Source organism: Ambystoma mexicanum, chromosome 1p (genome assembly GCF_040938575.1).
Source record: "Ambystoma mexicanum isolate Mex_15411 chromosome 1p, UKY_AmexF1_1, whole genome shotgun sequence".
Lineage (NCBI taxonomy): Eukaryota > Metazoa > Chordata > Amphibia > Caudata > Ambystomatidae > Ambystoma > Ambystoma mexicanum.
Genome location: NC_090921.1, coordinates 1276383908 through 1276866259, shown reverse-complemented (window position 1 = coordinate 1276866259; position 482352 = coordinate 1276383908). Strand labels below are relative to the sequence as shown.

At 46.9% G+C, this 482352-nt stretch overlaps 2 protein-coding genes across 3 annotated transcripts; both read right to left on the bottom strand.

The window, feature by feature from the left end:
- Positions 1-44981: 44981 nt before the first annotated feature.
- Positions 44982-89332, bottom strand: LOC138452881 (galactoside alpha-(1,2)-fucosyltransferase 2-like). Its single transcript, XM_069605231.1, has 2 exons — positions 89132-89332; positions 44982-46127 (listed from the first exon to the last, which is right to left on the bottom strand). Exons 1-2 carry the CDS (start codon positions 89192-89194, stop codon positions 44994-44996), a joined length of 1197 nt encoding a protein of 398 aa, XP_069461332.1. The 5' UTR covers positions 89195-89332; the 3' UTR covers positions 44982-44993.
- A 38164-nt stretch (positions 89333-127496) lies between these two features.
- Positions 127497-439653, bottom strand: LOC138452876 (tetraspanin-4-like). Of its 2 annotated transcripts, XM_069605228.1 has the most exons (9): positions 438241-439607; positions 272010-272514; positions 251842-251920; positions 250379-250570; positions 223411-223485; positions 222002-222103; positions 202174-202302; positions 201119-201202; positions 128533-129762 (listed from the first exon to the last, which is right to left on the bottom strand). In XM_069605228.1, the coding sequence occupies exons 3-9, from the start codon at positions 251908-251910 to the stop codon at positions 129694-129696; spliced, it is 720 nt and encodes a 239-aa protein (XP_069461329.1). In that variant the 5' UTR covers positions 251911-251920; positions 272010-272514; positions 438241-439607; the 3' UTR covers positions 128533-129693. The 2 variants fall into 2 exon arrangements, with proteins under 2 accessions (XP_069461328.1, XP_069461329.1); XM_069605227.1 differs by lacking the exon at positions 272010-272514 and having other exon boundaries at positions 127497-129762; positions 438241-439653.
- Positions 439654-482352: the final 42699 nt, after the last annotated feature.

Here is a 482352-nt window from a genome sequence, read left to right as displayed (position 1 = left end):
GACATATCTGTCCACCAAACCTCGCTCTCTGGGTGTTGAAACCCCACGCCTCTTTTGGCTGATTCATCAACCTTCCGAACCCTATGTTCTGAGGTATCTGAAACCCTGCCTTCTGAGATAGCTATTCTCAATCCTTTTCTTGCTGTGATATTGTGATATCTACACTTGAAACCCTGCTGTCTGAGGTATCTACCCTTCATGCACCACTCGGGTTACCTGCCCTTCGAGCCCAGCCATCTAAAATATCTAATCCCTCATGTACCTTTCAGGATATCTGCCCTTAGATCCCAGCCATATGAAATATTTATTCTCTATGCACCTCCCTGGAATATCTGCCATTCAAGCCCTGCTGCCTTGGATGTCTGTCCTCCATGCACCAATGTGTGTAATCTGCCCTTCAAGCCATGCCCTCTGAGCTCTCTATGCCTCCCTCAGTAATATCTTCCCACCAGGTCTCACTCTCACAGGATCTTCTTCCTTGGCTATCTACCATCACAAAACTTGGTCTCTGCGCAAGTACAAGAAAAGTTGTTTCAAAGCCTAACACTCCTCAGTCTCAGTTCACACCATTTCCAATAGGTTAGCCTGACTTCTTGGGAGTCGAGGTGGGGGGTCTCCTGTTTACATCATCCGTAATCAAACTGCATAACAGCATTTGCTCTTACCATTAAGGACATAGTTACTAGATCTTTCTTTGAAGGGCATATTCCTGCCATGCCAGCCTTAAAAAGATGTGGATAACTCCCTTACTTAAGAACAAATTATTTGACCCCCACGACACTGGAAACTACGGTCCCATTTCAAATTGGCCGTTCCTTTTGAAAATCTTGGATAATGCAGCATCTAACCAACTTCAAGATCACCTGTACAAAAACAACGGCTCTGCAACCATGAATCGGGCTTCTGCCCAGGTAGAAACACAGAAACCGCCCTCATTAACATAAACGTGCAGCTCCTTGACATCATGGATCAGGGCTCCAGTGCCTTACTCATGCTCCTGGATCTCTCGGCAGCTTTTGATGCTCGGGATCACACTATACTTTTGACCAGATTGAAACAAGTTGCTAAAATCTCACAGAAAGGTTCTAAATTAATTTTCTTTTTTTAAAGGGACAAATTGAAGAGTAAAACTAGAAATATTTGAATAAGCATTCAAAATTGGGTGTGTTGTATCAGAGGGTGCCTGCCTGTCCCCGTTGCTTGTTAATGGTTACTTACAACCATTTTATGATTGGGTAAAAGATATCAGTTATCAAAATGATGCTGATGATACACAATTGATATTCCACCTTCAGACGATCATGTACAACAAAACCTAGAATCTTTGCCAAATATGTTTAACGAAAAAGTACTTTGGATGGATACCAATTGGTTGAGCCTGACCATTTCAGAAATTGAATGCATGCTTGCAACTAGAAGTTCACTATCGGCAAACTGCCCAAAAGAAATATGCCTTGATAAAGTAAATGTTACATTTCTGGCATCTTTGCATAATTTAGGAGTTTGTTTTAATACCCATCTCTCAATGTCACAATATGTCAACAAAATAGTTAGTTCAACAAACCCCCATCTGATGATATTCAAACAAATCAGGCCTTTTATCTCTGAACACCATACAGCAACCATAGCATGAGCTGTTATAAGCTTAAGGGTTGATTATGGCAATGCATCGTTACTTGGAGCACCTAAATACGCACTTGGTCATATTTAGATAGTCCCAAATAGGACTGTCAGAATTGTAATGGGTACCCCATACACAACACACATTTCATCAACTCTTAGAAAATTGCATTGGCTGCCCATAACTGCACATATTAAGTTTAAAACACGTATGCTTGTATTTAAGGCTCTCCAAGGAAAGGGTCCCAAATCATTACAGCACAGTTCAGTATCAGTGTCTACCTCATAATCCCTGGTATACTTACTCCCAGTCCTTAATCAGCCCCCGCTTTAAAAGAGTAAGAGCACTGGGACGACAGTCCCAAATCCGAGCAATGAAGCTATGGAATGCCCTTTCCGAAAGACCTTCGCTCCATAGATCAACTCATGCAATTTATACGCAAACTGAAAACGTACCTGTTTTAGACTCAGCCACCCCACTTTATTTTTGCGTAGCCATTATTCACGTTTAGATACCTTCCACGCAGTAATTGCTTTACAAACAGCCACAGATAGCTGGATATAGACGGGGAGTAAACATCTGTAGGAGCCATGAGTGTCCTAAACATTACGAGAAAATGACATTTAGCCAGGAAATGCCGTGCTTCTGTTGCATACTGGCAGGCACTGCACAGCACTCCAAATTCCCTTTATTTGAATACACAGATATAAGAATAGAGAGAAAAACTCTGAACATGATGTTAGCCAGAGAAATACATAACATTGTAGAAAATGAGGCAACCAACGTTTCAATGCTACCTACAGCTTAATCATGGTTAACAACATGGAAAAAGGACCAGTGAATTTAAAACATTTGCAGATACCTGCAGACCCAGGAACAATTACAAACAACATCCTTAGCCTCGGGCTATCAGGCTTCAGACCTACGCATGGGACGGAGACGGCCTTAATGGACCTGAAGACACAAATAGAAGAACTAAAAGACAATGGCGAATTGTTCCTCCTACTATTGCTTGATTTGACGGCTGCATTTGACTTGGTAAATTACCATGTACTATGTAATCATGTTATCTCTGCAGCACACTTTTCAGACAAAGCCACTACCTGGATCAGATCATTTCTAGAGAACAGATCAATGAGGGTCTTCTCTCGGTCAGCTTCTGCGGAACCTGCACCAGTCTTGTATGGAGTCCCCCAAGGATCATGCGTATCTCCGACACTTTATAATATGTTTACGAAGCCCCTCTTCGATCTCCTCGATCATTTGGATGTCGCCTACACAAATGATCCAGATGACACACAAATACTCATCCCCATCACCGGCACCATAAAGTAGACTCCATAGCACTCAAATATATCTTGTCATCCAGGCCTGAATGGCTCAACACAGGCTCGGTCTTAAAGATAAGACAGAGCTACTCCTCCTTGGCTCACAACATAGACTCAACAAATTAGACTCCAACTTTGACTCCTTCACCCTGGATGGCAACACCATCAAGGTCTCCAAGGACGCGAAAACTCTTGGTATCTACAGACTCTACTCTAACCTTAGACAGACAAACTAACGCAATAACATCCACAACGGCCTACACTTGCAAAATAATCACTGCATGCGACCATTTTTAACCATGAACAACTATACCACTATAGCCAGAGCACTAGTCCTGTCAAAACTCGACTACTGCAATGCGCTAGGGGTTAGTGAACAGAATACAAACAAATGACAGGTTCTACAAAACAACGCCATTAGGGCAGTGTTGAATATCCCCAGAGGCCATCATATCTCAGAATTCAGACGGTCTAAACTGGCTTTCTGTCAACCAAAGAATTGCTTTTAAATCACTGTCACTCACGCATAAGTGCCTCGCAAACCTTGCACTGAGTTACCTGTCAAAACTATTCACACGCAACACCTTTGACCTTCCCGTTAGAGCTGCACAAGCACACTGCCTTAAGATCCCGAGGTTTAAGCTACAGAATGTTGGGGGCAGCCATTTCCCTGTGCTTGCTGCTGAAATGTGAAATACCCTACCCATCTCACTCGGATCTGAACCATCCTACCACTCCTTTAGAAGCAAAGTAAAAAATTGGCTTCTAGCGCAAGATCACTAGCTAACCAGTACTAGATGTTACTCCTACACCCTCTCTGATTTGTTATGAGATTCCTGCCTGTAACAATGTAAATATGTCTAACATAAATATGCTCAATGCCCAGTGATTATCATTTGTATATCTGTAAGTAATGTATTTTATGTATCATTGTAATGTATATATGTAACTGTGTAACAGAATGGTTCGGTCAAAATGTTTTATTGCCCCTATGGGTCGGCCATGTGTTTTTAAGCCTTAGTCGCTCGATTTTAGAAAAATGTCCTATGGACCTTACCCGAGTTTTCGTAAACGCACGCGAAAACAGGCATCAGGGAGCTGCCATTTTGTGATAATCCTATCATTTCCCCCATCGCCGTGGCTGACCTGCTTTTGCGGCACTAAATCATATCCCTCGCCCCTGAGCCTGACATTATCAAAACATTCATATTCCCCGCCTCTCTCCGTGACGTTTCTGTGCTTCGTAGGCAAACGCGCCCAGTCGTCTTCTACTCGACTTCACACAGAACCCAGAAACCAACACAGATCAACTCACAACACAGCACGCCACAATTCGAAATATGAAACTGTACTTTGAAATCAAACAGCAACACGGTACATTTGGTAAAGTACATTTATTTGACATTAAATGTTTATAGAATATTCAGCAATTGCCATATGAACTCTGACAGCCATTTATTTTCTTTTATCTCTATCCGCAAATCCGTAAAAGTTTATCGTGAGTCACGCGCTGTTCCTTTATGGTACACAGGGTGTTGGTTTTCGTTAAAGAAGCACTTTTGTTGCACGTTGAACCGCAAGGCTGTTTCATCAAGTAGGCACTAAGCCAGCGTAAAGGTTGATATGTTGCTTCTAGCCGCTAGTACCGCATAAGGGCAAATGGGCCCTTGGCGATCGTCCCATAAAATCATCAGAATTGTGCAGTTGTTTACATTAAGCTGCAGCTGGCGGTTAAAATAAAACATCTGCCGGTGTCTGAAACTGGTGGCAGTAGCAAAAGGGAAGGATATACCTGTTTTGAAAACATAAAATTTATAATTAGTCTCGCCAGCCGATCTTTATTAATATTATTCATTTTATTTATTACGGCCGAGCTGAAACTATTTGCTTTCAAGGATAGTGCAATGGAGTATGTTCGGCTCTGAAATCAATGCGAAAAGTAACGAAATAAATCGAGGTTAGTACACAATGAGAAACGACTTTTTGTCTACATGCGTATGGAATGTGGACCTGCATGCCCATGTGCCCGCTACAAGGACGATCCCACAAACGTTTTCCAGGCTCTTCATTCATTCATTTATTCATGCATCCATTCATGAATTCTTCATTCCGGTATAAAAGCGTCTAAAGAGTTACTTACATTATATTTGCAATTTCCATTGTGTCTCTGCGTAATGCAGTCCGTAAATCCCACTGTGCTCTTGACAACGATTTTTCGTATACTGGAGTAACATGAAAATCGGTCTAGTTTCAGAATTTTCTGCCTTATCGTCTCTTACGTTATTGCGCCCCCCCCCCTTCAAATGAAGTTCTTTCGGCATTGTCCCTGTCTCTCAAGGTCAAAAAACAATAGAACCTTATACTGTCAGTGCGAGTTGTGGGCCTCTTCAGGGCGCGAGCTGAAAATCAAAGCCGCTGACCTTCACTAGAAATGAGCATACATTCTTTCTTTGCAACATCCCGTAGTAAAGCCATCTGTGAGAACTTGAAGTTTCGAATCCATCTATGTACTGCGCCTCAATGTGCAAATGCGAACTGGCTTCTCTCCCATCTGCAACGGCTCGCTTGGTGCGTTCTAAGGCCCCCAATTTTGTCCTCGTTGTCTGCGAGCTTTGAAGCCCCAAAGAACCATAACTAGTGAGACTTTTAATTTTTTGAGGAAGGTCAGGGAAAGTATAAAGTACCCGAGGAGTTGAGTTGAAAGTGAGATTTATTGTTTTATTATATGCAATACACAAGCCTCCCCTCGGTTAACAGTGCGCAGCATTTACAAGAGATTGCGAAAATTAGTTACATCAACAAAAATATATACATACACATATAGACAAGGTCAGCAATATGAGGTGAATAGAGAGAGAATTCAAAGATTACACCCAGGTTGTTCGGCACCCAGGATGGTGAAGGTAGGGGTTAGGGTTAGCGTACTTTGTATGCACACTGTACAATAACATTTATTTACAAAAAGACAATTGTATTACAATTATTTAAACCGGGATTTGTACTTCACAACCAGCTCTCCTTTGGGTGGACATGGCACAGTGGCAATGTTGGGTGGCAATGCATCAGTGCTCTGCACAGAAACATTCAAAATTCCATATCTGTGCTTCTCTAATACAGCAACAATAAGGCCTTTGACAAAGTCGAACTCCATTTCCTCATAGACTGGTTTGATCACCCATTGCTTACTTCTTTTTGAAAAGGCCTTAGTGTAGCGAGGCATCCTTACATTACCCGTAGTCCTAGATTGTTCACGGCCGAGATTCTCGTTATGGGCCAAGACGGCAAGTAGAGTGCTATGTCTCATGCCCTATATGCTGAAATGCAAGCGCTTTGGCCTGTACCTTAGGCACATATTGTGGAACACCTCCAAACCTCCTGTGTGACAGAATTCTGTCAGTTCCCTCAAATCTCTTGATAGAGTTTTTTTATCGAAAACAATCTTCTCAATGGCTTTGTGTGTCGGTGAATATGGATTCAACCACTTCTTTTTCCGTACCTCCACTGGGGACAAAGGGCCATGTTTACATTGGTGGAAATGTAGGTTTTCTGATCAGTGGTGCACGTTGGTACAGTGGTGCATCAGTGACTGCCCTTTTTCAAGTAGTATTTCCACTGACCCTTCACAAGTTTTGGAGCTCCACCAAAGATGGTTGCTGATCGACTGGGACCACTCTGAAATACTTTCCGAACCTTTTTGTTTTCCCTGCAGCCGAGATTTTCTTATTGATTGATTTAGCAAGATGCCATGCGTCAAATTGATGTTTAATATGTGGGAACTGCTCTCTCATTGTCTTGGCAATTGAAACGTGTCTGTCCGTGGCTATGAGGTCGATGTGCATTCCCCTCGTTTGCAGATATTCCACTGATTTTATAAATCCTAGTTTCTCCATGGCCACTGAGGATGTACATTGTGTTACCTGCACGACCACCGAACTCACAATTTTCTTACTATCCATGTCCTGAAAGTGGTAGGTGCAGTACTTGGCAGAAAATCCAGGGCTGTCGCACTGTCCATCGCCGGCTAGCCTGAATCGTTTGCCTTCGAATGTACTTGCTACAGACAATTGTTCAATTTTCCAAGCATCACTAATGGCCGGAAACAGATAATCACGTTGGTATTTGTAGTACAGCGTTATTTAAATGAAATGGAGTCCCACAAACTGAAAGAAAGACTCTAACTTTCTAAAACTGGAGCCACTAAAAAGTAATGCAGCTGCACACAGTAGATTGCCTACTGGCAGTTTCCCCAGCATCCGTTGTGCAGACCATGAGAACATATGATTTAATCTACAGGCAGCATGTATTGTGACATTACTGCCTTGTTTTTGATGAGTCACATGAATCAATGGCTTCCCACATACTTTCCCTCTGACGGAATGCCCACATTTCAGCATACTTATAATATCCATCAAACAACTGTCGAATACTATGTATTTGCCCTCTTTCATTAGACTGTCATCCTGCGTCAAAGTTGTTTCGGCCTGTGACGTTGAGGACATATGACCACATTTGAAAGAAATATCGCTGCTATCAAGTTCTGATGCGTCGGTGAATGCTGATGCTGGTTCATTCTCTGTCATTTCAACATCTGCTACTTCAACATTGATGGGAGAACACAACAATGTCGACAGCTTTTTTGGTGGCAATTTTTTGGCGGGTGTAGATTGTGTGAATTGATATGCGACTACTTCAGAGCTATCTTCAATACATCCAGTATCATGTTGTTGCGGTGGTGCGGTCGTACTGTAGCAATGGTCCAATACAACTTTGCTGGATTCTCCGGACACATTCATTTCATTTTCTGTACATTGGACATGACCATCCGGAGCCTCAACACGCTGCGTCTGAATTAATAGTTCCTCCATAGCAACATCTCTCATTCGCTTCACTGTCTGTGTATGTATAATTCGTAGAGCCCCGGGCAACTAGAGGACAGATTGGAAAAGGGATGTTCAGTTTAAACACAAGATAGAGGGCCTCATTACGACCCTGGCGGAACGGGTTAAACAGCGCCGTAAAAGGTGACAGCGCCGTTCAACCCGTTCCGCCACATTACGAGGTCCCCTCACGAGACACGTTAAAAAAACCAGGCGTGCTTACCGGGTCCCGCGAGGGAGCAAACAACGGGCCATCTCGTTATGGCCCGTTGATTGCTCCCTCTCCCATTCAGCCCTATGGGGGCTGAAATGGGAATGGTGAAGGACCGTGTCCGGGTCCTTGAGGGAGGAATTACTGGGCCATCCGAACTCGGAATGGCCCGGTAAGTCCTCATTCCGAGGACCCGGACGCGATTTCAGCAGCAGCCATGCCGCCAATAGAGGCATGGCTACCGGCTGAACTCGTAATGAGGGCCAAAGTATAGTACAATTGACTGGAAAAAAACATAAAATAGTCCCCAGCACAAAAAATTTCTAAACTTATTAATTGTTTGTAACTAACCTTATTTTTGTTTCTTTTCTTTGCAACTTTTTTGACTCTACCTTCAACATCTGCACGCTGTTGCTCCGATACATATCCGCATGTCTCCCCTTCCTCTTGCACTGTAACGACTATATTTTCTGTATCCGCATAGACAGCACGGAATGAGGCTCCATCGACTCCCTGAAACATAGTATTTTCATTACTGTGTATCAAAATACTGTTAGCATAAAACACACGTGAGGACGAACACACATGTACATCTCAATAGCCAAACACGATTTAAACATTGTGTGGAACAATCAAATGACAAGTATTCGAGCTCTGATGACCTAGTTCGATGGAGCTGTCAGTTATCCATACCTATGCCTCTGCATGGACTGCCACGAATGATTGTATTGATGAGGAGGCATCAGCAACTCCCTGAAACACAGTACTTGCGTTAGTATGGTTTTCAATATTGTAAACATAACACACACTTGGGGTCGACGGCACAGGTACATATAAAGAGATGACCACAAATGTTGCATTGTCTAAAAGAATCAAGGAATATTTAAATATGATCAGATTTAATCGACTTATTTCTCCGATTTCTTTACATCTACATCATCTAAATGGGATCTTGTGTTTGTAGTGGAAGCTCCATCGTCTCCCTGAAACACAGTACTTGCGTTAATAGGGAAGAAAGTATAGCAAATGGAATCACGTTATATGATCACGCTCGATGGAGCTGTCAGTATCCATACCTCGTGCTGCTGAAGAATATCTAGGGCTGTTGTCAATGTGGTGTGCACTTCCGCCGAAAGCTGTTGGGCTGATTCGTATCCGCATGGTCCCGCTTCCCCTGGAATTACTTGAATGTCAGGCTCCACATCAAGTGTGTGGGTTGACGCTTCAACAACTGCCTGAAACGTAGTATTTGCATTAGTAAGGATTACAATATTAAAAACACAACACACACTTGGGGTCGACCGCACAGGTACATATCAATGGCTAACCACGAATGAAACATGGTGTAGAACAATCAAATGACAAGTGTTCCAGTCCTGAAGATCACGGTCGATGGAGCTGTCAGTATCCTTACCTTGTGCTGCTGAAGAACATCTAGTGCTGTTGTCAATGTGGTGGACGCTTCAGCATCTCCCAGAAAGACAGTACTTGCATTAGTATGGATAACACTAATTATAACTGAAAACAAACGCCAGGGGACGACAACTAAGGTGTATATCAATTGGAAAGCACTAACCAAACAATTGGTAAAATAATCACACGATACATACAAACTATTACTTGACATGCATAAAACAAGTCTGTAGCGGAATAGCCAAGTATGATTACCTGATACGCGCTAGAAGTGGTTGATAACTGCGAGCACGTCACGGACGTAGAATGTTCTTGCTTCAGATTCAAGGGATAGTCAAGAAGTTGTAAAGGTAAATTATTGTTTGATAATGAAATGCCAATATTTAAAATTGCCATGTAAGGAGACAGAATACTTAAGTAATGCGCAATATAGCACAGTTCCCTGTGCCCATATATAGATTTCGTTTGTGGGTTATGAAATCTAAAAATAATATATTGATAAATGTCATTATTCAAAAAGCTATACACTCATATCAATGTCGAAAGTATTACAAATTGGAAACAACACCTAAAATATCAATGAATCCATTCGGCTACCTACACACTACCGCAAGGCCTAAAGCTAAAAACGGACACTTGACTCACCAGTGGCGGAATGTGGACGAATAGAGTGGGAATAGTGTTTGCGAGCAATTTTCATGTCGATCGCCGTTTATTCTTCTTTGTTACCCAAGATGTGGTGTACATGTTCGAGGTAAAGTGCCGGCTGCTGATGCGGTATCGATCACCCCTCTTGTCCTCCAAAGACTTGTTGGACTTTACTTTCCAGCTCATCCAGTGGATATCCGCAATGTCTGACCCATTCTCTTATTCGATAAACAGTTTTCGGGAATACATGCATTGTAGTGCCTTCAGATTTAGCATGGGTCTTCGAAGGGCAACCGCTAATCGAACAGGCAGGCATTGTTGAAAATTCTGAAAATTAAATATCAAGATTATTATAAAACCTTGATGAATAAAAATGTCATAAAAAAGTAAATGAACCATACCATGCTCAATGCAAGGTTTGTTTTGGTCGCCGGAACTATACCAGTTCATCATTTGCGGCTTAGTATTTGCATAAGTTACAGACATTTTTTAAATTATGTGACTAAACTCTGAACATGTGACTCGTCCCTTGGATGTTCTGTCTTGCACGAAAAGGAAACATGCTTACATTATAGAGTGGACCCCTGAAGGATGCAATTTGATGACAATTGACACAGATGAAAATAAATAGATCTATTGATAGCATAACAATTGAAACTCAAGTCAATAGCAATGAGACCAATGACCATAGCTATGTTGGGGGTATCGGGTAATAATATCGCCATATATATGGTCGCCGTAAATAATATTGCCAGGAAAATGTCGTGGCAATATTATTTGGGTGACCATATATATAGGGACTGGGTTTAAAAAAAAAAGAAATTGGGGGGAAGCGGGGGTGTCCCCCGCATGCTCCATGCAAAAATGTCGCCACAAAAAACGGCCATTTTTCCGTGATCTTTTTGCATGGCGAGATTTTTGTGGCGACATTATTACATGGAACCATATTGGGTACTGTAAACGCAAATAGATAGAAATGTAAAAATGACCAAAATATGACTAGGATACATGGCCTTACCTTGACCAACAAACAGTTGGATTGAGCAGGCCGAGCAGTATGTTGCAGGAGAACAGGTAGATGGCCACAGGTAGCACACTGATGAGTTTGCTCGAAGCGGTCACAGATAGCATGACGACGAGCAGATTAGCATAGATCTCAGTGCTTCTCAGGTAGAAGGTTCAGGAGTTGACTTGCAAAGCACAAAGATGTTCTCATGAGACATATCAAGTGGTTTATATAGTATTAGAAACAGGGGTGTGTTTGTGAATGAATGACGTGTGTATGTCGTGGTATTATGTGGTTTCCAGTGGGGCGACCTGCCTCAGGGGAGGCCTGCCTGGAGACACGGGGTCTGAGGAGGCCATGTGAGTGATGGCCCCTGGGCGTGGGATACCTTTTGAAGTGTACATGCTGTTTGGCACCTTGGCCGTTTGCGCCCCTGACAGCCCCTCATGCCAGCGCTCATCCCCGGGTGCGAACCGCCTTTGATAGAGGGGGGTGGGATGGATGGGCCTGGGGCGTGCAGATAAGGCACAGGAAGACTGCTGAATGGAGACACACTTATGTGGATTGCAGGGGGGCGGCCTGCCTAAGGGGAGGCCGGCCTGGAGACACAGGGTCTGAGGAGGCCATGTAAGCGATGGCCCCTGGGCGTGGGATACCTTTTGAAGTGTACATGCTGTTTGGCACCTTGGCCGTTTGCGCTCGTGACAGCCCCCCATGCCAGCGCTCATCCCCGGGTGCGAACCGCCTTTGATAGAGGGGGTGGGATGGATGGGCCTGGGGCATGCAGGCAAGTGTGTGGGAGCGACTCATCCTTTACTTCTCAGTAGAAACTCGTACCAAGTGCCTCCAGTAGTGGGTTCGGCCCTTGCCCTTTTGTGACATTAACTTTGGATGCCATTTGCGTAGATGGGACCACTGAGCAGGACACTGGGCATCCATTTTTGTACCCCCTTTCCATCTTGGTGACCAGACCTCACTGCGCAGAGCACATGGCCCCCACCCTCGTTCCCACTGTGACTGGAAAACTCCAGAGGTATTTGCAACGGGTAATAAATGTAACACATCACTCTTCCTCTGAGGTCACGGTCCTGCATGTGAACCAGCCTGAACTAAGCACATAGCTTGTTCATCTCCACAAACGTGTCCTTGCTCACGCACCCTCGCCGGTGTAAACTTATTGCCATTCTGACCCTGTGTCCCTGCAAGGTATTCTCTTCATGTGCCAGACCACTGACCACGCCATGATGCCCACCTAGCAGATCCCCAACTAACATAAGACCCCTACTGCAGTATATCGTTGCCTATCAATAACAAATGCCACATATCGGAGATTCTTGTGAGCACAGACCCACACTTCAAACAGTGTATTATAGTGGTCAAGACCCTTGACCTAAGGCCTGTATAATCCAATGTTAATTGATAGTATAGATATATGTGTGACTTTTATAGAGACATAACCGACTGAAAGACTTTGAACAAGTGTTATTTAGTGCATGCATTATTGAGAATATATTATGTTAGCTTAGATAGTGACCACCCCGCTTCACAGCGACCTGACCTTCGCCCATTCGGAGCACAGATGTCTGACTTCCATCCTTGAATGGAGACACACTTGATTCATTTAAAAAATCGAAACAACCGTTGTTAAAATATATGTGGTGTTTTATTTTGTATCTTATTTTGATGACACAAAAATACAAGACTTTAAACATTGTACAGGTCAGGTTGCAGCACAGCGAGAGAAAATCCCCTGTACTGACCGATGTCACTCGGGAACGTTTCTCTTATGGCACGAACGGCACTGGCAAACTCGCCTTCTTGTTACCAACGCCCGATATGCTGGTGTTACGGGCACCGCAATAGCGGTAAGTTCCCATTCCTTGGAACCACTGAATCACCCACACCGTTGTTAACGGTGCCAGTGTTTCAGTGATTTCTCCATTGGTAGGGGCCTGAACTCCTGTAGTTCACTGCCCCTACCGGCAGACCCAGACTATGCAAGTCCAGGAAAAATGCCAGTGCAGGTAGCACTGGCCGTTTTAACAACATTTTTCCCTGACCGGTTTACTCATAATGAGGGCCATATTTTGAATGCCTAAAATCACTTTTTTAAAATGATTGAACTATCAATTTAAAGAAGGGGATGATTCAAGTATTTTACAACGATGGACAGCAAGATGGTATGCATAAGGGTTTATGAGAGATGGTCCCATTAAATATGCTTTTAAGTGTGTTAAAAATGCGAATTGGAGATTGATGGGTGTTGTGAACTGTGACATTGGTTGAGGGTGAGAGGTATTGTGGGTTGGGAGGGCAGGGATTTTACTTCCGGTTCATAACGGAGCACCTCACATAGTGCATATTTATTAACGCACTTGCAACCGTGAACTAGGATCTGATCATTATTTCCTCAAGGATACCCTAGCGACTGCCACTGCCACCAACGTCCCTTTTCAGTGGGGCACACCTGGGACCCCACTTCTGCAACCTTTAATAGCCACAACTTGGAGGAGACCCCTGTGGCCTAAACACACCATCACTGACCTTATTTATTTTTGTCATGGACTCTCAGCGCTTTCCTTAGTTCAATCTTTCTTTCTTGAACGTGTGTAAGAAATCTAACTGACAAATTCTGAATTAGCTAGACCGTTGAGTTGGAGAAGTTTGCTCTGGGTTCTCCCAACACATTGACCTAACAAGAGGACTAAGAAGAGTGCAAGGACCTAAAACATAAGAACATGATGAAGCGTGATATATGGAAATTAATGTACAAAACAGATGTCCCTTCATCTATTATGGCACTGATTGATCTGGTTTTGTAGTGTGTACTGTGCTGATCTAGCTAAATAATCTGCATGTCAGGAGGAACAACGAACAACCGTTTACATCTACATGGTAGAATCTTATGTGGAAAAGAAAAGCAATTGGAGGTAAGTTTTAGTTGAATTTTTCTAAGGTTTCCTTTGCACATAATTCCCTCAGGTTGCAAATGGGGTGTTTAGATTCTGATTTCAGTATAAAGTTATCAACTCCCTATGAAGGCTGTTGTGGGGTAAGGGGTTGTTGCTTACATTATGGACTGGGACTGGGTCTTGAATCCCTCTCATATGCTCTTTCCTGGTGCTTTGTTCTGAGTACCACGCTCATGAATGTTTAGTGTGGGTCAGATGATATGTATTACAGGAAATTTCCTCACTGAAAGTTGTGAAGGTTGTTCAACTTAACTCAATAGTTTTATTAGTTAAAATGCATACAGTCAAGTTTTTTCGATTTTTCTATTGTGATTAAAATTTTAAATTCAAAGGCAATATTGTGAGAATCTATATATAAATGGCAATATCTGACTAGAATCATGAACTTGAGATTAAGAGATAGAAACATGACACTTTTTCAGGTTGGTAATCTGTACTGCAGTGGTAATGCATTGTTCTCTTCATTTAGTTGAGGGCTTGAATATCAAATCAAGAAGATAGGTTACTTATATGGTTCTGACCTGTTGTTCCTCTTGCATCCAAGAGGACACTCCCTTCAGTGGTTACCCTTTTTCTCCTGCCAGGTCATCTGATTTCTGTTAGTGCTGATTCTGAATGTCTGTGGATCAATTTTGTCTCTGCTTGAAATGTAGGGCCTTAAGATTGTCTAATTGTAGCAGATTCATGTGCATTTTTCTGGCTTCCAAATGATCTTTTCCTTTTTCTCCAATAGAATCTCCTTCCCTAATGGATGGAGAACTTGTTCAGATATTTTTGGATAAGACCAAGGTCCCGTCCTTCACGAACAAGATGGGACGAAATTGGTCCAGAGTAGGGCAGTGGACTGTTCTAAGCCACCTTTCCCGTGTGCATCCAGAGGGTAAATTATATGGGAAAGCTTAAACTTGTGGTAGACTGCACTGCACTCCCACAAATTGGACCTTAATTCAATAGTTAGTATCAATAATACAAACTTATTTGAACTCTAAAAGACCCATTTTGCATTTTGAACATGATTGGGCTGTTCTCCCACTTGGGCCAGCGCAGGAGTCCTAGGAAACAAATGGAACTCAGTTTAAAATCAGTAACCTGTACGTGAATGAGCCCCACAAAGTTCAAACTCGGAACGCTGCAGCTGAAGCAGTCGCATCTCTTCAGGAGGGTGACAGTATGTTGTTGGAGCGTCCTGGGAGCCAGCAGGGAACCGACTCACTGGGTGGTGACGTAACCACAGAAAGGTGGACCGTTTGGTCCAGAAACTAGGCCGAGACCACTAGCCTGCTACAGAGCCATGCAGGAAGCATGAAGGAGGTGGAGCGGCCCACTACCCTGTGAAGACCCAGAGCTGTGTCCCTGATACTGCAGTTAACGGGAACAGTGGAATACTCCGTGGAGTCTGGGAAGAGGCTCAACTCTGAGTGCACCAGGAGTCATCTCCCTCGTCAGTGGTTTATTCTACACCACTGATCAAGCAGAGTGCATCGGGAGCCATCTTCCTCATCACAGTCGTCAACTCAATACCACTAGCCAAGCACGGTGCATCAGGAGTCCTCTCCCTCGTCACAGTGGCTTATTCTACACCACTGATCAAGCAGACTGTGTCTAAGTCTTCTCCCTCATTGCAGTGGCCCACCCAATACCGCTGTCCAAGCAGAGTGGAATGGGCATCATCTCCCTCGTCACAGTGACTCACCAAATACTTCTGTTAAAACAGAGAGCATCAGGAGTTGTCGCCCTCATCGCTGTGGTGCAACAAAGGGCATTGGAAAGTCAGTGAGCCTTGGGAAACAATCCTCTCATTACGATATAGAAACCAGAAGAGAGACATACGTGATAGGTATAGAGAACTCTGGACAAAATATCCATCATCAGAGTGTCAAATGGAAGCCAAATAAGGCTATGAGTTTTTCTACTTCCTGGAAGGAGTTAAAGGTACTAATCCAAGGTTTCTGCAAGAGTGCTTAAAGAACTTTTATAGAAGGACCAGGAGAAGGGAGTCATTACCCTGGTCCCTTGCGATGGGACATTGAAGGAGTTACTTCTACTAGAAGACCGAAGCAGTTAGGAGAATGGATCTATTCTCCTGGTGAAGATACACAAACTTCCCTTTAGTTTAAAAGACTTGTTTATAGTGTTAGGGTTAGATTAGCTAGTTTCTGGTGGAGGACGGAGAACATTTAATTTTGACGCACATTTTGACAGCTCACTCAAGTTTCCCTAGTTTGAGACAGGGCAAGCCTCTTAGAAGTAGGGAGAGAGAGGTTTTCTTGAGTCATATAATAAAAGTTTATAGCCCACAAAATGACCCACCCTTGTCAGTCTACTTCTACACACTCATTTATGGTGTCAGAGGTGGGATCTGACACAAATTGGGGGAGCCTTAAATATTTCAAACTAAGTAATAAAGCTTCCAGCCCCACTGTCGCCACTTCTGAATCCATTGTATTCGATTTACACAGTAGTAGTGATGTTACCATAGAGCAATGGTCTTCAAACCTTTTTATCCCAAGCACCCCTTGAGAAACATTTTTATTAAGTCCCCGCCTATTGCTGGGTGAGATACAGAAACAGTTTTCTGGAGACTAGCCCAATCCATGGTTACAGGGAGGTATTTGAGAGCAGGTTGCAAACCAATTGGCTGAGTGCCAACACACTCATATATCTCTCAATCTTGAGTTTCCAAGGAGAGCGAAATGAGGGTGGTACCATGCATTCAATATTGGGCATTTCTTTTGTAAGTATAATTAGTCCAATAAGAATAATAAAGCAGGGTGAGATGAGAAGTTTGCTTTTGTGGCAGCAGGGATGAGGCAGAAGCCTAATGCAGCAGCCTTACATCCAGAAATGTGGAGAGTGAGCGCCCACTTCCCCACCAGCGACCATCAATTTTGTCCTTGTCAATCCCACCTATTCTGTCAATCCCACCTATTCTCTCTCCAATCTATTGTCTATCTACTATTCTGTCTCTCTTTACTATGCTATCTCTCCCTCCTATTCTATCCCTGAAATTTGTCTCTGCCCCCTATTCTCTATCTCCCCTTCAGTCTGTCTCTCCCTCCTGTTCTGTGTTGTCCCCTTGTTTTGTCCTAGTGTGTCCTTTTCATTCTGTCTCTCCCTCCTATTCTGTCCAGAACTGTCCCTCACTCCTGTTTTGTACCCCTGTGTAATTATGTCCTGGTCTCTCCCACCCATTCTTTCTCTACCTGCTATTCTGTCTCCTCCTATTCTCTTACTCATCTCTCGTTCCTGTTCACAGCCTCCCTCTTGTTCTGTCCTATTCTGTCTCTCCTCCTGTTTTAGGTTTCCAGCTTTTTCTGTCCTAGTCGGTCCTTTGCATTCTTTCTCTCCCTCCTGGTCTGCGTCTTCTTTTTAGTATTTACCCCTCACCTCGTCTGTTTTCCCTCTGCTTGTGTCTCTCTCTGATTTTGTCCTAGTATGTCACTTGCATTCTGTCTCTCCCACCTAATCTATCATATTGTCAGGTTATCCCCCATACCTCTTGCCAGAAGAAGACTCTGGGTGCAGAAGCTCTTCGCGAGACATGGGAGGGGAGCAGGAAACAAGGACTTGGACTGATACCTCTTTGGGGTGGGAGTCATGCTATTTAAGAACTGTCTTCCTTGACAAGTATCATTAGGAGGCAGGTGTTATCTCAGCCCAAGATGGAGGAAAAGCTCTCGACAGCTGGTTCGCTGAACAGCCATTTTGAGGTAATTTGGAATTCTGTAAATGATTCTAAATGGCCTTTCATTCAGAGCATGGTCAGAGAAGGTCCTAGTTTTCCAGAGCTTCAGAGATTTCATACAAGAAACTCCAAGAACATACTTCCTGAGTTAATCCTGCATTGTGTATACAGATGAAGGAGGGACGAGTCCGCTACAGGACAGAGCTAAGTGTTGTTTAAAAGAATGTAAAAAGTTGCATTGCAGTTCTGTTTTCCAAAAACAGTGTATGTTTAAGTTAATTGCCTGTTCAGATAAAGACTGAGTAGAGTCAAAAGACAGTTTGGACCATATTCACATGAATGCGAACAAGTGTTCTGGTGTTCAAGGGTTTTTCCCACCCTGCTAACACAAGTGGGAGTAATCTTTCCGTAGCATCTTGTTTTTGGAATTGGGGTTCTGGGTAAGGGACCCAAGGTGGAGGGGGGTGTCTGCTTAGAGGCACGCGAAGAAGACAGTGCAGAGTATTGTAAAGCTGTATTCTTGATTTTTAACGTGTATGACAAAGACACTGTGGGCCCTCTTTCCCAAAAACCTGGAGATTCGGGAACAAGCAAGAAATGACAGAAAGGGGCACTGGGGGTTTTGGCGAAGCAAACAAACATCTACCAGAAGAAAGACCATCTGTAATAAGTAAATCAACCAGGAAAGAAACAGAGATCATCCCAGGTCTGACTTTCACAGAGAAACAATCCAATCCTCTCAGAGGCATTTTCAAAGGTCATCTCCAAAGATGAAGGGAGGTCACAAGTGGGTCCTTTTTTTTTCCCTTAAACAATGCCACTTGTACGAGGGGACACTAACTAGACGGGATATCTAGAACTCAGAAAGTGGTTCCTCTGAGCCACAGAAGGATCGTTCTAGAGATGGCATATGTGCATTTAACATCAGGACTTTTAGGTACAGCAAATACACATATACAGATTATACAGCAGATCTACTGGCCAGGAGTACATGCTGACATTAATAACTTTGTCACTACTTGTGCCAAAGCACAGCTGCCCATATAATACCACCAGCACCATTTCGAACTCTGCCTACTATCAAGATACCCTTTTCGAGAATTGGGATGGACATTATACATCCATTAGGGCCTTTTAAACTGTGCAATAATTACGGAACACATATTTGGGCCCAACTATGGCTGCCAAAGTCCCATCAAACCTCAAATCTATTTATAAATGGATTCACAAAGAGTACACTAATGGCATGGGACCCAGAAAATAAAGAAACGGGAGCACACTATGCATCCATCACCATTTACTACAATAAAAGGAAACCCGGTATTCACACCAGGACTACCATCAGAAGCATTTGACACATCGGGTAGAAGGGGATGCACAAAAACAAGAGATTTATTTAAAAAAAGAATCATCAAATCCTTTAAAGAATGTAAATCAGAAACGTCAAAGACGGCAAAGGTTTCCGATGCTACCAACTAAGGCATTATTGACTACTTCACCCCTCAACGAAACACAGGGTCACCAGACCACTTACCGAATTAGAAAAGCTCTTTCAAAAGGATGATTCCAGAAAAGGTCTGATCTCAAGAACGTACGCAAGACTGAAAGCATAGAAATAAAATAATAATTGCCACTGTAAAGAAAGCTGGTAGAGAACTAAACCTCAAGTTGGAGTAAGAGGAATGGGAAAACAGACTCAGGAATGCATGAAGAGCACCACCAAGGCCAGATATAGTGGACACCCAATTGAAGACCTTAAAAGATGGTACCAGGTTCCAGACCGGCTCGCCCATTTTAGCAGCAATAAGGATTCACTCTGCTGTAGGGACTGCGGTCAGAAAGGCATGATGATGCATATTTTTTGATCATGCCCCAAGTTGAAACACTTCTGGCTGGAGGTGTGCTCCAAGCGTAAAACCATATTAGCGAGGGAGATCCCGGAAAGACCCAGTGTATGGGGCTCATTACCAGTGTGGCGGTCCAGTAAAAATGATGAAGGAAATGCTGGCTCCGATATTTTTACCAGACTGATGCACTCCGAGTTTGCCGGTAGGCTGCCGGAAATCCAGGCCCCTACCAGCAAATAATTGCTGCAATCACTGCCACTGATACTGGCTGTGCCTGAGATTGCAGCAAACCCATTCCATGGATTCCTCAAGGACTCCATGGGATGGGAACTTACTGCTGTTGCCAGCACCTTTTAATATCCCGGTAAAATCAGGATAACAGGCGGCGGTAATGGTAAGGCCGGTAAACCCGTAATGAGCCCCTATGTCTTACTGAGGTGGGAGAGGAACTCACTGATGAAATAAGGGCAACGATTAGAGTGCTTGCTATTAATAGCGGCAAAATAGGTTATTACATAGAAATATAAAGAAAACCTAAATCCACAAAATTATGGCTTACAAATATTTGGCAGTTTATGGCCATGGAAAAAATCACAGCGACCATTCATAGCACAACAAAACATTTTAACAAGACATGGGGCCTCATTCTGACCCCGCCGGTCCGGAAACAAGGGCGCCGGTAAACTTACCAGTACTGTTGTTTCCGGACCGGCATATGACAGGTCTGCCTGCCGGAACCACTGTGCCCGTCAAGTTTGACCCTGCCGGGCACAGCGGCCATTGTAGGCAGACCGGTCACAGAAGAACCAGCACCGTTAGCAACAGTGCCGGTGCTTCCGTGTCCCCATTCCCAGAGTCTTGTAGAACTCTATGGGAATGAGGACTTACAATTTACCGGGAAGCCAGGTGCTGGTAAATATTTACGGGTCCAGCGGCAAACCACCGGTAGCATCGGCACGGTTACTGCCGGACCTGTAATGAACATCATGTATGCCCGGCATGAAATGGGTGTATTGACATACCGACAAGACAAGGAGCTCTAAAACTATTCAAAATAAACTTTTGAATAAACTTAAGCTAACAAGACGAGAAGTTATTATATGGTGGAAATGAGACACGACTCCTTTGGATAAGAAGAACTGGAGGGTTGAATTTCAGGTCCAAAATGTTTGACCACAATGAGTGTTCAGTGTAATGTATGATGTCTGATGAAGAACTGTTGTCAAGACTAATGAAAATTGTTGGAAAATAAATTCCCCGCTAAGAATCACAACATTGTTTTGAGGATGAGACTGAATAGAACAGTATATATACAAAGTAGTTCTAACAAATGATGCGTAACATGTGAATTACCAGTGCGGTCCAAAATATTATTAATGAATAAAAATGGTCACCCACCGTACTACACCTTCGAGGTTACATATAAGATGAATTATTGGAAACATGCTTTTATGCTTTGAGAGACAATGATAGCCCCATTAATAGACCTTTATCTGGTTGACCTCAGTCATATTTGGTAGCTGATAAAAAAGAAAGAACTCCCTCATGATGGGGCAAGTGGTTCAACAAAATTGCACCAGTTTGTATCATCCGTTTTTTGTTCAATTTTAACCATTTGGATACTAAGGACTGTTAATCTATTGAGTATTATCTCAGTGTTATTATGGCAGTTTTGGAAGGTATCAAAGTTGGAGCGGGCTGGGCCTTCACGTCATGTAAGTGCATCCACAAGGATCATACACGTGCTGTGGTTATCTCAATGTTTAGGAGACAATTTCACAGAACTGGAAACACTACACCAGGATCTTTGACCATTGCATAACCGGGCATATTCCACCAAAGCAACTGAAGAAAGGGATTCAGATTGTGTGTGGTTGTGTTACAGGTCACATGGGCAGATGAGCGAGTCAGATCTGGGTCATTGAGTTTGTTCCTCTGCTCACAATTAATGATGGGCAAAAAATAATCCTGGAAGGATATTTGCTTATTTGAGTAACTAGCCCAGTCATTACATCGCTACTCAATACCTGGCAAAACGGGGGGAGGATATTCTGGCTTGCATTAGTCAATTCAATACTGGGAGAGTAGTCTCTAATTCTCGGGTGTTGGTAGCATGTGTGGGGATTGGTCCTTAATAAGAAAGGACATGTGGCAGATATGGACATTGGTATCGTTTGGAGGGATTGAGCTCATGTTTAAAGAAAGTAAGTTTACGATGAGTTTTGCATTCCAAAAATAAACTTCAGTCCTACCCTGTGTTATTCTTTTTTTGATCAAACATGTTATTGGATTTTCATACAAGATTAAGTAGACATTACAACAACTGGGGGAGCCATATAGGGAGCGCTCAAGGCCCAACATTTAAAACTAACCACAAAGAAAAGGAAAGAGAAAAGAATGGGTCACTAAAAACAAGAGCAGGCAGCTTTGGTGTGTGTCGTCACAGTAGTCTCTGCACAATTATCATGTATTCCCAGACTCCGGTTCATTGGTAGGAGAAGGACATGTTATCTATAGTCCTCCCATTTCTGCCAGATTTTCTTTGCTTTGTCAGGGCAACATCTTGATGCATAAACTCTGTGTTCCATTGCAATACATATGTATATGTCCGTGGCCCATTGTTCAAGGCTGGGTACCACTTCCAAGCCCCATAATTGTGCTATGTTCCACTTCGTTACTGCTGTAGCGGTTGACATGAGTAGCTTCTCATATCTTGACAATTCAATTTCGTCCTCTATCCTCAGCAGCAAAAGCTTCGGTTCTCTGGGGATTGTTTTGCCTAGAATCTTTGACAGTTCATCGCAACATGCTTGCCAGTAGCATGGAATATGCTCGCACTCCCGTAGAATATGGAAGAAGGTGCCTTCTTCACGCTTGCAGCGCAAGCAGTGTGAATCTGATATCCTACCCCAGCGGAAGTGTGCCAGTTTTGGGTAGTAAACCCAGTGGAGGACTTTAACCTGGATGAAATCGCTATCTCCCGGGGGTACATCAGAGCAGCCATCCACTCCTCCGCCTGAATTGCCCCCACGTCCCGCTCCCATTTGGCCTTTAGGCTTGCCAATTCAGTTGTGGCGAAAGAGGTGATGGCGTTATACATGACAGAGGTGACATTGTGCTTGATTCGTTCGGAAACTACGTTGCGTTCCAACAGGGTGTAATTCAGGCATATCGGACATGGCAGGTTGGTGGATTAACAGTGCATGGTTTAACTCTGTATGGTTGTATCGTTCTGTAGGTGGGAGAGAAAAGTGAGACACCCAGGTGTCAAATAGAATCATCTCTCCCTCTCGTATCACATCTCCAATTTTTGCTATCCCAAGCAGTGTCCAGTTGGGCCATCTGGGGAGTTTGCTTACTTCTAGGAGGTTCCTGTTATTCCACAGCGGTTGTATGGGTGTTCGCTTATTCCCCCAACCCATATATTTGTGTGTTTCCGCCCATACTCGCGGTATGTGTGCTAGCATGGTTGGAGGGGTCGCTCGGCCCACCTCGAGATTTAAGTGTTCCAGGGAAGGTTTGGTGGGATCGCCTGTGATTATCGCTCTGATATGTGGTACTCACGTGTCCCTGTGCAACATGTCGTTCACGATTGCCATTTGACTGGCCCAGTAGTTTGTCTGCAGTCTGAGGAGGCCGATACCACCCTCCCATATAGATCTTTGGAGCGTAGCAAGTGCTATGCGCAAGTGGCCTCCACCCCATAGCAGTTTTCGGAGGATGCAGTCAATTTTGTGGAATTCACGCCACGGGACATGTAGTGGGGCATTTTGCAATATATAGAGGAAGCGTGGGAGGGCCATCATTTTAAAAAGGGCTGCTCTGCCCAGTAGGGTCAATGGGAGGGAGTCCCAGTGGTGGACGTCTTCTGCGAATCGTGTTATGATCGGGTATCTGTTTGCAGGTGTGTATTCACTCAGGTCTTTTGTGATTTGTATACCAAGGTATCTGAATTGTTTCAGTTCAATATGATAGGGGCAGTTTGTTGGTATTGTTTCATTCACCTTACCCAGTGGGAATAGTATGGACTTAGTCCAGTTAACACGTAGGCCGCTAAAGGTACCGTATCTTTCTAACAAGCGTGCCACTACGGCACAGGAATTAATTGGGTCCTTTAAATATATCAGCAGGTCGTCTGCATATAATGAGACCGTATCCTCCCAGTTGTCTGTCCAGTGAAAGGCACTCCACTTCTCTTTCGTTCGCAGCAATACTGCGAGGGGTTCAATCGTTATGGCGAAGATCATTGCCGATAGAGGGCAGCCCTGTCTAGTTCCTTTCCCTAGTTCAAAGGGGTCTGAGTGCCAGCCGTTCACCTTCACTGCCGCCCTTGGGAATCTGTAGAGGAGTTTAACCCATTTCATAAAGTGAGGGCCAAAACCCATGCAGTGCATAATTTCCCAAATCGCCTCCCAATAGACTTAGTCGAACGCTTTTTCAAAGTCAATGGCTAGTAGGGCAAGGGGGCTCTGAAGGGCTCCACTTCTTTCCAGGTCCGAGTGTAGTCTATGGATATTCATGCAGGTTGATCTTTGCGGCATGAAGCCGCATTGATCCGAATGGATTAGGGACGGGATGACTTGTTGTAATCGGTCAGCTAGCACTTTTGCAAGGATCTTGGTTTCGCTGTTTATGAGAGAGATAGGTCTGTAGGAGGTGCATTTGTCGGGGGGGGGGGAGTTGCCTGCTTTGGGAATTACTATTATGGTGGCTTCTCTGAGGTCAGGAGTTAGAGAGCCCTGATCTCTGGCTCTTTGGTACATGCGTAACATATGTGGAGCTAGCTCCCCTGCGCCCATCTTCTTCCATAGTTCCACAGGGAAGCCGTTCGGGCCTGGTGTCTTCCCTGATTGAAGCTCTGACATGGCTGCCACAACCTCTTCTTCCGAAATCTCCTTTTTAAGGAATTCTCGTTCCACGGTATCCAGGGTATGGAGAGTGACTTCCGCTAAAATCGTATTCTCAGCGGGGGAATCCGGTGTTCTGTAGAGGTCAGCGTAGAAGGCGGCGAAGCCACCTGTTATTTCCTGATCTGTCAACTGAGGGTCAGAGTCTTCCGGGCTGAGCCGTCTAACTGGATTGTGCCCCTCGTCCCTTCGCTCTAACCAAGCTAGCATCTTGCTGGCCTTATCTCCAGTTTCATAAACCCTGGCGTGCATTGCTCTGTGCGCTTGTCTGGCATTGTCTAGGGCTATATTTTGGAGGAGCTTCTGAGCAAGCAATAGTGCTTGTTGTGTTTCGGGCAGGTCCTGCGTCAGATGGTCCTCTTCCGCATGTTTTACCTGTCTCTCGCCCTCGTGTAATGTGGCAAGGTGTTCCTTTTTATGGGCAGTGGTCCAGGAGATGATTTCCCCTCTCAGCACTGTCTTGTATGCCTCCCATAGCACTGCCGGGTTGTCGACTGTCCCTGTGTTTGTTTCGAAATAGGATTTTGTGGCTGTTTGGATCTGTTCTACTAGATCTGGGAACCCTAGGTAGTAGTTATTGAGACGCCACCGAGGGGGCGGGGGGTGTTGGTCTGGAGGTATAGAGTTCGAACATCAGGGGGGAGTGGCCCGAGATACCTCTAGGGAGTAGGCATGCCTTGTTAGCCTTGTGTATGTCCACCGGTGGGAGAAAAAAGTAGTCTAGTCTTGAAAGCGAGGCATGTGCCCCAGAGTGAAACGAGTATTCTCTGCTTCTGGGGTGCAGCTCTCGCCAGACATCCTGTAGTCCCAGGGCATTGGCAAAGGTGGCTAGCTTAGTGCGTATGCTGGGGTTTCTGCCTCGCAGGTGTGTGCGGTCCGTTTCTACGTTCATGACTTAGTTTAAGTCGCCTCCCACGATCATGATATCAGATGTGTCCTCGGTGATCAGGGGTGAGAAATCAGTAAGCAATGGGGCTAGCAGGGCCGATGGTGCGTAGATTGCTAGCATTGCAATGGATTGTTCCCAGAGTGTCCCTGTAATGTGTGCGTATATGCCTCCTGTGTCCTGAGTGACGCTGGCTAGATGTAGAGGGAGTGTTTTATGTATTAGTATGAGCACGCCCCGTGAACCCACAGTAAAGCCTGCATGTACTGCAGTTCGATAATTTGTACGCTTGAATAGATTACATACTGTGCCAGAGAGGTGCGTTTCAGTTAGGAATACGGCGTCTGGCTTGTGTCTGTTTAGGAATTGCATGACTAATCGTCTTTTTATACCCTTACCCAATCCATTGACATTCCATATCATGAACCGGAGCGTTCTGGTGGTGGTGTTATGCGAGGCCATGACAACTTGGGGTGGGAGTATCACACACCGTGACATGCACTGTGGGTGACTCGTGTCGTCCAGCTACTGCGGTCGGCTGTGTGAACATGAGGAGGCAAGGGGTTCGGTTACGGGATGCATTATCCCCAGTGAGACCTTGTTTGTGTTGCCCTTGTGTGTTTTCCCTCTTTTGAGGAGTTGTCTTGCTCGGTTGACCCATAGATAACAGAACTAAGAAAAAAAAAAGCAACATACCCCCACCCTACACTCCACCCAACTTGAAGTATCTGTCGCTCGAACAACATATAGCAGCTGTCAAACCGACAATTTACACCCACTAAAACATACGTTCTCGTTATAGACTGTGATGTCTAAGTGTCTGGAGGGGGGGAAACTCTGCCTACCCCCTGGGCCGCTCAATCTTAAGTCTATACGTGGAGCTCGTAACTGCATATTGTGTCTCTTGTTGAGTCATCAGATTATTGTTAATTTATTCCAGCCAGATTAGATTGGTACCTTTTTCTTTTTTGTACATTCAGCGGTCTTCAATCGGTGGTGGCGGTGGGTCAGGATCTTGTTCTATTGGTAGCGGGGAAGGCAATCCGGCGGTGGTCTGGGTCTCCTGTTGTTTATAGATCTTGCTACACTCCAGTCACCCTCAATGTGCTATTCTGCCCATCTCCATGCGTCCTTTGGATCCGTGAAGTGTACTGTTGTGCCTTGATGGTATATTTTCAGCTGCACTGGGAAGAGAAGGACATATTTCACGTTCATGGTTTGGAGGTGTTTCTTGAGTTGGCCAAAAGATTGTCTTGCCTTCTGGACCTCCCTATTGTAATCTGGAAAGAAGGCGATGCGAGATCCATTTTGTGTAATTGTTCCCTTTGTGCGGGCCATTTGAAGTAGTGCGTCTCGATCTCTATAATTCAACAGTTTCGCAATCACTGTGCGCGGCGGTGAGCCTGGTGTAGGTGGTCCAGATGGCATGCGGTGGGCCCGTTCAATGGAGAAAAATGTGGAGAATGATTTGGGTTCGAACAGATCAGATAGCCATTGATTTGTCTGGTAGGCCCAGTATGCAGACATTGTTGTGCCTAGATGGACCCTCACCCTCATCGACTCTCTCCTTTAATGTTTTAATTTGTGTCATGGCCTGGGTCATGCGCTGTACCATGTTACGTAGCCCGTCTTCTGCTCCGGAAATGCGCTGTTCAGCTTCCCCTGTACCTGATGTCAATTTTTGCAAGTCATGTCGGAGGAGGGAGACGTCCATGCTAATACCATCCATTCTTTGCTCCATGGATGCCCGCAAGTCGGCTATTGCAGCCATAACATCTTTCAGGGATATAGAGTTCTCAGCCTCAGTCATGATGTGCAGCTGGTCCTGGTCCGAGGAGGAGGCCGCTGGTGTTGTAGCGTGTTGGTAGATTCTGCTTTGGGTAACTGTCTTTCTAAATTTGTCTTTGTCCATCATGTATTCAACTGGCACCAACCAATGTGGAGGGTTATATCCTTTGCGTGCAGCGGGTAGTCGCCACGGTGGATGTTGCGTTACAGCAAGTGTGGGCAGCGCCCAGCTGTGACACACTGGTCTTCACCACGTGACCGCAGCAGCGAGGTCGCAAAGTTTGTATGCTTGGGGTGCTTCGAAACCAATCAGGTCAGGGTCCCACAGCTACCTCGCTGTTGTCGTGTTTGTTGCCATTCAACCGGTCTATAGGGGTCTACTTAGAGGAGGGGATAGGCGGAAACCTGACGCCTGTGTGTTCACCATGGGGCGGTTGATTCAGTTGTTGTATTTTTGTATCCCAATTGTCCATGGTGTTGTGCAGTCAGAGCGAGAGTGACCGACTTTATGCTTGCACCCCCACGGTACCTTGGCGCAGCGGGGGGCACTTACTTGTCCAATGTGTGCCCCAGCGGGGTCGCTTTCAGATTGCCTGCAATCACCTCCGGGTCTAGAGTTGGATATCACGTTCCTTGTGGTGAAGAAGCCTGTTTACTCATGACTCAGAGCCAGGGCATAGCTTATTTTATGGGAAATTGGGCTTGAGGGTGTAGATAGAGAGGAAATAATGTGTCTCTGTGTCCTTATTCAAGCTGGTGCGTCAATGCACTGCTGTTAACTACGTGTTGGTGCACCCACACAGGATGAGGCATCCACCAGGGCGATGGTTGCACCGTTTCTTAGTGTGCTCTGGGCCACGGGTGAGTGAGGTGGCCGGGTAACACTGTGACCCTGGGCTCGTTAGGTAAGTGTTATTGCAGTGCGATCACACTGTCTGCAGAGCGGCGCCAAGCATGGAGAGCGCGAGCCACGAGCCCGGGGAAGCAGTCAAGCACAGCTTGTTTCACGCTGCAGATTACGGGTAGTAGCTACAGGGGTCTAGCGATCTTTTGGTGTACCACATTGGGGGGGAGGGGACACAACCTCCGTCCACACTGATCCGCGCCCCCCATACCCTGACGCTCACGGATCCCAGGGCCGCGTCGGCGAATGGTCTATTCTCAGCTCTCAGAGTGCCTTCACTCCAACAGGCACCCCAACCCCACCCCCAGCTCCGGTCAGGGTGCGAACAGCCCAGGTGGCACAGGACCAATCCGGAGGTAATGGGTAATGTTTACTTGCACTGTGGTGACTGTCTGGATGTTCAGGGTGCTCTAGACACCAGGAGGGCCTTTGCACTCCACAGCCCTACGTAGTATTTGAACGGAGCTGGCCCTGCAGGGTCCATTCAATCCGTTGCACCAAAAAATGTTACGGGCGGGGGCAGCCGTGGGTTTGCATGCGCACTGCACTGTACCTCAAGCCGAGCGGGCACGGCGATGTTGGCGGCACAGCTCCTCTCCAGTGTGCCTTCACTTGGGTCACGTGCACGTTCCTCCAAGACCAGGTCCGCCACGCACAGCGCCCAGTTCGCCGCTGCCACCGTCGCCGTACACAGGTTCGTGCCATAGATATTCCCGGGGGTGCACACAGGCGGGGACACCGCTCTTCCCCGGGTCCTCACAGAGCAGACAGTGGGTGGCTCAGTCACCTGTAGGAGTTCTTTATTGCAGATCGGGTCTTCTCCGGCACGGCAGAGGCCGTGTCCTTGATGTCTTATTCAGCGCATCTCCCCCTCACACAGCGTCGCAGGCTCCGGATGTGGACCGCGGCCATCTTCTTTTCTCACCGACACCGCCGCAGGTCTTTCTCAGCGGTTTAACTCACTTAGGAGGAAGATTCCGAACTTTGTTTTCGGTCCATCTGAACTCTGGGTGTATGACTCTCAGCAGTGTTATTCTTCCATAGTGTCAACACGAATAGCAGGCTGTTTGATCAGGATTTGTGCAGCGGTCCCGGGAGCTTCAGGGACTCACGTCCACATCGCATAGCAGCTGGCCACGCCCCCCCTCTGTTATTCTTTGATTAATAGTAAATTTGCCAGGCCATCAAATAACTGCTTTAATATTCCTATGAATCACTGACTAGCAACATCCTAATGGTGTTACCATTGTACCACCTTGTTGGTTAGTGATTCTGCTGTTTCAGTGGCCTCCCCCTGCCAAAGATGGAACACCTTTTAACATAAAGGAAGAATTTGCTTCCCCCCGCCTTCCAAAAGGCACTGGCTACCTGTATAGTCGGTCTTTCTCTCAATGGCTAGTAAACCATGATACCTTTGAGTGGTAATCTATTGATCGAGTTAGATTGTGTATTGGCTTGAGTTCTTTCAGCTGGGGTAAGAAAACCTTTATATAAATTAATAATGGAAAGTTTTGATTCTTCTAAGATAATCAGTTGGGAGGCTATTGATGCTGCACACACACATTTTGCTGTTCCATACTCCGATGCTGCGTTTCCATCAACTTAAATTTGTTACCCTCTACTAGCTCATTTATCTTCTTAGGGTCAACAAAGCCTAAAAATTGACAAAAACCTTGTTGTGGTCTGGGCCTTTCTGTACCCCATTCTGTATCTCAGTCACCGATTTACGTTTACAGAAAGATCCATAAATGAATCTAGCCCCTCCTGCAGGCATGCACATGTATTATGGCACTCTATAGTTGGAATGACAACATTGATAGGTGTATTTTGCTCTTTATAGAGCGGCTGCCAACTGTGTTTTCCTGCATGTTCAGTATGATTCCCACAAAGACGCACTGCCAAGAGACTAATTTTGTTTTAGTTCCATTATGAATGATGCTACTGAGTTCTTCTCATATGTGGATGACTTTGGCATTATCGATTTCCCCTTTGAAATCGGGCAAAACTGGCAGAGGCAATTCACGCTGTGCAATATGGTTCCCCAGAAATTCCACATTAGATCATGCCCCATCAAAACCACCATTACAATTTTCTTTTTTGTAAATGCATTGTTATTAAATATTTGAATCATTTGAACTCCACTTTTCTGTTGCCTGATTGTGCACTCAGCATGCTGCGCCACTGTACCGCTCTGGTGCCATCAGTGAATTAAAATAGTTGAGTTGCCAAAAGCCTGGCTCAAAGGCACAGCTCTGCCTCAAGAGGAAAACCAGGTAGGTAGATGGCAGGGGAGTGTGGAATCCAAACAGCCTGGTAGTTGTCAATTGCGCTTCACAAGGAAACTGTCCCCCACATACCACTCCAAGGACACTGGTGGATTAAACAAGTTTACTGGCCGATGAGGGGTTGCAGATCCAGCCACTGTTCCATGGCCTGCAGGAACGGTGGCTTAGAGAAAGGGTTGGTGGGTGTCCACACTTCTGAATATTTGTCCCCTTTCCCAAACAGAGAAATTGTCCCCCGTAACAGCTAAGGGATCAACAGATGACTCAAAACCAACCTACGGTTACTTATTCTGTTTTTATTATTGTCACAACGCGGTTTAGGTTTGACTGAATCAACAGTGAAGAAGGTAGAAATGATAGCACAGCTGGAACAAGGGTGTCGAGATTCTCCTGTTGGTCCTCTTGACTCTGATTTGGGGCACCAACAGCCGGCACTCATAGGTGATCCAACAGGGGCTAAGCATCAGACACAGCATACACAGTTGGATCCCAGAGTGTTTCAACCTTTCCCTTTTTCAAATATTCTCAAAGTCACCCTCTCAACATTAGGTTGTTCTATTGGTTGCACTAAGGGTTGCTTTGTGATGCTGAAAATGCATCGAAATGACAGGGCCTCCGTATCCTTGTCCTTTATTGCTTTATCATGTGTGTTCTGTCTTATTTTCCACGCAAGAGTTCACGTGCAGATCTCTCTTTCTGGTTTGGTGAACAGACCCTTGGGATAGCCTTATGGCACCCTTGGTGGGAGTACATCCCTGTACACCTAGTGTATGTTTTTGGGTACCTGTGTGTGGCCCACAGAGCAGGGTATGGGTTGGTGGCAGCTCTGTGCTGAATTGACAGATGCTCTGAGTATCCTCCGTTTTGGGATGCCCAGGCCCTGTCATTGGAATCAGTTGATTCCTGATGGGGACAAGATGGCCCATGTGGCCTCCATCGCCTGTTCCCTTGTTCCCGAAGTCCCGGGAAGCCCTGTCTCTGTCCCTTCCCCTGACTGGCTATATGTGCCATACATGGTAGTGTGGGGAAGTCCAGGCCAGACCGGTTGGAACCTTCTGAAGGACTATGTTGTGGGTACACTCGTGAGTTGGGACTTGGGTGAATGGAGTGTGTGACAAATACGCATTCTCTGTTATGGGTGTCTAGTATCTGGTGTGTGACACAAAGACTGAGACAGCCCTGCCCGAAACTGGTATGAATGCAGTGTGGAATGTTGAATGGCTGGGTACTTGTCCCAATACACATTACTTGTTGTGAGTGTCTGGAGAGAAGTGAATGGCCTGAATGCACTGTGCGCCTGATTGGCTGCCTGCCTGAATGCCCTTCTGTGTGATTGTTTGCCTGAGTGTGGCCCAGCAGAATGCATGAGAGACCGAATAGTATATCTGGGGACCTCTCACTGCTAGAAATCGTTCATAAACTGAAGTTGATGCTTAATCTTGAAGCCCTTCTGGAAGAGAAGAATTGCTGTTGCTCTACTTCGTCGATCTGAAAGATGGTGTGTCTCCAAGAACTGATCCAAGAGAGGACCTGGTAAGGAGACCTCTTCCCGAGCTACGAAGGACCATCGTGCACCAGCTGATCTTTGCCAAAGCTCCCTGGTAGACAGACCTACGAAAGGCTGCTGACCCGAGAAGGGGACCGCCGAGGAGAACGAAGAGACGAGATCCATGCTCTATTGCCCAAGAACACTTTTGATTCAAGGACTCCCTTGTTTACCAACGCTCACTGCTTTCCTCCCGCCAGAGAAAGTCAAGGTCGCCGATGACTGAGGAGAATCCACCGGTGGGTTTCCCGCCACCCGAAGACCTCAAAGACGCCAGAGAAGATCCAGACGCCAGCCATGGTCACATCCCGATCACAGACGCCGACGACTTGATGCCCTTGCTGGGGCAAAGTTCTTCATTCACTCTTTGCGGCAACGAACCATCATCATCGAGGTGCACCGAACGCCTCATCTGTAGTAGGACATTTCCGACCGATCGTCAACGAGCACCGCAAGAACCAAAGCTGTTGCCTCTACGACAACATTCACCTTTTCTTCATCGCCGGAAGTTCGACGACCTGTGGCTCCTGCCTCAAAGGGAGTGCACTCAAGAAGGGCACATTGATTCCCCGACGAAGAACTCTACAATGCCAGGTCCATTGGGGGGGGGGTTGCAGAACTATTAGAAAGACCTGAGACTATATTAGACATATCTGGACTGGGCTTGTCAATACGCTTTATTTAAAGGTTGCCCAGGTTGGGGGATCCTCGCACAGAACGGTCTCTAGGTAATGGGAGGCCGTGTTCTGCCATTGCTTGATTTGACTTGCCTTCTTTCTGTGTCTATCACTGATTCATCTTGCCATCTGATTTGTATGTTATTTGAACTGTTAGAAGTTGATGCATTTCAAGGGAATCGATAGTTAAGAGTGGTACCACGTAGACTTGTATATATTTGCCATTATAGTATTACCAGCGTACAAAGTGTGTTATTGTGATTGTGTGAATGTGAACCTTATGTATATAAAGAGCTGTGTTTTCACTAATATAGTGTGTGGCCATTCCTTTGTGGGTGCTTGGGGACTACCCTGTACTTAAGAACCAGCCTGCATCACCTTCCGAGAGCTGAAGCTTTTGATTGCTCGATCACATTTGCCACATAGAGAATCTTGGCTGGGGTCCTCTGTGCCTCTCCTCTGCCATATAGAGAGCAGGAGCACAGATCCACCCCCCCCCCCCGCCCAGGTCTTTACATGCTTCCAACTGACTTCTTACACCACAATTCCTCTTTGGCAAGCTCACTTTTTATACTCAAGCAGGGCCTGTAACTGGTGTTGTAATTGTGACTTGTGTGTTGGTTGTGTGAGGTTCAGGTGAAGGCTTTGTGATTGAGGTATAATTGGGCAGACTAGACTACAATTTCTCCTTGTGAGATTGCTTGTTCACTGTGGCAACATAATGGCATCTGATGTGAAAAAAGCCGAGTGTAGCACACCCTGCTAAACGGTGGCTCTCTCTGATGTACCTCAACTGAGGTTACTAATCATTATTGGAAAAATTTGCTTGGAGTTTTTTAAAAGAAAAATGTAAATAAAAGTGGGTCAAGGTTCAATTTCTATAGAGCAAGCACGGAAGTAGTTGTCTTGATTTTCAAACTAATTTGTATTTATACAGTTCCCTTAGTTTACTATTGCCTGGAAGATAGCAAACAGATCAACTGGGTAGATATAGTAATGTTGAGAGCTTTAAGCATTGCCAATGCATTTTGGAGAAAATACTCTCCTTCATCAGGGCTGTACTCTCTGTTTACAATCAACATAATGGCATCTGCCATATTGAAGTCAGGAATCAGACTGAACAGGATGGTAACTTGACGGTTAACAGAGATGAGTATCCGTGTCTGTGAAGTCCAGTGAAAATGTAGGCTTTTTGCTGTGCTATTCAGCCCCGACTTGAAGAGGTTTCTACAAGATGTTATTCGGTCGTGTAAGAGAGGTGTGCCTTCAAACTTGTGTGTATTATATCACACACATAGACCGTACTAGAAGGTTCTCAAATGCTGACATTAGGTTTCTTCCCAGCGTATGGAGGCACTCTTGTTAGGCATAAGGGGTGTTATGGGAAGTAGAAATATCTTCATGTATTTCATTTAGAGCAGATCTTGCTAGATTCTTTTATTTTTAAATGAGTGTGCAAACTCCTCCTGGGGTGTCTGTTCGGTGATCATTTCACAACAAATATCTACAGAGCCTTTCATAAGGCAGAATTGGTAAAAGCCTAGACCAGTCTGAAACAGATCTTTCCTGTCTGCTCGACCAACTTCATGATGGCATCAACATAGTCTAATGAAGAGTTCTACTGTCGTTAGAGGCTCTGATCTCCCAAGCACTAGGGTGCATTCATGGGTGTGCTGAGGGATGGGTCTGCGCCGCTCCAATTTGTTTCCAAGTTGGTGACAATCCCTGGCATGCAAAGTTCTCCAGTTAATGGCCTGCGGGCGGTGTGGATGGAAGTCATCTGGCGTCCAGTTTTAAATGTAGAATATCCTTTCTATGCCAGAATGGGATTGGGGATCTCAGGGTTCAATCAAATATATGACATACAAGGCTAGAGGTCGGATGGTGGTCCTCGGTAATACTCCTTACACAACCCCCTGGGGCCAGCCTTGCAGAGCATCTGGCAGTCACAGGACTACAAGGGTTCCATAACTCACATCCTGGAGCCCCTCTCTTGTGACTGTGTCACATCCTACATGTATGTATTTGTTCTTGAGATCACATGTGATATTGTAGCCAAAAGGTGGAGATGGGATGGAGCTGCTTCAATGTTCACCTGATGTTTAACCAAGTTTGCAATTGAAATGCTTAACATATGAAGACAAGTATGTTATTTAAATACTACAAAATGAAAACATATTTATTAGCACAGGTTGTCAATTTACTTTCTCATCATTAAACTAATGTTTTTTACTTCAGCACCAAAGCTCCAAAACATGCTTTGCTACCTCCACCATCTTAGTAGCCTTATAGACCTCGGGAGGCGTCATTACCATTTGGCATAAGGACTCTTCCCCCATGTATGGCCTAAGGCACACTCCCTTGGTCTATAAAGCTATATTATGAAACAAAAACATATCAAGGAAGCCCACTTTGGTGTTGAATATGACGAAGTTGTGAGAGGAGCAGTAGGCTTCTTCAGGAGAAAGGAAGCTTTCATGCAGACTCACAGAGGGAAGGCATATCCCAAAAGCAGGGATATGGCGGCCGAGTGCCAGTCTGTGCATCTCCTTACCAGTGACCTGTGAGCAGTCTGTTTTTGGTGGCTGCTAGTGTTGGAGGTGGAGTCTTTCCCTCATATCAGGATCACCACAGAGTGGCGCAAAGTGGTGGCAGATTAGCAGTCTGTGTAGACTTTGCTGACTGTGCAGACCGAGCAGCCACATACTTCCAACAGACTGTAGTGGTGACCCTTTTGGGGTGAGACTGGTTGCACCGTGATCAGTGTACAAGACATGCAGATAACTATCAAAAAGTGTTGCCCGATAAAGGTGAGCCTGTTTACCCCAACAAAAATAGTTTTTCTTTTAACTTGGAACTTGGCAGCAAACCTCCTTCTGGACAAGCCCTCTTGGTGATAATTGAGCCGCTCTTTCCACAGGGGAAGAGAGCCAATGATGCACGGGGCGTAGTGAGGTGGAGCTGTGCCTCTCTAAGAACAGTGAGCAAGCATATAATACAGTTGTGGACAGTGAACATGGGGTCCATGTCTGGATTATATGCTTGCTCACTCTTCTTAGTGAGGCACAGTGCCACTTCACTGATGAGGCTCAGCCAGGCCGAAACACATGTCTGGGGTTGCTGTTGGTACTTTTGTTCAGAAGAGAATTGCCTAGAATTTCGGTCCTGGAATGCCCTTGGGCAGGACAAAGACTGATATGTTGTGGATATTTCTCTTCTGTGAAAGGGATAGTGTGCTAGAAAATCTGGTTGAGACTCCCCCGCGACTGAGGCCAATAGAGAGACTCCCAGAACCCCCCTGTTTTGCAAGTTGTATTTGGGACCCAGAGAGAGTGTGCTAAAATCACCTGTATACTCTGCCAGTAAGGTCTTGTGTTCTCTACCTACTATACAATCTGATGTACATTTCATCTCTAAGCTTAAAGAAGTCCAGGACTGGTCCTGGGTTGAGTCTGCAATTAAAACCTCTGTGTCTCTAACCCAATGACTTAATCAACCCTAACATCTATGGTATTAAGGTGCTATCCTGGAATGCGTGTGGAATGACCATTTTATGGCATACGTGGTATGACTCAATGTACTTACAAAACTGCAATATTTTGTTCATTCAGGAAACTATGAATATGGAGAATATTAATCTTAAGTTTTTTTTTTAACTTATTCCCTTCCAGCAATTCGATGGACTAGTGGTGGCTTAATCATTGCAATAGATAATAACCTTAAAACCAACTGTAATCTGTGCTTTGCATATGAGGGCATCTTGCCAGCGCATGTCAGCTTCCCTGATGTAGCGGGGCAATACTTACTAGTCAACATATACTGGAACCCGGCTAAACACTTCATTAATACTTGTCCATCTATACTGCTACAGATATTTGAATCATGGTTACTGGAGGGCCATCAGCATGCAATGATTGTGGGGGGAGACTTTAATGTCAATTGTGGTGTTGGCCAGGTCTATAACCACCTCTCCTCTTTATTCTGGAAATTGCAAATTATAATCTCATGGGGGTCTTGCTTGGGATTCCATTCTTCTTGGTTGAAACTTACAACAAATTGATATCTCACCATCTTCTACTGACTCATTTTATACCTGGCACAGGGGCACTGCTGCTTCGTGGATTGATTCTTTTTTCCACTTTGAAACCTATGTGTAGCAATTTGACGTCTCATGGTCTGCAAGTAGGAGATCATTTGATGAATACTTTACTCTGAAATTACCAACTGATGCACATAAAATGTGTCCTATGCTGTTTCCTGTTGGACCAGATAGGAGAGGTATAGCCTATCGCTGGGACGGAAGAATGTATAATCCAGCTTTTATTCCAGGGTGGTATGATGGTACACCAGAATGATTTGGTGGTTGTGTACAGGGAACTATTTCAAGTGGGTGGACATACGCATCATTGAATGCATCAATAAGGTGTCCATTGAGGTTGAAACCTCTACTAAAAAAAAAATCCATCCACACTAATTTGATCCTAGAATCAAGGCCTCCAAAGGGCAAAAACAGAAAGACATTAGGCTGCTTAAGGGAAAGGACCATTCCTTGGATGAGTATCTAACTCATAAGGAGCGTGCCTGAGAGATAATCAGACCATGCTTAGGATTCTTCTTACATCAAATTCTAGACAATTCTGGGCTCATATTAACAACAAAGCTGAGGCTAGTGCTTCTCCTATGGGAGATGCAATCCAGGAATGTACCTGCGTGTCCTTCTTTTCAAAGAAACTTAGCACTCCTGTAGAATTTGTGAACTCTGTGGACCCTTTTGGGGGCTGTGTTACCTGCGGCCTTTGTCCTTGGGTAATTGAGGATATAGTATGGGCCATTAAAAAAAAAAAACATCTAGGGCCCCTGGCCCTGATTGTCTTCCACCTATCTTACTGAAAAATTACCCCTATGCATGGGCCCATTTCCTAAAACCTTATTTTGACTACATCTATGCAACACACAATACCGTACTCTTGGTCGCATTCCATCATTATTCCCATCTATAAAAAGGGAGACCCGAAAGACCCATGCAATTATAGGCCTATTGCACTGATGGAGTCAGTAAGCAAGGTTTTTGCTACGCTGTTGCTGAGACACCTGAACACCTTCTTGAGTCAATGCAACTTTCTATCTCCCTTCAGGTGGGTTTTTGCCAAAGCATGGGTACTATTTTGTTTGATATGTGCACTGCCTAAGGAACAATTTGGTGGCTAACGGTGCAAATTCTAAGGTGGTTATTTTCTCGAATAACATGAAACCCAAAACTATGTGGTGGCCTATGGGGGTTGAAAGAGTTGACTTGGTGTCATCGCTTTGCTACCTGGGTTATAATCTTACGAGCATGTCCTCCATAAATAGGTGGAAGGTAGCCTTAAAAGATAGACTGTCTCCTTAGTTAGCCCACATGAAACGGATACTTGGGAAATACTATCTAGGTAAGATCGAGCCAGCTCTACTATGTGGGTTGGACATGACCTCTGTAAATTTGGGCCCATATCTTGATTCTCTACAATATCTCATTTGGGGCTTTCCAACCCTATTCCTAACCATATTATACGCCATGAACTGTATATAACGTCACTCCAAGCTCGTTATCATTTGCGCCAATTGTCGATTTATCATAGGTTTCTGTCTCCGCCACCCAATTATCTGTATACAGACCTGAAACAGATTTTGGTAGCTTGTTCTGTAAAATCGGTTGCCATACGTATGATATGCATAATTTATAGAAGAGAATTGGTTCATCGGAGACAGAATTACTAACGAATCATGATGCAGTGAAACTAAAACCTTTCAAGGACGACTGGAGATTGACTCTTGAAGTCTTATTTAAATATTCTTCATATCGTGAATACACTAGGTTGCATCGCAGGAGAAGTCAAATGTCAACTTACCTGAAGTGTTTGCCAGGAATGAAGAGTCGTAAGATGTATATGCAATTCAAATTAAATCAGATGCACACCAAAGAGAGGATTCACAACTCAATCCGATGATGCAGTGTTGGCATGTCATTTTTGTAAGTGTATGACTGGCACCAAAAGCCTTAAACACTGGATTCTGGAATGTCGAGCCTTGACTGGGATAAAATCTACCTCTTTTTGTAAGGAATTGAATTGCTTTTTATTTAATTACTCTAAGCAATTGTTGTGGTTGAGACTTATGTGGGGTGATAATGTGTCCTAAATGAATGTGCTTGTCTGCTTCTTAAATGCGATTGATTATTCTATTTAAAATGTTGATTGTATAACTTGTATGAAATTTATTTTTGTATGTTCTTCTTGTGTAAGGTTTTATGCAAACCATTTCACAATAACAATTTTTTATTTTTTTTAACGGGGAACGTATATGTGAGTGATCAGAGCTTCTCCGATCAAACATGCCCTCCCAGGGAATCACCACGCCCTCTGCATCTTTTCCATTTGCGGAGCCTTGCAGAAATCTGTTTTGCACCACACCTCCCTTCAACATCTCCCCTACAGTCAGCTTTATTCCTCACTTTCTTTTCTCCTATTGTTTTATCATCTCCAAAACCCATAAGAGTATTTTATGAACTCTTTAATGGAAATTGTATATGAGTTTGTATAAAAAGGATTTTTAGTTGATTGCATATGCAAAATGGAAACCTTTTCTAACACATGCATTAAGAGGCTCAAACATACACTTAATAAATTGGGGTTTTAACACTCACAGCATTGTTTCCTCACTAACACGCATGCTTAATTCTACACATTCCAATACTCACGTTTACACTCACCAAACCAGGACCTCATCCACTTATCGACTCACTAATGTGCTCACGCATGTATCTACTAACTCAGGTGCACACTAACACTCCTGCTCACTCAACACCCCCTCACAAACAGACCCATACCACCTCATGCATTCACTCTCATTTATGCGTTAATTTTATTTAATGGTGTCTTAATTGATACCGCTCTGGACTTCTAGAGTGACACTCCCCTCACAGGATGCTAGATCAGCTACTTCGTGGACCATGTCAGGTGCCACTTACCATGAAGGTTGGGTTTCATGTTCCCAAACTCTCCCATGTTCGAAAAAAAGAAGCTATGGAGCAAGCTGCATCATTTGGACATATGACTGACAATACTCTTCATTGGTCCAGAAATCAACACTGCATGTGGTTCATGGACTATATGTGAATACCCAACTGTGACAGTCACTGTGGTCACAAAAGCCAAAGGAGGCTACACTATTCTGGGAGTTGGGGGGTATTGGGTGGGGAGGAGGGCAATTGGGGCAGGCACCTACTTCATGATGTGACTCCTGGAGTTGATAAATGGGGGATCCCCTAGTCCTTCCAAGACCAACAAGTGAGCACTAGAACACAGCTGTCTCCTACAAATGGTCAATTGGTAACCCGTACTGGAGTTGGAAGGCGAACATATATACATATCAGCGGATGAACACAGCCACTGGCCCACAAACCTCTTCCCAGGCAGACCACTCGTTAAGGCACTAGCCATGGCACTTCTGCCTCACCCTAACATGGTGAGCAAACAAACAAACTGTTAAGGAGGGGGCATACCCAGAAAGGGAGATGGATATTTAGAAGAGGAAGAGAAAATAAAAGTGAGGCAAAGGTTGAAGTTGACGGAGGGAAAGGAATATTTGAAAGCAGAGGAGGATAAAATGTGAGTGTGTGGAGAGTTGGAGGAGGGAAATCAAGAGCAGGAGGGAGTGGAAGGAGACAGAAAGATTACATAAAGAGAGCTGGCCGTTTGCTAAGGCAACTGTGCCAAAGTGCAGTTGAGAAGGTGCAAAAGAGCAGATGGAGAGGCTAGTGGGGACCACAGCTTAGAGAAGCCAGGTCGCAGGGGTAGAGTAGATGGCATGCCTTGTAGACCTAAGCCAAAAGGACTACTAGGACTCACAGCCTAAGGACCCGGGAGTCACCAAGTTGGTCAGCTTGAGAGGACCCCGGTGGTCCAGTACACAGGGGGATGATTCAGACCAAGACAGAGGGCTTATTGTAGACTTGTTGACAGAAGCTGGTTGGAGCTAGAAAGTACCACTAAGGGTGTTGAGCAAGTATGGGCACTACATCCTAGCCTCACAACCCATAGAGGTAGAAACAGAGAAATAGAGAAGGAGCATTCCATCAGTACAAACCCAAGACCGCAGAGCTCATACCCAGGTGGGGTACAGAGGGAGCAAATCTTAGCCAGACCAACCAAGATAGGGGGATATGCTTACCCAACATAACCCCAGACAGGGACAGTAAAGTCAAGGAGAATCCCTAGGACAGGAGGGAGAACTATGCACCTGCCCATTTTACAGGTTGCCCCAGGTTGGACAAACATGCCAAAGACACTCTAATGCAAGAGGAAGAATTGCACACCTGCCCATCCCACGAGTGTTTCACCAGGCAGGACAGCCATGACCAACTGCATGTAGGTCCAGAGGGGGAATTGCACACCTACCCACCCCAGAACCCTAAAGACAAATTTGATCCCAACGATCATCAGATGCCATCACCTGTTGCGGGAGGTGATTCTAACAGGAAAGACACAGAACTACATCAGGATCTCACAGAACCAAACCATGCAACAATGAAAAAGAGTGCCAGGACCTTCACCTCCCGTGGACTGCGTTCAACTTAGACCTTGGGAGCTTTGCCGTCTAGTTTAGGGCCTGGGCCTTTAGACTCGGTACCCTTGTCCTTCTAGAGCAGGAGATGCACCATTATGTTTAACTCATCCAGACACTGTTTTTATTACAGCTCCTTTATTCTCCTTTGTATAGAAACCCCTAGTTTCAATACAAATTTTCTCTATCTTTAGTGTGCTCCAATAGAGTAAGAAAGGTCCCAGTGTTCAGACCAGGTCAGATCTTAGGATGTGGACTCAGAGTTAGACCAACCAGGTTAGGTGCTTGGTAGTATTGCAGAGGTGTCATTTTATTTATTTGTTGTGCATTGGTGAGGTGCTTATAGGTATACAGTGTTTATATCAAATCTCTTATATTGAATGCCCATATATCAAATCTTTTATCTTGAAAACCTTTATAGTGAATGCATTTGGGGTGGGGTAAAGGGTTAAATATTTTTGGGAAATGGTCGGGTGGGTTTTTAGGGGTGGGAAACAGAGGTTTGGGGGCAACCCCCCCCCAAAAATTAAATAAAAAAAATGCATTCACTATAAAAGGTTTCAAGATAAAAGATTTGATATATGGGCATTCGTTATAAATGACTTCGCTATAAAGACATGTAACCGTGCTTATACATCAAGACATTGGGGTCATTATGAGTTAGGAGGCGTGGCTACCCCCTTACCGGCTACCTGGACCGGGTTCCTTGAATGAGGAATTACCGGGTCATTCCGACCTGGGAAGACCCGGTAATTCCTCATTCAAGGAACCCATCCCCATTCGAGCCCCCACAGGGCTCAATGGGAATGGGGAGGGTGCTAACAACGGGCCTGTTAATAACGGGCCCGTTGTTAGCACCCTGGTCTGCTCGCGGGACCCGCTAAGGGTGCCTGGTAAAACCTTAGCGGGTTCCTGGAAGCAGACTCGTAATGAGGCGTTAAGGGGTTGATGGCTCCGGCACCTTTACCAGTGCCGTTAACCCCTTAACGCCTCGCTCGTAATGAACCCCATTGTGTTTCAAAGCACCCACAGGGCAAAAGGGAAGGGAACAAAACAAGACAATGGAATAAAACAACAATGATTAGCTGTAGGCAGAGGTGGTCCAACTAGGCCTTTGAACATTGGACCGTGCAAGTGTAGCGAGAGAAGGGGCGGGGGCTGGGTAAGTGCTAGGGGTTCCACAGAGGGGAGAAGTGCTATAGAGCCATTTGCAGGGCAAATGGTAAATGCCAGGCAAAGGCCACTTAGAAGGAGAGTGGTCACCTGCACGTACAATAAGTGTGGGCCTGTGAGACAACACAGGACAGCGGGTTCACAAAGGCAAGTGCAGGGGAGGGATGATGCTGCAGGCGATTGGACAGAAGGACACGAGGGCCCAAGCCACCAATATTAGTGACTGGGGGTTAGCACAGGAGGAGAGTAGTAAGGAGGAGACGAGGAAAGTATTTAGGAGCTTGCAGAATTTGAGGAGATCCATCTCAAGGGGGAGGCTGTTCCAGAGGAGGGAGCCATCCAAGGAAAGAGATTGGCCACCCACTCGCTGCTTAGAGAAGAGCTTGACAAGCAGAGAGTTGGAGCTGGAAGATTGGAGACATCTGGAGGGAGAGTATTTGGTGAGAGCAAGTTGTAGATAGTGTGGTCACAGGCCCCAGACAGCCTAATTTATCATGCAGAGGGAATTGAATGTGATCCTTTCAGCAACCAGGAGCCAGTGGAGAGGTTTTAGTGCTGGAGAGATGTGGTATCTGGCTTTAAGGCCAAAGTTAAGTCTTGCAGCCCTTTTCTGGATTAGCTGGAGGGGGCAGAGAGATGAAGACGGTAGATTAAGGAAGAGGCTGTTGCAGTAGTGCAGCCTAGAGAGTACTAGAGCTCTAGAGCCATTGGGCCTCAATACAAGTTTGCCGGTCCGGGAACTATGGTACCAGTAAGCTTGCCGGTACCGCAGTTCCCGGACCGGCAAACTACGAATTCTACCCGCAGGTGCCTTAATGGCCGCCAGGTCTGACCTGGCTGCGGTACCGGCACCTGCAAGCAGACCATGTCGGATGCAACGGCGCTGTTAATAAAGGTGCCGGTGCATCTGACCTCCCCATTCCCATTGAGCCCTATGGGGCCGAATGGGAATGTGTAGCATCTTTTTTCCGGTGCCCGCGAATGGGCAATTAGCGGGTCTGGCAGAGCCGTAATGACCCGGTAATTGCCCATTCGCGGGTGCCAGAAAAAAAATAGATACCAGCGGCAGCCGTGCCTGGACTACAGGCACAGCTACCGCCAGTATTGTAATGAGGCCCATTGAGTTCCTGGGGGAAAGTGAGGAAAGGCAGGGTACCTCTGAGGAGGTGGAGTTGGAAATGGGCCTTCGTGGCAAGGTCCAGGATGTGAGGAAGGAAGGAGAGAGATGAGTCAAAGGTTTCTGGCTTCAGAGGAAGGACAGGGGGACAGCCCATAGAGGGTGGCCAGGGTGAATGGAGGAAACAAGGAACAGGAGTCCCTTGGGGTTTTCTGTCCGTTTGTCTGTGCATGGAGGCTGCCTGTAGAGGGCACCCTGGCTAAGAGACTGGTGGGAGGAGGGAGCCTTTATATTGTTGTATGTTTGAACCCATTATCCAGAGGGCTTCTATTTCATGATTTCCCTGGGTGCACAATCACTTACTGCGTGTCAATGCACTTGTGTTGTGTTGAGAACTCTAGATTCCAGGTGCTGTGTGTTCTGTTCCTCACTGTTTGTGACACAACTCAACATCTTACAGAACGTATCCTACTCATTTGCACTAACCACTGGAATAGGCCCCTGGGAGGCAGTTCATCCCCAGGAAGACAGATCTTGTGGCCTGCATGTACAGTCTCATTCTCTGCTAATAATGATGCTTTTCGATGCTTCGTATAGTGGGGCTGACCACCACCTCCCCCAGACCATTGTGTTATTGCTAAAAATTATTGTAATAATGTGAACAAATGGGGCTTGGGCTTGGATGTATAGTGACTAAAATTGCCAGTGTTTTGAGCCCTTGATGAATCCAATATATTTCCGTGCTGTTCACACAGGGAAAGTGTACCATGGATGTTGGAGTGCTTAGTAAGCAGTGCTGTCTGTAAGCTGAGCATGCGCATCCTCACTGCTACACCTCAATGGAATACACAGGCTGCTCTGTTTATTGGTCTTAAAGCCTAGGTTTCAAAGCCACGTGGCACAGCATCAGGGTTTGGAAATGAAGAGCAAATTGTGATTGTACCAGCAGGGTAGTCTTGTAAGTGGGCTATGTTGATTTCACAAGCGGTGCAGTTTAGTCCTATGGGGATATTGGGCTAGTGTCCCTAAAAGGTTAAGAGAACTGGGTTAGAGCAGGGCATGGCTACCGAGCCCTCCTGCTTTTCGGGGCGATCACTTGATATGTGGCTGATTCAGTCTTAGGCCCACTGGCTCTTCTGAGACAGCAAGCTTTTTTAATATCTCTGTGGTCCCATGGGCCCATTTGTCTGTGGCCAAGCATGATTATCAATGCAGTCCCCAGGTACCATAACTGTAGATGGGTATCTTTGCCCATCTAGAATCAGGCATACGACCCCCAGATGCCACCCCACACAGCCCATGACCTCTGTTGCCATTCACACAGTCACCTCTGTTATCTCCCCCCCCATCACCTTCTAGCAAGCTCTCCGCCTTCTGACACTCTTCCTCGGCCCAGTCAGCTCATACCCCCCTTCAGTGTCTTTGGTCTACATCTTTGTTTGAGGCTTACCCTAATACATCCTGGAGGTTTCAAAATATTTGTGCACAAATGACTGATTTATTAAGAGTGATTCTTGCTGCCTTCAGAGTCTGCAGCTAAGGGCTGTGTCTCGTTTCTCAGGAGCGGCGAGAGGTCAGCCTGTATTCCTATCCAATGGGGGAGGTAGGCCGCTTCATAACGGAAGACCCGTAGAAAGTCTGAGTCAGGCAAGGTGAAGTTGGCAAGGTACACCGTCTCCCCACTCACAAGGTAACCCACCCAGAACCCGAACGTGCCAATGCTCATAATGGTGTGGTTGCAGTGGGCAAGGAGGGCAAAGTCCCGTCCGGGGGAGCCCTCAATACCATCTCCGGCAAAATGGACCTCCCCTTGGGTGCCGTTGATGTTCTGCCGGCACCACTCCATGTCATTGCTGGTGACCACGAAGACAGGGCTGGTGTATCTGTCTCGGAAATAGTCCATGGCTTTCTTAAGGTAGGCCTTGTCAGCAAGCACGCCTTTCCAGACCTTTGGCATGACGTGGACATAGTCTCCTCGGCGGACATGCACCCCAACAAAGGTGATGGTTTTCTGATTCCCCCGGATCTTTGATAGGTAGTTGTTTGCCTCCACTTTGATGAAATTATGGAAGGAGAACTCACGAAGGATGTCGTCCCGCACATGATGGTAGAAAGTCCACGAGCAGGGATAGCCTACCAGCTTTGCATTCACTATCGGTATGTCACGGTACTCCTCTGACATCCAGTCATGCAGCTCATATAGCGTCCAATTTATGTTGCGACCCACCTCATCATAGAGGACGGGCAGTGTAATCTTGAAGACCTTGGAGAGTTCACTGTGCATCTTAGGCAGAATGTAGGCTTGTTTCCTGTTGTGTTTGGCCAGAGCATAGAGCGTGGCATACTGTCCCATCAGGTTCCCCAATCTTCCAATGGGATGCACAGTCCATATCCCCTTGAATGCACGCATGGGCTCCAGCCGCATGCCAGCTTCAGTACGTTTCAGATCTGCATTGTCTTCCCACCATTTGAAGTTTGGGTATTGTATCGCAGGCTGATTTCTGAATAGCATCGGGGCGATGTGTAAAACCGTAGAAAGCATTATAGCAGCCATGAAGAGGTAGAGCCCACCAGTCGGGAAAGAAGGAAAGCATCGCCTAGTGCAGGGCTTGACACTGCTCCGCATGCTCTGCATCTGTTTGTGGGAGAAGTTACATGTTAACGAGATGTGAGTGAGAATAAATGCACACTTACAGCCCAAGTATATCCTTAGGTCTACACCTATTGCTCGTTGTATGAGCTGGCTCCAGAATTTCATGTGGGCCGCCATGGCGGTACATTGGGAGAGAGGAACAAACGGCTGCATATCTTTTTGGATCCACTAATTTAGCCTTTTTGAGAAGTTTGCAATAAACATATTTGCATTCATTTGTGCATGAGCAGGAAATGTGAACTTGAAATCACGTTTGCTCCATTTTCCTGTATATAAATAGGTCACCTACAATTTATACTCGCTAATATTTCATGCGCACGATCGGGTACCATGATCCACACTATGAGATCCTGTGAACATCAACGACAAGCAAGAGGAGATACAAAGGGGTAAGCAGCAGAACGTGGCACAGATTGATCAGCAATGACTTGCACAGTGAACAAAGAGAACTCAGTAGATACAAGGCAAGGTTACCAGAGTGTCATCAAGGATGATCAAGCCTATATTACTTACCTATTGCGACTAATACTACTCTTACTCCTGACAGTCCTTACTCTTGAGGTGAATCCCACTTCTCATGGCAGGATTTGTACTTCCCAAAATAAAACTTCCTGGATTGCTGGGAGCAGAATCTTCCTCACCTATCTCTGGATGGGAGGGCCGAAAATAATGGAATGGAGAAGAAGAGGGGGCTAGGGGAAATGATGATTTGGTCTTATTGAGGAATTCCCAAACTGAGGGGATTTAGCTGTAGAAGTAAGAGAAATAACCCAAGCATCAGGTTTACTAAGACACACACTCACTTTAAGAGCACTGTAAGTGCTAAGTAGAAAACAAAACAATGAGGTATTCAGCTGCTGTCTATAGAGCATTGACTTCAGTTTTGATTTCCAGATTATCTAACAAGTGAAGGCAATAATGGGAATGAAGAGTTGACCAAGCTCCTACCTTACTTATGTGAGACAGAGAAACCATTTGCATCGCTGTACAAGAAGTGGCTGACCCCCTATGTGAGCCCCTTGATCAACGGGATGCCGCTTCATGAATAGGCTGGGGGTTTAGTGGCTCAGGGCGACTGTGGAACCTTCCTGCCCTGGCCCTTTAGGCCAAAATTAAGAAGAACTATCATCTTTTAAAAGTCTGATTTTTTTTAAGGTAACGCAAGACCACCCTGAGAAAATCCAGAAGTTTCAAAGATTGTGTTGATTCCTGCATTGTGTGATGTTGCACGGTTGAGTTGGCCTGTAAGGTTGATCCTGCTGTTCATGCATGCATGGTGTTAGAATGGTGGTGCCTATAAGTGAATGACAAATGAGGAAATTGTAATCCCGGCCTAAATAGGCCTTTCGGTGTAAGTGGCATATTAAAGGCAAAGCTAAAAGAAAGAACTAAGACACAGACACAGGCGTTTTAAAAGTCTTTGTCTGAATGCGTACTTGCCTGACTAGACATACCTGACTGAACCATGTATCCCTACCATGTGGGGCACATAGAACTTTGGGACTCACAACAATAGGCGAGTCTCCCATGCCAATAAAAATAGACTGAACTTTAAGAGGTTGCAAAAGGGAATTAAAAGAATAAGACAGTTGGAAAAGTCAGTTGGAAGAAGGGAAAACAAAGGAAGACAAAGATACACAGAGAAATAAGGATTAGAAAAGAGAAAATGGAAGGAAGATTAGAACTCCCTTAGGGGGACGCAGCCTAGGGCGGCCCCACAGGGCATCAGGGAGGTGGCTGGCTGGGCGCATATGTCAGCTGCAGCCTGGGAAAAGATCCAAAGCCCTGGGCCATATGTGAGGTGCGGCCCAGGTGAATACGTACCCCCTCTCCGGAGCCAAGGGAGTATGGCAACCCCCCACACATGCAGTGACGCAGCCTATGAGGCAACAGCCGGCCCGGGGGCCAGTCTGGATGGGCCAGTAATGAAAGAAATCCTGGGCCGGTGAAGAGAACACTCCAGCCCAGTGCTGCATGAGTGTACATCGCCAAATCGGGGTGTGGCCTGTGAGGATATGGTCTGCCCGGGGACCAGTCCGGGCAGACAGGTGGAGAGCTCTCAGGCCACGCAGTGCATGGTGGCCGCAGTGAAGATGGCAGTGGTGTGGCCTGTAGGGAAGCCCACCCGCCCGAGGCCAGACAAGGAAGGTGGTAAAACATAAGAACCCCGATGGCAGTGGCAGCATGCTCGGTCCCACAGCACCTCCAGGGGGGGTCAGTGAGGCCTACACCCTTTCCAGGGACATGCAGGGAGGGCGCCATTGAGCAGGACTTACCTGGAGTCCCAAGAGCTGCATCCAACGTCACTGGGGCTCAACGCGAAGTGCGGCTGTTTGTCCTAAATCTCCGCCCAAGTGGGTGAAACCTTGGTGGAGACGAACTAACATCTCCTCTTCTGGGAGAAAAAAAAACTGCTGCCACAGAGGAAACAATATGATGCACTGTCACAGAGGGAATTAAAGCACTGCCACGGAGGAAAGACAAGAGCTCCACAAGGTCAGACAACAAATGCACTGCCATGGAGGAAAGACAGGGGCTTCACAAGCACAGACCATCACAGAGGAAATGAAAGGCTGTACAAGCCTATATTGAAAAGTGCTGTCATGGAGGAAAGTGGGCTTCATTATCCCTAATAAGAAAATGAGTTTGCTCTCTCCATCTAGCCCGCCAAACAGCAGGGTGTTTAAGCCCATGGTAACCACCCCAGGTGGAGCGGGGGTAAATTAAGCTCAAAGTTAACGGATGACCTGACTCACAAGTGGGAAGAACAGCACAAGATTGTACTGTACTTTGAGGTTACTATACTTCTAAAGTGACTGAGAGGTGGGGACTTTTAACTGAAAATATCAGGCAGATTGCAGATGCCAATGTCACTGAAGGGAATTAAATAAAAAATGTATTGGGCGAAATAAGAAGTATTGTTTTGAAGGAAGCGAAGCCCAGGGGAGGTGTAAATAGGAACTTTCTTAATGTTCAACCGATGAGGGGGTGGTCATTAAAGGGTGTAATAATGGAGATGAGAGCTGCACCAGGTCTGGCCAAGCCCCCACCCGTCCCCGAGTATGCATGAAAATACAAGCTTAGAACTTGTCTATAGACAATCAGTAAAACACTAAGGGCCACGCAGCCGCCATTAAGAGCAGAGTAATAATAATAATAAGTAGGTTGTGCAACACATGTAGGGCGTGAAGTAGTTTGTTTTCACATAGGCAGGAGGATGCAGAATACCCAAGCAGGGTTACACAAGTAGTATAGACATGAGCAGGTAGGGGGAATGTGCCGGTTTGCAGCATACATGGGTAGGGACCAACAAATGGCAGCATGCATGCAAGACACAAAGACAACATCATGGCAGAGAATGAACAGAAGTAACGCCATTACTCAGACCAAACTCTGCAAGGCCTCAATTATGAAATACTGCAGCAGGACATAAAATGGCTTAACACAAGATTCCAGGCCTCACGATGCTCAGACAAGCCCCAAGCATCAACGCCAGCGAGCCGAAGGGAGATCTGCTTAGCAAGCTGAAAGCAAACCAGATAACGTTTCACAGGACATACAGCATATACATATTAAAGATAATTCGTTTTAGTTGGTAGCAGTGAGAAATAGAGATATCCTTGAATGCCATATGCAAGCATTTATCATGCCAATTGATCCCATAACAAATGAATATACAACGCCCTGAGTAGCTGCCGAAGGAAAGCACACACACGTTAGGATAGCAGAAAATCTAATAAATAGATGAAATTGAGCTCTGAACAGTGGTCTTCTATTATGTGACCAAAACATGGTCATTCATTCTAGGCCCAATTAGATAGTACACCTGCCACTTGATAGTACATCCAACACAAGACGACAAGCCAAGGCCACAAAAATAATGCAGATAAGGGCTCCGACCTGGGAACGTGAAGGGAGTATCTTCTTTAAACTTGATCATAGTGGTTTGCCTATCCTTCCACCCTTACTGTGTATCTTGGGACTGCATAAATGAGTGCCTGGAGACTGCCCCTAAGTGGTAGTGGTGCGTGGTATAAATGAGCATAACATAAAAGTGCTGAGGCCAGATGAATAAATAAATGGCCAATCAAACCCTGTTCTTCTTATGGACTAGTGTAGTAGGATGCCAAACAATATCACGCAGATTGAAATGTATAATTTGTAGAAGGTTGAACCTAGGAGGAGTTATTGGTTGTAGAAGAACCAATAGTAAAAGGTTCACTTGTAGGTAACTATATGTTCTATACTCTACCAACAAATCAAGTGAGAGAGTGTAGTTTTTCATTATGACATCAGCTATGATGATTTCTTTGTTTAAAAACTTGTTTTTCCTACCGCCATTTTGAGATTGTCTGTTGTATGCTTTCCCAGCAGCCGTTTGTATTGGAATAAAGCTGGGTTTTCTCATGCATGTGGAGTTACTCCGTTATTGAGTATTTTCTCTTATTGGTATACTTGGGTCTATCTTAACATTTAGAGGCACTGCTGAGATACGCAGTGTTTGGTGGAGGGTCGAGGAATCCCCGCCGCGGCTCCCTTGGGACTAGCAGAGTCCGCCTGCAGGGAGTCTTTCGAGTGCGCACCTAAGAAGAGGTTGGCAGGAGCCCAGTTTCAGCAAAAGTCCTGCCCAGTACCACAGGCTATATGCTAGGCACAGAGGGCAGAGCAAACGTGACACCAGCAGACCTCTGGGATCTTAGGATGGGAGTATATCCGTGCACAAAAATACCTGCAGGGGAGGGTATTGCTATGCTGTTGTTATTTAAGTTGCAAAAGAGTATTGAAGAGAGTGTAACAGATACTTCTGACAGTAGTTGGGGAATGCCGATTGGCAGGGCATAAAGTCCTGCCTGCTTCGGGTGCAGCAAGTGATAAAAGAGAAGATACCCTGTATAAAAGGAAGACAGCTGTATAGAATAGGCTTTATTTGAAGTTGACTGTTGTTCATATTGTAGTGGTATATAATAGGACAGTAGAGGTGTTTTTGTGTGTTGGTAAAGTAGCAGTTAAGATTGTTTGAAGGGAAGTACGGAATAGCATTAGTACAAGCATTAGTAGAAGGGTCACTGAGGACAGAGAAGGAGATGAGAGCATTAGGGGGACCGCTGACAACATCAGCAAAAAAATAATAGATGAGATGGAAAGAGTATTGTTAGTGAGGGAAGGTCGTGGACGTGTCGGCAATGAAATAATGAAATATTGGAAGAGGTAGAGCGGGAGGAAGATGATTGGGAAGATGAAGGAGCGGGAGAGGGAGAAGAGGCGATACAAGCTCCTCAAACAAGTGCACCCAAAACACTAGAATAGCCACTCTGAGGAGCCAGGAATGAGACTCAGACACAGGAGGACTCATGTTTGGATATAAACATTTAAAATAATAAAGGGTTGGAAAATGCCTCACTAGCCCTGATCTAGGAGGTATTTCCCTGCCTCAACCAAAACAAATGTGTCTGTCCTTTGTCAAGATGTCCAAAGCAGAATATATGTCCCGTGTCTGAAATCCTATTGTGGCCCTCACACTCTAAAAGGAATTCTAAATTGTGAAGGAAATTCTCTCTGGTTCTGTTCAGATCCAACACAAAAGGGTAAATTTTACCAAAAGGTTTGAAGTGGACAGTGTTCACAGTTGCAGGGAATGGCTCCCTTCCGAAGATTCCATTTAACAAAATGAAACGTTCCAACAAAGACTAATCCAAGTTCCCTGTAAAGCTAAGAGGATGACTCTCTCTTCTTGGTGGGTTCACAGTTCTCAGGAAAAGGCTTCCTTACCCAGGTTTCTCTTTATATTCAAGACAGTTCAGAATCCTTATGGCATGTGTCTTCCTCAGGATTCTCTTTTCTCTGTGTTACAATTTGGGTGCGGGTCCCAGTCTCCAGATCGGCTGGTATACTCTCTTGTCAGTCTCTGTCCCACCTTTGCAACCATTCACAATCTCAAGGGCATGGCTCCTCCTTGAGATTAATTTCTTGCTGTAGTTTATTACACTCACTTGACTTTGCCTGGAAAACTAACCTGCCAGGTCTTAGATGCAATCCCGTTCAAAATGTGGGCGTGGATCCCAGACTCGCAAATCACCTGGTATGCTTTCCTGCCAGGCTCTTTTCCACCTTTACAACCATTCACAATCTCAGCAAACGAGAAATAGCTTATGCATGTGTGTTCTGATATGAAATTTAACATAAGTGATGACGTGCCTATGTTGGTTCCTACATTCAGAAGTTTCCATATATGTGCACTAGATTTTGATGGTAAAGCTGTTAACAATTCATTCATTTGCTTCTTGCAACTTAATTGCTTTATGTTGTTTTACAAAGTTATTATATTTAGTGCAGTTCTTAGCAACTCCACCTTTGCATTCATTGCAGTTTGCGATGTTAAGATTTTTTAATTCGGCCCTCTTTTATACTTTCGCATTTTTAATAATTGGATTGAATTGGTATTTGTGCTTAAAAGACGATCAAGCACAATTAACAAATATCAAAAGGGCCTGTGTATATTCTTGACAAATGGTGGTGTCTGAAAGACAGACTTCTTTTTGTAAATTGGCTAGAAGACGCTTTAATTTGTAAGCAGTCCATTTGATTCTGTTTTGATCTTCCTTATGAGTATAATATTGATGTACAAGTGTGTCTGTTTCTCGCCAGGTTGTCTCCAGAATGTTATGCTCGCTATCTATGGTGGGCACAATTGTGAAATTAGCTACACAGGAGATAGCTTCTGCTGATATAAAGACGTAGTCCAGAATTGCAAAAGATGTGTCTCTTTTCCAAGTCGGTTGCAGAGGTACTTCGCTATCAAGCGTCCCATTAAAAATAGTAAGATTTCGATCTTTCATTAGGTTTAACCACCTGGCTGCTTTCATTATTAAGGTATTATTCTTTTGGGTAAAGCACGATATATTAAGATCTCCTACTACTAGAGTTGTATATTGTTGTTTTTCAAAGGCAATTAGATCTAAGATTTGGTTTACAAAGTAATGAAATTCATCATCATACAGTAGTGCAGGGTTCCAGTAAAGGTTTAAGATGGCAGTGTGAGTCGCCAGAGGACACAGAGCATTTGGTAGTATACGGTTTGCCAATTGGATGCACAGATGTGGGGAAGCCTATGTCGTAAGGCTACCATTCATATCCATTTTAAGGGCAATCAAGAGGCCAGCCATGGGTCTACCCATTGTTTGTTTAATAGCAGGGATCCAAGAAAGATTTTAATTTGGCCATGATGGTTGGGTCGTTATCCACGTTTCTTGTAGTATGATTAATTCATAGATTGCCAATGAATGGTTGCTATTTGCAGACATAAAATGTTCAAACCCTCTGGTATTCCACATCGGCATCTTTACACACTGAGGGTTAAAGTTCAATTGGCATTAATAATTTGCGTTATGGTTTGTCTCTTTAATTGCATTTTTAAGCCACGCCCAAGAGGTTTCTGGATCAGCATAATTGTTGTTATCAATATACACTCCACAGGTTAGTTGACCTCTATTGCCCTCACAATGTATAATTGATTGCTCAACTTTTTCTAAATTGGCTAGCCTTTTGATGGGTGTTTTCCGGTTATCATTTTGTCTATCTGGTTTTACGCTCAGGCTTTGCGTTTGTCTTGCGATGTCCCATTACTTTGTAATCAATAAAGTTAAACCTTTGCATGCTCGTGTATTTCTTTCTCTCCAGATGGTCTCTTTGACTATTTGTGACGGTACAGAGAAAAAAGACAGTTTCTATATCTTGAGAGTCAACTGTTTTTAAATGTTTGATGTTCTTAAATACATTAAAATAGTTGATCTATTGGGAAAAGGGTCTCTTAGTTTTCTCTCATTCATTTGTAAATGTAACGTATAATGGCTTTGTAATATTCTTTCTATTGCCTTTGTGGAAGCCCTAGAGGGGGAAGAAGGAGCTTTGTATCTTTTGGGAGTTACTTCCTGTACATATTTACCATCTCAATTTAGGGGTTTGTTGTAATCTTTCTTTTGAGGTCCCTGAATAAGCCGTCGAGTGTGGGCTATGGCCTCTTTCATGACTCATAGATAATTTGGCCATAGTTTGATCGTTAGAGACATGGTCACTCCTACAACGATTTATAATGTGTGCCCTTTTCTGTTCCATTGTGGTGAACGTGATGTTATCTAGGCATATTTTCGGTGTGAACATTTTGATTTGCTATTTCACATAGGTTCTCTGACTGAGCTAGTTCAGGCTCAATATTTGGTAAGGATGTAATAGAATAAGTTGAGTAATTGATAAGGTCCTCAGGTTCCTCAATGTTTTCTTCATCTTGGTTTATTGCCAATTGTTCTTTAGGGGTTGATAACTTGGCTATGGAATGTACTTTCGTTTCTATTATACTTGGTGGTGTTGTCTGCAAATCCATGCATTTTTTAGATTTACTATTAGTTCTTTTATTTGGTATCGATTGGTTTTTAGATTTTATTTTTAAAATTATTTTTGGTAATCCTTCTCTTATTTCTTTTTTTTATCTTGTGGTAGTTGAAAGGCCTCATATACTGGGTCTTGAGAGTCACACATTTCCACTATGGATTTCTGTCAATCAATGTCCGTCGTACTATAATTTAAGACGGAACCTCTAATATGATATTTTCTAAAGGCTTGCAACACACCACAATAGTTTCTTCTGGCTGTATAATTAAGATGTCGTCTAAAATAGTTGTTGATGCCGGAGTTCTCTGATCATTTATCTGAGATGTATTTTGCTGAATTAATGGGGAAGCTATCCAATCAATTTAGTATGATAGTATGATTCTTAGTTTTTTGTTCTAGAGACTCAGATTTTTGTTAAAGTCTAGATACTGTTATTCACTGCCGTTAGACTGGTTTCATGATTAGAGAGAGGTAGTTGCTTTAACCCGAAAGAAGGTCTTGGGGTGGGTTTTGCAAAAGACATTACAGAGGAGACAGAAGAGTTCATAGAAGAATTTAATGAGTCTGGGTACAATATCGGTGATTGAGACAGATTTGTTATTTGCAGCTTTGGGGATTCTTCTTGTTGAGTTTCTAGGATAATCTCAACATTGTTACAAAAAAAAAGTGTCAACTTCCTCCGGAGTATCTCCCTGTAACAAACCGCCTTTGAGGACATCATTTATATGGATTGCAAGTTGCGTCCCGTGGAAGTCTCTCCACATTTTCTATCAAGTTGCAATTGAAAACACCCCGGAAGGAGCAGAGCGACGCGCTTGAGTGTTCGGTCTTCGGTTGGCACGGGCGGTGCAGTCCCTCTGGACCGAGGAAGTGAGGGGACCTGCTATTGCCCAACAGACCATGGAACATAGTGAACAGTGAGTAGTGTCTGTCCACCCACTCCATTATATAATATCCTCCGTATAGGTGGGCGGAGCTTGACTCATGGCTAATCAATGGGGGTGTATTCACTAGTGGTGCTCTTGCTTTGCTTGGCCCCTAGTTTGTCTGATCAGCAGTAATTGGAATATCATCACTCACGGTGGCTGGATGATCTATTGTTTGTCTTGAACACCTGGTTGGAACTGTGTTATTCTTGATCGAGCACATTATGAGGCTTAAAATGTTGAAAACCTGGTTTGAGGAGTGAGGTTCTTCCCAAAGGGATACAGGCCCGTAACCCCCTCCAAGTTATTGAATCCAAAAGAGATGGCCCAAAATGGAAGAAGGGCAAGAAAGATGGGGGCGTTGGACAACCAGACATTCTAGGATTTTTCTCGGGACACAGCCTAAGGAAGCAGGCTTCGGACATACCATTGGAATTGGACAATAATGTCCTGGCCCCAGGGAGCTTGCCGAGTTTAAAACAAGGGGAGGTGGACAACTGTGAGGCTGATCCGGACGGCCAATTATCCGGTATTGATCAGTCACTGGATAACAATGGCTCTTTGTTGGCCCTCTGTAACACCCTCAGAGGGAACTCTTTGGGGCCAATGTCACAGAAGATGGGACAGGTGACGCAATATAGTAACCTCTCTGCAAGTCCGAACCTGGAAGCCCTGGTCTCACCAAAAGTATTTTCACAGCATATGTGACCCAAGAAGGGGTTGGGTAACTGTTTAGATGATTCCGATCTATGGAGGGGGCTACGGCCACCATAGAAATACTGACAGCTTTGGTGGCCAAGATGGATGCCCCATTTGTCCTGTGTTTGGATCTGGCTGCCGACCAGCGAATTGTACATACATTGGTGTCAAATCTTACTGGGAATAAAGCTGTTGTCAGTTCTCTCAGTACCTCTACTAGTCAGACACAGTGTAAATCAACTAGACCACTGGACGTGCAGTGCCATGGCCCTTTCTTTGAACCCCCACAACATACAATCAAGTTGGGGACACCAAGTGGCTCAGTAGAGATAAGGCCTGACATATTAACTGTTCCTGATGATGCTGATATATCGTGGATATCAAGATTCCGTTAACATTGCAGCTGTGTCTGAAGAAGACACAATTGATGACCTATGTGCTGAGATTTCACTGGTGGAGGCAGAGCCCTCAGACTGTTCAACTGGCCAGCCACATGGTGTGCAACAGAAATTGCTACATGAGGATGGAGAGGGCCTCCAACCTGAAGCATTGAAATCTACCTCGAGCATCTCTCAAGTACAAGTTACAAAGTGCCCACAGTAGTAACCCGGACATGGAAGGATGGAACCAGAAGAGAGGTCGCCCTACATGGCCCTCTGGACAAATGGGTAAATGCGCAACCTTTCAAACCTTCAAAGTTGTATCCAGATCCACCACCTAAGGGTGGCTCAGCCATGGGGGAGGGGCCTCCAGTTTCACAAGGAGCAATTCCCAGATTGATTAGGCAAGGATGGGCTCTGGAGTCTCAGCTCCTCAGGAAGGCACATCCGCAAAACTAAGTTGGGGGGGGTCCCTACGCCTAGGCGGGTGAGCTGGCCACCTAGTCTGAAGGCCCAGATCCTGGCTATTAATACAGACCAATACCAGCAGGGGTATGGGGGCCCGGAACTTGTTGCAGATTGGAAGACTTACAATGATCTGCAGGCTGTCCAAAGTAATCAAAAGGGTAACCAAGAAAAGCCCTCAACGGCCCTTCCACGATTAGGGCTCTCAGTGACATGGGATGAGATCCATACCTCAGACACCAGCCCTTTCTTAAATTGCACGACCTTATTGAGGTTATGAGCCACCATTCCATGGTTATCAACAATTACATCAAGAGACATTCTACAGACCAAACTACCTAAATATGGAAGTGATCTTAATAGGGCAGTTATTCGATTTGCCTCACCAATAACAGTTGCATTGCTGTGCGCAAATGCCAGATTACTGCGCAATGTAGGCTTAAACCTCACGGTCTGTAGGGTACATCCAGTATCTAATGGCCAACATAGTATGCTATATGCGGAAGCTGTTGATCCATCCCTGGAAGATCTATGTCGCACAAGCCTACGTGGAGTAAAGATCTTTGGGCAAGTCCATCTGGATTATGAAGCATTTACCTGGCCTTTGACCATGACCATGGCTGTGCGACCTGTGGAGAGCCCACAATCATATTGACCCATTGGAGTTGCCTGTTGGAACACTCGGGCATAAACACCTATTTACAGTCCCGAGGCTCAATGATGATTCTGAAGGATTTTGATATATTCATGTTACAGGAGGCATGGCTGGATTGCCCCCTGTATGTGGCAGAGTATCATACTTATTATGTCGGGGCCAACAAGGGTAAAATGGGAAGGCCTTATGAGGGGGTTTGTAATCGATGTTAGCCAGAAGCTGCTCTCCAAACAGGTGGGTGGCCAGCCTTTGGATGATAATGAGATTGCTGTGGAAGTATGTCAAGATGACAGCCCTTAGGGCTGGAGGATGTTGATTATTAATGTCTACCCACCCCCCAGTGGGCAAGGGAGTGAGTTGATACATGCTTGTATAGACATATTGCTGGCAATTGAGGGTCGGATGGGGAGCTACCCAATTATCCTATGGGGTGATCTAAATGCCGTCGTGTGGATGAGAAGTAGTGTCCTGAGTACCGTAATGTATTGAAAAATAGCGTCATGATGCAAAGGATAGGTAATACCAAGGGAGCTCGGCAGGTCTCTTATTTAGAATAATGGGACCTGCATATGCTGAATGCCAGGACAGTGAGAGACACCCCAGGGGGGTATACCTGGACTGGTAAAAATAGCGTGGCCACTTTGGACTACCTGTTCAGCAAGAATGATAGCTTCCTGTCGGTTGAAGAATTAAAGATAATACCAAACGAATTTAGCGATCATAGCATTATGGCACTGACCATCAATGCCCAAACCCTAGGGGTACGGCTGACTGGTGATACGGGCTCCCAAGTTAACCATGCAGGGAACTCTGTGAGATGGACAGCAAAACATCCGAAAAAGATCAATGAGAAAGCAATGCACCTACATGAATCTGAGCTGGTGATTATGGGCACTAAAACAGGGGATGAGATTGAGGCATGGATTAGGAATTTGACTACCAATACAGGCACTCGTGCATCAGGGCAGCATGTGATATGTAACAATGCCACGTACAAATTTGAAGATTCCATTCGAGAAGCAAAGTGGATAATGTGTACGGAAATCCGATCCATACAGGGAAGGGGTTAGCCTACCGCGGTGGCGGCATCTCACATTAGGGGTATAAGGAAAACATACTCAGGGTGGCTCAGCGGATGGCGACATTCCATTCAAAATGAGTGCTAGCAACAGATGCTCATCGCCCTCCGGAATAACTGCCCGAATAAGATCTGGGGGAAGTTGACAAAGGCAAAAAGTGAAGTCAGGAACCTGACTTTAAATCCCATTCAGGAATTGGAATGGGTGAGACACCTAGTGGATAATGGGAGTGACAACATTCCAGGCCCTATCCCGCACTTTCTGGTTGGTGGATGACCACTGGAAACAGTTGAAGACGATTTCAGCAATATTGTACGTAATTTAAAGCGCTGTAGGGCGCCTGGCCCAAATAGGTTGGCCAATGTGGTCTTAAAACCGAACCTGGAACAGTGGGCCAGGATATTGAAGGTACTGTTTGATAAGGTGTGTACATCGCAGACCATCCCTGAGTCCTGGCAACAGTCAGTTCTGTTGCCGGTCTATGAAAAGAGGATTGTATGCGCCCTGAGAATTATAGATAGCTTTCCAATCACATCTAGGAGTCACAGCAATTTTCAACCTGGTCCTGAAAGCCTAACAGGCTTGGGCCTATGAAGCAGAGATTCTGCCATTTATGCAGACAGGTTTCTGACTAGGTAGCAGTATGATCCATAACCTCAGGGTATTGGATTCCCTGATAAACGGGACCGAAGGGGTAGGCGCTTTATGTGGTATTTGTAGATTTTTCTGCAGCGTTTGACAGATTGAGTCGACCAAAGCTGTGGGATAAGCTACTAGCATGGGGCTGGTCTGTGTGGATTGTTAACATATTGAAAGGTCTACACCAGAACACACAGGCTCGGGCCCGATTGACTAAGAACGGTGTAGTCACCGTCCCGATTAAGATTAGCAAGGGGGTCAAGCAGGGCTGCACACATGCAACCCTGCTTTACAACTTATATATGGCAGACCTGCTGGGCCGACTAATGCCAAATATAGGGTGTTGCCCAAAGAGAGGTGGGCGCCCTATTCCCTATATGCTCTACGCAGATGATCTTGTTATGTTAAATTATACATATAGTGGAGCAAAGGCCACGTTTACCAACTTGCACAATTATGCATTCGAAAATTACCTTAGAATTAATACAGGGAAGACAAAAATATTGGTCATCTCAAATAAAAAGGTGAAATGCCCTACCTTTTCCACCGCCTTGGGTAAGTTGAGACATACCCGTATTTGGGCATAGACATGAGCAGTAGGAAATCTTATAAAAATATAGTTGAAACCAAGTGAACTAAAGCATTACGGCTGACACAGTTGATCTCTTATTTTGCTGGAAAGACTGCAGGATTTTCACTTGAAGGGATCATAATACTATACAAAGTGTTTTTGCCCAATGGTGCTATATGGGCTGGAGGCTTTGGCTATGAGTGATCTGGCATGGTTGGACACCCTAGAGGGAATGTATTGGAAACAGGTATAGAGACTGAGTCCCTCTACATCAAGCATAATATATAAGGGGTTTTGAACCAGAGTGTACAGGATGACAAGAAAATCTCTTACTTTATTCTAAAAATAATTTTTATTCAATACAATACAAAATTCTCAATGGGCCTCATTACGAGTCCGGCGGAAACCGTGCCGGAAATTCCGGCAGGTTACCGCCGGACTTGTATTACTGTTCTGCCTCCGTGATTGCCGGAATCACCGGGATATTACAACCTTGGTGACCCAGTAATTCCGGAGGTGGAATTCTGTTAATCCCCATTCCCATGGAGTCGCATAGGACTCCCTGGGAATGGGCAAGTGGAAACACCGGCACTATGCTGTAATGGTGCAGGTGTTTCCATGTCCGCCTGCAGGCGGATGGTGTTAAACCTGCCAGGTCACACCTGGCGGGAGTGACACCTCCCGCCTGCAGGACTCTTAATCAGCCGGTCCGGAAAGAACGGTGATGGCGGATTTACCGCCACTGTTCTTTCAGGACCGGTTGACTTGTAATGAGGCCCAATATGTTTAAAACAATTTTCATAATTCATTTAACCAATTTCTAATAACCAATTTCTTGACATTACTCATCAACTCACAACCCTCTTACAACTCACGCTCACATTTCTCCCTCAGTCATTCATATATTGCCATATTATCCACATTGGCAAAAACTATTTTCAAATTTCCAGTGATGATATACATTTTTATCACTCTTACAATATTATTTTATACATTTTTCAACCCGATCATAAATACAAGTGTTGTTCACTGTTCATTCTCATTTTGAGCAGTTTATGATTGTCGACATATGTTTCTGTCTTTTTTGGGCACTAGAAGTATAGCCCTCAAAATCTCAACCTTCTTCTACGTTAGAACAAAGATCATGTTGTCTCTTTGGCTTATATTGACTGACAGGAATCACTCCACCTCCACATATAATATAGGAAATGCACAAAAAGGTAAACTGGAATAAATCCTTCACTAGGACCAGACAGTGGTGTCTTCTCCTCGGGCCTGAAACTCGATATGAATCACGTACAGGAATTGCTTCTATTTTATGGGTTTGATTCTCCAAACATACAATAGGTATACCTCCTTCCTGCCTGTTCCCCCAAATCTTGCTCCGCACTGGGCAACCAATCCCATGCGATAATATTAGTCTTCAACTTCTCCTGTGTCATTTGTACTCCTGATTATTACATCTTCACAGGGCAGCATTACCCTAAATTGTGCCTCTCTCACAGATTTGCAATCACTCTTCCGTGAGGGTCGTGAGTTGATGAGTAATGTCAATGGCTATTAGAAATTGGTAAAATGAATTTTGAGAATTGTTTTAAACATGTAGAGAATTTTGTATTGTATTGAATAAAGATTATTTTTAGAATAAAGTAAAAGATTTTCTTGTCATCCTGTACACTCTGGTTCAAAACCCCTTATACATTCTGCTTGATATTTACCTGAAGAGCCAGAGATTGAATAACATGTAATCCCCTTATATTTGTGTACCGAGTCCCTCTACATTCATGCAATATATTTGCCTAGAGTTAGGCCTGGTTTCGCTCAAGGGCAAATTCCTCATTAGGCAAGGCCTACTGCATTTGAAAATGCACTCTAATCAGAAATACCAATTGCTTGCAGCATTGGCCGAGTGCAAATCCCATGGCCAAGGATGTATGGAGGATAAGAAGTTAGTGGCCGAACCTTATAGGGATTTTGGATGGAGCCCGTATTTCTAAAGGGGAACCAGGTATGACATATTAAAGCGTATTTTTAAAAGGTAAAGCCAAAGAGTGTGTTTGGATAAACAACTATAACCACCTGGTGACATTATGCAGTTCCTTCCTCGTGACAGAAGTCATAATGCCCTTATCCCTGAGCTTTACACTTTAGATTAAAATTGCGCATCAATCAAGTGCCAGTACTTGCGCACACGGGTGCTCAGTTGGAGATTCCATTTAAAGAGAGATGTTGCCAAATTTGTTAAAAACCTGGAATAGTGTAGGCTGCCAAACACCTTTTGACAGAGTGTACTGCCCCGGGAGTTGAATATATGTCCATCTTGGGCAGCTTTGCACACACTTATGATTCCATTCAAGACAACGCCTTTTGGAATTACTGTTTGAATACTGAGAATCAGAGAGTCCATCTAGCCATATTCCGATTGTGAGATATTATTAAACGGCACCTAAATTAGGGAAGGCGCTGGAAAGAGAATAGGCAATATGCTAGTATAACCACTTAAAAGAGGTGGACAGGCTGTTGGAGGTCTGGATCCGGTGTTCATTGAGTACTAGATACATTTTTAGACATTTTTAGAATGGAATTTTAGAATGGATTTTATAGAATTGTTTTAGAAATGTGTTTGTTAAACTGTTTTTAGAATATCTTGTAAAAGTCATTTTAAGTTGGCCTATGAGGAATTAAGATAAGATATTATGACGTTTTATGATGGTTATGTGGATAACATGTGTATTTTGTAAAGTTCTTCTGGAACTAGACAAATAAAATAATAATAATGTATAATACACTGTTCTGATTTTTCTTGTACAGATCACTCTTGGATTATCTCACCATTGTCACAAGGCAGAGTGTCAACTTCCTCTACGGGAAAAGCCTGCGTCACACCATTTTTAAGAATATCATTTGTAATACCGAGTTCTGATTTTTCTTGCCCAAGATTAGATCTTTTCGTTTTATTTTTGAGGACTTGTGAGTTCCACATAGGCAAATCCGTGCAGTCTTGGTCGTGCATTTCTACTTGGCAGAACACCAAAGATTCCTTTTGGGTTGATATCTGGGTATTTTCCATGTTAGACTCTGGTTCGGGTGGTTCAACAGGGTGCCCTTGGGTGGAGTATGCTAAGAGTTCCTAATCAGTAATTTGATGTGAGGAGAGCCGATTAGTGACTCCCACAGAGTGACCTGAAACAATTAGTGTTTTAGTAGAAAGCGAGGGGGGTCTTATAGATTCAGCACAGGTATTTGTCATATGTTTTGAGTCTCTGGGTGTTCGCTGACAGAGCATCCTAATGTCAGTATTCAAGGATTTCGATCGCTTGTTTTTTCTAGGAAGCATAGACAATACTTGGGCAACCCGGGATGGCGTGGCTTGAGGTATAGATTTGAGTAAGGTATTGACGTTGCTGGCCATCGCTGTTTTTAGATTATACAGAGCCCTGTCAGCAAAACGTACAATTACATAATTATTTTAGAGCAACAGCATTGGAAACTTAAAGGAGAAAGGGGAAACGTGTGCCGGGTAGCAGAGGGGCTGTTCAGCTGCTCAGCAGAACAGCCGAACATCACTCTCGAGCACTCCCACGATGCGCGTGCATTAGAATTAAAATAGGATTGCTGGGAAAAGTGGGCGGAGCATACTCAGCCACTTTAAGGAAAATAATAGATTTGTTTTAGATGCTGCAGTAAATGTTGGTATAAGAGCTTCAGCTTTGTTGATGTTTTAGAAGAACAAGCATACCAACAATGCAGTGTTTGTAGATAGAATCTTCAATTTCTACTGGAAAGGCAGGCAGGAAATAATCACAGAACACAAGTCCCAGTGAAACCAGCACGAACATCACTCTCGAGCACTCCCACGATGCACCTTGCCTTGCTTAGATCTTATTTTCTCCTTTTCTCGCTCTGTATCTTCAGTTTCCGCCATGCCGGTCCTTTCTCTGATCACCATCTTCTTTCTTTTTCAATTTGTCCATCTTTTTCAGTATCGGATTCTTTTTCTCCAGGGACATCATCATATTTATCAAATATTATTTTTTATGTGCTGGACATCGTCATATTTCCGGTGTGATTTACGAGCTTTGTTTGTTTCTTCGTGTATTACTGCTCTTCCGTCTCACTCTTCATTTGCTGCTCTTTCAGCTGATGATGTTACTTCTACTCTGTTGTCTTCTCTTTCTTCTTCTCTGGACTCTCTCTATCCAACCACGACATCCTATCCTTCTCATAAACCCCCTCAACCTTGGCTTACTTCTCATCTTTGCGCTATGCAGTGTGCCCTGCGTCGCCTTGAAAGGCGCTAGCGCAAGTCTAGGTCAGAGGGGGATCACCTGTCTTATTCTCCCTATCACGCACTCCATGAGGGAGTTCTGCTCTCAGCTAAACGTTCCCATTTCTCTGATCCTTTGCAGACTGAATCCATCCATCCTGGACGATTATTTCAAAATATATCATGCCTTATCTCTCCACCTACTCCTGACCACTCACATAATTTTAAGTTGTCTGCTTCTGATCTTGCTTTATACTTTTCCTCAAAGGTGGCCTCCCTCTGAACGGCCATTGAGTCTTCCACTTCTCTTGCTTCTACTTTCTACTCTGCTCTGTATCCTATTACTACCATTTCCCCCTTTCTCCAATTTCTAATGATGAGACTACTCCATTGCTAATTTGAGCCCACCCTGATTCCTAAAGTTTATCCCTCTCTTGTCTCTTATCTTACCTCTCTTTTTAACATTTGTCTTTCTACTTAGATGTTTCCTCTTCCTTCAAGCATGCCTCTATTCTTCCTATTCTAAAGAAACCTTCCTTCAATCCTTCCCTTCCCTCTAACTTTCATCCTATTTCTCTATTGCAGTAGCTTTCCAAATTACTTGAACGCTTAGTTTATTCTCAAGTTTCTACTCCTGTCTATGATAATTCCATGTTTCCTCGCTTTCAGTTGGGTTTCCGGCCTTTTCATTCTACTAAAACTGCTCTTCTATCCGTCTGTGATTCTTTACTCTCCTCGTTATTCTAAACACGTGTCTCTTCTTATTCTTTTGGATATGTCTGCAGTCTTTGACACAGTAGATCACCTCCTTTTACTATCTTCTCTCTCCTCTTTTGGGTTTTCTGGTTCTGTTCTTTCTTGCTTTAAGTCGTACTTCCAACTGACATTTTCGGTATCTTGGGCTGGGTCTTCTTCTGATACACTCCATCTTCGTCACACAGAGTTCGTCAAGGTTCTGTTCTTGGCCTTTTCCTTTTTTCTCTTTATTCTTCTTCATTGGCTGAAGCCCATCACCTTTATGCAGATGAACTTTTTTTGTGTTTATCCTCTTTTACATCTGATGTTCATGATAAACTCTCGGCTTGTCACTTAGCTATTAATTCTTGGATGTCTGATCATTATCTTGTTCTAAATGCTGCTAAAACTGATGTTCTTATCTTTCCTGCAAACATGATTTCCTATCCTTTTCCTCCTTCTTTTATTTTGTTTCCTCCGTCTCAGCTTTCTATTTTCACTTTCGGCTCGTAACTTGGGACTCTATCTTGACTCAGATCCATCTTTCATTCATATTTCTGTCTCTTAACCCGCCTGTCATTACCATCTGTTCAATAGTCAAAAAGCTTGTCCTTTCTTAACTTTTGACGCTATGAAACATTTGATTTCTTCACAACTTTTTTTATTGTTCTACTTCTCTCTTTTGCCTTCCTGTCTTTTGTCTTGCAGCTCTTAAGTCGGTTTTCAATGCTTCTATTAGACTTGTGTATCTCCTGGCTCCTCGCGATTCTATCGCTTCCTCTCTTTCTGCTCTTGGTTGGCTTTCATTTCAATCTCGACTTAAATTCAATTTTCTTTTTCTAGTCTTTAAATCTCTTTATGGCCCTGCGCCTGTCTATCTCTTCTCTTGTTTCGTTTTACTGTCCTGCTCGTTCACTCAGCTCTCAATCTCAATTTCTACTCTTAGTTCCTCGTCCATCATGTGCTCAGTCAGGTTTTTTTGTTCTTTTATTGTGTTAGCTCCACTTCATTGGAATGCTCTTCCACTTTCGCTCTGCTCTATCACATATTCTTAATTCTGTGCTTCCTTGAAGACTTACCTTCTCCAATCTGATTTATGACTCTGATCATTCTCTTGTAGCTTGCATTTTCATTTTATTGTACTGATTATGGTTCTATGTACAGCGCTTTGGTTTAAAATGCTATCTAAATACAAATAAAATACAAAATAAAATACAAACACAAGTTAGGATAGCAGAAAATTCAATAAATAGATTAAATTGAGCTCTGAACAGTGGTCCTCTCTCACGTGACCAAAACAATGGTCATTTATTCCAGGCCCAATTACATAGTACACCTGCCACTTTGTAGTACATCCGGACAATGAGACGAGATGCCAAGGCCATGAACAAACGGGCAGATAAGGCCTCAGGCCAAGGAACGAGAAGCGAGTATGGTCTTTAAACTTCATCATAGCAGTTCGCACAAAACTCCTTCCACACCACATATCTTGGCACTGCATAAAAGTGGCAAAGTTAGATGAGCACATAACTGACAAATCAAACCCTGCTCTTCTTATTGACTAGTCTAGTAGGATGCCAACCAAAAGCACCTATAGTGTAATGCATAATGTGTAGAAGGTTGAACCTAGGAGGAGTTATTCATTCAAGAATGACCAACAGTAAACGGGTCACATATAGATAACTATATGTTCAATACTCTATCAACAAATCAAGTGAGAGAGTGGAAGTTATTATGATGATTACTAACTATGACATCAGCTACGACAATTTCTTTGTTTAAAAACTTGTTGTTCCCAATGCCATTTTGAGATTGTCTTTTGTACACTCTCCCAGCGGCCGTTTGGATTGGAATAAAGCTGGGTTTTCCTGTGCACTTGGAGTTTGTAATGGGGCAGATGAATACACAGGTAATACCCACTGCCCATAGTGATGAATTTACAAGTACTGATTCCAATCCATGCTCCTTGCCAGTATAGTCCAGGTGAGAAACGGTACCAACGGAGACAGCCCTTTTGCCTCAAGAGCCTAGGGGTGCAAGATGAGACCGAAATAAAACTAAAAGGTTAATGATATGAATGAGATAGATCAGTTAACCAGTTACTATATCTAAACACAGAAATAGAGAGGAACTAGATGACTCTACATATACACAAGAAGTATACATAGCAGAAGTGCATGCATTAGACACGAAAAACACATGCACATGCACACCACATGCAGAACATGTACAATAGGTAATATATGCATTTAAACATGAAGAATACTAATATAGTATCCATAAAACATGAAGAATATTAACATGATCAATGTATAAAGTGAATGCAACATGAACAACACACAAATATAGCTCACTAACATGGAAGCAAGAGCATCATTGGGCAGCCATGTTTCCAAAGATGGATGCCACAGCTTGTCTCAGAATGAGTGCAGGCCTGACGGCCTCAGAAAACTCAGAAGGCTGAATCCAAAGAAACATATTTGTGCAGACCCTAAGCAGTAGCTCACAGCAAGACCTAAGGTCAAGGACTAGGATGGGAGTCATGGATGAACGGAATGCAGACACCGGATAACAGTTCCCAAGACAAGGCATAATAGACTCCCCAGTTAATCAATGTTAATAACAGCCCTTGATGTCCAGGTGCATGAGATCAGCAAGCTAAAAGCCTTTATAGGAAGAGCCATAAGTTACCACAAAGAACACAACATGCACAAAACCTCAATAAATAGAAGGAAATTAATTCTCAAGCACACAAGACCAAGTTTAAAGTTTAAAGAATAAAGAAGGCCTCATCGCCTTTGGATGATTAGGGGTATTCTTTAATTGGAAATATGGCAGACCATGGAAGTCTCTTCCCCCACTTGTGTCTCACTCGTATCTTGACTTCATGTCAAAGTGTCAAAGGTTGGTAAGCCAGATTCCAACCAAAAAAAGGTCTCCTTACCACACTGCCCATAATGGATAGTGCCAACCATTCAGTAAGCCCTGTAGTGATGTATTAGAAATAGTATCTGTAGGTAGGATGGGCCCAGATGGAGCCATCAGATAGGTATCCACCAATTAAGTGACTAACCTTTAAATGTTCTATATGTAGCTCAACTTATTAGCCAATCCCAATCATCGTAGGTTTCATAAATTGATAATGTAATGTGCCGTCATTTCTGACATAATTGTGTAACAAAACCAGCTTATAATCGCTAGGAGAGCTACAAGAGGAAACGCGTGTATGTTGTACCGCCTTAGATTCCTTGTCTGAATAGAGCTAGGTTTTGACATGCACCCGAGTCCTCCATCATTGAGTATTTTTCCTGACTGATTGTGTGATCCTTGGCACCGCCTCATCACATGGTAGCAGACAATGATGCTCCTTCCCTCAGAAGCTCACTGTCTCCCAAGATCTGGTTCTCTCTAGGTTGGACTACTTTAACAGCCTCTTCCTAAATCTACCTGCCTCCACGCTCTGCCCTTTACAACTAATCCAGAACTGGACTGCAAGACTTGTCCTTTGCCTAAAGCCCTGGGATCGTATCTCTCTAGCTCTGAAATCCCTTCTTTGGCTCCCAGTGGATGCAAGGATTCAATTTAAAAGCCTCTGCATTGTCCACAAGGGTTTCTGGGGCCTGGGTCCAAAATACCTTCAACTATCCCTCCGTAACTACCTCCTCTCTCGAGCCCTTCGCTCTTCTACTTCTAACTCCGTCAGGGTCATTCGTTTTTCAAAGAAAGGAGCTGGGGGTAGATCTGTCTTTGGCTGGGGCCTCCCTTTGGAACATCCTCCCTGCCACCTTGAAACTTGAGGAGAACCATCTACTGTTCCGGAAGCACCTCAAGACCTTCCTCTTTGCTTCTGCCTTTGCCCCTCTTCTCCCCTGCTGATTTGCTTTCTCTCTCGGCACCGTGCACCTGGCCACCCTCTGTCCTTCAGGTCCAGGTACCTGCTCACCCTGCCACCCTCCTGCACTGCCTCCGTGCCACCCCTTGCACTGGGGCCTGTATCTGTACCCATACAGTCCCCCACCCACTCTTCTTCTGCACTTATCAGACACACCCTTTCTGACTTAACTAGCACTTGGCCACTTGCCTGCTGCACTAACACAGTTTATCGCCTTTATTTATTTTACTTGTTTTTATTTATTCTGTTCTCTCCTCTGTTCCGCACTTTCTGATTCCCCCCCCTCCATGCACTTTCCCTTTTCCCTTCCACACGCACTTTTGCGCTCTCAATGTCACTGGTCCTAGTAAGATCATTGTTTTTGTTCTCCCTGTTCCCCTCCCTTTGTCTGGTTGTGCTCAGAAACACTTGTGTACGCGCGCAATATAAATAAAATATAATTTCTTTTCATTTCATTAGAACCTTCTCGACAATGAAAGGCTCCTCACCTCGGACACTGAGGGAGGTCTGTGGAGATAAATGCGCATCTGAGAAGAAGAATCGGCAGGTAACCCTGTTGACAGGAGAGCCCTGCCTGGTCCCCGCAGGCCACCACACTGTGCGTGGAGGGGGGCAGGCAGCTAGAGGAGACTCGACGCCAGAGACTCTCGGAGTATCCCTAGATGCGAGTATGAATGGTGCAAGTTAAAACTGGGGGGACGAGGTTTTTATGTGTTGGTGATTTATGAGAAGTAAAAATATTAATAGATTGTATACCTTCAACAAGATTTGAGGAAGATCACTTGATAAGCCTCTTCATGGGGCACAGATAAGCAGAGGAATCCCCCGCTTATATGGAAAGACGGACGTATTTAGATTTGTATTAAGGTTTGCTGGCGCCAGCCTTGTGTTGTGTTGTGGCATTCTCTAGAATTGTAGGGATGGTTTTTCTTTGTGTTGGTAGGAAAAGAGAATTTGTGTCGTGAACCAGGTAAAGGGGTCCGGAGCGTGAGTGGCGTTTGTGGTGCTGCTCAGAAGAAGGATTATGGGTGGAGGACTTGGTCTCAGAGAGAGACATAGGTGTGGTAACATTGGGGAATCTATTGTGGGGAGGAGGGTCTAAGAAGGAGCCGAAAGAATGTGAGCGAGGGTTGAAGCAGTATTCATTGATCATTGGTAAGTTGCGTTTTGTATTGTCAGCATGCAAGACACCCCTATTGTTTATTTATCTAAGACACTTCCGAGAAACAAAATTCAAGTACCACGTTGAGTGGGTTAGAAATATGGCTGGAAAAATATTTATGCCATGGCCACAATACAGCACTCATTTGAAATCAGCGCTACAATATATGTGCACATATTTGCATGCCACCCATACAGGGAAACAATTACAGAATAGATTGAGTATTCTCGAACTATGGAAAATGTTTGAAGAAGGTGAGGAGCAAACTAAGAAAGAATGGATGCTTAATCAGTATGACGAAACAGGCGCAGAGACCATGGCTCCTCCCCTCCTCTGTCTGAAACAAGTGACCCATCCCCGATTGTACAGGGATTATACCCAACCCAAAAATGCAGGGTACTCCAACCCCATATATGTGCCCCCAGTGTATAGTGACGAGGACTGTATGAGAGGTGAGAAAGTGAGCAGGCAGAGGCCAGCGTGATTACAGCGGGAATCTGATGCACGGCTCAGGATACAACCGAAGTTTACAGAAGTAGATGAGGAGAGTCTTCGAGCGAAAAGCGTGCATGATGAGAAAGATGAGACAGCGATTGTGTCAGAGAAAAGGATAGGAGTGCAGATATTATTGAAAATTGATGGAAAGGGTAGTGATGAAGGTAATGAGAAGGTGAGGGAAGGAACAAGTTACTTACCTGTAACTGTTGTTCTCCAGCATGGGTCTGGCATGGATTCACATGCTCATGAAAATTCCCCGTCGTCAGGCTGGGAATCCTCGGTAAAGAAAAAATCAGTTTCAGTTTCGTTTCTGAACTGTCTTTTTACTAGTAACCAATCACTGGTCTCTGGGTCATACTGCCCCCGGCCAATGACTGCCCTCTACCTAAACCCCTCCTCTGGCAGCCATCTTCAGATTTGGTAGCACAGAAAGTGGCAGTAGGACCAAGTGAAGAGCCGCAGAGGGGTAGGAGGGAGGGTTCGCATGTGAATCCATGCAAGACCCATGCTGTAGAACAACAGTTACAGCTAATAACTTGTTCCGTCTCCATGTAGTGGGTCTGAGATGGAGTCACATGCTCATGAATATAAGAATACATAGCAGTACACACATGCACAACCACGGGAGGTGGCAAGGCTCAACATTAAGCATTTCATCAACTCTTACCTCCTCACCAGGCCCACCTTCAGGCGAACAGGTTGCACAGCACTGCCTGGCCGACCCTGGACTCCTCCCTGGAATCCCAGTCGACGCAGTAGAATCTCGTGAAGGTGTGCGTCGACCTCCACGTAGCAGCCCTGCAGATGCAGGGGTATGCCAGACAAGAACGCCGTGGTTGCAGCGATCGCTCTGGTCGATTGGGCTCTCGGACGGCCGGGCAATGGTTGGTTTGCCAACCGGTGACAGTGCATGATGCAGCCGGAGAGCCATCTGGAAATGGAAGCCTTCGAGAGGGCCTTCCCTTGGTTCACAGGTCCAAAGTTCACAAACAGTTGTGATGTCTTCCGAAGGCTCTTTGTGCGGTCAACGTAGAACTTCAGCGCTCTAGCTACATCCAGCGAGTGCAAAGTCCTCTCAGCCGAGGACGAAGGCGACTGGAAGAAAACAGGTAACACCAAGGGCTCGTTGAGATGGAAGCCCGATGACACCTTGGGCATAAAGGAGGGGTGCGTCCTTAGCACCACCCTCGTCTCGTGGAAAGTCAGGTATGGAGGTTTACAGGAGAGAGCCTGGATCTCTCCCACTCGTCGTGCGGAGGTGATGGCCACAGAAACGCAGTCTTCCATGAGAGGAACTTCAACGGTGCCGAATGCAGAGGCTCGAATGGCGGCCCCATGAGCCTGCTCAGCACTACGTTGAGCTCCAACGCCGGGGCTGGAGCCTTCACCAGCGGGAATGATCAGAACAATCCTTTCATAAACTCCTTCACCAGACGATGGGACCACAGAGATGATCGTCCTGGAGTTCTGGTGTAGCGGGAGATCGCCGCTAGATGCATCTTGATGGAGGCGTGGGCTAGCCCCGCCTTAGCCAGCAACAGTAGGTATGGCAGCACCTGGGGGACCGTAATCCATAGAGGGTTAATCTTCTGTGCACGGCATCAGACAGAGACCTCTTCCACTTATGTCCATAGCACTTGAGAGTCGAGGGCGCCCTGGCCTTTACAAGCACCTCCTTGCCGTCCGCCGGGATATAGTACCCCCCAAACTCTAGTGCTGAAGGAGCCAGGCCTGCAAGTTCAGCGACCCCGGGTCGTGGTAGAGGATGGCACCTCCTTCTCTGGCGAGGAGATCCGCGTCCGTTGGCAGTTCGACTGGGGGGGACGCTGACATGTCCAGAAGGTCCGGGAACCAGATCTGTCTCGGCCACGCCAGTGCGACGAGGATCATCCTGCACCGGGACCATCTGAGTGGGTTGATGAGTCGCAGCAGCAACAGCAACGGTGGGAACGCATACAGGAACAGGCCGTCCCAGGGGAATGAGAAGGCATCGCCCATGCTCTCCGGCTGGGGAAACCTGCTGGCGAACCTCCGACACTTGGTGTTCGCCGCTGTCGTGAATAGATCGATCTGGGGATTGCCCCATCGTTGGAAAAGCAGATCCACTTGATCCTGTCATAGTTCCCACTCGTGGCATGAGCGCAGCTCTCTGCTGAGTGAGTCGGCAATGGTGTTCTTTATTCCTGCCAGGTTGAAGGGTACCAGAAACATCCCTTGGGCGACGGCCCAGTGCCAAACTGGTACCTCCCTGCTTCCAGATGTAGAACATCAAGGTGGTGGTGTCGGTAAAGATCCTCATCACCTTGCCCTTGAGGGACGGAAGGAACGACCTGAGGGCCCTGAACACGGCCCGGAGCTCCAGTACGTTGATATGGAGCCACCTCTCCTCCGGGAGCCAAAGGCCTCTTGCGTGGAGATTTCCGGTGTGCGCTCCCCATCTCTCCAGGGAGGCGTCCATCGTCACAGTCTCTTGATGTGCCGGGGTCTGGAAGTCCATAACCGCCGCCAGATGCGTGCGGGTGCCCCACAACCGGATCGCTTGGCGAAAGGTCTTGTTGAGCGAGAGCCTGTCTTCGAAGTTGCCCGCTGCTTGCATCCAACGGGCGTCGAGGAACTCTTGCAGTGGCCGCATACACAGTCTGCACAGGTGCACTAGGAACATGCATGAGGACCTCATGCCGAGAAGGGACTTGATGGACCTCACCCTGGCCACGTCCATGGTCAACAGGCGCTGCACCTTTCCCATGATGGCCTTCGTCCTTTCCTCCGACGGGGAGGCCAGTCACGCTACTATGTCGAGCTTGGCTCCCAGAAACAGCGCGACCTGCGATAGAACCCGGCGGGATTTGGTGAAGTTGATATAGAATCCCAGATCTGTGAGCAGCTGGACGTCTTCGCTGTGTGCCCGACGGCGAGATCCCTTGTCTTTGCTTGGATGAGCCAATCATCCAGGTAGGGGTAGATGTCCAGCGACAATAGGAAGTCGCCTTCCTCCAGCTGTCCCAGCACGTGCTGGAGGGTGACCATCCAGAACTTGTGGGCCTTGACGTACTTGTTTAAACGACGAAGGTCCAGGATGGGTCGCCAACCGCTGGTCTTCTTTCTTATGAGGAAGTATCGAGAGTATACTCCAGTGCAACGGAGCCTCTTTGGGACAAGCTCAATGGCTCCTTTCTTCAGCATCGCCCTTACTTCCAGCAGCAGTTGCGGGACGTGGTTTTCCTTCCTGGCCACGGGTGGAATGCGGGGGCACTTCTTTAATAACTCGAGTGTGCCTGCGGGGACAGAGCATCCAGCACCCAACGGTCGGTGGAGATGGACTCCCACGCGCTGACAAACTTCGCCAGCCGGCCTTCCAACGGGGTGCGCAGGTGGGGGCCTGACGCTACGGCTGGTTCAGTCCTGCTTGGCAGCGGCCTTGCCGCCTTGGCCTCCTTGGTGATGACGACGAGCTCCTCCTGACTTGCCGCGTCCCCTGTAGGCCTCCTGGGATGAGGAGCGGGCCACTTGGCGGTACGTCGAGGGGCCGCCGCCGAATCCTTTGGAGGCACCTTGCTTGCCTCCGGAGTTCCGAAAGGGCGGCCGTCGTTGCTGCAAAACCCCCAAGGCCCGGGCCGTCTCCGTGTCGGCCTTGATGGCTTGCAGTCATTCGTCCACTGCCTTGCCAAACAGGTTATTCCCGTCGAATGGGCATGTCCAAAACTCTGGTTTGCACGTCCTGGTGGAAATTGGTCGCCTTCAGCCAACCACGCCGTCGAAGACAAACACAGTTGCCCAACTGACGGAAACCGGTGTCAGCAATGTCCCTGGCCACCGTTATCGCGTGGTCCGACGCCACCTTGCCTTCCTGCAGGATCTCCAGGGCCTCCGCCCTCTTGTCGTCCGGGAGGAAGTCCAGCAGAGGAGCTATCTTAAACCAAAGCTCCCTGTCGTAGCGGGCCACAATCGCTAGGGCGTTGCCCGCTTTAATTGTCGTCGCCGCCGACGAGATGACCCGTCGCCCCATGGCATCCAGTTTCTTCCCCTCGCCGTCCGGAGGGGAGGTTGAAGTTGAAGCCGTAGCCCCCGCCGCCTTCTTCTTGGCTGCCGCTCAGACGACCGAATCCGGGGTCGGCTGCGCCCTAAGGCACAGAGGGGCAGAATCCGGGACCCGGTACTTCTTCTCATACCGGTCTCTCTTGGCAGGGGTCGTGGACGGGTTCTTCAGGAGCAACAGCCGCTCGTCCCAGATATCGTCCAGTAACAGGACCGAGAGGACCGTCTTCCTTTTGGCTTCACTCCGTTGATAGAGGAAACCTTCCTTCTTCTGTTCCTCGGGGCAGAGCTCAATGAGCTCTGATGCCCTGGCAATCATGGCATGAAAGGAGCCAATTTCATTGGGCGGGGAGGCCCGAGGGGGTGGTGATGGAAGGCCCATCCCGTCGTCACCACTGTCGTCATCCGTCCCCATCGTGGCCGTCTCTGTACCCGTGTCCTCCCTAGGATTAGGGAAAGGAGATGAAGGCTGTGAGGGCCGCGAAGGCTGGAGGGGCAGGGGAGGGGTGAACTCTCCTCCGCTTGCTTGGAGGGCTCCCCGACGGGCCAGGTACCTCTGGATCATCCGTTGGGGGTACGGGCAACCTCGGCCTTATCTCCGTACATAAGGCCTGGATCGCCATTAAGATGGCTCCCGAGTTGTCCCGTGGCTCGGGTACCAGCTGCGATGGTTGGGGAGTGGAATCCTCCGTCTCCACGGGAACCTTGTCGGCACCGCCGTCACTTTCTTGGTCCTGTGGGACCGGACCTCCTCGAACTTCTTGTTGAGGATCTTCACGACTCCAGCCAGCTCGTCTTGGGAGGCTGTATCCGTGTCCGTGATGGCCACCACCCACCCCCCCCTCTTTTTCCACCAGGGTTCTCACAGGCTTCTTATCGATGGGCTGAAAAGAGGATTCCCTCCGTGGTGGCAGGGAAACTCTGGGCCCCGAGTTCGCCTCCACTGGCGGAGCCTCCACAGGATTCGCCAGGGCTGCCCGACTCCCTCGATAGAGGCCTTAGCCGGGTGAATCAAGGCCTTCACGACTTTTGGTGCACTTGAGGCCTTCACCTTGGGGGGAGGGTCACCAACTCACTCCCCCTCAGCTGCTTCCATCGGGATCGACCGGGGCTTCTCCAGAAGCTTACCCAGGTTCTCCGATTTTTTCTTCCCCAAGCCAGAGGGTTTGCTCGTGGTTGATGGCGTTGGTTAAAGTGCGCCCTGCCTGGCAGCCGAGGAGCCCGACCGTTCGGCGCTCTCGGTGCCCGCAGACTCGCGGTACTTAGCCTTCTGTTGGGCCCCCGTCGCCGGAGCGCCCTCAAAGGACTTAGAAGAGCGCTCAGACCTCTTCTTCTCACCTCAGCCAGTTGGTGAGGCGGATCCGCCGATCCCTCATGGTCCGTTCCGACATGTTCTTGCAAAATGCCCAGTCCTTCTCCACGTGCGTTTTGTCTTTGTGAAGGCAGTAGAGACATCTAGAATACTCGTCCTCCTTGAACACAATCTGCAATCCGCATCCAGGGCATTTCCTGAACAGCTTGGATCCGGGTGTCGAGCTTCCTTTGTCCTAGGCCATGTCCACAGGGTAGGCCTCAAGGTCTTCTGGAATCCTACAAGAAGCGTAACTGGACGAAAGCTTCGCCCTCGAGGGGCATAGAAAATTCCGAAATGGGTCCCCTGTTGATCGGAAGTAGAAACGGTGGAGCTTGAGGCTCGATTGACCGAAAAATTGAGATTAAACTCTTTGAAAAATCGCAAAACGCAGTAAAACCTCAAGAGCTATAGCACGAGGACTCCCAACACTTGAACATGCGGTAAAAATCGGAAGATGGCTGCAAGAGGAAGGGCTTAGGTAGAGGGCAGTCATTGGCTGGGGGCAGTATGACCCAGAGACCAGTGATTGGTTACTAGTAGAAAGACAGTTCAGAAACTAAACTGATTTTTTCTTTACCGAGGATTCCCATCCTGACGACTGGGAATATTCATGAGCATGTGAATCCATGCCAGACCCTATGCTGGAGAAGATAGAGATAGAAAGGAAGCAAAGAAGAAGAGGGTGGGGTAAGAGAGAATGAGAAAGACGAAGAAAGAAGGAAAAAAGTACAAAAGAGGATGATCGGGAAAGAGAAAAAGAGATGGAAGAAAAGGAAGGAGATAGTAGGTGGAATGAGATAAGGGAAAAGGAGAAGTTAGAGAGACGTTGGAAGGAAGTTGATGACACCATGTGTAGTCACACATTGTTAAACAAGGGGAAAGAACATGTAGTGAGCAGAAAAAGGGACAGCGTAACAAGGAACAGAAGAGATATTAGCGTAAAAGGTTGGTGGGTAACGTATCAGTAAGAGGAAGACAGGGATGTGCTGGGAGAGGTAATGAGCGGAACATATTGGGCAGAACACCTGAGAAGACTAGATTTTGAAGATAGAGAGGACAAAGAGGAAGAAGACACAATGACAGATGATGAGGAGAGCAGGGAAGAGGAGGCCACACAGGAACCATCTAAGGGCACGGGTGTAGGGAGAGAGGTAGCTTGGTCAGGTTTGGAGGAACCAGCGATAAGGCCGGACCCTATTAAATATCCGTGGCTCAAAGAGATGAGCTAAAGGGGGGTGGAAAAGAAAACTCTGCATGTAAATAGACTACGAGATTTACTGTGTAGAAAGTTAGCATGACAGAGATGTTAAAGAAGACAAAGGATGCGCTGCACCCTTGCGTAAAACCGGGCCGAAACAATTTCCTTTATTACAGAATGGTAGACAACTAGCACAGTACATACCTTGGCTGCAGACTAACACAAATAATTTAATTTACAAGTTACTTTGACGGATCTGATGATGTCATATATACTTTCCCGGAGGTATTTTCTCCTCGTGTGGTCAGGGGACAGCAGCCGCTACCTGATCCTGATCCTGGGGGTGGCTATGCGATGGAGGATCACATGGGGAGAGGCGACCCTAAGTAGGAGAGTGATACATTGTCAGACAAGACATGGTATCCCCCTTTACAGAGGTCCCCTCCAATCCTCATGCCTTTATGACATACTGTTATGTGAAAAAAATGAAACCGCAAACACGACTTACAATTCCCTACATGTACTTGACACAATCTACACTACTGGGACGAGGAGGAGGGACGGAAGGATGAAGATCCGCAGAGTCCAGAAACCAACACCACGCTCTAGTTGTTGGAAGGAGTGCCGCTGTGACGGGATTTATAAATCCCGGACAGCTGATGCAGAGTGGAGAGAGGTATCGTACAGGAGCAGACAGCTCCCGTTAGATCCGGAGAAGATCAGAGAAAGCCGGGCTGCAGAGAAGACAGGATCGACTGTGGGAAGCTAGCGCAGGGCTACAGGAGATTGGAGCGCTCTGGGTAGCACTGTCCCCTGAGCACCGAAGAACCAGAGGTCTGCTAGGGTGATGTCGGAAGCAGCACGTGGCTGTCAGAGAATGCCAGAGACCAAACAGGAAGGCAAGCAAGTGCCAGCAAGCAGCAGCAACTGAGGAGCCAAGGAATGCTGAAGCAACTATCCCAGTCCAGTGGGAAGAGGCCGGACACCGGGTAGTTTCACGGCAAATGTTGTGCATCCGGGGAAAGCCTAAAGAGGTTATCAGAGTGGGTGGGAAGCCGTGTGAAGTAACAGAGCCTAACAAATTACCAAGCAGAGGGTTGCTGACCCACTTGCTAAGGGAAGCACGGAGAAGGCTATTGCCTGACGTTGTGCGAGTCTGGGACCCACATCCAAATTGAGAAACAAATGTGTTGTGCAAAGGTCCTGGCAGGAGAGTATGCCAGGCATTTACATACTTTAAAATGTCACAATTTTAAAACACATGAAAAACCCACTACATCGAAAAAACATAGGGGCTCATTGCGAGTCTGCCAGTAACTGCACCAGTACTACCGGTACTACCGGTCATACAAGACTCTATGGGTATGGGAAATACGGAAGCACCGGCACAGTTAATAACGGTGCTGGTGCTTCCATGATGGTCTTCTTACCGTGTCTGGCAGGGTGCGACCTGTCGGGCACAGCAACTCTAGCATGCAGACCTTTAATATGCCAGTCCAGAAACAGTGCTGGTAAGCTTATCGGCACCATTGTTTCCAGACCGGCAAGCTCAGAATGAGCCCCATACACTTTTTTAACATACATACAGACATATATACAATGAATCAGCATATATGACTAAGCAGACAGCACATACAAAAACATTTAATGTGTGCCACAAGTACATAATACAGTCAATTGATGCACCTGAGTATATGTTTGTACAGGAAGCTAGCCTGAGATCTATGGTCCACACCTCACGATCTGTGAACAATTGGGTGACCACAGTGAATGAGGCACAGTGCCCAGTGAGTGAGATAGAATAGACTCTGAGTGATACGGGATAACAAGTGAATGAGGCAGTTTGGTGTGAGGGAAACAGTGAATGAGTTGTAAAGAATGAAAAGCAGTTTGGCCATTCATTGAGGCAGGATGAATGGATGCTGAGGCAGGGTGAGCAGCGAAAGAGGCAGCCTGAGCAATGAATGAGGCAGTGGCAGGTGACCAAGGAATGGTGACCTGCGAATGAAGCAGGGTGAGCAGTGAATGGCAAGGGTGAGCAGCGACAGTCAGGGTCAGACTGGGGCATACAGTTGTCTTAACTACACATCATCTTTTATCGGTTCTATGTTCTTAGATCGCCAGGCTTTTTTTCACTGAGTTTCTTGCAGAAAATCTTTGGCTGAAAAAACTCATCGAAATTGTTTATTATTTGGGGGTGTTTCCCCCAACCCCACCCCCTTCCCTATTATCTGGTCCCTATTCCCCACAGCCTCCTGCTCCTTATATCACCTTACCCCCACCCCATATTTTTCGATTCGTTTTTTCGGTCAAAGATTTTCAGCAAAAAACACTGCATAAACAAACCCAGCGATGTAACAATGTCATACCCTTTTTTCACTGCTGGAAGTGTCCATTCTAAGCTGTGAATTGACTGTATGGTCATACATAGTATCGTTGGGACACATTATCCTTTTGGAAAGTTGACTTATCACTCTCAGTATGCCCGTTACTAGAGCCCACACCTCCAAAATGACATCTATGACTTTAGTGGGACTACTGTCCCTTCTAACCCGTTACGCACTCCCTGGTTTGGAGGCAACAACCGACTCCTATCAAGAAGGCCCTACATCTGGGATGTTGGATTTAGCCCTTGCTGAGCCTGCCATGACTTTGCATCTCCAATACCCAGTAGGAATCGGCTGACCAAGGTCTTGGCACTGAGCGCTTGAAGGAAACAGTGTCTTCAGGATCTAAGAACAGGCAACTCCTCCTCTGATGATGATGATGATGCCCATGGCTTGCCCTTGGGCACCCACATGACAAGTGTGGAAATGGAAATCGGTTAACCAGAAGGCATCAATTAATGTATTTCCTCTCTGTCCCTGGTTATACAATCTCCTATGGACAAAATGGTGATGTCTACTGTGGAATTACCTTCACAACATTCTTTGGGCCAGTGGGGCCTGCTGATGATGAGCACAGTGTTCACATTGAGCGCATGACTCCTGCACAGTGGCATTGAGTTAAGGAAAACATCTCATATGAGCTCAACCAGTGCAATAACTTTGCAGAATTCTGTCTATGGGTGGAATCCCTGGACAGGTTGTTTTGCAGTATCATCCTGACAAGATGGGAAATGTTTGTCCAACTGACCAAATGCCCAATAAGGTAGACCAGGCTTGTCAAACAGTCCAGAAAGAAACCAGTCGCCCAGTGTTTGAAGCTCGACATGACCCACAAGTCTTTTCACCAACTTTGCCTTTGGCAGCTGAATAGCGAGTGCAAGCTTTCATACGAACACTGGCGGCTGCAGCCAGATAGTCGAAACAAGCATGGTCTTGCTCTGCCCGACGTACTACCCTTAACACTAAACCTGGTATTCCTAAGAGCACGCGTGTTAGTAAACCTCAAATACCAGAGATTGAGGATAAGACCCTAAGGGGGCCGGCTATGGATCAAAAAAAAGTTTTTATCACGGACGTAGAGAAGTCGCCCGGGAATGAACGCGGGGAAGCCCTGAGGAGTAAAGTACTGGCTTGGCTACGACAAAGGACTGGGCCTGGGGTTATTAGAACCTCAGACATGAAAGTTCTCCGGAGAATTAATCTAGATAGTTGGTGTTCGCTAATCAATAGGGACTGCATACTTGTGCGGCGTGACAGTAGTAACCTACCACTCTTTTTGAGAATTTGGAAAAAGAAATCCACATGCTCTTCTAATTTGAAACTTGTAGCCTGATATGGAGTAGTATTTTCAGCTTTGTATGGAATGTATCATCCTTTCCATGTTCTCCTGCTCTGTATTCTGTTTTACATTCTGACCTATGGTTGTTTGACTAACCTTTTTTTGTTTGTTGTCCACATAGTCCCAGTGATTGGTGCTGGTGCTACTTTTGCTGCCTTGCCGGTATCTCAGTGGCTTTATTGGTTTTAATCTTGCTTTATTTTATGTGATTTATCCCCATGCCGTCTCTCCCGTGTGTTATCGAGTTTTACTCGCCTAATGGGTTTTACACCTGGTGTTGGTTTCCCTGTGTATGTCTTGTCCTCTTGTCTGTTTTTGTTAATAACGCTGTTTACCTTAGGGCTTAAGGCGCTTTACAAATAAATAAATAAAAATAATAGTGTTTGTATATTCCAGTACCAGTTATACCGCAGAGAGATTCAGGGTCCTTTCCTCGGTACTGATGTTGGAAGTCAGCAGAGAAATCAGGTGGAGATGTGGCAAGTCAGGCTATCAAGCTGTCCCAAAAACCAGTGTCGGGTCCGGCAGTAGCCAAGAAAATGGACATTCACTATCGCTCCCTATCAGGTGAGAAACTCTGCTAAATGGTTCAGCATCTGGCATATTCCACCATTGTGGCATAAGCGATGCTATTTTGGGAAGTGTAAAGTTCTGTGTCATCATACTCCTCATTTCAAAACCCGTTAGGTCAGGACCATCAAGTTCTGATTGCTGATGGCAACATTTTTTAATCAAAACATCAGTCAGTCTGTGGCAAGCGAATACAGAAAATGTTATGGCGGCAAATTTGAAGGTATAGAGAGATTTGGGGGGAATATGAATCATTACGAATGGCTGATAGAAGGCTGGCTTCCGTTCAGGACTGGTGGAGGCACACCAGGACGCACAAGAAAGGATGGGGGCGTCGTATCATCACCTCGACACTGCAGCTCGGTGCATGGCTGTAGGAGCGGCTCTAGGTTGCCAGGCTCTGTTAAGGGACACCAAGTTTAAAATGGATGTACCTGAAAACATCCTGGCTCTCCCCTTTAATGGGATCGATCTCTTCAGCCCGGACAATAATGAGGCGCTTCAAGCAAGTGCACTGACTGCACAATCCTTAACTGCTCTGGCAAAGGAGCTGGCAAAGTTGAGATAGATAAGTCATCAGGTGCAGCCCTTTTCCTCCAAGTACACTCAAGAGTTTAGGGGCCTTCATGACTGACATTATCGGGTGGCTAGGCATCCCAGTACCTCCCGCAAGAAACTGCCTCATCCTCCCAGAGGCTTCTTCTCACAGGCCTCTCCTGCCCAAGATCCGAAGACATCTAAGAAACACGGGGTTCAATATCCACAGCACATTAGTGGGGGCACGGTACGCCACCACATAACCCAGGGGAAATCAATAACCTTCCATCCCTATGCTCGTTCAATGTTGGGCAAGGGTTATCATCTACCTTCTTCTGCTCTTCTTCCCTCCTCTCTACCCCTCTGTCAGATTCAGAACCCTGGCAGCAAGAGATCCAAAACCTCTTACAGATGGGTGCAACAGAGCATGTTCCTCTGTCAGAGACGGTGTTGGGCTTCTACTCAAGGTCCTTTGCCATCCCAAAATAGTACAAGGCGGGCATTTGGATGGTGCTGGACCTCTCCTCTTTCATCTTGTTCTTACCCTAAGAAACGTTAAAGATGATAACCCCAGCAATTATACAGTCTTCTTTAGAGCTGTGGATCTCCAAGATGCCTATCTCCACATACCGATTTGGCCCCATCATCAACGCTTCCGCCTTTTTCCATCAGAAACTACCATTTCCAATACACAGTTTTGCCATTTGGCCTCGGCTTAGCCCCCAAGGTCTTCACAAAGCTGATAGCTGCAGTTCAGCCTGCCATGCCTTTAAGGGAATTCCCCTGAACTCTTTTTTAGACGACTACCTGGTCAGAGCAGTCTTGACAAATCAATCGATATGTCAATTTGAATTCGTGTTGGACCTCATGTTTTCATTGGGGCTTTCCATCAATAGGAAGAAATCTACACTGGTAACGACTCTGAGATTAGAGTTCATAGGTTTATTATGGGACTCCCAGGGAGGGAAGGTGTTTGCAACACAGGAAGGTATGCCAGATGACATAGCTATAGTAAGACTTTTCTTGACTCCCAACCGGACCACATCGTGGCGATTCCAGTGCCTGCCCGGGCAGCATGTGTACTGGCGGTGCCCATGGCAAGGCTACATGTGTGCCACATGCAGCTCCACCTAGCTGCACAATGTGACCAAATGGACGACCCTCAGGAAAAATCCAGTTTGCATCCTGGCAGACTGGAGGCAATCGTACCGAGTTGAACTGAAGAAAACTTACTAAACAATATCTTCTCAAATGAGAGAGACAAAAATGAAAACGGAATGAATTAATTAGAGATATAAGTGCTTAATGAAGAATCTAGTATCTCTCCTGATGAACAACGTGCACAAAACGTGGGGAAACATGTGTTGAGAGGAAATAAAATCAGTATGTGAATTAATGAATGAAAAAGGAAATTACATGTAAAAAATAAAATATCACTAAAGAAGTAATCTTGTTGATGTGACGTATATTGTTTTTACCCGAAGCGCATTCCACACAAGTGTCTTCTAAAAAGGAAAATTTAATAAAATATTGCAGCAGCCGCAATATACACTTAAGGGTGCAGCATCCAGGTAAAGTAATAGTTAATTTTTGCACTCAGAAATCGCCAAAAGCCGGCAAAGTCTGCAACAAGTTAAACAAAACTCAGATCCCAGGCTAGTTTAGGGATGTTCTCCTCTGGTGATCGAACAATCTGAACCTTCTTCTGGGAACTCCTTTTCAGGATCCGCTTCACCAACTAACAATGGGAACAGACTCTTCTCTTTTGGACTGGGGACCGAGCTTAGGAGAGTTACAGATCCACATTATATGGAAATGATTGCGCCCTTCCTGGGCCTTCAAGCCTTTTTGCCAGTTCTAAGGATTCCTCACTCAGCCTTACAGACAACGTGGTGACCATGGTTATCTGAACATCAGTGAGATACAAAATCAACAAAGCTGTGCGCTAGAGGCGTAGACAGGGTAGGGCCTGAGTGGGCAAGGCCCACCCTAAATCTGTAAATGCCCACTCAGCAGCACTTTCTGGGCATTTACAAATTGTCTCGGGGGGATCACTCAGGGGCAACGCGCTCGCCTTGGAAGCAAGACGACGTGGAGCAACAGGTTCGATCCCCGGGTCCGCGCTTAGAAACCTCTGGGTATTAAGCGCATTATAAATGACCAATCATAATCATGTTAATGCCACTGTGCCGGGCTCAACTACATTAGCCTCAGGCACCATTTGTTGGGCAATCCTGGCTACGCCTCTGTAGCGCACTGGCAGTGCATATATGGGAATGGATTCTGCTGAACAACATCTTCTTACAGGCTTCCTACTTCCCAGGAAAGGACAACGAGGAAGTGAATTCTCTGTGCATGGTGGGGCGCGCCAATCACAAATGAGAGCTTCACTCAGAAATTCTGCAGGAGATTTCTTCCAAGACAACAAGCCCTCAGGTGGATCTCTTTGCTATGGAAGCAAATGTCAAGTCACTGGTTTTCAGACCTGCTGCATATGGCATGTGGACCAATTCTCCTGTCCTTTTGGAATCTTCTTCATCATAGCGAGGGGTGTACCACCCCTCCCGTTAATCGCTTTCCTTGGAGCTGTGCCGCCGGATGAGTTGACTTACGGCCATTTAGGTTTATCGAAAGACAATACGCATATCCTGGCAGCTTACTGCCTACTTGCTGAACAAAGAAAGTCATTGGGCTGTCCAACCCGTTCATTAAACACCATTTTGTGGTACTCTTCCACCTGTACCCTCCTATGTGAAGGACTATGCTGGCATAGGATTTCAGCTTGGTCTTGATGGCATTAGCCCATAAACCCTTTGTTTCTATGTTCTCTGTGGATTGGTTGCTTGGTTTCTGGAAAAAAGCATTCTTAATGACAATAACCTCAGCCCAGAGGCCCTGTCCTCGGAGGAACCTTCCAGTACCTTTCATCGAGACCAGGTGGTGCTTCGTACTCACCCTTCATTTCTTCCAAGAGCGGCCACCAAATTTCAGAGGAAGAAATCTCCCTTCTGGTATTCTTTTTAGACCCATTGTTGGAGAGGGGCTGGATTGCGCACCCTGTGAATGCCCGTAGAGCTCCAAGGTTCTATCTAGTGAGAACTAGACTTCTGCGGATGCTGGACAGACATCGTTTGGGGCTCCCAATCAGGGTAGACAGCCTGCAAAAATGACCATAGCAAGATGGATTCTTTTCTACATTAACCGATGTTTTGAGCTTCAAGGCAAATGGCCCACAGTCGGTTTGCATGTAAACTTTACCAGGGCGAAAAGCACGCAAGTGGCCTTTCAAAAGACATGTACCATGTGAGGTAATCTATAAAGCAGCCATCTGGACAGCAGCTCTAGAGAGAACGCCCAATCCAGGCAAGCAGTCCTGTGCAATATCTTTGCATCAGCTTATGGTTCTTCACCAGGAGAGTCTGTTGTTGCAGGGTGCTCTCCCATAAGAATGGAGGAAAGGGGCGGGTTGTAGGAGTAAGGAAAGGTTACTCACCATAGTGACTTCTGTACTCCTGGGCTAAAGTCCCCTTCCCTCTATTCGCCCAACCTCTATCTCCCTTTCTTGTGCTCTTTCACAGATAAAGGGACTGAGGTTTTCGAGCATGTGGGGAAGAGGTCAAGGGTGTTTTGCCGCGCTACGCACTTGTAGTCCAGTTCTCAGAGCAACATTTTTAAAGGGGCAACATGAATTGCTGTGCTTAAGCTCTGGTCCTGTCCCTGCTCTGCTGGGACTCTCAAAAGTATAGAGGAAAGTGGACTTAGGACAAGGGATACAGGGTATTATCCAAATTGACCTTTTACAATTGACCTTTTGCACAATTGACCTAATTATAGTGGTCCTAGTTGACCTGCACAATTCACCTTTATGTTATTTTAGTTATTTTATATATGTATTGGGTTGGTTTTGGACTATAAATATAAGGGGTTTGGATGGGGGGTGGCAGGGGGTTTTGGATTGGGTGGGGGGTTTGCCCCCCGCATATATGTCCTAATTGACCTTCTAAATTAGGTCAATTCTCCCAAGGTCAATTCTCCAGAGGTCAATTGTGAAAAGGTCAATTAGTATACCAGTGCATACAGTGGTACTATAGTGAGTAACATTTCCTTTTTAAGTGACAAATTTTGCTGGGTCGATTTCCAAGACAGTCAAGAACCTAGGCATTATGTTTGAAGATGCAGTTTGCTCCACAAGTTGAGGAAGTGGTAAGAAAACACACTTCTGATTACACCTGCTCAGGAAAACCTACCTTCCTTGAAATGACACAGGAGGTGTGGGAGGCAGGGGCAAAACCACAGCACCAATTCTGACCTAATTAGACTCCTGTTACAGTACCTATGTGGGGTCAGAACAAAGGTCGAATTTCCCAATTTTACATAATCCACAACCTGGTAGCAAAACTCATTCTGGGCCTCAAACTGGAAGGTTCAGTTACCACCGGCCACCTGGCTTTACGCTGGCTCCCCATAGAATGTTATCATCCTTTGCTTTGTCTGAGACATGAGTCTTTCCAAGAAAAGGGCAAACCTATAACGCTGCCCTGCTATCACCATACCACCTCAGAAGAAACCTCAGATCCATGCATGAGAACCACTTCTTTCCACCCAATGTAATGAGAATGCTGCACAGGGGACGGGGGGCGGGGGAGACGAGACCTTCACGGCTAATGCCATCAAGGCTTGGCACAATCGTCTGAAAACCCACCTCTTTCAAACAGCCTTCCCAGTGCATCTCTCCTCTCGGCTTCTGCAGTTTTCTTGGCCAGGCTTTCTTTGGGCCCATAAATACTACCTGCATTTGTATTATTCTGGACATGGCACATGATGCGTCCCTGCAAGACTTCCCCTGCCCCCTACCCTACTCTCTGGAATGTGGACGCCTAGAACGTTCTAAGGGTCTGCAGCAATAGCTCTGTGGCGCTCACAATGACTGATTGGTGGGTAGGATTCCCTTTTCCCTAGTCTTGATCAAACGGAAAACACCAACACATTTTTAAAAATAAACATGCTCAAAATAAAAAAAAAATTACATTTACAGGCAGCTCAGACTTTCCAAACGTGTCATGGCAAAGTAGTGCGAAAGTGTGCCGATAACATTGGCTGGCACTTGAGAAGACGCCCTTATCTGTTTACAAGGTGATTTAGGCATACTGCCCCACGATGCTTTGGAGACATGTTGATGGTACCTCTTAAAGCACGCTGGGCCTGTGATATTTGGCGTGACTTAATTAAGCATTAGCACCCGTGGTGCGGGCAATGGCGGCAGGGTCTGACTGGGGCATAGATTGGCTGCAGCACCAATGAGAACGTGGTCAGCAGTTGCACATGGCAATCAATTCCTTTTGTGACAGGCTGTTTGTGTAGTGACAAGGGGGAGTTTTGGGTAAAATGTGTTGCATATTGTTCATTTTAAAGACTATTTGTTCAGTAATACTCGTCAAAACTACTAGCTGCAAAGTGAAGTAACTCCTCAAACTGGCCAAAAAACTGTCCACTTAAACGGCACCAAACTACCATGTTGTGCCTGCATGTTGGGCATTGACCTATTGGCCATTCTGGGCCTGAATGGCGTCCATTAGGTGCCGGACAAAGAGAGGGTTCTCCAAGGACAACTGGAGACACCCAATGGCTGGTATAATTGCCCAGTGCCTGGGATGATGCCGCTTTTAGGATTCGTCAGGGGCATAAGGTGCCGCAGCCATATTGAAAAAGATAGCAGGAGAAGACTTTGCCATGGGGCCGGGGTCGTGGCCGTGCCGCACTGCCTTGGCGATGTTGGCATGCGGCCCGGGAGGGAGTGGGGAGGCATGTTGATGTCTCCAGGGTACGACTGCCTCACCACCCTCTACCCTCAGGCTAGAGGAGGCGGGGATGAGGTAGTCACCAATGCCAGGGAGAAGGGACTGGGCAGGAAAGAGGCGGGCAGCAGGCACAGAGGCACATGGTAGTGAACCGGCTGTGCACCGAGGAGTGAATGCCCGGAATGTGTTCAGAAGGCTTGTTCCCGATTGACTAAGGTTTTGAATGAATCGTAACCTCTGGGATTGCTCTGGGCAGTGGGCAACCTTCAGCCTGCCAAGCCATTACAGAAAGGGAAAGACCACGCGTAAATCAGGCATGGCTCCAAGCCAAAAAGGAGTCCAGCCTGAACTCCCAGGCCACATCCCTTCTCCCCAGGACCACAAACACAACTGGGGGGACCAAGTCTGATTGGGATGTGGACGTGTGGTCTATCCCCTTCTGTGATTGCATGGCAGCAGGGCTGGACTGGCCTATAGGGAACTCTGGAGATTTCCTGGTAGGCCTCTGCACCCTGGGCCTACTTTTGTGTGGTAATCTATTTCCACATGTTCTCATAGGAAAAGGCTTGGTCTTGTTGAAAATGTATGACATGGGGCCACTTTGAACATTCTTTCCAGGGCCTCTTTTGGTTCCCAGTCCACCCTGAATGGCAGGCTGAAAATGGTGGTCTGAGGGGTTGCTCGGAAAAATTCGACTTGTTTGTGTGGATTCATTCATAACCTTCTAGCCATTAACCTTCAGTTTTGCTTAGAATGGGATTCACAACATGGCCTTTGGATGACACAATACGCCTGTGAGATTGCGGAACCACCCAGAAGCCTCACTCGATGCAGTATGGGCAGTTGTGGGCCCACATTGGAAACCAGAGGCAAGTGAGATTCTTTTTTGTCAATTTGGGGAATAATAGACTATTATTCCCCAAAATGACAAAAAAGAATCCCACTTGTATGGCTACAAGAGGTGTGGAATAGGGAAGCCGGTGATCTGGATTAAAGCGGCACGGGAACGGATACAGTTTCCCTGCTCTGGTGTGTAGTGAAGGCGTCCCAATTAAACACACAGCTCTGAAGTAACATATGCTTCTCAAATTGAGCGAACGCACACTTCAGATGTGCTGATCTTTTTTGTGTAATCTGCACTTTCTGTTCCCCAGTGACTGTTTTCCCACCCTCGTTTTCAGGGAGGAAGCCGGAACATGCTGACTGAGTAGTGTGTGTCAGTGGGGAGCACCAAGAAAGACAGTGGCGCGCACGTAAATAACATCCCTGTCAGAACCAGCATTACCTAACAGCAGACGGTCCAAGCTCGATCGATGGAAACCAGAGAGGCCGCCTGCAGGTCATAAAACGGGCCCAATCAGAAAACTGGCGGCCCTCTGTGAACGCTCCCTCCCTCCCACTCCACTATAGCTTACATCGGGGATCCCTTCATGCGGTCGACGCAGCTCCCAGGCTCCTGCGCGCGCTCCCCGAGTCATCACATTCCAAGAGTCAAATCATGACATTCCACCCAGGGGGTTCCGGGCGGCGCCATTACCATACTCCAAGCTTGCACGGAGCCCGGGGGAGAGGGGCGCTCGCACAGCCCTCGCTCGCGCAGCGATTCCAAATCCGCTGGCTCTGGGGTTTATCATTTTTAAAGATTGGATTTTCGTCTTTCAGTTAAAAATAGCTAAAGTAAGAGGCGTTTGTGACGCGCTGCAGAAAAGAGGAAAGAGTGAAGGATGGAGGGGCCCCCGCCCACCACATGTGCCTGCCAAGTGACGAAAACATGTTAAAGGAGCAATTAGGCAACATGAATGTGTATATAAGATACGTTATAATATACACAGGGCTCCAGCAGATACAGTAATCAAATTCAGTGGTAGTGTGCCCTGTATCACTTCCTTTCGTTTCTGTTATTGTTGTTTCTTTATTCACTGTCGAAAAGGATATGTGTTACGATCTTCTGTTTCATGGACGGGAGGTGCCTCTGTGCCACGCACCATGGAACATAAGGGTAGAGCGTTGGGCGCGGGCACGTCCTGCATGACTGTTGGGAAGTGGCGGTTGGTGTAATGTAGAGCGGTTGGAGGGTTTATAGTGATTACATCGAATGCCTTAACATCTAAAAAAAGCAAGGAAACAAAAGCATCAAATGCATTTTTTTTAATGGGGGGGTCCCCCAACCCCGGGGGGGTCCCCCAACCCCTGTTTTTTTACCCCTTAAAACCCATTATAATTAAAATAAAACCTTTAACTTTGAAAAAAATGCATTCAATGCTTTTCCATTATTATGCCCAATCTTTGCTGTGGGTCGAACCCCCCCGCACCCCTCCTGAGCCTCTGTAAGTAGGGAAGTGAATTCCGTGGTAGTGTGCCCTGGATCACTTGACCAGGAAGATGTGTCCACAAATTCTGTGGGGAGAAGACTGGTCGTAGTGTCTACGAGTCTCAGTCTGCCTCTGCACCATCTGAAGTGCTTAGCGGCGACAGCCCACACTTGGCCACCACCGACCACTCTTTAGTTACCTCCTATTTACCTGCCACAATGTCCATCTTTCTTCCACCTGCATCACCCTCGCCAATATCCCATTCGCATTACCTATGCCAATGATCTTTGAACGCCAGCAAGACAGAGATCCTCATCGGCACACCTTCACCATCCTTTCCCCTCACTCTCTGGCCGGCATCCCTTGGCCCTCCTCCTATCCACACCTGCAAGGTTAAGAACCTCAGGGTCATCTTTGACTCCACCCTTTCCTTCTCCGCCCACATCTCTGAGGTCTCTAAAAAGTCAAATTTCCTGCTGCACCTCCTCAGAGGTACTCTGCCTTTCCTCTCCGTCCCCCCAGAAGCTCATGGTATCCCAAGCTCTGGTTCTCTCAAGCTTAGACTATTGTAACAGCCTCTTACTAAATCTATCTGTCTCTACTCTCCGCCCTCTGCAACTAATCCAGAACAGGACTGCAAGACTTGTCCTTGGCCTCAAGCCCTGGGATCGTATCTCTCCAGCCCTGAAATGTCTCCATTGGCTCCCAGTGGATGCAAGGATTAAATTCAAAACCCTCCGCATTGTCCACAAGGCTTTCTGGGGCCTGGGTCCAAAATACCTTCAGCTATCCCTCCGCAAATATCTCCCCTCTTGAGCTCTTCGCTCCTCTACCTCCAACTCCCTCAGGGTCAGTCGTTTTTCAAAGAAACAAGCTGGGGGTAGATCTCTGTCTTCGGCTGGGGCCTCCCTCTGGAACAGCCTCCCTGCCACTCTAAAACTTGAGGAGAACCATCTCCGGTTCCGGAAGCACCTCAAGACCTTCCTTTTTTCTTCTGCCTTCGCTCCCCTTCTCCCCTGCTGATCTATTCTCTCTTGGTACTGTGCACCTGGTCACCCTCTGTCCTCCGGGCCCAGGTACCTGCTCACCCTGCCACCCTCCCGCACTGCCTCCGGGCCACCCCTTGCACTGGGGTCTGTATCTGTACCCATCACGCCCCCCCTTTTTCTTCCTGCACCTATCAGACCTACCCTGTCTGCTGCCTTAAACCTAGCACTTGCAAATTGCTGGCTGCACTAAAACTGTTTGTTGTCTTAATTATTTATTTATTATTTATCTGTTTCTCCTCTGCTTTGCACTTTCCACTTCTCCACCTTCCATGCACTTTTCCCCTCCCCCTCTCCCATGCACTTGCGCATTCTCAATGTCACTGGGCGTAGTAAGATCACTGTTTTGTTCTTCCCTGTTCCCCTCCCTTGCCTTGTCGCGCTCTGAAACACTTGTGTACGAGCGCGATAGAAATAAAATATCATCATATCATACCTCAAATAATCCACAATCACACTATTTTAGTGGATGATTAGGTGCCAGAGTTGCTTTAATGGTGTGAGTTAACTTACAGGTGATCCGTTATGACCATCACAGGCAAAGGGGCTACTCTGAGCTGGTGTCAGTCGGTGTCCCCACAGAATGAAACCCTATTTACACTAGGCAGCACCTGACTTCTTATTTCTCTCCACAATATTTAATTCTGGCAATGGCCAGTGACATTACCATTGCCCTCTTTATTCTTACGTCTGTCCGTACGCTGAGCTTGCTTTGCCTCCACCATTTCACTTGGAATGTTGTACCGTGAGGTGCTGGCAGGCCGGACGAGCACTCTAACAGAAACATGGCAGACTATTGAGGATTGTTTCCAACTCAGCTTTATTCATTCAACCGACTTCCTTTCCCCCCTTTCCTGCCATGTCACTTCCTCCTTTACCCCTACAGCCAGCTCCTCCCTTGCATAACGAGAGGGATGATAATAGATTCCACACTACACCTCCCCCCTTTTTAAACAATAAATCCACCTTAACCCATTTCCTCAATTATCCGCACTGGTTTTATACAGGTGTGCGTGGAACGAGCTTCTCGAGCATGTTCGACAGTTCACAATCACCTTAATATGATGCGTCCAAATCTTCTTCGCTCCCTCTCATTCCTTTTCTGGACCACACTTCTTCACACCCTTCATGCAGCTTGAAGTGAGACACGTTCCTTGTAATGGTTTTGTCACCCCCACCTGCTGTTACCATGCTGCCATTCTTGTGTGTCACTGTCAGGAATTCCAAAGGTTTTTTGAGTCTTCCTTCCTCTTTTGAGGCTGGCTCACAAACTCTCGATCACCTATCGGTATGTCTGAGCCGCTTGCTCCTTTTCAATCATCCGCACATCGTTTCATCTTCAGTTTCTTTGTCTCATTCCTCTCCCACATCAGGTGATCCCTGTCCTGTTTATCCTCTCGCTCTTCTGCCTGCGGGAGTCGAGTCCTCACCATCCGGCCAAACACCAATTCTGCTGGACACCTCCAAGTGGTCCTGTAATCACGGAACAGCTGATATAGCTTTTGTTCCAACACCTGTTCCATTATGTGGGCAATATGTAATGCTCCTTTATTGTTGGCCATAAACCTTTCAACCATGTCATTTACCTGTGGCCATGGTGGCATCACCTTGCAGTGTTTGAACCCCAATAATGCAGCAACATTTGAAAGTCTTGGCTGGTGAAAGGTGGTCCATTATCTGATTTAACAATCTGTGGGATTCCATACTCTGTAAATATTTGATCCAAGGCAAGAATGACATTTATGGTCGCTGTTGAATGTACCATCTGCACCTCAGGGAATCAGGAATACTCCTCCACTACAAGCACATATGTCCCATGTCTCACAGGACCAAAGAAGTCTACTGCCACCTCTTCCCACACATTTCCTGCCATCTCTGACATCTGCAGTGGGTTAAGATGCAGTGCTCGGGATAGCACACTGCACGTGGCGCAGTTGCGTAGCATATCCCCCACCCATGTGTCTAGTTTGGGAAACCACATCTTCTGCCAGTCTGCATCCACACCATCTTTTGTTGGCTAGCAATACTGTCAGTCAACGCAACGTGTGGTGCCAATCCTCTTTAGCAGGGGAGTTGTTTTTCCTGTTGAGCTGGGACCCCGGAGAGAGACAATCTACTAGATATTTTATTCCTGAAACACTGATACTACCGAAAGCAATAAGGGTAAGAGTTTTCCACTCAAGAAGTCAGAAAATGACTCTGGTGCAGCATTAATTAGTCATAGTATGGAAGGGACAGAATTGCAGGACTGCCTCATGGGACTGCAGCCTTACATACCATTTGGGGTTTATCCTGGGGGGCTGTAAATAAGTGTTTGGAAAGGTGCCACCTGCCTCCAAAGCTTTGCTGAAATGGGTTCCTAACAAATGGGAGAAAGAGGTTCTCACCACAGCAGCATCCGATTCGGAGAGGGCTAGAAAGGAGTTAAACCAATTGCAAACATTACTCCAAAATTGGCACCAAAGTTTAGCACTTTGGATCGCCTAGATCAACGCAAAAGACTAATTTTACCTCCTACAGTTCAACTCATCTATATTATTACCATCAAGCCAGAGGTCGAAGTGGGCGGGAGCGGTGCTCCCATACTTTTTATTTTTAAGTTTCACAGTTCCTATACTTTTATTTTAAAAAGAAACCGCTCTTGAATGTTTTAGTTTTAAAATAAAAGTGTAGGAAGAAGTTGAAGCTTGCACTTCAGTGCACTGCACTGCGCATTTCCATAAATAGCAGGTGTGCTTGTTTGGGTGTTTGGATTGTGTTTGGGAGGGGGCGCAGGGATGGGGTTTGTGGAGAGTGGATGCAGGCCAGCAGGGAACATAGCTCCTCTACTTCTTTTCGTACACTTCGACCACTGCATCAAGCAGTTTAATGGATAGCTTATAGCAGCATGAAGGAGGTAACATATCCAGTAATGGAGCATGTAGTGTTCAAGTAAGATTTATATTACCATGTGTGACTGCCAAAGACAATTAAAATGATGAGTGCACCACCAGGTTCTGTGTGACCTTAACGGAGGATGAAATTCAAAAGGGAAGCTCCCTTACTTTTGTTTTTGAAATCCAGCTGTCAACTATTTATTTATTTGCATTTTTAAAGCGCTCACACAGCCCGCGGGCATCGAGGCACTGTTACAGGAATTGTTTGTTTTTTAAGTAATAGTTTTTTGTCTTAGTTGCGTATTTATAACACGCTTACATACCTGGACCCAGGGATTGAACCTGTGTTGGTTCATGTTGTCTTGCTTCCAAGGCGAGCACGTTGCCACTAAACTATCTTCACGGGAACTAATCATCATTGCATGGAAGATGACGAAGTGGCTTGTGTAGATAGACTGTGCCTCAAACTATGTGTACCCTCATTCAGCGAGTACTTTACCATTCCTCCAGGAAACCAAATGATTGGGAGAGGCAACTGTGATAAAGCCCCAGGGGTCCCTGGTACAGAACTTTGAATAATGGAGCAAGTCCAGATATCTGGACCATTTTAAACAACTCTTGTATCTGTACAGTTCTTTTTGTCGATCTTAAACTTTCAAGTGGCTTCTAATTTTCCAAATGGTTCTACCAGAGAGGTGATACAAATGGTGCAGCAGAAAGATATGCTGATGGTGAAAGGCAGAGCATGGATGAGCCTACAAACTCGACTCGGCACAGGGTGAATTCAGTGGCATTTGCATGGAATATTTATAGGGAATGTGTCCATGAAGAAGGATTAGGGGAGTTAGAAAAGAGAACCGGACTGATCATGGGATCAAAATGGACCAAGACCCATGCCGAGGAGAAGTACATGTCATCGAAGATCTAAGCAGTATCACACAAACCGTGCTAACAAGTCTTATATCCAACATCAAGGATCAAGTGAGACATTGCTTGCAAAGAAATACAAGATTACCTGAATGAGCAGCTGCATCGATGCATAATGACATCAAATACCAGTCCTGGCTGGAGACGTTGAATGAAGTCTCGGGAGACTCAGTGAAGTTATGAACTTGAAGACACACACGGAAGCTTTCCAACTGCCACTGCGATGCTGAGACAGTTAGATGTTCCCTGAGTGCGTATGGATATGCTAATCCCGTTCAAAAAGCTCCAAGCCAAAAGCATAGTGCATATATGTGCCTTTTGCTGTACCAGTCACCTGGCATCTACAACATAGTGCAAGCGTTTACCACTTGCTGTACCAGTCACCCGCCATCTACAGCACCAGCCCTGCAGTGGCACAGGGTAGGTTCAACAGTCAAAGGTGCATTCCTGACAGTTTCTGGAAATGCAAAGGGTGCCCTTTCAAAACATTCTGCATTCACAGTGTATCTTTTAATGGGGCAGTTTTTCTAGTGTTTTTGAAATATTTTATCTGCATTTATTGTTGGATTAAAAGTATATATTCTTATAGAACCTTGACTGGACATTCTTTTATTTTCAGAACCGTTGTTCTAAATCTGTGTGGTTTGCTACTGTTATTAGCTCAACCACCACATAAGATATAGACTGCCCCTGCCATGTGCTACCAAAGGAGGTATACCTTTCGGCTGTACCGGTTTCTCCTTTATAATTGAGATCACTGATGGTTTAGCAATAGAGTGGGGCGGAGTAGGCAGTTGGCCACTACAAATTCCCGCACTCCTGCAGAGCAGTAATCATTTGTCATAATTGGGTACTCAAAACATTTTGCTATACATTTGCATTATATTCCCCAAAAATGCATACCATTCTCCAAGTGTAGCCATTATATGCCCTGGTACGGAATTTTCAAATTCATTTCCATTACATGTTAGATGCTGGGAATAGCTTATGAGGGGACAGAGCCTCCTGTCCTTGTCCTACCACTTCTCCGTGTGCGTTTTCCCCCTGGTTTCTGCCACTGAGGTCCCGCCTGGACCTCTGGCAGTGCAGCTCTTCATTCATATATTTTGGTGAACATCCCCATTATGGCAGCCATGGGTGTGGGTGCACCCTTGTTCCCCTTATGTGTGCTTTTGGGTACCCGTGTGTGGCTCACAGAGCAGGGTATGGGCTGGTGGCAGCTACATGCTTACTAGACAGTGGCTTAGAGTATCCTCCATTTTGGAATACCCAGGCCCTGCCATAGGAATCAGTGGATTCCTGACAGAAGGCAAGATGGCCTCTGTGGCGTCTTGGTTTCTATTGCCTGTTACCTTGTTTCCCAAAGTCCTGGGAAGCCCTAACTCTGTCCCTTCGTCCTGAATGGCTGGTGGGTGGAATAACATATGTCTCTGTTGTTCCCTTCCCCCCGACTGGCTGTTGGGTGGAAATACCATGTATGGCTCTGGGGCTGCGTCATGTCAGACTGACTAGAGCCTTCCCAGATCTTGTGTGTGGTGGGTACACCCTCGGGGTGGGACCTGTGTGAATAGAGTCTGAAGCAAACTCACATTCTCTGTTATGGGTGTCTGATTTCTGTATGTGCGACACAAGGAATGAGACAGCCCTGCCTGAAATGGACATGAATGCAGCGTAGTGTGCTGAAAGGCTGGGTACGTGCCCCAATCCACATCTTTTGTTATGGGTGTCTGGGTGGAGTGAATGCCTGTGAGCCCGATTGGCTGCCTGCCTGCATGAATGCCATAGAGTGTGATTGGCTGACTGAGCCTGGCTCAGCCAGAGTGAGGGACAGATGTGTATATCTGGGGAGCACTTGTATGGGGATGTCAATCCCTCCCCCCTCAACTGAGTATAGATAACATGATAGGCAGTTTAAATGGGTCTATTATTGCAGAGATCATGATTATAGTGCCTTTAAGGTAAAAAGTGACCATGGCACTGCACATATTTGGATTAGAATGACCCAGGAAGTGAATGGTGCTTTAAATATCACACACATACCTTAGGTGTTTAAATATTTATATTATGATTAAGGGATACAAAGTGAGAGATGCTTAAATAAATAAATAATAGCTCTCTGAAGAATAAATACAGTGTCAGAAAAAGATATATTTCAAAATGGATGACTCAAGTACAAAATGGTGTCCAGTTCTAAGCCAGGTGTGAAAAAACTATGACTCATGCCAAGAGTTTTCAGACAAGCAACAGAGGCTGATAATTAGAGATAGTCTTTGGCACCATCTCCCAGTGAGATAATTGGGGTTGTTAGGTTAAAAATGGAATTTGGCAGGAAAAGCAGACAAGATTAAAGATGAAGTTAGATAAAGCAAGGGAAACTTGATACATTTATCTATGTTCTTAATGCGAAGGGCACAATGTGCTTCATGCAGACCATTTTGAGACACCAGCTGTAATATTTAGCATCATATAATAGAGTTTATCTATTTCCCCACAGTATAAGGTACTAACATTTCAGGACCTTCAAAAAAGTAGACATTGATGTGATGAAGGTGTTTTTGGCAGAAGTTAAGAACGGTCATAAATGTATCCAGCCAAGTCTAAAATAAGCTCATCAGTTTTGTGCGTCAGAAAAATTGTGGATGCCAACTATGACTAATGTGGGCTTGGTGTACACCATACTATAAAAGCAGGGAAAAAGGCGAAATGTCTTTGACTGTGTCCAGAGCATGTCTTTTAACTACAGCTAATAAAGACTGCCGAGACCCTTCCAGGTGCCTGATTTTCTCTCGTCTCTCTCTCTCTCTCTCTCTCTCTCTCTCTCTCTCTCTCTCTCTCTCTGAGAAATGTTCTTTAATGCCTGGTGTTTGATGGAGGATGGGGGACCAGGGCCCTCGGTACACTCTCACTTACCAATTTACTCAGTAGCTGAAGTCGAAGCTTAGCGAGAAGAAGCTGCTCCTTGAAGCCCAGCTGGAAGGGATGTCTGCTGTTGCATTTCCTCACCAATCCGAAAGAGGTCAGGTCTCCCAAGGACTGATCCAGAGAGGATCTGCAAAGGAGAACTCTCCCCGAGCTACGAGGGACCATAGTGCAAAACTGCTACCCTTCATCAAAGTATCCAGGAAGCCAGTCCTGTGTGCCTGGCATCCGGAGAAGGGGTCTTCGAAGTCCAGAAATGGAGTGCCGGACGTCTCAAGCCAGAGAAGTCCACTAGCATCACCCAGGGTCTGGAGGTGCGTTTTGTGACCACTGGAAGTCATTGCTGTCTACCGCCCAGAAGAGGGGCTACCCGGGCATACTGCTGCTGGACACTAGGCGCTGCAAAAGTTACAAACTGCCTAAGAACATTTAAAAGGACATCCTTGCAGTCACGACTGAACACTTTTTCCCACCAGTGGGAGCCCAGAGTCATGGAGTGCTGTGGAAGGTCTGCCGGTGGGTTTCCTGCCACCAGAAGCTAACAAAGTCATCCCGAAGGGTCCAGACTTGGTGAGGGTGCAAGGTCCTCTCCAATGGTTAAGTCTAGGTCACTATAAGCCATTAAAGGTCCGTGTTGTGGCTGCAACAACTTGGCAGACCATTTCAAAAACAAAATCAACGACATCTGACAAATCATACAAAACAGACCAACCAACCCTAACACTCAACCAACCCGACCTGACAAGGAGGCACAGCACAAACTAAAAAACTTCCCAGAAATATCAGTAGAGACATTCGTCAAGCTGGTAAAACACAGCAAGCAAGCAGAATCACCCATGGATCCCTGCCCCCCTGACATCTACAAATCAATCGTCGCACAAGGAACGCCATCAGAATATTATAGAAATGTCTTGAATCTGTCGCTCTCAACAGGGACTGTACCACAATCCTTCAAATCAGCATACATTAAACCACTTCTAAAAACACAAGTGGCGACGTGGAAGACCTCTCAAACTAGAGACTGATTTCAAACATTTCCTACCCGGCAAAACTCCTAGAAAGATATGTATGCAAACTAACCCAAGAACGCGTAGAAAAACACCAGTTGCTAGACCAAGCACAACTCGGCTTCAGACCCGTAAGAGGAACAGAATCGGACTACTATCCATCTGGTATGACCTCAAAACAAACGCAGACTCCAACACCTCGGTTCTGATTCTGCTAAACCTCTCAGCATGTTTCGATACAGTCAGCCATGACACCCTAATCAAAAGATTAGAAGATAAAGGACATGGAACTACTCTGGATTAAATCATTCCTAGCAGACAGAACAGAAACCGTATGGATAAAACCCATCAAATCTACTCCACGAGTTAATGACTGTGGAGTACCACAAGGATACTCACTATCGCCACTATACTTCAACATCTAAAAGACTCTTAATCAGGATTTTCAAAAAACACACTATTACATGGTACAACTGCGCAGACGACACTCAAATCATCTACAAAATTGAAGATACACAAGCTGATGACTCAACCCTAGTAGAATGTCTGGAAGAAATCTATGACTGAATGAACACCAACAACTTAAAAATCTACCCAAGAAAGACAGAAATGATTATATCCAAAAACCAAGAGAACACCACCTACATTCCCTGGCCGACGGAACTGGGAACCACACCCACACCATCTAAGGTAGTAAAAAACCTGAGAGTCCTAATGGACAACGCTGTAATCTTAGAACCACAAGTAAATGCGATAATTAAGAAATGCTTCTTCCTGCTTCACTCAACAAGAAGAATCCTACCTTTCCTCTCCTTCACCCATAAAACACTGACAATCGTCCCTCTCATCATGACAAGAATCGACTTAGGCAAACAGCCTCTACCTTGGGATGCTGGAACACCTCCTGAAGAAATTACTACGCATCCAAAATGCAGCAGCCAGACTCCTCCTCAAACTATCCAGAACAGACCACATCACTCCAGCGTTAAAAACACTACATTGGCTTCCAATCAGACATCATATCATGTTCAAAACAATGTGCATAACACACAGAGCTATCAGCGAACAGGGAGCCAAATTCCTACAAATGAAACTAACAATCTACAAGCCAAAGAGACTCATCAGATCAAGCAATGAAATCCACCTGGAACCAAAACCATACGCCAGGAAAAAACTAGGAGGCTCCTCTTTCTCCCACCTACCCGAAAAAACCCGCAACAACTTCCCGAAAGAAATAAGAAACACCAAAGACCACCTAAAATTTAGAAAACTTCTAAAACCTGGCTCTTCAACACCCCAGAACCGACTTGAAACAACTAAACACACAAACAGTAAACAAAAAGAACAGACTGACAGAATATATGATGGCACAGACAACACCTAGGCCCGACTAAGGGAAACTCCTACAAGAACAAGAGAGACAATGATGGGTGGAACATAACGTGAGTGACAACCCTATGAAGACAGAACAATAGCAAACATGCCTCAACACTACCAACAACCTTACCCCCTCAGAAAGGGTGTATGGTACAGGCGTAGTTCACAAGTAAATCAACACAAAAGGACTAGGTTGCAGCAACGACAAACTAGGATAAAAGGGGTGGCCATTACAAAGATGGAAACACAAAAAGTAGCTGACGTAACATAATGACAGAGAGATGAGACAGCCTTATCTGGCTGAAACTTTATCACTGAAGGGAAGACAACCTCTCTACATCACGAAGGAGACACAATAGAAGTGTGCATTTCTCCTAACAACAAGGCTACTAACCCCAAAAAAACTACTAAAAACCTCACCACTCCTCTCACACTGTAACCAAACACAACCACATCTCTTAAAACTGCAGCAATCCAGCAGGTACTTCACCACACCACAACACAACAACAAACACACCACACAGACCCCCACACAACGGACTGAGAACCAAATACCACACCAATATGCTCGGCAAATGGTGTTAACCGAACTGAAGCTGCCAACAGTACTTCACAGCTCCCTTGCTCTTCTCCAAACTTAGTCCTACTAGCACACCTAACCTACCCCCTTTTTTGTTTCAGATATTCCAGAGTGCCAGGGGACCACTCCTGTGGTGATAGTACACGGTACAAATATCCTTTAACATTAACTAAAGAAGGCAACCTCTGCCAGGCAGGTATGGAACTCTGAGGAATCATGACTCCACAAACCGTACACGCTGTGCATCTTCTTTACCCCTCTACTCCGTTTTGTCCAAGGTATTCATCTGCCCAGACAGTCCAGTCTGGGCTCGGACAGCTGGCTGAGCAGTCGCAGTTACCTCCCTTCCGTGGGAGGAACAGGTGGACTCCTTTCCATGCCCCGTTAAGACTTGTTATGGTATATTAATTAATGTTCGACTCAATACTGCTACCTCAGGTTAAGCTGGAGTGCAAAATCATGGCCCTAAATTCCCAATAGTCTCCATGAGACTCCCACTGACCCCCTCAAGACATTCCAAGTTTAGTGCCCCGCTGACCCATAGGGATCCTTCATGACTAACTGTAACTGTAGCTGACATGCACCATGAACTAGCAACTGACAACGTGCACAAGACATCATAGCAGGATACTATGCTGGAAGTTGCCAATGCAAGTGTACATATTGACTTTGCAGCCTATAATGCTGTGGGCAATGCCACCAGCTCTATGTGCTTTCAAAAGCACCCTTCTCGCTCCTTCCTTCAAAAACTGGGGAACCGACAGGGCGGATCTGGAGGGCAAGAATTCTGTACTATTCTCCTGCTCCTTTCCGCTGGTAGTAGAAGAAGAGTGTAATGCTCCACCCCCCTGCCATGGGGAGCAGAATATCATACAACACCAGCCCCGCTACCAAAGACGGAGGCGCTGTATCCCAGATCTGCAGGCGCTCTCCAATTCATGCATGGTTTCAAAGCCAGCCTACTGCCAAAGAGCAGGACCTGCTTCAGGATGCACACATGATCAAAAGCCAGCCTCACCGTGTAAGTGTTGGCCCAGTTGCTGGCCTTTTTCTCTATTCCTTGGAAGCATAGTGCTTTCAAGGTTGCTTGTAAACCATGCTGGGATCACCTCAAAACATTTCAATCGTACTTATAAAAAAATGATAATGTCACCTATTCTCAGCAACTTATCTACCAGACTACTTTCTTGTGATAAGTTTACACGTTAAACACATATTTCTCATTTGCATCTACTCCACAGTAGAGGGCAGTACTGTCCCAATATTGTTTTATTTTTTATTTATTAAGCATATTATTAGTTTACATTTTAACCTTTTTTATGCTATTAAAAAAAATTAAATACATTTTTTTTAAAAGACAATACCAAGCAATACAAAGAAGAAAGAAAGAAAGAAAGAAAGAAAAAGAAAAAGAAAAACCACAATAACCAGGCTACAAATCAATTCCACAAATAAAAAACAACCGTTTTTGTAAAATTTCAATGTTTCTCTTCCGTTTCTTCTTCAGCCACAGTTATCTTCTCAAAATTACTTTTTACAAAAGCCACGAAGGCTAACATTCCTGTAGTTATCCTCCCTTCACACAAATGAACCCAGGGTTTGCTGGGAGAGAGGAGTGTTGAAGTTTGGAACAGAGGCCCCAAATACCTCACTCTCAAATCTTTAAGTGCTCTGCATTCAGTGGTAAAATGTTCAAGAGTTTCAGGCGTTTCCTGACAGAGACGATATATATCATTTCGCCATGCTGCTGTTTTGCGTCTTTCCAGAACGTCTCTCGTTGGGTGCAGGTTAAAGCGAAATCTCATGAAATCTTTTCTCACAGTAGGGGGAAGGGAATTTAGACAAATATCTGGGTATTTCTCCCCGTTTCCTGTTGTCTCTCAGTATCTCTCTACCACTCTTCATGGTTTGAACATGTTCACCTGTAGCCACCCAGTCCTGGTCAAATAATTTTTTCTTGACGTAGTCAGGGTTTGCAAGTAACAGTTCTTCACTTATAGCTAGGCTTTTTAGTATCTCCACACATGTGCTTCTCCATTTGTTTAGAGACTGCTCGCTTTTTATATTCAGAGCCCTCTGTAAGACATTGAAGCCACCTTCGCCCGGAGGTTCTAGACATTTCCTCAGAAGCGAGAGAGATTTCCACACCATGATAGAGTGCAGTGAAACTGTACCCAGTTCTCTTCGAATCACTTCCACCGGGAGCGAGTTAGGCAAGTTCAGAACATGTCACCAGAAGACACCCTCCGCCTGGCGTCATACAGTGCCTGCGAGTTGTAGTTGGGTTTCAGAGGCATATGTCAATATGGGCTTTACCTTCAAGTTGCAAAAATTAATGACCGGCAGTAGGGGAAATTTGCGATATTTACGGTTAATTATTCTGGCCTGAGTCGCCAGGTTTTTGGCTTTTGATTTTACGGCTGTTTCCCCAAAAGAGTCTACCATGCTGTTGTTTATTGTTCACCCTAGGTACTGCATTGAAGTCACCTCGGGAAATTTTTCACCTTGCAGACTCCAACTTCTCTTCTTTTTGTGGGTTCCCTTTACGTCCCCGATGACCAACATTTTTGATTTCTTAGGGTTGATAGTTATTGAGTTTGAAGCCACATATTTTGATAGAGCGTTCAATTGTCTCTGCAGCCCTACTTCATTTTGATCCACAATTAGAAGGTCATCGGCATAGAGAAGCCTTCCCACCAAAAATTCCAGCAATACTTGGACAGAAGCATCTCACATTCGCAAATGCCTCTTCTATATCTGATATATATATATATATATATATATAGATAGATATATATAGGCTGAATATTGCTGGTGCTAGTCTGCAGCCTTGTTTTATCCCTTTAGATGTACTCACTTCTCTCGACAGGGTTCCTGCCCTGTCGAGCCATATTCTGATTGTTGTCCCAGAGTGCAGAAGTTCAAGGGCTTCTTTCAGGTCCGACGGGCAGCCCCATAATTTCAATTTTACCCCAAAGAGTCTTTCTGTTTATGGAATCAAAAGCATGAGCAAGTCTATTGATGCAGTGTATATCTTGGTTTGTCTATTGACTTTGGCTCTGCATTTTAACAGATTTATCAGAAGAACAAGTTACTTTCTTACCTGGTAACGTTCTTTCGATGGGATGGTCCGACGACGTATTCCATATCTATGACATGTAATCACCACAGCTGTGCTGCTTCGGAAACTTTTTTCGGCGTCTGCGTCCTACGTCGATGATGTCGATGCGCCGTCGTCGAGGACCTCCTCCGACGGCATCCGATGTGATAAGTAGGACGCACGACGCCCGCAGCCTCAGTTGTAGTTTTTTCCCCTAGAACGTGTGACATTAGTCAACTGCCAGTCAGACACAAAGCCTTGCGGAACGTAAGCTGCAATCACAAAAGAAATTCTGCAGCGGGGAAGGCAGGGTGGGAGCGATATGGAATACGTCGTCGGACCATCCCATCGAAAGAACGTTACCAGGTAAGAAAGTAACTTGTTCTTCGAGGGGATTGGGTCCTCCGACGTATTCCATATCTATGACAGACGCCCAAAGCAGTACCAGAGCAAGGAGGAGGGAAAGAATTTAGAATCAAAATTTAGAATAGCCAATCAAATAGCAGAGCAAAGGACCGCCTTGCCAAAGGCCAGATCCTGTCCTCGGATGGAATCGAGGGAATAGTGACGTACAAATGTATGTACCGAAGCCCAGGTGGCTGCATCACAGATGTTGCGAATAGGAACACCCCTCTGAAGGGCAGTAGATGCAGCCACACCCCTGGTAGAATGGGCCCGCAAGCCAGCCGGTGGGTCCTTACCTGCCAAGCGGTAACACTCCGAGATGGCTAAAATAATCCAGCGAGACAAGTCTGTTTCGTCACAGCTTGCCCCAAACGCTTTTCAGCGTAACCAATAAAGAGTTGATCGTCCACTCTGACCCAGGACATGCGTGAAACATAAAAGCTTAAAGCTCTCCTAGGATCAAGCCTATGGAGCCTCTCCTCTTCCTTACCAGGATGCGGAGGAGGATAGAATGCCGGAAGAACAACCTTCTGGGCCAAATGAAATTCCGTCACTACCTTCGGAAGAAAAGAAGGACGAACTCCAAGGACAACCCTGTCCTTGTGAAATACAGTGAAGGGTGGCTTAACTGAAAGTGCCTGTAACTCACTCACTCTGCGAGCGGAAGTAACCGCAACTAAAAACACAGTTTTCAGAGTTAACAGCCTCAAAGGGCAAGAATGTAAAGGCTCAAACGGAGCACCCATAAGAAACTTAAGAACAAGGTTTAAATCCCAACCGGGCACCATGAAAGGTGACGGAGGGAACACATTAGTGAGCCCTTTCAGAAACTGTGAAATTAAAGGGATCTTAAAGTAAGAACACTCTTCAGACGAGCGCTTAAAGATGGACAGCGCCGCCAGGTAACCTTTAATGGTACCCACTTGCAAGCCCCTGTGGGCCAAAGAAAGTAAAAAGGACAGAACCATGGGAATGTCACATGCAAAAGGATCCACATTCTGAACTCTGCACCAGTCGCAGAATTTACGCCAACGGCAACGGTACAGAGACTTTGTTGCTGGCCTTTGGGCCGAAAGAAACACCTCCATCACATCTTCAGGGTGGTCCCAATCCTTATACCTCAACCTTTCAGAAGCCAAGCGTGAAGGTTGAGGGATCTGACCTCTGTATGGAGAACCTGACCCCCCTCCCGTGAGAGCAGATCGTCTCGGTAGGGAAGACGACGTGGAGGGCAGATGGACAAGTCGAGAAGGTCCGGGTACCACGTCCTCCGAGCCCACGCCGGAGCAATGCGGATCATCCGGGAACCGAACTTCCGTAACCTCTGCAGCACTTGCGGGATGACGGGGACTGGAGGAAACGCGTACAGCAGCGGGAATGACCACTCCACCACAAACGCGTCTCCTAAGGCTCCTTTTGGAGGAAATTCCCGCGAGCAAAACCTTTTGCACTACCGGTTGACACTGGAGGCGAAGAGATCCACTTGAGGGGTCCCCCAAAGGGCGAAGATCTCCAGGCGAATCTCCTGAGCCAACTCCCACTCGTGAGAGATCGCGCTCTGCCTGCTCAGAGCGTCCGCCGTCACGTTTGTCTCCGGCCAGATGAACTGCCGAGATCGAAACGTCCTGCTGGATGGCCCAGAACTCGAGCTGCATCGCCTCCCTGCACAGAGGAAGTGACCCTGCCCCCCCCTTTTTGTTGAGATAGTGCATGGCCACTGTGTTGTCCGTCAGGATCAGGACACTCTTTCCTCGCACAGTCGGCAGAAAAGCCTTCAGGGCTAGCCTGACGGCCCTCAGCTCCAACATATTGATATGGAGTCTGGACTCCGACGGAGACCAACGACCGCTGACTGTCAGCCCGTTGGCATGAGCTCCCCATCCCATGAGGGATGCATCCGTCACGATCGTCACCTCCGGCCAGGGAAGCCAAAATGGAGCCCCCTTCATCAAGTTGCCTTCGACGGCCCACCACAGAAGGTCCCGGGCGACCGAGGGCGGCACCTGAACCGGGTCCGACATCCTGCCGGAGGACTGCAACCATTGCGTCTTGAGTGCCCACTGCAAAAATCTCATCCGCAGGCGAGCCTCTGGCACCAGAAGAATGCAGGATGCCATGAGACCGAGCAACCTCAAGAACTCGAACGCTGGGAGCGTCTGGGCATGCTGAAACTTGTGCACCATCTGCTGAATGTGAAGAGCCCTCACCTGGGGAGGAAAACACTGCCCCAGGGAAGTGTCGAGCACTGCTCCGATGTACTGGAGCCGCTGTGTTGGCGTCAAATGGGACTTCTTTAAATTGAGGGAGAAGCCCAGCCTGTGAAGGGAGTGGCAGGTGACGGACAGATGATCCAGGACTTGCTCGGGAGAGCTCCCCCTGATCAACCAATCGTCCAGGTAGGGGTAGATGTGAATCCCCCCTTGCCTGAGATGCGCTGCCACCACCACCATGAGCTTGGTGAAAACCCTCGGGGCGGAGGTCAATCCGAACGGCAGGACCCGAAACTGAAAGTCCGAGTCGCCAACCGCGAACCTCAGGTACTTCTTGTGCTTGGGATGGATCGGCACATGGAAGTAAGCATCCTTGAGGTCGAGTGACACCAACCAGTCCTGAAGCTGAAGGGCCTGGAGGACTTGAGAGAGAGTAACCATCTTGAACTTGTCTTTCCTGAGGTGTTTGTTCAAACCGCGCAAGTCCAGGATGGGTCTCAATCCCCCGTCTTTCTTCGTAATCAAAAAATAAGGGGAATACCTTGTTCCTCTCCGCTACAGGCACCAGTTCTATGGCGCCTTTCTCCAGCAGGGCTTGAATTTCCTGCGCAAGGAGCGGATCCGGACTCTGCAAAGAGAGGTTCCCCGGTGGATTGTCGCGAGGCCTGTGCCGAAAGGGAAGACAGTAGCCGTGGGTTATGATCTCCAGAACCCACACATCTGAAGTAATGGCTTGCCACTCTACAAGATGCTGCGCCAGCCTTCCCCCAACCGGCGAACCATGGGACATGGCCTCATGACTGAGTGGGAGCGGCTGCGGCGTTACCTGAGGGCAAAGAGGCAACTGCCCGAGCGGCCTTGGCACCATGGGTACCCTGTCGTCCACCTCTGGTACCCCTGCGTTGGCCTCTTTTACTGCCAGCTCCTCTCGCTTTACTGAAGGACGAGTAATAGCGAAAGGAACCACCCCTCCACTGCTGTCCCCTAGGACGAAAAGGCGGAGGTTGGCGAACTGCAGCGCCCAACGACTTCGCTGCAGCTTTTGAGGTCTGCAACCTCTCAAGGCTCTCGTCAGCCTTGCTGCCAAAAAGGTGTTCACCGTCAAAGGGCATGTTGAGGAGCCGGGACTGCACATCAGGAGCAAACCCCGACTTCTGCAACCACGCAAACCTGCGTATCACGGTGCTCGCCGCCATGGACCTACTGACGCATTCAGCTAAGTCCAAACCCGACTGAACGGACTCACACATGGCATCCTTACCATCCTGGACCATAGCAAGGAAACCATCCCGTTCGTCCCCTTCGGGAATATGTTCAGCCGCTAACGCAACACAGTTCCACAGAGTGTGTGTGAAACGAGACAAGGCACAAATGGAGTTGGCCGCCTGAAGCGCCATAGCACCAGAAGAAAACACTTTCTTTGCCCAGCCATCAAAACGTTTGTCGTCCCTATCAGGAGGGATGGTAGGGTACGACGCCTGCTTCGCCGGGGCCGTGGCCGCCTGCACCACCAAACTCTCCGGAGTGGGGTGCCTGGTCAAGTAGCAGGGGTCGCTACTGGCTGGACGGTATTTTCGCAACAAGGATCTGCTCACCGCCGGGAGACTCTCCGGAGCAGTCCAAGCCGCCGCCACCACCCTTCTCTGTAAAGCCATATGGAACGGCAGTACCGGGTCAGTTGGGGGACCAACATCAAGGATGTCCGTCAGATCATCCTGCACAAACTCCCATGGGGGAGCAGACCATCCCAAGTACTCAGAAACCCTAGCCATAAGGCGCCGGTACGAGGAATCGGCATGAGAGCCAGGCTCAGGCCTACAAAACTCCACCTCCGGAGAGGTGTCCAGTCCACTGGCATCATGCAGTGACTGCCTCAAATCGTCAAACTGACTATGGCCCGAGACAATTTCATCTGGAACCTGACTAGGAACCAGGCCATCAGAATCCTCATCCGCCTCTGAAATATATTCCAGGTGGCGAAAAGAAGGCACCCGAGAGTGCTTGCTCTTAACCAGAGCCTTCCTAGGGGGTTCCCCCATGCCAGGGGGTACCTCCGACACGAAAGGCGTCGAGCGAATCGGCGCCGACGTCAGAGAACAGGCATCGGCGTCGACGAAATCGGCGTCAACGTCAGATGCAGCGCCGCCAGCATCGGCGGCGTCGACACAGCCCTCGAAGCCGGAGCCCCGAGCGTGTCCCTCGACGACCTGAGCGTCGACGGCTTTGACGACTTCCTCGGAGCCGGAGCCTCGATAAAGCCTGTCGACGCCCTCGACGCCTCAGACGTCGATGTCTTCCTCGAAGACCTCACAGGTGCACACGGTCTCGAACGAGTCTCCTTGTCCGAACGGGACCTCTCCCGTGACTCGTGCCGACCACTCTTGCGAGCGGTGTCTCTAGACCTCTCACGACCGACCCCACTCGGGGGCGCGGACGGCTTAGTACCCTGCGACTCAAGAATCGCCAGCATTTTCTTCCCGAAGGAAGCCCATTCCTCCGGCGTCGCACGGCTGGTGGGGTAAGCGACGTGCCGGGCAGAGTCCTCCGAAGAGGACCTGGAAGACGACCGGTGTCGGCGCTTCCGAGAATGCCTCGAAGAGGCTGAGGGGTGGCGAGACCGACTCCTAGAAGGAGACCCACGAGACTTCCGACGATGACGAGGAGAGTCACTCCTCGAATCATCCGTCGAAAGCCCCGCAGACTTCGACTTCCGGGGCTTGGACACCCGACCTACCGACAACTTCTTCTTACGTTCGCGTAAGGCTTTGGACGTGAGCAACTGGCAGTCGATACAGTCACCAGTGTCGTGGGCCTCCCCGAGGCACCAGAGGCAGGCGTCATGCGAGTCCGTCACCGACATCTTGGACCCACACTCCCCGCACTTCTTGAAACCCGGACGCGGGGTCGAAGACGAAGTAGAAGACATCTTCACACGTAGGATTTTCACAAAACGAACAGGTTCGAAGAACCGAGAAGAACAGAACTCCAAAGAGTCGAGGCGTTAACCGAGATTCACGAAGCAACACGTTCGCGGAAAAAACGGAACTGAGGCTACGGGCGTCGTGCGTCCTACTTATCACATCGGATGACATCGGACGTCGGAGGAGGTCCTCAACGACGGCGCATCGACGTCATCGACGCAGGACGCAGAAAAAAGTTTCCGAAGCAGCACAGCTGTCGTGATTACATGTCATAGATATGGAATACGTCGGAGGACCCAATCCCCTCGAAATAGGTTTAAGGCTGTTCCTGTCCCTTTTTTAAATCCAGACTGCCAATGATCCTGATGTTTAGTTAGCAGCGACCATGTGTTGAGATGATCTAAGAGGATTGCTGAAAACAGCTTTCCCACCACGTCCAAAAGGGCGATAGGCCTGTAGTTTGAAGGATCAGACCTATCACCCCTTTTATAGATTGGGACCACAATTGATTTAGTCCATGAAGTTGGAATTTTCTTTGAGATTTTGATTTCCTCAAAGAGAGTTAACATAAAGTCTGCCCAATGCTCCGGGTGTTTCTTGAGCATGGCGTTCGTTAGGCCGTCAGGGCCAGCTACCCTGGACGAACTTGCTTTTTTAAAAATCAGGCTCAGTATCTCCTCTCTGTCAAATTCAAATGTCCATGCTAGTTTGGAGAATGTATTCTTCTCGTATCCTTCCTTTTTTATCAGTAGAGAATAGATCCATGAAGTGGTTCTCCCATGTAGAGGATGAAATTTAATTTTCAGGCATAACATCTTGAGGCAGTGAGGAGGCGTTCAGTAATTTCCAGATCTCAACCGTGTTTTTATTGGCTATTAGACCTAGCATTCTCTCCCCATCGGCTTGCAATGGATGATGTCACTGATTTTTTTGCCAGTTTTGAAATTATTGTTTTTCTTTTCTTAACTCTGGAGATCTTCCTTTCTTAAATTGCCTTATTAGTTTATTACCTTTTTCCTTTCGTTTATATCCTGGTTAAAGAACTGTTTCCTTGTAATCACTTTTTTCCTACCTTTTTCTTCTGTGACCTTGAAAATCTTCAAAGCTAGTGGGTATTGGAGTGACGATATAACTTCTCCTGACACATCCCTACTTTCGCCTTTATTCCCAATAATACCTTTCCGTGCCGAAAAAGCCGGCACCTTAACATCGCCCAAAGAGGCTCAGCAGCCACAGTACTGCGCTGAAAGGCTTCCTCCAAAAGAGGGTTTCTTTGTTGCGTATCACAAAGGAATTGATTTTTTTCTCATCCAAGTAAGTTGATTGACAACTTGCATGAGAAGTGGAAAGGATAGGTTGGTGTATTTTCACCATTATTAAGAAAGTAATCTAAGAAACGCGAGCAATGACGTTTTCAAATTGTTGTATAAAGGTCTTGTCCTGTACAAAGAGGAGTTTGTCCAATAAACTGAGCTGTTAACGAAGATATGTGGTGGCTTCTCCCTTCTACTAACAACCCAACTAGGCAACTGCAGCTCGGGGAAATGGCCTATTGGCTACTTGGGCAGCAGCCTCAGGGCTGCATTCTCAGCATGGAACCTACATAATTAAGGCCACCCTTGCATCAGACTTGCCTAGTCTACGGGTTTAGGTGAAGAGTTAGGTGTTTCTAGGAGTGCCAGAAACCCCTTCCACGCCTTCATGTGATTGGCTACAAACATACTGCTAGTGGCTAATCGCATGGAGGTGTGGGTGAATAGAAAGCACAGCGAGCAAACACCACCCCCCCTTTTCTGACATCATACTGTTGCGTTTGCTTTTTTTAGCCATATGGGCGTGGCAAGTGGCCAGGTTCTTAGGTGGATATGGGCGGGGCATGTGGGTGTTGTTCTTTTTTAAATATAGACAGGTCTGCCCAGGGGCGCCAAGTCCGCATGTGCTCTGGGGCCCAGGCACCCCCCTCCGTGCCAAAAGTACTTACAATGTGAATGGACTTCCTCAACAAAAAAAACCACCCCCCCGGACCCTCCTGCCTGGAAAATCAAAAGTCAGCTCCCCTGGGTCTGCCTTACATGTAACTATCACCTCCTTATTTAGGCTGCCTTACCTCTGCTTGAATACCTGTCTGTTTTAGCTCTCCCTCCTCTTTCCATGGCCCTCTAATCATTTTCCTCCAAAGGCTACCCCTGGCAGGGGAACAATATGCCAACTTCCAGACAAGCCTTAGTGCTAAGGGAAGAGCACGGTTGTGATTTGGCGCACCATAAAAGCTTTGTGACATAACATAATTGTTGGGCCTAAGACCGAGTACGCCTTCAAACAAGTGGTGTGTTCGGTACAGGGCCTCTACATGAAGTAAGGGTGAAATTGGTAATGATTGAATAAGGCATCATCCGACTTTTTGGGAATTCATGGCTGGTGAGTAGACCTATTATTAAGAATTAAAGTTGTAAATGATTCACAGCTGGGACAGATGCAGAGTTTAAGGATGTCAGAAGCGTGAGCAAGTGAAATGCATATGGCCAGATGGATAACCTAACAGGCTACGTTATCACTTTGAGCTCCATAAATTGAAGCCAGTCCACACATTTGTTACACTATTGGAGCAAAAACAACATAGCTGTTGGATTGTCTTGATTTGGCCAGAATTCTGGCGATGGTAAATGGATAAATTATGAGCAAACGTAGACCAGGGACTTATATTTCTGAGTCCAGGAGTCCATGCAAACAAACCACATCCATACTAAACACATTAGGCTACTGCTAAGAAATGAACACTCTTTGTGGTGGTATTAACAGAGGCCTTCAGATTAACACGCCTCCGACCTATACTATCACTGTACATGACTGCGTTCGGGCTAGGTTGTGCAGTACATTTTTAGAAATACTTGCCATTGAGAAGTGGTGGTAGGTCTTGGGTCAATTTTGGGTGGGGGGCTTAACCTTCAAATGTTGGGAGAGGCACTAACTTCCGAGACAGTGGGGGGGAGGTACATTTAGACTGAGATTTGTTGCTGAATCCCATTCAGCTCAATGGTGCTGTGCCCCTGGTCACATGTAATTGCAGTGACAATCTTGTACACATATCCATATTTGGCTATCCAAAAAAATATTCAATGAGTTGAACAGGTATGAAGGTAACCACGGTGTCAGCTTTGAACGCCTGATAGCATCAGTGTACAATATGACATAGTGAATCTACTCGGGGGCAGGCTCGGACTGGCCTGTAGGGCAATCGGCCCATGGCCGAGCCAAACACGCAAAATGCTTGTGGGTGCCAGCTTTTTGGGTCAAAGTGGGCCAGTTTTTGGCCAATGTGGGCCAGTTTGATGAGTTACTTCAACGTGCGGCTAGTAGTTTTGACCAGTGTTGATGAATATTTATTCTTTAAAATGCACACTTTGTATCACATTTTATCAAAAAACTCCCCCTTAGGTACTATTCAAACATTGTCACAAACGGAATTATTTCCCCATTTGCAACTGTGGGTCACTTTTTCGCTGGTGCCCGTGACAATTTTACACCACAGTCCTACCCTACTCGGGGGTACATACACCGATTTTCTCCAGCTTAACAAAATCTTTGTGCCCGACGTGATTTATTTTAGACACACTTGCCTCCACTCCATCTGGACCCGATCTGTTAGTGATGCCAGGAAATTCCCTATGAGGGTTTAAGGATGCAAGGCAGCCACGTTCTACATGCAGAGCTTGTGTAGACTCCTCACCAAATCACGAAATAGGGCCTACTTTCCCATGTGGATTGCCTGGTCTGTATGTTAAACGAACTGGAGTCACAGGTTATGTTTAATTTGATTATAGAATGTGTACAACAACCTAATTGCCTCTTGGTGCTTTGCAGCAGTGGAACAGAGCAGGGTTACATAGCTCTCATGACAAGAAGCAGGTGAGGGGGATGACGCAGCAATGCTCCCACGAGCAATGTGCTGGCACAGTAGCAGGCTAGGCTGGTCAGCTGAAGCAAGGGTGGCATCACTACTGGCAAAGTTCGGTGAGTGAACTGGCAGGGCCGCTGTGAGCAGCACAAGCCATGAGGTCAAAGGTACCAGGCAGGGATTGTGATGCATGAGGATAGGGGTCGGAGAAGGAGGGTTCGGCTGCTGTTTGGAATAGCATGAGTGATTGCATTGCTCATATATACGCGACAGAGTTCCAGTGAGGTGGGCCGAAAAGGGATATACGCAGTGCTTAAAGTGGGCCGGGGCCGGGCCCCGGCAGTCTCCAAAATGTGGGACTGAGCCGGGGCCCTGCCGGGGCCCCGTCCTACCACAACATTGGCGGGATGCATTATCCCGTCGCGGCCGCAGCCGCGACGGGATGATGCACCTGCAATGATGTCAGGCAAGCTGACAGAAGTGACAGGCAGCCACAGCGACGCTGTGACTGGCTGCCACTTCCGTCAGTCATAGTAACTGCATCTGGTGACCCCTCGCGCGAGAGGTCACCAGAGGCAGTTACTGTCCCTTTGTTTCCCCAGGTCGCCGAGGCGTCTTCAACCCTCGGCGAACCTGGGGATTCCTCGACATATTTCGAGGTTTATAAAAGATGGCTTTGAAAGTACACATTTCAAGCCATCTTTTATAAAGCTTTGCCGACGGACAATTTTGTCCGTAGTCAAAGCTTTATAAAAGATGGCTTGAATTGTGTACTTATTTCAAAGCCATCTTTTATAAACCTGAAATGTTTTAAAAAAGATGGCCTGAAAACTAGGCAAACCGTAGGGTATGCACACAAATATATATAAATGTTATATATTTGTGTGCGCACCTTACTATGGTTTGTGTACTTTGCAAGTCATCTTTTATAAACGTAGAAATATTTCTACGTTTATAAAAGATGGCTTGCAAAGTACACAAACCATAGTAAGGTGCGCACACAAATATATAACATTTATATATATTTGTGTGTATACCCTACGATTTGCGTACTTTTTAGGCCACGCCCCTCCCACAAGCCACGCCCCCAAATGAGCCCCCCCCCCTCGATTTCTTACCCCACTTAAAGCCCTGGATATACGCATGTTTGTTTCTTGCCCCGCATTGAGTGGATGGGAGGCTCAGGCACTTGGTATCCGTGACAGCGAGCTAGCAGTGGATTTTGTGCTGCGGGTCACGTGGGCCAATCCTTTTATGCTATCAAGTTTCACACTTATTGCTATTGAATGAGTCTGATTGCACTGGGCGCCAAGTTGGGCAGCGATCCAGTTAGTTAGAGCCAAAGGTCAGGTGGTCAGCAACATTTGGAACTATTTTAACTTCATATATTCAGTGATAGGGAAGGATCGCCTAGACTGGAGTTCTCTTAATATAGTCCTAGTTCTCCGATGCCGTGGAGTGGTTTTCTTGGTAAATGCAGGTGGAGATATTAGTTTATCAACTTAGTTTGAAAGAAGGACTTTCAAGTAACTGGCACAGAGGTGAGGGGCAAGTAAGTTCAGTTTATTGGATAAAGAAACCCTGGAGCCATCAGAGACGGAGCAAAAGCTGGTCCCTCCGTCTCCCTTCCAACCCCCAACACCACCCACATCCCACATTCCCATTCCAGGCTGGAGTGGCCCAGAGCCAGCCTCCACACACCTTCCTGCCCCCGAAACCCAAAAGGAGAAAGACAAGAAAATATAACACAAAACGAAGAAAACAACATCACAGCATAGCAATAGAAAATAGCCTGGAACACAGGACCTAAAGACATCTATGCAACATGAGGTCCTGACAGTGTGAGCTATCCGACATAATCCTTGAGCCATACTGGCTCCTTCCTCACTCTCACCGTTCTGCCCATGCTCCCTCCGCCACCAACATAATATTTACCATGACCCACATTGGAAGCAAACACATTGTGCAGACCATACCCTTCATCTGCATCTGAGGCAACCCCATTATGCACAGGGCTACAGCCCCACCCAATCTTCAACACCATAAGTATCCACCAGCCTGGGACAGTCCACCATTGACCCGCCATCTCTTACACCTTCCACAGCAACCACTCTGTCCAAATTCCAAATGGAACCAACCTCTACTCTCACAGCATTAGTCAACACTTCAAGAACGCTCTTGGGTTCTGAAAACGTCGACCTACCTTTAACCATGTATGCCCTTCCTGAGCCTCACCCAAGATCCTTTCATCTCTTTGATACTGGGCCTGGTCTTCCTCCCCAAACTGGCCTCATAATTCATTTTGTTTTTCCAATGTGCCTCACTTATCTTCCTTCTCACTTCCACTAGCCACTATTGACCCAGGTAGGATTGAGATACGTATTGGCCTCCCTTCCTCTCATAATTCTGAAAGGCGACACTCCTGTGACAATGCTGTTTGACTGGGTCGGGTTCTCAGGCGGTATCCACACCCGCGATCCACTACCCTGTGCCACCAAAATGAAGTAACTGGCACAGAGGCGAGGGGCGGGTGTTCAGTTTATTGAATTTAAAAAACCCACAGCCGTCGTAGACAGAGCAAATGCTGGTCTGTCTCCCTTTGAACCGCCAACAACACCCACATTCCTATTTAAGGCTCGAATGGCCCAAGCCAGCCTCCATAGGCTTCTTTACCCCACAGTGTAGTTTGAGGAAGAAGCTCACGTTGGTGTGCCCTACTTAGGCATGGGTGGGCACCTCCTCCCCCCCCAAAGAATCAGAGCTAAGCAGAGTGTGTCAAGCAGAACTGCATCACATGTGGCTGCCTGCAATTCATGCATTCTATGGGCTCTGAGAAGAGGAAGATCTCTTTGGCCAACCATACCATGATGAACCACAGCTACGTATGTAGAACCTCCATTGGGTGAATGCCTCTTCATTAGGTAAAGGTTCCCAGTAATGTGGTGTAATGTTCACTGCGTATCAGCGTTCTAGATAAGATACAGGAGGAATGGATCCGTTTTTGTGTATCTTTGGGAGACAAAATGGCTTGTAGCACAGAACTTAATGCAATTTAGAATTAAAATCTTCTCAAAATCAAGATAAGGGATAGGGAGGGCTAGCGGTCACATGGAGCTGACACACCTCTGAAGAGCTCCCAGGCGGCTCTTATGATCCGGCAGTAATCCTGACATTTGGTGCCCCTGAAATATCCTGTACCAGTGTACGGACATTCCCTTGTCGTGGCGTCCAAATCTATGGAGCCCCTGTGTGGTGGTGGAGGCAAGACAGGGGTCTTCGGCCCAGTGCTCCCTGGATGACACCCTGTGTTTATCCCACTGACCAGTACATTGGTGAGGAAAAGGAAGCCAGTACTAGAACATGGCCCGCCATAAAAAGACCCACCAGGCTAACACTATGGATAATTAATCCCCCCATCCACAGGGGGAGCCAGGCCAAAGGGCATGGTCTTGGTCACCCACCAAGGTTTGAAGGAAGTCGGCAATCGGAGGTGCAGGTCCCCCAACAAGGGCATGGGGAACCATGCTTTCATTGATGCTGGAAGAGATAAAGGGAAGCAGGGTGGCACTGGAAACAAAACTTGGTGAAGTGGGTGCAGAGGCTTTGTTATTTCGAGCGGATCTGCGGAAAGTGTCACAGAGGACGACGGAGGCAGACACCAAGACTTCCTCCCCCAAGGATGACATGGAAGTATTGAAGGGACAAATAGCCCACCTGCGAAGCACATCCACTAGGCTGGGGGGGCAGGTGAAGGACGGCGAGTGGCACTCTGGGAGGAGTAATATACATATAGTGGGTTTGCCGGAGAGGGCACATCTGTAGAGCTGTACCTGGAAACATGGTTACCTGTAACATTTGGGAAACTGGAATGTCCCGATTCTTTTATTCCGATTGAAAGGGCCCATAGAGTGCCAGTCAGGCCGACTCCACCCAGAGCTCGAGTGGTGATTGCACGCCTTCTCAATGTTAGAGACATAGATGCTACTCTACCGCAGGCCATGCGTGCAGTACCAACGACAGTTGGCAATAACAGGGTCTTGCTGTTCCCGGACTTTGCCAGGGAGCTTCAGAGGGTGCGCCAGTCCTTCAAGGGAGTGAAACGGGTGCTGCAGAAGAGAGATATGGAATATGCTCCTTTTTCCGGCCAAGTTGAAGGTTATCTTCGAAGGGTGCAAAGTCTTTTTTGATCATCCAGGTGGTGTGTGGGAGGTGGCATGGACCCGGGTGGCGAAAGCCAAGAAGGAGCAAAGGGAACCTTGGAAGCGATTGTAAGGGAGAAGATCAGAGTGGCCGAGGATGGGACTTTACAGGTGGAGAATGCAGAGACAGGAACTTGAATAATGTAAAATGGGGACGGGCTCGATGGGCACTAGATCTTCTGGCCTAATCACAAATGTGAACAACAAGATGCCAAGGAATACCCCTACTCTGTGATTGGGGGATGATTTGTATTTGGAGTACCAGAGGGGTCTCCTTCCTGGTAAGGGGGGTGTTTCATTGTGAGGGGTAGAAGCCCCTCTGTAGGCAGCAGAGAACTAAACCGGAAGCAAAAAGGATTTTGAAGGAAGGGGGGAATTCGTAAGGGGTGGGGGTTCTTTGCTTTTTGGGAAGGGGGACGTTTGTGGAGACAGTTAAAAGGGAAGAGTTCTGGATCGACAGCCCTGTTAGCTGCATGTAGATTACCGTTGTGTATTTTTAGATCTTACAGGATAGGGGCGGATTGGGGTTTGATTAAAGCAAGGGGGGGCATAGTTACTTCTATGGGGTGGAAATATGGGGGGCAAGACACAAGGGATTGATATGTGTTTGATCTGGGAGAGGGAATAACAGGCATTTGGAGCTAAAGGGTGTGGAAGGGCAGTGAACAGTTACTTTCCTGGCACCGAAGGTCCTTTGGATGGGGGATGAGTGGAAACATACTATAAAGAAGCTGGAATGGGTGAAACGATCACAAAATGTTTGCCCTGGAACATAAATGGGCTGGGAGACCAGGTCAAGAGGGGAGCGGTGTTCCAATTTCTACGGCGTCATAGCCCAGATGTGGTTATGCTCCAGGATACGCATTTGTGGGGCGCCAATTGTACTCCCTGGGAAGGAACATGTATTCAAATGTTTTTCATGTGGGTTTTGCCAGGGACAATAGGGGTGAGGCAATACTAATCAAAAAGATGTTCCCGCGGGACAGCAGGCGACTTGTGGCCGATGGTCAGGCCACTACTTAGGTGTGGTTGGGAAAATGGGTCAAGAACTGGTCACCTTGGTCAACGTGTATGCCACTCCTCCGGTGAAGGAGGAACTTATGAGGGAAGTGATGGAGGTGACCCTGGGCGCACTCTTGCAGAATGGCAACTTTGCAGAATATGTTTTTGCCACATTTGTGTTTTTTTATTACCACAAACCTGTATTTGGTAATTTGGAGTCAAGTGTTTATGGGGGGCGGGGAAGAGGCCACTGTTTGTGGCTATGAAAAAAAGAAGCACATTTAGCAAAACCAAATTCCTTGAAGTTGCCAGATGTCAAAAACAAATGCGGCAATCCTTTGTTTTTAGGGGGAGTCTTTAACACAATTATGAGGTTGGAGGTAGCCTTGCCGGTTTTACCGGCATGGCTACCCCCAAACTTGGCTCCGGCACCTGCAAAAGGGGAATCACCGGGCCATTTCGATCTCGGCAGACCCGGTAATTCCCATCGCGTGGGTGCCGGAGCCGGTACGTCCCCAATCCCATTTGAGCCCCCATAGGACTCAATGGGAATAGGGAGGATGGTAGCAGCGGTAACGTTCCTAACAGTACCGTTGCTACCATCATGCTCTGCTTGCGGGTGCCGGTACGGCCACCTGGTCAGACCAGGTGGCTGCTAGGGCACCCGCGAGCAGAAGTCCTAGTATGGCGGTACAATAGCAACGGTGCCAGTAGCGATACCGGCGCCAGTGTTGCCTTACCGCCATACTCCTAATGAGGCCCAATGAATAGCGATAGGCATCGACTGATATAGGACACTTCTAGGAACATATGGCCAGCGGAACTACAGGGCTGGGCAAGGCCACTGGATGGGCCTCACTGATGTCTGGATGGAAAGACACCCGAGCAGGAATAGTTTTTCATTTCACTCTGGGGCACATGGCTGGTTATCTCGCATCGACTATTTACCACCAGGGACAACACTCGCAGGGTCAAGAGGATGGAATGCCAACCTAAGGGGATCTCTGATCACTCCCCGCTGTTATTGGATTGGAGGACGGTGTGGCTCCTGAATGCCTACCAGTTGTTATCACCAGGCCTGGGCGACAGCATGGGTGAAGCCACTGTAAACTACTTTTCGGAGAATGAGGGTGCATGAGGGTGCAGTATACAGCGCCGCAACTTTATGGGAGGTGTACAAAATGGTCATATGGGGAGTAGCTATGAAGAAAGGACACAGGACAAAATTCAGGAACAGGTTGCGGTGGAAACCAAGGTGAAGGAGCTGAAAGACAGATGCAAAGGCGACGGCTCTGAGGTAGCGCGCATGGTGCTGCAGCTGCGAAGGGCCCAATACAAGGGGAGGATGCTGCCACTCGCTGACGCGAGGTATTCAATTGGTTGAGTAAGGAAAGGGTATATGAGCAGGGGGCCAAAAGTGGGAGGTTGTTGGCAAGGATTGCCATGCAGAAGGACATGATAGATGGATAGCTGCCATTTGGGAGGAAGCTGGGACACTTGTGGTTGAAGGACAGGAGATTGCAGACGTCTTTGCGGCTATCTATGGCAAATTGTATGCCGAAACTCTGAGAAGGGAGGAGATGGAAACAGTGGCATATCTTGAGGCGCTCCCCATAATGAGTATCTCCCTGATGCCCTGGAGGATGACCTATCACTTTCTGAGCTAGAGTGTAGCATCACTCAACTGCAGATGGGGGAGACCCATGGCCCCACTGGTCTCCCCATGGAACTGTGAAAACTCCTGGGGGAGGGGAGGCACCAGCGTATGCTTGATATGTTGCAAATAAGTAGAGAAACAGGCAGTATGTTATCCCAGCCATTCACAGAAAGGGGAGGGATAAGGAGTCGTGCGAATCCTATAGACCAATTTCTCTCCTCAATGCTGAAGTTAAAAGTGTTGGCAACGGCTCTGGCAAATAGACTTGTGAATGTTCTCCCATGCCCGATTCATAGACACCATAACTGCTTCATGGCAGGGAGATCGAACCCCCTTCATTTAAGGAGGTTGTTCAATGTGGTCATTTTGGTGGACGGGCTACCAGGGTAGAGGGAGGCATTTTTGGCCTTGGGCCTTGTCCTGGTACAAGGCCCAATGCCTTTGATTCATTTGACTAGGCTTTTCTCCATGTGGTTCTTGCGAAGGTTGGCTTTGGCCTGACGTTCATTAAATGCGTAATAGTCCAGGGGGGTGGAGGGGTTCTTGAACCCACGCACAAGTTGTTCGAGTACCTGGGTGCCATGATAACAAGGTCCCATGAGGAGGTCTTCAGGTTGAACTGGGACCCGCTGGTGGCTGACTTCCTTCAGAATGTGTAGGGGTGGAATGACCGTCTACTATCCCTTCTTGGAAAGGTGGCACTCTTTAAAATGATAACCTTCACAAAATGTCTCTGCATCATGCAGCTTTGCCATACGACATACCCGTAGGGGAATTTGATAAATTGGATAGGGCTGAGAAGATTGCTCTGGGGTGTATCAACCCCTAGGATACCCTTGATACACAGAAGAACTCAGTTTGGGACAGGGATACATTTTTCAAACTTGCAAAAATACTTTTGGGCCATGCAAATGTGGGACGCAAATGATTGTTTTTCCTGGAGGAAGGGGATGCCGGCGTTGGTCTGGAGAGAAGTACAATGCCGTGAGGATAGCTCAGCTGCAAGGGGCTCGCCTGAGAAACAAGACGACATGGAGCAACACAGGTTTGATCCCCGTGCTCAAACTTAGAAACCTCTGGGTATTAAGCGTGTTATAAATACACAACCAACTAAAACTAATGAAAGCATTTTCCCCCGGTGGAATTCTGTATGGGGGAAGGTATTCAGAGGAGTTTCCCCAGACGGGCAAGTTGGTGACCAAGCTGTGGCATACCCTAACGGATAGAAGAAAAGATGGCAGGAGACTGGCGCTGGATCAAGCACTATGGTGGAACAGATTGGTTCCAGAGTTAAAAGTACAGGGCCGATGAGGCTGGGCGGAGAAAGGAGTACACTTGGTAGGGGGGGGAAATGGTAAATGCAGACCGCTTAGTCTCTTTGCAGTGCCTGAGAGCCGTGTTTGGGGGGGAATCTGAACATCTTAGACCACTACGTGCAAATACGGACCGTTCTTGGGGTTCGTTGAGAGGAGAACCAGATCTTCCCCAGGACGCTCACTGTTGCCTAGATTAGTGGCAACTAATACATTTGAGTGCAAGCCGATCTCCACAGTGTACAAGTGGATAGCCAGTACTACATCTAGGCCACTGTTGAAACAGAGAACTGGGAACGAGATATGGGCATATTGGACGATGGGGATTGGAAGCGAGCCTTCGAAACGGCCAACGAGGTGGTAATTGAGCCGAAGCTCAAGGCCATCCAATACAAAATACTTCATAGAGTGTACTATAACCTACCAGAGGCTTCATAAAATGTGGAGGAAACAAAACGAGATTTGTCCCAAATGCAAGGCCGAGGTGGTGATTTTAAACTTGTTGGTGGAAGAGGAGTTTGGCACAGACCCAAAACTTTGCATACTGGGGGTCTCGGGCGATTCCTCTCTCATGGTTTATGAAAGGCCCCTGACAGGCCTGGCTATAACCTCGGTAACAAAATGCAATGAAGTGGGGGAGGGGAGGATGGTCCATCTCGCCCAATGTGGGAGGAATAGGTTACCAGACATTTGGTCGAAAAAAATTGGTCGACCAGACAAATGGTCGAACCAATTTGGTCAAAAACCAAATGGTCGAATTTTTTTATTTTTTTATTTTCACCCCTTTTTTTGGGGGGGGGGGTCCCCCCAGCCCCCTTTTTTTCTAAAAAACCCTTTTTTTAAAAAACGAAAACCCGAAAAATAAATATATAATTAAAAAGAAAATTCGACCATTTGGTTTTCGACCAAATTGCGTCGACCAAATGTCATTCGACCAGTTTTCAGTTGACCAAATGTCTGGACACCGGAGGAATAGATGCATGGGCTTAGAGAAATTGGTCTGAAAGCATAGGGGCTACCGGCAAACACATGAGGTGGTATGGGCAAAGTGGATCATTAGAGAGCAAGTGTTGTAAATCACAGTGGGAAATGTAGACCGTAAAAAGGGGGCAGGAGGGTAGGGTACAAGTTATGGGAAGAGCTTTTAGTGAGGGGGAGAATTTGTAAGTTATGGTTCCCGGTTGTACGCAGGAACTTTTAGACGGGATAGAGCTATAGATGTTAAGGCATCCAAAGTGGGCATGGGACCATTACAGGTGTAAGGCAGAAGTTCTTTTGGGTGTCTTGCATGACTGCTGGACACTATGGGGATATGAAAGACCGGGGGGCGACCTGGGGTGAGCGGATACCAGTTATAGTTAATATACGGGTAAAGAATGTGAATGCTGATGTGATTTACTGACAACCGGGGTGCGACTCGGTAGAAGGGCCATCTGTACCATGGTTGGATTTCTGTGAAGTTTAATATAAATGTTTATATATTTTTTTAAAGATAAGGGATAGCAGAAATTAATGTGGCAGAAGAAGAGGAGGTAAATGTAGCCTTTTTTACTTCCACCCAACTCTCTGCAGAAATCTCACCCACCCACGCTTGGCCTACGTGTGAACTTTCTGCCTAGCGCCATGAAATGTTTCCGTTAGTTGGATGGCTAAAACGTCCCGTCAGCCCTGATTGGCCAAATATAAGCCAACTGGAGCAAGCAGAACATTCCAGCTGCCTGATTGGATGAAATGTAGCCGGGCAAGATTTCAACATACTAGGGTGGATTGCACTTCTGTGATCAGGCAGATTCTGCCCAATCTGTCCAGGGCTGGTGGCTTGCACCCCAAATTTCACACTGCAGAAGCAGATGGCGAATTTCCCACCAACTGTGCAAACTGCTTCTACAATCTTTTTCCAGAAAATAATGGGTGGCACTTCTCGCCCATCGCTTATCAAGAAGCCATACAATGACATCCCCAGTAAATACTTGTACGTGGAGAGTAAAGGACTCGACTTGAGTTGTTGCTTAAAAAAGGGTCATAGCTTTCTTGGATATTGCTATAGTGACAGTCCATTGTATTGGAAAAAAGAGTTAAAAGCACCTTCTTCCCAAACCTCTCAACTCACATGCTTTAGGCAGGCGCCACCAGCCTGGGAATGAATGTATTCACCCGCCAAGCCTCGTTCTATGGACTCTCACCCGCTCAAAACCAAATTCTCCTTTTCCCCTGCCTTTGGGAATGAAAAGGTTGAGAGGTGGATCTTCCTACCTGGAGGTTAAATATAGCAGAACTTGGTCTCATGTCCATATTGATGGCTTTGGAAGAAATGAATAACGATTTCATTAATGACTAAAACCAGAGTCCTCCCGTTTTTGGAATGATGCACAACAGCTAATATCACAGTCAATCAAACTGTTCTTCCCCACGTAAACAACGCACACATCACCCGCACCCTGCTGTAGACATGCAGGACAGCAGCTTGTTAGACTCCTGTGTTATGGAATAATAACCCCAGGTGCGCAACAACCCCTGCCCTCCCTCCCCCCTCCCCGAAATATGAGTTTAGGGGCAGGGCGTTTTGTTACTCAAAGAGGGGAGAGAAGCCTTTCCTAAAACCGGCGGCTTTAAGGTGTTACTGGGCCTCATTACGACCCAGGCGGTAAGTTACCGCCTGGGTCGTACCTTTACCACCATGGCGTAAACTATGTTTACGCCATGGTGGTTGGCGGACTTACCGCCCCATTCCGAGGTTGGCGGGGCGGTAAGTCCCCATTAACACATTTACCCATCCCCATTCCCATTTTTGCCCCATAGGGCATAATGGGAGTGGGGAAGGCGTTAATTACGCCACCGTAAATTACGGTGGCGTAATTAACAACAAGGTCCCTTAGCGCCATGGATTTTAACACCTGCTAAAAGCAGGTGTTAAATCCTCCATGGCGCTAAGGGACCTCGGAATCAGGCGGTAAGGGTCGGCGCTGTTTACGCCGCCGTAAACCCCTTACCGCCTGGGTCTGTGTTCGTGCAGAAACATTTATTTGCACAAACGCAGCAAAACTTTAAAGCTGCTAGTTTCAGGAAAGGCTTCCATCACTGCACTGCCTTATAAAATGCACACACCAGCCCCCTCCCCACGGATGCAAGCGAACATATAACAACGCCATGTGTTCTTTCACATTGGAGAGGAGGGGGCTGATGTGTGCACTGGCTTTTTGTTTGGCAGAGAGGCGAGGGAAGCCTTTTGAGAAACTAGCAGTGTTAAAGGGTGTTGAATGTTAGCTCATTATGTATGTATGCATGTGTGCAAGGAGTGTGTATGTAATGTATGTGTGAATGAGTGTATGATATATGGGTGCACATGTAAATGGGTAAGTGTAAGGCCAATGGGATGTTTAAATGAGAGTGAATGTGCAATTGTGTGCGGGTATGTGTAATGCTGGGCCAAGGGAGCTGATTCTGGCAGGTAGAGGGGCGGGGGTGTGGTGGTTGGTAGGAGAGGGACGGGTGGGGAAAGGGGCGTATATGGACTCCCCACCAGACAACTCTTGGGGTAGAACTGAGGGGGAGGAACCTCTAAGTTTGCCCCACCCTGTTTATGAAGTGGCCCCGCCTATCACCAGTTAGCCCCCCTGAAATGTAGGTTTCGTTGCACTCCTGACTAACACTACCCCCCCCACACACACACACACAAACACACACTAAAATAAAATTTGAATGCATGGATCAAAAATATATATATTTTTTAACCATATTCGCTTTTTTCACACCAGGAAACACAAGCATACAAGCATATGTGGTCCTTTCCTGTGTTCACTTATACTCTTCCCTATAAATGAAGGCTCTATTTCAGTTGTACTACTACTGCCTGAGGAAGAGGCCTGTGTGGGCTGAAAGGCGCGCAGACAAACATATGGAGTTAGTCTAATCAAAATATAACCTCTGGAAAACTAAACAAAAAATAAGCAATTGATAGTCCAAGCTCGTCTTCTTTTTTTGCTGAGATCACAGCAACTGCGGCGGCAATCGTACAGCCGGTGCGGGTTGTCTAGCAGGTGTGGTGCTGTTACCTGTGGAGGCAACTGCAGCAAATGGAATTGGCACGGGTAGTATAGCTCAGTGGCAACGCGCTCGCAAGACAACACAGAGCGACGCAGGCGCTTAGAAACCTCTACGGTATAAGCGCGTTATAAATAAACCAATGATTCTTATACTCCCTACTACGCTTGCTGAAGTTGCATCAGTTGGTACAGGCGCGTTAGGTTTGGTTGTGGCTTTGCTCATGTGACGGGTGCAGGTATAGCATTAGCTGCCCTCCTGGGGAGGCGCGGTCATTTTTCGTATTGCATTGAGGGGTGCTTCGACCCTGTGGCTTTTGCATGTGTTTCGTGGTGTTGTGGTTTCGCATCAAAGTGCTGCCATCTCAAGACTGGTTTCATGATCGCTTTAGTTGGTGCTGCCTTATTTTATAGGTTTTGCCGGTATTGATGGTGCTCCGGGTGATTGTAGCTGTTGTTGCAGCAAATGGCACAGTCACCCTGGGACTGTGGCCCAGATTGAAGAAGTAGTGCTGCCATCCACATGAAAATTGGAGGAGGAAGAGAAAGAAGACGAAGAGGGAGAAGAAAAAAAGAAGAATTATTCTACTGATGATGCTTTGCAGAAAGGGAGCTGCCATGTGGTGGCTGTTGCATGCAATAGACATTGGCCCTCCGGAGGTGGAAGGCCCAGGGGCATAAGCGGGGAGGTGGGGTTTGTTGTGGGTCCTGCCAGGCGGCACCTTCACAGGTGCTTGCCCATTAGCATGTCGGTGACAGGGAGGACCATCAGGCCCCCCAATATGATGGGGACCCAGACATCTGGGTGCCCAAGACGGTAGGGGGGCTGGCAGGTGACAGCAGGTTGTCACGGCCCCTGACACCCCACATCAAAGGCTCCCCTCCCATCCGGACGGACGTGGAGGCGAGGGGCCTTTGATGATCCAAGAGGGGCTACCTTGCCCCAGGCCAATTTTGGCCTATAATTAAGGTGGGCAAGGTAGCCCCAACATCTGTTTCTCCCCTGTCCTGACTCCTGCGTGGCCTCCCCCAGACAAGCCAAGTAAAAAAATCCTTCCCTCCCACCTCGCTTATCTGGAAGCCTATACACTAAAAGGGCCAAATAGAAATCAGATTAAAAGAAAACCCTTTAAATAGGCCAGGGAACAAGCCGGAGAGAGGTTCACAAGAACACTCAAGGAACAAAGACATCTTATAACTCGAAGGAAATAGCTGAACAGCAAGGGCGGGTTGTTAAACTGTGTATTAGGGGGAGGGAAAAAAAAACCCAGAAACAACCCACTAAGAAAGAAAGGACACATACCTGAAAAGGCAAACATCGTCTCATAAAAACTATTAAAATAACCACAGGAAAACACAGGTTGACAAGCTGGAGCAAAGTAGAACCACGGAAACTGGTTTCCAGTTGTGAGAACCTAAGCTCAAGAATCCAGCACCGTGGATAAAAATCAATGGCGCCTCGCAAGGGGCTAATCCCAAGTGGATCATACAGCAAAGGGTATACCAACATATGCCTTAAAAATAAGGGGGGAAGGCACATGGCTGGGCGGAAAGGAAAAATACTTCCTCAGAAGGCAGGCGAGGGACAATCCCAAAAAAATAGGAAGTGCATTTGATGCAAGCGGAAGCTCGAGAACCCACCTCTGAGGATAAAAAAGGAATAGCGCCTCACAAGGGGCCATATCCCAAGTGGATCAGAGAGCAAAAGGTATGCCTACATACAGTGTGAAAAGGCAAAACGCCTCCCACTAGGTGTGCAAGGAAAAGACAAGTCCCAAAAAGAACTCAAGGCTAGTAGGAGGCAATCCAAAGCTCCAGAATCCATCTCTGAGGATACAAAAAATGAAAAGCGCCTCTCAAGGGTCCACATAACAAATGGGTCAGAGGAGCAGATATCCCTTAAAAGCGAGGTAATGGCACACAACAGTAAGTGAAAGGTACACGCCTCTCCAGCTCGCATGGAAAGAACAGGTACAAAGACAAGGAGTCAAGGCCATAGCAAAGAAAGACTGTTTATTGCAAGAATACTTATAAAAAACAAGAATGCCACTGACAAAAGCAATGGGGGCATCTTGTGTACAAGGAATACAATATGAAGGTCAAGTTGAAATACAAAGAAAATAAACTGAACACAGCTCAGGCGCTGGTTCACCCAACGTCACAAGCTTTTCTGTGAAGGGGGCAGGGATCGGCCTTGAGTTGGCCCTACGTGGGAGTAGGGCCCCGCTCACCTGATCTTCCGTTCCCCAAAATATTACTGTTATGTTTTTTATGATGTTTTTTATGGTTGGTTTTCTTTTGCACCATAGCTCTGTTACAATAAAGCTTGTGGCCAAAGTGTTTCCACCCGACATCTCGTATGGCCTCCTCCTTCATGGCACTGTCATTACGGTCATTAATGTCATCATTGTCATCTGGGTCACCCTGCATGCCCACCCCTCCCCCTTCACCTAAACACTTCCAGGCTTATGTGGGAGCTGCCATGTGGTGGCTGCTGCATGTAATGTTGCAGAAGGTGCGTTACCATCTCCTACATAGGCTGGTATTTCAGCAGATGGGCAGGGTCGGACGGGGGCATACAATTGTCTCAAGCGCCAACGATAAGGTGGCCCACAGTTGCAAATGGCACTTAATTCCTTTTGTTACAAACCGAGTAGTATCTAAGGGGTGGTTTTCATAACAATGTGATGCAAATTGTGCATTATAAAGAATATTCAGTAACACTGGTCAAAGCTACTAGCTGCATGTCTATTTATCAAACTGTCCCACATGCCAAAAAAGTGGCCCACTTTGACCCAAAAAAAGGGGCCCTCACTAGCATTTTGTGTTTTTGGTTTGGACACTGTCCGAGAGGTGCTGCCATCCTGTGGCTGTTGCTGGTTTTGCAGGTGAAGCGTCAGTTCTTTGTTGTCGTTTATTGCAGATCATTTTCCTGAATTAACCAGACATGTGAACGAAGAGTGGACACGTCATCGATGAAGCGTTTAGAATCCAAAACAGATTACGACAGAAAACAAGGAGCGAGTTAAATAGATTAAATTGGCATATTTATTGCTGCGAATGTGCACTATTTTCGGAAGCACATAAAAGTGCGGCTAGTTGTTGTCGCAAATGACCGGGGCCGGGCACAGTTAGTAATTCGGCCACGCGACAAGAAAAAATAAGCCAAGTGCTTGAGGGGAAAGAAGCCACGCAGGAAGAGTCGAGGAGAGAACCGGGGAAATTCAAAACAATGCCTGGAAACAACGTCAATGCCAGGAAGCGCCAAGCCTTGACAACAGGCGTTCCCGCCCCGAAACAAAGGACATCTCGCGGCGCAGAGACGACGTGAAAGAGGAGTCAAACTCAATGGGCAGTGGATGCCTTCACCTCACTCATGAGACTTCACGAAAGAGGGAAGGGGCGACAGCAGAGAGGGAAGCGGCGGGGGAGGCTGGGAGAAAATGGAGAGTGAAAGAAAGTGAAGGGAGTTACAAGGGAGAGGGTACGAAGAGGAAGCCAGGGACGTAGGTAAAGAGCGAGGGAGCGTGAGGGTGGAGACAGAGACGGGTTAAAGAGACAGATGGGGGAAGGGAAACGCTCATAGTGCCAAGAGAGAAGGGTTTGGCAAATACACGTCGGGGGGCCGAAAAGTTACAAATAAACATTGGTAAACATGAGATGTTCACGAACAGTGAGAGTGATTAGTGCTCTGGAGAATGAGTGGTCAGTCCTAGAAGTGAAACGTCATCCCTATACGTTTATGAGTCTAGGTATGTGCTGGGACGACTGAGTGGACAGTATAGGAGGATGGGGCCGCTCGACAGGAAGAGTCAAAGGCCATTCCTGGGGACAGTGGGAGGTTAGGCCCAGTGAATAAGAGCAGCGTCCTACGGTGAGCTGCAGGCAAATCCAATAGCAAAAGAAGGGCCAATATTAGGATAGAGACTAGTCCAAGGGTGGGCAGGGGGGCATATGGATACAATTTCACCCCTGAAGTTTATGGAACATAAGGTAGGGAGTGGATGTGCTTTGGTATCCATGGAAGGCAGGTTGGTGGAGTCCAAGCTCAGCTGATGGTGGGTGGGCGGGCAGCTGGTGCCCGAGCTCAGTTGAGGACGGGCGACTGGTGGGGGCCTCAGCTCAGATGAGGAAGGCAGCCCCCTCCTTTAGGGTATGCACTGATGATTGATGGACGGGCTGTTGGGGACTTCATTCATAATTCTTCTCAGCTTTCACGACCTGACAGTACATGACCAACGAGAAGACCAAGCCCAGGACCTGCAAGTGTAGAAGGACACGAGTTAGAAAGCACGTGCCACATACATGACCCTTAAACTAATCACTCTGGGTCAGAATTAGACATGCACATGTACTTATCGCCATAGGATGTTCCCAAACACCCATCCCCCCATGTCAACCCGCAAAACACACACAAACATTTCACATCCCTCCACATCACAAATCCCATCGTCCAAGCATGAGTCACGCAGGCTTTATGTTATGGCCCCATTTCAAGCCTCCTCCATGTCCAGTCATCTAAGGAGACTGCCTGGTCCCAACAATCACTTTTTAGAGCTCAAGCACAGCAATACCAGACTTTTAAAGCAGGAGACAATTAAACAAACACTACCACCCCACCCCAACAGCAAAGCACCCAGGCCCTTTAATCAAGTGGGAAGTTACACTTTGGTTTCAATTTGATGCTTTAACATGGACATACTAGACAAGGCATACATTAATTACAGAAGCTAAATCAGGTGTACAATCAAAATATTCCACAGCACACATTCTACACGTTTCCTATAGGGAATATGTTGCTTATCTGTAATTCTGTTCTCCGGCATTGTATCTTTCATGAATTCACATGCCGCTTAATATTCCCTATCGTCACGCTGGAAATCTTTGGTAATAATAAAGCCATTTCAATGAAAACAAGAACTGGTTTCCATTTTAGTGTTCCATTAGACTCATTTTGGGTTATTTACCCTTTAGTCAATAGGCTGTGCCTCCCTTAGCTCCACCCCTGGAGGCCATCTTCAGATTCTTTAAAGCCACGGAACGGTGCAGAGATGAAACGCCTGAGATGTATGTGGGAGGGTCACATGCAAATTTATGAAAGATACCCATGCTGGAGAAGAGGGTTCACAGGTAAGTAACGTATTCCTGCTCCAGCATTGGATCTTTTCGTAGATTCACCATGCAGTTGAATAGATTACAAACCAATGAATTAAGCACAAGCAGATATGGAGAAGGGAGTCTCTCACCTGGGGAGTACAGGCTTCAAAGGACTGCCTATCCCACCCTGGACTCCACGGCTGAGCTCTTGGCGATAAAGCAGAATTTAGTAAAGGAATGTGAAGACTGCCCTGTCTCTGCCCTGAAAATGTCTAGCTGTGGCACTCCGGCCAAGAGACCTGTTGTAGAGGACATAGCACTCTTCGAATGCACGTTTATGCACCAATATAGCCGTCTTTGGCTTGGTTATGGCGAAAGACAGTGCACGCTGACAGTCATCTGGAGATGGAGGATTCAATGATGCCCTTGCCGGTACCACTGGATTCATAGACAATGGCAAAACAAAAGGGGTACACCTACTTAAGTCACTGGTCCCGTAGGTAAATATAAAGAGTTTGTAACAAACAAGAATGGACCAGTGGATGGGGATGACAGATATTTTTCAAAACATAATATTACAAATTTTAATCAATAAACACATCTTTCATTGTTACATGCAATGTTTTAAAAACCATAACAGTTCATCATCATATATTTCATCTATACTTCTCTCTTTCCAAATTCACACATTCATTTACATTTTTCTTAAAAAACAAACAAATTTGGCTCTTTCCAGAAAATGTATCATTCACTTAATACATATATTTCTACACACAAAAAAAATGCAGAAATTGTCTGGGCTCGAGTGACACTTTGGTTTTCCTTTGAAGGAGTAAACAGCAGACTCTAAGCCCCGTGTATTTATCCGATGAAGACGGTTTTGATACTTATAACTACTGTACAGTCCGTAGAAATTTCATGGTCTGTGGAGTTAAAGTTTTGAAAAATGCTATCTCTCCTCCAAGATGTTTGAAGCATTGAAAATGTGGCACCTGCGGGGGCGCTTCCTGCATGAATGCTATTCTGTCAACTTCCACCCGACCCCATCGTTTTATTCATGCACATGTGATAAGGACCATCATTCAACCCATGGGCTTGGAAGAACTCGTCCTTCGGACCCTTCAGCAGAGCTACTTAGTAGTTAGTGCACACTTTCTGCATGCATTGTCCATAGATGTAGCCAAGCACTATTAAAGACAATGGGCCTCATTATGGGTCCAGCGGTAACACTGCCGGTGCTACCGGTGGGTTGCCGCCGGACCAGTAAAAGCACCTGACTTTCCGGTTCCACCGGCTTATTACAAGTCTGCCGGCCGGGAAGTCAGCCGCCGGTCATTTTGTTAACCCCCATTCCCATAGAGGCGCATAGGACTCTATGGGAGTGGGGACACAGAAGCACCGTTGTTAACAGTGCCGGTGCTTCCGTAATGGTTTTGCCTAACATGACCACGGTGCCCGGGAGGGTCAGACCTGTCGGGGACAGCGGCTCCGGCAGGCAAACCCATAGTTTGCCGGTGCAGAAACAAGGGTGCCGGTGAGCTTACCGGCACCCTTATTTCCAGACTGGCAAACTCGGCATGAGGCCCAATGTCTAGCAAGATATCCTGTTAGGCAGCAGGTGTCTTTGGTCAATACTTCTTGTTTCCAGAAGTGCTGTGGATGCCTCTAGTCAGATGGAATTACTGCTAGGGTGCTATTAACTACTAGCGCAATATTTGTGATGGTGAGTAACGTATGCCGCTTTAGTTGTGTATATTGTCACTTGGCACGTTTGCCTTTTTGGAATAGGGCAATGCATTCAAGGGGATCTAAAATGGCAATCTAGAGTTTGTATTGGAAGTACTAATCTGGCCTGCTATGAAGGTTTGCTGTAATAATGTGAATCCATGGTTTGCACCTGAAATTCCTCTGCTTAAATGGCCTCCTTGGATATCGGTCAATGGCACTGGCCATATCAGGCAGAATGGGCCTTTTGTTGCCCCCTTGTGCCTCCAAGAGCATTTGTTACCCTTGCATTTCTAGCCTGTGTTTCAGGGTCTGAAATAACCCCAGGCTAAAACTCTCACTAATGCGCAACGTTCTGTGTTGGAGTTTAGTTCGAGCCTGCGACCTGATTTCAAGCGGAGAATCCATCAACCAACAATGTCTGGTGTTAGGAGTCTGCTTAATTTGCCTATAATCACCCTGGGGACAAACCAACCATTTTTGTCAGGTGTAACCGGGGGCCTTCAACATCATAGACTGCAGTGAAGTACATTCCATTGATTCCTTCTGCAATGGCCTGGAGTTATGTTCAGTCAAGTGGAGCATCTTGGCACCAACTCTTACCTGCAAAAAGTGTTCCAGTATTTGCCTACCAGCCCCCAAAACTATGCACATAATCTGGTGCACATTCAGGGATTCTAATCCTGGTCCTAAAGCTGTAAGCACGAGATCAGATTGAGGCAGTGTTCAACAATTGGGGTTCCCTCAACCTTCAGACTAACACTGAGCCAGGGACCTCTTCGTCCGGTCTGCATTGGACCCTGGACATAGGCTCCCCCGCCCATCTGTCTCCCAGCTTTTAGATACACATGACTCGAGTGGCCATAAAATGTCTATGCTGATCAGAATCTAGCAATTCTAGACTTTTCCATTTTTGTGGAAGGGAAAGCCAGGCATTCAGACCACTGCAACGGCCCCTCTTCAGATTCACCTCAGAAATGTACGATATTTCCATTGTCCCACTAGAACTCAATTTTAAGGTTTGGGACAGAGTTACTTTGTGCCACAGTGGTACTTTGCCCGTGTGTTCACTTTCCAGACTTCTTGAACAGTCCCTTTTCTCCTAATCTATTGCCCTGTAAGACTTTGGCTGCTGTGCCCCTGAGGTACCACTTCTCTTGACGGAAGACCATGCGCCGTACCTGTCCGCCTTGCATGGCACTGTGGGCTTGCCTGATCCGTAACGTTTATTGTAGGGTGCGCAGCCTGTTGTACCGAGCTTATCCCTGCTGGTTGCACCCTGCTAAACCCAATTGAATTCAGTGGATTATTGATCCTTTAACATGTTTTTGGGTACACAAGCAGCCATTTGCAAATGCCCCTAACCTCCCTCTAGCTCCTTCCAGCTTGGTAAGAAGCAAGTGAAAGTAACATTTGGCTGGCTCCCAACACTTTGGGCTTTCTTCAACTTAAATTCCACAGTTGCCACAAATCTGGATGGACCAGGTCGTTATCTTGTGGATACCTGGGATAAGGGACTTTTACTCACTAACAGGCTTGAGAGGACGCCCTGCCTGAAACCAGGAACACAAATGCCCAGTTGCAAGCTCCTAGCGAGCCATAGTTCGGCGCCACCTCAGAACTGAACATTGCCAGAAGTCAATTACTAGTCAATGGGGAGTGCACATTTTGAGCCCTGCTGAACACTTCCAAGACCACCTATACAGCTGCACTGGTTCAGACTGTTCCGGGCTCCCATCTCCTGCACTGAGTAACCATTGTGCTGACTTATTCGAGTAGCAAACCCAAGGCCCCCTCCTTCCAAGCTTTGTACCCTGTGTAAACACACTGAGATGAGAGCAAATGGAGCCCAGCATGTCTGACTTTTAACTGTTGACACCCGGAAGCGCAACTACACAACGCAAAGCCCCATCTCAGCCAATACCAAGGAACCACAACGTGACACTAAAATGTTTGTCACCGGTTGCTCCGGGCCATGATTGGGGGCTGAGAAGGAGGCACTGCACGGATTACATAGCAAGGACAGTGCAGCCTGGGCATGCACTGTGTGTAATAGCTTGTCAATCTGCTTTCGCTGGCAGACATGGAATATCATTAGTTAGGCGGCAACTACAAAGCAGGTTAAGGGGTGAAGTCCAGATGTGTTTGCAGTGCCCAAGGTGCCTGGGAGGAGGCTGCGGATATGAACCCAAGCTCCACGGCCAGTGGTCGAAGTGAGCGGGAGCGGTGCTCCTATACTTTTTAAAATTGCCTTGTACAGCTCCTATACTTTTATTTTAAAAAGAAACCGTTCCGGGATGGTTTTGTTTTAAAATAAAAGTGTAGGAAGAAGTTGAAACCTTCCCTTTCAGTGCACTGCACTGAACGTTCCCTTAAACAGCAGGTGCAAGTGTTTGGGGGGGTGTATTGTGTGTGGGAGGGGTTGTGGCAATGCGGTTTGTGGGGAGTTGGGGAAGGCCAGCAGGGAACATAGTTCCACTACTTCTTTTCGTACACTTCGACCACTGCCCACGGCGATCATACTAAACCTATTAAGTATTGCTCAAAATGCACGAAGGTCCAGCCATGAAATTGTCAGGAATCTCTTTGCAGTCTGTTACAAACAGAAGCTGGAGGATTTCTCAAGCAACAGTTCCTGGACTTAACCACTGTGAGTAACGCAGAAACAGCGGCTGAGTCGAGCGATTGGAAAGGGACACTTCTGGACACCATGACAGTCTGCGGGAGGTGGAACATTGCATACGGAGGAGCTGCCATAAAAGATGACCCTATATGGTGCTGTGGTGCGCGGGGACATGTGCGCTCAATTCAATCATAATAAGGCAGCCCGGGCAGCTCGCCAGCACGCAAACACCCTTAACCCCGTCTCTACAACCCACTATGAATCTAGCACTATAAAACTCCCACCCACACATAATGCCCCCTCACCCCTCTCGTGGCAATGCTGCACCACCCCTCGGATTCCAACTCACCGACCTCCACCCCACCCCTGCAGATACCCAACTCACACTTCCCCTCCCTCAGTGCAGCACGCTCTGCCCAAGCAAACCCTTCTACCCCTCTCCTGCATACCCCAGTGACCCTTAAACACCCTGCAAACCGCTCAGACCAAACTGCGGACAAACTGCCAGCTACACATTGCTCTCCCATTTTCCTCCCCAGGTCACCTCCTGCACACCAATCCTACTCTTTACAGCTTTCCCTACCCACTCCCAACCCTGTCCTAGCCCTTTTCACATCCCCTCTTAAACACTCATGATCAATATCCCCAAACCTACCCCCTCCTGAGACTCCCACAACACACTTGGACAACTGGGATCCTCCCGTCCCCATGCACTAGCAGCTCCATATCTCAACGCCTACCTCACAGCAAAACCCTCTTCTTCTATCCTGCCTACTCATCAATGCCAGATCGGTCGCCAAAAATAAATGCAACTTTTGTGACCCCATATCGACTGAAAACCCAGGCTTCCCATTCATCATTTAAACCTGGTTCAATGATGATTTCAATCCCATTGCACACAAAGCCTTCCCTCCAGCCTAATCTCTGCTCATACACAAAAGAGCCCAGCAGAGCAGGGGGCCTCACCTTTGTACACAAACAACACCTGTCAGTAATTTCCATGGAGCGTCTTCCTGGCAACACCAAATGTGAATACTTTCTTGCTAAATTTTACTTCAGCCCTTCAGTCACCCACATCTTTCTTCTCCGATATAGGCCACCCGGCTACGACCAACACTTTGCCGATTCTCTCTGACTCCCTCTCACCCATGCTGATCCAGCACCCTGCTCTCACTATGTTAGGAGATTTCCACATCTGGTTTGATGTCTCAGCCAATCTCATGACCTGCTCACTCACCGACAATCAGGAAGCTCCCGGCCTGTCACAATTGATCTCACAACTGTAAGTGATTTCAACCCGGCATCTTCACCAAAGTCAATGCCTAGCGCGTGATGCACAGCTGAAACCCTTAATTATTTGTGTCTATAAGTTCTTTTATTTCTGAACGATGTACCACTTATATCACGCCCCTCTCTTGGAATCCCCCCCCCACCCCGGTCACACTGAGCCAGGAAGCAGGCTGGTTTGAAAGTTAAAATATTTATTTAAGGATTGCACAGTATATATATATCACACTATTTTTTAATGGTTAAACAATGATCACCAATGGGTGATGTCACACTAACAATCTCTTTAATCACAAGGAGTAATGATGGGAAAAATAATGCAGCATACAAATAATACCTTTGTGTGTTCAATCAAATGGCAATGTGCTTAATGTTTCCCTGCACACCCCTCAATCCACCCAATATGCAATAAGAAGAAATAGAAGGGGAGAGAACAGGTTTCAGGAATGCAGAACTTAAGCAAATAGTATCAAACCCAATTTCCCCCAGCAAACACAGAGAGAGAAACAGGAATGATTGCAAACTTGTCAAAATGGTTTTAAAGTTGGTTTGAATGGAATGGTAAAAACACTGAAAACGGTTTTAATTCACTAAAATTGTTGGAATACTAATGGGAGCCACTTTGTATGGTATCAGACAAGCACTAACAATGATTTAAGAGTGATAAGAAAGTAGAAAACTTAATTTTGAGGTCGGGTGCAATGAAAAGCTATTTCACACGTAATAGATTTGAGCCAAACAAAAAATTCAAGGCAAACTTTTCCACGCGCGGTAAGCGCGATTGCGGAAAAACTATAAGGAGTTGAGATGCGGTATTGGGTTAATTGAAAAGCTTAGCATGTTAGCTTAAGAAGACAGTTAAATTTCGTTTCTAGCATAAACGGTGAAGAAATTATGTAGGTTTTTGTGGAGGTCGTTTCTTTTCTTCAGAAAGGCAAAATTGCAAAACAAGAATGCGCTTTTAAGATTACAAACAAGGTTTCTTTACACTAGGGGTAGACTATGAAGATGCAAACTACACGACAGCACAACCACCAGCACACAGTGATGTCGCAGCGCAGAGCCTAGTGGGTTAAAACATACCACACAACCGACCCACATTGCAGGACACACCCTAAATGCACTTTTCTGAACATCATCCAGATCTCTCTCACAAGGAAGGACACCCCTCCATCGATCTCTCCGACCAGTGGCTCTGCAAAGCTACGACGCCCCTCACACTGTACCGTCACCCTTCCCGACGATCGACCCCACACCAAAAGTGGTACACCCCCTCCCTCTATGCACACAAAACCCTCAAAGCATTGCCTAGAGCGAGCCTGGAGGACCACCCCTTCGCCTCGTAACAAAACGGCCCTTGCAAGACCTAATGCTGGAGAATGTATATCATGTGGGCTCTCGATAGACAATGCAACCGGAACGTTGGCTGTAGTCGATATTCTTCATTAAGGTGCGATGTGACCCAATCAAGATCACATAGAGGTGGGGGGATCCACCCACCTAGACTGGAAAAGGCAGATTTGTAATTAAGGGCTAAACCTTAATGCTCCCTCACCCCTCCTCCCTCCCAAAAAGGGCATTACCTCATTGTCAGTCTTACTCATCAAAGACCTTGCATATTTGAGGCATCACAAGGGCTTTAAGTGGGCCGTGACTGATTGAAAGTTAATTCTGGAGCATTTGCGAACGAGGTAGACCACATTCTGGGGCATGTAGTCTTGTGGGGGGTTCTACTCCGAGTAAGGAAGTGTGCATTCTGGGATGTGGAGTCCTTTGCACCAAGTGAGGCAGAGTGCATTCTGGGACATGACTTCCTGTGAGCTATTCTAATGTGAGGAAATCAAATTATAGATAATAGTCCACCCTGAGTAAGGCAGTGCACATTCAGGGACATGTGGTTCACTGGTGCAAGAGCAGGGACGTCAGTTAGGGGTTGCCAGTTTATTTTTATTTCTTTACATGTGGCTCTTTGTTTCTAGAGTGGCTGGCTTTCTTGTTCAGGCTTCTTAAAAAAAACAGGGGTTAGCACAAGTGTAACACTTTGAGCAGTGACCCTAAATAAGAAAGAATAGGAATAACAAATAATGTGTCTTTCTGTAATTCTATACAATAATTGCTAGACTCAGGCACGCTTCATGGGGTGAGTCACTGATTTAGTCTGTTCTTAAAAACCTCAAATTCACAATGCAGACAAAATCCTCCAAAAAAGCATTTAGAGTAGAATAAGCATCCATTTCCGACTATATATTGTGCTTTTCACAAGTTGCAGTTATAGCAGGTTTTTTCTGCATATGTTGATCCATTGTTGTAGGAAATCTTTATCACGTTACAGTGATATTGTAACCATATTTCTCATAGTGTACTTAGAAACAATGCTATGTGATGCCACTTCCTGTTTTGTCAAGGGGGTAAAAGGGCGTTCCATCGCATTCCTTGATATCACTTCGGGTGCGGTAAAATGACATCACTTCCTGTGCGGTCGTCAAGGATCATGTGATGTTGCTTCCGCTACCCCTGGCATTTTGGTGAAATGACCTCCCTATGCAACAGTGCAGAAGAAGGAAGATGGCATTCAGGGATTTGTGCTCCTGTAAAAGGCTAAGTGAGACAGAATACAGTTTGGGACATGAAGTCTTGTGGGAACAGCTGATCTAAGAGGATAACGTATATTCTGAAGTGGGACAAGTAGTCGTCTGGCACCTCTGCACCGAGTTCAACAGAGTGTACTGTGGGGCACGCGTTTCAGTGGGGGCGTATGCAATGAGGCCATTCTGCTGCCAGTGGGTCAGAGTGCAATCTGGGAAATGTAGTAATGACGCATCTCTGTACTGTGTGAGGAGTCTGCTTTTGCAATGCAACGGACAAGGCGTGTGTGGTTGCATCTGACACGTGAATGGAACCTTGGCAAATGAGATTGGATTTGGGTTTATTCGGCTGTCAGTAGGCATAGATGGTTGCACCTGCCACATGACAGCAGTACCCGAGCACGTGCAACTGCATCTGGGCTGTGATTAGTGTAGCTGTATACATTAGACTGAAAGAGTGGTTCCACCGGATATCCTTAAACTGAAATGTCTAGACTACTCACTGGTTTGTGCCATGTTTTGGCAAGGGCACGCATATGCTGGTTGAGTGGTGGCAGCCAATCCGCATTTCAATATTATAGGTTACTATGTTTAACATGTGTCACTGGTTTTCCTGTTGGTGCAAAGTGATTGCATCCTACTCAACCAAGGTCTTTATTGTGCTGAAGGGTCCCCAACGCGGACCGTAAACCAGAAACTTCTGCAGTCTTCAGCCAATATCCATCATCACGTGAACAGAAGCACGCGGCAGCGATTCACAGAGGAGCTGCTGCCGCGTGGAAGAGAGACGCTGATCCGCATTTCATGCAGACAGGGAGGAGGGAGGAGCATGGGAGGGGCCTCTTGCTGGCGTGGAAGTGGTATGATGTGCAGTTCAGATGCCAAGGGGCAGCAGGCTGGTCCATGAGCGAGAACCCTACGAAAGGTACCAGCCGCTTAGGTCACTGGAAAAGCCTGGGGGTGGGGGGTTCACAGCTAGACGTCTGACATCAAAGCCATAAACGGTGATCACAAGAGAGAGCAAGTGAAGGAAAAGAGAAGGAGCGGCCATTATAAGAACCTAGGACAAGGAGACCATTGCTGAGAAATCTCCCAGAAGGCACTGTGTGGGGGCTCTAGGAGAAGGACAATGGCAAAGAACCAACGAGAACTGTGAGAAAGAGAGCAACCACGCTACATCCTGGAACCTGGAGTGAAGGTCTCCAAGAGCATAACGTAAAGGAAATTGGAGTGCACGTTCCTAGGCACACAATAGTCCCAAGTGGATACTGTGATAAAGAGCCAAACCAAACTGGAAGGTACACTTCCCAAACATTTTACAGCGATAACTGGACTCCGTAAGAAAGATGCTTCGGCTGCATTCGGGAACCTGGAGGGAGGGGTACTTGTCACACCACAGTTGGCACTGGACATATAAATAGTGAGAGCAAGACTGTGTCTGGTCCTGGGCCCCTCTGATGACATTTCCTGCCACCCTTAATATCCTGGTCCAGTTTAGTTCACCAGGCATGATCGAGTACCTTGTAATGTTCATTTTCTAAGCCTAAAAGGAAATTCTATTCTGCGCTTTGTACAAGAGAAAGCGTGTCCACTTGAAGACAGTGCAACCTTTAGTAGTGGCGCCGATGACCTTCACAGAGACACCATAGGCCGTCTGTAGCCAGTCTAAAAGTGCCTAGGCATCGTCTGGACCAGAACCCTTCCCGATTCTAGTGGCTGTGGTGCATGAAGCCTCTATCACTCATGGGTCATTACGTGGTGACCTTCCATGTACGTTCATCAAGCCTGGTGGGAGTTAAGGCATACAGCTGTCCAAGAACCCATCATGGTACATGCCTTCTGCTGGCAAGACTGGCTTGCCTCATCTTCTGGATTCAGGACTTGGGTGTTGTTCAAGAGCAACTGTACCTCTAATGGCCAGACGAAGTTCTCTCCTAGCAATCCAATATAGGTTTGACTTCAACGGGTGACGTGGCTACAATCATCATGGAGGAGACATGTCCACAAGGCCATCTGGGGTTTGGGGCCTCAATACCTTCAACTCTCCCTAAATATCTCCCTTCTAGAGCTCTTCGCTCATCCGCCTCCAAATCCCTCCGGGTCAGTCGCTTCTCTAAGCAACTAGTTGGTGGTAGATCTCTTTCTTCGGCTGGGTCCTCCCTCTGGAACAGCCTCCATGAAACTTGAAGAGAATCATCTCCGGTACCGGAAGCACCTCAAAACCTTTCTCTTTGCTTCTGCTTTTTCTCCTCCTCTCCCCGGCTGACTTCCTGGCTGAATCAGCGCTGGTTACCTGGCCACCCTCTGAACTGGTGCCCAGGTCCCCTCCCCTGCCAGTCACACACCTGCACTGCTTTCCTGGCAACCCCCGCACCTGGTGACTGTTTTCTGTAATCCTACGTTCCCACTACCAGCACTTGACATCTGCTGCCTGCACTTACCCCTGCACTTGACACCTGCTGGCCTACTGTCACTTATTGTTATTTATTCTCTTCCCATGTACTACACTGTCCCCTCCCCACGCACTTGTGCGATCTGAATGACACCTGGCCTAGTAGGATCGTTGACGGTCTTCCTCCTGTTCCCCCTCCCTTGCCTCATAGCGCCTTGAAACACTTGTGCATAGGTGCGTTATAAATGCCATATCACATCATAAAAGTTCATCATGCAGAGTAGAAGTCCAAACATTCTTAAAGTTAACTAATTTTGATTGTAATTGAATATGGTACGTATCAGAAAAACACGCAAAGGCAAGCACGCCACATATTTTTTCCCAAAACATGCCGTGTTCGTAAGCAATCCCCTGACTGTGCATGATGCAGATCGGCAAATACGTGTTTTCCTCCTCCAGGAAGAGAGACCAACAGTGTCTCTACCTATCCATGTGGATTCAAACCTCTCCAGCTACATCAAAGTGAGATATTCACTTTGATGTAGCTGGAGAGGTTTGAATCCACATGGATACCCATCTGCTTTTGTGTTGTTATCATAAACATGTTTATTAGGATTATTTACAAATATAAAAAAGAAACACAGAGCACTCACATATCTCTCCTCCCCCATAAAACATTAACATTCCAATTTTAAGGGGCAATAGGGAGCCCTGTCAAGATGGCCATAGGCCCGTGAGCTCCAGGGCAACCCTAAAAAATATCCGGCCTGCATCCTGCTCTTCTCGGACTACGGAGACCCCTATTCGGTTTCTATGAGTTCTCATATCCTTGACGGACACATGTGGAAACCTTGGTGATCCGGAGTGATTTTCTCCCAGAGATATCGACACCAGTAATCTTCGGAACGCGGCAACGATGTGGGACAAGGCGAGGCACTGGCGCAACTGTGACGAAAAGCATGGCGGCTAATCCGGCGGCAACTGTGAAGAGACCTGGGCGTGGGGAGACCCCTACAACCCCTATGCATTGGTGATCTGCTGCCAACGCAGAGGGGAGGCTGCCGATCACAGTGGTTCATGCGCACGGCTGCCTGCTGAGGAGAGCGGGCCGGACTTCAGCGGTCAACCCAAAGCGGTGAGCAACTGCAGCAGGGCAATCCCTAACTGCCATTTGAAGGGGCCCAGGCACCGGAGCATAGCGCTTGAGGAGTCTGTCCCCCTCGCAGAACCAGCAGACTGCGGGGGGCTGGTCCTCACCCTGCAGCGGCGCCCTGGGGCTCCAACTTTGCGGAGCGGGTGGAGTGCTCCGTCAGTGATTGGATTCCTGATTCAGCGCAAATACTGGAGGGGACCCAATGGCCTGTGGTCGGGGGATATTGGGCACGGTGCGCTGACCCGAGTGGGGGTTCACAGCCCTGGTGCAATGCATCGAGGAATGACGGCCCAGCTGTTATTCCCTTCCCTCCCGCCTCCCGACCCGCCCTCCCTTCTCTGATTGGGCCTCTGGCCTTGCAGTCTCCGTCTAGAGACCCGTGTGCTCAGCGGCTGCTCCACTCCACCTGAGGAAGCACAGTGAATTTGGCCCTGGTGCCCCCTCCCGGATGGCTATTTTAAGATCATTTTGCGGCTCCGCGGCCCCCGAAGCTCCCCCTGTATGCCCGCTCCCACCCCTCACCCTCTTCCTGTTTTTCCCTTCCCTCCCGACCCGTCCTCCCTTCTCTGATTGGGCCTCCGGCCTTACAGTCTGGGTCTAGAGACCTGTGTGCTCCGCGGCTCCCCCACTCTACCTGAGGAAGCACAGTGAGTTTGGCCTTGGTACACTCTTCAGGATGGCCATTTTAAGATTATGCGGCCCCCACGCCCCTGAAGCTCCCCCTGTATGCCCGCTCCCACCCCTCACCCTCTTCCTGTTTTTCCCTTCCCGCTCGCCTCGAGACCCGCCCTCCCTTCTCTGATTGGGCCTCCGGCCCTTGCAGTCCTAGCCATAATCGACCATCCCAGGGCAGCCCTCTGCACGTGCAGCCCTGCGACAAAGGACCAAGACAAAGGTCGGCTCCAATGAGGCGGCTCCAGATCCTATCTGCAGGTATCCGCAGGAGAAGCAAGAAGCCAGTAGCCTGCCGTCAACCAGCACCAACCAAAAGTAAGTGTGGCAATTGTGGGGACTCAAGCAATTACTTCACACCAGAGACACCTACCACTCTCACTTAAAAATTCTAAAAAGTCTTACTGTGTTACATTGTACAGTCACATTAATGTCAAACGATTACTCGTACCCTAATAGCATCACTGTACTGAACCATGCAGCTAGACTGTGCTCCCAACAAAATTGAGTGTGCCTAAAAGCATCACTGTGTTAAAGTTTGAACTTAGAAAGTGTGCCCAACATCAATGAGTGTGCCTAATAGCGTCATTGTGTTAAAGTTGGAACTTAGAAAGAGTGCCCTAATAGCGTCACTGAATCGAATCCTGCATCTAGATTGTGTTACCATTTGAATTTAGAAAGTGCGCCCAACATCATTGAGTATGCCTAATAACGCCACTGTGTTAAAGTTTTAATTTAGAAAGTGCGCCCAAGATCATTGATTGTGCCCAAACTGTTTCACTGTGGTGAGTATCTCATCTAGATAGTGTGCCCAAGTATCATTGAGTGTGCCCTAATAGCCTCACTGTGTTGAATCTTACATCTAGATTGTGCTACAATTTTAATTTAGAAAGTTTTCCCAACAACATCGAGTGTGCCTAATAGCGTTGCTGTGTTAAAGTTTTATATATGCTATATACCTGTATCCCCATGTTATCTGTATCACATGTTTACCCCTATCCATCCTGTTGCTTTATATATGTATGCCGCTATGTACACCCCCGTCGTCCTCTTGTGCCTGGTCGCAGCAGCTTTACTGATAACCACCATATCACACTACTACGCTTACTCTCTCCTATACACCATCATTCACCTAGAACACAGCTATAACATGATACATTCAGGCGAGCTGTTCTCATACTAACATGACCCCAAGAACACCTCATCATCCTAATAAAACACAGCTATCTGAGCACATTCCGGCTAGCTTAGGCGTCTCTTCAGGCCTAACGCAGCCAGAACTCAGTCTGGGTGTCCAGCCTCCAGACTGAAAACATCCAACTGATTTCCTCAGCACCACACCTACTGCTAAGAAGCAGCTATCAAGCAACAACCACACCAGCTGCACACATATCCGGTGCACCCACGCACCATACAACACTCTCTCTACTGACTTTAACTGCGGTTCCCGAGGGCGTTCAACATACCAGCACTTTGTGGTCATACCAATGATATATAAGGCGCTATATAAATGCCAAGTAACATAACATAACATTTCTCTGCCTTCGGGCTGCAAGTCGAGTGGGGACCACGAGGGGCCACCCTTGGACCTCCATCTTCAAAATCAATGCAATTGCCAGTGAGCTTAAAGTCTTGTGCTTTAAGCTCTCACAAACCCTTCTTTTAGTCGATGTCATTGCAGGTTTATGAGGGATTTCCAAATCCTTTCCACCAGTTTGCAGGGACTTTCCTCCTTGGATCCACATCACAGGTCTCAGCTCCATAGCATATGGGTGGAATAAGAAAGTGGGGCCATGAGTGTTTGGTCTTGCACTATGGATTGGAGCTACGGGATAACAGGAGGCTGCTCTAAAGCTGGGACAATAATCTCACTATGTTTGTCACCAATCCCCCCACACTCCAGTCTCTCTCTAGGCTCTGCTTGTCCAGTCACACGACCCCCCTCTCTCTCTCTTTCCTGGTGTCACACATCCAAGTCTTGTCCCCACAAAGCTTTGCACTAAGCAGTCTGTCTTCCTAGGTTGGTATTGGAGTCCCATCACCTCTTCTCTAACAATATTCTACACGGGGGGTGCTGTTGCACAGCCACAAGATGGCCGCCTAAACAGATAGCTCCGTTCCTTGAAAAGAAATCCTGCTGTAATATCTGTCATCGCCCCATCTAAGACTAATCTGAGCACACATTGGGTCAGAAGAGTGAAGTGGGAGAATGGAACAACAGGCTCCCGCCAATCCCCTCTCGCCCTTGGCCTAGAGGATCACGGCCTAGACACCCGCCTCGAGATGAGTTTACCCATTTACCAGACGACCAAATACCTTGGTACAGGAACCTACGGATGTGCCCACCTACCTGCCCTACCTGCCCAGCAGCTCTCCCTACCCAGGCCGGCACCTGCAACATGGATCAACTCGACTAAATCAACCCATCGTTAGAGATGCCATGACGACCTAGCCAACGGTCACACCTGTACGACCATGCACACTGGACACTCCTACACCAACCTACACGAAGAATATACTCAACGCTACGACGTAGGTGACGAACACATCCACGGACGTGCATCTTTATTATTTTTCACATAGGCTTTTAAGATACAGAAACGCAAGACGCACGATGAACTTATCTAAATGGCTTGCTTACGCTCCACATAAACCCTATAACCTAAAGCGCTTGTGCACTCAGCGACTCCATTTATGCACCTGATTCAAGTAGGCCGCAAGCAAGAGCTTCCATGAACATTAAAATGAACAAGAGTCCGGTTGCTGATCCTGCAGAATGAGCTCGGCGAAAGGCAGACAGCCAAGCCACAATGTTGCAATCTCGCACGCCGCACACAAACGTCAAGGTCGCACCTGCAAATTAAACAAGGCACACAGTGGGAAAAACAATATTAATTGTGCAGAATTCGGCCTCAAACACGGTCCCGCCTCACATGACCAAGCCAAACCTGAAAGGATGCCAAGGCTAAGAGAACGGGGGCGCCTGGATCCCTCGTTACAAGACACAGGCAGATACAAATAAAAGACTCAATGGACATCTGCGACAGTGGGAGTAGTCGGCCTTCCAGCCTATGAATAAGTCCTCGCATTGTCTGCACGTACCCATAGTGAAACATTGTTGCAAATGACAGGTACACCGCGAGCTGGGAACGGCGATGGTCCCAGGCTGGGAGGCTCACGAGCGCACCAATCAGAACATGGGGCTCTTATCACTGACGCCATTAACATTGACCAATCCTCAGGGGTCTTCATGTAACAATTCTCATGTATCTAATTGCAGGGACAACCCAGGTATACCACCTGACTGACTCTCAGCCACTAATACCCTTCTCTATATGTATGCTATACTAACCCTACCACTCAAGTAACCAATCCAGAGTGGAGATAGGTTTTTTGATAACTTTTCAAGGTGACGCAAGTAGCGCGTCATACCAAGGTAAAAAGGGCCAGCGAGCCCCACGATTAGGTGTGTGTCAGGACGGACGCGTACGCTCCTTGACCCATCCCTGCCGTTTGTATAATAAACAGCAGAACCACCTTGCTTCTTGCGTGCGCCTCATACTCATTTTTGTGATATGCGGGAGGAGTTGGGGCCTCCCTGCTCCCTGCCCGGAGGTCCGCGGACGACCCAGCCGACCCCGGCAGAATTTCCCCCCGACAAGTTGGAGGCACTGCTGAGATCTGTTTAAGGTCTGCTTTTATTTTTATTTTTCCGAGTGCTCCCGCTGCGAGGAGGCCCGGCGGCGCGGCCCCCTCTGCCGCTGCCCCCTTCTGAGGACTACAGGACCATCGCGGAACTGCGAGAAGACCGGACAGCGCAATCCGGATATTGGCCTTCGGGAGCCGGTTGAGAAGTATCCCGCCCGCGGTTGGCGAGTGTCCAGACGTGGTCCAGACGAGGGGAGGTGGCGAGCCGCTTGGAGGGGTGCACGCAGTCGAGCGGCCCCGCATCAAGAGAACTTGGTGAGTATGCCACACCCAACAAGCAATGTGAAATTGTGAGGGAGGGGGGAGGAATTAAATAAGGGAGGCGGGAGGTATTGCACAGGTGCGCGGCGAAGGTTTGACAATTTAGTGTTGGCTATGAAATGAATGGTAGCCGAACGAGTGCGAGAGCAGTCGGCTAAGCTACGCGAAAGAGGGGGACGGAGCACGAAAACATCACGTGCGGCCGCTCATAGACACTGATTGGCCTAGGTCGCGACTACGTGTACGGGTGTGTGTATGTGCGGTTTCCTACGATTTGGTGATTATTGATCAATGAGTAGATGAGGATCCCTATTGATCGAGCAAGAAACTCGATAGGTAGATGACGTTTCCCTGTAGGCGGTAGCTAGTTGGTTGCCCAATACGGAAGATAATTGGCTGGTTAAGCCCTCCTGTCGAGGGGCGTATCACACGCGAGGCGACGCAGCGTGCGCAGTCCGATTATATATATATTGTTGATTACCTTGTTCCAGGCGTGACAGGAAGACAGCTGTGGGGTTAACGAGGGTAGAGTGCAAGTGTATTAAGAACTGACTAATAGTTTGAAGAGATCGGTGACGTCACCAGTAGGGCTTTCATAGGATATCCCGAGCACAAGGCATCTCTCTTTCGGAGGGTGGTGGAGAAGAGAGTTGCGGTAAGGGAGTGGAAACGGAGATAAACGGTAACGAGGCGATCGGAGAAAAGGCGAAAAGGGGGACGTGGCTGCGCACGGAGAACGCCGGCCACGGCCAGGGTAGAAGAGGGAGGAGGAGCAACTGAAAATAGGACGATTGTATAAGAACGTCACAAGGGGTACGCAGCCGTAGGGGGTTACGTACGCCTCGGCCGCAGGGGGCCGCAAGGGTGTTCTGTAAAGGAAGACAAGGAAGAAAACAATATGGAGATGTAAATACTATATTTTAATAATTTTCCTTAGCGGACTATCGCAAGTCCCCAAACTCACGGGGCCAGGTAAAGGTAAAGGGTTGTGTATTGTAGGAGTTAGTAAAATAACAGCTACCAAACAGGGGAAGGACAGCAAGTGGAGCGCTGCTATGTCACACGGAGCAAGATCGGGAGGGTGGGGGAACACCCTCACTACCCCACTACAGCACATATGCAAAACATTGTCACCCCATCGGGAGAAATTGATCAAGTATAGCATTGAATGGACACAGGGGACGGACAATAAAATGACAACACCATGGCCGCCTAATGGTAGCTTCGATCCATATACCCAACATTTACTATTAAACCATCTGCATAATACATACAAGGGGAAGAAATTGACGAACCATGTGGAGATGTTCAACTTATGGCGGATGTTCCAGGGGTCCCGACCAGGACCAAATGGAATATTCACTGTGGGGGAAACATCGGAAGAAAAAGAGATTAAGGAAGAAGAAGAGAGTGGGGAGAAGGAGAGTGAAGGCCCAAAGAACACGGGGAACGGACAAGAGGGAGGAGAAAAGAATAACAACCCAAAAGAAAATGAACTAAAAAAGGAACAGAGCGATGATATAACCCTAGCAAGGGTAGTGAAAACAGAGGGGGGAGGGTTGTACCCTTTAAGAGAACTAGGAGAAATAGGAAGAGAGGAATTGAGGGCGGCTGAGGGGTACTCAAACCCAACATACAGCCCACCACCATATGCGGTAATGGGTGTCCACAACAAAGGGGAGCGGACTAGCACGACGGGATCAGCCTATAGGAAGATGCCAGAGGGGAGGACTGGAGAAGAGCAAACTGAGGAAATAGGAAATGACGAGTGGGTAGCTGCACAGATACTATTAAAGTTACGAGGTACATTAACCGGAGAAGAGAGGGAGGTAGTGAGGAAGATGGACGAGGATAATACCAGGGAGAGCGAAATAAGGGGAGAAGAGCTGATAAGACGAAAGGAAGAGGTTTTGGAGGAACGGCTAGCAGAGCTAAGGGATGAACAGAATGAACTAATGAAACAGCTCGAGAGGGAGGAAAGAGAGAGAGCAAGGGAAAGGAAAGAAGGCAGGAACGAGTTGGAAAGAATAAGGGAACGAAATGAGGAGCAAAGGAGAGAAGCAGAAAGGGCAAAAGCAGCAGCAGAAAGGGTATCAAGAGCAGTACTACGAGAGAGGAAAAAGGAAGAAGAAGAGAAAGAAAAAGAAATGGCAATGTGGAAGAAGAGATTACTATCAGAAACGACCAGGAAATACGAAGAAGGGAGGGTGATAGAGAGTATATTAGAAAGGGAGAGGGTGAGAAGGGAAAGGAAGGAAGAGGATGAAACGGTATTGGGAAAGATGAGTAGTGAAGTAATGGAGGAATTAAAAAGGAAAAGGGAGGAAATTGGTAGAGAGATGGAGGAGAGAAATGGAGGGGAAAGAGAAGATAGGAGAGGAGAGATTGAAGAAAGGAGGTATGAATATAGAGATAGAGAAGTAGCAACAACATCAGCACAAGGGGGAGCGGGTAGTAAGGGAGAAAGGGGAGAGACAGACCTAATAGACTTAAAAACAGTAACTATCAAGGGGAGAAAGACAGAGTGGGGGCAGCCACATACAGATGACTTTTGTAGTGAGGAAGAAGAAGGAATGGAGAAGGAAGGAAGAAGCAGTGACAGGGAAAGCCTAGATAAACTGTACACCACTCGGACCAATACAGACTCACCATGGATATGTATGAGAAAGGATGAACTGGAGAAAAGTGAGGGGGAAGAGCGAGGAATAGCTAAAAGACAGATACATGAAGCCACACCCTCACCATCCTACCCTCAGACAACTACCCAACGCTCACTACGTACAACTAAACTCGCGCCTTTCACAAACGAAATGACACCTTATGTAGGTAGGCTTAGAGACCTCCCTAGACGTAGGCAGGAAGGACGAATACACACGCCCACATTAAATACAGGAGATGATGAAAGAAGGGGAAAAGATGGAGAAGATAGAGTTACGAGCAGGGGAACTACGGACGGAATAGACGATATAAGAGAGAGGAAGAGGAGGAGGGGTGTGGGGACTCAATTTTATGGAACCCAAGGGAGATAACGAGACACAACTTAATGCCACTTCTGGAGAGGGGAGGGGTGAGACCACAATATGTCCCTTGGAAGCATGTAGACAAAGAAAATATAAAGTGCAGGCTCCCATCATTAAGTGGAGGTGCAGGTAAATGGATATATGAAATGGAAAAACACACCGCAGGACAGAAACTGGCAGTGGGGGATGTAAAGGGCCTTCTAATATCCATATTAGGGGATGCAGCGGATGACATTTGGAAAAGAGCGGGATTTACTGGGGTAACAATAACCAGCACATCACACGATGGGGCACCATTCGCAAACTGCAGACATGCATTATGGCAGGCACTAAGGGTACAGTACCCAGACACATCAGACATAGGAGCAATTACCTCACGCAAGATGCGTGAGACCGAAGATCCTGTTGATTATATCCAGGAAATTCAAGAGAAGTGGCGCATGGAAACTAGAGAACAATGGGACAAAACACCAGCAATATTCTATCATATACTGGTACAAGGGCTCCCAGAAGGAGTTCAGAAACAACTGAAGAAAGTGGTGGGTATGGAAGCAAAAGCATGGCCAGAAATACAACTGACAATAGTACATCATTGTAGGACATGGCAAGGTAAAATGAAACAAAAGGAAGAGGACAGGAAAGCGGAAGAGGCTAAACTTGTACAGAAAAAACTTACTAAATACACAATGGAACGGGCACTAATAACTACACCTGCAACAATGACCCATAGCCCCACACAAGTAGTGGCTGCACAAGACCCCTCCCAGAATATAACACAACAGATACCGCCACTTCAACCATACACGACCAACTTGGGAGGAGGATACTCAATGCCAGGAGCTGGGTATTATAACTACAACAGGGGAAGAGGAGGAATAATGAGAGGGAGAGGATACGGATATAACACACAACAACAGGTGGGAGGACTTAGAAATTCCTACCCCACCGGTCAACCAGTATACCAGGACAACACAGGAAATTTTCTATGGCAGAGTAGGGAACCACCAGTGTGTTGGATTTGTGGGTTAGTAGGGCACATGTCACGCACGTGTAGAGTAAGACCAGGAACACCATCATGGAGCGAGCAGGGACAACTAAGGCCCACACAGGAACAGCAGGGGATACAGCAACAGCAGACGTTGCAACAGGGAAATGACCAGCAACAACTAGTAACGCAACAACAGCCACAGGCATTCGCACTGCAACAACAACAGGTAGCGACAATACAACAACCCCAAGCACAACAAACACAACTGGGTAGGGTGACAGTACTAGGACACAACCCTTACACAGGAAACGGCCAATCGTTGTACCCTCAATAGGACAGCCCACAGACGGCCTTGGTGTGTCCCATCCTGTCAGTAACCCCTAATAGTGCGGAGGAACCACGCATAGAGGTAACGATAGGTGACAAAAAGGTGTCATTCCTTGTTGGTACCGGGGCGACCCGGTCTTGCATAAGGGAAGGTAAGTTTAAGATGTCAGGCGAAGCCATGAACACCCAAGGATTCTCTGGGGCTAGGGGGTTGGTTCCCTTTACTGATAACGTTCCCTTATCAATAGGGGATTGCGACATGTCAGTCCCACTTTTATATTCTAGGGCCTCACCAGTAAATATACTGGGGAGAGACATCATGAACACGTTGAATATGACGATCTCCTTTACGGAAGACGGCATAATCTGCTCTACTCCAGGGATCAACATGCTCACAGCACGACAAATCATGCAAGCATACTGCGGACAGACAGCGATTAGGGCTGAGCCAGTTGATGGTGAACTATTCCAGTACGGGACAGACATGGCATTTGCCTGGATGCCAGGGATAGAAGGAAAGATCTGGAGGAGGCCAGCAGCCTATTTGTTCAGACCAGAAACTCCAGCCAATGAACCAGAAGGAAAGGTGATTTCAGTGAACATAGAGAGCATCATAGCAACAGCTGATTACATTGCAGTGCATGCCCAAGACAGCGAAGGAAGAGCATGGAGAGCAGTAATAGCACTAGCAGAGGGATGTAGACTCACCCAGGTGTCAGACGAGGAGCTCTTCTCAGAAGAAAAGGAGGAAGGTGAAATGGTGTTTATGATGAGTGTGGAGATATGGCTAAGAGTGGCGTATAAACAAGTGGCACAAAAAATTGCAATGGCACTTGAGGCACCCGCATCCACCCCAGTTCCCTTCTTTGAGGAGGATATGACAAAGGTACCCACATCACTATGGACTACTAGCCCCTATGACGTAGGATGTATAAAAAGTATAGGGGGTGTAAGGATAAAATTGAAAAAAGGTGCAATACTCCCCAAAGTAAAACAGTACCCACTATCAAAAGAGGCAGATGAGGGCATATATGAAACCATAACGGCCCTCATAAATAATGGCATACTGGTCCCATCAGAATCACCATGTAACACAGCTGTGTACCCAGTGTGCAAGGCTAAAGGGGGGTCTTGGCGCTTCATACAGGACCTCAGGCCCTTGAACAACATAGTGGAAGCGGAGTACCCCATAGCAGCAAACCCGGCCACAATATTGTGTGGCATTCCAGCAGAAGCATCACGATTTACAGTGATCGACCTTAAAAATGCTTTTTTCTCAATACCATTGCACCCAGACTCACAAGATTTGACAAGCTTCACGTACAGAAACACAAAGTGGAAACACACTAGATTACCACAAGGATACTGTGAGTCACCCTCAATATTCAACAGAGTAATACAAATGGATTTGGGTAACATTGAAGTAGAAAGCACAGTGTTGCAGTATGTAGACGACATAATAATTTGCAGCACAAACGTAAAAAGATGCAGAGAAGACTCACTAAAGATGCTGACAATATTGGCTGAAAAAGGTTACAAGGTAGACATGGAAAAGTTACAGTACTGTCAGGAACAGGTACTTTACATTGGCCAGCTCATATCCCAACATGGAAGAACGATTGCACCACAAAGAGCACAGGCCATTTCAAAAACGCCATTGCCACAAGCAGTGAGGGAACTGCAGCAGTTCCTAGGTCTGTGCAACTACTGTAGAGCATGGGTATTTGATTACAGCTCATACATAGGACCCCTGCTTGAGGGGTTAAAAGAAGCTAACAAAGGGGAGAAACAGTTGGGGTGGACAATGGAAATGAAAGAGGCTTTTGATGAACTGAAAGATGCGATATCAACTGCCCCAGTACTGGCCACCCCAGATTATGAGCGACAATTTTTCATATTTTCACATTGCGACTCAGCAGTGATGAAAGCAGTGTTGGCTCAAAAAACAAGCATGGGCTACAAACCAGTAGTGTTTTACAGCGGCCACTTAGATCCTGTAATGTTGGGTCATTTCCCTTGAGAACAAGGTCTCGCCGCAGCTGCTTTTGCGGTAGAAAAAGCGTCAGCAATAACCATGGGGTGCCCAACCACACTATTTGTGGAACATGCATATTTGCAATATTGAATAAACCCAAGTCCACCCTAACCACGCAGAGGGCATCAGGTTATGAGATCATCTTATCTAGAGCTGAACTATCAATTGTTAGGTGTAGCACGGTCAACCCTGCAAGGTTTTTAGCAGAAGTAATTGAGGAAGGAGATTATGCACACGATTGTACGCAAACCACTGAAATGTACTCATGTGCTAGAAAAGTTGAAGAAAACGCACTAGAGGGAGGTGAGCTCCTGTTCATTGATGGGTCATCAACAATTGACCAAAAGGATGGGGTAAGGAGGACTGGGGCAGCGGTGGTAAAAATGATGGAGGTACCGGTGTGTGTGGCAATGAAATGTGTGCAATTACCACAGCATTACTCTGCTCAAGCGGCAGAGCCAATTGCTCTGATCTTGGCGTTGAAGGAAAGCTTTAATAAACGAGTGACCATATATTCTGACAGCGCATATGTTACGTCCACTGTCCACTCAGGGCTGTCAAAATGGAGAAGAAGAGGGTTTAGAAGAGCTGACGGCACTCCAGTGCAACATGCTCTGTTATTGGCTGAACTAATTGAAGTAATAAACAACCCCCAGGAATTAGCATTGGTCAAGTGTACCGCACACACCAATGGAGAAGATCATGTCTCAAGAGGGAATGCAGCGGCAGACGCACATGCGAAGTATGCTGCATACTTTGGTGAGATATGGAACCCCCCAGAGTCAGACAGAGGGAGAGGGAGGGGAATGGCTAAGGAGATGTTGATAAGAGAAGGGTACACCCATCTCCCCGCCACACAGATAATGGAGCTACAAGCGGCTGCACCAATGGCAGAAAAAGAAATATGGGTAAAAAGAGGATGCACAATGTCACCAACTGACGCACTATGGCGCCAGGGTAACACTGGAAAAATTGTAATACCATTGGCACTATTGAATACCGCCCTGAGCCAACTACACCACCCAGCCCATACAGGCAAGGAAGTAATTGCAGCACGGATTAGGGAAGACTGGTTTTGCCCCGAGTTAAATTCTCATGTGTCAAATTTCATAAGCAACTGTCTCACATGTTAACAGTTTACGGCCGGTCACACTCTGAAGGTGATAAAAGGTACTATACCCCGGCCAGAGGGACCCTTCCGACATCTCCATATTGACTATGTTGATATGATCAACGTATGTCAAGGAAACAGGTATATGATTGTAGTAGTATGCCCATTTTCGAGGTGGATCGAAGCAGGGCCATGTTCACACCCAGATGCATTCAGAGCAGCTAAATTTCTAGTAAGGGAGGTCTTCCCCAGGTGGGGGGTGTGCGAGGTACTGCGGTCAGATAATGGCCCGCATTTCGCAAACGAAATGTTCTAGCACATCACGTCCTTATTGAGCATCAAGCATAAATTTGCATGTGCATACCACCCACAGGCCAACGGTATATGCGAACGCCTGAATGGCCTACTAAAGGAGGCAATTGCAAAAATACAACAAGCAACAAAAAAGAGTTGGTTGTATTGCCTTCCGTTAGCCCTATTTGAGCTAAGAAAAAGGCCGGGCTCCGACCACCACCTCACCCCGCACGAGGTGGTTACCGGACGCCAAATGCGCCTTCCTCTGACACCAACATCAAGAGCATTCACAGACCAAGATAGTACTGCCACTGTTTTTGGTGATGAAATGTACCAATATGTGTCTTCTTTGATTACTAGTGTAGTGTTTGTGTCTCAACAGCTCGAGCGCACACGGGGCGGGTCTAACAGCGATCAACAAGAAGACGCGGATAAAGAACTGGCAAAGGAAAGAGTGTGTAAAATTGCTAAAGGTGACCACGTGCTACTCCGCAATTTCAACAGGAAGTGGAACAGTCCACGTTTCACTGGCCCCCATCTGGTAGAGGAGATATCAACGAGAGCGGTAAAGCTACAGGACAAACGTGCCTGGAATCACCTACATGACTTAAAGATCTACAAACTCCAGACCCGCCCCAGCACCACCGACAGGGCCATCGGAAGAACAACAACAGCGTCACCAACGGAGGAAGACACTTCTGCCATTGCTGACGGCTTAAGTGTCCCCATACCCTGTCAAACCCCAGATCCCCCAGAGACAATTATTGGACCCACCCACCCCATGGTCACACGATCAAAGAATAGAGAGACTTCCGCCAGCTAAGACCCAAACCCTCTGCCCCTCTGTCCATTGACCCCCTACCCACTACAGTAACGACCGAACTGAAGGACATTGTTTTGCACATATACACATGTAAACACTTGAATGTTCTCTTTTTCTTTTCTCTCGCACATGCAGGTACTGCGTATTATTGTACTGTTAAGAAAGTAAGCTAACTAACAAATACGCTGCCCAGGAGTAGATGGTACCCCCAGACGATAACTACCCAGAAGAATTGTCACACCAATTTGTATATGAAGTAAGAAGGCCAACGTACCTGAACAAAAGAAGGGTACGTGTCTACTACACAGCATTCCTCTTGGCCATAGAATATTCAATGCCCCACCTCCACCCATACTTGCCTGCACTAAGAGATAGATCACTTAGAGTGGCATGGGAACAGCTCTTCGCCTGGGCACTGAATGACTATCTGATAGGGAGGGCTTAAAAAAGAACAATCACTAACCCTAATAACAAGCATATTGAGAATTTTCAGGCGGGCAACTTTAACGTCGCAAGAATAAGCTGCCGGACTACAGCAAGGTAAGAGCAAAATGCCGGTGAAATTAGCCTTTGTAATAAAATTGATAGGGATTTTGATGATCACCGGGTTCTTGGCTGCCTCTGTATGGCAGTACAGCTATGCTATGAATATTGTTGCTGTACCCAAACCTAATATGCCCCCACCCCCAGCTGCAACAGGTGTTACGTCAGGTGGTATTAGTATAATCCCACACGAAGAAAATAGAGTTAAACGCAGCACATACTCAGATAATAAAGGTATTGACAACTACATACAAGATTCAGCACACATCTCAAATAACATGTGGTATCAACACATGACCCACATAGGTAAGCAGACAACAAAAGACAGCTGCTACGTTTGCTCATTAATTCCATATGCCATGAGCGCTTCTCGAACATTTGTTGCTACAGAAATAGATGAAAAGACAGCACGATGCATAATATACCTGGCACTGTTCCAAACGAAAGGAAGATTTCAAGGGACAGTGGTGCAATTGGTATGGAAAACACGAGACTCATATCCATATGAAAACAACTTCCTCAAGACTTATTTAAGCTACCACAAGAAAAGTTTACATACTGAAGCCTTCAGATACATGACCAGTGGTCCTGAAAAAGGAGAAACAAAGAAGGTAACACTACAGTACCTACCATGTGATTGGTATGCCACTGAAGTTCCTGGTAAAACAGGATGTTGGGAGAGGCCACTGGTGACGATAACAGGGAAGGTGTACTTGGACAACAAATGGGAGATAGGAGTGGTTGGCAGAAACATGATAACAAAAGAAACTGTTTCAACTATCGATGGACACAACCACAGATGTTGGACGACTTGGATCAAGTACGTACCCATGCTCACGTGGATAGAGAAGGATGAAGACCCAATAATAATACTGCTGCTAACTGCGCCTAAGGTATGCTACCAACATAAAGGAGAGGTGGACGTAGGATATAACACCAACTGTGCAAGTGTGATGGAGCTACCTGAGGGGGGAGCAGGAACAGCAGTGATAATGGACCATTACTGGGCCTGCGGAGAAAAGGCATACCACACGCTGCCCCCCTTGTGGAATGGTATATGCACAATAGTGCACGTTAATGTACCATCACTAGTGGTACCCCAGAAACACGTGAATATGGCCAACTTCCCCAAAATGGATGAAGGGAACGAGAGAAAGAAGAGATCTGTACAACCTCAGAAGGGGCCAAAGAACAAAACCAACAGCAACAGTACTGTCCTGAATAGAAAGAAAAGACAAGGAGAACCTCTGACAGGAAATTACCTATGGGGTAGATCAGAAACAGCACTCACCTCAATTCCGCCAGAACACAGACTATTTAGCAGAGCAGCAATGTTCTTTTCCTCAATAATACATCCGGGATTACAGGCTTACGCAAATGCAAAATGGCTCCAGATAACTAGATGGGAACTAATGATGACCATCAATTCTACAGTGAATGGATTCAACGCAATAAAAGAGGAACTGCGCGCAGTAAGGATGGTGGCACTTCAAAACAGATATGTACTAGACCTCCTCACAGCAATGGAAGGAGGAGTTTGCGCGAAGATAGGACAATCATGTTGTACATTTATCCCTGCCAATGATGCTGACAACGGTACACTGACAGAAGCAGTCTCACAATTGGCCCAGATGCACTCTAAAATGATGGATGAAAGTAAAGATGTAACAAAGGATGGAAGTTGGTTTTCAATATTATGGTCATGGATGCCATCATGGCTGTCAGATGGACTAAAGATTATAGTTGGATGTACTATTTTGGCTGGAGCTACATTGATCATAATAAGATTTTGGAAAGCCCGGAAGGCACGCACCACAGATGAAATGATCGAAATGGCCGGTATGCACCCCTTGATGCCAGCAGATGACGGCCAACACACAGGTATGATAATAGAGGAGAGAGAGAGGCTGCGCAACCAAATCACCACCAACCACCTGGACCCACCATCTGTGAAGCTCGAAAACCCAAGAAACCCAAGGAGCTACATAGGGAAATGGGTATACTGCACTCCTGGAGGGACCTGTGCATACATGTATTGGTCATTTGAAGACCATGTCAACCACTATGGACATTTGGGAGGAATAACTAAAATATGGAGAGTGAGAGGAGATAAAGAAAAGGATATGTTTGTGGTCGACAAGTCGACCAGAGGGGGGACTGAAGTGGGAGAATGGAACAACAGGCTCCCGCCAATCCCCTCTCGCCCTTGGCCTAGAGGATCACGGCCTAGACACCCGCCTCGAGATGAGTTTACCCATTTACCAGACGACCAAATACCTTGGTACAGGAACCTACGGATGTGCCCACCTACCTGCCCAGCAGCTCGCCCTACCCAGGCTGGCACCTGCAACATGGATCAACTCGACTAAATCAACCCATCGTTAGAGAAGCCATGACGACCTAGCCAACGGTCACACCTGTACGACCATGCACACTGGACACTCCTACACCAACCTACACGAAGAATATACTCAACGCTACGACGTAGGTGACGAACACATCCACGGACGTGCATCTTTATTATTTTTCACATAGGCTTTTAAGATACAGAAACGCAAGACGCACGATGAACTTATCTAAATGGCTTGCTTACGCTCCACATAAACCCTATAACCTAAAGCGCTTGTGCACTCAGCGACTCCATTTATGCACCTGATTCAAGTAGGCCGCAAGCAAGAGCTTCCATGAACATTAAAATGAACAAGAGTCCGGTTGCTGATCCTGCAGAATGAGCTCGGCGAAAGGCAGACAGCCAAGCCACAATGTTGCAATCTCGCACGCCGCACACCAACGTCAAGGTCGCACCTGCAAATTAAACAAGGCACACAGTGGGAAAAACAATATTAATTGTGCAGAATTCGGCCTCAAACACGGTCCCGCCTCACGTGACCAAGCCAAACCTGAAAGGATGCCAAGGCTAAGAGAACGGGGGCGCCTGGATCCCTCGTTACAAGACACAGGCAGATACAAATAAAAGACTCAATGGACATCTGCGACAGTGGGAGTAGTCGGCCTTCCAGCCTATGAATAAGTCCTCGCATTGTCTGCACGTACCCATAGTGAAACATTGTTGCAAATGACAGGTACACCGCGAGCTGGGAACGGCGATGGTCCCAGGCTGGGAGGCTCGCGAGCGCACCAATCAGAACATGGGGCTCTTATCACTGACGCCATTAACATTGACCAATCCTCAGGGGTCTTCATGTAACAATTCTCATGTATCTAATTGCAGGGACAACCCAGGTATACCACCTGACTGACTCTCAGCCACTAATACCCTTCTCTATATGTATGCTATACTAACCCTACCACTCAAGTAACCAATCCAGAGTGGAGATAGGTTTTTTGATAACTTTTCAAGGTGACGCAAGTAGTGCGTCATACCAAGGTAAAAAGGGCCTGCGAGCCCCACGATTAGGTGTGTGTCAGGACGGACGCGTACGCTCCTTGACCCATCCCTGCCGTTTGTATAATAAACAGCAGAACCACCTTGCTTCTTGTGTGCGCCTCATACTCATTTTTGTGATACGCGGGAGGAGTTGGGGCCTCCCTGCTCGGAGGTCCGCGGACGACCCAGCCGACCCCGGCAGAATTTCCCCCCGACAAGAGGCAACCGAGCAAATTTTGGCCAAGTATTGATCGAATCCCACCAGCGCACCCCGCGTTACCCGACCTGCATGAGAAAGCAGACTTGGAACTGACGAGAGAAGCGGAGCGGAAGGAGGATCCCTGCTCCAATCCAGCAGAGCAAATGTCGGCCACGACAGCCGTGAGAAACCTGCAGCTGCACCCCAGCGCGACCACCTCACCGGGGCTAGACCCATTAGCCTCACCCTGCTAGCGCCAATAGCCCAGGCGGCTACATACGCCAGATCTGAAGTCCATAGCTGAAGTTGGTGCCCGGCTGCGGTACTCGAGCACACTGCACCCGGACTCCTCAGAAGAGCGGGACTGACGGACGCAGCTGAGTTCGGACTGCAGGCGTACCCCTGAGCCCACCGAAACCGAGAGGACTACTGTCTCCCCACCCTAACAACAAGAAGCCCGGGTGATGGGCCGACAGCCTGTATCAACACCTCAGTCTTGCAGCAACGAGCAGACCGGGGAAAGCCTGATGAGAGGGGTGAGGACTCTGCACCAGAGACAGACACAACACCTGTCATACGCAGGCGAACGCGGCTGCTGGCCCATGCAGCGGCTGAACTAGATGAGTCTAGGGAGTGACCAGAGGGACGGCTGCGACCGAGGAGTGCTTCGGAACTCTGTGTAGAATAACAAGGTAGGACCATACGGCTGCCCCCATCCCACGGGCCTGCACACAGCGCGCCCGTGGGTTGCGAGCCTGCACCGCCATGCGTGGGCATTGGCCTGGCTCTACCACAGACGCCAGATGTCCGCGACCCATTGATCTCCCCCCAACCATCCCCGGGCCTCTGGCCCCAAGACCAACATAATACATAACCTGGGGACGCGGACAGCGCAGCATTGAACGCCTCGGCCCCAACACACCGAGACTAACACATGCAGTGCAAGGACTTTAAACCTAATGGAATGGTCCCACCGCAGAGGCCATAATTAAATCTCCTATTACTACGCAAACCGGCATGGATAGTGTGCCCCACGGCACATGCTTTGATTCTGCGATCGTGTATTCCATAGGGTAACACCTTGAGCACAGCGCACCTGATCACGCGATGAACATTGTATTTGAGATATGAGTGCTACTCATTAGACCCATCACAGTACAAGGCCCTACAACAACCATCCGACAGATTGTCTTTTTTCCAGAGGCAAATATCTCGCAGCACCTATATTGGGAAGCACACTAAACACAACAACAGTAGCCCGAACTCCCTGCGACCGCCACCATGACCAAGGGCTCCCAGAGGAATAAGGGCCCCATGGACTCCTTCACTGGCATGAGACCAAGCTCGAGTGAGCCCCCCACCCCCAGCAACTCACTACTGCAGCCACCGGAGGAAACCTCAAGGGACGACTACCTCCTACAAACCATGCAAAATGGGTTCCTTGCAATAAACATGAAACTGGATGACATAGTGGGCACGATTGGATCGCTGAAAGAAAGTGGAGAAAGAAAGCAGCCGCACCACGGAAGCAGAAGGGAACATTAGCACGAACAAAGACAACATAACACGCCATAACCGCACTTTGAACACAATGTAGACGGAACTGAAGAGGGTGATTAATAAATGTGAAGACTTAGAATCAAGATCCCGACGAAATAATATTAGGGTGGTCGGGGTTCCGGAGACGGCAACGAGGGGCCCCATGGAACCCTTCATGGAAAATCTCCTCAAAACTCTCTTTGGCTCGGCAGGGTTCTCACCTCAATTCTTAGTTGAGAGGGCGCAGAGGTCTCTTGCTTCCCCCTCGCACCGTGGTGCCCCACCAAGAACAATCATCGCCAGCTTTTTAAACAACTGAGACAGAGACATGGTGCTTCGGCTAGCCAGGGAGAAAGGCACACTGCAATATGATTCCAGCAGGATACACAACTATCCAGATTTCGCAGACAGCGTGCAAACGCAAAGAAGATCTTATGATTCTGTGAAGCGCCTCCTCCGGGCTAGGCAAATCCCTTCCTCACTAGTGTTCCCTGCCAAGCTTCGAATTCAATACAATGGAAAGGCGCATGTCTTCGAAGACCCGACACAGGTGACAGCCTATCTGGAGTCACATATACCCGCGCTCGACCACCCCAGCACCTAGAGGCCGAAAAACCACGCAATATGGAAGAGGAACAGTTGGAAGAAAATGACTGAAAGAGGCGACTGTCATTGCACTCAACTCTAAGAGGCCCAATACCATGCACAACAGGCGACGAGTACAAATTAGGTAACTGAGGAACGTTGAGCTACACAAAAGGCAGCACTGACAACATGACCCCCAAGGGTGCGCCCAACAGTTCACAAAGGTCACACCATCAAGTTGGGGAAGATGATGTGGGAGGGGGGAGGGAACGAGGAATGCAGATGGGAGTGAGAAAGTTCAATGCTCAAGTTGACAAGACTGCAGTTACTATAGCAGTCGAGGGGGGAAACGTTTGTAAAAGTTGTGGCAAAGACAATACAGTGAGCACCATACAAAGACCCTGTTGAGACGTAGTAATAATGGAGAGTGAAAAGCATGCATCTAACAGCATAACATGGCACTCCAATTGAAATTGATTTCCTGGAAAATCAGTGGCCTAAACAATCCTACTAAGGCGAGAAAGATCTGGGCCTACCTCGATCGCCATGCCCCCAACATCGTCATGCTTCAGGAGCCTCACGCCCTAGAATCTACACACAAGCAAACGGCATACAAATGGGGGAAGAACAGATTCTACACAGATTACTCATCACAGGCAAGGGGCTCGATAACACTAATACACAAGAACACCGACTTCAGAATGGGAACCACCAACATAGACCCAGAAGGCAGATACGTGATAGTGTCAGGAACGATCAACAACAAACCGGTCACTTTGGTGAACTCCTATGGCCCTAACTCGGATGATCCAACATTTTACATTAAGATAGCAACAGTGATCGGCCACATCACAGACGTCCCGATTATCTGGGGCAGTAATTTTAATACAATATTGGACCCCAACATAGACAGGTCAAGTGTGAAACAGAGAAACAGGTCTAAAGCCGCAAGCACAATCCTCCAGATAATGAAGCAATACAGCTTAATGGACATTTGGAAGACAGCACACCAGACACTGAAGGAATATACCTACCATTCTTCCGTGCATGATGCCCACTCCCGGATCGATTTCTGGCTGATCTCGGAGACCTGGTCCTGGAAATAGCCCGTAACTACACAGATATACCCAAACCCGCATGGAGAATGCCCCCGTCCACACTACTAGATAGCTCCTTTGCAGAAACTCTGAGGACAGACATCGACATATTCTTCCCTGAAAACAAGCACTCAGTACCCAGGTTCAGCACAGTCAGGGAAACATTCAAAGTGTGGATACGAGGCACAATGATCGCTACATCAACAGGAATTCTGAAGTCTATGAGAACTGACGTACAGGAAACAATTGGATTTGAGTAAACTCGAAAATGAATACAGCAACACGCAAAACAAGGCACTACTAGGAATTATAAAGGGTAATAGGCAAAAGTTCTATAAGCTAGCAGAGCAGGAAACCCGATTCATCAACAAGAAAATACCAGGTGAGGCGTTACGGGGAGGCAGACCGCCCAGGAAGGATGCTGGCTGGCCTGATCAAAGGTGAACGCGATGCACAGCACATTGGAGGCCTCACAAAACCTGATGGCCACACAACCATAAGGCATGAAGAAATAAACGAACTGTTTGCTGAATACTACCAAACACTATATTCCAATAAGGACAAAGTCACGATAGAAGAAGCAAATGACTATATGGCACAAACAAGACTCCCTACTCTGGATGATATGTCCCGAACCAAGCTTTACAGCCCAATAACGGTAGATGAGATCACTGAAGCCATTACTTCACTAGCATCGGGCAAAGCTCCCGGCCCAGATGGGATAGGTGTTGAACTCTACAAAACCTACAAAGACATGCTAGCTCCCAAGCTACTGAAGGTATGGGATGAGGCGTACGAGATTGGCAAACTGCCCACCTCCCTAACAGAAGCGGTGATAACAGTACTAGCCAAACCTGTGAAGTCTACCAACGACATGGCTTCATACCGCCCGCTGTCCTTAATTCCGACCCAAAAACATTTGCCAAAGTTCTGGGCAACAGATTACTACCGCATATGTCCAACTTGGTGCACCCGGACCAATTCGGATTTATACCCGGGAGATCCATCGCTCTGAACCTGAGAAGATTGCTCGGCACCATGGCCCAAATCCACCCTGATCTCCCCGCAGCTGTGATGATATTGGACGCAGAAAAAGCGTTTGACTATTTCATGGAACTTTCTGATTGGAGTCCTGAGACACATGGGGCTGGGAGAAGAATTTTGTAAATTTGTGAAAGTACTCTGTACGGATCCAGGGGCCAGGGTCCGCACCAATCAAAACTACTCAAGAGTAATGGCTAGAGGCACCAGGCAAGGTTTGCTTTGACAATTGAATTCTTTGCAAGCAGGATTCGACAATACCATGGGCACAGAGGCATCCACATACAAGGACCCCTGCAGATTATATCTCTATATGCTGATGACACCCTTATATACCTAAAGCACCCAGAGGAAAATACACCACCTATCCTAGAGGAGGTAAAAGGATTCACCCAGCATTCCGGATATAAAATCAACAACATGAAATCCAAACTGTTCCCCCTTACTGACATAACCACCAAACCCGTCCATTTACACAACATGAAATGGGCCAGGCACACAGTGAAATATCTAGGGGTGCAGGTCGCTCGCACATGAAAGGAATTATACGATCTAAATCATGCGACCTATCTCAAAACGCTGGAACAGAAACTGATGCTGTGGGGAAAACTCCCGATTTCCATGATGGGCCGAGTCGCTGTCCTGAAGATGATAGTAGCAGCCAAACTGTTATACTTTTTCACCACAATCCCAATCTGGCCTGGTCGAAAATTCTTCACTACGATTCGCAGCTTGGCGATAGGATTTGTGTGGGGTGGCAAAAACGCTAGGTGAATCATACCACAGAGGGGCCTCACAGCCTCTGACTTTGAACTGTATTACCTGGCCACCCACACCCACTATGCAGGCCTCTGGTTCAAGGATTCACAACACCCACACGTGGAAATAGAGAAACGATCTGCGTCACCAGCCGACATACAATCCATGCTAATTTGCTCCCGGAAGACGGATCCCTGTCTGTTTGATCCAATGAGCACAACACTCGACGCCTGGAGACGAATAAAGAAGAGCCTACACAGAGTACCCATACAACCGTAACATCCCGTTGTGGCATACCTCAGACCTGCCTCCGACTATGGATGTAGACGTCCAGATGGCATGGGATCCAGAGAGGATAATGACAATGGGCGACCTGTTCCCAGAAGGCAAATTTGTCTCCATAAGCGACTTTAAAGACAAATTGAGAAAAAATCCGATAAGAACATTACAATATTACCGTATGAGAGAGGCAATACGGCGACAATGGCCACCCTACCCCAACGAGCCGGAATCGGACGAATACCTAGATAGGAACAAGTTACTTACCTGTAACTGTTGTTCTCCAGCATGGGTCTGGCATGGATTCACATGCTCATGAATATTCCCCATCGTCAGGCTGGGAATCCTCGGTAAAGAAAAAAATCAGTATCAGTTTCGTTTCTGATCTGTCTATCGTAGTAGAAACCAATCACTGATCTCTGCGTCATACTGACCACAGCCAATGACTGCCCTCTACCTAAGCCCGCCTCTGGCAGCCATCTTCAGATTTGGTAGCACGTGAAGTGGCAGTATGACCAAGTGAAGAGCCGCAGAGGGGTAGGCGGGAGGGTTCGCATGTGAATCCATGCCAGACCCATGCTGGAGAACAACAGTTACAGGTAAGTAACTTGTTCCTTCTCCAGCATGGGGTCTGGCATGGATTCACATGCTCATGAATATAAGACTAAATAGCAGTACACACATGCACAACCACGGGGGGTGGCAAAAGGCTCAACATTAAGCAATACAAAAAACTCAACATTAAGCATCTCTTACCTCCTCACCAGGCTCACCTTAAGCGAACAGGTTGCGCAGCACTGCCTGGCCGACCCTGGACTCCTCCCTGGAATCCCGATCGACGCAGTAGAATCTCGTGAAGGTGTGCGTCGACCTCCACGTAGCAGCCCTGCAGATGTCCAGCAGGGGCACACCAGATAAGAACGCCGTAGTAGCAGCGATCGCTCTGGTCGAATGGGCTCTCGGACGGCCTGGCAGCGGTCGGTTAGCCATCCGGTGACAGTGCATGATGCAGCCGGAGAGCCATCCGGAAATAGAAGACTTCGAGAGAGCCTTCCCTTGATTCACAGGTCCAAAGTTCACAAACAGCTGTGATGTCCTCCAGAAACTCTTTGTGCGATCCACGTAGAACTTCAGCGCTCTAGCCACATCCAGCGAGTGCAAAGTCCTCTCGGCCGGCGACGAAGGAGACAGGAAGAAAACAGGTAACACCAAGGGCTCGTTAAGATGGAAGTCCGACGGCACCTTGGGCATAAAGGAGGGGTGCGTCCTAAGCACCACCCTCGAGACATGGAAAGTCAAGTACGGTGCTTTGCAGGATAGGGCCTGGATCTCTCCCACTCGTCGTGCGGAGGTAATGGCCATCAGGAACGCAGTCTTCCACGACACAAACTTCATAGGTGCGGAGTGCATCGGCTCGAATGGGGGCCCCATGAGCCTGGTCAGCACCACGTTAAGTTCCCACGCCGGGGCCGGGGCCTTCAAGAACCTCTCTGCAATCGGCCGGTATATCGTAGCCTCCAAACTCTAGCGCTGCAGGAGCCAAGCCTGCAGGTTCAGCAACGCCGGGTCGTGGTGGAAGATGGCGCCTCCTTCTCTGGAGAGAAGGTCCGCGTCCGCCGACAGCTTGATGGGAGAGGACGTTGACAAGTCCAGAAGGTCCGGGAACCAGATCTGCCTCGGCCACGTCGGTGCGACGAGGATCATCCTGCACCGGGACCTCTTGAGCTGGCTGATGAGTCGAAGCAGCAACGGCAACGGAGGGAACGCATACAGGTATAGGCCGTCCCAGGGGAACGAGAACGCATCGCCCATGCTTCTCGGCTGGGGAAACCTGCTGGCGAACCTCCTGCACTTCGAGTTCGTCGCTGTTGCGAACAGGTCGATTTGGGGTTTGCCCCATCGTCGGAAGAGTTGATCCACCTGATCCTGGCGCAGTTCCCACTCGTGACACGCGCGCAGCTCCCTGCTGAGCGAGTCGGCGGTGGTGTTTCTTTCTCCTGCCAGGTGGAAGGGAGCCAGGAACATCCCCTGGGCGACCGCCCAGTGCCACAGATCCTTCGATAGGGCTGGGGATCTGGTGCCTCCCTGCTTCCGTATGTAAAACATTGTCGTGGTGTTGTCCGTGAAGATCCGCATCACCTTGCCCTTGAGCGACGGGAGGAACGATTTGAGAGCCCAGAACACGGCTCGGAGTTCCAGGACGTTGATGTGCAGGAGCCTCTCCTCCGGGAGCCAGAGGCCTCTTGCGTGGAGATCTCCGGTGTGGGCGCCCCAACCTTCCAGGGAGGCGTCCGTCGTCACCGTCTCCTGGTACGCCGGCGTCTGAAAGTCCTTGCCCGCCGTGAGGTGCGCTTGAACGCCCCACCACTGTATCGCCCGCCGGAACACCTCGTTGGGGGGGACCTTGTCTTCGAAGGTGCCCGTCGCCTGCATCCAACGGGCTTCGAGAAATTCTTGAAGAGGGCGCATCCGTAGTCTGCAGAGGCGCACCAGGTAGATGCAAGAGGACATCATCCCCAGGAGGGACTTGATGGACCTCACCCTGGCCACGTCCGTGGCTAGCAGGCACTGCACTTTGCCTAGAATGGTCTTCGTCCGTTCTTCCGACGGGGCCGCCAGGTGCCTCACTGTATCGAGCTTCGCTCCCAGAAACAGGGCCACCTGCGACGGCACCAGGTGGGACTTTGGGTAGTTTATGGCGAATCCCAGGTCTGTGAGTAGCTGGACGGTCCTCGCAGTGTGTTCGACGGTGAGTTCCCTCGTCCTTGAGCGGATGAGCCAGTCGTCCAGGTAGGGGTAGACGTGAATCCCCTGCAGGCGCAGCCGCGCCGCCACTGGTGCTAGGCACTTGGTAAAGACCCTGGGGGCCGACTTCAATCCGAACGGCAGTGCTCTGAATTGGTAGTGGCGTCCCTGGACGACGAACCTGAGGAACTTTCGGTGACTTTTGAGGATGGGAACGTGGAAGTATGCATCCTCCCGGTCCAACGATGATAGAAAGTCGCCTTCCTCCAGCTGTCCCAGTACGTGCTGGAGGATGACCAGCCTGAACTTTTGTGATCTGATGTATTTGTTCAAACGACGAAGGTCCAGGATGGGGCGCCAGCCGCCCGTCTTCTTCCTGACGAGGAAGTACCTTGAGTACACCCCGGAGCCCCGGAGCCTCGGAGCCTCTTCGGGACAAGCTCGATGGCGCCTTTCCTGAGCATCGCCCGTACTTCCAACAGCAGTTACGGGACGTGATTTTCCTTCCTGGCCACAGGTCGAACTTGAGGGCACTTCTTCAGGAATTCGATAGAGTGTCCTCTTGCCAGGGTATCCAGCACCCAACGGTCGGTGGAGATGGACTTCCACACGCCGATGAAATTCGTCAGCCGGCCTCCCACCGGGGTGCTTCGGTGGGGGCCCGAGACCATGGCCGGTTCAGTCCTACTTGGAGGTGGTGGCCTTGCCGCCCTGGCCACCTTGCCGACGGCGGCGAGGCGCTCCCTGCTTGCCGCGACCCCTGTAGGCCTCCTGACGAGGAGCGTGCCGCCTGGCGGTAGGATGACGAGCCACCGCTGGATCCCTTGGAGGCACCCTGTCTGCCTCCAGAGAGCCGAAAGGGCCGTCGTTGCTGAAGGGCTCCTAGGGCGCGGGCCGTCTCCGTGTCCGTTTTTATGGCTTGGAGGGACTCGTCCACCGCCTTCCAGAACAAGTTGCTGCCGTCGAACGGCATGTCCAACACCCTGGTCTGGACGTCCTGACGGAAGTCGGTCGCCCGGAGCCAACCCCGTCGTCGTAGGCAAACACCGTTGCCCAGCTGGCGGAACCCGGTATCGGCAATATCGGTTGCCACCGTTATGGCGTGGTCCGACGCCACCTCGCCCTCTTGCAGTATTTCCAGGGCCTCGGACCTCTTGTCGTCCGGCAGGAAGTCCAATATGGGGGCCAGCTTAAACCAGAGCTCCCTGTCGTAACGGGCCACGATCGCCAGGGCGTTGGCCGCTTTGATCGTTGTCGCCGCCGACGAAATGACCCGCCGCCCCCATGGCGTCCAACTTCTTTCCCTCGCCGTCCGGCGGGGAATTCGACGTCGAGGCTCCTGACCCCGCCGCTTTCTTCTTTGCCGCCGCCGAGACGACTGAGTCTTGCGTTGGCTGGGCCCTGAGGCACAGGAGAGCGGTTTCGGGGACCCGGTACTTCTTCTCGTACCGGTCCCGTTTGGCTGGTGCCGTGGAGGGGTTTTTGACAACCGACAGGCCCTCCTCCCAGATGTCATCGATTAGGGGCACCGCGATGACCGTCTTCCTCTTGGACTCCCAGCGCTGATAGAGGAAACCTTCCTTTTTCTGCTCCTCCGGGCAGAGCTGGAGCAATTCGGACGCCCTGGCGATCATGGCGTGGAATGAGCCAATCTCGCCGGGCGGCGAGGCCCGTGCGACGGGAGACCCGTTCCGTCGACGTGGCTGTCGTCCTCAGAACCCGTCGTCGAGCCCAACGCACTGTCATCTCCCGACTCGTGGGAGGATGAGGAGGGAACTGTAGGCCCTACGGGGGCGTGCAGAGGAGAGGGTTGGGTCCTCCGTCGTTTGTTCTGAGGACTTCCCGACGGGCCAGGTTGCGGGTCCTCCAGCCTGGGCCATGGGAATCTCGTCCTTATCTCGGAACATAAGGACTGGATGGCAGACAAAATGGCCGCCGAGCCATCCTGAGGCCTAAGATCCGGCTGCGCCGGAAGGGAAGGCCGCTCTTCCTCACCATCGTCGTCTTCCTCGGTTATCTCCCGAGGATCTTCCTGACGGGATCGAACCTTCTCGAATTGGGCTTCGAGGTTCCTCACGGCCTCGGTCAGTTCCTCCTCCGAGGCTGACTCCGAGCTCGAGGAGGGCACCGTGCCCCCCCTCGCTTCTTCCATCATGGCGGCCACGACGATGGGCTGAAAAGAGGATTCCCTCCTTGGCGGCAGGGAAACTCTAGTCCCGGAGTCGCCGCGATAGCCTCGATAGAGGCCTTCGCCTGCTGGGGAGGGGCCTTCACCACCTTAGGTGCGTCCCGGGCCTTCTCCTTTGGGGGAGGGGCGACGCTTCGCTCCCCCTCTTCCGAGATCGGACGGGGCTTCTCCCGAAGCTTACCCGGGGTCTCGGACTTTCTCTTCCCCGAACCGGAGCGTTGGCTTGTGGTTGACGGCGCTGGGGAAGGTGCGCCCTTCCTGGCGACCGAAGAGCCCGACCTTTCGGCGCTCCCGGAGCCAGCGGACTCGCGGCGCTTGGCCTGGTGTTGGGCCCCCGTCGCCGGGGTGCCCGCACAGGACTTAGAAGCCCGCTCGGACTCTTTCTTCTTCTTCTCACCTGTCGAGCCCTTCTCCAACCAGCTTGCGAGACGGGATTGACGGTCCCTCATAGTCCGCTCCGACAAGTTCTTGCAGAACTGGCAGTCCTTCTCTACATGAGTCTTGTCCCCATGAAGACAGTAGAGGCATCGCGAATGTTCGTCTTTGTCATGAGGGCTGGAGGCTGGAAGTTTTGGTCCCGATGGAAGCACCATTAAACTACACATTACGGCACCTCCAGCGCCGTTCTAGTAGTTACGTTTCGGAACATCCATAACGAGGTTAGCCACGCCCCCTCAGTGCGTTGCAACTATCTTTGTTTCCTCGCTCCACTGTAGCCTTGTACTTCAGTGCTCCCAGCGTTTTCCAGCCTCGGATTTCTCTCCCCTCCTGCATTGCCTTCCCATCTGATTCCCATCCTCTTTGTCCTCCTGACTTTCAGCTCCTTTCGTTCATCAGTAATCCACTGGGTTACCTTCCGTTTTATTCCTGTCTTCCGCTTGGTCTATCTCTATAACTTTTCTTGCTACCGGCGTTTTTCTGCTGTCTTTACCGCCTTACCATCTCCGATTCTTTCCCCCTGCTCTTTCTCCTGTGCTTACTTTTTCACGATATCCGGTGTTCATACCTGTCTCTAAGGTTCCGGTTTCATAACGGCTCGGTGAGTTTTTTCCGTGGAGATTGGGGGTATCCTTTCTCTTGGTCCATTTTCTTCCTTCTTTTCTTTATTCCTTCTTTTGCTTTCGTATTTTCTTCAGTTATACTCGCTCCGTCTGTTCGGCTACTTGAAGCCCCTCCTCCTTAACCTCCTGTGTCACAGACTTACCTTCCATCTGGATATCAGGTGCTTTGTGAATCCTTCAGCTCCTGGTTATACAGTCTACATACTTGGGAAACTCCTGCCCAGCCTCTACTACTGAACATTCTAGGAATTCTCCGGCTCAGCCTAAGTTTAATTACTGTTTGCGGAATCTCAAGACCAAGACTTCGGACACGCCTCCTCTTTCTGTTTTCGGAGTTGAATACTACTGGGGTTTTTTTATGCCGCTGGCTTTTTTCCCCCATATCGGGCTGTAGAGGAAAGGTGCCATAAATTCTTGCAGTCTGTTTCCTAACAGCAACCATTGTGGCGCATTCCCGAAACAGACCCTATCTCTTCTTTAAAAAAGGGTATTCCGAAGAGACAACAGAACTACCCGGATCGGAATTATCCTCCAGTGAATCAGACACCGAGATACAGGTGAGCTCCACCACTGACAGATTGCAACGCCCAAAGATGGCCACGGCAGAACAAGTCCAGGAGCTAATAAACGCTGTACAGAACTTTTCCATAGAACTGCAGGGAGTTAAAGCAGAGAACGCTGTTCTCCGTCAAATGGCAGTCGCCAGAGAAGCCCACCAGACGGATTTACCACCATTGTCCTTGGCAGCAGGAAAGTTTGATGGCTCACCCAAAAAGGTTAAGGAGTTTCTGGATGCTTGCATGATATACTTTACCTTCAGACCTACTACCTATGCTCTTGATCGCACTCGTGTGGGATTTCTCATATCCAACATGATCGGAAATGCCCTTGCATGGGCAACTCCGTTGGTCACGTCCAACAATCCTGTCTTACAAGACTATAATGCCTTCACAACCCTGCTACGCCAAACCTTTGAAAGACAAGAGATTGGATTTTCTGCCGGAGAAGCCTTGTTTGATATTAAACAAGGTTCGATGGACTTAATGTCTTATATTTCTCACTTTAAGAAGCTGGCGGCGGAAGTGGGCTGGCCAGACACAGTGCAATACACGGCATTCAGAAGAGGTCTGCACGACGACCTGAAAGACGAATTGGCACGAGTTCCTAGACCGGCTACATTAACCGACTTGTACACTTTAGTCCTGCAGATAGATTACCGACTTATGGAAAGACGATTTGAGAAAAGAAAAAACCGAACTCTTTCTATCCCTGGACCGTCACCTATTTCCACCCAGGGGTCACATCGCTCTAGCGAAGAACCCATGCAGATTGGTACGACCAGGGGTCCTCTTTCAACTACAGAAAGAAACCGACGGAAGGAAAAGGGTTTGTGTATGTACTGTGCGTCAGAAACACACCTCCTTAGGGATTGCCCGGAGGTTCCCCCGAGACGTCGGGGAAACGACGGACCCCGGTCTTAGAAGGAGCCACTTACCGGGGTTCAGTGGAAGGCTCACATTGTGCTCAGACATCAGGAGAAGACACCCGACTTATGGTCCTTCAAGTGTCACTCCAGTGGAAGAATTGCCCAAAAAGAAAAGATGCCTTAGCCCTCATTGACAGCGGGGCGGCTGGTAATTTCTTAGACATCAATTGGGCTAAACAAGAAGGTATTCACCTGGTAGATAAGACAGAGGAACAAAAGGTGGAAGGGGTGGATGGCCGTCCCTTATGTTCAGGACCTATTGTTCAAGCTGCAGTCGACATCAAGGTAAACATCTCTCTCCATCAGGAAACCCTTACCTTTGATGTGATAAGAGCAGCACATTTTCCCATAATATTGGGAATCCCTTGGCTCCGTAAACACAATCCTGATATTAACTGGTCCCTCAACACCTTAAAATTCGAATCTGAGTTCTGCTTCCAACACTGCTGCTCTTCTAATCAGACGGAAGCAACTGTTATCTCTAGCCCATCAGGAACTTCTAGTTCCCTTCGAGTTCTTAACATTCACCCCATTTTTCATGAGTTTGCTGATGTGTTTGAAGATAGAATACCCAAAGATTTGCCCCCTCATCGATCCGAAGATTGTGCTATCGATCTCGTTCCGGGTACTACGGTTCCCTTTGGACGTATGTTCTCTTTAACCTTCCCAGAAAAACAAGCATTGAGGACATATCTAGATCAAAACCTCCAAAACGGATTGATTCGTCCTTCCAAGTCTCCAGCAGGGGCTTCCTTATTTTTCATAGCCAAGAAGGACACAAGTGAACTACGCCCGTGTATAGACTATAGGGGCTTAAACAAGATCACAGTCAGAGATCGCTACCCAATGCCTTTGATAAAAGATATCTTGGAGGCAGTTGAAGGATCATGTATATTTAGCAAGCTAGACCTTAGGGGAGCTTATCATCTCTTAAGGGTCAAGACGGGGGACGAATGGAAGACGGCATTTCGTACACCCTTTGGGTTATATGAATATCGAGTAATGCCATTTGGCTTAGTCAATGCCCCAGCAGCCTTTCAGAGGTTTATGGATCATCTTTTTGCTGATCTCTTATTTGTCTCTGTTATAGTGTACTTAGATGATATCCTGGTCTTTTCTGGTAGCCCTATTCAACATCAGGGTCATCTCGCTGAAGTTATGGAACGCTTGAGACGCCATCAACTCTTGGCTAAACCGGAAAAATGTGTGATTGCAGCACCTTCGGTTCCCTATCTAGGTTTTATCCTATCGGAACATGGTATCAAGATGGATCCCAAAAAGGTCTCAGCTATTCTCTCCTGGCCAGCCCCCTCTTCGGTAAGGGAGGTACAGGCCTTTTTGGGTCTTTCAAATTTCTACAGACGATTTATCGTCAACTTTTCTGAGCAAGTTCTTCCGATAACAGCTCTACTCAAGAAGGATGTTCCCTTTATTTGGAATCACAACGCAGAACAAGCGTTCCTAGGATTAAAGAAGGCGTTTTGTTCGGCTCCCATTCTCAAACAGCCAGACCAACGAAGGCCCTTCGTGGTTGAAACTGATGCATCGTCAGGGGCAATAGGGGCTGTTCTCAAACAAGAACACGATGGTAAGGAACACCCAATAGCCTATCTTTCTCGCACGCTTACGCCTAGCGAAAACAACTACTCTGTTATAGAGAAAGAGCTTCTGGCCATTAAGCAAGCATGTTCGGACTGGAGACATCTCCTCCAAGGGTCAAGACATCCATTTGAGATTCGCACGGATCATAGCAACCTCAAAGTACTACAACAAATGGAGTGTAAGAATACTCGACAAGCCCGATGGGCTTACTTCTTTGCCCAATATGATTTCTTTATTACCTACCTCCCGGGCAGTAAGAATGTCCTAGCGGATAGTCTATCTCGTAGCCCTTCCAGTTGGGGGAATCCACCCTTTAAGGGGGAACTTTTGTTACCTGAGGTCCGAATTGTTCATACAATCTCAGGGTTTCTACAGGACGTTAAGGAAGCAACTCCGGTTGCTATACTACCTCTTTCCAAGCCGGTTCAGGAGCAATTAAGCAAGAAGGAAGGACTGTGGTTCTACAAAGGAAAGCTTTTCATTCCCAACACCAAGCTACAGTCACGAGTCCTTCATTGGGGTCATGAATCACGGATCGCTGGTCACAAGGGCCTAACGGCTACTTCCGACCTGGTCAGACGAATGTTCTGGTGGCCGAACATGCTGTCTGACATTAATATATATGTAGGTTCTTGTCCTATCTGCGCCAGGAGCAAGGTTCTGATGTCAAAACCTGCTGGTTTATTGCACCAACCTAAACTCCCCACAGCTCCGTGGGCACATGTTTCTACCGACTTTGTGGTAGACCTCCCTAAGTCCCAAGGATACTCAGCAATCATGGTAACCATAGACAGCTTCAGTAAGATGGGCCATTTCTCACCGCTGAAAGGAGTGCCTTCTGCACCGGAGATGGCGCAGGTATTTCTAAAGGACATTGTCCGACTCCATGGCATCCCAGAAACTATTCTTTCGGACAGAGGTTCCCAGTTCACTTCAACTTTTTGGAAGACCTTATGTGATCTGCTGGGAATAGAACGGGCCCTTACTTCAGGTTACCATCCACAGTCTAATGGACAGACGGAACGTCTCAACGCCACTATGGAGCAGTATCTTCGCTGTTTTGTTAACGAACAACAAGATAACTGGGTCTCTCTTCTTCCAATGGCCGAATTTTCTTATAACAATACCCTCCACTCGGCTATTAAAATGACACCTTTTTTTTGTGTGTTTGGTCATCATCCTTGTTCTTTTCCCCTGAGTAATATTCAGGCTTCATGTCTACCCACGATAGACTCTCTCTTGGAAAACATTGCCAAAACACAGAAGAACTCTCTTATCAACCTACAGGAAAGTAGAGCTCGATCTAAACATCAAGCTGACACACATCGGATCCAGAATCCTGACTGGCAAATAGGTGATAGAGTCTGGCTCTCAACCAGATACTTACCTCGTTGGACACATCCTTCTAAATTCTCTCCCAAATATCTGGGCCCTTATACCATCACTGCTCGCATTAATCCTGTGGCTTTCCGATTGAAACTCCCTTCTCAGCTCAGCAGAATTCATCCGGTCTTCCACTCTTCTCTGTTGAAAAGGTTCATCCCAGACCCCCACCGCAGGAAAAGAAGAACTTTTCATTTAAAAGACACTAATCCCCAGGCAGACGAATATGAAGTGGAGAGGATAATGGATTCAAGATACTACAAAGGTCGACTCCAGTACCTAGTGAGATGGAAAGGTTATTCTCATGCCGAGGACTCTTGGGAACCTGTGTCTAATCTCTCAGCTCCCAGATGTGTACGACAGTTTCACACCCTTTATCCGGGTAAGCCTGGGGTCGGTACCCCAAGAGGGAGGCATACTGTCATGAGGGCTGGAGGCTGGAAGTTTTGGTCCCGATGGAAGCACCATTAAACTACACATTACGGCACCTCCAGCGCCGTTCTAGTAGTTACGTTTCGGAACATTCATAACGAGGTTAGCCACGCCCCCTCAGTGCGTTGCAACTATCTTTGTTTCCTCGCTCCACTGTAGCCTTGTACTTCAGTGCTCCCAGCGTTTTCCAGCCTCGGATTTCTCTCCCCTCCTGCATTGCCTTCCCATCTGATTCCCATCCTCTTTGTCCTCCTGACTTTCAGCTCCTTTCGTTCATCAGTAATCCACTGGGTTACCTTCCGTTTTATTCCTGTCTTCCGCTTGGTCTATCTCTATAACTTTTCTTGCTACCGGCGTTTTTCCGCCGTCTTTACCGCCTTACCGTCTCCGATTCTTTCCCCCTGCTCTTTCTCCTGTGCTTACTTTTTCACGATATCCGGTGTTCATACCTGTCTCTAAGGTTCCGGTTTCATAACGGCTCGGTGAGTTTTTTCCGTGGAGATTGGGGGTATCCTTTCTCTTGGTCCATTTTCTTCCTTCTTTTCTTTATTCCTTCTTTTGCTTTCGTATTTTCTTCAGTTATACTCGCTCCGTCTGTTCGGCTACTTGAAGCCCCTCCTCCTTAACCTCCTGTGTCACAGACTTACCTTCCATCTGGATATCAGGTGCTTTGTGAATCCTTCAGCTCCTGGCTATACAGTCTACATACTTGGGAAACTCCTGCCCAGCCTCTACTACTGAACATTCTAGGAATTCTCCGGCTCAGCCTAAGTTTAATTACTGTTTGCGGAATCTCAAGACCAAGACTTCGGACACGCCTCCTCTTTCTGTTTTCGGAGTTGAATACTACTGGGGTTTTTTTATGCCGCTGGCTTTTTTCCCCCATATCGGGCTGTAGAGGAAAGGTGCCATAAATTCTTGCAGTCTGTTTCCTAACAGCAACCATTGTGGCGCATTCCCGAAACAGACCCTATCTCTTCTTTAAAAAAGGGTATTCCGAAGAGACAACAGAACTACCCGGATCGGAATTATCCTCCAGTGAATCAGACACCGAGATACAGGTGAGCTCCACCAATGACAGTCTTCCTTAAACACATTCTGCAGCCCGCATCCAGGGCAGCTGCGAAACAGCTTGGGTCCGGGCGACGAACTCGCATCCTGGGCCATCTCGAAGTAGGCCGCGAATCTTCTGGAATCCTCCAAGAAGTTGATTCGACGAAATCTTCACCCTTGAGGGGCGTAGGAAAATCCCGCAACGGGTAGCCGTTAACGGGAGTAGAAACGGTGGAGCTTTAGGCTCGATTAACTGAAAAAATGTGAAAATTCACCTGAAAAAGCGCGAAACACGCAGTAAAAGCTCGAGAGCTAAGCACGAGGACTCCCAACACTTGAACGTGCGGTAAAAATCTGAAGATGGCTGCCAGAGGCGGGGCTTAGGTAGAGGGCAGTCATTGGCTGTGGTCAGTATGACGCAGAGATCAGTGATTGGTTGCTACTACGAAAGACAGATCAGAAACGAAACTGATACTGATTTTTTCTTTACCGAGGATTCCCAGCCTGACGACGGGGAATATTCATGAGCATGTGAATCCATGCCAGACCCCATGCTGGAGAATGACAATACAAAATTATGGTAGGAGAGGACTGCTGGCGAGACTGTACTTGAAAATACAAAACTCGACACCGACCAACCCTAAGCTAAGAGAACAGTGGGAAAAGGACACTGAATCGGTCATAGATGATGTGAAATGGCAAAACATTTCCAATCTGACCAAGGAAGTACCACTGAAATACTCAACAAATGACATTATACTCCCCGCCATATAACAAGGTTTATCCCGCAAGAGGCACAAACCTGCCCAAAATGCAGAACCACAGAGGCTGATACAATTCACATGTTCTGGCACTGCCCTCCGATAGCCGACTTCTGGAAGCACATAGCAGAAAACACTATGCGGAATGCTGGACTTAGAACCGGCCCTTCACGCGTTAAAATACTTGCTGGGAGATATCGTCAAAGCTAATATAAAAACTCGCAGACTACTCAATATCGGATGCATAGTAGCTAAAAATATTACTGAAATGGAAGGTTAAAGAAGCGCCCACGCCACACCAATGGCTCACTGAAATGACCGGGATCAAAGAGAATGAGGTCGAATATTTACAAAGCATAATACCAACCTCCGGGCCTAAGGACATATGGGCGCCCTTCCGGGCGTTCATGGAGAAGGCAGACCCTACAGCACCACCTGTTGGCACTGCAATGGAAACCCGTGATGAAAATCTTACCTGGAATATGAAATGGGGACATTGCAGCCATGTTGAATGTTTGGTATACAATGCTTATGAAGTGTTACAATTGTAACATTCTGATAATGCACGCTGTACGATGTTGCCACATAATAAATATATAAAGTTTAAAAATATATATATATTCTACACAACACTTCTCTCGGACTCCTCCCCTAAACCTTTACCGGTCCCTCCACTTCACCACTTCAGTTCCTGCTAATATCTACTCCTTCACCTGCTTGATGTTACTCAAAGTTTTCTGTCACCTCCTCCACCTCTTTCAACATCTCTTCCACTAGTTCGGCTTCTCCTTCCTATATCGCTTCTTTTCTTATCCACCTCTCATCAGCAATTTCCAGCGATCTACTCGCCTTCCTCCTTCATCCCGTTGGGCACATCGAGAGTGCCATAGCTCTTGACTATTGATCCCACCTTCTTCACCTCTGTGGGCCCCGTCTTTACCTCTTTAGGCACCTGGTATGTAACAGTCAGACTTCATTAGTTCTTTACTATCCCTCCTACCTTCCGAGACTTCCCTACTCTAAACTCCTGGGTCTTCCTTTTCCCAGTCCACTGGGTCTCTTAACTCCTCACCTCCAAGGTGTGGGCCAGCCTTCCTTGTAGCTGGACCCCCCCCCCCTCATCCCACAGCCTTCTGGGACTCTCTTGCAGCCTCTGGTCTCCTGCTCACCCCAGGCTCCAGTGGCTCGGCTTCCTTTTCCTGTCCCCAGCTCCTTCGTTAGTTTGTTTTGTTCAACTCTTCTGCTGCTTCTGAAGGAGTCATTCCTCCTAACTCTAAAATCTTCTGCGCGAGCCACAGGGCTTTAATATGGTTTCCGCCACATCTCCTCGCAGCCTCTATCTGATGCAATTGGATTCGGTTGTGATAGGTGAGAAGAGGGTTGCTGGTTGGGGTTTGCCTCTGGGGATGGCTTACATGGGTTGCGTGCCCCTTCTTGGGACCAATGCGATTGCCCATTTCTCAGCTATACACAAACCAACAAGAATGCAACACCCTTTATTTGGGGAGACCTAGATGTACATGCCCAGTGTGGCATAAATCAGCTATACACAAACCAACAAGAATGCAACACCTCTTATTTGGAGAGACCTAGAGACCTAGATGTACATGCCCAGTGTGGCATAAATCAGCTATACACAATCCAACAAGAATTTCAACACCCCTTATCTGGGGAGACCTAGATGTACATGCCCAGTGTGGCATAAATCAGCTATACACAAACCAACAAGAATGCAACACTCCTTATCTGGGGAGACCTAGATGTACATGCCCAGTGTGGCATAAATCAGCTATACACAAACCAACAAGAATGCAACACCCCTTATCTGGGGAGACCTAGATGTACATGCCCAGTGTGGCATAAATCAGCTATACACAAACCAACAAGAATGCAACACCCCTTATCTGGGGAGACCTAGATATACATGCCCAGTGTGGCATAAATCAGCTATACACAAACCAACAAGACTGCAACTCCCCTTATCTGGGGAGACCTAGATGTACATGCCCAGTGTGGCATAAATCAGCTATACACAAACCAACAAGAATGCAACACTCCTTATCTGGGGAGACCTAGATGTACATGCCCAGTGTGGCATAAATCAGCTATACACAAACCAACAAGAATGCAACACCCCTTATCTGGGGAGACCTAGATGTACATGCCCAGTGTGGCATACATCAGCTATACACAAACCAACAAGAATGCAACACCCCTTATCTGGAGAGACCTAGAGACCTAGATGTACATGCCCAGTGTGGCATAAATCAGCTATACACAAACCAACAAGAATGCAACACCCCTTATCTGGGGAGACCTAGATGTACATGCCCAGTGTGGCATAAATCAGGTATACACAAACCAACAAGAATGCAACACCCCTTATTTGGGAGACCTAGAGACCTAGATGTACATGCCCAGTGTGGCATAAATCAGCTATACACAAACCAACAAGAATGCAACACCCCTTATCTGGGGAGACCTAGATGTACATGCCCAGTGTGGCATAAATCAGGTATACACAAACCAGCAAGAATGCCACACCCCGTATTTGGGGAGACCTAGATGCACATGCCCAGTGTGGCATACATCAGCTATACATTAACCAGCAAGAATGCAACACCCCTTATTTGGGGAGACCTAGGGCCTCATGACGACCCTGGCGGTCCGGAAATAACGGTGGCGGTAAACCCGCCGCCACCGTTGTTTCCGGACCGCCTGATCCCGACCCCTGCAGGCGGGAGGTGATGTTCCCGCCAGGTCTGACCTGGCGGGTTTAACACCGCCCGCCTGCAGGCGGACGAGGAAACACCGGCAGCATTACAAGATGCTGCCGGTGTTTCCATGATCCCGATTCCCATTGAGTCCCATAGGACTCAATGGGAATGGGGATTTACACCATTCCGCCTCCGTGATTCCCGGAAAGCCGGGGTTGTGATGCCCCGGTAATTCCGGGAATCACGGAGGCGGAATGGTAATACGAGTCCGGCGTTAACCAGGCGGTTTTACCGCCTCGGTTAACGCCGGACTCGTAATGAGGCCCCTAGATTTACATGCCCAGTGTGGCATAAATCAGCTATACACAAACCAACAAGAATGCCACACCCCGTATTTGGGGAGACCTTGAGGCACATGCCCAGTGTGGCATAAATCAGAGCCTCAATGAAATTGCATGCCTGCTCTGCACAGGTGGGCGGCACGGCCATCTATAGAAGGCACATTCTTAATACAAATATGGCTCGGCCAATCGGGCATCGCCAGCATTCTCAGGCACATTTCATGATAAAGTGCAAAAGTGCAACGCACACATCAGCAGTAATATATCACGAATCACGAACATGTAATAATCTTAAAAAGGGGCCAATGTGAGGGGTACTTTTGGTATCCCGCCAAAGTGGGAACTACGATAACCATTAAATTAATGTGTTCCTTTCCTGGAAACGGTTTGTCAAAAGTGAGAAAGGAAATACATATTATCACTATCAAAAATAGTATGTGCACAGGTAACAGCAGTATTCCCGAATAAATTACAGTTAGTGACCCAAATTCACAAAAACTAGTGCACATGGAAAAAGCACAGAGGATGCGCTTTTTCGCATTTGCGTTAGTTTAAGAAATGCGCAGGTCGCCTTATTCTCAAAGACGAGCTGTGTATTCCAGGGGGGCTGGATAGTAGCACAAAAGGTGCGCTGGCCATCCCTTTTCATACATACAGCAGTATCGATAATAATATGTTACAGACCCCCACAGTGACAGGCCCTAGAACGCCCTGTCACAGTAAAATGCAACAACAAAAGTTAAAAAGCATTTCTTTCCGTGATGGAAAGATACAAATGTAAGGGGGACAGCAGCGGGTCACACGGCTGCTGGTCCATGTCAGGTTCAGGAATGGCCAGGCCACAACTGAGCATCGCCCTGTGCGTCTTGCAATCAGGCGCAGGCGCAAGCGCAAGCTTGGTTTATGCATATTTTAAAGTGCATTTCATTTTTGAATGCGGGATGCCGTGCCGTCTCAAGGATTTGCAGGGCCCTGGGCGACAAAAGATGTGTGGGCTCCCCTTATTTGCATAAACAGTGACATCAGTGAGATTGTAGAATGAGTCTTCAGTACACAATGGTATCATGGGACGTAGAATTAAAAACACGTTGCCATGAGTAAGGCAGGAGACAAATCAACTGACTTCCAGTACACGAATTGTCACTATTAATATTAGTGGCACTATCAGCTGTGAGGCATTTTTTTGAAGTGGCAAACAGTGTAAGCTGAATACCTTATATATAGACTTTTCATTTTGGCAGGTAAGGCATATTTGCCCTGGATCACACACTTGGGTTAAGTGGAGAAGCTGGGATTTGAGACCAGTCTGCAATCCAGGGACTTGGATACATCTCTTCACAGATAAAAATTGGTAGAAATGTTTGTAAAAGGTCTTTTCAAAATGTTTGTTTGAAAACGTCACCTGACTGTGGAAAGCATTGCAATAATATGGCAATTGTGTTTTGCTAATTGAAGTTAACTGCTGGTTTTGCAGAAAATTCCCAATTGTTTTTATTGTGCATATATTTGGCCATATTGTCCAAAATAGCTAAATGCTTTTATTTCAGAAGCTACTCATAAGGATTATTTTGGCTGTCAAAAGAAATAAACTCCAAGCAGGTCCAAAGGATGTCAGGGCATGGAGGCACACAGGGCAGGTTGCATCTCCTGCAGGATTGCCTTATAGTGCCTTGGAGCAGATTTACATGGGAAGTTTTGAGGCAGCCAAGCAAGCAATTGTGCAGGTCTTCAACTGTTAACAAAATTAACAGGGCTTAGGTCCTAAAAAAAGAAGTAGGGGTGGCTCAGTAATATATGCCTAGGCGCTGAGTGCATGGGGGACTGGGGGGGCTGTTGCACACATTGTCCTTGCCGTGCTCATCTAAATCGCTGGTTGTAGCAGGGTTTCTGTTTCCCGTTTCCTCTCCTGCTGGGTTCAAGCTTGGGGACTTGTTAGCATGCATCTTGCAAAATTAGCACTTTAAAATGGGAAGAGAGCCTCATCAAAGCACCACCTGACTCTTGATCGCAGTGGGTGGGCAGGCCAAATCTGATTTGCGGGAGTAGCAGGGGGAAGCAGGGGAGCCCATAGCAGAATGCTGCAAAGACAACTCAGCAGGTTAGGTGACAGTTGCTGAGATGTTATATGTTTAGACCTTCCTGTAAATCACATGGCTTTTTTTCTATCTCTGCTGCCAATAAATCTGTAAGTGCATTGTTTAGACCTGGGGATGGGTACAGCTCCCTCGTGTCACTCAGTGTGGGAATCTCTGCCCCCGCAGCGAAAAATCAAAAGCTGGCACCCATGAGTATACGTACAATAAGAGAACACATTTTAAAGTGAAATATACAAATTTAGTTCACTTGACCTTTACTCTTAGAAGACAGTGCATGAGACAAATGAGCATTGGCGTGTCAAAAAAATGAATCATTACCAGAATAATAACCAGAGAGAGGAGAATTAGAGCGAGGAGAATTTGCAAAAACTATGCTGGCAAAGTATAAAAAGGTGCCCACTTTCAAACCCAATAATTTATAAAGAAATATTCCATGAAAAACAAAATCCAAATATGAGAAGTGTGCTTTGATGACACGTTCATGTGGTCTTGTGGTTAAGCGTCTGCACTGGACACATCGTCTGCACTGGAAACATAACAACCTGAGGTGAAATCCTAACAGCTGAACAGTTGTGCAAGTAAACTTTTTTTTTTAAATGGCGCCTTTAAACCACCTAACGGGGGGGTTGCGTCTACCCTTTGAAAACAGTGGGTGGATGCTGTCCACCCATAGCTATCCTCGACTTGTGCCCTGAAAATCAGCACAGCGCCAGAACCAGGGAAAATAATCCCTCCAGTCTCCAGGACTACAACCTGATCCGCCACAACCTGGGCAAATATTCATGACCCACTTGCCCTCTCATCCTTTCCCCCCCATCACCCACGTTTTGCTTTCAACAATACTCTGTTTTATAAAGATGACTTTAGCAGTACACAAACCATAGTAAAGTATTTACACAAAGATATAAATCCTTACAGAAATATGCTGGGCAAAAAGTGTACAATTGTGGCATTATTCCCCCCACCTTAAACAGAAGACTACAAATACCAGAATGCACCTCAGCTGAAGGCAAAAGGCATGCAAGGAAAGTGTTAAATTTTACCTAAACGCGTTTTGGTGTGTTAAATATGAACATGTGCAAATAAGGCAGATAGTTTGAAACTGTTTTGTGTGATATATTTAAGTGTCCTGGAAGAGGACATAGATTCAGGGAGCTAACTGGTGCTTTGTGTGTGCTTTCAAAATAAAAATGTCTCTTGGCAGTTCTTAACACGGAAACGTTAAGAACGTCTTGTCTAAAACAATGGTCTTTTAAGTGAGCCATCACCTTTAAATCGCTCCCACTTTAAATGTTCTGCTTGAAGAAAGAAAGTGATAAGCAGAACTTATGGGGTCGGCAGTGTCTGATGGGCACTGGGAAGGGGGTATTTGTCTCTACAGCGTCGTAGGAGGTTGGGAGGCGACACGTTGCCCCACTAGAAGTCTAGAACAAAAATAAAAAGAGCCTCGTACACGGAGGCAGCACAGCCCCTCTTCAAAAAAATATTACTTCATGTGCTGCAGGCAGGCGGCTGATACCTGCGGGCCCCTATGACTGGGGGGCCCTGAGCAGCCGCACAGACTGCCCTTGCCTCGTCCAGCCCTGGCAGGATGAGGTTTAAGGTGTAAGGTATGACAAAGCACCTGGGGTTCACACCACAAAATCACTGCTCAGAGTACCCATGGCCCATTGAACCGTCCCAATAACAGAGGACTCGGCCATGGGTCAAATTAGAACTGTCTTATTTTCCAAACAGACAGGGATCATACAGGAAATACAAAAATGTCTGGCAATCACAGCTCCTGAACCTGTGTCATGAACTTTTATTTCGTAGTGACATCACAATTCCCAACCCTCCCCCACAAAACCTAAGAACCAACCCTATTGGGTAGTTTGAGTAATAACACCTATAGAGATCCCCTATATGAGTTGTTTGATTGGTCTTCCCATGTCAGGTGGGTTCACCTGAGACTTCCCCAAAAAACTATCTATTACATTCCTACAGGGTTGCAAGAGGAAAATTGTTCCTTACCCCATTACACACCACCCAAGGATTTGAGCGTCCGGATTGGCTGGAGCGGGTCTCCCCAGGCTTGGGTTCTGTTCACAGCGCTCAGTGTACCTTTTCAAGCTAATGAGAAAGTCTGTGTGTCTCCATTGTTGCCACCGATATAGCCACCTAGCCTGGGAGAGTACCTTCCAGTTGCAATGATTCGTGGACAACGCATGCATCAATTCTGTCTGTCTTGCTGGGAACGGCTCTGCTTCGCACCACAAGTATAACGCCGTTGCTCGGCTGAGTCACGTGCGTGAGGACCACAAAACTGAGCTTTTCTGTCTGCAATTACTGAGGATTTTATTCTGTTATTTTGCAGGTTGCTCACTGCCCTGGGAGTCAGGAAGTGTCTACCCACCCTTGTCCTTGGTTGCGAGCACTGGCTCTGGGCTTCACTGTAGAGTCTGCATCTCTTCTTCCCTGTTTTGAGGCCTGTGGCTTCATGTGAATTCACTACAGTCATTCTATGGTTTCTCCAATATATATATATATATATATATATATATATATATATATATTTTCTATTATTCTCTTTAGAGGTTAATTGTACTCCAGCCCTTCCAGGTTCCTTATACGTCCCTGTCGCTCCACAGGGTTAGTTGCAATAAGCAGTTGCAAGCCTGCTCTGTGCGACTTGTGCTGTCTTACGTTTCTGCGTTTGGCTAATGAGAAAGAAAAGATTCTGACAGTATATATATGTATCTGTCCTCTATCTACAGAACAGTGTATAGATGTTCTTCATGTATACATATATGTGTCTGCTTAACTTCATGCAGGGATGCAAGTTTACTTCATGACGAACGCTGCTACGTCGGGTTGTCACTAAAGCTAGACATTTATCCTTAATCAACCTGGTCCACTGAGGAGGCATCTGTATACGCGAAGACATCAGCTGGATAGGATTCGAACGGTTGTCAGAGAGTATCTGTTACCATACGTGGGATATAATGCCTCCCCCCTACCCCGCGGGGGTTGGCCAAACCGTGACTGGCATCTCTCGCTTCTCATCCTTCAGGCTGACACGCGCATAGGGGACACGAGGTCCATTCCGGGGACCCTCTCTTGAAAAGTGTGCAGAAACTTCCCCCGATTCACGCAAATGAACAAACGGGGTAAAAGTGATTATTTGAATGGGCGCAGAGATGCCCACGTTTCAAATGCCCTTTGATAATAGGGTGCATATTTTTCTTGGCACAAATGATGATACACGCGAGCACAGCTGCTCATCAGTGGTGACAAAAATAGTTTTGAGAATTTGGCCCAATGTGTTTTCCTTGGTCTGATTTCCGAACACTCTCTAATAGGGGTTGTGAGTTTAACAATAAAAGAACAAGAAATCTATATTACAACAGACACTGCTCAGATTGGAATCGTCGCGATTACATGCACTGATTGGTGCCCTGTCTTACCTGCGCTGACATTAGCAGCGTGAGTATTTACCATACCCAGTGCTTTAAGTGGGCCGGGGCCTGCCGGGGCCCTGCCAGGGCCCACCAGTCCCACCACTTCACGGCGGGTCATTGTCCTGCCACGGCCGCAGCCGCGACGGGAGATGAGCCCGCCGTCAACAAGTCAGGCAGCTGTGACTGACAGAAGTGCAGGACAGCCACAGCTCCGCTCAAAGCGAAGTTGGGGCTGTCTGGCACTTGTTAGTCACAGCTCAGGAAACGCACAGTGTCCCCACACCATTAGCACCCCTTTGTCTCCACTCCCTGTTGTGTCCTGTAAAAGGCACAACAGGAGTGGAGCCAAAAGGGTGCTCATGTTTGACCCATGGCTGAGACATTTGCGTCTGAAAGCCTTCACTTCAGGGGGAAAGGCCGTAACTTCCCAGCCAGCACATCTACCTTTTGCAAATGACGCATGAATACCAATGGTCATTTGCAAAAGGAAAGAGGTGATGGAAGGCCAAATCTTTATTACCAGACTTGTTATTATTTCTTAAAGTCCAGCCCTAATTCAATGGGTGGATACTTTGCAATACTGCAGATGAAAACCACAAGCCATGCATGCAAACCTCCATATGGTACTTCTGAAACTGCACACAATATCCTCTCTGGGATCTCCAGAACTGGGCCCAATACTGCAGAATATAGCTCAATACTCCAGGCGGGGCCTTCAGAACTGGAAATATAGGATCTCTACGTATTTACACAACACTAAAACATGTAGCCTTCTACAGCAGGACAGAATAATTTTGGACATCAATCCAAAGAGACCCGCACGTTGTGGTCGCATATCTCACGCCTAGATGACAAAAACTCCTGAGAACTTTGAAGTAGTGCACAATTGTTCTTTATAGGGTCTTGAGGGAGTTCAAAACAGATGCCAGTGCTGTGGATAAGAACGTAACACTGCTCCTCTGTACTTTCTCAAGGCTGGCGGCCACTAGCGCTACTATCATAAAACAGAGTGATGTTTCAGAGCACCTAAAAGTCCTAAACACTAAAATGACCACTGTTTTCTTTCAAGTGCTGTCCGGGTTGCCTCCCCAATCTCCTGCTAGCAAGGGAGCACGCCATAATAAATCGTGTTGGTGAACCCCTGAAGAAAGTTTTATGCAGCGGGTTGGCGGGGGTGTCGGGAGGTCCTATTTTGTACTAAGCGATTTTATATCGTCAGATTAGCTGTGCGCTCTGCACTATCTCAAGTAATGGGTATAAATATTGAGTCAAATACTTCTCCTGGGAACATGCAACTCGCAGGTCCCAGCTGAAGGACATAACCAAATTGCGTGACGCTTGGGCGATTCATTTAATTTTGCGGAGACTTGTGCTGTTAAGAAAAGCCTAGCTCAGGCAGCATACATAGACATCGGTCTGAAATATCACGTGTGTTTTCTTATTTCACAAGGACAGTGGCATCAAAGAAGCATACGCTGTGGGGCTACACTGCTGTATACTGTAGCATTATATCGCACCTGTCACTATTTACTACTCCAGGACTTTAAGTGCTGAAGATAAGACACAGTCTAAGTAAATGATTTGCCCAGGACCACACGTTTTGGTTGTACCAGCAGTGTTGCAGTATGCGCTTAGTTATGTAGACAAGAGCCCTCTCCTCCCCCCTCACCCCCGCCTCTGTTCAATTTTACATGCTCTTCTTTAGGCCACCCTTTCAAGTTGTAGGCCACGCCCATCAGAAAAGCCACGCCCACAAATGCCCCCCCCCCCCTCCTCAATTTCTTACCCCACTTAAAGCACTGACCATACCGAATTAGCGTCACCACTCTTCACTATGTAGCTAATGGCAGCGCGGGCTCAGGGCCATGTCTGATTTGGGAAGGGGCAGGGAAGGTTGGTGGAGGGCACAGAAGGGGCGGGGAAGTGGACAGCAAAGCACCAAGGGAGGAAAGGAGGCAAAAATGAAAGGAGGGTGAGGTGGCTAAGGAAGTGATTGAAGAATGGGACCCCCTTCAAACGAAGAGGATGGGTGAGGTGGGAACTCCCTCCCGCTCGATCACTGAACGCTGCACGAGCCTCATGAAAACAAAGGCGTTTGAGGCCAGCATGGCGCGATACACCGACATGTAGCCGCACTGGGGGATAACAATGGCTTTACAATTATTTCAATGCATGCATGAGAGTTCTTCAAAATCAAGGACAACGCTAACAACCATTTCTGTTGCTGAGGCATTTTTTTCTTTTAACCCCGAGTACTTTGATTATTAGTTTGTCAAAATGACGCATACAATGCTTTACACAGGCACTCTGCGCATTCCGTGTAATGAAAAACTAAACATGTATTACACCTTATGGTATATTGTTAAAAGATGAGATTAATGACACATCTCGATATTCGCAAAACAGATTTAAAATGGTGCCATAATTATGCAGTATGGTATGTTCAGAATGGTATTTCTCTTGAGAGCGGTCAACGGTCATATAGATGACGTTTCCCCCTTTCTTAAGGAAAGAAAACCTGTATGTACTTAGTGAATTTTAACACACTGAGTGAGTTCTTGCTGGGATCTGTTTTTAGGTCTGGCTAGAGAAGGGTGCTTTCTAACAGACCTTTTGTAGGGTCATATTTGAAAGGACACCAACTGCGCCCTTGAGCATGATGTGTGCATCCTGCTGACAGCTCAGTTCCAGTGACGGCCATATTGTAGGAGCGAGCTGAGCAGCGAAGAGATTTGCCAATCAAGCTTTTAAAACAATGGTTTGTTTCTCTGCTGCTTTGTAAAGGAATGCATTCCACTTTAGAGCTGAATTGTTGCTCTGTTATAAACTACATGCACCTACTTCCCCAGTCCTCATGGCTGCCATTGGCTGTGCAGATCCTGCACCCAGTAACATCCATCTCTCTGGAAGCATGACTTGGAGCAACATGCAATACGTTCAGGGGCTTCCAGTACACACCTTCTTGGGACATGCCTGTCCACCCATTATACACAGTCATCGTGCTTTGCCAACTGCAGGACGTGATTAGCGCAGGTAGGTGACGGGCACCTGCCGCTCCACTGTTGCTTGGGAACCAAGTTTTGATCCCTGCGCCAGGCCCCACATGTGTTCCTCTGAGCTGCCAGTCTTCCTATAGCCCCTGAAGATGGGCACACTGGAGTGGAGGCTCAGGACCACAAGGTCATTGCCGCTGTGTGGAAAGGTCATTTTCTGAATGTTGTGCAGAGTATGCATGGGCAAGGGATTCACATCACCAGCATCCCATCAATTCATATTTATGGCATATATTGGGTGTACCAACACATTATTCATCACCGATGCTGGCATAGATTAATTTAGGCACAGGCAGCAAGAAGAAAGGTTTATACAGGGCCCTGCTGGCATATATTGTGGCCACCATCATGGGAGTGTTTCCGTGCCAATACGGACTATATTTGGTCACAGGCAGCATGAAAGGGGTTTCCACATGGCCACACTGGCATTTATGGTGGATGCAGGCCATCGTGAACATGTGCTTTACAGTGGTCATGCTTGCATATACTGCAGGCATCATCATGGAAGTTTTTTACAGATACTGTGGGCAAACCTTTATATAGGCATTTTACAGTGGCAATACTGGCATATATTGTGGGCGCAGCATCATGAAGTTTGATTTGCAGTGGCAGTACTGGCAAATGCTGGCATATGTTGTTGGGCATAGATGATATGAAGATGTTGTAAGACACTCCTGTGTAAAAACCACAGAACAGGTTATCATGCCATGTTCTTTCTGGAGAGGGGCGGGGCGCCTGCTAACTTTTAAAAAAAAATGCATGCAAGGAACTTGTTTTTTTTAAAGAAAATGCTCCTGTGTAGTGTTGGTGGCCTGGCATCTATTGGATATTGACTTGTTACTCGACAGAATGAATTACACATGTTCTGGCTTGTTAGTCCATTTTGTCCCCAAATATGGCATACCCCCGCAGCATGCCAATTCCCTACATGTCAACCACCTGTGGAATGCCCCCCCCCCACACCAACTCCTTATGCCAAGTGCCCCTCCACCTTAGGCACACCAACCATGTGCAGTTTGCCCTTTCTCCTCCCACCCCAAAACTTACTCACCATGCCCTGCTAAGCCCCTGAGCACACACTCCCTACACCCAATCAAACTCATCCATCCATCTATAAACAAACATTGACATACATAAAAAGCCAGAACTATTGACTTTGACAATGCTTGTTTATATAATGTTAACGGATTATCCCAGCTAGCTCCTTTCCTGCATAGACCGGCACTTTGCTGCAGAGTAACATGGGAACGTTGTCATAACCCATACGTGGGAGCAGCATTTTGTATATCAGCTTAATAAATAATTCTAATATGACATTCCCAGCACATGACACCAAGCATAGGCCACCCAAAATCTGTAAATGCCCACTCAGCAGCGCTGTGCGGCCATTTTCTGATATTTATGTCACTGCGCTGGGCAGGGGTGTTGCTAGGTCTGGAAAAGACCCGGGGCTACGCTGATGTCGGAACTGTCAGGACTCGGGGCTAGAGAGCCTTTTGGTTGTAGCTCCTGAGATTCTATCCGGGGCTACAACCAAAAGACCAGGGGCTATAGCCCCCTTAGCCCCCCCCTAGCAACGCCTCTGGCGCTGGGCCCAACTACATTAGCTTCAGGCCCCACTTGTTTGACAATCCTGTCTACGTCTCTGCATAGCGCTGACCCAATTCTGATGTATTTTATCATGCCAGAATATTACCTAAATGATTCAAATGACACAATCTTAATTAGCATTATTGCAACCTCTTACACCAGGTGTTGGAGCGGTCTTGTCCCTGTCGGCTGGCACTTGGTCTAGGCTAGCACTTTTTCATAAATAAAACGAAATAAAAATAGCTAATTTTACACAGGAAAGAACGCAAGTTGAGCTGCAGATGCTTGCTACAGCCTGGGACGGCAGGGGGGGAGAGAAAAGAGAGAGAGAGGGAGAGAGAGAGAGAGAGAGAGAGAGAGAGAGAGAGAGAGAGAGAGAGAAAAGAGAGAGAGAGCGAGAGAGAATATACACACGTAAACTAGTGAGTGTGTAAGCAAGCAAAGGTGAACGATGCATGCATGTGTTTGTATAGTGGTTGAGCGGTCTGCACGAGCACCATCATGGTAATTTACAAAGACATCATCAAGCTGATTTAACGTCATGATTTACAGTGGCAATGCTGGAATGAGAATGCCGCCATACATCGTGGGCAGAGCCACATGAAAACTTACAGTGTCATTCATGGCATATATTGTGGCAAAACGTCATGATTTACAGTGGCAATGCTGGAATGAGAATGCTGCCATACATCGTGGGCAGAGCCACATGAAAAGTTAGTGTCATTCATGGCATATATTGTGGCAAAATGTCATGATTTACAGTGGATTTCTGCTGGCATATATTGTGGGTGCAGCATGAAAGTGATTTACAGTATTAATGTTGCCATATCCTATGAACGCAGACCTCATGAAAATGTTGTAAAATGCTCCTGTGTACAGTTGGCGACTTGACATCTATTGGATTGTTTCATGTGTTAACCTAAAAAAACTGTTTTTACCCGATTTTCCTCAAAAATTAAGCTGTAAAATGCCCCATTTCAACCTTTTAAAAAAAAAAAGTCTCTGGGCTCTGCCGCTACAGCATGTCCCAACTTGATGGAAATATTTCAATTTCAATTCTGCGTTTATTTTGGAAAGAATAAACAGACTCTCCATAAAAACCATACATCATTGTGACATTTTACAAAACACAGAGTGTAATGCAATCGTGACTCTACATATAAAATGAATTTAAGAGTAAGATACTTTGGAAATATGAATGCCCCTCTACGAAAATAGTCACTAAACTACACCAACCTTGAATCATTCCATCAGCAACTAACACACATAGATTCTGTATTCAACACAATGCATTAGTAATGTCATTTGGAAGGAGGGGGAGCTACGCTGTTGCCCACTCTATGCATGCCCAAACCGTAGCTCAGGCTGTATGCAATAAGCCAAAAAATGTGATATAGCATGGACCAAACAATTCATCTGCAGTCCTACAGCATGAACGCAGTCATCACACTCCTTTCAGAAACAGACCCCATTAGTCATTAAAGACTGAGCTATATTCAGGGCTATTTTCCTGAGGTACAAAATGAGCCTGTTAGTTGGTAAAACGTCTTGGGAACAGTAGTATTTCATGTTAAGTGTGATAAGAAACCTCCGACAAAAAAAAAAAAAGGATGATTAATGAACGAGTCACTGTCACTCTCATTAACGGAGGACAGCACAGGGGCAACGTGCTGGTCTTGGAAGCAAGACCACGCAGAGCAACGGAGGCTCGAATCCCGGAGGTACATATGCTCCATAGTTTTGTTTTTAGATGCCAACAGAAAAGCCATTGCCACCCTGTGTAACTTGTAACTGCTCATTTTCTCCCAGGGGTTTGCAACCCCTCAGTGTAACGAGCCCAGACCCTTAAGGCTCTGCTTGCCATTGTGTTCCGTAGGGTATACGGATAGGGAGAACTATGTAAACTGGGAGCTTACTGGGCAGGTCAAGCTTACTGGGAATGTCAAACCAGATCCACAGACAGCTCAAGACTATTTAATAGGTCACAGTCTGTGTTTTTATAGGCACACAACATAAGGATTAGGGTTGACGTAATGGGGCTAGGGCAACACAATCAGGACTCAGAGTGTCCCGTAGGATCTTCCTAGAACCTCTGTCCTTCCCACTCTCCCTTGGTTCAAGTCCACCTCCTTGGTCGCAAAACAGTCACAGTTAGTTTGTGGGCGTTACCCTGCCCAGAACACCTTTCATGTCTTTGCGCCTGAAGTTGTCAAGGTCACAAATAGGTGCTCTCGGACTCCTTTACCAGATGGCCCCCACCTGGTCGCCTTAAGGCTTCAAAAAGGGGGCGGGGGTAAGACATTGGGCAGAAATATGTTAGTTGGATAGAGGGAATTATCACCACCCACCCCACCCCACGGTCAGACTAAAACAGTCTTGCCTCTCAACCTACCCCCAACCCAGGCTCTTTGGTGCTTACTCTAGATCTTATTCTGGCCTCTAACCCAGCACTTCACGAACACACCTTCATCCCAGGCTGGAAGGTCTGCGCAATGTTTGCCTTACTGCCTGGGTTCGGTTCCTACTTCTCCTCTCTGAGAGCTTCACCTCCCGCCTCCCGATCCCTGTGCGTCTACTTTTCCGTGCCTCTGCCTCTTCATACTTCTTTCTAGCCCTGTCCTTTCTTTTTCTTTTAGCCTTTCTCTTCCTCTTTCCTGGCCCCTCCTCCTTCTCCTTCTCTTTGGCTCTGGGTCTTCAACCTGCCTTTACACCCTTATTTTTCCGATGTTCTTCTCTCTTCACCCTAGACAGAGGGTCTAACCAAGCTTAGGGGACCTCCCCACCTTGGCTAGAAAAGTGTAAAACAAACCGAGAAGAGTTCTCTTTCAATTTACAAACGAACTGAACCTCGAGGAAGGACTACGCTCTCCTTGTCGGGGATCTGTCCCTGGTAGCGAGGGTATGCCATGCCTACCTAAAGGTGCTCGGTTCAGAGAGCTCGCTCTTTTGCAATTCCTAAAAGTGTCAGTCAAACTAGCTCTTCAAAACAAGGAGGCATACTATACATAAAGTCAAAATACCGCCCCCAGCTTGCAAAAGTGAAACGGGTGTACGCACAGTTATGCACGTTCTCCTCGACCCCACTGATCCAATTTTACCTGATGCAGGCCGAGACAATAATTATTTATGGGCTCAACATTAATCTCACCGACTTGGGGGATAGCCTAAACAAGGTCCAGAGTCTGCTGTGGAAAAAAAACCTTACGGTTAGCAGCTGCTATACCCAACTCTGTAATTAGACATGAGTTGGGACTGATTTCCTTGTCTACCAGGGCCTTGTGGAAGAAAATGGTAGTATATGCAAAACCTTTGAATCCACCCACACACTCGTTATACGAGAAATGGGGAGAAGTGCAAACACGCTCCTCGGGGGGACCTAGTACAGATTGGAAACAACAAAAGTGTACCCCATTGATTAGAATAGGTGCTTCCAGAGAGGAGCTTACCTTAAATCCAGCTAAGGTTAAAAAAAAAGTTCTCCCAGTATGACTGGGGGAAAACATCAGATGAGTTGGCAAAATATACCCTATATAGGGAATATGCAAAACTGGTCTATAAACGGGAGCAATTGTCTAAATACAGACTTATTTTCCCGTGCCCTATTTACGCTTCCACTTGAACCAACTACCAACATTGGAAAGAGTGGTGAAGTGGAAAGGGGGAGTAGGACATTCGAGTTGTAGATTGTGTGGTAAGCCGGAAATGAAAAACTACAAAACATTGGGTGATGGGGTGAGGCTTTGGAGGAAGAGCGGGATAAGGAAATGAAGCCTGGTGGTGTAGTATATTGAATGGACAAACACAGGGGCTGATTTTGGCACTACGTGAGTTCCTTTTCAGACTACTGACTAGACTGACAAAGACCATACATGAAGAAGAGGAATTAAGGGTGTGGTAAACCACCTTTGGGGGTCGACAATATTACTAACCATGTGAGATGCAACTTGGTCTAGGCCTTGCCTATGATTTTCTCTCCGTTATTGTCTCCTCCATTTCTTCCTCTTTTACTTTTTCCTCTCCTTTTTTTTAAGGTTTCCCTTTTGTGTAAAGTTGGTATTTTAGTTAGTGTTTCACCTGAGTGTCAAAACACAATAAATAAATAAATAAACTAGCTCTGCCTGCACCTAGTGGAGGCGGAAATAGATGCATTGAGAACAAAGCTACCAATTTATAAAGGAGCGATATACCCGGCTGTGGAGCCTGCTGGTTATTTATTCTTGCCATTGCATTGGTTGCATTCCAGAAATCTGCAGTTTGCGTTAAGTTCAACTGAGTGCAACAACTGCACGTACAACTACTCCGTTTTGGTTCCAACGTTATAGGCAAGACGGCCGCACAATCTAATTATAGCCCCTCGGTTTCCGTTTCCTCTGGACCGGAGGGAGGGTCTGGTAAACAATGTAGTGCACGTGGTCTATGGAACCAAGCATCTCGCGGCACAGTGGGGGTCTTAGCTCATATATTTTCTAACCATCATATGAACGCAGTAGATTGCAGGAGCCTCGTTGTTAACCTTACAAATAGTATCTAGCCACTGGGAGCTGTAGGTTGGACGCCTTGGTGCGCTCTTTTTGCCTCGCCGACATCTCTCTCGCTTTTCCTCTTGTTTTGCTGCACTGGAAAAAAGGTGGCGGCTTTGGGAATGTTTTCCTTGAAAAAAACACCATCAGGAGTGTACAGTGGGTGACAGAGAGGACGCCCGTTACAGCGGAAGAATAGATGCACCCTGTAACGCAGCAAAGAAGGAAAAGGGAGGCAGGTGTGGGCCTGGTGGGTGATGCAGACAAGGGGAAAAGAAAGGGAGCCAAGCCGAGGATGTTAAGGAACAGCGGGAGAGGGGAGGCGGGGAGTAGGATGAGGGTGGTGCGACAACCACAAATAGACCACCACCAACAGCCTGATCCGTGGTAAGGTGACCCTAATCCCATACCATGGTTAGAAATATCACGTGATAAATCAAACCCTATCCTGGCAGGATATAGAATTACACGTAATGTGACAAGACACATGGCATAGCGACACAGGTGTGTTGGGACGGCTTCTCCAGTACTCGCCAGACTATATTACACCAACAGCCCTTTTCTGGGACTCCTTAAATACTTCCTAAGCAGACCACATATATCCCAAACTACAGCAGCTAGACGCGGAGACGCCAAAGATGGGACCACATCACCCATTTCCTCTTCTTGGAAGTGGTTCCCCTTCTCTAGCCTATACTTTCTAGGGCCTCGGGCTTAAGGGGAGCCTGAACTTTGCACAATCACCCCACCACCACCCCCCCCAAAGGCCGACTTCCTCATCTAGGAAAGGAGTTTCTTGAGCTATGAGAGGGGTAAACATATTTTCCGGCCTGCCACAGTCAGTGGAACACAATACTGTGCCGTTATCCTGGAGTGGACTACCCTGGGATGTAGGCTTCCCTCTACATTGAGAGCTAGTCGCCTTGCCATCGTTATTAAGATGTCTAGTTCCCAGGAAATCTTTCTGTGCTGACCAGGAGCTGTTCGTTTTTATGGACGGGGTGATGGGTTCACGACTGTTGATTGCCCCAGGAGCAGGGGTGTTGCTAGGTCTGGAAAAGATCTGGGGCTATGCTAATTTTGGGACTGTCAGGACTGGGGGCTAGCTAGCCTTTTTGGTTGTAATCCCTGAGCTTCTATCCGGGGCTACAACCAAAAGACCCGGGGCTACAGCCCCCTTAGCCCCCCCCTAGCAACGCCTCTGCCCAGGAGCGTGGGGACCCAAAGTGTACCACCTACAAGTGCTGCACCACAGAGCAAGTGGTTGCACCCGACCCCAAAGGTCACCCCTAGTTCCATCATCTTGCCCAGGACATGGGACTTTGTCACATGTGTAAACTAGGCATTATGTAAATTGGTGAAGATGTGCTTGCTGGGTTAAAAAAATAATACTACATTTTTTAGCATAATTGTCATTCATCAAAATACTTGGCAACAAAGAGTGGAATTGGCAATCTAATGAAAGTCACAGAACTGAGTAACTGGTCACTCTTTTGGTATGGATTTAATGCACGATTTTTAGAGCATTTCCTGAGAAGAAACACTTATTTATATATTAGAGCGTTTTGCAATGCACCTCATTCCGCCACGTTTGCGCTTTCACTGTAGAGTATGTTCTTACTATCCAGAAATGGCACTCGTTTCCTACTTTTGGTGAGTTGGCATATGGTGGAGTCCTCCAGAGCGTGTGGTGGTATGCGTGTCAACGTCCCATATTTTAAGCTGGGTGAGGACCTTGGTGTGACCATACGGCCATCTCCTGATCCGTGGCGTATGGCTAGGAGGCGGCAAAGGGGAGGATAGCTCAGGGGCAACGTGATCGCCTTGGAAGCAAGACGACACAGAGCAACACAGGTTCGATCCCCGGGTCCGCGCTTAGAAACCTCTGGGCATTAAGCGCAGTATAAATAACCTGTCATCATCATCCTCCCCTAGACTCTCCAGTCGATCAATAGCCTCAGCAGAAATATCCCATGACTTCACCCTAGGGAACCGAAAGGGCGTGGCAGGGATGGAGAGCAGGGGAGGAAGAATCCCAGGGCCTGCTAGGGGCGAACCGCCAAATGGGGTTAAAGGGATACATACATTGACTGAGAATGGAAGGCAGGGAACTACCTTAAGCATCCTTTCCCCTGCAACGTAACCCCTGAACTCTGGAACCACTAACGACAGGTGTTTATCCCCCATTTATAAAAGGTTGCCGAACCCTCTACAAAGGGGTATATCACATCTCCCAAAATGTAACCTGTAATCCCTCCTCCCTTAGCCCTTGTGCTTAATTCAAGATGGTGGTCCTCCTTGTCCGCGGAACGCACACAGGTGGGCGAAAAATAGCAGTCATAAGACGAAAGCATGCGTCGCAGTCAACAACTCGGCTTTGCAAATCTGCGGGCGAATCCTGCACCTTTAACAAGTGCCTGCACCCTGAGCAAAGGAGGTTGGAAGAAAGACATTAAGGTGGCATGAGGAAAGAGAGGAAAGGGGGCCGGAAGGAGTGGAGGAGTGCAAGCGAGGAACAACATTCAGAGAAGAGGAGAGAGAAGCAGATGGTGAGAGGCAAGGAGGGTGGCACAAAGTCACGGGTACAAAAACAAATTGTGAGGAATAAGAAGACTGAAGGAGAGAGAGTTGGAAGTTACAGGGGCAAGTATCTTGCATTTGTACGTATCTGAAAAACAGGGATGTTAATTACGTACAATAACACATTTACAGATGGCAGAGGCGTTGCCACGAAGAACGATGAGAACAAGTGGTGAACCAGTTTATGAAGGTGTGGAATTGTGGGAAATAAACCAGGGACAAAACAAAATAAACAGAAACAAATATATATACGAAGACAGGTGACTTACAAAGGTAGCATTGAGCTAAGGCGGCAAGTGCTTCAAACTAAAGGTTCCATGTCTTAATATCCCCGCAAAAATATGGCGATACAAAGATATCGCCATATTTTTGCAGCAGAATTGAGCCATGGACCCTGCAGGGGACACCCCTGCAATCTCCCCTCCCACAAATTAACCCCCCCCAAAATATCTCCTATGGCAAGACAAACGACCATGTGTACGGCGATATTTTTGGTGGGGATAATATGTAGGGATACCAAACTAAAGAGCAGTACTATATACATATACAAAATTACATTATTAAGCGTTACTGAGGGGAGGGGTGGGTCAGGAGGGGAGGATGGGGAGAGTGCAGGGGGAGCTCCCACTTTGGTAAGAAAGGGACGTTTAAGCTGCGCTTTGGAGAGTCTACGGTTGGGTTGGCTTTGATTGTGATGGGCAGCGGTATCCAGTGGAACAGGCGAGTAGGGTCAGAGAGCAGAAGCAAGGGGACGATGAGGTTAAGTGCAGAGGAAGAATAGAGGGAACAAGATAGTGAATAAACTAAGATATAGTCAGACAGGTACTGAGGAGCAAGGCCATGATAGCTTTGTAGACTAGAAGAAGGAACTTGAAAAGACTGGCTGTGCATGGAGAGCCAAAAAGCATGTTCTCAATAGGAAGAAGTAGGGGAGGATCTGGGTAGGTTGTAGAGTGTGCGAGTAGCAAAGTTGAGAACTTACTCCCAGAGGGAGGAAGGAGTTGAGAAGAAGGCCAATGATTAGTGGCTTGAGGAGCACGTTTGCTGCACATGAGGTTGATGAGGTTGGAGATTAGAGGGGCTAGTAAGAAAAGGATGAATTTTCCCCATTGTTGAGGAGTTTAATATGAACAGCAGAAAGAGTGGTAGTGATGGATTGCTGCAGTTGGAGGTCACTATCAAAGAGGACCCCAAGTTTACAAGCCTTGGGCAGGGGAGCAAGAAGGTCAGGCGGGAAGGAGATATGAGAGGGGAGGGATGGCATTGGAAGCCGGTAGAAAGAGGACTTTGTTTTTGAAGAGTTCAGCATGAGGCAGCACAGAGCAGTCCAGTGATGAAGTACAGTGATACCGTTGGGAATCTGTCCTGAGATGGCTGGGGCGAAGGAGAGAAAGGAGCAAACTATTTGAGTGTGATCAGCAAAAGTTGATCTTGCATACCAAAAGACAGGATACTTCTCCCAAGAGCATATGTCTAGAGGATGAAGAGCAAAGGTCTCAGGACTGATTCCTGGGGGACCCAAACCGGGAGAGGGGTAGGGTCAGAGGTTTGCCAGTTCCAAGAGATTGTAAAGGATCGATCCTCCAGGTAGGAGGCGATCCAGACCAGAGTAGATTTGCAAAACCCCCAAGTCCTGAAGAGTGAGGCAGAGAAAGGAGTGGTTGACAATGTTGAAAGCGGCACTGAGGCTGAAAAGGAGGCATGCAGAAGAGAGTTTGGAGCATGAGCATCCAAGAGAAAGTTTGAGACAGATGAGTGCAGTCTCAGTGGAGTGTTTATCTCGCAAGCCAGATTGAAGTGGAAGTAAAAAGGGCCCAGTGATTGCAGGGCAGCAAAGAGGTACTAGGAGAGAAGTGACTACCCAAGTGGAGGGTACACAGGCAGATAGACGAGGAGAGATCCAGGCTATAAAACACCTGCTTGACCAGACACCAACCAATACAGTGTTTACAGAGTCTCCGACTGTGTTTGCCAAAGACAGTGTGGTACCAGTGCCCCGCCATATGCAGGTGTAGGGAGGTTTAGTGCTCCTTCATTCAGATCTGGGAAGTCTGAGCAATGAGCCCTGAGAGGTGGAGGAACCAGCTAGGAGGCCAACAGTCCTACCAGGCGATCAAGACACGGAAGAAGTGCAGGGGATACATCAAGCCCCACAGACTGAGGGACGTATCCGACTGCAAGGAGGTATATCATAAGGGAAGAGAGGGAAACACTTAGTACAGTTCTCAAGCAGGCTGGAATTGCTCATTCTTGCATTCTTCGATTGTCCCCCAATTGTATAGCCAGTCCACCCAAGGTACTGGGCATACAATTGTTGAAAATAAACCTTGTTTCCCCATACTGCCAGAGTATCAAGTTGTCTGTTGTTCCCTCGACTACAGAATATGCCAGGTAACAGAGTTTAGCATTCGGACTGAGCAGTCCTATACCAGAAAAGTAGCAACCCACATATTGTAGGAATGATCCCTGGTTTCCAGAGTGTTGCCTCCTCTTAGAAAATTCCCACCTGCATGTCAGCTTCCCGAATAAGGCCATAACAAATCATACAGGTAGGCTGAAACACTGCCAATGCTTTTGATACATATACAGGCTAGATGAAAAGGGTTCTATGTAGTTCAATAACTATACACCTGACATTAACTTCACCCCAGATCAGAATTCAGCAAACCAACTTGAATCAAATCCACATCACCCAGGGCCAAAATTACAAACATCCCTTACCCCAAGACAGAATGAGACACCGATTTCCCCACTTTAGGATCACTCAACCATCCCCATAGAACAGAATCGTACAGTAAGTGTCCTAGGACCGAGCCACATCCATATACCAAACACAGAACCAAAGACACACCCAACACAGAATTTCAGACATACACCGCCCCCCACCCCCACCCCCATCACCCTCTGACACAATCACACACTTCTATCTCCCCGGGATTGAATTATACATACCCATCACCTGGAATCAAAATGGCATGCAGCCATTAGCCCACAAGAGAAAAATCACACACCCCACACACACACATTGTCCCCTCACCTGTATGACGATGATACATGCTGCGAAGATCCACACAAAAGAGATGTTATCGCTGACGTACTTCTGAACCTTCATATAACAGGGCTGTGGAGAGTGAAGAAGAGGGTGCGGGTGTCACTATAAGGAAAGCAGGCCCTAGTACCCCTGTGTGTACACAATCCCCCAAAATCTGGCCATGTCAAACTATGGAGCATTCAACTGCTGGGTGCAATAGCAGTGGGCACAAGCCAGTGCAGTGCCAGACAGTTTGTGTCGAGCAATTGCAGTGGAAGGCAATCCTGTCCGTCACACACTGCACTGAGACAGCCTGTGTGTGAAATGCAGAGCTGGGAACCAAATTAAGGGATGTGTAAGTTAAACAAAGCATAGGGTATTGTTGTGACAGTCTGAGCACGGAGCAATAGTGTGTGCTGGTTGCAATCATCAGAGGAGGGTGCAATGCTCAGTCTAGTATGTAAAGTGGTGGGGTGCATGACATGGTGGTAGAGTAGTGTATTGTGGTCGTTGTTGTGTGCAACACCCAAAGCACTATGTGCAATAGTTAGCACAATGTACTTCAGCGAGTTATGCATGCGACAATAATTGCAATGTGCAGGCTGGCCCAGTATGTGACAGTCAGCGTGGTATGCCACACTCCAAGGTTTGTGCGACAACCAAAGCATGCGACAGTCAGTGCAGTGAAGAGGGCGTTACCCGACAGTGGCATTTACCACAGTCAGTGCAGAGTGCGACAGGAAGAGCCTTGCGACACAGCCATTGCATAAGCGACTCAGTGAACTAGTCACAGACAGCCTTCATAAATGGGAGTGCTCCAGTGACAGTCAGTGCTTCAATTCAATAAAAGTTAATGTTTATGTGACAGCAACAGATCATTTGGAATTAAATGCTGGTTTGACCGTCAGTTGATTTGACAAATTGACAGTCCTTGTGTGGCAGGGAGTACCGGAATGACAATCAGTTCTTGCGTAACAGCCAATGTTTTAGTAACAATGAGTAGTTGCGTGATAGCCTACGTTTTTGTGTCTTGGCCTGTCCAAACACAGTGCGATACTCACATCCTTCCACCAGACATCGCTGTCTGACGTGCAGCGCTCCGTGACTTCCCGGCAGCAGGATTTAGGGACGCTGTGTTCCTTCAAAATTACTTCCCAATCCGTGTAATTCCCCACTCCACAGCAGTGGAACTAGGCAGAAAATGGCAAGATTATGGAAGCAATAGGTGGAGTGCACAAAACAATGCTCGCCCTTCCCTTTAACCTCTTCTATGATGAGGCTGCCCCAAGATGAGCGGCTTCCGTGAGGGAACATATTCAAGAGAAAGCCATTCAATCAATTAATACAAGGAGTATTTCTGATATGCAAAGAACCTATAACACTACAACAGTTCACATACAAATTACCAACATAAATGAAGGAATCACTTCACCAAAATGTCAGTATCAACAATAGAAAGACAACCTTAATCAAAGCTTTTGGATTTTGTTGATAATGATCTAATCAAGTTTCTTAGTAGAGCAGTTAATGCAATTATTACCAATATTACAGAGGACAGCGATCAATAGTCTGTGGGGCTTATTATAATATGATTCAATGTGAAGTTATGTGGTCTTCTAAATTGCAGCGTCTAATATTTACAAGTTCCTTGGGTCTTACAAGAGAGGGGGTGGGAAGTGTGTTGAAGTCTGCTTCCTGGGGTTTTTTAAACCACCCAGGGGTCCTGATGCCTCACAGATGCAGGTGCATGATGGTCCCAGGGGCAGTATCGGATGATGTACTGATCACCCTCCCTTGGTCCCTGTCACAGGGCTGGGCATAATCACAGGAAGTTAGTGCTGGGCAATGAGGATACCCTTGTGCCTCCCCAGCCCCATGGCAGGTCGCCTAAGGGTAACAACGACCCTCCCCAACTGAGAGAGCCCGAAGTTCTCTCGGGGCATCCCCAACATCCTAGAAAGGAAAAATAAATGCTTCACATTAACCATAGTCAATTTCATTCACATTATTGAATTGTTTCTGCTATTGTTACAATCCAGCCTGAGGTATGAAATAAATTGCTTTCAATCCAGAAACACACTCGGGATACATTAGTTTAATACAATTTTGCAACTTTGTGGCTTCCCGACTGGGTTATTCTGCCTGCGATAGTCAGTTATGCCTCATTGTCTCCTGGGAGAAAGTTCTCTCACTTTCAAATTCGCAGCAACAGTTTTCTCTGCATAATCGAAGGGTTTTAAAATCCCACAAGGAGTGTTTCCAACACCCAATTCACACGCTGAGGAAACAGGATAGCTGGGTCCTGCACAGGTAGAACTAGAGTGTGGTAGGAAGAAGAGAATGGAATCCAAAATGGAGGAAACGCCAGATCAAGATTTGTTGGCTGATTCATGGAATTATTTGCGTGAAAAACGCAGATTTGCGCGCCTTTCTGCCTGAAAATCCCAGTTTGAAGTATAGGGATTTTAGGGCAGAAAGGTGCAAAATCTGCGTTTTTCACGCACATAATTCCATGAATCAGGCAGATAGTCTCGGCCCATAAGCCCAAAGTGAGGCGAGAAACACACAGAAGAAGCAATCATTCTTAACTCCACCTCAATTACAAGACAAAGATGCAGACAGTCCTAGACATAAGGGGCGTATCAGACAATTTTACTCCCTAAAAATTGTCAAATACACCAAAAAAAGGAAAACAGGCAGTACAAATACTCACAAAAAAAGGAAACTGACACATCTAAGCTTGCCTCCCTCCTTTTGCCCACACAGCTCCATGGATATGTTTAGCCCAGTAGTGGGACAGGAAGAAACTACTATTGTTACAGCCCGATTCGAAGAGGCTAACACGTATCTACTAATGTGCATCAATAATTAGCGGAAAAAAATGATTGTTAAAATATTGTTGTTTTAAAGCTAAAACATAGTTTACTCGCTCATAAAATACTCCCATTGGGAATGTGACTTACCTTTTTACTCTATAAAAATAATTTTACTCCCAACTTAAAAAAAGTATTGGGAGTAGAATACTCCCACTTCGAAATCTTATCTTGAGCACTGGGTGCAGCCACTTCAACAGGAAGCCACTTGGCGTAGTTCTGGAGGTTCCATGTAATAATGACACTGCAAAAATGTCTCCTTGCACAGACATTATTACATTGAACATGTGGGGAACACCCCCGCAACTCCCCAAATTTGTTTCTTTTTTACATGGGGTGCAGCGGACATCCCTGCAACCCGTCCCCATACATAATGTCACCATATATAATGTCGCCAATGGCTTTTCCCGGCGACATTATGTATGGGGACATTATGTATGGGGACATTATTACCCGATACCGTTCTGGAGGCATTTGTGTTTCAGCGCCTGATGAGACAAATATTTAGGGGCCTCCCTAATCTTTTATTAATTCAGGATGATATGCACTGAAACTGCGGCCAAGCACAACATTGTTCTGTGCAGTCTTAAGAACCTGAAGATCGAGAAATGTTGATTTGAAATCAATGAGGTGGAGTGGCAACTCCCCTGACAAAGGTGGACTGAAACCAAAAAAAAAATCTGGTGAGGGCCATAAAAGGGGCAAAGACACACAAGCAAGGAGGGAGTTCTTCCTTTTTTGGGTGTATCTTAGTACTCTATCTAATTTGTCAAGAACTTTTCTAGTATGGTCGAATCGATGTGCAGGCCGGGTTCCATGTCATTCATCACGGGATGATTTTTAAAATTATTTTTGGGGGGATCCCCCTCAAACCCCCATTCCTTTTCATTTTTGATCTATTCCCAAACACCCACTATATATATATATATATATATATATATATATATATATATATATATATATATATATATATATGGGATACATTACTCACAGTAATCGTATTTCTGATGCTTGCATCTGCTTAGATTCACATGCTGTGCATAGGCCGACATCTAGTGGAAGCTACAGAGTATTACAGTTTGTTTTTCGAAACTCGAAAATGGGCGTCGACACAGGGCGTGCCAGTAATACTATCCCTTGTGTGACGTCCACTGTACCCAAGATCCCTCACGCATCTAGGATCCTCAGATTGTATTTTTTCTGACATGAGGTAGCATGAGGAGTAGCGTGAGTACAGATAATCCAAGCAGATAGATAGAAAGGTAAGACTACAAGCAACCATGCGCCTTCTCTCAGAGGGGAGGAAGGGTGGGTCGCATGTGAATCTAAGCAGATACAAGCATCAGAAATACGATTACGGTGAGTAATGTATCCCTTCTGAGGCTTGTGGAATCTGCTTAGATCACATGCTGTGCATAGATTAGCAAGCAGTACCTGAAGAAGGAGGTGGGATGTGAGAAGGGCCATGAGCAAATAAGTGTCTTAGAACCGCTTGTCCCACTTGTGTATCTGCTTTGGAATGGGTGTCAATGCAGTAATGCTGAGTAAAAGTGTGAATAGAGCTCCAAGTAGCTGCTTTGCAAATGGTGTCAAGGGGTACATTTGCAATGAAAGCCAGAGTGGCCCCAATGCCTCTAGTAGAGTGGGCTCTTGGCGTGAAAGGCAGAGGTCTTTCAGAGAGTGAGTAACACAGCTGGATACAGTTAATAATCCACTTCGAGATGGCACCTTTAGAGACGCGATCCCCCTCTCTGCCTGTAGCTACGGAGACAAACAGTTGATCTGTTTTCCTTAGCGGTCTGGTTTGATTTACATAGTAGAGGACCGCCCTATGCACATCTAGGGTGTGTAGTTTCACCTCAGCCGAGCTTTGAGGGTCCTGGAAGAAAGCCGGAAGCTCGATGGACTGGTTTACGTGGAATTTAGATATAAACTTGGGTGAGAACCTAGGGTGTGTGCGTAAAACCAGTTTGTCTTTATGGACAGTAAAGAAGGGATCCTGCACTGATAGAGCCTGAATATCACTGACCCTTCTTATAGAAGTAATAGCTACGAAGAAGGCCATTTTATAAGTCAGGTGTCTGAGACTGCTTTTATGCATGGGCTCGAAAGGGGGGCCCATGAGCTTAGATAGCACAACATTAAGGTCCCACCCTGGTGGTGGGTTTTAAATAGGAGGGTGAAGTCTCTTTACTCCTTCCATGAAGGCTTTAACTACTGGTACTTTCCACCACGAGACCTTGTTATGGGAAGTGGTGTATGCCGACAGGGCTGCCAGGTGTACTTTCAGTGAGTTAAAAACCAATCCTGCATCTAGCAGGTGGAGCATGTATGTAACAATAGTGGAAGGAGTGCAATCAACTGGGTTGATTTGTCTACTCTGGCACCAGATAACGAATCTCTTCCACTTGTCAAAGTAACAGTGCCTTGTGTTTGGTTTCCTAGATTCCTTTAGGATGTCCATACACCTCTGTGGTAAATTGAGATGTCCAAACTCTATGACCTCAGGAGCCATGCTGCCAGGTTCATTGAGTTGGGTTGCTGATGCACTGTTTGACCTTGGTGCTGGGACAGTAGGTTGTACCAGGCTGGAAGTTTGATGGGCTCGCACACCGCCATCCTGCGTAGGTGTGGGAACCACGGTTGTCTTGCCCACATGGGAGCAACTAGGACGAGCGTCATCGACTCTCTGTTCATCTTGTTCACCACCTTCCTGATGAGAGGAGTTGGTGGAAAAGCGTACGCAAACATCCCTGACCAGTTCATCCACAGGGCGTTCCCCTGGGAGTCTGGTTGGGGGAACCTGGATGCAAATCCTGGGCATTGTCTGTTTTCGCTTGTGGCGAATAAGTCCATAGTGGGGAAACCCCACTGAGAGAAGATATCTTCTACGACCTCTCTGTGTAGAACCCGTGTTCTCTGGGAGGGAGTCTCTGCTCAGAGCATCCGCTAGGGAATTGAGCTCCCCTGGAACATGTTGTGATGACAGGAAGATGTTCAGTCTGAGTGCCCATATCCAGATTTTCTGGGCAAGCTTGGACAGATTTGGCGAACGAGTCCCTCCTTGCTTGTTCAGGTAGAACATGGCTGTTGTGCTGTCCGTCCGGATTTGCACTGACAGGTTTAGTAGGTGGGGCTCGAACGTTTGAAGCGCCTGAATACTGCCAGAAGCTCTAGCAGGTTGATGTGGTTCTTGGCCACTGAGGGAGACCAGAGACCCTGAGCTGTGTGGTGGAGATGGTGAGCTCCCCACCCCATCAGACATGCATCGGTAGTGACTACTGCCTGTACTTCGGGATCGTAAAAGGGTTTTCCCTGTGCAAGATTCTCTCTTGTCCACCAGTGAAGGCTTTGTACTAGTGTTGGCGAAACGACCACTAGATCGGCCCACTGACCACTTGCCTGAGATCACTGTTTCGCCAACCATTCCTGCATGGGGCGCAGGTGCGCGTGGGGGACCAGGTAAATACATGACGCCATCATGCCCAGTAAACGCATTGCTTTGCGTACCGTTATTTGGTGACCGGACTGATATTGCGGAATTTGCAGTAGTATATTCCGAATTCTTTCCTCTGAAGGAAAGGTCAACCCCTCTTGAGTATCTAGGATTGCTCCTAGGAACTGTTTGGAGGTGCTTGGCACCAGGCTTGACTTTTTCTCGTTGATTGAGAAGCCCAATTCGTGGAGGAGGTCGATAGTCCTTTGAATGTTTGTCCTGCAAATTACTGGGGTTTCCCCCGTTATGAGCCAGTCGTCCAGATAAGGGTACACCGGGATTGCCTCCCTGCGTAGGTATGCAGCCGCCACCGCCAGTACCTTGATGAATACCCTTGGTGCCGAAGCTATCCCGAAGGGCAGTACCTTGAATTGGTAGTGCCGACTGTCCACCTTGAAGCGCAAGTACCTTCTGTGCGCTGGGAACATGGAAATATGAAAATAGGCATCTTTCATATCCAAGGTTGCCATGTAATCCCCCTTTTTTAGGAGGGGGATTACCTCTTGTAGCGTAGTCATACGAACCTTTTGGGGCTTGACATACTTGTTGGCAGGCCGTAAGTCCAATACTGGGCGCATTGTCAAATCTTTTTTTGGCACAAGGAAGTAAGTTGAATAAATACCCTTGTTTACCTTGTGTCCCGGGACGCGTTATATCGCGTCCTTTGCTAGCAGAATGGCAATCTCCTCGAGGAGAATCTTCTGATGTTCTAAAGCGTGTACTCTTTGTCGTGGAGGATGGTTCCGGGGACGGTGCAGTAGTTCTATACAGTACTCTGTGGATACTGTTGACAGCACCCATCTGTCTGATGTGATCCCTTCCCAAGATTGGGTGAAGTTGGAAATGCGTCCCCCTACTGGGGTTGCGTGAGAATGGACCCTGAACTGAGCGTCACTGTTTTGGTGGAGGCGTGCCGCCTCCCTTGCTGGGGCTGCCTCTGCCTTTACCACGTCCTCTCCTATTACCCCTGCCGTAACCCTGGGTAGACTGTTGGCTGTTGTTCCACTGTGTACCCTGCCCCTGGGAATAGTTAGATCCTCTCTGGGAATTTTAGCCGCGTTGGCGACGAAAATTACTATTCCCTCTCTGGTTAGGGGGTTTATTGGTTAACTGGCCAAGGGACTTGAGTGTCTCGTATTCGTCCTTGGCATTCTTCAGTGCGTCCTCGACCGCCTTACCAAACAACAGATCGGCTTCCACCGGTTTGTCCAACAATGATGCCTGGGTTTCTGCCTTAAAACCAGACTGCCGTAACCTCGCATGTCTCTTGATAACAGTACCTTCTGCTATCAATCTGCCTGCGTTGTCCGCGGCGTCAAAGGTTGCTTTTAAAATGCAACCAGACACGGCTCTACCCTCTGCGGAAATCCGAGCTAACTGGCCCTTTAAGGGTTCTGGTGCAGAGGCTATGAGTGCCGCGACTTCTTCCCACTGATGGCAGTTGTAGCTGGCCAACAGGGTGGTGGAGTTTGCAATCCTTGCCTGATAGGCGGACGTTGAGGCTACTTTCTTGCCGAAACCATATAGTTTTTTGCTCTCCTTGTCTGGAGGAGCTTCGGACGATGACAAGGGTGTTCCAGCCCTCTTACGAGTGTTAGTGACAACTAGGGAGTCTGGCTTCAGATGTCCTCTTATATAGAGAGGGTCAGACTGGGCTGCCCTGAAAAGTTTTTCAACTCTGGGATTGACTACTCTGGTGAGGTATGGGTTCACCAGGGACGGGTCTATTCTTCGCTGAATAGACTTGAGGATAGGGATGGTCTGGGCAACAGGCCTCCTTTCTCCCACTAACTCCTCTGCAAAGTCCCTCTCCTCCTGGACACCGTGGGTGTCAATATGGAAATGTTCTGCTGCACGTGCGAGAACCTCATTCAAGAGGGAAGTCGGTAACCGGGGCTTCCTTTTCTACCAGGGAATCTACTCTGTAGGTTTCAGGGTCTTCCTCTTCCTCTTCTTGGTCCTCATCGTCCCCATAGTAGCCCGTCCCGGTTTGCTCTTCTACAATGCCAAAATCTTGGTCCTCACCAAAGGAAGTCTCTCCTTGATACAGTGAGTATGGCCATGAGTATGGTTGTACCTCGAAGGGGTCTGTAGACCTCATCGGTGTCTCAAACCGGGGCTTCTTACTCAGGCGGATAGGATCATTAGAGCCTGAGGGTGTAGCCCCTTGTGGATCATATGAAAGGAAATGGTCTGGAGTTTTATCGTAAAAGTCAGCCAAAGAAGACATCCTTGACATGACCCTATCTATGTCATCACTGGACCATTTTTTGGAACTGGGAATGACTCTCTCAGAAAGTTTTGGAGATTTATCTTGAGTAGATTTGCTGCTTTTTGAAATATCAGCAGACCTGGTCTTGTCTGCCTGTTTAGGAGGAGTGGAGTGTTTCACAGGTGTGGAAGAGTGCAGAGGCTGCTTCTTCTGCTGTTTTCCCCCCTCCCCATGAGTGGAAAAGTGTTTTCCCTGTCCCTTTGTGGCTCCGAGGTTTTCGACGCCTGGCGTCGAGGATCGGGGGTAGAGTCCCTGTCCTTCGAACGTGGGGCCGCGCTAATCTTGTCTGCGGGCTCTGACTCCTGGAGTGCGGCTTGGGGGTGGAAGTCGTCTTCGTCTTCCGACGATCGAACTTCTGTTAGCCTAGGGAGCGAGGCACTCTTGGCAAGAGTGGATGATTGCCTGGAGTCATGCGGCGATCTCGAATGCCCAGAGGACACCGATTCAGACCGTTCTGTTTGTGCCTCTTTCCGAGCACTCGACGTCGTCGAGTCTCGGTTGGACTTCGTGTGTTTAGTGTGGGTGGTGTGTGAAGCGCCTGTGTCGCCGGGGCTCTTCCCCATAGCCGCCCTGTCGGACGACCTTCCCAGGTCGGGGACCTGCGCTCGGCTGTCTTTCAACGACGTAATGCCCTCGCCGTCCGAAAGCACGGCGTCGCGGCCATCGCTGAAGGCGCCCTCCGCTGCCATGGCCGCCTGCCTGGCGTGGTGGGCCTAACGCTTCGTCGAATGGTCCTTAAGTGTCTTAGGTTTAAACCTACTACACGCTCTGCAGTTCGCTTCGGGGTGGTCCCTCGGCAAGCAGAGATTGCATGTGGCGTGCCTGTCGACCCAAGGGTATTTGCGATTGCACTTGGGGCAGAATTGAAAAGGGGTACCCTCCATACGCACCTTGAGGCAGCGGGCTGTTAAGTGTAGCAAATGTATAAGGTGTACCTATATACCAAGAGTGTAGAGTATGTCCAACCCCCCACTCTCCCTACTTGCAGGGCCGAGGCCAGAGGCCTTCCAAGGCCCGGGCCGAGGCCCAAATCCGTCGTGCAGCAGCCGACGGTCGATTTCTTCTCCAGCCGGCGTCGAGTGTCGAAGTTCGACGTTGGGATGGGGAAGGATGTCAATTAATCAATATTTTAGCAAAAGTATGGCTAAGAGGCCAGGGGACTCCGCAAAATGCTTCCGACCAGTATGGCGGAAAAAAACAATCTGAGGATCCTACACGCGTGAGGGATCTTGGGTACAGTGGACGTCACACTAGGGATAGTATTACTGGCACGCCTTGTGTCGACGCCCATTTTCGAGTTTCGAAAAACAAACTGTAATACTCCGCAGCTTCCACTAGATGTCGGCCTATGCACAGCATGTGATTTAAGCAGATTCCACAAGCCTCAGAAATATATTGCCCCCCCAAACAAATGAGATGTTTTTTTTTTCATTGAAAAATTTGCGGTAAAAAACCCTGCAAAAAAACATCCCATGATGAAAGGACGTTGTACCGTGCAGGCCACCTAAGAAAGGGGTTGCTTTTCAATGGGGCCCAGAACAAAAGGAGCTGTTGCGCATGTCAAACTAAACATACTACATGCACACATCCTGAGCCATTTTGACTCCACACAGTCTATATAAGAGTTAAGGGCTTGGGAGCTGTTCTCTTCCAGGTACAGAAGGGACAGGATCAATTTTGCAGCAGCACGCTCTCAAACCAAGCTGGGAAATATTACTCTGTGACTGAGCATGAGGCGCAGGCCTGTGCGTGGGGTTTAGAACCTTTTCGGTGTTTTTCGATGGGGTACCACGTTTACATTAAAAACAGACCACAACCCCCTATACAAGTACTCAAAGTGGGTGGAGCGCAGGTCTCTCCATGCTTGGCCCCCATAGCCTCGGGATTGACAGAGTACAGGTGTGTCCTTGAGAACAAGGCGACCGCCAACGTGGTGACGGATTGCTTATCCCGACTGTCTGTGCAGTCGGTGGTAGACAAGGGGAGGAACGACAGTGAAGTCTTCATATGTGATTCATGGGGTTGTAATTTATTGGGGAAATCGTTTATTAAGGGAGAGTGATCCTTAAAATAGAGGGAAGCTTCCACGCTCAGAGCCGCCAAAGCGTAGGAAGCTATGGGGTGGCCCACCATGAAGGCTGTGAAAGACCCAGTGAGACCCTCTGCCCGATTGCCGACTGACAAAATAACTAGTGCTCTGCAGGAGTAGAGGGATAAGCATGATGATAATTCCTACTCTGCGCCACACTACTACAAAACCAGCAGCGATCTCAGTCGTAAAGGTGAAACAGACACATCCTGAATGGTACACCTCTTGAACGTAGCGTGGGGACAAGGGCAGGCTACGCTCTTCAAGAGGGGTGTGAGCCACCAACAAATTTGCCAAACGACAATAGTACTTTGATATCAAAACAAAAGAAATGCCCAATCAAGGTTCTTTAAAAAAATCGTCTTTAATAAGCACGCTAATAAAACACTAATATCCCACTCGTGTAAAGGAAGGTACAGAATGTGCAGACCTTTGTATGAAAGGAACACTCTGGGTCTGAAGACTGGGGTAGAAAGGCAATATTCTCCATATTAATGTTCAAGTTCAAAGTACATGTCTTTTAGAAATGTAAAGAATGTCGCTAGGCATGTCAAATCCAGGCCAGGGGGACAGAACCACTTCCGATACCGTGCAGTCTCTTTCTTTGGGCTCAAAGGCATTCATCCGAGAGTCTGGGAGCTTTCAGAAGCAGCAATTGGCATCCGGTTGGTAAGCGGGTCGACTGGGTCCAACACATGACGCGGTTCACCAAACGGCAACAGCACTTGGCACGAAGACATGCAGGGCATGTACATGTCGGCTAGAGCTGTTCCTTTGTCACTGGGTTGCTATGACAACCAGTTCTTGGTCTCAAAGGATACGTTAAGTCCTTACTCTGCCCTTCCAAGTTGGAAAGGCTACCAGAGAGAACTTAAAGAGCACAGAGTGCTGGTCACCAGTGTTCAGGAAGCAGGCAGGCCTTGCCCAAAACGGTGGTCACCCCAAATGGTCCTCTCGGATGGTTGAGGGGAACGTCTTGTTCCTTTCCTGGACGTCTATCTTCATCTTTATAGCAGATGATCTTGAGCAGATTGTACCCCAATAAAGTTCCAGCAAAATCCTTCTTCTGAAGGCTACAGAAATTAAAGGGGGGGTCTCATACTGTCATCAAAAGTGGGGCTCACCTGTGCATCGAGGTCCGATTCGCCGGAGGAGAGGTCGGATCCGGAAAGAGTCGTCGCCGAGAGATCAGGCGTTCCTTTTTTTGTGAAGAGGTAAGGTCTGTTCCGGGAGCTCGCCACAATTGTCGTGCTGAGTAACAGTCACAGACAGAAATGACAATCCCCCTGTGCAGACCACGGAGGGGAAAAAGCCTGTGGCACAAAAAACCCCTATAGATGGAATGGCAAGAAGGTGTGAAGGATATGGCTTGTCCGATCCCGTAGGATGATTTGGATAAATCAGGTACGTTGAAAGTAACTGTTCTTTCTGTAATCCAGATCCAAAAAGAATGATGGAGATCCAGCGGACGAAGAATAGACACTGCAGACTGGGAATTGTAGTTCTGAAGAAAGAATGGTGGGCGAAAGAGTACCAGAAACAGGAAGAGGAAATTTAGTGGAATTAGCGCTAACGGTCACCGAACCAACGTGTAAAAAGAGAAACCCCTGTAATAGGAAACTTCTTACCCGTAGAAAGAAGACACCGAAACGGGAGCTAAGTGATCAGAACACCTGGGAACGCCTGTAAGGAAAGTAAGGGAAACAAAGGGAAAGAATGAAGCAGAGTAAAAAAGGCGGCGAGCTCCGCGACTGAAAGTGAAAGTAAACAAAGACCGAAATCCTAGAAATGCTGCGTGAGGAAAAGGGAAACAACAGTAGACAGATAGGCAGAAGGAATAGCTCTGGAAGGAACGCTACGGAGGGCTTTAGGAAGAAACGAAGGAAAGCTGGAACTACGAGAGATCCAGAGAGCGAGGAAACCGCAACACAGTTGCAACGCACTGAGGGGGCGTGGCTTCCCTGCATTTAAAGGGGAAGAGATTCATAGTTGCAGAGAGGTAAAAACAGGACTAGCGGAGTTTCCACCGGGACCACATCTTCCATGAACCTCCTTTCATGACAGTATGTCCCCTTCTTGGGGGGACGGGCCCGGGTTTACCCGGGTGAAGGGCATAGAACCGTCTTAGACATCTGGGAGCGGAAATGTTGGTGACAGGTTCCCAAGAGTCTTCCGCGTGAGAATATCCTTTCCAATGGACCAGGTACTGTAGTCTACCTCTGTGGTAGCGAGAATCCAGAATACGTTCCACCTCAGACTTCTGGCTCCGGTTTCTTCCCTTGCAATTTAAAGACCTTCTTCCGATGGTGGGGATCCGGGAGATAGGTCTTTAGCAAGGAGGAATGAAAGACTGGGTGAACTCTGCCTAGCTGAGAAGGCAGTCTCAGCCGAAAAGCCACCGGATTGATGCGGGCCGTAATGGAGAAGGGACCCAAAAACCTGGGGCTGAACTTGGAAGGACGAGTCCATCTAGGTAAGTATTTTGTTGATAGCCATACCTTATCTCCCACTTGCCATCCTGGAGTCTGAGTGCGGTGAGCATTTGCTTGGAGCTTATATCGGAGACGACTCTCCTGTAAATTAGTGATGGAATGCTTTTGTATCCTAGCAATGTCATCAAGAAGGGAGTCCACCGAGGGAATAGAAGAACCGGGGATGTTACTCAAAGGGAAAGAACGAGGATGACGGCCAAAAACACAAAAAAACGGCGACATCTTGATAGCCGAATGAACAGTGTTATTGTACGAAAATTCTGCCATGGAGAGGAGAGATGCCCAATTGTCCTGTTGTTCATTGGCGAAACAACGCAGATATTGTTCCATGGTTGCGTTGAGTCGCTCCGTTTGGCCATTGGACTGAGGATGGTATCCGGAAGTAAGAGCTCTTTCTACTCCTAAAAGAGCGCATAACGTCTTCCAAAATGCTGAGGTAAATTGCGAACCTCTGTCTGACAGGATTGTTTCTGGTAGACCATGGAGACGTACCACGTCTCTCAAAAATACTTGTGCCATTTCGGGAGCAGATGGAATCCCTTTTAAGGGAGAAAAATGACACATCTTGCTGAAACTGTCGATTGTGACCATGATCGCTGTGAATCCCTTTGACCTGGGAAGATCCACCACAAAATCAGTAGAGACATGAGACCATGGCGTCAAAGGTAGTCTTGGTTGATGTAACAAACCCGCCGGTTTAGATGTGGATCCCTTACTTCTGGCACAGATAGGGCAGGAAAGAACATAAAGTTTGATGTCAGTAAACATCTTCGGCCACCAGAACATCCGACTTATGAGTTCGGATGTGGCGGTGACACCCCTATGTCCCGCTATCATGGAATCGTGACCCCAATGAAGGATTTGTGTTCGTAACCTAGCATCTGGAATGAAAAGTCTTCCCTGGTAAAACCATAGATCTTCTTTGGTAGTTAATTGGCTTGATAGACTTCTAGGAAGCGGCAGTAGGGCTTCTGGAGAGGCTTTCTTGACGTCTATCAAGAATTTCGAAATGACCTGTATAAAACGGACTTTGGGAAACAACACCTCGCCTTCAAAAGGTGGATTATTGAAGGAATTAGGACTGCGAGATAAACTATCGGCTAGGATATTCTTACTTCCTGGAAGGTATGTTATGTAAAAATCATATTGGGCAAAGAAGTACGCCCATCTGGCTTGGCGGGAATTCCTGCACTCCATGTTTTGAAGCACCTTGAGATTACTGTGATCAGTGCGTATCTCGAACTGATGTTTTGATCCTTGGAGAAGATGTCTCCATTCAGTGCAGGCTTGTTTAATGGCCAACAATTCCTTTTCGATTACTGAGTAGTTGATCTCGCTGGGACATAGAGTGCGAGAGAGGTATGCGATCGGATGTTCCACTCCATTATGTTCTTGCTTAAGCACAGCTCCTAGGGCTCCCGCAGAGGCATCAGTCTCCACGATAAAAGGTCGACTCTGATCAGGTTGTTTCAGGATGGGTGCAGAACAAAAGGCTTGCTTAAGCCCGCAGAATGTCTGTTCTGCTAAAGAATTCCATTCGAACCGAACATCTTTCTTTAACAAGGCTGTGATAGGTAGTACCCGCTCTGAGAAGTTGGCGATAAATCTCCTGTAAAAATTGGAAAGACCTAAAAAGGCTTGTACCTCTTTTACATTGCAAGGAGAGGGCCAGGCAAGAATTGCGGAAACCTTCTTGGGATCCATCTCAACTCCTTGTTCGGATAGTATAAAACCTAGATAGGGTACTGAGGATACTGCAATGAGACATTTCTCCGGTTTTGCTAACAGCTGATGACGTCTCAAACGCTGCATGACCTCCATGAGATGAGCCTGATGTTGGCGAGGGTTTCGCGAAAAAACCAGAATGTCATCTAAATATATGATAACTGAGATAAACAGAAGGTCAGCGAAAAGGTGATCCATAAACCTCTGAAAGGCTGCCGGGGCGTTGACTAGGCCAAAGGGCATCACCCGGTATTCATACAATCCAAAAGGAGTACGGAACGCCGTCTTCCATTCGTCCCCTTCTTTAATCCTGAGAAGGTGGTAGGCACCCCTGAGGTCTAGTTTGCTGAACACACGAGATCCTTCTACGGCTTCCAATATATCCCTTATGAGGGGCATTGGGTAGCGGTCCTTTACTGTGATTTTATTCAGGCCCCTATAATCAATACAAGGACGTAACTCTTTCGAATCTTTCTTGGAAATGAAAAATAAGGACGCCCCAGCTGGAGACTTAGATGGTCGTATGAGGCCGTTTTGAAGATTTTGGTCTAAATACTCTCTTAGTGCTTGTTTTTCAGGAATGGTTAATGAAAACATACGCCCGAATGGGACCGAAGAGCCAGGCAGAATTTCTATTGCACAGTCTTCGGGTCTGTGTGGAGGCAAAGTCTTAGGTAACTTGTCTTCGAATACGTCTACAAACTCTTGGAAGATAGAATGAATATGATGGACTGAAAATGAATCTGATGATAAGGACGGAAAGGTCACCACAGCTTCTTTTGTCTTGTTAAAAACTTCGCTTCGGAATACTCCGCATCGTTGATCACAGTATTCAGATTCAAATTTCAGGGTGTTAAGAGACCAGTTGATCGTCGGGTTGTGTCTGCGAAGCCACGGAATTCCCAGAATGATTGGGAAGTGGGCTGCTCTTATAACATCAAAAGTGAGAGTTTCGTGATGATGAGAGATACAAAGCTGAAGGTCCATTGCAGCCTGAACTATGGGTCCAGAACTTAACGGACGGCCATCCACACCTTCTACCTTCTGTTCTTCCGGTTTATCAACAAGATGGATGCCTTCTTGTTTGGCCCAATGGATATCAATGAAGTTTCCTGCAGCTCCACTGTCAATAAGGGCTAAGACTTTTTTTTTTTTTTGTTGATTCTTCTTGGATATTGTTGCTTGAAGAACCATGAGGCGAGAGTCCTCTCCTGAAGTTTGTGCACAAGGTGAGCCTTTGACTGAACCCCGGTAAGTGGCTCCTTCTAAAACCGGGGTCCGTCGTTTCCCCGACGCCGTGGAGGCACTTCAGGACAATCCCTCAACAGGTGAGAATCAGAGGCGCAGTAAAGACATAGACCCTTGTCCCGGCGTCGGCTTCGTTCTGTAGATGACAAAGGTCCCCTGGCCGTGCCGACTTGCATCGGTTCGTCACCAGTACGGTTTGATGATTGTGGTAGGGATGAAGGAGATCCGGATACAGGTAACACTGGGTTTCGGCTCTTCTTCTTCTCGGATCTACGCTCCGACATCCTGTATTCGATTTGAAGTACCAGCGTAAAAAGATCAGCCAAAGTAGTAGGTCTGGGTACTCGCGCCAATTCGTCTTTCAGATCCTCATGCAAGCCCCGTCTGAACGCTGTATATTGGACAGGTTCAGGCCAATCTACTTCTGCAGCTAGCCGTTTGAAACTTGAGATATATGACAAAAGATCCATTGTACCCTGTTTAATATCAAACAAGGCTTCGCCGGCAGCAATTCCGATCTCTTGTCTCTCAAAAGTCTGTCGGAAAAGTGTAGTGAAGGCGTGGTAGTCTTGTAGAATCGGATTATTGGATGTAACCAATGGGGTGGCCCATGCTAGGGCATTTCCAATCATGTTAGAGACGAGAAACCCCACTCTGGTGCGATCCGAAGCGTAGGTAGCCGGCCTAAATGTGAAATATACCATACAGGCATCCAGGAACTCCTTGACTCTCTTGGGTGCTCCATCAAACTTCCCAACTGCTAGAGACAAGGGTGGAAGATCAGTCTGGTGGGCTTCTCTGGCAGCTACTATCTGGCGAAGAGTTGCATTTTCAGCCTTAACTCCCTGCACTTCCATAGACAGGGTCTGAACAGCGTTCAGCAACTCCTGGACCTGTTCTGCCGTAGCCATCTTTCGGCGTTGCAAACTGTCATCAAAAGTGGGGCTCACCTGTGCATCGAGGTCCGATTCGCCGGAGGAGAGGTCGGATCCGGAAAGAGTCGTCGCCGAGAGATCAGGCGTTCCTTTTTTTGTGAAGAGGTAAGGTCTGTTCCGGGAGCTCGCCACAATTGTCGTGCTGAGTAACAGTCACAGACAGAAATGACAATCCCCCTGTGCAGACCACGGAGGGGAAAAAGCCTGTGGCACAAAAAACCCCTATAGATGGAATGGCAAGAAGGTGTGAAGGATATGGCTTGTCCGATCCCGTAGGATGATTTGGATAAATCAGGTACGTTGAAAGTAACTGTTCTTTCTGTAATCCAGATCCAAAAAGAATGATGGAGATCCAGCGGACGAAGAATAGACACTGCAGACTGGGAATTGTAGTTCTGAAGAAAGAATGGTGGGCGAAAGAGTACCAGAAACAGGAAGAGGAAATTTAGTGGAATTAGCGCTAACGGTCACCGAACCAACGTGTAAAAAGAGAAACCCCTGTAATAGGAAACTTCTTACCCGTAGAAAGAAGACACCGAAACGGGAGCTAAGTGATCAGAACACCTGGGAACGCCTGTAAGGAAAGTAAGGGAAACAAAGGGAAAGAATGAAGCAGAGTAAAAAAGGCGGCGAGCTCCGCGACTGAAAGTGAAAGTAAACAAAGACCGAAATCCTAGAAATGCTGCGTGAGGAAAAGGGAAACAACAGTAGACAGATAGGCAGAAGGAATAGCTCTGGAAGGAACGCTACGGAGGGCTTTAGGAAGAAACGAAGGAAAGCTGGAACTACGAGAGATCCAGAGAGCGAGGAAACCGCAACACAGTTGCAACGCACTGAGGGGGCGTGGCTTCCCTGCATTTAAAGGGGAAGAGATTCATAGTTGCAGAGAGGTAAAAACAGGACTAGCGGAGTTTCCACCGGGACCACATCTTCCATGAACCTCCTTTCATGACACATACCTTTATATACTGTCTAACATAGGATTGGTCGATTTCAAGCCTTGAATAAGAATCCAATACTGACTGCTGTGATCAGTGTCATGGTCTGGCGATGTCCGTCTCAGAATGCTTTGTCGGCTAGAAGTGAGGAAGGATCAGAGGGCATGCGAGTGGCCTAAGAAAGCCAAATATGGTGGAAGCATTCTCTGGGCGTTCACTACTCTCTTGTCTACTATGACTCTCCCCTTCTCCTTGCATGTCTGCTCCATCAAATGGGACTCCAGTGGTGTGGCTTCCCTCTTGCTGGCAGAGCTTGTCCTTTGAAGCCCTGGACTACGCCTCACCCCTTGAGGGCATATCCTGTTCTCCGGGAAGGTGACCAATATTTCCCTGGCTTGAACAAAGGAAGGCTCTAGGGCTGGGTTTGATATCCTGTTGTAAGGGAGGCCCCGCACAGACAGGCTGGTACACAAACTCCGACAGTAGAAACCAGGCTGACAATAACATTACATCAACTGGTTTAGGTCAATATAACTGTAGCTTTCCATCGGCCACCATATCAAAATACAGATATGGCTTCTTATTTATTTTTACCAATTAAATCTGACCCCAGGCCTTTGGGCAGTACAGTTATCTATAATTGAAACAGTGTGCTTACTTTTAAAGGGATTCCCGTTTTTATACCAGAAATGGCCAATGTGAAAATTAACAAAATGTTGGCTCTATGAACACCATGTAGAAATGATTTGCAGGGCATCTTCTTGAAGTTATGTTCTTTCAGAATTAAAGACCTCTACCACGTTAGCAGATTTGGCATCCAAAATCGTGTTTACACTTTTTAGTGAACAAATCGTCTGTGACACTTAAGTGTCACCCCAGTGTTGCTAAAGATTAATTTAACTTTAGCAGACGGTTTGCAATTTCACACTAGATTTTCCTTCAACCTATACTACTGGAAAAATAAGGTGAGATGTGTCAATAGACAGCAGTATGATGTAAAAGGGTGTCCTGCACACCAATTACGCTTGTAGAATCTACATGAGAAACAGTTTGTGTACGCCTATTTCCGTGCATACTTTTATGTTTGGCACTTTGTGGACTAACAGTTGTTGCCATACCAATTACTGATGTCCAGCAGAAAGTATACAAGTGGTGTCTTGAATATGGCTGTTTGTAAGTTCAGATATGCACCTCATCTGGGCACGACCGCACCAACACCAGTTTGTAAAACACGGAGCACTGTCTGAAAGGAGATTGTTGAGCAGATGTGGCTTTCATGGCTGAATCCACTTACTAGAGACCCTAAAATGTAAAAAAATCTGGAAGATTTCCGGTCACACTGACAATCTCAGTATTGATGCAAACCTTCTATGGCAGGTGGAGAAAAGTGGCGCCATAGAAAGAGTACATCGGTAGATCACAGAGAACACTCTTTCAGAGTATCCAGGTATTGCAGGTACAACAGGTTTGGTCACACAGCTCTAGTGGTGGCCTGGCATTGACCTGGATGTGCACTGTTTTGTGAGGAGCTGCTGTGAGTGCCAAAAGAGTGTCAAAGTCGTTTGCACTTGCGCAACCCCCTACAAACCGGTCAAAGTTCCTCTGAGGCCATTCAGGAATGTAGCTTTACACTTCATTGAGCACTTTATCATTTTGCCCAGTGAAACAAGGTGTTGCCTAGTAGGGATACATTACATCTCCCCTTGGCCTGAGGTCAGGTTCAAGGAGGAAAGGACAACAAACAGATTTATAAACATCCTAGAGGAGCTATTTGTAATGAAAGGCAATCCCACCCCGGTAGCACCGGAAAACGGGACACAGCTAGTGTCCAGGGAAATGGAGATTATTTTCAGCAAGCTGAGTGTTGAACACTCGTCCACTGCTCTGTACCACTCTCAAGCTAGTGGCATAATTGAGAGATTTAATAGGGCGGTAAAAGACAGGGTACCCTATCAGGAGGGGAGTTAGCTAAATGATGCAATGATAGAACGCACACAGGTATTCCACCACCAGTTTTACACCTTTCAGGTGAATGAGAGGGAGAGAAGGCCAGAATGGTAGGTACCGATTAGGCTTAACTAGAGATTAGTGGTAGAGAAATAGCCCACAACAGGGGACAGTAATCGATAACATCAAGAAGGGGCAACTGAAGGGAAGAACATATTATGCGGATAGGTCAAACATTAGGGAGCACAATATCAAGGTGGGAGACATCAGGTTACCCACCAGCTGACCTACAGTGGAATCTCAATTCAGCAAGTCTTCAAGAGTAGTGGGGATTGGGCTCACTTCCATCCTCTCAGCAGATAGAACAGTGTGGAATGTTGGTCATTTGGCAAGGAACTATAAAGCAGCTGGTGAGAGTGGAGGAGTGGAAGCCAAGCTACTGGACAAGGGGCCGTCAGTTACTAGTAGAGTCAAAGGAAGGAAATGTGTTCATGTTAAACACAGAACGCTCAATGAGGAACCCTGCCCTGCCCTCAGGGAAGCAGAGGGCATGCAAGGGAACTAGTGGGATTTTGGGGAGGATAAGTTTAACCAGGAGAGCAGACCAAGAATGCTATAGAGTACAACGAGGAGCAGGGAAACTGGGATTCTCGGTAGCAGGAAACAGAATGCACTGGAGCAACAGAGTGTACAGGATGAATAGCAGGAAGAGGATGATTGGACCAGCGCAAGTTGAAAATGGCTAGGCAGTAGGTGTTGGTGGATGGGGTGCCAGTGAGAGAGTGAAGACCAGGGAGATTGCAATTGAGTTCAGTGGAGAAGAAGGTGTAGTCGAGGTGACCAGGAGTGACAAATGGGATTGAGTTGTACTCACCTCAATCTGCACCAGGTCCCAGGCATTGGTGAGTCCCTGGTTCCCTTCCTGGTCATAGAATTGGAGAGAGGCCTTCAAATCGACCTCTGCATACTTGTGAAACTGCAAAGAAATTGCCAGAAATTAGGGCGGGCCTTTCTCACCTCTACCGTGAACAGAAGAACTCCTCACTACTTCAGTGGGCTCAATGCACCCCAGCCCTGACCAGAAGGCCTTAACATTCCAACAGTCGTACAGGCAAACAGCTTTGCTAATGCGCTTGCAGCATGCCTGCACTTACAGTAGTGGGTTTCTTACAGTAGTGGATTTTCTGCCACGGTGAGAACATACGCCACAGAAACTCTGAATCCAGCATAAATTTCCCAAGTAAAGTTATTCACACATTAGCATTTCTTCCTTGCTTAAATGTTGCCATTTCCCTTAAAAGGTATTACCTTTGAGACATTCACTGTAGGTAGGTTCGGCAGACATGCCTGTGTGCAGTGTCGATTCACACTGTATAATGCGGTCAGATTTGAAGGCATATGTGCACGCATGGTTCACTGCTTCCGTACTTGGATGAAGGGAGGGGGCATTAACTATCCTTAAGACTTGGCTACTACGGTTTTCTAAAACCTCTAATCGTGTACATGTATATTACATGTTACATTTGATCAACGTGTACAAATAGCGTACACTTGGACTACATAAAAACCATTGCGGTCGTAGACCTGACCGAGTTTTCTAGGTTCCATGTGTTAATATCCCTGCAAAAACATCGCCAGACAAGAATACCGCCATATTTGTGCGGCGATATTAAACCATGGAACCTGCGGGGGACACCCCTGCAATCCCCATATTTTTTTTAAAGGGAGTGGGGGACATCCCCGTAACTCCCGGTCCCATTAACCCCATAAATGATCCACACTAATAATATTGCCTATGGTCTTACCCCACGACCATATATGGTGATATTATTGGTGGGGATAATGTTTCCCGATACCCTTTTCTATTGTTACACATAGGTTAGGCAGCTGCCTTCCTTTCTATGTAAGTAGGGTAAGGAAATAGAGTATTTAACTTAGGACAGTCACCGCCAGGAGAACTAGTGTCTTTTCAAGTGCGAAGTCACAGTGCCTCAAGGGGGCGAGGAATCCTGCCCACCTCTCTGGGACAGAGCGTGCACTGCTGCTTGACTAAGTCTCCATGATGTCTATGAGAGGGGCAGTAACTAGAGGTGGAGGGCCGTGGCATGGATCACAAACCCTTCCGTCACACCTCCCAAAAAACACACAGCTCTGGTTAAAGCTTCAAAGCCATACCTGCATCAGTCCTTCTCATACCTGAGGGGTCGACCCTTAAACAACATTTGCCAGAAAATCTTTACATTCTTTTGGGAGAATGGAATATAGGGGTTGGGTGGAATTTACCTTGTCCCGCAATGTGATGAAGAGGAGCATGCCAACAACTTCCAGGAGGAAGATAACCAGAAGAACGACGAAGAACTGTGAAGAGAATGGAGACGCCACCAATTCGAGAAAGTGATGAATGTGAATATGAATTTTTCCAAAAATTGCTTAACATAGAACATTGTTGTATGCAACCATTATTTACCAATCAAAATTGCTACACCTTTTATACATCTCAGCAGGACAGACACCACAGGAAGGCATGTTGTAGGACTGTTAGTACAGAGCCACTGGTGTAACACAAAATGTGAGGGCCCTCTGCAAGCCCTGCTGAGGGCCCCCCCACCACCGCTGCCCCCCCCCCCCATCGCTGGGCATGGCCCCCCCCCACGCACCACGGGGGCTGCAGGGATCCCCGTTACGCCACCGTGTAACATAGCACTGACACCGGGTGGAAACAGAATTAAATTGTGCAGGCCGTTCAAGCAGGATTTTGAAGGAATTACTCTGCAATAGAGCACGACTGTTGAGATGCATGGCTGCACCGGTTATTTGATTTCAGAAGTATATCCTACAGAAAGGTTTGAGGCATTGTGCCCATGTTGATTTTCAATCAGCTTTTGGCAAAGAATGGGGTCCGTTGCTTTTGGATAGAAATAAGACCTATGCAGTACTGTGGAACGTGATCATGTCTTTCCATGTGGAGGCTCGGGTGTTGATGAAGATAGGATCTCTACATACAGTGGCATTTATCAAGATTCCTGCATGTTTATTGACATTGAAAAGGCACTTAATTGGGTGACCTGGGGATTCCTGTGGCCAACAGTGTCGAGGTTTGGCTTTCCTGCCTGTTTCATTGCAGGGAGGCAGGCTTGCTCCGATGGACTGCAATCCTTGATGAGACTGGGCACAGTTCCATCCAGCTACTTTACGGTTCTGAAAGGTACCCGGCATGGATGGCCTGTCACCATAGCTTTTTATGAACACCTCGAAACGATAAAAACCAGGAACATGGTAAATGGCGCAGAACGATGTGTGGCACGATGGTCCTGTATGTCGAAGAAAAATTTTTAGTGGGAGAGTAAGGGTGATTATTACATTATAAATGGAGAGGGAGAGGAAAGGGGTGAACAATTGAAACATAGTGAGTTAAACCCACCACTTTGCCAAGGCTACTTTAAGGATTGTTGCACTTGTTACTCAACGAACTGCATTAAATAGTTGCCTAGTGTTGCAGTAACTCACTTTCTTGCACTTTTGTGTACTTGCTTACGCCATTTGCATGTTTTACCGTTCACCAATGTAGAGGAACATTTTGTCTTATAGCAATTTCTTAAACTATTTATTGTTAATTATTTGATCAAAGAAAACTTCTAACGAACCCAATGCCTTTTTGATACCAAATGATTGTTGCATTATCAATGCAATTAAAATAAAAAAATCTAAAGATTCTGTAATGGACCCAATGTTTATTTAAAATGCTTAATTTTGGATTTAGGAGATTTACAAATGGAGGCCGTTCTTGTTCCCTTGATGCCCAGGGCCATCGCTCTGCAGTACCAATGTACGATGATGAGTACGATGATGATGATGATAATGCGGCGACCCAGAATCTTAGTGCAACTCTCCTTCAGAGCACACTGACAAACTGAATTTGCATGCAAAATTAAATTCCCTGTGGATTAACCCATGTAATAATCCGGTCACATCACTTGGAATGACTCTTACAAAACATGCATGTCATTTGAATGAATATCCACAGGGCAAGAGGAAAGAGTGGGTCTTTGGGGCGAGAGAGGGGCGGTAAGGGGCATGCTATTGTTTCAGTGGTTGGCCCACAGGAGGGAGGCTGCTAGTAGGGCGTCCATTTCTAAGGTGCCTTTTATCCTTTCTATGTGTACACTTGAAGAATATCTACGGAGCCATGTGTTGATCAGAGCAATGAAAAAGGAGCTCTGCTACTGGTATACGGTGTCCAGATTTTTGGGGTCGAGTGGTGATACTGGGGACACAATGGGCTATCACTGAAAGCTGTGCTATACCTATGGATGGACTCTAGAACTGGGGTTTGCTCCTCTGCTCTTTTCCTGGCAGCGAGGCGCACCAGAGGACATTCCTCCTTAATCTAAGGAATCCGTCTCTGCAAATATTAAAAGACATGGGCCTCATTACGAGTCCAGCGGTAACCGAGCCGGAAAAACCGGCAGGTTACCGCCGGACTTGTATTACCATTCCGCCTCCGTGATTCCTAGAATCACCGGGGCATTATGGCCCCGGTGACCAGGGAATTCCAGAGGCGGAATTGTGTAAGTCCCCATTCCCATGCAGCCCCATAGGACTCCATGGGGATGGGGACAATGGAAACACTGGTTCCGTCTATGACAGAGCCGGTGTTTCCATGTCCGCCTGCAGGCGGGTGGTGTTAAACCCGCCAGTTCAGATCTGGCGGGAGTGACACCTCTCACATGCAGGACTCGGAATCAGCCAGTCCGGAAAGAACAGTGGCAGCGGTTTTACGACCACCGTTCTCTCCGGACCGGCAGGGAGGTAATGAGGCCCATTTTCCTGGTGGATAAGGTAGAACGGCAAGGTGGAATGGGAACAGTAAACGGGCTTCATCAGAAAAGCGAGGCAGCAGAGTGACAATGGAGAATCCCATGGCCTCCGAGACAGAAGACCACTCTTACGGTTGGTTGAACTAAAATTTGAAAGTATGCAAACAAATATGGTATACAATTTGGATGCAATGTGAATTTGGAAATTAGCCAGCTTGGATTTGAATCTATGTAAAGTTGCGTGCTTCACGAGATGAAGAGAGTTGGAACCATTGAAGAAACTGGAAGGGTGCGGGATTAGCATCCTAGCAGAAAAACACGAGAAAACGACATGTACTTGGTCTCATGTAATGTTGAAATGTCCCTTATGACAAGAACAATGAAAGACCACGTTTTACGGTGGGCACATTATTTTATGCAAAGTAAGAAAAAAAGTGCAATATTAATTTTAATGTCGTGTAAATTAACTGGTTGCAGACACCCATAGGTGGTTCGAAGGGAAGCATAAAAGCTTTAAGAGAAATGAACAAGGAACTATTGAAATGAACTGGAAGCAAAGCACTTGTACATATAAATGAAAATCGTGTCATTAAATAACTGTTTGTTCTGTTGTGTCACTTTTGAAAAATACACTCATTTGTTGAGGGGTTCGTGATAGAATTGTTTTTCAGACCGTTCTCTCAGCGGCTGAACTGTAAGCCAATGAAAGAAGGAGGGCATAAAACGGTTGCGCTACACGCGAAGGGGTTGGGTGGTCAGTCAGCCAGTACGTACACCATCTATTCTGGGATCACAAATCCCATAAAAGTGCATTCACATAAACAGTAAAACAGAGCAAAACATTCACACAAAATATCTATTGTCCTGAGGCGATGCCTTCCAAGGTCAGACAGGTCTAGACAGGTCTATAGTAAGATCTAATGACGCAAGTCCCCACTATATCTACCCAGCTGCACATTTCCAAAGGCTTTTTCCCTTACACGAAGAGCTGCACGCAAAAACTGCAATGTTGTGCATGTGCCTTGAATAGTGCATGCCAGAAAAAAGATGCATCAAGTGTACATTAACTGAAGGTAGCATATTACAGCACAGGTGCCGACGTTCTCACATGTATATGGTCTGTCATGGAGGGTTAAGGGGATGTAAAAAGGACTGGACTCCTGAAGTATATTTGCATTACTTTATTTATAAGAAAAAAACACCACAAGATCAACACAAAAGTTCAACTCGAGAAACTCTTCTGAACGTCCAATAAAGCCCCTCACGCTCCCCCCCCACAGCGTTTGCCACACCTTGTCTTTTAGCTAGATGCATGCTTTCCCGGATCACGTGACCTTGCCTATCCAACCATAAACGTTTACCACAAGTCCGAACCTGATCAGGCTCTTTGAAGACTGTCCAAGGTACTCCTGTCACCTCCACCAGGTGTAGGTACAGTCCTAGCTTCTTGAGGGATAACAGTTTGAGCCAGAAGTTCCCAACAGCATTTTCTATCCCCCAGCCCACTAATCCCTCTTCAGACCTGCATTTCTGGTGGCCTCTTACTCTACATTCCTCACTTCTCTGAGCTCCTTACCAAAGTCTCCTAACTACTCCCCGTCCTAGCCACTTGCCTGGAGCGACTCTGGCCTCCTCCATTCGTTCCTACTTTTGCTGTTTCCACCACCCCCTCCTTCAGTTGTTAGAGCTGTAAGGAAGGCATGGTATAAAACAGTGAAGACAGACACAAGTGATCACAGTTCAAGGGTGTTTATTGAACTTCAATGGGTTGGATGAACGCCTATCCCTAATCTAACGATGGGAGCAAGCTACAACCATCAAAGTAAAAATAACAGAGTCCTAGTGGAGTCTTTTCAAAATAAAAAGAGCCTATACTAATAAACCTATTGGCAATCCCTACTGCTAAATACAAATGGTGTGGGGAAAATGATGTATGCAAAAAAAAGAGTGTTCAAGAAACAATATGTCAGGGCAGTCGGACAATTAGCTTCCCTTTCCCACGTTTTCAGCACGGAGCAAGGTGTCACACTTGAGTTTAGCACAAACTCTGGCTTCTCGAGCAGGAGGATGCAGTTCAGGATATAAACCAGGGCCTTCTGCGACAAAGTCTTTTTTACGTTCAAATGACTCATTCATAGAATTCCTTGGATACAAAGCCCAACATCAAAGTTCCCTTCTCTTCAGGAGTCTCACGCTTACAAAGTCTCGGGTGCACTGTTCACCCTGGGTTTCCTTCAGTCGGGCTCAGACCCCTTTTATACAAAAATTCACAACAGGCCTCTCTCGATCGGGCTTGGACCTTGCACTCTCGCTTTCTCCTTATTTCACAGTTCAATAAATTGATAATAGGACTCCCTCATCCGGGCTCAGACCTTAATGGATATTTTCATAATCAAAGACTTTCGCCTGTGCGATGGATTTTACTTATACCCTCACAGGACCACTTTGATTTATTCTTCGTTTTCGCATTCACGTATTACAGTTCCTCTTGCCACTTCTTTGTGTGATGCATCAGTCAGAGACCTTCGATTGGGCACGCACGCAGTGCCGCACCACTCTGCTATCTTGTAGCTTAGTTCACGTTAAATGTTCAAACAATTCATCAGCCATCTGGCCTTTACCCTTGTCTTTCATCAAACGCTTCAACGTTCGCTCTTTTGTGTACCAATTTCACCGCTTGCAACTTTTGCGTCAACACAGTCTGGCCTCGTACAGCTTCCTTCAACTCAGCGGCTGTGTTGATTTCTCCGTTTGCGACTTTGATATCAGTGCCAAGGACGATACCACAGCGGCTGCTGCTCAACCCCCAAATCAGGCCCCGGATATCTCAGACACACAATGCAAGTCTCTTGTTTGCCTTCTTAGCCTTACATGTGCTGCTTTCAAGTTCCTAGGAGTATAACAATCACTTGTCGAAAAGGTCAAGGGTATCTCCTACCTTGTTCTCCTTTCTCGGTCTACCATCTCTCTCTCTATCGGCTCAGCTGATGGGAAGGACTGCTCCTTCATGTGCTCTGTCACGCTCAAAGTGTGCTCTCGTGCTCTGCCTTTTATTCATGTGGGGAATTTTAATTGAAGGCAGGTGTGTGTTGTCAAATGTAATTGCCTAACTCTGCCCGACCATGGTAGTGGGACAGGTTAGGTACATTGCTCGGGTACTAGTCGGTTTTCTCCCAGAGCGAGCTGTCTGTATAGCAGTGTTCGCATAGGGAAGGGGGGGGAAGTTAAAGTCCCCCGGCATCTTATCTGGTAGGAGGGGTTAAAGGTATTAGAGGGAAAGGGATTTCGCATCTCGCCATTATGTGTCACACTCCCACTCCCCAAGAACCCCTCTTCCAGGTGATCCTACCGCACTGGTCCACCCCCAGGGTCTGGATCCAAAGGCGATGGTTGTGCCCTGGCCACCTGAGAGAGAGATCCCCAGGGACTAGTGGGTGAGACACCCTCTGGTTTCTCACACAGCCTGTCCCTTGGAGTCACCAACTAATGATACCACCACCTCCTCCAATTCTTCTCCACCTCATTCAGATTTTACCCTTACTATATATGTTACCACCTTTTCTAGATATGACCTTCTCCTTCAACTTTTCACTAGCTCCTCCTGAATCCTCATCACAGTCGCTCATCCAACAACCTCCACTCCTCTGCCGCCTTTGTATCACACTAAAGGCGCCTCCAATCACCAGTCACAATCCGCTCCAATAACCCACAAACCTTGAATGAGAGTATGGGTTTATATAGGCCACTAATCCCTCTCCTCGGGTAGGGCTTTTCTCCAGTACATGCACGGGTTAGTGGGAGCTGGGCTGAGCAGTGACTGGACCCTGTGGTTGTTTTCATGTGTGCCAACAGGAGTCTGGACTAAAGCTATGCTAATGCCAGGCAACATTTTGGATCTTAGAAATGGACTAGACACATGGCTTGTCTTTCTCTCCCTCCATTCAAGACCACTGGCACTGAATGCTCAGCTGGAAGACCATGACTTTTTGGATTGGAACTGCCAAGGTTAGTGCAGAGAAGTTCAGTTTCACAAATGGTGCCCTGCAAGTGTAACTTTATATCCACAGGACTGTTGTAAGGGAAAAAGGACAGAGCCCCTTTAAGAGGGGAGCTCGAGACTATGAGAGGGGAGCGGGAAGTGGGAGGAAAGGGAGGGGCAAGGGAAGAGGGAGATCAGTACTGCGATGGAGGAATAAAGGGAAGTTTGGAGCGCACAATGGCTCCTGTGTGATTATTAAGTGTGCATGAATCAGCCCCATAAGGGGCCCCAACAAGGACTGCCAGGCACCGGGTCTACATGTTTTCTTAAAAAATGTTCCAGTCCTGGTCAGCTTTTAGTTCCTCTTCACTAGGCGATTTCCTTTGTGCCAATGTGTTTGAATTTTAACCGGGATCTGCACCCTAAGTACTATATTGCGACTGTAGCAATATTGATTTCTTGTATTTTCACTTGGAATGGTACTTATGCAGAGTGTGCTCCCCGTACAGAAAAAATAAATCACAAATCTTTTCTTGTTAGAATTCAAATCCAGTTTGTCGAATACTGGTATTTTTATTTTCCATATTTTTCCAAAAATAGATTCTTTTCATGTATTGGTTTCATACATTCAAAACAAAAAACGGTATCTTGCACATTACTCTTTTTTAATAATTTTCATGCATTATTTATCTCCATGCATATTTTCTCTCTCATTATCTCCCAACACGTGTTTCCCCAAACTGTTGTCTGTGGTTCATCAGGAGAGATACATTTGTTCAAAATTATCCTCTAAATGGTGAATAGATGTCATGACTTCAGTCGGGCGGCGTTTCTTTTCTTTATGGAGACGCCATTAACAGTTCCACCACGTCTGACGGCCGTTCTGGGAGCACCGCTCTAGTGGTTTTCCAAGATGGCCGCCGGCGGTTACTACTGCCGGCTCATTGTGGCGTTCCTCGCGTTGCACCTTCACTGTACTCTGCGTCTTGAAGGTAACGCTAGTGTATCCTTCCTCCGTGTGTTTTCTCTTGTTATCCTTCCCTTGTTTTCCCTGTCTCCCTCTGGTCTCCCGTTGGTTTCCCTTGTGCTATTCGATCCGTACGTCTTGTACTGATCTCTCGCTCTCTCTCTCTCAGTTCCCTTGCCCTTGCTGCTAAGCACTTACCTCCTGGTCGCTGGTAGTTCCAATCTATCTGGAGTCATTGGTGCGCCCTTCCGGCTTCTCCCCGAGTCTACTGGTGAATCTCCGTCTAAACCAACCGCCTTCCGCTGAAAGATCATTCTGCTGGACTTCGCATTTCCACTCACTCCTTCAATCAGAACAACACCTGCAGGGTTTTTTCTGCCCTTTCGGGCTTTTTCCCTGCTAAGGGGCCGGCTCCCAGGAGTCCCCGCTGTTCGTGTTATCTAGTTTCCCGACAGTGTGGCATCCCAGGGAGCTCGCCCCTACTTACGTCAAAAGAAAGAAGCAAGGAAGACCGATAAGACTCAGACCCGAAGACGTCCTGGAAAGAGGCCGGAGCTACAAGAGAGGTTCACAGACGATTCAGGTGAGGAGGAAGGAGGGGATCGTTCAGTCAAACCTGACAGAGTGCAACGCCCAATTACCTCCATGGCTTCTCTCGAGCAGTACCAAGAACTGGTGGCAGCCATTCAGGGGCTTACCGTAGAAGTGCAATCACTCCGGTCCGAAAATCAGTCTCTGCGGCAACAGGTAGCAGCTCGTGAGGACGCCCGTGGAGATCTACCACCCCTTCCTTTACCTTGCGGGAAATTCAATGGAGATCCTAAAACTTTAAAGGTATTCCTGGATGCCTGTCAGTTATATTTCACCTTCCGCCCTCGTACTTATGAGACCACCAGGGCTAGGGTGGGTTTCCTAGTGTCTAACTTAACGGGAAGTGCCTTGGCATGGGCTTCACCGTTGGTATTACAGGCTGATCCAGCTACGGCTCATTATGATCAGTTCGTGCAACTCTTTAAGTCGCGCTTTGACCGACCCGAGGTACAGTATGCCTCTTATGAAGCAATCATCGATATCAGACAGGGTACGCACGACGTACAGTCTTATGTTACCTCCTTTATGCAGCTTGCCGCCGATGCCGGATGGCCTGAGACTGCTCAACAGACATTGTTTCGTCGCGGCTTGCAAGAAGATATAAAGGAAGAATTGGCACGTATTGCACGACCTCAGACCTTTCAGGAACTAGTGTCCCTTGCTCTTCAGATTGAGTATAGGTTGAGAGAAAGAAGACAAGGAAGGAGACGTCCACGACCTTCTCCATCAACCTTCTCCCCAAATCCTTCCCGGGAACATTCAACCTCATCCGCTGGGGAAGAACCGATGCAAATAGGCACCACCCGAGGACCTTTAACAGCCGAAGAGAAGAAGAGAAGAAGAGAGCTAGGTCTCTGCATGTATTGCGGTTCTAGCAAACATCTGCTCCGAAACTGCCCTGAGGTTCCTCCGCGCCGCCAGGGAAACGATTCACCCCGAACCTAAACAGGGATAGGTTCGGGGGTGTTGGGATGAATCCCTGTACCAACACTTTGACTTCTCTTCCCCGTGAAGATAATCGTCTGATGGTATTTCAGGTTAGACTGTCCCGAGATTCTTCTACCTTCTGGGAGGCTTTGGCCATGCTGGACTGTGGGGCAGCAGGGAATTTCATCGATGTATCATGGGCTCAGGAGAATGATGTGCCCATTGTCCCAAAGAAACTACCCATACCGGTGGAAGGGGTGGATGGCCAGCCTCTGTCCTCAGGACCTGTTACTCAAGAGACTCTGCCACTTCGGGTTGAATTGTTCCAACATCGGGAGGAAATGACATTCAATCTTATTAAAGCAGCGCATTTCCCGGTTATCCTGGGGATCTCGTGGCTGCGTAAACATAACCCAAAGATCGATTGGTCAAACAATACTATTCAGTTTCAGTCGCAACTTTGTCTTAATGAATGTCTAAATCATAAATACTCTCTAGACTCCATGCAGACGTGTGATTCCATGCTGGCGGCTTCACTCCATCAAGTACCAGAACATTATCAGGAGTATGCAGAGGTCTTCATGGACAAGCAACCCCATTCCCTTCCTCCTCACAGAAGAGAAGACTGCACCATTGAGATCCTACCAGATGCATCAGTTCCCTTTGGAAGGATGTTTCCCTTGTCATTACCCGAGCGGAAAGCTCTGAAGGAATACCTAGACTGTAATCTACAGAACGGGCTCATCCAGGAGTCCAGATCACCCGCTGGAGCATCACTATTCTTCATCCCGAAGAAGGGGTCTTCGGAACTCCGTCCATGCATCGACTACCGGGGTCTTAATCGCCTTACCATAAAAGACCGTTACCCTATGCCGCTAATCAAAGAGATAATAGAAGCTGTCCAAGGCGCGTCTGTCTTCACAAAATTGGATCTTAGGGGTGCATACCACCTGCTCCGTATAAGACAGGGTGATGAATGGAAGACGGCATTTAGGACTCCACTCGGGCATTTCGAATATCGGGTTATGCCTTTCGGTCTGGTAAACGCCCCTGCTATATTCCAGCGCTTTATGGATAAATTATTTGCCGACCTCCTATTCTCTTCAGTGGTGGTATACTTGGATGACATCCTCATTTACTCTTCCTCTCTTCCTGAACATAGAAGATTGGTCCGACAAGTGCTGGAACGCCTACTGGAAAACAAACTACTGGTAAAACCTGAGAAGTGTGTCTTTGAGGCCTGTTCGGTGTCTTATTTGGGTTTTATCCTCTCCCATGAGGGTATTCGTATGGATCCCTGCAAGATACAAGCTATTTATTACCCATTGGTCTGCTCCAAGCAACGTTAAAGAAGTACAGCGTTTTCTCGGTCTGGCCAATTTTTATCGCCAATTTATTTCAGGTTTCTCCAATAGGGTTCTTCCTATCACATCTCTCTTGAAGAAGGGCGTTCTCTTCACTTGGACACAGGAAGCGGATTCTGCTTTTCAAGCCTTAAAGGAGGTATTTACCTCGGCTCCCATATTGGTACAACCGGATCAACTCTTCCCCTTTATTGTGGAAACGGATGCCTCAGGTGGAGCCATAGGAGCTGCTCTCTTACAAAAGGGGAAGGACGGACTCGAACATCCGGTGGCTTATTATTCAAAGACTCTGACACCCAGCGAAAGGAATTACTCTGTCATCGAAAGGGAGTTGCTAGCCATCAAACACGCCTTTGAAGAATGGCGTCATCTTCTTCAAGGTGCCATGCATCAGTTTACAGTCCGTACCGACCACAGTAACCTTCGTATACTTCAGCAGATGGAATGTCGCAATGCTAGACATGCCCGTTGGGCTTATTTTTTCTCTCAGTTTGACTTTGTGATTACCTACCTGCCAGGCAATCTGAATACTTTAGCCGATGCTCTGTCACGCAATCATGGTTTGGACTATGGGGCGAGTTCCAGTCACGAATTATTGTTAGCTGGCAAAGAGATTCGGACTGTGGCAAATACTTTTTTACGCGAAGTCCAGTGTGAACAATACAGCGTACCAATGAAGACGGAAGTGGCCTCTAAATTGGAAGAAAGAAAAGGGATTCTTTTCAAAGGTCAAGCCTTGTATCTGTCCAACAAAAGACACCAAAGACTGGCCCTTTCATGGTGTCATGATTCACCCATGGCCGGTCATAAGGGCATTCGTGCCACCAAGGATCTGGTGTCCAGACTGTTTTGGTGGCCAGGCTGGAACCAAGATGTACAATCTTATGTATCTACCTGTGCCGTATGTGCGACCAGTAAGTATCTTTCATCCAAACCCTTAGGTCTTCTGCAACAGGAACCTGCTCCCAAACAACCATGGACCCACGTTTCTACAGACTTTATTGTGGATCTACCTAATTCTGAAGGGAACACCGTAATCATGGTGACTGTGGATTCTCTAAGCAAACTGGCTCACTTCACTCCCTTGAAAGGATTACCTACTGCCCCTGAAACAGCCAAAACCTTTCTGAAGGAGATAGTGCGACTTCATGGTATCCCAGAGACAGTGGTGTCAGATCGGGGTCCTCAATTCACTTCCCAATTTTGGGGTACCCTTTGCAAACAAATAGGGATTCAACGAGCCCTTTCATCTGGGTTCCATCCACAGAGTAACGGACAAACGGAAAGGCTCAATCATACGCTTGAGCAATATCTTCGATGTTTTTGTAGCAGAAAGCAGGATGACTGGAATGTTTTTCTCCCTATGGCTGAGTTTACTTATAATAATACCAAACATTCAGCCATCAATATGTCTCCTTTTTTTTGCACTTTTGGTTATCATCCAAAACATCTGCCATTAGCAGAGATCCAACCCTCAAAATCTCCCGCTCTTGACCACCTCCTGACGGAACTCAATGACACTCATGCACTAGCCAGTAAGACCTTGGACGCTAGCCGTCATGATTATAAGGTAAGGGCTGACAAGAAGAGGAAGGCTGCACCTTCTTGGTCGGAAGGGGATAAGGTTTGGTTAGCCACTAAATTCCTACCTCGCTGGACACACATAGGGAAATTCGCACCAAGATATATCGGACCTTTCCAGATCATAAAGAAGGTAAACCCTGTTGCTTTTCGCCTTCAACTACCTCTCTCCCTCAAACAGGTGCATCCCGTGTTCCATGCCTCCCTATTGAAACCCTACCTTCTGGATCCATATAAGAGAAGATCCAAGAGGCGACCCCATGATGTGCCGTCGGAACCAGCTGAATATGAGGTGTCACATCTGGTAGATTCCCGCTACCATCACGGTATTCTACAATATTTGGTTCACTGGAAAGGTTATCCCATCGAAGAACGGACATGGGAGCCTGTGAGGCACATTCACGCTCCTCGACTCATTAGAAAGTTTCACAGACTATATCCAGGCAAGCCCGGGGGTCCCCCGTGTAGAAGAGGGCATACTGTCATGACTTCAGTCGGGCGGCGTTTCTTTTCTTTATGGAGACGCCATTAACAGTTCCACCACGTCTGACGGCCGTTCTGGGAGCACCGCTCTAGTGGTTTTCCAAGATGGCCGCCGGCGGTTACTACTGCCGGCTCATTGTGGCGTTCCTCGCGTTGCACCTTCACTGTACTCTGCGTCTTGAAGGTAACGCTAGTGTATCCTTCCTCCGTGTGTTTTCTCTTGTTATCCTTCCCTTGTTTTCCCTGTCTCCCTCTGGTCTCCCGTTGGTTTCCCTTGTGCTATTCGATCCGTACGTCTTGTACTGATCTCTCGCTCTCTCTCTCTCAGTTCCCTTGCCCTTGCTGCTAAGCACTTACCTCCTGGTCGCTGGTAGTTCCAATCTATCTGGAGTCATTGGTGCGCCCTTCCGGCTTCTCCCCGAGTCTACTGGTGAATCTCCGTCTAAACCAACCGCCTTCCGCTGAAAGATCATTCTGCTGGACTTCGCATTTCCACTCACTCCTTCAATCAGAACAACACCTGCAGGGTTTTTTCTGCCCTTTCGGGCTTTTTCCCTGCTAAGGGGCCGGCTCCCAGGAGTCCCCGCTGTTCGTGTTATCTAGTTTCCCGACAGTGTGGCATCCCAGGGAGCTTGCCCCTACTTACGTCAAAAGAAAGAAGCAAGGAAGACCGATAAGACTCAGACCCGAAGACGTCCTGGAAAGAGGCCGGAGCTACAAGAGAGGTTCACAGACGATTCAGGTGAGGAGGAAGGAGGGGATCGTTCAGTCAAACCTGACAATAGAGGGTAGTCATCCTATTTTATCTCAATCTCGGTCTTCTGTTGGAAGAAATTGCCTCTTATGGCAAATCTTTAAGCTCGTCTTCCTGCTATCTGGTCCGATTGCCTAATAGTCCACGCCAGTAATAGTCAAAACGGGGAACTGTATCAAATTCCACACCGGTGGCCTCAGGAGAATGAAACCCTTATCTTAAACAAGTACGTACCAATTCTAGTACTGAGCTTTTGGGTCTGGCTAGGGCATTGGAAAGGCCCAGGAGCACTACCCCTGTAGGCTAACAACCAGAGAGTAGGGCTGTCGGTGCTAGGCTGTCCTGGAAGGTAGAATGTTGTACTAGGGAGGGACCCAACCGCAAGGTTTGGCCAGAGTTCAGGCGAAGTGTCTGGCACCTGCCAATTGACCGGGACCACATGAGAGTGACCTGGGAATCCTCCCCATTCCACCCCCCGGTTCGTCATTCACTGGGTTGGGAACCACTCACCCCCTTAAGCCATTCTCCTTGCAGCCCACAGAACCAAACATGGGACTTCATCACAGGTCATATTCCAAACAGAAAAACAAGAAATACATAGAAGTTCTACTTCAGAAGGGCAAAACGGACAAATACAGTCATTTAAATATTTTCCTCATTAAGAGTCTCTTAATGGATTTATTACTAAGACCATTGCAAAGTAATTTAGTAATTAACATCTATTGATCATGTATGACAGATCAGTCCAGATAGGGCTGCCAACCACTTGGAAAACTAAAACATGTCCAATGATTTGTTCAAGGGTTTAGCTAGTTCAATCGGTACCCTCAAATGTTCGAAAGGGGCCAGTAGGACCAATGTAATCAATCAATGCTCTTTTAAGACATGACGTGACAGTCTTAAAGAGGTTGATAGAATCAAGTACGTTTTTTTGAGAATTTAAACTAACAAACTGACAGTGCTCTATTACTCTGCCAGATAGCTGAGCTAATTGACCAGTATAATGCAGTCTTAGTGTTAAACCAGAGCGATAACAGAAGAAAAACAAGGTTCATCTTCAAGGAGCACTCCAGAAAGATTATGCCGAGTTCTTTATATGCAGCATACGGCGCCACTGTAACTGGGAGACCGAGAAGTTGCTTACAAAATATATATTGATTTTTCTGTAACATACCATCTCAACATGAATTTGACTGGCTAGGGCCTTAACGTTTTTTGCACACTTCTAAATACCTACAAGTGCCTTGAACCAGTCTTATTGATAGATTTTACATGTGTTGTAAGCAGGATAAATTACGTGCAAATCGCAATTGCATACCACGGTAATCGAAAAACGCAACTCTCTTAATCACATCCAAGTTGGATTTAAACAAGCCAATGTGAGGGTGCCGAATCGATCTTGAGAATACCAGGACAGTCGACTTAGCTGCCTCAGTATTTACACCAAAAGCATTCATATAGTCAGTAATGGCATTATAAGCCACTGCAGGGAGCGAGGGATGCCTTCTAGCAAAACGCTGTGCAAGAATACTGCCCACATGAGGAACATCAGCCTTCCGGTTAGTCAAAATTGTATACAAAGAGATGGCAAAGCAACTATTAAGAAGCTGGCGAGTGAGCTTCAAGATGGCCGCCGTCAGCGAGTAGTAGTGTGCCGATGGCGCTCCCGAGCCCATAAACTGGTACACGCGGTTCCACCACCCCGCAGGAGCAGCGTAGGGCCAGGGAAGAAGGAGAAAGAACGGGCGATAACGCCGGGTGCAGGCAGACCCCAGTGGAAGAAAGTGGAACCCTTCCCCAAGCTGCTGTGGAGGGGAGAAGGAAACCCGGTGAGGAATCCGGAACGCCGGATCCAAATGCGGGACAGTCAACGGCACAGCGGACCCCGGGAGGGGAGAGACAAGGCAGGGAGGGAGCCCTCGCCCGAGGAAAGGCTGAGGCATCCTCTGGGGACCCCGGCGGGCAGAGAACTGCAAGAGCATCGTGGGCCGCAACCCCTCTCCAAGGGGGAAAGGAGGAGACAGGAGGTCTGACATGAAAATCAGCAGCTCCAATGACAGCGCTGCAAGGGACGCTGAGGCCCCAGAGACTGCATCGCAGGTGAAGCTGCGGCCCCACGGACAGCGCAGCAGGGGGAGCTGCAAACCCGCAAGCAGGAGGGAAGAGGGACATCCGGAAACCCACGGGAGATGGCCCCAGAGGACGAGGGGGCCTTCCCGAATAGCCCAACGCAGCCCCCAGATAGAAATACAGCGCAAAGGGCAGGCAAACAGACCCCCTAGGAGGGAGCAGCGCAATTACAGGTGAGCCCCCCCCATAGGACTGGAATATTGCTGGTAGTGCTGGCAGGGGGGGCACAGAAGAGGAGCGTCCCCCAGCACAAGCGGATACGGCGGCAGAGGGTCCGGCGCAGGCGAGGAGGACCCCAGGGCTCCCAGGAATAGAGACTTTGGCCAAACTAGGGAGCAGAGGCCCGACCAGGGGAGCACCACTACCACTACAATAGAAGGAGGGGTTTGCACCGGGAGTAAGGAAGCCGCATACAGACCGTGGGTCTATTCATCGGGCCCGCTGGGGACCGCCCCTCCACCAACGCACGCAGGGATGGAGGGGAGTGCTCACACATAGCCCCACCACTAGGGACCGAAGACCTCCCCAAGGCTGAGACAAAATATAAGAGGAGCGGAGGGTCAGGACTCTGGCGGGACCTGGAGAGGCCCAGACCCTGTTATAGGGACCAAGACACTACAGAAAGTGAGGGGGAGTGGTGAAACAGAGATCCACAGCAAGAGGATCCCACCACACGATAAGGCTGAGGAGGGCGGGCACAGCCCTAAAGGAGCAAATTGAAGAAGAGGAGAGGCCGTGGGACCCCACACAGCGACAGGGGCCACATCGGAATAAAAGGGCAGGGAACCAACTCATAGCCCCTGCAAGGATACCCAGCCATGTCGATGAAAACTAAAAGGCAGGACAAACAAAGGAGGACACCCCAGGGCGACACTCCCGGTACACTCCCAACGATGTGGCCGGCCCGGGAACCCAATGAAGCACCCAAGAGGGGGCAACAGGACGCTGTACCCCAGAGGATGCGGACCCAACGACCCCGATGTCACGCCAGGACTTCCACGGGGAAATGATCTCCCTACAGACCAATCTAGCAAAGACATTCCAGGATGAATTCCAATTAATGAGGTCAGACCTCAACTCGGCCCTAGTGGAAATGAAACAGGAAATGGGGCAACTGGGCGAGAGAACGGATCTCCTCGAGAAGGGTTTGCAGGAGGTCGACAAAGAAATAATGGCAAACAGTGAGGCCATAGAAAGACTAGACATGGCAACACGAAACCTGGAGCTTCAAATGGAAGACATGGAGAACAGATCCCAGAGGGTCAACATCAGGTTGAAACTACTACCGCAAACGGTGGCAGATAGAGATTTGAAAGGGGTTATACAGGCCTTTTTTGCAGATCTCCTGGGGGAAACAACCCCAAGCAGTGTGGAATTGGGCAGGGTCCACAGAGTGGGACGCTTAAATAAGAACCCGAATGCCAGACCGAGGGACGTACTAGCAGCATTCACAAGGTATGCTCAAACGGAAGCAGTCCTGAAAGCAGCAAGGCAACAAGAACCGGTAAAATACAAGGACCAACAGATAGAGCTGTACCAGGACTTAGCGCACAGCACTCTGGTCAAGCGTCATCAGATGGGCCCGATTCTGAAGGTACTTCGAGGGATCAGGTATAAGTAGACCTTCCCCTTTGGTCTTCTCTTTGAATGGGCAGGTGTGCAGAAACGCATAGTCATGCTTCAAGAAGGGGCGAACATATTGCACTTAGACTTGGATCAGGAACAACGGGATATATGATATGATATTTTATTTGTATCGCGCTCGTACACGAGTGTTTCAGAGCGCGACTAGGCAAGGGAAGGGAACAAGGGAGAACACAGCACAACATAAAAACGATCTTACTAGGCCCAGTGACATTGAGAACACGCAAGTGCATGGGAAAGGGAAAAGGGAAAAAGTGCATGGAAGGGGGAGAATGGAAAGTGCAGAGCCAAGGAGCGCAGATAAATAAAATAAATAGAAAATGCAGGCAAAGTGTGGTAGTGCAGCCAGCAAGTGGCAAGTGCTGTGTTTAAGGCAGCAGACTGGGTAAGTCTGAATAAGTGCAGAAAAAGAAGAAAAATGGGGGGGCTGCGTGGGCACAGATACAGTCCCCAGTGCAGGGGGTGACCAGGGGGCAGTGCAGGAAGGTGGTAGGGTGAGCAGGTACCTGGGCCCAGGGGACAGAGAGTGGCCAGGTGCACAGTGCCAAGAGAGCAGATCAGCAGGGGAGAAGGGGAGCGAAGGCAGAAGCAAAGATGAAGGTTTTGAGGTGCTTCCGCAACCGGAGATGGTTCTCCTCAAGTTTTAGAGTGGCAGGGAGGCTGTTCCAGAGGGAGGCCCCAGCCGAAGATAGAGATCTACCCCCAGCACGTTTCTTTGAAAAACGATTGACCCAGAGGGAGTTGGAGGTAGAGGAGCGAAGAGCTCGAGAGGGGAGGTATTTGCGGAGGGATAGTTGAAGGTATTTTGGACCCAGGCTCCAGAAAGCCTTGTGGACAATGCAGAGGGTTTTGAATTTAATCATTGCATCCACAGGGAGACAATGGAGAGATTTCAGAGCTGGAGAGATACGATCCCAGGGCTTGAGGCCAAGGACAAGTCTCGCAGTCCTGTTCTGGATAAGTTGTAGAAGGCGGAGGGTAGAGGCAGGTAGATTTAGAAGGAGGTCGTTACAAAAGTCCAACCGAGAGAGAACCACAGCTTGGGAGACAGTGAGCTTCTGAGGGAAGGAGAGGAAAAGAAGAATACCTCTGAGGAGGTGCAGTAAAAAGTTTTACTTTTTTTAAGAGACCTCGGAGATATGGGCTGAGAAGGAAAGTGTGGAGTCAAAGATGACCCCAAGGTTCTTAGCCTCGAAGGTAGGGGTAGGAGGAGGGCCAAGGGAGGCCGGCCAGAGAGTGAGGGAAAAGGATGGAGATGGTGTGCCAATGAGGAGGATCTCCGTCTTGCTGGCATTCAAACCAAGATCATTGGCGGCACACCAATCTTGAATGGCAGTTAGGCAGTCAGAGATGAGAGAGGGAGAGGAGGTGGCCGAGGGCAGCCGGAAGATGAGTTGAGTGTCATCAGCGTAGCACTGGAAATTTGAGCAGAAAATGACAATGCAGTGGGCGAGACTTGCCAGGTGTTGGTTGAAAAGCCAGGGTGAGAGGTTAGACCCCTGGGGAACCCCACAGGTGGAGAGGAAGATAGATGATAGGAAAAACCCCAGTTGGACCTGGGAGGGTCGATCAGAGAGCAAAGAGGTCAGCCAGGCCAGAGCCTGATCAGTGATACCCACATTATCATGGAGACGGTTGAGCAGAATGGTGTGGTTGACTGTGTCTAAGGCAGAAGAGAGATCAAGAAGGATGAGGACAGAGGGAATGTTAGAATCAAGGTTGGAGAGCAGATCTTCACGGATATTGAGGAGATCAGTTTCCGTGCTTCTGGCCGCTCTGAAGCCAGACTGGTGGTCATGGAGACAACCAACAGAATCTGAATGAAGGTTAAGCTGAGAGATGGCCAGTTTTTCCAGGAGTTTGCCCTGAAAAGGGGTAATGGAAATTGGGCGATAGTTTGCCGGACAGGAAGGATCAGCTGTGGGTTTCTTGAGAAGAGGATGCATAAGGGAGTGCTTCAGAGGGGAGGGGAAGGATCCTGAGGCAAACGAGTGGGTGCAAAAATCAGCAAGGGAAGGAGCGAGGGTGTCAATGTGGTCCTTGATGGTTTTGGAGTAACAGGGATGAACCGGTTTTGATGAGGCTTTCATAGATCGGACTTGTCTAGCGACCTCGTCAGGGGAGAAAATAGGAAAGGAAGAGAAGGATGGTGGGGGGTAGTTAAAGAGGGGGGGTCTGCAAGCACAGACAGAGGGAATAGGAGGGGCAGATCTGATAGATCGCCGGGGACAGAGAACATACCAAGACGTAGACCATGGGAGTGGACCGCGGTTGGGGACAGATGGAAAAGAAGAAACGCACTACGGGGCCCACTTTGGAAGAAGAGAGGTGAGAAGTCAAAAACTAAGTGGGGGGGGCAAATCTAATGGGGGAAACCCTGATTAGGCAGAATTTAAACGGGGTGGTGGACACAAAGGGGGTAACAAGGGGTAAACATCATGAAGTTAGAAAGTGCGAAGAGGCCCGGTAGGGGGGTGGGAGGGAGGGGCAGGGGAGAAGTGGGGGTCCCTTTAGAGGGAGAGGAGGGGAGGGAGGGAGGGGGGTTTTGGGGCAAGGGGGGGAGGGCAAGGATGAGAAGCAGGCAAGAGCGGAGCGGCGAAGAGAGCAGGGTGGGAGGGTGCGCCGGAAGGGGGAAAACGGAGGACCAGATGGGAGGGAACGATGGTGCATACAGCAGGGGAGGTGTGGAAGAAGGGGGGCATCCTGAAACGACAATGGGCACAGTCCGCAAACAACATTATAATCATTCAAGTGGCTGACACATGATGTTAGGGGACTTATTCCCCCCTGAAAAGGAAGAAGGAAAGAGGGACCAGACAGCCTGGGGCTACAGGAAACGCATCTTTTATATGAGGATCAGGGACGGCTAAAATTGCGGGGATTTGACCAGATATTCCAAGCATCGGAGCGACTAAAACAGGGGGGGGTGGCTCTGCCCATCAAAAATACAGTGGATTTCAGGGTGACGGTGGTCCTTAAGGATAAGGGGGGCAGGTATATTATAGTCATAGGGACATATCTAGATCTCTTCTACACCATAGCAGTCGTTTACGCACCCAACTCAGGCCAACAAACGTTCCTGAGGTGGTTCATGGGAGTGCTGGAAGATAATGCGAGGGGCCAAATCATTATAATGGGAGATCTCAATATAGCCTGGGATAGGGGACGAGATATGTCGGGAGGGAGGGAGGGGTACAGGAGGGGGGGTTGTGGCATCAGCGGAACTACGAGACAGGATGGAACGGGCAGGACTGGCGGGCGTGTGGCAGGAATTTAAGGGTGATGAAGAGGGATTTACTTTACTCGCGAGCGTACATGGCACGCAGTCGAGAATGGACTATATATGGGTGTCAACTGCCCTGAAGGGACGGGTCAGGGAAGTAAAGGCGGGCCTCATTGGAATAGCAGATAACAAAATTGTTTCAATGCAGATGGGACTAGGGTGTAAAAAGAGGGGGGGTGTGGGGATGGAAATACCCAGGAACTCTATTAAGGGATCCAGTAATTAGGGAGGAAATGGAAGGGAAAATAAAAGAATATTTCGAGACCAATAAGGACACAAGGGAGGAAACCAGGTGGGATGCATTTAAAGCTACACTGAGGGAGAATTAATAAATGCAAAAACCCAGAGGGAGAGGCAGCTACAGGCACTGGAGGCACAGTTGGAGGTAGAGGTTGCACGGAAGGCAGCGGGGGAGACTCCCACTAGGTCCTCCATTGGGGAGTATAGGCAGGCGATAGGTCAATTGGGGGTTATTCGAACAAAGAGAGCGGAAGGAGCACTACTCTTTGTCTGACAAAAATATTACGCTAAAGCGAATAAGGCGGACACTCTCTTGGCGCTCCTCCCGAAGGGAGGGGTGGCCAAAAACGCGATTACGGCATTAAAAACAGAAACTGGGGAGCGCATTAAAGGTAACAAGGATAGCCAAGAAAGTTTAGCAAAATTTTATCAGACACTTTACACATCGCAAAATCCCCAGCCCCATAGACAAGTGGACTTCCTTGAGAGTGTTAAGATGACTAAAATTAGCAGGGGCCCAAGACATCCTAGGCTGGGAAATCACGGAGTACGAGGTGAGGAAACTCATCAGGAACTTACCACTGAATAAGGCACCAGGCCCGACGGCTTTACAGCAGCCTTTTATAAAACCTTTGCACCCTTACTGGTACCTCAACTAACACACCTCTTCAACACATTCAAGACTACGGGCAGTATAACCCCATCCATTGAAGAGGCCAAAATAACCCTAATTCGTAAATCCAAGAAAGACCCCCTGGAATGCCCATTTTATAGACAGATTGCACTAATTAATGTGGATGCGAAAATGTATACTAACATTTTGGCGAATAGATTGGAGGGGCTCCTCCCAGAACTGATCCACCCGACTGACGGGATTTGTTAGAGGTAGACAGACGGCGGATAATATCAGGAAGGTGGCACACCTACTGGAAAAGGTGCAGAAAATGGACACTCCTGCAGTACTTTTATCGCTGGACACTGAAAAAGCATTTGCCGGTGTGGAGTGGACCTTTCTGTTTCGGGTCATGGAAAAAAATGGGCCTGGGCAGTGGGTTTCTGAAAATGGTACAGGCCAACTACCAGGCACCAGTGACGCGCGTTGCGGTAAATGGAGCCATGTCAAGTCCTATAAGACTGGGTAGGGGAACAAAACAAGGATGTCCTCTTTCCTCCCTCGTTGCTGTGTGCAATCTATCTGGAACCCCTCCTAAAGGCCATAGACGAAACAGATAAGATGCAGGGCATTCCATTCGGGGGACAGCAACATAAGGTCGCAGCCTTCGCCAATGACATGCGGCTCACACTGACCAAACTCCTAGAGACCAGCAGGGATCTACTAGAGAAATGTGGGGAGGTGTCGGGCATGCGAATTAACATTCGCAAGTCCGAGTTGATGAGTCTTACTCTGGGGACAGGGGACCGCAATACACTGAGAACAGCAACACAGTTTGTGTGGAGCCCAGGGGGGTTAGCTACCTGGGAGTGCATATCACCCCAGCTCTCTCAGGGTTGTATGCAGCCAATTGTCGTCCCCTATTGAAGGAAATAAAGAAGGATTTCCACAAATGGAGGAACCTCCGGATCTCCTGGATGGGGAGGCTAACGGCAGTGAAAATGGTCACATTGCCATGCGCTTATATTTATTCCAAGCAATCTCACAAGTGGTACCGGCAAGCTTCTTCAGTGAGCTGAGGACCCTAACCAGTGAATTAATCTGGGAGGGCGAGGATCAACAGGCACCTTCTTATGGCCCCCAGCAGGGAGGGGGGCTGGCCCTTCCCAACTTTCAACAGTACTACGAGGCCACGCAATTGAGGGTGATCAGGGAATGGCTCCGGGGGGAGGGGAAATAGAGGGGAAACAGTGGGTCGGGATGGATCAGGCAGTGACAACACGAACTGAAGGAAGTACTGTGGCTCCTGAAGCTGCACAGACTGAAACATATTTATGAGAGTACCATCACGGAAACTGTTGGCGGATGACTGGGACAGGCTAGTGGAAACCTGGGGAATTACAAAATTCCCGTCCCCCTTCACATCCATCTTTAAGAATGGAGATTTTCGCCAGGGATGGAACGGGGGGTCTTCAGGCAATGGCGAGAGGGAGGATGCAGGAAACTACAGGATATGTTCCAGGGGAGGAGATCCTTTCACTCACGGAGCGCAAAAGTGAATTTGCAGTGGGAGAAGGGGAGAGACTCTGATATGCCCAACTAAGACACTGGGTGCTGAACCCATAAATTAAGGAGGCAGCCCCCAGAAGGGTAACCCTGTTTGAAAAGTTCCTGCTGTCGAATGACGGGGCTAAGGGACCGATTTCCAACCTGATTAGGATACTGGATGATGCCACTCCTAGACAACACTGGCCTTACAAGCGAGGATGGGAGCAGATACTGGGGAGGGACATAGAAACGGAGGAATCTGTGGGGAAAGATGCCCAGGTTAGCAAGAGCTTCCCAGCTGCAAGTGTGTGCTATAAAATACGTTATGGATGGCATTACACGCCTGCCCGCCTCTATAGAATATACCCGGAAGTATCAGGGGAATGCTGGAGGGGGTGCAGGAAGGATGGCATGGCAGAACATATATGGTGGAGATGCCTGAAAATTGAGCGCTTCTGGAGGGAATTATAGCTGGCACAGGATCAGGCCTACAGGACGGGGGAAGCAGACCACTGGAACAAATTTTGTTGGGCCTTAAGGAGGCGCGGCGGCAGGGAAACCTACAACCCGAGAAAAAGCGAGAGTGGTACTGACATTAGCAGCAATGACTATAATTGCACAGAGATGGAAAAGTTTGAATATACCCTCGGTACAGGACTGGCTGCACAAAGTATGGGAAATAGTGGCTCTGGAGTGGGCTACGTACGCCATGAATGGTAATGTGCATAATTTCGCAAAAGACTGGGGAGAAACTCTGGCTTTTCTCAAAGATGATTTTCGGGCTATCTGGTGCCCCCAGCGTCTCAGACTCCTGGACCTGCAGTGAATAACATTGTACTGTATATAACGAAGTGGATTAGGGAAAGACTTGTTATTGCCTCCCAGGGGAGTATTGGGGGGCGGGGGGAATGGGGACGGCAGATAGTCTGGGGAATTGTTTAATATGTTGTACCTCACCACAGCAGTATTGTTTGAATAAGGAGCCAACGCCACCCTTAATAGTTGAATCAGAATGCCCAAATCAATTAGTATCACCCCTAGCATTTCCTGATAGACCAATTCAAAGGTGGCGGCCAAATCCACATAAGCAACATGCAGAGATTATTGCCCAGATGTAAAGTTGCAGAGTCCTTCCTAGGAGCCTAGATGTATGGGGGCTAATGCCCATTCTTGAAATCTTACCTTTCCAAATAATTTCAATGAATTAATCAGTAGTGAGATGGTTCCATTTCTCTTTTTCTATATCGGAAAAGGACTTCTTCAGGAATCAACTTTACCAGTGCATTGAATATAGAGCATAATAACGGTAGCTGTACTTTAGGACTGTTTTAAAACATCAATTTGCACACAGTCTGGCCCTGGCCTATTATCTTATTTTATCTTATTGTTCATTTATAACACGCTTTATACCAGCGAGTGGTTTCCAAGCGCAGGATCAGGATTCAAACCTGTGCTGCGCCGTGCTGTCTTGCTTCCAAGACAAATGTGTTGCCCCAGAGCTATCCTTCCTCCCCAAGGGTCCCGAATAGTGTACCGAATAGTCCCGAATAGTCTACAGAATCAAAAGCCAAAGTTACTTCTCTAGAAAGGAAAAACCTTGCAATGGATTGATTACATCATAACAATCACCCCCTTCAATGACCAAATCAGCGTCAATGGCTCAATAGCTCACCCATTGTGTTCGCCTTTGCACAAAGTGCAGTAAAATGTTTTACCCAGTTATCCGCAGGCACATTAGTTTCAATTACATCATGGACTCCTCTTTTTTGGTTGCTATCTACCTGTGCTAAAATGTGGAAATCTACAAAGAGTTTACAGTGCACAGCCTTAACACAAAAGTAGTCAACAGTTGATTTGCCCTTATGTCCATTAAAGGTAAGTTTACTATTCCCTACACATACAAAAGACCAGATCACACCGTCGTCATTGTGAAATTGAGAAGAAAGAGTGACTATTTGAGAATTATTTATGTTATTGATTGCGACAAATTGAGGATATTTGTCCCTTCTCCCTCAGGTGGAGCCTCACCCTTTGAGGCTCGGGAGGTGAGCCCGCTCGACATAACCTTCCCTAGGGGTATGGGCAGGTGGCACCTCACTGGGAGAGACTCCCCCTTATGGGACAAGGACTCCCATTCCCATGAGAAACTCCCTAGACCATCCACCAAGGTAGCATATATGGGAATATCAGAAATGAAGACCATTATAAGATCCAAATACTCCATTATTACCAAAGAGGTTGTTTTTACCCAAACTGTTTAATTTATTTAAATCAGCAAACACATCAAATATGAACCAAGTATTTCCACAAGTTACAGAATTTCGTTTGACAAAACAATTTTAAACTGCCGAGTTGAGGGTTCGAGCACAGTTATGTTCTGAAACCATATTATTATAAACCCCGAGATAAAGCATTTAGTATGTAATATTCTCCTAGGCAAGATTTTCAGCATACGCTTCCATTGTCTTTGGAGCTAAATTCATCCCTCTCAAGTGAACAGGCATCAGATAACTAGCCCCTCAACAGGCATGGACTCTACTCTGTGCTTTACGGATAGAAATGACTTCAAACTATATCCTTACTGAGCCACCTATGTTGCCCTATTTTTATACTTAAATTGTCACCAAGGTATACATGCATTTCGTCGACCACTTTTTCATCGTGGGACTTTTCATCGCCGACCCTTTCATCGGCAACATTTTTTTTGAATTTTTTTTTTAGGGGGGGTGTTTGTGCGGGTTGGGATATGATTATTTAAGTGAGGGGGAATTTGGGGGGGCGCAGCCCTCCCATAAATTAAAAAAAAAAAAAAATGTTGGCGATGAAAGGGTTGGCGATGAAAAGTCCCACGATGAAAAAGTGGTTCACGAAATAACGTAGAACCATCACCAAAAGGTCGGTTGAGTCATATATATTTATAGCCTTGATTCTCTTAACACTTAATAGCTTGCATTTCGTTCCACAACACAATCCCTCCCCGCCACCCCCGAATGAACACACCTCAGAGTTGGGGTACCTCCCGTCTTAGTGTTATGTGAGATTGACCTGCTTCATGGAAGCTCTATTGCCGGTAACCCAAACGTTCAAGGCCCTCACTCTCGCCGAGTACAAGATACCCATCTCTCTGATGGCGTACCTCAAAAATGGTGCCCAAGTCTTTGTGAACTCCTGATTAAATTCATGCAGTGTGGCTGTGATTATTACCATGGCTATTATGTGCCAGACCTTTGCTAGCACTAACAAGATAGATGGGGGCTCCTTCTTCCTCCACGGAAATACTAGGGCGTATTGGCCGCTGCGAGTGATTGTTTGTGAGGTTCGCTTTGTGGAGGCACTGGATGAATGCAGATCCACTCACTGTGATCCTAACAGGCAATGTTATCCCAAATGCTAGGTGAGGCAAGAGGGCTGCAGGGCTGGCCAAGGAAATGTATGGCTTTACAAATGTCGGTACGGAAGTTATAGAGGACCCTCTTGCACATCGTGATCAATTCTGCCTGATGTTTGTAGGCGAGCGTGTGAAGTTGGATCTGGGAAGTTGACGGAGGATTACAGGGAGCGTGGTCCATTTTGAGGACAATTTGAAGGAGTTAGAAGGAATAGACTAGGTCGCCGAAGAGGTAGCTGCACCCCTAATCCAAATTCTTGAGAACAACGCTTCGGGCTGCCTCGTGGTCAACAAGGTAGAGGCAGATTATGATGCTGAGCAGATGTAAGTGGGCAGTGGTGGAAGTTGGTGCGATAAAGGTGTCGAGTCACATTTCGCTGTTGACCTGTACAGCAAGTTAGCAGAAAGTAGTAAAATCGAGCAAGGAGAGAATGCAATGAGCAATTCCGTGGTTCTAGGTGCACGACGAGATAGATTGATCTCTTTCTTGGCAGGTTTGTGCATTAGGCAGCGTCTGGCCAGCTTATACTGAATGGCAGAGTGGCAGCCAGCTGCTCTCAACTGAAATATGTCAAAAAAGGGGGAGGCGAGGAAGGTTTTGTCACAGTCAGCAACGAGGAGCTGTGCAAAGCCAATTGAGGAGATGATATCGCACAGGGCAGTTGTGTATGGGAAGAATGAGGATCGGGCAAGAACCAAGTTTACCTCGCTATTTAATAAGGTGGGCCTTAAAACAGATGATGCAGGGAACCGACAACTATCATTTTGCACGGTAGACAGCGAAGCAGGATAGTCAAAGTTCACGTTGTGCTCAACACTATCTAAGGTGACAGATGCAGAAATGGATGGGCCATGGTGCTCAGACATCCAGAGATATGTTCCGTCCCAGTGACCCCTTAATTTGCATCCTCCCAGCCAAGGCAAATTATTAATTCTACTCACCGTAAGCAGGAGGCAGCGATGCTCTGTCAGGGCCCCCAGGCACCCAATGAAACCCACCACCATGATGACGGATCCCGCCACCATGAAGAGACTGGCAGCAGACAGCGAGGGGAAAGCATGGGAGAGTGTGGCAAACTTCCCCTGAGTGACAGCCAGCCACACGCCCACACCTAGGATACCACAGCCGCCCAGCTGGAGGGAAGAAGCAAGCAGAGCATGGTTACGATTCAGATAACTCAGACAACAGAAGGTCCAGTGCTCACACTTTAATCAGTCGGTCCAATAGTACTGTCAGGATGGCAGGAAGAATGCTCCTTTTGCAAGGCCTAAAGCACTGAAGTGGCATTAACGGAGTAAGCTTGCGCTTCTGAAGACCTAGAGCAGGAAGCTTACACTGATGAGTCCTGGTAACACTGCCCAACTTCTGCTGGGAGGAACATGCATTGAGGAGTCCTGTAGCGGGCATAGGTTGTTGTCCCACTGCTGACATTCTGCAGAACTGCAGGCCACTCTTTGAAGGAAGCACACACTGCTGGTGTTTCAATACAGTGGCAAAGCACTGCACTACTAGGGCTCTACAGCCCTTGCAGAGCGTCACAGGGGGAAGCCGACACTGCTGCCACGCTACAGCACAGGCAGGCCAGCACTGGGGGGGGGATCTCACACTGCAAAGATCCGACAGCCCTGACAGAGCAATGCTGGGAGGAAGCTGACACTGATGGGGTCCTACAGCACTGAAGTCAAAGACTGCGCAATATACAGAACACAGGTTCCTGCTGCAGGAAGTGTAATGTGTGCACTCACACATGACAACGGCTCAAAGAGGTAAATCACAGAGGCATGAACAGAAATGCACAAGCACACACACCTCTGCATCGTGACACACACGCTGTGACGAGCCAGCAAGAGAAAAACACACAACCCTGGTGCCTGTGCAGATACAGAGAACACATGCAAATATATCAAGGTGCGCATGTGCACACACAGTCAGTAAACACATGAACATGTAGGCAGGTAGCCTGCACGTATCACGAGGACGAACACATCTAGATATGTTCGGATATGCAGGGTACACACACCTGTACCTATACATAAACATAGAGGGTAGACACACACACACACACCTTATGTTGTAGCTATACACACTGACACACGGTCTATGCAGGTGGATAGTCACAGTTATATTAGGACACGCATTTGTGGATATAGAGATATGCACTGTACACACATGCAAATGTGCATAGAAATACAAAGTACAGACAGGCAAATAAACCCAGAAATACAGAGTTTGGATATCATGACATGCACACACCTGCAAATATACGCATATATACGTGTTCCACGCACATGAAAACACACTCCGATGTAATGGGTCCACTCATACAGGTACATAGAAATACAGGGTAGACACATGTGGAAATCGCCAGATGCGCATGCTGCAGACACACACAGTGGTTTCTCACCCAGAAGATGAGGTTGAAGATGAACATCTGGACCTTGATGCAGAGCAGGCAACCCCTGGACAGGCTCATCCTGGCGGCTCTGCAAGCGAGACAAGCATGGAAGATTTAGAGTGTGAAGGGACCTTGTCTGGAGAACCACACCGCTATCCTCGTAACCACAATATGAACAGAGTGCAAACACACAAACGGAACTGTGCTTCAACAGGCCTTAAATGAGCCTTCATTGAAGCAGGATGGCGGGCGCAAGCAAGTGCCGATTGGTCCGTGGTGATGTCTCCTGAAGAAGGCGACCACGAGCCAGATGCAGTGTAAGCGCGTGCTGACGCAACGTAACTGCAGGCGTTCTTAATTCTATGTCAAGACTCGGAGGCTCAGATTATGCTCTGAACTTCTCTTTACTACTCGAGCAGCAATTTCAACAAATAACAATCATGAAAACAATCTCACAAAAAAACTACAATTCCCAGCAAAACCAATGAATTCGTAGTCCGTTTTTCATAAGTTCCTAAAAACGCGTGATTCCTCAGTCAAATTATAACTCATCTCATCCTCTATAACACCTGCTATAACCATAGTCCTTCCTCTTTCTTTGGTGCTTGAGCAGCCGAGATAAGTACATTTGGTTATTTTTATGGATTAATGTGAATGTTTAATGTGAATATTTACGGACAGTTTGGAGCATGCGCACGGAGTTAAGGCGGTTATAGGGCGGCGCATAGGGGAACTGGCAGAGCATATCCGCATATAGATGCGACAGGATCGTGGATTCCGGCGTCTCGGCTTGCCTCAGTAGGAGGCCCTATGGAACGGAATTTCGCAACGGCGCGATGGGACTTGCGGTTGCGGCGCCGTTGCGAACTTCGTTACTGAACGTGTTAGAGTGAAGTGAAGTCAGTGTTAGGAGGCTGAGAGAGTTTTTAGTTAATTGGCCTGCAGAATGCTCGGCAAAGAGAGGAGCGACAAATAGCTGGTCATATTAGACGGCAAGCGCCACCTGGTGGCTGAAAGGCAGCGTTACGGGCTACAAAGCCACTGCTGTACTGGTTATGTGTGACGGGCCCAGTCCCAGGTAAACTAGTGCAAACCCCTCTTAATCTGCCTGCCTGGGGAGGTGAGACCTGGAAAGGTATTGGTTGTGGTCTCTTTTGACAGGCACAGTCCCAAGCCAAACTGATATCATTGCCCGAGACTCATCTAGCTACAAATAAATACATAATTGAAGGGGGCAGCCCAGGTAAACAGCATATGGGGTAGCTGAGACCCCAGAAGTTGATGACAGGATAATCACGTTCCTGGGCAGATATGGCAGGGATGTGAAAAGAGGCATTGACAGGTCCTGGAGGTCCTGTCAGGATAAATTATTGGACATTTTGGGACTGATTACAAAAATCTGGCAGCTCGCTGAGGAAGCCAAAACTAAGAAGGAGCCCATTGATCCGGACATTGTGGCAGCTTGGGTGCAGAGGACCCTATGCCTGTTGGGAAACGCCAACACGACACTGGCCACTGAGAGGAGGAGGTTCATTTTAATGAAATTAAACCCTAGGCTAGGTGAGCTGGCTGCATCAGAACAGGCGGCTGCGACAAAGGGCAAACTATTTGGGGACCTATTCATCAAGGATATGGCAAAGTTTGCCAGCACATATGTGTCTATAGACAGAGCTCAATCTTCATTAAAGAACATTTTCAGATGAACGTTTTTTGACAGGGCTGGAGGTGGAAAGGGCCGCTCGTCCAGCCGTGGTCAATACAGAAGGTCCTATAGTGACAGATCCAACTGGAAGCAAGAGGACCGAAGGTCGAACCCTTTCTTCCCTTCCAGGGGAAGAGGCAGGGGTAGAGGTTGGAGAAGTAACAGTAGACAGCAGCGCTAGAATAATTCAGGTGAGAAATATAAAATCAGTAGAAAAGGTGGATATGAGCATCCCTCCAGTAGGGCATGTAGAAAAATGGGAGGAGTTATCCTCAGATGCGTGGGTGAGACAGACTGTGCAAGGTTTTCAGTTGGAATTTTGGCAAGAACCGTCTCAGGTAGCGTTGCCAAGGCAGATAAAGTTCAGCAAACAGGACGAGGATCTCTTCGACAGAGAGGTAGAGTTACTCAAGATAAAGAACGCAATAGGCCCAGCCTCAGACGATCTGGGAGGTTTCATAAGCAACCTGTTTTTAGTGAAAGGGAAAAACAAGGTAAGGCCAGTTATAAATCTAAAAGGACTGAATTATTTTCTAGTGTACAGACACTTCAAAATGGAAGGGATTCATCTTTTAAGAGACGTTCTTCAGAGAGGAGATTGGTTGGCAAGGATAGATCTCAGAGATGCATATCTAACGATTCTGATTCAAAGGGATCAGAGGAGGCTATTACAGTTCTTATGGAAAGGAGAGAAAGGGGAGTTCAAATGTCTTCCGTTTGGTCTGGCGTCAGCTCCATGGTGCTTCACCAAACTGTTGAAACTGGTAGTAAGATCCTGAGAGAACAGGGGATCAGAATGATTATTTACCTGGACAACATCTGCCTGATGCTTCAGGACAGGGAGTTTCTGGTAGAGCAGATTCTGATAACTACAGTTTTGTTGCAACAACTGGGGTTTTGATAAACTGGGAGAAGTCGGAAATGGAACCAGTGAGGGAAATGGAATTCCTAGGCTTCATTTTAGAGACAACTCAAAGTTATCTCAAACTCCCGTTAGAGAAGGTGAATTCCATAAAGAAGGAAATAAAGTGTATGATGGCAAAACAGGAACTGTCATTGAGAGAGATAGCAAGGTTGGTAGGTCGTCTGTCATCATCAATTCAGGCGATATTTCCAGGACCTCTGCACTACAGAGCATTGCAGAGGCTGAAGATATATTATCTCAGGAGAGGTCCATCTTACGAACAAAAGGTGGTTATGTCGCAGGAGGCAAAGTTGGAACTGGAATGGTGGTATTACCACATGGAGGAATGGAATCGGAGGGTGATATTTAGCTCATCCCCGGACCTGGTGAAAGAGTCAGATGCCAGTCGATGGGTATGGGGTGCCAGATGTGGAGACCAATCGACCGGGGGGAGATGGTCGAGCGAGGAGTTGGGTCTACACATCAATTGCCTGGAGCTTCTGGCGGGATCCTTCGCAGTCCGGTGTTGGACTCGGGAAGGAGTGAAAGGTGCCATTCTTTTAAAGATGGACAATGTTTCGGCAGTCAGATATATAAATCGACTAGGCGGAACGAGATCCAGGATGCTGACAGAGATGGCCAAAGAGTGTTGGCAAATATGCGTCCAGAGGGGAATCGGTGTGAGAGCGGAACACCTGCCAGGAGATCTCAATCAGACTGGAATTCGAGCTCCTTGAGGGACTCCAGCGATTGCCAATTGAACTCAGTATTTTAGGAGATAATGCATCGGAGAGGTTGTGCCAGACGGATCTGTTCGCGTCGAGATTGAACAGGAGGATCTCCAGGTTTTACAGCTATAGACCAGATCTGGACCCAACAGCGACAGATGCATTTTTCCAGGTTTGGGGACCAGCGAAAGAATATGCTTTCCCTCCATTCGCCATGATAGCGCGCACGGTGGCGCAGGTCAGGAGACAGGAAGCAACAGTGATTCTAGTGACATCAGACTGGAGAGGTCAGGCTTGGTTCCCAGACCTTCTGGAGTTGTTTTACGAGGCTCCAATTCTGCCACCACGCAGAGAGGACATATTGTTAAATCCATCAGGAGAAACTCACCCATTGGTACGATCAGAGAACTTGAATCTGATAGCATGGGCGATTTCAGGAAGAACTTGTCTAAGCGAGGACTTTTGGATCTATGTTTTTTCAAAAATACATTTCATATGCATTTAAGAAGATGCATTTCGAATGTATTACTGTAGGTCCAAACAGAGGGGCGATAAATAAACAATGCGGCGTTACAGATAAAGAGAAGAATGTAAATAGTGTGACGTCTTCGCACACTGACGCAAAGACATCGTCGCGCACTTACACAATGACGTCATTACTTCACATAAATATAACGGCAGCCATCTTGGTGATACCGCTGGTACAAGCTACAGGAAATGCAGTTCAAACAAGAGCATCTCTTTTGAGGTAAGATAAAGAGGCCCTTAGTCATAATGGACTTGAGCACACTTAATGTAGAGAATAGCATGGTGAATGGCCTACTGGCCTATTTAAACAGGATTTGGATTTGTTCTTATATTTCTGTAGGCACGCCCCGTTATGGTTGTGGATGCCAGAGTTAGACAATTTTCCAACATTTAAAAAGGAACTGCTTTTGGAAATCTTGTACGTTCCTACTTCATTACACGTGGAAGGACAAAAGTTGACCACACAGGTAAGCTGGTAGTTACCAGCTCTATACCCACAGAATGTTTTTAACGGCATCAACAATAGCTGTTTATATCCTAATGTTAAGTATATGAGATAAGGGTATCCTTAGAGGATCTTTTTTCCAACCCACAGGAACGCTTACACTTTGGAATGGGCCGTTTTGGCTACATACTGGAAGACTGAACATGCGCAATTGGCTAGAGCCTATACTTTTCCTTCGGCCTTGAACATCTGATGGTTCAGGTAATTACTGGTACAGACTTTCTAATTGTATTATAAAGACCATAGAGTTGGTTGTTTTTAGATAAACCCTCCCCATTAGGGCTGGGACTCACAATCGCTCTCATCCCCTTTTTAGGATAGAAAATGCAAATCAAGATGGCATATGAATATTAAATTGTGAACAGACCAAGACACAAACAGGTGATTATATATAAGGTATTATCCAGTCATGACAGACAGGGATTGATTTACATTAATATTATTAATATCATCAATATGGGAATACTCTTCATTTATCTATTGTTTCACATAGACATATGAATAAAGACAAGTCGAGTAGACATCTTCTGAAGAAGGGGCTATATTCTCCCCGAAACGCGTAAAGAGTTTTTGCACGCCAATGGATTGTGCACCGTAAATAACGAAAATTTGACTAAGTGTTGGTACGAAGTGCAAATTGTCTACTTTTTGACATATGAATTGTTGTATATAGATTGGTTTATTGAAACTATGAATTAATAGCCATTATCTGAATTGTGAATTACACTTGACAAATTTGATTTATGTTCAATGATACTGTTGAAAATATACAATTGAATTGCTGTTCTTTTTTTTTAAAAAAAAACCCTTGTTATGGGCAGAAAATTCAGTGATGACAAGTTCATCTTTATATAAAAGTTCTTTATTTTAAACATTTCATGAGTATGTGGTTGTCTTTGCAACATTAGGGTGTGCAGGGGACGGAAGTGTTCCACAAGTTTGTGGACACCTGCTGTTCTCACATAGTTTGGTACAACCCAGTGTCAGGGTTGATATTCTCCACCGCACCCCACTAAATATCTTAACACAGTTACTTAATATTAAATGGGTGTGCTCTAGGCAACATATACTGCAATCTCTATATGTCCACCATCCCACAAATAATCCGCTCGCACAATATCCTGTGCTACATCTATGCCGACGACACCCAACTAATCCTAAAACTACTTAACTCAAATCCCAACTGCCAGCCCTACCTCGTTGCCTGCCTACTTGACATTGATCACTGGATGAATACAAACCACCTCCTGTTAAACCCCTCCAAAACTGAAATCATGGTGTGTGGCAACACCAAACTTCTTCCACACCCCCTTTCCTGGTCATCTGCCATGAGCAATTCTATGAAAACCCCAAACTTAGTAAAAAACCTTGGCTGCACTCTCGCCCCTTGACCTAACCTCTCGCTCCAAGTCAACAACGTCTCTAAGTCCTGCCACTACCATCTCAAAATTCTTAGGCGCATTTTTCAATACCCCTCCTTTCCTAACAGACTCTCTGCAGTCCAATCAATTGTCATGTCAACACTCGACTATGCTAACCCCCTCTACCTCGGAGCCCATGCATACCACAGGACTATACTACAAGGAGCACAAAATGCTGCGGCCAAACTGCTACTTGCACTTGGCCCAAGAGATCAGATCTCCACTACCACCAACTCTCCACTGGCTTCCAGTTGCCCAAAGGGTGACCTTCAAAACCTTATGCATCTCTCACCGAGCAACGCATAAAACCGGACCTCAAGATAAACTAAAACCATACCATCCACCACGCACTCTAAGATCAAGCTCTGCCCGCCTCCTAGTGATCCCAAAAACCAACTCTGTCAGGTTAGGTGGATCATCATTCTTAGCCCTGGCCCCCACTCTGTGGAACTCACTTCCACCCCACATCCGACAGACAGAGGACCTCATGTCTTTCCGCAAATTACTGAAAAAGTGGCTCTTCCCCTAAAAATAGACTCTTAACGCAAACAGTATAACGGCAAAAACAGCCAGCAGCCCAAGGTTGCTGTATTAAAAATAACAATCCATCATCGAGACCCGATCGATGAAAATGAAAACTAAAACTACTAATGTAAACTAAAAATGGATAAACTGAATAGAATGAATAAAGTGGATGAGAGAAATGAAGTGGATGCAGCGGGTGAAACTAATGCAGTGGATGAAACCGGATGAAATGGATGCAGCGGATGAAACAGATGAAGCAGATGAATCAGATGCAGTAGCTGTAAAGGATGAAGCTGACGGAAAGGATGAAGTGGACAGAACGGATAAAGTTGACGGAACGGATGAAGTGGATGAAACGATGACGTAAACTGAACAAATGATGCGGATGGAATGGATGGAGCAGACGGAACGGATGGAACGGACCGAATAGATGGGACGGACAGAGGGGATGGATCAGAGGAGGTGGACGGATTGGATGAAGCAGATAGAACAGATGAAGGGGGTGGAACAAATGAAGTAGATGGAATGGAACAAGTGGATGGAATGGAGCAAGTGGATGGAATGGGGCAAGCGGTTGGAATGGGGCAAGCGGTTGGAATGGGGCAAGCGGTTGGAATGGGGCAAGCGGTTGGAATGGGGCAAGCGGTTGGAATGGGGCAAGCGGTTGGAATGGGGCAAGCGGTTGGAATGGGGCAAGCGGTTGGAACGGAACAAGTGGCTGGAACGTAAGAAGTGGACAGAGCGAAAGAAGGAATTTGATTGAAGGGAAGAAGGGATTAAAAGAAGTATCATGAATAGATGAAATGTAATGAACGGACGAGATATAAAGTACAGACCATGTATACGAAATAGAAAAGTAGATTGAACACATGGAAAGGATGAAGTGACAGATAAAATGGACAAAGGAATGAAATGGATGAAAAAGTGCACTCTATTGGCCCATGGTAGACAATACAGACGCAGTTGACGAAACAAATGGAGCGGAAGGAACAGATGGAGTGGATCAGCCTGATGGAATAGATAGAAATGATGAAGTGAATGGAACAAGTAAAGTAGATGAGACCGGTAGAATAGATGGAACTGATGAAGTAGATGGAACAGATGAAATGAATGGAACAGATGGAGTGTAAGAATGGATGCAACAGGAGGAGTGGATGAAACAGATGGAATAGATGGAACTGATGGAATTGAACAGAAAGTTAGAATGGACAGAACAGATAGAGTAGATGGAACGAGCAGGGAGAACGGGTGTGGATGGAGTAGATAGAATAAATGGAACTGGTGAAGTGGATAGAACAAATGGAGTGGATATAACAGAAAGACCAGATAGAACAAATAGAGCGGATAGAATAAACCAAGTGGATTGAACAGACGGAGTGGATGGAACTGATGGAATGGATAGAACTGATGGAGTGGATAGAACAGATGGAGTGGATAGAACACACAGTATGGAGGAAACAGATGGAGTGGATGGAACGGAGGGAATAGATGAAACGGATGGAATAGATGAAATGGATGGAGTAGATAGAAAGGATGGAGTAGATAGAAAGGATGGAGTAGATAGAAAGGATGGAGTAGATAGAAAGGATGGAGTAGATAGAAAGGATGGAGTAGATGCAACGGATGGAGTAGATGCAACGGATGGAGTAGATGCAACGGATGGAGTGGATAGAATGGATGGAGTAGATGGATCGGACGGACCGGATGGAGTGTATGGAACGCATGGAGTGGATGAAACGGATAGAGTGGATTGAAAGGAAAGAGTGAATAGAACGGATAGAATGAATGGAACAGACAGACTTGATGCAACGGATAGAGTGGATGGAACGGATAGAGTGGATGGAACGGATAGAGTGGATAGAACAGATGGAATGGATAGATCGGATGGAATGGATAGATCGGATGGAATGGATTGAACGGAAGGTATGGAAGCAACGCTCGGAGTGGATGGAACCAATGAAGCGCTTGGAACAAATGGAGTCCATAGAACAGACAGAACAGATGGAGTATATAGCTCAGATGGAGGGCATGGCACAGATGAAGTGCATAGCACGGATGGAGTGCACGGAATTGGATGGGGTGCACGGAATGGATGGGGCGCACGGAATGGATGGGGCGCACGGAATGGATGTAGTGCATGGAATGGATGTAGTGCATGGAATGGATATAGTGCATGGAATGGATATAGTGCATGGAATGGATGGAGTGCATGGAATGGATGGAGTGCATGGAATGGATGGAGTGGTTCGAACGGATGGAGTAGACTGAATGGACAGAACGGATAGAGTACATAGAACCATTAGAGTGCACAAAACCGAAGGACTGCATGGAATGGATGGAGTGCCTAGAATGGATGGAGTGCATGGAATGGATGGAGTGGACGGAATCGGTTGGAACGGATGAAGTGGATGGAACGGATGGAGTGGATGGAACTAATGAGGCGGGTGGAACTGATGAAGTGACTAAAACACATGGAACAAATCGAATGAATAAGAAGGATGGAACAAACGCAACACACTAAACACATGGGAAGGATGAAACGGACCAACAGATTGGATGGAGTAGTTTATGTAGATGAAGGACCGAAAGATGGAATGAATGGAAAGACCAGTAAACTAATTGATGAACCAGACGATATGTACAAACAGATGAAGCTGAACGAACAGACAGAGTGAATAAAACGAATAGAATAGAAGGTACAGATGTGCGCTCGATCTCAAGCACCTCACTGAAAACCACCATATCACACCACCAGGCTTACTCTCTCCTATACACCACCACTCAACTAGAACACAGCGATACTATGACACATTCGGTATAGCTGTTCTCATACTAACATCCGCCTCATACTCCTCATCATCCTAAGTAATCACAGCTAGCTAAGCACCCATCGCTAGCCTCAGCGTCGCCTCAGGCCTAACGCAGCCAGAAATCAGTCTGGGCATCATCCCACCAGAATGAACACATATTCCTGGCCTCCCAACCACCACACCTACCGCTATGAAGCAGCTATCATGCAAGAGCCACACCAGCTGCACACAGATACGGTGCACCCACGCACCTTATGACTCTCTCTCTCTACTGACCTGAACTACGGTTCCCAAGAGCGTTCAACCTACCAGCGCCTTGAGATCGTACCAATGATACATAAGGCGCTATATAAATGTAAAATAACATAACAGTGAATTTTTTGGCAGCACAGGCAGCTCAGGCAAAAGCTTACAGGACTATTAACAACTACAGATCGGCGATATCGGCAGGTAATGTGTTCATTGAGGGTAGACCAGCAGGTGAGCATCCCCTAGTATGTAGGCTTCTGAAAGGAGTCAGATGCATGAGACCACCCACACCTAGATATTCTCGTTTGTGGGATGTGAGCGTGGTATTAAGGATGTTTGAGGCTTGGCCAGACCAGGAGTATTTTTCTAGAAAAACGCTGTGGGCTAAGTTAACTACTTTGTTATGTTTTATTTCATGCAAGAGAGTGTCTGATGTGAAAGCTTTACAGATAAATAGGAAATCCTTTTCACCTTCAGGGGTAATATTCTATATAGAGAAGAGAACAAAGACACATTAAATCGGTTGAGTATATGGCTTTTCCGGAGAAGCCCAAGTTGTGTCTGGTTAGGTGTTTGAAAGTGTATGAGGCCAAGGCGAATATGGTGAGGCCCATTGGGGAATATCAATTGTTGATAGCGATTAGGAAGCCTTTTAAGGCGGTAGCATCAGCCACCTTGTCTAGATGGGTAAGATGGTGTATGGCAGAGGCAGGCATAGATGTGGGTCTGTTCGGAGCACATTCCACAAGGGGTGCTATGGCGTCGTCGGCCTTTATTGGAGGAGTCCGCCTGGAAGATATTTTGAGGGCGGCAGACTGGTCTAATGAGGAAACTTAAGAATTTCTATTTTAGACCGGTAGAGCAAGTAACGTCGTTGGTGGTAAGTAAGCTTTAAACTAGCATAATCTGAGCCTCCGAGTCTTGACATAGAATACAGATTTTCCATACATTCGTTACAGAAAGTCATGATTCTATTAAAGACTCGGAGGCGAAAGATTATTCCACTCAATTTCAATCGCTACAATAAATAAAAATGTGTAAATATGGTATTTGAAGTGTAATGTGATGCTGTATATGGTAACGTAATGATGTTGTTACGCAATTGCCCACCCGTTCATAATGAGATAGGTGATGGTTTATGCATGTTTCAACAGGTGCAGAGCAGAAGACAACGCCTTGAGAGGGGAACAAGGTGAAGTTAAAGTCGTCTACCGGTTGGGGCACAAGTTGGATGTTCAATCAGCAAAAGAAACAGGAAGGCCTATGGTTACAGCAAGTGTTATAGAGGATGAGATGAGTTATAATTGGACTGAGGAATCACGTGATTTTAGGAACTTATGAAAAACGGACTACGAATTCATTGGTTTTGCTGGGAAATTTAGTTTTTTGTGTGATTGTTTTTCATGATTGTTATTTGTTGAAATTGCTGCTCGAGTAGTAAAGAGAAGTTCAGAGCATAATCTTTCGCCTCCGAGTCTTTAATAGAATCATGACTTTCTGTAACGAATGTATGGAAAATCGGTATTCTTAGGAGAAGGGGCTACCCATGACTCCACACAATTGTAAAGAATGTTATCAAAATAGTGATGTCATTGTTACACATCTATATGTAAATACAGTAGACAATAGAAATCAGGGAAGTATTTTCAACATTTAAAAACATAGATGTTTGAATACACAGAAGTTTAACAGAGCCTTGAGAGAGTGTTTTTTGTAGTTTGCACGTTTCGGTTTATTGACCTTCTTCAGAAGCATCACCAGGCTACCAAAGTTCATACAAAGACAAGGAAGCAGATCTGAGATATACTAGAGGGTAATGGAATACGAATGCACGTATACATCAATGTACATTAATTATTTCACGCAATGTTTGTAATATCCACATTGCAATAACATTATAGCTCTCCCCCGCCCCCCCCCCCCGTGAAGGCAGCTCTTTGCACACCCGTTGCCAGCCCACATTGCTTTCTGCTGCTATATGTCATATGTCAGTGCAGCCCAGCGCCGCCATTTTGCTCGTTGCGGCCTTTTCTTTTTCTTTCTCGGTTTCACTGATGGAGCATCATTTTATTCGTGCGACCATAGAGCTTTCGTGGTGAGCGGTTTTAATTGTTTTCCTCCCTTTTGAATTTTTGTTGTCTTTTTCCTCTGTGATTATTTGCATCAACATTGGTCGAGCGTGAGCTATGGGAATGCCAGCTTGAATAATATTTTGGGTATAGTTTTGGTTTTCCAGATACTGCTTTTAACAGTTCTGTACGATAGCCGACTTGTTCTTTGATATTACAAAGCCTTACTAAGGCCTGCAAGACTAGGCGTAGAGGCCACGTGGACCTCTGAGTGAGTATGCGGCACCCCCTGCATGTGAAGTATTTGGCCTATCTGATATCTTGTGATATCTGCCGCTGAAGTGTGCCCCTTAGCAACGTCAAGTGGCTCCAGGCCCGTCTGTATTGGAGCATTCCTGTCAGAGCCGGGCGATACATTTTCTAACAATAGATTGTTACACATATCTAAGAAGGAGGCGCCCACGGGACTTGCAAACTTGTGTGTGTTTAGTTTTTGTGCAAAAGGTGTGGTTTGCATGTTATCAGGGATATGTACATTATCTCGTGAACTGTCTAAAATGAGCGCAGGCGCGTACGCCTGAATCTGACCCATGGTTTATTGGTCTCAGCAGAACAGCTAAGTAAGAGGATGTCTTTTTCTCGCGCCAGGGACGGGCGCAGGGCCTTTCAACCTTTTCAAATAAAAGTGGCTTCGAGGAGTCCCAAGCAACTGCCCCCATGTTGCCAGTCAGCAGTCTTGTAACACGGCAATATAGTCATTTCTGGTTTATCGGTGTGGGACTTAAAATGTGCGGGTTACAGCTCTCACATTGCAAGCTGAGTTTTCTGAGCCTTTCAGTCTGTCACTTCCCACAGGATATACAGAAGTGTTACCACCTCATTGCCTTCTAACACTGGTTCCTCCACATCAGCCACTTGCTGACAAAGAAGGGGTTAGAGCTCTTCAGTGGGGATTTAGAGTTTAATCTCTTTGCTGGCTGGCTGGCCTTGTGATAATCGACAGCTATTAACCTTATGTGTGTCGCCATTGTAATGAATGCACCCCACGGAGGCTCAGGCTGTTTTCGCTCTTAGCAGGGGGGCCCCAAACCATCATGTTGAAATAGGCCTCCACAAATCTTCAGCCGAGCCGGTCTCGCACCACATGCATAGGGGTATTGTTTGTCATAACTTCAATGGACAGGAGTTGCAGTTTGTGCGAATCAAGTGTGGCTATGGTCCGGACCCACTGGGTCGTCCGGTTCTTTTTCTAGCCGATTTCTGACAAAGGCATCCCAGAGATGTTAATGGATTAGAGAACGTCAGCGTCTGGATGCAGTATCAGCATTAGCTTTCTTGCTTCTCAGATTGGAAGTCAGAGTGAGAGTGGGAACATTCTGACCTTGCAGAAGGGCACACTGGTAGCACTGCCAGCAAACTGTTGCGCATTCTGAATACAACGCAACCGGAAGTGAAATTAATATTGGTAAGCCGGAGCTAAAGGCATCTCCTGGGCAGGGTCGGACTGGGGCATTAAATTGTCTCCGTTACAAATGAAAAAGTGGCACACAGTCGCAAATGGCAATTCATTCCTTTTGTGACAGACTTTTTGAGTGTACTCAAGGGGGAGGTTTTTGATAAAGTGTGACGAAAATTGTGCATTTTAAAGAAAAGTATTCAGCAACACTGGTCAAAACTACTAGCCGCAGAGTGAATTAACTCATAAAACTGTCCCAAGTTGGCCAAAAAAGTGGCCCACTTTGACTCCAAAAACTACCCACGCCAGCATTTTGTGTTTTTGGTTCGGCCATGAGCCTATTACCCTATAGGCCAGTCCGAGCCTGCTTCTGGGTATACGGCATTAACCAGGGCCCAGGAGCTAAGGCTGGGGAGCAAGGAGCTAGCAAATATCAGTCCACAAATCTAACTTCCAGATGAGCTGCAAACATATTTGTGTTCGTCATTTATGACACCATATGCTTTAAATGTCAGAGATGTGTCTTCTATATAGATTGTGCCAAACGCACAGAGCTAAATGTACACAGGTGTGGTTGATCGACATAAATTGGCCTGAGAAGCCAAAGTAGCTCATGGTAGCTGTTGGTGTCAAGTTAATCAGGCTCTTCTAGGCAGATCTAGGCAATATTTTCAAAGAAACAAGTTACTTAACTGTAACTGTTCTCCAGCATGGGTCTGGCATGGATTCACATGCTCATGAATATTCCCCCGTCAGGCTGGGAATCCTCGGTAAAGAAAAAATCAGTTTCAGTTTTGTTTCTGAACTGTCTTTCTCCTAATGACCAATCGCTGGTCTCTGGGTCATACTGCCCCCAGCCAATGACTGCCCTCTACCTAAGCCCCTCCTCTGGCAGCCATCTTCAGATTTGGTAGCACGTAAAGTGGCAGTAGGACCAAGTGAAGAGCCGCAGAGGGGTAGGGAGGGACGGTTTGCATGTGAATCCATGCCAGACCCATGCTGGAGAACTACAGCTACAGGTAAGTAACTTGTTCCTTCTCCAGCATGGGGTCTGGCATGGATTCACATGCTCAGGAATGCAAGAATACATAGCAGTAAACACATGCACAACCACGGGAAGTGGCAAGGCTCAACATTAAGCATTTCATCAACTCAACATTAAGCATCTCTTACCTCCTCACCAGGCCCACCTTCAGGCGAACAGGTTGCGCAGCACTGCCTGGCCGACTCTTGCCTCCACCCTGGAATCCCGGTCGAAGCAGTAGAATCTTGTGAAGGTGTGCGTCGACCTCCACGCAGCCCTGCAGATGTCCAGCAGGGGCACACCAGATAGGAACGCAGTGGTAGCAGCGATCGCTCTGGTCGAATGGGCTCTCGGACGGCCTGGCAACGGTCGATTTGCCAACCAGTGAGTGCATGATGCAGCCTAAGAGTCATCTGGAAATGGAAGCCTTTGAGAGGGCCTTCCCTTGGTTCATAGGGCCAAAGTTCACAAATAGCTGTGATGTCTTCCGAAAACTCTTTGTGCGGTCCACGTAGAACGTCAGCGCTCTAGCTACATCCAGCGAGTGCAAAGTCCTCTCGGCCGGTGACGAAGGCAATGGGAAGAAAACAGGTAACACCAAGGGCTCGTTGAGATGGAAGTCCGACGGCACCTTGTGCATGAAGGAGGGATGCGTCCTCAGCACCACCCTTGTCTCGTGGAAAGTCAGGTATGGGGGCTTGTGGGAGAGGGCCTGGATCTCGCCCACTCGTCGTGCGGAGGTGATGGCCACAAGGAACGCTGTTTTCCATGACAGGAACTTCAATGGTGCCGAATGCAGAGGCTTGAATGGCGGCCTCATGAGCCTGGTCAGCACCACGTTGAGCTCCCACGCCGGGGCCAGAGCCTTCACCGGCGGGAACGATCAGAATAGTCCCTTCATGAACTCCTTTACCAGGCGATGGGACCACAGGGATGAGCGCCCTGGAATTCTGGTGTAGCGGGAGATAGCCGCCAGATGGATCTTGATGGAGACATGGGCCAGCCCCGCCGTGGCCAGCGATAGCAAGTACGGCAGAACTTGAGGGGGCGAAATCAGCAGAGGGTTAATCTTCTGTGCCAGGCACCAGACAGAAAACCTCTTCCATTTGTGTCCATAGCACTTGAGAGTTGAGGACACCCTGGACTTTGCATGCACCTCTTTGCAGTCCACCGGGATATCGTACTCTCCAAACTCTAGTGCTGCAAGAGCCAGGCCTGCAAGTTCAGCGATCCCGGTCGTGATGGAGGATGGCGCTTCCGTCTCTGGAGAGGAGATCCGCCTCCGTCGGCAGTTTGACTGGGGGGGGCGCTGACATGTCCAGAAGGTCCGGGAACCAGATCTACCTCGGCCAAGCCGGTGCGACGAGGATGATCCTGCACCGGGACAATCTGAGTTGGTTGATGAGTTGCAGCAGCAACGGCAATGGCGGGAACGCATAGAGGAACAGGCCGTCCCAGGGGAATGAGAAGGCATCGCCCATGCTCCCCGGCTGGGGAAACCTGCTGGCGAACCTCCGGCACTTGGTGTTCGTCGCCATCGTGAATAAGTCGATCTGGGGATTGCCCCATCATTGGAAAAGCAGATCCACTTGATCCTGTCGCAGTTCGCACTCGTGGCACAAGCGTAGCTCCCTGCTGAGTGAGTTGGCGATGCTGTTCTTTATTCCTGCCAGGTGGAAGGGTACCAGAAACTGAAGATCCTCACCACCTTGCATTTGAGGGACGGAAGGAACGACCTGAGGGCCCAGAACACGGCTCGGAGCTCCAGGATGTTGATGTGTAGTGACCTCTATTGCGGGAGCCAAAGGCCTCTTGCGTGGAGATCTCCGATGTGTGCTACCCATCCCTCCAGGGAGGCGTCCGTCGTCACCGTCTCCTGATGTGCCAGGGTCTGGAAGTCCATACCCGCCGCGAGATGCACGCGGGTGCCCCACCACCAGATCGCTTGGCGGAAGGTCTTGTTGAGTGAGATCCTGTCTTCGAAGCTGCCTGCCGCTTGCATCCAACGGGCGTCGAGGAACTCTTGCAGTGGACGCATCCGCAGCCTGCACAGGCACACGAGGTAAATGCACGAGGATATCATGCCGAGAAGGGACTTGATGGACCTCACCCTGGCCACGTCCATGGTCAACAGCCGTTGCACCTTGCCCAGGATGGCCTTCGTCCTTTCCTCCGACGAAGAGGCCAATCGCACCACTGTGTCGAGCCTGGCTCCCAGGAACAGTGCGACTTGCGATGGAACCAAGTGGGATTTCGCGAAGTTGATGGAAAATCCCAGATCCGTGAGCAGCTGGACGGTCTTCGCTGTGTGCTCGACGGCGAGTTCTCTGGTCCTTGCTCAGATGAGCTAATCGTCCAGGTAGGGGTAGACCTGGATCCCCTGCAGGTGCAGCCGCGCCGCCACTGGTGCTAGGCACTTGGTGAATACCCTGGGCGCCGACTTCAATCCAAAGGGGAGGGCCTTGAACTGGTAGTGCCATCCTTGGACTACAAATCTGAGAAACTTTCGATGTCCTTTTAGATGTGGAAGTAGGCATCCTCCAAGTCCAGTGACGATAGGAAGTCGCCCTTCTCCAGCTGCCCCAGCACATGTTGGAGAGTGAACATCCAGAACTTCTGGGACTTGATGTACTTGTTTAAACGATGAAGGTCCACGATGGGTCGCCAGCCACCGGTCTTCTTTCTTATGAGGAAGTATCGCGAGAACAGTCCCCGGAGCCTCTTTGGGACGAGCTCGATGGCTCCTTTCTTCAGCAGCAGTTGAGGGACATGGTTTTCCTTCCTGGCCACGGGTGGAATGCGGGGGCACTTCTTTAGAAACTCGAGAGTGTGCCCACGGGCCAGGGCATCCAGCAACCATCGGTCGGTGGAGATGGACTCTCACACGCTGACGGACTTCGCCAGCTGGCCTCCCACCGGGGTGCTCAGGTGGGGGCCCGAAGCTACGGCCGGTTCAGTCCTGCTTGGTAGCGGCCTTGCTGCCTTGGCCTCCTTGACAACGAGATCCTCCTGACTTGCTGTGTCCCCTGTAGGCCTCCTGCGACGAGGAGCGGGCCACCTGGCGGTACGTCGAGGAGCCGCCGCCAAATCCTTTGGAGGCACCTTGCTTGCCTCCAGAGTTCCCAAAGGATGGCCGTCATTGCTGCAAAACTCCCAAGACCCGCGCCGTCTCCACGTCGGCCTTGATGGCCTGCAGTGACTCGTCCACTGTCTTGCCAAACAGGTTGTTCCCGTCGAAAGGCATATCCAAAACTCTGGTTTGCACGTCCTGGCGGAAATCAGTTGCCTCGAACAAACCACGCCGGCGAAGGCAAACACTGTTGCCCATCTGGCAGAAGCCGGTGTCAGAAATGTTCGTGGCCACCGCTATGGCGTGGTCCGACGCCACCTCGCCTTCCTGCAGGATCTCCAGGGCCTCAGCCCTCTTGTCGTCCCGGAGGAAGTCCGGCAGAGGAGCAGTCAATGCTAAAATTCACCAGGCGGAGGTCTCCATCAATAAACACACTAGTAAGTGAGTTTAACAATCATTTATTGCAATGCAAAACTTCCACGGAAGGGCTGACTGCAAGATACACCATAGGGATGCTATCTAGAGTGAGCTACTAACATTACAGTGAGCAGGCTTTTTATAGGAAAACGTTTACATTGAGTCTTATGACTGGTGCGAAGCCCAGGCACGTCCTGACATACAGTTTCCTGCCAAAACACTTTTGGCTGTTATTCCAGCCCTTGCAGTGACAATTTACAAAGGCCGGACATTTGCAAATGGTCATTACTCATATAGCTTATCTAAGCAAGTCAAAATATCCTTCAGGATGCACGTGTAATCTTTAACATGCGTGATCGTAAAAACAAGCTAATTCATCACATTTGACACAGTGGGGAATTTGCAAAGTACACATATCTTGCCGCGGTAGTGATAATAATATCCATTCATGGGCTGCTGGATGATAGCAGGACATATCATTTACAGAATGACGCACAAGCTCTAACACAAGTTCCCCTTCCCAAATATCCCAGAGAATAACAACTCCGAATATAGATACGCTTTATGCTTATGTTTCGGGAAAGAGTGCGGATGCTAGCAATCATCATTCATAGAGGAGACCCCAGGGTCAATGAATGCATGCTGACTCGCACGGCAGCTTTAGACAGGACGGGAAGGGCAAGAGTTTTAACAGACATTATTTATGTAGCCTTTACAGGAACGGAGAACAGAGGGGACATTCCTAAGCCTGTGAGTAATATCTGTTCCAGGCGAAAACCCTGGGCCTCGTGTGCGGACACAAAAGCAGTTGGTTTAACATGGACATAATGCTATAACATGGGCAATGGGTTTAAGTCTTGCTGAGGCAAAGAAACATGACAATTACATGAATTTGGTATTTACAAACGACCCTTTTGCGTCAGCAAGACTTTATCAGTAATACACATGGTTTAGTTTGTATTCATTCATTCTTTCATTGTCGTTGTCCGACACATCAATCTTTTGTAACCCCTCGATTGCCTCCTCTAACTTTATCATCTCGTTGGTGGTCATGGCATTAGTGGGTTTGGGTGCCAGTGCTCCCATCATTTTCCTGCAGCAATCTCCTATGACGGACATACATAAGGGAAAGCACTGAATGCAACAGCAGCAAGCAGCTATTAATCCTCCTATGACAAGAAGAGGGGTGAGGAGCTTCCATCCCCAGCTCCGTAATAGATCCCAGAACCAGGATGTCCCATCCCCAGGCCCAAATTCAGAATGCTATTTTATGCATTTCATCGATCTCTTTAAAGATATCGGTGCTATAATCAGGTGTAAAAGTGCAGCAAGAAGTGCCAATTATTTTACAAGCCCCTCCTACTTCTGCCAGCATTGTATCTAATACTAGTCGGTTTTGTAATGCGACCATCCGGACTGCTTGTACTTCTTTAGTGAGGTTTGCCAGTATGTCACCGGTCACATTTAGTTCCTTTTCTACTAATCTAGCCAAGTGCCTAATGCTTCTGGAATTCATAACTATTCCCATGGGCATCACTATGCCCTTTAGGAAATCAAAGAATTCATCCCAAGTGGTGTCTTCTTTAGTAATAACACCTCTTTTCCTTCGCTGGTAATCCCGTGTACCCATTTTTATTCTCTTTGCCTTGGGTTTTAAGTTCACTTCCTCCACAGATTTGTAATGCAAACCCAACATTACGTATCCAACGGTACATCTACCTTTCCAATAGCGGGGTAACCAGAGGTTTGCTTCCTCCCCGCAAATAAACATTGCCCCCTTAGGGGGACTAAAGGGTGCGGATATACTATTCAAATCTATTATATTCTGGCAGTTGTGTCTACCCATGAAAACAGCCTGAGCATGTGTCTTGTTTCGCTGGTAGCAAAAGGGGGCCCTACGAACTATATTTTGTACAGGGATTGGGTGTGGTAGTACTGCTTTGTTGTCTCTCATATAGTCGGTTAGAGGAATCATTTCTATTTCTTTAGATGGGCAGGAAATGGATCTATTAAGGTATCTAGTTACATTGGGTGTTAGAGGAATATAAATTCCTCCCTGTATTCTAGTCTGAGTGCTTGTCTCATTTTTCCTATTCACAAATGTGAGTGTCACATTTTCGGTATAGTTTCGGGAGGCACGCAAAAGATAATCTCGCCAAGGCACGCATGTATCACTTGTATCAGGAGTCGCGTACCATTCGGGTCCGCTTTCATGGCTATGGGGAACATATGTACATATGTAACAGTTGGTTTTATTTAGTATCTGGTTTGTTTCATTCATCCATGTGAGGATGCTATTCCTAGGATGCTTTTTCCGATACTCCTGATCTATATGGGGAATAGTTACTAGTTCTGGTGTTGGAGGCTGAAGCGTGGGAGGCAGCAAATTATGGGCAGCATAAATATCATGGTGCTCAAGGTACCAGAGGAATATTGCGGACCCTACTGTTATAACAACACAGACAAGGGATAAGAAGAACTTTTCCTTTGGGGTGCATGCATATCTGTCAACGCGTGGACGCCTCTGCTCTGCGTCCTCGTCATTCATTGTAACAACCTGTTTTGTTCCCTCGCACAGGGCTAATCCCAAATGGCTGAGTTCCGGAACTTGGCCGTTAAATGTCACACGTTATATATATATTATATATTTACACAAAAATTTTCAAAAAGTCCCTAACAATTACCCTAACGGTGGCGTCCGTTTATGCGCTAAATCGCAAGGGTTGCACGGTATAACCCATCCTGCAGTCACCGCTTCTGGCACCTTACCTTGACACGTCTCGTTGAGGCTACTTCCTACCCTTGAGGGGACGCTGAGGTCGTTTCATCTGTGTCTCGGTGGGGCTACTTCATACCCAGGAGGGGCTGCTGAGACCACTTCATCTGTGACTCGGTTGTCCTTTGTTTGTTCCGACCCTTTACCAAGTCCTTTCTCAGCCAGATGTCAGAGTTCAAACATAGGCAATCAATGTTGCTTCCTAGGGCGTAGGTGATACCTGGGAGTGTCCTCCGTAGGTTCGGCTGCGAAGTGGTCTGTGTCCTTGGTCGGGGGATGGACTATCTGAGGTGGTGCCTTTTTAAGATGGTTGGCATGGATCCACGTTTTGTGGCCAGCAACCTTCAAAGCAGTTTGCGTCGCCAGTAGGACCAAAAATGGCCCCTTCCAGCGGGCCTGCAGGCAATTGGTGCGATCAAAAATCTTCACAAGGACGTAGTCCCCTGGTTCGATTGCGTGGCCTTCTCCTTCCAAAGCTGATGGGGCTGCGTCTTTCACCTGTTGATGGATAATAGACAGTTTATGCGTGAGCTCAGCACATTAATCCCTCAACAGTGGTTGTTCAATATTACCAATAACTCTTGGCTTTGGGATGGACCATGCACCTGGAGGGCGGCCCATTACAATTTCAAAAGGGGACAATTTGTGCGTCCCCTTTGGAGTGGTCCGCATACTCAACAATGCCAAGGGAAGGGCATCTGGCCACTTCAGGTTTGTAGAGGCACATATTTTTGCCAGTTTGTTTTTCACTACGGCATTCGATCGTTCAATAATCCCAGCACTCTTGGGATGATAGACGGAATGGAATCGCTGATCAATACCCAAGGCAGTACATACATACTTCACAACTTGACCTGTAAAGTGTACTCCGTTGTCGGAATACAGAAAGCTGGGCACTATGTACTGGGGCACCCAGTATTTCAGAATGCATTTAGCTGTGGAAATAGCAGTGTTGTCTCTTAGGGGGTAAGCATCCGTCCAACCAGAGAACCCACACCTCATAACAAGACAATATTTTAATTTAGCAACCGGTTCCATTTGTACGAAGTCCATATACACCACCTCAAATGGCTGCGTAGGAAGTCTGCTATGACCTGCTGGTACTTTCACAGATTTGCCCACATTATGCTGGAGGCAGACAGCACACTGTGCTGCCCATCTCCTGCAATAGGATCCAATTTTCCGGTTTTTTCGTACTTTGCTCAGAATGTCCTCCATTGCACCTGCATTAACATGGGCATTCCCATGTGCCATATTGACTACCATGGGTGAATAACTGTCAGGGAGCAACCACCTCATTTTGATTTTGTCCAGCCACACCCCTTTAGTCCATTGTTACTGTCTTTAGTCCAAACTTTAATTTCGCAATCTGCCGCTTCCTTTTGAATGTCCTTTACTATCTCCTCAGGGCCCTTTTCCAAACCGCCCTCATCCCCTTTCCCTTCCACATTCCTTTGCAGCATGTTACACTCTGGAACGGTCAATTTACAGTGTTCTGCAGCATATTTAGCCACCTTGTCTGCTAAATAGTTCCCCTGCCCCACAAATTCTACCGCCTTTTTATGGGCGGAGCATTTCACTATAGCCACCTGGGCGGGTTCAGCCAATGCCGCTAATAGTTTGTTTATCAAATTGCCATGTTTTATTTTTGTTCCATGCGAGGTAAGAAACCCTCGCTCTTTCCACAGTAGACCAAAATTAAAGGCCACGCCATGTGCATAAGCTGAATCCGTATAGATGGTCACAGCTAAATCTTTACTTAATTCCAGAGCCTTTGTTAATGCCCTTAATTCTGCAGCTTGCGCTGATAACTCGGGTATGCGTTCCATATGGACAATTTCACTTTCAGTTGTTATTGCGTACCCAGCCACTGTCTCCTCACTTTCCAGTTTGTAACATGAGCCATCACAAAATAGAATCCCATCACCTCCCTCTAGGGGAAGCTCACTCAGATCGACCCTACCTCGGGTCTGTTCATCAGTGCGTATAAGGCAATCATGCATGTCTTGATCTCCCTCCCCACTCGGCAAGGGCAAAAGGGAAGCCGGGTTCAAAGTATTACATCTCAAGATAGTTACATTTGGTGCAAACAATGTCAGTTCATATTGCGTTAAGCGGGCAGCTGTGAGGTGCTGAGTCTGAGTTCTATTGAGCAACACGTCCACAGCATGGGGAACTTTTACAATGACGGCAGTTCCCAACACGAAACCAGCGCTTTGCTTAAGAGCTACCGCTGCTGCAGCAACTGATCGCATACATGGGGGAAGCGCTGCAGCCACACTATCCAAGGTGCCAGAAAAATAAGCACAAGGCCTTTGCCTTCCATTTTGTTCCTGTGTCAATACAGATAGGGCACAACCTTGCTGTTCATGTACAAAAAGAGTAAAAGGCTTGCCGTAATTGGGTGTCCCGAGCCCTGGGGCACTGCACAATGCGCTTTTCAGAGCATCGCAGGCTTCTCTCATTTTTTGCGTGCAAGTGAAGGGTGTCTGATCCTTTTCTGTTTTCAAACATTGTAACAGGGGCTTAGCTATCAGGGAGAACTCTGGGACCCAATGACGGCAATATGAGGTAATACCTAACAGTCCTCTCAATTCTTTAAAGGTACTGGGATAGGCCATTTCCTGTATTAACCGTACCCTCTCGGGTGACAGTGATCGACCCTCTGCAGTGAGGACATATCCCAAATAATCAACCTTGGACGGTACATACTGCATTTTCTTAAGCGACACTTTGTGGCCATGGTATGCCAAATGCTGTAACACAATCAGGGTACCTTCTTTACAACTTAATTCAGTATCTCCACAAATGAGAATATCATCCACATATTGTATGAGCATCACACCAGAGGGTAACAGAATTTCATCCAACTGCTGTTTTAGTGCTTGGCTATAAATAGCCGGGCTCTCTGTGTAACCTTGGGGTGCTCGACAAAACCTGTATTGTCGCTGTGCTAATACAAAGGAGAAGAGGTATCTTCATTCTTCAGCTATGGGTATGGAGAAAAAGGCGTTTTTTAAATCCACGACACTAAAGTGAGTGGCCGTGGGAGGGACCATAGTGAGAATACTTGTTACACTAGGGACAACTGGATACCTGGGGTCCACAACCTTATTAATTCTCCTAAGATCAATAACAAATCTATACGGGGTCACTTCATCTCCTTTCTTATGAACCGGGAGAATCGGGGAGTTACATGGGCTGTCATAACACTCTTCAACAACCCCAAGTCGCATTAGATCCTGTACAATCCTTACCAATGCTGCTTCCCCTTCTGGAGATATTTTGTACTGCGGGGTTCGGGGTAGAGGGACCCCATGTTTTACCTTGATCACAACAGGGGGAATGTTCAAAACACCTACATCATTACTACCAGCAGCCCAAAGCTCTGCGGGCAGTTCCTGTAACTCTGGTGGCAATGGTTCAACCAAATAACAACCACCAATTTTGGATTTATTTATGGTCATACGAACGCCTGTTGGGGAACAATAGATAATCGCATTTAAAGCTTTCAAAAGATCCAACCCAAGGAGATTCTCGGGGCACCTGTTAGTAAGTAACCATTTGTTAGTCAATTTCACTCCACATATAGACGTCTCAACTCTCTGGGACACTGGAGTACATATGGGTTCCCCACCAAACCCTACAGAAACTTTGTTTTCACCCGATAGTGGAACTGAGGGGACGGCCTTGGCGTCAACTGAGCTGTTACCTGCTCCGGTATCGACCAAGCATCTAACGGTGGGGTGCTGTCCTATCTGCAATTTAACATACAGTCCTTTCTGGTCTATAGGAACAGACACCATCTCCTCAGGTCCACTAGGGGCGTTTCAACTCATTGCTGCTGTGTTATCAAAGAACATCATTCCACTTAGTTCATCCTCCACAAACTCATTGCCATCCACTCTAACCATTTGTCGCTGCGCTGTTTGAGAATACATTATTTTCGGGGTTTACAAACCTTCCCTGGCCTTGAGGTGGTCCCGCGGGGTGTCCACCTCGGCCCCTTCCTCTCCCACCCGCCGGTTGACCATTCCGCGCCATCAATATGGGACACTCATTTTTCCAATGTCCCGTCTGCTTGAAAAATGAGCATTGGTCTATTCGCGGGGGTGTCCATTGCGTAGTGTTACCTGTAAGGTTTCTTACCTGGGGTTTCTGGCCCTTTGGTTTACTGTAAGGTGGTTGCACCAATTGTTGCATTAGCACCTTATTTTTTAGATTCCTATCTGCCTGTTTCTTACCTTCCATTTCTTCCTCTTCCTGTCGCTCGTAATATTTAGCCATCTCTAGGATCTGGGATGGGGTGCTTGCCTGCCAAGTACTCTCGCCCAATTTAAGTGGTTTCTTAATTCCTTTTCGTAAACCCTTCACAAAGCCCATGGCGAAATATCTCTGACCCGTGGGGTTGCTAACAGACTGGCCACTGTGTGCCTTAAATGCATTCTCAAATTTCAGAAAATAGTCCCCAACTGTTTCTGCAGGGCCTTGTATAACTGCATCCATTTTTTCTACATTCACATCCACCTCTGGCAACACGCTACTCAGTGCCCTTAATATTCTTATCCCTAGCGTTTTTAGGTCCTCTGGAATGGGGCCAGTTGGTTTCCGGTCTGTATCCTGTTTTTCTAACTCTGTCCAACTGATGGCATGCCCAGGGGGGTCCCGAGATCTAAAAGGTTCCCATACATCAGGGGGTCCCGAGATCTAAAAGGTTCCCATACATCAGCCGGGGTCACAGCGGACATTACATGATCAATGTCCGCTGTGCTCAATAGCACTCTCAACTCTTTGTAGAATCCGCGGCATTGGTCCTAGGGTCTGGGGTGCTTTTTATTATACTGGACAGTTCTGCTCTAGTGAGGGGTACATAGACATATGTTTTGGTTACCGTGAGGGTCTTGTCACTTGGGTCGTGGGCTGCTGTAACAATGGGCGCACATTCCCTCAGTGGTGCCATTACTTGGACCAGCTGGGCCCCTGGGAGAAACACTTCCAATAATTCTTTGAACAATCTACCCGTCCTAAGATCCTCCGCTTCCCAGTTCGGTTTATACGTTTTCAATTCAGCCTGGCACTCTCTCACCTTTTTGCAAACATCCTCCCGCCCTCCTGTTTCACATTCTGATCCCATTTTGCTCAAAAGCTCTTGCAAGCATACCAGTCGGGTTGCCTTGCTATGGGTGGTAAATAGATCCGTCCAATATCCCACCTTCCCTGGCTCCTTTTCATTATATATCCTTTTAACCAACGCCTTTCCCGTCGGTTTGGCATCATGCAAAGACTGCTCTCTTCTACAACGTTCCTCTTCTTCCTCTTTTAACTGATCATCATAATCTTTCATAACTTTTGTTACCTCGTCAATGATTTGGTCATACTGGTGCCACAGGGTCGCCCGATCTTTCTCAGTGTCAATGGCCTTATAAATATCAAACAAACCCACGGGCCACTGGTGTTTAGCCTCATTCCTCAGCCATGCATGAAGAAGGTCACAATGCATTTTCATTACCTGTCGAAATTCCTTCTTTTGGCAGGTATATAACCTTTGTTTTATCCCTGAGGTCGGGTTATCAAACACTTGTTGTGCCATGCGCTCTAATTTTGCATATTCAACCGGGGGGAAGAAGGGCCCCTGTCTAGATAAGCGCCCTACTTCCTGCTCCTCGACACCATTTGGGTCCATAGTACCAGTCTGGGTACCATATGGGGGTGGGTTTTCAGGGGGAGGGGGTGCAGTCGGGGCAAGGTGCGTGCCGTTAGGCTGGGGTCTGACAGGTGTTGTTAATCGCAAAAGGTTCTCTGTCAATCTGATTGTATCCTGATCAGCCTCGCTGTCAAGGCTGACTATCTCTTTCTCTGGCTTGGGGAGGAGTGGGTACATGCCTTTACTGAATTTTATCAATGCAGCCTGATCCTCTACATCTAGCCGGTGTTCAAACTCTTTGTTATCTAATTCACATGCCTTCTCCTGTAAGGTCAGTTTTTGCTTTTTCCTATCCTTTTTATCTTGGGACATTTTCTGCTTTATCGCTTCTGTTCGCCACTGGCGAATAGCATCATGCTGGGCGGGGCGAACCCTTCTTTTTAGTAACACTAACTAAAGATTTTCGATTATGGGTATACAAAAAGTGCCTGCTTTGGGCCATTTAAATTGAATGGACTTCTTTGTGTATTCCTCCCAGTTTTTACAAAATTGTACCGCCCCCAGCCCATAATTGGTTAACATAGTGCAACATGGAGTGCCTTCAGCAGGCGCATGCATAGGTTCCTCATTCTTATTTCTATCGCACAAATTCCCCATTATTAATTACAATATCCTTACTACAATCAAAATAATACGTACCATAAAACTGATACCAATGTGGCTTACCATCCACCAAAACTTTCTGCAGACACAAAAATGCACTCACCACACCAAGGAGACCTCCCCTCTCTCTGGTTCGCCTGGTCCTTGGCAGAGCAGTCGTTCTCTCCTTCTTCTTGATCTCCTGTCTCAAGGGAGGACCGCGCTGTTTGCATTCAAAGGTGCGATAGTGTTTGGGCCTAGTTAAGTCGTCCACCGGAGACGGGAGCTCAATGGAAGGCACGCATCAAAGCGATGGACTGCATCTGCAAGGTCCGCCAGTCCAGGGACGCCAATCAGTCAATGCTAAAATTCACCAGGCGGAGGTCTCCATCAATAAACACACTAGTAAGTGAGTTTAACAATCATTTATTGCAATGCAAAACTTCCGCGGAAGGGCTGACTGCAAGATACACCATAGGGATGCTATCTAGAGTGAGCTACTAACATTACAGTGAGCAGGCTTTTTATAGGAAAACGTTTACATTGAGTCTTATGACTGGCGCGAAGCCCAGGCACGTCCTGACATACAGTTTCCTGCCAAAACACTTTTGGCTGTTATTACAGCCCTTGCGGTGACAATTTACAAAGGCCGGACATTTGCAAATGGTCATTACTCATATAGCTTATCTAAACAAGTCAAAATATCCTTCAGGATGCACATGTAATCTTTAACATGCGTGATCGTAAAAACAAGCTAATTCATCACATTTGACACAGTGGGGAATTTGCAAACTACACATATCTTGCCGCGGTAGTGATAATAATATCCATTCATGGGCTGCTGGACAATAGCAGGACATATCTTTTACAGAATGACGCACGAGCTCCGACACAAGTTCCCCTTCCCAAATATCCCAGAGAATAACAACTCCGAATATAGATACGCTTTATGCTTATGTTTCGGGAAAGAGTGCGGATGCTAGCAATCATCATTCATAGAGGAGACCCCAGTGTCAATAAATGCATGCTGACTCGCACGGCAGCTTTAGACAGGACGGGAAGGGCAAGAGTTTTAACAGACATTATTTATGTAGCCTTTACAGGAACGGAGAACAGAGGGGACATTCCTAAGCCTGTGAGTAATATCTGTTCCAGGCGAAAACCCTGGGCCTCGTGTGCGGACACAAAAGCAGTTGGTTTAACATGGACATAATGCTATAACATGGGCAATGGGTTTAAGTCTTGCTGAGGCAAAGAAACATGACAATTACATGAATTTGGTATTTACAGAGCGATCTTAAACCACAGCTCCCTGTCGTAGCGGGCCACAATCGCGAGGGCATTGGCCGCTTTAATCGTCATCGCCGCCGACAAGATGACCCGTCGTCCCATGGCATCCAATTTCTTCCCTTCCTCGTCCGGCGGGGAGGTCGAAGTTGAAGCCGTCGCCCCCGCCGCTTTCTTCTTGGCCGCCGCTGAGATGACCAAATCCGGGGTCGGCTGTGCCCCATGGCACATGGGGGCGAAATCCGGGACCCGGTACTTCTCGTACCAGTCTCTCTTGGCAGGGGTCGTGGACGGGTTCTTCGAGAGTGCCAGCCCCTCGTCCCAGATGTCGAGAGGACCGTCTTCCTCTTGGCCTCACGCCGTTGATAGAGGAAACCTTCCTTCTTCTGTTTTTCGGGGCAGAGCTGGAAGAGCTTGGATGCCCTGGCGATCATGGCGTGGAAGGAGCCAATTTTGTCTGGCGGGGAGGCCCGAGGAGGTGATGATGGAAGGCCCATCCCATCGTCACCACCGTCGTCATCCGTCCCCGTCGTGGCCGTCTCTGTTCCTGTGTCATCCCTCGGATCCGGGGAAGGAGATGAAGGCTGCGAGGGCCGTGCAGGCTGGAAGGGCGGTGGGGGATGAATTCTCCTCCGCTTGCTTGGAGGGCTTCCTGACAGTCCTGGCTCCGCTGGGTCGTCCGCTGGGGGTAAGGGCAACCTTGTCTTTATCTCTGTACAAAAGGCCATCAAGATTGCTCCTGAGTTTTCCTGTGGCCCAGGTACCCGCTGCAACGGTTGGGGAGTGGAATCCTCCGCCTCCACGGGAACCTCATCGGCACCACCGTCGCTTTCTTCGTTCGCCTTGTCGGGATCCCTCCCGTGGGACCGGACCTTCTCGAACCTCTTGTCCAGGATCTTCACGACTCCAGCCAGCTCCTCTTCAGAGGCTGTATCCGTGTCCGTGATGGTCACCGCCCCCCCCTCTTTTTCCACAGGGGTTCTAACAGGGGTCTTATCGATGGGTTGAAGAGAGGAATCCCTCCGCGGTGGCAGGGAAACTGTGGGCCCGAGGTCGCCTCCACTGGGGTAGCCTCCACAGGCTTTGCCAGGGCCGCCACGACTCCCTCGATAGAGGCCTTGGCTGGGTGAATCAAGGCCTTCACGACTTTGGACGCGCTTGAGGCCTTCACCTTGGGGGGAGGGTCGCCGCCTCGCTGCCCCTCGGCTGTCTCCGTCGGGATCGACCGGGACTTCTCCCGAAGCTTACCCGGGTTCTCCGACTTCCTCTTCCCCGAGCCAAAGCGTTGGCTCATGGTTGATGGCATCGGTGAAAGTGCGCCCTGCCTGGCAGCCGAGGATCCCAACCGTTCGGCGCTCCCGGTGCCCGTGGACTCGCAGTGCTTTGCCTTTTGTTGGGCCCCCGTCGCCGGAGCGCCCTCAAAGGTCTTAGAAGACCGCTCTGACCTCTTCTTCTCACCTGTTGCTGGGCTCTTCCCCTCCAACCAGTTGGTGAGGCGGATCCGCCGATCCTTCATGGTTCGCTCCAACATGTTCTTGCAAAACGCACAGTCTTCTCCACGTGCGTTTTGTCTTCGTGAAGGCAGTGGAGTCATCTAGAATGCTCGTCCTCCTTGAAGACATTCTACAATCCGCATCCAGGGCAGCTACTGAACAGCTTGGATCCAGGCATTGTGCTCCCTTTGTCCTGGGCCATGTCCGTGCGGGGTAGGCCTCAAAGGTCTTCTGGAATCTTTCAAGAAGCGGAACTCGACGAAAACTGAGGGGCGTAGAAAATTCCAAAACGGGTCCCCGTTGATCGGAAGTAGAAACAGTGGAGCTTGAGGCTCGATTGACCGAAAAAATGAGATTAAACTCTTTGAAAAATCGCTAAACGCAGTAAAAGCTCGAGAGCTATAGCACGAGGACTCCCAACGCTTCAACGTGCAGTAAAAATCTGAAGATGGCTGCCAGAGTAGGGGCTTAGGTAGAGGGCAGTCATTGGCTGGGGGCAGTATGACCCAAAGACCAGCAATTGGTTATTAGGAGAAAGACAGTTCAGAAATGAAACAAACTGATTTTTTCTTTACCGAGGATTCCCAGCCTGACGGGGAATATTCATGGACATGTGAATCCATGCCAGACCCCATGCTGGAGAAAAATGTTTTATCGAAAACATTTGTAATTAATCCCAAATAACGAAAAAAATACAGATTTTTTTCAATATTTGGGGCTCTGCCCCCAAATCCCCTTTCCCTAGGTCTATAGCACAACCACAACCCCCTCCCCACCCATTTTACTCCCTTATCCCCACCGCCATATATATATTTTTTTAGATCAAATTAGGTCTTGATTCGCTGAAAAATGTTTTCGGTAATTTCCATTCAAACATATCACTGGATATCCGTGTAGGCTACAAGCAGGAGCTAAATAGCCCCCAGCTCCCCTTCATTTCATTTCAAACCCTGCTGCAATCGCTGCAGCAGGCATCCTGGCAAACCCGAGTATGTACCTTTACAGTATTCAGGCTGTGTGGCTCAAGCTGAAGCCACATGGCTGTGATGATAAGTGGGGAGAACCTGCCTTGGAATCCATAGCTGCAGGGGGTGGGACTGACATCTGCTCTACCTGTGACCAATACAAGCCCTGCATTGTGTACATGAGCCACTGGGGGCAGTTCCTGGTCCAGGGCAATCCTGCCAATAGCTTGATACCACGGTTCTCAACCTCCTCCACGTGTGACCATGTCAGCTTTACTGCCATTCAGTTTAACAGAGTTTAAAAGAGGGTCGCAAAGGTGCTGCTTTTCAAAAGATATAACAGATCACATTCAGAATGTGCCTTTAATAGCCGCATTTGCAGTATAACTTTAGCTAGAAATCACTATGTATAAGTTTGTATTTCACTTCACAATGTAATCCTCCAGGCTGCTGTATTTGTGTCCATTTTCTATGTCTCCAGGGCAACTTTCCCTTTCCTGGACAGGCCCCCTAGGACGCCCATTATACACCAGAAAGCAAACAGCCTTGTGATCAGACCAGACTAATAGGAAGGCAGTAGCACAAGTGGAGGTATCCCCTAGGGTAAAACGCCAGCTCTGAAGCGTGTCCTTTCCTATTGGGGGGGCGGAGGGGGCTGAGATCTTTTGGCTAAGATTGATGGAGTAGTGCGATTCAGCCACGTGACCAGCTGGCAAGCCGGAACTGGAATCCTCCCAGATACCGACGTCATCAGCAGTAATGATATGCTGCGACTCCAAGTGTGGCGACATGAACCCTAAAACACGCCAGGAAAAGGCAACATTATATTCAGGCAATGGATCCAACTCATGCTAAATTTTTGGGACGTGGCGAGGGCATGTTAGACTATGCTAAACTCTGGTGCTTCACATGATGTTTACATCCTTTTAGTTTGTGCAGGCAATGGCACAAACACACAGACGAAGCCCTGCAGCAGACCAGAGAGGGGCTACATGTCTCTGTTGAAGAACCGTGTCCCACCAATCAGGGAAGACTTTGCAGGTTGCTCCCCTTCCACCCAAGATGAGTAAACCAATCGGCCGGCAGGATCATTAGGTGACATCATTATAAATACCATACTTCCACCTTGACCCAAGAGGCCTTGCTAGGGGGTAGTTTGGGGGGAGGGAGCTATAGCGCGGGGTCTTTTGGTTGTAGCCCCGTATAGAAGCTCAAAGGCTACAACCAAAAGGCTAGCTAGCCCCGAGTCCCGACATTAGCATGGCCCCAGATCTTTCCAGATCTAGCAATACCCCTGCTTGACACCATCCACAAGGCGAGAAGGAACTATGAAGCAGATGCAAGATGATGATACACCATAAGAAGGCCTAAGTGCTTAAATGTAGACCATCAAAAGTTGATTGAACAGGGCCCCCAGAGTTAGCGCAAGAAACGGGAAATTGTGCACCCATTTGGTAGTCACAAATTTGTGCATTTTCATTTTCTGTCTGGATTGGGTGCTAATGCCAAAAGACCAAAACCTTGCTGCCTGCGCTTCTCCACCACTTAGACTTTAACCATTCCTCAATATATGAGGAAAAGAGCAGAGGGGAGACCGTTTCACTGCCATAACTCCCACCGTATGGAAAGCCCCCCCACTCCACATCCAAGAAGAACCCTCATACCTCACCTTCAGAAAAAGACAAAGCGACTAGTCCAACAATGGGGGTGACCTCTCTGATCTCGCCTCTCCTTGCCGTTTTCTGTATAGCTATGTTTTCCTGTACTGTATTTCTCCATTCATTAAGTTGTACCAGCGCCGTGACACTTGCGGTTTGGGCGCTGTCAATAAATGCAATTAGTGAATAAATAAAACAAATACTTCCCTAGTCCTATTTGTGTCACTGCCCCAAGCTCTTCCTCCACCGAACCCCTGGATCGACATTGAAAGACCTCAACCCTGCAGCTTTTTGTGTCAAGGGCGGGTCTCCCAGAAACATGAACTTCCTCAGGGACACCTTCAGGGTTCATCCAGGTGCTACCTTTTAATATGAGGAGGCAACTGTGGCACAAAGAGTGAGCTTGGGGAGGAGTGATAGATGCAGAATTTTGCTATGGGGGCCCAGCGCCGGCTTAAGAGCGACCTGTCCTCTTCACCCCAGTGGAATCTCAAAGTAAACTGGGGACTGCTGGTAGAGCAGGCAAAGGAGTAGTCAGTGTGGAGTCAGTATGGAGCTTACATATCTAATCGCACACTCACTTGAGAGTCCTCAGGATCGCCCAGGTACCACACCTACAGCATAGGGCACGGAACGCCCCTCTCTTTAATGCCACTATCTGAACGAGGCTCTTTGGGTATCACTACATATTATCCCCAACCCAAAAAATAAATAAATAAATAATCGCCATATATATTGTCGTTTGGAACGGCCATAGGCAATATTTTGGGGGGGGATCATTTTGGAGTTTTTTGGGAGCAGGGGTTGCGGGGGTGTCTCCCGCTCCTTTAAAAATAATGCAGAGGTGTCCCACGCAGGTTCCATGCCTTAATATCACCACAAAAATATGGCGATATTTTTGTATGGCAATATTTTTGCGGGAATATTAACACATGGAACTGCTATTTGACTGTAGAGCAGGCCGCAGCCTCTCGAGGCAGCCGTATGGGAGCATGCTAGTGCTACCTAACGAAGCAACAATCCCTACTGTAGGAGAGGGAGAAGGACCAAACACAATGGCGAGTGATTCCAATGACGGTTCGCCATTGGGAACAGGGTGGGAAAGTCCCAGCCCTGACATATACATTATCGCAAGATCTCCCACCCCTTCCAGAATTCCTAAGCTTGTTGATAATGGTCTAATCAGAGGGGAGGGCTGCCTTTTTACTTCTTGCTGAGAGGTTTTATCAATCAGCGGTGATTATTGGACACCGAGGCTGGAGCCTCATTACTCCATCTTCTCTGGTTGAGTGTGTAGTCGTGGGTTTGGATTCTTCATGGTTTGTGTGGACTTATCACAGTGGGGCTGGTTTCACAGGGTCTTTGCCGTGATGGGCCGCAGGTAGCGGTCGAAAGGGTTTGCAGTGGTGGCAGTGAGTCTTCTGATACAGTCCTTGGCAGAAGTTCTTACTCTGCTTCGCTAGATGTTCATCCAACATCTGGGCAGGGCTAGTTCATAGAGTTGTTATCTAGTCATGTGCTGTGACTGAGTTTATCAGGGTAATGCACATTAGGTAACTTGGTGTGACTACGTGTCGAAATCGCAAGGAATGTAGAATTCTTAAGGAATGATGTGCCTTGAATCACGCTAGGGTCGCCCACCAAAATGCTAGAATGTTTGCTCTTTCACTCATTACAAAGCCCCTGCAAGATTTCCCAGAATGCACGGTCCATGGGAAAACAGGTCCACAGTGTATTCTTCAGAACTCGGTGTGTAGCAGGGTGATGCCTATCAAGTGCACAGTAAATATCCAATGCAAAGCTTTGAAATGACTTTAGTGGACAACACATTCAATAACGCCCAGAACCTCACACAGGAACGAAGATCCATAGGCATTACCCATAACGCACCCTGGCTCAATAAGTGAAGATGATCCATCAGGAATACATGTACCAAAATGCAATCTGCCGCACTCAGCAGTGTTTATGCCATAAGAATGCATTTCCCCAAAAACACCTGGTTCAAAAGGGGAAATACCCTAACACACTTTTATGTATCTGAGATCTTGACGATCTCCCTGAATATAATATTTTTCCTTTTTTAATTCAAATGATTTATTTTTCTTCTCTTAACTGGCAGCTAAATCCTTGCAGCCTGCCCTTTATCTCCCCCCTTTGTTTGCTCCCCTTTTACATTTTTCAAAGCAACCCTCCATTTAAACATTTAACGCCCCATCTGTTTATGAACGTCAGATCATACTTTTTCATCAAAGTCTGCTCACCAGTAAGGGAGTTGTCAGTTTAATTTTGGCAACATCACTGCATGGAGGTTAAGCATTGGGGTGAGTGGGTGGGCACAGGAGCTGGCCATGGAATGTTACAAATTAGCTGAAGCACTCCAGGGGGCCACAATGTGGCGGCCTACAGCTGCCCGCCTTCCCATTCCTGCCCTAAAGATACCCGTGCAAAGAAAATGTGACAAGGCAAATGTTATTACGTGGCTAGACCAGCCTGCAGTTAACGTATCCGGGTCTAGCCATGTAATAAAACTTATCAGGTTTGCTTACTGAACAGTATGAGAAGGATTTCTAATGTATTCATTTATTTTCTTATGTATTTATTTAAAAGGAGGAACAATGCTCTGTTGATCACAAAAGAACGTACAATAGATAAGAAATCAGATTTGACGGGAAGCAGTGAGATTCTTACAATGGGGTGAGTTCGACCAGGTTGTGCAAGGGAGTAAATGGAACAGTTACCGGGGACAATGCATAAAGGGACATGCATAGATAACGGACAACCAACATTAGAAATATTTAAGTACAGCCAGGTGTGGTCTTGATCTGATCATTGTGGATGAAGTGCTAGAGTGGAGGAGGAGAAAGTGAGCAACAAAGGCAGGTTAGAGGAGAGGGGAAAATGTTGGCTAGAAGGTAGATGAGAGGTGAGTTAAGAAGTAACTTGGAGGCGAGGTGGTAGGCTTTTAGTTTGGTTTTGAACAAATCCATTTGGACTGTTTCTCAGGGAGGATGGGGAGCCACCAGGGTAGTCGAGGAGGCAGAGTGGAGATTACACAAAGGCTCAGAGTTGGATAGAGGAGGATAGATACAGTGGTGCCTTACCGTGGATACATTTGTGAACCAGGAGAAGACATTTTAATCTGGCCTTGTTTTGCATCGTCAGCCATCCAGGCTGGTGACGGTACAAGGAAGTAGGTGTGAAATGAGGGAGTTCAAAGAGAGTCCTGGTAGCGATGTTGATGATCTTGTTAAGAGGACAGAAAGCATAGTTGGGGAGACCAAAGAGGATGCTGGCACAGTAGTCCAGTTTAGAGAAGACAAGAATGGTTAAGAAATGCTTGGCAGTGTTGAAAGGAAGGAGGTGCCTGATTTTACTAGTATTTAGAAGGTTCAGGTGGCTGCTGTTGCAGTTTTTGAGATGAAAGATGAGAGGGTGTGAGAATCGTCATAGAAGATGCCAAAGTTTCTAATTGAAGAAGAGTAGAGTCAAGGAGGATTAGGATAGAGGATAGGTTGGAGTGCTTAGCAGCAGTGATGAAGTTGACCACATTCATGAGAGCAGTTTCCGTGAAGTGATAAGAGCGCAAACCTGCTTGTAGGAGGGTCTCTAAGGTTGTCGATGTCTAAGAAATTGGAAAGATGGTTGAAAACAACCCTTTTGCGCACTTTAGAGTAGTGCGGAAGGAGAGACACAGGGCGAAAGTTAGCTGGTAGGTTCGGGTTCCGCCCTAGCCCCTTGGACTAGGAGAGGGATGGCTGTGGCTATTTTGAAAATATTGGGGAAAGGGAGCAGAGTCGAAGGCCAGGTGGAAGAGTTCAGCAACATGAGAGGCCACTAAAGGGGCAATAGGCTTACCTAGCTGAGGAGCAAGTGGGTCTGATGGAGCACAAGAGGGGTTTGCCTTCATCAGTAGAGATAGGACTTCTTCAGTATTAGTGTGACTAGAGTGGGAGATAGAGGCTGAGAAGGATGGTAGAGTAGGCAGAGTGTCGAATGTAGGTGGAGGAAGTGTGAGGAAGGTCAGGCAAGAGTCTCTAATTTTGGAAATGTTTGCAGCAAAGTATTCCACTAGGTCATTAACAAGAGAGTGCTGTTGATAGTCGAAAGGTTTGTGAGGCGTGAGGTTAGGGTGCTCTGTAGCCGGTGAGGATGGTTGGAGTGAGTCAATGAGGATTAGGTAGAATTCTCTTTTCGATCCATTAAGAGAGGACTTGAGAAACTTCAGCGCAGAGAGGTAGAGTTGCAGGTTCTTGTGCGAGTGGGTATGCCTCCATTTGCGCAGCAGCCGATGCATATCTATGTGGAGAGTGCGTATGAATGGGGTGACCCATGGTTGAAGATGCTGAAACTTAGGGGTGAAAGTTATCAGTGGGCAGCGAGAGGGGAATGAGTCATATAGTAGGGATTGGAAGCTGGAGAAGGCAGTGTTGGTGGAAGAGGCATCAGGTGTTAAAGAGAGTGAGAACTGTAGGTCAGAGAAAAAGGGAAGAATGGCAGGAGGTTTTAAATTTCTTTTTAGTAATAGGTGAGGCAAGTGGTGAGGAGAGGTCAGAGGGTGGAAAGGAGATGTTGGTGGGAACAATTGAGTGCAGATAGGGATTGTGTGACAGTAATATCAGTGGCTGCGAGAGAGGTGGAGATGATTACGAGATTAAAAGAGATCCCCCCTGTGTGAGTAGGTTGGTTATGGATAGAGTGTAGAGCATGGTCACTAAAAAAAGACTGAAGTTCAGATTTCTGAGACGTGTTGGAGAGGGAAGGTTAAAGTCATCTAAGAGAATGAGGTGAGTTTCCCAAGATCATCAAAGAATGGTCCAGTGGCACCAGGAGGGCGATAGATGCAAATGATGTGAACCCGAGTGAGGCAGAGCAATATTAGAGATGTTGAATTCAAAAGAGGTAGGAGAGGGCGTGGCATTGGAGATTTGGGAGGCATTGAGGCAGTAAGGGAGTAGGTGTCCGATGCCTCCACCTCTGCCAGTCCGTTAAGGAGAGTGAATGAAGGATAGTTTAGTGTCGTGTAGGGCCGTCTGAGAGGCAGTGTCAGATGGAGAACTCCAGGTTTCAGTGATAGCAAGAAGGTCTAGGGGAAGAGATCTGGAGTGAAAGCAGTCCATGATGAAGGACATTTTGTTGCATACAGACTGAGTACTCCAGAGTGCAACATTCAGTTGATGCGGTAAAGAAGAGTAGAGAAGTTCAGTCTCAGGGGAAGAGAGGCAATGTGGCTAGGTGTTAGGGAAGGTATGATTAGCTTGTTGGCTTTGTTTGAAGTAGGTGGAAGAGGGTTAATAAATGGGAGTTTCGAGATGTAAGTTTTATAATGTGGTTAGGAAAGGAGGAAGTTGTAGCATGATTGGAGAAAGTGTAGGGAGAAGGAGTGAATGCATTATAGGCGAGTATCACAGTGTGGAGAGAAAGCACCGTAATTAGGAAGCTTGGGTTACTCACTGGCAGGGAATTGCCAATTCCCAAGAATTCTGCAGGACGTGTAGTGGAAAGGTCACATCTTGCACATTTACCAGCTCTATAGCCTAGTTCCTGATCACTACTACAGCTTTGAAACAGTCTGTGGATGCTAGAGCCCACTAACTATTAACCAAAACCAAAAGCATCGAAATGCACATGCATGCGTTGGAGGAACCGTTATTGGTTGATAGATGCTACCAACCTTGCACCTCAGAGGCAGCTGTGAGATCCAGGGGAGGGACGCAGGCTATCGCTCATGTGTAACAGAGAGCAACTCACCCCCTTTCCAGGGCTGAAGCCACAGCTCTCGGAACCTGCGCTTTCTAGCCAGATTATTCAGTGGTGCATGTGCCAGTGCAGTGCTCTATAATCCTTGAAACTGGTTGACCATCACGTTACAACAGTTCCAACTGTCTAACGTGATGGTCAATGGTCAAGGAATTATTTCTGTATCAACTTGTACCCATGGTTCCAAGATCCAGTGCCAAAATGGTTGGAATCATTAAAATAGAGTCACCTTCAATAGGACTTCTCTACCCTGAGACTCGCGTTGTACTACAAGGTGTAACCCAAAGACACAGACCACCTATAGAAAGACCTGTACACAGTACCAGGGTACTTCGAAACAGCAGGTATCTACACAGCAGCAAAGCTATTGTGCATTTTCCCCTTCTTCCCACTTCCCTAACCAATCCCCCCTCTCCCTCAGATTCGTCAGAGCACATAAACTATGCAAATGACAGCAGTCTGTGGTATACATCTCATTAACAGTACTAAACAAAGTAAGCAGCAGAGTCATCAGGTGCTGAACAGATTAGAAAACTGGCCAACTTGTTCTTGCAGTCCCACAGGTGAACTGCATGAGTGAGGTCTCTTGCAAGGGACCTTCATGGACTCAGTGAAGCATTCAACAGGTCACATTGAGGGGCAACCATCCTCAAGACCAAACGAAGCAATGGATCTACACCACCTTTGGAAGCTAACAGTTTGTTAACATCGCTGCAGAAACATTGGTGGTTACTCCAACTTTGAGGTAAATAGCCCACACTATGGAACACGAACTCCATTCTGTACTCCACTCACAGCTCGGATTCCAGCATGGACATAGTGAAGAAACTATTTTTCAATCCCAGGTCATGTCACTGGGAGGGAGACCGATGGGCGAAGGGGACCGAGAAAGAGGTAGAGATAGGCAGAGAAAGTGATCCCAAGGGAGCAGGAAGCGGATGTCCTGGTACAGGGTGTGGGTCCACAAGGGCAGCCGCCTCCTCTCGCAATGCTCTTGCTCCCTGTTGTTTTACACCACCACTGCGACCTGTTGCACTTCCGTAAATCCTGCCAGACCTGGTCCTAGGCCCAGGTCGCTTAGGTGGCAGGCAGTGGGCGGATATTCTGCGGTGACCTGGGTGTAGTTTTCTCCTGCATTTTATTGGTAGGTATTGCTTTACTATTTTGTTGTTTTCATTGTACAACTCACTGATGTGCTTAGATGTCTAGAACCAGGCTCAGCCTAGCCTATAGGGCAATAGGCCCATGGCCGAACCAAAAACACAAAATGCTGACGTGGGCCCGTTTTTTTGGCCAAAGTGGGCCACTTTTTTGGACAATGTGGGGCAGTTTGAGGAGTTGACTCACTCTGCGGCTAGTAGTTTTGACCAGTGTTGCTGAATACATATTCTTTCAAATGCACACTTTGCATCACACTTTATAAAAAAGCTCCCCCTTGCTCACTATTGAAACAGTGTCACAAAAGGGAACGAATAGCCATTTGCAACCGTGATTCACTGTTTTCATAGGTGCCCGAGACAATGTTATGGCCCAGTCTGACCCTGCCTAGAACGTGCTTTGCAAAAAATACATTAAAATAGTGTGGTATGGCGGGAGAAGGCGTGAATTAAAAATGAACCAATAAACTGTATTAAAGTCATGTAGCCCCACCCCCTCCCTTTACCAATTTAGTTTGTAGTGGGCTCTCAAAACAAGGTCATGTTAAACGCAACTTCATTATGTTTCTGTTAGGAAGGGCGCAGGAGAAAGTCAGCGGGTGTATTGGCGCAACAGTCATTTCCGGTATTTCTTAACATATTTCATATTGCGTTCCTCACACATGGGCAATCTGCGACACGCGCTCCCTTTGTCCGATTAGACATGCTGGGCATAAATGGTACCACAGAAATTGACAGGGCTTTAAAAACATTTGCGGACTGTTCTCTTCATCAAAAATCTTTCCGGGTTCAGAGGTGCGACAAGGTCACGTGCATAATGGCCAATGAGGGAGATGAGGGTACTCTGGGTAGCAGGGGTAGCCATCCGCTCTGTGATGCAACACCTGGAGGGGCTAAACGCAGGATGCCCCCGAGCTCCCTGGGGCGATTCTAGGGATCAGTAGTGATCCATGGCAAGGCCAGAATAGCATGTTTTCCAGAGAGATATGTGCTTATTGAAAGTCCCCTGAGAGGGTCTGATATGTTCAGACCAGTCCAGACATCCCCAAAGAAACCACCCCCCATACCCGGACTCTGAGAACATATGGAAAGTTTCCAAAGCAAGGAAGCGATTATCTGAACTCTCTCAGTCTGGTGCTCAAACCATGGCATGCATGCCGAACCAAAGCAGAAAACAAATCCGGTGGCAACGCAGGAACCTACAGAGATCGCCATCCACAATAAGTGTGCACCCGCGGACAACTGAAGATCCCGCTTACCTGCAAACAAATGAGTTGGGGCACTGACTGCGGAGGCCAACATAACATGCTCGTATGACCTTAACATGATGGACAGGGAACTAGTACATGTGAGGCCCAAGCCACGTACTCCTGTGTAAGGGGACGACATTATTGGTCCTGCGCAGGGTGACAGTTGCAACAATCTCTAGGACGGGGGGGGGGGCTGAGTTCACCCATCAATTTATCCAGGGAGTGATGCAAGGACAAGACAAAGCAAGAATCAAGTGAGGCGTGAACCTGGAGTAAGACAAAGAGCTCAATGGAGTCCTGCATCAAGACAACAGAGAGATGTCGCAGCACTAAAGACCACCCGAAAACTATCAGAAGCATGGGAATTTTGGTATTTATACTATAGACTTGGACTTTGGACTCAGGACAGTAGGTCCTTTAGACTAGGTTTCTTCACTTAAATCCAATTCCCCCATCCTGTCAAGCATTTGCTATAGAAACTCCTTCCTGAGTGGACTCCACAATCCCGATAGGCCTTTCTCCAAACTCAATCCTCCCCAGAGAAAAAAGGTATTGGGAGTACCTGTGTCTGTGTTCTGTGATTGCCACCCGAGACAAAACATCCATAAATCAATTACTTGATAAGAAAGTCTGCAAAGTACAACCACATTGAACATAGCTTCCCCTCAAAATATCCCCAGGTTGAACACCTTAACACCCTCTGCTAATAACAACCCTGATAACAATCAGTCCATCTTCCTACTTCCACACTATGGCTATGTAGTGGTGTGTGGTTGAGACCCCTCCAACCTGGGTTCAGCAGAAGATACTCCACAGTAACGGCACTCATTCACGTGTCCCACTTCCTCACCAATTTCCATCACGTCAATCATTCGATTCGCAATCTACTTGACCTCTCTGCAGCCTTCTGCCCTGTAGACCTACCCCTCTCCTACACATCCTCACTAATACTGGCATTTGTGACTCTGCCCTTGAATATCAGACTGGTGCTCCTATATCCTATGGAGCATCAGCAATTGCACTAGTTGTGTGTTCCGTTGGGGTCCGTACTTGGCCTATTTCTTTTCATACTCTACTCTGCCCCCCCCTGTCTCGCTACCTCCCTCGGTAAATGAATCACTTACTTTGGCATCTCATCCCACTTTCTCATCAATTACACCAAAATCACCTTCTCATGGTTTAACGACTAGGGACTCTGAGATTTTCTAGCCATCTTTAACCCTTCCAGATCTAAAGTAGCTTCCCTTCCATAGTAAAAGCTGACCGGCCTCTCCCTTTGTAAAGAGCCCACCCTCCGACCAGAGTACCTCAGCTACTTCCATCTCATCACCTCCACGTTCTTTGAGGAGTCACTGAGCGGACTACAGTCTTTCAACCGCAAGAGCAGTTTAGCAGACACAACCACCTGAACTCTGTCAATCCAGATTCCAATGAAACGACCACCACAAGGCAGTCCTCATCCTTGTCAGTGGAAATCATAATCTACTTCTACTTGGATCTTTTGAATCTCTGGCCAACATGCACTTTCTAATATCCTTAACACACACACACACACATGGTCATCTAGGAAAGAGTCCACCAATAGTTGATAACTTTCCTCGGCAACCAACATCAATGTATCTAAATGTTACCGTCAAGGTGTTCCTTCGAGTTCCTCCCTCTCACGAATGGTCACCAACCTCTACTTGGAACCCCTAGTAATCCTCCTTGCCAATGGCAGAATGCATCAGTAGGTTAATGGCACACAGTATCTCAGGAAATGACACAACATTCAACAACCTAAATCTCAAGTTATTCCCTCATTATTAACTCCAAAACTAAATTCATGCTAGTCACAAATGACACTACACACCCACACATCCAATCATCATGGCTCATGGAGATTGCTTCTAAAAGCTGCTCCTCATAACTGTGCAAAGTCACTGGGATGCCATATCGATAAGAAACCCATGCTTCAAGTTGCACATGCCGGAACTTGGATAGTCTGGTTTCAGTTGCGGTCTCTGACCCCACCCCCCCCCCCGGCCTCCAAAACCAGGCACAAGATCTAACCCGTCCTTGTACAAAGTTATTTTCGAGCTACCCTACCTTACTGATCCTTGTACGGTCTCAGCTGGATGCCGGCAATGCCCTATACTAACTGGTTCACAGGACACCTACCTAGCCCCATCACAGCTCCATTGCATGCCTCGACATGGGTCATCAAAGGGCAATGCAAGTTCGATAACCCAAACTCTGATCACATGACACTGGCCACCCCTAAAAACCAGAATATTCTTCAAATCTTCCTGGCAGTCATGTGGCATTTCCCTGTACACCTGGTAGATACATGCTTTCTCTATGGCTGCATTCAAGGCAATAGAAGTCAATCAATCCTAAGATCAGGGCTTCAAACATGCGAAATAAGATGATTTGGAGGCAAACCTTCCCAATCTACGGCCCAAGACTGTACAACATCTCCCTCCAAATCAGACTTGCCGTCTTCCTCATACAATTCAGAAAAGAGACAGAGTGACACCTGTCCAAGGACTACTTACTCCAGCTCACCCAATATCTATGCAGGAAGCAACTCCTAAAAAACATACACATTCTCCATGCCACATCCAGCATCCCATCATGGCCCTCGCGCTACTCTAACACGATTACACAGTTTCTTGAAGTTTGTCCTCATGTACCCAATTTTGTTGAAGGTTACTGCAACCCTCCTGATGCTATGCACAACGCTCCAACGCCTCCCAAAGTCGGTCCACACTATACATGAACACTACATAAGTATATAAATAAAATAAAATAAAGGGCTGGGCAAGGACGGTCTCAGAGTTGAAACCAGTGACGCAAGAACCGTACTGGAGGCCCTGCCTCTGATACTAGCAGTGTCTCAGGGTCGGAACCCACACATTTCAAGTGTCAGTCGCAAAAAAAGAATCTGTTTTGTTTTGTGATGTATATTATTCCTCTTTGATTCACAATCAATCTTTTAGGCATCAAATTGATTTTTTCTAAGGAGATTTGCAGTGACCATATGTACAGTTTTTTCCTGTTGACAAGACTGGATTGTATAACTTCTGTAAAGGGTTCAGGGGAGGTGAACTGCTATGTTGTTGCTGAGAAAAACAATTAAAATTATATATATATATATGCTGTTTCCATAGGAAGAGCACTTTTTGGGCGGCCTATAACTCCGCTCCCCTTGGACGAATCCTCACCAAACTTTGCAAAAAAAAGTATATGGGCCACTCTGATTTTCTTTTGCAAAGTTTGGTGATGTTTGGTGCAGGGGGGGGCAAAAGTTATGGGGGGTCCCAAAACATCTTTTTTTCCCATAGACTGAATGGAGGAAAAACCTTGCGCACGCCTACGGGTGAAACCGCTGGATGGATTTTCACCAAATTTGCGGCAGGGGCAGGGGCTTGGTCCCGAAAGCGTTTTTTGGTAAATATGGTGACAATCCGTCCAGTATTTTCCTTTAAAACGACCAAAAAATATGTCTCAAAAAATGTGTGATATCTATGTCCGCTCCACGGTCACACTTCCTTGTTCACTCAGCGGACAAGATCTGATTGGCCAGGGGGTGGCGTCATGACCGCGGACATGTGACGTCTTCGCCGATTGGCTGCAGCGAGCCGTGATGTGCATCAGAATGTGTGGATGCGCCCGACATCTTGGATCCGACGACAGCGCGGTCGCCACCAGAGGTGAAATGCTGTTTCAGAAACTCTTTTGGTCTCCTACAGTGCTTGGGGAGGTTCAGAGAGTAAGAGATGGGTGAAATACTATACTTGTTTGGGCGGCAAGTGTTAATGATGTATTCGCCATGCCCGCCTTCTCCAGAATGTTTGTAAGTACTGAAAATGAGGGGTCTCATAAGGATAGTACTTCAGTCCGTGCTGTGTGCAGGCAACTTCAAATTGTTCTAAGGACACGCGTGGTGTTAGCGAACATTACAATTGAGTACATGCTGAAGTTACTATTTGTGTGCTACTAATTCATACACCCCCATGGGTGTGATATTCTGCGGTGGGTGTGGCCAGGGCCTAGAGTCTTGGGTGCATGGCCGTAGGCCATACTCCCAAGACGCTAGGCCCTGGCCACAACCACATTTTATAAATAGTGTACTTCTATGGTGCATGCTGCAGTCATTGCCTATGTTTATATATGATTAGGTTTCTGTATTAACAACAACACTCCAATAGAATGATAGTAGATGAGTACATTCTTTAATAGATTAAGTAGTTCATGATAGGTCTCCCGATCACTCCTGACATCGTGTTAACAATATAAACACAACTCCTTGTAGAGACTTTTCTTCAAAATGCATTTCACGTGTGATGTCATCAGTGATGTCATCAATGGCATTTGTGATGTCATCTTTGATGTCCTGGGTGTTAGTCTTAGTAGTGCACGGTGGTGGCGCGAGTTATGGTTGCTTAGCTTACCATAACTGGCAAATTTCAGGGGGTTTTCGGTTTTACTTGGAACCATAACGTCTGTTTAACAACATTTTTTCTTTGAATATATATCATGATCATGAATTAATTAGTGATGAAGAGTACTGGTTTTTGAAAAAACCTTTTCCAGTTACCCCATCATCTATTTTAACCCTAAAATTCATAAGAGGCTTGTAGACCCTCCGGGTCGTCCCATAGTATCTTCTATGGGCAGTCTTCTAGAAAACACCTCGAAATGTTTAGATCATTTCTTACAGCCATTTGTGACTAGCCTTAGCTCTTATATACGAGACACCTCTGATCTACTCATGAAATTACATGATATCGACTGGGAACCAGGATACTTGCTTGTATCGCTAGATGTAGTCTCATTGTAAACATTGATTAAACAGAGCTGGTATCAAGGCATGCAAACATTATCTAGAGACTAGATCCATTAGCCACAGACAACATAATGATATGCTGTTGGAAATGTTGCAGTTCTGTTTGGAACATAATTACTTTCTGCATGAGGCTTCAATATACAAACAAACCCAAGGCACGGCTATGGGGTCATGTATGGCCCCAACCTATGCCAATTTATACATGGGAGGGTGGGAGTCACAAATAGCGTGGGCTGAAGAAAAAGAAAGATTCACAAAACATATAGTGGTATGGCATCGCTTCATAGACTATCTATTTCTAATATGGGATGGGTCAGAAGAACTACTATATATGAATATTCTGAATGATAATCACCTGAATCTTGAACTCACATCTGTTCAGAACAGAAAGGTACTGGTCTTTCTGAATGTGAAGTTCATTGTTGTTGACAACATATTGACCATGAAACTTTTTCGAAAAGAAACAAGCTCTAATTCTACGCTACACGCTTTGAGTCACCACCCAACAGTGCTCAAGAACTGGATCCCATATGGAGAGTTCTTGAGAGCGAAGAGAGCCTGTAGCACTGAACAGAACTATCAAGAGGAGGCCCAATATATAGGCCAGAAGATTGTCAATCGTGGTTACAAAAGGAAAGTTGTAGCCGACTGTTTTGACAAAGCCAAAGACATAAAAAGAGCGGAATTGTTTAAAGCAAATAAAGTTGCTAAGAATGATGATATTATATTTATTACCAACTTTAATTATCAGGCTAGAAACATCAAGAATATAATGAGTAAACATTGGAATGTGCTTTTGAGAGACCCAGATCTTATTAAAGTATTGAGAACTGCCCCAAGTGTTACCTATCGCAAAGCTCCTACCTTGAAAACTATTCTGTCCGCCAGTATGGTGATCACAGAGAATATTACATTTGAGAGTCACTTTATGAAACAAGAAATTGTGGGGTTTCGGAAATGTGCGAACTGTAAAATGTGCAATTTTGGTTCTAAAAAGCCTTTTATCAGTTGCAATGGCATAAAATGGAGACACAAACATAAAATTACGTGTACCACCAAGTTTGTAGTATATGCAATTACATGTGCATGTAGGTTGCACTATATTGGATCAACCATAGGAGCCCTCAAATTGCGCATACTACAAAACTATAGAGCGATCAAAAATGGGGACCTTACCAATCCCCTGACGGGACATTTTATTGAAAGACACAATGGTGATGTAAAAGCTATGTCATTTTTGGGGCTTGCCCACATTCCACTACACAAGAGACTGGGCAATCGGGAACTCAAATTGCGTCAGTTAGAAGAAACATTAATATGCAAATTTGATACTTTAAGACCCCTGGGATTGAATATTGACCCGGAAATCTTTGTGTTCTAACAATGAATTCATGAAAGGATATCTTGGACACTGTGATGATGTATTCGCATGTTGATTAACTTTAGTGGTTTAACCATATACTTATATGGGATATGTTAGATTTTATGATGATGCACTTGCACTGTATTGGAATGTCCATGCTCTAATTTTGGAGGTAATGCTGCTATTTGTGCATTATGCATGTTTTTGCTAGTCATTTATCTTGCACTTTATTGGATATCAAAGATATGTTGAGATCTAGGTAGATCAATGAGATCTGCCTTTTCACTTAGAAAATTGGACGAGGCCCTTTTATGGCATATCATATACATAGGAAGGTCATGTGACGATACTTTTAAACAGGGAGATGTGCTGCGTTCATCTCTGGCTTCTGTTAATAGCACTCCCAGCCATGGGGTGTAATGGTCGACTGTTTTCATCATATAGGATGAAACTGAACCATTTCATGAAATTTTGCGCACTTGCGCACAAACACATGATAGGCAGCTTCTCCCTCGCGTCTCTGTAATTCTCCAATACAGAATTGATCTGCTAAGGGGATAGTATTAACTCTAATCTATGGAACCTTGAACTAATTCATAGATGGCCGCGGCTTCGCGCACTTGCCACAACAGCCGCTTGCGATCACATGATCGGCTACACGAGAGCGAATGGGAGGAGCCTAACAACAATGCCAGTCCACTTCCTGCTTTTTAAAACGAAGGCGTTTTCACGTACATGGAAAGAAAAAAGCCTGAGGAAGCTTAAATTTCAAGCGGAACGCGTGGCGGTTTCCACCCTGGTGGGGTGAGTGCTTTTACAACCTGTATGCCAGCAAGGGAGGTGTGGTTAAGATGCCTACCCTTTTTAAGCCATTAGGCAGTGTTGGTTGCACAAGATTTTTAGTAATTAAATGAAATACTTTTTTGAGAAAGCGGCTTGGTCGTGTGTGCAGGGATCATTGTGTGACATGTTATTGCTGTTTTATTTTTGAAGTGTTACAACCTTCCTTAACACATGTATTATATATAGCAGTGAACACAAACAAAGGGGCTACACATGTGATATCATCAGTGATGTCATCAATGACATTTGTGATGCCACCTTTCATGTCCTGGGTGTTAGTGTTAGCAGTGCACAGTGGTGTGGGCAGATATGGTTGCTTCGCTACCATAACTGGCGAACTTCAGGGGTTTTTCGGTTTTACTTTGAACCATAATGGCACATTTGTAAAGTTTTTTAGTGAATTGCACAGGTTTTTAGTAGTGCAATTTAACCATGACAACGTTTTTTTGGAGTGAATATATATATATATATATATATATATATATATATATATATATATATATATATATATATATATATATATATATATATATATATATATATATATATATATATATATATATATATATATATATATATAACTACTGTGTTTTCAATAAGCTCCCAGAGGTTATGAGACATTTAATTCAAGATGGCAGAACCCAACACCATGTGTTTTTTATTTTTAGAAACACATACAGCAGCGATGATAAGTGCCCTTTCTTATCATTTCATCACATGCAGCAATACGGGCATTTGTTAAAGGAGTATCTAAAATTGAATCTTCTCCCATTCGGTATTCAAGTCTTTTTTAACAAAAAACGAACCCTGGGTGTTGCAGAATATAAAAGGCATAATTTAGTCAACTGCCCACCAAATACAGCCGCAATATATTGATATCAACTATCACGATAGCCCAAAAAAACAGTAAACTGAATCTTAAAGAATTACAAATTTCACAACAATCCTTTTTGCATTATTTGGCTAAAGGTGATACCATAGACACACCGAACAACATTACTAAAGAGTTTGCTGAATTAAGGACTTCACTGTTAACGCAATAGCACATTACTTGAAGAAGGGCATGCACATTTTCAGGAAGGAAACAGCACTCCCCATTTTAGTAAAGGAGTACCTCTGCACTACTAAACAGGAACAGAGCTTTCAGAGGGGCGATAAACAATTCAACCCTAAAAAGAAATGGGTGACTTACTCAGGCGCATCCTCTAGTACATCAGCTCACCTCAATTTAAGGGGCTGCCAGCCTTTTTAAAGAGGCAGGCCTTGGAAACTGCTATTGGAGTTAATGTAACCAAAAACACTGAAGTCACCCAATGTGGCGTTAACACCCGATCCGGCGGACCGGATCAGGTGTTAAGGCCATTAGCACCCCGGGTTACCAAAGCGACAACCAGGGGTGCTAAAAAAAAAAAAAGAAAAGGTTTGTGTGTTTAATAGGATGCCGTGTGTAGGCCGTTGAACAAGGAAAATCCTTTCTAAAATGGCTGCCATGGAAACTGAGCCCTTCTTCCCTTTCCATGGTGGCCAACCGGATCGCTCAGAACAGCGGGGATCAGCTGCATGCAGCGGCCAGTGCCGAATGGTAAGTGGAGGGAGGGGGAGTTTGGGGTATATTAAAAAACAAATGGCGGCCCGCTGCAGGTAGGCAGCCTGCAGGTTCCGTAGAATGCAGACTGAGATCAGTGATTCCAGCCTGCGTTCTGCAGAATTTGATTGGCTGTAGCCCCATCCCCGCCCGGGTGCCAATGGATATTTTGCACAGGCAGATGAGCGTAGAGGATGCAATAATACTAATTTAAAGTTTACTTGGATTTGAAATCTATCCAATAGGAAATTATCACAACTGAACAAATCATTTTTGAGTAAGGGGCATTTGTTTGTGCGTAGCCATGCGCCTATCTTCGGTTTTGAAAAATAGTTGTGTGGATTTCTGCCTACCATCTGAATGTAGCATTTTAGTGATAATGAAATGGTCCGTCAACCAGATGCAATGGGCTTAAGAACAAAATCCACTTTTATATCACCAGAACTAGTTTTTCTAGAAAATGGTCACATGTGGCGTCCATTCTTAAAAATTATGACTGGTATTACATATAGAAATTTTTATACAAATCGACATATTCGCATCTAAAATGGACTAGGGCACTTTTTATGAAACAAAAGAACATGAATTATAAAAGCTAGTGATAGCACAGATTCAGATAATGGGACGGTAGTTCTGTGTTGATGGGAGAATGGATGCAGGGGGTAATTGGGTAGCATGGGTGGCACTGGGCCCTACCAGGGCCAATCAGAGCCTGCCCATGTCTGTACAAACCCTTGCTGTGGATGCCAGGTGGCATGACATCCTCTGGACAGGGATTTAATTAATGCACAATGGTTGGAAGGGCCAATGAGGGAGCTGCCTGCTTCAGAAATGGCTGCTCAAGGACAGAGCCCAGGCAAAATGGTGGTCCAAGTGGAGGGACTTTCTTCAGCTGAACTCCAGCTCCCTCAGGGAGTGAGCAGGTGGTGCTGATAGCAGGCTTCTGGGATGCACTGAGGCGTATTACGAGAGATATCCGACACAAGAAGCAATTGCAAATAATGATAAATAACCCTAATGAATTGGTTTCCATTAATCGCAACACACTGAGGTTGCCTGCTTTTACAGGCTACCAAAATAGTTGAGGATGCAGAAATTCACATACAAAGACCAGAGATATTGAGTTGTGGATGAATAATGGAGCCACTTTCTAGCTACAGATATTTCTTTGTAGATTCCCTAATGGAGAACACGCACACTTATCTGAGGGGTTCAAGGGATGTAATTAGACACATTGCACCAGTAGTGATTAGAGATGTGCTACCTGTATACATGTAGTGCATTATGAAACAAAGCATAAGTAAAAATAAATGTAATAAACAGCTGTGACAAGGTCACCAGTTTCTCACCTAATGGGGGAGAAAAGGAAACTCGTTGAGTCAAGTGGCTGCCTGATCCAAGATGCAACCCCATGGAATTGGTACAAGAGGGTTTCCCTGGCACTCCCCCAGTCTTCACTGAGTTAATGTTAAGGGGGTCACAACGGCCCAACCCATCACTGAACACACATATGGCGCAAATATAGTGCATCAGAAACAAGACTAAGGGTTCACAAGGGTCTAAAAGAGGCAGCCAATGTCGTTTTGAAAAGGAAAACGCAAGAACATATGCCACACGAAAGGTGAGGTGAATATGTGAACTCAGAAGCTGCTTTGCACTGTGCATTTGCTCCCTGCTGCTCCCCGCAGGGTCAGAGCAGGACTTGGCCAACAGACTCGGTAGGGTTCGCTAGCCCCAACATAGAGCGTGGACCACAGCTGAAGTAAAAACAGGCGGCAGTCTCAGTGTACATGCTGTTTGAGTGCTCACGTAGAATAGAAAGGAAGACACTTACTGCTGAGCAGGGGAGTCGAGACACAGGATCAGATGGCCACCATAACCTTTCTAGCACGTACCAACAAGGTGGCTAGGGTTTATGGAGACTCACGTCACAGGGCCCAGTGAGATCCCCATTATTGGAAAAGACAACTAACAACACATTAGAACGAGGGGACAAAGCCACACACATGGAGAGGAGATGGATCCATTTGGTAGTTCTGCGTTGATGGGAGAATGGATGCAGGAGGTAATTGGGCAGAATGGTTGGCATATATATATCACAAACGAGGGCAGTAATGTGAAAACAGACCAACAGAACAGTGACCGAACTCATCAAGTACACCAGAGCTGTATAAAAAGTCAGAAGCCTCGTGATAATGTGGGTGGTAGGATACTGAGAGAGAAGACCGAGCAGGGGAACTGTAGAATTGAACCTAAGTTGCCTCCGGGTAAGCCAAAAGGGTGCCAGAAGAAGCTAAACCAAGTAGGCCATGTGTTAGAACAGGTCAGGTAAAAACAAAACGGCAGACAACCTGAGCACAGAGGTTGGCAAAAGCCATGCCTTCACCAAAAGAAGTTAAAAGGACTGTCAACTGGGAGCAGAAACCCATATTCTGGTGGACAGAACTGCAAGACCATCAGTCAAATAAAAACCTTTCACTTTTCTGAGGCATTGCGGGGCAAAATCATCATGAAATAACTAATCGAGGAGGATACAGCTAGACCAGAACCCTTGGGCAAGGCTGTCTAATAAAAGGGCTTGTCCCAGCAGAAGTTTCCAGGACATGATTCCCTCCAGGAGACAACGTGGGAAGGTTGGCCTGGTGGTATAAAGACAAATACCCCAACCAGAACAACAGCAATGACTAAAGAAGTCTGTTGGGGCACTTTAAACTCCCTGTGACTGAGTAAATACTACCCTGTGTAGACACATAGGCAAGCCATATATAGTTCATTTTCAAATAAATCATTGATGTCATGGGTGTTAGTCCTTGCGGTGCATAGTGGTAGCGCGAGTTATGGTTCCTTAGCTTACCATAACTGCGAATTTCTGGGGGGTTTCGGTTTTACCTGTAACCATAAAATCCCTGTAACAACGTTTTCCATTGAATTTCATAGGTTTTTACTAGTGCAACCTAACCATAACGTCCCTTTAACGTTTTTTCATTTAATTTCATAGGTTTTTACCAGGATACCCTTCGTTTGCAAAGGTGTACTGTACAACATACTGAACCCGCTGGCACCATGTTAATGCACGCAGCAGTTGCAGACTATGCATCTGGTCGCAGACATCTGGTGGCATCCAACCTGCTTAGAAAGGCAGCGGCTCTCATACATAGTGGTACCATTCAGCAAACACAAGGAACACATACAAACAGCAGCATGTACATGAATTGCAAGGGGAAATACAGAAGGTCTGCAAACTGTGCACTTATTAAACAAACAGCACAAAGGCATAGGGAGTACACCATAATGGAATGCGCCAAGAGAAGCGACTTCTGCCTTCAACAATCTTACCGCACTGCTGCTTTGCATATGAACAAAGAACGATCATCCAGAGTAAGGACTGGAAAGTATTAAGACCATTGGTACGCACCACAGTCTGAAACATAAAATATGTCATATCTATTGCTTCATGTACGCCTAACAGATTTCTTTCCCTTTAAATGAACATATTGGAAAGGAAAGCAAGGCAGCACAAGCGGCACCCCTTCCACAACAGTATACGAGCACAGGAAAGGAAAATCTCCGTAAAAAGCAAACTGGACAGCTTGGAAGCCAAAATGGAACAATTGGTGAACAATGTTGCCGCCTTAAAAGACAACGTACAAGGACATTATGGACCAAATAAAATACCACTGCCCGACCTGCACGTGTACCCGTTCCCCATTTCACAGCCCGCCATCACCTCAAAATCTGTGTGATGTGAGACTCTACGATGATACCTCAATCCCTTCTTCCTCTCTTGACAAACTTGTGCAAATCCCCAATTCCTCACAATATGTGTCCACCTCTGCTACCCCTTACCTTTCCTAATAGTATGTATGAATGTGTGGAAGTAAACACAATGCGTCTCTCCACGTCAGCCTGCCTCACTACGCAGAGTAATGAAAAACAATCTTACCACCCCTTCCTGTAAACCACACCCTCAGTACCTGATTGGGTGATTCCAACAGTCCCATTTCCATTGGCCAGCATAGTGACAAGCGCAGAATGTGGCACGTGCGCTTCCCCAAGTACAGCGAGGGCCACGCCCCAGTAAAGCAGGAGCAGCCCTTCCCTTTCCACTATTTTCTGTCCAGGACTACCTCATTGGGTACTGTTAAATAGTCACACACGCATCCACCAATCACATCAAAGACGTCAGCATCTAACACTGTCAGTTCAGTACAACACTTCATATGTACAGTTCACACATTCAGACTGCAAGTGTTGTGTGATTCGAAAGCAGTAGAACGTTCAGTAGAACTATGCAAGATTTCTGCATCCACATTCATCCACATAGGCCCCCATCACCACAAAGTAGAGGTATGATAAGGTTTCTTGCAGTATGTTTACAATTATGCTATAAATGCCTCTGAGCATGGTATCTGCCACTGAACGTCCATTACGTACTTAAAATACATACTGTTTTTTCTCCCATCACCTACCATCAAGTGGCACTTCAATGCTATATGCTTTCAATGTTTTCATTTACCCAGATCAGCCATTGAAATATCCAAACAGCAACTCTCTTCTGTCCTTCTGACAATGCTGCAATTTCCTTTCCACACTAAGCCATCTCCTACATAAATTGTACAAATATCGAACAAAAGCAACACTGAATGTATCTTAAGCAACCTAAACCAAGTTCCCAGAAGCTCGCTGTCTTCACAGCTGTGGGTCTCTGTAGGCTGGACTATTGCAACAGCCTCCTTCTAAATCTGCCTGCTTCCACTCTCCGCCCTCTGCACCTCATCCAGAACAGGACTGCGAGACTTGTCCTTGTTCTCAAGCCCAGGGATCATAACTCTCTTGGGCTGAAATCTCTGCACTGGCTCCCACTGTCTGCGAGGATTAAGTGTAAAACCCTTTGCATTATCCATAAGACCTTCTGGGTCCTGGGGCCTCAATACCTTCAACTCTCACTTCCTAAATATCTCCCTTCTCCAGCTCTTCGTTCATCCGCCTCCCAACTCCTTCAGGGCCAGTCCCTTCCCCAAGCAACGAGTTGGTGGTAGATCTCTTTCTTCGGCTGGGGACTCCCTCTGGAACAGCCTCCCTGCCTCCCTGAAACTTGAGGACAACCATCTCCGGTTCTGGAAGCACCTCAAATCCTCTCTCTTTGGTTCTGCTTTTTGTCCTCTTCTCCCCTGCTAACTTCCTGGCTGAAACTGATTCTGCATTGGTTACCTGGCCACCCTCTGATCTTGGGCCCAGGCCCCTCCCCCACCAGTCCCACCCCTGCAGTGCCTTTCTGGCAACCCCCGCACTTTGGGACTGCTTTCTGTATCCCTAACAGTCCCATTACCACCTGATGTCTGCACTTATCCTTGCCACCAGCAGCCTGTATTTTTTACTTATTGTTATGTATTCTTTTTCCCATGTGCTGCTCTTTCCCCTCCCCCTACCCATGCACTTGCGCAATCTCAGGGACACCTGGCCTAGTAGGATCGTTGTCTCTGTCTCCCCTGTTCCCCCTCCCTTCCCTCATCGCGCCTTGAAACACTTGTATATAGGCATGTTATAAGAGCCATATTGTATACACATTGCATGCATAGCGACAGGATGCCTGCCACGTACCTTGCACACTTCACAGATTTCTTTGCGCAGTAACCCATTTCCTACAGAATTCGCACAAATATCGCACGCAAGCAGCACTGAATGTATCTTAGCAACTTAAACCAAGTACATACACTGCATGCATACACACAGGATGCCTGCCCCTTACCTTGGACACTTCAACCATAGCCTTCTGCATGTCTCTGTACAAATACACCTTCTGCCACAGTTGTTGCGTGCACACCACAACCAGAAACCTTATTGAGCAATGCCCTAGCCTCCACAGTCCCATTTCCATGCCTGCCATCCTGAAAAGGCCTGGATGTGGCATGTGTAATCCTGAAACTACTGTGGAATTTGCGGCGTTATCCTGCTAGGAACGAGAGGGGGGGGATTTGAAACAGGGTAGGGGATTGGGTCTTTTAGTCGTGGCTCTGAAAAGGTTTTTATTTTTTTCATGCTTTTATATTTACGTACTTGCAAACAACCTTTTTTGTTTTTTCTCTTTATATGAGTTTCTGTTTGCTGCTCCTTCTAGTCAACGCTTCTTACACAGTGTAAAAGAACATAGCATTGCCAATGACGGTCAAAGAAATGCCATTTCCATGGAAACAGTGCATATTTTGTGACTTCATGAACTCCTAGTGGGTGGGCAACATCCCATCAGTACACATAAATTCACACATGCTTCTGTTTATAAAACACCTTCCGAGCTCTGGCTGGGGACAAATTACACTGACATGGTCCCATACTTCTCTTGGTGGTATGCATGAGAAAACGACCCTGGCAGTCGGAAAAATCTGCATCACTACATTCAGCAACTTCTTCAGGTGACAGAGCAAACGTCCACATGACATGTAACCCAAATGTACACTTCCATAATGCACCACGACAACATTAACAGTAGCGACAGAGGCCACATATCTGCAAATGTCAACCATCCCGCCGAAACTGCACTCAGAGACTGCCCCACAAAGCCTCCACTCCTTCCAACCCGAAATTAGCAGCAACCCCTCTTGCACAGCATACCGGTGCAGATCTTGCACAAAGGTATCCACCCACGATCAGCACTGTGCGTGTCTCCATCTCTACGAACCTCACTACACACAGTACTTGAAAAAAATAGTACCTCCCCTTCCTGCAGACCACACACTGAACACCTGATGGATAATCCCCACAGTTCCATTTGCTTGCGCACCATGCTCTAAATGGCAGGATGTGGCATGTGCACTTTCCCAGCTACAGTGAGGGACACGGCCCAGTAAAGCAGGGACAGTCCTCCTTCCCATTCCACTGTTCTTTTTCCAGCACTCCCTCATTCGGTACTGTGAAATATTCACACACGCATGCATCAATTACATCCAAGATCTCTGCATCCAACACTATAATTTCTGTACAGAACTCCATATTTACCGTTGAACACTCAGAGTGCACATCGTGTGTGCTTTCAAAGCACCCCCAGCAGAAAGTTCTGCAAAATAATCAACAATTTCAGCATCCAAACTCATCCAGAGCAGCACCCAGCACGACTTTGGCCATGCACACAAGAGTATAGGCCTTGCCCACACCCCGCACAACATAATGGAGCCATACATGTTAACATGTGGCCAGATAGCACAATCCATAAACGTTTCATAGCCAGCGACACTTCTACCCAACCCCCATACCATAACACAGCAATGCATGGAAAACTGTTACAGTTAGCAGAATCCACAAACATGCCACTGCCTCCGGCACCCCACCCACTTCCATTCACAAAGTATTGAGTCACTGCCAACCAAACCACAAAATCCTCACAACATGGGCTTACTTGTAGCAATGTGCACAAAGCACATAGAAGATCCAGTTCAACCCTACCCTCTTCTATACTGACAGTATTCCAACACTGCACCCAGTGGGCACACTGCAGGGCTTGTCAGTGCACCATCTCCAGCCATACACTCAAAAATGTAGGATGTTCTAACAATCACCACACCCATGTAACCAACAATATATGCATGTAAGCTCACTTCTGGTGCTCCGTCAAGTCTAAAATGTGCTCCACAACCATTATTTAAAGGTCACGACCCTCTGAGAGATGCAGAGTCAAAACTGCATTGCTGCGGTGGGCGTGCTCAAGGCCTTGGCTCTTGGGTACATGGACTACGACCTACGGCCTTTGGACATGCACCCAATAGTCTATTCCTTGGCCACACCCACCACTACGTAATGCAGCCATGCATGCGAACATGTGTACCACAATCATGCCACTGGCACTTCTACCCAACCTCTGCACCATAACACAGCTATGCATTGAAACATGCAACAGTTAGCAGAATCTACAAACATAACACAGCCTCCGGCACCCCTACCCACTTTAATTCACATACTATGGTGTTACTGCCAACCAAACCAGAAAATCTTCACAACAGTGGCCCTTCTCCCAGCACTCTATTCAGTGCACAAAACCAACACTTCATAGTGCAGTACAGTAGTAAGCACTTCGTGCAATGGACACTACCCCAAGCATACAAAATATGCACTTTCAACCTATCCACTTCTATGCACACACTATTTGAACATTGCACCCACTTGACAAACTGCAGGAGTGCTCACTCCATCAGCTCCAGCCATGGACTAAACAGTGTAGGAGGTGCTAACAATCACCACACCCATGGAACCAACAATGTATGCAATGCTGATAAACCACACACAAAGCAACAATGTCAAACCTACTTGCAACCAGGGCACATAGTTGTCGGTGCAAGGCCTCCAGCCATGCATGGAAGGGGCTACGGGCTTACCACACACAACACAAAACATAGTAGACGCTATGTTAAAATGTTATGTCATATGCAATGCACTCCCCTTCTGCAATTCACCTGGCACCACGGAAAGAGGTTGCCGCACGAGCTATCGTGCCGTAACGAAAGCTGCCTGCATTCACCATACAAGGTAGTCACCTGTGGAGGTACCTGTGAATTGGCACAGTAGGCACGGATACTGCAGGCAAACCACCGTCTTCTTCCACCTAATAATGCGATATATCTGATGAACCACTTCTCACTCCCCCACCCTTTCCATCCCTTCACCCACCACCACATGGCGTAAAGTATGTTTGCCAGGCCCTTTAGGCGCCGCAATGTCCACAAATAGAACATGGCGGCATAGCCCAAAATTTTGACGCGCAGCACTCTTCCCTCCTGCCAACCACCGGCTGCGTTCAATATTCACCGACAGCACGGCATACTCCAAGCCAATGAGACTTTTGTCCACGTAGCGAACACGGAAATGGGTCAGTGGAGCGGAGCCAGATAGCACTCATTTTTTCAGACGTACATTTCAGTTCTTTGAACACCCCCCCACCACCCGATTCCCTCTCACGTTTTCTCTGGCACGCCCTCTTGTTTTGCTCCCACCCAAAACAGAGATTCTCCAACAAAACATCCTGACACAAGAAAATACCAGGGATTGCCGACTTGGGTATAAAAACCTCCTTTAACACCATCAGCCCTTCAATCATTCACTTGGTCAGAGAGGGAATCTTTGTGCTCTTACCTATACCTCAGGCACCAAAATGATTTAGGCTGGTGACTGCAACATAGATTCTTTGTTTCCTCAAAAAAAACAGGTAAATACTTCAATTGTACATGTCCTTGAATGTTTCCGTTTCCCCGCCTCATAACACAGCGCTCCGATGATAAATTATATTAGACACAGCTGGTAAAGGTGAACTTAGTTGGCTGCAGTGGATCAATGGATGGACAGAACTAGACAATGCTAGCAATATTGGATCTACAATTTTAAGGCTTATGAAGGTGGCCTAAGTGAGCAGATGGAATAGTCCACATTATATTTAGTAGTGCTCATTTTAGCAAGATCTACACACTTTAACCAGCTATCCGATACATTAACTTTGTCTAAATGAACTGCAGATAAATTGACTGATTTGCTTTCTTCAAATGTATGCATCATGCGTGGCTCCAATTTCCTACACTGAAATCGCACGACTCGACATAAGAAGAACATGGAGCATATATATTCTTGTGATTGATCATGTAATAGAAACGAGGTCTCATGAAGATGAGTGTGATTTCAAATCATATGCAGATACACACTTTATCGCAGAATTATTCATTGAATGGTGTGATTTGTACGTAATGAAAATAGCACATTTACCATTGCACTTCAATACTTTTGGTATGCCGTTTATACTATGTGTTTTTATCTCTGCTGTTTTATGGATTCATCCAAAATAAACATTTTAAAGAAAGAACCAGCTAAGTTATGTTACATATGTTGAGCTCTTCCAGTTGTACAAATTGACGTGCTTAGGTTGGATCTATGTGATCATGACGACCCTCATAATTCCGACAGGCGAAAATGCCGACTTTTCTTTTTTTTTTTAAACCCCCTTTACACCACATACATGGGAGGGGAGACCACCCACAGCCCCACCATATTACTATTATATCACATACCCTCCCACGTATACATGTGGTGTAAGGGTGGTTCAAAAATAAAATCAGAATTTCGCCCGTCTGAATTATGAGAGCGACATTTTGGCCCATTACCCTTAGTTTGAGTCTTCATCTACTAGAGTGCATTGTTCCCCATAATGTAGTCAAATGTACAGTAAACCATCAGAACGATTGTAACAAAGGATTTGTTTGTTTCAGCGCCCTTAGTAAAGATACCGGTTTGTTTTCATTTTTGTTCCAATTTGATAACTGTCACTTTTACAAGGTTTCGTTATTCTCTCCACGTTTAAAAGCCAGGCGTTGGAAAGCCTGGCGATGAAAGGACGTTGTACCATTACAAGTACCCTATTAGGTAATCTTATTTCATAGAAGAATTACACACCCCAGGTGTCTGAGGCATGTTTTTACGGGTCGGTCCCTTTTCCCCCCCCATTTTCTCTCAAAAAGCATAGATTTTGCAATATGCTGGTTCATTTTACGAGGCATCTTTAGGACATAATACCATTAAAACATGCTGATTGCAAAGAGCGGACCGTGCTTAAATGCGATACAGGAGCTACAAACATCACCTCTGCATGCCTATTGGTACAGACAAGACTGTGCGGCCAGGTGCCAATATGTGAGGTTGGGGGCATCTTCCTCAACTAAATCATGGCAATATTCCCTCTGCGACCGAGCATTGGCCTGCTTTTCAGAGCTACAAAGATTCTTGCAACCATTAATTCCTGTGCAGCCTGATCATAGTCTAGCATTTGCATCCAACATGAATATTCCAAGTTGCAAGTGCCCTTTGGAGGCTTTGCTAAGTTAACTATTTCTTCTGACATCAGAACTGCTTGCCTTCACTTACATGCAAGTAAATATTCAATTTGTCGATGAAGACAAAAGTGACAAAAATTGCCCTGCTCCGCATAAAGACAAGCATGAACAGGAATGTACTTCAAGAAGGCGGACAGAGTAAAGGTGCTGTCAATTTATGCTATTCAACTTCTCGGGAATGTGTGACTTTTTTAAATTCTGTTCTTTTGTTTTATATATTCATAAAACACTCACAGGTATATAACCAGGTTCAGAACCTCTGACCTGCAGAGCTCAAGGGTTCATTAGATAATGGTGGTCGTAGCAATAGTGACCCTCAAGTAGACATGCGTTTGCATCTCAGCCTCTTGACCCTGGCAGGAGTTGTAGAAACCATTAAGACTAAGGATTAGTCTGTGTCAGAGCCCATCCGGAAGGAATGGTCTTGAAGACTCAGTGCTCTATGGACCATTGGGTCAATTTTCCTCCCACTAGGAGGGCTTTTTAAAGTTGGAAATGCTTAGACTGTCGGGTTTCAGAGTCACAGACCCTTAGTCTACCAGTATCTGAGCCCCGTGGACTCTGACATTAGAAGGATGTAAGCGTTGAAGCCCATTACACCAGGGGAGGGTTCTAGTCCAATCTCCTGAAACTTGGAGCATCTCAAAGTCACAGCCCCTGACACTCGAAGGTATGGGAATCATTAAAACTCTGGGGAATCAGAATCCCTTTGACTTGGAAACTGTTAGGGTCAATTTCGACCAGATTAGAATATTGTTAGTACTGGAGACCACTGGTTTACAGGGGGGTCATGAGACAGAGTATTACAGAAGTGGACACTGTCACAGTTTGGAGTACTTCAGACTAGCAGGGATGCAAAGAAGCAAAGCTACTTACGGCAGTAGCATGAGCAGGGAAGGAAGAAATTAATGGTTCTGAAAGCAGAGGCATCACAGGGAATGTGGGGTGGGGGGGCTGACTGAGTTATGGCCCTAGGTCTTTTGGTTGTCGCCCCACGTCACCCAAAACATCAGCACTGAATTGGATATCCTCCATCCTCGTCAACAGATCGCAAATAGTTGAAACATGCTCCTGTTCTCCTCTGCTCCTGCCCAGTCACCCACTGAGTACTGCAAGGCATCTCAAGGCATCTCTCTTCCTGCTCCTATTCACCCTCTGCTACTCTCACTCATTTTGTCCCACGGTCTATCATGCTACTATTGTGCAGACGACACCCAAATCATCTTCAAAATCTGAAACACCCTTGCGTCTTCCTCCCCAGATTTCACATCCTGTCTCTCAGAGATCAAATGCTGAATGACGGCAAGTCACCTCCTATTCAATCCAGGTAAAACCGAGATCATGCTATGCGGGAAGACTGCCCTTGTACCTCAAACCACCCCTTGGCCTACTCTCCCCAGCGCCACCTCCCACCACAGAAATTCTCAGGTGCTTTATGGACACAGATTCCTGACCTTCCCACACAGAGTCACCGCGATAGTGGCCATCATCCTTTCCCATTTAGACCATGCCAAAGCTGTATAACTAGAGGCAGCTGCATCGCAGCGAAGGAAACTCGGAATACAAAACACTGCCAGAAGGCTCCTCCTAGCCTTAGGACCCGGAGAACATCTCCCCCACCCTGTGGGTACTTAACTGGCTTCTGAATAAGCGGCAATCCACCTTGAAGGAAATGTGCAGCAACCATCAAGCCTTTTACAACAAAGGACCAGAATACCTTCAGCATAAATTCACATGCTATAGGCAGGACAGAAACCTCAGATCAGCCCTGGCACTTCTGCTCTCCATCCCAGTGACAAAATCAACCCATTTGGGGGGTTCCTCCTGAGTACAAGCACCCACAATCTGGAACCCCCTCCCAATAACCATCCACCGCACAGGGGACCACCTTTCTTTCAGGAAGGCACTTAAAACCTGGCTCTTCCCCTCTGCAACCTTGCACACTTAATCCAGATCTCACGCCCAACTCTACTTCTAACGCCCACCCTGCCTCTCATATGGGGAAATCGGGCACAGAAGAGGAGTCTGTTAGGTGAATCATAGCAGTCCTACCGAGGGCTCTATGTTACCTACTGCAGGATTAAAACTAGTGTGTGGTGTTTAGGTGTTGGGCTTTTGTCAGCCGGACGCGGAGTGCAAAGTCAAAATACTGGTATTGGGAGCAGAGCAAGCAGAGTGCTGAGTTTTTGGTGTTCGTGGTTGAGGCTTGCTCTTGCTGTCTTGCGCCGGTCAGCCTCCCGCCTGTCATTGCCTGGAACTGCTCGGTAGGCTCATATAAAGATGAGCTCGCCAAAACGGCGGTGAAACAGAGTGTACATATCCCGGTCCCTGTTCCATCCGTTGTGCCAAGCGAAACGAGACATATTGTGATTCCCAGAGGTGATTGCAGTGACGCAGAACTTCTTTTTCGAGTTCCTCTCAACTAACCAGATGACACTATTCACAGGTGACGAGTGTTGAGCGGGGAGGTGACTGCTACTTGAACTACTTGGAAGATACTGACTAGCATTTACATTTTAATTTACCAACCCTATCCAACATAATCTGAGTGCCTCTGAAGTCTGAATCATGCCGATAAAAAGCCGATATTCATTGAGAGAAAATTAATCTGAAAAAAAATATGACAGAAGCCCTGACGCTAAAAGAAAAAGAAATAAAGCCGTACAGACTAAAGGGGTTGAAATCACAAAATATTTTAGCCCACAGGAAGGAAACCGAGGGAAATCTTGAGTGAAGAGGCCGATATATTGATATACCCGGAATCATTACTTATTGACAATGAACAATCTTTGTAGAAATGTTGCCTTTCGTTGGCAGCCGGTAATGAAAAGATAATGCAAAATCAAAAGTGGACTTCAATTAAAAGTATCCGGCGTAAGAGAGATACATGAGCCTGTCCAGCAAAGATGATCCCTATTCCCATGCCTAACGGGGCTGCTGGATGAAATGGCTACCGTGACGCAGGGAAATTCCTACCTTGCAAGATAGATCAGAAAGTACAGTTGTGTCGGACACCCAGAGACACTCAGCAATAGAAAGCGAAGCCACCCAATTTGCATTAAAAATTCTCTTGAAGCAAGGGAATTTTTGGGAGAATGAAGTTACTAAACATTCTGCAATACTGAAACTGATCATACAAGGATTAGAAAGAATAAAAACAGGTACTGCCCTGAGCAAAGTACCTATGCCTCCAGTCATGATTACGGAGAAGATAAGTAAGGACACTGGTGTTATCCTCCCGGAACATGAATTAGAAGGAGGACCTATGGAATCAACCATGGTGGAACAACATATAGAAGCTGAACCCTCTCCTAGATTAAGAAGAAAAGAGAGAAGAAGAAGAGCTAAAAAGAGGCAGAATACCATGCTAACTGAGAACAACTCTAAAGTGGAGGAGGAAATAATTAACTTGTATATGCATAAAAGTGAGGCGCCCACGAAAAGAGCAAAGGGAAAAACACAAAGGGGAGCCAGAAGAAATACCTAGATATATGGGAATTTAACATCATGGTTGCTTACAAAGAGACAGAATAAACAAATAAGATCAGTGCAGCCAATGGAATTCACGACTAACAGAGGCGGTCTCAATGTAAGATAGTACTGATGATTCTAAATGAATAGAATCAATGGATGATTCTGAACTTGTAAATGAGTCTATAGCAAGTGGGGGGAAGAAAAGGTAATGAAGATGACAACTCATGGTTAACACGACGAGAGGACCTCAAATAACAGAATACCCAAAATCATCCTATATGTCTTATCATATCTCGCCTATTTAATGATCAGAAGGCTTCCATAAATAGACTTTACTCAAATTATTTGACCATGTACCTACATAAAGTAGTGATTTTGATTTCATTCACTCTGCATGAAAAATCACTGTAAATATATGGTAGTAGCGTAACTAATTAGATTAAACGCCTCCTCACTACTAACATAGCGATATGACTTGGACCAATGTGGAAAATTAGTGAATAATGATAAAAGGAAAATGGTGAAGCTGATAACAAAAGAAAAAAAAGGGCCTTTGATATCATTGGGAGTTGCTACTATCGTTTCTCCCGAAGCCCACAGACAATCCCTAATGACAAACATTAGGTATCTCCACAATTCTAGAGGATATACACATTTAACCACAAAAAGGGGCTCTTTTCCTATGTTACAATCTGCAGAAATTGTATTGATATAGGAAACATGGCTCTTGTATGAAATCGTGTTTGACAGATACCAGAGTTTTTGGAAGACTGCCGGCAAAGGAACCAAGGGATGACCGTACGGAGGCCTTCTTACTCTAATATCTAATGACATTGAAGCTACTGAGATTAAAGTATAAGCTCAATCCCCCTATGTATTGATGGTGAAAGCAGAGATAGCAGCCTCCCGAAATCTTCTAATTGTAAATATATATGACCCCCCCGAATAAAAGCAAGACCCAAGAAATTCTAGATAATACACTATAGGCAATAGCAACGATGGGGTTGATAGAAAGTAGAACTGAGATAATCCTAGCTGGAGCTTTAAATGCTAAGTGCGTTGATTGTATGATAACAGATAAAGAAACATTCAATAAAAATCAAATGGAGGATAAGGGAGATACTCAGAAAGGGAGGACAATAAAATGGGTTCATTTCCTGGACATGCTTAAGTTAAGAATATGCAATTGTAAGGAGAAAGGAGATTTTCCGCCAATAAATACATGGAGAAGTAATGCAAAAGCATCCATATTATATTATATTATATATGTACGTCGGAGAATATATTTCCAGAAATAATTGAGACAAGTCTAAAACTCACTAAATACAGTGATCATGGTATTCTATCAATCAAATTAAAATTACAGAGAGGAGGAAATCTGGAAAGAGGAGTAATGGGGGAATTAGCAACAAATAATGGAAGGTCCAGGTTGAGCTGGTCTCCCAAGAATGTAGAAGCCGTAACGAAATGCATCTCGCATCTGGATATGGTATTAATTCCTCGAGATTCCCCAGTAACCAATTACTCCGTCAGACCATTAGGAAAATTGAGATGCTAGAAATGAACAAGAAATTAAGAGCTTGGTAAAGAAAAAGGAAAAGTCTAAATATAGGAACTGGGTAAGAAGACATCTTAGATCCCTAAAAGTGGGGGCTTGGGAACAAGTATATTCAGCCATGAGGGAAAATGATGTAAACATCTATGGAAGATATTTAATAAGAGAGGAGGGCAAAGTAAGAAAGCTATGATGAATATCACATCAGCTAGAACCTGGGAAAATCATATATGGGATAAATGTAAATCTAGCCAAGCTCCTAAAATTCTACCAAAGCGTAAGATGCAAATTAAGATCTTGTATGAAGATATTCTTTGGCTAATTAAAAAACTTTAAAAAAAATCAAATCTAGAGCACCAGGCACTGACAGAGTGTGTAAACTGGTAATACTAAGAAACCCCAAAAAATGGGCAGAGATCTTAAAAACGCTATTTGATAGCGTGATAAAACGTGGACCAATCCATGAATCCTGGACACTATCATACATGAACCCTATCCATAAGCATGGCAGAAGAGATAACCCGAATAATGACCGTCTGCTTTCCCTACTGGATGGCTCAGGTAAAATATTTGCAGATTGGCAACTACATGAAACAGAAAAACGGATAAGAGAAAAAAGTACATTAAGTGAATTCCAGATAGGGGAGAAGGATCATCTACCACAGGGCGCAGACATGGAATGTGAAGACGGTCAGGCTCGGACAGTGGGGGGGGGAGGTGGGGGAAATCAGTGCATTGATTTGAAATGTGCAATGGTTTTGATCACAAATGCTCTGCCTGTTTTGCTTGTATTGTTTTGTTGGATTTAATAAAAAAACTTTAAAAAAATAAAAAAATAAAAAAAATGTACATTCCAGATAGGATTTCAAAAGGGTTTATCCTGTTTCCATAGTATACCAATTATGAATACCTTAATCCATCAGGTCAGTCTTAAGGAAAATATCCCCTTACATATATTGTTTTTTAGATTTTGTCAGTGTGTTTGATATGATTAATCGAGATAAACTGTGGGACAATCTGAAACAGATGAATATGCCGGATAATCTGCTCTATGCCGGTCAATGGCTTTATCAAGATACAAAGGCACAAGAGACTTGGAGGTTCTGCCTCTACAGAAATTGGAAATTGAGTGAAACAAGGTTGCTTGTTAACCCTTATGCTGTACAATATGTACAATGCAGACTTTGATTCGTACATCATTATCAAGAACTCATGTGCACCCAAAATGGGAAAAGAGAGAATCACTTATTTGGCGTATGCAGATGTATGCCCTGGCTATTTTTGATAGTACGTTGGGTCGGATTAAAAAAAGGATGCAGGTAAATTTATGGCATATGCTAAAATCAATGATCTCTCTATAAATATTGTAAAAACCAAGATGATGAGTTTTGGCTCGATAACCAAGATAAAAAAGGGGATTGCGGTCAATGAAGAATGAAGTGTTGAGGAATACGAGTATTTGGGATATGAGATAGTAACAAAAAGAAAAGAGGTGGACATGCTGGCACACCGCAGAACAAAGGCAATATCTCTTATGAGTGTGCTGAAGACCTTTGTAACAACTAATTTGGGCTATAATCTCATTGGAGTGTTTACCTTGTACCGGCAAAAACTAGTCACAGTGGGGACATATGCTATGGAGTGCTCCTTTCAGAATTTAGACAAATGGGCAGATGGACTGGAAGGGTGATATGGCGTAAATTGTTGGGCCTCACTATGGCAACACCTAGACAAGCCATCTGCATAGAGTTGGGATTAACCTCACTTAGCACCTTAATTAAATTCAAAAGAGGAATGATGTATTTAAGGATAATGACATCAGAAAGAGATACATTCTTGGAAACAATTCAAAAGGGGATCCAAGGAGACTCCTGCAAAGGTTTGCGGAGATTTAAAGAGATGAATGGGGCTTTCTTTAAATAACTAGACTGGATCCTGGTTTGTTCAGAGGGTTTGGAGGCACTAAGGGCTGAATTGAAGAAGAAAGCCCTGAATTGGGACTGGGTGTGTAACCATGACCATGTGAATAGATTGAAATCCCTTGAGGATTATATAAAAATGTGCTGTATGTATAGATGTCCCCAAAAATATATATTTCTCTTTCCGGATCCCAAATTTCATAGAATCGTTATGCAGATAAGATTTAATAAATTGCCGGTTTTAGCGATCTCAGGAAAATGGCACCACATGCCTAGAGAGAAGAAAATATGCAGGTTGTGTAAAGATTATATGGAAATTGAAACCCTTACGCATGTTTTAACTAGATGTACTCGAATGAGAAATCAGTACTACCACTACTATAGCTATCTCGCTGAGGGCTTCCAAGAAGTGATGGGAGAAATGTTTTGGCTAAATGGAATAAGTGGACGTAGTATAGGAAGAGCGATAGCATTAATCCAGGTTTGGCTGGCTCTTGAGAAAGAAACACTGGCAAAGGAAATTAAATAATAAATCATGATATGGAGGATTGCTAGGGTAGAAATAGGATGTAGTGATTTTCTAAGACAGAGTAATGCTGATTGTAAGGATGTACTTACTACATATACATATGTGCTTTTGATTTTAAATTATGAATTGATACATTTTATCAAATATGTAAAGTAGGCATTAATAGATATGTACATTTTTTTATATAATGTTTATATATGTGAAAAGTTCACTGAACTAAAACATAATAAACAATTTTTAAAAACGAATAGGCCTCAGACCTACTTCACCAGACCCTTGTGCACTGCGTCCCATAGAATCCAGCATTCATCCATCACAGCGCTTCGAGGCCATGCCAGGAGCAAGCTAAATATCACATAATTTAACATAACATAATGGAGCTGCACCAGCACACAAAGTCAATCCATTTTATAAAGAAATAAACCATTATAGAAAAAGAATATTAGGGTCAGGTCCCAGTGCAAAAGAAGATATGCCACAAAAAAAAGAAACAATCGCAGCAGCTCCCTGGCTTTGGTCTGTTGAAGGAAATACACCACTGTACAAGGACACAAGTGTGATAGGTTAGGGATCATGTTCTGGCGAAGACATTAGGATGACGAAGGAAGAATTAACTGGTTCAAGTCCCTGGTGCTGTTCTGCAGAAGGAGATATTTCACTGGAAGGGGAAGCAGGAAAATGTCCTGTTTTGCACTCTCCTAAGTAAGCTATCCTTTCGGAAGAAGAAAACATGGAGTCACACCACATGTATGGTTCTGCTAATGGAGATATGCCGCTGACCGACATATGCAAACAGAGGTGGGCATAAGCACCATAAGCCCTGGAGCCCTGGAAATTGGTCTGCCGATGTGCCATTAGAAGACATCATATTTGAGCCACATTAACATCATTCTGCTGAATGGCATATATCACTGGAAGGCAAAATAATTATGATAAAACCTAGGCATCATTCTGCAGGATGGGAGAGGCCATCAAGATGGGAAGGAATTGGGAAAAGTCCCGAATTGTAACCTTCTGAAGAGAAGGCATTGGAATGAGACACGATTGGGATAGGTCACTGTCTCATTCTTCTGGGGTAGCTATGCTGGTGGAAGAGGGAATGATCCAAGTGGGCCCTAGGTCGCATTCTACTAAAGCAGGCGTGCATGTGATTGTGAAAGAGAACTCATTTGGGTTGCTTCTGGGTTTCACTGTGCAGCTGCTCCCAGTCATGCTGATGAAAAGGAGCCGAGGTCAGCCTTGCCTCAGCGATGATCATGGGAGTTTGGAATGTCCCATTCAAGATACCGTTGGCATGACTTCAGTTCAGCATAAATCCACATGTACTTTAAGGCACTCGCTGTGAAATCCCTTCAACCAGACATTTCTCTCACTATTACAGGAATATTGGCAATATGGCCTCGGCTTTCTCCATCCAAGGAACGAGTGTCGTGTTCGGTTTCTGTTCAATGTACAAAAGTGGAACTTGCCGGCAATTGGAAGAGTGCACAAAATCAGCGGATAGGACAAACGCGCGTGGCCTGTGCAGACACAGCTGCTGGACTCAATAAATCCCATGAAAGTAAATGTGCGGTGAATGTGTTGTACTTGCACGTCATGTGTTCACTGGACGAGCCACGACAAAACGTATAATTCTGCATGTGACTGCTAGAAAGTTGAAAGAAATGGTTACGCATAATATACACTGTTACAGAGTCATGTGATGGGGCACGTGCGTGACGTTCAGGGGAAAGTCGCGCACGTGCGGTTGAATAAAGGGGCTTACAGCCAACGGCAGTTGCCGCCAGGAGCATGTAACAGACAGACGCATGTCAGTGTCTTTCTGTCAGGTACTGGGGACCGGGCCTGTGTACAGGAGGGTGCCGGGACATATAAATAAGCAATATCTTCTTCAAAGCTTCCACCTAGGTGCAGGGGCAGGTGCCATCTTGCTAGAGGCACCTTTCGTAGGCGCCGCTTTTCACCTAGAACAAGCTGTGATTGGCTCTATGTCAACTGTGACACTTTCAGCCAGTTCGGAATGATTAGTGGGGACTAGACTAGCAAATAAGTGGGGACGTGTAGGCCCATACTTAAAAAAAGGAGAAGCGAAACTACAAATCCCAGAATGCAAAAAAAACATGCTGTGGCTAACAAAACGAAGGCTCAGGATGCTTGAAATGGTGCGACTTTATGGATATTGTTATGCCTCTCGAGGACAGCGAGCCGGAAATATCACACAATGACCGTTATCCAGCGTGATGGGATGTGCTGCGGTTCTTAAAGGCAGATGTGATATTAAGGGGTTTATCTATAAAATCTGATCTAAGTGATACATATTCGGAAAGGCGTGTTGGCGCTTAGTTGATGCTGCCAGTGGGAAAGGACAAAACTGGTGCATACAAATTAATTTGGAGCATTGATATTTGAACATTCTACCTGCCCTTCTTTCTCATGGTTACAGGTGTACAGAGAGAATAAGCAGAAGCAGCTGGATTTTCCCTCAAATGTAATGCACTACTTTGCTTGCATCTAATAAAAATGAAGAAGTGTTACAAGGTTACGGACGATGTTACAAGTTTGGTGGTATCTTGACGGTAAGGTAAATCCACCGAGATACCACCAAACAGATTTACTATTACCACCACTTGGTCCGGTGGAATAACCGCCGGATTCCAAGTGGTGGTAGGTGATGTTAGTCCCCATTTATTGGAGTCCATAGGACCCCATGGGGATTTTGGCGGAATTACCACCGGTAGTAATTCTGCCGGCAGGACATTCTGAACTATTTGGATTTTTTTGGGCTGTAAAGATGGGGAATGATCTCCAGAATTCTGGGGGTATTTTCCTCTGATTTACCTCCAAACCTGTAATTCGGGGGGTGGGGAGGGTAATGTGGAGGTAATGCAGTGGTAATTAGCACCATTTTTGGTCACACTGCCAAACTCTTAATGAGGCCTTATGCGCGGTAATGCACAATAAAAGGGCTCCCTGAAAGAAGGCAACACTTTTGTTGTTACAAAAGTATGCCCAGCATTTAGTTTGCTGTATATTTCTTTTTTAATAAAACAATTGTTTCAATAAATGAAACTCCAAAAGTATCTGGAACTCTTAACTAGACCAATTACTAAGTATTTAGGTCAATATTTTTTATGTTATATAATTCATCAACTTTTTAAATAGTCTGGTATCAAATAATCCTAACGTAATTTCTTTAACACACAAAATCAATTGATGCTATTATACAATTTTGAGCAACGAAAAAAAGGAAAAAGCTTGTGTAATCAAAATAAATAAATTGTCCTACACCAAGAGCACCTGGACAGTGCAGATAATTAATAAATGTTCTATCCCCAAGTGTTATTTTGTTATTTTAACCAAAAGGAATCAAATATGTCTAAACACAACATTCTTTCTAACTAAACCTTAAAACAGGATCTACGTCACAGAATTCTTTTTTGAACTTCTCGAATATATATTGGGCCGTGGCTTGCCAGTAGGAGCATGCGCCCCCCTGGGGCCCTTGCCTGACGTTTCGGCGGAATAGAACATTCTCCACCTTCTTCAGGACCTTATCTTGTTGTCACCTGAGCCTGAAAAACAACATGAAAGGAAGGTGTGAGCATCAGTACCATTCCATTCTTTTTAAAACTATGTACAATAATAGTTAGAGTTTCCAACTGCATCTCCATTCACATTTTACTGATTACTTGCCTTGCATACTGCTTGCCTGCTCTTGAATTCCCCATTGGGCATGTGGTATAAATGTCATTTCTTTCTTTTTATCTTCTTTTCATGCCTTTTTGGCAGCACTCTATGGGGAATACGGAGAACTACTAGAAGTCATTGTGCTTTGAATTACTATAATCAGCCTGTCTGGAATGACACCCACTGTATGGAGGGATCTTCCCTTAGGATGTGTGTCTAGATGTTTGTACAACAAGACATTGCTTACCCTCGTCCGTTGGAGCCTTAAGTTGGATTGCAAGCCAACTCAGATTCTGCTGCAAATAGATGGATGAGTTAACCTAGAGAGGATGCACAAAGAAAGGTATATGCATATAACTCTTTCTTTGCATACACATGTATTTGTTTTGCCCTGTTGCAACAAAACAATTTCAACCCGGGACGGAGTAATGCTGTACTGTGCGGAAAAAGGTAAATGTGCACACATTGGTGGTTCCCTTACAGCTACTCGCTGTTTCCGATCTGGGATGCAAAAAAAAAAAAAAAAAAAAGTTATATATGATACATTACTCACCGTAATCGTATTTCTGATGCTTGTATCTGCTTAGATTCACATGCTGTGCATAGGCTGACATCTAGTGGAAGCTGCGGAGTATTACAGTTTGTTTTTTTGAAATTTGAAAAGGGACGTCAAACAGGACGTGGCAGTAATACTATCCCTAGTGTGACGTCCCCTGTACCCATGATCCCTCACGCATGTAGGACCCTCGGATTGTATTTTTTCTGACATGAGGTAGCATGAGGAGTAGCGTGAGTACAGAGTATCCAACCAGATAAGATAGATAAGACTACAAGCATCCACGCGCCTTCTCTCAGAGGGGAGGATGGGCGGGCGCATGTGAATCTAAGCAGATACAAGCATCAGAAATATGATTACGGTGAGTAATGTATCCCTTCTGAGGCTTGTGGAATCTGCTTAGATCGCATGCTGAGCATAGATTAGCGAGCACTGTTAGAAGGAGGTGGGATGTGAGAAGGGTCATGAGCAAACAAATGTCTTAGAACCGCTTGTCCCACTTGAGCATCTGTCTTGGAATGAGTATCAATGCAGTAGTGTTGAGTAAAGGAGTGAATAGAGCTCCATGTAGCTGCTTTGCAAATACTATCCAGGGGTACATTTGCAATGAAAGCCAGAGTGACCAGTACCTCTTGTAGAGTGGGCCCTTGGCGTAAAAGGCAGTGTTTTATCTGAAAGGGAATAGCACAGTTGGATACATCTGACTATCAGCCTAGAGATGGCATTTTTAGAGATGCGATCTCTTTCTCTCCCTGGCACTATGGAGACGATCAGCTGATCTGTCTTTCTTAGCGGTCTGGTCTTGTCTACGTAGTAGGAGGACCGCCCTCCTCACATCGAGTGTGTGGAGTTTCACCTCAGCAGAGCTTCTGGGTTCTTGGAAAAAGGCCGGTAGCTCAATAGACTGGTTAACAAAGAATTTGGAAATGAACTTAGGTGAGAACCTAGGGTGAGTGCATAAAACCAGTTTATTCTTATGAACAGTAAAGAAAGGATCTTGCACTGACAGATCTTGAATTTCACTGACCCTTCTTATGGAGGTGATGGCTACTAAGAAGGCAGTTTTATAAGTCAGGTGTTTGAGCCTAGATTCGTGCATGGGCTCAAAGGGAGGTCCTATGAGTTTAGCAAGTACCACATTAAGGTCCCAACCTGGTGATGGCTTAGAAATTGGAGGGTGGAGTATCTTTACCCTTCCATAAATGCTTTGACGACTGGCACTTTCCACCATGACACCTTGTGAATGAGGGACAGGCAGCCAGGAGTGGAACTTAAGTAAAACCTTTATTCAGGATACAGGAATTCAAAAAGGAACAGAAAATTCAAGAATGCTTCTTCTTTTTCTTCAAATATGGATGTGGCTTCTCGACCTTGCAGCTAGTCCTCGCAAGCCCACAGCGTCTCAGGCACAGCTCTCTCTCTCTCGAAGTCCTAGAAGAGAATGGCAAAAAGACACCCAGTCCATCATTTGTTTTTACCTTATATAGGGGTTGGGGCCTAGGTAACCAATCAGCACAGATTTGGCTTAGTTCTCTATAAATATCCCCATAAGCCACACCCCTTTCTCTTGGTTTGAAGGAGGGTTGCCTGCCCGCCAAGTCCGGGTCCCCGTGAGGAACCCCCGTCTTGAAGAGGTCTGGCAACCTCAAGGTCTCTGTGACGCTTTCTGAAGGTGAGTGTTGGCGGTGAATACGGAAGCGAGTTTCTGCCTTCCATGTCACTGGGTACGGTCTCGACCTTGTGGTGAAAGGAACCGCGTGGAAAGCCAGCTTCTGCCTGTGAAGGCGTTCGGCTGGCCACGGTCCATGCTGCACTCGGAGCGGAACCCCACCTCGGTAAGCGGTGTCAGCCGTAGTCCTTTCGTCTACGTCTTTCTTAATGCTGTCTTTCGAGGTCTCAAGACTGTTAACTATCTGGACTGTGTTCTCCCGACCTCGTAAATTGGCTGGTTGGTACCCCCTCTCAGGTGGTCTTCCTTCAACCGGGTGCTCTCTCTCATGTGGTCCCTCCTCTCGCCTCTTCCCTTTCATATCATCCATATCCCTCCGATCACACACCTTGTTATGGGAAGTGGTGTAGGCTGATAAAGCTGCCAGGTGCACTTTTAGTGAGTAAAACACTCTCCCTGCATCCAGTAGGTGGAGCATATAGGTGACCACATTAGAAGGAGTACAATCAACGGGGCCGATTTGCTTATTCTGGCACCAAATTACAAATCGTTTCCATTTATCATAGTAACAGTGCCTTGTGTTAGGTTTTCTTGACTCTTACAAGATATCCATACATCTCTGAGGTAAATTGAGATGTCCGAACTCTAGGACTTCAGGAGCCATGCTGCCAAGTTCATTGAGTAGGGTTGAGGATGCACCGTTAGCCCCTCGTGCTGGCAGAGTAGGTTGTACCGGCACGGGAGTTTGATGGGGTCGCACACCGCCAGTTTGCGTAGGTGTGGATACCATGGTTGTCATGCCCACATAGGAGCAACCAGGATGAGCGTCATTGGTTCCCTGTGGATCTTGTTCACCACTTTCCTCATCCGGGGGGTTGGTGGAAAAGCATAGGCAAATATCCCTGACTAATTCATCCATAGGGCGTTCCCTTGAAGCCTGGCTGGGGGAACCTGGATGCGAAGTTTGGGCATTGCCTGTTTTTGCTTCTGGCGAATAGATCTATAGTGGGGAAACCCCACTGAGAGAAGAGGTCTCCTACGACCTCTCCGTGTAGTCGCCACTCGTGTTCCTCTGGGAGGGGATCTCTGCTCAGAGCATCTGCTAGCGAGTTGAGTTCCCCTGGAACATGTTGGGATGACAGGTAAATCCTCCGTTTGAGTGCCCATTTCCAAATTTTCTGGGCAAGCTTCGACAGATTGGGAGAACGAGTACCCCCTTGTTTGTTTAAGTAAAACGTTTCAGTCGTGCTGTCTGTTAGGATCTGCACTGACTGGTTGAATAGGAGGGGTTTGAATGCGCGAAGCGCTCTGAAGACTGCCAGAAGTTCTAGCAGATTGATGTGGTTCTGAGCCACTGTATGAGACCAGAGACCCTGAGCTGTATGGTGAAGGTAGTGAGCTCCCCACCCTGCCAGGGAGGCAGGCGCCTGTTGTAACAACGGCCTGTATCTCTGGATTGTAGAAGGGTTTCCCCTTCGTAAGATTCTCTCTTGTCCACCAGCAAAGACTCTGTACTAGTGTTGGCGAAACAACCACTAGATCGTCCCACTGACCACTTGCTTGAGACCACTGTTTCGCCAACCATTCCTGCATGGGTCGCATGCGCAGGTGCGCATGGTGAACCAGGTAAATGCAAGATGCCATCATGCCTAGCAAACGCATAGCTTTGCGCAGCCTTATTTGGCAACCGGCTTGATATTGAGGAATTTGCAGCAACAAATTTCGAATTCTTTCCTCTGGTGGAAAGGCCAACCCCTCCTGGGTATTTAGGACAGCTCCTAAGACTGTTTTGAGGTGCTTGGCGCCAGGCTTGACTTTTTCTCGTTGATTGAGAAGCCCAATTGGAAGAGGAGGTCGATTGTTCCTTGGATGTTTCATCTGCAAATTAGGGGGGACTCCACTGTAATGAGCCAGTCGTCCAGATAAGGGTACACTGGGATTGCCCCCCTGCGGAGGTGCACCGTCACCACCGCCAGTACCTTGGTGAATACCCTTGGAGCCGAGGCTATTCCGAAGGGCAGCACCTTGAATTAGTAGTGCTGGTTGTCTATCTTGAAACGCAAGAATCTGCTGTGTGCTGGGAACATTGAAATATGAAAAGAGGCATCTTTCATATCCAATGTTGCCATGTAATCCCCCTTTTTTAGTAGGGGGATTACCTCTTGTAGTGTAGTCATGCAGAATTTCTGTGGCTTGACATACTTATTTGCAGGGCGCAAATCTAATACTGTGCGCATTGTCAGATCTTTTTTTGGCACAAGGAAGTAGGTTGAAGAAATACCCCTGTGTGCCTGGTTGACCGGAACGACTTCTATGGCGTCCTTTGCTAGCAGACGGCAATCTCCTCGAGGAGGATCTTCTGATGTTCCAGCAAGTGTACTTTCTGTCGCGGAGGATGGTCTTGGGGGCGCCCTAGCAACTCTATGCAGTATCCTCCGGACACTGTGGACAGCACCCATCTGTCCGAAGTGATCCCCTCCCATGCGTGGGTGAAGGTGGAAATGCGCCCCCCTACTGGGGATGCATGGGAGGGGACCTGAAGCGGAACGTCACTGCTTGTTGGGTGGCGTATCACCTCTGGCAGAGCTGCCTCTACCCCTAGCGTGACCCCTGCGTTGCCCTCTGGGGTAGCCCTGTGAGGATTGGGATTGATTGTTCCCCCATGAGGTTTCCTGATTTTGGTAATAGTTTGAACCCCTTTGGGAACCTTGCCTTGGCCCCCGAAAGCGGTGAAACTGTTTCCTCTTTGTCCAGAGGGTTTATTGGTGAGTTGTCCAAGAGATTGTAGGGTCTCATACTCCTCCTTTGTGGTTTTTAAAGCTTCCTTCACTCCCTTGCTAAATAGTACATTCGGCTCCACACGCATATCTATCAGGGTTGCTTGGGTTTCAGGTTTGAACCCTGACTGCCTTAGCCAAGCGTGATGCTTTATGACAGTGCCTTCGGTGATTAACCTTGCAGCATTATCTGCTGCATCAAAGTTTGTTTTAGCATGCAGCCTGATACAGACCTTCCATCTGCTGCCAGTTGAGCCAACTGGCTCTTTAAGGGTTCAGGTGCAGAGGGTACCAAAGTAGATACCGCCTCCCGCTGATGGCAATTGTAGCTTGCCAAAAGGGTGGCACTATTGGCAATTTGTGACCGATAGGCAGAAGTGGAGGCAACCTTTCTACCCAGAGCTTATAGTCGTTTACTCTCTTTATCAGGAGGTGCTTCCGAAGAAGCAAGCGGTGTACCTGCCCTCTTTCTGGTGGTTGTTACGACCAGGGAATCCGGTTTTAATTGGCCCCTAATGTACAGGGGATCGGAGGGTGCGGCACGAAACAATTTCTCGACTCACCGATTAACCGCTCGAGTGAGATTCAGGGTTTGCACCGAGGGATCAATCCTACGCTGGCTGGATTTTAACAGAGGGATAGCCTGACTAATGGCTTTCCCGTCGTCCTCAGCAAAATCCATGTCTTCTTGGACACCCTGTGTGTCAGTATGAAAATGGGCAGCTGCCTTAGCCAGTACCTCATTGAGGAGGGGTTGGTTATCTACAAGCGAGTCATGCACTGGTGGGGTCTTTAGGAACCAGGGAGTCAAGGTTGTAGGCTTCAGCCTCATCCTCCTCCTCCTGGTCCTCGTCATACCCATAATAAGAGACACCTGTCTGGTCATCAACCAATTGAGGTTCTGTTTCCTCACAATATGAATCCGGGTGGTAAGGTTCAACCACAAAGGGGTCTGTGACCAAGCCCCGAACCAGGTCGTCAGAGCCGAGTTTCTTAGCAGGGCACTGAGAGGACTTGGGTATTGCTTGGACCCCAAAGGGCCAGAGGTAGGAGAGGTGTTGGAGTAACTATGAAAGTCATTAACTAGGGTCCTTTTCATAGAAGTCAGCCATGAATTACATCCTTCTCATGACCCTATCAATGTCGGCCGAGGTCCATTCTTTAGAGCTAGGAATAACGACAACATGTTCTGGTTCCTCATCAGTACCCATTTCCTCAGTAGTGGGAGGAATGAGTTTACCTTTAGTGGTAGGCTCTGAGCCCTTGGACTTCCCTGATGATTTCAGGGCTTTATGCTTCTCTTTATGAACATGGTGTTCAGAAGATGTCTTCTTATGTTGTTTATCCCCTTTCCCATGACTAGAGGAGTGTTTCCGAATGTTTTTAGGGGCCTCCGAGGGGTTTGACACCTTGCGTCCAGTTTCGGAGGTGGGATTCGAAGAAGGATGTCGAATCTCAGGTGCACGGTCAGACGCCTCACGTCTTGCCTGTGGAGGGTAGAGGGCAGAATCGTCATCTGACGATCTGGCCTTGGGGACTATTGATAGTGCGACTCCTTTGTCAACCGAAGACGGTTGGGCTTTGTCATGCGGCGAACTTGAATGGGAACGCCCAGAGGACAAGTATTAGTTAGACCGCTCTCTTGGTGTCTTCCGGTGCCGATCGCTCGACACGCGTTTCGAGTCACAGCTGGGACTGATGTGCTTAATGGGGGTAGCATGTGTAGCGCTTTTGCCGCCGGGTGTTGTCCCCACAACCTGGCCGTCGGCCAGTCCTTCGGGGTCAGGGGCCTGCGTGCGGGTGTCCGAAGTCACCCCTTTGCCCTCGCGTCCGATTCTGCGGCGTTGCTGCCATCGCTGAATGTCCCCTCCACTTCCATGGCCTCTAGTTGCCTGCCATAGGGGGTCCAGCGTTTTGCTGAGCGGTCTTTAAGGTTTTTCGGCTTGAAGAGCTTGCAAGCTCGACAGGTAGCGCCGGGATGGTCTCGTGGGAGACACAGATTGCACGTATTGTGCTTATACACCCAGGGAATCTTCCTGTTACACTTTGGGCAGAATTTGAATGGAGCACTCTCCATATATTACAAAATGGCAGCGGGCGGGTATATGTACGAAAAGGTGGGAAAGAAGCCTGTATTACCACCCCCCACTCTCCCTACTGTATAGGGCTGAGGTCAGTGGCCTTCCAAGACCCGAAGTCCGTTGTGGCAGTCCTCGACGGCTGACTTCCTCAATCTTCACCTGCGTCGATCTTTGGTGTATGGTAGAAGTGAAAGGGGAAGAATTAACGGTAATTGTTAACTATAAACGGCTAAGCCCCGAAGGAACTCCGCAACATGCGTCCGACTAGTATGTTGGAAAAAAACAATCTGAGGGTCCTACACGCATGAGGGATCATGGGTACAGGGGACGTCACACTAGGGATAGTATTACTGGCACGCCATGTTCGACGTCCCTTTTTCGAATTTCTTCAGCTTCCACTAGATTTCGGCCTATGCACAGCATGTGATCTAAGCAGATTCCACAAGCCTCGGAAATATATAACAAATTTGTTCTTTGAAAATGTTCCGCGGGGGGAAATGGATTGTATCGAGCCATCCCGTTGTCACAAAGCCCAGTTTCGCTGCTCTGAATACGATTAAAAGCAGGGTGACGGCATCCTGAGGCAAAGGACTCACCATTAGCGTTCCTGTTGGACGCCTCTCCTTGCTAATTTTCCGGAGTGTAGCGTAGCTTGGGGCTACCACGTTTCTATTCAACGTGACTCCTCACTCGATTTCCAGAGTGTAGCGTTGCTCAGGGCAACCACGCTGCATGCTCCTAAAGAGGCACGTAGTCCACGTCCGTTGTCATGGTGCCAAGGTCAACACTGCAGGCATTGGAAAGCAAATCGCTGTCTGCCTGTATTGATGAATGTTATCCCATCGCATGCGTGGGTGCTGCGACCTCTCAGAGGTACAATTCTCTGGCTTCTCTAAGCCCATCTTGTCTGCCCGCGTATACATTTTGTGTTTGGTAAAAGCAATTCGCGTATGGATAAGAGCAATGTTATTAACTCAGTGCAGATGCCTCTTACCTACTGGATGAGTTAATGTCACTCCGTGACACCTACACAGGTCTCTCATGTCAACAAATGATATTGCTGCATCACATTCTGTATTCTTTGGTGTAGCAGTCTAAGATGGTTCGGACAGTACATGGATGCTACAAATAATATCATCCTGTTGCATCATTTCAGGAAATGTCAGCTCTTCATTCAATCCAGAGATGTATATTCCTAGCTTGTGTATCCACCAAGCTTCCTTGTATCAAAGCGCTGCCCGAGTGTTGGATGCATTCTTTACTGAGTCCACAATCTACCATTGTAAATCCTAGTCAGAGTGGTGGTATGCAGTGTAGTGTTCAACCAACGGTGCGGTACATGTTTTGCACGAATGCAGGAGCAATGTTCCCCAATCGTTTTATATGTTGGTCTGCTGGTTTGTTCTAAATATTGCCTCCTGCAGGGACAATGAATACAATATATGGTGTTGGGTGTCTTGCAATTAGTGAACTGCTTCAATTCCCATTGCTGTCCCCGAGCTACAAATGTTTTGCGCGTGAATCTGCATGCTGCACAGTCACCACACAGCTGATGTCCTATTAGCTGCCTCAGATTCCACAGTGTGCTTTTTTTTTTCTGATCTTGATGGTCGTGCAGATTAATAAATACCTCCGTCCCCAAGTACCACACAGGCCGAAAAACCAATCACTGCCTGTGCAATCTTTGAGGCCACAGGTGTAGTGAGCCGTCAATCTGGAGCCAGGAACGCTGGAAGGACCCCCTGACCACTGTAAGGCAATGAGTGATACTTCAACAAGGTGCAATGTGAACAATATGCAATATATGAACAAGTCTTAGCAAGGCTTACCTAAGTGTAATGTAATCAAGAGCCTTAATGGGATGATAAACAGCAGGGTACCAACAGCAGAGTCCGTGAGCCTGGTAGCCAGTGAAACTTGCGTAACAGATTAACACCTGGGCCAAGATGAATTGCACTAGAAGTAATTCGTAGCAGTCCAGAGTACAAAACGAGGTCAAAAGCCAGTGGATTACAAGAGCCAAAATGTTTCGTGCAAAGGATGATCCGATATGCAGTCCGGTAAGCAGATCCGAAGTCGAAAGCCAGTAGAAACAACAATAAAGTTCCAAAGCAATGGTGACCGGTGCAGGCAGAAGAAGCAATCCGTGCAGCAGTCCGTGGTCGTAGTACCTAGCAATCCAATGATAAACAAAACGCCAAACAGTCCTTACGAGATGCAGCTGTGAAGCACTGCTTCCGTGGCTTCCGATGTCTTTAACTGCTAGATGCAGTCACATGATGAGCATCACGGACGCGTGCGGAAAGTCACGTGATACAAGATGATGAACGAGGCTGTTGTGAAAGTCACATCACGTGACGCGTGAATCTCCGTGTACCCAGGTGGTGGCGTAGAACATGCGGGAGTTTCCATGGCAGCTGCCAACGAAGGGAAGGTCGGAAAACTCCCGGAATGCCATCCAGCGCTCTCCTTTGTCTGGAGGAATGTCGCCGCTTCTGTGTGCGAGCTTGTGAATTCCAAGCGCCCTGATGGAAGGTGACTGCTGTGCCAGGTAGGTGCGGGCTGATTGGTGAAACTGTAGAATGCCTAGCAGGGTGTGTATTGGGAGACGTGACATTTTTGTCGATTTCTTCTTTAATTGGGCATGTGTTCCTTCAAGTTTTTGGATCTTTTTATGGCTATTTGTGGGAGACTCATCAGGTAGGGCTAGTTTGATCAGCGGCCAATAATTCTTCACCATTGCGCTTATTTTTGGGGTATTCTGACAGTAGATACACGTCATGTTCTTGTCATCCATCTCTCTCCTTTTGTTTTCATGGCTGACAGGGTCTCCCGAGGTGTAAAGCTTGCTCTTTTTTTAGCATCATTCAATAGTTTTTTTTGAGTACCCCCGGGCCTTCAATCTCTGGGTAAGAGAGTCTGCATGTGCTTGATAGTCATTCAAGGAGGAGCAGTTTCTTCGTATTCTTAAATATTGTCCGTTGGGCAAGTTTTGTTTCAATGGATTAGGATGGAAACTATTGTAGCTCAGTAGGGGATTTCTATCCATTGGCTTCCTGAAAAGATTGCATTTTAGGAAACTATTTTCATGTGAAATGTTTATATCCAAAAAGTGAATTGTTTCAGTACTCCAATCCATGATGAATTGGATCCAGTTGACTGGCCAAAATCCAAAACTGTTTCAAGTCCGACTCATTTAATTTCTAAATAAAAATGATATAGTCAATAAATCGTCTCCACTTGTGCACATTCGGCCTCAAGGGGTTGGTTGCAGAATAAATATATTCCTCCTCGAAACATGCCATATAGATGATTGCCAGCCTGGGCGCAAAGGTAGAACCGTTTGCCGTGCCATTCATTTGTTGGTAGAACATATCGTTGAATTTAAAGAAATTCTTAGTTAAAGCAATTTGAAGAAGTTCTTTAATAAACTCAATGGAGACTATTTTTTTTTAAGCGAGCAGACGCCTTCCATTGCCTGTGCCTGCGGAATGCGGGTATAGAGGGCTGTTATGTCCATTGTTACCAACAGTTCTCCGGTTGTATCAAAAGATATCCTCTCAAACTGATTAATTGTATCCGTTGTATCACGTATATATGATTTAACAAGTGTTTGGTTGATCGGTTCCAAAATGGAGCCACACCCCGATACTATGGGGCGTCCCAGAGGTTTGTTTACATTCTTATGGATTTTGGGTATTGTATAGAACAGGGGAGTTGTGCCTTCTGGGTGATTTAGAAATTCGAATTCCTCATTCGTAATCCATTTCCGGTTAAGGCCAAATTGTGTGTCCTCCAATTTAAGTTGTTTTATTTCCTGGGTCAGATCCCTGGTCAGTGGTTGCTAATTTTAAACATGTTGGAGCAGATCCATAGTCATCTCATAGTACTGTTTATTGGTTTGCCCCTTTTGATCAGCTCTGTGCGATGAGCAAACATTCACTGTAAAGGTTGGTGATCAGGAATGTTTATGGTATCAAAGCCTAAAGGAAGCAAAAAGTTGCCAAGTATGGTACAGGACCCACGCAGCGTTAAGCACCCTACTCACCGCCCTCTCAATAGTGAACCTATCCATCGATAGCCTTTACTTGGGGGTCGATGGATGTGAAGCAGTGGTGTAGCCATGATTTCTTACCAGGACAGGCCTGCACATTATGCACGTGGACAGAGGCCTGGGGCACTTGCAACCAGGGTCGGACTGGGGCTTTCAATTGTATCAGCACCAATGAAAAAGTGGTCCACCATTGCAAATGGCAATTCATTCTTTTTGTGACCGACTGTTTTAGTACCACCAAAATGGGAGGTTTTTGATAAAATGTGATACCAACTGTGCAAGTTAAAGAATATTTATTCAGCAACAATGGTCAAAACTACTAGCCGCTTGTGAAGTAACGCAAACTGGCCCAGATTGCCCAAAAAAAGTGGCCCACTTTGACCCAAAAAAACTGGCCCACACTAGTATTTAGTGTTTTTGGTTCGGGCATCGCTGTCCGACCCTGCTTGCAACAACAAGAGGATATTTATTTTATTTTGGCATGCTCTAGCAGACCGGGCCAAAGTTTGAAATGTTAGAGGCAATTTTAAACTTTGAACTAAGTAAGACACAATTCAACCAAATGCCCATTTGAAAGTTAAGTGAGCCTAACACAAATCTCATTTTTGGTGTTGTACTTTCAAGTCACATAGCCAAAGAAAAAGAGCAATAAAGGCACGTTTTGTAGTCATTGTTTTACAAGGACATGCTTGTTTATTGCTCTTATATGTGTGACAAAATATTTGAAACACTACTAAAAAAGCAAACATTTTTTGGTAGGCATAACAGTCAGACATTATGGAAATAAACTAAGCAGTTTAAAAAGAAAGTGTTCTTACTTCTTGGAAGATTAGACTTCTGAATGGTGTGTTTGGGCTTTGCCAGACACACCTATGGTACTGAAATCTACATTTACACAGTCAATTGGATCAATGTTAGCAGGCATAAAAGCATCCGGAAGTAAATGTATTCAGCAGCACAGTACGGTGCACCCTAAGAGATGCCATTTTGTGTAGATGGCACCAGCATCACAACCGTCAAGGGAGGGTGAAAAAAAAGATTGTGGTCTTCAAGTAGTTCAGCACACTTCAATTTGGGAGGCTAATTTTGTGGCTACATGATAGCCAGCATCACAACAACAAGGGGTAGAAGTGAACGTTTTGGTCCGCTTAGTGCAACTTGTGAGATGTGAAAGCAGAGGTAGCATGCCAGTATATCTAAGCTCCACGTATCTGGTGGCACAGGCAAATCGTTCAACTGGCATGAATCCCAACTAGTCTGCAAAGAGAGGACTTGCAAACAATCCTCTTGTTATGCACCCAACCCTCTGCATTTTGAACCCTCTGTCAGCTCGGAATGCTCCCACAATTCTCCAATTTCAAAGAACTCTCAAAACATGGCTTTTTCAACAGTGGCATAACACAAAGTGTTGGGACCCCCTGCAAGCCCTGCTCAGGGGGGCCACCAGCCACCACTGCCCCCCAACCACCAGGCATGGACAGTATGCGGCCCCCTGCCACGGGGGGCTGCGGGCCCCCCGTCACACCAGTGGGCTTCAACAACATCTTACAAGGACTAATTCCAATGGACGCACATACCTCAACTCACAGTACTGCGCTACTGTTAAAAGAAGTCAGCCCAAATGCTGGCTACCCACACTATTTACAGTGCTCTGCTGCTCTTGTGCTAGGTCTGCACTTTAAACAATAAAACAATGCAGCAATGATGTGGTTTCTAGCTGCACAATGTTCAGCACACCAACATCACGAAGGCTGGAAAGGGGCGCTTCTGGTTCCAAATCTTTCAATAGCGTGGCACAGTGCATCTTGGAAGAAGGCCTTTTGAGCTCAATTCTTGGATATAATACAGCTTACAGTTCACATTTTTGCAGTAGTTCAGCACAGTACATCATGGGAGATGCAGTTTCCGATTCCAAGATATCGAACTTCAAAGCATCCAGAAGGATGAAAAGTGCAGAGTCCAGCTTCAGGTCTTTTGCTAGCTTGGTACAGTATACTGTGGAATATATTGTGTTAATATTTTGTTCATGCCACAGATTATTGATAAAGGCTTATGAGGAGCGACTTTTCCATCTTCTGAGTCTTGAATGGACAACACCTGCAGCAAACTGCTGGCAGCAACAATGGATCCTGGTGCCTGCCTCCTATGGTTTTGTGGTGGTGGGGGGTGGGAGGGGGAGTGGCTGATGGGTCCTAATGGGGCACCAAAAATATAAACGATTCATGGGTGAGCCTTGAGGTGGTGAATATTTTCAGACGAGGTTCCTAAATGTTTCCCCATATTAGTGTGAGCGACTGGGCGAAGCGCGGTAGCCCAAAAGAACTAAAGTGTGTTGGTGGTGTATAATGTGCTCAAAGGATTCATTTGGAAAAATGGGGGGAAAAGCTATACAATTTACAATTATTTCTCTAGGAAAACATGACAACTAACCCAGCACATTTCTTGATTCATGGACAGTCATGTCTGGTGAATGTTTTGAGTGAGGAGGCCTAAGTATGTCCTCAAATAAGCGTGAGAGACCGAGAATAGCGAGGGAGCACAGAATAATTAAGTGGGGAAATTATTTAAAATAATGTGCTGAAATGATGCATTTTGCAGCACAATTCTCGACAAAATGGAGGTAAAAAGCCATCCAATTTACAGTTGCTTCTCTAGGATAACACATGAAAAAATCCAGTGAATGCCAAGTCACCAACAGTACACTGAATAGGCTGCACCTTATAACATGTTCACAAGGCTACAGCCACAACCTATCTATGCCAGTAATGGTCTGTGTAATCAATGCATGAGGCTGCTGCCACAACCTATCTATGCCAGTAATGGTCTGTGTAATCAATGCATGAGGCTGCTGCCACAACCTATCTATGCCAGTAATGGTCTGTGTAATCAATGCATGAGGCTGCTGCCACAATCCATCTATGCCAGTAATGGTCTGTGTAATCAATGCATGAGGCTGCTGCCACAACCTATCTATGCCAGTAATGGTCTGTGTAATCAATGCATGAGGCTGTTGCCACAATCCATCTATGCCAATAATGGTCAGTGCAACTCCCTTGCATGAGGCTGCTTTTGAAGGGTGAAATCCGAAATAAGGTGGCTACGTTTCTGTTTGTGACAATGTATTTTAGAGGCCATCTTGTCTCTTTCGGAAATCTTGTTTAAATGGGTGTCATTTTGATTTAGGTCTACTGTCTGGTCTAATGCTGACATCCATTTTGTGTAGAGGATCAGGTTAATGTGGGTTTGTGGGTTGGGAAAGGGTGACATAAGGTCTAGGTCTCGTGTGCTCACCTTTGTTTGGTTTAGTTACTAATTCAAGGGAAGTCCTTCCTGACAAGGAAATGTAAACTGAAAAGTGTACCTATCGTTCTATAAGTCTTTACTGATCATAAACCATAGTAAAGTAGGTTTTGTCTATGTGCTGTAAGGTTGCACAAGTACGCGTCTGACACACAGGTGTCATATTTGTTGGCAATTACTTTTATTAAAAGTAAAGAAAAGGAAAACCTATCCGACCCTATTTCTAAGAGGGGTTTCCCTGCCTCCACAAAAACACTAAGGATTCTTTCAGGATGTCCGTAAAGGTAAAATGTCCAACGTCCTGTGTCAAAACCTATTTCCGTCCCTTACACGTAAAATAAACTAAGGAAAACTGGTGTCTTTTTGATCCAGAATGATGCTTCTCTCATTCTGGTTTCCACCTTAAATGTTCACTTCTTGGCGAGTAAACACAGCTAGTGTTTCGGTAACGTATAGGTTCATGGTGTTGGATGCTCTTTCAACCATATCCAAAACCTTAACATTAGCAGGGAATTGCCTTCCCTCCTCTTTTCCCTCTCTTTTTCATCTTGCTTTCAAAAACACAGTTCCCAAGAACCAGGAAGGGTGGCAGGGGTGACTACCTTCTGCCGTCGTTCTTCCACTTCACCGATGTCTTATCAAGTCTGGTTCACTATGCTGCCAGACTTGATTTGTAACTCTTCTTATTTCAGACAAGTATTTCAGATAAGTTGTATATTAAAAACAAACACCAAAAAGCAGAGTTCGCAAGTGCAGCATCAAGTGTGGTTTACTATCCTGCCAGACTTGACTGTAGTTCCCATCATTCCAGAAAGTGTATCTTATGTTATCATTGGATCCTCAACACTCTGCATTGGCTCGGGAGCTCCCTGACTTGCTCTGTATCTTCTGTCACTCTTTCCTGTGGGTCACTGACCACTTCATGCTGTCTTGGGACTTCACCAACTTGTCATGGGCCTCAGCCCCTTGTTTTGGTATATCTTGAGACTGCAATGGGTCCTTGGCCCTTCTGTACTGTTCATGCAGGGCTTCCTTGCCTTCTTGTGGGTCCCAGACCCTGATGCACTTTCCTTGCAGGTCTTCCCCAGTTTCATGTGGGTCCCAGACCCCTCTCTCAAGTTTATATGTCCTGCTCAGGCCTGGTTCACGGACCCGCCAGGCACTGTTTCTCATATGTCCAGTTTGTATATTTCCCCATGTGCTACTGGTACAAAGGCGATAGGGTTCCTTGTCTCTCCCCAAACACCCTCCTTTGTTCTTCATAATCACTTCCACCCGCTATGGTAACCCATGTACCTTTCATGGCATTACCGGCTTGCTTGGGCGGCTTGAAGGGACTGTACTTGCCGCTGTCGGCTTCCGTGCACCTTCCTGCAGGCCACACATTTCCTCGCCATGCTTCCAGGTCTGGTCTCTTTCGGCCTGCATCTTCTACTCTGACCATGTGGTCCGGCTCCCGGTTGTTCCTGGACCTCCGGTTCTCCATCCTGGGTAGCTGTGAACACCATGTGTGTTCAGCGAGGCTCCAACAGCATCGTGTGCTCTCTGTGACAAGTCTCCAGCCAGCTCTCTGCGCCTCCGGGGAGGATCTGCCTCAGAGTACAGTACTTCTTCCCTTTTTATGACTGAGTTGTACTAGTTAAGATCACATGGAACCGGATTGCCGTCCATCTCGGTCCATTGTTAGCAAGCAAGCATTCCATATCACACTAAACAGTACTGCTCAGAATGACATTAAACCAACTACCAGAAACAAATGCTTTGTCAATAATATAGGGCAACTCAGGGCATGAAGCACCAGAGGGTTTCCGATTGTATGTGCTCCTGGCCCATCAGACATTGCGCGGGCAGCAAAGCATTAAATGGTCCACTGGGTATACCAGGGAGTCTAACAGACTGTAATGCTCCATTCTTTACGCCTTAAGATTTTCAAACCAAAGGAATTCCGGGAACAAACACACCATAAGTACTGCTCTCTCCAGCACTCATATGGCAGGCAATGGGCGTAATTTTAGCAGGGGGCAAGGGTGTTTACCTCTCCTACTTTCAAGCACACGCCATTGTGTACCCCGCATTTGGCAGGGGCCACTTTCCTTTAGATGTCATGTCCCCCTCAACATTTTCAGCAAATGTACTGTATGGCACTGTACTTTTTTCTAGGTTTTTTTATTTTTAACCATCCCCATCTGTTTAACTTCAGCACAATGATGAGGTGGCGCTGTGGAGCAGCCCAAGATGGCTGCCTAGCTTTTGGGCTCCGTGTGGGACTGGGTGATATCCTCGGACATCTGCGGCTACACTGTGCGTTTTACGCTCATTTCTTCAATACTTTTGCCTCGCATCTTAGCGCCTTTGCCTGGCGAAATTCCGGCTCCTCTGCGACCCCAGGTGATCCGGTGCGAGACCTCTGATCCGGCGGCCAGACTCCGGCCCTCTCCCCCGCGGCGTACGCGGCGTCGGCCCGAGGCCCTCCCCCTTCCCAGGGCCTGGGCACTTCTCCCGGGCGCTCGATCGGGCGGACTGCGGCCTGATCGGAGCCCCAGCAGCTTCCAGGCGTCCTGTGCCCGGCCCCCCCGGGGTGCGGCCCGACTGTGTTCTCGTAGCCGGGACCGACACGGAGCGCGCCCCGGCCCATCCATCCGGCTGCGGGCGAGTCTCCGTCGCGGTCCCCTGCTGGGCGGCGGGGCTGCGGGGGATCGGGGGAGTGCGGGGCTGCACCCCCGGGAGGTGAGAGGCGGCTAGCTGAGTGCCCTACATCCCTGCTGCGGCTGTGTTCGCCGCCATAGTTGGAGCTGCGGCGCCGGCCCGGCCCCTCCCCCCCGTCCTGGGCGGACTGCGGCCCGTTGGGGGACCCATCACTACACCGCTGCCTGCTGCGGCTGGGGGCTGCGGCTGGGGCCCTTAACTGCGGGGGATCTGGCCCCGGCTCTCCCCTGTTGGTGGGCTGCCACTCCTTCTGTCGGCTTCCTGCTGAGTGCGGCTCCTTTCCTGGCGGGTTGGACTGGACACCCGCGTCCTTCCCGCTGACCCTGCTGCTAGTCTCTCCACTTTTTGGGCCGCTTGGAGGGGCTGGACTGGGTGCCCCTCCTTGGGTATTCGCTGCAGCCTCAAAGTGGACATTGCTCACTACGTCCCCGCTAGTGACTTGCCTGTGGTGCTGGGGGTGTGGCGGGTGGGCTTTGCGGCGCTCCCCCCTTGGATCCGTGTCCCGGGTCGGCTGCCTCTGTGGCCCGGGCTTCTCCACTCTGTGGGCTTTGGGAGCTGCCCAACACCAACACACCCCAATCAGCTACCGCTGAGCCCTGATCTCTTTCACCCCGGGAAGCCTCGGCGACCGCAGTTCTCCCCCCTGGCATAGGCTCCGCACTCTTGTATCTGTTCTTGGGACCACCACCTGTTCCACTCCCGAGCACCAACCCACGATGCCTAGCAAGATCAAGGGGTCCTCCAAAGGGGGTGCCATGGATAGATTTACTAAAGCTGTCCCGAGGGGGGAGGCTGACCAGGACTTGCCTATTTCTGAGGAGCTGGAGGTCAACATTCGCCCTTCTCCTGCGGCCCCGGACCTGACCGTGGTCATGGAAGCCATGGCAAAAAACTTTGCTTCCTTTCACGAGAAACTTGACGACATCAATGCCAATGTTGCCTCCTTAAAAACACGGGTGGATCAGGCGGGGACTAAAATCACGGACGCTGAAAACCGTATATCAACTAACGAGGATGCTATACATGTGCTACAGGACACTGTGGCGTCACTGTCTCGAGACATGCGAAATGTGAAAGCGAAGTGTGATGACCTTGAGTCGCGCTCCCGCAGGAATAATCTGCGTATTATCGGAGTCCCTGAAAGTGCCCTAAAGGGTCGCATGGAAGACGCGGTCGAGTCTTTGTTGAAGGCCCTCCTGGGCGACCCTGCCATGTCCCCATATTTCACTGTTGAGCGCGCCCATCGGCTCTGTCTCCCAGGCCCAGACCAGGTGACATCCCTAGACCCATCATAGCCAGGATTCTCAACTATAGAGACAGAGATCTTATCCTCCGCCTGGCGCGGGAGAAGGGAGACCTGCGCTTTGAGTCACACACAGTGAGAATCTTCCCGGACTTCTCTGTAGCGGTCCAGCAAGAGAGGCGCCAATTCATTGGAGTCAAGAGACTACTTAGAGAGCGGAATGTCCCCTATGCTATCCTGTTTCCAGCTCGCCTCAAAATTACACATAATGGGAAATTGTACTTCTTTACTGTACCAGAGGAGGCGGTGAAATTCATCGAGGCGCACCTGCCACTTCCCAATCCGGCGGGAGCTCCGGCTGAAGATGACTGAGCTGATGCTACACACTGATCGGACACCTCTTTTTCGTCCAGGTTATCCATCAATCGGAACGTGATCATTGAAACGACGCACAACAGTCTTATGGTTTCAGGCCCCCTAAGCGCCTAACCGGGCGCGGTGCTCGGCTGGCTATGGAGGCCTGTCTGGTGATCCGTTTACCGCAGAACCTGCTACTGACGGCGTTGCTGTCCTACATATCAGTCCACAAAGCCGCCCACACGGCTACAGCACACCTCGCTGCAATTGCAATGTTCTTGGTTTGTTGGTCGTCACTGCTTTGGTGCCCCTGTTGGGCACGGGAAGGACGTCATCCCTGTTGGATTTCGCCCCCTGACCTCCACGTTTTTGGGAGAGTCGGGCTAGCTGGAGACACCTGCGGGGGAGGGTGGGGGATTCAGACTGCAAGTTGGGGGTGGGCAGTGAGGGTGGGAGGTGGCATGGGTGGGGATTGGGGACATGTTTTTGAAAATGGCAGTGGCGGGCTGGCAGCCGGCTACACATCGGGTCGCTTTTGTCCAATTATGCATCATCCTGTTTCTGTATTTCAACAACTGTGGTGGGATGTTCACTAAGTCTGTCGAGATGCATGTGTCCGCTTCAGTCATAGTCACTCTGAGATTGGGAGATCTGGTGACCCTGGTACTGGGGTCCGGTACTGGGGGACGGGGGACCCAGCGTCCTTTGACATTGGATCATTTTCCCTGGGTTCCTTGTCCAGGGATTTTATTGACTAGGGCACTAATATGGCTGTGACTATAATGACATGGAATGTCCGCGGCCTCAGTAATTACACTAAGGGTCGCAGGATCATGGCTTACGCCAATAGGCACCACTGCAAGGTGTTACTCCTGCAGGAAACACATTCCACTGGTCCGTTGGCCAGAAGCATAGCGCCCACCTGGGGAACCCTCAGGTACTTCACGACATATTCTACAAGGGCCCGTGGAGTGCTGACACTAATCCACAAGTCTCTTAAATTCGTTCTTCACAGGAGCTATATTGACCCGGGGGGGAGATACATTATGCTGCACTGCGCCATCGCCAATAGAGATTATCTACTCGTGAACACCTATGGCCCCAATGTAGACTCCCCTGAATTTATTGACCAAGTAGTGTCCATACTCTTGGGATACGTGGGTGTACAGATCATTTGGGGTGGTGATATGAACTTTATTTTGGACCCCGCCGTGGACAGGACCGGCTCTGCCCCCAGACCCTTAGCGAGCGCAGCGCGCAGGCTCTTGTCACACTGCAAGTCACTTGACATCCTGGACAGTTGGAGAGCTCTTCATCCGCTAACGCGGGAATACACATATTATTCATCGGTGCACGACAGCTCTTCTAGAATTGACCTGATCCTATTGTCGGGCCAACTGATTGGCGGGGTTTCAGATATTCGTATTCTTGCACGTACTCTGTCTGATCATTCACCGGTCCTACTGACTGTCAATATGGGTATTCTAGCTCCCACCATTAATACTTGGCGCTTTAAATCGGCCGCCCTGCAGGACATTGTCTTCAGGGCTGACATTCTGTCAGATATCCAGTCCTACTTTGAATTCAACTCACCACAGGACACCACCCGGGGGATCCGTTGGGACGCCTTCAAGGTTTTCATTAGGGGGGCAGCCATTTCTAGGGAGTCCGGGGTCCTCAAGTCCATAAGGGCCTCCCTGTCGCGCTCCGAAGCCAAACTGCGAGATCTTGAGCGGGCCCACCCTGCCTCTGTTGACCCTGTCATCCTTTCCCAGATAAGTGAGGAACTCAAGTTTTTCAACGAGCAGGCCATTAGGGAGGTGCAGTACTTTAGCCGACCTCAGGCGGCGCGGAAATACGGTGAGGGGGACAGACCTGGCAAAACACTGGCCGCCTTGGCCAGGGGGGAGTGGGGCCTAGCCCAAGTCACTTGCGTCAAAGATAACAACGGGTTGACCCAGTGGTCTGACCAGCACATTTTGGAGATCTTTACAGACTTTTACTCTGAACTGTACTCGCAACCCCCCGAACATGGCGAATCCCAGATGCGCGAGCTTCTCGCCCAGATCCCCACCACTATCGTCTCCCATGCTACAAGGGAACAGTTGGACTCCCCCTTTACCCTGAACGAAATAGTAGAGGCCATCTCCAGCCTCCCGAAGGGGAAAGCACCGGGCCCCGACGGGCTTACGGCTGAATTCTTTCAGGAGCATGTAGCCATACTGGGCCCTGAACTGCTCGAGGTTTGGAACGAATCCCTGCGCCTGGGCTCTCTTCCCCCATCTCTACGCGAGGCTGTCATCACGGTTCTCCTTAAGCCTGGCAAGCCGCCTGATGAATGTGGTTCATATCGCCCCCGCTCACTTATGAACCTGGATACGAAGATCTTCGCCAGGGTGATTGCCAATCGCTTTCTCCCGGTTATGCCTTACATGGTACATGAGGACCAATCCGGTTTTGTCCCTGGCAGATCCACATCACACAATATTCGACGGCTTCTCAACGTGATGGCCCGCATTGACCAGAATATGAGTGCGGTGGCGGTTACCTTGGATGCCCAGAAGGCTTTTGACATGGTTTCCTGGAAATACATGTGGCTGGTCCTGGAGACCATGGGCGTTGGTCCTGGGATGATCTCGTACATCAGATTATTATACACCTCCCTGGTTGCCAGAGTTCGCGTTAATTCTCAAACTTCTGCTCTGTTTCCTCTCTTTCGGGGCACCCGTCAGGGCTGCCCATTCTCCCCAATTCTGTTTGCTCTTGCCATTGAGCCTATGGCAGACTTCATCAGGGAACGGCACATGCGCAGAGGGATACGTCTTCAGGGCACCCCCGAAATTGTCTCCCTGTACGCTGACGACGTCCTGCTGTTCGTCAGGGACCCAGATTCCCACCTTGACCCTCTCCTCCGGGACATCACTCGCATCGGGACATTCTCAGGCTTCACTATAAATTACACCACGTCCGAACTTTTCCCCCTCACGCACTCCACACATCAGCCGGCCACTGAGTACCCGCTCCGGTGGTCTCCCAACGGGATCAAATATCTGGGGGTTCATATGTCCTTGACTAGGGAGGCTCTTTTGACTGACAACTATGTGGCAGTGGCTGCACTGGCCGAAGCCAAACTGGAGCGCTGGCGCTCTCTTCCCGTATCACTAGCCGGGCGGCTGTCACTGGTCAAGATGATACTGCTCCCTAAGTTTTTGTACACGTTTACTAATGTTCCCATCTGGCCTGGAAGGAGGTACTTCACTGATCTACACAAGCTGTGTGCTCAGTTCTTGTGGCACTCTGGCGCTGTGCGGAAAAAGTGGGGCGCTATGACTCTTCCCTACGACAGGGGCGGGTTCACGGCCCCTGACTTGATGAGCTATTGGACCGCAGCGCAGGCACAATTTGCCACGTATTGGTACCCTGGTCCTCCTTCTCGCCCGCATGTCAAGCTTGAAACCCTTGCTGCCTCTGGTGCTAATATTATGTCCCTACTCTTACATCGGAGATATGAGCCTGACTCTCCCATAGACCCTGTCCAGGCCACCTTACTGGCCTGGAGGCGGATATTCGCTGCAGGCTCCGAAGCTCACCCTTACTACAAATGGCTCCCCGCATGGCAGGTCCCCGGATTGGAACCCACGAATGACACAGCCCTGGCACGGCACTGGTGGGACCTGGGTTATCTGGCCCTTACTGACTTTTACCCGGATGGGGTATTCATAACGCCACAGACGTGGAAGCCAGCCCACTCGGGCTCACCACTTGAGCTACTACAGTATTATCGACTCCGTGCAGCGTTCCGGACGGCTTGGCCCGTGTTCCCCAGCGAACCCCCAGACCACCCTGCCATCTCCTATATTGCCAACTCCGGGGGGGCGCGTGGAGTGGTCTCATCATTGTACAAACTCCTACTCACCGCTTCAGCACCACCGCCCTCCAAGGCGAGAGAGGACTGGGCCTCTGAACTGGGGGTTGTCATTTCAGAACAATTGTGGGGTAAAATGTGCTCCCACACCAGTAGGGTCTCCCTTAATTTTCGACATCGCACTATACAGTACAAACTGCTGAATAGGCTATACTTTACCCCACGCAGACTTTCCAAATTCGCCCACTCCGACACGCGACTTTGCCCCCGTTGCGGGGCGGAGGATGCAGGTCATCTCCACATGTTCTGGGATTGCCCTAACCTGGCCCCATTCTGGGACGAGATTATTAAGACCATGTCCGGTCTCTGCGATGCAGTGCTCGAGCCTGATCAGTTGGGGGTGTTGTTTGGTCTATGGGTTGATAAGGGCGCCAGAGGGGAGGCCAAACTGCTAAACGTATGTTGCGCAATTGCTAAAAAATGTATCCTTCAAAACTGGAACTGTTCGGCCCCTCCTACCTTCCAGAAATGGCTAAATCTAGTGACCTGGTCCCGTAACTGTGAGGAGGACTACATCGCTACCCTTCCAGGCCGGTCCCGGCCCAAAAACATTTGGACTGCCTTCAACAGCTACCTTAACGGCCTCGACGCTGCCCCTTTGGCCGACAGCTCGCCCTAGGCCCCACTTCTGTATATTGTGCTCCCTAATACGTTACTCAGCCGATCTCTGTCTGACAATGTATATTGTTGTTTGTGAACATTCCTGTGCAATGTACCTTGTTATGCTTGAAGACTATACTCTCGACCTGTTGTGTGTGTATGTCAACTACCACTGCCAGCAAAAAATAAAAGTTTAAAAAAAAAAATAAAAAAATAAAAAAAAAACTTCAGCACAATGATTACTCTGCAAACTCAACCCGATGCCATTGAAACGTGTCAGACCATTACTGACCGCAAGGACATCGTTACGAGGCCTTGAAAACGTGTTTTCCTTTGAAGCCAGCAATAACTATGAAGTGGACATGGGGTAATAAACCTGTTTCTGGGTCCTCCTGGGTAATTTTCTTTTAGTGAAGTTCTCGCTTCATGGTAATCCTGATCTTCAAATGATACAATGATGAACTGGAAATCCTGGAGGTCCGCGGGAGTAAATTGCCTTTTTGGACTGCAGTTCACACTGGTTGGTCCGTATGCAACTACGGATGAGCAATTCTTCCGGATGTCTGCACTACGCTGTGTTGAGGACCACAGGAAGTCAGGATTTCATACCCCGCAGAGCCTTCACGTGGTCTGTCCAGTCCCGCCAGCCTTTGATTTGGGTAATTTATTACCTGTTTCGGTGGGCAGTGACAGGACTCCGAGCTGCCGAATACTGTCCGATGATGCATGGAGAGAGATTGTGATCTTGAAGCACACCTAGCTTGAGTTAGATACAGCAACATGATTGGTGTTGGAAATATTGAACCTCAGTTTGGATGAAGAGGTGGCATTGGGGGGTGGGATGGGTCTTTTCACTCTATATTCATGCAGGTCTTGCAGCAATCATTTATGCAGTTTTTTCGATAGTGCAGACAAGGCCCGCGGGGCATGAGTGCACTGTGCACCATTTGACAACGCCTGCTACTGGTGCGACAACAATGCATCATACTTTGCAGACTAAAAGTATATAGATTCTCGCTTTTCTAGAGGACTAAAACAATTTGTTACACTGCAGTAAAGAAAAGTGGTGAAATGTATAACGGTAGGCTGCGGGGAGATGGGGCTGAAAAGCATGCTTATATATCTAACAAAATGTCCGCGTGATTTGGGCATTTTGCTTCTTTCGTTAGACAGGAGCTCATTAGGTTCCTAGGGATCATGGTTGCCCTTCCATTTGTACCCACCAGAGAGGTGCCAGCCAACAAGGTGGCCAGAACATGGCCTGAATACATCTATCAAAGCTTGTGCTCATCTCAGCCAGGCACTTAACCCACATTTCACCATCTTCTTTGCTGTCTTGAGTCCCAGGAACCCCCTCTGAAATCCTGCATCCGTCGTCCCCCTCGACCACTATCCTGCCCACATCCTCCCCAATTCGCCGGCCTCCTGCATGAAACTGGAAAAGAGACTCGAGGCCAACTCCTTTTACCATTTCCAGCAGTGGTCTCCTTGGTTTGTGTTCAAGGGAAATCAAACCATGCAGTACATGTCAGGCCAATTTCCATTTAAAAATGAGGCTACCAGTACCCCAGATTTTTGCTTGTGGGCTAAAAGTGTTAATGGCCAGCCAGTAATAGCCTCAAGCCCTTGGTGAAGGCCCTTTCTTTCTTTCTGGGGCATACCAACTCAAATCGGCCAACAACCTCTCCTTGCACCATCACTGTGCTATACTGAAGTGTTACTGATTAAATTAAGTGAGTAGTGAATAGGCACGGGGCTCTTTAAAAGGGTATTACAGTGACTGCTTTTAACAGATAATATAGGCAGTTATAACATGTGGGGAGGAGAAAACAAGATTATTACTCAAGGGGGTGCCCAGTATCAAAAAGGTTTAGCATCGCTGAGCTAGGAGCATATCAGAGGATAGTATAAGGATATGCGTCATGCGTTTGCATTCTCCAGACTACAGAGCATGTAATTGTAAATTTGTAAAGCGCTTATACACAAGTGCTTCAAAGCGCTTCAAGGTCGGAGATGAACAAGGGAATAAAAAGTAATTCTTAGGCCTTGAAGTTTCCGAATGATCTAAGAAAAAATGACAAGCATACTGGCCTAACGGCATTACTACTAGTGAAGTGCATGACAGGAAGGAAGGAGAAAGGGGGGAGGAGAGGGAGAAGACATACAATCCATATGCTACCATACTAGGCGAGCAACGTTTCAGATAGTGCAAGTGCATGACAAAGAGTGAGGTGATAGGGGAGGGGGCAAAGGAGAGGAAAATACAGAAACAAAAACTGCCGTACTAGGCCAGGCGAACTAAGCAGAGTGCATTCCAGATAATGTAAGTGTGCAGACAGAACGTGTAAGTATCAGGCTCGGGCTGTAATGGTTCCAATTCCTGATCCTCCCGCTCCCAATCCTCCTCCTCACCTGGTTTGAATTCCGGTTTTGCTCCGAATCTCTTCCGCCACAATGTTTTTTCTTTGCTGTGCAGATAAGGCCGGCCGCGAGAGGAAGCCACCCTGAACCCGTTATTAGGAGGTCCAGGAGGGGCACTCCTTCCGCAGCAGGCCGGTCCGGGGAAAAAGCCTTACGGCATAAAAAACCCCTGTCTTGATGGATGGTAGAGGAGAACCGCAGGAATTTGAGGGTTCCGGTGGAGGAGTTCCTTGGTCGTTCCAGCGGACGTGCACTGGGCGGTGGAAGGTACGTTGGAGGCATACAGTAAATAAATGCGGAGAAAAGATGGGGGTAGACAGAAGAAGAGAGAGGAGCGCTAGTCCAGCAATAGCAAGGCGGAAAGCAGGAAGGGGGAAGGGAGGCGAGAGCTAGAGGAAAACAGCGTGTTAACCCGAAAGCCTAAACGCGAAGGGTTGCAACGCGTCGGCTTCCGGGTTGGACGCAAAGAAATAGGCTTGCGACGGCGTATTCCGAAAAACTAGACCGTCACAGTACGGTGGATGGGAACGTGGCGGCAATCTCAATGGCGGCTCATACGCCAACGGGGCCACAACCGCCAGCTTCCTCGGTTCGTGACAGTAAGGGAGGGAGAGGGGGACAAGTGCGCACAGTCAGGCAGTGACCTGGTTTAAGTGCATAGAGGTTACCCTTCTCATTGAGCGAGTTCCAGAAGTGCAATTGTGGTGAGCAGAGTGCAGAGGCCCTGGGGCAAGTGCAAAGACTGTCGGGGGAGCCTGGGACCTGCTGAAGCACAATGCACAAAAAAAGCTTTGCAAGTAGGCCGACGCACAGTAGGTCATGCTTCAGCTCAGCGGGCTATAGACTGCAATTGCTTATGGAGCCGCTGTGGCAAAAGTGGGGCGAGGGAGCTGGAGAACACAGAGCGGAGATGGCTGGGGAAGGATGATGCATGTTCAGTGTAGCTTAAATGGGAATCAAGGGGAGAAAAACGGATAATGGACAGGGGAAAACCAAAAAAGAGAGTGATCTTGTGTGGACGGCCTTTATGGGCGGCCATCTGCAATGTCAATTTTTTGTAAATCGATATTCAGACCCAGATCCGTGCAATGTTTCTCATGCTGGGTAATAGTAGGATTTGCATCTCCAATGGGATGTCGAGCTTGAATGAAACATCTCAATATGAATTTTCAAGTAGTTTGCTGTAGGTCGGAAACATGATCTAAGGTGGTTTGGGGGACTGTTGGAGGAGGATCCAAATTTTAGGTGGTGACAGCAAGGATGGTTGTTTTTCACGGGTTAGGAGAAATGAGCGGTTCAATTTCATGTCTCTTCTGTTAATCTGTGTACAGTGACTGTGGGGTCTATAACGTACTCGATTTTATCCCTCAGGTATTTCTATAGTGGGTGATTTTTTTGTGCAGATATCTTGGGGTTGTATAATGATCACTGATTTTGGGAAGATCGTTTTCAATAGGCTGAGTTTGATGTATAATTTCAGACTGAAGAGCTATTCAGCTGCTAGTGTGTTTGCTTTGGACAATACTGTTTACCTAGAGCCCACAGTGAGGGTCTACCTTGCATTCATGGACCTCAAGTCTGCGTTCAATAAAGTGAATAGGGACATGTTATGGCAGTGCCTGGGGGAGACCATGATTGTCCTGAAGATTTTATCCAAATTTGAATCCTTATTCATCAGAATCTTAGAGCCTCTGTGAGAAGTGGTAGCAATCGGCACTGCACAGAGTGGTTTCCAGTTGAGTCTGGTGTTAGACAAGGCTGCGTAATGGCCCCAATTGCGTTCTCCTTACATATAAATAGGCTGATGGATAAACTCGTGGCATACAATGCGGATATATCCCATTTTGGGATGCTATCTATTCCTATACTGGTGTACGCAGATGACACGGTTCCAATTCCCAGAACATTGCAGGCCCTGCAGAAGCTTAATGAGGTATATCATTTTATGGATAGTTTGAATTTGGAAATCAATGTCAGTACATCGGCTGTGATGATTTGCCAGACTAACCCTCCAAGAACCCAAGTCGGTCCTTCTCCTTCCTTTACAGTCAAGGATATTAAACTAAACTGTTTGAAATCCTATGATTATTTAGGCATGATCATTAGCTCATCTTCTCTGGTACTAAACATGCAAACAGTATGGCCCAAGCAATTGGTATGGTCTTTTGTTTTGCAAAAACGCACAAATGTTCACCACTGGAGTTAATGCAAAAAATCTATTTGTCTAAGTTTATTGCAACAGCAAAATATGGAATTGACCTTATGGGTGGCAATGTTGCTTGCACAATTATAAGACCTTGAAAACAGTTGCTTGGTTTCCTTTGTGATCAACAAATTTTGCAGTTCATCTGGAGGTGGGATTTCCCCTTTGTGGATGATTAACTTTCATTGGCGCCTATGTTTTCATGGCTGCGCCTCAGGGGTAACGTAAACGTAGTTTTATCCCACCAAATTATCATTTGGGTTGTTATCGTCTGGAAATAAAATCATGTCCATTCCTTGGTTCAGACATATAACAGTCTGAACTGCGAAAGTGTATTTCCAAACCCTACTAGTATCACCCACAAGGTAGCCATGTCCTATAGAAATAGTCATGTGATCATGTCATCCCAAAGGGAGCATGCAGAGGTTATGAAAAGCAGGAATCTTAGTGATGCCTCACTATCTTCCTTCGGCCTTCAAAAATACCTAATTATTTTCTAGATTTTTAAACGAGTGAGATTTTTTTGAAGGCTGTAAATGATAAGTGGGTTGTCCCTCCATCTGATAATGTCATTTGTGATATGTGCATTGGCGATATTGAAGACCTGTCGAACGTACTTTCTTTCTGGCCTGAGTACCACAATGCCCACACTCGCACTTTATTGCCATTATTACGCACATTTAATTGTATTCAATGTAGACCTACAATGCACCTGCAATGCACTTTTTCCTGCCAGCCGACTCTCCTTTGGTTTCTTGGACCCTACTGTCCCATCTGAGAACTGCTTTGGGTATTAGGAGAAAGCGTCCAGCGAATATTTAGCTTACTCGTTGAACGTAACTTGCACAATGTATATGTCAGCTAGTAGACTTTTTTTGTGCATTACCCGCTATTCGAAAGTTGTTACTAAATGGCACAGGACTACCTTTTATTGCTATTTTATTATTTGTTTGAATATTATGGTTTTTAAATTGGTTTTACATTCTGTATTCCTTGTTTTCTGTATTGTGCTTTCATGGTATTTTCTTTATACCGAATAAATCTGATAGACTGACTGATTTTGGGGAGAACATTTTTAATAGGCTGAGTTTGATCTATAATTTCCAACTGAAGAGCTAAGCAGTGATACTGTGTTTGCAATTGGACAATACTCTAACTAGAGCCCACAGATAAGAGAGAATGCATATCAAGTCAATGACTGTCGGTGAAAGAATAATGTAGGCTTGGATGAAGTCAAAGAATAAATCTCATATGGTAGACTTGTTACGTGGCTTTAAAAAACATGCATCAACTGAAAAAAATGATTTATTGCTGGGGATCTGCTTTTGGACTTGGGATATTAAAATGGGGTAGTCCCAAGCTGTTGGCAAAACATTGGTCTTGAGGTTTTAGCAGTGTATTAGCCTTTTTTAAAGCAGGTGTGTTCTTTGTTGGATTGGCACTACAGTGGTGGTTGGTATCGGTGTGCTTTGTCGAGGTTGCTGTAGGGTTTTGGCTTTGGTTTCATCTTGTAGTGTTGTATCCGGTTGGTCTTGAAGCGACAGAAGGGGTTTGGTCTTGGGCTGTTGGCAAGGGTTGACCGTGAAGTCTTGGGGATGATGTTGAAGAGTTGGCAGGGTATGAGCCATAACGGTCAACTGGGTTCTTTGTTGAAAGAGGTGGTTTTGGGAGTTTGCGAGGGGTTGTTCATAGGGTGTTGTCAGGGATATGGGTTTTGGGTGTTGGTAGTGGTTGGTCAAGTGGTGTTAGCAGGTCGATGGCCATGTAGTAATGGCAAAGGTTTGACTTGGAGTACTACCACCTGCCTAGTTTTGTGGTATTATGCATTGTTTCAGGGAGTTATAATGGTTGTTAAAAGAGGGCTTTAGCTTATTGAAGGTTGACCTTGCAGTGTAGGATGGGGTTGTTCTTCGTGAGTTATTAGGTTGCTTGTCTTGGAATGCTGTCAGAGGTTTACCTTGAAGTGTTGGGATGGAGTGCTCTTCTGTCTGTAGGGAGTTTGACTTGCAATGTTAACTGGGGTTCTTCTTTAAGTGTGGGACTGTGATGACCCAGAGGTACCATCAGGTACTGGCCTTGCGTCTTTCCAAGAGGTTGGTATTGGGTTATAAGAATGTGCTTGGATTTTGAGTTTAGAAGTTGGTTGCTATTGAGGTGTTGTCAGGGATTTGTTTTGTTATGGTAATTTGTCTTTAAGTTTTGAAAGGTGGGTGTTCTTGAGGTGTTAGCATGTATTTTTTTTTGTTTTGGAAAGGATTTGGTGTTGGGTTGTGGCAGGGATGAGTTGTTGCAAGTGGTTGTTGTTGGGGCGTTGTTCGGGGTTCATCTTTGGTTGTTGGCAAAGGGTGATACTGAGGTGTGCTAAGGGTTGGGTGTTATATTACAGGTTGTTCCTGGGGTCTGTGGTGGGTAGGAAGGAGGAGTCTGATACAACCTGGACATTTTGAGGTTATTTTATTTAAATAATAAAGAAGAGGCTTACCACGCCCTATCGCTGTAGGGGAATTCCCTCCCTAACTAAATTAACTGAAGGTGCTTGTTCGTCATCAGGAAGTAAAAAACCCAAAATGTCCTCAGTCTAAACCTTAATCTACCTGACCCTACCACTAATAAATAATAACCAAGCTGAGCCAAAAGAGGGTCTCTCTTTTGGTGGCCTCCCCTTTGACTTTTATCTTGAGGTGTTCCTTTGTGGTTTTTCTTATTCAGTATAACTCTTCAATATACAAATGTATATCTGGAAAAACAGTTCCTTATAGTGATCTCTTCTGATAAGGGTTTAAAGGTGTGTTTACTAGCTCCTGTAGCTCTTCCCAACTGTTCATTGATCTTTCCTTCCAGACCATATGGCCCATATCTTGGTTCTCCTTGAGATAGTCTCTCAAATGCCTTCCCTTTCACTTTATATTGTTCACTTGCTTTATAGCTTTGCGAGTTCCCTAGCTCTAGGATCTCCTTAATGAACTATTTTCCTTGTTTATCTCACTCTGTATTCTTCACTCACAAAATGTTTTATAACTTCTCGTTAAGTGGTCTTCCCACTCTTCAGCACTTATCTCTCTTTGAGTTATCCCCTGGGGTTTTTTCTCTCTCCCCCAGGATCTTTGTCTCCACCTTCCTAATGCTGCAGTTATTCGTATTGGTTAGGTTTCTGAATAGGTCCTTATAGTTCTCTTGTTATGCTGGTTCGCTATTCTGTTATTGCCCTTATGGCCATCACAGTCTCTGTTCTTTAATACAGACTCTTCTAGCGGCCTACCGGGACCCCAGTCTACCCTGGTACCTGTGTTTGTTGTGGATGGCCTTGCGGGGCTCAGCACTCACTCGGGCAGGTTAGTCTGCTTCCTCACTTCCTCTTTCCAGGCTTCTTGTTCTTTCCAATCTCTGTCTTACTGCATTCTGCGAATGACGACGGATGGGAGCTTTCCATTCTTCCAGTATTCCAGGTTTCTAGGTTTCGGCACTGATATGTGGGCACCAGGCCCACCATGGCACAGACATGGTCACGCCATCTCTTTGGACCGTTCATCACTCTCCGTCCTGACAATGGCTTCCCCCACTGTCCGCTTTGCGGGGGCCTCCGGTGTCTCCGATTGGCATACTCTGCTTCTCGGAGTGCTGCGGGTTCAGTGGCCACACGTTGCTCTGCCTCTCCACAGCGTTGTGACATAAGGGGGCTTCCCCTGTGTACAGTTCTCTCTCCTCAGGCCTCCTAGTCCCATTTTCATACAAACTAATTCTTAAAGGGGTATTCCCTTTTCGTGTAGACGGTGTGCTTGATTCAACATTGCCTATAGCCAAAAAGAAGGAGGACATAGTGTTTTGGACGAGAGGCAGACCCGTATAGGCAGATAAAGTGTCCTGCATAGGGAGTTTCCTTTAGGAATGGGAGTCCTTGTCCCTGAAGGGGGAGGCACTCCCAGTAAGGTCCCACTTGTGCAGACCCTTAGGGGGGGGTCTTGGGAAGCAGGCTTGCCTCCCTATCCTCAAAAGGGGGAGGCTCCACCTTCCAGAGAAGCAATGAATACTCCTGATTCATCACAGGTCTCTGCACACCTTTCACATGCAGTGCCACCCTGGCCCATGTCTCATCAGTATGTGAAACACATAGCGTGTACCAGCCAGCCTCGAGAATGCATCTATTTTCAGTTACGACAAGAGCCTCATTACAAGTTTAGTGTGGAAACTAACCTTCAATTATAATTTGGGTGGATTTACTGCTGGTGGAAGAAATACCATGCAGTAAATCTACCGGCAGAAAATCCATCCAAAATGTGGAGTTCTCACCAGTTGTAATCCAGTGGTAACCCCACGGGACCAAGTGTTGGTAACTGTAATCAAGTTTGGCCCCAATTCGGTGGAATTACTGCCGAATTACCACCAAACTCGTAATTTGGGTGGATTTACTGCTGGTGGAAGAAATACCATGCAGTAAATCTACCGGCAGAAAATCCATCCAAAATGTGGAGTTCTCACCAGTTGTAATCCAGTGGTAACCCCACGGGACCAAGTGTTGGTAACTGTAATCAAGTTTGGCCCCAATTCGGTGGAATTACTGCCGAATTACCACCAAACTCGTAATGAGGCCCTAAAGCATTACATTTAAACTGCTTTGCATTGATCCATCAGGGCAGAAGTGGCAGGGGCAGAAGGAGGAACAAGTTTGGGCCAATGCCTCGGGTTTTCGGGTGTGGGTTATTATCGTAATGAGCAAAGGGTGCAAAGGACTGGAGTCCCCTCTGCATTCCGAAACTCCCTCTGCGAGTAGGATGGGGCCTGGGGGGGGGGAGCTTGAAGGGCATTGTCCTTGAGCCAAGCTCTGCTTCCAGTGCCTGTTAACAGAAAGCAGATGTGCAGCAGCCTCCTCTGGAGCGGAGTGTTGGCAGGCATACGAGCCAGATGCAGCTGGATAGCGAGCACGCGGAGCCACGGCGCACGTGCTATAAATCTTAAGAGTTCGTAAGCACGAGCCCTTCCAGCCTCGCCAAACTGCCCAGTGGTCCACGAGCGGTCACGTGCGCCTTCACTGTGCAGCAGTGCAGGAGAGCGGAAGTCGTCTGTGCTCACCTCCGCTGCCCCGCCCCCCAATGGAGACAGAACAAAACCTGCTGTATTTAGGGGTGGGGGCGGAGGGTGCAGTTCCCTCTCCACCCTACCTGGACAGCAGCAATGGTCAGGCCTGCTATACTTACAGAAGTGAAGCAAAGTGCTGCCCTATCCCCAATAAAGGAGAGAGGCCTCTTGTATGTACAGTAAATAGTAAAGGAGAGGACTGGTGTACTCACTTCGGACACCGTAAGTAATGGGAACAACATAGACGCGCTGTGTGCTTACAGCAGTCAAACAGTTGAGCTGTTCTTAAAAGCAGTAAAGGAGATGTTTCGGCTGTACCTACATGCCAGCCCTCCCGATTTAGGCGGGAGACTCACGATTTTTCAGGGGAAAATACTGCTATTTTTCACGTTCTCCAGACCTACAACTATAGAGCAGAGGGGAAGAGTCTTGCTGTACTCCACAGTAGCCCAACAATAACGGGTGCAGGAAAAAGCTGCTAGCTGCAATCCTAGGCGCATGGATTGCTTCACAATCTCCATGGGCAAACTTCCTGTAATCAGCCCATTTCCAGGGAGATGTAATGTGGCATCGTGTTTTTCATGCATATGCTAATGAAGGGAGCTCTGACATCACAGTGTGTACGTGTGTGGAACGCAGCAATGTCAGTCAGTGGCATGAATGTGAATCCTTTTCAGCTCAGTTTGTCTAAAATCTGTCTAGAGGAGGTCAAGCTTAGAGTCGGTCGTTCCAAGTACTTACCTTCATCTGCTACTTACCTGATGCAACACAAAGGTGGTGTCAACCTACTTTGGAGTCAGAGCCTTCTTCCAATTAACACATCTCATTGTGGTTGCAATATTCTGGCGAGGAGGATTCAGGCTGTTTGGGAAGAGGCTCTGCCTGCTGTCAACCACCAACAGCCAACAACACAAGAGGTAGAGGGAAAGGAAAACCCGTATATAACCAACCCTCAGAAAGGCCAACAACCTTTAGTGAACAACATTAGGGTCAACCGGGCATCAAAATTCCATTTCTCAAAAGGTAACATTAGGACCAGACAATGCTAGTTTATAACTTTTTGGGGCCTCCGTCTACCCCTTGCAAATACTGCAGTGAAAAGGGGGAGGGTCAGCGGCCAGACATGCCCAGGCTATAGGGAGAGTGACCCAGTACCCTCCGTGCAGTGCGGCAAAAGGATATGCACACTGTATCAGAAAATGTCCATGCCTAAAGAGATGGATGGTGTAGCAGAAGCAGGACTGCTGCTGGGTCCTCCTGGCTTCCAAAGACTGTTCAAGGCCTAGTCCCTCCCAAGCACCTCCTCTAGGCAGCATGCACAGGCAGTGGGCTAAGGGCGGGGATGAAGCCCACCGCCTCCCATCAAAGGACAGGGCAAGGAACTTCAACACTACATGTAGGATTCCCAGGTCTGCACTACATAGCTACAAGGAGGAACCTGGGGCAGGCTCATTGCTCTGCGTTATTCAAAGGTGGGGTTGTGTTATCACGGCATGCTCTACCTGGTGGCGGAACACCAGTAAAACTTAAAGAAACCATGTGTAGCTTACACGGCTGCGCAGTTACGGCTGCCTCGCGACCTATCAAATTGATGTATTAATGTTGCCATGAAAATTGTATTTTCCAAATGTTATTAAGGCTTCCAAGTTGCTGCGCTGATGTCGGGTGACCAAGTGTTTATTAATTATGTGTGCCACGAGATTTCAATGCTCTACATGTATGGGGTACAAGGAGTATTTACCTTAACCACCTTTCATTTAAGGCATATTCCAGTGCCAAACAAGAAGAACATGGGGTGCAGTGCTAGCATGCACCTTACCATGCTTGCAGATATTTGCAGCATGTAGTAAATCCTTTTAAAAGTGTAAAATTGATTCAACTCTGCCTGCATGAATAATAAACTGATCGGCCAACATATGAAGCCCATTCTCCAGAAAGAGGCCAATAAACTCCACACATGAATGGGGTCTACAGCCACAAAAGACCCACCTGCCAACAGAGTATATGTTTCGGCTGGAACCGCTTTCCAGCTATAAAGAGCCCATACCCCAGTGGATTAAAGAAAGCCGGGAGGATTCATTTGGTCTTCCTCACCCAGTATGTGAAACAGTGGCTGAGTGGCACAAGTGCCTGCAGAAACATGGGACACATCCTTCCAGTGCCTAGAAGCAGAAAGGCGTCCGTTGCTTCCATTTGCGCCTCTGCATAAAAGCTGGGTTGTGTACCGTCGCTGGACAGAAAGGCGTTCTAAAGTTCCACTGGCATCACCGGGCAGAAAGGCTTTAGAGTTTTGCACGGGCGCCACCAGGAAGAAAAGGTGCCATTTGTTGCCTTCAGCACCACCAAGCACAAAGGCGGTTTAGTTCCACTGGTGCCACCGGGCGGAAAGGCCTTAGTTGTATGCTACAGGGATTCCAGTAAGGGGATCCCAGTGGGCCTGCTAGTCAATGGTGATTGCCCTAAATGCACCGAGTTAAATTCACGTAGGTGTTTGTTTGGCACCAGTTGGCCTGGGGAGCCAAAAGAAGCTCCTGGAAGCTTAGTGTCAAGCTAACCAGGCTCTTCGAAGCTACAAGCAGGAGCTAAGTAGCTCCCAGCTCCCCTCAATTCCGAACCCTGAAAATATAAGAGTTGGAACTTACGAAGCACATTATTTGGAACATCTGTTGCTAATATATTGGTATATGTCCGTTTCAAATTAGTGACTTTTCCAAGTAGCCAACTTCATTCTGGTTGCAACATGTAGGCGCTCCTTTTATAAAGTTTCAAATCGATAAAATGGTGTCTGCACTATTAATAAACTGATCCGCCCGAAAATTAACCTGATTCTCGAGAAATGCACGATCACTGTATCCACACATTGAGTAGAATTTCCAGTCACAAAAGACCTGCCAACAAACGATAGGATTTTTTTCAGGAATGAAGGACCCCTGTTCGGAAAGCTTGAACAACCTTTCCATCTACAAAGGCCTCCTCTCCCAGTGGATTAAAGAAAGTCTGAAGGATTCGTTTCGCATTCATCCTCCCGCCACCGGATGCGCTGGTGCCACTGCCTGCAGACATTAGCGGCATGTCTTGCAGTGGCCCCCAAGAAGTATGGCGGCCGAGCCCGCTGATCACGATCTCACTTTCTTACTCATATGAAAGGGAATGCGCAAATACAAACTGTGTCTCCTCTTCGGATTCTGAAATTACACATACCCACGGGTCTAAAGCACTTCCCAAGCTCTGCAGCCCGCTGGCAAAGAAGCGCATAGTATAGCGTCCCTCCGGCTCCAGTGAGACTAACCAAGACCTCGGGGCGTCCAGGATAATGTGCGAGGCGGGAATTTCCGCTCTGACTAGCATCCCATATGTGCTGGCCTGGCTGCACTTGTGAAGAGCGGCGTCGGCGGCAGTGAGCGCACGCGGCCCATGGCGGCGGTGGAGGGACAAACACACACATAGGACACATTCTCACAGCAAAGGACAAAATAGGCAGGGGGACGCACATAGCCAGGGGTGGACTGGGAACCAAAAGTGACCCTGGACATTATTTTCGAAGTGGCCCCATATTACACTGTCCGACCAAAAGCAGTAAGCAAGAGCAACCCCTCTAGGTCGGATTTGGGGGGATTCCCCCCAAAGAAAATTTGGAAACATGTATCCAAATGGTGAATTTTAATGCACATTTGACCCTTTTTAAAGATTAAAAGTGGTTAACCATAACAAAAACGGATACATTAGATTTGTTGAGAGTGAGGGATAACATAGTGGAAGCTTGACAACAAATGTTTTACTTTAAATGGATGTAGGTGAGAAACGGAAATGGAAGGAAGAGGCAGTGCAGAGGGTAGAGAGGAGCAGAGACCATGGCACCCACACAAAATAGGTTCATGGTGCACAGGCTCACTGGGATATCCAGGGTTGGACTGGGGCACAAAATTGTCTCGGGCACCAATGAAAAACTGTCCCACAGTTGCAAATGGCAATTTTTTCTTTTTGTGACACTGTTTGAGTAGTAACAAAGGGGGTGATTTTTGATAAAATGTGATGCAAGTTGTGCAATTTAAAGAATATTTATTCAGCAACACTGGTCAAAACGACTAGCCACATAGTGAAGTAACTCATCAAACTGGCCCACATTGGCCAAAAAAGTGGCCCACTTTGACCAAAAAAACGGGCACACAGCAACATTGGTTCGGGCATTGCCCTATTGCCCTATAGGCCAGGCCGAGCCTGGGGATATCTCAAGAGTTCCTCGTAGGCCAGTGCACTACTGCACATAGCCAGGTACAAGGAAGGGCATAGACCACAGGAGACTGTGGACACACAGTCAAGAACAGGGGCAGAAGACAGAGCATATAGGAGGGGATGGGCAGGGAGGCACAGGCGGAAACAGGGAGAGTACATAGTGGTGACCGTGGACACAGCCAGGAACAAGAGGGTGTAGGGGACACATGAACAACGAGCCGTCAGAAACGAAAGGTGGGGACAGTGAGTGCACACAGCGGACATCAAGATACAACCAGTCGAGACCCTGATTCTCTTGTACTCTCCTTGCTTGCCCCGATAAACAAATCCAATTAAAGACCGGATTAACTGCACCAAGCTGACAACAACCGCACAGCCCAGCCTCTGGACCTCCTCTCTGACCCAATTTTCGGATTGAGCCATGTGGCCTGTGACTTTTGAGGTCAAGTTACGCTTCTTCGCCCTCCTTCTCAGGTGTCTGAAGAGAAGGTCACAAGAAGACAAAACCCACAATAGTAGAAGACATGATGTGCTTGATTATGTGAAGACCCGAAAAGTGCCAAGGGCCAGAACCCCTGCCTGCCATAGACCACCCCATTTACACCACCCCTCATTCTGTGACACACACATGCAAATACCTCAACACCCACATTTGATCAACTATCACGACCTAATCCACACCCGAACACCACGTGGAGATTGGCTCAAGGGTTTGTGTCACTAAGACCGGGTGAGGTCAAGGAAGGTTGAATGCGGAAATGTATGATGTGTGAGTGTGGTCCACGAGTGACAGCTAGTAGAGGCGCTGTAGCTGGATGGTTGCACTGGTGGATTTCCTGTCCTATGTACATAATTCTCTGGGGATTCCATTCTTATTGAACCCTGTACACCAATAAAGCAGAGGGTTCCTCACTTAACCCGAGAGTCTCACGCATTATTCTGATGCTGAAAACTTCAGCGTATAATTATTACAGAGTACTACCCACCAAATAAGCAACCTCTAGCTAACAAATGCACATTCTGCAGCCCCCATGCCGCAAACATCACTGACTGCATCAACATCCATAGCCTTGAAGCACCATTTGTCTCTGAGAACTTGCGCTCAGCCACTTTCCTTCATATCCTCGTCGTCCTTATTCCTGCACTCATACATCATAGAGCACAGCCACTGAAAAGGAAATACTGCAGTATGGCTCTCAGTTAACCATAATGCCACAGCATGTACCCTTCAAACCTCACCACCATGAAACATCACATCAGATGTTTGCCATGCAAGGATGCAGAGACGGCCGCATTTCACCAGGTTTACTGTCCACCCCGGAACAAGGCATTATTTGATGAAATCACGGACCTCATCACAAGCAACCAAGAAAAACACAGATGTACTCCTCAATTCTCTGTTTATCAAACAATTTACCAAAGAACCCACTCTCTTCAGATGCAACACACTTGACCTAATAATCACCGCAGCTTCATTCATTGAATGCCTAACTCAACTACCACTGGAAACTACAAACCACACTACCATACCAACATAATTCCATTCTAGATCACAAAAGCACCATAGCCAACAAGCATTGGCAATGCCAACAGGTTGAGCTTTTGCATAGGCATTGGAAAAGCACTGCCACAGTGGTATTAACTGGCCCTTGATGGCAGCAGGTGCAAAATAATACAAGTATCTGGGCATCTAATAGTAGTGCCTGGCAAATGCCCAATACATATACACAAGCCAAAACTGTTGGCTTTGCCAATGCTTGTTTTTAACACGACTTCAGTGACGGTCATGCATAGTGCCTATAAATCGAGTGGCTGAAGGCAGGTCCGATTTAGACATTTTTATCACACCAGTAGTGTCTTTACAACTCCAATTAAGTCAGTAACTCTCAGAAGACAACTGAAAAAACATTGCAGGCACCTTGAGTGTAAAGTTTGATTTTAAGACTTGATTAAAGCAAGCTGAAAGAGTTCCCATGAGAAGATGTTTTGGCCAAGGAGAGGCAGGAATTGGGTGGGAATGGCCATAGGGATTATCATGGCCATGGGCAGTCAATTGGTGGCCAAACACCTTCAAGCTTTGTGTCCCTCCTCATATGCCATTTCTCCCCACCTAATAGCCCAAGCTAAAAAGACACCACACCACCCGGACAAAAACATCCACAAATACTCTGGAAGAAGAGCTCATCTTGATAGCTTCCGCTTCAAACTACATGACAAATGTCCACACCCTATTCAGTTATCTCAACCACAAACTAATGGACACTGAGCACAAAAACACCACTCAACAGACCAATTCCTTCCTCAACATAGTATACACAAATGCACTGACGGCAACACGACCATCAATCTTCAAGAAAAGATCTGGTGATATTCGCAAAGGTAAGCCACCTCTTAACCCGTAATCTGATTAACCCACAGAAATCGCAGATATCAGTCAAAACCAACCACAACATATCAACGATAGCAGTAGCTGCGAACAATAGCACAGTCCTATGCATGGCTTGCAAACAATGCACCGCCCCACTGCCTGAATGCCACAATATTACAATACATGGCCAAATTACACCACAATCTAACAATAAGACATACACTTCCATCATACAAACCATCACAGTAGATGGGCCAGCTTTGTCTCCAAAATGTGGGCAGAACTAACCAACCCCAAGCCAAATGTCAGGCTCTGGTCAGCTTTGCCTAGAGGTTGCTATGACTCCCCAATGATCCCAGGCAGTTTGAAGCTGAGGAGAAGTGTTAAAAGGAATTCACACTTCAGTGAGAGTGCTGTCCATTGTCCCATGTTGCAGCAAGGCCACCAAGTCTGACAAAGTTGCCACATCCCACACATCTGGGCCATTCATGTTGTAAAGAACTTCCTTTCCCACAGGGCTGGTACATTTTAGCAGTGCCTGCCTTGCAAAAACAGGGTTGACAGCAATTTCTGGGCCTAACCATGATGTTGACGTCCTTTTTGTGGGAAACAATAAACTACACAGAGTACAATTCACTTAGATTTTGGCAGCTTTTCTTCCCAGCATCTGTAGTTTTGTTTCAGGGCATGTCACAGTACTCTTTCCATTGAGCCTGTACAATGTCAATTCACTGCTTAGGAGAGCAGTGCAACAGGGGTTCATTTTATTTTCCCTGGTCATTTACAATTGCGATTTTCCTCGCAGCTTTATTCTGAACATTTCCCCAGCTATGGTCAATTACTACCGTGGATGGAACGGACAGAGTGGACGGAACGGATAGAGCAGACGGAACGGATAGAGCAGATGGAACACACTTGAGCAAGAATAGCCAGACTACTATTGAATCCATAACCTCTTGTACACCTTGTGTGTGGACATTGGTCCCCACCTGAACCTGAAAAGGAGTTCTTTACCAGACTCCAATGGGGGGGGATCAGCACCACATGAAAAGTTCACATGCATTGCACCACCTAAATAATGTGTGGAACATACGTTACCTCCTTTCTTGATGTACATGTTGACTTAGCTTTCTCTGATACATATATTTGCAAAAATCGCTATTAAGAGATGTATATTCTATAAGTATTTTGAGTACATGCATTTGCCTGCATTCAAGTCGTGTATGTTTCCAATGAGAGCACAATTAATGCCAACACACTTTCTCATTTCTTAATACAGAGATTGTAGAGGAGGTCCCAGATATGGCCTGCACTCCAGCCACCCATTTTGAAGAACCGGGAACGTACACACCGAGATATGCGACGTATGACGAACAAATAAACCAGCAGAGAGCCGCACTAGGGCTCTGCCCTGTGCCCATCAGAAGAGCAATACCTATTGAGATGCCAATAACCAGACAACCATGGACAGTAAGGTATCCATTGAGACAACCTTACCAGCAAATTACACGAAATGAAGACTACTTGAAACCTGTCCCAGAAGAAACTCAAAAGGCCTTAATTGAAGGCAAATGGTGACGACACAAGGGCCCGGACAGACTCACAGATGAAAGAAACGACAACCAAAACACGCAAAGATAACACGCAAAGACGAAATGTTATGAATAATGATGTAATGGACTAAGACGATGTTGAAATATAAAGTAACGTAACTTTAAAGCAGGATGAAAGTATTCAACCAGCTAACGCCTGTACATAGGATTGGAACAACAGAAGCTAAGAAACAGTGCGGCTTGCTATCCTTAGTAGAAGAATAGAGCGGCAAGCGCCAACTATACATCTACCTTAATGAAGCACATTATATAAGTGCAAATCCACTTTATACAAAAGCAGAATTAACCCAGGTTATTAAGGGTCGAACAGGCCAAGATTCATATGCCAGCACAAAGCCAGGAGAGAGGGCGGAATCGAAACTCAGCAAGAAACAGCTCATGCTAGGAAATCGAGGTCAAACCAAGAGAGGGAGGCGGATAGTAACTTCGGCAAATCGAAACTTAAGAGCAGAGCAGCCTGCCCCGTGAAGGTCAAGATAAGGGGGGCACAGGCAGGTGGCGGCCGAAAAGGAGAATTAAATGGACAAACAGAAGGAAAATAAAGTCGATTCACGGAGTGCTAACACATGACCAGCCGAGCGCGAAGAGGTACCAACGTCTGATGTCACCCAAAGCATGAGATACCATAACTTTTCCTGACAAGGAGCTACAGTGTCGAGGCCAACCTCAGCCAACTAATTGTCACATAGCCCTAAAATACTGATTGATGGAAGGGAGGCAGGGTGAATTTTGGGGCATAATGCATCTGGGTGACCCTTCTGCATGCTGCTAATTAAAGTGGAGATTTATGCTTGGGGTTGTAGCCAGCCCAATCACAGTGGGCCAAATAATCTAAGGTCCTATAGATAGTATAACCAATGAGACGTCGTACTTGTAGTGACGTTTGCATGAGTAATGAAGAGGGAAGGGCATAGACGCCCACCCGATAAGTTATCCAATCCTAACTCCCCGTTACCATATACAGATATAGCACCTATACTTAAGCTACCTTTTCCAACCAATAGAATTGTACGACAAACTTTAGAGCATTACACGTCAATGATGACACATTTTTACTATAACTATTGCTGTTCGAATGAAGAGAGTTGGGAGTTGAAGCAAGACGGGCGATCACATCACTGTTGATTTCCATGTTTCCCAGTTTCCTTTGCTTGTCATTAAACAGACTTCCCTTTGCCAAACCATTGAGTTGTCCTTATTGATTGGTGTTGGAGTAAGAGAATCCTACACCCCATCCACCTCAAGGTGCAGCTATCTCGCCTTAAAGTACTCGAGGGTGAGCTCTGATCCTATGGGCCCGTCAGAGGTCACTCCCCCTCTTGTACAAGATACACTCTGAGCTATGGACATGTCGTCATAGATACCTTGCTTCTCATTAATACTAGGATTCAGTTACGTAGTCTCTCTACCTAATGCAGCAATTGACAGATATGTACCTCATTTTCTCTGACTACCGCTCTTAATGAAGATCGCAGTCATTCCAAGCAAGTTATTTATCGCACTGGTAGCGTAAGACTCACCATAGCTTCAATTGACATATGAACATTTCATTATATGTCGTTAACTAGTAGGCTGTGCATGGTAGCACTTAGCTTTCTAACAGGCAATGAGTACCCCAACACGAATCGACACATCTTCATTTCACTTAATACGATTATCTAGTAGGCAGTGCACAGTATTATCTAGTATTTTAATGTGGACATTCATTGAATATACCATCAGATTCATCTGTCCAATTTGTTTCGAAATTTAATAAAATTTCCGTTCTTATTGTAACGTACATCTTAAACGATTCGGCAGAGTACGACTTCATGCAGCAGACCACATCAATTTTAATGTTAGCGCTTCTTGCAGGACTACAGCTATTCCGTTCCTTTGACTACCTATAACACGGCGTGTCGCAGCTTCCTTGCACGTAAGCATGCAACGTCGTTACTAACAACACTTCCTTGACAATGGCCGCATACCCAATCGTCGACCACAGCAGAACAAACGCGGCCGTGAAAGCATCAACCCGACATGAATCATTATGGTTTGAGATTTACCAATGACCCTTGGCAGTACATTTAGACATTTTCTTTGATGTTGACAGCGATACTAATTTCGCGTATACTTAACTATCCATTAAGGTCCAATGCTTCATGGAAACTAGATGGAGGCTCGACTAAATGCCGCTGTAACGTTCGCCACTATCAAATCAACAAGGGAACACACCGGTGGGAGACAGCTCTTTGCACAAAATGGTAGGAACACGTATGTTTATTTTAGACATTATAGATAATGAATAGCAGTGCAGTAGTGGACTCAAACATAGTCCTGTTATGTGTCTTTCAGATAAGGAGTGATCCGGTGCATATTGGTTAAAAACATGTGGTGGAGATAAACATATGGTTTTCTGACTTGTGATGGAAACTTAACGCGCCCATATAATAATTGAATTTATGGAATTCAGTACAAGCATATGCAATATATGCTCCAAGTAAAGACTACCGTATCCTTTAACATAAAAGGCTCCTACATGGCATACATGTGCCAGTAACTGTTTTTTCTGATTGATTCTTTCTGATTATGTTGAATTAACAATGTTTCACAACCTGATCTAAATAAGCCTGTATACTGTTTGCTTGAATTTTGTAGAATTCGCCCTGAAGAAGGACCAATTCATAGGTCCGAAATGCATTGGCAATATTTGCATTCTGCTTCTTCAGCAAAATAAATTTTAGCTATACAGAACCACAAAAAAAACTATAAAAAATGATTGTTCATCACATGGAACTTTTGTTCGCTTGCTTGAATATTAAATGGAGTAAAATGCAATAGTAGTTTTCACTACCTAATTGGTGACCCCAGGTCTGATGAAATTTCTTTTCATTGACACACTGTTTTGCGCAGGACAGATTAACTCATACAGAGTTTTCAATAGAGGCCTACATGGGTATCCTGTTGCTTCAAGTAACAAGCAGCAGAGCATGAAATGCACGGAAAGCACCCTGGTCGCTCAACGCTTTCTCCAAGCATAAAGTGGGGTTGTTCAACTAGAATAGAGGGAGAGAAGGCCTGGAGGGAGCAGTGCGGATAGGTGCCTACTCTGGTTAATCTGGGCAGATTATAGCAGGGGGGATACAGAAAAGGAGACAGAATTTTAGGAAAGAGTTTTAAGGTAGGTTTTCAAAATTAATAACGATGGCTCAGTAGGACCAAAGGTGGAGGGGGGGGAGAACGTTTGAATCCCCAAATTACATCTGGCGGTGAAAAGTAAAAAAATAGAATGACAAGATTATGGCTTGAAGACTGACCCCTTGGGCAAAGGACTGTCAATTTTCCATCTAACCATAATTGGTCAATTCATCAGGATAGGAAAGTATTAAAAAGGACCACACTTGACCCAGACTGAAAAGATGAATAAACACCTCCAAGTTCTGGTGGCCTGATCTCTGGGATTTATGCTGCCTTGGTTCTCACCAGGGTGCAAGGTTCAGAGGGGAATCAGGGGTAAGTGGGAATGGGATCTAGGGATCAATTTGGAGGAAACACTGTGGGGGAAACCTTGTGTGAGAGCACATACGGCATTGATAGATTGTCAGTAGATGTAACAGCATTAAACTCTTACATAGATGGCAGTATGATCCGCTGAAGCTTTCTAGGATGTTTCCATCTGTAAACCGCTACTGTTGGGAGGAAATGTGGGGAGAGGGCTGACTATTGACATATGTGGTGGTCCTGTAGTGTGATCCAGCGATATTGGAGAGAAGGTCTGAGCTGGATCAAAAGGGTGGAAAGGGTACACAGAGAATTAGATCTGATGTTGATACTTTTTGGCTTGGAGAGGCAGGATGAGAACTGCGTTTCCATCCCGCACACAACACACTTTTTGATATTAGCAGGCAGAGCTTGTTTGGCACTCAAGTGGAAAACGGAATTCTTCCCAACAGAGGGAATGGGAGAATGAAGTTGGGGGCATATTTAATATGGAGAACATAATGGCTATGTTGCATGGGCCTTAGAACTCCAGAGAAATGGAATGGGTGCATTATTTAGAGCACTATCGTTCAATGATGTTCAAGGAGGGAGGATGGGGTCACGGGTCATGAAGGTCTCTGAGAAAAAGCCAATTTTTGGGACAAGGCCTGGGAGTGCCAAAGCAGTCAAGATGGAGAGGGTGGCCTAACTATTCTGCATTGTATCTATTAGGTATATGAGACACTGGGACTGTTAATCTACTGGCTTAAACAATATTTGTTCCTGCACCAGGGGCAGGGGGAAGGCGGGTGTGCACAATGTTGATGCTTGAAGAGGGGTATGTTGTAATGTAATTATTGATAAAAGTAATAAAAAGAAAGGTTGCACAAAAAGAAAAAGGACCACACTAATTGGACACCAGGTGTTCACAAGTTAGCCAGCTGCATACAATCCACATCATGTTAGGGGTCAAAAGGTTCATTTATACCACACACAGCTAACGTTTTCATAGTCTGCAGGCACTCACGCGGCTCTGTAAGGAAAAGTGGGTAGGGTAGGTTCATTTGTTGATGCGTGCCGAACCAGGAGCAAATGGCCTCTGTACATGTGAGCTTTCTAGATGTGCTTTGTTTGGTGCACTGTACTTGTGTCGGGGAAAGGTGGCATTCAGTGTTTGACCTGTTTGTTGTCTGAGGTGGTTGGGATTGTAGCTTGGTTAGAGTGATGTGCGGTTTGTTTGTTTTTGTGGGTTCACTTCACTAGCCCTCTGGGCGTGTGTTGTAGGCGAGGAGTGTGGGAGAGAAGACAACGTGGTTAGTGGGTTTTGAGTGATCTCTGTACATCTGGGTGTAAAATAAATATAAATGTTGCAAAGTCGCCTCAATGGGCATGGCCAAAAGTGGGTTCAGAGTGCTTAAGCTTACAACCAACACCTTATTGACTCTATCCGAGGAGGCCGAAAACATGTCCGGGGTTGCTTGTGGCTTAGAGCAAAAGGTATGAGATCAAGCATTTTGGGAGGGCAGGCTACTTTGTGTTTGAGACCAGTACTAATTAGCATATGGTTTGTCTCTGTTTGTAATGGCACCAGAGTTCAAAAAACAATGGAACTGAAAGTTATTGTGAACAGCCACCCCTACAGATAAGGGGGGGTAGCTGCCACTTTTCCTCCCCAAAAAGTACAAATAGGGAATACAAATACAGCAATTGGAAACTGGCACATAGGAGCTGTCCCTCTGCTTTCACCTACACAGTTCCATTGATACGTTTGGTACAGTAGAACAAACAGTGCCACAGGAAGAAACAGCAATTATTACTGCCTGTTCTGAAGAGGTATATATGTATATTTTTAAATGTTCATTAATAACTTAGAAATATGTATTAGAACGCATTTCTGTTAACAGTTAAAACATTTTTACTCGCTCACAAAACACTCGATTCGGACTTACTGATTTACTCCCTAAAAAAATAACTTTACTACCAACTTTAAAAAAAATGGGAAGTAAAATACTCCCACTTCAGAATCTTTTTTGGAGAACTGAGAGTAGGGCTTTTCCGTTACTAATTTTTGACATATAAATACAGACGGAAATCACTCGGATTCCTTTCTGTATGTATTTATAAAAACACGGGCGAAATACGGAAATTCATGTGCGTCCTGATTAGCTCTTCAGGTTGTTAACTATGCCCTGCAGGCCCAAAGGCTGTGCAAAGGAACAATTAAGGTGCTAAAAAGTGCTTTATTTCCCTTTGAGGTTGTTTAAACAGCTACAGATATGTTCATCACATCAGCTAGAAGGAGCAGATGTTTAAGGTGAAAAGAGATATTGACTTGATGTTGAAGAACCTAGCCCTATGAGCTTCCTGTTACAGGCATGAAAGCCTACTTTTAAAATTTGAATTAATTCAGAAAAGCTCTATTATTTTTATGCACACTAAATATAAATGTGGATTAATACAGATAAAATGACAAAACATAAATATGGATTAATACATGCGGAAATGTCGAAAAAATAAAATGCCCTAAAAACGCGAGCCTTATTTATAAGTAATTAAATGCTTTCCATCTTTTACTTTTCAGCATTGCACATTGAGGTAGTGGACAGGAAGGCCTGCACTCGGATCAAAGGTTTCGAGCTTTCCCTGTACCGCAATAAAGCTAAGATACAGCGCTGCTCCAAACGCAGACCAGTATTTATGTGATGTCATGAATGAGATTTGTGATTGCATCTTTGATGTCATGGTGTTAGTCAGGGGTGTTGCTAGGTCTGGAAAAACCCGGGGCTACCGGGGGCTAGGTAGCCTTTTGGTTATAGCTCCTGAGATTCTATCCGGGGCTACAGCCAAAAGACCAGGGTCTATAGCCCACTTAGCCCCCCCCTAGCAACGCCTCTGGTGTTAGTCCTTACAGTGCACCCTGGTGGTGCGAGTTATGGTTGCTTAGCTTACCATAACTGGGGAATTTCGTTTTTTTTTCTCGGTTTTACCTGTAACCATGACGTCCCTGTAACAACGGTTGCGCATTGAATTGCATAGGTTTTTGCTAGTGCAACTGAACCATAATGTTCCTTTAACAACGTTTTTTGAGAGTGAATTTCATCGGTTTTTAGCATGATACCCTTAGTTTGTAAAGAAAAACTGTGCAACATAGTGAAACTGATAGAAGCATGTTAATGCAGATCGCAGTCGCGGACTATGCGTCTCTTTGCAAACATTGGGTGGCATCCAACCTGCTGAGGAAGCTGCTCTCTTACATATCACCAGCAAAAAATATATACAAACAGCACCGTGGCAAAGAATGGCAAGGGAAAATAGAGTAGGTTTACAAATTGTGTACGTACAAAGCAAACAGGAGAAAGTCATTGGGAGGACACCGCAAGGGAGCGTAGCAATAACAGAATTAACCTCTGCCTTCACCAATCGTACCGCACTGGTACTGTATATGGGAACAAAGAAATAACGTGCAGAGTAACGAATGGCAAGAGCTAATAGCAGAATGTCAATACAATGTAGTAAGGAACCAGAACTTTCTTTAATGATTGCACAGGTGTTGCATTATGCAATAGTACATGTGTATAACGTGTCTTTTTGTAACGCGGCAATGCCAAGCACCTTCGAGTGGCAGGAAAGAAATGTCCCTCATAACAGAAGGACTTTCTACAGTAACCCCCTTGGTACGCACTGTAGTGTGAAGCGTACATTATGTAGTATAAGTAAATAGACTTTTTTGGGCGACTATTCTGTCAGGCGACACTTGAGTTGTGAGTCTTAGAAGTTTAACGTTTTTGTTGTTGATCTTGTTAATCTGTCGCGTCTTATCTGAGTTAGGTCGTGAAAAGTCTACAGAACCACCTTGAAAATAATAACTTCTACACCAACTCAGAATACAAGAAATGCGCCGGACTGAATTATGACATTTTCTTACATTTTAATGAATGTTTTGACCCTAATGATGATACGTGTTTCGGCTATTGAAAGCCTTTCTCAACTCAGGGCTGATAGTGCTACCATTATTCAATGAGTAACCAATTAATGTGATCAAACAAACATATAAAGACACACCGAGATTAGGGGAGGATTGATAGATGATTGAAAAATAAAATAAAGAGAGAAATGAATGAAACAGATAATCAAATTGCAATAGTAACTCAGTATACACAATAGTAAAACCGTTCCATATTATTCTCATATGGATGTATGTATAACTTCTGTTGCACATTACCTTTGCAGCGTTATTACATTGTCAATCCTTGTTGGGTTTTCTAATCATTTATAAGGGTCCAATCCCTGTGGATAAATGCCATAGTATTGTGTTCAATGTCTAATACATAAACTAAGATCTTGTTAGATTGCTTCTAGTAATATACATGATGTATCATACGAGCAATATGCTTATGGTGAGCTGCATTTCTGTACAAAAAATATATATGTATGGTTATACGTCCTTCTGTTAATATCAACAAGATAATAAACGTTTTCGAGCGTTGTCTTTTGGCTACTTATGTTTACATATTAAGACCTTCATGTCTAAAGACTCCAGAGCGATGCGCTCTTGTCCCGCTGAGAGTGTGGCGTTATTATCCCGTAAAGTCTAGCGTTGTTGCATTTGTTCTTGTTTACACTTGCATGCATATATTTCACTTTCCATTAATTGGCGCCTCCGCGGCTTGTAAACTAACATTCTAGTTCCCATCTATGACGAAGTATATCGTATGCACTCATAATGTTGCGCTCCCGTTCTACTAAATAATTAGCTTTGTATGCATTCTAGAGCTCACTGGAATACATTGTTGGTCTCTTACCTCGTCATTAAGCCCTCCAGCGTCCCTCACGTTGGCGCTACTCCTCGCGTACTGATCTCGCACGGATAATGCTAAATCGCCTTGGTATGTTTCCTAGGCAACGGACAATACTTACATCCTTCCTCCATTTCTACTAACACGCCCGGCTTTTCGCGGCCGCCATGTTTTGGGAAAGCAAAGCCCTCACAGCTATTGTTATCTAGTTATACGATGCCCAAACTTAATAATAAGAGAACTTGATTGTAATCCTGGAATATTGCTGTTTTCATATGCGTGACAGTATTATTGTAAGCCTCATTTCTTCACTTTGCATATACTAATTGGTAAAAAGTAATACATAATTATTATAGTTTCCACAAATACATTATTAATAAGGATATCGTAATTGGCTCATTAGTGTCTGTTAGTTTTGGTCCGAAAAACATTCTGTAAATTGATATCTGTAAAAGCAAAAAGACCAAAGTCATTGTGGCGGAAAGCACAATTCCAATGTAAAATTCAAAGAAATGACGCCATATAATTGTCTGAATTCAATCCAGCCACTGTACTGTTTAGTTTACAAATTATTCTGGCTTCTGCCTGGTGGAGTGCTCTTTCTATGTCTCCTCCTTTTTTGCCCAGTTGAACATGTTGTAATCCAATGAATTTGAGTTCATTTTTGTTTTCCATTTGATGAAATTTCTGCCAGTGTGCTGCTAGGGGTAGTCGCTGGTCTTGGTTTCCTATTTTGGCCAGATGTTCCCTAATTCGTATACGCAATTCTCGAATGGTACTGCCTCTGTATATTTTGTTGCATACACAAACTATACCACATACTACATATTTTGTACGGCAGTTAATTGCTTGTTTTATTTGAATTTCTTTGCCATTTCGGTCCTTGAGGAGATCAGTTGGTTCGCTTGAAAATTTGCACATTGTACAATTCCCACATTTTCGGAAAACTTTGGCAGGTAACAGAGACAATGTACTGGTGTTGCATTTCTTCACATCTGATTCTTGGTTTGTCTCTCACTTGGATTCTAATGCGTTTGTTGAGTTTCAAAAGATGCCAATGTTTCTGTAGAATCTGATTGATCCTATGATTATCCTTGTTGATTTTGGTTATGGTTATCCATTCTGGGTCAGAGTTTTTGGTTTTGGTTTTGCTTGGAATTAATGTTTGTTATTGAGTCCAATTTTTGGTTTTGTTATATGCTTTTTTCACACACGAGTACCCATGCTCCAAGAATCTGGTCTTAAGTAGATTACATTCTTCGTCAAAGCTGTTCTGTGTACAGCAGTTTCTCCTTGCCCTCACAAACTCCCCCATTGGAATATTCAGTATCGTTGATTGCCGATGGCAACTATTGGCGTGTAAGGTGGAGTTTACCTCTGTATCTTTCCTGAAGGTTCTTGTTTTTAGACTGTTGTTATCTACATAAATTGTAAGATCAAGAAAGTTGATAGTTTTTGAATCACAATTGCCTGTGAATTGAATGCCAAATTGGTTGGTGTTGATCCTGTTGGTAAACTCTTGGAATTGATCTTTAGAACCATTCCAAATAATCAGAACATCATCTATAAACCTCATCCATTGAATCAATTGGTTCGGATAAGCTTCATTTTCATAGATTACTTTGTCCTCAAAAAGGCCCATAAATACGTTCACTAGAGCAGGGGCATATTTAGAATCATTTTTAAAAAAGCAGACACATTAAAGACCAAATTAAGCCCATCACTCCTACCAGATGTGAAGAAATGCAACACCAGTACATGGACTGTTACCTATCAAAGGTTTCTGAAAATGTGGAAATTGTACAATGTGCAAATTTGCAAGCGAACCAACTGATCTCCTCAAGGACCGAAATGGCAAAGAAATTCAAATAAAACAAGTAATCAACTGCTGTACGAAATATGTAGTATATGGTATAGTTTACATATGCAACAAAATATACATAGGCAGTACCATTCGAGAATTGAGTATACGAATGGGGGAGCATCTGGCCAAAATAGTAAGCCAAGACCAGTGACTACCCCTAGCAGCACACTGGCAGAAATTTCATCAAATGGAAAAGAAAAATGGACTCAAATTCATTGGATTACAACATGTTCAAATGGGCAAAAGAGGAGGAGACAGAGAAAGAGCACTCCGCCAGGCAGAAGCCAGAATCATTTGTAAACTAAACAGTACAGTGACTGGATTGAATTCAGACAATGAGTTGGCGTCATTTCTTTGAATTTTACATTGGAATTGTGCTTTCCGCCACAGTGAATTTGGTCTTTTTGCTTTTACAGTTATCAATTTACAGACTGTTTTTGCGGAACAAAAACTAACAAACACTAATGAGCCAATTACGATATACCTATTAATAATGTATTTGTGGAAACTATAATAATTATGTATTACTTTTTACCAATTAGTCTATGCAAAGTGAAGAAATGAGGCTTACAATAATACTGTCACGCACATGAAAACAGCAATATTCCGGGATTACAATCAAGTTCTCTTATTACTAGGTTTGGGCATCGTATAACTAGATAACAATAGCTATAATGTCTTGGCTTTCCCAAAACATGGCGGCCGCGAAAAGCCGGGCGCGTTAGTAGAAACAGAGGAAGGACGTAAGTATTGTCTGTTGCCTAGGCAACATACAGCGGCGATTTAGCATTATCAGTGCGAGATCAGTATGCGAGGAGTAGCGCCAACGCGAGGGACGCCGTAGGGCTTAATGAGGAGGTAAGAGACCATCAATGTATTCCAGTGAGCTCTAGAATGCGTACAAAGCTAATTATTTAGCAGAACGGGAGCACAACATTATGAGTGCATACGATATACTTCGTCATAGATGGGAACTAGAATGTTAGTTTACAAGCCGCGGAGGCGCCAATTAATGGAAAGTGAGATTTATGCATGCAAGTATAAACAAGAACAAATGAAATGCCGCTAGACTTTAAGGGATAATAACGCCACGCTCTCAGGGGGACAAGAGCGCATCGCTCTGGAGTCTTTAGTCATGAAGGTCATAATATGTAAACATAAGTAGCCAAAAGGCAACGTGCCTAAACATTGATTATCTTGTTGATGTATGTTAACAGAAGGACGTATATACATATATATATGTATATATATATATATGTATTTTTTTTTGTACAGAAATGCAGCTTACCCTAAGCATACTGCTCGTATGATACATCATGTATATTACTAGAAGCAATCTAACAAGATCTTAGTTTATGCATTAGACATTGAACACACTACTATGGCATTTATCCACAGGGATTGGACCCTTTTAAACGATTAGAAAACCCAACAAGGATTGACAATGTAATAACGCTCCAAAGGTAATGTGCAACAGAAGTTATACATACATCCATATGCGAATAATAAGGAATGCTTTTACTATTGTGTATACTGAGCTACTATTGCAATTTGATTATTTGTTTCATTCATTTTTCTCTTTTGTTATTTTATTTTTCAATCACCTATCAATCCTCCCCTATTCCAACCCCTAATCTCGGTGTGATTATATATGTTTGTTTGATCACATTAATTGGTTACTCATTGAATAATGGTAGCACTATCAGCCCTGATTTGTGAAAGGCTTTCAAAAGCCAAAACACGTGTCATTAGGGGTAAAACAAACATTTAACAAAATGTCATAATTCAGTCTGCCGCATTTCGTGTATTCTGAGTTGGTGTAGAAGTTACCTTCTGTAGTATATATTACTGCATTTACAGCAAACACATTCTGTCTTCGGTAAGAAAACATATTGGAAATGAAAGCACAGCAGTAGAAGACAACCCTTGCACAGCAGCATGCGCACATATACCAAAGGAAAAACTCTCTAAGTACCATAATGGACAGGCTGGAACGCAAAGTGAAAAATATTGTGAACAATTGTGCCGCCTTACAAGTTGCGTACAAAGAAATGTATTGCACAAAATGAAATGGCAATGGCACACCTGCACGTGTACTCCTTCCCCATGTCACAGTCCGCCATCCCCTCAAAAATCGTGTCATGGGGGACGTGACGGTGACACATCAATCTCTTCCTTCCCTAACAACCAAGTTCTGCAAATCCATTTTCCCCACATTAAGTATGCACTTGTGCTGCTCCTTCCCTTGCCTAATGGGTTGTAGGAATGTGCAAAAGTGAACGGTAATAATGATAATGTTGCTAACTGTTTGGGTGGTATGCTTTTTTTCCTGAAATGGCGTTGAGACTCTGCGGCACACAGTCCTCCTTACAATTAACCAAAAGGTAGGTGTCCTACGGACTACCCACAATGACAATGGACGCATCCGTACGACGGCAGCAGGCTCCGCATGTCCACATGTTGTCCACCACCTACCAGTGCGTGTGGGAACCGACGCTTGTGTGTACTGCAAGTACAGGCATGTGTATGTGTTCCTCTGTGTCCTCGTAACATCAGCACTCTGGAGCATATGCAGAAAAGCAACTTGCCTACTGTACCCCACAAATAGCCACCATCTTCCCAAAATGGTCGGCGCACGTGTGGCGCACTATTAGTCCGTAGAAAATTGGCAACGGTGTGCATAGTACACCCATGCACATACATACAACGCAGTGTGGCCAAAACGCGCCCAGCGGACAGTCGTCCTAAAGCATACATGCAAACATTTTGTGCCCGAAAATGTGTAGCAATGTTAATGTTTCAAAAATACCTACCATGATGATGACATAACAGGAAATGATGCCACATCAACTTCACCCGATGAAATGACAGGATATAACATCAGAGGAAATTATGTCAAATGAACTGTGACTTTAAGACATCACAGGAAATGACCTCAGTTGGCATATGGCCTTCAAGAGATCAGAGAGCGCAGTGCCTGGTATGCTCCATCCCATATCCTCTGACCCATCATGATAAAGAAATGTAAGAAATTAGTGACGTGTGCATACTGTCACCACCTTCTTCCTCACCAGAACACAATTTCCTCTTCAAAAACATCAAGAACAACAATGCAATTCACCATTCACTTTGGATTTTTTAGAACTGGATGAAACCTGGTGAACAATTTATGAGATCACCAAAGATGTACTACTTGTGTACGAATAAAACATTTTAATATTTCTTGTGAAAACAACCTACATGTCAGTGAGTAAAGACGAGCAAGTAAATAAAGTGATAAACTGTACTCAGTAGGTAAATGCAGTACATTTTTAAATAGCAAAGTGTACCTTGAGATCAAACAGATTTTGTTTTGTACAGGCCTAACATAACTTACATTTTTACCAAAAGACAAGTGCAATTGGTGTTTCAAAGGGTTATATTACATTTAAAGAAAAACGCATCACAAAATTGAGGCCAACATATGACCAAACATACAATACAGGCTTCCAAAATCAGGGGAGGTGGGAGCCATGTAGATGCTACGTGAAGCATAGAAGAGCCTGGCTAGGTTGACACCCAATAGTTACCAGGAGCTACAATTGATTCCCACAACAAGTACTGCCAAACAAGCACACCTATGCAAATTTGGAGCAATCTGTAAATAAACATTTTGACACATCTATATCACTGTTAAAGCATAAGGGGTCATAAATAATGCAGAAAATTATGTGTTTCCTTCTTTTGTGGAAGGTACATTTGCAGAACCACATTCACTACATCCTTGCTGCCCACTGTTAGCTGCTGGTCACTGGTTAATGCTGCATACATAGGAGCTGGTTTTAGCCCCTGCTTCTCCAATCTTTATTTCGAGACCTGTAATTCTTATTGCGTACTACAGTACAGCCCATAGTGGGGTTACTAATTGAGAAATGTGCACATTTTGGAATGTGTGAATGAGAGGAGGGGACAGGAACATGGAGGCAAAGTACAGGAATCAAACAGTGCCACTGTCCCACAGGGTACACCCTGTGAACGGTGCATTAGAGGTCAACATAATATATCACTCAGTTCCCTACACAGTCAGTCTGATCTCACAAGAAACAGACACACTGGAGGAGGTCTGTGAAAGGTACATAGAGGCTCAAATAACACTTCACTGATTTTCCTACACAGTCACTGAGACCTCACAAGAAACACATACACTGGTCGGTGTCTGTGCAAATTGCATTAGCAACTTCAATAACATATCACTCAGTTTCCTACACAATTTGGCAGACTGCACATGGTACTGAAGCACTGTAGGAGGCCTGTGAATGGTCTTGAGTAGTGTGACACAAAGGCTTGTGACAGGCATGGGTAGGCTGCGGTAAAGGAGTGTGTCTTGAAACCATTTGTAGAAGAAAATGGGTGCGTTTCACTTTTAGCAATGGTGAAATGGCCAAAAGTGCTCTGCTACAGTGCGTCCGCAACTACTACCAACCATGTCACTCTGGCCAAGTACGCACAGTAGTGGACAAAATTATCAACAGGCCTTGCCGTCACCCACCCGCATCTGCGATAGTCCCCATTGTCCCAATGTCATAGGTAGTTTGCAACAATAAAATGGCATGTACGCACTTGTGTTTACCCAAGGACGGCGATGGCCTTGTCTGAATGAAGCGGACATTCCTTCTTCCCTTTCCAGTGTCTTCTTTGCAGCACAGCGACATTGCATGCTGGTAAAAAGTTGCACACACTTCCACCAATAACATTGAAGAGCTCTCCATTTCACAGTGTTAGTTGTTTACAACAGGGCTCTGCATACACACCACGGCCACAAATGCTGTTGCGCAAGCCCTGTGGCTGTACAGTCCCATTTCCATGGCTACCATCCTCAAAGTCCCCGGATGTGGCTTTCGAGCTGTGTGCGGCCGTGGGGGAATAACTTGCAAGCAGTGTAGGGGAAGGTCGTTCTAGGAGGCGGCTCTCAAGAAAACCTTTTCTTCTTTTTTTACATGCTTGTACCCAAACACCTTCTCTTTGTGATAGCATTTGCTTTTTTGTTTTCTTGTGCGGACATTGTTACAGTAAATTCTTCACTGCATCTTGCAGACAGGCAAACAACACAGCATTACCAATGGGCGACAAAGAAATGCAATTTTCTTGAAAAAAACTCTGGATACATTTCCCAAGCTCCTCCGTCGACGAAACAAACATTAGCAACCCACGTAACCCATATACATGCAGCCGTACTGGATGACGACATCTGCCGTACCAAAAGTGCCCAAGTCTTTGCAAAGTGCATGCATGTCGGCTAAAGTGCGCTCGTACACAGCGTTCCACAATGCGTCCACTCCTTCCAAACTGAAATTGGCAGCAAGGTTTCGTGCCAGGGCATACTTGTGCAGATCTATCACAAAGGCATCACCGAAAGTCCACACAATGTGTTTCACCATGTCAACCATCCTCACTACGCACTGTATAATGTACATTATCACCGCCACTTCCTGTGAACCACACCCACAATGCCTGATAGGATAATCCTGACAGTCCCATGGCCATTGGCCAGCATGGTCACAAGGGCAGATTGTGTCACGTGCGGTGCTCAAAACACTGCAAGGGCCGAATACCAGTAAAGCAGGAGCAGTCCGTCTTCCCTTTCCACTAGCTTTTCTCCGCCGCTACCTCATTGGAAACGAGTAAATAAGCACACACGATTCCACCAATGCCATGCAAGACATTAGCATCTAACACTGTTTGTTGTACACAACACTTCGTAGGTACCGTTACAAAATCAGACTGCTACTGTACTGTCACTGCACACCATGTGCAGTACAAAAGTCAGTGCAAAAATGCAAGCTTAGTGCATCCACATTCATCCACATGAGCACCCAGCACCACAAATGGAGGTACGAATACTTTCTACAATATGTTTAGTACTGTGCTACAAGCACATCTGCACACAATATGTGCCACACAGCCGCCGTTATGTTCCTTATAAGCAGACCCCTTTCTTTCCCATCCCCTACCATCAAGTGGCAATTCACTGAGATGTGCGTGCAACCTTCTCATTTATCCATATCCTACCTTGTAATAGCGAAACAGGATCTCTCCGCTTTCCTGTCCACAAAGCCACAAAATATTTCCCCACTAGCCCATCGCCCACAGATATCGTCCAAATATGCCACCAACAGCACCATGCAATGTATGGTTCCAAACAACAGCAACTGCACAAAAGATCTTCATGTGCACAACTCTACTCATGTGTAGGCTGCGCTATTACAACAGCCTCTTTTCAAAGCTGCCACTCTCTATCTCCGCCCTATAGCACGCATCCACAAGAGTAGCGCGCGACTTCAGATGGTATCTCTCCTGCACTCAAATATCGCACATAGCCCCCAGTGGCTACGAGGCCCCTTCTGCCATTGGTCTACCCTCAGTGCCTGCTAGCCCATCACCACACACAGCACACCCTAGTCCAACCCATGTTTCATTCCTCCTGTCATGTCTAATGCACTCCCCATCTGTAATGGGCCCAGGCAACTTGCACCCTGGCCTCATCTGCACATGCATGGCTCCATGACGTTGTGCTACCTGTGCGAAACGTTACATGAGTGGCTATGTATTTTGTCCATATTGCAACTTTCTGCTGCTGATCAGTTCCACAATGCAACTTTCTAATGCTGATGACTTCCTTCAAGGGCCAGTGTGTTCAAACTCTTCGTCAAGCAAGGCTCTTAGAATGGCCTACCAATAGCAAATGCAATTACTGGATATACCTCCCTATTCTTCAACAGGGGCTATGCTGAACACCATATGGAACTTTACACATAGCACCTCACTTCTACTGTTCACCCAAGTGTACAATATCCTCTGCAACCATTTTGTGCACTTCACCTACTTCAAATGCATGCCGAGTGACAACTGCCTGTGATGAAGGCTTAGGCTGCTGTGTACATGGCCTTCAGCCATGCACCCAACAGTCTAGGCCTTCACCACACCCACCACACCTTAACAGAGTCATGCAGGCTACCATGTACGCATGTGCCAGAAATAACAAAGGCAACATAGCCTCCAGCACTTCCACCCAACCACCGCACCACAATGTAGGGATACAAGGACACGTGTTCCACTTACCGTAGCGTGCACACAAACCGCTGTGTTCTGCACCGCTACCCACTTGCAATCACAAAGCATTCCAAGTATGGCACTCTAGCAGCACATTCAGCACAACATTGGCCCTGGTCTCAACACTGCACTACATGCATGCAAGCAATGCTGCGATGCAAACACCAGCACTTACTAATCTGAGCAATGCACATTACAGAACCACACAGTACCACCATAACGTCCTCCATATGTACAGTATCCCATTACTACACACAGTGGACACACTGCAGGACTGGTGACTGGAACATCTCCACTGACACACCTACAACTGTAGGTTCTTCCACCAATCACCACACCCATACAACCACACACAAACCAATGCTGCAGCACCTAATTTGCAGCACTGGACATAACTTTTCAGCCAGTGGACATACTTCCCTCTCCTAGGGCTGCAGCCGTGCATCAAAGGAACTACGGACTTACCTCTCACAGCACACCATAGTGCACCCTATGTTTAGATGCTACTGTCTTGTGCAATGCACTCCCCTTTTCCGAATGTGCCTCCCACCACTCTTCACATAAACACATCGCCCCTGCAGCTGCCATGCCATACCTAAGGCTCCCTGCAATCTCCACACAAGTTTCTTGCCTATTTAGGTAACCGCACATTTCCGTACTGTGCGCCTATACCGCTTACACCAACCACTGTCCTCTTCTCATAACATTTATCACACAAAGCGCTTCCCACTCGTGCCCACTTTCCATCCCTTCTTGCACCCACCTCATGCCGTGCACTATGTTTTTCAGGCCCTTTCGCTGCTGCATTGTCCTCACACACAACATCCCGCCGTCATAGCAAACCTTTCTGACACATACCGTCACCGCACACTGCAATACAATCACAATTTTGCCCATGCAGCGACCAGGAAAAGGGATGCCAGACCTGAGCCCTATATAACTAATTTCAGTGGGCACAATCCTACATACAAGAGGCCCAGCTCCGCACACTATCTCTTACAACCTAGCCACACACACCACAACACTATCCTCCGATACACCATGGCAGCATTTCCCAAAAACTTTGACGCACAGCACGCTTCCCTCCAGCCAACCACTGGCCGCGTCCACTCTTCGCCGACATCACGCCGTAGTGCGCACTGAGACTTCGGCCCGCGGAGCGAACAGGGAAATGGGTCCGCAGAGCGAACCCAGATATCACTAATTTTTAAAGACCTACATTTCAGCTGGTTGCAAGAAAACTACTGATTGGATTCCCACCAAACATACAAAAGTATGCTTTCTGACCCTAGCCCCCGCTCTGGCAGCACATTTGGTGCAAATCCGTCCAGCCGTTCGGCCTGTAGCCGTGCGCAAAGTTTTTGCCCATTCAGTCTATGGAAAAAAACTCCTCCCCCGCTGCACGAAACCTCACCAAACCTGGCGAAAGAATTCAGGGTGCCCCATATACTTTTTTTTGCAAAGTTTGGTGAGGATTCATCCAGGGGGAGCGAAGTTATAAACAGCCGAAAAAGTGCTCTTCCTATGAGTTTAGCAACCTAACCATAACTACGCGGCCGCTACCGCGGGCCCTGATTATAGGCCTGCAGTAGCAGCCCTGCAGTTATGGTTAAGTTGCTCAACCCATAGGAAGAGCACTTTTTGGGCGGCTTATGCTTCGCTCCCCTTGGACGAATCCTTACCAAACTTTGCAAAAGAAGTATATGGCCCCGTCTGAATTTTTCAGGGAAGTTTGGTGAGGTTTTCGACAAGGGGGGCAAAGTTGTAGGGGTGGTCCCAACATTTCTGTTTTTTCCATAGACTCAACGAAAAAAAGTTTTTGCTCACGTCTACAGCCCAAACGGCTGGATGGATTTTCACCAAATTTGCAGCAGGAGCAGCAGCTTGGTCCCAAAAGCGTGCTTTTGTAAATCTGGTGTAAATCCGTCCAGTAGTTCTTTTTAAAAAGGCCCAAAAGTAGGTACAAAAAATGAGTGATATCTGGGTTCGGCCCACAGACTCACCTCTCCGTTTGGTCTGCGGACGGGCCTCCAATTGGCCTAGAGGGCGACGTGATGTCCACAGACATCAGACGGGCCAACTGATTAGATGACAGATTTTTGGAAATCCCGTCATGTTGGATTCGCGGACAGCCGCCGGTGTCCCCGAACATTGTGGTAAAAACATATTAACCCTTTAAATGCCAGCGACGAGCCGGCTCGTCGGTAAAAACCGCTCCAGGTTGCCACCGACGAGCCGGCTCGTCGGTGGCACTTAAGGGCTTAATGAGGGGGGAAATGTTGGCAGGTTTGGGCGGTCAATACCGCGATTTTAAAAAATAGCCATTGGCACTGGGGGGGGAACCTCAATGGCACTTAAGAGGTTAAAAAACACAACATTGCACTTGTCAAATTTATCAAACAATCTCTGGGGAGGTGAGTGGTGACGAGGATGGGATGAGATATGGCAGTAAGAAGCCAAAAAACAGATGATTTTCACCCCCGAAGTCCGGTTACAGTCTGGATGTTCGGGTACAGTCCCGTGATGTTCGCAAAAACCTCAGATGTTCGGGGACATATAAGCCTATTTCTGCATTACGGGGTTGGTGAAAAACAGTTTTTGGATGGCTTATAACTTGGCGCCACTCAATAAAACAGAATAACATTTTGGAATTGTATTCTAGACCCGATTCTGAATGGTTTTGGAAAGTGTGAAGCTGTTTTTTCAAGAGTGACCAAAATCATAGGGGGGGGGGGTCCCAAAATATTGTAAAAGCTTACAAATCTGGTTCCATTTGACGAATCTACACAAACATTGGCAAAAAGATTTTAGATCTACATATAAAATGTTTTTGTAAAGTTTGGTGGGATTTTGTCATTAGAGGGGGGTCTCCACATTTTTAGATGGCTTATAACCTTGTTGCCATTTAACAAATGTGGACAAAAGTCTTCTGAAAGATTATAGACCCAACCTTGAATGTTTGTGTAAAGTCTGAATGGATTTTGTCAAGTGGGGGCTAGGTTATATGACTGTTGTATGTACATACATTTTGACACTTTTGAAAAAATGAAACATGGGTGGATTTCCAGCAAACTCATGGTTTTACAAATGTGCCTGTGTTTTATTTTTTTGACAAGTGTCATAATTTAGGTACAAAAAAATAGTGATATACCTCTGGTGACTGAGGTATAGCCTGTGGCCATGGGCAGTGGCCAGATTGTCCAGGTCATGGCATGAGGTCATGACCCAGACAATCTGGTTACTGGCCATGACCACGAGGGACCACCAATGGGGTTAAAGTGGCCACGTCCACCTGGGACCGGCTATGTGGTAAAGTTATTCGAAAGTGGGATAGGTTTGAAAGGGAACATTTTTTTGCTCATTGTAATATTGTCATAGGGTTCTCTCTTCGCCTTCCTCTGTACAGAGCCCCGCCTTCCCTTTCCATGGTGGCCATCTTGGAAAAGGATTTTCCTTCCTACAGTAGAAAGAAAAATCCTTTATTTTTATTATTATTTTTTTTTAGCACCCCCCGGGTTCCTTTGGGAACCCAGGGTGCTAATGGCCTTCATCCCCCATTGCAGGGGCTGGAACGGGGGATAAATAACAGTCCAGGGCCCTCATTATCTGCCCTCGCTTCGCTTGCCCAATAACTTGGGCTGCGGTGCCGTTATCCCCGTTCCAGGGATGAGCACCACATTATTTCCATTAGCATAACACACAATGCTAATGGAAATGTTGGAACATCTTATTGAATCTATGTACTTTACTGAGTTCTATTTTTTAACTGTGAAAGAATGTAAGGAGGGGATGGAAATGAGGGAAGAGGTAGCAAGCACCAATATAGAGGGACAGGTGGACAGGGGAAGATGTTGCATGTGTGTCACTTCTATGGTAGGGGGCAGCGTTTCTCATGCTCCTTGATTACAGCTTCAAAAGCAATTCAAAATTGCTTCCCCCTGCAGAGTGGTGTGTTGCAGTATATACAGAGGACTGTTGTCTTTCATTACTTGCCAGGTAGCTGGTGGGGTTATGTGCCCCTCACAGGTAGGCTGTGTGGTTACAGTATTGGTTGAGGAAGATGAGGTGGAGGAAGACAGCCTACTACTTGCTAAGAAAGGAAGAACCTTTCTGAGAGCATTGCAGTGGTTGGATTTGGTGTGGTGGCGCATGGAGTTGGTCCTGTAGGAGTACTATCCAGGTACTCCGCGACTGAGTACAAAGTTGCACTCGGTGCATTTCACTTTGGTACATTCCCAACAGTGGTAAAGAACTGCCATACCCATGATTCTCTCTGGGTGCTAGAGGTAGGCACTTCCTCTACCAATCTTCTTGGTCCTCTTCATTGCCTTTGGAAGTACTGTGCTTTTTTTGTTGTGTAGGTCGCTAGCTAGTGGTGGTGGTGGCTCTTGGGGAGGAGGGATGGCAATATCTGATGCCATTTTTAAGATAAATAGCAGTTTTGCTAATATTCTTCCAAGTATGTGCTTTGTACTAGATTGTTAATGGATAATGATTAAGTATAGGTGTAGGAGCTGTGAAAGGGTACATTTTAAGCGTGAAAGTTCCTAGATCAGTAGAAAATGCAGTTCTGAACTGTCCTCGAAGCACGGACCTGATCGTGAAGTGCAGACGCATTCACGGACACGTCATCATGCTGCGCACAATCGCATGGTCACGTGGCACTATCCGGAAGGTCAGTGATCACGTCAGATGTTCGCGGATGTCGATGGATGCAAAAACAGTGCAAAAACTTGCAAAAAGTGTATAGAAGTGTTAAAATGATGCTAGAAGGTGGTAAATGGCAGAGGTTTAAGGTGAAACTTTGTAAATTGGACAGAAGTGTTGCTATATTGGGGTAAGTATGATATTAGTAAGTTGTAGGAAAATAGCATGCACTGGTAAAAACCCATGAAATTCACTGAAAAAGACACTGTTAAAGGGACGTTATGGTGAAGTTGCACTAGATGGTTTATAGTCAAAATATCGAAAAAATAATGCTGAAATACAAAAATGTCGAAAAAAATTCAAAAACAAATAAATCGAAAACATATACATATAATGGAAAAAGTCAATTTTTCTAAAAATAAATGTCGAAAAAAAAAGTCGACCAACAATGGTAATATACAAATGTAAAGTATCATCAATAGTACCGTTTAAATGGGGGGGTTCCCCCCCCAACCCTCCTCACCCGACACCCCACAGTCACCCCCTCACCCCAACGTCAGGAATGTATTGTACATATTTATTATTTAATATTTATTGTTACAGTTAAACTTAAAAAGAGTTTTTTAAAAGAAATAATTATAAAAACATTATAAATATTGTAATACTATGTTGCAATGTTTAAATATTAAATTACATATGCTTAATAAAATAGATATAAATACTTACCTTACCTTGTATATCCTTAATGTTCTTATTACATGTATATTGCATGTATTATTTTTCGAATTAAAGTAGAAAAAAATTCGACATTTTGTATTTTCGACATTTTAGTTTTTCGAATAAATATTTTCAACATTATGACTTTCGAAAATATTGCATTCGAAAAAATGACTGCACAACGCACTAGATAGATAGGCCTCCCGATCACCCCTGACATCTTGTTACCAACATTACAAACACAACCCCTTGTAGAGACTTTTCATCAAAATTAATTTCACATATGATGTCATCAGTGGTGAATTTCTGAGGTTTTTCGGTTTTACTTGTAACCATAAAGTCCCTTTAACAACTTTTTTTCAATGAAGTTTATAGGTTTTTATTAGTGCAACCTAACCATATACTGAGCAAAACACATTATCAAAACCTAAAATAACCATATAAATTATGTTCTGATAAAAGAACATCATTCAAAAATGGACAGTCTGGTACACTCCCATTGTTCTCTTTTGAAATATGCCTGCAAGAAAGGAAATAGGGTCTTTAGCGCCAAAGGGGATCATGGCTGCTTGCATAAACTCAGAGAATTTTGGAAACATAAGGATGGCCACAGATCTTTTTATTTGACAACTATACATGGGATGCATTACTCACTGTAATCGTATTTCTGATGCTTGTATCTGCTTAGATTCACATGCTGTGCATAGCCCGCTATCTAGTGGAAGCTGCGGAGTATTAAACTCGAAAAGGGATGTCAACAGGGCGTGCCAGTAATATTATCCCTAGTGTGACGTCCACTGTACCCATGATTCCTCACGCGTCGAGGTCCCTCAGATTGTTATTTTTTCTGACATGAGGTAGCATGAGGTGTAGCATGAGTACAGTTATATCCAAGCAGATACCTAACAGACAAGCTCATAGGCATCCATGCGCCTTCTCTCCGAGGGGAGGAAGGGTGGGTGGCATGTGAATCTAAGCAGATACAAGCATCAGAAATACGATTACGGTGAGGAATGTATCCCTTCTGAGGTTTGTGGAATCTGCTTAGATCACATACTGTGCATAGCTTAGCGAGCAGTGGAAGAAGGAGGTGGGACGTGAGAAGGTTCATGAGTGAATAAGTGTCTTAGAACCGCTTGTCCCACTTGTGTATCTGTCTTTGAATGGGTGTCAATGCAGTAGTGCTGAGTGAAAGTATGTATAGAGCTCCATGTAGCTGCTTTGCAAATACTGTCTAAAGCAGTAGTCTTCAAACTTTTTGACCCAGAGCCCCCCCTAAGAAAAATTTCTCCGGCCCAGGCCCCCCCTATAAACATGGACTCCAAAATTGTACTCGGTTGCGAACGGTTATCGCCCGCTGGAGTAGAATGGTGCCCCGCTTGCCTCCATGAGTGTAATTTTATATCTATATAAAACCATGGGATAAAACCATTCGATTCCACTGTGTCAATGAAGCATCAGGTCAACGCTGTGATTTCGTCACCCGCATATTATCTAAAGCTCCTTTTGCTGTATTCAGCTATTTATTTCTGATGAAAATTGCATCCTGCTTTCTCGTACAATAATTGGTGCCAAAATTGATTATTGTGGGAGCTTATTGGTTGGCACCAAAAAACATTAATGAGGTCAGGAATAGATTGCATCCACTGAAGCTGAAAAATCTGATTTCAGAGTAGGAGAATAGAGTATAACTCCTGTGGTGAAGCAGTTAGCAACCAATGAAAAACAATGATATGAATAAAACACATTTTAATAAAATATGCTCTATATTCGTAATAAGAGATGTGTGTCTTGCCAAACCTCTGATTATTGAGCTGTGGAATACCAAAAGACAACAAATGTGGCCATTAGTGCTACTGGTCATATAGGTTGAGGGTTGGTGACCCGCTAAGAGTAACCCGGAAGTAGCAAACATTAATAATGAATTTATCTCCGGCTACTGGTAGTGGTCCATGCCCCCTAATGTGGCGGTTGCAGATGAAGAGGAGCGCAGGGGGGACCGGTGCTGCATTAATAACGCAGCTCCCCCATGGCAGATTGCTGGGCTCCAGCAATCTGCCATGGGGGAGCTGCGTTACTAATACAGCACCGGCAGAACAGTTTTGGTCCCCCGCTCGCCTCCTCTCCTCCATGCCCCCTAATGTGGGGGTTGCAGAGGGAGGGGGGCTCAAGCAATCTGCCATGGGGGAGCTGCGTTACTAATACAGCACCGGCAGAGCAGTTTTAGTCCCCCGCTTGCCTCCTCTCCTCCAAGCCCCCTAATGTGGGGGACACAAGGGGAGAGGGGCAAGGGGGGACCGGTACTGTATTAATAACGTGGCTCCCCCGTGGCAGATTGCCACGGGGGAGCCGCGTTGTAAATAAAGGGGTCACTTACCTCTCATGGGCAGCGGCAGCAGGAGCAAGGAACACAGGACACCACAACACAGCCTGGACGCACGATCCAAATGCAGGAAAGCGCGCGTCCAGGCTGCGTTTATTTCCTGTTTCATGGCCACGCCCCCAGCACATCGCACTGGCTGAGCATGTGCACGGGAGCCAGTGGCTCCCCATTGTACATGCTCAGTTCAGTGCAGCAGGGGAAAAAAAAAAAAAGAAAAAATAAAGCGTTACTCTTTCTTCTGCGCCAGGCATCACGTGCCCCCCCTGGCATGGTGGCGCGCCCCCCAAGGGGGGCGCGCCCCACAGATTGAAGACCTCAGGTCTAAAGGAACATTTGCAATGAAAGCCAGCGTGGCTCCAGTACCTCTTGTGGAGTGGGCCCTGGGCGTAAAAGGCAGTGTCTTATTTGAAAGGGAATGGCACAGTTGGATACATCCGACTATCCACCTTGAGCTGGCGTTCTTAGAGACGCAATCTCCTTCTCTGCCTGGCACTATGGAGACAAACAGTTGATCTGTTTTTCTTAGCGGTCTGGTCTCGTCTACGTAGTAGAGGACCACCCTCCTCACATCTAGTGTGTGTAGTTTTACCCCAGCAGAGCTTTTGGGTTCTTGGAAGAAAGCCGGTAGCTCAATAGACTGGTTAACATGGAATTTTGAAATGAACTTGGGCGAGAACCTAGGGTGAGTTCGTAAAACCAGTTTGTCCTTATGTATAGTAAAGAAAAGATCCTGCACTGACAGAACTTGGATTTCACTGACCCTTCTTATGGAAGTGATGGCTATCTATCTAGTGCAGTTTTATAAGTCAAATGTTTGAGACTAGATTTGTGCATGGACTCAAAGGGGGGGCCAATGAACTTAGCAAGTACCACATTAAGGTCCCAACCTGGTGGTGGATTAGAAATTGGAGGGTGCAGTCTCTTTACCCCTTCCATAAATGCTTTGACAACTGGCACTTTCCACCATGACACTTTGTTATGGGAAGTGGTGTAGGCTGAGAACGCTGCCAGGTGCACTTTAAGTGAGTTAAACACTAATCCTGCATCCAATAGGTGGAGCATATAGGTGACAACATTAGAAGGAGCACAATCAGCTGGGTTGATTTGCTTATTCTGGCACCAAATAACGAATCGTTTCCATTTGTCATAGTAACAGTGCCTTGTGTTAGGTTTTCTTGACTCTTTCAAGATATCCATACATCTCTGGGGTAGATTGAGAAGTCCGAACTCTTGAGTTGGGCTGAGGATGCACCGTTAGCCCCTCGTGCTGGGAGAGCAGGTTGTACTGGAACGGGAGTTTGATGGGGTCACACACCGCCAGTTTGCGTAGGTGTGGATACCATGGTTGTCTCGCCCACATAGGAGCAACTAGGAGGAGCGTCATCGGTTCCCTGTGGATCTTGTTCACCACCTTCCTCATCAGAGGGGTTGGTGGAAAAGCATAGGGAAACATCCCTGACCAATTCATCCATAGGGCGTTCTCCTTGGTACCTGGCTGGGGGTACCTGGACGCGAAGTCTGGTCATTGACGATTTCCGCTTGTGGCGAATAGGTCTATAGTTAGAAAACCCTACAGGGAAAATAGGTGTTCTACGACCTCTTCATGTAGACGCCACTCGTGTTCTTCTGGCAGGGGGTCTCTGCTCAGTGAGTCTGCTAGAGCGTTGAGTTCCAGTGGAACATGTTGAGATGCCAGGAATATCTTCCGTCGGAGTGCCCATCTCCAGATTTTCTGTGCAAGTCTGTATAGTTTTGGAGAACGTGTCTCCCCCTGATATAAAACAATGCTGTGGTGCTGTCTGTTAGTATCTGCACCGACAGACATGTTACATGGGGTTCGAATGCTTGGAGGACTTTGAACACTGCTAGAAGTTCCAGCACGTTGATGTGGTTCTGAGCCGTTGAGTGACACCACGGACCCTGAGCTGTGTGGTGAAGGTAGTGCGCCCCCGACCCGCTAGTGAGGCATCTTTTGTGACCACTGCTTGTATCTGTGGATCGTAGAAGGGTTTCCCCTTGGTCAGATTCTCTCTCGTCCACCAGCGAAGATTTTGTACTAGTGTTGGCCAAACGACCACTAGATAGTCCCACTGACTGCTTGCCTGAGACCATTGTTTCGCCAACCACTCCTGTATGGGATGCATGCCCAGGCGCGCGTGGGGAACCAGGTAAATGCAAGATGCCATCATGCCTATTAAACGCATTGCTTTGCGTACCCTTATCTGGCGGCTGGCCTGATAGTGTGGTATTTGCAATACCAAGTTCTTTACTCTCTCCGCTGAGGGAAAGATTAACCCTTCCTCTGTGTTTAGAATAGCTCCCAAGACTGTTTGGAGGTGCTGGGCACCAGGCTTGATTTTTTCTCGTTGATCGAGAAGCCCAATTGAAAGAGGAGGTTGACTGTTGTCTGAATGTTTTGTCTGCAAATCAGAAGGTGATTCCCCTGTTATGAGCCAGTCGTCCAAGTAAGGGTACACTGGGATTGCCACCCTGCGCCAGTGCGCTGCCACCACCGCCAGTACCTTGGTGAATACCCTTGGAGCCGAGGCTATTCCGAAGGGCAGCACCTTGAATTGGTAGTGCTGGTTTGCTATCTTGAAACGCAAGAACCTTCTGTGCGCTAGAAACATTGGGATATGAAAATAAGCATCTTTCCTATCCAGTGTTGCCATGTAATCCCCCTTTTTTAGAAGCGGATTACTTCTTGTAGCGTGGTCATGCAGGACTCTTTTGGCTTGACATACTTTCTTTACATGCCTCAAGTCTAATACAGGGCGCATTGTTAGATCTTTTTTGGGCACAAGGAAGTAAGTTGACTATATACCCCTGTTAACCTGGTTGGCCGGGACCACTTCTATGGCGTCCTTTAACAGAAGCGCTGTAATTTCCTCTAGAAGAATCCGTTGATGTTCTTCTGAGTGTACCTTTTGTCTCAGGGGGTGATCACGAGGTCTTTGAAGAAGTTCTACACAGTAGCCCCCATGCTACCGTTGACAGCACCCATCTGTCTGAGATGATCCCTCCCATGCGTGGGTTAAGTGGGTGGAGTTGGAAATTCGTCCTCCGACTGGAGATGCATGGGAGGGTACTTGGAGCGGTATGTCACTTGCTCTGAGGTGGAGTGCCACCTCGAGCTTGGCCTCTGCCCCGAATACCACGACCTCTTCCTTGCCCTCGTGGATAGCCTTGAAAGGATTGTCCTTGGTTGTTGCCATAGGAACCCTGGCCCTGATTGTATCCAGATCCCCTCTGAGAATTTTGGCCCCGAAAGCGGCGAAAATGACTGTTGCCCCTCTGCCCTGTTGGTTTGTTCATGAGCTGGCCCAAAGACGTAAGGGTTTCGTATTCGTCTTTAGCAGTTTTAGTGCGTCTTCTACCACCTTGCCAAAGAGCACATCTTTTTCCACCAGCATATTAATTAAGGTGGCCTGTGTTTCTGACATGAAGCCTGATTGGCGAAGCCATGCGTGTCTTTTAATGATAGTGCCCTCTACGATGACTCTACCTGCATTGTCTGCTGCGTCAAAGTTTGACTTTAGGAGACAGGTAGACACCGCTCTGCCGTCTGCTGCCACCTTGGCTAATTGGGACTTAAGTAGCTCAGGTGCGGAGGAAAGTAATGCGGAAACCTCATCCCACTTGTGGCAGTTGTAACTTGCCAGAAGTGTAGCATTATTTGCGATGTGAGTCTGGTAGGCTGCAGAAGAGGCTACTTTCCTGCCCATTGCATAAATCTTTTTGCTCTCCTTGTCCGGAGGAGCCTCGGAGGAAGCCAGAGGAGTGCCTGCTCTTTTCCGTGTGGTGGTAACCACCAGGGAGTCTGGTTTTAACTGGCCTCTTATGTAAAGGGGTCAGAAGGTGCAGGTCTGAAAATGTTCTCCACACGCGGGTTAACGGCCTGTGTGAGGTTGGGTGCCTCCAAAGAAGGTTGGATTCTGAGTTGTACAGACGTCAGTATTGGAATAAATTGTCCTACTGTTTTTCTAGCTCCCAACAATTGCTCAGCAGAGTCTCTGTCTTCTACCACCTCTTGGGTATCTATGCGGAAGTGTTCTGCCGCTTTAGCTAGAACTTCGTTGAGTAGGGGATGGTTGTCTATAGGGGAGTCTACTAGTGGAGGATCCTGATTAATGGGTGAATCCAAGGAGCAAATGTTTGCCTCCTGGTCCAGGTCTTCATCATCCCCATCATAGAATTCGTCTGAGGATCAGATGTATCGATAAACACAAGATCCTCCTGTTCTTCTTCTGGATGGACTTCAGGGTCATACAGATCTAAAACTCTGCTCTGAGTTGGGACATCAATACAAACCCTCTTAGAAGGGGGTTGAGAGCTTGAAGGGGCTGAGGTGGGTGGGGTGGTCTGAAGGCTTAGAAGCTGGGTAGGATTCTTTTCAAAGAAATTCCCAATAAAGGACATCCTACGCATATCCCTGTCGAGCTTGGAATTACAACTTCGGGCTCAGAGTCGGGAAGACCCATGTCTTCATTAGTGGGTGGTATTGGCTTAGGCCTAGAGTCTTTAGGTCTCCCCTTGGATAGAATGTCTTCTGTATGGGAGGTTTTAGAGTGTGTTCTATGGTGTTTCTCCCCACCCTGGGTCCCTGAGGAGTGTGAAACTGACTTTTTGGGGCCCGACATCTTGCTTGCTGAAGAACGTCGAATATCAGGTGTGGGGGACGAAGTCTCGTCTGCGGACGAATGACCCTCGGATGTTGTTTTTCGCGAGGCACCCTTGCCGCCTTTCAACGTCTTACCGTCTTTCAATTTTTTACTGTCTTTCGACGTCTTCGTTTTGTCATGCGGCAATCTGGAAAAAGATCGCCCAGAGGACTGGGATTCAGTGGACCGTTCACAGGGTGCCGAGCATTGTCGAGTACCCGACTCATCTGTCGTGTGTCGACTGGGGGTTTTGTGTTTTGTGGTGTGTGTACTTGGAGCGCTACCGCCACCGGGTGCAGTCCCCACAACATGGCCACCGCCCTGTCCTAGAGGGTCGGGGGCTTGCGTTTGGGTAGCTACAGCTACTCCGGTGTCCTCGCCATCCGAAAGTACAGCGTCGCTGCCATGGCCTTGAGTTGCCTGGCGTGGTGGGCCCAGTGCTTAGTGGAACGGTCCTTCAACATCTTTGGCTTGAAGAGCCTACAGGCTCGACAAGACATCTCGACGTGATCTCTCGGAAGACACAAGTTGCAAACGAGATGTTTGTCTACCCAGGGGAGCTTACGATTGCACTTAGGGCAAAACTTAAATGGGGTGTTCTCCATAATACTGGGTAAGGGTGATGGCAGCTGGGTGAACAAAGTGTAGGAAGGGGAGAATATGCATTCTACAAATGGCCTCCTAACAATGGCCTCCCCCCTCTCTCCGTATTGTTTGGGCGCCGAGACCCCGGGCGGCCTTCCAAGGCCGTACAGTCCGTCGCAATGGTTTTCAACGGTAGTCTTCTTTCTGATTCTTCGGCGTGGTATTACGAAGTCGAAGAAAGGATCGAAAGAGAAAACTATCTTAATTGACAAAGTCAATGGCTAATTTGCCGAAGGAACTCCGCTATACGCGTCCGTCTGGCATGGTGGAAAAAAAACAATCTGAGGGACCTCGACGCAGGAGGGATCATGGGTACAGTGGAAGTCACACTAGGGATAGTAATGCTGGCACGCCCTGTCGACGTCCCTTTTCGAGTTTCGAAAACAACAACTGTAATACTCTGCAGCTTCCACTAGATGGCGGGCTATGTACAGCATGTGATCCAAGCATATTCCACAAGCCTCAGAAATATATGTTTGTGATAAAAGGCTTGTGTCCTTGAATCCCTAGGAACATAATGCCCAATGAGCTTGGTGTTTCAGTTTTCACAATACTCACCCTAGCACTAAGTGTCTTTGCAACGATGAACGATGCATATTAATTCAGGCAGCCTCTTTGGAGTTTGGAGGGCAGGATAAAATGGCTGTGACATATATCACGCCATTGGCCCCTTAACCCCACTCCTCCACCACATCATCATGCTCTCTTTACCGCCTCATCATCGCTGCACCATAATCCTCTTCCTGCTTCTCCACAGCGAGGACTGGTCATAGAAAGCAGGCCACGCTTTCAATGAGCCGGTGTTCGCGGTGCTGAGGATGTGGCGAGCTGGGATACCGACGTGTCCCGTTCAGCAGGACCTGAAATGGGTCAATCTATTATATAATGTAAGTAGAGGCATAGATCATGATAGCACTTTGGCATAAGATGGCAACAGTTGCAAAACGTTGAATGTTTATCCAAAAGTCAAAACATTTTCCTTGGTCAGTGTTTTCATTCCCCGAGTAGTGGCACAGTGAGGACAGGCCCATGTTTGGCACCCAGAACCATTAGCATAAGCCTAAATCCTGGTGCAGGAAGCATGGGGCGGGTGGACAGGGTGAAGCAAAGTTGCTGCTTTCAGTGTCTGCTGTTGCTAGGGGCTACATCATATGGCAATGTGATGAAATGCAGTTGTGTCTTGTATAGTAGGACATTTGGATGACTTCTTGGTAGTAGGTCCCGTCAGGGAAAGGGCAGGATTTGAGTTAAAGGGGAGAAGAGGGAGGGGAAAGATGCAAATCCGGTTGTGTTCATGAGTGCAGCTTGAAAGTGCCTGTTAAGATTCTAATTTAGATGGGTTTAGATGCCTGGGTTCTGTGTTTTCAGAGGGAAACTCCAGGCCTTTATTCCCACTTGAATTCTTGCTAAGGAGTTCAGCCCTATGAGTGTGGAAGGGCGGACATGTGTGCAGAGGTGCTCCAGTATGATGGGTTGGTGGCCAACATTTTTTGCTAATTTGCTTTGTGATGGTTCTGTGCAAGTGGCAGTGTCTGGGCTGCTGCCATATGTCATATGTCATTGGCTGGCGTGTGTAAGAGCTAGGAAGGGTAGGTTGGTTACCGGAGCCTACTGTACGAATACGGCGAAGGCCCCTGCACTACAGCAAACGTGGTTCATAACAGTCCATATAACTTCATCAGGCAGGTGCAGTGTTGATCCCTGTACTGCAGCAGCCTTTGGACAGAATGACCTATACCCACGGGGCTCTGTAAGAATAATATATCTGTGAACCCTGCAGTGCAGCGAGAATTTTACATGATGGTACATGTTAGTACAGTGGGGATCCCTACACAGCAGTTGGTTTTGGACACAGTGATCTCTATGACCCTCCCACCCTTGGTGCAGCAGGGATGCCGGCACTGCAGCACAATTTGGATACGATGGTCCACAGGCTCTACTACACCAGTTTAGTAATGCTCCCTGCATAGGATCATGGGGTTCTGCTGCACCAGCATAGCAATGCTCCCTGCACTGCAGAAATAGTTTGACATGATGGTCCATATGAGTCTACTACATTAGGGAAGTGGCGGTGGTATTACCCAATTTGATCGAATATTATTGATCGAATGGTACATCTGACCGAATTCAGCCAGTACCATTCGATCGATTTGATCAAATTGGGTAAAAAATACTGAACATTGGGAGCAGGGGGTGTCCCCCGCTTCCTGAAGATTGCAGGCAGGGGATATTAAAAAAAAGAAAAAGAAAAGGGGACCCTACCGCATCGGATCCGACCCACATTAGAGGGACGGAACTGACGCCGCAGGGTCAGGAAAGGCAGCGGACAAGGAAAAGGTAAGTGGGTGGGGGTGGAAAGGATGTATTGGAGGTGGGGGGGCATAGATTGGGCGAGTTTGGCCATGGTAAAATTTTATTCTCAGCAAAATGGACTGCCAACACCCTGCTCTTCACCATCCTGCAGCTGTCTCCCCTGTGCCCTTTTTTGGCCAAGGTGTTTCTTTTTTTAGGCATCCATACTCCATCTTCCATCTTTTCTTCTCCTCCTTTCATCGTGAATTATCCCCTTCAGGATTGTAGCATCACTCCGATACAGAATCCTTGTGCTGCGTCAAAACCGGTGAGTTGTGGTTGTTGGTAGCGGGGCAGGGAGTTTATTTTGGACCATGTCAGAAGAATTCGGGGCTTGTCAAACCTCTGGGTGAAATGAGCAGGGATTCCTGCCCCGACCAATCCCCTGACGAACGTCTGACATGCCTCAATGGGCCCTGCCCTTGATGGGCAAAAGTCTGAGCCGGCCACCGAGCATGTTAGAGTAAGGTTTGAGGTATCTCTCAGCTTGTTAAAAACATACTAAGGAATGTGAAATGCAAGACTGTGGTCTTCAAATTTTAAGCTGCCCTTCCACTGTACCTTAAATTCTTGCCTCCCCATTAGCCTTAGCAGGTTATGTTAATGTCTGAGTTTCACCACTGCCCCTTTCCCTCATCTCCAACTCGCAGGTGTTAATTTTGTTCCTCATGGGGTACAATGTGTCTATTTGAGAAAGAAAGAGGAAAAAAAAAGGAGATGGAAAAGAGGAAAAAGACGAAAAAGAGGGATGGGAACTGTCTGAAAATGACCAGAGGTCGCAGCGCAGGGCTACAGGTTGCGTTGCTTTGTAAGGCCCATTCCCGCCTTCCCCCACTAACCCACAGCCTTCTAAGATTTCCTACTACCTTACACTACACACACAAACCTCCCACTGACGGCCACCACATGACTAGCTGTTCGTAAAATCAACACTAACCGAGCCACGACTAAGCTCTCCTCTTTAGCTCTGTCGCACTCTCTCTCATCAGCGGCTAACCAGACAGAAAGTGCTAGAGTCTATCAGATCCTGGGCTCTTCCTCATGGATAACATACTCACAAGTTCCTTCTCCAAAACCCATAGAAAGCGCAGGCACAGACAACAGAGTCAAGTTTTGTCTACAAAGTTTTATTAACTCAAAATGAAGGATGGAGTAAGGCCTTATGCCATGGTGGGATTTCCCTACTAGGCAGTTCAGTCTCTTAACTTCAAAAGTCACATAAGAGTTTGTTGTAGTATAAAGGCAGTCTTCTTCATGGGTGCTTTCAGTGGCCTTTCCATGCAAGGGTGCACTCAGTCTAAGCGCAGTTGTCGGACCACACGGTCCACCCACTACAGATCACGCAACCAGTCCCCCTTCCCTGCTGCTTTTCCATCAACACTCTGTCACTGTGTCAACTTGACAGTGCTCTGCGATTTCTCCACCTGTGTCACACTCTCCAGACACTGCACAGTGGCTTGGTTGATCACAAAGCACCGATTACACTTTCTTATTCTCCCGGCTCTTGCCAATGTGTGTTCATAACATGCGGTTCCTTTAATTCTCCTTTTGGCTTTTGCCCATGCTTGTTTTCTCATATACTGCAATTCTATGTATTTAAGCTGATTCCCAAACTTTCTCTCACTCAGTTTAAAGTTCAAGATTGTTCGAAATAGAAATTTGCTTGCACTCTGAGCTATTCAAAAGTGTTTCTAATTGCTTTCACTTCGTTCGGCATTCAAAGTACTTTGCTTTCACGTCGTTCAGCATTCAAAGTACTTGGCTTTCACTTCATTCGGCATTCACAAATGTTTATATATACTTTAATTTCACTCGGAATTCATAGAAATGCTTTATTCCATGTAAATCAATGTTTGTTGCCTGCTTTATATATTTGCTTGCCAACCCGGTGCTCCTCCGTCTTGGTTGACTCACCGATCGTAGTTTACAGCTTTGTTGCGAGTTCCTCTGCCGCCACGGGTGCTCTCCTTCCTGTGCGGTACCTCGTATCTTCTCCCAGTGGGTCTCTGTGGCTCCGCTCACCCATCAACGCTCCTCCTGCAGCTCAGGACTTGCTCGACTGCTTCGCTCGGTCACGCTGGTCTCCTTCTTTCGGTCTGCCACCGGCCTCCAGCATCCTTCAGTTCCCGCTGCATAAACTCTGCATTCTTTCTCGAGTCTCGAACTCTCCTCTTGCCACACTGCTGATCCGGAGAGGTCTGCCTGCAACCAGCAATTGGTAGCCCTTCTTCCACAGCTGCCTCCATTTCCACAAGGATGTCAGGTTTTAAAGTTCCATGCCATCATGATTAGTCCAGAAAAGACTAGACTGCTCACTAGTGAAACAGTAGTCCGGTCTTGCTCTTGGTGTCGTCCTCCTCGTCTCAGTACATTGCGGACGACGATATGTGTGTGTGTTTGTGTTAACAAAATGAGGATGCATCTCTTTAGCTGGTCTCTTCCTTGTCCCAGTACTAAACTGGTGATTCTTGGGGAGGGTTTCAAGGGAACAACAGGGAAAGGGCTGACAAAAGCCTACAAAGGCTTGAGGGATAGAGGGTTCAGCGTGAAAGGGAAATGCGGGATACCATCCCTCACCTAAGAACGTTATCTCCCCACTCCCAAAGTCTCCTCCACTCAGGTGATCCTCCCCCGCATATCCACCCCCAGGGTCGGGATCCAAAAGTGATGGCCTTTCCCTGGCCACCCGAGAGGAGGATACAGGGGGGAAAAAGAAGTGAGGCCGCACTCAGGTTCCTCACAATTGGCACTCAGATTGGCACTCAGGAACCAGGGTTCTTGTGACCTGCACCATGTTCCATATCTGTCTTTCCCACTGTCCCACTAATGAATACCAACCTTTTCTCTTACAGAGCCAACAAGTGCAGCGAGGCCACCAATAGTGGCAGAGAGGCGCTGTACAAGATCACTTACACAGTATTACTACATTAGCACAGCGATGATCCCTGCATTAGTGGTTGAATATGGTTGTATAAAGTACCCCAACTACACTAGAACTGCACTAATCCATCCATCAAAAAAGTAGTAACAGTGTCTGCTGATGGGATGGGCTTTCCAAAAGCTGCGATCGCAGCTTCACAGTATCAAGTTCAGACCAACCATAATACTCTAAGGTGGTTGAGCAGAGTTAGAAAAAAATAATTGGCTTGATAGCCCCAGTGAAACCAGCTCACATGAATTATTGCAAGGGACTATTACCACAGAAAATGGCATCTTAATAACTATCTAGAGAGAACTTGATATTCTTAAAAATAACACTGAGGGCTAGAGAATAATCATGCCATCACCAATGACCAGGGGATTACGGTCACTTTGGATACGTTCTGCATGATAGCAGACTTGGAAATTATAGTTCTATATAAGCCAGAGAAGACTTGAAGGTACAGTAAGACAACCAGCCTGGAGGATATTAGCTAGGCTTGTTCAGAAGGATAAAATAAACTCCACTACTCTGTCCCACACAACAAACCTATCACTCCTGTGGGCAACACCAATGAGATGTTTAAAGAGTTTTACTAGGCCCGTCACTCAAACTCCAAATCTTGTGTCAGAGAAGGTGCCACACCTTGCAGACACTCCACTGAGGATCCTTAGCGCTAGTGTTACAGCTGAACTGGAGACCCCGATGACCACACTAGAATAGTTGAAAGCCATTGAGGAGCTGCCTTGGTGGCCTGTGTAAGGAAGGCAGGGTATCAACAGTAAGACAAGACACAAGTGACCACAGTTCAAGGGTGTGATCAACGCCTACCTAATCCTAAATCTACAGATGGGAGCAAGCTACGGCCATCAAATAATAATAATGCAGTCCTAGGGAGTCTCGTCAAAATAAAAGGGCCTATACTAAAAAGAAAATATTGTCAATCCTTCCCGCTAAAATACAAATAGTGTGGTGTAGTGTTCATGAAAAAGAAAGAAGTGTTCACAAATGTATATGTCACGATGTTCAGGCCGTTGGCCTCCCTTGCCCACATTTTCAGCACTGGAAAAGGCGGTTCACTTGAGCAAAGCACACCCTCTGGTTTCTTCAGCACGAGGCTATAGTTCCATTACCAGCATCATGGCCTTCTGTGCCCAAGTCTCTTTACTTATCAAAGTCTCTTGATTCAGAGGGCCTTATGTATCAAAACAAAACAAAACGTTTCTTTCCTCTTATAAGTACTCAAGTCAGGTGATTCACCCTGGATCCCCTCAGCCGGGCTCGGATCCCTTTTATATCACGATTATTACTGTGGATTCCCCTCTTCCGGGCTCAGAGCCCCCTTTTTACAATGTTCAGAGAATATCCTCTCTCGGGTGACTTACGGTTCACCCCGGATCCCCCTCAGCCAGGCTCAGATCCTTCTTCTGACACAATTAGTCTCCCTCATCCGGGCTCGGACCAATTTCAGTTTGCATCAAACTATCAAAGACTTTCAAATGTTCACAGGGTTTAGCTTGACCCATTGCAGGACCACTTCTATCTCAAAATTCCCTTGTCACAGTTGCCAACCAGTTGGATACCTAACAGAGACCTTCGAATGAGCACCCACGTGGCGCCAGACCACTGTCTACGGTATCTTTCTCGGCCTCCAAAGTTCAATCACTCCTCTGGGTTTCAATTATATTTGCATTACTCGTCACATACGTTTCACACACTGTTCTCTCTAGATTTCCTCATAGAATGTTGCTGCTTGCAACCTTGGTTCTTACAGTCTGGCATCAGTCTCTCCGACTCGCTGGCTGTGCTGTCTTTACTGGTGCTGCTTTGTTGTGGGAGCCAAGGACAGAACCACAGCGGCAAACACTCCTCCCTGCCTTGGTTATCGACGCAGGAGGTTTCTTATGTTCCAAGGCACACGAAAGTAACAGTCTCAAAAGGTCAAGGGCACTTTCCTCCTTACAACTCTATCTGGTCTCTCCGCCTTTCTCCTCGTTCTCTTCCCCTCCTCCTACACATCCTCCTCCTCCTCCTCCTCCTCCTTCTCCTCCTCCCCATGCCCTGCATGTCTCCTTTTCCCATCCATTCCTTACCCAATGTACACGTTCCTCTCGTTGCCCCAGGTTTCTCCACTTCCTCTCCAATCCTCTCCAATCCCCCACACCAGGTGCTCTCCTCCCCTTCATCCCCCATTGAGCTGAGTTTAGGGAACAGAGCTTTGATATGCCCTGTGAAGAGCTGCACTGTGCATAGGGGGTGGAGCTTGCACAGAGCTTTAGCTACATATGTTTATATTATAGGATTTGTCATTTTCTCCAGTGAGATATTAGATTTCTTATTGCATGAGGGACAGCCTCATCATATAAATGAGGGGTGATGGGAAAATTATAGACTATATGATAAACTAACTGGAGAAGTACATTTCATGACAAACAGCAAATTTACTGTCCTCTGGGGCTGTTCCGGGCACTATCATAATTGACAGAGCATATGATACAGAAATAGCCTGTTCTAGTAGAGATGTACAGTTTACTTGGCTCCAGGTGTGGCCTGGGAAGCAAAAGAGGCCCTGGAATTGTTTTGCAAAGTGGCCCTATACTACAAGGACGGGTAACTGGGAGAGAAGGTAAGAGGAGCAAAACAACAGGGTGACCACACAAAAGATTCCCATGGCATAGAGGCCCACCAGGAAATCTACAGAGTTTCCTGTAGGACAGTCCACCACTGGCCATGTGGAGCAGAGGCCCACAGGGAAATCTCCAGAGTTCCTGTAGGCCAGTTCACATAATCATCCCTATTTTAGAAAACTAATTTTTCCAGATGCTTTTAGGATGACTTGCTGATCAGTTCAAAAGATTGCACATTTGTCCCCGATGATTTGGGGATGATTCTGGGATGACCTGCCAATTACTTCAAGAGCATTGCCATGAAACATGTTTGTTCTTGATGATTTGGGGATGACTTACTGATTACTTCAGAACAGGCACTTCTCTATCACCGAAGCCCGGAAGAAACTGCACTGGCTTCCTATCAAGAATAGGGTTTCATTCAAGATACTCACTCTCACTTTTAAATGCTTGAACAACTCTGCACCCGTCTACCTGACAGAGTGCATCCAGCGCTATGTCCCTGGTCGATCACTCAGGTCGACTGAGCAGGTCAGGCTCAGTCAGGCCCGCTTTCGCTCAGTCAAATTTGGAAAAACCAACTTCAATGTCACTGCACCAGCTCTATGGAACTCACTCCCTCTTCACCTCAAGAGCTCCACCTCACTGGTGATCTTTAAACAGAACCTCAAGACCTATCTCTTTAACACACCCTAGTCCTCTGACTAGCTTATCGGCACCTTCCGGTCTCTGATCTTCTTCTGTCTCTTCTGATTGTCCCTGTCTTGTACTGTTTTTTGTGCCCTGTGAGGCCTTTGGGTGATTTGGCACGTTATCAAGAATTAAAATAAATATAAATAAACATCAGAGTCTGTAGGATGATATGGGGACCAATACAGTTTGTCATTCTGCTTCTGCTTGGTTGTACTTATGCTGAACGACACCCCACTGTGGCTAAGGTAAAGCTTGATACTATGTTGGGCCAAAGTGGAAGCCAGAGGCCTAAAATAGCATACACCTTGTGGGTGAGAATCCTTTGCCATCCCAGTCAAAAGCAGGCACTGAGCACCCTCACAATCCCCAATGTGGCATGGATAAAGCTTGAGACTATGTTGGGCCAACGTTGAAGAAAGAGGCCTAAACATAGCATGCACCCCCTTGGTGAGAATCCTTTGCCATCCCAGTCAAAACCAGGAACCCAGCACACTCGCAATCAATACATTATCATGCCCACTGTGTGAGACTACACAACACTTATCTGCTTGGTATTAGGTAACCCACCTTTTGGTATAGGTCTGTACTACACATGTTGGTAGTGGGACTGAGCAGCCAAGCCTATCTGAAGAGGGATAAATGTGAGCTGTAGAGCTGTACAAATGAAATCCGTAAATATAAGTAGCCAAGTAACACTTACACTCAAGGTTTCATTTATAAATAGTTATTCATTTAATTAACATCCATTTTTAAATATGCTTTCTTTAGAAAGGCAATTCATGTAAGAATGTAAATATACTTTACAATTACTTTTCAGAATCAGAGCAAGTTAGTGGACAATCTTTGGATATGCTTCTTACACAATTCCTACACCCTGGGGTGACTTCAATCCGATTCTGAGGTTGCAGAAAGAAAAGGTTTAAGGAAGGAAAAGGGTTAAATAGGTGCTCAGTATATGCAAGTACAACTAAATTTTCCAATGAAATCTACGCAAGCCTTTCCCAGCAGTAACAGTCTAAAAGAAGTTAACACCTATTAGAGACAAACAATATCAAAGTCAATGGACTAGAAGAGTCTGCAGGGAGCCAGGACAGCCAAAGTCAATTTGAAACAGTCTATGGAGCTGAGGCACTTCTTAGAATCAAAAGTCTTGCACAAAGTTAGAGAGCCTGTTAGAAAATCACTTGTAGGGTCACAAGTTAAGTCTGTGATAAGAGAGTTGGAATCAACTCTAAAAGTAGGCCACTGCAATTCCCAAGAAAATCACGCAACAAGACAGTGAGGTAAGTAGCTCATGTCTAAACAGTACCTCTGGTTTGAAGAAGAGTGGGCCAGCTGGCTTCTGTCCAACTACAGCGATAAAGACCTAGTGTTCCTGAGCCTCAGTCGTGGGGACAAGGGGGGGAGGACATCTGCAGGGCACCTGCAATACTTGGGAGGTCATTGGCAGCTACAGGCCCTTTTCAATTCAGCTGCACTTTGTGGTTTCTACACTTAGTAAACAGCACCGTTGCGGATCACGGATACTGGATGGGCTTCCTTCCCTCCTTGGGTCCTGCACTCTGGTGAGGGGAATCGAGCTCTGGTTGTCCTGCTTCTGCAGGGTTCTTAGGAGACTCCTGGTGCTTCTGGCCGGATTTCAGATGTTTCACTCGACTACGGATTACTCGACCCTGGCACTCAGTTCTTGCAGCAATGAAGTACAGCCAGACAGGGAAGATGGTCCAGTGGAGTTCGTCTCTGGGTTAGTTGGTCCCACTAACCAAAGGGGAGAAGTCGTCCATTCCAGAGCTTCTCTGTCGAATCGAAAAATGAGTTTCAGCACATCAGCAGGGCTTCACTGGGCAATTCAAAGGTCCAGGAGGATGCAGCAAGCTTCGTTCACGGTTTCTTCGTCGGTTGTTTCTCCCAGTGGTCAACTCTGCCTCTAGTCCCAAAACACTTGCCTTTTAAGCAGGTTTCTCCCATTCATGAACAAACTAGGCTGTCAATCACACAGCAGGGTGGCTGTCCTGAAAGGACAGCCAGCCAGCCAGCCAATCAGGGCTGGTTGCATTCAGGCATTCCGAGGGACAAAGGACAGGGGAGTTTCAGGGACCCTCCTTCACGTCCTGTCCTTCCATGCACACTGGAACCAGAGGTGAGATTCGGGGCAGAAGCCCGCTAAAGACAAGACAAACAAAGGGCTCCAATCTGTTTCAACGCACAGATTAAAACCCAAGAAAGACCTCACAAACAGAAAATGTCGAAAAAAGAAGGACAGGGGCATTTTGATAATATGGTCACCCATGGGTGCTATACTGCAGCCGAGGGTTCAGCTTGCGGTAGAAAAGCACAATGGTAGGAAAAAGTAAACCACTGCCACCAGCCATTTAAAGTAGGGAGGGTAACATAAAAATGTTACATGAGAATGTAGGATAAGGGGCTACTAGGTAACCCCCCAGCACTAAACATAAAATGGTGTGTGCTGTACCCACAAAGAGAAAAGGTAAGTAAAGTCAGTTTCTTTTTACTATTCTTGGGAACAGTAGTTCACACAAGAAAAGGTATTTTAAACCTCATGAGAAATCTAAGGGATTTCTCAGAGACACTGCACTGAAGGTGCTGTGTGTCACCTTACAAAAAGTAGATGCCTATGGAGTTTGTTAGACTCCCAAAACTGTCAAAACGCATATTCCAATTCAGGTCAAAACACGAGAGAGTGGTAAAAAGGTCTCACTCACTCCCGGGTTAAAAGTAAAAAGTCCTACAGTCCAGCAAAAGAGCTGGGGGTCTCTAAGGTTGAAGGGAATTAACACAGACATGAGAATTCTCCATAACATGACTGCACCAATATATACCAGTATTCACATGTGCTCCTTCACACAGTATTCATGTTTGCTTTGCGCAAAATCTAATAATCAACAACCATAACCAAAAGTACCTCCAGGAAAAAAAAAAGAAAAAAAAAACACATAGGATCCCAAAAAATAAAAATGAAGCAATAAATAAACAGAACCACAAAGTCCCATCACCCGAGGCCTCAACTACCCACAACCTATCAAATACAAGCAACAACAAACCACAAGCAGCAAAGGCTAAACCCAAAGACCAGGAAAAACACCAATTGAAAGAGGATGCCCACTAAGGAACACAACCCACACATCATGCCTCGCCACAAGAAAGACAAAGAAACCAGAAAAGACAACAAATATTAAGAAATCCCGAACTACTCGGGAAGGCACCAACCAGCATGATCCCACAACCCCAAAAAACTTGACAAACATCTGAGATGGCCCAAGGAGACCTACAAATAACAGAGCAAAGACAAACTAAAATGCTCGATACCTGTCCACATACGACAACGTGGTAAACAAAACAGCACAGCAACAACGAACCGACATCCAACAAGCGTCATGAATACAGACCCAACCAGGACACCAAATGGAACACAACAACTAATAAACCATCCCAACCCGGTCTCCACCATGGACAATACCCGAACCAGAACAAATTGGAATCCATCACATTCTACACCCATTGTATCACCAAGACTGGAACAGAGGGGTAGCTACCCTATTTACCATCCGGAATTATCCCATCCCACCATAAACCTTATCAGTCTACTCAACAAAGAGACTGACCAACAAAGAACCACCCCACCCAAAAGACTCAACTGGGAAAAACCCACCTGGACCGGAAACCCAACCAACACCACACTGGTCAGAACAAACAATACTAACACCAACACGAAAGGCAAATCAAGCAAAACTACGCTGCAGCCTCCTTCCAGTTAGATCCATGACAAAACACTCATCAATGACCTCCTAAGCGAAGGAGGCACAGACGTGCTCTTCCTTACAGAAACATGGCTATTGGGCAACTATAAAGCCATCGCAAATGAAGCAATACCTGACAATTATAAATTAATACACGCCAACAGAGAAAAACAAAAGAGGAGGCGGAATCACAACTATACACAAAAAACATGCCTAAGCATCTCGAATCATCACAACCAGAGTGGAAGACTATGAATCCCTCCTAATCAAGATAGAACTCAATGACCAATCCAACATAGTATTCCTCCTGATCTACAGACCATCTTCTTACAACCGCAACAAAATTAGCGGACAAGGCCGCCATGCTATCAACCCACCACGACAACCCAGGCGAAAGAGATCCCACTGATACAAACATAGATACAACAGAAGACAAAGTCAACAATTGGATCACCAAGGTCCTTGATCAATTAGCACCAGCTAAAACATTAAAAGCAACACCCAAAAAACTGGCAGAAAAATGGTTCACAGAAGAACTGAAAAAACTCCAAAAAAGCAACTGCAAAATGGAAACAAAATGGAGAGAACACTACACCAGACAAGACCAAATAAAATACCAACGACAACTCAAACTGTTCAAAGTAACAGTCCTCAAAGCAACAACAAAAATAATAATTAACTCTACTACGCCACAAGAATAGAATGGTCAAACAATTCACAGAAAGAACTTCTCTAAATCAGAGAAAAAAAAAAACCTTTTCCTACAATAATTCCATCACCCCTACACAAAAGCTTTGAGACAAAATCCCCAACCACCTGAGAGCAAAAATAGACACAATATAGGAGACCATCAACCTAGCCGGGACAAATACAACCACCGGACCAAAACACCAGAAGAAACACAGATGAAAACAAAACTATCTGCCTCGAACCAATCATAGAGGAAACTTTCGCCACTCTGATCAAGGACACCAACCTTGCAGGATCTCCAAAGGGACCCCTGCCCCCCAGACGTCTTCAAATGAATCCTCAACCACAGAACCCCAGCATCACGCTTCCGGAACCTAATTAATTTATCACTCAAAAGAGGAATAGTACAGCCCTCCTTCAAATCAGCATAGATCAAACCACTGATTAAAAAAAGGGTCAGAAAGTGCAGAAGACCCAAGCAACTACAGACCGATAGCCAATCTTCCCTACCCAGCAAAGATCCTGGAGAACCACGTCCACAAAATCCATCTTAAACACATCGAAACAAACAGAATACTCAATCAATCACAAGTTGGCTTCAGACCGATGAGGAACAGAATCAGCACTTCTATCAATATGGGATGACCTGAAAATAAACGAAGACGACACCCAATCAGCCCTCCTTCTATTGGACATTTCAGCAGCTTTTGACACAATCAGCCATGCAACACTAATAAAAAGATTGATGGAATGCGGCATGCAGGAATCCGCACTGAAGTGGATTACCTTATTCCTAACAAACCAAACCGAAAGAACTTACCTACCACTGTTCATCTCAAACACCAAAAATATATCCTGCGGTGTCCCACAGGGTTCCAACCTCTCCCCTCCACTTTTCAACATCTACATGTGAAAATCATTTGTTCCTATGGACTTACCGCCTACAACTACGCAGACGACACAACTGATTGTGAAAACAAACAGAACACATGAACAAAATGACAACCCTCAACAACTGCCTCACAGACATGGACGACAACGAACAACCTCAAACTGAACCCCGCATAAACGGAAATAAACGGAAATAATGCTCTCATCCGCAGGGTTCAACAGAGGGAACCCACAATTGAACTGGCCAATCGGTATGGGAATGCAACCAGAGACTACCAATGTAGTAAACAATCTAGGAATACTCATGGACCATGGACTATCACAGGAACCGCAAGTCAATGCAAACGCCAAAAAATGCTTCTTCCTCCTATAACTACTCAGATCCCAGATACCTACACAAACAGCCTCTACCTAGGAATGCCAGAAAGACTCACCAAAAAAAACTAAAAAAAAACAGCATGTTGTACTGGCGTCTATGATGGATACCCATTAAAAAGTGCATCGCGATTGGGATTCTAAGATGGCCACCGAGGGGAGAGCAGCGTGATCGTGGAGCTCCAACACCCCACACCTCTGGCCAAAGACAATAAAGGTAGATTAAAAGAGCCTTCCCCAGGCGAGAATTTATCAATGTAGGCTGCAGTGGTGGAGTGCAACAGCCCGAATTGCTGAGGGACGGCTGAGGCAGGTGTGCGGTCTCCGTCTCTGCGGTGTCAGAGGCGCATGGACACTGCGCCCGCGGCAGGGCAGGCCAAGCTGAGAGATACGCTCACAGACCGCGAGCAAGAAGAACCACTCAGGACGGCGAGGATCCAGTGGGGCTGCAAGGCGGGATGGTAGAAAGCAGCCGATGTCGGACGACGGAGGAGCCTGTCAGGGAGGAGCTGCCTGCGATATTGGAGGCCCACAGAGGCTGGATCCGTGGAGCAGGTGCTCCCCTGCAGTCGTACAGCAGTGGGAAGATTGAGTCGGGATTGAGCCGCCCCTGCCCTAGCATCAGAGCGATCAGGAGTACCCGTAGGGGCCAAACCCGTAGCCCACTGCTGAGAGCTGCGGAGCGTAGAAGGGCACCCGGAGCGGCCAAGAGGCCCGAGAGGGGCCGCACAGTGAATAGGCAGGAAGGCCGTGAACCTAAGGGGCTTGACTCGCCCTTTCCCCCCATCGGGGGGGGGGGGAGAACCATCACAGGTCAGCTTGCGACCTGGCCCAAGGAAAGGGTGCAAGCAGGCAGAGGCTGGCCAGTGCAGGCAGTATCAGCAGGCCCTGATATCCGGCTTTGATCACAGTGACATTGAGGTGTGGGGAAACGTGGCAGAAGGGCCCCTGACCAAGCTTTGAAGCCAGCACTTTGCAGAGAAGACCAGGGGAGGCCCTGTGGTGTTATAGCCGGGGCAGCTAGAGGCCCATTTGAGGTACATTTTCGATTTTGGAACTGCATATGGTGCCCCAGCCAGCACACCCCCATGCATAAGTACAGCAAGGGAGACAAGGGAGCAAGAGGCGCACCACGCATAGTAAACAGTGACCGGTGGGGCCCCGGGCCAATCATGAGGCCGAATAGAGGGCTAAAGAGTCCATCTACACCCGTGGTGGGCAAGGAAGAATAAGCGAGAGGCCATTTGGTTGGGCTCAGGGCAGAGTGATCCTGGCACCAAGGCCAGGAGGAGGGTCATTTGAAACCCAAGGAGGACAAACAGTGGCTCAACTGCGCACAGTTAAAGGGGAGTTTCAATCCCCCCTGCACAGTCAAGGGCAGACACACAAAGCGGCAGAGGGAGGGTGCAAAACAATATCAGGGAGAAGAGGCAGGACAGGGCTCTCCCCCATCAGACCTGCCTACCCACTATATCCAAAAACAAGGGAAAGGACATGAAAGCTGCCCCCAAGTCTGTGAAGAAACCACAGGAGAGCACTCTGCAGATACTCTGGCGCAGAGAAAGCTATCGGCTGGGAGAGATCAGGGGCCCGGGGTAGGAGAGGATCTGGGGGCGCTGGTAGGCACTGCAAAAGATTAAGTGGTCACCCAGAAGGTGCTTAGCCAATGCTTTCACGATTTTGGGAACAAGATAGCGAACACCATTCAGTCGCAGTTAATCATTATGCGAGCGGGACTGTCCCAATAGGTGAAGGGGGACATAGCGAAACTAGAGGAGCGGGAGACAGTACACGTCTGCAATCATTAGCCTGTGCAGGTATTATCAGGCCAGTTTCTAGTCCTTTTGGTGCCCAAGGCAAAACACTAGAAAGCGCACCCGCCTACCACTCCCAAACTACAGTGTTAAGTAACTCCTACCCAAGGTCAATAAATCACTGCTTAACAAATTAAATTAGTTTTATTACATCATGATTCAAGAACTTTGCAGTAATTCCTCGGACAAAGCATAGTACACAAACAGTATATAGTACTTTTAAAGTTGTGTGTCAATTTTTAGTCTATGTTAAGGACACTCTCCTTGACTTTGCTGCTGCGAAAGCATTATTTGCTGCTGCATAATCCGTTTTTTCAACAAGTTCACTCTCAATTGAAAGTATTGCAAGGGCTGATGGCTGTTCCTCAGCCACTGTGGAGCGCAAGTATGTCTTTATCGGTTTCAATTTACTAAAGCTCCTCTCACCACTTGCCACTGTAATTGGAATTGTTAGTAAGAGCCTCATGGCAACCCACACATTTGGAAACAACCAATGTGTTTTTGTGTGATGAATGTGCTGCAAAACTTGAAGGGGCATAATAGAACTCTTCTGAAGCGATGGCTGGATATGTCTCAGTTCCTCGGCCAACTGGGACCCATCTATATCAGATTCTGGTGCACTATCACCACCCTTTGCTAACAATTGCTCCTGGTGCTTGCACAGTTGTATCAGTTCCTTTCCAGGCAAGAGCTTTATGTTGTACATGAAACCCCAGCTTATATTGTGCGCAGATAACTGGGAAAAGCACTGTTCAAGCGAAGTAGTTATGGCGTCAATCAGGGTATGAAATACGGTTACTTTAAAAAGTTCTTCTTCATTCTCAGGGGTCTCGTCCTGAGTCTCATACGCAAACATGTTTCTTTTTTTTCCTATTGGCAAGTGCGAATACATGAATTAAATTGACACCAGTCACTTGTCTTCAAACCCTACAAGAAACAATAATTGGACATTTTCCTTCCTTGGCACCCTTCAAATATAGATTTTTGGATTTCCATAATTGAAATAGGGTGGAAACTGAGTAACATTAGAATACTTCTTTAACATAGGAGAAGAATCCAATTCCTTTGGCACTCAGCGTCTTTAACGAAAAGAAAGTTTCTTCTTTTTATTTCTACTGGTTTGTTTTTTCTAAATTTTCAGTTCTTTTTTTGCCACTGATGCATGCATTTTTGATTATTATTGTCCTGTATGGTGTACGATTTATTTAGATACTGTTGATCTTACTGTCATATGTTTTGAGCCCGACCCAAGAAAATAGTGCTTAACAGTTTGTGAAATGTCACTGAGGCTCATGTGTAAAATATTGTTTTATGTTCTTTATTAAATAATGAGAAACACCTTTGATGTATATGGTGAGATTTTATATCTAGTCAAGTGACAAAATCAAAGTAAATGACTTTTGATAACATCAGTTGCATTTATGTATGATGTTAGTGTGTACAAATAGAGAACATTAGGACACCATCTGGAATTAAGGAGTAGTATACCCAGGTAGCAGTGATCCTGTTGCGAAATAGTTTTGTGCAAAAAGGTCCATTTTTTGTTTGGTCAGAGAAAATGAGGTGTGTATAGGTAATACATATACCGCATCACCAGTCTATAACCTGTGGGGACATATTTAGTTGTTTTTTTCTTTTTTTTCCTATGCCATTCAGTTACCTTAAAAGTAGGGTGCCTTAAAAGTAAGGCTCTCTCTTTTGCTGTTTTTACAGCAGACTCAAAACCAACACTCAAGCAGGTCATTGCAGGCTGGCAAATCAATTTGTTTGGACTGCATGGATTTGCTTACAATGTTCACCTGAAATGGGTTATACCTCACAACTTAAGTACAAATAAAACTGAAATCTTCCAAGTGTAAAGCAAGGGACTTAGCCTCCGAGGACAATGTTGGGTCATTTACTTTTTCTTCAATGCTCATCAGTGCTATGTGTATCTCAACAAATTGATACTGCACTGCTCTCAAGCTTTCAATTCTACATTCCCATCGTGTTTCACAGACCTTTTTCCAAGGAAAGATTGTTTACATGCTCAATGAGAATGCTCCAGCGTTTGGTTGAAGCTGCAAACAAATTATAGAGTCTCTGAAGTACACCATAAAGAGAAACAGATTTCACAGAGGATTTGGAAGCATCGCCAACCACCAAATTTAAACTGTAGCAGCCACTACAAAATGCACAGGGGTATTGCTCGAGAACTCGCGCTTGGACTCCTTCGTTGTCCCCAATCATGTTTGCACCACGGCAGTTGTCCATCTCTAGACCGCATTCTGACATTTCAGAATACAGAAGGTTTGCAAGTCCTTCACCAGATGTCTAGTCTGAGGGCCGATACTCTATAAAATATTCTTTCACAGAAATGTCATTGCCTGCAATATCCATAATTCCTACAGTGCAAGAAAGTTGCTTGGTGTGACTGATATTTGTGGTACAATCCAAAATAACATATTCTGCAGCCTTCACCCTTTGTAAAATTGCATTCTTTACTTGAGACCCCATTAAACTAATTAGTTCATTCTGAATGACATTTCAGCAATAGTGACGGTGGATCTCTTGTGAGGTCACTCGATGCAAATGATCCATCATGATCAGAACACATTTCCCTAATAGTGGAACAAGGCCTAAGAAACGTCCATTGTTTGGAGTAAATAACTTGTTTGAAGTTAAAGAGCCACGAAATGCCAAATTATTTTTGGACAGAAAGACAACTGACATAATTCTTTCAAGTACAGCCCGCCAACTCTTGGTCTCTGTCTGTATTTGATCTTGCATGAGGGAATCAATACCAACATGTCCTGTGAGGCACCTTTCAGCATCCACCCACTTGCCACTGGATTTGGCATGTTCAGGAGACCCTTTTTGCATTTTCAAATAGTTACCAATATGCTTCCAGTTATTAATGCCATCACTACTAAGTTTTGATTTTGGCATAGGGTCAAAAAGCCTACAGCAAAAACAGACTATCAGTCAAAATAGAATATTGCAGCCATGACCTGGAGACTGTTTCTTTGTTAGGTAATACCATGAGCCCATATGAAGAAGCAAAGTGCCTATTTTTGTCATCCTTTGAGTATGAATAACTAGGAGGTGGCATAGCCTGTGGCCCTCCCATTACATTGTCCAGGCATTGATTTAGGCCATAAAGAAATGTCTTCAAACCAACACGTTTTAGTGCCTTGTTCCCGTCATTGCCCTCTAGTGCTTGGGTTCTTGAGGCCTCATCTCTAAAAACTTGTGGCATGACCACAGGCATTAACGTTTCCTCAGGAATGCCTGTTGCCTGTCCTTGGGGAGGGCGCTTATCTCCTTTTGAAAAATGAAGACAGTACTTTGGCACTTTTGATACCTTGCGCCACTTGTTGTTTCTCTGCTGGGTCTGTGTTTCCGAAGGTCTTATTGGTTTCGACATTGCCAGTACGTTCAAACGCCTGAAGTAAAAGAAATAGCCAGAAAGTATGGCCCAATTATAACATGTTGCAACATTCTTGCTAGGAGTAATCCAAACTCCTCAAAAACGTTTTTTTTTAAAGTCTTTTCAGTTTAAATGATTCATTGATTGCGAAGCAAAGTAGCGGTAAGGAGGCTCCATCCTAAAGGTGCATAGTTGAAAGTGGGCCAAATTTGGAGAGGCTACATCATGGCCGTACCTATTTGAACAAAATTCTAGCATTTGGACAAATACGATGTATGCCAATTCCTACCACTGGCTGACAGGTTCCATCTCACATTGCAAGTGTCAATCCCTCTCTCAACGAGATAGCTGTTACCCAACTACAACAAAACAAGGCTCAGAATTGGCAGATAGGGTAAAAGTGTAGTCTGGCAACTCCACTCATTACCATGAACTGCACTTTAAGGTTTGTGAGAGGCAATAACTTTTGGCTCAGAGAAAGGGCTGCTTGAATTAGGACCATATGGCACATTGTTTACAGAGTTACCTTTCAATTACATCTCACCAACGACCTCAAACAGGTCAGATTGTTGAGCAGTTTTTGGAGTGCCGTTTGTCATTTGAAAGTCACTTTTAAAGTGATGGTGCTTTCAGATTGTTCGATTTGTGCGGAAGGAAAGGGCAGAAGGTATCAATCGCAGCCGCTTACTCATGTCTCATAGCCCTACAGTGGAAACATCCTACATATCTACAGCACAGATGCCAGCCTCCAGGTCAAAGAGGCAGGCAGCATCTGACCAGAAACTCAATCGATCTAATACAATATTCCTCAACTGAATGGTCTTTGTTTTAACTATTAAGAAAGCAAAAACTGAAATGAACAATACAGAGGTGAGGAACCAGAACACCACAGGAGCACTGGCGAGCTTCGTTACGAGGCCAGAGTGAAGCAAGGGGCATGAAGGTAAATAAAATGCATGGTGTGGCCTGAGGATAAGAGCATCCCTCACTTCACCTAGGACCAACTTCCAATATAGGCTGCAGGTCACGACAACCTGACTACTGGCACATCTTTTCAGTACCCGGAGGGTGCTCTGTGCCAAAGGAAAGTACTAGTCCGTAAACAACTCTTCTGACGAAACATCAAAAGGAAGGATTCAGCTGATGTGAGCACGGAGGACTGGACTCCACCTCACAGAGTCCTCCTGCAGCCCTGGAGCTTAGCCAATTTGCACATCCCGGTGTGCATATCACAGCAAGTGTGATAAAGCAGTCTCTACCCAGTCTGGTCACAGTGCTCTCTCCCAGTTATATTTCAACTCCTCCTCCTCCTCCTGCGAGTCACATCTACCCCTACCCTTAGCTTTCTTCCATCTCCCTCCTGCCCTTTGACCACCCATTTCTTCCATTTCTCACGTACAATCTCTGCCCCCATTTTTCTTCCCGTATAGGGCCTATATTTTCCTCTATTTCGTTCCACCTTTCTTAATCTCGCTTTCCTCACCTATCTCATTTTCTGTCCCACTTTATTCTCTTTCACTCTGTCTGCATGGCCGTCTTTATTTGAGCCTTACACCAGCCGGGCATAATCTCTTACAGTGAAAGACACCGTACATTTGTCACTTATTAAAGGGCAGACACCTTTTTAAATAGAAGTGGAACCCATTCACTATATCATCCGTCCATCACACAGGACCTTGAGGGGCCTGTGTAGAACTTTTCAAAGTAATTCAACCCACAGCACAGGATCTCAAGTAGTCCAATTTCTGGACTGAAATAATAAACCTCATATCAGATTGCATTCTGGTCCTTGTAGGCCTGTTTTATATAACCTTTACAGGAATACAAAAAGAAATGCATAAAGATGGCAACTCCCTGTAAAATTGGATTAGAGAGCGCTTCTTCTGCCTATTTTAAAGAAAATAAAAGTGTGTAAAAAAGCTCGTGACAAAAAGTGGGCATTGGTCTCACTGCATTACTAGTGGTCAAATGTTCACACTTTTGTATGCAGATTACTGTTGTGCAGCAGTTACATCTGTCCATGCAAGGGGCTCACCCCATAGGGCCATTTACACATGCATGTAAACCTCCAGAGATCTTTGCACTGCCTGTATTTTTGAATTCTGGCCAGAACCTTTCTGCCCATCATCCTTGCCCTGCCTATGAAAGGAGTACCATTTTGCTGTTCTAAACAATACAATAAAGATATACCATCAAAACTCAAACTCGGATCTTGTCCGCGGGACCGAGCAAAAGCAAACAAACCGTCTCATCAAATATGTTCCCCTTGGTTTATGCTGAACTTTACCATAGGCCCATGTGTACACAGCACAGCTTCACCTGGTTGATAAATCCTAGCTGCACCACTGCAGCCAACTCTGTACGAGAAAGGACTCCTGCCAGGACGAACAACAATTTGCATGGGGATAAAACTTCGACTGAACCATGAAAAGAAGTGTAATTAGTTCCATATGTTCCTGTCCCGAATGCTAACTCTAAACAAATAAAGTTCTCCGAACTGCAGAAAACAGTACCAAGTTTCAAACCGATCCAATTAAAACCAACAAAGAAGAAAGGTTGCGGCTGAAAGTGCTCAGAACAGCAGCAACTTCCAATATATGCTTTCAACTCTAACTGAGAAATGATTCTGCCGTTTAGACTTTTTTTTGGGACAGAACAGAGTAAAGCTACGTTCTGCCATTTACCCTTTCAGGCGCGGGACACCTTCCAAAGGGGAAGCAGTAATACAGCAAAGCGATTGCAATACACGCACTCGATCCAACCAAGGCAGGCATCTATACGTTGGAAAAAAATCTGGGCTAGGATTCCAATTTACCTGTTCTTGTCCAGAATGCACTCTGAACTATGCAAACTACTGTTTGAGCACCAGCCGAACGCTATCTACCCAGTTTAAAGCAGAGGTCTTCAAACTGTGGGGCGCAGCTTCATCCCAGTGGGCGCGCGAGACTCCAGCATGAAATGAAAAAAATATATATTTTTAGTTTTTTTAGAATGGAGGAAATGGGCAGGGGTGGCTCACATGGTCGGATTGGACCATAAAACTGTCTCAGGCACCAAGGAAAAAAAGTGTCCCATAGTTGCCAATGGATAGTCATTCCTTTAGTCACAGACTGTTTGAATAGTACCCAGGGTAGTGTTTTTTGTTAGAATGCAAGCAGATTGTGATATTTAAAGAATATTTATTCAGCAACAATGACCAAAACTACTAGCTGCATAGTGAAGTAACTGAAACTGGCCCACACTGGCCAAAAAAGTGGTCGATATTGACTGGCCTAAACTAGCATTTTGAATTTTTGGTACAGGCATTGCCCTATAGGCCAGTCCGAGCCTGGCAGCTCATCCATAATGGGCGAGGAGGCATCCACCCGTTGGCCCCTCTCAGCAATTATGGAGAAGCCGAGGAGCCAGCCGAGTAAAACACTGAGCATTCCCTCAGCTGCTTTTTCCAGCAGAGGGAGTGTTCCTGGGATGGCTGAACTGTCAAAGGGAAACACTGTTTCCATTTGACATTTCAATTCCCCAGCCGCACATGCTCACTGAGCCATGCAAGGCTGGGGGCGTTTTGCTTTGCCAACCTTGCATAGCTCATTGGAAATGGTGGCTGGGGTACTGCATGTCTGTATGTGCAAGGGGGAGCTCCTGCGCCTCCTCGCACATACGGACAGAGCAACCTGGAGAGGGGCATTTCAGCACCCACGCGCAGGCCCCTGCAGAAGGTAAGTTTATGTTCATTTATTTGTTATTTAAATATGTGTAAGGATGCAGGTATGCTTGTGTTATTAGCGAGTATGGTGATGGGTGCTCGTATGAATGATAGAGAGATTGGTGTGTGTGTGTTTGTGTCCGTTGAGCTGCTTTTGGCGAGTGAGGGGGTACAGTGGGAAGGAGGGTTGTACAGCAAAAGCATTTTAAACCTCCCCCCCACCCCAAACCCTTCTCGATTGGTTCGGGCTCCCTCGCTGCGCTCGGTCGGGGTGGCATTTTTCTGGGAAATGTTTATGCCCCTACACTTAAAAAAAATGACCAGCTCCCACTGGCACTCGGACTGTGTTAGGAACAGGGCGGGGGGTGCCCAGGGACTGTGGTGGGAGCAGGATGGGCGAGAGCCCAGGGTCTGTGATGGGGTGGAGAGAGCCCAGGGACTGGGTAGGAGTGGGATGAGGCAACGAAGTGTCTGTGATGGGAGCAGGTGGGGGAGCCCACGGACTATACTGGGAGTAGGGTGCAATGACTGTGTGCAATAGTTCATAGCCATTTGTACATACTGTCCATTTGTCATTTCTGGGGGGGCCCGGCCTGCCCAAATTTTGCTCAGGGGGGGCCCAGACCAAACATGCTTGAAGACCACTGGTTTAAAGGAACATTTTCTAAAATGTTAGCAGAAGCAATGTGTTGTACTACCTTCTTACCAAGTAGTTCTGCATACAAGCGAGTCAGGGAGGCAATGCAGTCTTCTTTCTTTGCGCACAGGTCCGGGTAGAAAGCAACTGGAATGTGGGGCGGGAAGCCGGGAACGCTCAAAGGCAGCAGTCTTTTTTCCTTTTTTGGTTGTTTTGGTATGTTGTCATTCGATCCGTTGTAACCTTTTTTGTTACATGTGATATCTCGGACAAATTTGGCCCCCTTTCTTCTCACATGTAGGCGGTCATAACGCCACCAAGGAATCCTAGTTTGCTGTATGGGTGCGAGAGAAAATAACCAGCACATTGTGTTTTTTCAGAAAATGCTAATTAAATGATGTACAAAGAAGCCCGTTTTTTTTTCCTTGTAAGAGATAGGAACAAATGGTTTGCTGTGCTGAATTCGCCTTTTTCCAGGCTTTCAAGAACAGGTTGAGTGGAAACCAAAAACAAAAATATTTTTATAAGGTTAATATCAATTTTGTGAGAGGTAGGCGATTTTTACCCGTTTACCCCAACAGTCCATGCGTGGACGGAATGGAAGAGGAGGGTAGGATGCTGAATGGGAAGATAGAAAAGCATGGATTTCTGAAAAGTAGACAAAATTTCAAGTTTAGGAAAGGGTGATTTGCGCAGGTCAGGCCAATGTAGGGAAAAGGCCCATAGTTTGGGGAAAAATTGGAAAAATGACAGATAAAAAAAAGGTATGTGCTGGACATGGTTGGACCTGTAAGGTAATGGCTTCTGTGAATAATGACAAAAGCAATTCCACGCTACATTCCCTGACTCTTCCAGTTAAGAAATCACACATTTTTTGTATTGTTTCACAAAACAAGCAATACTACAAGCCAAAAACAGAGTCATGGTACACAGGGTTTTTATGCTGACGGGCTAAACAGACGTACTTAGCATATGTAAATAAGGACAATAAATGGGAGGAATGGCAAGCATACCAATTTTAAAAGAGCACAGGCAGAACTTTTGAAGGGTAGGTGACTTGCGCAGGTTACAAAAGCATACAGTGCCTAAATCAGCAACTAAATGTAGGTCACATTTGGGAAATGAAAGGGTTGTGTAACAAAGTGCAGTAGCAAATGTATGAAAACGTTATGAAAACCAAGAGAAAACAAATGTCCTACCTTCCCACAGGTGTCCCAATGAAAACAGTACCTCATGTGGGGCTGCACCTACCTGGGCGCAAAGGGAAAAGGCTAAACCACTGGTAACCCCAAGTGTTTCAGCAGAGCAGATTTTGCGGGAATTTGCTCTTGTGGACAACCTGCAGATTTGGGTGTAGGGCTTCACAGCCACCAAGGAAAACGGAACCCAATGCATTTCCGAAAAGGCACCCGTGGGAATCCACAGAGGTCTAACAAACTGTACCTTACATGTGTGGGTGCACCTACTTGGGCACAAAGGAAAAAGGCTAAACCACTGGTAACCCAAGTATTCCAGGAGAGCAGACTCCCGTGGGAACCCACAGAGGTCTGACTTGCGCGATCGCCCTAGAATTTATTACCCAAAAGCCTAGCAAAGTCTGAAATTTAGGGGGAAAAAGAAACACAATTTTCAGACATTTCCCACCTGGAAACTACTGAAACATACCACCAACAACACATGTCCTACCTTCCCACATTTCCACAGGTGTCCGGATGAAAACAGTAGCTCATGTGTGGGTGCACCTACCTGGGTGAAAAAGAAAAAGTGTTGACCATCCCCAAGTCCAGCGGCAGTCCCAAGGAGCCCCTGCAGGGTCCCCAACCTTTCCCAGAGAGAAAAGCTGCAAAACAGGCCAGCCAGAGCTCAAGGATAGTTGGGGGTAATGTTCCTGGCCTTGGGCAGTTGTCTCCCATATGGGGCGACCATCTCCAAGTGCAGCGGCTGTCCCAGGGAGCTCTGGCAGGGTCCCCTTCCCAGAGGGAGTGGGACTCTGCCGGGGCTTCCTAGAACCGCTGCTGGGCTGCGGGACGGTCAACCCACATGGGAGACAGCCACCCAAGGCCAGGGATCTCACCCCCGACCATCCTGGAGCTCTGACTGGCCCTGCGTTACAGCTTTTCCCTCCAAGGAGGAATGGGGACCCTCCGCGGGCTCACCAGAACTGACGCTGGATTTGGGGACAATCGACCCACATTGGACAAAGCCACCCAAGGCCAGGGATCTCACCCCTGACCATCCTGGAGCTATGGCTGCCCTGCGTTACAACTTCTCCCTCTGGGAAAAGCCGGGACCCTGCGCGGGCTCACCGGAACTGACGATGGACTTGGGGACAATCGACCCACATGGGGGACAGCCGCCCAAGGTCGGGGACATCACCTCCGAGTGGACCTCTGGTTGGCCTGTGTTACAGCTTTTCCCCACCATGGAGCCCCGGCAGTGTGCCAATACCTCCATGCAGCCCAGCCAAAACTCCAGGACAGCTGGCGGTGATTTTCCCACCTGGCCTTCAGAATCTGTCTCCCATGTGAGTCCACCATCTCCAAGTGCAGCAGCAGTCGCAGGGGGCCCAGCAGGGACCCTTTCACAGAACGAAATTGTACAATGCAGGCCAGCCCAGACTTTCAGGATGGTCAGGGGTGCTGTCCCTGGCCTTGGTCGACTGTCCCTCATGTGGTTGGACCATCCACAAACCCAGCATCGGTTCCAGGGAGCGTCAGCAGGGTCCGACTCAGTTTGATATATGCATAGCCAAGATAGACAAGCATTACAAGGTGAAGGGGGAATAACATTTGGGCTTGTTTTCCATTTGCCATCAGACAACAGAAGTATTGTGAGACCATTGAGGAGTTTGTTATAGCACTATGGGGGTTGGCTATAAAGTGTTTTTGAACATTATCAGAAAAAGTACATTCGGGGCAAGTTGATGATCAACAGGAGAGCAAGAGGTCCCCTCGTCTAATGAGAACGAGCCCACTCACACTGAAGCAGCTATTTCCCATTAGAGAAATGGCCCTCCGACCTGCAGAGGCAGAAAGGTCCAACACCAATGGAGTCCATCAAGGCAAGCAGGGTCTTCCTGGAGGAGTTTGAGGAGGTCTCAGGTCTGCAGGTCAACATCAGTAAGTCTGAACTACTGAATCTGACCTTGGGGGCAGGGGACCGCGACACACTGAGGGCAGCCAACCCCTTTGTGTGTAGCCCGGGGGGAAATCAGGTATCTGGGAGTGAGAATTACGGCGACCCTTGCAGGGTGGTATGCAGCTAATTATCCTCCATTACTGAAAGGCATTAAGCGGGACTTCCATAAGTCTCCTGGGTGGGAAGACTACCCGCAGTTAAAATGGTTACGCTTCTGCGATTGCTGCATCTATTCCAGGCGATCCCACAGGCGGTGCCATCAAATTTCTTTAGGAAGATAAAGGCCCTGACCACCGAGTTCCTTTGGGAGGGAAAGACAGCAAGGGTCAGTAGACATCTACTGATGGCCCCCAGACAGGAGGGAGGGCTGGTGCTACCAAACTTCCAGCAGTATTATGAGGCCACGCAGCTAAGAGTAATTAGAGAATGGCTTCAAGAGGGGGAGAATATGCAAAACAAGCAATGGGTGGAAATGGATAGGGCAGTAGCGCCTCACAGGCTGGCAGAAGTGCTGTGGCTACCTAAGCAGCATAGGCCGAAGCACATGTATGAGAGCACCATAACCAAATTAGTAGCGGAAAATTGGGATAAATTGGTGGGAACCAGAGAAATTACAACCTTCCCGTCACCCTTTACGCCTATATTCAATAACGGGAAATTCACACCCGGGCTGGAGAAGGGGGCCTTTAAACAATGGCAAGAAGGAGGGTGCAGGAAGCTGCGGGATATGTTTCGGGGGGGAGGGAATACTCTCATTTGAGGAATGTAAAACGGAATTTGCAGTGAAGAAAGGGGAGAGGATTAGGTACGTGCAAATACGACATTCGGTACTGAATCCCGGAATGAAAGAGGCAGCAGTCAGGAAGACAACGCAGTTTGAAAAATTCCTCATATCCAATGACGGAACCAAGGAGCTGATGTCTAATCTGTACAGTATATTAGACAATGCTACTCCTAGGTAACAGTGGCTGTACATGCAGAGATGGGAGCAGAGATATCAGAAGGGAGGAATGGGAGAGCCTGTGGGGGAAAATCCCCAAACTGGCAAGAGCACCCCAGCTGCAAGAAGCATGGTACAAGATTTTACTCGGCTGGCACTACACAGCAGCCTGCCTCCATAAATTATACCCGGAAACATCAGGGGACTGCTGGAGTGGGTGCGGGATGGATGGCACAGCAGAGCATATCTGGTGGAGGTGCCCAACAATAGAGCCATTCTAGAGGGAGGTGCAGAGGGCGCAGGACCAGGCCTATGGGCCAGGAGGAAGCAGACCACTGGAACAGATCTCATTAGGAATAAAGGGGGGCACGGCCGCGAGAGAACCCAGATCTCGAGAAAAGGTGAGAATAGTCCTAACACTGGCAGCTAGGACAATAATAGCGCAGAGGTGGAAAAGTCCAGGAGGTACCTATGCTGCAGGACAGGCTGCGGACGATATGGGAAATTATAGCCCTGGAATGGGCGACGTACGCCATGGACAACAACGTGCATAACTTCGCAAGAGACTGGGGAGAAACCCTATCCTTTCTCAAAGATGACTTTCGAGTTGTGTGGTGCCCCCAGCGCGTAACCCATTTGGATCTGCAGTGAACTACAGTGACCCGTCCATTAAAGGAACAGACCAAGGAAAGCCTAGAAGTCGACTCTGGCCGGTGGGGGGGGTCAGGGGGATCAGTTGGGGAGCTGTTTAACATGTAGTAAAATCAATAAAATAAAAGGGTTTAAAAAAAAAAAGAAAATAGCCATACTGTAGGCAGAGGGATTCAATCTGTGGGGCGTGTGATCCAGGAAGGTGAGAAAAGAAAAAATAGTTTTTGTTTGCCTCACTTAACTGTGCATGGTGAGCCACTGGCCCCCCATGCCCAGTCAGTGTGACATGGCCACGAAACAGGAAATGAACGCTGCCTGGACGTGCGCTTTCCTGCATTTGTATGGAGCGTCCATGCTGTGTTCCTGCTGGTGCCACCAGCGTCTTCTTGCTTGGCAAGGGATGCTGCTTCTCGGCTCAGCCCTCCACACCACATTTGGAGGGGGTGACGGGGAGCAAGCGTTTCAGGCCTTTTCCGGTCCCTCTGCTTCCTTCTCACCCTTTGGACCCACAAAGGCAAACGCGTGGGGAGAGGAGGCAAGCAGGGGGGCCAGATCACTGCAACGCTGGTGCCCCCACCTTGGGGGCCACAGGGGGAGAGGAGGCGGGCGGGGACAGAAGAAGGCATTGCCAGTGTTGTACGATATCTGGCTCGCCCATGACAGATTGCTTGGCTCCAGCAATCCGCCGTGGGTGAACCAGATATCATACAACACCGGCCCCCCCTGCTTTAACTGACTGCCCCTCTGTCTGATCACACCCTCTGGTCCATGGGACGGCTCTGGCCAGGTCCGCCTCAGATATCTGGCTGGATCTTGGGACCCGGCCTGCCTCAGCCATGACCAGGCTTTACCAAGCCCCCTAGCTTTGCAGAGGGAAACTGGAGGCTTGTGACCTAATCTACACAGTGCTCCTTTCACCAGCCATCACTCGTGCATTTCCTGGCTCTGTTTGCTCATCCCGCTAGCTTTGCAGAGGGAAACTGGAGGCTTGTGACCTAATCTACACAGTGCTCCTTTCACCAGCCATCACTCGTGCATTTCCTGGCTCTGTTTGCTCATCCCGTTTGTTTTCTTGTGTCCTGAAAGGGACACCACGGAAATCAATGGGCCATGAACATCACTGTGGCAGGTGGGTGGGAGGGATCACTGTTGAAAGCAGGCATTCTACATGCTGGACACATTATTGTTGTTCAAATGTTCATTTTACACATTCATAGGAAAAAAAGTAATTTCTAAACTGAAAAACACTGCTGAAACTTGCGTTCACAAGTTTTCTTTGAGATGGTTTTTTTTTTGTTTTTGTTTTTTGTCTGATCACCACACCAATACTCTGTAATTTGTGTGCCTCTTGCTTTGTGTATCACAGGTGATATTTATAAAGATGTTATGTTCATCAAACGGGTTAATCACAAATAAATGCTTCCGTTGTGCTGACAGCAGTTATTAGGAAATTAAACCCGACCCTTTAAGTAATACCTTAACTACATGTATTGGGCCGTGGCGCATGTGTGAGAAACCATGCCTCTGAAAAATGTACCCATGGCTTGCTTTTAGTTTTTTGCAGGAATTTTCCATTGCTGTGAGCGCTGCACTAGTTCAGCTGTAATGCATAATTTATGGCACAGTAGCAATGTTTATTGGGGCGGGGGGAGACATCTGACCCTTCTGGACGTTTATTAGCAAAGGCCTTCCTGTTAAGGTGTAATATTTACTTTTTGTTCCCCCCAGTAAAGATTGCTTTGGTCATTGGTTTCTGTCCCTGCATTCCCTAATATTTCTGGTCCCTATCATTTCCTGTACATGTTGCTGTCTGCAAGCTGGGACTCTCTATGGTTGATAGTTACATTTTAGAAACGGAAACAGGTGCTCGTCTTTTAAAGGACACACAAAATGACTGCAGCATTTAGGTACAAGAGCTCTGCAGTTAAGAACGTATTGCCTCTCCAGAACACCCACCTCTAATTTTATTAGAGAGCAGATGCAACTCGTTAAAGCCTCAATGGGTGAAGTCTTGGAGGAAGTTACGAAGCACCAAGAGACGCTTCACTCACAAATCGGGACACATTAGGCAGGTACATCCCTAGCAAGCCCACTATAAATTGATGGTTTTGGGTACAGAACCGGTTCACAAATACTTGGTGCATACTAAATTTACTTTTTTATTTCTTCTTTTAGGCAATAACATATCATAGCACTCTTTAATGTGCTTTCCTTTGATTCTGACAATACACTGTGTGATTGAAACGATGGGTAATTTGAGTCTATGGCAATTCCCAGTGAAGTTAATTGTGAACGTATGATAGAGGATCTTGAAGAAAGTAGAAGAGAAACGCGTGAAGAAAAGAATTTCAAGGCAGTCGTGCTATCATCTCCTGATTTTTCACCATTTCTACGCCTATGATACCCAGCTGTTCCTCTCCTTTTCTTCCTTCACCTCTGACTTACATCTCAATCTCTCTTCCTGTTGTACTGTCATTAAAAGCTGGATGTCATCTCACTATCTCTCTATTAACACTGACAAGACTGAAGTCTTGTTCTTTCCTTCTAACACACTTCCTCCTCCCTCTCCCCCGCCTTCTATTCAATTTCCCCCTTCTAATCTTCCTATTTCCAACCATGCTGGCAATCTTGGCATTTACTTTGACTCTTCCCTCTCCCTCGCCTCTCGGGCATGCTGCTACCATCTCTTTAACATCCGTAAAGTCCGTCCCTCTCTCAATACAAATACAAATACAATACATACCTTCCATGCTACCAAACTTTTAATCTCCTCCCTCATCTTTTGTCGCCTTTTCTATTATTCTTCTCTCTTCTTCGGTCTCCCCGCTTCCCATCTTACCCCCCCCCCGCCAAATCCCTTTACCACTCTGCCATCCGTACCCTATGTCTTCTCTCTCCCCACGACTCCATTTCCAACTCACTTTCCTACCTAGGATGGCTTCCTTTCCACTCCCAACTTAAATTTCACTTCCTTTGTCTTGTCTTGTCTCGCTTCACGACCTTGCCCCTCCTTACCTCTCCTCTCTCATTCTACACCCCCTCTCGCTCCCTTCGTTCTGCTGATCTCTTCTTACTTTCTGTTCCCCCACCCCCTTGTGCCTCTTCTCGTTTCCGCTCCTTTCAGCTCCTTGCCCCCTTACACTGGAACTCCCTACCTTTTTCTATCTGTTCCACCCCCACCTATTCCTCCTTCCGCTCCTCATTGAAATCACTCCTTCATTCCCCTCCCTGACACCTTTCCCGCTCTCACCCTTTCACCCTTCTCTCCCTCCTTCGAGTACCCTTCTCTTTGTTCTCTTTATCTTTCCCCTTCTCTCCTAAAATCTGCTTTCTTCCTACTACTCACTTTACTCACTACTCTCTCTCCCTCTGCCTTCCAGCCCCCACTCTCTCTTCTTTCTCGTATGCAAATAGTTCTAAATGCCGATTTTCTGGTTTGATTCATGGGTACTGTTATTGCTTCTACGGTTCCATGTTTGATGTGTTTTTTGTTGTTAACTGTAAAGCACCTTGGATTAAGGCGCTATATAAAACAATAAATACAAATACAAAGTAAGCAATGTATTTTATTGTGCATCTATTTGATGTTGGGGGGTGGAGGGCACATATGACGTCCCTTCGTGGTGGCATTCCCTTTTTTCACACAAATTCTGCACAATGCCCACCACTCTTTTACAGCATCTCTTTCCTCTAAAGTAACTCTCTAAAGTATAGATGGTCTACTGATTTCTCTTATATTATTGGCAAAGTGATATGGGTTGAACGCCCTTGGGGACCGTAGTCCAGGGTCAGAGTATGTGTGCAGCTAGACCGAGTTGTGGGTAGCTGCATAGGGAGGGATTGAGGGAGGAAGCCAAGGAGAGCAAGAATAAGCAGAAATCCAAGAGGACTGATAGGATTGCCCTTAAAGGGGAGTCACTTACCCCAGTGTACAGCTCAAGCAAAATGCTTGTTGTATTGGCAGTCACATTATGAAGTTTCAACTTGCCTTTTTCATACCCGCAGCCAAGAAACTGTATTAAGAGACAGAAAACATTTGATGAAATATTGAAAACCGATTGTGATGAAGAGGGACTAATTGAGGCTTTAAAAAGAAAGGAAGAGGAGTAAAAGCAGCTACTGGTGGAATCTGGAGTGAACTACAAGAAGAAGATGCAGTGAAAAAAAGAGAATTATATTGTAAAAGCTGATGGGTGGAAACTAACTATTCCAAAACTTATTAATGGCTGTTCACAAAAGCTGGAAAACCTACGTTTTTTGGTAGGGATGGCTAGTGGTCTTCATTCCTTCCTCAGAACCTGCCTCTTACTTCACCTGGACAATTGAAAGACTAAAATCGGCAGATGTCTCGGTGTAATGTTGCAGTTCCCAAAGATGTAGCTGTGCAACAACTACAAAATATTGCACTATAAAGTAACAGTCAATTGTCTGCTACAAATGTTTTGTTGGACAGATCTAATTTGACAAGCTCAACTTTATCACCATGTCTTCTCAACAGTGTGTCCTTGTTACAGTATGATGGTCATGCCTGTTTGAACAGGGAAGTGACACCTACACATCCCCACACACCTGCGCAGTCATTCAGATTACAGTCTTTAAAACATTTTTTAAAAAATAAACTATGGAATTGGAACATCCCCACAACCGAGTTTGGTTGCTACGTCAGCCCCTGCTACTAATCGACAAAAAAAATTGTAGCTCACACGCTCCTATGAGAAACTGAAGATGCAAGTGCTCTTGTGTGTAGAACTATGTAGTTGATCTGGTGAATTTGTAGGTTGGTGCCAAACTTAAATGGTACATGTTTTTGTGCTATTTTGATTTCTGTTGGAGGTGGGGGGGTGCAGCTAATGTTTTCTTGGGTGTGGTGAATGGTTGAACTAATTGCTAGCTGCTCATAGTGATATTGGGTGAAGTGATCGGCAGTCTGTCATGCAGGTAGATCTTTACTGGATTCTGTTTAGGTCACTGAAAGTGTGTATTTTAGTGCAGTGATTTGTAATTGTGGGAGTTTATTGGGTGTGATGCCATGTTAGTGTCACAGGTTTCCCCCTTTCTCACCTGACTTCGATGTTTGCTGGATTTCTTGGAAGGAGTCTTCTTGCGTACGGTTCAGGTTTTGTACAACCCAGCGTGAGCGTCTTCGGGTTCCAGCGTGCGTTCAGCGTTCTACATCCAGGGACACTTGGAATCTCCGGGAAGTCCAGGAAACGAAGGAGGTGTACTCGGAGGCGGGTACACAAGATCCGGGATTCAAGGCAGAATAAAGAGGAAGGGAAGATTGAGGGGGGAAGCGAGGGTCCGGGAACCAGGAATCAAGAGTTCAGCAACGGCGAACTACGGAGCACATGTCTAGCCACTGCATGCGGTAGCGTTGAGACGCGCGGGGGCATGGCCTCTTTATAGAACGTGCTACGTCCGACGTGGAGGTTGGTGAAGAGCGTTCTATGTTAGACGGACATGTTGGAGGTACTACGGAGTGCAAGCCCTGTTGTGTCAAGGACCAGGAAGTCCAAAAGGGACGCGTCCTACGGATCATGACAGCATGCCTCCTCCGAAAACCTGTCCCACCAGGTTTTCCCCGGGTGCATGAGATGATACCTTCTGAGTAATTTTGGTGTATATAGATTTGAGAATGGTTCCCAAGTGCGTTCACTAGGAGGATATCCTTTCCACTCAACCAGATATTGAAGTTGACCCTGTTTGTACCTGGAGTCGCATATTCTGGATACTTCATATTCCAGTTGGTCATCCACAACCACGGGGTTGGGTCTGAGGGACTTCCGGGAGGACTGGATGTATGGCTTTTTTAAAGAAGTGTGAAAAACTGGATAAATCTTCTTCCAGGAGTCTGGTAGTTTGAGTCGAAAGGCCACTGGGTTTATGATTTCTTTTATGGAAAAAGGACCATAATACCAGGCAGCCAGCTTGTTCGGTCGTAGAGGTCGGGGCAGTAGTCTCGAGGAAAGCTAGACCTTATCGCCTACTGCCTAAGGGGGTTCTGGTCTTCTTTTGGAGTCCGCATACTGCTTGGTACAGTTTCAGGCTCTTTCTAGGTGCTCTTTGGCTTCCTTCTGTACATTGATGAGGGCCTCGATCCAAGAATCTACTGTAGGAACAGGTGTAGGGTGTGGAAGAGCGGAAGGTAGCACTGAAGGATGAAATCCTTGATTACAGAAAAAAGGGCTGATCCTGAGCGCCGAATGATCCGAATTGTTGTAGGCGAACTCAGCCACAGGTATTAAGAGAGACCAGTCATCTTGGACTTTGGTAGTGAAGCAACAGAGATATTGTTCTATGGTCTGATTCACACGTTCAGTAGCCCCATTAGTCTGTGGGTGATATCCTGAAGAGAGGGAGCGTTGAATTCCTAGTATTCGACAAAAGTGTTTCCAAAACTGAGAAATATATTGAGGACCTCTGTCTGATATGATCTTGGAAGGAAGTCCATGAAGTCGAAATATGTGTTCCAGGAAAATTTCAGCCAGTTCTGAGGAGGATGGAAGTTTATATGAAAGGGTGTAAAGTGAGCCATATGAGTGAACAAATCAATGGTGACCATGATCGTCGTGTATCCCCTGGAAGGTGGCAATTCCACAACGAAGTCTGTACCAATAATTTCCCAGGGCCTTGTTGGTAGCGTGGGCTGTAGTAAGAGACCCGCCGGTCTCTGGTTGTCATGTTTGTTTTGACTACAGTCTGCGCAGGCTTGTATGTACCGATGTACATCAGTCCTCATTCTAGGCCACCAAAATTGTCTTTGTATCAGACGTAGGATGTTGGTGACTCCACGATGTCGGGAGTGAAGGGTATCGTGGCAGAGGTGTATGATCTTTTGCTGCAAGTTCTGCGTAGGAACGACTAGACCATTGTCCTTGAATAGATATCCGTCCTTAGTTTTCAGGTTCCATCGATTCCTTCCTGAAAATTCCTTCCAAAGCTCAGAAGGCTGAGTTTGTATTCGAATGTCTTCTAGAAGACTGGTTGCTTGTGCCACGAAAATCATATGGGGAAACATCTTAGGGAATTACCTATCTTCAAGAGGTTCGTAGTCAGGACGTCGAGATAAGGTGACAGCAATTATGTTCTGTGTCCCAGGCACATGATGGATCTGGAACTGGGCGAAAAAGAAGGCCCAACGGGGTTGACGGCTATTTCTACATTCCAGAGTTTGTAATACTTGAAGATTTTGATAGTCTGTGAGGACCTGGACAGGATGTTTCGCTCCTAAAGTAGATGACGCCACTCTGTGAAGGCTTGACGGATGGCTAAGAGTTCCTTTTCCAAAACGGAATAATGGGTCTCGCTGGGAGTTAGAGTCCATGAAAGATAAGCAATGGGATGTTCCAGATTGTCCTCGAATTCTTGTTTTAGGACTGCTCCAATGGCGTAATTAGAAGCGTCCATTTCCACTAGAAAAGGACGATTTATGTCAGGTTGAGCCAGGATGGGTGCTTGTGTGAATTCTGTCTTTAGCCATTGGAATGCTTCATCTTGGGGTGTTGTCCAATGGAAGGGAGTATCTTTTTTCAACAATGCAATGATTGGTTGAACTATCTCCGAAAAAGAAGGTATGATATTTCCGGTAAAAGTTAGCAAGCCCCAGGAAGGATTGGATTTGTTTTACGGTAGTCGGAATGGGACAGGATAGTATGGCCTTTACCTTTGCATGGTCCATCCTAATTCCTTCTGGGCTAAGGACAGATCCTAGATAGTCAACAGAGGAGACATGGAAGAGGCACTTCTCGGGTTTAGCCAGGAGTTTGTGTTCACGTAGCCGCTGAAACACTGCCTTAACATGCTCCTCATGCTTAAGATGGTCTTAAGAGAATATTAAGATATTGTCCAGGTATACTATGACGAAGCGGAACAGCATATCAGAAAACACCCGATCCATGAACCGTTGGAAGACCGCTGGGGCATTTGCAAGTCCGAAGGGCATGACCAAGTACTCAAAGTGACCAAACGGTGTTCTAAAGGCGGTTTTCCATTCGTCTCCTTCCCTAATACGGATCAGATGGTAGGCTCCTCTGAGATCTAATTTTGTGAAGATTACGGCTCCTCTTACGGCTTCCAGGATATCTGAGATCAAGGGCAATGGTTAACGATCCTTCAGGGTGCATTGATTTAGACCACGATAATCAAGACAAGGTCTGAGCTCATTAGTATCCTTTTTAGGAACAAAAAACAGTGAAGCTCCAGCTGGAGATTTGGATGGTCGTATGGTGTCATTTTCAAGGTTGGTATCTAAGTATTCACGGAGGGCCTTTTTGTCAGGTTCGGATAAGATGAACATCCTTCCAAAAGGGAATCACAGCTGAAGGTTCAGTATCAATAGCACAGTCTTCAGGTCTATGAGGAGGTAGGGCCTGAACTTTGGCAGAAGAGAGCACATCAGCGTATTCCTGATAGGCCCTAGGAACCAGGATGATATTTGAGACTGAGTGGGCCTTGCTGGTCTGCCGATGTACCCTACGAAGGGGTCGGCGCCGAATCCAGGAGTAGGCAATGAGACATGCAATGTTCGGAACCCAGGAACAAGGAACCTGCTGCCCAGTTGATGTATGGGTTGTGCCTTTGTAGCCAGGGCATACCCAACACCATTGGGTAATGGGCAGACTTTATGATGTCAAATGTAATCTTTGGCAGAAGAGAGCACATCAGCGTATTCCTGATAGGCCCTAGGAACCAGGATGATATTTGAGACTGAGTGGGCCTTGCTGGTCTGCCGATGTACCCTACGAAGGGGTCGGCGCCGAATCCAGGAGTAGGCAATGAGACATGCAATGTTCGGAACCCAGGAACAAGGAACCTGCTGCCCAGTTGATGTATGGGTTGTGCCTTTGTAGCCAGGGCATACCCAACACCATTGGGTAATGGGCAGACTTTATGATGTCAAATGTAATCTTCTCTCGATGGTGGTTTATTGAGAGCTCTATTTCCTTGGTTTGAAGGGTTATGGGTCCTGATGAAAGGGGTCTTCTGTCAATTGCTTCGACAGGTTGCATGATGTCTCGGGTTTCATTTGGAATGTGGTGGTTAAAACCCAATCTTGATCTATGAATATCCCAATGGCTCCACAATCCACCAATGCCAAAATGGGGTAGGTTTCATTCTTGGATGGCGATAGAAAGGCCTGTAAAATCACTAGATTGTTTTGTCCAGGAGAGTTCAAGGAAGGAATAGATGTGGAGCAAACATCTCTCTCCCGAAGACGTGCTCCATCTAGGATCGGGATCTGGCGTTACCCGAACGCCGTGGAGGGGCTAAAGGACACTCTCTCACTAGATGTTTATCTGAGGCACAATACATACATAACCCCGTGTGGATCCTTCGCATCCTTTCTTGCGGGGATATGGGTCCACGGAAAGCCCCTAGTTGCATGGGTTCTGGTTCATTAACAGGGGCAGGAGTAGGATCAGACTTCGAGGAGGTCTCTATAGGAATTTTCTGGAAGGGCATCTTGGTTTTCTTCTTCTCTGCCTTCCTTTCCTGGATACGAAAGTCTATCTGCAGAGCGAGATCCATAAGGGCCTGGAATTAACCTGGGCGAGCCACTCTGGCTAGTTCATCTTTGATATCTTCATTTAGCCCTCTTCGAAAAAGAGTAAAGCAGGCTTCTGAGGACCAATCCGCTTCTTTAGCCAATTGTTTAAAGCGCGTTACATACGTAAGCATGTCCTGGGAGCCTTGTTGGAAATCAACTAGACGTTCCTGAGCACTATAGACCTGTTCTGGGCGGTCAAACATGGTCTTAAGAGCCTGTATAAATCTGTCGTAGTCATCCAGGAGGGCATCTCCGGAATTAACTAAAGGTGTGGCCCAGGTTAATGCATTCCCAGAAAGGTGCGAAATTATAAAGCCCACCTTAGCCCTGGGGGTAGAAATGTAGTAGGACTTAAAGGTAAAGTGGACTAAACAGGAGTCAAGGAATCCACGAAGGGTTTTTGCAGACCCATCGTATTTATCAACTATGCTGCCCAATAATATGCTTTCCTTAGTAGCGGAGTCACGGGACAAGACTAATTGTTTTAATGCAGCATTCTCCGCTTTCAGATTCTGTACTTCAGTCGTTAATTCTTGCATGCCGCGCATGAGATCTTGAACGGCCGCCTCCATGTCCGTACTGACTTCAGTTAGTTGGCGTCTCAATCTGTCACAGGTTTCCCCCTTTTTCACCTGACTTTGATGTTTGCTGGAATTCTTGGAAGGAGTCTTCTTGCGTACGGTTTGGGTTTTGTACAACCCTGCACAAGCGTCTTCGGGTTCCAGCGTGCATTCAGCGTTCTACATCCAGGGACACTTGGAATCTCCGGGAAGTCTAGGAAACGAAGGAGGTGTACTCGGAGGCGGGTACACAAGATCCGGGATTCAAGGCAGAATAAGGAGGAAGGGAAGATTGATGGGGGAAGCAAGGGTCAGGGAACCAGCAATCAAGAGTTCAGCAACGGCGAACTACGGAGCACACGTCTAGCCACTGCAAGCGGTAGCGTTGAGACGAGCGGGGCCGCGGGGGCATGGCCTCTTTATAGAACGTGCTACATCTGACGTGGAGGTTGGTGGAGAGCGTTCTATGTTAGACGGCCATGTTGGAAGTACTACGGAGTGCAAGCCCCGTTGTGTCAAGGACCGGGAACTCCAAAAGGGACGCGTCCTACGGATCATGACAGCTAGCTAGAGGTGAGAACTGAAATGGGGGCGGTTACAGGTTGGTTCATGGCATTGTGGGCTGGATTTGTAGTTTTGTATACTAAATCAGCAAACTTAGTTAATGACATTTGAGTGCTCTAGCAAACATGGAAAGTAACGGCTGCAAATTCCCTTTAGTACACTAGTCTAACTAGATTCACCCTATAGTAATACCACCCGTTTTACACACAAGGAATCAAAACCCTTTTCCTAAATCATTTGGAAGCAACATGAAATAACTCCTCCTGAAGGGGTCTGCAATAATTGTTCACAATTTCAAACCCATCGTAAAGTTGTCATGGGGTCATCCTGGAGTAATCCCCCCACCCATCCTGAAGTTGTCGAGGGGTCATCCTATAGTAATTCCCACCCCCATCCTGAAGTTGTCATGGGGTCATCCTGGCATAATCCCCACCCATCCTAAAGTTGTCATGGGGTCATCCTGGTGTAATCCCCACCCATCCTGAAGTTGTCATGGGGTCACCCTGGAGTAATACAAGATCATCACTGGAAGTAATCAGAACTCATCCTGGAGTAGTTTCTATGATAACTCTAGAGTCATCTCATTTAAATATTTTGGCCTATACACATACTTTGGGATGGTTTCGGATGATCCCCCTAAACTAGCCATAGGTGATTCTAGGATGGAGTCATTGGATGACTCTAGAATGATTCCAGGAAGATCTTCCTTTTTGACTTGGGCCCTAGCCCCATGGCGCAGAGGCTCACTGCGAAAACTCCAGAGTAAGCCAGGTCACCACTGCTAGGTTCCACCAATGTTCATATGGTTTGTATTGCTAACTACATTGCACTACTAGCCTTGCAAAACAAAAAACTGACAGGTTCATTCGGGGAAAGAAATGGACTAAGGAGCCTTAATGCTTTTGCACTTGCCCAGATTTCCAGAAAACTGAATATGTTGCTTGTAAACTGGAGGCGGACAGCCATCATCCCAATGTAAAAGATGTTCCGTATGTAAATTACACCCAGACACTAGAGCAATACTCCTGCAACATCTGGTGGACAGAGAACGCCTGTGTATGCACCCACCATGGAAATGGTTGCGTGTGCAAGTCCATTAAGGAATGCAGAATTGGGTTGTAGGATACGTTAGCAGAAAAAACAAAACAAACTCGTATGTGGTGCAGATGAATGTGGGGCAAGCAGAACACGAGTCGGTACCACTGGCTAATTAGCTAGCAGAAAAGTACCTCCAAGAAAAGTTAGATCTTAACAAAGGTGAAGTTATTCACGATCGCTGTACACCAGATATCTACACTAAAAGGTTTAATCAGGGGGCAGCAACTTGTGGATCTCCAGAAGTTTTGTACTGGAACTCCCATGATCCCCTGTTGTTGACTATAATGAGTGGGGCTGATGGGAGTTTTAGCTCTAAAATATCTGGAGGGCCAAAGGTTGCAGACCCCTGGTTTAGATTGAGTAGGTGACTCCAAAAGCTATTCCTTGGGGAGTGGGGGGGGGGGAATTTAACACGCTCTACGGGGGGTCCTAATCCCTTTTGCAGGGGCCACAGTCCACTCCTGGTATTTTTTAGGACTGGCGGTGGCACAGTGTATACCGAGATGGGTGGAGACATCCCAGTGTGTCTGGTCACTGTCCCATTACCTGACGGCCTGGTAGAGATTATCAAAGCCCTGGGAAGGTGCATGTAAGTGGGGCATTTGTACATGCGTTCAGCCATGATAAAAGCAGTACGGTCTCTGTGAGCGTGGTCACTAGCTCCTATCAAGGTCTGTCCTATATGTCGAGTCCACTCGGAATCTACTGCTTCCTGAGCCAGTCACAGAATCTCAGCGCACATTTGATGTGATTGGTCGTCACTGGCTGCAGTGAGCACCCTGACCACTTGGTGGATGCTAAGACTACCCGTGTGAATGCCTGAACTCTGCCTGTCTCATTCAAATACTGGCAATAAGAGTAAAGGTCATCAATTACTGATATATCCTACCTATCTGTCCAATTAAACCTAAGCATGCAAGTACTGGCAAACAGTGGGGACTAGCCAAAGAGGGACACTTAGAGGGGTGGCTGCAAATGCCTGAACTCTGCCTGTCTCATTCAAACACTGGCAATAAGAGTAAAGGTCAGCAATTACTGATATATCCTACCTATCTGTCCAATTAAACCTAAGTATGCAAGTACTGGCAGACAGTGGGGACTAGCCAAAGAGGGACACTTAGAGTGGTGGCTGCAAATGGAAAAGCGTTGTGCAGACGAGCAACGCAAAGCGGGACAGCCAAGCAAAGGTAGGCCCAAACTGTGGAAAATTGGCTTTAGAGTAGTCCTTTTGACGGGGGTCAATGAGTGCTGGAAATGCTTCTCATGGTTACAAAGCAGCTTGCAATCCTCACATCACTTGCAAGACTAAAATCATCCTACAGATATTTAAACCCTAAAACTACTCCTAGCCTCTGAACCTCCAGGCACCAATGACTGCAGTTACATATTTTTTAATTCTATTTACGTTGTGTTACTTGACATTTATATAGCGCTCTATATATCGTTGGTAGGACCTCAAAGCACTGGTAGGTTGAACGCCCTCGGGGACCGTGGTGCAGGTGTCATAGGGTGCTTGGGTGCACCAGTTATGTGTGCAGCTGGTGTAATTGCCTAATGGTAGCTGCATCCTAACATTAGGTGTGATGGTATTGATATCGGTAGAATGTGTGCAATCTGGCGGGTGGACACCAAGACTGGGTTCTGGCTGCGTCAGGCCTGTAGGACGCTTATGTGTGCAGCTAGGCCGGTTTGTCGTGGGATATAGCTGCGTTTTATTAGAATGATGAGGTGCAATGTTCGTATGTGAGCAGCTAGGCCGAACTGATCGAGGGGTGTAGCTGCACTCTAATTGTGTGATGGTGTAGAGAGTAAGCATAGTGAGATGGGAGGAGAGAGTTTGTGTGGAGTTATGATCTAAAGAGATCGATATTCTGTATTTCAGACATGCAGTTGCTTAATAGCAAATTAATAGGCGGATTCAGCGATGACAATGTTCGGGATCTCATTGAGCATAAATCATCGGGTTGCTAGGGCTCAATTGCTTCAGAAGGTCGCGGTTGGTATTACGAAAAAGAGTCATGTTTTTAGAGCTTTGCAGAACGTTATATAGTCTTGTTTGTGTTAAATATGAGGGGGAAAGGGAGACGCATGTAATAGGAAGCATGCCATTTCTATTGGAAATAACAGAGGACACAAATATAGCGGCAGCGGCAGTCCATGGGTAGGGTGCCTTCACAAGTCATACGTTAAAACAGAACAGGTCCGTCTTCGTTCTCATTCGAGAAGCTCCCACTTGTTTGCATAAAATGGTGTATGGTGGAGAATATACCAGGTGGTGAGGGGGTAATGCATATGTACACTAAGGGAACAAAACATAAATGAGATAGACATTTACGGCCTAGTGCAAGTATTGACACAGATGCAATGTACATATTCACAATCATGTGTGACATTATTATCATCAGGAAAGGCAGGGTGGGTGTTCATTTGAGGAGGGATACATTTGAGAGGGTCATCAAAATTGGGTGTTTGATTATTTTTTTTTTTTAAGAACGGTGAAAGGTGTGCATCCTCGTCAAGCATCTTCTCCGGATTCAATGCAAGTGCTACAATCCCAGCATGCAGGAGGAAAGTGAAGGCATTGTCATAACTTGAATCAGAGGTAGCATCCAAGCCAGACCGAATGACTGTTCAGAAACTTTGAGTAGTCAACCGACATGATCGGTGGATTTACCAGAGCGCTTTGGATTGGGCCCCCAAGGAACCTGAGAAACAGTGGCGTGGCCAGGACTGTCTTACAAGCGGGGCCTGAAGCCAAAGCCAAAGTAGTTGGGCCCAATGCAGTGACATTAACATCTGTAAATGCCCACACACTGCTGCCGAGTGGGCCTTTACAGATTTTGGGTGAGGCTTGCCCGCTCAGGCCCTACTCTGTCTACGCCTCTGCTGAGAAATATTAAACCAGCCCCTTCATTGGTTAGCCCCTTGCCCGGCTAGCATCCTTTACCCCACTGCCACTCCTCCCTTCCTTAGGCTGTGCTTACTCCCAAATGCATTAGAGATATCCGTAGGTTGCACTGACAAACCCACCAACACCAACTCCGATCTTAGCCAATTTGTATTTTTGGGAAAAGTACCTGCAGTACACTCCTATAAAACTCCACCTCACACCTACTTGTGCGTAATAGTGTGCCATAATGTGACGCAAACCATGTGGTATGTAATGAAAGCATTGGTAGATAAATCTCTCCTTCTGAGATAGCAACTCTAAGCAGAGCCCTTGTTATTGTGGAGCATGGGGACTGACCATGGCTCCTGGGCTTCCCCTCCATTGTTCTCAATATCCTGAGTCTGTTCTGTAAATAAACCACGAAGGAGTCTTCCATGGAGGCAGGCGTCAGTCCCGGACCTGTATGTCTGGGTTCCCGTGAGCACAACTCGAGACATATAGCTTGCAGCTTCTGGGCAGACAAGCTCAAAAGCTACACCATCAACTGGGAAGGTTTATCTTGTGTTTCTGGTTAATAGAAAGAGCAACATTTGTTTTAATTTGTTATTAGCGTTTGGCTTGTTTAACAAACCTTTCGCTCACCACAATATAAAAAAGTTGCAAGAGAATGAAATGCAAATACTTAATGTACATTAATAATCATTAGATACAAACACTGCATTACAACAATCAAATAGATTTCTACACCAAGTGCTATAGACAACCACATGCCGAGTGAGCCTCAACACAGCATCGCGAGCGACATGTCACCAAACAGAGGTCCAGAACCTCCACTACAGGCCCTGTGTGACAAACAAGCGCCCTTCGATGTTGACCATACAGGGACATAGCTAATTCTGCACCACCACAATAGCATACTGACACACCTTACCTTCACCTGCGACCCACGCCTCCTCCCTGCACAACCCCATCACCAAACCCTCAGTGGTCATCCAACCCAAACAGGGAAGAGAAAGAAACATGGATTACCTTGTCAAGCCGACCTCCAGGTCCCGGTGAAGCCTTAGCCCTTATCCCGCTTGCGTGCGGCTCTAAAAACCTCTTGATCTTGCACAGACACCAAGGGTGGCCCCTGACTCGACACAAACCAAGTGTAGAGTCTCGAAGATTTTCTGCTCCTCTGTACCCAGAACAGCCCTAGAATCTCACAAATCCTGCTCAGGCCAGATGTAGTGTCTCTAAGATTCTCCTGTACTCTATTCGGACCAGCTGTAGAGTCTCACTGATTCTTTTTTACTCTGTAGTTAAGCCGGTGCTGGATCATCCCAGACTCTACCGCCCTATGCTCTGCTCAGACGAGCTCCAGAATCTGATATGCGATCCTCTTGTGTCTTCCTTCAAGTCCGGAGAAGCTCCTCACAGTGTCTTTGGTTGGGATCTGTTGCTGTAGAAGCTGTCGGGTGTCTCGCTGTCTGTTCCCTTTGCCTCTAGAATGTGCTAGAGAGCAACGACCTTCCACTGCAGCTTGGGGCGCAAAGCAGGAGCCAGGGTTTCTTCTCTGTGGCAGGGAAACAGTGGAGGCAACAGTTTCTTCTCTGCGGATATCACAATCTATCCTCTGCCTGTGGCAGTGACCTCCAGACCCTGTGCCGTGGTGGCAGCTGGCGTCAGTGTATCTGCCCAGTATCAACTCGTGAGAATAAGCACTCCTGGTTTCAGCATCCCTTGTACCTCAGATTTTCAGGGTGTCCACTCCTGTTCAGGACCCAACTATTAGCCCAATGCCTGAACTCAGTCTCCCAGTCCTCCGTACTCTCGAATCCACAGCCCCCCAAATGAATGAATGTAACTCAGGGCTCCTGACCCTATGTTTCTGCTCATCGAGGCCTGTGCTCTGGGCTCCTAAACGTCTGGTCCTCTCAGCAGAGTGTGGGGCTCTCAGCTCGTAACTCTTTACTCCCAAATCTCTGGTCGTCTGCCTGGAGACTCTGGGCTGCTAAATGTCCGGCTCTCTGCCTGTGTGACTGAGCCCCCAAGTCTCTGGTCCCCTGCCCTGTGACTCCGAGTTCCCTAGTCTCTCGGTGCGCTGCTCGGAGTCTCTATCCCTGTGCTCTTGGGCCCGAGATACCGCGCCTCGTCTTCTGCTCCGCTATCTCTGAGTAAGGCTGGGACTTCCTGAGACTCAGGTCACTTTGCACCTCTTACTCCGTGCCACTAAATCTTTGATCCTCTGCCGCGAGAGTCTCTGGTCCCGAGCCCCTTGTTGGACCCGGGCTCTCGTCCTCTGCCCCCGTTGATCAGAGCGCCTGGGTCGTTGATCCTATGCCCCGGGTCTCTGGTCCTATTTTCCTCTGCCTTTGGCTCCCGGTGTTTGGATCCTCGGATGCCGAGTTTCTGGCGTCCTCGGCTGGAACTGTTGCACTTCGGGGTCCAAGCTCATGTGACGGAGAGGGAGGAAATGGGAGGAGCCGGTGTAATGTGAAAAATGTGTGCAGCCCTCTGCAGCCAGGGCTCTGGAGGGGGAAGAGAAGGGCGGGCCGGGGCCGGGGCGGGGGGGCTGCCACAGTCTGTGCAAGAGCAGGGGGTCGATGGTGTGTGTGCAAAAGCTGTGGAATGGCCCTTTCCATACGCTGCGTGTGTACGCATAGCGGCGGGCTTATGCTGTATTTGCATACGCTAAGCGGTGGGTGTATAATTTATTCCGTATGAATTTACGCCTCGCATTTCAAAAGGGCTTTATAACCCGCGTGGATACGTTCTCTGGGTGGCGGGGCGGACACACGTGGTTGACTCTGTGTTGTTAGGTTATATGTTTTCTTTTTGCTGCGCCAAATCACAACCGTAGTACAACAAATCTGCATAGTGTATGTGCAAAACAGCTGTTATACGGTACACGGAAAGCTGGGGGGGGGGTTAGCATTGCCTAGCAAGTGCCTATCTTATACACAAGTGAAAACATGCTTGTTTTTCTCGGGAGGATAGCTCAGCGGCAACGCGCTCGCCTTGGAAGCAAGAAGACACGGAGCAACACAGGTTCGATCCCCGGGTCTGCGCTTAGAAACCTCTGGGTATTAAGCGTGTTATAAATAACCTATCATAACTTCAGGGGCTGGCCAGCCCCCGGAGGGGGTGCTGGAGGGACAGCCTGCATAGTGGGCCGTCCTGGCCCAACACCCCCAGGGGGTAGCTAGCACCACTCATCCTTCCTCAGAGGAGGAAGGTGCATCCCCGGTCCCAGCCACATCCAGCTGGGGCTCCAGGGAGCAGTTATAAGGCAGGGGGCTGCTGGCTGCATTCGTTGTTGCCCGCAGTGCCCAGGCAGCTGCATTGGAGACCTGCACCCGAGTGATGGTAATACACGTAGGTGGAAATGACATTGCCACTATTGGGACGTGCCCTCGATTTGTCCAGATACAAGTGGCTCTGTGCATCTTGGCACAGGAAATTGCCTGGTACAGACATAGGGCCTCATCACGACTTGGGCGGTAACAGTAACGCTATTAGCCGGGCGGTATTAGCCCTACCGCCGAACTTCCTGGCGCTAATAGCGCCGGATCACGAGTTTGCCGGTAATGTAAGTCCCCATTCCCCACTGAGCCCATTCGGGAATGCCCCATTCCCCATTGGGCTCAATGGGGAATCTTCGCGCTAATACCGCCAGCGGATTTCCCGCCGGCGGTAATAGTGCACATTTTCGGCGTTTTTCCCCCCAGCTCAGAGCTGGGGCGAAATCCACTGAAGCCCTGATTCGGCGGACCCTTAAATCCGGCGGTAATAACGCTACCGCCGGATTTAAGGGTTACCACCGAAGTTGTGATGAGGCCCATAATTTGGTCCCAAGTAGCGCCCAGAGTGAAGTGGCAGGGTACAGCATCCCACGCAGGGATGGAAAAATCTAGAAGGAGGTAGAACAGAGGCATTGAAAAATTAAGAAAGCTGAGGGCTTGGGTTTTATTAGACACTGTTGCTTGGATTCGCTCCCTTCCCATTATGATGCTGATGGGGTGCATTTAACTGACAAGGGGAATTATCTCTTCCTCGCAGCAATACTGGGGACAGTGCTGTTAAAGGCCGGTTGCAGTTAGGTTCCCTGGTAAGTATGACTTTCTGTGATTGGGGCAGCTGGTCCTATAGCACACAGAGCCTGCTGACGCAGGTTCGAATCCAGGCAGGGCCAAACTCAGCCTTTTATCCTTTCGAGGTCTATAAATGAGCACCACACACCGGGTAATAATAAGCAGCGCTCAGATCCCTGAGGGTTCGTAGTGCTATATAAATGCTAAATTATTATTATTATTATTATTATTATTGGGGGCAGGAGGGGAGCACCCCCAAAGCGTGGCAGAGTTACGGGACGGTCCTAGCCGGGGAGGAGTTTGACACTGCAGTTTCGGCTGTGGGCAGTTCCCGGTGGCCGCACTCGAGCCAAATTCGGACAACGGGCCCTGAGTCCCTTATGGACAGGTGAGACTTCTCGTCAACGAGATTCAGTGGTCCCGGAAAATTACTGCTTGGCAGTTTACAATCAGAAGTGGACGTCTGCTACTCTGCAAACCGGAAGTGGCAAGTGTCCCTGGGAACTATAAAATGATGACAAACCTGACAAACCAATGGGCTACCTTAGAAGCCTAAGGAGATGTGGCTGGGACCACCCCGAAAGTGTTGTATGACTCTAATAAATGTGATCTTGTGTTTCCAAATATACACCAGTTATCCTTGTGGTTATTAGGTAGTATGTAGCCATTGCATAGATGTCTTATACCCTGGGGAAAGGGTGGGGGGCAATAGGGGATGGCTTCGCTAAGTGCAAGGAATGGCTGTGAGCACACACATACTGCTTGGTAGTGCTACTACTTGAAGGCACACTTGCTGAAGACAGTTTTATCACAAAAGTAGTGCTTTTCAGCTGCAATTAAGTCATTAACTTTAAGAAGACTGCTTGGAAATGGCACTGGCATATTAAACCACAGAAAGTTTGATGATCACTGATTGATAGACATAGCTAGCCCAAAGAGATCCCAGGAGGATGTGTCATGAACCGAGGCTTCCTCCCCCAACTACTCATCTGGATCTTCTGGGAAGGAGTCTTTAGGGTTGGCCTCGGGCTTCTTCTGATCCTTTCTCCTTGAGGGAGTCTTGTCCTTTGGAGTTCGGACCTTCTTATCGTGTAGGTAGGGTCTGGCCCCTCCGGAGGCCACCTTGGCAGAGATGTAACTCTGACCTCGGGGATCCCCAGAGGGCCAGTCCTAATTTCCAGGGAAAAAGCACAAATGCAGAAAAAACACTGTTTCCGGATGGGTTCAGATGGGGGGTAGTCGGTTCCTCTCAATCGAAAAGGAAGGCTTAGCTTCTCCACACCAAAGAGGAATACTTGTAGAATAGAAGTCAGATTCATCAATTCTTCAGGCTGCTGGGAGTAAAAACTGCATAGAACTCCCAAAGTTCTCCTAATAGAATGCAGATAAGAGTAAAGGATATAAGGTGAAAAAGGCAACACCACGTGATAAGAAGAAATTATGACAAAAAGAATATCCTAAACAGTTTAGGCAAGGCTGACCGAAAAAGAAAAATAGAAAAGTAAACGGATCTAGTCTGATTGAGTAAAGGCAAAGTTTCCCAGGGTGAGGTCAGAGCAACAGGGTCCCAAACCTGTGAAGGGCTAGGCAGCGCTGATAGAAGTAAGGATACCGGCACCCACAGTTCAAAATAAAATAAAAAAGGATAAGCTGAGTGGCGAAAGGAACAGGAGCAAATAGGACTAACTAAAGGCAAAAGCACTGAACAGGCGGCGCCGAGACACCAGGAGTGGAAAGATGAAGAATTATAAGGTGGGAGAGAAAATAGAGCAAGCAAACAAAAGAGGCACGGCAGGTAGGAGGAGGGTGACTAGAGCAGGAATCAAGGCGGTAAGTAGATTTGCTGAAGGCACAGAAGGATCCAAGAGGAAACTCCAACACACGAACCGAGCGTTGACAAACAGATACAACGCACCGGCTTGTGGGAGGAGCCAGCCTCTGTCATGATCTCTGCTTCCAAAAGATCAGGACTTACCCGACTCCCTTGGAAGCAGACCCATAACCCCGGTTCCGAATGCCAGCCAGTCCCAATTGGGACCTTTTGGACCCTGTCCTGGCGCCAGTGGCACCAGGCTCATAAAGATGCCCAGTCCCAGCGCTGGAAGCGCCGGGCTCATAATGCTTGGGTGGACTTACCTGCAGCAGACCATGCTGCTTACTTACCTGCCAGTTGAACCCCTGATCCTCTTCTGTTTGGGACTACTTTTCCTGTTGGGTGGGGCAGGAGCCACTCCCTATGTTCAGAACACTGGAACTCTTCTGGAAAGCAGGAACTCTTTTCTTACCTAGGCGTGGCTGTGGAAGGAGACATCTAAGCACTACAGGAGGCTATTTAAACCACACCCGATGGATGAATCTTGCTTTGCGTTATTCTGCATTCTCTGCAGCAGAACGCTCATCGTGTCTTCTGCTTCTGATCCTGGGCCTAAGGGAACAAAGGCTTACCATCCTGGAATCCAGTCTTCAGCAGCACCTGTAAAGACAAAGAAAGAACAGGTTAGCACTACGGTCTTCAGTGGCAGCGCATCTCTTACCTGGTCCATCGGCTGTCACCAACGCCTCGCGCTGCATTCCGGCATCTGAAAGACAAAGGCTTACCTACTCTTTGCATGCTCCGGAGGTCTTCACACTGCATTCCGGCATCTGAAAGACAAAAGCTTACCAGCTCTTCGCACGCTCCGGAGGCCTTCGGCGCTGCATCCCGCATCTGAAAGACAAAAGAAGGTGCGTTTAAAGACATTGGGCAACTTTATTACTCACGTGCCATTACTCCTTCCCACGCCGAATCCAGTGGGTATTCCAGCACCCTTCAGCTTCTCTAAAGCTCCGAACTTGTACCTGCAAGATAAAAGGGACAGTTAGTGCGCATCGTGAAGCAGGCTACAAGCGCTTACTTACGTGCTTCCAGGCGCTTCTATTCCTCACGCGGGTTCGATCCTCAACTCTCATCAGCCCGCCACCCGCCATCGCCGGAACCCTGCAAAACAAGAGATAGCATTACAAAAGACTTTTAAGACATTTGAAGTGCCCAGAACTTACCGTTCGTGCAGTTAACGACGGACAGCAGTCCTCTGAGGTCAAGAGGCCTGCACCCTTATCCAGTGAAGAAACTGGTTACGGCACCCTGCCCCGAGGCAGATGGAGAGCTCGGCGTTCACTTACCTAAGACATCTTACTCTTCGAGTCAGACATACAGTGCACAGAGGTCCAGCCCAAAGAGCCAACCGTGTGTTACACATCACCTTTGAAGATACAGCATTCACCCAGTCAAGACCGGCGCCTCTGCGGGAATCAGGTGAGCGTTACAGAACGCAAAGCCTACCGCAAAACTCCCCCCAGGCGCTATGGAAACCTCGGATACCGACCAGCTAGCCCAGTTACTTGGGGAACTAAGAGCAGAAGTGCATGCAGCCTGTCAGGAAACGAATGCTCTGAGAAGGGAACTGATTATTTCCAAGGAGCGAACAGACGATCTCGCTAGACAATTGCTACAGTCACAAGCCGGACAAACTCCGTAACCCGCATCAGGGGCAAATCTTCCTTCAACATCCTCTACGAACCCAGTGCAGATCAACCTACCTGGGAATGTACCTCTGGCTCCGCCCGAACGATTTTCTGGTGACCCAAAGAGGTTTGCAGTATTTATTAATCAGTGCCGGTTGCACTTCTTATGCCGGCCAGCAGCCTTTCCAACTGATCAAGCTAAGGTAGCTTTCGTGCTTTCGTACCTTAGTGGCAATGCGGCAGACTGGTCGATCCCTCTAGTTAATCAAGATGATCCGGTTCTCCATGATTTTCAAGCTTTTCAGCTCAGTATGGAAAAACTGTTTGCAAGACATTCACAGGGGCAGGCCTTGGACAATGAGCTCCTTTCATTGCGACAGGGTAATCAAGACCTTTTGGCTTATATTGCGTCTTTCAACAGACTGATAGTGGAAACTCGATGGCCTGAGGACAAAAGGATTACGCTGTTTTATAGAGGTCTACGTGGAGAGCTCAAAGATGTGTTAGCCCAAGTAGTGAATCCCCCGCAAGACTGTTCGGACTATATTGACTTAGTCGTTCAAATTTACCACAGACTGCAGAACAGGAAGGCCGATCGTTCCAAGTTTGATGCTCGAGTATTTTCCAAACCACCAACTCCTACCAAAGGAGTAGACTCTGGGGAACCCATGCAAATAGGGGGCCTGAAAGGACCACTAACACAAAAGGAGCGGGAAAGGAGAAAACAGCTGTAATTATGCCTCTATTGCGGAAACTCGGGGCACTTTCTTCGAGATTGTCCGGTGAAACCAGCCAAGAAGGCAGTAGGAGCTGCAGTTACCAGGGTCACAAACTCTGAGCAGGGAAACGACCTCGCCCGACAAGAATAGAGGTCCTCTTGCCGAGCGTTAAAACCAGTTCTGTGACCTCGCATTTCGTGATACCTATGGTCCTCATTAGCCCTGAACATCCGGATCGATTACATGCGATTGAAGCTTACGTCGACAGCGGTGCCATCGGCAATTATGTGGATCATGAAATGGTTTTGAGGATGAATCTGACTCTTTGTCCAAAGGCTGTAAAGGACGTCATTACTACGGTGGATGGTACGGAGATAGCCTCCGGAACAGTAACGCATACCACCCAAGAAGTGACGCTAGTAAGTCAAGATGGACACCATGAGAAGATCGTGTTCGATGTGATCAAGGCCCCTCAGTTCCAGATTATTCTAGGAATTCCTTGGTTAGAGAAGCACAATCCTCAGATCGATTGGCGAGCAAGAACGGTTCAGTTTCCAGAATGTGTCTCTACTTGTCACCCTCGACCTGGTGTTGCACTGGCAGCAATTTCCTCGGAGGCTCCCCAGTTACCTCCTGAATACCTAGAATTCCAAGATGTTTTCCGGAAGGATCAGGCTAACTCTCTACCTCCTCATAGGTCTTATGACTGCCAGATAGATCTGATACCTGGATCTACTCCTCCTTGTAGTAGAATTTATGCCCTCACCGAGCCTGAGAATCTTCACCTCCGACAATACCTGGATCAATACCTAGCGAATGGGTTTATTCGTCCTTCCAAGTCCCCTGCTTCCTCAGCTTTGTTCTTCGTTCCAAAAAAAGAAGGGGACCTTAGAACTTGTATAGATTATCGCGCCCTGAACCAGATCACCGTTAAGAATAGATATCCGTTACCTTTGATCCCTGAACTCCTGGACCAAGTCAGAAAAGCATGCATATATACAAAGCTGGATCTTAGAGGAGCCTACCACTTGGTACGAGTAAAAGAGGGCGATGAATGGAAGACGGCCTTCCGCACCAAGTATGGGCTATTTGAATATCAGGTCATGCCCTTCGGACTTTGCAATGCCCCGGCCGCCTTTCAATATTTTATGAACGATGTCCTCAGAGAGCTCATAGATGTGTGTGTTGTTGTTTACATTGACGACATCCTCGTTTATTCTTCATCGGAAATTGAACATCGGAAACACGTGAAAATGGTTCTCGAGAGATTGCGTCAACACAAACTTTTCGCTAAGTTGGAAAAATGTGTTTTCAACTTGACTGAAGTTGAATTCTTGGGATTCATATTATCACCTAGCGGAGTGCGTATGGATTCAAAGAAGGTCGATGCAATTCTCAAATGGCCATCGCCATCCTCCGTAAAAGGTGTTCAAAGCATGTTAGGCTTCGCTAACTTTTACCGCAGGTTTATCCCCGAATTCTCTCGAATAGTCCAGCCCATCACCGCCTTGTTAAAGAAAAACAAACGTTTTGAATGGTCTACCGAGGCGGAACAAGCTTTCCAGAATTTGAAGACTAGATTTATCTCTGCACCGATCTTAAAACATCCTCGCCCAGAACTCCCCTACATCGTTGAAACTGATGCTTCGAGCCTTGCCATGGGGGCAGTTCTATCACAAAAGGACCCAGTAACCAATCAGTTGCATCCCGTGGCATTTTGGTCCCGCAAATTCTCTCCTCCTGAAATCAATTACACTATTACTGATAAGGAACTTCTAGCTATCAAGTCCGCCTTTAAGGCTTGGAGGCATTATCTTCTGGGGGCCCGACACACCGTTACTGTGATTACAGATCACCGAAACCTGCAATATTTGAAAACCGCAAAAGCTCAATCCTCTAGGCAACTCCGTTGGGCACTATTCTTTGCCGAGTTTGACTTCATAATTACCTATCGACCTGGTACAAAAAACGGTAAAGCTGATGCCCTTTCTCGGATGGGAGTGGAAGAACATTTGATCAATCCTAAACCTGTACCTATCATTCCCGAACAAAGAATTCTAGGTGTAATCGCCACACAATCCATAGAGGAAGTTAAGGATAAAGCCAGGCTACTGGTAACTCCAGCAGACATACAGAATTGGCATCTGCAGGGAAAGGACTTTACGGTGAAGGACAACCTATTTTATTTCCAAGAACGGTTATACCTACCCAGCACAGATTTACAGAAAAAGGTAATCTCTTGTTATCACGATTCTTTAATGGAAGGACATCCCGGTATGACCAAGACCTCGGAAAAGATCAAGCGCTACTTCTGGTGGCCGTCTTGGAAAAAAGATATCAGAGACTTTATAATGTCCTGTGGAGTATGCGCCCAAAACAAGAGTCAAAAGGAAAAACCAGCCGGCCTCTTACGCCCTATTGACATCCCGCCTCGCCCTTGGCATACGCTTTCTATGGACTTCATCACCGATCTACCTCCATGCTCCGGATACAATACGATCCTAGTAATCGTGGACCTATTCTCCAAGATGGCGCATTTCATTCCACTCAAAGGCTTACCAACAGCAGCAACTCTGGCCCGAGAATTTCTCGAAAACATCGTCCGACTGCACGGTTTTCCTTCAGTTCTAATTTCGGATCGAGGTAGTCAATTTATTTCTCATTTTTGGCGAAGTTGCTGTCGGTCTGCTCAAATTGATGTGAGACTTTCGACCAGCCACCACCCTCAAACCAACGGACAAACCGAGAGGACCAATCAAACTCTGGAACAGTATTTGCACTGCATGCTACAACAAACTGAAAAAACTTGGAAAGATATCCTTTGGATAGCCGAATATGCCTACAATAACTCTGTCCACTCGGGAACTGGGAAGACCCCGTTTTTTCTTTTATACGGTAGTCACCCTCGAACCTCGGAGTTGGATCCACTCCAAGATCTTGGAACACCAGCAGTAGACCACCTGCATTCTACAATCACCCAAGCCTTTAAGGAAGCCGTTTCTCACCTTTAAAGGGCTAAAGAACAATACAAGAAAGGAGCAGACCAACATCGGAAGGAAGCCCCCCAATATCAAGTAGGAGATCAAGTCTGGTTATCCACCAAATATCTATCTCTAAAAGGACCACGCACATTCAACCCAAGATACCTTGGTCCCTATTCCATCACTACCATAGTAAATCCAGTAGCGGTCAAGTTGGACTTGCCCCCTCACATGAAGATACATCCGGTCTTCCACGTCTCTCTATTGAAACCCGTGCAACCTCAAACCCGACTAACTACATCTCCAAAACCTATTCTAGTTGATGGAGAACTCGAGTTTGAAGTCAAAAGCATCCTGGATTCCAAGATCTCCAAATCTAAACTATTTTACCTGATTGACTGGAAAGGCTACGGTCCCCAAGAAAGATCCTGGGAACCTGCAGAATATGTCCACGCGCCTCGTCTAATCAAAAGATTTCATCGAACATTTCCTAACAAGCCCAAACCCCCGGAGAAGCCCGGTTTGGGAGGGGCCTTGAGGGGGGGTGCTGTCATGATCTCTGCTTCCAAAAGATCAGGACTTACCCGACTCCCTTGGAAGCAGACCCATAACCCCGGTTCCGAGTGCCAGCCAGTCCCAATTGGGACCTTTTGGACCCTGTCCTGGCGCCAGTGGCACCAGGCTCATAAAGATGCCCAGTCCCAGCGCTGGAAGCGCCGGGCTCATAATGCTTGGGTGGACTTACCTCCAGCAGACCATGCTGCTTACTTACCTGCCAGTTGAACCCCTGATCCTCTTCTGTTTGGGACTACTTTTCCTGTTGGGTGGGGCAGGAGCCACTCCCTAGGTTCAGAACACTGGAACTCTTCTGCAAAGCAGGAACTCTTTTCTTACCTAGGCGTGGCTGTGGAAGGAGACACCTAAGCACTACAGGAGGCTATTTAAACCACACCCGATGGATGAATCTTGCTTTGCGTTATTCTGCATTCTCTGCAGCAGAACGCTCATCGTGTCTTCTGCTTCTGATCCTGGGCCTAAGGGAACAAAGGCTTACCATCCTGGAATCCAGTCTTCAGCAGCACCTGTAAAGACAAAGAAAGAACAGGTTAGCACTACGGTCTTCAGTGGCAGCGCATCTCTTACCTGGTCCATCGGCTGTCACCAACGCCTCGCGCTGCATTCCGGCATCTGAAAGACAAAGGCTTACCTACTCTTCGCATGCTCCGGAGGTCTTCACACTGCATTCCGGCATCTGAAAGACAAAAGCTTACCAGCTCTTCGCACGCTCCGGAGGCCTTCGGCGCTGCATCCCGCATCTGAAAGACAAAAGAAGGTGCGTTTAAAGACATTGGGCAACTTTATTACTCACGTGCCATTACTCCTTCCCACGCCGAATCCAGTGGGTATTCCAGCACCCTTCAGCTTCTCTAAAGCTCCGAACTTGTACCTGCAAGATAAAAGGGATAGTTAGTGCGCATCGTGAAGCAGGCTACAAGCGCTTACTTACGTGCTTCCAGGCGCTTCTATTCCTCACGCGGGTTCGATCCTCAACTCTCATCAGCCCGCCACCCGCCATCGCCGGAACCCTGCAAAACAAGAGATAGCATTACAAAAGACTTTTAAGACATTTGAAGTGCCCAGAACTTACCGTTCGTGCAGTTAACGACGGACAGCAGTCCTCTGAGGTCAAGAGGCCTGCACCCTTATCCAGTGAAGAAACTGGTTACGGCACCCTGCCCCGAGGCAGATGGAGAGCTCGGCGTTCACTTACCTAAGACATCTTACTCTTCGAGTCAGACATACAGTGCACAGAGGTCCAGCCCAAAGAGCCAACCGTGTGTTACACATCACCTTTGAAGATACAGCATTCACCCAGTCAAGACCGGCGCCTCTGCGGGAATCAGGTGAGCGTTACAGCCTCTTAAAGGTACGGCGGCCATCTTGGGTGAGGACTGGAGCGCGCGCTGATCATAGCCTCCAGCGCTTCCACAATCTCCAGTTCCTGACAGTATACCCCTTCTTCCTCGGGGCACCCCCAGGTTTGCCCGGATGAAGTCGATGGAACCTCTGCAACAGACGTGGGGCATGTATATGGCTCACAGGTTCCCATGTCCTCTCTTCTACTGGATAATTCTTCCAATGAACCAAGTAGTATAACCGCCCTTTGCGGTAACGGGAATCCACCAAATGAGATACTTCATATTCTTCAGGTGTCGAGATCACTCGGGCACGTGAGCGGTTCACAGGTCTCTTGAAGGGATCATCCTTGTATTCTTTGAGAAGGGATACATGAAAGACCGGATGCACCTTCCTAAGATAGTCTGGTAGCTGGAGCTTATATGCAACCGGATTGATTTGTTGCAAAATGGGGAAAAGCCCAAGAAAACGAGAGGAGAACTTTCCCCTATGAACCCATCTAGGTAGATACCTGGTGGATAACCAGACCAATTGTCCGACCTTCCAGCTTGGATGGGCGCGACGACCCTTGTCAGCCCACTTCTTCTGCGCTAGTTGACTTGCTTGGTGAGCTTCTTTAGCGAGCTTGTGCACCTTCTGTAGGTCTAGTAGAATCGAATCTAGAGCCGGAATCTTGGTAGAAGGAGGACTGAGCCAGGGTAGGTGTTGAGGATGGTATCCGTAAGTACAATAGAAAGGGCTCATCTGGATCGAGGTATGAAGGGAATTGTTATAAGCGAATTCCGCTTGTGGGAGGAAGCAATACCACTCTTCTTGTTGTGGACTGCAAAAACACCTAAGATATTGTTCTAAATTGGCATTAAGTCTTTCTGTTTGGCCGTTGCTCTGTGGATGATATCCTGAGGAAAGAGCCTTGTGAATTCCGAGTGCTTGGCAAAGGGAGGACCAAAACTTTGAGGTGAATTGGGGTCCCCTGTCAGACACAATAGTCTTAGGTACACCATGAAGACGAACAATGTCCTGGAGAAAAGTTGCAGCCATCTCAGAGGCTGAAGGGACTTGCTTGAAGGCAGAGAAATGCGCTAGCTTGCTAAAGGAGTCAATGGTCACCATGATTGTAGTCATGCCATATGATGGAGGGAGACCCACGATAAGATCTGTAGATATATGTTCCTAAGGACGGTCTGGTAGGGAGTGTTGTTGTAACAACCCCAGCGGCCTTCCTGTTCGGTTCTTGTTGGAAGCACATACCGAACAAGCAGACACATACTGGCCTACATCTCTTCTTAAGGTAGGCCACCAGAATCCTCTCTGGATAAGATCAAAGGTCTTCCTAATACCGGAATGACCGGATAGAGGGGTGTCATGACACCAAGAAAGTATTAGCTTTTGCAACTCCTTCGTAGGAATGTAGAGAGCTCCTTCATGATAGAACAATCCGTCCTTATCCTGGTTAACAGATAACGGAATTTCGGAACACCTCTGATACTGTGGGATTAGGTCTTGAAGGAACGAAACTGTAGAAGCTAGGACGGTGAGATGCGGAAAAACCAGTTCATGTTCCTTATAGGAACTAGATGACTCTCCTAGGCTTCTGGACAAAGCGTCGGCCTTCCTATTTTCTGTGCCAGGTATGTAAGTAATCATAAAGTCGTATTGTAAGAAAAAATAAGCCCATCTGGCGTGTCTAGCGTTAGAACATTCTAACTGTTGCAAAACCCGAAGGTTACGGTGGTCAGTTCTAATGGTGAATTGATGTGTGGCTCCTTGTAGCAGATGTCTCCATTCTTGGCAGGCCAATTTTATGGCCAACAGCTCCTTTTCGATTAAAGAGTAGTTGCACTCACTACTAGTAAGTGTCTTGGAGTAGTAAGCAACCGGATGCTCATAGCCGTCTTCCGTCCTTTGGAGTAAGACTGCCCCTACCGCCCCTCCAGAAGCACCTGTTTCAAGAATGAAAGGCTTGGCCTGATCCGGTTGGACCAGGATGGGTGCTGTAGAAAAACATTCCTTTAAGAAACTGAAAGCTCTTTGAGGTTCGACTCCGAATATGAACCTCACACCCTTCTTCAATAAGGAGGTCAAAGGGAGTACCTTCTTGGAGAAGTTGGGAATAAACCTCCTGTAAAAGTTAGCCAGTCCTAGAAACCCTTGTAGTTTCTTGACATTGGTAGGTTCCTTCCAATCTCTAATGGCCTTTACCTTATTAGCATCCATCTCAATACCATCCTTGGATAGTATGAAACCCAAGTAGGACACTATTGTGGATTCAAATGAACACTTCTCTGGCTTTACCAGTAAATGATGGAACTGCAGACGCTGTAGAACTAATCTGACCAATGATCGGTGCTCTGATAAAGACTTGGAAAAGATTAGGATGTCGTCCAGGTACACTACTACCGACAAAAACAACATGTCGGCGAATATCTTGTCCATGTACCTCTGGAAGATGGCTGGTGCGTTTACGAGACCGAAGGGCATCACACAGTATTCAAAGAGTCCGAAGGGGGTGCGGAACGCCGTCTTCCACTCGTCACCTTGCCTGATTCTTAAGAGGTGATAAGCGCCTCTTAGATCAAGCTTAGTAAAGTACACCGCCCCCTGTACTGCCTCTAAGATATCCCGAATTAGGGGCATGGGATATCTATCCCGGATGGTAATCTTGTTTAGACCCCTGTAAACTATACAAGGGCGGAGCTCTGTCGAGTCCTTCTTGGGAATGAAGAATAAGGATGCCCCACAGGCGGACTTGGACTCTTGGATTAATCCATTCTGTAAATTAGCGTCGAGGTACTCTCTTAAAGCCTTCCTCTCTGGTAACGACAAGGGTACATTCTACCAAAGGGTACCACAGCCTCCAGAATTAAGTCAATGCAGCAATCCTCAGGTCTATGTGGTGGTAGTTGTCTGGGTATGGTGTCCATAAACACCTCTGAGAAGTCTTGATAATGTACGGGAACTGAGGCCACAGTAACAGGTTCCTGAACCCCACACTGGCTGTGTTCTAGGGTGTTAGGAGAAGCTGACCGGTTGATACAGTGGGACTTACACAAGGTCGAATTGAAAGAGACCCTGTTGGTAGTCCAATCAATGTGAGGGTTGTGTCTCCTTAGCCAAGGAATTCCTATAACTAACGGAAAATGATCAGCACGGATCTGGTCAAACACCAAAAACTCTTCATGTTGGCCGAGCCTCATCCTTAATGGAATGGTCTCCAGCATTATAGGTCCGGATGACAGGGGCCTACCATCGACCCCTTCTACTGGAATCGGGGTGGCCTTGGGTATGGTGGAGATTAGATGCTCAGCTGCCCATTTAGAGTCAATGAAATTTCCAGCAGCTCCGCAGTCTAGCATAGCGAACACCTCAGTGGGGGAATCCTCGGTCAACCACAGGTTGACCCGAAACACCATTAGGCTGTTATCCTCAGGGGTGCTTACTGCTCTTGTGTAGTAGCAAGGGTGCTTGTTACTTCCCCCGAAACCTCCCTTGCTGTGGATCGGGGGTGGAAGTTTCCCTGTCGTCTAGGTGGGACTTCAGGACAGTCTCTCAATAAATGCTTTGAGGAGCCGCAGTACATACATAATCCTGCCTCTCTCCTTCTTCTTCTTTCTTCTTGTGTCAAGGGACCGCGAGCCGCCCCAATCCGCATAGGTTCATCAGTCCTAGGGGTAGTTCGAGGTGGAGGAGCAGGGGATGGTTGACTGGACTGTTGTGGGAAGCCTCTGGCTCTTCTTCTTTCGGATCTTCTCTCTTGAAGACGGAACTCGATCTGAAGTGACAAAGTCACCAATTCCTGAAAGGATGCCGGACGAGCCACTCTGGCTAGCTCGTCCTTGATTTCTTCACGAAGACCCCGTCTGAAGATTGTTTGCTGAGCAGAATCAGGCCAATCTGCCTTGGCTGCCAGCCTCTGGAAACGGGAGAGATAGGTCTGTATGTCTGTGTTTCCCTGTTGGACATCAAGTATTGCTTCCAGAGAACAATAGAATACTTCTGGTCTATCAAATCTTTCACCAAAAACTTCTGTAAAACGATCATAGTCGCTCAAAACGGGATCATCTCTGGTAACCAAGGGTGTGGCCCATGCAAGGGCGTTTCCAATTAGATTGGCTATGATGAACCCCACCTTAGATCTGGCAGTCTCATAGGCGTGAGGTCGGAAGGCGTAATACACTCTGCAGGCATCCAGAAATTCTTTCAGACCCCCCGGGTGACCATCATATTTACCAAAGGAAAGGGGCATCGTAGGCAGGTCTCCACGATCATCCCGATGTAACACTACCTGCTGCCTGAGGGCTACATTCTCTGTCCGTAAAGCCTGCACCTCTAAAGTAAGGTTCTGTAAAGCAGCCACCAATTCCTGATACTGCTCTAGTGAGGCCATGATGGTTATTGGGCGTTGTATGCTGTCATGAACCGAGGCTTCCTCCCCCAACTCCTCACCTGGATCTTCTGGGAAGGAGTCTTTAGGGTTGGCCTCGGGCTGCTTCTGATCCTTTCTCCTTGAGGGAGTCTTGTCCTTTGGAGTTCGGACCTTCTTATCGTGTAGGTAGGGTCTGGCCCCTCCGGAGGCCACCTTGGCAGAGATGTAACTCTGACCTCGGGGATCCCCAGAGGGCCAGTCCTAATTTCCAGGGAAAAAGCACAAATGCAGAAAAAACCCTGTTTCCGGATGGGTTCAGATGGGGGGTAGTCGGTTCCTCTCAATTGAAAAGGAAGGCTTAGCTTCTCCACACCAAAGAGGAATACTTGTAGAATAGAAGTCAGATTCCTCAATTGTTCAGACTGCTGGGAGTAAAAACTGCATAGAACTCCCGAAGTTCTCCTAATAGAATGCAGATAAGAGTAAAGGATATAAGGTGAAAAAGGCAACACCACGTGATAAGAAGAAATTATGACAAAAAGAATATCCTAAACAGTTTAGGCAAGGCTGACCGAAAAGAAAAATAGAAAAGTAAACGGATCTAGTCTGATTGAGTAAAGGCAAAGTTTCCCAGGGTGAGGTCAGAGCAACAGGGTCCCAAACCTGTGAAGGGCTAGGCAGCGCCGATAGAAGTAAGGATACCGGCACCCACAGTTCAAAATAAAATAAAAAAGGATAAGCTGAGTGGCGAAAGGAACAGGAGCAAATAGGACTAACTAAAGGCAAAAGCACTGAACAGGCGGCGCCGAGACACCAGGAGTGGAAAGATGAAGAATTATAAGGCGGGAGAGAAAATAGAGCAAGCAAACAAAAGAGGCACGGCAGGTAGGAGGAGGGTGACTAGAGCAGGAATCAAGGCGGTAAGTAGATTTGCTGAAGGCACAGAAGGATCCAAGAGGAAACTCCAACACACGAACCGAGCGTTGACAAACAGATACAACGCACCGGCTTGTGGGAGGAGCCAGCCTCTTAAAGGTACGGCGGCCATCTTGGGTGAGGTCTGGAGCGCGCGCTGATCATAGCCTCCAGCGCTTCCACAATCTCCAGTTCCTGACAGGATGGGTGTTGGGCGAAGATGGGCAGGTAGTGGGTGGGAACAGCCATAGGGATTGGCATGGCCATTGGAAGTCAATTTGTGGGTAAATAACTAAACACCAACCACAAGCTATCTGTCCCTCTTCACGTCCCATCTCGCTCCTAGCTGTACACCAATAGTTTTGGCTTAAAGACGGCAGTTTAGCGCCACCTAGTAACCAAAACTAGAACATTGGAATTGCCTCTCCCAAATGGAATAGGTTAGGCAGGCATGTACATGTTAAAGAGAGTGGTGTTATATGTTGTCTGTGCACACGGTATATATGGGTTTTGTTTACTGTATTTTCAGATTAGGGGGTGAACAGTAAATAGTGTATGTGCACTACCTCAGCAGAGGGAGGGTTTATATTCGTGCACACGCTCATGCGTGGGTGTCAAACTTCATATGCCCAAACTGTCTTGTTTCACCAGGGTCACGGTGGCACATGCTAAATAGGGACAGGGTTATACTGTAGGCACAGAAGAGCTATAGGAGATTTCATTTACGACATGTGCAAACACTTTGCAGGGGATATTAAACTGCATGCAGTGTTATGTTACGTTAAGCATACGTGATAAGCACACGTGTATCACAGGGGAGGCCCCTTAGTCCTGATGATTGTGAACCTTATTGCTGGATATAGTGGCAAGGGTTAGTGTGGGAGGATCCCAATCCTAAGCGTCTTCTGGGGTAGACTTGACTCCATGAATAGGCTACAGAACTGATCGAGTATACCACTCTCTTTACATTTTTAGAAAGTAAGTTTCTTTTCCATTGAGGGTCCTTCTGAACAATGTGACTCCCATCAACCCTCTTTGGACTCCGCGACCTCAGTGGTGGTAAGAATATATGTCAGTTCTTGAATCATAGAAACCGGCACCAGTTATACTCAATACTCCATATGACCATTGATTGGTTCTCCATTTCCATTTCCATTTCAGCACTTTGGTTGATCCCTCCAAGGCGTACTCTGGTAGTACAGAGATATCCACTGGACCTTTACACATATGAGGTGACTTATCAAGCTTACGGTGCACTGTAAAGTACATGCGTTTTATGAAGTGTAACTATAACTGAACAGACACTTACCTTCGTTTTATTTCTTATTAAATTACAGCATTTACAAAGAACTGTACCCCTGATGAAAAGATAACAATCTCGAAACACGTTGGATTGTATAATAAATCGCATCTGATTGTGACAACAAGAGTGTATTTGGAAACGTATTCAAGAATAATACATGATGCATCATTAACTTCATATATATTTCTTTCAAACTCTATGTTTTTTTGGCCTATTCATGCATTTTTGGGCTATATTCTGGCCCCAAATAGTGTCCAGGGGATGGGAGTTTCCACACCTTTGGGAACTTCTCTCTAAATGTACAGTTCAGGCGCCAGGACTGTGTTTTATCCCCTGCACCTCGAATTTGACTAACAACTGTTAGTCGAATGTGAACGGAGGGTAGCACAGGGGCAGCGCGCTTTGGAAGCAAGACCACGCAGAGCAACAGAGGTTTGAATCCCAGATCCGTGCTTAGAAACCGAACTCGGGTATACTATTAGGCGCATTGTAAAAAAGCAAATAAATAAAAAGATAGATGCTTTGCGGCGCATCGAAGTGGGCTCCAAGTGGACTGTTGGGCTGCCCGGAAATTTGTGATGGAAGTTTGCCATCTGAAGGCACCAGACTTATATTGGACTTATTCTCGTTTTCCACAGCGCCGTGCGCGAGAGGAAGTCCCTGGAAGGCGAAACACCGTACTGGGAACAACAACAATCACTCATACGCTTGCTCCGCCCCCGCCTCTGCTGCTCGGCCCCCTGCTGACGCCGACGTCCTATTTAGCCCTCGCGCACGCGCATCGCGCGCGCGCATCGAAGTGGGCTCCAAGTGGACTGTTGGGCTGCCCGGAAATTTGTGAAGGAAGTTTGCCATCTGAAGGCACCAGACTTATATTGGACTTATTCTCGTTTTCCACAGCGTTGTGCGCGAGAGGAAGTCCCTGGAAGGCGAAACACCGTACTGGGAACAACAACAAGTAATGAACTCGGTTATTCAGTGAACTAACTCATAGTTTCTTAATAAGAACTGCCGCGGCTTTGCCGCGGCACCTCATTGGAGTCCTCCAATTGTATCTACTTGCTTGTTTCTTTTCCAGTGCCTAACTTGGCCCCTTTTCTATTCCTTCACAGTCACTCATACGCTTGCTCCGCCCCCGCCTCTGCTGCTCGGCCCCCTGCTGACGCCGACGTCCTATTTAGCCCTCGTGCACGTGCATCGCGCGCGCGCATCGAAGTGGGCTCCAAGTGGACTGTTGGGCTGTTAGGCAGTGAGGCGGGGTGTGCGGGGCAAGTAAGTATCTTAATATTTCATTAATTGCTTTTGATATTGAAGGTTGTGATAAATGGTTGCAAGCTTGCGAAGTGGGCACCCCTTGAAATCTTCGTCCAAAAAAATACCTAAATTAAGTAGAAAAAATAAAAAAATTCTTTTTCCTAAAGTTATGGAAAATTCAGGCGCTTGTGGGGAGACGGCGAGCTCTACTCTAGTACCTCATTGGGGGCCAATCACTGACCAAGACCTAATAAAACATGAGGTGGCTTTTGGATATGCTCGATCCCAGGCACAAGCACCACCTAAAAATGGATCATCCACCGCTGAGTGCAAATTGCACCCTGGAAAGTTGTCACCTAAATCATCTCGAAAAAGCTTTCTTAGTATGCGCATGGATACTGCTGCCCTGGAGTCTGAGCACCCTAATGAAGACACCCCGTCCTCCCCTTCTGATAATTCTATACTAGCGCCTGTGGTACTTGCTGCTTTAGAGAAACGGGTGAGGTTATCAGTGGGTCCTTCGACTCCTGTCACACTTATAAGCTCAAAAAGAGCTGACGTCCATATGCACTGTAAAGAGGAATTACAAATGGAGGATTTGAAGTTTTCTCCCCCTCGGCTTGATAATACACTTCAATCCACCAAGATGCCTGTCTCCAGCTCGTGGCCATCCTCCCCGACCCGTTTATCTTCTTCTAACAGGCAGCCTTGTGCAACCAATCACCTGGACACAGATCCCTCTTATTCACCTGTAAAAAAGACATCGGAGCATCCCCTGGGTTTTGACATCCTGGAACCTACAGGGGATATACAATCTCTTGAGGCATCTTACCCGGTCCTCACAAGGATACTCAATTTATTAGACCGTGGTCATGAATACACCCACTACGAACTAAGAGATTGCAAAACAGCTCTCACAGAAATTTTATTAAAAATTACCAAACTTGAGGGCTTTATATTTGCAGATACCCTTCGACTGGCTCCTGATGGGCCTAAACCATTGCTAAAGGGACTTCTCACTGGGACCTCAGTAACCACCCAAACAGATTTTCCACACCTACCTGCTAACGAATCTAATGATATGAATCCTCCCCCTATCACGTATGCATTTCCTCAATCCTTTGCTCAAACATTGTTGGCCCCTAGACCCTCTGATACATGCCAGATCCTCACATACGGCCAACTATGTAGTAAAGTGGCTTTACATGCTGAAAAGTTGGACCAGCTTTTCTTCTTTCTCCAACCCAATTTAGGGGAGGAAAGAGTGGGTCCACCCGTGTCCGCCAAGGAGGATGCGCATTTCCTTTATCCTGATAGTCCTTCGGCACTAACCAATTTATTTAAGTTAGACACTCAAATGGTTAGTGTGCCCACAAGCATTCCGTCTACAATTCCCATCACGCAAGTTCCGACTGCTAAAAGCCCCTCAAAACCTGAAGAGCGATCCTTCATATCAAGGAAGGAAAAAAGGCTATTTTTCCGTGCCTTGAAAAGAAAAGTCGCTCGGGAAAAAGTCTCCAAATCATTGCAACAGGACTTGATCCCACCTGTAAATGGTAATGAAAAAACTAAATTAGAGATAGGGAACTCTAGTGCTCCTGCAGCACAGACAAATGCTACAGTACTGCAATTGCATTCAAATGATGGGGAACCTGGGGAACTACTCTCCAATAAAAACCTAAAAAAACAGTACAACCAAATGAAGCATCCTATGAATGAAGAGTGTGGTCATTCTTCATCTCAAACGCACTTACCCAACTTCTTCAAACCAATAGACAATAAAATCACCCAAATAGGCAGGCGCGCTGGACCTCTGCCATGTAATAGCGAGAAGGACGTGGACACTACAACTCCAGATGTGTTGGTTTCAGCAAATCATGAATCCCCTTTGGCACTTCGGCCAGGCCCAAGTCGAGAGATTGACAAGAAAGTTTCACCTGCTTGCAAGGCAAAGGGCATAGATAAGAACCAAAATCGACAGGGGGCACCTCCAAATCACTTGGGGGGGGGATCATGAATCACCAAGGGAACCTTCAAAGTTATCTACTACCATTATAGGATGGGAAATTATATCATTTAAAAATGGCATAAAGCGATTAAATCGATCTGCTTTGATGCAAGCTTTCAATCGGATACCTGGTCTTCGCACACTGACCACACACGACATAGAATGGATAACATTGCCACCTATCCAAAACAATCGTATGGTGTGCAAGGTGCAATCTGCCATCATAACTAACCTCCTCTTGCAATATACTGAGGAGTTACCGTTTATTGGCTTAATGCGTATCCGTTTGACTCAATCGATGATGCCGTATCCTTCAATGAAACACCCCTGGCACCCCCTCCCGATCAACCTCCAAAACTGGTCCCTGGTGAATTGCAGAGTGGGGTGAGCTCTGAGGTGATTGCTCAATTAGTAACGCTATCTAACTCCAGTAAGGATTGGTCATGGCTGGTTGCTTCGCAAAATACTCGCAACCCTGCCATGAACAATATTCCTAATTAGGTAGCATGCTCCTTTATCGATTGTATCCTGGAATTCTTGCGGCTTTAGCAATTTGTCATCATGGTTTAGAAATTTGCACGGTGAAATAGAATGTGATATTATGTTATGCCAAGAAACCATGTGCACACATGAACTCCTGATATCTGGATACACTGTTTTGCAAGCAAACGCTCAACGCGGGTCTAGTGGTCGACCGTATGGGGGTTTGGCGATATGCATAAATACTTCATTAAATATACTGTTATTGAATGTTTTCAAAGCTAAGGCAATGTTGGCTGCTTTGATTGTACTTAAGGAAGTAGATCCTACGCCTCTCCTCCTGGTATCTCTATATCACAATCCCACAATGATCTCCCTAACGGGTGTATTTCAAGAGTTGGACACGCTATTTGATGAAATATTGACACTCCATCCCAATTGTAATATTATATTAGGAGGGGACTTCAATGCCTATTGCACAACAATTAATTCAGGCTCTGCAAATTGTGGAGGTATGCAACAGCCTGGGCATAGAGGTAAATTATGGTTGGATTACTTGGAATCCTGGGAGCTTGATATCCTCCCTTTTAGCACCAATGATGGGTGCAATACCTGGAGAAGAGGTGAGAGATCGACTTGTATTGATTATTTTGCCCTTTCGCGCGGACTGCAGTCCGTTTCTAGCAATACAACAATATACGATCCTGGGCTCAGCGACCATTATATGATTCATTTGAACCTTCAACTACATGCTGCGCAACTACCCATTGATAATCAACAAGGGTTTCTAGTAGGAGATCGGCCTGGCCTATCGCTTCGTTGGACTACTATCCTCTGCGATAAGGTCAATGACATGATCTACGCACGATTCCAACTATATCAAAGATCTACCTCTCATCTCCCCACATCAAACCGAGAGCTTGATGTGCTATTTAATATAACAACCGAGATAATTCAATCCTTGCGTGCCAAGGCAACGAGCCCCGTTTTTGGCTCTCCCCCGCAATATTCTGACTTTATTGTGAAAGCTAAAAGAGCAAAGAGAGCGGCCCTGAGGCAGATTCTTAAAATGGCTCCAAATTGGGCGAGCTACTGCATAGAAAAAAAAAGGATATTAAATACTTATCGGAACCAATGTAGGGATCACAGGCACTTCATTCAAAACCAGCTGAATCAAAACATGTTCAACACACTTTGTCACAGGGACAGAAGGTCTACTTGGGGTTTACTTAGGGCAGGAACCTCTGTACTCCCCTCCGACCAGTCATCATCGATTTCAGCACACACATGGAGAACTTATTTTGAAAAAAAATTTGCTCTCCCAGCAACATTTGAAAATCTGGAATTCAAATGGACCCATTTGGCTCCTGCTTCCTTCCTATTATGGGAGATTCCTACTATTGAAGCCACTATATCTGCCCTTAAATATTCAAAGGCAGCTGGCCCGGATGGGATTCCATCTTGTGTATTTAAACGATACCCCACTATGTGGGCCGGTATACTGAAGAAACTGTTTGACAACATGCTGACAACTACATTTACTCCACCGTCTTGGCTAAATTCTATCATTGTCCCCATTTACAAAGAAGGATTAAGGTCTGATCCAAGTAATTTTCGACCGATAGCGCTCATCGATACAGCTGCAAAGGTATTTGCCATTTTGCTCCTAGGTGAACTACAAGCGGTTATTGGCGAGCTCAAGATCTTATCCAAGTTTCAAATTGGCTTCCGCTCAAGGATGGGTACACCTCTAAATGCGTCAATTATGGCGCATCTTTTAGCCAAGCATAAAATTAGGGACTCAGGTCCCTTGTATATGGCCTCGATCGACCTTACTTCTGCTTTTGACTCAGTTATACGAGCACTGCTGTGGAAAAAAATGGTTGAGATGAAGATACCTCTTTATATTATACAATTAATATCAAAGCTCCATACAAATACAGCTTACTTAGTAAGGGTAAATAATGAAGGAGCAACAACTCACCCAATAAACATCGGCATAGGTGTCAAGCAGGGTTGTAATTTAGCAGCCACGCTTTTCAATCTTTACCTATGTGGTATCAATGAGATTTGGAATACCTATATCTCTTATCCAGCAAGGCTTGGCCATTTGAAGATTCAATGGTTAGCCTTTGCGGATGACATTGTATTATTTGATCGAACGCCCAAAGGTATGCAAATCAAATTAGATCTATTTGCATCCTATTGCTTGACACATAATCTAAAATGCAATGTTGAAAAATCTAACATAGTAGTGTTCAGGAATCTCAAAAAGGGTAATATCACACAAAAGTGGAGTCTTGATAACTTTCCTCTAACCACAGTTACTCAAATTCGTTATCTCGGATATACCATAACTGATTCCAACCCGATGGCGATGTGGAGAGAGGTTCTACAGAAAAAGGCTGCACCGCTCGCTACGCAAATGCGACTAGTATACCTGAAGTTCTGTAAATTTTCATTGTTGCCACTTATGGAATTTTACATCTTAAAAGTAGAGTCAGTTATTCTTTTTGCTTTGGACATGTGCCTTATAAATATAAGTACTTACCTTGATCAACTACAAGGCTGTATGTGGAAGGGGGCTTTGAGGTTAGCCAAAGCAACACCAAATACTGTGTTAAGGCAGGAACTAGGTCTCACTTCACTATCTGCACGCCGTAACTGGCGCATGTTGGCTAACTTTGCCAGAATGTTATATCCACCCGCCAACTGCCTATACGAAGATTTGGGGCAACTAATGATTGCACCGAAACGATCGTCCTTGACGACTTATCATGCACAAATGCTTCATCTATTGGATGAGATTGCACTTACACCAGCAGATTTGGAATTCAGGTCTAACCTTGTCAAACATCGTATCATAGAAAATGATTGGTGTAAAACGGTTTCTGCGATGGCAGATTTTAAGGGCTACAAGGAGGCAGCACGCTTCTGCTCCTCAAGACGACCGCATAAACCTTATGTAATCCAGTTTCCTTGTAATAAAGCTAGGGAAGTTTACTTACGCTTCAAAATGAACCAATCCCTGACCCTAGAAAGAATTAGTGGCTGGAGCCAGCATTGGAAGGTACAGGTGGGATTAGGGTGTAGGTTTTGTAAAGATAGTGCAACTCAAGAAACTCTTAAACATCTAGTAATATTTTGCGCTCATTTTGAGTCAATACGTGCACTAACAATTGCAAGTGATTGTTCACTAACTGAGGCAACTAGGGAATGGATATGGTTAGCCTGTATGTGGGGGACTCGAACGAGCCTCATAATAGCTTTGTGCAGATTTTTACTGGTAATAAACAGTGAATTGGTGAGGATGTTCAATAGGAAAATGGTGTAATAAACTTGTTGATGCTATTTATATCGCAGCTGCAAATCAGCTGACCAGATAAAGTATATAGACTAGCTGTGAGAATTCCGCATTACAGTGCGTGGCAAATTCACTTTACTGACATATATGCCTAAGTCTACAAAGATGTCTCTTAGTCAAATTCAATATGGTGATGTATTTTTATTATTACCTTGAAGACATGAAATGAAGCATTGTTGTTAATGTCTCTTCGCAAGTCTGTTAGTTTAGCAAAAGGAAATGATGTAGATGAGATAAGACTACATTAGAATGTATCAATAATTATATAGCATGAGTTTCAAAATTCTATTCATATAAAATTGTCTTTATTAGGCAAAGCAAATGCCGTATAAGAAATGAATAATGTAATTGAAATGAAATTTTGTAATAGATTATGTGTTAAATTGTGCAACATAGAAAATATTTTTATAAAAAGTTGTAAAAGTTTGTTGATCGAACTAATTAAACAACGGTTTGAAATAAAAAAAAAAATAAAAAAATAAAAAAAAGATAGATGCTTTCCTTTTTATGAGTTTAATTCATTATTTACATTGCTTAAGAGGTAATTTCCTTTGCTGGGCTGCAGAACTGACCAAGCCTGTTCCAGAGCAGGGATGCATAGAGAGAGAAGCTAAATGGAACGGGTACACGAAGAGCATCTGGGAAACGCCATTTCCGAGTGGGTGGTAGGCCTGTGCACTGTCTCTACGTTGTCTCAGTCTCAGAAGCTGTTGAGTGTGCTGTTCTGGAGGGTGTGAAGCCACCTGGTGAGGTGGGTCGGGGGACCAGTTTAGACTCTACTGCTGTCGTCAATGCTAACAGCCAAGCGTGGCAGGCCAGGCGAGGAAAGATTTGCCCGAGAAGGTGCAGATTAACAGCCTCTTTTAATGACCTGCGCAATCTTAGGGGATATAATTAATTCATTCATGTGCTCAAGAATAGCGCCCGCGGGTGTCATAGAGGGTTGCACTCAGCCATACAGTAGGCAACTATGGGCACCAGATGTCGAAGGCTCCATTCACAAGCTGAGACTTTTTACTCGTCACAGTTTGGGCAGTGGGCGAGGGGGACAGTTTTCGGCAGTTTTGCTGCTATGGCGCATTTAAAGCACAATGTGCCAGTAGCCATAGTCTGAAAAAAAGGGACAGAATTTGAAAACTTCTTTCTGGAGGAATTGGGCTCGCTCTAATTCATTTTTATTAGCAAGAGCTGTGGCAGTTTGTATATTTTAAAGCATACAGAGCCAGTGATGTTGGCCAACACGCGACAGGATTTAAGGACAATTTCAAAGGAAGTGGCGCCATCACCCCCGAGTAACATTTACCGCCAGGGCAGTTCAACTTCAATGATATATAATAACATGCGCACACATCGAAATTTAGCCACAGAAATAATGAGACTTATAGGCAAAGAAGGACAGACACTACAACTTGACAGCCAGCCTCGTCGTTATTGACTTTAAAGGGTCAAATGAATGGGTGTGGGGGCGGTGCCCCACTTAGAAGAGTGGAACTGCTGCCAAGATGGTGGTCACCTAAAGTGGCCTCTGGGGGCTAACCGCTTTTCTGCGTTTGGCACCTTCCTGTTTGGCCTGCCTCAGGGTCCGTTTCGGTTACTTATAAATTGGCTTGGTTCGGTCAAAGTGTCCTCTTGTGATTGAGTAAGAGTTACGGGCCTATTTCCGTTCTGTTCCTCTTGACGGAGAGACCATGGTAGGGGACACAATAACAGTTTACAGACACCGGATGGTAGTGTTGCTTGACCTCTCGGTTTCGGGAGCCAGGGACGTCATTTGGGGGTCGCAATTTTGACCCCTGAGGTCTCCCTTGCAACCCCTAAGAATAAAATGTTTTACATTTTTTTTTTAATGTAAGCTCCTGGGCTGTGGCCAGCGCCACGTGGCTTTTTTTCCTGGAGTGGCTGGCTTTCTGGTTCAGGCCTCTTAAAAAAACAAGGGCTTCCACAAGTGTAACACTTTGAGCAGTGACCCTAAATAAGAAAGAATAAGAACAACAAATAATTTGTCTTTCTGTAATTCTATACAATAATTGCTAAACTCATTAAAGGTTTATTTCAGGAGCACTTCAGGGGGTGAGTCACTGATTAACAGGGTAATCCATAGAATTTTGCACAAAAGTGGCGCACGCAGCTGGCGCACAGTGTGCGTGTGCGAATGTCTGCGCCAGCCGCATGCGCTAAAATCGATTTCCGTGCACAGCGTATTCATGGATTTTAGCCTCCAAAACCAGCAGTGGCACAGAGTGGTGCAGCGACCCTGCAGCAGTGCCAGTTACGCCCCCAAGAACGCCCTCGCGCAAGGAAAAGCCATCAAGATTCCCAATTCAGCGCAAAGGGCTGCGCTAACCCTGGACCAGTTTACACGGCTACCAAACAGCAAACGCCAAGCTGGGAACGTGTATTACTGAGGTGCGCGTGAAGTTTCACACGCGAAAGGGCCTGTGCGAGTGGGGTATGTGTATTACTGGGGTTCGCGGGAAGTTTCACACGCGATTTCAGCAGGGTACGTGTATTACGGGGTTTGCGGGAACTTTCACACGCGAAAGGGCCTGTGCGAGTGGGGTACGTGTATTACCCCACTCGCACACGTGATTGGGTTGGGTAGGTGTATCTCAGGGGTGCGCGGGAAGTTTCACACGCGAATGGCCTGGGTACGTGTATTTCAGGGGTGCGCGGGAAGTTTCACACGCGATTGGTCTGTGTACGTGTATTTCAGGGGTGCGCGGGAAGTTTCACACGCGATTGGGCCTGGGTACGTGTATTTCAGGGGTGCGCGGGAAGTTTACACGCGATTGGCCTGGGTATGTGTATTTCAGGGGTGCGCGGGAAGTTTCACACGCGATTGGAGTAGGGTACGTGTATTTCAGGGGTGCGTGGGAAGTTTCACACGCGATTAGCCTGGGTACGTGTATTTCAGGGGTACGCGGGAAGTTTCACACACGATTGGCCTGGGTACGTGTATTTCAGGGGTGCGCGGGAAGTTTCACACGCGATTGGAGTAGGGTACGTGTATTTCAGGGGTGCGTGGGAAGTTTCACACGCGATTGGCCTGGGTACGTGTATTTCAGGGGTGCACGGGAAGTTTCACACGCGATTGGCCTGGGTACGTGTATTTCAGGGGTGCGCAGGAAGTTTCACACGCGATTGGAATAGGGTACGTGTATTTCCGGGGTGCACAGGAAGTTTCACCCGCGATTGGCCTGGGTACGTGTATTACAGGGGTGCGTGGGAAGTTTCACACGCGATTGGAGTAGGGTATGTGTATTACTGGGCTGCGCATGAAGTTTCACACACGATTTTGCTGTCAGAGCGGGGAACGCGTATTTCGGGGGGTGCGCGGGGAGTCCTACACGTGAATTGACAGTGTGGGTCCTCCCAGGTGTCCCCTCTACCCCCTCCACGGCCCCTGCAGGCAGCCCACACCACAGGGGACTACCCCGCAACCCTGGTCATGTCCCGCAGGCAGCACATCCACCATGGGCATGCCCCCCAGCCAAGCCACATGTCACGTTGCAATATGATCACCAAGCACCCCCATCCCCCAGCAGTGCAGGGCACCTGCCAGCAGGCCCCCACTCATGTCCCACTCATGTCCCCCAGCACCTCCACCCCCCAGCAGTGCAGGGCACCTGCCAGCAGGGCCCCACACATGTCCCACTCATGTCCCCTTGCACCCCCACACCCCAGCAGTGCAGGGCACCTGCCAGCAGGCCCCCACTCATGTCCCGCTCATGTCTCCTTGCACCCCCACCCCCCAACAGTGCAGTGCACCTGCCAGCAGGCCCCCACTCATGTCCCCTTGCACCCCCACCCCCCAGCAGTGCTGGGCACCTGCCAGCAGGCCCCCGCTCATGTCCCCTTGCACCCCCACCCCCCAGCAGTGCAGGGCACCTGCCAGCAGACCATACAAAAACAGACCTTGGCCGTGTGGCCAGCGGTGTGGGCTGCACACCCTTAATCCACTATACAGTGGTATAATTCAAAAATAATGGTAAAGAATATTCTCGAATTGTGTCTTTCTTTCCGAATGCTCTTTAATTCATCAACCTTCATACGTTTTCTTCTAATCAAATTTTCATGACAGAATTCATCACATAAATGGCCTATGCATTTCGAGTATGAACCCTTCCTCAGGGCCTGTGATTACACCTTTTCCTAAGGTATTACATTTCAACTATCATAGCATAATTAACATTGCATCACAAAATCAAACAAAAAAATCATCAGTTCCCAAAACATCAATGAAACATTCACATATCAATGTATTCATACATATATTGACCAGATCATCAAAAGTCAAAAGAAATAAATTAAAACACAATAGCGTTAGTACATTACCCCATTTTCATATTGGTGATGTAGGTTCCATGAATCATGTCGAGATTACCAAGATTGAGACACCATAAAAAACAAATAATGAAAAATAACAAAAGAACAATAATCAGTGTGATGGTCATGGTGTAAACCTCCTTATCCTTAACATAACCTTCCTTTCAGACAGGTCTGCCACGCCGAATCCACTAACCTTCAAAAAATGCGAGTGTTCAAAAATGACTTGCACATCACCCGCGGATTCGTCCGTGGGGGGGATATCTATTCCGCAGTGGTCTCTCTAACGAGATCGACCGCATATTTGTGAGTAAATCCACACTCCCAACTTAATTCGGAAAAACAAGCATCTGGTTGCATAAATATAAACTTACATCAGTCATAGCAACGCTATATTTCACTACACCAGAAACGGTCTGACTGTGTGCCTTCTACTTCCACCAGCGGTCATATCCGCGGGATACCAACGCATACAACAGCAGTCTCTGCAAAGAGATAGAACGCGTGTCACTAGGTACAATTCACTCTATCTTACTGGAAATCAAAAATCGCCATTATCCGCCGGAGCTGTACGCTCGCACACGCTCACTCTGCAGTATCTTGTGGCTGCAACCTGTCACCTAGGCAACCGTTGCTTTATATGTAGCGGCCATATTGGAATGGGATTGCTCACTAGCTCAATTCACGCCTGTTTAGCAACCATATTGAAATGGTGCATTGCTAAATAGAACCTTATACTTTCACGAACAGAAAACCTCTGTGATGTTTATATCCATTGTTACCACTTACTTCAAATTATGCCTAATCATAACCAGGAAAAGTAATAATCAGTACAAAAAAATCGAAATGATAATAATAATTAAAAACATTTAAAAAAATTAAAAAAGTGTGAAAATGTAAAAAAGTAATAAAAAACTAAAACGGACATAACATTGTGAAAATTAGAGAGGCAAAATCAAACAACAAATTCAAAGTAAATGAAATGTAATAAATAAATAAATAAATAAATTCAAAAACCTGACAAAATCGGTTAAAAGTAAAAAAATATATGCAAATCAAATTCAATATGCATCTAATATGCATCAGATCAAAATATATGTGTTTCACATTATCATGTCATTCCATATTACAGCACAAATTCACAGAAAACAACTCAGATCCAACTCCTCGTTCATTCCATCTGGAGCAAAAGACCCCATTTTTTCTATCCATTGTGCCTCTTTTTGGGCTCTCAGTTTCTTCATGTTCATGTTTTGGCCTTTGGTTGGAATCACTTCCAAAACTGCAAATTTCAGTTGAGCGACAGTGTGTCCATTATCATGAAAATGTCTCGCTACTGATGATGTTCTGTTATTGAGTCTAATACATGATTTGTGTTCATTAATACGAACTCGTACTTTGCGTGCGGTCTCCCCAACATAATACTGGGCACAAGGACACTTAATAGCATATATGACATTCTCCGACAAGCATGTTGCATGACTTCTCAACTTGATCTGCTCTCCTGTTCGAGGTTGGGATAAAAATGGTCCTTTCATTAAATTGTTGCAGTTCCCACAACTCATGCAAGGGTAGGTGCCCGGATGCTTATCCGGCGTTCTCTGTTTATCTCTTTGCTTCCCATGTGTGTGTACTAGCAGATTCCTTAGGTTATTGCTTTTCTGGTATGCGAAAACAGGAGGATTCACAAACAACTCTTTGGTTCTATTGTCATTCTGTAACACACTGCATCTTTTAAGGATGCTATCCTTAATTTGTCTACTCTGTGTAGAATACTTTGTGACAAATACCAAGCCTGGACCCTCCACTTTTTGTTTGGTAATTAACAATTGTGCTTGGTCACGTATGTCTGTTTTTTCGTTCGCTCTTTGAAGATCCTCATCTGGATACCCTCTTTCCTTAAGTTTCTCATGTAACTTATTCAGTTCAGTTTCACATTCCACTGGATCACTTACAATTCTTTTAATGCGCAACATTTGCCCTAAGGGTAAATTCTGCAGGATGCTCGGTGGGTGGGAACTCATCCTGTGAAGCAAATTATTTCTGTCTGTGGGTTTGGTGTATACTGTCGTAGAAATCTTCAAATCTGTGATGATGATCTGCACGTGCAAATAATGGACATTCGGATTGCCTACTTCCATTGTAAACTGCAATCGACTGTCAATGTTGTTAAAAAATATTAGAAAAAGATCAAGCTCTTCCCTGCTCCCTGACCATACTCCAAAAACGTCATCTATGTAACGTATCCACTTCTTCAGTTTGTTACTCCATTGTGGGTTACTGATGATGTCCCACTCATGTCCCACTCATGTCCCCTTGCGCCCTCACCCCCAGCAGTGCAGGGCACCTGCCAGCAGGCCCCCACTCATGTCCCCTTGCACCCCCACCACCCAGCAGTGCAGGGCACCTGCCAGCAGGCCCCCACTCATGTCCCACTCATGTCCCCTTGCACCCCCACCCCCCAGCAGTGCAGGGCACCTGCCAGCAGGCCCCCACACATGTCCCACTCGTGCCCCCTTGCACCCTCGCCCCCTAGCAGTGCAGAGCACCTGCCAGCAGGCCCCCACACATGTCCCACTCGTGTCCCCTTGCACCCTCGCCCCCCAGCAGTGCAGAGCACCTGCCAGCAGGCCCCCACTCATGTCCCACTCATGTCCCCTTGCACCCCCACCCCCCAGAAGTGTAGGGCACCTGCCAGCAGGCCCCCACTCATGTCCTCTTGCACCCCCACCCACCAGCAGTGCAGGGCACCTGCCAGCAGGCCCCCACTCATGTCCCCTTGCACCCTCACCCCCAGCAGTGCAGGGCACCTGCCAGCAGGCCCCCACACATGTCCCCTTGCACCCCCACCCCCCAGCAGTGGAGGGAACCTGCCAGCAGGCCCCCACTCATGTCCCACTCATGTCCCCTTAGACCCCACCCCCCAGCAGTGCAGGGCACCTGCCAGCAGGCCCCCCACACATGTCCCACTCATGTCCCCTTGCACCCCCAACCCCCAGCAGTGTAGGGCACCTGCCAGCAGGCCCCCACTCATGTCAGCCCTGCCCCCAGGTCATGACGATCCTCAATCATGGCCCTTATGGCCAGCCTCCCCAGCCCAAAGACCCAACCAAGTATTGCATCCACCCACATAGAAAAGGCAATTACATGATACAACCCCAATGGCAAGTATGTAAATGAACACATGTCCGTCACACACACACAATGGTTGCAAGTGAATGTGAAAACCCATATCATGACATGCATGAAACCAATGAGATAATACCACACATCGAAGTATGAAAACAAAATGTATTAAAAGCAACATGAATGGAATTTAAATCAAACAAACAACAATGGGAATAAAAAAAGAAAAGCTGCATGTCCGTAAAATAATGAAAAACAAGAAATCATAATCCAAAGGAAAGGTGTCCAAAGTCACAGTCCAACAAAGCAAATCCAAGGGAAAAACTAAAGTGAAAACCATTGCTCCATGGGGAAATCCAAAAAAAAGAGATGAATCCAATAGTGAACATAGTGAACAATAGTATATACAGATGAACAATCCAGGGTCCATGATCCCAACTGAAGAAATGAAACCTATCAAAAATACTACCAAATGAAGAACTATATACAGAAACGTAGTGCATTGTCCAAGCGCAACCAAAATAAAGAAAAAACCAAAGGAAACCTAACACTATCTAACTATTTACAAGGGCAGCGGGCTAGTCCGACGGCTCACTTTTGGATGTCCCGGGCCAGGGCATCATCGAACTCCTTCTCGATGTCCCGGAGCCGGTCCTCTTCCATGGCCCCGAGGGTTTGCAGGGACGACAACATGTTCTCCTCCAACTCCCTGCGAATTGCCTCGTGGCACTCGGCCCGCCTCAGGGCCCTCCGCATGGAGTTCTCCGCCCTGACCATCGTGAGCTGTGCCCCTTCTGCCCGCTGCCGCTCCGCATCTATGGCATGGCCTAACCGCTGCCACACGGAAGACACTTCCCGTACTGGGTCCTCCTGCCCTCTGGCCGATGCCCGCCCCTCCGATGACGAAGGCTGTACCTCTGCCCGTGCCCTGGCTCTTGCTGCCTCCACATCCTCCTCCGGCTGGGGTGCAGTTGTTGAGGTGGCCACCCCTGTTGGACGTCCGACTCCCGACTGTGGCAGGGATGTGTCCTCCACCAACCTGGCCGCAGGGTCAGAGGCAGCTCCACAGGGCACCCAGGTGACACATGGGTGGGAAGATGGCATGGAGTACGACTGGCGCATAGGGGGTTCAGTTGAGGAGGGGGTCGGAACAAGGCCCAGCAAACGGAGGAATCCGGCCCTGGTGACCTCTCCCAGTAGGTCGACGTGGTCAACGAGCCATTCGAGACGACATGCAGTCTCCCCATGAAAAGACTGCATTTTGCCTCGCATGGCCCGTTGACGCAACACCACATCACCCAGGACGGCTCAACCCGGTCCCGGATAGCCACGTCCGCAGGCAGAGGAAGGCCAGTTGTCGTAAGCTCATTCCCTGCCTAAAAACGGGTCTGGACGTAGGTATCCCTGCTGGTGCAAGATGATGCAGTCACAGGATCGGGGACAGGTTTATACATAGGCACCTCTGCGGCATCCTGTGCTGCCTCCTGTCCCTGCCCCTGCACTGCACCACTAGCACCAGTGGAATCGCCACCTCCAGACCCCGTCTCTGTCCCTTGCATGGCCTCCTCCTCCACCAAACCCCCCACCAACCTGGATGACTCCGTGCCATCTTCCTCCATCGGGCCCTGTGGGGTCTCAGCTGCCCCTTCTGCTGCCGAGGAGTCCAACTCTGACCTCCGCCTCTTGGACCTCCCCTCGGCAGCTGCGACCTGGGACGCGGCACCGGACTCCTCACTCCCCGACGAGATGACAACCTGGGAGGGGAGCCGGACCTTGCGTCTCCGGCTGGCAGTGCGATCCCTGCCGCTGTGCTCCACAGCACCCTCTCCGCCCTCTTCATCAGTCGACGCTGCAGACAGGGAGAGATAGGACACAGGCATCAGGGCACTGTACAATGGACTCATACACACATGACAGTTGCACACGAGTGTCATTGTCAAACTTCAGACATGGCATCACAATCCCCAACAAACATGTCATTTCAAATCACACACATGAGCTATTCCACAGCCATATTGCAACAGCCAGCACCATCCATACACATACAACAGCATGAGCAGGCAAAGGTGAGCCACACATCACATGAGACACAGGGAGTGCAGTAGACATGCACACATGCCACCACACTTACATGCATGTGTACACCTCCACCAAGTGTCGCAGTGATGAGATTGGCATCCACGTCACATCTGGCAATCAGTCTTCTACATATCAGTCTCACATGCATCCATGTTGCATGACAGTTGCACACTTGTCAGATACACATACATGCACATGTTCACAGTGCAGATACATGCAGCTGGAACCAACATCCATGTGTGACACCACAACCTTCACAACTGACATACACAGTCATTCAAACATGTGTGCTCTCACATCTGAATTTGGCCTGCATGCTTACCCACAAATACACCATCTATGTGTCTCACACATGAAAGGACCCGCATGTGTCAGCCTCACGGCCCTGTACATACACATCCATACATGGCCCCACAAAACCACATGTGCAACCTGCACACTACTGGCACACCACCACACGCACAGCTTCCAATCAGTATGCATGTACACTTACCGCTCGACTCCAGACGGGTCTGCCTCTCAAGGACCTGGGCGTGGAGCGCTGGGCATACGTGTTCCAGGACCCTCATTTGGTCTTCCGACAGGTGGCCCCAGCGCCCCTTAGCATCCGCTGCCTTCAAGAGGCGCCGGGCCTTGTTGAGGGTCCTGGACCTGAAGTCTTCCCAGCACTTCTTGACATGATGGAATTCGCGGACTGCCACCCCCTCCACGTTGATGGCAGTCACGATGTCCGTCCAGATCCTGGTCTGTCCTTCCTTGTCGGCGCGCGACCTTCTGAAGAGGGCATCATACTGCCCCAGGTCCTGCTCCACCAGGACACCAACTTCGGTGGCAGTGAAGCTGGTGGCCCTCTGCCTCTCTGGCTGGGGGTTGCCAGTGCCGCCAGATGGTGTAGTGCTGGACATGGCAACCCCAGAGGCAGGAGTGAGTGGGCAACTGGGTCCTGGGACTGGGCTGTGGAGCGATGGAATCCCAGTCGGGAGTCTTCGGTTCCAGCAGGGGTGGTCACAGCAACAGCACCCCTGGCTGACGTGCAGGCAGCAAATGGCATAGCACGTGGGCAGCAGGCAATCAGGCAGCAGCAGATGGCAGGTGGGAGCGTGCTCGGGGCTCTGGGGGGCAGTAATTCGGCCTTCTGGGCAGGAGCGGGGTCTTCTGTGTGTGAACGCGTGGCCAGCTTGATACGGAGTGATTTGGCACGTGAAAATCTAGCACGTCAGCGTGTAATTCGAGGAAAGGCCCTTAGCGCGTAAGCGCGTCAGCGCACGTACGCGATTTCATTGGACCAAAGGCCCTTTATGTGTAAGCGCGCCTGTGACGTGATGCGCACGGGTGTTTCCCTCATAGCACGTGATGACAGAGCACACGTGGAAAAGCTGCACGTCCGAGTGTCAGGGCGTGTAATTGTAGGAAAGGGCGCGTACACGCGTAAGTGACGTGTATGTGTGGGCCGGTTTAAAAGGTACGCGTAGGACGCCATTTCCTTGTATGTGCTTTTTGTGGAGAGCGAGTGGGTGGATTCTGTACTTCTTGCCAGTTCACACGCGATTACTTCACAGCGTTTCAAGTTCGTACTCCCTGTTACCTCTGACAGCTTTCATTTTTGTACTTTTTTTGGGCCTGTTTCCTCAAACAGTGTTCACTTCTCCTTTTGTCCTGTCTCCTCAGACAGCGTACAATTCTTCTTTTGGCGGGGGTGTTGCCAACGCGCACACGTGCGTATTTTTCACGTTCTTTTTCCAGGCAGATGGTGAGTTCTGCACGTACTTAGCAACTGTGCTTGCCCCGTGTGTCGCGTACCCCTTCAGAGGTCATTGTAGGCTGCGTGTATCATGCGTCCGCTTATTTTTGTGTTTCTGGGTGCCACAGCGTAGTGCAGGTTCATTTTTCCACGCACGTGGTCTACGAGGGGTTGCGTGCACATTTATTTTTGTTTTTGGGCTGCCTGTGCGTTGGTGACCCGTCATCTTCCCCCAGGGGTCACATACAGCCTTGTTAGAGCACTAGGGTACAAATTCCATCTAGTACCCTACCCCTTTGACCCCCAATTGCCCAGGACAATAGTTTACTGCTCCTCCCATACGCACAACAACATCAGTGCCATGGTTGGGAGGCAACCAAGCGGTAAGGGAGGCAAAGATGGCAGACCTTCAAAAGGTGGACGTGGTGGGCGCGGTAGGGGATGTGGCCAGGATTTGCAGGGTGCCCCTAGACCCCCATGTGTGGCGACCAATCAGGGACACCCATGCCCCCCCCCCATGGTTGAGGGAAACGTGGCTGAGACCATCCCAGCTCAGTCCCTGTTGGACCAGCCCATTGTGGCACCTGACCTGGCACAGGATGACTCCCTGGCTGACTTCCAGGTCAGCAAGTCTAGGCCACGTGTGGCAGTGCAAGTTGTCACCAAGGCACGTGGATCTGGGGCAGCTATGTCATCTGCTGCCCCAAGTATGCAGGGTGGTGAGGCTGCAGGGGCAGCTGCAGCTCCATCCGCCCCAGCTCTGACTCTACCAGCCAGGACAGTGTCGGTCCTGGTCCATCATACTGATGTTCCCCCTGCCAACATCACACTTCAGACAATGCCTGCACCAATTCCTATGGTCAGTGTGCATTCGCACACTCCTACTACCCAGTCCACCGGTGATTCTGCCCCTACTGACCAGAGCGGCGTTAGCCACTCTGGCTCCGCTCCACCTTCTAAAAAGAGGAAGACGGGTGCTCTGGCACGACAGGCTGAGACCCCAGGCATGGCTACACACTCTGGTATCTCAAGGAAGCCTTGCTTCAATGATTCGGAACTTAATGCAATTGTGAGCTATGTGTTGCAACATAGCCACGAAATGGTGGTGACTGCAGGGTCCAAGACCACACCTGGTCAACGTAAGGCACACTGGCAGACCATCGCCAACCACATAAGTGCCCTTGGATTTGTGAGGCGCTCAGCTGATGATTGCTACAAGCGGTGGAACGACCTGAAACGCAGAGCAAAGGACAAGCTGGCTTCAAGTCATGCCGCTACTCTGGTGACTGGCGGTGGGTCTCCACAAGAGGACAATGAACTCACTGAACATGAGTCTGTTGCTGGGACCTTCGTCACAGAGGAACAGATCCGAGGTGTGGGAGAACTACTCGATTATGACACATTGTCCGGTGAGTGCCCAATGCGTGTGTGTGTGTAATGCATGTGTATGTTGTTTGGGTGACGGGTTCTGATTGAGTGCCAGGTGAGGGTGTGTGTGACTGAGTAGTATGGGTCACCCATGTGCTTCATCCAAAACATTCTGCGGCCTTGAATTTGGGTGTGACACTATCCCTTCTGGCCAAAGTAGTAATTTAGCGCAACATTACGGCAGTTGCCCTTGAGGTGGCATCATGCAACAACATTGTTTGTATTTTTCATTGTTCTTTCAGGCTGATTGTTTCAATTCTCCCACTTTTGCAACACATTCCTCAGCCCTATTGTGACATATGTGACATGCTTCTGTCATTGAAGAACCCCACATTGGCCCACATGTGTCACCTTGGTAGTTGAATGATTTGACCATTCAGGCTGAATGAGTATTGTCCTGATCACATGATGTTTTTGGGCCTGTTTGAATGTGGAACATGCTAGTTGTTTCCTGTCATGTTGAAGTGCACAACCATTGATGTGTACATGGCCCTGCAATCACTGTATTTCTGTACACTGGATGTGTTGCAGTGTGTGGCACATGGCGTATCTTTTCACACTATGTGGCATTTTTCATCTCTTCATGTCCATCTCACATGGATGGGTGACAGTACTCATTCACTGACATATTGATGTACTTGTGGAATGTACCATGGCTATGGTACATGCCATCTGTGTGATGGCATGTGTCATTTATGTGTATAGGACATGCCACTCACAGGCCAATGTGTGATGGCAGTGCTACCCAGCATGCAGCAAATGTGTTGCTCGTCCATCTTGGTGTCATCAGTGTCAGACTTTTGCCTCCCCTTCCAACTCTGTGACAGTGCATGCATGGGAGGGTTATAGTCATGTGGGACATGTGTAAATCATGTACTGGTTCTGTAGCTTGTCAGGCCTATTTGTGTGCTATGGTGCTAATGCCTGTTTCCATTTTTTGTCTTTCATGTTTTTGCAGGGGATGACGCACTTGATGCTGCGAGTTTGAGGAGATGGTGCAGACCCAGGAGGAACCTGAGGCACAACCGGCCACCAGTGGGGGACGTGGTGTGGTGGTGGGTGAGAACCCACTCTTGCTGCAGACGATTCTGTCAAGGGGTGTCTCTGGGTGCACCTCCCCAGACCTCTATTCAGGTGTTGATTCGGATGATGAGACCTATATGGCGTCGCAGGTAAGTGTTTCTGGAAGGGGTTCTGTTCTGTCCAACCCACCTGCACCAGGGGTAGAACCCTCTATGGGGATGTCAGTGTTGGTTAGTCAGGCGGTTACGGGTGCAGGGTCACACTCCACAGCATCTGATCCTGTTCCTGGGCCAGCAGATCAGAGGGGGAATGCAGTCCTGCAGCTTCAGGCAGTGCCGGCACAGCAAGGCGCAGATCGCCTTGCCCCAAACAGGTGTGGTGCCCGCCGACGCGATGGCCGTACGCCACCAGGCAATACTACATGGGAACAATCCATTTACGGTATGGCAACCCAACAGGCAGCATCAGTTGAGATGATGGCTCAAGCAATGGAGAGGGTGGCCACTTCCATTGTTCCCCCCTGAAAGGCAGATGGAGCTACTACAGCAGGCAACAGACTCCATTTGCCAATCACACAGGGAGGACATGTTGGCATCCAACAGGGACAGACGGGCGGCACTGGAGACTCTACGCCAATCGATATCAATAGAGTCCCAGGGCCACAGGGAAGCCCTGAGGGTAGAACTCCATCACCTCACGGAGACTCTTGTTGACCTTGAGACTTCCACTAACTTGAGGACAGAACAGCAGCTGGAGCGGCTCACATGTTTGCTCTCAGCTGAGATGCAGGCAACTCGGGAGGAGATTCGGGCATCACGTCAGGTGCTGCATGGGGATCACCGCACTATAATCCTCCAGAACGAGACCTTCCACACCTGCATGCTTGCTGCCATGGAGGACCATACCAGGGCTTTGCGTGGGCTGCCTCCCATAGCACCACCACCTCCTGTGGCAGCAGCAGAGGGTAATGAGAGCGACAGCAGCAGTTCTCCCACATTGGCATAGCTGTGCAGGTCATGAGCCCATGGGGGTGTTTTTTTCCCCAACATCCACACAGGCGGCTGTTGGTGTGCACCCTGTCCTCGGACTTCCTGAGTGCCCCCGCCCCCCCCCCGGCCTCCACATTGCCATTTTTGATTTTTGCTTTTTTGCTTTTTTATTATTTTTTAACAGTGTGTTGCCTTGTGTGGCTCCCGTGGGCATCCACTGTATTCCGGCTGGGCACATGCAGGCTTGTCCTGAGTTTGGGTTTGATGCTTGGGTTCGTGAGACACACACCCCTCCTGCTTCCCGTTTCCATGGGCGTGCAAAGGGTGTGACCAAGTGACAGAGATATACACAGTGATGTTGGGCTCCCATCAGCTGTGTGGGCAGTCTGTAGTCAATACTGTGTAGACATTCCTTGTGTATATTGTTGTTGTATTGTACACTGCATGTTGGAATTATGTATGTTTCTGCTTCCATGTCTCCCTCTGAATTTGCAGGTTCATTCCTCATGTCTTCACAAGGCCGTCTACTTTGGAGATGGAGTTCATGTTGTATGCAGTACACAGACATGTTTTGAAGCCTGCAAGACTACAGTTGGAAGGGGGCGATGTGGTGGCATATGCAGGTTGTAAGACTATGACTACTTTAACTTAGTACTGTCATGTTTTAGTTATGATTGAGCTTGTGTAGCTGCATTGTATTGTTGGTAAGTATTTGGTCATGTGTGTTGTTAGTTCAACATTACTGGGAGCATATTGTGTGTGGCCAGTTTCCATTAGGGACACTGTACTTTGTGACACTTGTGTCAGGTTTTCGGGATTGCTTTGTTTGCTCTCACATAGCATGACATGCCATGGTGTGTTGGGTGGTGGTGCTGGGGAAGGGTTGGGTGACATGGCACTGTTCTCATGATGTATTTTGCAAGGGGGTAATGCATTTAGAAGCATATGTGTCTTTTGATGACACAGCATTGGTGGTGTTTCTGTAGGTAGGGATGCACACATTGTGACTCTTCCAGGTGACCAATCTCAGGCTGGTATGGTTGTGACAGTTCACTGTCCCTTGTGTCATCATCGATTGTCAGCTGGTATGTGGCAGGGCTGTGTGCACTCCACAGGGGTGTGATTCTAAGTGAAGTAATTAGCCACCAGCTGCGTTCGGGCTGCCTCACCCCGTGCCCTTTCCCTTCCCATGCGCAGCGGGCGTGCATGTGGTTGGGGATGTGGGGGCACCACCATGTCCACCGGCAGGCCCCGGCGTGTTGCAACGTTGTGCAGGACACATGCTGCCACTATGATCCTGCACACTACTGGGGGAGCATATAACAGCTGCCTGCCAGAACGGTCGAGGGAGCGAAAGCGTGACTTGAGCACTCCGAATGTACGCTCCACTATGCCCCGGGTTGCAATATGGGCTGTGTTGTATCTTACCTCGGGTGGCGAGGTGGGGTTCCGAATTGGCGTCATCATGTGGGTGCTCAGAGGGTAGGCACTGTCCCCTGGGGAGGTGGTGATGGGTATCATTAGTAGGGTTGTGACATTACTCAGTATCTGGCATGCATGCATGTGCTGTGGCATTTATACTCACCGAGCAGCCATGTATCTAGCTTCTAGGTCCCAGTTTAGGGTTGACATTCTGTAAATGAAACTGTCGTGGGTAGACCCTGGATAGTTGGCATATACTGAGGTGATGATTCCCTTGGCATCACATACTACCTGGACGCTGATGGAATGCCAGTGCTTGCGGTTTCTATAGATGTGCTCTGATGCCCTGCGGGGATGTAGAGCCACATGGGTGCAATCAATGGCACCTAGGACTTTGGGGAATTGTGCCACCCCATAGAAATCCTGCACGGCAGCCTGCCTTTTTGCAGGTGTTCTGGGCAGGTATATGTGCCTGCGGACTGATGGGCGCGCAGTCATGATGGCCAAGACCTGGTGTAGGCAGCGTGACTGCGTGGCCTGTGACACCCCCCCCCCCCACTATGGCACTTGTCTGCTGAAATGATCCGGTGGCCAAAAAGTGCAGTACATTGAGGACCTTCTCCAGGGGGCTGAGTGCTTGGGAGCAGAGGGTGGGTGATGTGAGGTCATCCTCCCACTCACTGACCAGGTGGAGTATTATGTGATGTGGAAACCTGTACCTCCCATACACCTGGTCATCAGGCATGCCAAAAAGGCTGGTTCTGGGTGTGAAAATTCTGGGCCTGACTTTCCTCCTCCTCCTCCTGCGGTATCCCACGACCACTGCTGCTAGGAACGGTATGTTCATCCTGGCGTCAGAGCTTGCTTGTTGTTTGCGCGCACTTTTATGCTGCGTGGGTCCACTACGCCTGCTTCCTGCTGGCGTACGTGTTTCCGGATTAGCGCGGTTTTTTTGGCGCGTGCGTGTGGGCGTTTCACGCATTTGCCTCCTGTACTTCCCCGCCCCCCCTAGTAATACACGTACCCCGCTCGCCCAGGCACAATCGCGTGTAAAACTTACCGCAAGCCCCTGAAGTACACGTACCCCGCTCACCCAGGCACAATCGCGTGTAAAACTTCCCGCAAGCCCCTGAAGTACACGTACCCCGCTCGCCCAGGCACAATCGCGTGTGAAACTTCCGCACACCCCCGAAATACATGCTATTTTTGACACAGCGGGTGTCCGTGTTTGTCGCGTACCCCTTTGCACGTCATTTGTCCTAGAGGGCCACAGTATGGGACATTCATCAGAACTGTATATACAGGCTTTTTGTTAGCGCAGGGATGCTACCGCCTGCCTTCATGTGGCGGACATGTGTTGATGTACATAGTTCACTTTTGGTTTTTGTCATGAGATCGCCATTTCACTGCTGGGGGTTGGGGGTGCAAGGGGACATGAGTGGGACATGAGTGGGGGCCTGCTGGCAGGTGCCCCTCAGTGCTGGGGGCTGGGGGTGCAAGGAGACATGTGTGGGGGCCTGCTGGCAGGTACCCTGCACTGTTGGGGGGTGGGGGTGCAAGGGAACATGAGTGGGGGCCTGCTGGCAGGTACCCTGCACTGCTGGGGGGTGGGGGTGCAAGGGGACATGAGTGGGGGCCTGCTGGCAGGTGCCCCTCAGTGCTGGGGGGTGGGTGTGCAAGGGGACATGTGTGGGACATGAGTGGGGGCCTGCTGGCAGGTGTCCCTCAGTGCTGGGGGGTGGGGGTGCAAGGGGACATGAGTGGGGGCCTGCTGGCAGGTGCCCCTCAGTGCTGGGAGGTGGGGCACAAGGGGACATGATTGGGGGCCTGCTGGCAGGTGCCCTGCACTTCTGGGGAGTGGGGGGATGCAAGGGGACATGAGTGGGGGCCTGCTGGCAGGTGCCCTGCACTGCTGGGGGGTGGGGGTGCAAGGGGACATAGGTGGGGGCCTGCTGGCAGGTGCCCTGCACTGCTGGGGGTGGGGGTGCAAGGGGACATGAGTGGGACATGAGTGGGGGCCTGCTGGCAGGTGCCCCTCAGTGCTGGGAGGTGGGGGTGCAAGGGGACATGAGTGGGACATGAGTGTGGGCCTGCTGGCAGGTGTCCCTCAGTGCTGGGGG

Excerpts from the sequence above, each read along its gene's own strand:
- LOC138452881 (XM_069605231.1), bottom strand. The coding sequence starts at position 89,194 with ATGACTCGGGGAGCGCGCGCAGGAGCCTGGGAGCTGCGTCGACCGCAT. Across the intron at positions 46,128-89,131 it reads CGCATGAAGGGATCCCCGAT|ATGCAGAGCATGCGGAGCAG; the intron begins GTAAGCTATAGT and ends TCCCACAAACAG.
- LOC138452876 (XM_069605227.1), bottom strand. The coding sequence starts at position 251,910 with ATGAGCCTGTCCAGGGGTTGCCTGCTCTGCATCAAGGTCCAGATGTTC. Across the intron at positions 223,486-250,378 it reads ATCGCTGCCTCCTGCTTACG|TTCTTCGTCGTTCTTCTGGT; the intron begins GTGAGTAGAATT and ends TTCTCTTCACAG. Across the intron at positions 222,104-223,410 it reads TCATCACATTGCGGGACAAG|TTTCACAAGTATGCAGAGGT; the intron begins GTAAATTCCACC and ends ATTTCTTTGCAG.